The sequence below is a fragment of the Jaculus jaculus genome, chromosome 14 (assembly GCF_020740685.1).
Source record: "Jaculus jaculus isolate mJacJac1 chromosome 14, mJacJac1.mat.Y.cur, whole genome shotgun sequence".
Lineage (NCBI taxonomy): Eukaryota > Metazoa > Chordata > Mammalia > Rodentia > Dipodidae > Jaculus > Jaculus jaculus.
The window spans coordinates 66,077,553-66,579,244 of NC_059115.1; the positions used below are offsets into that span (position 1 = coordinate 66,077,553).

The 501,692-nt window shown below is 44.9% G+C and overlaps 3 protein-coding genes, 1 long non-coding RNA gene, 1 other non-coding gene and 1 pseudogene across 14 annotated transcripts in view; 3 read left to right on the forward strand and 3 right to left on the reverse strand.

Moving 5' to 3' along the window:
• Window positions 1-47,113: 47,113 nt before the first annotated feature.
• Window positions 47,114-47,967, forward strand: LOC101609714 (annotated as a pseudogene).
• A 25,429-nt stretch (window positions 47,968-73,396) lies between these two features.
• Window positions 73,397-138,255, forward strand: Tamm41 (TAM41 mitochondrial translocator assembly and maintenance homolog). Of its 7 annotated transcripts, none has more exons than XM_012952458.2 (8): window positions 73,397-73,643; window positions 75,978-76,160; window positions 79,449-79,541; window positions 95,913-96,063; window positions 116,015-116,160; window positions 124,293-124,458; window positions 126,047-126,109; window positions 138,113-138,255. In XM_012952458.2, exons 1-8 carry the CDS (start codon window positions 73,518-73,520, stop codon window positions 138,187-138,189), a joined length of 1,005 nt encoding a protein of 334 aa, XP_012807912.2. In that variant the 5' UTR covers window positions 73,397-73,517; the 3' UTR covers window positions 138,190-138,255. The 7 variants fall into 7 exon arrangements, with proteins under 7 accessions (XP_012807912.2, XP_044989154.1, XP_044989156.1 ...); XM_045133219.1 differs by having other exon boundaries at window positions 124,353-124,458; XM_045133221.1 differs by having other exon boundaries at window positions 73,397-73,577.
• Window positions 138,256-206,891: 68,636 nt separating this feature from the next.
• On the forward strand, window positions 206,892-358,096 carry Vgll4 (vestigial like family member 4). 4 transcript variants are annotated; one of them, XM_004651597.3, is made up of 6 exons: window positions 206,892-207,042; window positions 222,946-223,021; window positions 325,001-325,190; window positions 353,820-354,039; window positions 355,194-355,317; window positions 355,626-358,096. In XM_004651597.3, the coding sequence occupies exons 2-6, from the start codon at window positions 222,958-222,960 to the stop codon at window positions 355,895-355,897; spliced, it is 870 nt and encodes a 289-aa protein (XP_004651654.1). In that variant the 5' UTR covers window positions 206,892-207,042; window positions 222,946-222,957; the 3' UTR covers window positions 355,898-358,096. The 4 variants fall into 4 exon arrangements, with proteins under 4 accessions (XP_004651654.1, XP_044989599.1, XP_044989600.1 ...); XM_045133664.1 differs by lacking the exon at window positions 206,892-207,042 and adding an exon at window positions 207,967-207,998; XM_045133665.1 differs by lacking the exon at window positions 206,892-207,042 and adding an exon at window positions 208,273-208,446.
• LOC123454885 lies at window positions 327,166-327,272 on the reverse strand. Its single transcript, XR_006633541.1, has one exon. It is a non-coding gene; the product is annotated as a U6 spliceosomal RNA (small nuclear RNA).
• Window positions 358,097-358,640: 544 nt separating the features above from the next.
• On the reverse strand, window positions 358,641-487,277 carry LOC123454714. Its single transcript, XR_006633453.1, has 3 exons — window positions 487,192-487,277; window positions 456,429-456,551; window positions 358,641-358,842 (listed from the first exon to the last, which is right to left on the reverse strand). It is a non-coding gene; the product is annotated as an uncharacterized LOC123454714 (long non-coding RNA).
• An 8,071-nt stretch (window positions 487,278-495,348) lies between these two features.
• Window positions 495,349-501,692, reverse strand: part of Atg7 (autophagy related 7) — a 130,758-nt gene continuing 124,414 nt past the window's right edge. The window contains exon 18 of the mRNA XM_045133389.1: window positions 495,349-495,489. Within this exon, the coding sequence (XP_044989324.1) occupies window positions 495,349-495,489 (141 nt within the window). The remainder of the gene's footprint in view (window positions 495,490-501,692) is intronic.

The following is a 501,692-nucleotide window of genomic DNA, read 5'->3' on the forward strand; positions in this document are numbered from 1 at the left end:
AGAAACATGCACTTGGACCTGTACACACATGAGCCTCCTCACATACACAAAAAAATGAATAGAAGAAATTCCCAATCAGTATAATCCTATCACCTGTTCCCTTGGGCTTGTCTATACCAACAAACAAAGATTCCAAAAACTCACAGGGTAAGACTTGAAGCATTATCTCATTGAATCCTCACAGTATTCCCTGAAATGGATATGGTAATTATTCTTTTATAAACAAGAACATGAAGGGTTAAATGACTTAGCTGAAGTCTTAGACCAACTAAATAGCAGAGCCACATTATGAATGCAGAGCTGTTAAACTTCACTCTCTCATTCCTTCTCTTGGGCTGTGCCTGTTTCTATAACCTCAAGATTCATGGCCCAGTCTCAGTGACTAAAGTAAATCCATGACTTTTTTTTTTTTTTTTTTACTTTATCCACTGGTCTCATTTCTCAAATGAGTTGACTAAGCTATAGCTACCTGATGGAGCAGAGAGAAGTTGTGGGTTTATTGGAATCACATATACATTCAAGAAATAGCCAAGGACCAGGTTTTGGAAGTTGGGTTGTGATCTCAACTGCTATGTTCTTCAGTTTTTAGAAGGGCAGTAAAAAGACAGCTTTCCCCACTTACATACTGCTATGGGCTGGATTATGTAACAAATCCATGTGTTGAAATGTTAATATGACTACAATAAGGGATGGGGGGGCTTTGGGAAAGAGTTTAGGTAAGGTCATCAGGATGGGGCCTTCATGATAAAATTAGTGTTCTTACAAGAGGATAGAGTTGGGCATATGGCTCAGTGGTAGAGTACACTGGATTCAATCCCCAGTACAGCCAAGAATATCATTTTAAAAAGGAGGAAAGGGACTATAGGGATGGCTTAGTAGTTAAGGTATCTGCCTGAATGGCCAAAGGACCCAGGTTTGATTCCTTAGGACCCACGTTAGCCAGAAGCACAAGGGGGCACATATGTCTGGAGTTCGTTTGCAGTGGCTGGAGGCCCTGGTGCACCCATTTTTTTTTCTGTCTCTCTCTGTCCAATACATAAATAAAATATTTTAAAAGTGGAGGAAACACCAGAGCTCACTCTTTGTCTACCAGGTAAAGACATAGTAAGATGATCATCATCTGTAAACCAGAAATACAGCCCTCAACAGAGCCATCCATGCTGGTACACTGATAGTAGACTTCTAGACTTGCAGATTCCAGAGCCATGAGGAAGTAAATTTCAGTTATGAAAACCAGACAATCTATTGTTTTGTTTTGTTTTTCTTTCTTTCTTTCTTTTCTTTTTTGGTTAGGTGTCAACTTGCCTGACCACAGAGTGCCCAGCTACTTCTTATTCCTTATGAGGAGTCTATGAGGGTATCTGGATGGAAGCAGACTTGAATGGGCAGATTTAGTAAAACAAATTACCTCCCAAGGTAGGTGGGTTCATCCAATCTGTTAAAGGCTTGAAAAGAATAAAAGGTCAAGTAAGAAAGAGTTCTTTCTCTCTGCCTATTCTCAAGCTAGGACCTTAGTCTCTTGCCTTTGGGCTCAAACTTAAACTGGAACTTACCCTATGGCTCTCCTGAGTCTCATGCCTTTGAGATTCAGATTAGAATTTAGCATTGGTTCTCCTAGACCTCCAGCTTGCTAACTGTATATCATGAATTTGCAGCCTCCAGAACTAAAGAAATAAATCTTTTCTTTTTTTTCCTAAGAAATAAATCTTTGTTGTTTAAGCCACCCATTAACGAGATTTGGTTAAAGCTGACTAAGACACATGTTCAAACCCAGACCATCAGCATTACCTAAACAAGTGTAGAGAGAGAAACAAGGGAGAGACAAGGAGGTTTTCTAGCTGCATCTCCAATGAAAGGTTTTATCCTTCAATTCCACCTTCATCATGGTGGGCTGGAAAGGTGTTGCAGTCAGGTTCGCATTGCTGGCAAAAATCACCAAACCAAGTGCAGCTTGTGGGAAAAAGGGTTTATTTTGGCTTACAGACTCAAGGGGGAGGGGAAAACAATGGCATGAGCAGAGGGTGGACATCACCTCCTGGCCAACATCAATGGACAACAGCAACAGGAGAGTATGCCAAATACTGGCAAGGGGAAACTGGCTATAATACCCATAAGCCCACCCCCAACAATACACTGCCTCCAGGAGGTGTTAATTCCCAATCTCCATCGGCTAGGAACCTAGCAATGAGAATGCCAAAGTTTATGGGGCACACCCGAATCAAACCACCACAAAAAGCATAACACACCCCCACAAAAAAATAAGCTTTGTGGTCTGAAGTCTGAGTGGACCATCTGGTCTACCCAATAGAACGCTACAAAGGAATGGGTGGCTGACAGTACAAGGTTTCTTATCCTTGTCTCATTCTTTTTATCCTGATACTGGTTCAAGTGTTTCTGGACTAACTTTTCTTCAATATCTTTCTGGGATCCTTACAGAAGCTTCCAGGTTGCTCTGTGTACCAGCTGTCTCTTCCCCTCCCCCATTGAGCCTTACCATACAGCTCAGCAATCTTGTCTGGGATTGTCCCTTCATTGATTGGTAGTTAAAAGCATGGCTTTGGAACAACACTGCCTGAAGTCACATCTCTACTCTGTCATTACTAGCTCTGTTGCTTTAGCAAGTGACTTGGTTTCCTCATCTGTAAAATGGGAGGGTATAGTGGATTGGTGGGCCCCCAAAAGATGTAAACGTGTCCTAATTCCAGGGAAAATGATACGAGTACAACTATTGCTTTAAAAGGTCTTCACAGATGTAATTAGATGGATGGTTTGCAGATGAGATCATTCTGGATTGTCCAGTGGATCCTAAATTCATTGACAAGTGTCATAAATCAGTTGGCCATAAAGATAAGAGTTTATTTCTAGATTCCCTGTTCTTTTCCATTGATATATATGTTTGGCCTTAGATGAGTCATTATTAATGGGACATGATTTACATGCCATAAAATTCATCCCTCTAGAGGCTATAATTCAATGGCTCTTAGTACATTTGTAAAGTTGTGCATGTGTAACCATTACCCCTAAATCTAAAACATTTTTATCATCTGTGAATCCTTTCTTTTTTTTTTTTGTTTTTGTTTTTGTTTTTGGTTCTGTCTCTCCAGAGAGTAAAGGTTTTTGTTCTGTTCTGTTTTGTTTTGTCATTCTGGGAAGCAAACAAGCATGCTAAGAACGCTGTCTACCTCTGAGCTACACTTCCAGTTAGGTAATGGATGAGTTTTGGTCCTTTTGTTGCTTTGCTCCTGGAGCTAAGATGCCTCATTCTGTTTTGGCCAGGGGGACCTTCTTAATTCTAAAACTAAGAGAAAGCCTCTAGTTCTGGGCTTGCTGAGATAGTTACTACCTGGAACGTGCATAGTTGGCATCCTATCCAAATTCCTCACCAAATGGATATACACTAGTTTTCTTCCCAGTCAGTCTCTCTCCCTCCCTCTCTCTCTCTCTCTCTGTGTGTGTGTCTCTGTCTCTGTCTCTTTCTCTCTTTCTCTCTGCTTTCTCCCAGGCTATGGAAACTCACACTGCTTAGAATAGCAGGCTGCAACTAAACCTGCTTTATGGGAACAGGTATGACAGCTACAGAACAGAACCCCAGCTCTTTCAACTGGCAATAAGTAACTCGGAAGCAAGAGTTTGACAGTAGTTCCCAGAGTTTCCCACAGGGATGATCTCAGCTGCAGTGGTGGCTGGCTTCTCTTGTGTCCTCTATTGCCTTCCTGCCTTTGCTCCAATCATTTTTCCACTAAGAGCCTTACCTCGAAGTCCTAATCCATGTGATAGCACCCACATCCTGAAAAAACATTTTTTTTGAGGTAGGGTCTCACTGTCTAGCCCAGGCTGACCTGGTCCTCACTCTGTAGTTTCAGGCTGGCTTTGAACTCAAGGCTATCCTTTTACCTCTGCCTCCTTGCCCCAGTGCTAGAATTAAAGGTGTGTGCCAGCATGCTCTGCTCCCTTCCTAATCTTTGAAGTAGACAACTAAGGCTTTCTTTGACAAGTGCCTGTCATGCAATTGAAGCTTCTGGTTCCTCTTCCAGCCATTGCTGCACATAGAGCCAGCACAGGGAAACTCTAGAATTCATGTCTCCCACCCTCAACACTCACAGTCCCTTACCCTCCACCTAACCCACCCTCCATCTCTAAGCTTCCTCGTGGGCTCAAGGAAGGTCTGCTTCAAAGAAGGAAACCTTCAGCTGGAGATTTGGCTTAGCAATTAAGGCATATGCATACTGTTGCAGTCAGGTTCGCATTGCTGGCAGAAATCACCCAACCAAGAGCAGCTTGTGGGAAAAAAAAAAAGAGGTTTATTTTGGTTTACATGTTCAAGGGAAAGCTCCATGATGATAGGGGAAAATGATGACCTGAGCAGAGGGTGGAGATCACCCCCTGGCCAACATCAGGTGGACCATAGCAACAGGAGAGTGTGCCAGACACTGGCAAGGGGAAACTGGCTATAACACCCATAAGCCCACCCCCAACAATACACTGCTTCCAGTAGGCATGAATTCCCAAATATCCATCAGCTGGGAACCTAGCACTCAGAAGACCTAAGTTTATGAGGGACACATGAATGAAACCACCATACCTGCGAAACCTAAGAACCCAGGTTCGACTCTCCAGGTCCCACGTAAGCCAGATGATGCACATGGTGGCGCCTGTGTCTCGAGTTTGTTTGCAGTGGCTACAGGCCATGTTGTGCCCATTCTCGTTCTTTCTCTATCTCTCTTTCCCTCTCTCTGTCTCTAATAAATAAATAAATCTTAAAAAAGAGAAGGAAATCCTCTAGTCATAGCTGGTAGGCTCTGTGTGATGGCACTGACACTGATCAGCATCTACTTTTGTTTATTGTCAGTGTTGGGCCCTTTTGGCAAGCAGGATCACTGACCCTGTCTGTTGTGTTGAGGGCTGTCTGAGCTCTCTAAGGAAAACAGATCACAAGCAAGCCAACTGCTGCATCAGTGCACAGCAAAGCAAAGTCATAAATGCAGGTAGCTGGAACCAAGTGACCCCAGGAGCAATGGAATCTGATGAGAGCCACAGAAAAGGGACCCCTACTGCCCAAAAGTCTGTTTATGACTTGTACATGAAGCCCCACCACTATGCAGTTACTCCTTCAAAGGCTCACAGTCACCAGTCCATGTAACAAGGTAAGGTCAAGGTCAAAGTAGCCTCAAACTGGAAAGATGAAAAGCCTATTATAAGGCAGGCTAAGGGAGGCCAAAGTGAGTCCCATTGTTTAGCTGTGCTTCTCAGCTGTGAGCTGAGGGACTGGTGATGCAGCTGATATGTGGAAATGGAGAGGTTACTGACAGTACAACATGGAAGTTAGAGGTAGGCACTTTGGAGTCAGAGCACCTGGCCTCTAAATCCCGGCTCCCTGGTGCTTAGCAGTGTAAGGTTTAGGAGTGATCAAGACCACACAAACCACTCTGAGGCAAAGATGAAAGCTTTTTTTAATTCAGGAAAAGCACTGACTGCCAGGGCTAACACACAAGAGAGGAGCACAGTCAACCTCAGTTTTCAGATCATGGGCTTTATAGGACTTTTTCAGTTGAGGAAGATGGGGAAGGAGAAAGAACTCATTTTTTTTAAGTTGAATAGAAAAGATCCTTTAGAGGAGGTCATTATATTAGCCATTTAAAATAGCTAGAGTTTGAGACCAGAACAGTAACCAGGTGATTTACGAGATAGGGGGAGCAGGAATCAATAACCTGGGGGCATTGTTAGGCAAAGAAGGGATAATGACTGGGTGGGTTTCTTGAGGAATGTGGATAATCCACTTCTTTATGTCTCTGTCACCATTCTGCTGTCCTTGGTGACTCCATCTTGGGACCCCATCCTGACCTAGCAAGCTCCAGCCTTGGGCATGTGGTCAATCTGCCTAAGCCTCAGTGTTGACTTCTGTCAGATGGAATGGAGGTAGTCACTACTACACCTTCTCAATAAAGTGTTTCTTCCACCTGCCCCCCCACCCCCAAGAGCTGGGGATTGAACTAGAGCTCCAGGCATGCTAGGCACATTCCCTACTAACAGTGCTACATCCTCAGCCTTCTTTTTACTTTTTAAGGTAAGGTCTCATTCATTACCTAGGCAAACTTTGAACTCTGTCTGTAACCCAGGCAAGCCTTAAACTTTCTGTCCTCCTGCTTCAGCCTCACATGTGGCTGAAATTACAGGCCTATACCATCAGGCCTTGCTTCTGTATTGTAAAGCTATTATAAAGATCTCCCGAGCTTGGACAGTTAGAGTTTCTTTCATACCTAGCCAGGCAATTTAGGTTGATGTTTCCCAAAGTTAGGAAAATGATAGTTATAGATACAACTTTTTGGAGATAAAGACATGCGTTCTTCAACATGAAATCACACCCCATCCCTCCTACCCTTCAGAAATAAATGAAATATAATTTTTAAATCTCCTTTTTAGTATCTTCTTATCCTACTGACTATGCTAAGGAGAAAGGGTCGACTTGGCACTCCTGTGCCTGGAGTATTTCTCTAGCTATCACTGGTCTGTGAGTCCCCCTTTGACAGGGATGAGCTCAAGACCTTCTCAGGCAAGTGCCTCACTGCAAGTTAATAACATTTTGCTTTTGTTATAGCCATTTTCACAGTAGACTCATAATCATCTCACAATGTAAAATATACTCAGCCCAACTTTAAAAGTCCCCATAGTCTTTACCAATTCTAGTGCCATTCAGAAGTCTAAGGTCTCTTCTGAAACCCAAGACAGTCTCTTAACTGTGAGCCCTGTACAATTAAAACATAAGTTGCATACTTTCAACACACAGTGGCAAAGAGTAAACATTCTCACTGCATACTGGACCAATGCAAGATCAAAAAAGCAGCAGGGCCAACATCAAATCCTGCAGCTCCATGTCCGGCACCTGCAACCCATGATGAAGTCTTTATGGGCTCAAAAAGACCCAATTCCATCCTCCCACTGTGCTGCTTACTTGGCAGGCCAGATCCACCTGAGCCAGAGTGAGCAGCTTTCCTTGGTGGCCATCCCACAGTTCTGGTAGCTCCAAAATCCCAGGGTCTCCACTGCAACTCATGGGTCATCTTCACGGCTCCATATAATGGCCTTGCAGAACTTCTATAAAGTGATTTCAACTGTGCTTCACATTACCACATTTCAGGGGCTCCTGGAACTGTGTGCATTTCATTGTGGTGAAGACTTTAATCAAACTAAAGCCCCTGTCCCCATTCTGCGCTAACTGGTATTTTTTAAACACCTTAGATTCTAAGCTGAAAAGAATTTATGCTGAGAATAAACAACCTTGAAGCCCTACTCTTTTCACAACCCAGCTAGCTACATCCTGACCAGAGTCAGTCAGCTATCTTGTGAAACCAGACCATGAATAAAATCCCCCCTGAGCTAACAGTGTATTGTTTTGCTTCTGTAGGCCGCTTACCACTTCCTACTTATGCTCTGGTCAGGTAGACTTAGAAACTTTCCCACCAGTAAAGTAAAAGACCCAATGATGTCAGACTGCATACAAAACAGCTTATAAAAGACACAGACCCACTAAAACAAGGTGTGAAGGAATTTGGAGCATAAGCTGCTTCCGGCCACCAGTGTCATAAATTTTTGGGTCCTCTACCTCTTTGAGTGATGCTTGGTTTTTCTCACTGATTCAACCCAGATTTCCACGACACCATGACCATCTTTCTTATGTTTCTCATGCTTTCAAAATCAGTACTGTTGCCCTCTGAACTCACCTTCCTCCCAAACCTGGATATAGAAATTGAAGTTTCAAAGAGCTGCTTCTACCACCTCCCACTAAGTAAACCCAAGCTCCAGTTTAGGACCCTAGAATCAAGACTTCTATTATGCTAATTCCTAAGCCATTTCTCACCTGGATTGGAGGAAACAGCCCCTCCCTTGGAGCTAATACCTGAGAGGTTAAAAGTCCACCTTAGAAAGACTGAGACAGCATACATGGCTCTAGCATGACTTCTCATCTCCATGTGAAACTGACAGCATCTGGACAACCCAGCAGTATGGGCCTTACTGTGCAGAGTACTAACTTTTCCTGCCTTATTTCCCTAGGACATCTTAAAAACCCTTCTTTCTTCTTCCTAGATGACTCAGAGGCCCCTCCTGCTTTCTCTTTTTGCTCTAAGTACTGCCAGCACCCTGTTTGGCATTAAATAAATACTATGGGCACAATTGTCTCCATAGTTTTTCTAAATTCTGAAACTCATAAGTACCAGGTAGACCTCGACATCAAATTTATAAATAGGAAGCCAGGCATGATGACACACGCCTTAATCCTAGCACTCAGGAGGCAGAGGTAGGAGGATCGCCGTGAGTTTGAAACTACCCTGAGACTACATAGTGAATTCTAGGTCAGGCTTGGTCTACAGCAAAATCCTACCTTGAAAAAAAAATTTGTAACTGGGAAGGGGTAGCAGTGAGAATAAAGCCTGACCTTGAGGAACAGGCCACTACTTCAGTATACTTCCTTTAGGCCCCCTTCTTTCAAAAGAATTTACAGAGCTAGAGAGATCGCTTAGTAGTCAAGGTGCTTGCCTGCAAAGCCAAAGGACTCAGGTCCAATTCTCCAGTACCCACATAAGCCAGATGCACAAGGTGGCGCATGTGTGTAGAGTACATTTGCAGCAGCTGAAGGTCCTAACACACCCATTCTCTCTCTCTCTCTCTCTCTCTCTCTCTCTCTCAAATAAATAATAAAATATTAAAATACAGCTGGTTCTTTGACACAGAAAAAAATTGCTGAGGCTGGTGCTTAAATTGCTGGCATTTGGGAATTACTGCATAGCAAGGACCTGTGTAATATCTCCAGGGAACCACAACTCGCCTGACAAAAACGCATTTCTTTCCTAATTCCAAACTGTACCTCTGTGTCCCTCTTTCTCCTTCCCAGGACCACAGAGAATCTTGTGTTATCCTCCCTTCCTTTTCTTCTTATTTTTTTGAATTATTTACCTATTTACTTATTTTTATTTATTACAGACAGAGAGAAGGAGAGAAAGAGTGAGAATAGCCTCTAGTCACTGCCAACACACTCCAGATGCATGCACCACCATGTGCATCTGGCTTACATGGGACCTGGAGAATCGAACCCGGGTCCTTAGGCTTTTCGGGCATGCGCTTTAATTGCTGAGCCATCTCTCCAGCCCTTCTTTTTATTTTGTAATGTTATTGTTTTTTTTCTTTTTGGTTGAGTGGGAAAGTTGAAGCTGGCCTTGAACTCTTGATCCTCCTGCCTCAAGCATCCCAAGATCTGGGGTTACAATTGTGTACCACCAAGCTCAGCCTTCTTGTCCTTGTAGTGCTATTAGGATATAAATTGGCACACACTTTGGAGAACTTGGCATGTTCATTATTTATAAGCCAATTCCATTTCTAGGAACGTAGGTAATAAGCATAGATATGCTCAAAGATATATGACTGAGAGGATTTGGGACCATGTTGTTTAGGAAAGTGTAAAATGAGTTCTACCTAAAGGACCACTGATGAGGGGCCATCCCACCAAATGACAACACGGTGCATCCTCCAAATGGATGGCTACAAACACTCTATGCCTGAGTACTTGAACTTTATGTATGTTAAACTGATTTAATCTTCAGGATACTTCTTCAAGGAACTGTTATTGGCTGCCAAGAGCTGAGACCTGTATAACAGGTAGCAAAACTGAAGCACAGAAAAGTTAACTATCATGCCCAAGCTTACACAGCTGGTAAGTGATAACTCTTCACATTTGGAACCAGGCTGTCTCCATATAGTCTGTGTTCTTTTCTTTTTAATTTTTAATTTACTTTTTATTTGAGAGAGAGAGAGAATTTGTGCACCAGGGCCTCAGCCAACCCAATCAAACTCCAGATGCTTGCACTACTGAGTGGGCATGTGTGACCTTGTGCTTGCCTCACCTTTGTGCTTACGTGGGATCTACAGAGTCAGACATGGGTCCTTGGGCTTCGCAGGCAAGCATCTTAAATTCTAAGCCATCTCTCCAGCCTAATATGTGCTCTTAATCACTGTGCCATGGTGCTTGGCTTGAGGGTGATATAAGGAAAAACTCAGTGACATGGAAAGCATCCCCAATGTATTAGCAAGTAGAAAGAGAGGCAGAAGGAAAAAAAATCTGAAAAAGCATGTACCATATGTCAAGAGAAGATATTTCTGGTTAACAAGATAGTATTTGTATTGTTTTGTTAGTTCTGATGTGTTTCCTAGGTTTTCTAAATTGAATGCATGTTACTTTTAATTATGGAAATGAAACTTGAGCTGGAGAAATGGCTCAGCAGTTAAAGGCACTTGCTTGCAAAGCTTACTGGCCTGGGTTCAAGTCCCCAGTACCCACATAAAACCAGATGCACAAAGTGGTTCATGCTTTTGGAGGTTGTTTGCAGTGGCATGAGGCCCTGGTCTGCTCTCTCTCTATCTCTCTCTGTCTGTCTCTCCTTGTGAATAAGTAAAAAAATTTTAAGCCAGAGGTGGTGGCGCACGCCTTTAATCCCAGCACTCGGGAGGCAGAGGTAGGAGGCTCACTGTGAGTTTGAGGCCACCCTGAGACTACACAGAGAATTCCAGGTCAGCCTGAGCTAAAATGAGACCCTACCTCAAAAAACCAAAAAACAAACAAACAAAAAAAAAAATCAAAAAAAAAAAAAAAAGAAAGAAATGATGTGCTGGAGAGATTGCTCAGTGGTTAAGGCACTTGCCTGCAAAGCCTGACAACCTGGGGTTCAGTTCCTTGGTACCCACTTAAAGCCAGATGCACAAAATAGAGCATGCATATGGAATTTGTTTGAAGTAGCTGGGGGCTCTGGTATGCTTGCTCTCTCAATCTCTCTTTCTATCTCTCTTTCTCTCTCTCTCTCTCTCTCTCTCTCTCTCTCTCTGTCTCCTCTCTATCTCTCTCTGCTTGCAAATTCTTTAAGCTGGCTGGGGAAGTGGCTTAGCAGTTAAGGTGTTTGCCTGTGAAGCCTAAGGACCCCAGTTCAATTCCCAGGACCCACATAAGCCAGATACCCAGGGGGCTCATGTGTCTGGAGTTTGTCTGCAGTGCCTGGAGGCTCTGACATGCCTATTCTCTCTTTCTCTCTGCTCTTCCTCTCCCTCTCTCTGTCTCAAATAAATAAAAAAATAAAATATTTTTGAAAAAATTCTTTAAGGGAGCCAGGCGTGTTGGCACACGCCTTTAATCCTAGCACTCGGGAGGCTAAGGTAGGAGGATTACTGTGAGTTCAAGGTCACCCTGAGACAACATGGAAAATTCCAAGTCAGCCTAGGCTAGAGTGAGACCCTATCTCAAACCTCCCCCGCAAAAAAAAAAAAAAATTCTTTAAGGGATAGAGAAATGGCTTAGTGGTTAAGGCTCTTGCCTGAGAAGCCTAAGGACCTAGGTATGATTCTCCCAGTGCCCACATAAGCCAGAAGCATAGGGTGCCCCATGTATCTGGAGTTGGTTTACAATGACTAGTGGTGCACCCCCATTCTCATTCTCTTTATCCGCCTCTTCCTCTTCCTCTCCCTCTCTCTGTCTCCCTCTCAAATAAATAAAAATAAAAATTTAATTCTTTAAAAAACGAAATGAAACATACACACAGTGACATACAGTGTCAGCTCTCCCATTCTTCTAACGAGAATTTCTTCTTAGTGATGCTAATAAAAATAATCATAATAAACTGGGTGTGGTGGCATACTCCATCAATCCTGGCACACAGGAGGCTGAGGTAAGAAGATCACTGTGAGTTTGAGGCCAGCCTGGGCTACAGGATGAGTCCCAGGTCAATCAATCTGGGCTAGCAGCTTCAAAACAAAACGAGCTCTTATTATCCTAATAGATTGACCAGCATGATGTCATTTAACTCTTCATAGCCAGGAACACCCTATACATCCTCCCAGGCTGTGCGCTGCAACAAGCCCAGGAGTTACCATAATAAATCACCTACCTTATGGACCACAGGGTGACCGGTGTCCCTCGGACACCACACAGTTGCCTACCAACACGCTAAGGGGTAGTTACTAAGCTAGTGATGAAATCAGCATCAGAACCAAGGGCCTTTTCCCTTAGCCTCACTTGCAAAAGGGGGCTGCATAAGACTGGGAAGGCAGAGCAAGGTCTGGATTTGTGAGCATGGGCTTCGGAGCCACAGAGGCACCAGCAGCACCATGAGAAGAGCTTTGACTGAGAAGTGGGGCTCCCAGGCCTTATCCCATGACTGTCTCCACCTGGCTACATGACCTTAGGAAAGTTCCCCTTTTCTCCTCCCGGGGCTCTGCTTTGCCTTGTGCAGAATGAAGGAATTAGTCAAGATGGTCTTCAAGATCAGAGTGTCTACAATTACAGATGGCATCTCAATACGCTCCCAGAACCGTGTCCTCCCACGCAGCACAGACCATCTACCTCCTGCTCGCTGGAGGCAGCCTGGCTCACGCTGACCTACTTTGTAAGGTAGGGCTCAAGAGGGCACGGAGCTCAAGCGAGGAAGGAAGCAAAGGTGTCCTGCAGAGTCAGGCTCCTCTACAGCCGGCCCCTCTCCCCTCCTTCTGGGCTCCCTGCTGCTCCTCTGAAAGCCTCAGGTTTAACATATTCCCAGTGTGGTTTCAAGCCCCTGCCTCTGCCCAGAAGGATGTCTTGGATCGCCTCTCTGTCTTTCAGACCATGATTTGTTCAAGTCTCACTGCAGATCCTGGGCATGTCTTATTAAATATAAAAGCGAGGTGCAGGACAGCCTGGGAGGGATAAGCCAGCAGTTTAAACATGCATTTGTGGAGGGAGAAACTATGAGGGTCTCTGGAAAGAAATCTGAGGCCAGTGGCCATTTATTTCCAAGAGGGAAGCAGAGTAGGACTGAAGCCTTAGGACTCAGAATTGCATGTTCTTTGAAGCCTTTTTGTTTTGTTTTGTTTTTTGAGGTAGGGTCTCACTCTGGCCCAGGCTGACCTGGAATTCACTAAGTAGTCTCAGGATGGTAGCGAACTCATGGCAATCCTCCTACCTCTGCTTCCCGAGTGCTGGGATTAAAGGCTTGCGCCACCACACCCGGCTTCAAAGACTGGTTTTTTTTTGTTGTTGTTGTTTGTTTTTAATATTTTATTTGTTTATTTATTTAAGAGAGAGAGAGGAAGAAGCAGATAGACAGAATAGGCAAGACAGGGCCTACAGCCACTGCAAATGAACTCCCAGATGCCACCATATGCATCAGGCTTACATGGGATCTGGAGAATCAAACCAGGGTCCTTAGGCTTCTCTGGCAAGCACTTTAAGCACTAAGCCAGCTCTCCAGTCCAGGACTCCAACTCTTTATGTAGCCAACAATAACCCGGAACTCCTGGTCCTCCCAGCTCCATCACCTTGAATGCTGTCATTATAGGTAATGTACCACCACCTATGAGCTCAGGTACCACACATGTGCTCATATAAGGAAAGGATCTCATTTTTTAACTTGTTCCAGTGTTCAGTGAGAAATCCAAGCATCACAGGGAGGGGTAGAGAATTCATTATCTATACCAGTGGGCTGACCTGAGCTCCATGTTCTACAGTGTGTTCTGTCACTGAGATGAACTTCCAAACCAGACATAGTTACGGAGGAAGGGATATTTATTATTGAAGCTTACAGATCCAGGGTAAGTTTTATAATGGCAGAAGAAGTTGGCCTGTTCTTACAGGACCAAACACACACACACACACACACACACACACACACACACACACACACACAGACACACACACACACAGAGAGAGAGAGAGAGAGAGAGAGAGAGAGAGAGAGAGAGAGAGAGACTGAGAGAGAGAGAAAGCCACACCACATAGCATGCTTTAGGAACTCCAGGCAGAACTAAGCACTTTGTATAGATTGGGATTTCAAATCCACTACCACACCTTAGGGCTGGACCCTAACATTCTCCCAGTGACACCTTTTCCAGCCAGGTGACTGGAAATTTAAGAAGTTTTAATGAACACCTGAATCTATTGGGGGCTATTAAACTACCACATTTTGTCCCTGGCTCCCAGCAGATTTAAGACCATCTCACATTGTAAATTGTACTCAGTCAAATTTCAAAAGTCCCCACAATCTTTTCAACTTAAGAGTTTTAAAGTTCCAAGTCTCATTTGAGATTTAAGGTTGTTTCTTAGCTGTGAGTTTTATAAAAATCAAACAAGTTATATATTTTCAACATATAAAGGTGCAGAGTAAACATTTTTAACTGGTATAAGGCATAGCAAGGAGAGACTAGAATAATTTAAACTCAGCAAACATCAAACTTTTGTAGTTTAATTTTGATATAACCAGTGACTGACAATCTCCGGAATTTTCAATTCCGCCCCTCCAGCAGGGCAGAGTAGCCAGGGAAAACTTTCATCCCTAGCCAACAGCCTCCATGGTAGCCCTTGAATAGTCTTAGTATATCCAAAACATCTTTGGGTCTTTATGTAAACCATGGTCCATCTTTTAATGGCTTTGTCAGCTTATCAGGGTCATCACACCTTGTCTCAGTTCTCATTTTAGCAGTGGCTCTTGGAACCATGTGCAGTTCATGACCACTCCCCATATTTTTGTTGTTTCCAAAACTAATACTAGGTGTTCAGGACACAGCCATATTTTTAATTTAGGCACAAAATAAATCATAACCTTGAAAAGCAGGTTTCTTCTCCAGTCAACCCTTTCCTTGCTATTGTTTTAATGTGAAGCAGATGGGCCATCTTTTTTAGGTTATTAATGTGTTGGCAATAGCAGCTTTAGTAAGCTGAAACCAGTCTTGGTGTCTGTAATTTTAACTTGTCTGAGGTTTTCCAACTTAAAATCTTAAATCTCTTAGTCCACTGTGGTTTATTGTCTATAATTATGGAAATTGTCAATTTAAAAAAAAATTTGGAAAAAACATCTCAGACCAATATCCTATAGCCAAGCACATCAATTCATTACAAATTTAATTTTAATCCAAATTTTTGGACGTGGGGAGCAGAACATAGCCAGCCCTTATGTCAGTAGCCCAGTTCCAACAAAGTCCTCTGTAGTCTTTCCTTCCCATTAGAAAGTTCATAAACTAAGCCTCCAAACCTGGGTTCAAGTCAGCGAGAAATCTAAGCAACACTCAGAGAGGTAGAGAATTCATTTATCTACACCAGTGGGTTGAAGTGAGCTCCATGCTCTACAGTGTCTTCTGCCCTCCAATTCTGATAAGTTAGTGTCTATGATGGGCCAGTTTTCAGGCAGTCTGACGTCACCTTGGGTCTTTTACATTATTGCTGGGCAACATGTTTTAGGGCCATAGTCATGAAATTTTTTAGTGATGAGCAGGTTAGGAAACAATAAGCTGTTAGTTTAAAAAAGTTAGGATTGTCACTGACTGTTTATTCAAAGTTTAACTAAGAGGGTTGGTCAGATGTCCTTGGGGTCACTGCTATAGTTCAAATACATCTATGGTTTATGCCTCCCTGCCCTGGTGACTCCAGGCTGTCTGTGTCACCCAGAGCCCATCTTGTCATCTGTAGCTAACCCCATAGTTCCCAGTAGCAGGGGAGTTTCTCCTTCAATCTCCCTGGCTTCTGAGCCTGTTTCCCTTCTGTTCTACCCTTTAGCAAGAGGGTCTTAGAGAAACTACTTTTTTTACTTTTTTTTGTTGTTGTTGTTGTTTTTTCAAGGTAGGATCTTATGATAGCCCAAGCTGACCTGGAATTCACTATGTAGTCTCAGGGTGGCATCAAACTCACAGTGATCCTCCTACCTCTGCCTCCTGAGTACTGGGATTAAAGGCGTGTACCACCATGCCCCCACAAGAAGCTAACTTTTTTATGAGAGAGAGAGTGGGAGAGAATTAGTGTGCCAGGGCCTCTAGCCACTGCAGTCTAACTCCATATATGTGTGTCATCTTGTGCACATGTGTGACCTTACATGCTTGTATCACCTTGTGCGTCTGACTTACATGGAACCTGGAGAGTTGACCATGAGTACTTAGGCTTTGCAGGCAAGTGCCTTAACTACTAAGTCACCTCTTCAGCCCAAGAAGCTAATTCTTTTGATCGAGGCTTCTCCTCCCTCTACAACAGAGTCAGCTATTTAAAGACCCATCTCCAAATGCATTTGCATTCTCAAGTACTGGGGTGAGGACATCTGTGTATGAATTTGGCCCCTCCCACTTGCCTGTGCTAGAGGCTCAGTCCCCTCAGACCAGTGGCCTCTAAGGGGCAGGGGTAGGTTCTTGCATTCACTCAACTCTTACTGGGCATCTCTCATGAGGAAAGTTGTGCTTTAGGGTTGAGGCTGGTGATTCACTGGGTTAGATTTCACTCTGGCCAGGAGGGCAATAGGAAGATGAAAAAGAATGCTACACTAAAAACCAGAAGACTTAGTCATCAAATCCTGGTTCCAGGCTGGAGGTTAGCTCAATGGGCTCTATCCCCAGCACAAAACTGTAGTAAAAATCAGTAAATGATGGGTATGGTGGCATGCTTGTTTGATCCCAGCACTTGGGAAGCATAGGTAGGAGGATCTCCATGAGTTCAAGGCCAGCCTGGAACTATAGAGTGAATTCCAAGTCAGCCTGGGCTAGAGTGAGACCCTTCCTCAGAAACAAACAAACAGGGCTGAAAGATGACTTAGCAGTTAATATCCATAAGCCCACCCTGAACAACACACCTTCTCCAGCAAGGCTCTAATTCCCAAATTGCCATCAGCTGGGGACCTAACAGTCTGGACACATGAGTTTATGAGAGACACCTGAATCAGACCACCATACCATATAAAGGCAGACACACAAAATGTCACATGTATATAGAGTTCATTTGCAGTGGAAGTAGCACCTGGTGTAGTCATATGCACCTTCTCTCTCTCTCTCTCAAATAAATAAATTAATTATTTTAAATTAAACATACTTATGGGGTATCATGTGATGTTTCAATACATAGGTGCATTGTGTAATGTTTAAGTCACAGTGAACTTATCCATATCCTCAAATAGTTGCATTTCCTTATGATAAAAATCTCAGAATTCCTCTTCCTCACTGAACTTCATGATGCATGGCTTAGTCCCAGTTATTCAGAAATTGAGGCAGGAGGATCACTTGGGATGACCACAGTTCAGGAATACAAAGACCACCTTGGGCAATATAATAAGGACTGGTCTTTTACAAAAAAAAGAAAAAAAAATCTTTCTCCTACTTTTTTTTCTTTTTCTAAAATGAAAAGTATTTATTATTTTAATTGAGATTTCTTTTTCATTTTCTGTGGTCACAACACATAATCTTCATTTTAGGCCTGAGCAGCATGGTGGGCTCCCTGGAGCAAGGTGGGTAACACTGTTGTCATCACAACCTGAAATATAGCTGTGAAAGGGGGCACTGGCCTGAGAAAATCAGGTACCTCAGATTGACTTGGGGTTTTAGAAATACTATACAGACATCCTTTAAAAGCAGCTTTCTGAAATGAATAAAATATGAGTATTGATGTAACACAACCCCCTTAGAGATCACAAGGCAATGAAGACAAGGGATGTTTGAGCTATATTTGAAACACAAATCCCCTGGGATAATGGGAAGCACATGAGGTTTGCAATGGGCATCTGATGTTCTGATCTGTCAAGCACTCATCCTTGTGTTCTTTGGGTCTTTCCAGGGAAACCGAACCAACCGGACAGAGATAAACGTATAGAAGAGGAAAAGTATGGTAGGAACCAGCTCTTGTAGTTGTGGAGACTGAGAAGCCCCACTATCCACTCTGCAAACTAGGGGTGGCATTCAGCCCAAGTGTGAAGGCCTGAGACCCCAAGGAGTCCCGGTGTGACAGTATGTGAACATTGGGAGCACTGATGTCCATAGGTAAAGAAGATGGGGGTCTCAGCTTCAGGGAGGTGCGAAAGAGAGAGGAGATAGGAGGGGAGGGAGAAGAGAGAAGGGAGAGAGATTGGTGTCATCCTTCCTAAGCCTTTTGTTCTCTCCAAGCCCTGGTGGGTTAGATGATGGCTCCTACTGTTGAGGACTACCTTCTTTACTCAGCTTACTGACCTAAATCCTGTAATGGTTTCGGTCACAAATGTCCCCTAAACACTGTGTGTTGAAGCCTTGGTCTCCAGCGGAGATTACATTAACACTCATATTTTATTCATTTCAGAAAGCTATTTGTAAAGGTGGTCTGCATGGTGTTTCTGAAATCCCAGACCAATCTGAGAATTTGAGAGGTGATGGAATCTTTAGTAGGTGGGGCCCAGTCAGAGGAAATGAGGTGATGAGGGGTATGCCCTTGATCTGCCCTCTTCCTGTCTTTTGTTTGTTTGTCTGTTGCTTCTTTCCTGCTGTGAAGTGAAAAGCCCCCCCCCCCCCCATCTCATGTCTCCACCTTATGTGCTGAGCCATCAGGGGCAGCCAAACAACCATAGATAGGCACCTCTGAAACTATGAGCCAACATAAATCTCTTCTCCCTTATAACAGAACCACTGAGTGTAGTGAGGTGTGCCTATAATCTGTGGTTCCTGGCGGCCCTGGGGCCTCTGCATATCGGTTTCCCAGGGGTATCCAGGCAACTGCAGAAGCAGGGTCTTAAGTGGCCATGAGTAGAATGGGAAGAAACACCCAGGAGACTGTGTCAGAGGACAGCTTGTTTATTTGCTGGGGAGTGGACTTGTAAGTGTTCATGCAGTGGTGGACCCCTTACCTGCTCTTGTTTCCCAATAACCTGTGGGAGATGGAGGAACATCAAAACAGAGTCTAAACAAGCAATTTGGTCACTGGGTCTGGAAAAGCTGACTCTATGAAAACAGCATCTTAACAATGTCTTTCTGAAGAGAGGTGAATGGGGGGTGGCCAATTAGCCAAACCATTGCCCAAGGATTAGCAACAATGCTGCATACTGAATCTGCTGAGAAAACACAGCACTCCAGTCAGAAATTACATGCCTCACATTTGTACAGAAGCCTGTGGTTCATAATTCCTTCCAAATCTGTTGCCTCTGTGGATCAACTCCCTCTAAATGCTTAGAAACTTGTATCCTGCTTGGAAGACTGGTTAACCTAAAATTCACCACCTACTCTTCTCCCTCCCTCAACTGTGTCTACTATACCAGCCTGGGAAAAAAACCAAATATTTTGTTTTGCTTACAGCTGTACAGATATGTGATCTGTGCTTATTACTCTAGTTATTTTTCAGTGTGGTCAATTTGAGAATCAAGACTAAATCACAGATGTGAAATGTGATGTTGCCGCAGCCATTTTGGAACCTTAAGTTGACAAACAAAATGCTAAGTGATGCAGGATTTTTGGGTCTAAGAGGAGTCCACCAGAAATTATGAACCCTAAGTTTTGTGTTCTGTCCTACCTTTAATAAATCCTAGGGAAGAAACTACTATTTTTGTCCTGCTAAAAAATATATTATAGCCACCAAATTGCCCTCTAAATGTTCATGTTCATGCCCATATATTAATGCTACTCTCAGGCTAGGGAGATAGCTCAGCAGGTAAAAGCACCTGCTTACAAAGCCTGACATCCTAGGTTCAATTTTCCTGTACCCATGTAAAGCTGGATGCACAAAGTAAGGAACACTGCTGGAGTTCATTTGCAGCATCAGGAGACCCTAGTGCAACTGTACTTACTTTGTGTGTCTCTCTCTCTCCCTCTTTATCTCTTTCTTTCCCTCTCTCTCTCTCTCTCTCTCTCTCTCTCTCTCTCTCTCTGTGTGTGTGTGTGTGTGTGTGTGTGTGTCTTACTCTCTCTCAAATAAATAAAATATTTAAATAAAAATTTTAAACATTAAATATCTGCAGATGTAGAAAGAGACAATATCTTGGGGGGCATAACCTTATAAAACCACATTATTCCATATTGGAAGCATTGCACATATTTTATAAACATAGGCATACATGGTAGTGGCCTAAAATTTACAGGATACATATTTTAGTGTCCAAATAAAAGTTATTCATTCAGAAAAAAAAAAATCTAAGGGAGTGCATCTCAGTGGTCAAACATATGTGAAACATTTTGAAAAAAAAACAAAACAAAACTTCATCTATTTCTTTAAAATGAATTTAGGGCTAGATATTATGACACACGCCTTTAGTCCCAGCACTCCAAAGGCTAAGGTAGGAAGATCACTGTGAGTTTGTGGCCAGCCTGGAGCTACAGAGTGAGTTCCAGGTCAGCTCAGGCTGGAGTGAGACCCTGCCTCAAAGAAATAAAAAAATACAATAAATAAAGTGATCTTAGGTTAAACTACTCATGCTTGTCCCTCATGACTAAAAATATCATCTAGTGATTCATAGTAACTTGGGCTCAGCTTGGGAGATGGCATAGTTGGTAAAGCGCTTTCCTCACATGCATGAGGACCTGAATTCAACCCTCAGTTCCTGTGTATAAAAATGTGGGTGTGAAAGCTGGGCGTGGTGGCGCACATCTTTAATCCCAGCACTCTAGAGGCAGAGGTTAGGAGGATCACCATGAGTTCAAGGCCACCCTGAGACTACATAGTGAATTCCAGGTCAGCCGGGGCTAGAATGAGACTTTTTTTTTTTTTTTTTTCTAAGTAGTGTCTCACTCTAGCTCAGACTGACCTGGAATTTACTATGTAGTCTCAGGGTGGCCTTGAATTTACAGCGATCCATGAGTGCTGGGATTAAAGGTATGGGCAACCACACCAAACTCTTGTACCTTTTCTGTATTAGTCAGACTTCACTGCAGTGACAAATGCTTGAGAGAAACAATTTAAAGGAGAAGGGGATCTCTTTTGGCTCACAGTTTTGTAAGATTTCAGTCCATGGCTTTCTGGCACTGTTGCTATGGGCCTGTGGCGAGGCAAGAGCACCACAGCGACAGTAGCAAGTGCAAGTGAAGCTGCTCATTTCAGGACAGTCAGGAAGCAGGGAGTGACAGGGAGGTGCAAACCCAGCAGGCAGGCATAAAATAGCATGTGTGAGGAGGAGGGAAAGGGAGGGATATCAGCAGGAAAAGAGGAAAGAAAAGGAGAATGAATATTGGTCATCAGCTAGCTGTCTCTACTGTACTGTCCTTAGAATTCCTTCTGAGGAGAGAACCGGGAAGAAGTCTTTGAGGAAGTAGCTAGACAGAATGATAAGATACTCAAGAGTTGTGTCCCAAAGTTTATGGGTCCCTAGGCCATCTTTTAGAGAGATGGGTTCAGATTGGCTGTGGGGTTTTGTTTTGCTAGATGGAGATGTGAAGCTTGAATCCAGGGCTGTTTTGCTTGGACAACAGAGAGACTGAACTCTGCCAAGGGGCTGACTTGTTTTCATTTTCAGCACTTGTCAGCAGTCAGACTCTTCTCCAAATACCTCCTTAACAAATATTTGAAGAGTAAAGACTGAAAGAAATGTCATATTATTTGCCTGCCTAGGAGAAAAATGTGCTCACTAGTGTCTGGCTCCTTTTTTTAAATTTTATTTTATTTTTCCTTCTGCTGAGCACATTGAAAGAAGCCACACTCCCCGTGCTCTACAGTGATATAAACCAGTGCTGGCTGGCTGGCAGGCTGTGAGCAAAGGGGACAGATCTCACTTCCCAGCTGAAGCTTCCAAGTACTGACAATGGGTTCCCACACTTCTCGCTTCTGTTGCTTCTCTCTTCCCCTGTGTTGTAGTTACCTTCACATTGCTGGGACAAAACACCCAACCAAAAGCAGCTGATGGGCTTTTGTATCTTCTTTTATTGTTGTTGTTTTGGCTTACAGTCTCTAGAGCAAGCTTCAGCATGGGCATGGGAAAGGATGGTAGACCAGGAGCTGTACATCACATCTTGCTACAACAGCAGGCAGAAAGCAGCAAGAGTGAGCTGAGCTCTGGCAAAGGGGAAGCTGAGCTATAACACCCCTAAACGCTACTCCCAACAACACCCTTCTTCCAGCAAGGCTCCACTTCCCAGATTCTCACCAGCTGGGGACCAAACATTCAAAACACATGCTTTTATGGGAGACATCTGATTCAAACTACCACACCCTGCATGGTGTGAAGGCAGGGTCTTTGTGGAGGGCACAGAGCCACAAAACAAGCAGCATAGGAGCATTAAGGGAGGGTCTCTATAGACTTTTCTGTTCTGGTTTTTGTTTTTTTGAGGTAGGATCTTGCTCTAGCCTAGGCTGACCTGGAATTCACTATGTAGTCTAAAGGTGGCCTTGAAGTCGTGGTGATCCTCCTACCTCTGCCTCCCAGGTTCTGGGATTAAAAGCATGTGCCACCATGCCCAGCTTTTTTTCTATAGACTTTTCTAACCAAGAATAAAATTTTCATGCTGGGGAGAAAGCTTAGCAGTTAAGCGCTTGCCTGTGAAGCCTAAGGACCCCAGTTCGAGGCTCAATTCCCCAGGACCCACATTAGCCAGATGCACAAGGAGGCACACGCATCTGGAGTTCATTTGCAGTGGCTGGAGGCCCTGGTGTGCCTATTCTCTCTCTATATATGTACATATCTGCCTCTTTCTCTCTCTGTCACTCTCAAATAAATAAATAAAAATGAACAAAAAAAATTTAAAAAAATAAAATAAAATTTTCACCAGATGTGGTGGTACATGCCTTTAATCCCAGCTTTTAGGAGGCAGAGGTAGGAGGATCACTTTGTTTGAGGTCAGCTGAGACTACACAGTGAATTCCAGATCTGCCGGAGCTAGAGAGAGACCCTACCTCAATAAGAAAAAAAAAAAACAAAAACACAAATAAATAAATTTTTCATATAGCCTCAAATGTCCATCATCTAATAAATGGGTAAATTTGTAGTGGTATTTCCATACAATGGAATATTATTCAGAAATAAAGAGACATGCTGATCCATTCTACATGGATAAATCTTGAAAATATTGTGATAAGTGAAAACACACACACACACACACACACAGGGATTTTTCCAGCACTGGAATCCCCTTCTTCCACAGAAGACTGTTCTCTGTTTTTGTTTTCTCTTACTTTGAAATAAACTTTATTTTTTAAAAACAACAACAATAAAAGAAGATACAAAAGGCCATATGATTCCACTTATCTAAAATTCCCAGAAAAGATAAAGACCAAAAAAAATAAGTTGTTGCAGTTAGCTTTGCATTGCTGGCAGAAAACACCCAACCAAAAACAGCTTGTAGTAGAAAAAAAAAAAGTGGCATATTTTGTCTTATAGACTAGAGAAGGAGTTCCATGATGGCAGGAGAAACCAATGACATGAGCAGAGGCTGGATATCACCTCCTGGCCAACATCAGGTGGATAACAAGCAGGAGAGTGTGCCAAACACTGGCAAGGGCATGCTGGCTGTAATATCCATTAGTCCACCCTCAATAATACATCACCTCCAAGAGGCTCCGATTCCCAAATTTTCACCAACTGGAGACCTAGCATTCAGAACACATAAGTTTATGGGGAACGCCTGAATCTAACGGACACATAAGTTCATGGCTGCCAGGGGCTGTGTGGAGAGAGCTATTAGAGAGTGACTATTAATGTGTTTGGGGGTATAGGGTTTCTATTTGGGGTGAGGAAAATGTTCCAAAATTAACTAGTGGTGATGATTGCACAACTCTGAATATACTAAAAGCCATTGAATTGTGCAGTTTAAATGGACGAATGTTGTGACATATGAGTGTTATCTAATATAGTTATTTTAACAAAGGAATAAATCTTCATTGTGTTTAAACACTGAGACTACAGAGCTAATTTGCTACCAGGGCAGCACATTCCTGTCTGGCCTAGATAAAATACTGCCCAAGGTGCCGATATGTCTCCAGTCCAGTCTGGCTGTAATAAAGTATAAATGAGGTTGCCAGGGAGCACAGGTCAGGAGCTAGCTAATTCTGCCTGGGGGTGCAGGAAGGATTTTTTTAAAAAGGTTTTTTGTTGTTGTTTCTTTTTCTTTTCTTTTTTTCCCCCCGAGGTAGGGTCTCACTCTAGCTCAGGCTGACTTGGAATTCACTATGTAGTCTCAGATGCCCTCAAACTCCCAGTGATCCTCCTACCTCTGCCTCCTGAGTGCTAGGGTTAAAAGTGTGCACCACCATGCCCGGCTGGTAGAAGGATTTTTAACAGGAGTTTGTTTTTTTTAAGGAATGGGGAAGTGGAAAGTTTAGATCACTCTGGCACTAGGAAAAGACCAGATTCATGGGTTAGAAGTTGTTGTGGCCCGAGCTGACTGATTAATGATTACATCTTGTTCCCACCCATCAATAGATACATTGGCCCGGTTCACACTTCTCTTGCCACTTTACCAGGCACACACTTCTCTTGTCTCTTTACCTGCCTCACAGTTCTCTTGTCTCTACCCAACACACACTTCTCTTGTCTATTTACCTCGTTCACACTTCTCTCACCTCTTTACCTGGTTCACACTTCTCTTGTCTCTTAACCTGGCTCACATTTCTCTTGTCTGTTTACCTGGCTCACACTTCTCTTGTCTCTTGACCTGGTTCACACTTCTCTCACCTCTTTGCCTGGCAACCCCTTCACATCCTTCAAGCTTGAACATCAATGTCTATTCCTCAAGAACCAGGACTCACAGAAGGGAAAGGGGACTCTTCATACTTTTAGAATATGTTGTCCTGAAATCTACTTAATTACTTCTCATCCATGCTTTCAGTTTCCTGCTGCCAACAACAGTCTGATAATATTAGTTGGAAAATTCCAAAAACTAAGTAATTCATACATTTAAAATAACTTTTGCTGCAGTATATGTATCTACTTTTTTTTTGAGGTAGGGTCTCACTCTAGCCTAGACTGACCTGGAATTCACTATGTATTCTCAGGTTGGCCTTGAACTCATGGTGATCCTTCTACCTTTGCCTCCCAAGTGCTGGATTAAAGATATGCACCATCATGCCCAGCTCTGCTGTAGTATATTTTTATAATTGTACAATTTTATTGTTGCTGTAGTTTCTCTCTGACTGGGCCTAGTTTATAAATTAAGTGTTATCATACGTGTGTGTATGTGGTGATTTGATTCAGGTGTTCTCCATAAACTTATGTGTTCGGAATGACAGGTTCCCAGCTGATAGAGATTTGGGGATTAATGCCTCCTGGAGGCAGTGTATTGTTAGGCATGGAATTATGGGTATTATAGCCAGTGTCCCCTTGCCAGTGTTTGGCACATTTTCCCATTGCTATTTCCACCTTATGTTGGCTAGGGGGTGATGTCTGCCTTCTGCTCATGCCATCGTTTTTCCCTGCTATGGTAGAGCTTCCCTTCCAGTCTATGGGCCAAAATATGCCCTTTTATCTCACAGGCTGCTCTTGGCCAGGTGATTTCTGCCAGCAGTGTGAACCTGACTGCAACAGTGTATATAGGAAAAAAATACTATAATCTTTATAGATTTTGGTATTCTCCTGTTTCAGGCATCCTCTGGGAGTCAATTCCTTCATAAATACAGTGCTAAGGAGGTCTATGATTCCTTTATAGATAGAGCAAAGGTGTGTTTATGATATTAGCGTCATTGTCTTTTTTAAAATACTTTTTATATTTTATTTTCATTTATTTGAGACACAAAGAGAGAATGGGTGCAAAAGAGCTTCTAGTAACTGTAAATGAACTCCAGACACCTGTGTTACCATGTACATCTGGTACTAGGGAATCGAACCTGAGTCCTTTGGCTTCACAGGCAAGAGCCTTAACCACTAAGCTATCTCTCCAACCCCCAACTTGTCTTTTTGTCCTATTTTATTTTGTGAGCCAGTCCCATCTCTGGCCTTGAACTTGCTATGTAACAAGAGTATGACTTTAAACTCTAATCTTTCTGATTCCTCTCCCAAGTGTTCAGCTTGTCTTTTCAGGTTGCCAGTATCTCAAGGCACTAGTCTCACTAACCACCAGTAGGACCCTTGGGCTCCCATCTGGCTCCCTCCCCAAAGCATGAACTCCATTGCTTGCCTTGCTCATGTCTACGCCTTCACTGCCCAGCCCCATGCATGGCTCACATCAGGTGCTCAATAGAAACTTGACAAAGTAACCAAGCTGGTACATGGGTGATTGGGTAAATGCCCCTGGGATTTTTAAAGCTGGCTGAAAGGTGAAAAGTCTTTGCAAGGGAAAGAAAATCATGAGTTGAACATCCATGACAGCTAGAAAGACAATGACACAGCCTTTGGAGTCTGCCTGGCTCAATCATTTCCCAGCTATGCCACCTAAAGAATGTCACTATTGTTCCCTGAAATTCAGTTGCTTTCTCTATAAAATGGAGATAATCTTTATCTCATTCAGAGTATATGGTGTCAAGTCACACAATAGCAAATCCATATATGACAATGATAGCCAAAATAAGAACTCTGTGCCTGCATTTAATTCTAATAATAATCCTAAGGATTATAGCCCAGTGTTTCCCAAATTTCCCTGATTCTGAGTACTTGTAGGAACCAGTCGTGGTGGTAGCTCAGCCTTTAATCCCAGCACTCGGGAGGCTAAAGTAGGAGGGTTACTGTGAGTTCAAGACCAATCTGGGACTACAGAGTGAGTTCCAGATCAGCCTGGGCTAGGGTGACACCCTACCTAGAAAAAAAAAAAAAAAAACCCAACAACAGTGAAGAATTACTTGTAGGAAGCAAGGTACAATGCAGATTCCCAGTGCCTCGAACATTCTGATTTGGTAGGACTTGGGTGAAGCCTAACGAATCGATAGTGTCATCAGACATTCCAGGAGAGTCTTAGGAGCAGAAGATTGTGAACTCTATATTACCTCCATTTTATTGGTTAGAAGGCTGTGTCTGGGGCTAGAGAGATGGCTCAGTGTGTAAGGCACTTGCCTACAAAACCTAACAACCTGTGTTTGATTCCCCAGTACCCACATCATATGCAGAAAGTGGCACATGTAACTGGAGTTCGTTTTCAGTGCCTACAGACACTGGTGCACCCATATTTAGTCATTCTTATTCACTCTTTCTTTCTCTGCTTGCAAAATAAATAAATAAATAAATTTTTTTAGGGGCTGGAAAGATGGCTTAGTGGTTAAGGCACTTGCCTGCCAAGCCAAAGGACCCAGGTTCGATTTCCCAGGACCCACATTAGCCAGATGCACAAGGGGGCACACACATCTGGAATTCATTTGTAGTGGCTGGAGGCCCTGACTCGCCCATTCTCTCTCTCTCTCTCCCCCTCCCTTTCTCTGTCAAATAAATAAATGTATAAAAATAGAATATTCTTTTAAAAAGTCTACACTGAGGGCTGGAGAGATGGCTTAGCAGTTAACTTGCCTATAAAGCCAAAGAACCCAAGTTCAATTCCCCAGAACCCACATAAGCCAGATGCACTAGGGGGTGCATGTGTCTGTAGTTCATTTGCAGTTGTTGAAGGCCCTGGCATGCCCATTCCCCCCACCCCTCTCTCTCTCTCTCTAAATAAAGTAATTTTTAAAAAAGTCTACACTGAGCCACAAGGATCAGAAAGCCTCAGAAAGTCAGCAACCGGTATCTCCATGAAAACACTACTGGGAATCCTATCCTCAGAGATGCTGATGGAACTGGTAGAGTGATTGTTGGCCTGGGCATTGGGCTTTTTTTAAAAAATTTGCCAAGAGATTCCATCATACAGTCTACCCTCCCCACCTGGAGGTTCTGCATCTATGCTTTCAACCAACCATGGGTAGCAGATAGTATCCACAATGAACATGACTGCTCTCCCCTTTGTCATTATTCTCTGAGCAATACAGTGTAAGAACTGTCGGCACAGTGAGACTTACATCTAGAAATGACAGACCATATGCAGGAGGGTGGGCAAGGATTATGTGCAGATGGTATGCCATTTTACCTAAGATGTGTGAGCATCTGTTTTTTAATTTTGTTTTGTTTTCTGAGGTAGGGTCTCACTGTAGCTCAGGCTGACCTAGAATTCACTAAATTGCCTCAGGGTGGCCTCAAACTCATGGTAATCCTCCTCCCTCTGCTTCCTGAGTGCTAGGAATAAAGGCGTGCACCCCCACACCTGGCTTCTGTTTTGTTTTGTTTTGTTTTTCCCCTCTCAAGGGTCATAGAGCCAAATCCCTGCAGACAGTAAGGGATAACTGTAGATCATGTTTTTAGAATTACTGGTTTACATCAAAGTCACACCATTCTAGGTAATAAATAGTCATGCCAGGATGGGCACTGGGGTGGTTAGTTTTCATTGTCAACTTGACTGGATTTAAAATCACCTAGGAGACACACCTCTGGGCATGTCTGTGAGGGTGTCTCCAGAAAGGATTGATTGAGGAGGGAAGACCCAACCTGAATGTGAGTGGCACCATCTCATGAACAGCGGGGAGGGGGAGTCTTGGACTGGATAAAAAGAAGATGGAGGGCCAAGCATGAGCATTCGTCATTTTAAAGCTGCTTCCCGACTGTGGGTGTGATATGACCTGCCGTATAATACTTGTGCCACCATACCTTCTCACCATGAGGGACTGGATCCCGTCCTTGCTTAAACCATGAGTCACAACAAGCCCTTCCTCCCTTACATAACCCTGTGCCTGACTTGCCCCATAGCCAACTCTCTTGTTAGAGAACCAGTATCATCATGACCGGCAGGGGAGAGAGAGATTTCAGAAACTAGGCAAAGGCAGTGTGAAGCTGAGGGTGAAATCTATATCTGCAGGGCCACCAGGACAAGCAGTGTAGTTTCAGAGGGTTCTGCTGCTCCTACTCCCCAGCTGTGGGCAGGCAAAAGCAGACAATTGTGGGTGTGGGCCACCTCCCTCTCCGGCTGGCACTGGCAGCTGCTGAGGCCTGAGCTCACCTCACACCCACGCTCCCAGCTTTTCAAACATGGAAACAAAAGCCAGGGGCTGCCTTGGTCCTTAAATAACAGGGGACAATTAGACAACTCTGAGAAAGCTGTAGCAGCCCCTAACTCAATTACTTGCCAATTATCTCAGAGAAATGTCTCCAAGGGATGCAGGTCTGTGGGCTGATAAACGGGATCTCCAGACCACTGGAGGCAGACAAGCATTCCAGCCACCAAATGCATTTGGAAGATTCAAAGTGGGGAAGGAAGCTCAGAGAAGACGGATGGCAATTCCAGGAGCTATGACAGGCACCGCATGACATAAATAAGGCTAGCAGAGCTGGGGGTGTTCAAACTCCCAGCACCCAAAGGAAGAAGGCCACACTCAGCACTTTCCAAGCATTTTCTCATTTAATTCCCACCACAATGCCTACAAAGTAGATACTCTGGGCCTCTCTGAAGAGGTGAGGAGAGTCAAGTTCACAAGAGTAGTCTCAAGGTCACACAGATGGCCAGTGGCATAACTGCAGTTTGAACCCACTGCTAGCTTGCAACCAGTTTCTATTTTGCTTCTCACTGTGTAGCTGGCCTCAAATAGCACTGCCTGCTTTGACCTTTAAACAAACAGAGAAATATTTCTTCCTCTGACTACGGACTACAGTCACTTTCCCGGCTGAGTCAGGGAGAAACAGAGTCCTGCTGATCCTCGGTGCCCACGTGTGTCTCCCAGGTTCCCGCTCTGCAGCCACCAAAAGGACTAACTTAGAGATGACTAGAGGGCCCTCAACGAGAGAAGCTAATGACCATCCTCAGCTTTGAAGGATCCAGCACCAGAAAGAAAGAAAAAGAGAGAGGTTGTGCTGAGCAACTAAATGTCTTTGGTTTTGCATCAGAGCTGTATGCTGTTTGAATTTGCCCCAGGGATCTGCAGAGACAAACCTTCTGTTCTGAGGATTCATGCAGAAGCCACTACAAGCATAGCCATTTCATTTCCTGTCTTTAAAATAGAAAAAAAAAAAAAAAAAAAGACCCAGTGCCATCTTGAACCAGCGGGCAGGTTTTTTGTTCTCAGGAGCAGTATTGTTACCAGCTCTTATTTTATCCACCACCCCAGGGCACACTATGGCTCTGTGTCCTCCGCCAAGGTGACTCCCAGGATCCCACACGGTCTACCTCCCAGGTCTGAGCTCTGAAGCCTGCAAGCAAGGAGGACAAAAGGTCTCTTTCCATAATGAGAAGAAAGACAGAAAGGAAAATGCCATGAGGGAGGCTAGGTGAGCTCTTTCCAGATTATCAACCACGCAGAGACCTAGCATCATCTTTGAACCGAGGGTCTACCCTTTAGCAGCCCACAACTAGGAACATCTTGGGGAGGGCCAACAAGAAGCAAAGGGTTGGGTGCAGGCTTCAAGGCAGGCTTTCAGATAACTAAGAATTTTAATTTCCTTTTTTTTTTTTTTTTTTATTATTCTTACAAGCTAATGAGGAAACATCTTCCCTTCGGTTAAAACTAGTTAATAAGCTAGTGAGTGACTATGGTAAATTTGTTCTTTTGTTGGCTTGCATCCATTTGGGTCTGGAAACTATACATAGCAAGCTTACATGCAAATCCTTGGTGGTGGGGTTGTGACCACATGGAAGAGCTTTCATCAAGCATTCCAGAATGCATGATCTCTAGCACCAAAAAAAATGAAAGAAAGAAAAAACAGTCCTCAGGAGATTCTTCTTTTGTTGATTTCTTCTTTTTATATAAGTTTATATACAGACATAGGTGACACTTTTCCTTTCAGAGTGCTCACATACAAGGAGAAGTAGCAGGCAACCTCAGTAGAGTGCTGACCATGTGTCAGACACAGTTTCAAGGGTTTTGTTTGTTTGTTTGTTTGTTTTTAGGTAGGGTCTCACTCTATCTCAGGATGACCTGTAATTCACTATGTAGTCTCAGGGTAGCCTCAAACTCACAGCAATGCTCCGACCTCTGTCTCCAGAGTGCTGGGATTAAAGGCATGCGCCATCATGCCCAACACCAAGGGTTTGATATGTAGTAAGTCACTGGCTTCTTGCATTGGCTCAATAAAGGAAGGCACTGTATACTTCTCCAGTCTACACAGAAAGAAACTGAGATGTATATGCTCTTTGTCATAGAACATGAACAATCAGACGCCACTCAGGGACAAGGTTGATCACAAGCTGTCAAATTCAAAGCCACGTTTACTAAAAATTTTTAATTGTAAATCTCTTATGAAGGGATAAAATCACAGGAAAAAAATCTGTTCACAAGTTCTAAGTGCACAAAGATTTTGTTTTGTGAGACCAAATATAACCATTTTAAAAAAAGGCCCAGGCCTGACTTAAAGAACTAGCCGGCCAATGTGCTGACCTTTTGTTTCTGTAAACTTTGCTTGCTTAATTGCTGCCTTTCCCCCTAAAGTTTCTGAGGAATCTCCACTTCAAGGACATTGCAGAAACACTCCACTGGGGGGGGGGGGGGCCTCCGACCACCTGCTTAGATAAGAAACTGAGGAATCTCCACTTCAAGGACAATGGAGATGACTTCATCTGCCTGGAGTGCCCGTAGCTCCTGCCCCCAACTTTGCCCGCTGAAACTCCAAGCCAATCAGAACTGTTTAAATCAACTAATCATGTACCTATCCCCTACTTCTTTGTTCGAATTCCTATATGAACCCCTTCCCCCAAAAGAAAGGGGCTCTCTCCCTCACTACCACTGTGCCTGACTGTGGGAATGGAGCCCAGGCCTAGGCTTGCAATAAAGAAACCTGTTGCTTTTGCATTCGAGAGTCTCGGCTTCTGTGGCGGTTCTCTGGGTGACTCCTGGGTGACCGGGGGACTTGGCTCCTGGTCAGGGGTCTTGGCACAACAGTTGCACAAAGTGAACATAACCTGATCAAGAAACATTATTAGACTTCTGGGTAAGATGGCAGCATGAGAGCCATGCCAAACCAACCTAGGGAGGGAAATAAGTAAAACCTCAGCAAAATACACTCTTCTTCCAAAAAGTGAAGGTGTATAAGATATTATCAACCACAACAGAGAAGATGGAGATACCAAGATCTTCCAGAAAGGAGGAAACTGGCCAGAATACTGCCAAGGCACCATTATCCACAACTGCCTGCTTGGCCAGTGCCGAGCTGCAGGAGCAGGAACCAAGTCAGGGGATTTTTTTTTACTAGCATCAGCCTCCTCACAAAGTCAAGAAACCTGAAGGGGAAGACAGCAGGGGCCAGCTGAGCAGCCGCTGAAGAAGAAACATTATCTATGAGACTCTAGAAGTTCCCTACTGCTCAGTTTCATACCCTAGTCTTCTACTGTCCTGCCCGCCGCCCCCCCCCCCATCACTGTCCGTAACACCCAGGGCCTGGTGCATCCTAAATAAGAGCTGTATCATTGAGCTCCACCCTCTTCTTGTTTGTAATCACAGCACTTGAGAGGTAGAGACAGGAGGAACAGAAGTTCAAGGTCATCCTTGGTTACACTGAGAGTCCCAGACCATCCTGGGTTACATGAGAACTGTCTCAAAAAGAAAAAGAAAAAAAAAAAAAAAACCAACCCAAAGCAAACAATCAACTGATCAAACAAAACAAACAAGGAGAGGATTTGTGGACTTCTGGGTTATTTTCTCAGTTTCAAATAGTACTGCTATGTATATTTTATTTGTCTTTTCATGAGGATATTTGTGCTTTCTACTGGGTACACAGCAAAAAAAGGAAGATGAATGTTCTTTTTTTTTTTTTTCGTAATTACTGCCAAATACTTTTCCATTAGTAGCATGAATTGCTTTGCATACATGAGTCCTTATTTAAAAAGAAAGGAGGGCTGAAGAGATGGTTTAGCTGTTATGGTGCTTGCCTATGAAGCCTAAGGACCCAGCTTCCATTCTCCAGTACCCACATAAACCAGATGCACATGGTGATGCAGGTGTCTGGAGTTTCAGTAGCTAGAGGCTCTGGCATGCCCATTTTCCCCCCTCAAATAAATAAATAAAAATGAAATATTTTTTTAGAAAAAAAAGAAGGCCTGAAGAGATGGCTTAGAAGCTAAGGCACTTGCCTGTAAAGTCTAAAGACCCATGTTCAACTTTCCAGATCCCACATAAATGAGATGCACAAGGTGATGCAAGCACCAAGGTCACACATGTGCACAAGGTGGCCCACATGTCTAGAATTCGATTGCAGAGGCTGAAGGCCTTGATGTGCCAGTTTTCTCCCTCTCTCTCTCCCTCTCTCATTAAAAAAATAAAAATAAAAAAGGAAGAAATAAACATAGAAAAATAAAAAAGAAAAGGAGAGAGTAAAAGCAGAAAAAAGGATTTGAGGTTCCTCACATCTTCGTCAGCTCTAAATTGTCCATGCAGGTTCATGTGCAGCAGTATCAGATTTGGGGGTTTGTTTTTGAACTTTGCTTGCTTTATTTGGGGGGATAGTGCTGGGGGTCTATTCCAAGGCTTTGTGCATACCAGGCAAACATTGCACCACTGAGCCCTCGTATTGTAGTTTTAACTTCATCTCCCCCAAAATGAATGAAGCTGAGCACCTTCTCAAGGTTTGCCACCATTTTGACTATCTTCTTTAGTAAGTCTCCTGTTTAAGTCTTTTCCTCATGTTTTATTGAGTGTCATGCCTTTCTCTTCCTTTTTTAAAATTTATTTATTTATTTGAGAGAGAGAAAGACAAGGAGAGAGAGAGAGAATGGGGTTCCAGGGCCTCCAGCCACTGCAAACAAACTTCAGACGCATGCACCACCTTGTACATCTGGCTTACATGGGTCCTAGAAAATTGAACCAGGGTTCTTTGGCTTTGCAGGCAAATAAATGTCTTAACCACTAAGCCATCTCTCCATCCCTCCCTTCTTTTTTTTTTTAAAAAATATTTTTATTTATTTGCAAGCAGAGAGAAATAGGAGAGAGAGAGAGGGAAAGAGAGCTGCTGCAAACAAACTCCAGATGCTTGTACCACTGTGCATCTGGATTTATGTGTTGAAGGTTTAGTCCCCAACAAACTCATAATGTTCTGGGAGGCAATGGAACTTTTAGGAGGTGGGACCTAGTGGAAAGGGAGCAAGGACACTGGAATGGGCCCTTGAAAGAGATACTGGGAACTGGGCCCCTCCTCTTCCTCTCTGCTTCTCAGCTGCCATAAGATAAGCAGCTTCCTCCACCTCACACACCCGCCATGGCATGCTGCCTCTCCACAGGCCTAAATCAATGGCAACAGCCCACCAACTGACCATGGACTGAAACCATGAGCCGAAGTGACCTTCCCTCCTGTAGGTTGATTTATCTTAGGTGTTTGTCGCAGTAACAGAGAGCTGGTTAACACAGTGGTGTTCCATCTGGGTAGTTTCTTGTCCACAAGGCCCTCATGTTCTAGTGAACCAGAATGTAGATCTGAATCTCCACTCACACTTAGTAACCTGAAAACAGAGAAGCCATTTTGGGTCCTCTTGAACTTGGATGAATGAAGCAGGCTTTTTATTTTGGTGTTTTGTTTTGTTTTCTTTCCCCAAGGAACTGTCTCACTCTAGCTCAGACAGACCTGGATGGAACTCACTTCGTAGCTCCAGGATGGTCTTTAAACTCACCATGATCCTTCTACCTCAGCTTCCCAAGTGCTGGGACTAAAGGCACATGCCACCAACACCTGACTGACAAAACAGTTTTAACTTTTGTTTTTTTTATAAAAGCCAGCTGGCAGGGATGGAGAGGTGGCTTAGCAGTTAAGCACTTGCCTGTGAAGCCTAAGGAGCCCAGTTTGAGGCTCGATTACCCAGGACCCACATAAGCCAGATGCACAAGGTGGCACATGCATCTGGAGTTCGTTTGCAGTGGCTGGAGACCCTGGCACATCCATTCTCTATCTGCCTCTTTTTCCCTCTGTATGTCACTCTCAGATAAATAAATAAAAACAAAACAAAACAAAAATTTTAAGAAAAAGCCAGCTGACAGATAAAGAAGCCTGAGGTCTAAACCCACAATAAACATAAGAAAGGACCAGATGTCTTCCTATGTCCAGCCTGCCTCAGTTCTCATTAGAGCACTCCCTATGAGAATGTGTTAAGGGAATTTCCCAGGGATCTCAATTCTCAATATTTGTCAGCTTAGATCTCAAGCACTACAGAAGGTCATACTGTTATGCCTTTATGGAGGATGAGGAAACTAAAGGCAAATTGTCTAAGGTAGGACAGCTAATATGCAGTGGATTCAGAATTGATTGTGGGGTTTTTTGTTTTTTTTTTTTTTGGTGTTTATTTGGGGGAAGGGGTGATGCTAGGGACGGACTCCAAGGCCTTATGCATGCTAGGCAGGTTCTATTCCACTGAACTTTCCCGTAATCAATCCAGAATTTGAATTTAGGAATATCTGACTCCATGTCAGGCACTGGAGCACCCCAACACGTGGCCTCTGCTAGTACTGTTCCAGAGAAGTCTGCCAGATAATAGAGCTGTTGAAAGCAGCTGCACAGATTGCCAGCTGCAGAGAAGATGTTCTCACATGTGTTAAGGGTCAAAAGAGGGGGGCTGGAGAGATGGCTTAGTGGTTAAGCGCTTGCCTGTGGCGCCTAAGGACCCCAGTTCAAGGCTCAATTCTCCAGGACCCATGTAAGCCAGATGCACAAGGTGGCACATGTGTCTGGAGTTCGTTTGCAGTGGCTGGAGACTCTAGTGCACCCATTCTCTATCTGCCTCTTTCTCTGTCTGTCTCTCACTCTCAAATAAATAAAAATAAACCAAAAAAAAAATTTTTTTTTTTAAAGAGTCAAGAGGGCTAGAGAGATGGCTTAGCAATTAAGGAGTTTTCCTACAAAGTCAAAGGACCCAGGTTCAATTCCCCAGAACCCAAATAAGGCAAATGCACAGGGGCCAAACACATCTGGAGTTGGTTTGCAGGGACTGGAGGCCCCAGAGTGCCCATTCTCTCTCTCTTTCTTTCTTTTCTCCCTGCCTATTTCTCTCTCTCAAATAAATAAAAATAAAAAATTTAGAGAAAAAAATAGAAGTCAAAAGAGCACCCAGGTGAGGGGCAGGGCTGTCATCTATCCATCCTCCCACCTATCCTTCCTGTGCATTGTCTGCCTGTGATTACAATTTTCTGCTGAGCCCTCAGCTTTCCTCAGCATTTCCCTCTCATGGCTTTTTTTTTTTTTTATGACTTCAGCATAAATAATTTACTGGGAATTGCCATGCCCTCAATGGCTCAGCATGCTATAGAAATCAAATTGCCCAAATCTACAGTGGAGTTCAACAGACAAAGCACAAATCCCCTCACCTCTCCATGTCCACAGTGGCGACAGAAGGGGCCACCACCAGGGGTGCCCACAAACAGATCCAGGTGTGCGTTTTCTCTTTTTATCTCCAAGAACGGCTACAGACCCATTCCAACAATTCTATCTCGGAGTCTCTTTGTGAAAACTTGGATCATTTTTGTTGAGCTACCTCATTTTTTTCCCCCCAAACAATCAAGCTTTGGGAGGACAAAAGGCAGAGGAAAAAAAAAAGGGGGGGGGGAGATTCAGTTTATTGGTTATTTTCCAAAGCAAAGGCAAGCCGCCAGGATCCCCATATTCTAACGCCCCACCACCAGTCGCTGACTGCAGCAGCTTCCCGGGGGGCAACTAGCAGAAACCCAAGTGAACCCATGTCTCAGGACTTGGTTGTCTCCTGTGCTAGAGAGCTGTAGTGGCCTACACAGAACCCAAAATGACTCCTTTGTCCTTCCTACTTAAGATCTCAGCTAATGTACCTGAATATCCCTTGTGAAGGATGATTTTTTTTCCCCCAAGTTATCACGGACAGGTATTTTTATAAGATACCATAAAAATGAATTACTAGAGCCAGGCATGGTGGCGCAAGCCTTTAATCCCAGCACTCGGGAGGCAGAGATAGGTGGATCACCATGAGTTCAAGGCCACCCTGAGACTACATAGTGAGATCCAGGTCAGCCTGAACTAGAGTGAGAACCTACCTTGTAAAACCAAACCCCCCCCCCAAAAAAAAAAACTCTTAAAAGATATATGAAATAAAATCTCAAATGCTTTGTTAGATTCAATAAGTGGAAAATGACTGTCAAATTGCTATAAAAATTCCTAAGTGCTCCCAATTTCTATTCTTACCTTGTCCAGATCAATTTCAAATGGCTCAGGGACCAGCACTGGTCCACAGACTAGGACTGAACAGGACTTTACCAGGCTGCAGAAAGCAAATATGTGATGTGTAGGCACCACCAGTCCCCCAAATCTACAACCAAAGCAGGCATTACTAATTGTTCCCAGTGCTCTTTCTTCAGTGGAATCCCAGATTCTTCTCAGCATCTCTATCCACTACCCAAATCAATCTGGTTATGCAAATGAGCGGTATCTGCTATCCCTCTCCTTTTTTCCATCACCACATTCTGTCTTATCTGACAGCACAGAGCTGCTGCCCTGAGCACCCATTCCCCACGAAGTCAGCCCTGCCTGACTACTTAGAGAGTCACTGGAGGAGAGAGAGAGAGAGAGAGAGAGAGAGAGAGAGAGAGAGAGAGAGGGAGAGAGAGAGGGAGAGAAGTGCAATCCTGAAGTTTCAAAGAAAGAAAAGGCCAAGAGCATTTTCCCCATCCAGTTCTATGTGTGATGTCTTTAAAAAAAAAAAAATGCCACCCTATCCACGTGGCCTCTTCACGTGCTTTGAGTCTTTTAGTAGAAATACCATCTGTGGAGCACCTGTAATATACCTGGCCTTCTTATTTTTTGCTATTTCAATTCATTATGTAACACTCCCATGAAATGGCCGTTATGATGACCCCGTTTTACCAGCTGATGAGACTCGGAGAGGGACAATGGCTGCTCGGGCTGTGCAGCTGCTTGCCCTATTAGAGTTCGCATTAGCGCTTGCATTGCCATGAGGCCTGCTGCATTCCAAGGTTAGTCCAAGCATCACTTTTCGCAGACCCAGTGAGGAAGGCAAGCTCGTGTGCCCCCTCCGGTGACACTATGTAATGCACAATCTTCTCCAAGCAGTCCTATCAGGCTAGGGAAGCAGCACTTCCCTTCCTCGCCCCTAAAGGGCATGGAAGGGCAAGACCAAGTCTCAGTCCCAAACTCAACGCCCTTCACCTTGAAGGGCATATAGTCGGAAGGGATAACAATGTGTGTCCATTCCCACAGTCTGTGGGTGTCACTAAGGCATTTTACCTATGGCATTCATTTACTTTCTTGGGGTCCTGGAACTTGACTTTTTTTGGTTTTGTTTTTTCAAGGTAGGGTCTCACTCTAGCTCAGGCTACCTGGAATTCACTATGTAGTCTTAGGGTGGCCTCGAACTCATGGTAATCCTCCTATTTCTGCCTCCTGAGTGCTGGTATTAAAGGAGTGGGGGGCCAGAGTGTCCACTCAGAATAACCGATGGGATGAATTAGTATTTTATCAAAAAGCATTGGCTGGAGAATTTGCCCATCTGGCCTCAGCAAATATGGCCTCCTAGAAAAACGCAGAAATAAATAAAACCAAATAAGAGAATGAGAATAACAACTGCTACTATTTATTGAGCTCCATATGCTCACTGTGAGGAGCATGGATAGAAATACTCCTAAACTCCAAACAGCAGTCCATCCTATTTCTGCAAGGAAGGGGAAATTGTCATTCTTTGAGAGAGTTGTTTTTGTTTTTGTTTTTTTCCACAAGACCCTGAAATCATTCTGGTATAGAGGCAGATGGGTAAGGTGGGCGACGGGCCTGAATCAACAGCTGCATTTATGTAAAATGAAACGATGACTACAGAATAATGAGCTCACTTCCTATGTGATTCAGAAACTAGCTCTTAAGGCTGCTTAAAAGAGGGCCCTGGGAAAATTTGAACAGTGGCAGTCCTCCAAAAGAGTATTTGTAGTTAAGGAGCTTCCCCCCCCCTTTTCAAAACAGCAGCATTTGTTTGTTTTCTAAATTACAAAGGCTATTTATCTTTACTGGAGAAGGCAGAAAATAGGAGAGATTAAAAACGAAAACACTAATTCTTTGTCATCTCCTGTTAGACTTTTTGTTTCCAATTTTGTTGCTATTAAAATATGCTGCAATGAGTATTTTTGCATTTATACATTTCTTATATGTCCCTGATTTTTCCTTTAATTCAATCCTCCAGAAATAGAATTTCTGGATCAAACAGTATATATATTTTAACAGCTCTCAAAATGGTTTATCAAGTTGGTAAACACAATATTACTTATTTTAAGGTGAATTTTTATGTTATTAATAAGCCAGGACTTCTAAATTTTTTTGGTATTTGTTTTTCTGTGAGGTGCTGGCTCATGACTTCTGCTCATGTTCATTAAAATGTTTATGTACTTTCTTTCCAGCACTGAAAATTGATCTCAGGGCTTCATGCACTCTTGGCAAGCCCTGTGCCACTGAGATACATCCCCAACTCCCAAAATATTCTTCTTAAAATATTTTATTTTTATTCATTTATATATTTATTTGATAGAGAAAAAGGGGGAGAGAGAGAGAAAGAGAGAATGGGTGCGCCAGGGCCTCCAGCCACTGCAAACGAACTTCAGACACATGCGACCCCTTTGTATAGCTGGCTAATGTGGGCCCAGGGGAATCAAACCTGGGTCCTTTGGTTTTGCAGGAAACACCTTAACCACTAAGCCATCCCTCCAACCCCCAAAATGTTCTTTTTAATTGTAGGTAGGTAGGCTGGTTGGTGGACTCATTGGTTTTGGTTTTTTGTTTGATTTATTTTTTTGAGGATCATTTGCATACTAAAAAAACTAGCCCTGTGAGTATCATGCACTGTGCTTTTCCTGTTTTGTGAGTTGTTTTTTTTCTTTTTCTTCTTTTCCCAGTGCTAGGGAACAAGGTGAGGCATATTGAGCAAAGGTGTGTGTGTGTGTGTGTGTGTGTATGTGTGTGTGTGTGCGCGCGCGCGTTCGTGCATGTATGTACTTGTGCCACAGCACACATCTGGAGGTCAGAGGACAACTTTAGGTGTGGTCCTTGCCTTCTACCTCATTTGAGACAGGGTCCCCTTTAGATGTCCATTGTTGTGCTTCCCAGGCTAGCTGGCCCAAGAGCTTCTGAGGGTTCTCCTAGCTCCATCTTCCTTCTCACTGAAGGTGCACTAGGGTTACAGGTTCCCAATACTGCATGGTTGTCTTAATAAAAATATTTTATTTATTTATTTGAGAGAGAGAGAGAGGAAGGGAGAGAATGGATGTGCCTCTAGCCACTCACGGCAAATGAACTCCAGAAACATGCACCCTCTTGTGCATCTGGCTTACATGGGTACTGGGAAATTGAACCTGGGTCCTTAGGGTCCACAGGCAAGTGCCTTAAGCCCTTCTCTTCAACCCCTGCATGGGGTTTTATGTGGATTCTGGGGATCTGAACTTAGGCACTCATGCTTACAAGCAAGTGCTTTATTTACTGAGCCACCTCCTTCCCCAGCACCAAGACTCTTTTTACTTATGTTTGTCTTTCATATGGCTTGGGCCCATAGATCTTTTCCTACATGGCATCTGTCCTTGCAGGAATCCTTAAAAGCCCTCTCTATATGGAAATGAATATTCACTAAGGCAATTGTTTCGTAGGCAACTTGTTTTTGTATTGTATAAACACTGATCTATTCTTTTTAAAAACTCATTGCTTGATAGTCACATGCTTAAATTTATTCTTTAATCTTTTATTTTTTCCCTCCAAACTAACACCTAATAGTCCTTGTATGTGTCAGGCTCCATGCCAGTGGCTGGAGAGGCAGAAGTAAATATTTGAAAAGCTTGTAAATTACCTTTCTTCCACTTTGGCTAAGGCCTAACTTGATCATCCAGGAGGTTTATGGTGTGCCTCTCCTGTGGTTTCCCATCCTTGACCTCAGCCTATCTCTGAAGTGTTGGTGCTTCTTTGGTCTTTTCCTCTCAGTCCTCACAAGGTTTACTGTCGGGAGCTGTAGCTGTTCCTTGACCTCTTGAGACTTTAGACACAGAGGCATTATCGTACGGCCTTGGTGAAGCAGACTTTAGACATAGAAGCATTGTCGAGAAAGTTTTATTTTCTGTGTATAAGCTTGTGTCTGCCTGAATAAACTTGAGCCTTGATCAAAACTTGTCTTGGCTCCATTCCTTGTGTTCTTGTCTCAGATTCATTCCCACTCCCTCCTTCAGGGTCTGTTTCAATTCGTGCCACAGGCTGGCACAGTGTACAAAGACCCCTACATGAAACAGCAGAGATAAATTCTGTCTTTATTCTACCTATGGGTCCCACCAGACCTCACACTCCACATATCCCATGGTTGGAATGTGGAGCTCATTGGTCAAGCATGACTCTTGAACGCACTAGGCTTCAGGTTCCATCCCCTGCACAGGAAGACAAATACACAGAGCTCATCACTTTGCTCAGCCCCCACTGTCTGCCTTTCCAAGCACTGAGCCAGTACCATGGCCAATAAGTGAAACTCACTCTTCCTTTCTAGCCTCTGTCACCTCTAGCATCAAACAGCCACTATGCCCATGCCATCTTTTGCAGTGTGAATGTTTATTCTGTACCATTATGGCTTCTTGGTTTTACAGTCTAAGTTAAGAGACCTTGGATTATGGGGGTATTTGAATAGTACTTGGTTGATAAAAAACTATAAGGACTTTTAAAGTCACCCACCACCACTGTGTTTGGTGTTATCTGTGACCTTAGTTCTAATAGTGTTTGTTTGACGAATTTGGGAGCCCCCATGTTAGGTGCATATATGTTTAGGATTGTAATGTCCTCCTGTTGGAGTGTGCCCTTAATCAATATAAAGTGACCTTCCTTATCTTCCTTGACTAACGTCGGACTAAAGTCTACCCTGTCTGATATTAGGATAGCAACCCCTGCTTGTTTTCTAGGCCCATTTGCTTGAAACACCGTCTTCCAACCTTTCACCCTAAGATAATGTCTATCCTTTGTAGAAAGGTGAGTTTCTTGGAGACAACAAATTGTAGGATCCTGCTTTTTAACCCAGTCTGCAAATCTATGTCTTTTCGTTGGGGCATTGAGACCATTGATATTAAGAGATATTATTGAAAGGTGTGTATTTATGTTTGCCATTTGTGTGTGTGTGTGTGTGTGTTTCTGGTTCTACCTGTGCTCTCTTCTGTTAACTGGTATTTGAGTATAGCTTGTTTTTTCTAGGTTCCTTATATGTGTGCTTTTCCTTTTGTTCAGCATGGAGGATTCTATCAAGTATTTTCTGTAGAGCTGGTTTTGTCTTCAAATACTCCTTTAACCTGCTTTTGTCATGGAATGTCTTTATTTCTCCATCTATTTGGATGGATAACTTTGCAGGATAAAGTAACCTTGGTTGACAGTTGTTATCTTTCAGAACTTGGAATATATCACTCCAAGCCCTTCTGGCTTTAAAAGTTTGTGTTGAATAATCTGCTGTAATCCTGATGGGTTTGCTTTTGTAGGTAACTTGATTTTTCTCTCTAACTGCTTTCAATATTTTTTCTTTGGTGTGTGTGTTTGGAAGTTTGATTATAATATGGCGAGGAGAGGTTCTTTCTGGGTTTTGTCTGGCTGGGGTTCTAAAGGCTTCCTGTATCTGTATTGGCACCTCTTTCCCAATTTGGGGGAAATTTTCCTCTATGATTTTGTTGAAGATGCCTACTATGCCTCTGGAGTGGAGTTCTTCTCCTTCTACTATGCCCTGAATTCTTATATTGGATCTTTTCATAGTGTCCCGAATATCTTGAAATTCCCACTCATACTTTTCTATAAGTTTGTCTTTCTCTTTGTTGGACTGCATTAGGTCTGCCACCTGGTCTTCTAGCTTAGATATTGTGTCCTCTCCCTCATCCATCCTACTGGTGAGATTTTCTACAGAGTTTTTTATTTCATTAACTGTGTTCTTCATTGCTAGTAATTCTGACTGGTTTTTCTTTATTATTTCTATTTCCCTATTTATGTCTTGTATTGCCTTCTTTATTTCATTAAATTGGTGTCCTGCCTCTTCTTTGATTCCTTTGATTTCCTCTTTGATTTCCTCTTTGATTTCTTCTTTGATTGTTTTCATGTGTTCTTTGACCTCTTTGAACATATTTATAATTATTCTTTTGAACTCTTTCTCAGGCATTTCCTCTAACTCTTTCTCACTGGAGGACATTTCTGATGCATTAATACTTTTAGGTGGATTTATATCGTCTTGCTTTTTAGTGTTTCTTGTGTTATAATGTATATATTTTTGCATCTTGGATTAAGTTCATGCTTGGATTTTCTAGCTAGCTGTGTATTCTTAGCTGTATCAATTGATTTGATGTAATATATTTTCAGGGTAGGACCTTAAGATATTAGGTGTGGCTTTTAAGACTCTCAGAGTATCTACAAAGATGTTCTTAGGGGTTGAGTTTCCCTGCTATAGGAGTATTCAAGCAGGCTGAGTGGAATAAAATACAGGTAGATTCTAAAATTTAACTAAACACTGTACACATTCAATCAAAAACAGCCCCGAGTATGTATGCAAGAGTAGTTATTATAATGACCAGATCCTCTATCAACAAAGAGGTTTAGATTTATGGTCTGTTGAGGGATCCAAGTCAGCTTGTGACCAAGTGAGACCCTTCCCTGGTGCAATCCCAGTTACCTTGGGTGATTGTGGTCTCAGTCAAGTTGCTGCCTGGGTCGTCGGGCTGCTGTTCTGATTTCTGGAGCTGGGCACTTGCTTTTCCTATGGGGCAAACTGAGCCGCTGCTGCTGCCTCTGCTGCTGCTGTAGCTGCCACTGCTGGAGCCACCACTGCTGCTGAAGCTGCTGCTGCTGTGTCCACTGCCACTGCTCCCCCTGAAGCTGCTGCTGCGGGATCTGCCGCTGCTGCCGCTCCTGGGTCTGCTGCTGCTGGGGCCGCTGGTACCGGTGCTGGAGCCGCTGATGTTGCTCCCGAACTCTGCTCCTGCTTGGGTCCCGTTGTCAGCCCACGTTGGCGTGGCCGGGTCCCGGGCCGCTGCTCTGTTCGCTGGAGCTGGGTTCAGGCGGTGGGGGAGGGGAGGGAGCCGCGGCTGCTTTGGTTGTCTCGCTGTTCCACATGTTCTTCTACCTCGCGGTCTGCTCCTCCGTTGCTCACTGCCGCTCTCCCCTCACGTTTCCTGAGTTGTGGAGAGCGCGGTGTGAGGGGAAAATCCTGCACCTGGCTTTTCCTGCGGCTCGAGCCGAGTCTGGCAGTTTTCTGCTGCGCCGCAGCCGCGGCGGTTGGCCGAGCTGCCGGAGCCGCTTTTCCCGCCTGTGCAGGCTCTGGATGCTCTATAACTCTTCTACTTCTCCGCTGCCGCTTCAATTTCCTATACACCTCACTTTTTAGTAAAAGTGTGTATTTTGCTGAGTTTTTTGGTCTTTTTCCCCCCTAGGCTGCTTTGGCGTGGTACCTACGCCGCCATCTTAACCGGAAGTCTATCTATAAGGACTTTTAAAGTTGGACTGAATGCATTGCATTTCACATCATGGATGTTCATCAGTTTATATGGGTGAGGGGCTGAATGTGTTCTGATTGCTAGACTCCCAGCTGGTGACCATTTGGGAACTGGAGCCTTGCTGGAGGAGGTGTGTTGTTGGAGTTGGACTTATGGGTATTATAGCCAGGTTCCCCTTTGCCAGTGTTTGAATGTCATCATCCAGCCTCTGCTCATGCCATCTTTTCCCCTGCCATTATGGAGCTTCCCCTTGAGACTATAAACCACAATGAACAACTTTCCTCCCATCAGCTGCTTTTGGTTAATTGAAACAGAGACCAAGCAACAGGCTCTGTATTTATCCATCCATCCATCCCTCAAGACAGCCAACAAATGTTCCAATATGTAATAAATGTTTTGTTATATAGGAGTGAAAAAGCCATAATCTTCTTGTTTTTCTGGGGGGGGAGGAGTCATTGTTATGGCTGCTATGCCCAGTTGTATAGGGCACACATTATATGACTCTAGTGGTACTCTTTTACATCATTGTCTCTTGTGTGGGGTATAAGACATTACCTATGCAGCTATGCTAAGGCTGAAAGAAGAAGACAACCTAACAGACAGCTCTGTGCAATGTTAAATTAGGTAAGAAGAGCGCTGTGGGAGCAGAGAGGAGGCATATTTAATCAAGGCATTGAACATGAAGGTGAATTTCAAATGTGGCTTCCTTAGAGGAAGTTTTATCTAAGCAGAAGATGTGGGTGAAAGTGTTCCACATGGAGGAAATAGCATTTAAAAAGCCCCAGAGGCAAGAGAACCCTTGGTATACTTAGGGATTTAGAATTTACATAATGGCAGGGGAAAAGATGGCATGAGAAGAGGCTGGGTGATGACGTCCAAACACTGGCAAGGGGGAACCGGACTATAATACCCACCACAAATAACACACCTCCTCCAGCAAAGCTTGCGTTCCCAAATGGCTACCAGCTGGGAGTCTAGCATTTCAGAACACATGAGTTTATGGGGGATACCTAATTCAAGCCACCACATTCAGCCCCTGGCACTCATAAACTGCTGAACACCCATGATGTGAAATGCAATGCATTCAGTCCAACTTTAAAAGTCCCTGTAGTTCTTATCAATCCAGTACTACTCAAATACCTCCAAAATCCAAGGTCTCTTAATTTAGACTGGAAAACCAAAAAGACATAATGGCGCAGAATAAATATTCACACTGCAAAAGATGGCATTGGGCATAGAAAGGGAACACAGCCAATACAATATGTAAAACAAATAGGGCAGATATCAAATGCTGTAGCTCCAAGTCCAATATCTCTAACCAATGTTGAAGTATCTATAATTCTAATTCTTCCCCTCCTGTTGGACTGCTTATAGCCCAGGAAACAATCCATCCCAAGTTAGCAGCTCTCCTTGGCAGCTGCTCCACAGCCCAGGTGTGTCAAAAGGTCTTGGAAGTCTCCACTGAAACCCACAGTTCATACTCATGGCTCCATCAGGCCTCTATGCAGGCACAAGCCTGTTTACATTGCCTAGTGGCCATTTCCAAAAAGCAAACCACAGTTCAAATCCAATGACCTTATCTTTCCTAGGTTTGTTATATTACCCTTGTACCAGATGGGCTACCAAATTTGTTAATCTAGGGGAGAATAAAGCCCACTTTGAAGATCAGACAATCCTACAGCATTTGGCCCCCTAATTTTTTTTATTGAGAGAGAGAAAGAAAGAGGCAGAGAGAGAATGGGCACTCCAGGGCCTCTGACCACTGCAAACAAACTAGACATATGTACCACCTTGTGCATCTGGCTTATGTGGGCCCTGAGGAATTGAACCCGGGTCCTTTGGCTTCACCAGCAAGCATCTTAATTGCTAGGCCATCTCTCTAGCCCTAGACCCCTATTTTTCAGAGTCAGCATTCCTCCTGCTTTTGCAATGCAGAACTTCTGGCCCAATCTCAATAGTTGTAATCTCTCAAATAATTGCAGCTAAACAGGCAGCAGTTTCAGCCCAAAGATTCCATTTTTTTCTGTGCCATATCCTTCTGCTCACACCAATCTATTTCTATGCAAAGCAACCCTACAAAAGTTCTCAGGACACAGGAAGATGCAATTAGGCTCTCACACAAACTGCTTCTAATGCAGTGCAAACAAATGGCACTCTTTCTACTCCTCATAAGCCAAAACTCACAAGTCATAGTTCTTAGTGTATTTAGGTCTTTCATACTCAGACAAGAATGGTCCATCATACTCTGTTTATGGCACTGCAAAGCTTCTCTTAGGACAACTTTCAAATCCTTCCATATTCCTCCCACAGATCAGTTCCAAAAGGCCAAAAAGCCACACAGTCAGGTTTCTAGCCACAGTGAACCCATTATTCAGGAACAGTTTTCCTATTGCTGTTACCTTCTCATTGCTGAGATGAAACACTGACCAAAACAGCTTGTGGGAAGAAAGGGTTTATTTTGGCTTACAGACTGGAAGGGAAGCTCCATGACGGCAGGGGAAAATGTGGCACGAGCAGAGGCTGGGCATCACCTCTTAGCCAACATCAGGTGGACAACAGCAGCAGGAAAGTGTGCCAAACACTGGCAAGGGGAAGCTGGCTACGACACTCATAAGCCCACACCCAGCAACACACCTTATTTAGCAAGGCTCCAATTCCCAAATAGCCATCAGCTGGGGATCTAGCATTCAGAACACATGAGTTTAGTGAGGACACCTAATTCAAACCATCACAGTCTTCATGTCCACTGATGTGACCAATGAAAATCGACACTCTTCAATGTCCTTGGCATCTCCCCTCATCCCACCACTGGCCAGTTCACTGCTTCCTCTAACTCCTAAGCAAATGCCTTAGTCATCTCTGGGAGTTAGTTCTTATATTACTTGCAATCAAGACTTACTCTCCTTCATAGCTACCCAAATCCTAAGAGTCTCTTTAAGATTTAATCAGGAGGCGGCCCTGGACACCGGGATTGGGAGCTCCCCAGAGCACTGTCCCAGTGAGCAGCTAAAGTGCCTTCACCTGCCTCTGTTCTGAGTACCAGGAATCTGAGGTCTAAGAGCAGCTGTGAAGATGTCTAATGAGCCACCCCCTCCTTCTCTGGGGGACCTCACAGCCCCCCTACTGGAGGAGAAGAGTGGAGCCCCATCCACCCCAAATCACCCCTCCCCAGCTGTGATGCAGCACCCACCAGGCATGCCATTGACTCCTGATGATATTGCCCCCCACCCTATAATCCACCTAGCCATGCAATGCCCCAGCCTGGCTATGTGCCTCTTCAATATGAGGGCAGATGGCACCTACATGCCTCCAGGTTTCTACCTTCCTCCAGGCCCTCACCCACCCATGGGCTACTATCCACCAGAACCCTACCTACCTACCTACCCTGGCTCTGGAGGCCACACAGCCACAGCCTTGGTACCATCAGGGGCTGCCACCATGGCAACAGTACTGCAGGGAGAGATCTTTGAAGGTGCACCTGTGCAGACAGTGTGCCCCCGCTGCCAGCAGGCCGTCACCACCAAGATCTCCTATGAGATAGGCCTGATGAACTTTGCACTGGTTTCTTCTGCTGCTTCATAGAGTGTGATCTGGGCCGCTGATTTGTCCCCTGTCTCATCAATGACTTCAAGGATGTGACGCACACATGCTGCAGCTGCAAGACCTACATCTACACGTACAGCACCCGTGCTGATGGAGCCAGACTCGGACCCCTCCACCTGTCAGTTTGGCCCCCCTGTGCTCTGCTCCCTGTGCTCAGTGGTTGCTTCCCCCACACGTCCCCCTCCCTCTGCTTGGGGCTGGATGATGTGCCACTGTTCCCTGGAAAGTTCTGTCCGGCCCTCGCCTTGCTTTCCCCTGAGTATCTGACTCTTCCAGCAAAACTTCTGTTGGATATGAGGGCAAGGGCCAGGGGACGACCCTGAGCTTGTGTTTTGGGTTGGCTTGTTTGCAATCCAGAAAATGGCAAGGATCTTCTGCTGGGGTCCTCAATCTTCCATTTCTGTCCAAGGTCCAGGCTCAGTTACTGGCTCTCTGTAGAAGACAGCTTCAGGTTCACTGAGATGAACTTCCAGACCAGGAACAGTTATGGAGGAAGGGATTTATTGAAGCTTACAGATCCAGGGGAAGTTCCATAATGGCAGAAGAAGCTGGCCTGCTTTCACAGGACCAGAGACAGAAGCAGAAGCCTAAAAGCCAAAAGCCACAGCACAGCACGCTTCAGGAACTCCAGCTAGGCACACTTTTCATCTCTTTAGATTGAAATCTCAAACCTACCACCAGACCTTAAGATCTGCCCAGAAACACTGTCTCCAGCCAGGTGGCTGCAGATGCAAACTACAAACTGATGAAACACTAAATATATTGGGAGCCATCTATTCAAACTACCACACTCTCCCTGGGACCAAAAGCAGCCAAGAGCAGTAACAGCTCCTAGGGTAGTGGCCTGACCATGAAACCAGTTGTTTCTGACCTGCTGGGCCAGGCAAGGCATTGTGCCAGGATATAAGCAGGACAGGGTCTTAGAGCCTGGGTTTGTTGTGGGGTATGTTGTCTCTGAGGTGCCAAAGGCAGGGCAATACTAAAGTAATGATTGCCAGTCTTGGCTCTCAGAACTCTTAGGTATGGAAACCCAGACTTCTACTCCCTGTCCAGGTGCCCAAGAGCTGCCTGGTACAATATGGACTTCTCTGCTCCTGACTAGCTTCCTCTGAGTTTGTGTGCACACCTTTCTGGCCACACCTCCGTGGATCCCTGTTACTTTCTTGGGCCAGAATGAATGTCCAATGAGCCTAACCTATCCTGTCTACCCCATGTCCTCACTGTGTGGGTGCAACCTCTGGTGGCTTTCTGTGTCCCAAGTAGCATATCGATGGTCCTCCTTGTATGTTCACTGGGTTCTGTAGGGTACTATCTCTGTATTGGTCTCTTTGAAGTAAATGCTGGGTTCTTTTGCCCCAACTGACTTGCTGTCATTCCCAGTCTCAACATGGGGTTGTTCCATCAAGGACAGCTGTGGCACTGGCTGGAGACCAGGAAGAAACCACAAGTGGTATGGAGATGAGTCCTTAACAGAGTACAAATTCAAACTTATTTCCTAATTGTTTTGTGAATACGCCCGTGTGGATGCTGTATTCTGCTATAGTCCTGGTATTGCACTCCCCCTGCATGGCCTCCCATCACTGTGAACTGTGGCCTAGTCTTGTTTTATAGTTTCATTAAATTTGCTCTTTCACTCAAAAAAAAAAAAAAGATTTAATCAGGGATGACTGATCATCTAGGATTATATTGGTTTTCATCTCTGACATCATGACAAGCTGGTATTGCTCTCTGCTATGGTTTCTGGGGCATAGACAATATGAAGAGGAAAATAGCTTAAATTCTTGCCTTCCCTTCCTCTACCTTTGTCCAGTGTTTCAAGAGCTATTGCCTTTGGAAAATTACAGACATGTTTTTCTCCTGCACCTTTAAGAGAGGGGAAAAAAAAGAGCTTGCAAGAATTATAACCCAGAGGTTTGAGCCTGGAGGTTGTGGCTTGGTGGCAAGGGGAGGGGGGGGAGAGAGAGCACTTCCTAGCATGTGCAAAGCCCTGGGTTTGATCCTCAGCACTGCCAAAGGGAAACTGAGGTCTCATAAGTCTGATTCAGAAGCTCCCTCTTGGCACTAACATCTTAAAAATCCGGTTATAAAACATTCAATATGATGGAAAGCAGCCCGTGACTTGCATTTCCTTCTTCCTATTCTTCTACACTTTCTAAATCCCTCACGTTTTGTGCTCAGGAAAGAAATATTGTTATTCTTCTAACAATAGCCAATCTGTACATTATGATCCCATATTCATAAAACAAAACCTGTAAGCATCCAAACATATATACTATATAAATAAATATACTTATGTATTAATTATACTTACGTGTTTGTTATATAAATATATATTTCATATTGCCAGGCATGGTGGCACATGCCTTTAAGTCCAGCACTGAGGATGTAGAGGTAGGAGGATCGCTGAGAGTTCAGAGCCAGCCTGAGACTACATAGTAAATTCCAGGTCAGCCTAGGCTAGAGCTAGATCCTACCTCCAAAAACAAATATATATATGTATAGAATGTATTTCATATATTGGATATGTCAATAGTTATATGTCCACAGGAGAAAGACTAGAAGATATAGCAACAAAACAAGCAAGGATTACCCCTGTGTGGTAGGAATCTAAATTATTTTAATTTTGTTTTAGGCTGTACAGTATGCTTATATAATAAACATATCAGTTTTGTAATCAGAAAAAAATGTTTTAATAACCTGAGGGGTTTTGACTCCAACATTAGGATTCTCTCATAGCAAACTGTCAGCGTTTTCTAAAGCCCCTCTTCTATGTTTCTCCATCCCCCAATAAGCCAATCTCATCTTACTGTCAGATGTTGTGATGAACCACTTATCCCATTCCATCCATGAAGGAATCAAACCTTCTAACTAGAGGCTTCCTGCAAAGCTGCCAGATGATGTCTTTGGTTCAGATTTGCCTGCAATTATGTTGTTCTAAATAAAGACTAGAAACACTCTGCCTTTCACAAGATAATAGCTGTGCTCTCACTCATTTACCATACTCTTCTCTCTGAATTATTGACTGCATGTTGGCTAGAGGCAATGTTCCCTTCTTGGCTGTTAAGATTTGAATATCTTTTTAATATATTTATTTTATTTTTGTTTATTTATTAGAGAGAGAGAGAGAGAGAGAGAGAGAGAGAGAGAGAATGGGCATTCCAGGGCCTCTAGACACTGCAAGCAAACTCTAGATGTATGTGCCACCATGTGCATCTGGCTTATGTGGGATCTGGAGAATCAAACCTGGGTCCTTAGGCTTCACAGGCAAGTGCCCTAACCACTAAGCCTTCTCTCCAGACCGGCTATTATGATTTGAATATAAAATGTCTCTCATAGGCTCATGTGTTAAACCCACGGTCCACAGGTGGTGGCACTATTTTGAGAGGTTCTGAAAACTTCAGGAGGTGGGGCCTACCTGGAGAAGATAGGTATGGTTGGGGGCAGGGAAGACTTGATGATACCTTGTCCTTGGCCCCTACCTGTCTTCTTCTCTTTGCTGTCATATATAAGGTGGAGAAGGTTCTCCATCATACCCTCCTGTTGCCATGACATTCATATTCTGCCTAAGCGATAGGGTCAAACAGTCATGAATCGAGCCCTCTGAACAGTGAATCAAAATAAATATTTCCTCCTTTCAGTTGTTTCTGTCAGGTATTTTGTCACAGAGATGAGAAAAGTAATCCACTGGCTTCTTCAAGGATTATATCACTCAGGCCTAGGTTCAAATTCTAGCTATTGAGGCTGAGGGTATAGCTTGGTGGTAGATCACTCACTTAGCATGTGGGAGGCCCTGGGTTCAATGGTCAGCACCAGCAAAAAAAAAAAAAGTGAGCCGGGCGTGGTGGCGCATGCCTTTAATCCCAGCACTCGGGAGGCAGAGGTAGGAGGATTGCCGAGAGTTCGAGGCCACCCTGAGACTACATAGTGAATTCCAGGTCAGCCTGAGCTAGAGTGAGACCCTACCTCGAAAAACCAAAAAAAAAAAAAAAAAAAAAAAAGTGAAAATAACAAATGTCTCTCAGGGTTATTGTCACAAAACCCAATGAGAAGCTATTTAGGAAAATAGTTAAAACACTTAACCATAGTTGCTCTCAATTTTGGTTTGTTTCTTTCTCAAAGATTTTTGTATTTTGATCCTGCTAGTTACAAGAAGTGGGCTAGGGCTGGAGGGATGGTTTAACAGTTAAGGCATTTGCTTGCAAAGCCAAAGGGCCCAGGTTTGATTCCCTAGGACCCACGTTAGTTAGATGCACAAGGGGGTGCTCATGTCTGGAGTTCATTTGCAGTGGCTCAAGTCCCTGGCATGTCCATTCATCCTCTCTCTCTCTCTCCCTCTTTCTCTGTCAAATAAATAAATAAATAAATATTTTTTTTAAGTGGACTGCTTGGCCCTTTTCAGCCTCAGTCTCCTCATATGTTAAGTGAGGATGTCTCCATTCACCTTCATGCTAAGGTAGAAAACACAGCGATGAGCTGCCCTGATGCCCCGTTTAAGCAGAGATTAGGCAACCCCCCACCCATGCAAAATCAGGTCCTGCCAGATCTGATTCGAGGCATCGTTTTCATCCATACACAGATCTCAGCAGGGACCTAAGGCCCAGCCTGCTCCAGGCAAGGTGTGGCTCCTACGGGGTTCAGACAAAGCGTTGTTTTATCTGCATTACAGTTGAGCTTCTCCCTCTGCACAGCCCATCTGCTCCCCTCTCCCTTCCTCAGCTGTCGATTCTGGATCAATATCTTCCATGTGCAACTCCATCTCCATCACTGCTCACAGAGCCTGGCCTGTTGAAATGTCAGGAGGAGCCTGGGAAAACGAGCACTCGAGGGGGGCTTGGAGCTGGACCAGTAATTGTAGGTGGTGCGCAGACAGCCCTGGCACGAGGTGACACTAGCTGAAGTGTTACAAGCTCACCTGTGGTGATGTGGGGTGGGACATATGGGTGGAAGGGAAGCAGAAGTTGGCATGACATCTGAGGCATGGGAGAAGTGCAGGCAAATTGTTGCCATGGAGACAATGCAATTGGATGGAAAATTAGTTTCCCAGCACCGTCAGAACAAGTAACCACCAACTCGGCAGCTTAAAAAAAACAGAAATAGGTTCTAGAGTCCAGAGGTCCAAAGTCAAGGTGGCACCAGAGGCGGTTCCTTCTGGGAACTCAGGGGAAAATCTGTTCTGCACCTCTCACCTGCTGATTGCCAGCAAAGCTAGGAGCTTCCACTTTCCATTCTGCCTCTGACTTCACATGGTGCTCCGCTTCCCCCGCCACTGGCTCTCAAACCTCTTCCTTCCTTTCAAATGGACACTCCTCACCAGTTGTAGGGAATGCTTGTCAGGAGTATGAGCTCATATCTACAAAGAAAAATCCAGGTAAGGTCACACTCAGATGGAAACAAATAGGAGCCACAATTCACCCTACTACAGGTGGCTATTGAGCAATATATTATTAGCACCTATAGCCCTAGCTACTCCAGAGGCTGAGGCAGGAGGATGGCCTGAACCCAGATATTTAAGGTTAGCCTTAGCAACATAGTGAGAGACGCCCCCCCTCCCATCTCAAAATAAAAGTAAAGGTTAAAGCAATTAAATGCCTTACAGAGATCATGAAACATTGCTGGGCTGATAATTGACATTTAAAGCCACCTATGAAGGACAAAGGACACTCCCAGAAGCCCACAGAGAATGTCTCAGCTCCTGCGGCAGGAGGGCAGGGAGCCCAAGACCAAACCCCACACTTCACCCTCAGAGAATCCAAGCTCCAGAGAAGATGGGGTATCCAATCAAGGCAGATCCATATGCCAAAGGCAAGCCCTGGCAGGGAAACAAAAAAAAAAAAAAAAAAAAAAAAAAACTGTCCCTGACACTTGAATGGGGGATATCTGGCCTATGCAAACTCTAAGCCAGCGGGTGCAGTATAGCTCTTTCTCCTGAGAGCCACCACGCCTGTCCTTGCTTGATAACAATGGACTGACGTCACAACAGGACAACAGGTGGATCTAATTGTCCTCTGCTCCTGGCTATGATGCCCACATGTAAGTCATGCTGGATGTGGTAATGAGGGTAAAGATTGCATGTCCCAGAGAGATACACAGAGCTGTGAGGATGTCAGATCAAGCGAGTAAAACTAGATTTGGAGTCCCATAGCATTTGAACATACTTCCAAGAAACAGGAATTAACAACATGGCAAAGAACATCAGGAAATGCTGTACAAGTCCATCTTAAGTTATATTAAAGAAATAGCTGGACGTGGTGGTGCACACCTTTAGTACCAGCGCCCAGGAAGCAGAGGTAGGAGGATCACGGTCAGTTCAAGGCTGCCCTGAAACTATATAGGGAATTCCAGGCCAGCCTGGACTAGAGTAAGACCCTACCTCAAAAAAAAAAAAAAAAAAAGAGAGAGAGCTGGAGAGTTGGCTTAGCAGTTAAGGCACTTGCCTACAAAACCAAAGGACCTTGGTTTTATTCCCCAGAACCCACATAAGCCAGATGCACAAGGGGGCACATGTATCTGGAGTTTGTTTGCAATGGCTGGAGGCACTAGAGTGCCCTCCCACCTCTTTCTTTCAAATAAATAAATAAAAATAAAATATTTTTTTAAAAGTTTATGGGCTGGAGAGATGGCTTAGCAGTTAAGCGCTTGCTGTGAACCCTAAGGACCCTAGTTTGAGGCTTGATTTCCCAGGACCCACGTTAGCTAGATGCACAAGGGGGTGCACACGTCTGGAGTTCGTTTGCAGTGGCTGGAGGCCCTGGCGTGCCCATTCTCTCTCTCTATCCCTCTTTCTCTTTCTGTCTCTCTCAAATAAATAAATAAAAATAAAAAGTTTAAGAAAAAAAGAAAAGAAAGGACCCATGCTAAGTAAAGTTGTAGTTACCATGGGAGACCACAGAAGAGAGGATTAAAATGCTCAGTGAGGGGGCTAGGCATGGCAGCACACGCTTTTAATCCCAGCACTCAGGAGGCAGAGGTAGGAGGATCTCTGTGAGTTCAAGGCCAGCCTAGGACTACATAGTGAATTCAAGATCTGCCTGCGCTAGAGTGAGACCCTACCTTGAAAAACAAAACAAAACAAAACAAACAAACAAACAAAATGCTCAGTGAAGGGAATATGTGCCAGAGTCTGCAGAGAATCAAACTTAATGGTGAACACAAGAGAGAGAGAGAGAGAGAGAGAGAGAGAGAGAGAGAGAGAATGAATCACGGAATCGGCTGATGTATTATGGAAGCTGACAGGTCCTAAGATCTTCAGTGGGCAAGCTGAGAGCCCTGGGGAGCCAGTGCTGTAGCTTCAACTGGAAAGGCAGCAGGTTCAAGCCCCAAGAACCAATGTGTCAGTTTAAGTCTAGGCATGGTGGCATACACCAACCACTAGGCTGGGGCAAAAGTATTGCTTTATCCTAAGTATTCCAAGTATTTGATGCAACCAGAGCTATGTACCAAGACCCTGTCTCAAAAAAAGTTGGGGGGGGGGGCACTGGAGAGCTGGCTCAGAGGTTAAAGGCGCTTGCTTGCTCACAAAGCCTGATGGCCTGGGTTTGATTCCCTGGTATCCACCTAAAGCCATATGCATAAAGTGTAGGTCATGGATCTCCAGTTTGTTTGCAGTGGCAAGAGGCCTTGGTGCATCCATATCTTCATTCTCACTTTTTCTCTGTTTCTCTCTTTCTCTCTCTCTCCCAGGTATATAAATAAAAATATTTTTTAAAAAATAATAAGGGCTGGAGAGATGGCTTAGCGGTTAAGTGCTTGCCTGTGAAGCCTAAGAACCCTGGTTCGAGGCTCGATTCCCCAGGACCCACGTTAGCCAGATGCACAAGGGGGCGCACGCGTCTGGAGTTCGTTGCAGTGGCTCGAAGCCCTGGCGCACCCATTCTCTCTATCTGCCTCTTTCTCTCTCTCTCTCTCTCTCTCTCTCTCTCTGTCACTCTCAAATAAATAAATAAAAATTAACAAAAAAAAATAATAAAACAAGAATCCAGGGGTAGCTCTTCCCTGTAGCCAGGACTGACAGAAGAAAAGGCTGGTGAGAATGAGGCTCACTGATAATATTGGACATGGTTGGACCCCAAAACAATGGAGGCCAGGTGGTGGTAGCTGGTGCCAGCAGCCGGGTGGAGGTTAATTATCACCGTGAACAGCAGGGTTGGAGTGGTGCCTGAAGGGGCCTGACCCACAGAGCTGGTTGATGGTACACAAGCTCTGAGGGCAACGTTAGATGAGCAGCCAGCCTGTCGCCAGAGGAAAGGCTTACCACAGGGGTCAAAATGGAACAGACTTGAGCAGGCTTTTAGACTTAGAATCCCACAAAAATCGAAGCTGAGGAAGAGCCCTTGAACTCCGTGGCAGCAAAAAAACACATTACTGACACCCTCAGTCCGGCCCTCAGGGACCTATGGCGTTGAAGCTGATAAGCGGTCTCTGAGAAAGGCGAGCATTGGGCTGAAGCAACGGCTGGCTCCGTAGAGGAAGCGCTTGCCTTGCAAGCATGAGGGGCTGAGCTCGATGCCCAGTAAAGATGCCAGATGAGGAAATGCTCACCTACAGTCCCAGCGCCAGGAGGGCAGAGACAGGAGGAAACATGGAGCTTGCCAGCTCATCTAATTGGTGAGTCCAGTGAGAGACTTTGTTGCAAAAAAAAAAAAAGAGGTATAAAGCTGGGCGTAGTGGTGCATGCCATTAATCTCAGCACTCAGGAAGCAGAGGTTGGAGGGTCACTGTGAGTTGGAGGCCACTCTGAGACTACATTGTAAATTCCAGCTCAGCCTGGACTAGAGTGAAACCCTACCTTGAACAACCCCCCACCAAAAAAAAAAAAAAAAAAAAAAAAAAAGACGTGCAGGGCCAGAGAGATTGCGCAGTGGTTAAGGCACTTGCCCACAATGCCCAACAACCCCGGTTCAATTCCCCTGTACCCACATAAAGCTGGATACATAAAGTAGTGCATGCTTCTGGAATTCATTTGCAGTGACTGAAGGCACTGGCATAACCCATTCTCTTCCTCTCCTCTCTCTGTCTCTCTCTCTCTCCCTCCTCCTTGCACATAATCTTTTTAAAAAAAGTGGAGAGTGCTCCTAAGGATGACATCTGAGGTTGTCCTCTTGCACATGCACACACACGTATGTACATATGCATACCTACACATGAACACACATACATGCACAGACACCATACACACATGCCAAAAAAGGAAAAAGTGAACACACAAATATTTAGATGAATTCTGTACACATGGTCTGAGATGACCTGTTGGGGACAAGGTAATCGAGTCCTGACTTCAGAGACCTGGAATATGATTTTATATCCTCTCCTCTCCTCTTCCCCTCTTCCCACCTTTCCCTCCCTACTTTATCCTCCTCCAACACTCCCCTACCTTACCCTCCCTTCTCATATCTCTCTCTCCTACCTTAAATCTCTCCCTCAGTTTCTCATCTCTGTGTTCTGCATCTTTTCCTACATATCTCTCAATCTCAGTCTGGATCTCACCCATCCCAGGTGCCACACGAGCTTATCCATCAGTCTAACAGGTTCCCTCTACCTGTCCTTCTCCGGACCATTCAGCTCAGTTTAGGAGTTACCTTTGGGCCTCTGGGAAGACTTCCTCATACTTCCTGTACTTGTCTCAAACACAGCAGGAACTAGACTAATAATCTAGGAGGTCAGAGGCTGTGAATTCAAAGCCAGCCTGGGGCTACAGAGTGAGTTCCAGGTCAGCCTAGGCTAGGTGTCAAAAGAGAGAGACAGAGAGAGAGAACAGAATGGTGAATGGTGGTTGCTCTTCTCTGAGAGAGAAGAAAATGGAGAGTTCATGTTCATTGGATAAAAAATGCAGTTTAGACATGGTGGCATATGCCTTTAATCCCAGCACTCAAGAGACAGAGATAGGAGGATTGCTGTGAATTCTAGGCTAACCTGAAACTATAGTGTGAATTCCAGGTCAGCATGGGCTAGAATGAGACCCTACCTCGGAAAAAAAAAAAAAAGCAACAGAAGCTGGGGAGTTGGCTCAGTGGTCAAAGGTGCTTGCTTGAAAAGCCTGCTGGCCCATGTTCAGTTCCCCAGTACCCATGTAAAGCCAGATGCACAAAATGGTGTATACCTCTGGATTTTGTTTACAGTGGCAAATGGTCGTGGCATGCCCATTCTCCCATTCTCTCTCTCTCTCTCTCTCTCTCTCTCTCTCTCTCTCATTCTCTCTTCTCAATTGAACTTTTTTTCAAAGTTTCAGTTTAGGATAATGAAAAAGTTCAGGTTATGGATAGGGGTGACGGTTGTACAAAATTGTGAATTTAATGCCCCTGAGATGTGTGGGTAAAATGATAAATTTTATATTATGCATATTTTCCATAGTAATAAATAAAAGAATTTCATAGTCTCCTGAACTTATGTCATAAATAGGGTCTTTGGGGCTGGAAAGATGGCTTAGCAGTTAAGGCATTTGCCTGCAAATCCAAAGGACCTCCATTCAATTTCTCAGGACCCACGTTAGTCAGATGCACAAGGTGGAACATACGTCTGGAGTTGGTTTGCAGAGGCCCTGGCATGCCCATTTTTTCTCTCTCTCTCTCTCTTTCTCTCTCTCTCCCTGCCTCTTTGTCTCTCAAATAAATAAATAAATAATAAGACAAAATACATAGGGGCTTTGGAGGTCTGGAGAGATGATCAGCAGTTAAGAGTACTTCTTGTGCGCAAGCACAAGAGCCTGAGGAGGCCTGAGAGACTGCTCAAGTTTGATCCCCAGGACCCATATAAACAGTTGGATGTGGCCACATGTGTCTGTAACCCCAGTCCTATAGGAGAGCAGAGACCAGAGAATTGCCAGAGCTCATGAAAAACAGAAAGCTCCAGGATCAGTAAGAGACTGTAGCTCAAATAAGGATGGGCAGAAGAACGAAGGCGTGGGATACCTGATGTTCCCCTCCAGCCACCAGTGGTGAGCACAGCCAAGCACTGGGTGCATGCACCACACACATATAAACCACGGTACACAGTACACATACACACACGCAAAAAAAAAAAAAGGCATAATAAAAACACAGGGCTTGAGAGATGGCTTAACAAGAAAGGTGCTTGCCTGCAAAGTCAAAGGACCCAGGTTCGATTCCCCAGTACCCATGTAGGCCAGATACACAAGAGGGTGCATGTGTCTGGAGTTCATTTGCAGTGGCTAGAGACCCTGAAGCACCTATTCTCTCTCTGTCTCCTCTCTCTCTCTCTCTCCTTGCAAATAAATAAATAAATAAAATAGGACTGGAGAGATGGCTTAGCGGTTAAGTGCTTGCCTGTGAAGCCTAAGAACCCCGGTTCAAGGCTCCATTCCCCAGGACTCATGTTAGTCAGATGCACAAGGGGGCACATGCGTCTGGAGTTCGTTTGCAGTGGCTGGAGGCCCTGGCGTGCCCATTCTCCCTCCCTCTCTCTCTCTCTTTCTCTCTCTCTCTCTCTCTCTGCCTCTTTCTCTGTCACTTTCAAATAAATAAACATAAAACAAAAATTTTTAATAAATAAATTTTAAAAAACAATGAAACGAAATGATTAACATTAAAAAAAAAAACAGAGGGACTGTGTACTCAGTAGAGTAAGCATGGTAGAGCACATGTTTAGCATGTTCAGGGCCCCGGATTCCATCCCCAGCATGGCTCCCATACACACACACACACACACACACACACACACACACACACACACACAGGAAGCATTTTGGTCACTAAAGGTCAAACAAACATTGTGAAAGTCACTAGAATTAGATTTGGGTGCACCAGGAGGACCCATATACCTCCAGTGCCTCAGTGGTTTCATCATAAGAGCGAGAGTGGGTGGAAATGAATCAAGTCCTACTTCCAGCTTAGAGTCTCAGGAAACCTGTAGCCTTCAAGGATTATTAAACAAATATCCTCTGAGTTCTTTAAATATTTCCAAATAAAATTCAGTAAAATTAACTTCCCCCAAAGCCTGCCCAGAGCAATAAAGAACATTGGCTTCCTCCCCTGTGGGCTGGGATGACAGAACTTCAAAGTGGACCCACAAGTTATTAGTTATAATTTTTACAGAGGGAGGGAGGGATGTGTCTGAGCTGCTTATGTAACAGCTGCTGTAGGAGGTTGGAGGGGACGGTGGTACTTTAGAGCCAGAAAAGGAGACAGCAGTTTGTGTGGCTACTACCTGAGAAGGAGAAAAGGACATCACACTCGAGTGGGCACAGGACCTTAGGTGTACAAAAACATCACAGTGGAATCAGGAGTGCCACCAGGTCCTCCAAGAACCAGAGGAGGGAAGGAGAAATGTGCTGTTTTCCATACAGCATCTGAGACTGGAGAGCTATTCCCAGCACTGTTGATTTCCTAAGTTAGTGGTTCTCAGAGGGCTTGTTAAAGCACAGAGCTGAGCCTTGGAGATTTGGTTTAACAGGCTGGTGGAAGCAAGAGAATTTGCACCAAATAAGGTCCCAGGCTGTCTTGAGGGCCACATTTGAAAATCACTACTGTTCTGCAGTGATCTAGATAGACTGTGGGATGCTCTAGTAATGAAGTCCCAAATCTCCAGAGTTTAACATCATGAAAGTTTATTTCTTGCTTACATTTCAGTCCAATGCAGGCCAATGATCCTTGTCTACATTGTACCTGAGCCAACTTAAGCGTGGAAGGGGGAGTGCTAGAAAAGCGCATAAGCCGTTTGTAAAGGCAGTGCCAGACAAATAGATTTGCAGCACTTCTGCCCTCAGAACTCCATCACAGGATCCCAACCTTACTGGGAGACACACTTCCTGAGTGCCCAGAAAGAAGGAATCACACAAGGGACTCACAGTACATTCCTGCCATTGTCCCTTCCTCCGAACTAGCAGATCTTATTTCTCCCCAAGGAATTTACCATCCTCAGCTCTAGAGGAATTATCTAATAGACTAAAATGTCCACCCTGCCAGTTATGGGTTCAGGAACCTAGGCTCAAGCCAGTTGGTTCCTGTTCTTCTCTTGTCAACTGTTATTGGTCCAGGGGTGACCATGTGACTCAATGAGGCTGAAGGCAACCCAGAAAAGGGATTTGGTGGACCCTCTAGGACTTGAGTGAGGATCCACTGGCTTCAGTTGCCACTAGCAACCATCTCTGGCCTAACCAGAGGAGGAAGGAACATAGAAAAGAGTGGAACCAAAGCCCTGTTGTGTACCTGAAGCCTACTTGACTTCTGACTTTATCTTAAACTATTCTGAGTTCGGATCCATTGTAGTAAGTAGTCAAGTCAATACATGCAAGCACAAGAAAAAGACATTTCATTTCCTTATCCTAAGACCCAACTCTCTGTGACTGTAGTCTTTGGTCTCTGCAGATGAAGAAGTGTTATGTTCAATAAAGACAAGCAGAGTTGTTATGAGACCAGAATCTCACATCATCTAAAATGCTGAAGCAAAGAACTGTCAATCCAGAATTTTGTATCTTGCAAAAAAACAATTTTTTTTCCTCAGAGTTGAAGATGAAATAAAGACATTCTCAAAGGAACACAAAGAGAACCAGTGGGTCTGATCTAAGAACTGCTTTAAGGAATTTCTTCAAACAGAAAGGATACCAGAAGGAAAGCTGAAGCTGGCATGCAGAGAGACAACATGATTATACAAATTTATGCAGAAAAAAGAATGTAGCAGAACAAAATATCCATTAATGACCAAATTTCTCCAACCTGATAAAAGACCTCTACAGCCAGGCTTGATGATGCATGCCTTTAATCTCAGCACTTGGGAGGCAGAGGTAGGAGGATCATGGTGAGTTTGAGGCCAGCCTGGGACTACAGAGTGAGTTCCAGGTCAGCCTGGGCTAGAGTGAAACCCTACCTCGGGGGCGGGGGGGAATTAGGACCTCTTTAAAAAAAAAAAAACCTATATGCTGAGCATGGTGGTGCACGCCTTTAATCCCAGCACACAGGAGGCAGAGGTAGGAGGATGGCCGTGAGTTCGAGGCCACCCTGAGTCTACATAGTGAATTCCAGGTCAGCCTGGGCTAGAACATGACCCTACCTAAAAAAAAAAAAAAAAAAAAGCTGGGTGTGGTGGCACACACCTTTAATTAACTTGGGAGGCAGAGGTAGGAGGCCACCCTGAGACTACATAGTGAATTCCGGGTCAGCCTGGGCTAGAGTGAGACCCTACCTGGAAAAAACAAAAAACAAGAAAAAGGAGGAGGAGGAGAAGAAGAAGAAGTGAGTCATAGACACGATGGAAATTCTAAGACCCAAGAGGAAACACTAGGACAACATTAATGCTGTAAACCGGAAGGAGGAATTCCATCTTTGCTGCCTGTATCATGGATGTGGGCAAGGATGGGGACTTCAAATAGAAGTCAGTATAACCCCCCCCCAGACTGGCATGCAGTGAGGAAAATGAATGGAAAGAAAAGAGAATGGCCAGGTGGAGAGGTACATAGGGCAGGAGGGGTCATGGAACTTCCACGCCCTTCCTAGCATGTCGCTCTCCAGAGTGGATGAGTTCACAGACCCAGAGGCTCTTCACATATTGGCTCTTCTAGAGCTTCCAAGAGATTCTTCTCCAGCCCCTACCTCTTCTGGTGGCTCTGTGTCAATAGACTGAACTGAGGGGACGTTCCAGCCCTCTTTCTGTTGACCAGTCCATCTGAGAAACCAACCCTGAGTCACCTTAAGTGTGACCAAAAGCAGTTCTTTTGAACAAGAAATTCATCACTCAGAAACATCCCCCCCCCCCCCAAGAGTCTTGGGATTCTGTGATGGAAACTGAGATAAAAAGCAAACGTATTTCTGATTAGACCATTAATTATTTGTGACCACTTGTGGCATGTCTATCCTCTACCCATGAAGAGTCCCAAATGACATCCAAAGCAGTGAGATGCCTGGCAAAGGGCCACAATGGCTAACCCTGCAGGCTCTCAGAGAGTCATTTTAAACAGGATTATACCTAGAGTTTTGCCAATTTGGGATCTAAACAGAGGCATCTTCAGAATCAACCCATAAAAATTCTTGGGGCTTTTTTGTTGTTAGTTTTTTGAGGTAGGGTTTTGCTCTAGCCCAGGCTGACCTGGAATTCACTATGTAGGATGGACCTTGAACTCATAGCAATCCTCTTACCCTTGCCTCCCAAGTGCTGGGATTAAAGGTATGCACCACCACTCCCATTTATTTTTTTGTTTGTTTGTTTTAAGACCACCCTAAAACTATATAGTGAATTCCAGGTCAGCCTTAGCTTAAGCAAGATCAGACCTTGAAAAAACAAACACAAACACACACACAACTTGGGTTTTTATGGCCACAAATTATGAATGTTGAATAAACACTATTATAGTGATTTTGGGCTATACTCCTGAATAGACCAAGGCTAACAATCAAAATGGAGTCACTCTCATTAAAATTCTCCATCACCAATCCAAAAGATGCACTTATATGACCTTTTGAGAAATCAGAAGAGCAAGAGATTACATTCAAATTTTCCAGACATGCCAGTTTCAATTAGGATCACAAAATTCCCTCTGCTTTAATTAATACACAAAAATATCACCTAAAGTAACCTCATGTCGACCCATCAGTTATTTACCTATTATTGCCCTGTCTTCTTGTCCCTGTCTTAAACAGAACTAATTTCAAAATTATCAGTGTATTTTGTTTCTGTGTCTGCTATTTTTCAAGCCCTTTCTGTCTATAAAATTCACCTCTGCTTGAAGGCTCACTGATACACATTCTGTTTTATGGAATGAAGTGTTACCCTATGCTAGAATCAAAAGTAAAACCCATTAAGATCTTCAAAGTAAGCCACTGCAATTTTATTCTCTGACAACAGTAATCAATGTGTCAGGAAGCTACCCAATTTCTCTTTCAGACTATGGGATGCTCTGGTGTCTTTAGGTAAAAGCAATCAGTGCAACTGGCCTTGATTATTAGTTGGGAACACCAAGGTAATTTTGTGACTGGAACCAACATTTGCTAAATTGATGCCACAGAATGCTAATCCCAGAAGAAGTTAAGAAAGGAGGGAAGGGCTGGAGAGATGGTTCAGCAATTAAGGCACTTGCTTGCAAAGCCTAAGGACCCATGCTTGACTCTCCAGATCCCACATAAGCCAGATGCACAAAGATGAGGCAAGCACAAGGTCGCACATGCCCACTAGGTGGCACCAGCATCTGGAGTTCAATTGCAGTGGCTGAGGAACTGGTGCACTAATTCTCTCTGTCTGTCTGTCTGCCTGTCTCTCTCTCTCTGTCTTTCTCTCTCTAAAATAAAAAAAAAAAAATTAAAAAGCCGGGCATGGGGGCTGGAGAGATGGCTTAGTGGTTAAGCGCTTGCCTGTGAAGCCTGAGGACCCCTATTCAAGGCTCAATTCCCCAGGACCCACTTTAGCCAGATGCACAAGGCGGCGCATGCATCTGGAGTTCCTTTGCAGTGGCTGGAGGCCCTGGCCCGCCCATTCTCTCTCTCCCTCCCCCCCCCCTTTCTCTCTCTGCCTTTCTTTCTCTCTCTGTTGCTCTCAAACAAATAAATAAAATTAAAAAGCGGGGCATGGTGGTGCACACCTTTAATCTCAGCACTCAGGAGGCAGAAGTGGGGGATCACTGTGAGTTCAAGGCCACTCTGAGACTACAAAGTGAATTCTAGGCCAGCCTGGACTAGAGTGAAACCCTACCTCGAAAAAAAAGAAAGGAAGGAAGGAAGGAAGGAAGAAAGAGAGGGAAGGAGGGAAGGAGGGAGGAAGGAAGGGAAAAAAACTGTCAGGCGTGGTGGTACATTTCTTTAATCCTAGCAATCAGGAGACAGAAGTAGAAGGATTTCTGTGAGTTCGAGGCCAGCCTGAGACTGAACAGAGTGAGTTCCAGGTCAGCCTGAGCTAAAGTAAGACCCTACCTTGGAAAAAAGAAGAAGGAGGAGAAGGAAGAAAAGAAAAGAAAGGAAGGAAGGAAGGAAAGGGGAGGGTAATGTGGTGGAACACCATCTGAGAAAGCAGAATATGTCACATGTTGGGTTGGGGAGATTGCTCAGTGGTTAAAGGCCCTTGCTTGGAAAATGCCACATGTTCTGATTTTCTCATGAAGATTTATAATGCTTACTAATATCTTAATGCTCTGAAAAACTCCATAGCAAAGCAATTCATTTGTCTCTATTTAATCCAGGATCTTAAAATTTAGTTTGCTATGGAATTTCTTTTTTAAAATATTTTATTTATTTATTTATTTATTTATTCATTTATTCATTTATTTGAGAGAGAGAAAGGCATATATAGAGAGAGAATGAGCATGCCAGGGCCTCTAGCCATTGCAAATGAGCTCCAGATGTGTGTGCCATCTTGTGCATCTGGTTTATGTGAGTACTGAGGAAGCAAACCTAGGTCCTTTGGCTTTGTAGGCAAGTGCTTTAACTGCTAAGCCATCTCTCCAGTCCTGGAATTTTTTAAGTAATACCAGTTAAACTAATTTTGGGGACTGGGGAGATGGCTCAGTGGTTAAAGGTGCTTGCTTGCAAAGACTTTTTATCCAGGTTTGACTCCCTAATTCCGACATAAAGCCAAATGCACAAAAGTGGTGTGTGTGCCTGGAGTTCATTTGCAGAAGCAATAGGCCCTGGCAGATCCATTCTCTCTCTCTCATAAGTAATAATAATAATAATAAAAACTAAATTGATTTTGGGACATACTGTAGATTTGAGTCAGATTATAGACTTTGGTGGTTAGAGATAGGCTCAGTACACAGCAGTTCATTCTTTCTCCTCTGAGTTCTTTGCCAACTCAGTTTCTCCCAAACAACAGGACAGATTTACAAGGAGATACAGTACAGACAGCTGCTGACTTGCTTGAAGGTCAGGGGCAGCAACTAATACCAGTAATCCAGTAATAGCAACCACATCCATAGGACCCACTACATACCAGGTGTGGTTCCAAGCACTCTATGTATGTTAAGCAGTTTAGTTGTCTTGACAACTTTGTGGGGTACATATATTTTATTATCCCATTTACACATGTGGAAACTGAGGCACAGAGCCACTTACCCAAAGTCGTCACACAAAAAAAGGTTACCAAGCCATGATTCAAGACAGCATAGGGAAGGAGTGTGTGTGTGTGTGTGTGTGTGTGTGTGTGTGTGTGTGTGTGTGTGTTTGTGTTTGCTTGTTGGGAGGGGGTTTGCATATGTATGTGCCCTCGTGGTGTTCCATGCACTTACCTGTGTTAGGATGCCCTTGACCATGGTGGCCAGACAGGAACATTAGACTCTCAGGCTGGCCTTGAACTCACAGCGATCCTCCTACCTCTGCCTCCCCAGTGCTGGGGTTAAAGGCATGCATTACCACCATGCCTGGCTCTAATAATTTTGACCTACAAAATAAACTGACAATAAATAGGTAACAGGAAAAAAACAAACATAGATTTTATGATGTGTCTAAACACAGGAGCCACACTCTCAAAAAGGAACTAGAGGGGCTGGAGAGATGGCTTAGTGGTTAAGGTACTCACCTACAAAGTCAAAGGACCCAGGTTCAATTCCCCAGTACCCACATAAGCAGATGCACAAGGTGGCACACTGTGCACCAATTCTCTCTCTCTCTCTCTCTCTCTCTCTCTCTCTCTCTCTCTCTCTATCTCTCTCGCTCATAAAACAAAAAAGTATTTTAAAATTTTTTTATTTTTATTTATCAATTTGAGAATGACAGACAGAGAGAGAAAGAGGCAGATAGAGAGAGAATGGGCGTATCAGGGCCTCCAGCCACTGCAAACAAACTCCAGATGCGTGCGCCCCCTTGTGCATCTGGCTAATGTGGGTCCTGGGAAATTAAGCCTCAAACCGGGGTCCTTAGGCTTCACAGGCAAGCGCTTAACTGCTAAGCCATCTCTCCAGCCCCCAAAAAGTATTTTTAAAAAACACATTTTTTTTACTAGACAAAAAAAAAGAGGTGGGAGGCATATCAGACAGAAATGTTTTAACCTGCACCTGCTGTTTACTAATGTACACAGATGCAATTTCCTTTCATAGGGCTGGGGGTGTAGCTCAATCTAAGAATCTTTGTCTAACATATGAGGATTTTAAATAAAACCATGTCTGGAAAAGTGTTGTATATGAAATACAAAATATCATAAGGATGCTAGGTATGCTTCTTTTAAAAATATTTTTATTTATTTAAGATAGACAGGCAGACAGAAAGAAAGAAAGAGGAGATGGGCACACCAGGGCCCCTTGCCACTGCAAACAAACTCCAAATGCATACTTCATGTTGTGCATCTGGCTTTATGTGGGTACTAGGGAATTGAGCCCAGGCCATCAGGCTTTGCAAGCAAGTGCCTTTAACCACTGAGCCATCTCTCCAGCACTTACTATGCATACTATGCATCTTAATTCCTTTTGTACATTGTCTGTTAAGAATTAGGAACTATGTGCTGGAGAGATGGCTTAGCGGTTAAGCGCTTGCCTGTGAAGCCTAAGGACCCCGGTTCGAGGCTCAGTTCCCCAGGTCCCATGTTAGCCAGATGCACAAGGGAGCACACGCATCTGGAGTTCATTTGCAGAGGCTGGAAGCCCTGGCGCGCCCATTCTCTCTCTCTCCCTCTATCTTTCTTTCTCTCTGTGTCTGTCGCTCTCAAATAAATAAATAAATAAATAATTGAAAAAAAAAAAAAGAATTGAGGAACTAGAGCCGGGTGTGGTGGCACATGCCTTTAATCCCAGCACTCGGGAGGCAGAGGTAGGAGGATCGCTGAGAGTTCAAGGCCACCCTGAGACTACAGAGTAAACTCCAGATCAGCCTGAGCTAGAGTGAGACCCTACCCCGATAAGCAAAAAAAAAATTGAGGAACTAGGATTATAGCTCCTAGCTTGTGTAGTATGCATGGGGCCATAGGTTTGATATCCACCACTGAAAAGTTAGGGGGAGCTTTAAAAAAAAGAATAAATATTTAAACTTGGCAAGGTGGCACACGCCTTTAATCCCAGCACTCACAGGCAGAGGTAGAAGGATCGCTGTGAGTTCGAGGTCACCCTGAGAATACAGGTCAGCCTGGGCTAGAGTGAGACCCTATCTCAAAAAAACAAAAAACGAAACAAAAATTTATTTATTTGAGGGAGACACTGAAGAAGAGGCAGAGAGAAAGAGAGAATGGGTACACCAGGGCCTCTAGCCACTGCAAACCAACTCCAGAAACATGCGCCCCCTTGTGCATCTGGTTTATGTAGGTCCCAGGGAATCAAAACGGGATCCTTTGTCTTCACAGGCAAATGTTTAACCACTAAGCCATTTCCCCATCCCCGGGGGGGGGGGGGGGGGGGCTTTTTTGTTGTTGTTCTTGTTTCTTTGCTTTTGTTTTCCAAGATAGGGTCTCACTGTAGCCCAGGCTGACCTGGAATTCACTGTAGTCTCAGGGTGGTTGCAAACTCAGACAATCCTCCTACCTCTGCCTCCTGAGTGCTGGTGTATATGTGTGTCAGGGGTGGGGGGGAGGGCTTTTAATCTGGCCTAGCTGTGACACATCAGTTTAGAATGGGCAAATGTGACAGCATGACTCCCCTATGACAATGCAGAGACCAAGACTCCCCTTTCCTCTTCTGTCAGCACGTGATAGAGCAAGTGGTTCAAATATAGCCCTGGACCTCAAAACTGAGGGTGTGTTATCAGTGGTAGAATCTGAGGTCCTGCCTTCCAGTCTCAACATGGAGAGAAGAAAAAGGAGAAAGAGAAAAGAAAAGGGCGGGGGGGGAATAGAGACAGATTTTTTTCCCCCTAACCATTTTTTTTTTGTTGTGGTTTTTTACTTTTCTGCTTTTTAAACACTGATGTGGGGCTGGAGAGATGGCTTAGCAGTTACGCGCTTGCCTGTGAAGCCTAAGGACCCCAGTTCGAGGCTCGATTCCCCAGGACCCACGTTAGCCAGATGCACAAGGGGGTGCACACATCTGGAGTTCGTTTGCAGAGGCTGGAAGCCCTGGCGCGCCCATTCTCTCTCTCTCTCTCTCCCTCTTTCTCTGTCTGTCACTCTCAAATAAATAAATAATAATAATAATTAAAAAGAAAACACTGATGAGAAGAAAAACTAAACCCTACAAGTTACGAATGCTACAGACTAGATGAACCTCCTCCTGGAGGAGACCTAGCCTGGCAAGGTCACACTGTTGGAGAGAACAGAGGAGACACTTGCTAGTTGGAATGGAAGAATGAGGCCCAGCATTCGTGCTCATCAAGTGGCATTTATCTTTAGAAATGGCTCTCTCACACTTTCATCTCACTGGTATAAGCTTTCCAACAGAACCCTAAAGCTGTCCTATAGAACGTGAGGACTTTTTAATAGCCTCTAGCATAGCAAGCCACGGTGAATTTAAAGAGAGCAGCTGAGCTGAAAGCATGCTCTCTGCTACGCTGCTTCTGCCTCTTTCTGGCAGATAATGCACACAGAAATGCCATGGAACTTTCCAGCTGGTGGTTTTTCATTAGCAGGATGACTTGTGTTTGTGAAAATGAAAATGACTGATAATTAGGTGTGGAAGCCTGGAAGGCAGAAAAATGGAGAAATGTTACAGAATCTCCATTTAGATCAAGGGCTGAATTCTCCTGGTAAGTGTGTGAATTCATGTAGTAATTGGAGGGGAATTTAGCAATGTGCTGACCCTTTGGCCCAACAACTCCATGCCTAGGAATCAATCTTGTATCAATAAAATCTTTGAACGTGTCCAGAAAGGAATGTCTATAACGATGTGAGCTGAAACATTGTTCACATGCATGAAAACTAGAAATGGGGCTGAGGGTGTAGCTCAGTGGTAGAGTTCTTGGCTAACACTGGCAAAGCTCTGGGTTCCACCCTCAGAATCGCAAAAAAAAAAAAAAAAAGCAAGAAAACAGAAATTATCTATTTCCACCTATAAATAGGGCATATATACATTTTGGAGTAACTTTCTGCTAATAAGTAGAATGTGAATAGACCTATTTGCTGACAAAGAAAGATGTCCCTGATGTGTTTAGTGGGGAGGAAAAAAAGCAAATTGCAAAATTTAAAAATGGTTTAATGTTCATATATTCGTATAAATACCTGAAAGAATGTGTACCAAAGATTTCCAATGTTACCTCCAGGAGGCGAGATATATACATTTTGTAATGTTTACATTTTTATGAGCATGGATTATTTTCACACACGGTGGGGGCGACAAATTGGATTCTTTCCCCCAAGGGAAGAAAGATGATAAAATGAGAATTTGCTGGTACAGTGGTTTAATCCGTCTCCAGGTGAAAGGTTTCAGTACAATTCCACGAGTGCATTTCATTTCAAATTCCAGCCATCTGGGCAACGATGATAATCTGGTCAGAAGGAACCAAAATGCTTGTGCGCACACAAAATAGCGCAGGTCTCCCCTCTCCCTTCCTCCTCCATCATCAGACTTCCCAACGCTCCTGCTGTCGCCGCCCAGGTTAGGCTCCCGATTTAGATCCAGCTGATGTACCATTGTGCCTCACACCTCTCAAAGCCATGTCAAAGAGCTGCCCCAAAGCCAGCACTTCCTCTTGCAGTCTGTCCCGCTCCCCACAGCTGTGTCCTGATTCTCTGGCAGAGAGACATCATAGTCCCTTGCAGCTCAGGATGCCCAGCGCATTGCTACGCATTTATTCTTATTGGCTTCTCTTGTCTCCTGCACACACCAAGAGAGCAGCTCTGAATCTGTTTATCTCAAAATGCTCAACACCTACCTCAGTGCTAGGTGTACGGTGTGAATTCAAATAATCATCTTTCCAGTTGAATTCATCTCCGCTGCCTCACTTAACCCCCACCTCCACCCTGGGGCCTGACCATTTCTAGTTCATGGTACCACTATGGTAATAGCTTCACCATAGGTTTCCCTGCCTCTTTTCTACCCACGCTCATCCAGGCTAACATATGACCACAATGGGTACCTGTTCAAAACTCTTCGAAGATGGACTAGAATTACAGAAATAACTTGAGGTGCAGCCAGAGACATTAGTGATTCTAGGTATATTACCTTCCCTCCCTGAGGCTTAGCTCCACCTGTAACACAGAGACAATGACCTCCTCCCTTAGGGAGCTAGCGGGGGCTCAATGAGAAATGCACATGAAAACATGTAGATATTACATTTGTTTTGCAGAGTTTTTAAAAAATATTTTTCTAATTTATTTATTTATTTGAGAAAGAAAGGAAGAGGGGGAGAGAAAGGATGAGAGAGAAAGGACACACCAGGGGCTCCAGCCACTGTAAACCATCTCCAGACACATTTGCCACCCTTTGCATCTGGCTTTCATGAGACCTGGGGAATTGAACCTGGGTCCTTTGGTTTTTCAGGCAAACACTTTAACCCCTAAGTCATCTCTTCAGCCCCTTTAAAAAGGATATTTTTTTGGCCAGGCATGGTAGCACATGCCTTTTAATCCCAGCATTTGGGAGGCAGAGGTAGGAGGATTGCAAAGAGTTAGAGGCCACCCTAAGAATACAGAGTATTTTCTAGGTCAGCCTGTACTAGAGTGAGACCCTACCTCGAAAAACTAAAACAAACAGCAAAAAGTTTGTGTGTGTGTGTGTGTGTGTGTGTGTGTGTGTGTTTGAGGTAGGATCTCACTCTAGTTCAGACTGACCTGGAATTCATTATGTAGTCTCAGGGTGGTGGTCTTGAACTCATGGCGATCCTTCTACAACAGTGTCTCTCAAAGTGCCAGGATTAAAGGCATGCACCACCACACCCTGTTTTGCAGAGTTTTAATAAAAAATATTTATTTATTTACTTGAGGGTGGGTGGAGATAGAGAACGGGCACACCAGGCCCTTTAGCCACTGCATACAAACTCCAGACACATGCACCATCTTGTGCACCTGGCTTTCGTGGGTCCTAGGGAATTGAACCTGGGTCCTTAGGCTGCACAGGCAAGTGCCTTAACCACTAAGCCATCTCTCCAGCCTGTTGGGAAGTTCTTTTTGCTATGCTTGGGATGGAACCCAGAGCCTTGTGCAGACTTGGAAGCCTCTCTAGCATGCAGCTACTCCCTAGCCCTAGTGGTTTATAGTTGGTGTTTTTGTCGTTATTTTCCTTTTTGAGACAAGATCTTCCAATGTAGGTAGCTCAGGCCAGCCTACAACTCACTATGTAGCCAGGCTGGACTAGAACTTCCAATCCTCCTACCATGGTTCTAGAATAGCTGGCTCTGCAGGTTCACATCACCGTGTTGATTTGTGAGATGCACTGTTGGTTACAGGAAGCATTGTGTCTGTCCTGGAAATCCTACTACATCCTGATGGACCTTACCATCTTGAGCAAGTTTCATAGTACATAAAGAGGGTTTTCCAGTATCTCCTACCTCAGGGTCCCATTTCCTCCAGAAACACCACTGAAACTAAGCACCCTTTGTCAGACCAAAAGTCTCTTCTTTACCCTTAAACTTCAGAAAACATCTGTGCAATCCATTCCCACGTATGGAACAATTTCTTATCTATTATCAGACTTCAAAAAGGCTGTGGCATAAATAAATCTCAGCCACATCTTAATATTTGCAATCTCTTGGTGGTGAAATGGATATGTTTTAAATTATTTTTGTTTTTTTCCTAAACCTTCAAAATCTGCAATTTAGAGATAAGACAGGATGGTGATGTTCCAATACTGTGAATGGGCAAATGCCACTGAGTTTTAGAATGGCTAATTATGATTTTTTTTAAAACAAACTTCAGACGTATGTGCCACCTTGTGCATCTGGCTTATGTGTGTCCTGGGGAATCAAATCTAGGTCCTTTGGCTTTGTAGGCAAGCACCTTAACCACTAAGCCAATTATGACTCTTGCTGCTGCTGCCTCCCTCCGTCCCTCTCTCCCTCCCTCCCTCCCTCCCTCCCTCCCTCCCTCCCTCCCTCCCTCCCTCTCTCTCTCTCTCTCTCTTTCTTTCTTTCTTTCTTTCTTCGAGTTAGGTCCTCACTCTAGCCGAGGCTGACCTGGAATTCACTATGTAGACTTAGGGTGGTTTCGAACTCTCGGCAATCCACCTACCTCTGGCTCCTGAGCGCTGGGATTAAAGGCGTGCACCACCATGTCCGGCGATATTTGCTTCTTTTTAAAAATATTTTATTTATTCATTTATTTGAGAGAGAGGCAGAGATAGAAAAAGAAAAAGAGGATGGGCACGTTGGGGCCTCCAGCCACTGCAAACGAACTCCAGATTTATGCACCACCTTGTGCCGCTGGCTTACCTGGGTCCTGGGGGATTGAACCGGAGTCCTATGGCTCTGCAGGCAAGGGCCTTAACCGCTAAGACATCTCTCCAGCCCTGCTTCATTAAAAAAAAAAAAAAAAAAAAAAAAAAAATTGTGGGCTGGAGGGATGGCTTGGTGGTTAAGGCATTTGCCTGCAACGGTTCAATTCCCCAGGATCCAAGTAAGCCAGCGGCACAAGGTGGCGCATGTGTCTGCAGTTTGTTTGCAACTGCTGGAAACCCTGGAGCGCCCATTCTCTCTGTGTGTGTGTCTCTTACTATCTCAAATAAATAAATAAATAAATGAGTAAATAAATAAATATATATATTTTAAAAGTCTCATGCAATACCCACGCGTGATTTTTATAGTCGTTTGTGGTTTGAGGAGAGAGATACAGAGAATTTTCAAAGCTCAGCAGCAGTTTTAAATTAGCTGACCTTCCCCCCCACCCCCCGCCCAACCACGTTTATGTGTGGACCCCAGGCTAGGCCTGCAGCGCGCTCCTCCGACCAGCAGGGGGCACTAGGGGGGCCCTTGCATTCACGCCGGCCCGTGAAATGCGGTCTTGCGGCTTTGCAGCGCTTGAGCGTGGAGGGGCGGGGCCAGGGGCGGAAGCGCGGCTGACGGTCCCGCTGCCCTCCTCCGGCTTTTTATCCTCGTGGTCACACCTCTCCAACTCAGCTGGGTCCCTTGTTTCTTTTTCTTCCTCGGTTCCCAGTCCCATGGCGCTGCAGAGCTCGGGGATGGCCTTCCGCAAGATCCTGACTCACTTCCCCGAGGAGGTGAGCCTGGCCTTCGCCTACGGCTCCGAGGTGTTCCGCCAGGCAGGGGCCAGTGCATCCCAGAAGGTGAGTCCGGCCTCGCACGCCGGACCTTCCCGGTTGCTGTTGCCCCGTCAGTCCCCAAGCCGGGGCATCTGCTGTTCGTTCTCACGAATGTCCCCCCCCCCCAACCCCGCCCCATGTGCCTTCGATCCCCGCCGGGCTCTTCGAGTGGCCTGTGGGCTCTGCAACCGCCAAGTGTCAACTAACTTAGCAGAAAGCAAATCCGACAGTTGTGAGCGGGAGCTGCAGGAGAACTAGGAGTCCGCTTGCATCAGGATATGCTGTTAGGCTGAGAAGGTGTAGTTGCACAGGCGAGACGGAAAGAAAGAAAGAAAAAAAATTATGAAAGGTTAGCAGGTTCTAGTTCAGTGTTTCCAGCCTTTGCTAAGTATTGGAGTTTTCCGGGGTTTTTGAAAAACCAATCCATTGGATCCACCTACAGAGATTTGGATTCATTGGTCTAAGATGAGGCCTGGGCCTCAGGAATTAAAAAAAAAAAAGGGGGGGGGGTTCCAGGTGATTTTAATTCGCACCTGTACAGTCATGTCTAAAGCTATAGGAGAAAAATACAAAGTAATTGGAGCTTTAGGTGGAAGAACTGGCCCTAGGGGCCAGGGCACAGTACATTCAAGGTCACACACCGCAGCAGAAGACTTGCCTTTCCTCTGCATCCCACCTATGCGTTTATTAAATAACGTTTTTCTCCAACTTGGCAGCATATAGGAACTTATAGGTATATGAAAAAATGTGGGTTATTATGGTCTAATTAGTTTCTCTATTATACAGTGACATAATTTACCAAGTTTTAGAAGTCATGTCTATTTATGTTTCCCCTAAGTCTTAAGTATCACAAATAGTTTGGGGAATCACACGGGGACACTTAAAGCAGTCTGATAGCCACCTCATCATTTTTCCTTTGATCTGGAATTCCTTCCAAGAAAAAGATCCTTCCCTCCATTGCATTTTCTACATTAAAGTTAACAATACTTCTGTATTCTAACATTTAAATCTCAAACTTTAGCGATTTCTTGTTTTGTTTCTTACCTAGGATCTTCTCAGTGGCTCCCTATCAGTTATTCTTCACTCCAAATTTCCTTCACCCACCACACAGCTTTTCTGCTGGGAAATCCTCCAGCACAGGAAGTCCCTCCCTCTCTGGTCTCATGCAGTACCACATGAGTATGTTCTGTTTCAGCGGTGTGGAGTGCAGCTTCTGGAACCCATGCCTGGCTGAACTATCCATGGGAGCTGTTTCCTCTATCCTGACACCCCACCCTTTTCCATGTTTCCTTAAGTACTTCTGCCACTGTTTCTTTCACTTACATTCTTCACAACTTACTTGGTCTAGAAGTCCTCCCCATTCTCTTGATCAGCCCCACCCTATTCTTTTTTAAATTTTTTATTTACTTATTTGAGAGCGACAGAGAGAAAGAGGCAGAGAGAGAGAGCAAATGGAAGCGCCAGGTCCTTCAGCCACTGCAGAGGAACTCCAGTTGCGTTCGGCCACTTGTGCATCTGGCTAACGTGGGTCCTGGGGAATTGAGCCTCGAACCCAGGTCCTTAGGCTTCACAGGCAAGCGCTTAACTGCTAAGCCATCTCTCCAGCCCCTCACCCCTATTCTAAGTGAAGTGGGTATATTATGCTTTCCTTTGTCTACTCTGGGCCCTATCAGAGCTTATTATAGTACTCTAAATGGTTAGTGAATGGGTGAGAGAACAATTTTTTGTTTCCCTTTACAGACATTACAAAATTTATCCATGTGACATTAATTTGATTTGCATGTCATTAGCTCTGTGCCCTTGGGCAAAGATCTTACCCTGAGTCCTCCACTTCCCTTCTTATAAAATTGGAGTAATAGCATACCTGCCTATTGGGATTGTCCTGAAGATAAAAAGAATTGCTTTGTTACCAATACAAATGATTTTGGTGGGCTGGGGAAATGGCTTAATGGTTAAGGCATTTGCCTGTGAAGCCTAAGGACACAAGTTCAGTTCCCCAGGATCCACGTAAGCCAGATACACGACGGGACACATGTGTCTGGAGCTCATTTGCAGTGGCTGGAGGCCCTGGTGTGCCCATTCTCTCTATTTGTCTCTTTCTCTCAAATAAATATTTTTTTAAAAAAAAATTATGTGAGAGCTATTACATAAATAAATACACAGCAGGTAAATGTTCACTGTCATTATTTGTATTATCGAAAACAAAAGCTCATGTTGCTTTAAGATCTGCTTAAGTTTGTGATAACAATGCTAGACTCTAGTAAGCACACTATTCTGTCACTTTGGAGCCTAATATTTACAGATCTAGCTGTTTTTAGGAATTAATTCTGAACCCATTCTCTGTTCTTCACTTTCCAGAATCCCATGCTAGACTTTGTATTCTCTGTAGATGACCCTGTGGCATGGCACTCCAAGAACCTGGAGAAGAATTGGAATCACTACTCTTTCTTGAAAAGGTTGGGGCCCAGAATTATCACTTCTATCCAGAACAACTATGGCGCTGGAGTTTACTACAACCCGCTGATCATGTGTGATGGGAGGGTAAGTGACCGTAGGCCTTCGTCTTACCTTGGGTGATGTTAATTTTTGGCAGAAGAACACCAGTGAAATACTGATGCTCACATTCTCAGGAAATGGTCTGTGGGAGAGGGTGCCTGCGTTTTTATCATCACACACATAACTCAGGTGTCATCCTCTCCTTCCACCTTGTATGCAACAGGATCTCTCCTGTTTGTCACTGTGAAGGCCAGACTAATAGGCCTATGTGCTTCAGGATTTTCCTGACTCTGCCTCCCATTGTGGCAGGCACAGTTTGATCATAGACTCATGCACTACTGCATCTGGCTTTACACAGTTTCTGGGGATCCAGACTCCAGTCATCTGGCTTGTGCAACAAGCACTTTGAACCACTGAGGCCATCTCCCCAGCCCAAATTTATTTTCTAACAGGCTCCCAAATGATGTTGAAGTTGCTGGTCTGGGAACCGCACTTTGAGAATCACTGGTCTGGACAGTGTGAACGCTAGGCAGGTCCACTTAGGACCAGGGCGGATATTGATGGTAAGTAGAAGAAGGAACAGACACCCCCAGAAAAGAAGTTGGAAGTGAAAAGGGTATCAAGGGTGCCAAGTGACAGACCTCTTGGTTTCTGCCAAGGGTAGGATTGAGAGGTAGGTTCTAGAGAGCAAGGAAGATGCACAGATTCCTGCACGTGGCTGTCTAACACTAGGAACCCTGCCTTTATTTTGACATAGTCCCAGGTACTGGAGTCATAACTCTGTGGTAGAATGTCTATCACATGCTTGGTTTTGGTTTCCAGTACTGTAAAAACTAGGAAGAGAGCTGGAGAGAAGGCTTAATGGCTAAGGTGCTTGCCTGTGAAGCCTAAGGCCTCAGATTTGACCCTCCAGGTCCTACGTAAGCCAGATGCACAGTGATGCAAGGTTGCACATGTGTCTGGAGTTCCACTGCAGTGGCTAGAGGCCCTGGCACGACAATTCTTCCTTCCTCCCTCCTTCCCTCCCTTGCATTAAAACAAAAGGCAGTCTCTTGGGCTTGTCTCAAAAAAAAGGGGGGGGGGCTGGAGAGATGGCTTAGCAGTTAAGCACTTGCCTGTGAAGCCTAAGGACCCTGGTTTTTGGCTTGATTCCCCAGGACCCACATTAGCCAGATGCACAAGGGGGCGCACGCATCTGGAGTTCATTTGCAGTGGCTAGAGGCCCTAGTGCACCCATTCTCTCTCTCTCCTCCTCTTCCCCCTACCTCTCTCCCTCCCTATCTCCCTCCCTCCCTCCCTCCCTCCCTCCCTATTCCTCTGTCGCTCTCAAATAAATAAATAAAAAATAAACAAAAAAAGAAAGAAAATAGCAAAATACATGAAGAATCCCAATTTCTAGGACTGCTCCTGAGAACTAGGCAGAAGATAAGAGAGAATAGCTGGTTTAGGGTGACCTGTGGCTTTCCCCTGTACCAACACTGCTGGAGATTGCTTGAGCGGTCAACCTTTTACAGATACACAAAACATCTGGGGATCTTGTTGAAAAAAAATGCATCTCCAGATTCAGTTGGTCTGGGATGGAACCTGAGATTCTGTGTTTTCCATGTTCCCAGTGATGCTGTTGCAGTCGGTCAAAGGAGCACAGTTTAGAGGGCAGGGATTAAAAGTGGTGGCACAGGCCTTTAATCCCAGCACTCGGGAGGCAGAGGTAGGAGGATCACCGTGAGTTCAAGGCCACCCTGAGACTCCATAATGAATACCAGGTCTGCCTGGGCTACAGTGAGACCCTACCTCAAAACAACAACAATAGCAAAAAAAAGTGATGAGAAGGATTTGATGACCTGCCTGCATTTGTCAGAGAACTTAATGCCGTGATTGAACAGTGATGTCAGCGTCCTCATAAGGCCATGTATTTGCTTTTCTGGTTGAGGTTACATCCTGCCAGAACCTGCAGTTCCAGGTTCAGAGAGAAGAAATGACTTCCATGTGGCCATGCTAGTGGTAGGTCCCTAAATTCCAGGCTGTAGGGTTTCCATTGCCCCGTAGCTGTTACCTGCAGCAAGAAAGGCTTTCTGTGGTCCTGTGGCTCAGGTGAAGAGAAGTTATTAACATGGCCTTTTTCTTCTGCTTTTGACTTACAAAGCACACAGTGTTTCTTCTCCATAATTAATACTGTTCTGAGTCTATTATTAATTAGTGATTTTTCAAACAATATTATAAGCTCTAGTAACCAAACATGTTTAGGCATAGTTGTATGCCAAAGGAACCAAATTTTTTTTTTTTTTTCCCCTAGGTAGGGTCCCACTCTAGTCTCTGCTGACCTGGAATTCACTGTGTACTCTCAGAGTGGCCTTGAACTCACTGTTAATCCTCCTACCTCTGCCTCCTGAGTGCTGGGCTTAAAGGTGCGCGCCACCATGCTCTGCTTGGGACTATACTTTTTAATTGAAATTCTTCAGCTGCTTTTACATATTTGCAGCCTGAGAAGGCTGCTTAGATGTTGAAGTTCAAGAAAGTGGTTGACACACATGGGACTTGTAACCTGGGAAATATGTATTCAGAGTTGTTGCAAATTGTTACAGAAATGGACTGACTATGACTCCACGTGCTTAGCACAGATAAAGAGGTTTCATTTTGGGACATTGATTTGTAATTACCATTTGAAGGTCAGTAGCAAAATTCACTGTGGGAAAGATGTCAGTGAAAATGTTAGCTAAGGAAACATCCTAGTATTTTGTAAAGCAAAGAGAACAGACTGAAATTCTAGGACCTAGGGTTTTGTTTTGTGTCATTTTGTTTCATTTGTTTGAGATGGGGTCTTGGTTTGTTACTGGTTGGCCTCAAACTCCTTGGTTCAATTAATCCTCCTGCCTCAGCCTCCCAAGTAGCTGGGATGATAGGCATGTCCTACCATGCCCATCTGCAGGACTTAGTTTTACTGCTGGTGCCACGTTGGGCATATCATTTATTGTCTCTGGGCATCGATTCCATATTTCTCAAATGAAGAGCATTAACTAGACCCTTGTCAAATTGGAAAGACCAGGGTGTTGTTTGAAGCCATTGAGGACCAATACTAGACAATATGTAAGAGCCGTTCTGCCTTGAGCACCACCGACTTAAAGTCCTGGCCACCTTACCACCCATATCTCAGGAAGATCAACCATGACACGGAACCTCAGGAGTATTTTGGTGAGAAGTGGGTTTTCACAGGATAGGCATTTTGAGTACCAAATAATCAAAGTCCTACTCTGAAAGGGACTTTGATCTACCTCCTTATCTTTGCTACTTATAGAAGTAACAACCTCTTTTTCATGCTCATCTCTTCCTTTTCAGCTTATCAAATATGGTGTAATTAGCACTAAAACTTTGATTGAAGATCTCCTCAACTGGAATAACCTGTACATTGCTGGACGCCTCCAAAAGCCAGTGAGTACACACCTCTGAGGCTGCCGTGGCCAGGAATGCTTCTTGACTGGGAACTTAATCTCACTTTGACCCTTGTGGTTGTGATGAGGTGAACTTCTAAGAAATAGAAATACATATAGATTCCTCTTATGTCTATGAAACCCATCATCAAACAATACACAGATATTTTCCCATGATTCTATGATAAAAGAAGAAATGCGAGCCAAATCCCAGCACTCAGGAGGCAGAGGTAGGAGGATCGCCAAGAGTTGGAGTTGAGGCCACCCTGAGAATACAGAGTGAATTCCAGGTCAGGGCTAGAGTGAGACCCTACCTCAAAACTTACCCCCCCCCCAAAAGAACAAATGCATGTGTGTGTATGAGTCATGCTCAGGTAAAATGACCACTGTTAAAACTGTAAACAGTGAGGTCCAGAGAGTGTGCCCTTGGAGAGTGCCCCCCCCACGCCCCAGTACCTTGTGCAACTTATTTATTTATTTGACAGAGAGAAACAGATAGAGAATGGGCGCACCAGGGCCTCTAGTCACTGCAAATGAACTCCAGACACATGCGCCACTTTGTGCATCTGCCTGTGTGTGGGTACTGGGGAATCAAACCTGGGTCGTACTTTGCAGGCAAGTGCCTCAACTGCTGAGCCATCTCTCCAGCTGCCTCTTGTGCATCTTGTGTGTGTGTGTGTGTGTGTGTGTGCGCGCACGCATTGCTGGAGACAGAGCCCAGCATCATCTCTTCAGCTGTGCCTGATACAATGTTAAGAAAAACTGGTAAGTGAAGTACCTACCTTACTTTTGTGAGCCATCCTGAAACATTGTCAAAGTAAAGGAGACTCTTTCAGTTGGGGCAAGCTTTTGGAACTGAGCCCCTTGCTCAGGGATATGTGTAGCTCCTGGTAGAGAGGGTCTAAATTGAATTACATTGAAGGAAATGCATCTGGTATTTACAGAGTTGGAGAATATATTGGTGTGTGAGGGAAAGAACCCACATTTTGGTGTCAACTTCTAGTGGGAATAAAAAACGTCATCAGGGGGCGGGCTGATGACCCTCTGATGCTAAGGACCAGGGTTCAATTCTCCAGTACCCACATAAAACCAGATGCACAAGTGGTGCATGTGTTTGGAGTTCATTGGTACTCGCTAGAGGCCCTGGTGTACCCATTCTCCCTCTCCCTCCCCCCCCCCCCCCCCCCGCTCATAAATAAGTAAGCCATCAGGGCCAAGCACGGTGGCACACACTTAGCATTAAAGAGGTTGAGGCAGGAGTGTTCCAAGTTTGAATCAAACCCTGGATACATAGCAAGGCCCTATCTAAAAATAAAAATAAGTTTCCCCCTCTCCAAAGACACCTGACAGGATCAGTCTCAGTCAGGCATTTGGGATGGAAATGTGAGCAGAGGACGTGGAGCCTCAGTCAGCACCACTCAGATTGCCTTCCCCCTGGAACCCCAGAGCCAAGGAGGCCTGTGTCACCACTATCTCCCCAGAGCTTCAGCAGCCACTGTGAGGCAGTGACCGAGTCAGACAGTCATTCCAGCGCTCACAGCACTGTGGCCCTGCGTGCAGGCTGAGACCATGGCGGTGTCCTGTGCTGACTTCTGTACCTCATTTGGGATTTGACTGGAGTAGTGTGAGGGGGTAGATGTCTTTCTGGACACTGATAGAAAAAGAAACAGGAGAAAAAAAAACAAGTGTGAAAGAACTGATTTGTTTGTTTGGCCAAGGTTTTTTTTTTTTAACCTCAAGATGGCGTTATATCTAGAGGAAAAAAAAAAGATGTCACACAAAACCACCAAAGTGAGGAGGGCATTTGTCTGTGAGAGAGAGAATAAAAACTTGAAGCAGGGACCATCAGTCTAAGCAATAAGGACTTGTTGTGAAATTAGAATTAAGACAGTGACTTACAGAATAAAATCTTGATTAATTACCCTTGTTAAATATTTTAATTATATAGTGTTTTTAAAAGGAATTTGGACTCAATTAACAGCTTTATGTATATGACTGTTTACTATAAAAATAAACAATAAACCACGCTGGCCATATAAAACAACTCCTATTATTGGATAAGAGTTTAAGAGTTAACTGGAAAATATTATGGATATACTGCCATAATTTTTGTTCTTAAATATTGGTGCAACCTTGTGTATTGCTTGTGGATAGTTTTATAAAACTATTATTGTGGCAGGTAGTTTGATGTAAAGATTATATTTAATTTATGAATTGCCAATAATAAACCTAAATATTTCAAATTAAAGCAATTATCAATAAAAAACTTACCAATACACAATTTTTTGAAAAATCTGTATTCATGGAAGTAAAATAATTCTTTTCAATTAAGGCACGAAAAGGGCAGTGCAACTCCCATTGAAAGTGTCTTATGTTTGTTAACTTAATGCCTATCATTCTAAACCACAAAGAAGTACATTATACAATTACACAAATGACACACCTTATAGAATGCTTTTAAATCTGGTTCTTTTGGATAGTTAATTCCTAATATCTTTAGTAGGAAAATAAATCAATATGGCCTGGCAAAAATATGTAGATTAAATGTAATTTCTTGTCTTTTCCAGTCCCCAACTACAAACTTGTTGCAATTTGAGGTAGGATTTAACTCTGTCCCTGCCTCAAATTCATAGACATCTTTTCACTTTTGTCATTCAGATGTAGAGATTAAAGCCTTGTGCCATCACACAATGTTAAGTCTGGCTACCTTTTGCTCTGTAATCTTAAATATATACCTTAAACAGATACGACTTAATAGAAATAAAACAAAATTTAGACCTTAACCAAAACTGTTTTGAAGGAGAGCACAGATTTTTTACTTTAATATTACACTATAAGTTAAAATTGATCTAAAAAATTACATTACTTTAAGACTTAACAACAGCCATCTTTTTTACATACTGATAGGTTTACCCAGATTCTTGAATGTTGTCATTTTCTTGAGTGACATCTTTTGTAATCTCCTCTGTGGAAAGGAAAAAAATCCCCAAGAAGCACATAAAATCTTACATCTGCTATTTATACTTCATCCCGAAAAAGAAATCCACTGTAATCAGTCTAATTAAACACCTTTAGTATATATTTAAAGGTATTTTGATAGTTTATTTTTGTTACCTATGATCATCGAAAAATGGAATAGAGTTGTTGTAAAACCTGTTTTGGAAGGAAATCGTTATCAAGATTTACACATTGAATGTTAATGTCTATAGTCTAATGAAACTTTTGTCTTATGATTCCAGTGAATATTGCATTGCCCAAACAAGTAGCATTCATTGCTTTATGAATCATTTAGTAAATCCAAAACTAACATTTTTATAAGGTTTAAAAAGTTAAGATAGGCCGGGCGTGGTGGTGCACGCCTTTAATCCCAGCACTCGGGAGGCAGAGGTATGAGGATCACCATGAGTTCGAGGCCACCCTGCGACTACATAGTGAATTGCAGGTCAGCCTGAGCTGGAGTGAGACCCTACCTCGAAAAAAGACAAAACAACAACAAAAGATTATTTGTTTGTAAATATGTACTTTTAATATATTGACAAAACACTCACATTCACACTTTAAGTTGGTATACCAAAAATATAAGGGCTGGAGAGATGGCTTAGAAGTTAAGGTACTTGCCTGCAAAGCCTAAGGACTCAGGTTTGATTCTCCAGGTCCCACGTAAGCCAGATGCACATAGTGGTGCACGTGTCTGGAGTTCATTTGCAGAGCCTAGAGGTCCTGGTGCACCCATTCTCTCTCTCTCTCTCTCTCTCTCTCTCTTAAATAAATAAATTTTAAGAAGTAAATTATAAATTAAAAAAATAAGAATAATAAAAAATTGAAGTAGCCACAAGTTTTATATATTTTGAATTTATGTTGTTCTCTATTTTTTCTCACAAGACATATAAAAATAAGCATGAAAACATCATAGACACACATAACAAATACATAAATCCTAGGTGTGCCTTAAGAAAATTACATTGCAACTTTATATCTTTTGAGATGTATGACTCAATAACATAAGAGATCACCAGTGAAGTTACTTATGTAGATCTACAGCAAAAAATTATCCATATATTTTTGAGAGCTAAATAGCAGAGAGAGAGAGAAGTCCTTAGAGATGGAAATATCTTTTTAAACATTCTGGGTCAAAACTTTATATTCTTTTATTCAGTCTATATATTCTGCCCTTGAAAGCTAGGGAGACTCTTTCAAGCACCTATTTAAAGACTTACCAGATTCATGACAAGCAGAGAAATATAGAAGAAAGCCAACTTTTTACATTTTGAATCCAGAATTCTAGATGGATGGCTTCTATGGATCCTCGGGAATTGAACCAAGGTCCTTTGGCTTTGCAATTGCCTTAACCACTGAGCCATCCCTCCAGCCCACCAATTTAGTATTAAAAAAAAAATATTTGGGCTGGAGGGATGGCTTAGCTGTTAAGGCGCTTGCCCACAAAGCCAAAAGACCCAGGTTCGATTCCCTAGGATCCATGTAGGCCAGATGCATAAGGTGTCACATGTGTCTAGAATTCATATGCAGTGGCTGGAGGCCTTGGCACACCCATTCTTACTCTGTCTCTGTTTCTCTCTCTCAAATAAATAAATATTTAAAAAATTAAGCCAGATGTGGTGGCACATGTCTTTAATCCCAGTACTTGGGAGGTAGGAGGATCACTGTGAGGTCAAGGCCATCTTGAGACTACATAGTGAATTCCAGGTCTGTTTGGACTTGAGTGAGACCCTACCTCAACAATTAAATAAACAAACTAAATTAGAAACCTAAAATGCCATGAAATCATAGGATGTACTGTAAGTGACCTCAGTAGTTCTTTTGTTTTTATGTGTGCTGCAAATTGAAGCCAAGGCTTTCTACATGCTGAGGATGTGTTCTACCATTGAGCCATACTCCCAGCCTTGACCTCAGATTGCATACATACACACACGTACATTTATACTTTATATATATCCTTATGAAAAATAAAAACAGCAAGTCAAGACAAGGCTGAATTGTCATCCCCACTTACATTAAGCAAAAGTGCCTTTCTTCTATGAGAGAAGAAACTTTTGTGGCTAGTAATGATTATCCCGCTTGCTCCGGTGCTCATGAAGTTTCTAGCACAAGAGAATTAAACTAGGGGTCTGAAGACAGCTCAAGAGACTCTGAGTTCAAACCTCACCACCACCCCGCCCCAAAGAGAGAGAGAGAGAGAGAGAGGAAGTTTAAATTAGGTAAGAAAGAAAATTAGGGGCTAGAGAGATGGCTTAGCTGTTAAGGCATTTGCCTGCAAAGCCAAAGGACCCAGGTTCAATTCCCCAGGACCCATGTAAGCCAGATTCACTAAGTGGTGCATGGATCTGGAGTTAGTTTGTTTGCAGTGGCTAGAGGCCCTGGTGTGCCCATTCTCTCTCTTTCTTTATCTGACTCTTTCTCACTCTCTCCCTTAAATACATAAATTAAATATATTTTTTAAAAAGAAAGAAAATCAGGCTACCTTTTTTTTTAACCTTTTTTTCAATTTTTTATTTATTTATTTATTTGACAGAGAAAGAAGGAGAGAGAGAGAAAGGGCATACCAGGGCCTCCAGCCACTACAAACGAACTCCAGATGTGTGTGACCCCTTGTGCATCTGGCTAATATGGGTCCTGGGGAATTGATTCTGGGTCCTTAGGCTTTTCAGGCAAACACCTTAGCTGCTAAGCCATCTCACCAGCCCCAGGCTATCTTTTAAATTTAAAAATGATAAGGGGGCAGTGGTGGTTTGATTCAGGTGTTCCCCATAAACTCAGGTGTTCTAAATGCTAAGTTCCCAGCTGATGGAGATTTGGGAATGAATGTCTGCTGGAGGCGGTGTGATGTTGGGTCGGGCTTCTGGGTGTTATAGCCAGTTTCCCTGTACCAGTGTTTGGCACACTCCCCTGTTGCTGTTGTCCACCTTATGTTGGCCAGGGGGTGATGTCCACCCTCTGCTTATCCCATCATTTTTCCCTGCCACCATGGAGCTTCCCCCTCGAGCCTGTGAGCCAAAATCAATCTCTTTTTCTCCCACAAGCTGCTCTTGGTTGGGTGATTTCTACCAGCAATGCAAACCTGACTGCAATAGGGGCATAGTATCTCTTCCACTCCTGGATCCTCCGTCTCCCTCTTGTGTATAAATACATCAGATTAATCCCAGCACTTGGGAGACAGAGGTAGGAGGATCAGTGTGAGTTCCAGGTCAGTCTGGGCTAGAGTGACACCCTATCTCAAAAAAAAAAAAAAAAAAATTAATATAAATAAACCAGTTACAGTCTCCTCAGTGCTAAGGAGCAGCAAACAAAGTCATCACCTCTAGGTGGCACCAGATGTTAATGAAACTTAAGCAAGTGCGATGTAAGGAAAGGGTAGTAGCATCTTTTACAAGAAAAATAGGTAAATGTCTCAAGAAAAAAAAATTGTGAAACTATGTTTTTTAAATATGTATGAGAGAGTGAGAGAAGGAGTGAGTATGGGGTACACTAGGGCCTCCTGTCATAGCAAAGGAACCAGATGCATGTGCCACTTTGTGCATCTGGTTATGTGGGTACTAGGGAATCGAACTCAGACCATCAGACTTTGCAAGCAATTGCCTTTAATCACTGAGCCATCTCTGCAATCCTGAGACTGTTTTTTATGTTTTAAAAGGAATCACATCAAATTGTATTGTCTACAACTTCAAAATTAACTTTAAAAAAAATACATACTGAAAAATAAATATATTATTTATTTGTAATTAAAGAGAGACAGAATGAGCATGCCATAGCATCCAGCCACTACAAATGAACTCCAAACACTTGTGCCACTTGGTGCATCTGGCTTTACATGGGTACTAGGGAATGGAACCATCTCTAACCCCAAAATTGCCTTTTGTCTTGAAAATTAAAATAGAATTTCTCAATCACTAGCAAATTAAGTCTTTAAAAAGGAATGTCTACTTGGGAGGCCAACTGTTGCAGTCAGATTTGCATTGCTGGCAGAAACACCAGACCAAGAGCAGTTTGTGGGAAAAAAAGTTGTATTTTGGCTTACAGAATTGAGGGGAAGCTCCATGATGGCAAAGGAAAATGATGGCATGAGCAGAGGGTGGACAACAGCAACAGGAGAGTGTGCCAAACACTGGCATGAGGAAGCTGTTTATAATGCCTAAAAGCCTGCCCCCAACAATACTTGGCCTCCAGGAAGCTTTAATTCCCAAATTGCCATCAGCTGAGCACATGGTATTCAGAACACCTGTGTTTATGGGAGACACCTGAATCAAACCACCACACCAAAGTAGGAGGATGAGTTCGAGGCCACCCTGAGACTACAGAGCGAATTCCAGGTTAGCTTAGACTAGAGTGAGACCCTCCCTCGAAAAACCAAAAAATAAAAATAAAAATAAAAAGTGGACATTTCTGGAAAAAAGTTGAGTGAATTTCTATCATGTTTTTGGTTTTTTTTTTTCCCAAGGTAGGGTCTCACTCTAGCTCAGGCTGACCTAGAATTCACTATGTAGCCTCAGGGTGGCCTTGAACTCACGGCAATCCTCCTACCTCTGCCTCCTGAGTGCTGGGATTAAAGGCATGCGCCACCATGCCCAGCTCTATCTTGTTTTACTACTAATTTACCTCATACTTAAGGAGATGACCATTTTTATCTTTTGCATGTGCGTTGTGCATGCATGCATGTTCATGGGGGGTGGGACATAAGTGTTGTATGGGTGAATGTGTATGTAGCATATATGTGGTTGCCAGAAGTTGATATCAGATGTCTTTTCAGTCTTTCTCCTCCTTACCTTTTTGAGATAGGATCTCTCATTGAGCTCAAAACTCACAGATTCATCTAGACAGACTAGCCACCAAGCCCCAGGAGTCCTGTCTCTGCTGCCCCAGCATACCCAGCTTTCGCTTATGTTCTGAAGTTACAAACTCCAGTCCTCATGCTTATGCAACAGGTACTTTCTCCTCAGACCCCCCACCCCCTTTTTTTGTTGTTGTTTTGTTTTTCGTGGTAGGGACTCACTCTAGTCCAGGCTGACCTGGAACTCACTATGTAGTCTCAGGGTGGCCTGGAACTTATAGAGACCCACCTACCTCTGCATCCCGAGTGCTGGGATTAAAGGCGTGCACCACCACGCCTGGCTCAGACCCCCATTTTTATTTCTTGTACAGCCTTAAGCTCTGAGTCATTGACAGCGTGTTTATATTCACTGTGCGTCATGTGTGTGGTGTTAGGCACAGAACCCAGAGCCTGCTACAAAGGCCCAGATTGATTTACTTCCCAAGCCTGGCAGAAAATATTTTTCCACTTGAATTGAATATTGTAGCATTATCTTTTCCCCAAGAGATATTTGCAAATGTCTTTTTGCCCCACGTAGGGCACCAGTGACAGACCAAAGAAATGATTCTATCCAAGTCTATCTTGGTGAGCCAGTGAATTTAATTAGGGTTACTTACAGGAGCATTCTACATCACCTAAGCAATCTTCCCCCCAGCAGTTGTTAACCACTATTTATCATCAGGGAGGGGCAGGGCCGTATGCATCCTGCGCAAAGACTCCTGCGCTTTGTGAGCCCTGCTTCCCCTCCACTTGGGGGCCAGTCTTTTGAGGGTCTCTTGTGGAACAGTCACAACTGCTCCTGTTTCAAAACTGTAGGGCTAGAGAGATGACTCAGCAGGTACATGTGCTTCCTGCACAAACATGAGGATCTGAGGAGGTCAGGAAACCACCTGCATTTGAATCTCCAGAACCCACTTAAGCAGCCAGGTATGGCTAGGTGTACCTGTAAACTCCATCCCACAAAGGGGAGCAGAGACCAGAGAATTGCCTGGGCTTGTAAAAAGCAGCAAGCTCCAGTATCAGTAGGCTACTGTAGCTCAAAATACGAATGGGCTTAACCGTTCAGGCACTTGCCTGCAAAACCAAAGCACCCAGGTTCGATTTCCCAGGACTCACGTAACCCAGATGCAGAAGGTGGCTCAAGCATCTGGAGTTCATTTGCAACAGCTGGAGGCCCTGATGTACCCATTTTCTCTCTTTCCCTCCCTCCTTCTCTCTGTCAAATAAATAAATAAAAATAAAAATATATTTTAAAAAAGAATGGTCAGAAGAGCAGGGCATGGTGGTACACACCTTTAATCCCAGCACTCAGGAGGCAGAGCTAGGATTGCTGTATGTTCGAGGCCAGCCTGAGGTTATAGAGTGAGTTCCAGGTCAGCCTAGGCTAGAAGCACCAAAAAAAAAAAAAAAAGAAAAGAAAAGAAAAGAAAAAGGGAAAAGGAAAAGGAAAAGAAAGGGAGGAAGAGAGAAAGAGAGAGGGGAGAGGGCTGGAGAGATGGCTTAGCAATTAAGGCGCTTGACTGTGACGCCTAAGGACCTCTTCCAGTCTCTCCTCAGAGCCCATGTAAGCCAGATGCACAGAGTGATGCCAGCATGCAGGGTCACACGTGTGCATAAGGGGGTCCATGCTCTGGAGTTTGATTGTAGTGGCTTGAGGCCTTGGCATGCCAATTCTCTGTCTCATAAAAAAAAAAAAAAAAAAAAAAGACGATGACGAAAGAAAGAAGGAAGGAAAGAGCAGGTGAGCAAGGTAGCAGGATAGCCAACGTTCTGCTGTAGCCACAGTAGGTGAATGTCCTGACAACAGACGAGCACATGGGGTGTCCCAATGGCATATACATGTGCACATACCACACACATACACACCACATTTACATACACATACACAATACCAGCAAATGAAAAAAGAATGCAGTGCTAGAGAGATGGTTCAGTGGTTCAGGCCCTTGTCTGCAAAGCCTAACAACCCCATTTTGATTCCCTACGACCCACGTAAAACCAGATACATAAAGTGGCACACGCATCTGGAGTTTGTTTATAGTGGCTGGATGCCTTGGCATACCCATTCTCTATGTGTTCTATCTCTCTCTGCTTGCAAATAAATAAATAAAAAGAATGTGATGGCTATGCCATGCCCAGAGGACAGCACTCCACAGCAAATATTGTGCAGTGTGCTTTGTAAAGTTAAAAACAACAACAAAAAAAACACAAAACCCACTACAGTAAAAAGTCAACTTCCTGATTGTAGTTACTTTCTTGTTACTGGTACAAAGCACCCAACCAAAATCAGCATGTGGAAGGAAAGGGTTTATTTTGTCTTACAGACTCAAAGGGAAGCTTCAAGATGGCAGAGGGAAAACGTGGTACGAGCAGAGGCTAGACATCACCTCTGCCACAGCAGGTAGAACACCGCAGCATGAGAGTGAGCCGAACACTGGCCAGGGGAGCTCCCTTTAACATCATGTGGTTTGACTCAGGTGTCCCCCATAAACTTAGGTGCACTGACTGCTAGGTTCCCAGCTGATGGAGAGTTGGGAATTAACACCTCCTAGAGGGAGTGTATTGTTGGGGGCGGGCTTATGAGTGATATAGCAGTTCCCCCTTACTAGTGTTTGGCACACTCTCCTATTGCTATTGTCCACCTTATGCTGGCCAGGAGGTGATGTCCACCCTCCTGGCATGCCATCACTTTCCCTGCCATCATGGCGCTTCCCCTTGAATCTGTAAGCCAAAATAAACCTTTTCCCCCCCACAAGCTCTTGATTGGATGATTTCTATCGGCAATGTGAACCTGACTGCAACACCCATAGCCAAGCCCCAGCAACACAGCGCCTCCAGCAAGGCTCCCATTCCCAAGTTAACACCAGCTGGGAACCTAGCATTTAGAACATGTGAGTTTATGGGGGACAACCTAATTCATATTGCTCTTAGTTAATAGCTTTTGTTTCTTGAATGGTTTATTGTAAGAGGGTGGGGGATGGGATTTCATTATGTTACTCAGGTTAGACTCAGACTCAAGTGATTGTCTAGCCTCAGCCTCTCAAGTGCTAAGACTACAAACTTGCTTGAAACTTAAAAGCATTTACATTGACATGCAATGACATTTTTGCTACCTTGTTGAGATTTTTGTTGTGGGGTTGTTTTTGTTTTTTGTTTAGCAGTTTTTTAAGGAAGGGTCTCACTCTAGCCCAGGCTGACCTGGAACTCACTCTATACTCTCAGGCTGGCCTCACAGTGATCCTCCTTCCTCTAACTCCTGAATACGAGGATTAAAGATGTGTGCTACCATGCCTGGCTTAAGAAGGTTTTAATGTACTTATTGCAATGTATTTTATTTGGTAGTTATACAACTTTTTTAAAATTAACTGCTTTATTAAGAAACTATTTATGGGGCTGGAGAGATGGCTTAGAAGTTAAAGCACTTAACTGCAAAGCTAAAGGACCTCGGTTCAATCCCCTAGGACCTACATAAATCAGATGCACAAGGGGCACATGCATCTGGAGCTAGCATTCCCATTCTCTCTCTCTCTCTGTGCTTGAAAATAAATAAATAAGATACTATTCACATACTATATGATTCAACCACCTACATGCAGTATACAACTGAATGGTTTTCAGTATATATACAGTTGTATGACTATCACCATATTATAGCTTTGTTGATTTACAGAAAAATCTCAGTGTTTTTAGAGAATACTGAACTAGAAGTTGGAAAACCCAGCTAGCTTGCTAGTTTTGGCTCTGTTCTGCAGTGAACCAGTGTTTGGGCCTCTTGCCTTTGAAATGCAAAAATTCAGCCATTCATTTAGTTACTCAAAAGACAACTGAGTTTTTTCTCTGTGCATGCCAAAGGAATAATAAGTAAGAGCCCACACTGCTTTTCCTCAGAGACCACAGTCTATCAGGTAGATAAGGCTTCATTCTCACACTCAGTGTTACTTGTCTTCAGTAGTCACCCTTCCTGGCTACTGGGAACAGGAAAGTTATGGTGAGTGATGTGTATTTTAGCACTAGATAGGACTGTGCTCTTTGCGACTAAAACTTTACTACCTACAGTTGAAGTAGTCTCTCCCTGACAATGTGTTATACAGGAGTCCATGTGTGACTTTTTTTTTCCTATCTTGAAAGATACTCATAAATCTCCCCTTTGAACGTACCTTCCAGCCTTCTCCCCTTCCTCCCTGCAGTAATGATTGCTTGCACTATCTATACAGTCCAGGTCAGGGAATTCCCAGTAGGTACAAACGGCTATTCACAAATCTGAGGACTTTCTTCTTTTCCCAGGCCTCTCTGGCAGTGCCCCAACCGTTCACTGGCTTTTCACTCTGAACAACAAGTAACAGTGCTGCTGAGACAAGCTCCTAGTTCACCTTTCGTTGAAGACCCAGATCCTCACAGTAGCAGAGCCTTCTGAATTGGCATTTTCCCTTTGAGTAAGGATGCTTTTATTTTCACTCTCTTAACCTTAAATGGCAAGCAAACTGCTTTCTTACAACCTAAGTAGAACAACTTTCTTAGAGAACAAGTGGTATTTGTTAAGTAGGAAAATACTCCTGAACTTACTCTTTTCTTGGCATCTTTTAATTATTCACATCCCCAAATAGCTTCTGTTTTCATTGGGTTTCTGCAAAAGCCACACAAACACACACAAAAGAAAGGGTGTAGAATTAGTATGAAGGGTCTGGTGGATGAGCATGAAGAATGGAAATGTGGACACAGAGAGGCATCCCGGGGACAAATGAATGAACGGACTGGACCTTGGTTTAGTGTGCCACTGCTTCTCCTGGAGAAAACATAACCACTCTAGCCCTTGCCTTCCCATCCATAAGAGGAGGAGGTTGCCCTGCTAGATCAGTGATTCCATATAGACTAGAAAGTTGGCAAAGGTTAGGAATAAGCATAGGAGTTGCTAGAGGCCCTTAAAATGCAGGAGGAGGGCATGGCTCAATGGTAAAGTGCCTTCCTTGCATGTGGAAGGCTCTGAGCTTGATCCCCAGCACTGTAAACAGGCAAATAAACAAAAAAATCATTTGTTCATTTTTTTAGCTGTCTGTCGAGAAGTTAAATGTGGGCTGGAGATACAGCTTTAACTGGTAAGGCACTTGCCTACAATGCAAAGGACCCAGTTAGATTCCCCAGTACCCACAGAAAGCCAAATGCACAGGGTAGCACATACATTGGAGTTTGTTTGCAGCAGCTGGAGGCCCTGGCACAGCCATTCCCTCTCTCTCTCTCCTCTCTCAAATAAATAAATATAAATAAAATATTTTTAAAAATAATCCATGAGACTAACTCAAAATAATTAGAATTTGGCCAGGTGTGGTAGGAAGCCAAGATAGCAGACTACAGAGTGAATTGCAGATCAGCCTCACCCAAGTGCTAAGAGACTTAATTAAAGACTATTAGATTCTCATAATTATTAGACTAAAGAAAGTGATAGTGAATCAAGTGGTTTACCTGCCATAAATGAGGTTCGTGTGAACATGGTGGCACACACCTGTAATCTCAGCACTCCAGAGGCTGAGGCAGGAGGATTGCCACAAGTTCAAGGCAGCCTAGATTACCTAGCGAGTTCCAGGCTAGCCAGGGATACATTGCAAGACCCTGTCTTAAAAAGCAAAACAAAGGGCTGGAGAGATGGCTTAGCGGTTAAGCGCTTGCCTGTGAAGCCTAAGGACCCCGGTTCGAGGCTCGGTTCCCCAGGTCCCACGTTAGCCAGATGCACAAGGGGGTGCATGCGTCTGGAGTTCGTTTGCAGAGGCTGGAAGCCCTGGCGCGCCCATTCTCTCTCTCTCCCTCTGTCTTTCTCTCTGTGTCTCTCACTCTCAAATAAATAAATAAAATTTTAGAAAAAAAAAAAAAGCAAAACAAAGTGATGGTTTGAATGTGACTGAAAAGTTCTCAGGTCAGAAAATTTTCTAGATTAAAGCTTAACATTAAATTCACCAAGATTCTGCTCTAAAACATAGAAGCATTTTGCAGGTAGAAGGGCAAGAAATCTTAACTGCTCCCCACACCTAAAATGCACAGATCTCTCACTGTGGGGAGTGGGCTCATCACGTCTCACTCAGTAAAACCCCAGGTTTAAATAGTTGGCTATCTCTTCCATTCACTTGATAGGACTTTACTTTAGCACTTCTTGTAGCATGTCTTTATGTGCCATCTTGATTTGTCATTAGTAATCTGTATTTGACCAAAGGCAACTAGTGCCTGCTTTCGATAATAGGAGAATATTTTATTGATAGCAACAGATGGTTTCAGGATGGAAGATACATTGCAGATCTGTCAGGGCTCCATGTTGGGGACTTCTCATCACTGTCCTGTGTGCAGAGACTTAGTCAGAAGCAACATACTGTACAAGGTCATGGTGGGAATATGAATTGGTATAGCCCTTGGAAGAGCAGTTTGCTGATTCTGTAATACCAGAGTGTTCTCAAGATGCAGTCCCTGAGGTAGATTCAGCATTTCCTGGAACTTGTTAGAAATATACATTTCCAGTCAGGCGTGGTGGCATAGCCTGTAATCAGGACACTTGGGAAGCTGAGATGGGAGAATTGCTAGTTGGAGGCCATATGGTAAAAGCCTATCAAAAAAAAAAAAAAGATGGAAAAAAAGAAGGTAATTTGGCTGATTGGCTCTTTTTCAGGTCTCATTTAGGCTGCCTAATCAGAAACTCAGGACTGAGCACACTAATCTATGCTATAGCAAGCCGTCCAGGTCATGTTACTGCTGGCCAAAGATGAGAGAGATCCCCAGAGAAGCTCTAGTATTGTACACCAAGGAACACAAGGAAGCTCAGCCAGGAGTTGAATGCAGCATCTCATTTCATCAAGCAAACGGGAGTGTCACTGTGCTCGCCCCATTTTAGTGGTAAGGAATTGTGCCCATCATCACAAAGCGAGGAAAAGATGGAGCTGGAGCTTGAACACATCCTTTAACCACAGTGCAGTCTTTAAAACCAAGAGTCTCAGGACAGACTGGAGCTCATTGTACTCTTAACACACTTGAGGAAAGTCCAAGAGCAGCTTCTGTGGAATATCGGAGAGAAATCGTTTTGAATAAACAGACTTTGCCCACCACACACTGTATGCATATGTTCATATTCAATTTTGTACTGTTCATTGCTGCAAATCTGTTCCCCTAGTTTAGAGATGAGAACTGAAGTTCTGAGGCGATAAGTACTCTTCCCTGAGCTCACACAGGTTTTTAAGTACCTGGACTGGAATCCAGACCCATGATTTTTCTGTTGTAGCTGATTTTAGTTCCTCTTTCCTTATTAGTCAAGGGCAAAATCTGTATATTTAAGTCATAAAATAGAGCCTGAACTGCCCAGGCTGTATATGAACAAGAAGAAAGGTGAGATCTAAATAAAAAGTAAAATGATTTCTTCTATTGCTGGAAAATTAAAAACCATGAAATTACAGAATTTTAAACATTACAGTTCCCAAAGGACATTTATTCTTTTTGTTGTTGTAGTTTATTTTTATTATTTATTTGAGAGCAACTGAAAATGAACTCCAGATACATGTGCCACTTTGTGCATCTGGCTTACATGGGTAGTGGGGAATCAAGCCTCGAATTGGGGTCCTTAGGCTTCACAGGAAAGTATTTAACTACTAAGCCATCTCTCTGGCCCAACATTTGCTCTTTTTGTTGTTGCTGCTGCTGTTTTGTTTTTGGTTTTTCAAGGTAGGGTTTCACTCTTGCCCAGGCTGACCTGGAACTCACTATGTAGTCTCAGGTTGGCCTCAAACTCCGACCTCTGCCTCCTGAGTGCTGGGACTAAAGATGTGCATCACCAAGCCCAGCGGACATTTATTCTTTTTTAAAGCCTGTGATGAATTTCCTCATTTAAGAAGACTGTTAATTTTGTTTTCTTTGGCATTGCCATCCTTGCTTGTGTCATGATTTTTTTATTTTATTTTATTTTATTTTATTTTATTTTATTTTATTTTATTTTATTTTATTTTATTTTATTTTATTTTATTTTATTTTATTGGTTTTTCAAGGTAGGGTCTCACTGTAGCTCAGGCTGACCTGGAATTCACTCTGCAGTTTCAGGGTGGCCTTCAACTCAGGGTGATCCTCCTACCTCTGCTTCCTGAGTGCTGGGATTAAAGGCATGCACCACCACGCCTGGCTTTCAAATTTCTGTTTGTTTATTTGAGAGGAGAAGAAAAAGAGGCAGATGGAGAGAGAGAATGAGTGCGCCAGGGCCTCCTACCACTGCAAATGAACCCCAAAAGCATGAGCCCCCTTGTGTATCTGGCTTATGTGGGTGGAGTATCCAACCTGGGTCCTTTGGCTTTGCAGGCAAGCTCTTTTAACTGCTAAGCCATCTCTCCAGCCACTTGTGACATTTTTGACTTGGGATAAAACAGAAAACTCTTGGATTGCTTGTTAGAGTAATAATTACTTCATGCCAGCTCAGCTGACATTCCACGACTTCCATGGTGGGCATCGAGTGCAGTTCCAATGTGTGTACAAACCCATGGCTTGAGCAGTGCTTCACTTTTGGAATGTTTCTTCTGAATGGTCTGCTTTTTCCAGGTGAAAATTGTGACAATAAATGAGAATGTGACTCTTCGATCTGCCCTTGATAAAAATCTGCAGAGTGCTGTGATCGCCGCTTTCCTCATGCTCCCTGAGAGCTTTTCGGAAGAAGACCTCTTCTTAGAGATTGCTGGCCTCTCCTATTCAGGTTCGTGCCGAGCATGCTCAGACGTTCCCCCGGAGGTCCGCAGATGTCCCACTCCTCACGCTGCAGTGGCGTTACCAGGATCTTAGTTGTAAATACCATCACTTTGTGCCACACTTCCTACAGTAACATCTGCTTGAAATAGTCATTTCAAGAGTAATTTTCCAAAACAGCAACTTTAACATTTCACCACGTTTCTTTTCTCAATCTCTCTGAATCAGTGTTTTTATTTATTTATTTTTATTTGAGAGAGAGAGAATGGGCACACCAGGGCCTCCAGCCACTGCATATGAACTCCAAAAGCATGTGAATTTGCCTTATGTGGGTACTGGGGAATTGAATGTGGGTCCTTTGGCTGTGCAGGCAAGTGCCTTAACTGGTAAGCCATCTCTCTAGCCCAGAATCAGTAGTTTTTAAAGTCAGCTTGCCTTTGAGCCACCTGGAGGGCTTGTTAAAACACACTGTTCTCCCTCCCCCGCCCCACCTCCACACAGCTGACTTAGATTCAGGGCATGGCCAAAGAACTTGTATTGCTAACCAGTTCCAGGGGGATACCAATGCGTCTCCAGGGATCCCAGTTTGAAAATCACTGCTCCCTTTCACACTCTGGATTCCATATTGGGTGGGGGGTTTTTTGGTGTTGTTTTTGTTTTTCCTGAACTGTCAGAGAGTAGGTTGTATATTCCATATCCCCATTAGGCCATATGCTTGAGTTTGTTTCCTGAGAATGGTAGATGTTCTCTTCCACACTAGCAGTGTCCTCTGCCTTTTGTATTGTCTTTCTGTGTGGAGATCGTGCAGATGACCTGCTGCTTCTCAGACTCTCCCTCCGAGATTTAGCAGCCATTGGCTAGCAGCCATTGACGGTTCCAGTCTTTACTACATAGTGACAAAGTGGTAATTCCTCAAATCCACTTCTTCCTGTACATGAACAAAAGTCTTCTCTTCCCTTTTCATTTATTTGGTAACTCTCTAGATGTTAATTTCCTCTTACTTTCAACCATTTCTGTTTCTTAGGATTGGCAGAGGCTCTCTTAAAGGGCAAGGGGGTAGCTGGGAGGACAGAGTCCCTGATTTGTCACCCTAGCTACAGTGAGGGGTGTCACACTTCTCTGTTTACAATAGGAAGATGCCCTTTACAGAGCTGGGGGTGTGGCCCAATGACAGTTCTTACCTGCATGCGTAGGGCAGGGCTCTGGATTCCATCCCAGCTCCACATACACAAGGATTTCATTTTAAAAAAGAAGTGCTCTGGTACTTAAAAGAAGTTTGAGAGCTGAGAGTATGGCCAGAGGTAGAGTACTTCCAAGCACGAGCAAGGTCATAGGCTCAATTCCCAGCACCACAAAAAGGGAAAAAAGTTTTGAAGGCTGCATAATACTTTTTTCCCCCCAATTTTTAAGTACAAGTCACAGAACCCTCCTTCAATACATTGAGGCAGCAGTTTACTTATTCTCTAAGCTCAGTACAGATGAAATTTCATAGAAAGGTAATGCTTTTAAGAGACTCCAAAGGTCTTCTTCTTAGGTCTTCCTACTAAAATAGACCCAGCACAGCTGCAATTGCAGCTAGAGAGAAAGGAAGTAAAATCAACTCAGCCTTCGGTCGCTTCGAACTTCCTCTGGCAGCATGCCAGCCCCTGTGAGAAAGCAGAGGCAGAGTGGGATGGCCATATACCAGCCGAATGCATCTAAGAGCAATGAACGGGAGAAGAGGACTCTTTTTGTTAGGGTGATGCCTCCCCAAGCTCCTCTGGAATAAAGAAGTCTTCCTGTGAAGGGCTGACTTGGTGGGAAGATGTAAGGCTGTTCTGCATTTTGCTTACAGCATTGCTGCTGCTCCATTTATTGCCATGAACCGAATGTCACCATTATGCTGGGTAGATTCTAGGAGTTGTCTGTGGGTTTTGAAAATTGAGGTTTTATCAATTGATATTATCTCTCTCTTTTCTCTCCCTCCTTCCTTCCCTCTCACCCTTTCTCCCTCCCTCTTGGTGCCAGGAGTGGAACCCAGGGCTTCATGCCTGCTAACCACATGCACATGTGCTTCCTCACCGAACTAGCCCCTGAGTTTTAGACTGCTTTTGTAGTTATTTGTTTGCCTTTGACACAAGGTCTGGTGTAGATCAGGCCGGCCTTGAACTCACTCTTGGCTTCTATCTTCTTAGTCCTGAGTATTGGGATGGCAGGAGTGTACCATCATGCCTGGTTCCCAGACTTGGGTCTCTGTGTGTTTAATCCCAGACTTTTTTTTTTTTTTTTTAATTTGGAGAGAAAAAAGAGAGAGGTGCATCTGGGCCTTATGCCACTGCATACAAAATCCAGAGACATGCACCACTTCATGTATCTCGCTTTATGTGGGTTTGGAGAGTTGAACCAGGGCCAGTGGGCATTGTAAGAAAGCACCTTTAATCACTGAGCCATCGCCCCAGCCCATCCCAGACTTTCTCAAGTTAACTTGAAAGCTGCTATGAACCTGTAGCTGATACTTTGCTGGAACTGGACTGGTAAGAGAAGAAAGGCTAGATCCTGTAGGGAGAGATCTCTTTCATATTCATGAGACTTGCCTCAGGCAACGTGTTGAAACACAAGTTTCCATTACTCCTAGGCTTCTAAAACCCAGTATCTTTGAATTGGTCAAATTCTATCTCTTTGGCAAATACCCAAGTCCTCAGAATGTTTCAAACTTCCTATTGCCCCCAACCTCACTTATATTTGTATCTTTGACATTTTAGAGTCTTTCCCCAGTGGAGAGATGATGTGTAGTCTCTAACTTTTTAAGTTTGGTATTTGTCCTGGAGGGGAGAAGGGAAAGGGAAGGACAGGGAAAACGTTGTCTCTCCATGTTATTGGACATGTTTCTGCCAGTAATTGCCAGCAGAGGCAAGCCCTGTCAGTATTTCTAGTAATAATAACCCTGTATACTTTATATGGTGCTTAAAGACCACTTTGCTTTGGGGCCTGAATTTATGGCAGCATTATTGTAAATGATGATGAGAAAGGAGTAGGTGGAGGATGACAGTCTGTGAACCTAGGGAAGAGAAACTTCTAGCCCTTCAGTTATTCTTAGAAGTCAACATTGAGGTAAACAGAAAAGGAACTCCAAATGAATTTCTTATATAAGTTCAAATTATTAAAATGACTGATTTAGGCACTGATCCTGGCTTAACATTTATCAAGTAAATCAACAGCCCATAACTTTAGGTTTGTTTTTATTTTATTTTATTTTATTATTATTATTATTTATTTTATTTTATTTTATTTTTTTTGGTTTTTCGAGGTAGGGTCTCACTCTAGCCCAGGCTGACCTGGAATTCACTATGGAGTCTCAGGGTGGCCTCGGACTCACGGCAATCCTCCTACCTCTGCCTCCCGAGTGCTGGGATTAAAGGCATGTGCCACCATGCCCGGCTAACAGCCCATAACTTTAAAAGCCAGAGGTAGATTCTGTTCTAAGGAGCTTTGCATCAGTGAGCACATACCATCAGAGTGTGTCAGTGATAGACTTAAAAAAGATTCTTGGGCCAGAGAGATGGCTTAGTGATTGAGGCATTTGTGTGTGTGAAGCCTAAGGACTCAGGTTCGATTCCCCAGGAACCCCGTAATCCCCGTATGTGCACAAGGTGGCACATACATCTGGAATTTATTTGCAGTGGCTGGAGGCTCCGGCACACCTATTTGTTCTCTCTCTCTCTTTCTGCCTCTTTCCCTCTCTCAAATAAAAAAAAAATTAATGTTTTAAAAACAGATTCTTTTGGCTATGACATGGCCATTACACTCATGAACTCCCAGGAGCTGTGGATTCCTGCACAAAATTGAGCCTGTCAATGCATCTGGCTTAATGGGTACTGGGGAATCAAACCTGGGTCCTTCAGCATTGCCAGCAAGCACTTTAACCACTGAGCCATCTCTCTAGCCCCATGTAACCTTAATTTAACTGAAATGGGCCTTAAGGGGAGGGGCAGGAAAGTAAGATGGGTATTAATGAGGAAAAAGAATGCTAATGGAATGTGGAGGGAACAAGAGAGGATAATTGGAGGAATAAGATCAAAATACTTCACATGTATGTATGAAAAATGTTAAAAAATGGGGTGAAGAAATGGCTCAGAGTAAAGGCACTTGCTTGCAAAGGCTGATGGCCTGGGTTTAATTCCCATACCCACAGAAAGCCAGATGCACAAAGTGGTACATGCCCTTGTTCATTCTCTCTCTCCCTCCTTCTGTTCTTCCTTCTCTCCTTGCAAATAAAGAATAAAATTTTCTACAAAATCTTAAAAAATGGAAAAACTAAAACAAATTTTTAAGTATGTGAAAAAGACAGGGTGTTCAGAGGGAAAGCAATAGATTGATGTGGCTCAAGTCCATGGCTTATGAAGGGAGATAATAGTATGTATCATTGTTAAGTGCTGCTTCAGGATTTCTTTTTGTTGTTGTTGTACAACAGGGTCTCACTTTAGCCTAAGGTGACCTGGCACTCACATTGTAGCCCAGACTGACCTTGAACCATGGTATAAGCCTCCTAAGTGCTGGGATCATAGACATGAACCACCATGCCTTGGCTATTCTCAGTTATTTCTAAACATGGTAATTAATTGAACAAATCTTTTGAGAATTATGTTATCGCCCCATTTTACAGATAAGAAAACTGGGGCCCATAGAGATTACTAGCCAAAGGTATTTCATCCAATAAGTGGTGGACCTACTACCTTTCTAGGGGATGCTTAACCTTTTGTAAGCCCCAGTTTTCTTACTTGTGAAACATAAATATGTATCTTATAAAGAATTTGCAGTAAGTGAGACAAGTGCCAGTCCCAGAAGAATTTTATAAAAACTGAGTGCATACCTCATCACAAGCAGCACTCAGAAAATGATTACTACTGTTTCTAATTAATTTTTATTTTATTTTATTTTTTCCAGGTAGGGTCTCACTCTGGTCTAGGCGGACCTGGAATTAACTATGTAGTCTCAGGGTGGCCTCAAACTCTCGGTGATCCTCCTACCTCTGCCTCCCAAGTGCTGGGATTAAAGCCGTGTGCTACCATACCCAGCTCTAATTATTTTTTAAATGTTGTGATTTATTTATTTATTTATTGAGAGGGAGAGAGAGAAAGAATAAGTGTGCCAGGACCTCTAGCCATTGCAAATGAACTCCAGACACATGTGCCACCATGTACATCTGGCTTGCGTGGGTTCTAGGGAATCAAACCTTGGTCCTTAGGCTTCACAGGCAAGCACCTTAACCGCCAAGCCATCTCTTCAGCCCTTTTTACCTATTTTTATGGGTTACTTATGTTTCCTTAAGGCTGAAAAACTGTTAGGAATTGAGTGACTAATTGATACATAGGTTAGCTCTATTTATCACTTTTATTAATGACACCCCTGAAAGCCCCATTAGGAAAGAGCAGAGGGGGTACTGACTTCCTTGGATATTCCCTCTGGGATGAAAATACATTGTCAATATTAAGAATTCTACAAGTTAATAAACTATGTTTGTCAAGAACTCAGTGGTTACAGGCACTTTCTTGTTTACAAAGCTTGTCAGCCTGGGTTTGATTCCTTACATAAAGCCAAATGCGCAAAGTGATGCATGCATCTGGAGTTCATTTGCGGCTGCTGTAGACCCTGGTGCAGTTATATTCCCTCTCTCTCTCTCTCTCTCTCTCTCTCTCTCTCTCTCTCTCTCTCTCTCTCTCTCTGAGTGTGTGTGTGTGTGTATAAATAAATAAATGTGTTTTAATGTCAAAATTAGAAAAGCTAGAATCAGGGTGATTGGTGAGTCCCATTTGCTAGCCTTTTAAGGTTCTAGAGGAATGAAAAATACTGTGAGAGAGAAAGGCTTGCTTTCAATGTCAGAGTGTCTAAATGCCAGAGCTACTTCTAGAACTTCTAAAACAAAGCCATGTGAAAGTTTCCAGCAGAATGATTCCTGGGACAAAAATTAACAGTGGGATTCAACACTGTAAAGTGTGAGGAAATATCCCCATGCCTGGGTTCTGGAGATTTCTTCTGTGGCCACCATTTGCAGGGCCGCAGGGCAGTGGGCGTTGAGCTCTGGCTGTTGCAGGAGTCGGGAGGCTGCTGCTCTGCCTGGTGTGCTGGAGTTGTGGCTGAGACCTTAGCTGGAACGTTGTGTTCTCAGTAGTCGCTTGCTAGTCTCCGAGAATGCAACACTCCAGAAGTGGTAGTAATCACGAATGTCTAATGTTCGTGAATTATTTACAATGTATCAGGCACAGTTCTGAATTTATCACATGAATTTACTCATTTAGCTCCTGAAAATTGTAAACGAGTCATTAATGTGGCTCCGGTTTTACATTTTAAGGTGTCACATGCTTACGCGTCCCAAGCCGTGTTTTGAGTGGAGAAGATCTGATCTGATGGATCCTTGCACTTAACCCTTCACTCTTCCGGGAAGGAACTGTGGCAGTGGGCATCATTCTCAGTTCACTCCAGCATAACTTCCATTCCGAGAAACCCACTGGCCCATTCTACGCCCCCGTTCGCCCTAGGCCAGTCCTGGTTTATCTTTGAGACTTTCCCGAATCCTCCCTGTCATCTTTCCCTGTCCTTGTTCTCTCCATGGTATTCTCTACAGTCTGACACATTGTATATTTTATTTTGTTTTTGTTTTGTTGGTTTTTCCTCAGTTTTTGTTCCCCCCCTAGAATATAGGGGAAGGAAATTTGGGGATTTATTTCGCTACTGTAAATTGAAGTCAAGTCCTCATGCATGCTAAGCAGATGATCTGCCACTGAGCTACAGCCCCAGGCAGTATCTGTCTTGTTTGGCTACTTCCGTTCCCATGATTACCGGTCATGCCTAATACATGTATACGAGGTGCCTCATCAATACTTGATGAATTGATGACTGGTACTTATTACACTGAGCCAATGTGGTAAACCCAGTTCTTCTTTATTCTGCTGCATTGCTCAGCCACAATGCATTTGTCTGAAGTGTAAAAAAAGAAATGTTTCACATTTATATCACCTAGTCGCTCCGTAATTTATTATCTCTTTCTCTTCTGATATATGTTAGTGCCATATACTATCTTTGCAGCAATAGAGAAGTGCTTTAGAGAATACCATTCAAGTGGCACATTAAGGTGCCTCCTAAAAATAAACATTTGTGTCCACCAGCAGAAGAATGAAAGGGGATTCCACAACATGCACACAACTAACTTAAAATGGATCTTGGGCATAAATTAAATGTAAGTAGTAAAACTGTCAAACTTTCAGTGACTTTGGGTGAGAAAATAGTTTCTCAGATCTATGCCAAAAGCACAGGCAGCAAAAGAAAAAATATATATAGCTAAATGGGGTCACACTAAAAATTTTAAAAACTGGCCAGGTATGGTGTCACACGCCTTTAATCCCAGTACTTGGGAGTCAGATGTAGGAGGATTGCCATGAGTTCAAGGTCACCCTGAGACTTCATAGTGAATTCCAGGTCAGCCTGGGCAGCCAGAGTGAGACCCTACCTCGAAAAACCAAAAAAAAATTTTTTTAACTGAGCCAAGCATGGTGGTGCATACCTTTAATCTCAGCACTTGGGAGGCAGAGGTAGGAGGATCACCATGAGTTCGAGGCCACCCTGAGACTACATTGTAAATTCCAGGCCAGCCTGTGCTGGACTGAGACTCTACCTTGAAAAACATCAAAGTTTAAAACTGAGTTGAGCACAGTAATACATACCTTTAATCCCAGCACATGGGAATGAGAAGTAGGAGGATCACTGTGAGTTCTAGGCCACCCTGTGACTACAGAGCGAGTTTCAGGTCAGTCTGGGCTAGAGTGAGATCCTGCCTCGGGGTGGGGGGTGGGGAAGCCTGCTGGCAAAAGAAAAAAAAAAAATCAAGAAAAGTATTAAGATTAATGAAATGGGATGGGACACAGTATTTATAAATCACATCTCTGAGAAGGGACTAGTATCCAGAATATAGAAAGTATTCTTAGAAGAGCCAGGCATGGTGGTACACATCTTTAATCCCAGTACTCAGGAGGCAGAGGTAAGAGTATTGCCATGAGTTCAAGGCTACCCTGAGATTACATAATGAATTCCAGGTCAGCTTGAGCTAGCGTGAGAAAGTATTCTTAGAATCACAGTAAGAATAATTTAAAGTGGGGTTGGAGACATGGCTCAGTGGTTAAAGGCATGCTTGCAAAGCCTGATAACCTGGGTTCAATTCCCCAGTACCCACATAAAGCCAGATGTAGTAAGTGGTACATGCGTCTGGAGTTTGTTTGCAGTGGTAGGAGGCTCTGGAGTGCCCATACTCACTCTCTATCTCTCTTAAATAAATAAACATATTTAAAAATGAAAAAGAATAACAAGCCATGCATGGTGGCACACGCCATTAATCCCAGCACTCGGGAGGCAGAGGTAGGAGGATTGCCATGAGTTCGAGGCCAGCCTGAGACTACATAGTGAATTCCAGGTCAGCCTGGGCTAGAGTGAAACCCTACCTCGGAAAAAGAAAATGTGAAAACAGACAGACAAAGCATTTGGATAGACATTTCTTTAAGGAAGACATGCAAATGGCCAACAAACACATGGAAAGGTGTTCAGCAGCACCAGTAGCACGAGGGAAATACTAACCAGAGATCTAGACATCACTGTGCAGCCACTAAGATGGACTAAGCAGAAAAGACAGGAGGAAGCATTAAGGGCAGTGTGGAGAATTAGAACCCTCCTAAATTGCTGGTGGGGATGGAAAATGGTATGAAATGCTTTGGAAAATGTTTGGGAGTTCCTCAGACTGTTAAACAGAATTATTATATGACCCAGTGATTCAGCTTCTAGGTGTTTACACAAGAAAAATAAAATCCACCTGAAGACTTGTACATGAGCCGGGTATGGTGGCTTAAGCCTATAACCCCAGCACTCGGGAGGTAGAAGGATTGTCCTGAGTTCAAGGACAGCCTTTAAAGTTAAACCCTGCTTCAAAAAAAAAGAAAAGAAAAACTTGTACACGAGTGTTCATGGAAGCATGATTTATAATGAATAGCTGAAAAGTAAAAATAACCCAATATTCATCAACTGAAATGGATACATTTAGCTGGGTGTGGTGGCATTTTAGCCCCAACACTCAGGAGGCAGAGATAGGAGAATCTCCATGAGTTCCAGGCCAGGCTGGGGCTACAGAGTGAGTTCCAAGTCAGCCTGTACTAAAGTAAGACCCTACCTCAAAAACAAAACAGAATTATACAATGTATTTATACAATGAAATGCTACTTAGCCATAAACAGTGGTTAAGAACTGGTTCATGTTCCAAACAGCATGATGAACCGTGAAACATTTGCTGAGGTCATTGACTCCATATCATATGAGTCCATACATGATATCTATAATGAACTAGGAGCTGGGAATGCAGTTCAGTGAGGGAACACAATCCTGAAAATAAGTAGACAAGCATGGTGGGGCACTGCTGTAACCCCAGAACGTGAGAGGCTGAGGCAAGAAGATCATGAGTTTCAGGCCAGCTTAGGTTATATAATAAGTTCCACTTGGCTGCATTGCAAGAGTCTGTCTCAAACACAGTGAGGGAGGGAGAGAGGGAGTGGAAAGTCCTGCTTAGGGCTGGAGCAGAAGGGTGAAAAGAAATGTTCAGTGACTACTAATGACAGTTTCTTTTCAGGAGGCCAGAATGTTCATACATTGACCTGATGGTTGCACCACTCTGTAAATATACTAACGCACATTAAGTTGTACACTTTAAATGAGTGAATTGTCTGGTGTGTGAATTAGATCTCACAAACTTATTAAAGTGTCTTTTTTGCCACCTCAGGTCTGGTTTAGGATACACTCTTTAAACATGAACCTGCACTGAAATGCCATGTTGCTTGCTGGGCAAGGAAGGGCCTGTATCCCTCTCTCCAGAGTTCAGCATGGTTCCTGGTACTGAGTAGCCACCCAGATTTCACTGCACTGTGATTGATTTAATAATGGGAAAGTTAGCTAGTAATTGTTATCTTAGACAAGGGCTTTCTCTTACCCTCTCCCTTCCCTATCCTGTGTACATATGAAAGTATCGATTATCTGCTTTACCACTTAACAAAACACTCTCTAGTCCTATAATTCAGTTGAATCTGAAGGCAACTACAAGGTTGTGAAGTTAGTATGATTAAGCCATTTTTTTAAAAAAATTATTTTTATTTATTTATTTGAGAGAGAGTGAGAATGGGCACACCAGGGCCTCTAGCCACTGCAAACAAACTCCAGATGCATGTGCCACCATGTGCATCTGGCTTATATGGGCCCTGGAGAATCCAACCTGGGTCCTTAGGCTTCGCAGGCTAGCGCCTTAACCGCTAAGCCATCTCTCCAACCCCGATTAAGCCATTTTTACAGAGAAGGAAACAGACTAAGCTAAGCACGGTTGGTTGACTGGTTGTGGTTTGGGGACAGGGTTTCACTATATAGCCCTGGCTGACCAGGAACTCACTACGTAGCCTGGGCTGGCCTGCAACCTGCGATTCCCCGCGTTTCAGATCACCCTGAGACATTACCAGTCTTGAGAGCGCCAGCCTTGCCATTGTACTCCACAGCCCCTCCCACCGTCATAGCCCTGATTACATGCCTGAATCACAGAGCAGGGTCTAAGCTTGTCTCATGTCTAAGTCCAAGACAAACGATTCCCCTGTCATCTGTTGCAGTGTCCTGGCCATTCCCTGGGTAGAGCTTTGGAGGGTTAAAACCGTTAATAGGTATACAAAACAAAAAGCAGTAGTAATCTTTCCCTGCCTGAGTTTGGTTGCAGACAGATCAATAAAAGTACGAAAGGTGGATTCTTGGGATCGGATGGCAGTTGATGCTGTGCCATGTTTCACTTTGTTCTGAAGAGATGAGTCTCAGCCCATTTGCTTCCCTTCCCCCATGGCTGAGCTCAGTCTGCTGCACAACAGGTGGAGAAATTCAACTTGGCAAATGGTTATCGATGTGCCTTCCTTCCCTGTGCCAGGCCAGGCTGTGCACAAGGAGCTGAGGATCCAGCGCCAAGCAAGCCAAGTCCCTTTCGGGGGCCAGAGTATTTTTCTGAGTCCTTTCATCATTGCATACAACTATTCTTTACAGGGAGGATTGGGATTAATTTGCCTTCATCTTTCAGTGAAGTACAATCCTTCTATCAGAAAGTTACTGTCCTAAGTCCAAGAACTTTTTGTTTGCAGCACTGACAGAAAGGAAAAGAACCACACAAATATTTAGAACTCACCAGTAACAAAAACTGACCTTTCATATCAGGGCCACCCCTGTTAGACTTCGAGCTTGATGACATTTCATCTGTGCAGGGATTGAGGCTCTCCATGACAGCATAAGGGTTCCATGGCTGGAGGTTAACCCAGTTTCCATCCATTCACGTACATCAAGTCATCACAACTGTGTCCCATGATTTCATCTAAAACTGCTGAAGCAATATGCCAGCATTGCAGAAGTGAAGAAAATTACAAAGTAGGGGGAAATAGTTACACAAGATGTCATCACACTGGTACTGATAGGCAGTTGGACTGTGGGCAGATTATCTCTGTACCCCAGTGCCCTCATCTGGAATAGTACGGTGTAGCAACCAGCAAGTTGTACACGTTCTCATGAATGCCCCATACCCGTGCTTATGCAAGCAACTCTAATGAAATGCAGGGATCTCACATACTATATAAGAAAAGGAAAAAGACCTCAAAGTAGGAGAGGAACTAGGTGAGAAAAAGGGATTCAGTAGGAGGGAGTAAGGGAGGACAAGAGAAAGGAATGGGAAGGAATCATGATCAAAAGACATTACACAGATGTGTATAAATTATCAAATAAGGGCTGGAGAGATGGCTTAGCGGTTAAGCGCTTGCCTGTGAAGCCTAAGGACCCCGGTTCGAGGCTCGGTTCCCCAGGTCCCACGTTAGCCAGATGCACAAGGGGGCGCACGCGTCTGGAGTTCGTTTGCAGTGGCTGGAAGCCCTGGCGCGCCCATTCTCTCTCTCCCCCTCTATCTGTCTTTCTCTCTGTGTCTGTTGCTCTCAAATAAATAAATAAAAAAAATAAAATAAAAATTATCAAATAAAGGCTGGATGAGATAGCTTAGTGGTTAAGGTGCTTGCCTGTGAAGCCTAAGGACCCAGCTTCACTTCTCCAGTGCTCACATGAGCCAGATACACAAGGTGGCGCATGCGTCTACTGTTTGTTTGCAGTGGCTAGAGGCCCTGGCATGCCCATTTTTTTCCCTCTCTCCTTGCCTCTTTCTCTTCTCAAATAAATAAAAATTGTCCAATAAAAACATAATTTCATGAATAGAACAAATCTTGGACAAGTAACAGTGCCTACTTTATGAGGAGATAGCACACACAGAAACCTTACAAGAAATACACATTTTATGAGAACAAAATAACCTTCATGGGCTGGAGAGATTGTTTAGTGGTTAAGGCTTTTGCCTGCAAAGCCACAGGACCCAGGTTTGACTCTCTGGGACCCATATAAGCCAGATACACAAGGGGGTGCATGCATCTGTAGTTTGTTTGCAGTGCCTGGAGGTCCTAGTGCACCCATTCTCTTTCTCTGCTTGCCTATTTCTCTCTCTTTCTCTCTCAAATAAATAAAATAAAAATTAAAAAAATAACCATAAGCTGGATATGGTGGCACACACCTTAAATCCCAGCACTCTTGACACAGAGGTTGGAGGATCACTGTAAGTCTGAGGCTAGCTTGGGACTACAGAATGAGTTCCAGGTCAGCCTAGGCTAGAGTGAGACCCTACCTTGAAAGAAGGACCAAAAAAAGAAAGAAAGAATAAATAGCCTTATATGTGTGTGGTGCTAAGGATCAAACCCAGGGCCTTGTTCAAACTAGACAAGCACTCTGCCCCTGAACACCACCACTGTCCCTCAAATTTCTGTTACAGCTTCATCTTTTTGTTTTGTTTTGTTTTTAACAGCTTTTTATTGTACTTTTGTATACTTGCTTCTTATTGCCCATTATTGTATGATCATTTTCCATCTTGCTTTATATGACTATAGTTTTTTTTTTAATATATTTTAAAGTGGTGGCATATGCCTTTAATCCTAGCACTTTGGAGGCAAAGATAGGAGGATTGCTATGAGTTCAAGGCCACCCTAATACTACATAGTAAATTCCAGGTCAGCCTGAGCTCGAGTGAGACCCTACCTCAAAAAAAAAAAAAAAGTGTGCATGTGTGTGTGTGTGTGTGTGTGTGTGTATGGCTAAAAATATTATTCATTTAAAAGAGGGGGGAATGGGCACATAAGGGCCTCTATAGCCACTGCAAATGAACTCCAGACGCATGCACCACCTGGTATATCTGGTTTTACATGGGTACTGAGGAATCGAACTTCAGTTAAGGCAAGCGCCTTAACCACTAAGCCATCTTCCCAGCCCGCAGCTATAATTTTTAATGGTGACATACTACTTTATGGTAGGATATGGCCATACCATTATAATTTGAGCTTTTCATTCCCCTTTTAGACATTTGAGCTGTCTCCAGTATAAACAATGTTTTAATTAATAGTTGGGTTTGTTTTTTTATGTTGAGTTTGCTGAGGGTTGAACACAGGTATGTTGGTCACTACTTATTGCTGTGACAGAATGCCTAAGAAAATTAAGAAGGAAATATTTTGGCTCATGGTTGCCAAGTTTTGGGCTCATGATCGGCTGGCTCCATTGTTTTGAGGCCTGCGGTTACACAAAAATTTAATGGCAGAAAGTCCTAGTGGGGAAGAGCTGCCCATCTCTTGGCAAGTCAAGAAGCAGAGAAAGTAGAGAAAGGAAAGAAGGACCTGGGGACACGATACCCCTTCAAAGGCAGGCCTCCAGCTAGGCCTCACCATCTGATAGCCCATTCAACCGCGAGCTCCATTGATGAACTTAGCACCTCATGATCCAGTCACCTTTCACTAGTGTCACCAGCCAGGACCAAACCTTCAACCCATGAGTTTTTGTAGGGAGGCACTTCATATCCGAACCACAACACTAGGGCCTGTGCATGTTGGGCAAGCACTCTATAACCATGTTGTACCCTCAGCCTTAGGAAATAAAAAAATATTTTTAGGCAAGGCAAGCCCAACAGACTGCCTTTTTTTTTTTTTTTTTTTTTTTTTTTTTTTGCTTTAAGCAGCTTGTAGGTGTAAGTAGCCTTTGCTTTATTTTATTTAACTTAGTGTTTTGAATTTTTCAGGTAGGGTCTTGCTCTAGCCCAGGTTGACCTGGAGTTCACTGCGTACTCTCAGGGTGGCCTCAAATTCACAGCTCTCTACCTCTGCCTCCCGAGTGCTGGGATTTAATTAAGGTATGTGCCACCACACCCAGCTGGCTTTTTTTTTTTTTTTTTTTTTTTAATGAGAGTGAGAGAGAATTGGCATGCCAGGGCCTCTAGCCACTGTTATAGAAATCCAGGCACATGCAATCCCTCGTGCGCATGTGCAGCCTTGCAGGTGCATCACCTCATGTTTATGGCACATGGGATCTGAGGAGTCAAACCTGGGTCCTTAGGCTTTGCAGGCAAGCACCTTAACGGCTAAGCCATCTCTCTCCCATGGTAAATAAATTTTGGTGTTACATGTAGTATATTAACCCACTCCCTGGGAAATCTTAGGCATCTTAGTCCCTGTGTCTTTATCTAGAAGTGGGTAGGACGCTCTGCTTGAGCGTGCACTGTGGACTACATGACGCACAGTGACAGGCCTTGGAAGAGTGCCTGGTGTGCTTGCCAGATGCTTAAAAAACATCGCCTCCTAATCTCTGCTTCTGTTTCATTTCTTAAGGCCCACTCTCTGGAGATGGCGTTTCTTGATTCACTGCTTTCCAGAAGGGTTTTAGTGGTTTAGGATGTCAACAGCAATGTGTGAAACAGCCAGTTGCTTTGCTCCCTCGTTAGCCATGTTCTTTGGTTTTAACCATGTGACTCTCTTTCCCTGTAAACATAGTGAAAAGGCGAATTTATCTAAATTTGTGCAGCTTGTTAGAACTGGTTTTCGCTTCTGCTTACTCACTTGAGTAGTCAGACTCAACTATATCAAGGTCAGGTTCCAGAGGCCATTTGGAAGTCGGTTTTTCTGAGGCTTGTACTTCCCTGCATTTCCACCCACTTAACAGCGTAAATCGATCCTTGGATGCTTAAATAGCTAGGGTATTATATTCCTTCCTGAAGTAATACCATTGGACATTGCCTTACACTGTTTTCTGATGCTAATAACACAATACCACAGACAGGGTAGTCATAAATAAGAGAGATGTATTTTGGTTCACACTTCTGGCCCAAGGGAAGGAAGCCTCAGATCTGATGGCCTCCTTGCTGACAGAATCTCAAGGTAGCACAAGACATCATGACATGGTGTCAGACCCATGGAGGTTTGAGTGTGAAATGTCCCCCACAGCCTCACGTGTTTATGATTAAGCCTCATACTTGATCCCTGGCTGGTTGGAGCCTCTAGGAGGCGGAGCCTTGCTAGAGCAGGTGTGTCATTGGGAGCAGGCCTGGGATTTAATAATCCAGCCCCCCTTGCTAGTGCTGGTTAGCTCACTCTTGCTGCTTCCTCCCAGCTGATGTGACACAATGTGTCACCCAGCTATCTGTTCTTGTCATACTTTCCTAGGGCTGATAAACCCCCTCCCCCCTCTTGAAACTGTAGGCCAAAATTAAACCCTTTCCTTCCACTAGCTGCTTCTGGTTGGATGTTTTGTCCCAGCAACAAGAAGGTAACTTCTACAAGCCCCCAGTATCCAGTCATGGAGACTCCATCCTAGTGACATTGTCTAAATATAATCACCTCTCAAAGGCTCTGTCTGTAAACACTACAGTCTTAATATCTCACAACAGAGATTAAACTCCAATGTGAGTTTCAGGGAAGACAAATCTTAAATCATTTCAGCCAAAACAATAGAAAATATATTGTGTTCCTTTCACCTCCCCCAACACACAGAAAAAAAATTGGCAGAGGTCACCACATGCCGTTGTTCACCCCTGTTGGTCTTATTGTCCTCGTGTGTGATAGTTACCTTTTTGAGGCTAGGAGAACACACCTGACCAGAAGCAGCATATGGGAAGAAAGCATTTATTTTGGTTTACACTCTCAATAGGAAGTTCCATAATGGCAGAGGAAAGATGGCATAAGAAGAAGTTGGGCATCACCTCTGCTGTCCCATAGTCCTGGCTGAGGTCTCCAGTGCAACTCATGGTTCATCCTCATGGCTCCATTGGGTTTCCACAAAGGGACTTACAACAGCCTGCCTCACATTGTCCAAGGCTATTTCCAAATACCAAAACTACATTGCAAATCCAATGACCCTCTGTGGTAGTGTGAATGGATGTCTCCAATAGATTCAGAAGTTTATTAAAGCTTGTAACTTAGCTCTCCAGCCACCTGGCTGGAGAAGGTGTCACTGTGGACAGATCTGGGGTCCAGACCTAAGATATTTCTGGGGGCACTGAATTCCAGCCTAAGGTATGCAGAGTGCTGGAGCTCTGCCTGGGGTCCCTGCTGTTTGGTTGCCAGGTTTTGCTTGTGGTGCTGCTGGTGGTTTTTCATTCCTTCCCCTGGATCTGTAAGCCTAAAATGAATTATGTTTCTCCTATAAACCTGTCTGGTTTGGAGGTTCATCCCGGCAACATGAAGCTGACTATGACACCCTTTCTTTCCTGCTTTTGTTATAATCCCATAGTGCCAGGTTGGCTACCAAATTTGTTAATCTAGGGGGAAATTGTTACAGTCACCTTAATATTGCTGGCTGAATATACCCAACCAAGAGCAGTTTATGGAAGGAAAGGGTTTGTTTTGACTTACAGACTTGAGGGGAAGCTCCAAGATGGCAGAGGAAAATGATGGGCATTCATAGAGGGTGGACATCACCTCCTGGCCAACATCAGGTGGACAGCAGCAGCAGGAGAGTGTGCCAGACTCTGGCAGGGGGAAGCTGGCTATAATACCCAATACCCATAAAGCCTGCCTCCAACAACACACTACCTCCAGGAGGCTCCAATTCCTGAATTGCCCACCCCTCCCACCAACACCTCCTCCAGCAAGACTCCACTTCCCAAATGGCCATCAGCTAGGAAACAAGCATTCGAAACATGAGTTTATGGGGCACACCTATTTTAAACCACCACATCGTGTCATATTCTCTCTTTGCCCTCAAAAGTGACCTAATTTGGATGGCAGATTATATCACCATCCTAGGCTGAGGGGTTTTCTCGGAAGTTGAGGCATCTGCCTATCCTGGTCACCTTTGGACTCCTTTCATGTCTGCCCCATAAAGGCTTCAGCCACATTGCTCACCCATACTTCACCTGGGTGTTGTCCTACATGTGCCCAGCCCAGTTTTCCTTTTCTTGCGATGTTGAGGATCTCATGCCTGCTAGGCAATTGTTTCACTAATAAGCCACCCCTGCTAGCCTCTTGAATTCACAATGGCCCACTAGGCACTCAGGCATTTCCATTTTAATTACAACTTTCCCCTCTTATCTTACTGATCATCCTCACTGACTGAGGCAGCACGTTTTTCATTTGTTTCAAAAGCAGTTGCTTCAGCGGGCATGCGGGTTCCGTGCCTGAAATCCGAGCACTAGGGAAGTGAGGGCAGAAGGATCAAGAGTCAAAGGCCTGCCTTGGCTACATAGTAAGTTTGAGGCCAACCTGGGCCAATGAGACTCTGTCACCGAAGGGCAGGGGAGAAGCTTTGTCTTTTCAAAATTACTTATTTTTCAGCTCAGTTTGTCTTGTGGCAACTATTGCATCCTTCATTTCTCTCCAGTTGCAATGTCTAAAGTTATATATTGAGGCTGGAAAGATAGTTCAGTCAATAAAGTGCTTGCCTTGAAAGCATGAGGATCTGAGTTCAATCCCCAGAACCCCTATATAAAGGCCAGGTATGGGCTGGGCGTGGTGGCGCACGCCTTTAATCCCAGCACTTGGGAGGCAGAGGCAGGAGTATCATCATGAGTTTGAGGCCACCCTGAGACTATATAGTGAATTCTAGGTCAGCCTGGACCAGAGTGAGACCCTACCTCAAAAAGACAAAACTAAACTAAACTAAATAAATGAAAGCCAGGTATGGTAGCACATGCTTGTAGACCTAGTGCTAGGGTGGCAGAGACAGGTAGATACCTGGGGCTCACTGGCCACTGTTAAACCTACCTGACGAGTTCCAGGCCAATGGGAAACCCTGTCTCAAAAAAGGTAAATAGAGGCTAGAGAGATGGCTTATCAGTTAAGGTGCTTGCTTGCAAAGCCTAAGGACCCAGGTTCGATTCTCCAATATCCATGTAAGCCAGAGATGCACAAGGTGGCACAGGTGTGTAAATTCTTTGCAGTGGCTGGAGGCCCTGGTGCATCTATTCTCTCTGTATATCTGCCTCTTTCTCTCTGTCAATTAAATAAGTAGATAAATAAAATATATTTTACAAAAGGTAAATAGTACCTCAGGAACAATACCCAGGGTTGTCCTCTGGCTTCCATGTGCATATGCACACATGTGCACATTCACCCACCACAAAGTTACATGCTTTCAGTTTCATCTTACATATTAGCTACTTCTTGGCTGGGCATGGCGGTGCACGCCTTTACTCCCAGCATTCAGGAGGCAGAGGTAGGAAGATTGCTGTGAGGTCAAGGCGAGCCTAGGCTAGAGTGAGAGCCTACCTCAAAAACAAAGCGAACAAAAAAATATATGTATATATAAACTACTTCTTACCAGGATTTTTTTGTGGTTGTTTTGTTTTTCAAGGTAGGGTCTCACTCTGATGTCCAGGCTGACCTGGAATTAACTATGTAGTTCCAGGGTGGCCTTGAACTCATGGTGATCCTCCTACCTCTGCCTCCCGAGTGCTGGGATTAAAGGTGTGTGCCGCCACCACGCCTGGCTCCAGCACTTTTTTTTTTTTTTTTTTTTTAATGAGAGGGAGTGAAAGAGAGAGAGTTGGCGCACCAGGGCCTGTAGCCACTGCAGTCAAACTCCAGATGTGTGCACCACCTTCTGTGCATGTGTCACCTTGTGCAGCTGGCTTACATAGGTTCTGGGAGTTGAACCTGGGTCCTTAGGCTTAGCAGTCAAATGCCTTAACCACTAAGCCATCTCTCCAGCCCTCTTACTGGGTCATTAAAAAATATATATATTTTATTTATTTATTTATTTGGGAGAGATACAAAAATAGGCAGGGAGAGAGAATGGGCGTGCCAGGGCCTCCAGCCACTGCAAATGAACTCCAGACACATGCGCCTCTTGTGCATCTGGCTTATGTGGGTCCTGGGGAATCGAACCTGGGTCCTTTGGCTTCGCAGACAAGCTTCTTAACCGCTAAGCCATCTCTCCAGCCCCCCTTACTGAGACTTTTAAACCTATGGTCCTTATCCTTGTCAGATGCAGTAAAGCTAGTTCATAAGATGCCTTAAATTCCTCATGCAAACAGGACAGCAATGAGTAAGCGGTGAAGTAGAATCTGAAGAGATGCCATGCAGCCTTTGTCTGCAGAACTGGCCACAGGCAGGGTTTTCGTTACAAGGTGAAGGTGTGTCAAGACGTAAGCTTCTGCCCTGGACAAACAGTGACTCTCGCTGGTGATCACCGTGCGTGATGAGGCAGTAGACTTCAGCTGGCCTATAGGGCTTTGTGATTGGAGATGCCCTTTTCCCCCCAACAAATGCCTATATCCCTCATGTAATGTGTCTGTCATCTTGAGGAGGAAAAGCAATGTTCTGTTGATGAATCCTGCCATGCCAAACCATGTACTATCGATGACAGGCTAGAGTTCATAGATCACCAAGTTCGGATTTTTCTTTTTGGTTTTTCAAGGTAGGGTCCCACTCTAGCCTAGGCTGACCTGGAACTCACTATGCAGTCTCAGGGTGGCCTCAAACGGCGACGTGCCTACCACTGCCTCCCGAGTGCTGGGATTAAAGGAATGCACCACCACGCCTGGCGAAAGTTTGGATTTTTAACTGAAGATTGATTTCTCTGATTGTGTTAATTAGGTGACTTTCGGATGGTGATTGGAGAGGAAAAGACCAAAGTGATGAACATTGTGAAGCCCAATATAGCCCATTTCCGTGAACTCTATGAGAGCATACTTCACGAGAGCCCCCAAGTGGTGTATAAAGCCCAGCAAGGCAGACTGGAGGTGAGCTGTGTGTAGACAATAACGCCTGTAGTTTCCAAGACAAGAGCTGTTCTGTGTGTGGGGAGGGGGGAGTTTCTGTTTTATTGTTTTACTTTATCCCAGGGCCTTATACATGCTAGGCAAGTACTCTACCATATAGCAATATCCCAAGGCCTCTTCCTATGATTTAAGACAATTGTATGGTTTGAATTCACTCTGCTGCCTATGCAGGCCTTGAACTCGCAATATTCCTGCCCTAGCCTTTTCTGTTTATTTGTTTTCGAGGTAGGGTCTTCCTCTAGCCCAGGCTAACCTGGAACTCACTCTAGCTCCAGGCCAGCCTCCAACTCATAGTGATCCCTCCCCGACCCCCAGGTGTTAGGATTAGAGACCTGTGCCACTAGGCCTAACAGCAAGAGTCACCTCTTTTTCTATTACTAGTTTAGATTAAGGTGCAAAGTAATGGGTTGCATTATAACATTTTTTATAGATATGTGTCACTGCACTTTGTTCTCATTTGTCCACTCCCCCCCCCCCCGCCGCCCCACTGTCCCCCCGTCCACTCTGACCTTTTCTTCCTCTTCCTTTCCTTTGCTCTGGTGGTCCCCTTATTCTACTTCCTTATGGAATGTATTTGCATTACCCTCTCTATTTCCCACCTTCCTTAAGATCCCCTTCTTCTCTCAGGATCCCCTTGCTAGTTTCATAACCTACACACACATAGATAAATAAACATATAGTTATCTAAACACACATATAAACTTTTTTGTGGTCTCACTCTAGCCTAGCCCAGGCTGGCCTCAAACCCACGGTGATCCTCCTCCTGTGCATCCCAAGTGCTAGGGTTAAAGGTCTATGCCACCACGCCTGGATGTATATATAATTTTCAATCTAGGTTCTTCAAATAAGAGAAAACACATGTTATTTGTCTTTCTGAGTCTGGCTTATTTTGCTTAACATGATAATTTCTAGTTCTGTCATTTTTCCGCAAATGCAGTTTTGTTTTTCTTTACAGTGGGCTAATATTCCATTGTGTGTATGCATCACATTTTCTTATTATCTGTTGATGGGTATCAAGGCCAGTTCCATTTCCTGACTGTTATGAATAATGCAGCAATAAATATGAATGTGCCATGTATCTCTGTGGTATGTTGACATAGAATCATTCAGGCATATACTCAAGCAAGTATCTTTAACTACTGAGCTATCTTCCCAGCCCTCTCTACCTGATTTTATTTTATTATTTTATTTTATTTATTTGGTTTTTCCAGGGCAGGGTCTACTCTAGCCCAGACGGACCTGGGATTCACTATGGAGTTTCAGGGTGGCCTCAATCCTCCTACTTCTGCCTCCCAAGTGCTGGGATTAAAGGTGTGTACCACCATGCCTGGCACTCCACCTTATTTTTGAGGCAGTCTCTTATTGATCCTAGAGCTCACTGATTAAGGCCCAGGGATCCTCCTGCCTCTTCCTTTGCAGCACTGAGGTTACAGGAAGGCACTGCCATGCCTGGCTTTTTACATGGATCCTGGGGATCCAAACTCAGGTCTTCCTGCTTGCAGAGCAAGCCCTTTACTGACTGAGCAATCTCCCCAACCCTGTAGTTAAATGTTTGAAAATAAATATCAAAGAACCTTTTCAAAGTATAGAAACAGGCTGAGGAGATGCTCAGGGGTTGAAAGTGCTTGGCTACATAGCCTGCCAGTTTAGTTTCAATGTTTTTTTTAACTTTTTATTTATTTTTTATTTTTATTTTTTGTTCATATTTATTTATTTATTTGAGAATGACAGAGAGAGAAAGAGGCAGAGAGAGAGAATGGGCGTGCCAGGGCCTCCAGCCACTGCAGACGAACTCCAGATGCATGTGCCCCCTGGCTGGCTAATGTGGGTCCTGGGGAATCAAACCTCGAACTTGGGTCCTTAGGCTTCACAGGCAAGCACTTAACCACTAAGCCATCTCTCCAGCCCAATTTTTGTTTATTTTTATTTACTTAATTATTTGAGAGAGACAGACAAAGAGAAAGAGGAAGAGAGAGAGAGAGAGAGAGAGAGAGAGAGAGAGAGAGAGGAAGAGAATGGGGGCACCAGGGCCTCCAGCCACTGCAAACAAACTCTAGATGCATGTGCCACCTTGTACATCTGGCTTATGTGAGTTCTGGGGAATGGAGCCTCAAACTGGTGTCCTTATGCTTCACAGGCAAATGCTTAACTGCTAAGCCATTTCTCCAACCCTATTTTGTTTTTATTAGAGAGGGAAAGACACAGATAGAGAGAGTGGGCATACCAGGACCTCTAGCCACTGCAAATGAACTCCAGATGCATGCGCCACCTTGTACATCTGGTTTATGTGGGTCCTGGGGAATCAAGCCTTGAACTGAGGTCCTTAGGCTTCACAAGCAAGTGCTTAACCGCTAAGCCATCTTTCCAGCTCCACAGTTCAGTTTTGATTCCCCAATGTTGCAGTCAGGTTTGCATTGCTGACATAAACCACCCAACCAAGAGAAGCTTGTGGGAAAAATAGGTTTATTTTGGCTTACAGGCTCAAGAAGGAAGCTCCATGATGGCAGGGAAAAATGACAACATGAGCAGAGGGTGGACATCACCCCCTCACCAACATCAGGTGGACAGCAGCAAAAGGAGAGTGTGCCAAACACTGGCAATGGGAAACTGGCTATAACACCCATAAGCCCGCCCTCAACAACACACTGCATCCAGGAGGCACCAATTTCCAAATCTCCATCAGCTGGGAATCTAGCATTCAGAATGCTTCAGTTTATGGGGGACCCCTGAATCAAACCAGCACACCCAGTATCCACATAAAGCCAGATGCACTAAGTGGTGCATGTATCTTGAGTTTATTTGTGGTGGCAGGAGGGCCTGGCGCGCGCGCGCACACACACACACACACACACACACACACACACACACTCACACTCACACTGATATGCTCTCTCTCCCTTCCTTCTTCCCTCCCCATCCCCTTTCCTCTCAAATAAACTTAAAAAAATAATAATACCTAAGCTGTAGAAACAACAGGCTCCTTTCCTTTAACATAATGAGCATTGTGGTATACTTCTTAAGTTCTTCCTCACTAACATAATGGGGTATGATGGTTTGAATGCAATGTTCCCATAGCCTCGGGTATTTCAGATTAAGCTTAAGCTTCCCAAAGTCTCCAGTAGGCTGGAGGCTGTGTCACTGGGGGTGGATCTTGAGTCCAGACTTACAGGTATGCTCTGAGCCAGCTTGAACTCTGTTCTCCTTCCTCTGCTGTGGGTGTGTGACAAAGTGAGCCTGCTTCTTCCACCATGATGAAGCTTCCCCTGGAAACTGCAAGCTTAAATAAACCTCTCCTCCCACAAGCTGCTTCCAGTCAGGTGTTTGTCCCAGCAGCAAGAAGGTAACTGCAACACAGGACAGCTAGGACCATATTGAGTTTCTAGAACCTTTAAACAAAATAGGAATTACTTTTCCAAAAAAAAATACGATTTATTTATTTGCAAGGACAGAGGGAAAGTATGAGAGCTCCAGGACCTGTTGCTATTGCAGGCAAACTTCAGATACATGGGCCACATTGTGAATCTGGCTTTATGAGGATAGTAGGGAATTGAACTGGGGCCATCAGGCTTTGAAAGCAAGTGCCTTTAACTGATGAGACATCTCCCCAGCCCAGGAATTACTTTTAAAATAAAAGAATAAAGGGGAGGGGGAGAAAAGACTATATAGAGAGTGGCATATGAAATTCTAGAGTACTCATCAGTTTAATAGGTTTTGCCATATAGGGATCTTTGGTTTTTAACACTTTTATCCGCGTAGTGCCTGCACATTTGAAATCCAAATGATACCTCAAGGTTTTTGACAGAAACTAATAGTTCCCTGTTCACTCTTCCCTCCTTCTTTCCCTTCTCCACCGCCTTCACCTCTTTAGCTCATTATTATTATAAATAAAATGATTTGACTCTTCTATTTTAGACTTTATTTTTGCCATTCTTCTATGAAGATAAAAGCTTTTCACTCATAACACACATCTTTTTCTTTTGCTTTTCCTCTCTTCACACCCCATGATGTTCCACATAAGGTATTTCATAGCTATTGCTTAAAAGAGTAAACTCTCAAATGACCTTCTTTTTATATCCAATCTCATTTGAACCTTCTTCCTTTTTCCAACTGCTCTCTATTTCCATGTTTTTTTGTTTTGGGGTTATTTTTTTTTAACCCAGTGAGTTTAATTAAGGTTGCTTCCATGAGCATGGGTAAGAGGCTTATAAGCAGTCTACCAGAAGCTACACAACAGAAGAAAATGTCTCCTCCCTCATTCCCAGGCTTTTTGTTTTGTTTTAGTGTGGGTTTTGGAGCTACATACCTGGCCACATGACAGCTTTTTGTTCATGGCTAACACGCAGCAGAATGACACTTCCTTTCCCATACAACTTTGTTTCTCCTGACATTAACAATCACCTCATTTTGTTCTTTTTTTTTTTTTTAACCTCTTTTTATTTGATACAGAGAAAGAGGCACAGAGAGAGAGAGAGAGAGAGAGAGAGAGAATTGGTGTGCCAGGGCCTTCAGCCACTGCAAGCGAACTCCAGATGCATGCGCTCCCCCTTGTGCATCTGACTTATGTGGGTTCTGGAGAATCGAACCGTGATCTTTTGGCTCTGCAGTCTGATGCCTTAACCGCTGAGCAATCTCTCCAGCCCTCATTTTGTTCTTTACCTGCCTAATTTTCTATGCACCCACCATTAGACTCATCCTCAAATTCTAGTTGGTTTATAAGACTCCTCTTAGAACAGACCACTACCTCAGCTGTCTTCCTGGAGGCCTCTGTCCTGTGCCTTCCTGGGCTGCTTGTTTTATAGGTTTGGTGCACAGTTGTATTCCTTAAAATTTGTTTCATTATCTCTCTCAGATTTTGATAAAAGATATTTTTATTTATTTCAGATAGAAACAGAGGAAGAGCAGACGCAGAGACAGTGAGTTTGGGCATACCAGGAACTTGAACCTGGGCCATGAGGCTTTGCAAGTGTTGCAGTCAAGTTCGCATTGCTGGCAGAAATCACCTGACCAAGAGCAGCTTCTGGGGAAAAGGGTTTATTTTGGCTTACAGACTCTTTGGAAAGCTCCATAATGGCAGGGGAAATGATGGCATGAGCAAAAAGTGGACATCACCCCCAGCCAACCTAAAGCACACAACAGCAACAGGAGAGTGTGCCAAACACTGGCAAGGGGACACTGGCTACAACGCCCATAAGCCCCCCACAAAAAAAATACTGCTTCCAGTAGGCATTAATTCCCACATCTCCACCAGCTGGGAACCTAGCATTCAGAATGCCTAATTTTATGGGGGACACCTGGATCAAACCACCACAGCAAGAAAGTGCCTTTAACCACTGAGCCATCTCTTCAGTCCCTTGGATTTTTTTCTACCCTCTTTCCTTTGCCAGCCTTTACACTTTTGAATATTATCTTCCTCATTCATGACTTACATTTTAATTTTGGTGAAGTATGTCTTTAAGATTTGTTTACTTATTTATTTGAGAGAGGGAGAGAAAGAGGCAGATAGAGAGAATGGGCATGTTAGGGCCTCCAGCCACTGCAAAAAAAAAAAACTCCAGACGCATGTATCACCTTGTGCATCTGGCTTACATGGGTCCTGGGGAATCCAACCTGGGTCCTTAAGTTTTGCAGGCAGGTGCCTTAACTGCTAAGCCATCTCTCCATCCTGGAAGTATGTCTGTAAATATCTCTCTGACATAGGTTATGAGGGAGGTAAGTTTTTTGAGACTGAGCACCACAGAAATTCTACTTTCCCACTAATGAATAGATACTACATTCTCAGGTAGAAATTACTTTTCCCTTATCATTTTAAATTTCTTCTAGGAATGGAAAAAGGTACATTGACTCATCAGATCTGTAGCACTGTTGATCAGTCTGAGAAGGTATACTACAGTGGCATTGCAGATACAATTGGAATTTCTACTTGCTTGAGTTTGTGGGTACCCTGCTGTGGCCTACCGTTATCTATTTGTTTTGTTTTGTTTTGAATAAAGGCCAAGTATCATGGGGATATGACAGTTACCTGTAGCCTTATGCATGTGAGGGTTCTGCAGAAAGACACAACCAGTAGGGTGTTGGGGGTGGGATTGGAAAGACAGACTGACTTATTGTGGGGAAGGAATTGGTTCCTGCACTTATGTGGCTGGCTAGTTGTAAGTATGCAGGCCTGGCTAGCTGACTAAAGACTCGGGGAAGAGTTGATATTACATCTCTGAGTCTAGAAATAAACTTCCTCCTTCTTCAGGGACACTGTGCTTTCCTCTTCTATCTTTCCCCTGACTGATGAAGCCTATCCCATGTGATGTAATCAGCTGTACTTAACCAACAGGATACCTTCCCTCAGCATCCGGACTAGTGTTTGGTCAAGTAGCTAAGCACTGTTGCATAGCCAGGGTGATGTAAAATTGTCCACCATGCCCCTCCTCCCTTTAGGTCTACAGGTGGCACTAATCTCCATCATTCCTCCCAGAATGTGGTTATATTTTCTGTTGCTTAGGGGTCGGGAAGTGAAAGCTTAGTCTTCTGTATAAGTCCAACATGGCAGCTTGTGGTCTGCTCGCCGGGCCACTGTTAGTACTAGTCTTTGGAAGGGGGATGTTTCTGGTAGTAGTGGTGATGGTGTTGTCATCTTAGCTTTTCTTGTCTTCTTTTTTATTCTCTTTTCTTTTTCTAATTTGTTTTTCAATGCTGGGGATTGAACCCAGGGTCTTGTGAATGCAAGGCAAGTACTCTACCACTGAGCTGTACTCTTGGCCCTACCACTAGTGCCAATCTTGTAAGCTCAAGGTCAAGCAGATTTGTGCCCATGGCTTTGTCTGATCCTGGGGTGCGGGTAAAGCACTGTGGAACTGAGGACCCTCACAGTTCTCTCAGCTCAGGGCAGGAGGCCAGACCTTTGTACCTGTGCACTTCTCGGTTAGTGGACACAGACAGCTCCCATTGGCTGATGTCAGTGCTGGGAGGGACTCTGGGAGAGGGACGCAACCAGCTTCTCCAGTAGCTCTGGTCCTGAGGCAGTTCCCTTAACTGAAGTTAGGACCTAAACACAAGACAGACAGAACCTTGCTTGGAGAATACTATGAGCAGGCTGTGGAGGGCAGTGTCTTTGCTGCTTCTATATATGGTAGACAGGCAGTATTAATGTGAGATTTTTTTTTAAATATATTTATTTATTTATTTGAGAGAGAGAGGAAGAGGCAGAGAGAAAGAGAGAATGTGCACAACAGGCCCTCCAGCCACTGTAAATGAACTCCAGACGCATACGCCCCCTTGTGCATCTGGCTTACCTGGGTCCTGGGGAATTAAACCAGTGTCCTTAGGCTTCGCAGGCAAACATTTTAACCGCTAAGCCATTTCCCCAGCTGTAATGTGAGTTGTTTTTTTTTTTTTAAATTCAATTCCAGCTGGGCATGGTGGTACACGCCTTTAATCCCAGCACTCAGGAGGCCAGAGATAGGAGGATTGTCATGCTTTCAAGGCCACATTGAGACAGCATAGTGAATTCCAGGTCAACCTGGGCTAGAGCAAGACCCTACCTTGAAAGAAAGAAAAAAAAAGAAGAAGAAAAGAAAGAAAGAAAGAAAATGGATATTTAAAAAAATGGTGGCACATGCCTTTAATCCCAGTACTCGGGAGGCAGAGGTAGAAGGATATCTGTGAGTTTGAGGCTACCCTGAGACTACATAGTGTATTCCAGGTTAACCTGGGCTAGAGTGAAACCCTACTCCAAAAAAAAATAAATAAATAAAAGGAAGGAAGGAAGGAAGGAAGTGGTCCTTAATGGAGGTTCCTCTGCTCGTATAGAAATAGTCTAAGAGAATTTTCCTTTTTAAAGAGACTTAGAATTCTGGACACTTAGATGTGCATTTCAGAAGCTGTGAGTCTCCTTTGGGTGCCTCCTGTGTAGGGGTGAGTGCTTAGGCTTATGTGATTGTATTGTATCTTTACAGAAGGAGAAAAGCCACATTTAATTACATATATATGCACAGGAGTTCCACAGGAGACTCCTGCTTGCGATTTTCAATAGAAACCATGTGTCTGAATACTTAGAAAATTCAAAGCACTTCCACAGACGTCATCTCTCTCTCTCTTCTCAGTTAGATAAAAGCCCAGAAGGACAATTCACTCAGCTAATGACATTGCCAAAAACCTTACAGCAACAAATAAATTACATCGTGGACCCTCCTGGGAAAAACAGAGATGTGGAAGAAACTTTACTCCAAACTGCTCACGACCCTGACTGTGGCGCTGTGGTCCGGCTAGGTATGTTCAGACATTTTGACATTGAGCAAGTGTTGGCTGTGGGTAAAAGTAGCTTTTGTTTGCCATTGAGATGCATTATTTCTTCTTTCTTGCGTAACGAGATCAAGCAAGAGATTGTGTCTGGGGAGAAGAAAGCACAAACTTTGGGCTTTCCAAACCTTGGTGTTGACTTGGTTGAAGCAAGGCAGGGAAAGAACTCCTCTTGTCAGATTCCTGGGTTCCAGATCTGTCAGAGGAAGAAAACATGCTTCTTGTACTTCCAAGAGCATAACTTGTAGCAGTTACTGGAAAGCTATGCCTGTTCCTCTTAGTGGCCTCAGAAGGAAGATGATGAATGACACTTGATGCTCTCATAACATCAGCCAGCTCCCTCCGGACATGTCTCAGGCTCTGACACAGCCTGTGTTCCTCAGCATCCTTGCTACGGTCTCCCTAATGCTTAAAAAACCTTGATAGGCATGGTAGTACAGACCTGTAATTCCAGCACCCAAGATACTAAAGGAGGAGGAGTTCAAGGCCAACCTGGGCTACATAGGCGAGACCCTACCTCAAAAAAAAAAAATCCAAACCAAGCTGGGTGTGGTGGCGCACGCCTTTAATCCCAGCACCCGGGAGGCAGAGGTAGTAGGATCGCTGTGAGTTCAAGGCCACCCTGAGACTACATAGTGAATTCCAGGTCAGCCTGAGCTAGAGTGAGACCCTTCTCAAAAGGAAAAAAAAAGAAAAAAATCTTAACCTTATCTTCAAAGACCCATCTACCTCTGAAGTGGCAAGCAGTATATACAAGATCAGTCAGGAAAGAAAGAATTATGAGATTGAAAATGACTCCATTTCTCAAATGAGTGCCTTCTCCTGTTTCTAACTCAGTAAATATCTACTGAGCTCTCCTTCAGGTATGAACTGCTATGCTAGATGCAATTGGCAGTAATGATTTTGAGCTGTAGCCCGCAGTTGAACGTTAGCCAGTGGGCTAGCTCTGCCGTGCTTCTCCCGGGACGGTACCAGGTTGTCAGAGCTTCCATTTATGCTTTCTGCTATGAAGACAGGAGACCTGGTGTTGATTTTAAATGTGATCCTGTAACAACGAAAAGTCTGCTTGTGTTTTGAAGAGTTGGAAGACTTGTAATGTGGCTCATGTTTAAGTACTCTGTTCATGTGTTTTTACAATGGAAGTTTTTCTCCTAGATAAAAATACTTGACTTTTTAAAATCTTTTCTCATCTTGGAACTGAGAACAAGAAGCAGATTTAATTTTCTAAAATTACCTTTAAGAGTCACCTAATTCCCGCCTTTAAGATGAGGTGGTCTACGCCCAGAGCAGTTTAGTCACAGCTGGGCTGGGCCACAGCTGGTGGTCACAGCATCCTGGCTTTCTTCCTAATGCCCTTTTCCCCGTCGCTCCCTGACACCAGAACAGAGCTCCATTTGCTGCCTTTATTGGATAGCTGGAAAGAGTACTGGTCTCAGATTCTAAAGCTGTTAAGACTAACATCTGTTTGAAGTTTTCTTGGTATCCTTTTCATTTATTTATTTATTTATTTATTTATTTATTTATTTATTTATTTTGTATTTTATTTTTTTCCTCACAGGGCTCTCTGCAATTGTGAGACCTTCTAGCATCAGTCAGAGCACTAAAGGCATTTTTACTGCTGGTAAGAACTTTAGAAAAATGTATATGTAATATACCAACTGGGGTGAATGGCCTCCATGCTCTTGGATAAAGTACAAAACATAGGCTAGAGAGATGGCTTAACGGTTAAGGCTCTTGCCTGCAAAGCCTAAGGACCCAGGTTTGATTCTCCTGGTCCAATTCTCCAGGTCCCATGTAAGCCGGATGCATAAGGTGGTGCATGTGTGTGGAGTTTGTTTGCAGTGGCTAGAGACCCTGGCATGCCCATTCTCTCTCTTTCTCTGTCCCTCTCTCTCTGTCTCAAATAAAAATAAATTTAAAGCAAGGCATGATGGCACACACCTTTAATCCCAGCACTCAAGAGGTAGGAGGATCACTGTGAGTTCAAGGCCACCCTGAGACTACAGAGTGAATTCCAGGCCGACCTGGGCTAGAGTGAGACCCTACCTCGGGGAAAATAAAAAAAGTACAAAACTTCACTTGTATCTTCCTTGTACCGTGAAGTTCTGAATTTTTATGACCATACACCAAGCTCCACAGTACTGTACAAGGAGCTGTAGCAGCAGTGAAATCTGGTTTTCTAACAAATGAGATGGTTTCAGGTGTCATTGGGAGGCACCTCTCAGTTCTTCAGATAACTTCTGTATGGGATACATCCTCCTATTTTGATTTTAATTGAGTTCACACATGTAAAGTGGTGCCCCAGCAGCAGTGCCAGGCCTGCTCTCCCCATGGCCCCCTTCAGAAGCCACAACTTCCAACTTTCTTCATGAGTGGTTTTTGGCCTTACTGCCATTTCACTGAAGAAGGACGGGAGAGATGGCTTAGCAGTTAAGGCACTTACCTGAAAAGCCAAAGGACCCAGGTTCTATTCTCTAGGTCCCACATAAGCCAGATGCACAAGGGGGCGCATGCATCTTGAGTTCGTTTGCAGTGGCTGGAGGCCCTGGCGTGCCCTCTCTCTCTTTCTCTCTCTCATAAATAAATAAAAATAAAATATTTTTTAAAAAGAAGAAGAAGAAGGAGTCCATTTTGCTTCTCCTCTGCTTTTCAACTTGGGCACTCCTTTTCACTTCTCGCCATGGAAGATTAGGATAACATCTAGTCTCATCCTCACTACCCTGATCCCACTGTCTCTGTTTTCCAGGTAGACTTGCTTTGCAGTTGGGCTGCCGGATTCAGAATAGGATTTTGTTTTGAGGTGCATGTTGTACCCTTCCTTCCCTGCCATGAAGACTATCTTTACCTGTCCCCTGTGGGGATTCTGTTTTCTATGTCCTGAGTCTTTCCCTTTTTGAGCGCACATGTCATTTTGATGAGCATGTGATCTAGCAGCTTCCTAAGGAAGGGTGAATTTGGAGACTGTATGTTTTCAAATCTCCTTTGCCTACCCTCCTGCAAATTAAAAATAATTTCCCTTTGAACTTTAAAATTACCAGGCGTGGTGTGTGCCTGTAATTCCAACGCTCATGCGGCCGAGGCAGAAGGATCATATTTAAGGTCATCCTAGTTACACAGAGAGAGAAAGAATACTTTGAAATAATTGCTGCAATTATCTTCTTACTTTTATGATTAAGACCAAAGCCATTTTGATTCTTTAAAAAAAACCTTTTTTTATTTATCTGAGAGAGAGAGAGAGAGAATATGGGCATGCCAGGGCCTTCAGCCACTCTAAACGAAGTCTAGACACATGCGCCACCTTGTGCATCTGGCTTACGTGGGTTCTGTGGAATTGAACCTGGATCCTTTGGCTTTGCAGGCAAGCTCCTTAACCACTAAGCCATCCCTTCAGCCCCCATTTTGATTCTTTTTTTTAAAAAAAATTATTTTTATTTATTCGAGAGAGAGAATAGGCGCACCAGGGCCTCCAGCCACTGCAAATGAACTCCAGACACGTGCATCCCCTTGTGCATCTGGCTAACATGGGTCCTGGGGAGTTGACCCAGGGTCCTTTGGCTTTGCAGGCAAATGCCTTAACCACTAAGCCATCCCTCCAGGCCCCCCCCCCACCTTTGATTCTTAATCTATTGTGTGTGTTCTTTCTGGAAGCTCTGAAGTCTGTCCGTGCTATGCTTTCATGTGAGACTGTTTTTATATGTTTTACTGGGTACTCATTGCCCTTTCAGTTTGGAAACTGAATATTCTTTAATTTCTTCCCATCTGTTTTCTCAGCTCTCTTTCTAGGACTCCTTTATTCAGATATTGGCCCTTCTAGACTAGTCTTTGTGTTTTCTTTCTTTTATCTCCTATTCTGTGCCTCTGTCTTTTTGCTTTGCTTTCTGGGAAATTGTCTCAACTTGAGATTCCAGTTGTTCTGTTGAGTCTCCCCCTCCTGCCCCCAGATGTTCTAGGAGTTGAACTCGGCCTTCACAGACTGCACAAGCCCTCTACCACTGAGTCATGTTCCCAACCTACTGCTACATTTTTAGTTCCAGCTCTCTTGACGCTGTGGTTTCTTTACATATACATTATTTTTATTTATTTGAGAGAGAGAGAAAGAGAGAATGGGCACATCAAGGCCTTAGCCTCTGCAAATGAACTCCAGACTTATATGCCACCTTGTGCCTCTGACTTACATGGGTCCTGGGGAATCAAACCTGTGTCCTTTGGCTTTGCAAGCAAGCACCTTAACATCTAAGCCATCTCTCCAGCCCTGCTGTGGTTTCTTGATGTTCGTTTTACAACCTGCACTTGTGCAGTTGTGAGCATTTGAACATATCTTTAGATACTGCCCAGTGTACATGCTTTGGCTATATCAAGTCTTGGCCCCATTAACAGTGTTGAGAAGTCACTTTTCTCTTTCCAACATTTGGTATAATCAACTAAGTGGCCTTCTAGTTCAGCCCTTCCTTGTGTGGGCATCTCTCATGCATACAAAAGGAAACACAGTGCCATCCTGCCTCACAGTCTGGAAGGGGAGATTCGTGTGGTAATAGAATTGACATATGGGGGGAAATGACCCAGAGTTGGCCACAAAAGGAAGTGACCTTTTAACCGTGCCCTTGCTCCCTGGATTTGAGATTGCCATAGAGCAGGGTCTCACGGCCCAACTGCTTGCTTGTCTATTCCAGCATTTGGCCCCAGGGCACAGCATTGCCCTCCTGAATCTATGGAAAGATCTGACCAGGATTCAGCAGCACTTAACAACAAATCTATCAAAGTGAAGCCCTGTGGCACTTGTGCTGCACAGCTTTGCATTTCTCTTTAAGATCATCATTTAGTCCGTGTTACTGCTGCTTTATCCTGGCAAGACTGATAGGGACTGCTTCTATTCGCTTGAGTGATAGGTGTTTTGCCTGATGGCTGCTTCTTATCCACCCTGGGTGAGGCTTAAAGGTTGGTTCTCTTGATTTGGGGCTTCCCATGCTATAAGAAATTATTAGGATTATTTGTGTACTTTTAGTGGTGATAGTTATTTGAACGTGCTGTATGAGCAGGCATGCCATGACACATGTAAGTGCAGGTCAGAGGACGACTTCCAGGGGTCTCTGCACCACCTTCTTTGAGACAGTGTCTCTTAACTGCTACAAACGAACTGTCAGGCCACAACCAAATGTCAGACTGTTCCATGAGCTGAGTCCACCTCCTATGGTCGTAGACACATTGGGATCACAGATACATGCGCCAGCCACTTTGCATCTGGCTCTGTGGACTTTACCTGGGAACAGAATTGACCTTGAGCTGACAGGCTTTGCAAGCAAGCACTTTTAACTGCTGAGCCATCTCCTCGGCCTATAATTGCTTTTACTTTTAACGTTTATATTTGTCTATTTGCAAGCAGAGACAGAGAGAGGAAGGGAGGTAGGAGGCAGAGAATGGGTGTGCCAAAGGCCTCTTTCACATCCAACAAACTCCAGGTGCATATGCTACTTTGTGCATCTGGCTTTATGTGGGTACTGGGGAAGAGAGAGTGTGTGTGTGTGTGTGTGTGTGTGTGTGTGTGTGTGTGTGTGTTACTGCTCACTGCAAACCAATACCAGATGTTTGTGCCACCTTTTTGCATCCAGCTTCAATGTGTGTTGGGAAATTGAGCCCAGGCTGCAAGCTTTGCAAACAAGCACCTTTAACTACTGAGCCATCTCCCAGCCCTGTTTTTGTTTTTATGAATCTTGGTCTTTCAGAGATACATGCTAAAATACTTACGGATAAAATGTTACTTGAAAGTTACATTGCAATAAAATGGAGGGAAGTAGATGAAGGCTTCTTGACACAAAACTGCTTATGAGGGCTGGAGAGATGGCTTAGCGGTTAAGCGCTTGCCTGTGAAGCCTAAGGACCCCGGTTCGAGGCTCGGTTCCCCAGGTCCTACGTTAGCCAGATGCACAAGGGGGCGCATGCGTCTGGAGTTCGTTTGCAGAGGCTGGAAGCCCTGGCGCGCCCATTCTCTCTCTCTCCCTCTAACTGTCTTTCTCTCTGTGTCTGTCGCTCTCAAATAAATAAATAAATAATGACCAAAAAAAAAAAGAAATTTAAAAAAAAAAACTGCTTATGAGCTGACCTGAAGCTCAATAAAGACATGCATTGGAAATGTACCATACTATTCCTCCCGGATGTTTTCTTTTTCTTTTTGTTTGTTGTTGTTGTTGTTTTTAAATATATTGTATTTATTTATTTGAGAGAGAGAGAGGAGAATGGGCGCACCAGGGCCTCCAGCCACTGCAACAAACTCCAGATGCATGCACCCCCTTGTGCATCTGGCTTTATGTGGATCCTAGAGAGTCAAACCAGGATCCTTTGACTTTGCAGGCAAACGCCTTAACCACTAAGCCATCTCTCCAGCCCTTCTTTTTGTGGGGTTTTTTTGGGTTTTTTTATTTTTTTTTATTTTTCAAGATAGGGTCTCACTCTGGCTCAGGCTGACCTGGAATACACTATGGAGTCTCAGTGTGGCCTCGCACTCACAGCAATCCTCCTACCTCTGCCTCCCTAGTGCTGGGATTAAAGGTGTGCGCCACCACGCCTGGCTTCTTTTTGTTTTTTGAGAGAAGGTCTCACTGTGTAGTCCATTGTGGCCTCAAACTCAAGTTCCTCCTGCCTTGGTCTCCTGAGTGCTAGAATTTCTGTTATTTTTATTTTATTTATTTATTTATTTTGAGGTAGGGTCTCACTGTAGCCAAGGCTGACTTGGAATTCACTGTATAGTCTCAGGCTGGCCTCAAACTCATGGTGATCTTCCTGCCTCAGCCTCCTAATTGCTGAGACTGAAGGCTTTCTGCTGCTTCTAAACACAAGCTTATATTTTTCTCAATTTAAAGGTTTTTAAAGGTCCATCATCAGCATCTCTCTGAATCTCTCTGACAGGTCCAGCCTGAAATGAGCCCTGGGTCCTCTGGTTATTCATTCTTCCTCTTGGCCAGCAGAGGGCAGTGGATCGCAGAACCTGCAGCCCAGGTTCTCTTATTGGCCTAGAGTGCCAGTGCTGGTACCCCAGAACAATTAACTTGTTACACTTTCACTTTTGTTGTTGTTGTTGTTTGTTTGTTTTTCAAGGTAGGGTCTCACTCTAGCTAAGGCTGACCTGGAATTCACTATGTGATCTCAGTGGCCTCAAACTCAAAGTGATCCTCCTACCTTTGCCTTCCAAGTACAGGGATTAAAGGCACACACTACCACGCCCAGCTCACTTTCACTTTTTAAAGTGGCCACATTGCGCTGTCCAGAAGTGAAAGTATTAGAAATCCAGAGTAACAAAATTTGTGCAGCCTGGCACTGAGGTTGCAGAAACTATAGAAGGTGATGAGCACCACCTCAAATTCTGTGGGTCTTTTTGTTTTTTGAGGGAGGGTCTCACTCTAACCCAGGCTGACCTGGAATTCACTCCTTAGTCTCTGGGTTGCCTTGAACTCATGGCTATCCTCCTACCTCTGCCTCCCGAGTGCGGGACTAAAGGTGTGCGCCACCACACCCAGCTCTGTGGGTCTCTTAACGTTGCCTCTGGCATCTCTGTGTATGGTGGCCGTAGACTGTGACTTCTGTCACTAGCTCAGCAGAATGTACAGCCTACCATTCTGTGTTAGAGATTATGATAGTGTGTTCTCACATAGTCTGACCCTCTGTCTTGCAATTGTTCCCTTGCAATTCTAGCTGTCAGATATATCCATATTTAAGCTTGAATACAAAATGCTTCTGAAGCCAAACCACATTGTTCTTTTCCTTTTCTCTGGGAGTTTCTTCTTCAGGAAACAACCTCAGCCTCTCAGATTGTGCTGCTAGCAGAACAGCCTCACTCTCATCAAAGCTGTAATCAGCCGCTGAAGCAAGTCAGCTCAGGGGCCATTGAAGGAGGCGGCTCATAATACTTGCCTCTCTGCCTGTCTTTCCTGGCGGCAGCTGACGGTATCACATTGCCAGCTGGTAACCAAAGATCAGCTAAGCAAACTGTCACGTCCCGAGCAGCAACCTTTTACAAAGTTTCTTGCCTGGTTGGAGAGAGGTGAAACATTTGAATACGCTTGTGTGGGAACAGGTAGGTGGGAAGGAGGGAATCGATAACTAGACTGAGAGATAGGCCAGAGCTAGACACAAAGGCAGGCCCAAAAGCCACACGAAGGAATGCAGAGTTTCCTTGAGGGCCGAGGGGAGCCACTGAAGGATTGGTGGAAGACCAGGAGAGCAACAGATGGAAAGAGTGAGCAGTTGCCAGGGAGACCATCAAAGAGGGTTGCAGCCAGCCAACTGAAGGACCCCTGCAGCCTGTACTGGGCCAGAGCGGCACACAGAAAAGGACCCAAGAGGACATACAAGGAAATGTCTGGGCCACAGTTAAGGAGAGCAGTAGAGACCTAGCTCCCAGGTTCCTACCTTGGCAGTGATACCAGTCCTTGGGGGAGGGATCTAATTGATTTTTCTCCACCTGACTTTTTGAATAGTCAGAATTCACTCTGGGGGACAGATACCTCTCCAACTCAAAAGATTTGACTGAATTTGCAAGACAGGTTTGTCTCCTTCCTGGCATTAGAATGCCTCAGTCACTCATTTTTGGCCCTTTCTTAGAGCACAGTGGGATGAATAGTCATTGTCCTTGGCTCTGAGTTCTTGTAACTAAACTATGTCTTCCTTCTCTTCTTTTTTTTTTTTTTTTTGGATATATCTTCATATATAAGTAAGAACACATAATAAAGAGTTTTCTAATGAAATGTTTATCCCTGAAAATTAACTGAGTGTGGTGGCTTACACCTATAATCTTAGCATTTGGAGGGCTGAGGTAGGAGGATCTCCAGGAGTTCCAGGTCAGCCTGGGCTAGAATAGGAACCTCAAAACAAAAAGCCTAAAAAATTTTTGTATGAGCCAAGCGTGGTGGCACACACCTTTAATCTCAGCACTCAGGAGGCAAAGGTGGGAGCATCGCATGAGTTTGAGGCCATGCTGAGACTACATAATGAATTCCAGGTCAGCCTGAGCTAGAGACTCTACCTCAAAAAAAAAAAAAAAAACAAATATAAAATTTTATATATATATATATATATATATATATATACACACACACACACACACACACACACACACACACACACACAATTTGTATTCATCTTCTCTCCCCCCCACACACACTTTATCCCTTTCTTCTTTCACCAGGGCTTCACATTATATCCTAGGCTGGCCATGATCCTTGGGCCTCAGTCTACATCAGGAGAGCTTTTCTTTATAGATAGATCTGTGGTTGGAAATTAATTGAAAACAGTATTTGTGACTATGATGGTTAATCTGGTTTGTTTTTTTCAATTTATTAGTTTTCTTTTCAGCAAATACAGGCAGTTTGGTACCATTGTTTAGGCTCATCCATGATCTACCCCCTCCCATTGGACCCTCCTTGATGACGTAAATGGGTCGTGCATTGTGGAGTTAGCCCACAGTTACTGGTATGATAAAAGTCTCTGCATATCATGACCCAGCATGTGACTCTGACATTCTTTCCACTCCCTCTTCCGCAAAATTTCCCTGAGCCATGTTGGGTTCATTTTTGGTCTGCTTCAGTGCTGAGGTGTTGGGGGCCTAATCTGGGTTTTTAGTTTAAGAAGATTTGGAGTCAGAATAATAACAAACCTTTGGGCAGTCTAGATTAGGTTAATCAAGGTGGGAGGACCCACCCTGACTGTGGGCAGCTCCATTCCAAGGGCTGGGTTCCTAACTTAGTGGTTAAGGCGCTTGCCTGTAAAACCAAAGGACCTCAGTTTGATTACCCAGGACCCACGTAAGCCAGATGCACAAGGTGGCCCATGTGTCTGGATTTTGTTTGCAGCAATTGGGGGCCCTGGCATGCTCATTCTCTCTCTCTATCCCTATCTCTATCTCCCTCTCTGTCTCTCTCAAATAAATAAATAATTTTTAAAAATCAAAAAAAAAAAATCTTTGTTTGTTGGAGCTGGGAACTGAAACAAAGGCCTCCTGCATGCTAAGCAGACTGTACCGTAGTGCTACACATCCAGATCCTGGACACATGTTCTTTGTTAGATATATGTAGTGCAAAAACTTCCCACCCTGAGGCTGTCATTTTACTCTCTTAATGGTGTCTTTGTGAGAAGAAGTTTTTAATTTTATCTAGTTCAGTTTAGTCAGTTTCCTCTTTGGGTAGAGAGATGTGCATGCAGATATAGGTGTGTGTGTGTGGAGACCTCAGGACAACCTCAGGAATCATTCCTCAGGCCCCACCCACTTTTTTTTGAGGTAGGGTCTCACTCTGGCCCAGGCTGACCTGGAATTAACTATTTAGTCTCAGGGTGGCCTCAAACTCACAGTGATCCTCCTACCTCTGCCTCCCAAGTGCTGGGATTAAAGGTGTGTGCCACTACACCTGGCTAATTTTTATTCATTTATTTATTTGCAGGAAAGAGAGAAATAGATAGAGACACAGAGAGAATGAGCATGCCAGGGCCTCCATCCACTGCAAACGAACCCCAGATGTGTGCACCCTCTTGTGCATCTGGCTTATGTGGGTCCTGGGGAATTGAACCTTGGTTCTTTGGCTTTGCAGACACGTGCCTTAACTGCTAAGCCATCTCTCCAGCCCCTTAGCTTCTTTTTTATGTTGGTGCTGGAACTTGGGTCCTTGTGCTATCTCCCCAGGCCCCTGCTTTATTCTTTATACTTAGCAACTTTCCTGTTCTTTTTAGGAAAATGTTGCCTATTTCAAAATTATGAAATTTTAGCCTTCCACCTTTGTTGAAATAAACCTCTTGGCTCCTAACCTTCTGCAGATCCCAGATTCCATGAAAATCTAATATAGAAGCATAAATAAGCACATAGCAGACTTTCCTGCAGCTTCAGAGAGCCGATACTGACAGCCAGGTATGTCTGCCTATGGACCTCTTGGTAGATGTCCATGGGTAATGTTTTACAGATGACATTGAAGCCCAGAAAGTGAGAGGGACACTGTCATTTATGGCCCATTTGGACCCCAGACCCAGGTCTCTTTATTTTTATTTATTTGTGCACATACGTGTGCATTCAACAGGTCATCTTGCAATGGCAAAAGAACACCAGGTGCTTGCACCACTTTTTGTGTCAAGCTTACACAGGTGGCTTGGGAATTAAACCCCAGCAGCAGGCTTTGCAAGCAAGCACCTTTAATCACTGAGCAATCTACCCAGTTCCGAATCCAGGTCTTTTTTTTTTTTTTTTCAAGGTAGGGTTTCACTCTAGCTCACGCTGACCTGTAATACACTGTGTAGTCTCAGGATGGCCTGCACCTAATGGCAATCCTCCGACCTCTGCCTCCCGAGTGCTGGGATTAAAGGCGTGCGTCACCACACCCGGCTTTTAACTTACTTTTTAAAGCACAGTTCTTGCTGCAGACTAAGTATCTTGCTGACAGGACCATAGAAGAGCGTTTATAGTCAGAGGGGATTTCTGACCCACTAGCAACTAAGGCTGGCGCCCGGTGCTACTCAGCTACTTTATATATTTGCTTCGAACATCTGAGTTCCAAGGAGCCTGTGACTAAATTTTCTGAAGGTGACTGTGAATTAAGGTCTCATCTGCCCCCAGCTGTGACTCAGTGCCCCGAGGTTGCTTTACTGAACCTTGCCACGTGCAGCTGCCTGGATTCTGCTCGTTTCTGATTGGTTCTGCCAGAATTTTAAAAAGCACCTTATGTAATAAGTTCCCAGCCTCGATGTTCTAATGGGTGAGATTTACCAGTGATTGCTCCAGGGAGAAAATTGAAAGGGGCGGAGGCCGGGCAAGGAGTTCCAACTTTTCTCAACCAAGTTATGTCAGTTTGCAAGCAATCAGCCAGTAGGACAGCCAGCCCCACAGTGCCAGACATACTGGTTAATGGTTTTACTGGTAGCCTGCCTTTCTCCCTGTGACTGCCTGTAGGAACCACAAGTTCTAAGCAGGCAAGGCACCTTACAGGTAACAGGGTCAGATATTTCAAAAGATTTCCTCAGACTCCAGTGCCAGAAGTCTCTGGAATGGTTCCTGTTATCTTGTCAGAATGCTTAGCAAGCCCCACTGCCAGAAGTGTGCTTTTCAGACACACAGCACAGATACATGTCCAACTCAGAAGCCAGGCGTGGTGGCACACGCCTTTAATCCCAGCACTAGGGAAGCAGAGGTAGGAGGATCGCTATGAGTTTGAGGCCCCCCTGAGACTACATAGTGCATTCCAGGTCACCTTGGGCCAGAGCTGACCATACCTTGAAAAATCAAAACAAACAAAAATAAAAAAAAGTCCAGCTCAAAGCAAAAGAGACTTCACTAGGGCCTGGCGAGATGGTTTAGCAGTTAAGGCACTTGCCTGAAAAGCCAAAGAACCCAGGTCCAATTCCCCAGGACCCACATCAGCCAGATGCCTAAGATGGAGCATGCATCTCAAGTATGTTTGCAATGGCTGAAGGCCCTGGCACACCCATTCTCTCTGTTTCTCTCTTTCCCTCTCTCTGCCTCTTCCTCTCTCTTTCAAATAAATAAATGGAAATATTTTTTAAAATGGCTTCACTGGGCCACACCCAGAAACACAGATTGAATGATCTTACCCTCAACATTAAGAAGTTAGGTCTGTAATAACATCCATGGGCAGGAGCTGAAGGAAGAATAACAATCCCATTTTTATATGCTTTCCATAAGCCCTAGGGAGCCTCTTTTCTGCTCTCAAGAAGCTGACAGTGACTGGAGAGATGGCTTAACAGTTAAGCGCTTGCCTGTGAAGCTTAAGGACCCTGGTTCGAGGCTCGATTCCCCAGAACCCACGTTAGCCAGATGCACAAGGTGGCGCACATGTCTGGAGTTCGTTTGCAGTGGCTGGGAGCCCTGGTGTGCCCATTCTCCCCCCCCCCCGCCACTTTCTCTCTCTGTAGCTCTCAAATAAATAAATAAAAATAAACAATCTTTAAAAAGAAAAGAAGCTGACAGTAGGTATTAGAAGGCCTGCTTTCTGAGTGAGACCCACTCACAAGCATCTGCTGAACACTACTGTGTGCTGCTGGGTAGTGGGTGGGGATACAGAAGTCCTCAAGGAGCTCTTACTCTAGGCAGAGGGACAGGTAAGTCAGCTGACAAGCCCGGTACAGTGTGGTGAATGCCATGCTACAGGTGAGCATCATGCATGAGTAGCCTGGTACCTCCTAGAGGAAAAACAACCCGCTAAACAGAAAGTGGTGAGAAAAGCCTTCATTGTAGACAGTCGGGTGACGCGTACTGCTGTGGTATGGGGATGCAAGAACAAGAGAAAAGGGGGCCTGGGGCCCCGCTGCGTACACACTCATCCGTGTTCCACCTTTCTTCTTTCTCCCTTTTAAAAGAACTGTGACACTCAAAGGCCGCCAACATCCTCACAACTCAGAGGCTTGCTTATCCCAGAAGCTCAGGCTCCATGAGCACTCTGTCCCATTAGAACATATATACATAATACATATGCCCGTTAGAATCTTCGCACCCGTGGCTCGCTGGGGCACTCCCAGGCCCAGAGCCCTCCAGCAGTGCCGCGCAGCCCCGCCGCACAGTCTGGCCCGAGCGCACCGGAGCTCGAGCTGCCGCCGCACGGAGCACGCCCACGTTCTCATCTGCTCTGCTCTTCTCTTTCAGGCATGAAGAAATCGGTGATTTACAGCTCACGGAAACTCCACAAAATGTGGAAAGGATGGCTGTCGAAAACATTCTGATTTTGCTTGCTTTTATGTTCTGTATAGATTATAAATAAAGTGTTTAATCTTTTTTTGATACAGCAATTTTTGTTACTCTGACCCTTTACTTGAATTTGAAGAAACCAAGGTTTATGTAACGCTTGATTTAAAAAAAATAAATGCATACATCAGACACTTATTCAGGTGGGCCCTAAGTATGTAAATGAATTTAGCATCCTAAGAAGAGAGTCCTCTCTGTGTACAGAGCCATGAGGATGCATTTTGTGATCAATGTAGGGAAGATGTTCAGCTGCAGGCACACAGGGTCAGGGTAGCATAACAAATGCTCTATGTGCTTTTGAACTTGCAGCTTGGCAAAATTGCTGGCTGGATAAGCTGGGCACTTTCCTTAATCTCCCTCCTATTCCCTTGCTTTTTGCCAGCAAAGACTCACAAGTGTGGCACGAACATTTGTCTGTCTTGGATTTCTTACATATGTCTTTGTTCTCCATGAAAGTGTGCGGTGGAGGGGGTGTTTGGTGAGGAGCCTGAGGCTTCCCTCCTGTAACAGGACGTGCTTGGGCAGCGGGAAACCCACCGAGAGTGCCTCCAGCAACACAGGATGGACTCATTCTCTCGCCTTGATTTCTTCCCATCTCTCTGCCTTTTCCCCATGCCAACTCCCTTCATAATTAGGATACTGCTGGCAACAACTTCAAGGGCCATCTACATCTGGGGAGGCAGAAGATTCTTTTTAGAAGCTCTCAGAAGAGCAAGAAAATAGTTAGGCATGGGGTGGCACATGCCTATAATCCTAGCACTCGGGAGGCTGAGGCAGGAGGATCATGAATCCAAGCCAGTAAAGGATGCACAGCAGATTCAAGGCCAGCCTGAACTCCATAATAAAATCCTTTCTCAAGGAAAAAAAAAAGAGGGAAGAAAGCAAACTTTTCTAATAGCCTCGAGCAAGCTTCTATCTGTTCACGGGCCCTGGAGTGGCATGCCTATGCCCAGGTTAATTTACCCCACCTCAAGAGACAGATTCTTTCCAGGCTCAGGGGCTACAGGGCAGGAGGAGGTGCCCACGTGGAAATTGGAAGGGAAGCACCCAGCTCTCTGGCCTCGCACACACCATCAGTCTGTCCAGTCAGACCTCAGCACCTGAATTTTTCCACCCCTTCAAATTGGTCTCTTTTCTCCTCGCACTGGTTCTGTTTCTTGGTACCCTAGTACAGACCCTTAGGAATCTCTTCTACATTTAAACAACTTTTTTTTTTTCTTTGAGTTCATTTCAACCCAAAGTACAAGGCATTGTGAAAAGAGCACACTAGGTTCACTAGGTTGAACATAGCTTCACTGCCAACCAGTGTATGACTTTGGGCAGGTTATCTAACCTCTGTGAACAGTTTCACCATCTGTGAAATGGAAAGTGTTACAAAATCTTTAAGATGGTCTTGTGACGTAGGACGTGTCCTGTAGGACCATGTCTTAACATTGCTTCATTCAGCACTGCTTACTGCCATCATGCTTATGTATTGTGACTTTGGTGATTTTCTTCCTCCTGAAGCTAATATATAATTCACCACTACTTACAGGACAAAAGAAGAACCTCTGGTCAGGCTAATCAAGATCCTCTACATTTGAGGTTTAGTTTACCTTAACTTCTACAAAACCTTTTATATTCACAGTAAATACTTTGCAAAATAGCTACTCAGTGAGGCACAGAACATCGGGCTCATTTTCCAGATGTGGACCGTGAGGCCTTTGGAGAGGAAGAGGCTGCCTGGAGTCATAACATGGGTAACATAGCTGGGACTTCAACCCAGGCTTCCAAACTCCTGTCTTGTGCCTTTTCCTGCACAGCCTGTAGCTTTCACAGTCCTGATCATGTGAGTTTTTCTGTCCTTTTGTCCAAGATGGATTATCTTCCTGATCCTCATTCATTTTGAAGGATAGATACACATCTCAGTTGGAAGTCATTAATCGGGTAATATAAGGATCAAAGACAAGACTTGGGCTGGAGAGATGGCTTAGTGGTTAAGACACTTGCCTGCAAATCCAAAGGACTCAGGTTTGATTCCCCAGGACCCACGTAAGGCAGATGCACATGGTGGTACATGTTTGTTTGCTGTGGCTATAGACCCTGGCATACCCATTCTTTCTCTCTATCGCTCAAATAAATAAATATATTGTTTTTAAAACCTAATTAAACACCCCTACTTCCAAATGTGACTTCCAAGGTCACATCTGTTTGTTGACAGTCTATACGAAACCTGGCCTCCTATTCCTTAATTCCCCTTTCAATTCAACCCTCTATTCTACTCACTCAGCATGTAGGGAAGTTGTTTATGAGACCTAGAAGAACAAAATCTGTGGGCTCACTATCCTTTTAAAAGATTCAGAACAGGTCCAGGCATGGTAGCATACACCGTTAATCCCAGCACTTGGGAGGCAGAGGTAGGAGGATCTCAATGAGTTTGAAGCCGCCCTGAGATTACATAGTAAATTTCAGGTCAGCCTGGGCTACAGTGAAACCCTACCTCAAAAAAAAAAGATTCAGAACATTGTGGTGGCACATGCTTTTAATCCCAGCACTCAGGAGGCAGAGGTAGGAGGCTCACTGAGTTTGAGGCCAACCTGGAACTACAGAGTGAGTTCTGGATCAGCCTGGGCTAGAGTGAGACCTAACCTTGGAAAGAAAGACAGAAAAAAAAGTCACAGGACATCAAGTTAAATATAACTTCTACCTCTGACTTGGATTTCATTGTCCTACCCAAGTCCTGCATAATAAGTAACCTACTGTAAATGAGCTTCAGTTCAGATTTAAGAAAGTTTTCTCAACATTTCAGGTCAAGGTGGGCATGTAGAAGTGAATGACAGGACATGGCAGGTGGAAAAGTCTAAAGGCTGTTCTTAAGAGAGAATGTGATTCAACTGACTTCAGTTAAGTGTCTACCAGTATTGGGCTGGAGAGAAAAGGGATATGCTACTATGACTGTTCCTAAAATCCTGTCTTCTATAAGCATGAAGGAGGACAACAAGTTATCCTCACCTCATAATGTCCCATGAGAAGTGACTGAGTAATTTAATAATTGATTTACTCAAGAATGTAACAAAAATTTAATAAATACTATTGCATGCTAGGATTTGGAGCCCTGGAGAGTTGCTCCAACTGTAATGATTTTACAGTGCAGAAAAGCTGTCAAGTTAGTAAGCTGTGGATTATATTTTTCTATAAGTGCTTAATTATAGGGGTAATTATAGGGTGCTATGGAGATACATCAAAGTAATGACAAACGTTGGTTGAGCCATTACAGTGTGTCAGGGACTGTTCTAAGGACCATCTATATTCTTACTCATCTAATCCTCACCACAACCTTACGTAATAAGACTCTTTTTATCTCCATGTTATGCATGAGGCAACAGAGGCACAGAGAAGTAATATCTTATGTACAATGTCACAGGTAATGGCAGCCAGCACTCAAAACTGGGCCATCCGGTTCCAAAGCCCTTTCTCTTCTTGGCTAAACTGTCTTTTAATCACTTGTTGTTTTCCTAGTCAGAAAGGAAGAAGCAAACTGGGGCGTGGTGGTGCACGCCTTTAATCCCAGCACTCAGGAGGCAGAGGTAGGAGGATTACTGTGAGTTCGAGGCCACCTGAGACTACATAGTGAATTCCAGGTCAGCCTGGACTACAGTGAAATGCTACCTCAAAAAAAAAGAGACAGACAGACAGAAAGAAAAGGGAGAGGAGAGGATGGGAGGGGAAGGGAAGAGAAAGGAGTGGGCAAAAGGGAGGGAGGAAAGGAAAGGAAGGACGGAATAAAGGAAAAGAAAGAAGCAACTGAGGCCCAGCCTGTCACTTAAAACAAGTTGGAGTTAGCCAGAAAAGAAGGAAGAGTATTCTGGGCACAGGATAGGGACATTCAGAAGCCCTAAATGAAGAGATCACAGTGTGTTTAGGGAACTAAAGGGTGATGACTAATCTCTGGTCATCAACGTGACAGAATTTAGATTCATTATGGAAACAAATCTCTGGTCATATCTGTGAGGGATTTTTGTTTTGTTTTGTTTTGTTTTGTTTTGTTTTGTTTTGTTTTGTTTTGTTTTGTTTTGTTTTGTTTTGTTTTTCAAGGTAGGGTCTCACTCTAGCCCAGGCTGACCTGGAATTAACTCTGTATTCTCAGGGTGGCCTCGAACTCACGGCGATCCTCCTACTTCTGCCTCCCGAGTGCTGGGGTTAAAGGTGCATACCACTACGCCCAGCCTGTGAGGGATTTTTCTAGAATAGATTAGTTGAGGTAGGGGGCCCACCCTAACTGTTGTGAGCACCATCCCATGGGTTGGGGTCCTGGGCTATATAAAAAGAAAACAGGGCTGGAGAGATGGCTTAGTGGTTAAGGCACTTACCTGTGAAGCCTAAGGACTCATGTTTGACTCTCTAGATCCCACGTAACGATTTTTTTTTTAAATTACAACCAGGCATGGTGGCACATGCCTTTAATCCCAGCATTTGGGAAGTAGAGGCTGAAACTACATAGTGAATTCCAGGTTAGCCTGGGCTAGAGTGAGACCCTACCTCGAAAAATAAAAATAATTTAAAAAAAAGGAAAAGAGCTAGGCGTGGTGGTGCACACCTTTAATCCCAGCACTTGGGAGGCAGAGGTAGGATTGCTGTGAGTTCCAGGCCACCCTGAGAATACAGAGTTAATTCCAGGTCAGCCTGAGGTAGAGTGAGGCCCTACCTTGAAAAACCAAAAAAGAAAAAGAAAAAAATGGGGATGCTGAGAACGGAATGCAAAATGGGAAGAGATACTCAGAAATCATGTATTTGGTAAGATGTTTATACCTATTGATGCAGTTACTTTTTTGTTGCTGGGACAAACACTTGACCAGAAGCAGCTTATGGGACAAAATAAAGCTTACTTCAGGCTTATAGAACCCAGGGGAAGTACCATTATGGCTGAAGAAACTGGCTCACCTCCACAGATCCATAGCAGAGAGAAACAATTGCATCAAATGCCAACAGCCAGGGTTCAAACCGGCTCTTTACCCACCTTAGGGACTACAAGATCTGCCCCCAGTGACACCTCCTCCAGCAGGCTGCTAGTAGGAAGCTTAAACTTAATCAAAAATCCCTGAGGATGGCTTAGTGATTAAGACCTTTGCCTGCAAAGCCAAAGGGTCCCGGTTTGATTCTCTAGGGCCCACATAAGCCACATGCACAAGGTGGCATATGCATCTGGAATTTGTTTACAGTGGCTAGTGGCCCTGGCACGCTCATTCTCTCCCCCCTCTCTGCCTCTTTGTCTCTCAAATAAATAATTTTTTTTTTTTTTTTTTTAGTCCCTGAGGCTGTGAGAGACATACATTCACATTCAAGCCACCACATCTACAGTATGTAATGAACTATTATAATCCAATAAGGACTGAAGGGATGGCTTAGCAGTTAAGACGCTTGCCTGCAAAGCCAAAGGACTCAGGTTCAATTCCCAATTACCCATGTAATGTCAGATGTACAACATGGCTCATGCTTCTGGAGTTCGTCTTCAGTGGCTAGAGGCCCTGGCATGCCCATTTTCTCTCTCTATCTGCCTCTTTCTCTCTCTCAAATAAATAAATAAAATATTTTAAAACAGAAAAGAAAAAGAAATGGCAGCCTGTGGTAACATCCAGTTTTACCTCATTCATAGCGTGAGGGATAAGCTTCTCACCATTCTTTTTTTTTAAACATTTAAAAAATTTATTTATTTTATTTATTTGACAGAGAGAAAGAGGGAGAGAGAGAGAGAGAGAATGGACACACCAGGGCCTCCAACCACTGCAAACGAACTCCAGACACATGCGCCACCTTGTGCATCTGGCTAATGTGGGTCCTGGGAAATCAAACCTGTGTCCTTTGGCTTTGCAGGCAAACATCTTAACCACTAAGCCATACCTCCAGCCCATGTTTCTCACCATTCTTGTGTGCAGACTAGGGCAGCCAGTGTGGTTTCCACAGGGGAGATTCACAGGGATTACTTTTAGCTACACAGACAGCCATCTGGTGAGAGACCCACAGAGCTGGGCGTCCTCGCAAGTGTGACTAACAAGCCTCAGTCTGTTTGCACAGCTGTGTCTCTGGAGGATGTGTGCCCCGGCTTTCTCTGTGGGTTCCCTGGGAAATGCACCCTGAGAATGGGGTCTACCCGCAGAAAGCTTAGTGGGGAGGCTCATAAGAACATGAGGAAAGCAGGGCCAGGCGGAGGGAGACTGGGCCGTGATGTCACACAGTGGGCAGTGCTTCACCCACCCCACAGGGAAGTCCTGGAGCTGGCTGGAGTGGTGCTGAGGCCCATGTGTTGGAGGCTTGACCAGCAACCTGTGGCACTCTATTTGAAGGTAGTAGAATCTTATTTTGTTGTTGTTGTTGTTGTTTGTTTGTTCGAGGTAGGGTCTGTAGTCTCAGGGTGGCCTCAAACCCAAGGCAGTCCTCCTACCTCTGCCTCCCGAGTGCTGGGATTAAAGGCGTGCACCACCATGCCCGGCTCTAGAATCTTTCGTTATTATAATAATTATTATTATTATTATTTGTTTTGTTTTTCAAGGTAAGGCCTCACTTTTTAGCCCAGGCTGACCTGGAATACACTCTCAGGGTGGCCTCGAACTCACAATGATTCTACTACCTTTGCTTTCCACTTGCTGGGATTAAAAGCATGCAACACTATGCCCAGCTATCATTATCATTATCATTTTGGTTTTTCGAGGTAGGGTCTCGCTCTAGCTCAGGCTTACCTAGAATTCACTATATAGTCTCAGTCTGGCCTTGAACTCACAGGGATCCTCCTACATCTGCCTCCTACATGCTGGGATTAAAGATGTGTCCACCAGGAAGATTCTCCTCCCCCCCCCCCACATGTTTCCCCCACCCTGCAAAAGTGAAAGAGAGTCATTGAGGGCATGCCTTTGAAGAGAATATTGGGACCCTAAACTCTTCCCTTTCTTTGCTTCCTAACTGCGGTAGCATAAGCAGCTTTGCTCCACTGAGCGTACACTCCCACAACGTACGCCCTCTTCACAGGCTCAAAAGTGATGGGACCATTTGGTCATGAAGTGAAATGTCCAAAGCTGTGAGCCAAAATAAACCTCTTCTCTGTAGCAGCTGAATGTCTCAGATACATGTTGTCATAGCAACTGGAAGCTCACTAACACAATTGACCTTTCAGAATTTGGTCTCAAATTGAGGCAAGGCAGTAGGCCTTTGTACCACCGTAACAGCCAGTTACCAGCGCTAAAGGCTTGAGCTCAGCAGCTGACTTCCATCAACTGGTGACAATGTTCACTGGAGGACTCACTCAGCTGTGACCCATCAGCAGCCAAGAGTCTTGACAGCTGAAGGAATGTTTGCCCTGCTTCTAGAGGGGAGCTCTGGGTGGTGCTGAAGTCAGGATGGCTTTCTGGACCTTTTTTGTAATAGCTGCAAGGCCTCAGAATCTCTGTAATGCAGGTCAACCATGCAGACGTTAAACATTTATACGCTAACACCTATGTGTTTTCCCACCAAGGCTTCAGAAACTCCATAAAGCAGCATGATAGTGACAAGAGTACTTGAAAAGTGACTGATTCAAATGAAGATGTAATTTAAGTGTAAAACACACACTAGGTTATGGACACTTTGTGTGAATAAGAAAGAATGAAGACTATCTCAGTGATTTTTTTTAAACTTTGTTTGTTTATTCTTATTTATTTGAGTGCAACAGAGAGAGAAAGAGGCAGAGAGAGAGAGAGAGAGAGGGGGGGGGGGAGAGAGAGAATGGACGTGCCAGGGCCTCCAGCCACTGCAAGTGAACTCCAGATGCATGCGCCCCCTTGTGCATCTGGCTAACGTGGGACCTGGGGAATCGAGCCTCGAACCCGGGTCCTTAGGCTTCATAGGCAAGCGCTTAACCGCTAAGCCATCTCTCCAGCCCAACCTCAGTGATTTTTAAGTCTTGATTTTATGGCAAAATGTGAATACTTGGATACATTGGCTAAATACATTAATATATGTTAATACAAAATTCATCTTTACTTTATTTTTGAGGTAGGGTCTTGCTTTAGCCCAGGCTGACCTAGATTTCACTATGTAGTCTCAGGGTGACCTCCTACCTCTTCTGCCTTCCGAGTGCTGGGATTAAAGGCGTTGTGCCACCACACCTGGCTGACTTTACCTTTTTATTTATGCTTTTCTTTTCCTTTTGACAAAAGAAAAATAAGAAATTTATTTATGCATTTGAGAAATTCTGATGCACCAGGGCCTGTTGCTATTGCAAACTAACTCCAGACTCATGCACCATTTTGTGTGTCTGGCTTTATGTGGGTATTGAGGAATGGAACCTTTAACCACTGAGCAATCTCCCAGTCCTCTTGTTCTCTTTCTTTTCTTTCTTTCTCTCTCTGTTTCTTTCTTTTTTTCTTTCTTTCTTGCACATAGTTTTATCCCTGCTGGGGATGAAGAAACGTGGGTGTGTCAAGAGTGTATGACAAAAGACTGTCTTAGTAAAATGTCGTGATGTCATTCAAAGAAGGCAAAGGGAAGGGATGAGGATAATATAACATGGACACTACTTTGCAGTGTTTTAACGGCTATAGATATGTCTTTCTGAATGCATTTTCATGGCATTATCTAATTTGATCCAATAATGGTACTTTGAAATATGGGTTTTAATGTCGTCATTTTACAGATGAGGAAACTCCTCTCTGTAGACGAGTATATATATATATATATATATATATCTTGCCTGGCTCTGGAATTTGAGGTTCTGTCTGTATTCCTTGTCCAATTGTATGTTTTTTTTTCAAGGCAGGATCTTACTCAAGCCCAAGATGACCTGGAACTCACAGCAACCCTCCTCTTAGCCTTCCAAGTTCGGGGACTAAAGGCATAAGTCATCACACCTGACTACGTGTGTGTGTGTGTGTGTGTGTGTGTGTGTGTGTGTGTGTTTTACATAGGTCTCATTCTAAGCAAAGGCTGTCCTGGAATTCACTATGTAGCCCAGGCTAGCCTCAAATTCATGCTGAACTTCAAACCTCCTACCTCAGCCTACCAGGTGCTGGCATTAAAGGTGTATATCATCAAGCCTGGCTTTAGGTACATATTTTTTAATTAAAATTGAATCCAGGCATGGTGACACGCAAATGTATTCCCAATCCAGAAATCTAGAACCTAGAAAGGCTGATGCGGGTGGATCTTGAGTTTGAGACCAGCCTGACTCTTTGTCTCAACAAAGAAAAAAAAAAAAAAGTAAGACAGAAAAGAAAAGAAGGGAAGGAACACAAGTTAGGGCTCATTGGTCGACCACATGCTTTAACATAGGATCCGCCCAAGGTTGCATCCCAACACTAAAAACAAAAGCAGGATGAGGATGGAAGATATGATCAGATATGAATTCTGTGTGCATGTATGGAAATAGCACACTAAGCCCTATTAATGTGTACAGATAATATGTACTACTAAAGTAGTTTTTTACAGGGCTGGAGAGATAGCTTAGTGGTTAAGGTGCTTGTCTGCAAAGCCAAAGAACCCAGGTTCGATTCCCCAGTACCTACGTAAAGCCAGATACACAAGGTGGCACATGCATCTGGAATTGGTTTGCAGTGGCTAGAGGCCCTGGTGCACCTATATTCTCCCTCCCTCTCTCAAGATAAATAAGAAAATAAAATTTAAAAAAAAATAGATTTGGGGGCTGAAGAGATGACTCCTTTTAGGAGGAACAGATGCTGAAAATTATGTGTTTTTCAAATTTTGGAGCTATTTCCAAACCTGAAACTATTGGAAGCAGTTAGCTGAATTCATTGGGAGGTATCTCACTCCCGTTCAGCAAGCCAAGAAAGGGTTTGGGTCATATTTTTATAACTGGTATTAGTATAGTCACAGCTAGCACAAATGCAGCAGTGTCACTGGTTTTATTTAGCTAGACCAGCAAACATATGTTTTGCAGATATTTTTATTCAAGACAAAAAAAGCATATGACTTTTTTTTCAATAAAATAATGAGAAGTTTTTAAATGCTCAGCTCATTTATAAATGTAAAATGCACTTACTTTTAAAAATATCCACCCTAAGGGATGGATAAAAGCAAAGTAAAATGATATATATGTTGAAAAAGCCATCGTGAAGCCCATTACTTTGTATGCTAACTCAAAACAAATTTTAATTAAGAAAGAAAGAACAAAACTGCCTGGGTTTGACTTCTGACTCCACTTGCCATGTGGTCCACCTTCTGCAAGTTACTTTGATTGCTTGTGGTTCAGCCACATCATCTTGTTTTGTTTTTAGGAAAAACAGTGTATTGAATACACTGCAAGAAGACAGGGAGCTGGGCAGTAACTAGAATGCTTCCTACAAGCCGTCATACCACCTTTAAAAAGAAAAATGGGGGGCTGGAGAGATGGCTTAGTGGTTAAGCGCTTGCCTGTGAAGCCTAAGGACCCCGGTTCGAGGCTCGGTTCCCCAGGTCCCACGTTAGCCAGATGCACAAGGGGGCGCACGCATCTGGAGTTCATTTGCAGAGGCTGGAAGCCCTGGTGCGCCCATTCTCTCTCTCTCCCTCTACCTGTCTTTCTCTCTGTGTCTGTCGCTCTCAAATAAATAAATAAATAATTTAAAAAATATATTAAAAAAAAAAAGAAAGAAAAATGGGGGGATGGAAAGAGGGTGTGATGGTTTGATTCAGGTGTCCCCCATAAACTCAGGTGTTCTGAATGCTAGGTTCCCAGCTGATGGAGATTTGGGAATTAACGCTTCCTGGAGGCCGTGTATTGCTGAGGCCAGGCTTATGGGTGTTATAGCCAGTGTCCCCTTGCCAGTGTTTGGCACACTCTCTTATTGTTATTGTCCACCTGATGTTGGCCAGGAGGTGATGCCCACCCTCTGCTCATGCCATTGTTTTCCCTGCCATCATGGAACTTCCCCTCGAGTCTGTAAGCCAAAATAACCCCCCCCCTTTTTCCCAAAAGCAGCTTAGTCGGGTGATTTCTGCAAGTAATGTGAACTTGATTGCAACAGATGGCTTAGTGGTTAAGGCACTTCCCTACAAAGCCACAGGACATAGGTTCAATTCCCCAAGACCCACATAAGACAGATGCATAAGGTGGCACATGTGTCTGGAGTTTACAGTGGCTGGAGGCCCTGGAATGCCCATTCTTTCTATCTGCTCTCTCTCTCTTTCTCTCATCTCTCTCTCTCTCACACACACACACACATTTTCTCTGTTTCTTTCTCTGTCTTTCAAATAAATAAATAAAAATAAAAATATTTTAACATAGTCGGGCATGATGGCACACACCTTTAATCCCAGCACTCGGGAGGCAGAGATAGGAGGATCACCATGAGTTCAAGGCCACCCTGAGACTACATAGTGAATTCCAGGTTAGCCTGGGCTAGAGCAAGACCCTACCTCGAGAAACCAAAAAAAAAAAAAAAAAAAAAAATTAAAAGAAAAAGTACAGAGTTCCCTTGCTCGGCATCAACAAAGAATTACTTCTAGGGCCCAAAGATGTCAAAATGTGCAGGTGTTCAAGGCCCCTGTAGAAATGTAGTAAAAGCTGAGTGTGATGGCACACACCTTTAATTCCAGCACTTGGGAAGCAGAGGTAGGAGGATCACCATGAGCTTGATGCCAGCTTGAGACTATATAGTGAATTCTAGGTCAGCCTGGGCTAGAGAGTGAGACCCTACCTCAAAAAACAAAGAAAGAACTTATCTATGCATATTCTCCCCAGTAGTTTGTTTTCTAGGTACAGAGTGCCCAATTCTATGTACATGCTACAGGAATAATTTTTATAATGTATTCTTCAGGGAATAATGATGAGGAAAAACGTTCATATCCCTTCAGTACAGATCCAGCCATCTTAGACCTAACTATGCACATAGAACACTATCTGTGGTTGGTGGAGTCTGTGAGGCACATGGCTGATTCGGTGTACAGTTTCCCCAGGTTAGTATGTCATCCTTAACATGCATGTTATTTTGCATATGATTTCATATATACATAGGCTCCTATAGCCATACTTTTTGATAAACTTTTTTGGTTTTTATTTATTTATTTGAGAGTGACAGACAAAGAGAGGAAGAGGCAGATAGAGACAGAGAGAATGGGCACGCCAGGGCTTTCAGCCACTGCAAACAAACTCCAGACGCGTGTGCCCCCTTGTGCATCTGGCTAACGTGGGTCCTGGGGAATCGAGCCTCGAACCAGGGTCCTTAGGCTTCACAGGCAAGCGCTTAACCACTAAGCCATCTCTCCAGCCTTGCCATTCTTTTTTTATTGATTATTTGTTTGTTTGTTTGTTTTGGTTTTCTTCAAAGTAGGGTCTCACTATAGCTCAGGCTGACCTGGAATTCACTATGTAGTCTCAGGGTGGCCTCGAACTCACAGCAATCCTCCTATCTTGGCCTCTCAATTAAAGGTGTGTGCTATCATTCATGCCCCTAGTGCTTTTTTTTTAAAGCTTCTTTCGTCCTCATTTTTTTTTTTAAAGCAGGTAGTCACCAAGGTCTTTCTTTTTTAAGATATTTTATTTTTATTTATTTATTTATTTGACAGAGAAAGAGGGAGAGAGAGAGAGAATAGGTGTTCCAGGGCCTCCAGCCACTGCAAACGAACTCCAGATGCATGTGCCCCCTTGTGCATCTGGCTAATGTGGGTCCTGGGGAATCAAACCTGGGTCCTTTGGCATTGCAGGCAAATGCCTTAACTGCTAAGCCATCTCTCCAGCCCTTGTTTTTAATTTTTAGTTATTTATTTGAGAGCAACAAAGAAAGAGGCAGATATATATATAGAGAGAGAATGGGCTCACCAGGGCCTCCAGCCAGTGCAAACGAACTCCACATGCATGTGCCACCTTGTACATCTGGCTTACATGGGTTCTGGGGAATTGAGACTTGAACTGGGGTCCCTAGGCTTCACAGGCAAGCATTTAACCACTAAACCATCTCTCCAGCCTTCCTTCCCACTTTCCAGCTCCCAAATAATATCTGTGCGCAGTATTCCCTTGTTCAAAGGAAATGCATATTCTTCCTATGCCGTTGCTCAATTATCACCTGAAGAGAATAACTGTATGGTTTTATGGGAAAGCTGTATCCTCTGGAGGTAGTCAAAACTGAGTTCAAGTCCCAGCCCTGTTGCTTATGAACTGAGTGACCCTGGGAAACCATTTGACCTATATGAGGTTGCCTTTCTTCTCCTAAAAAAAAAAAAAAAAAAAAAAAGGATAATAATATCTACCTCCTGAGGGATGGCTGGAGGCTCAAGTGACTATGGCAGCATTTCACCCACCTGGAGCCTGCTGTTGAGGCCCTCTTCTGAAGTGCAGTGGTTAGAAGATCGTGTCTTGCAATGGAAAGAAATCTCAGTTTGAAGTCCAGAGAGGGAGGGAAGACAACAGTGATTAAAAACTTCCCACCAAGGCTTAGGAGAGGTGGCTTAGTGGTTGAGGCTCTCACCTGTGAAGACACACAAGGTGACATGTGCACAAGGTGATGCATGTACACAAGGTGGCACACTTGTCTGGAGTTCAATTGCAGTGGCTATAGGCCTTGGCATGCCAATTCTCTCTCTTTCTCCCTCTCTCTCTCATTAAAAAAAAAAAAAAAAAGAACTTTCCACCAGCCTGGTACCTTATATATGGTATGTTTCCTAGCAACAGTCCTGCCAGGTAGGTTATTAATATTTCCATTGTACAATCTTCTCACTATTCCTCATCAGCTTAAGCTCAAGTTTCCATTATGCCACTTACTGTGTGGCTTTGGGAACATCGTTTATTCTAATGCTCAGATTTCTTCTTCTCTGTCAAACTATCCTTATATTAATCCTGACACCACTCAGTAGCCTCGCAACTCCTTTTTAAATATGCTCAAACTTTTTAAGAGTTACATTAACTTGAAAGGAAACATGGAAGCTTTTTTCTTCTAGCTTTATTGGATTACTTCTTTAAAAAAAAAACATTAAAACTTTGCAAACAGAGAGAGAGGGAAAGAGAGAGAGAGAATAAATGCCAGGGCCTCTAGCTGCTGCAAATGAACTCCAAATGCCTGTGTCACTATGTCACTTTGTGCATCTAGCTTTCTGTGAGTACTGGAAAATCGAATCTGGGTTGTTAGGCTCTGTAGGCAAGCACCTTAACTGTTGAGCCATCTTTTTACTTTTTATTTATTTATTTATTTATTTTGGTTTTTCAAGGTAGAGTCTCGATCTAACTCAGGCTAACCGGATATTCACTGTATAGTTCCAGAATTGCTTCTAACTCTTGGTGATCCTCCTACCTCTGCCTCCCCAGTCCTTCCAAATGCTGGGGTTAAAGGCATGTGCCAACCATGTCCAACAAAGTTACCACTTTTTAAATTTATTTTTTTAAGTTTTTTTTATCATTTTATTTGTTAGATACAGAGGGACAGAGGGAGAGAGAATGGGCATGCCAGGGCTTCTAGCCACTGCAAACGAACTCCAGTTCGTATGTGCATCTGGCTAACATGGGACCTGGAAAACTGAACCTGGGTCCTTAGGCTTTGTAAGCAAGTGCCTTAACCGCTAAGCCAGCTCTCCAGCCCCAAGTTACCATTTTTGATAAACTTAAGTGCAATTCTCTTGGCAAATTTCAAGCACACAATACAGTACTTTAAAGGTATAGTCATCACAGTGGACATTAGAATCCCCCACCCCAACCGAAAGCTGTACCTTTTCACCCATATTTCCCATTTCATCCACCCCTTGGCAATCCCTGCTTTCTCTGCAGCTGAAATACTTTTTAGATACCATATATAAATGAGATCGTGCTGTCTGTTTTTCTGTGTATACTATTAAGAGGTGAGGCCTTTGGGAGGTGAGTAGGTTAGGAGAGTAGATTAGTGCCCATACAGGAGGCCCCAGAGAGACCCCTTCTTCTGCCACATAAGGGGAAAACAGCCATCTGTGAAGAAGTGAGTTTCCCAGAGCTTTGGTCTTAAATACCCTACCTCCAGAGTTGTGCAAAATACATTCCGTTGCTTACAAGTCACCTGGTTATGACATTTTCTTTTTTATATATATATATATATATTTTTTTTTTTTTTTTTTGAGGTAAGGTCTCATTCTAGCCCAGGCTGACCTTGAATTCACTATATAGTCTCAGAATGACCTCAAACTCATGGTGATCCTCCTACCTCTGCCTCTGAATGGTGGGATTAAAGGCATGCACTACCACACCTGACTCTTTTTTCTACATTTTATTTATTTGCGAAGAGAGAGAGAGAAAACATGAGGACGGGTACACCATGACCTCTTGCCACTGAAAACAAACTCCAGAGGCATGCTCCACTTTATGCACCTGGCTTTACATGGGTTCTGGAGAATTGAACCTGGGCCATCAGGCTTTGCAAGGAAGCACCTTTAACCACTGAGCCAATCTCCCCAGCCCAAGGAAGGCATTTTTTTAAAAGAGCCAAAAAGATTAAGACAGATCTCCAAGGAAGAAATAAGGTCCAGGGGAAATCGTGTGTACAGGGATGACCAGCCTGTGGTATGTAGCTGCTCTGTGGAAAATGCTCCCTGCCACCTTTTTGTTTTGTTTTGTTTTGGTTTTGTTTTTGAGGTAGGGTCCCACTCTAGCCCAGGCTGACTTGGATTTCACTATGTAGTCTCAGGCTGGCCCCGAACTCACAGAGATCCTCCTACCTCTGCCTCCCGAGTGCTGGGATTAAAGGCATTCGCAAAAAGGGGTGGTGTACCTATTGGGTCCCAGGTGGTGAGGAGAAAACGCTATGTCTTCTCAACTGTTGAGGAAGTGCTCCCTGGCTCTGATTTCTCCAGGAAGTGGCCATGAGCACTAGCCAGTGCACTCGTCCGGTCAGAGCGCAAGGTGCTCAGACCTGTTGCCGCAGCAGTTAAGCTCAGAACACATGGGTGGATTTAACATGTAGCTCATGCTGGGGACATTGGTCAAATGTGTACACTGTTTTAAAGTGAGAAAAATCACAGCTATAAGCCTGCTGGCTCACAGAGAAAACAAGTGGGTGTGAGGCCCAGAATCAAGTTCCCAAGTATGTCCATTAGTATGCATCAGCTGAGAGCTATGCACACTCTGCTAGGACTCGGTCACAGTCACCAGAGAAATCTGACAACAGGCTCATCACTAGTCATTAGCCATTTTTGTTTGTTTGTTTTGTTTTGTTTTTCAAGGCAGGGTCTCACTCTAACCCAGACTGACCTGGAATTCACTCTGTAGTCTCAAGGTGGCCTTGAACTCACTCCAACCCTCCTCCTACCTCTGCTGGGATTAAAGGTGTGTACCACCAAGCCTGGCCCCCATTAGCTTTAATTTCTTTTTTCTTTTCGTAGGAAATCCTGAGTGATCAAGAGCCAACAATCAAAATCATATTTATTTATTTATTTGAGAGAGATATAGACAGACAGGCAGAAAGAATGGGCACAATAGGGCCTCTTGCCACTGCAAACAAACCCCAGACACATGTGCCACTTTGTGCTTCTGGTTTATGTGGGTCCTGGGGAATTGAACCTGGGTCCTTTGGCTTTGCAGGTAAACACCCTAACTGCTAAGCCATCTCTCCAGCCCCTCTTTTTAAAAATTATTTTTTATTTTTTATTTAAGAGAAAATGGGCAGGCCAGGGTCTTCAGCCACTGTGAACAAACCCCAGACACGTGTGCCCCCTTGCACATATGTGTAACCTTGAACATTTGTGTACTGGGCTCTAGCTATGTGGGACCTGGAGTTTCAAACATGAGCTCTTAGGCTTCGCAGGCAAGCACCTTAACCGCTAAGCCATCCCTCCAGTCCTCATTACCTTGTCATTTTAAGCAAATTATATTTGAGGGGCTTTGGGATTAGCTCTAGGTTTGAGTTGAGAGCTCTTGGTTTGTGGCCCTAAGTGGGCGCCTCACTCTCCAGATGGACAGAAGAGTGACCCATCACTTACAGACTTCTTGTGTTGGAAGCCCAGCACAGTGTCTGTCCTTGGCCCAGGGCTCATGAAAGGGCAAGTATTGTTAATACTGTGGACATCAGAACACAGGCCAGTTCATAAAGCACCAGCATTCCCATAGGGCAGGCTGAACTGGAAAAGGCATGGAGGCCCCAGAGTTACATACCCCACTTAGCAGAGGAGGCATTAGGCATGGGGGGGGGGCATAGCCATACAGAGCCAAGTATTAGAAGTCCAGCCCCCCAGTGATCTCCCACCAGCTGAGCTGTCCTCTTCTGCAAACCCTGGGCCTCCCTCCAATGTCCCACATGCCTCCCTAGAGGCCAAAGACTACTGACTGTGTTCTCTTCTCTTTGGTAACCAGCCAAGAGGAAGGAACGTGGGTGACTCACCAGGTGAGCCAGTCCCCAGCGGTTCTTCCTGTTAAAAGAAAACAGTCCTCTCCTGACTGTGCCCACAGGTTCGCGTTCTTTGTTATTTTTATTCCTCCCTGCTGTTCAGAGAATTCATGAAGAGGAAAAAGCCTGTGGGAGCAGGAGGCCATAGCCTGACACCTGTCCACCCAGTGGCCACCGGGAGCAGAGAGAGAAGGGCCAGGGTTGACGCGGGCTGTAGGGTAGGGGTGGCTGCCGCCTCGGGTTGCAGAGAGCAGGTTTGGGCAGCAGGGGACGAGTGGAGGAGGGACGTGTCAGCACTTGTCTATGATGCTCAGCTCTCTGGGGAAAGAGAGACACCTGGCACATGCGGGAGGCAGAAATGACACAAAAGGAGCCAAAAGACCTGGGAAGAAGGCGTGCACAGTTTTTGTTATATTTAAGACCTGCTTCCCTGCAACATGCGCTAGTGCTTTAAGAGATAATGGTTTGTTGCCTGCCACACACACTACCTGACCCTGAAACAAGCTCTCTGTTCATATCCACCTTCCTCCAATCACGTTGCTTAAATCCCTATGAGGTCATCAACAGCCAATCAGAGCTTCCGATCAACTTGGGCTAACCAGTGTTTCTACCTAGGTTGACATAATCCTAGCCAAGAGCAAAGCAGGCAGAGCCGTTTAAATGGCTTTTTGAAAGCCTGCAGATACTTGCCTCAGAACTCTCTTGGGGAAATCCCAATTGAGAGCCAGTGAAGTAGCCCAGGCCCCTTTTTTTGTTTGTCCAGTAAGGGGAAAGCGATAGGCCAGGACCACACAGGAGTTGTGAGTAGGTGGCAGAACAATTTTCCTGCCCCGGGTACTCTCAGAGCTGTTTTTACAGGGTCTCACATGCTTCTGTCCCTGTCCCGGGTCTCCATCCCAAGGTGACTCCACTGATCCTCCTGAGGTCTGAAGAGTCTTTTCCTCAGTGACTCATGGTTCCCTTGCCCCATTTTGATTTTTGCCACTCATAAGGGAACCTCCAGAGAGCCACTGACTTGCTTTTGTTCTGCCCTTAGACTAATTCAGGAGTCAGTTAAAGCTCCCAGGACAAATCCATCCCACCTGGCTTTATGAGTAAAATTTTTTATTAGGACACAACCAAGTGCATTCAGTTATGTACTGTCTCGTGAACACTTTCACACCATAAAAACTGTGTGAAGAAGTGGTGAGAAAGATGATGTGGCTTTCAGTGTCACAGATACCTGACACATGGCTTTTTATAGAAAGCTTGTGTACCCTTGGGCTGGAGCCATTAAACGCTTGCCTGTGAAGCCTAAGGACACCAGTTTAAGGCAGATTCCCCAAGACCCACATAAACCAGATGCACAAGGTGGAGCGTGTATCTGAAGTTCGTTTACAATAACTGGAGGCCCTGATATGCCCAACTCTCTCCCTCTCTCTCTCTCTCTTCCCGTCTCTGTCTGTCGCTCTCAAATAAATAAATAAAAATAATCAAAATTGGGCTAGAGAGGTGGCTTAGCAGTTAAGTGCTTGCCTGGGAAGTCTAAGGACCCTGGTTCAAGGCTTGATTCCCCAGGACCCACATTAGCCAGATGCACAAGGGGGCGCACACATCTGGAGTTCATTTGCAGTGGCTGGAGGCCCTGACATGCCCACTCTCTCTCTCTCTCTGCCTCTCTCTCTGTTTGTCGCTCTCAAATAAATAAATAAATAAAAATGATTTAAAATAAAATAAATTTAAAAAATAAACAAAAATTTTTTAAAAAGCTTGTCTACCCTTAACCCATGCACCTGGCTATTCCCGAATGAGTTCCCCTTCCTCCCTCCCTCCCTTCCTTCCTTCCTTCTTTTTTAAAATAAATTGTATTTATTTATTTGCAAGCAGAGAGGGAGATAGAGATAAGAGAGCTAGAGAGAGAGAGAGAGAATGGGCATGCCAGGGCTTCTAGCCCCTGCAAACAAACTCCAGAAGCATGTGCCCCTTATGCATTTGGTTTACATGGGTTCCAGGGAATTGAACCTGGGTCCTTTGACTTCACAAAAAACAAGCTGCTGGGCACAGTGGCACATGTTTTTAATCTCAGCACTCAGAGGTAGAGGTAAGAGGATCACTGTGAGTTCGAAGTCAGACTGAGAGTACACAGTGACATAGTAAATTCCAGGTCATCCTGTGCTACAGCCAGATCTCCTGTCTCAAAAAATAAATAAATAAATAAATAAAGCTAAAGCTAAAGTTAATTCCAATTCAGACTTTCATTAAAGTGACAGAATTTTACTACAGCATCTTATCTATACCACCTTTTATGACTGTCTTGATTATTCTTTATCTCGGTTTCTTCTGGAAGCTAGAATAGCATAGATGCTCAGAAATTGCCTGAATGACTATAAATAAATCGATTATATATTCTTTTCACATCAAAATGCATGAAACACGGTGTCTCATTCATTCCATCATCAGGTCCAATCAGGGTTTGTCTTTTACTTTTTTTTTTTTTTTTTTTCAAGTTAGGGTCTCTAGCCTGGCTGACCTGGAATTCACTATGTAGTTTTGGGGTGTCCTTAAACTGTCGGTGATCCTACCTGTGCTTCCAGAGTGCTGGGATAAAAGGTGTGCACCACCACGCCTGCCCAGCACTGTCAGGCTTTTTAAAGTAATCTGTTTCCATCCAAAGAAGATATGCAAATCCATTAAGCATGCACCAAGGCTCAGCATCCTTTGGACAATGCAAATGGAAAGCACAGTGAGGCAACAGGCCACATCCTAGGATGCTACTCATAGAAAAGGCAGACACCAACAACTGCTGACACGAGCAGAGAGCCGCAAAACCCTGTACCTCGCTGGTCACAGTGTAACACGAGGAAGCCACTCTACGAAGTAGAGTAGTTACCACAGGCCTCGAACACTTGCTGCCTCAGCCTTATGAGAAGCTGGTGCACAGCTAATCTATGTTTTTTACATGACGTTGCTATTTGGATGACATTTTTCACTTGTTAGGAACCATAGGCATAGCTCATAGACCCTATAAAGTTTTCTTTCTACTTTTTTTGAGGCAAGCCTTTTTTTTTTTAATGCAAGAGAGTGAGAGTGACAGAGAGAGAGAGAGAGAGAATTGGCACACCAGAGCCTCCAGCCGCTGCAATAGAACTCCAGATGTGTGCACCCCTCGTGTGCATGTGCGTCATTGTGTTGCATCTGGCTTATGTGGGATCTGGAGAATCGAACATGAGTCCTTAGGCTTCGCAGGCAAGTGCCTTAACTATTAAGCCATCTCTCCAGGCCCCTATAAAATTTTCAACAGCTGACCACAGTGTTAGAAACACATCTGAAATTATTTGGTGCCAGGAATCAAGCCAGGACCTTGCACATTCTTAGTGTGTGCTCCACCACTGAGCTGCAGCTTTAGCCCCTCCAAAAGCATTTACTGACTGCAGAATGTAAAAAGAAAACCACAAAAGCAAATGTCAGTGAGTGTTGATTGTCTATAACAGAGGTAGAGAGATGGCTTAGTGGTTAAGGTGCTTGCCTGCAAAGCTAAAGGAGCCAGAGTTGGAGGGATGGCTTAGCAGTTAAGGCATTTGCCTGGAAAGCCAAAAGATCCAGGTTTGATTCCCCAGAACCCACATTAGCCAGATGCCCAAGGGGGCACACGCATCTAGAGTTTGTTTGCAGTGGCTAGAGGCCCTGGCGTACCCATTCTCTCTCTCTCCCTCCCTCTTTCTCTGTCAAATAAATAAATAAATAAATAAAATTGCTTTGGGGCTGGAGGGATGGCTTAGCGGTTAAGGCGTTTGCCTGCAAAGCCAAAGGACCCTGGTTCAATTCCCCACAACCCACATTAGCCAGATGCACAAGGGGGCACACACATCTGGAGTTTGTTTGCAGTGGCTGGAAGTCCTGGCGTGCCCATTCTCTTTTCCTCTCTCTCCCTCTTTCTTGACAAATAAATAAATAAAAATAAAATATTTTTTTAAAAAGCTAAAGGAGCCAGGTTCAATTCCTCAGTACCCACGTAAAGCCAGATAGATGCACAGGTGGTATGTGTGTCTGAAGTTCATTTGTAGTGTCTAAAGGCCCTGGAATGCCCATTCTCTCTCTCTCTCTAAAATAAATAAATAAAAATAAAAGATTAAATATGTCTATAACATATGATCTTATATTACATTGCTGAAACAACTCATATTTATCATGGTGCACATATAAGACACACACACATATTTAATGTGGGGTATTCTGAGGATTTAAAACCAAAAGTAAGTTGGGTTTTTATTTTATTTTATTTTTTTGGTTTTTAAATTTTTTAAATTTTTATTTATTTGAGTGAGAGAGAGACAAGAGGCAGATATAGAGAGAATGGGCAGACCAGGGCTTTCAACCACTGCAAATGAACTCCAGATGCATGCGCCACCTTGTGCATCTGGCTTATGTGGGTCCTTTGGCTTTTCAGGCAAGCATCTTAACCACTAAGCAATATTTCCAGTCCTCCCCCCCCACTTTTTTTAGAGGTAAGGTCTCTCTCTAGCCCAGGCTGACCTAGAATTCACTATGTAGTCTCAGGGTGACTTCAAACTCACAGAGATCCTCTGACCTCTGCATAAAAGGCATGTGTCACCACGCTGTTATTTTTGTTTGTTTGTTTTTTAATTTAATTTAATTTATTTAGTTGGTTTTTCAAGGTAGAGTCTCTCTGCAGCCCTAGTTGACCTGGTATTTACTATATAGTCTCAGGGTGGCCTCGAACTCTCTGATCCTCCTACTTCTGCCTGCAGAGTCCTGGGATTAAAGGCGTGCTCTTTCATGCCCAGCTGTTTTTGTTTGTGGGGTGGGTGTGGCAGGGTCTCACTTTAGCCCAGGCTGACCTGAAACTCACTCAGTAGCCCCAGGCTGGTCTGAAATTCATGGTGATCCTATTTCATCCTCCAGAGTCCTGGAACTACAGGCATGTGCCAACATGTGAGCTGTGACTTGATTTTGAATCTTGTTTTTAATCTCTTATAGGTCTGTAACTTTTGACTAGTTTATTCTTTGCACCTCAATTTCATTATTAAAAACAGAAATTAGAAAGCCAGATGTGGTGGCACACACCCTTAATCCCAGCACTCGGGAGTCAGAGGTAGGAGGATCACTGTGAGTTTGAGGCCACCCTGAGACTACATAGAGAATTCCAGGTCAGCCTGGACTAGAGTAAAACCCTACCTCGAACCCTCGCCCTGGCCAAAAAAAAAAAAAAAAAAAAACCTCCAGAAATTAGAGTTTGGGAGATTCTTAGTGGTTAAAGGTGCTTACTTGCAAAACCTGCTGGGGCCTGGGTTCAGTTGCCCAGTGCCCACATAAAGCCAGATGCACAAAGTGACATATATATCTGGTGTTCATTTGCAATGGCAAGAGGCCCTGGTTTGCCCATTCTCTCTCTCCTTACAAATAAATATATAAAATAAGTTTAAAAATACTGAAGTTACTACATCGACCCTAAAGAATTGTCCCGACAATTAGAATTATGAATTTGCATACAAGATACAAGAGTCTCTGCATCATGGTTAGGGTTCGCCATGGCGGCTGCGATGGTGGTGATGTCACTGGGGATGGCGATCAATACACAGCTGTGTGTTTGTGCATGATGTGGGGGAGTGCAAAAGCCGGGGGAGCCCCGTAGTTCCTGTTCCACTTGATAATGGATCCACAGATCCACAGAAAATGCTTGTTATGTGGTCAACTCCCCAGGAGGAATACAGGAAGGAAACAAAAGGCCTGCTTCCATTGGAGGCTCCAGCGAATACAATTTTAAATGAAAGAGCCCCAAACTGGAAAACCCACAGGAGGGGTGAGCCAGCTGAGCTTTGCATCAGGAGGTCAGCTGACACTGGCTGAGTCACGAAGCACTTCGTACAGTCACAGTCTGACAGGGACTGCATTTTCCTGGCCAGCTCTCAGGATCACTGAGTTGTTAAAGCTTTGTTTTTTTTTAAGGGTAGTTAGTTGATAAGAAAAGGCTCAAGTACGCTTTGAATCTAATTTGATTGTACATTTTCCAAGGCATCTTTATTTTAAAAAAAAAATGATAGAAGGACCTTGCCTTGTGATAAACATGAGCCTTCAGGTTGTTTGCAAGCTCTACGTGTCATGCCAGGGCATGCCAGGACCTGGCTCCCTGCTCAGCCCTCCAGCTGCAAAGCAGCTCCTGTCAGCAGGCAACTGCCATTCTGCACAGATGAGACCTGTGGTGAGACAGGCATCCTGTGAATGTTTGCCCCTCTGTCCCAAAGTGAGAGAGAAACAAAAACAAAAAGGACACCTTCCCGTTACACATTGTTTGCCCTGACATTGCCAAACCCTATAACCTTTCTGCTTCAGTTTCCTCCTTTGTTTAAAAAACAAGGAGGGGCGGGGGGGGGGGAGGAGCTGGATTAGCAGTTAAGACATTTGCCTCCAAAGCCAAAGGATCCCAGTTCGATTCTCCAGGACCCACATAAGCCAGATGCATAAGGGGGCGCATGCATCTGGGGTTCATTTGCAGTGGCTGGAGGCCCTGGCACACCCATTCTCTCCCTCAATCTCTCTTTCTCAAATAAATAAATAATTTTTTAAAAAAAGAACGAGGGCTGGAGGGATAGCTTAGCAGTTAAGACATTTGCCTGAAAAGATAAAGGACCCATGTTCGATTCCCCAGGACCCAGGTTAGCCAGATGCACAAGGGGGCACACATGTCTAGAGTTCGTTTCCAGTGGTTGGAAGCCCTGGTGCACTCTCTCTCTCCCTCTTTCTCTGTCAAATAAATAAATAAATTTTTTTTTTTTAAAGAGAATGACAATATTCATTTCATTGATCTGGTATAAAATCAAATACCTGACTCTCAAGGTGGATGTGTGGATTAACAAGAAAGCATACAGAAAGCAATCACACAGTATGTAATTCCTCCCGCCCTATCCCAGTTTCTCCACCTTCCACACTTAAATATGGAGAGTAAAGCCAAATTCTGTACCTCAAGTTGAAGGAAATCTTACTGGTCGAAGGGTTTAGTGTTACAATGCAAGAAACTGAGGCCCCAAAGGGCTACTCATTTGAATTCTCCCAGGAGATGGAGTGGGAAGCTGAGCTCCAGTGGACCAGTTCCAATGTGCTTTCTGTTTGGGAACAGCGGTTTTCAGCTTCATGCTGACGCCCCCAATACCTCATACGGGAAGAATGCTTAATAAACGCTTGTTGAAGCCAGGCGTGGTGGCGCACACCTTTAATCCCAGCACTCGGGAGGCAGGGGTAGGAGGATTGCCATGAGTTCGAGGCCACCCTGAGACTACATAGTGAATTCCAGGTCAGCTGAGCTAGAGCGAGACCCTACCTCGAAAAACCAAAATAAATAAATAAATAACTGCTTGTTGAAAGAATGAGAAAGCAACCAGCCTAGACGCTCATTCAACTGATGAGTGGATAATGAAGATGTGGTACATTTACGCAATGGAGGTTTTTTTTCCCCCCTATAGAATAACTGCTTATTTATTTATTTTTTAACTTAATTTTTATTAACATTTTCAATGATTATAAAAAAAATCCCATGCTAATACCCTCCCTCTCCCACCACACACACTTTCCCCTTTGACATTCCATTCTCTATCATATTACCTCCCCATCTCAATCATTGGCAATGGAGTTTTAGTCACCTGTAAAGAAAAAATAAATTTACAGGAAAATGGATTATATTAATTGATGCAGTCACCTTTATTTTATGTTACTGGTCGAAAGCACCCAATCAAAAGCAGCAAATGGAGTTGGGCGTGGTGGCACACGCCTTTCATCCCAGCACTTGGGAGGCAGAGATAGGAGGATCTCCATGAGTTCAAGGCCACCCTGAGAATACAGAGTGGATTCCAGAGCTAGAGTGAGGGCTACCTCAAAAAACAAAACAACAAAAACAAAAACAAAAAAGCAGCCAATGGGAGGAAAGTTATTTATTTTGGGGAAAAAAAATGTGACATGAGCAAAGGCTGGACACCATCTCCTGGCCAACATCAGGTGGACAACAGCAGCAGGAGAGTGTGCCAAACATTGACAAGAAGCTGGCTGTAACACCCATAAGCCCATCTCCAACAACACACCTCCAATAAGGTTTACAATTCCCAAATTGCCAGCAGCTGAGGATCAAAAATTCAGTACACATAAATTTATGGAGGACACATGAATCAAACCATCTCACTAAGTGAGGCAGGCTCAGAGAGTCAAACATCACATGTTCTCTTTCATATGTGGGTCCTAGTTTCAAATATTTATATTTGTATGTGAATTTGACTAAAAGAGGCCAAGAGGGTAGAAAGGGGCTATGAAGGAGGAAGAGAGGGGAGATCTTACGGGGAGAATATGACAGACAAGATAGAAGGGCAGAATACTGAGAGCAAAATGGTCTGAATGGGGTCAGAGGAGGAGCTGGAGAGGAGGAGAGGATGGGAGAAGGGTTAATCAAAATTAAAGATGTTGATCTGGAGAGATGGCTTAGCAGGTAAGGTAGCTTGCCTGCAAAGCCAAAGGACACAGGTTCAACTCCCAGGACCCACATAATCCAGATGCACAAGGTGGCACATGCATCTGGAGGTCATTTGCAGTGGCTGAAGGTCCTGGTACTCATGTTCTCTCTCTCTCTCAAATAAAATAAAATAAATTTTTTAGATTAGCCTTTTTTTTGGGGGGGGTTGAGGTAGGGTTTCATTCTAGTCCAGGCTGACCTGGAATTCATGCTGTAGTCTCAGGGTGGTCTTAAACTCATGGCGATCCTCCTACCTCTGCCTCCCGAGTGCTGGGATTAAAGGTGTGCACCACCACACCCCGTGTTTAAATACGTTTTGATTAAGCCATATGGAAAGCTACTTCTTCACTGGCTAATAATATGTATGTTAAAAGAGAGTTTGGTGTTAGGCATGGTGGTGTTAGCCACGTATGCACAAGGGGGCGCACGCGTCTAGAGTTCGTTTGCAGTGGCTGGAGGCCCTGGCACACCCATTCTCTCTGTCTCTCTCTCTCTCTGCCTCTTTCTCTCTCTGTCCCTCTCAAATAAATAAATAAACGTAAAATATTTAAAAAAAATTTTTTTATTTATTTGAGAGCGACAGACATAGAGAGAAAGACAGATAGAGGGAGAGAGAGAGAGAGAATGGGCGCGCCAGGGCTTCCAGCCTCTGCAAACGAACTCCAGACGCGTGCGCCCCCTTGTGCATCTGGCTAACATGGGACCTGGGGAACCGAGCCTCCAACCGGGGTCCTTAGGCTTCACAGGCAAGCGCTTAACCGCTAAGCCATCTCTCCAGCCCTAAAAAAATTTTAAGTTTTAAAAAGAATGGAAAAACATTAATCAAACCAGAACCTCCTCCCACTTGAGCAGTATGGTTGGGAGCTGAGTAATATCAAGCATATATGGGTGGGTGTCTTATAAATGATGATTTTATATTGTCAGAAATAAAAATGTAATGGTCTATTTTCAAGACAAAAGTACCTTAAGTCAGCTTAGGCCCTGTTACAGATAAGCAGCCTTCTTGTCCAGGCCTCCTAAGCTCCCCCTTACCAAACTGGATCTAGAGAGTCATTAACAACCTCGCTTGCCTACTGACTGGGGACACGCTAAAGCTCATGCATCATACTGGGGAGAGATAATCATGGGAAGGTCTTTGTTAAGAAATATAAGCCCAGGATTGGAGAGATGGCTTAGTGGTTAAGGTGCTTGCCCGTGAAGCCTAAGGCCCCATGTTCAATCTCTCTCCAGATCCCCTGTTAGCCAGATGCACAAAGGTGACAGAAGCACCAGGTCACACGTGTGCACTAGGTGGCACAAGTGTCTGGAATGTGACTGCAATGGCTGAGGTCCTGGCACTCCAATTCTCTCTTCCTCTCTCTCTGTCTCTGTCTTGTGCTCACTATCTCTAAAAAAAAAAAAAAAAATTAAAAATTAAAAAAAATATGGGCTGGAGAGATGGCTTGGCAGTTAAGGCACTTGCCTGCAAAGCCAAAGGACTTGGTTCGATTTCCCAGGACCCGTGTAAGCCAGATGCACAAGATGGCATATGCGTCTGGAGTTTGTTTGCAGTGGCTAGAGGCCCTGGCATGCCCATTCTCTCTCTTTCTTTCTTTCACAAATAAAGAAATAAAATATAAAAAAGGACATCAAAATACGAAGGGCATTAATTAGGAGCAAGGAAGAGCTTAGCAGGAATGGGAAGACAATAAGAGAGGGCAATGGGTATGAATTTGAGCAAAACACATTATATACATGTATGAAATTTTCAAAAAGAAAATTAAAATAAAATTTTTAAAAGATACAGGAAGGCTGGAGAGGTGTCTTAGAGGTTAAAGCACTTGCCTGAAAAGCCAGAGGACCTAGGTTCAATTCGCCAGGATCCATGTAAGCCTGATGCACAAGTGGCACATGCATCTGGAGTTTGTTTGCAGTGGCTAGATGCCCTGGCACACCCATTCTCTCTGTCTCTCTTCTCTCTCTCTCCTTGCAAAGATGTATGTATGTGTGTGTGTGTGTGTGTGTGTGTGTGTGTGTGTATGTGTATATATATTAAATAAAATTAATAGGAGCTGGTCATGGTGGTGCACACCTTTAATCCCAGCATTTGGGAGGCAGAGGTAGGAGGATCACCATGAGTTCGAGGCCACCCTGGGACTACATAGTGAATTCCAGGTCAGCCTGAGCTAGAGTGAGACCGTACCTCAAAAAAAAAAAAAAAAAAAAAAGACTGGGCTGGAAAGATGGCTTAGCGGTTAAGGTGTTTGCCTGCAAAGCCAAAGGATCTTGGTTTTATTCTCCAGGTTTCACATAAACCAGAAGTACATGGTGGCACATGCATCTGGAGTTCATTTGCAATGGCTAGAGGCCCTGCCGCCCATTCTCACTAATTTTCTCTCTCTCTCTCCCTCTCTCTGTCTCTAATAAAAAAATAAAAATGTCTAAAAAAAAAAAAAAAGAATAGGGCCTGAGCCAGAGAGGTGGCTCAGTTGGTAGAGAGCTTGCGTTGCCTGCACAGCTCCTGGAATTCCCTCCCCAGCACTGCATAAGCCAAATGTAGTGGTACACACCTGTAATCCAGCACTTGGAGGTAGAGGCAGAAGGACCAGAAGTTCAAGGTCACCCTTGGCTATGTAGCAAGGTCAAGGCCAACCTGGGATACATGAGACTTTTTTTTTTTTTTCCATAAGAAAGAATGCAAAAAGGAAGAAGGAAGGATAACTGGATGAAAGAAAGAAACTGGGATTGTGCCATTCTTATGCCTGAGTAGCTATCCCACGACCATGCTTGTAAGAGACTCTTATGCAGGCTGTCTATATTAGTGATTGTCCCCCTGCTGTTAAGTAGTGACAGGGCCAGTGACTGAGAGAAGTGACACAGAATTACTTCTAAATTGCAGAATCAGAGCAAAGATGAAACAGCCCTGTGATTTACTTCAGCACGACCTTCAGATGAGGCGCTTTGGATGGTGTGGGGGGTAAGTTACAAGCGTTGTCATTTTGCTGTCTGGGGCCAGCAGTTCATCAAGCCACTGTAGAGCCTGATTCCCACGTGGGGCATAAACAAGGTGACATCATGGTGACACAGTCCCAAGGGACCCTGCGAGAGTGCCCGCTCTGTTCGCTGGTTAAAGAGGCCGGCTTTGGTCTCTCTCTCGGGATGCTCATCATCTCTACGTGATTCCTTAGCTCTCCAGGCGTGGGTGACAAACTGCAATCTCTCAGTCCCTTTGCCCTCCACTTGGCCTTCGGGACCTAGCTTGCCTGCCTGGGGTGACGGTCTCCACTGTCCAGGCAGAAATCTATGGCAACAGTGCCCTTGCTCACTGCCTTCCAACCCCCGAGTTCATTCAGAATCCTCCTCCGCCTGACTCTCATCTGAACGCGAACACCTCGGCACGTTACTGTTTATCCTTGACTCTCATTTGGCCGGTGAATTGGTGCTCGTGGAAAGAACAGAGACTGTGCAGTCTTCACACATACATCCAGCTTAGCGACCTAGCCAGGTTATTCAACCTCTCAACTCCACAGTTCTCTGAAAAATAGGGTAATAGTACTGACAATGTCATGAACATGATTGCAAAGGTTAGTGAAATTAATATATGTACTGAACTATAGCTGTTTCTGGACTATAGACAATCACAAAGTGCTAACTTTTTTTTTTTTTGTGGCAGGGTCTCACTCTTTCCCAGACTGACCTAGAACTTACTCTGTAGTCTCAGGCTGGGATCAAAGTTATGACCCACCATGCCTGGCATATATTAACTATTTTTATTCCTATTGTTATTATTACGCAGTATTTTTTATGAGGGAAATGGGATATATTCAAAAGAACTTGGGTTTTAGCATGCAGAATACTGGATTTCTTTCTTTCTTTTATATTTTATTATTTATTTATTTGAGAGAGAGGGAGAGAGAGAATGGGCACACCAGGGCTTCTAGCCACTGCAAACAAACTCCAGACACATATGCCACCTTGTGCATCTGACTTATGTAGGTCCTGGGGAATTGAACCGAGGTCCTTAGGCTTTGCATGCAAGTGCCTTAACTGCTAAGCCATCTCTCCAGCCCTTCTTTATTTATTTGAGAGAGAAAGAGAGAGCAGGAACATGCATAGGGTTGCACCAAGGCCTCTTGTCGCTGCAAATGAAATCCAGATGCATGCACCTCCTACTTTGTGCATCTGGCTTTATGTGGGTACTAGGCAGTTGAGCCCAGATAGGCAGGCTTCACAAGCAAATGCCTTTATCTACTGAAACATCTTCCCAGCCTGAGATGATTGGATTTCTGTCTTGGTGTAACTTCAGGGAAGTAATTGAACTTCTGAAATTTACTCATATATTGGATAGTGGGTAGTATTACTCTCTTCAAATATCACTGTGAAAGCTAATGAAGAGATACTTTGAACACAGAGAAGCCAGGCACAGAGTGGAAGTCCAGTAAATGCAAAAATTCTTTTTGTTGTTGTTGTTGTTTATTTCATTTATTTATTTATTTATTTGAGAGTGACAGAGGAAGAGGCAGACATATATATAGAGGGAGAATGGGTGTGCCAGCCTCCAGCCACTGCAAGCAAACTCCAGACACCTGTACCCCCTTGTGCATCTGGCTAACGTGGGCCTTGAACCAGGGTCCTTAGGCTTCACTGGCAAGTGCTTAACCACTAAACCATCTCTCCAGCCCGAAGTCCAGTACATGGTAGTGCCTGCCTACCCTGTATGAAAAACACATCCTTCCAATGTATAATGAAGGAGAAGTACACTCATGTTACCAGTAAAAGGAGAAAAGGACACACGATCATCTTCTGTGGTATCTAACACACAGTTGCTGGTCAATGACACTAACGTGCTGAACCAACACTGACTGACTGCCTCAAGGAAAGATAAGGGAGCCAACATTTAGTAAGCACCTCCTGTATGCCAGGCACTATCTATAGGTTATTTCAGCCTCAAGAAACTGAAGCCAGGTGTGGTGGCACACGCCTTTAATCTCATCACTCAGGAGGCAGAGGTAGGAGGATTGCTGTGAGTTTGAGGACATACTGAGACTACAGAGCGAATTTCAGGCCAGCCTGAGCTAGAGTGAGACACTACCTTGAAAAACCAAAATATAAAAATAAAAAATAAAGAAAGAAGGGAAGGAAGAAAGAAAGAGGCTGTTGTATTTATAATAATATGGAGAAAGAAAGAAAACAAAGACGAAAAAATAAAAAAAAATAATATGGAGAAAATACTTGCTAATGTGTCGCATGGAATAAAACAGAAAAGTGAGAATTTGAAGCTAGGACTATCTGATGCTCAGACATGGCTTTTCTTCCCATATATAATACTGGACCAGTCTCAGAGAGGTGTAGACAGGAGCCAAGATCACACTTGGGGAAGAGGCGAGATGATTGCAGTTTGACAGATTTAAGGAACATGACCATGCAGGGCCCATAGAAGGGGAAATGTGGGTTCTGGGACGCTGAGAGGTGAGGCGAGCAGAGCAGAGTGCAGAGGGTCCTCTGAAGCTCTGTGGCCACTGAGTACTGACAAGAAGGGCACATCAGCAAGCAGGATTAGCAGGGTTTATTAAGTATGTATCAGCAAGACGGAATGAGTTCACTTGGCCCATTTCTTCATGCCTGAAGGTATCTGGCATGTTCACAGTGTTGGGAGGTGGTTCTCCTTGTCCCGTCCCCTGAGTAAGAGGAATGTTTTTTTTAAAAATTATTTTATTTATTTATTCATCTGATAGAGAAGAGGGGGAAAGAGAGACAGAGAGAGAGGGAGAGAGAATGGGCACACCAGGGCCTCCAGCCACTGCAAATGGACTCCAGACGCGTGAGCCACCTTGTGCATCTGGCTTACATGGGTCCTGGGGAATTGAACCAGGGTCTTTTGGCTTTGCAGGCAAATGCTTTAACTGCTAAGCCATCTCTCCAGTCCATGGAGTGTTGGTTTTTTTTGTTTTTTGTTTTGACACAAGTGCATGGTCAAGATGTGCCTGCTTTTATTTTTATTTTTATTTATTTATTTATTTTTGGTTTTTCAAGATAGAGTTTCACTCTAGCCCAGGCTGACCTGGAATTCACTAGGTAGTCTCAGGGTGGCCTTGAACTCAACTCACGGCGATCCTCCTACCTCTGCCTCCTGAGTGCTGAGATTAAAGGCGTGCGCCACCACACCCAGTTTAAGATGTGCATCTTTGTCAGACAGCGCAGGCTTGCTTTAACCCGGGGGCCCTAGACCAGACCGGCACATCTGGACCTCTTCTTTCTCTCTCCCTGGCAACTCTTCTTCCATCCCACTAGTCCTTCCTTGTCCTTTCTCTGGGAGCCAACTCTGCTTTGTTTGTACCTGCGTGGCAGAGAGAGGGCTCAGCAGCTCCAATGGCCGTGTTCTGTGAGCCAGATAGGAGAGGCACTTGCAAGGCCCAGACTTTTTTTTTTTTTTTTTTTTTTTTTTTATGAGAGACAGAGAGAGTAAGAGAAAGAGAGAGAATTGGCACTCCAGGGACAAGGTAGGGACTCACTCTAGCCCAGGCTGACCTGGAATTCACTTTGTAGTCTCGAGGTGGCCTCAAACTCACAGCAATCCTCCTACCTCTGCCTCCCAAGTGCTGGGATTAAAGATGTGAGCCACGACACCTGGCTCAAGGTCCAGACTTTTATCGAAACCTAGGTCATGGCCTTCTTTGCGTCGCTCCCATATGTCCTTACGTCCTCTGTGTAAACTGAATCTCATTCCTAAGACAGCCCTTACTACCTTTAACTCAGTATTTGGCCTTGCCAGGGAGAACAGGACTTGGGGGTGGAGAGACAAGGGATCCTGTCACCCACAAGCAGGAGCAAGTCTTTTCCAGAGCATCCCAGCCAGGCTTAGGGTTAGCAAGCTCCCTCCCTTCAGTGTGAAGAGCTTATGGAAGAGGAGAAGGACTGAGGTAGGATGTGCTTAGGCGCTGCTGCAGCTCCCCAGGAAAGTGCTGTGACCATCTGGTTTCGCTGGTCCTCTGGATTTCGGCCTTGGTCCTATCAGTGACTGGCTGTGGGACTCTGGGATAGCAACTGAACTTCTCCAAGCCTTGACTTGCTCACGTACTGGATAGAGACTAATGCCACTGACCTCCGGGTCACTGGGAAGATTACTAGGGCAGGTGGTATGATGTGAATATGATTTGTTCTCTTAGAACACCTATGTTGAAATTTTATCTCCACTGTGTGATAGTAAAGGGCGAAATGTGATCTGGCGTTTGGTGTGTGGAAGTGAGGCGTTTGGGAGGTGAGTAAGGCTAAACAAGGCCTCCAGGGTGGTGAACCACGGTTGAGTACTGGTGGCTTTATAAGAAGGAGAGAGGGTCTAGGGTACAGTTCTGTGGTTGAGTACTTGCTAAGCATGTGCAAAGTCCTGGGTTTAATTTCCTAGAACTGGAGCCAGGCTTGGTGGCACATGCCTTTAATCTCAGCACTCTGGAGGCAGAGGTAGGAGGATTGTCATGAGTTCAAGGCCGCCCTGAGACTACCAAGTGAATTCCAGGTCAGCCAGCGCTGGAGCGAGACCCTACCTCAGAAAAAAACACCCACAAAAAAATTTTCTAGAACTGTAATATATGTATATACATCTACATATGTATAAAAAGAAAAGAGAGCTGGTTGAACACGCAGGCTCCCTGTCTGACGCTATGTGACTCTTCCAGCAAGAAAACTATTCTTGGGCTGGAGAGATGGCTTAGCGGTTAAGCACTTGCCTGTGAAGCCTAAGGACCCCGGTTCAAGGCCTGATTCCCCAGGACCCACGTTAGCCAGATGCACAAGGGGGTGCACATGTCTGGAGTTTGTTTGCAGTGGCTGGAGGCCCTGGCTCGCCCATTCTCTCTCTGTCTCTGTCTGCCTGTTTATCTCTCTGTCACTTTCGAATAAATAAATAAAAATAATTTTTTTAAAAAAGAAAACTATCCTTACAATGTGGCCTTTCAGCTTTCAGAACCGCAAACCCAAATCAACCTGTTTTCTTTATAACTTGCCCATTCTGTGGTATTGGAATACTAGCAGCAATGTAAAGTCTAAGCCAGTTAGGAGGTTAAAAGAATTGGGATTTGATTGGCTCTAGCTGGTGGAGATAGGGAGGAGCTCACTGTGACCCTTGGGTCTCCAGGTTGTCTATCTGGTGGCAGGTAGTATTGGTGACTGAGCCAGAAATACAGTAAGTGGAGCAGGTTGATGATGCGTGAGGGCTTTACACAAACTCACGGAGAACAGGTGGAGGGTCCAGTGGGTGTTCCAATGCTGGTGGCCAGCTGAGAATAACCAGGACTCTTGTAGTGTGATGGTTAATCTTGACTGTCAGTGTGACAGGTTGTGGCATCAACAGACATGCCTCTGGGTGGATCTGTGAGGTATATCAAACTGCCTTCTAGTTGGTTGTAATAACAGAAAACAGACTAAGATACCCATTTTTAGTCTGCCCTTCTGAAGAATACCATCTCTCAGGGCAGTCATCCCTGACACTCCAAACTAAGGAAGCTGTCAACACCTTCTGATTTATTTCTTCATCCCAATTCACTTCCCCTGTGGTTCATGGCACTGTCACCTTACTGAGCTAGAATGTGAATCTATGCCACAAGACTCCAGTCAACAGAGTGATGGGAACAGATCTATCAGCAATTATATATATTTAAGGTAGGATCTCTCTCTAGCCCAGGCTGACCTGAAATTCACTATGTAGTCTCAGGATGGCCTCGAACTCATGGAGATCCTTCTACCTCTGCCTCCCAAGTGCTGGGATTAAAGGTGCACACCACTATATTCAGCAAATATTTTTGAATGTTACAGCCCAAGAGTTATTTTAAAGGGTTATCTCCACTCCAAGTTGGGCTCCCTTCTGGAAAACAATTATTTACTACTGCCCCAGTCCAAAGAAAGCTTCCTTGAAATAGATGCTCTATGAGGTTTTGGATCCTGTGATATGCGTGGATTCTGAGATGTTCCTATACCCTAATGGTAATAGGAGTTCTAATAACCAAAGTCAGTCCTTCCTATCTCTGGAGACCAACATGGGAGAACAAACAGATTCAACAGATCTCAAGCTACCGTGGGTGTGACTGCGCCCCCTTCCCTTAGCTTTACATCAGAATGTCCCACATCTGTCTTGCATTACTCATTGTGTTGGGGAGTTATTCTGTGAGTCAAAGCAACCTCTCGTGTGATGGAATTGATTGGTGTTGAACAAAGCTGTGAATAACTTAAATATAGGGCTGTGAGAGAGAAAAAGGGAGGGAGGAGAGAAGGAAGGAAGGAAATTCCCAAGTCTGCCAGCAGATCACCAGTTGCAGCAACTGTGGACTACTGCCTGTGTCCTCTTACTCATACAGGTTGGAGTGGAACCAGATATAAGGGCTTTCCCGGGGTCCCTGATTACGACAAAGCAGAGGAGATAGCTTTGGAGGCCAGGACGCAGAGTGTATATAAACGCAAGGGTTCAGTCTCCAGCTCCGGAAACACTGAAGTGTGGACCTTGGAGACAGATTTAGGTTCAAGTCCAAGTTCTACCATTTCCTGGCTGTGGAACAAGAAAGGATTGAACAAATATGAGCCTCTGTGTTCAGCTGTAAACAAACATCCAATAACCCTGTGCTAAAGTTAAGTGATAACACACAAGTGAAAGTGCCAGCCAGGTCTCTCTGGACTCCAGGCTCTTGTTATGGTGGGAAAATGATGGTGTACTTCCAATCACACGTTCTCCCCTCCATCAAGACGATTCCTCTGGTAGCTTCCACAGAAGAGAAAGCTCTTAGAAATACCTTTTTACATTCTTTTAAAAAATATTTTATTTTTATTTATTAGCAAGAGAGTCGGGGAGGGAGGGAGAATATAGACACGCCAGGGCATCTATCCACTTGCAAATGAAGTCCGGACGCATGTGCCACCATGTGCATCTGGCTTACATGGGTTCTGGGGAATTGAACCTGAGTCCTTAGGTTTCATAGGCAAGCACCTTAACTGCTAAGCCATCTCTCCAGCCCCCTTTTCCCATTCTTATTTTACTGCTGCAGGTACACATGCAAGAAGCACCAATAACACGAATGTGAGACATCCTAATTATTGTGAATCTGGGTGGTTTAGCATGCAAGTACTAAGTCCGCTCTCCTCATTTGTGTCCCAATAGGTGTTCAGCTTCATTGAAGTACAGTTCAGATAGATTTTAAAAGTATGGGCTGGAGAGATGGCTTAGCGGTTAAGCGCTTGCCTGTGAAGCCTAAGGACCCCGGTTCGAGGCTCGGTTCCCCAGGTCCCACGTTAGCCAGATGCACAAGGGGGCACACGCGTCTGGAGTTCGTTTGCAGAGGCTGGAAGCCCTGGCACGCCCATTCTCTCTCTCTCCCTCTACCTGTCTTTCTCTCTGTGTCTGTCACTCTCAGATAAATTAAAAAAAAAAAAAAAAAAAAAGTACAGTTCAAGGACTTTTTTTTTTTTTTTTTTTTTTTTTTTTTTGGAAGCATGATCTTACGCTAGTCAAAGCTGACCTGGAACTAACTCTGTCCAGGCTATCCTTGAACTCACAACAATCTACCTCAGCCTCCTGTGTTCTGGGATTAAAGGCGTGTGCCACCATGACCAGCTCAGTTCAAGGACTTTTTATAAATGGCTTATACTGCCACTAATCATGATATGAGTTATTAGCTGGGTGTGGTGGTGCACGCCTTTAATCCCAGCACTCAGGAGGCAGAGGTAGGAGGATTGCTGTGAGTTTGAGGCCACCCTGAGACTCCATAGTGAATTCCAGGTCAGCTGGGCCTATAGTGAAACCCTGCATTGAAAAACCAAAAAAAAAAAAAAAAAAAAAAAAAAAGAAAGAAAGATATGAGCTATTTCCTCAATTCCAGAATGTTCCCTTCTACCTTTTCTCAGTCACTGTCTCCTATGACCTCCGTACCCCAGGTCAGGTCACCACTGATCTAATAACCACAGGTTAGCTTTGTCTTTCCTAGAATTTCTAGATTCCAATGTACCTGGTTTTTGTTTGTTTGTTTTTCTGTTTTTCAAGGTAGGGTCTCGCTCTAGCCCAGGCTGACCTGGAATTCACTATGTAGTCTCAGGATGGCCTCGAACTCATGGCAATCCTCCTACCTCTGCCTCTCAAGTGCTGGGATTAAAGACTTGTGCCACCATGCCCATCTGACCTGCTTTTTGACTGTCATAGATAAAGTTCCTCTGGCATTTGTAACAGTTTCTGGACATTTCATTGCCATGTGGGTAAATACTTCACAGTAGAATTACCAAAACACATGGTAAGGGATGTTTAAAATGCTCAGTATTTGAAAAAAAAAAAAAAGCCAAATGATACATGAGAATTCCAATTGGTTCCCATCTCTGCCAATGTTTGATATTGTTAAGCTTGTTGAGTTTTTAGCCATTCTGGTGAGTTTGAAGTGATAACTCATTGTGTTCCATCAGATACAAGATCTCTTCTGGGAACCCTAATCATTACAAAGCAGAGGAGATGACTTTGGAATGTTGGATCCTACTGACAGTGCATAGAGATGCAAGGGGTCCAATTTCCAGCAACTTAAAACAAAATGTGCTGGGCTGGAGAGATAGCTTAGAGGCTAACGTATTTGTCTGCAAAGCCAAAGGATCCTGGTTCAACTCTCCAGGACCCATGTAAGCCAGATGCACGAGGGAGTGAATGCATCTGGAGTTCATTTGCCATGGCTGGAGGCCCTGGAGCACCCATTCTCTCTCAAATAAATAAATAAAATATATAAAAAAAAATAAAGCCTAAGGACTAGGTTCCACTCCCCAGTGCCCACGTAAAGCAAGATGCATAAGGTGACACATGCATTTAGAGTCCATTTGCAGTGACTAGAGGCCCTGGTGCACCCATTGTCTTTCTCTCTCTGTTATAAATAAATAAAAATTATATATATATATATATATATATATATATATATATAGAGAGAGAGAGAGAGAGAGAGAGAGAGAGATAGATATACATATATCTGAACACACATATATGTTAAATGTGCTAAAATACACTTAGCTTAAAAGTTACCATCCTGACCATTTCATTGTCAGGTTCAGTGACACTAAGCAAATTCATATGGTAAGATGATCATCACCACCAGCTGTCCACAGACTTTACTTCGCCTCGCATTTCTAAAACTCTATGCTCATCACCAAAGGACAGAACTACAACAAATTTAAAGATTTCATTTGTCCTTTTTATTGTGTTAAGGGACTGAACCCAAGACCTCAGCCAAGCTATGCATGTGCTCTACCACTGAGCTATATTCCTGCCTCAACTTAAGAAAGCAGTCACAGGACTGGAGAGATGGCTTAGCAGTTAAGGTGTTTGCCTGCAAGGCCAAAGGAACACAGGTTTGATTCCCCAGGACCCAGTAAGCCAGATGCACAAGGTGGTGCATGCATCTGGAGTTCATTTGCAGTGGCTGAAGGCCCTGGTTCATCCATTCTATCTCTCTATCTGCCTTTTTCTCTTTTAAATAAATAAAATAAATTTTTTATTTTTTTAACTTTTTTGATTTTTCAAGGCAGAGTCTCACCCTAGCTCAGGCTGACCTGTAATTCACTATGTAGTCTCAGGGTGGCCTGGAACTCACAGTGATCCTCCTACCTCTGCCTCCCAAGTGCTGGGATTAAAGGCGTGCACCATCATGCCCAGCTAAATTTAAAAAAAAATGTTTTTAAGGGCTAGAAATATGACTTAGCAGTTAAGGCGCTTGCCTGCAAGGCCAAAAGATACAGGTTCGATTCCCCAGGACCCACGTAAGCCAGATCCACAAGGTGTCACATGCATCTGGAGTTCGTTTGCAGTGGCTGGAGGCCCTAGTGCACCCATTCTCTCTCTCTCTCTCTATCTATCTATCTATCTGCCTCTCTCAAATAAATAAAAATAAAAATGCCAAAAAATTTTTAATTTTTAAAAAGAGATTACCTCTCAATTCATTAGGCTCTAAAAAATTTTAAAAAGAAAGCAGACACAGAGAATGAATGCTGACTGTCCATTTCAAGGTTACCTTCTTGTGACATGGGGCCAGGGAGACAGAACAACAGAAAAGGAACAGATTAAAGCAGGGGAAGCTTCATTATCATGCTTGATCTGGGAAGTTAGCTGGTGTCTCTCCCGACTTCCCAGAAGTCTGACAACAATGTCATTTTGTCATTTGTGACAAGAAGATGAGCATGGTTCCATGGCTCCATTTTGATCTCAGTTCTGGTCTTTTAGGGCAGTTCAAGAGTAGTTCAGAAAGGTGGCTTCTTACTACTTATTTATTCATTTATGAGTAAGAGAGAGAGAGAGAGAGAATGGGCCCACTAGGAACTCTAGCCACTGCCAATGAACTCCAGATGCATGTATCATCATGTGCATCTGCCTTACGTGAGTTCTGGGGAGTTGAACCTGGATCCTTAGGCCTCGCAGGCAAGCGCCTTAACTGCTAAACCATCTCTCTAGCCCCTACAAGTTTTACTTAACACTCTTCCCTTCCCTCTTGTACCTCTGAGCCTGCTGATTCCTTTCTGTCTGTGTGAATTTGACTACTTTGGGAATTTCATGTAAGGGGAATTGTCAGGATTTGTCTTTGTGTGTCTGGCTTAGTATAATGTCTTCAAGATATAGTCACATGGCAGTATGTTGTCCGAATGTCCTTCCTTTTTTTTGTTTTATAAGTATTTTGTATTATTATATTATTTTGATTTATTTATTTAAGAGCGACAGAGAGAAAGAGGAAAGAGGCAGTGAGAGATTGAGAGAAAGAGAGAGAGAGAGAGAGAGAGAGAGAGAGAGAGAGAATGGGTGCATCAGAGCCTCCAGCCTCTGCAAACGAACTCCAGATGCATTCACCACCTTGAGCATCTGGCTTACATGGGTACTGGAGATTCGAGCCTCAAACCAGGGTCCTTAGGCTTCATAGGAGTGCTTAACTGCTAAGCCATCTCTCCAGCCCTTATTTTTATTTACTTATTTTTGGTTTTCTGAGGTGGGGTCTCTCTCTAGCTCAGGCTGACCTAGAATTCACTATGTAGTCTCAGGGTGGCCTCAAACTCATGGCAGTCCTCCTACCTCTGCCTCCCGACTGCTGAGATTAAAGGTGTGAGCCACCACACCTGGCTGTTATTATTATTATTATTATTATTTTTTATGAGAGAGAGAGAGAGTGAAAGAGAGAGCATGAGAAAGAGAATTGGCATGCCACGGCCTCAAGCCACTGCAATTGAACTCCAGATGTGTGCACTACCTTGTGCACATGTGTCACCTTGGGCGTCTGGCTTAAGAATGTTCTGGGGAGTTGAACCTGGGTCCTTAGGCTTCACAGGGAAGCACCTTAACCACTAAGCCATCTCTCCAGTCCCTGTATGGTTATGTTATTAATTATAAACTTTGTTGCATGGATAACTCATGTGTTGGCTCCATTCCCCTTCCCACACTCCCATTCCACTGAACACCCTCTTCATTGGGATGACTGGGATTCACCATGAGGTTATGAAAGCCACAGTCAGTCATTGTGGGGGGGGGGCAACACCTCTGGACATTCCCTCCCACCCTGAGGCTCTCTCGGTCCCCTCTTCCACAATGTTTCTTGAAACTTGGTGGGTGTGTAATAATTCTACTTTAGCGTTGAGCTCTCAGTAACTTCTGGATTTCTGCTTTGATATGTTTTGAGTGTCCTCAGTGTGTGTCGTCATCTCCCTGGTACACATTGCCAGGCTCCAGATGAGAACAGCACTCATGTTTAACTCGTCAATTCCTCTGCAGTGTCACCTGGACCCTGGCTGATGTACAACAGGTGGTTCATCTCATGACATGGAGTCCACTATCTTTTCTTGTCATGTGGATGGATTTGGGGTTTCACTGTCTTTGCCTGATGTCCAGGGGACAGATCCCAGGAGTGGGGGAAATCCTGCCTGTGGCTGTAGTGAACTTGGGAGTGAGATCCATTTAGGGGACTCTCCAGGAAGCTGGATTTTTTTTTCTTTTTTTTTTTTTTGAGGCAAGACTGTGCTAAACTGGTGGGAGCCCTTCCCAAGCAGGGCTGCAGCTCCCAGCTGTAGTGGATTCCAGGCTTCTGCCCTCTGGAACTGATCTTACTGATAGTGTGGTTGCTGGGCATTCTTTGCTCACTCCAGCTTCTGTGCCAGGGGATTCCCAAAGCCAACACACCTTCCCTTTTTGGAAGGCAGCTATGCTCATCAGTATACCACCAATGCCCTTTTTGGTAGAAAGGTGTAGTATGTGTTATCTTGGATCTTTTTTCCTCTAGTGTTTTTTGGTATGCTCCTAGTTTGCCATCTTAATTGGAAGTCACCCTTTCTTCCTTCCTTCCTTTCTTTATTTTTTGTTTTTCTTAAAAAAAAAAAAGAAAGAAAGAAAACATTTTGCCTGCGAAGTCTAAGGCCCAGGTTCAATTCCCCAGAACCACGTAAGCCAGATGCACATGGTGGTGCATGCATCTACAGTTCATTTGCAGTGGGTAGAGGTCCTGGCGTGCTCATTCTCTATCTGCCTTTCTCTCTTTCTCATAAGCAAATAAATAAAATATTATTGAAAAAAATTTAAACATTTATTTTTACTTAATTATTCAAGAGGGAGAGAGAGAGAGAGAGAAAGAGAGAGAGAGAGAGAGAGGGAGGATGGGTACTCCAGGGCTTCCAACCACTGCAAACAAACTGCAGAAGCTTGTGCATCTGGCTTATGTGGGTCCTGGGGAGTCAAACATGAGTCCTTTGGCTTTACATGCAGGTACCTTAACCTGTAAGCCACCTCTCCAGCCCTTGTTTGTTTTTCAAGGTAGAGTCTCACTCTAGCTTAGGTTAACCTGGAATTTACTATGTGGTCTCAGGTTGGCCTTGAACTCACAGTGATCCTCTTACTTCTCTCTGTTCCCAGTTCTGGAATTAAAGGTGTAGGACATTTATAGATCAGGCAATAGGCTACATTTTGCATTTCCACTTACTCCTCAGTGGGTGCTAGTATTGTTTCTACATTGTTGCTGTATCTCTAAGAGTTCTCCTTCCAGGTCTTTTGGGCATATACTCAGGATCGCATTGCTGGGTTATGTTTCACAGTGGTTACCCCATTTGACTTTCCCATCAACAAGGCCCCAGGGCTCCAGCTTCCTCACATCCTTGTTCGGGTTTGTTGACAGTCACCATCCTCTTGGGTGTGAAGTGGATCCTCCTGGGAGTTTCATTTAGATTCACATTCCCTTAGAGTTCAACATCTTGTTCTGGGCTTACTGCCCATTTGAATATCTGCTGTGGAGAACAGTATAGTTAAGGACTTTACACAATGTGTTTGTTGCTTGTTTTTCGTTGTTCGTTTTCGGAGACAAGGTCTCACACCGTAGCTCAGGCTGGCCTCCAATGATAGCAATCCCCCTGCCTCAGCCTTCTTTTTAAAACACATATTTATTTATTTATTTGTAAGGAGAGAGAGAGAGAGAGAGAGAGAGGGAATGAATGTGTTAGGGTCTCTTTTCAGTACAAATGAACTCCAGACACATGCGCCAGCTGTGCATCTGGTTGTATGTGGCTACTGGGGAATCGAACCTGGGCCAGCAAGCTTTGCAAACAAAGACCTTTAACCACTGCACCATCTTCCCAGTACTGCTCCAGGATTCTGAATGCTGGGATTACAGCATGCCTAGCTCCTTTACCCCCGTATTTAAATTTTTTGATACAAATACTTAGTGTACATGGTTCTGCTGTTATATAAAGGCACATATTTAAATATTCTTTGCCCATTTTTTTTTTGTTTTTTTTTTTTTTTTTTTTTTTTTTAGTTTTTCAAGGTAGGGTTTCACTCTGGCCCAGGCTGCCTGGGAATTCACTATGTATTCTCAGGGCCTTGAAGTCATGGCGATCTTCCTACCTCTGCCACCCAAGTGCTGGTATTAAAGGTGTGCACCGCAACCAGCTTCTTCTCCCATTTTTTAAAAAATATTTTTATTTATTTATTTGAGAGACAGAAAGAGGCAGAGTGAGAGAGAGAGAGAGAAAGAGAGAGAGAATGGGTGTACCTGGGCCTCCAGCCACTGCATATGAACTCCAGATGCATGTGCCACCTTGTGCATCTGGCTTACATGGGTCCTGGAGAATTGAACCAAGGTCCTTAGCTTTGCAGGGAAGTGCCTTAACTGCTAAGCCATCTCTCCAGCCCTTCTTCAACCATTTTTAAGTCCAGTTAATTCTTGTTTTTTTTTTTTTATGGTTTTTTGAGGTAGGGTCTCACTCTAGCCCAGGCTGACCTGGAATTCACTATGTAGTCTCAGGGTGGTCTCGAACTCTCGGCAATCCTCCTACCTCTGCCTCCCTAGTGCTGGGATTAAAGGCATGCGCCACCACGCCCGGCAAGTCCAGTTAATTCTTATTGCTATTACTGATGCCCTTAACTTTTAAATTACGCTTCTCTTAGTAGTGTTATCCCATTTTATAGATGAGGAAACTTTAGTTCTGTGTGTTGGTGCTAGGATTGAACCCCAGGCCTGTACTCTGCTAAACACATACTCTATCATTGAGCTACGCTTGCAGCCCAAGAAAATTTTTGTTGTGAGTGGTAAAGTGACCATGAAAGTAAAAGCCATCTCAGCAAAGATGAAGATAAATAATCAATCCATTGGAATGTTAGTATCAAGCCAGGCATGGCCTTTAATCCCAGCACTCCAGAGGAAGAGGTAGATAGATCTCCATGAGTTCAAGGCCACCCTGAGACGACACAGTGAATTCTAGGTCAGCCTGGGCTAGGGAGTGAGATCCTACCTCAAAAAGTGAAAAAATAAAAATTAAAAATAAATTAAAAATATAAAATAATATAATATAAAAATATAAATTCAATATAATATAAATATAAATTATGTAAATATATAATATAATATAAAATATAAATTCAATATAATATAAATATATAATTCAATATAATATAAATACATAAATTATATAAATATATAATATAATAAAAATATAAATGTCAATACTGTAGGTTCTATAGAGGAACAGAACAGATAGAATGAAGATATACTGTAGAGGGTTTTGATTAGATTGGCTTATAAGGATACAGGCCAACAATGGCTGTCTGCAGGCTGGAGAGTCTGAGAACCTGGTGACTGTTCAGTCCATGGGGTTGGCTGCCTCCGCGGTCTCAACCTGGCACTGATTGGAGGATTCCTGGAGGGGAGCCAGTTTCCAGCCCACGTTGGAAGGCTGATGAAGCTGAATTCTGGTGTGTATGAAGGACAGCAGCAACATGGTAGATGCATCCACCAGCCTGTAGCATGGGCAGCCAGGCAAAAGGCTGTGAGTTGTTCCAGAGCTTCTTTATATTATATTTTAAGTTGAGAGAGACAGAGAGAGACAGAGAGAGAGAGAGAGAATGGGTGTGCCAGGGCCTCTAGTGAGAAACTCCAGATTTATACGCCAGCATGTGCATCGGGCATTGGGTCCTCTGGTTTTGCAGAAGGCCCCGAGCTTCCTTATATATAGTCCACCACCGGCAGGGCTGCCCACTTTGGGGAGGGGGGGAGGTTCCTTCCTCATCAGTGCTTCCTGGGAATGTCCTCACAGGCTGCCTCAGCTCATCATCTCTTGCTTGATTCCTGATCTGATCAAGATGATGATGGAATCTAACCATCAAAAATGCCAAAGGCAGGCTGAAGAGATGGCTTAGTGGTTAAGCGCTTGCCTGTGAAGCCTAAGGACCTCGGCTCAAGGCTTGATTCCCCAGGACCCACATCAGCTAGATGCACAGGGGCGCATGAGTCTGGATTTCACTTGCAGTGGCTGGAAGCCCTGGCACAGCCATTCTCACTCTCGCTCTGTCTTTCTCCTTGACTCTAATAAATAAATTAATTAATTAAATTAAAAAAAAGATTGGCACCACCGGGCATGGTGGTGCATGCCTTTAATCTTGGCACTCAAGAGGCAGAGGTAGGGGGAACATATGAGTTCAAGGCCAGCCTGAGCTAGAGTGAGACCCTACTGTGAAAAGCAACAACAACAACAAAACAAGGATGACATGGCATCAGATGGGTGAGGGGGAGTTCGTTTACAGTGGCTGGAGGCCCTGGTGTACCCATTCTCCCTCTCTCTCTCTCTCTCCCTCTTTCTCTCTCTGTCACTCTCAAATAAATGAATTTAAAAAAATAACAAAAAAAAATGCCAAATGTAGGGCTGGAGATATTGCTTAATGGTTAAAGCGTTTGCCTGCAAAGCCAAAGGGCCCAGGTTCAATTCTCCAAGACCCATGTAAGCCAGATACACAAGGTGGTACATGCATCTTGAGTTCATTTGCAGTGGCTAGAGGCCCTGGTGTGCCCGTTTTTTCCTCTCTCTATCAAAGCAATAAATATTAAATATTTTAAAAATAAATACCAATGGTAATAGAAGTGACAGAGGCTGGGGTTACCACCTTTACAGTTTCATGAGGGAGACATCTAAATAGGCAATGCTAGTGTCATAATGTTAGGTAATACATAATGCTAATAAGGCTTCTTAGGGGAACCTAACACAGTTTAGGATAGCTAGAGAACTGAATATAGGAATCTCTAAACATGAGGCCACAGAGAGATGGATTTGAGTTTTCAGTTGTTAATAACGGCATCCACTTGAGCTTATTCAGATAGAAAACAAATGTGTAGAATATTTGGTAGTTTACATCTGCAAAGGCTCAGTGGTTAAAGGCTCTTGCATGCAAAGCCTCCCAGCAGGGGTTGACCTAGATTGGACTCCTCAGTACCCACACAAAAACCAGATTCACAAAGTGGCTCGCGTGTCTGGAGTTCGTCATTTGCAGTGCAAGAGGCCCTCGTGTGCCCATTTTCTCCCCGCCTTCTCTATCAAAGAAATAAAAAAAGAAACAAAGGGGCCTGGAGAGATAGCTTAGCAGTTAAGTCGCTTGCCTGCAAAGCCAAAGACCTGGGTTCAATTCCCCAGGACCCACGTAAGCCAGATGCGCATGTGTCTGGAGTTCGTTTGCAGTGGCTGAAGGCCCTGGTACACCCATTCTCCCTCTCTCTGTCTCTCTCTCTTTCTTTCAAATAAATAAATAAATGTATAAAAAGAAGAAGAAGAAGATGAGCCATGGTCCAGGCTATCAGCGAAGACCGCATAGCCATGTTTTGCTCTAATGACGGGGAAGCTTCTGGGCCTTGGGGACACAGACGCTATTGTTTTCTGTCCTGGCCACTTCCTGAGAGCTCGGCTGTCACCTGTCTCTGCAGACATTTTATGGAGTGCCTGCTTCCTGGTACCTCTCACGTTGGAACAGAACCCTGCACTATTGTGTCTCATTGTTAGAGCCTAGTTAAGCTCCCAGACAAGAGTGCAGGGGAAAGTGAATTTTTTTCTGGCTCCTGGCATTAGTAAAAACAGGGGCCTATCAGAGGGGTTGCACTCCCCGCCAAGCACAGGAAGAAGTTAGCCATGGTTTGGGGGTTGAGACAGGGTCTCACTAAGTAGCCTAGGCTGGCCTTAAACTTGCAATTCCCCTCCCTTGCCCTCCTAAGTGCAAGGGTTACGGGTCTGTACCACTTTACCTAACTTATAGTTTGGATCTATACGTCTCCCTAAGGCCCATGTGTTAAAGCTTCGTCATCAGCCTGTGGTGCTACTGGGAAAGTAATTTTGTTTTTTGTTTTGTTTATTTGCTGTAAGGTCTCACTCTAGCCCAGGCTGACCTGGAATTTACTATGTAGTCTCAAGGTGGTCTCAAACTCACAGGGATCCTTCTACCTCTGCCACTCACATGCTGGGGTTAAAGGCATGAGCCACCAAGCCTGACTAGGGTAAAATTTTTAAAATAGGTCTGGAGAGATTGTTCAGTGGTTAAGGTGCTTGGCTGCAATGCCTAATGACCCAGGTTTGATTCTCCAGTCCCCCCGTAAGGCCAGAGGCACATAGTGGTGCTTATATCAGGAGTTTGTTTGTAGTGGTAGAGGCCCTGGCCCACCTATTCTCTCCCTCTTTTTTTCCTTCTCTCTCTCTCTCTTTACAAATAAATAAATAAAATATTGAAATAAAGAATAAACTGGTGTTTTACAAGGGTCAGAGATAGGGAAAGAAGCCATGGTGGGGAAAAGTATAGTTACAAGGAAACAACATTAAGGATCTTTGTACTAGGGGAAGCTTTTGTGAGTTAACTGAGGATCCAAGCATGGTAAAATGATTTCAAACTGAAACACACACTGGTGAGGTTGGAAAATGTGTGTGCCCATTGGAACTTAATCCCCAAGGTGAGAGTATTGAGACCCTCTAGAAGGTGATGCAGAAACCTCTCAAATGAACTAGATACCCTTATAAAAAGGGCTTGAGCAGGCTGGAGGGATGTCTTAGCAGTTAAGAGCGCCTCCTACGCAAGAACGAGGCCCTGAGAAGGCCTAAGGAACCACATGAGTTCCATCGCCAGTACCACACAAGCAGCTGGACTTGGCCACAGGTGCCTGTGACCCCAGTGTCATAGAGGAGCAAGCAAAGACCTGAGAATTGCTGTGAAGTTTTTTTGTTTTTATGTTTTTCAAGGTAAGGTCTCACTGTAGCCCAGGCTGACCTGGAATTCACTACGGAGTCTCAGGGTGGCCTCGAACTCCCAGCAATCCTCCTACCTCTGCCTCCCGAGTGCTGGGTTTAAAGGCATGCATCTCCATACCCAGCTGTTGTGAAGCTTTTTGAAAAAATGGCAAGCTCTGGGCTCAGCAAGAGACTCCAGCTCAAAAACTGGTGGAAGAGCAATAGACAGGGAGCTTACATTGTGCTCCAGCCATCATGGGCAAGGGCGTGGGACACACACACACACACACACACACACACACACACACACACACACACAGAGACAGACAGAGAGAGAGAGAGAGAGAGAGAGAGAGAGAGAGAGAGAGAGAGAGCAGGGGCTTGAGGGCAAGAGTTCAGCTCTCCTGTTCTTTTGCATCTGTCATGTGAGACAAATAAGATGTGCCTTGTTGGGGGCAGAGAGCAGCCTCCAAACACCGGGGCTGCCTCTGCTCTTGGGCTTCCCAGCCTCTGAAGGATGTCACTGTCAGTGTCAGTGTCTTGGTTGTGGTATTGTACTGTGATTTTGCAAGATGATATGATGGTATTGAAACAAACATAGTGGTTAATTCTGTCTAGAAAGCGCTTTTTGCTATTTTAAATGGTCAATGCTGATTTGTTGAGAAACAATATTAACCTAAACAGTCACTTTACAGGTCAGGCTGAGACTTGGGTTGAGGTGTTCTATTCATGAAAAACAAAGAAATGGGAGAAACTTCTAAAATAACCAGTATTTTAACTTTATAATCTTGGTGGCTTCAAAGTAGCAACAAAGAATGCTGGAAATGTATATTACTTTTACTTTGGTCAAATTATTTTTGACCATTTTCTTTTTCATGTTGTTTTGAGGTAGGGTCTGTAGCCCAGGCTGACCTGGAATTTGCTATGTAGTCTCAGGGTTACCTTGAACTCACTGCGATCCTCCTACCTCTGCCTTCCGAGTGCTGGGATTAAAGGTGTGCGCCACCAGGCCTGGCTTCATTCAATTTCTTAATATTCTGTATTTTCAGTCTTAGAATTAGGAACATCTGTATAGATATATACATGATTACAAATGGTAAAGAAATACAACACTCTGAAATATGATTCAATAATTAAGTTTGTTTTCTGGAAAAGATACAGTTTATAGTACCAAATTTACATATTACATTATGCGGGCAAGTGTTCTAAAAAAGACTGCTTAAGCTATTTTAGTTCTAGAATTTCCTCCCCCCCCCCCCCCCCCCCCCCCGCGTCAGGACATAAAAAATGTGATCTTGGCCAGGCGTGGTGGCGCACACCTTTAATCCCAGCACTCGGGAGGCACAGGTAGGAAGATCACTGAGTTCAAGGCCACCCTGAGACTACATAGCGAATTCCAGGTCAGCCTGAGCTAGAGTGAGACCCTACCTTGAAAAACCAAAAAGAAAAAAAAAAAATGTGATCTTATATTAACCTTATATAACCTCCTGTGAATTTTGCCTTACTAAATACTGCGCCTCATTTTATCAAATTGTTTTATTGGGATCCAAAAAAAAAAAAAAAAGAAAAAGATGATACCATAGAACAAACTGGGGAAAGGCACACAGAGCCTCTCCATATTGTCTATTACAACTATCAGTGAATCTATAATAACCTTTATTTATTTATTAGAGGCAGATAGAGAGAGAATGGGGGCACCAGGGCCTCCAGCCACTACAAACGAGCTCCAGACTCATGCATCACTGTGTGCATCTATCTGGCTTATGTGGGTCCTGGGGAATAGAACCTGGATCTTTTGGGTTCACAGGCAAGCGCCTTTACCACCAAGCCATCGCTCCAACCCACTAATCTCTATTTAAAAAAAAAAGAAGAAGGGCTGGAGCGATGGCTTAGCAGTTAAGCGCTTGCCTGTGAAGCCTAAGGACCCTGGTTCGAGGCTCGATTCCCCAGGACCCACGTTAGCCAGATGCACAAGGGGGCACACACGTCTGGAGTTCGTTTGCAGAGGCTGGAAGCCCTGGCGCGCCCATTCTCTCTCTCTCTCTGTCTCTCTCAAATAAATAAATAAAATGAACAAAAAATATTAAAAAAAAAAAAAGAAAAGTAAAAAAAAGAAGAAGAAGAAAGAAAGAAAAGAATGGGCTGGAGAGATTCTCTCTCTCTCTCTCTCTCTACCTGCCTCAAAAGAAGAAAAAAATTGAAGAGGAAAGAAAAGCAATGGGAAGACAAACAACATGAGGCTTAGGGGACATTATGTTAATAGCTATGGGCAACTTTTGAGTAATTCACATCAGGAGTGACACATGAAGCGGGGCTGTGGTGGCGCACGCCTTTAATCCCAGCACACAGGAGGCAGAGGTAGGAGGATCACCGGGAGTTCGAGGCCACCCTGAGACTCCATAGTGAATTCCAGGTCAGCCTGAGCTACAGTGAGACCCTACCCCAAAAACCCAAGTGACACATGTATTCACTTAGCATCTATTTTTATCCAATGCTGGGATAATATTATCCTGGCCTAAGTTTCAGTGATATTTAAATTTAAAATGTAAAACATTCTCATTTCTCTCTTTTTAGACTTCTATACTTTCCCAGATTTTTCTAGGAAAGCAATTTTAGGCTCAATGTATGTATGTTCTTGTATTCCTTCTGCAGAAAAAAATAATAAGGAAGGTTCTTTCATTCTTTCCACGAACACTTAGCATCTATTACAGGTCAGGTTTTGTACCAGGCACTATAGTTTATGCAGTAAATAGGACAGGCATACCTTTAAGAAACTACCTTGTTAGAGGTGGTGGTTTGATTCAGGTGTCCCCTATAAACTTAGTTGTTCTGAATGCTAGGTTCCCAGCTGATGGAGGAGGGGTGGAATTGGAATGCCAGAGACTTGTTGCTGATTAGAATTTGCGGACTTGGAGATTTGTTACTAACTACAGTTCTTGGACTTGGAGCTACAGAGTTTGATGTTTGCCCTGGTTGTTTTAAATCTTGTATTGGCTGAATGTTTCTTTATTATGCCCAGTACCATCTTTTGCAGTATGAATATTTATTTTGTGCCATTATGGGTCTTTTGAGGTTATTTTTTGGTGTTATGGCTCAGTTAGAAGATCTTGCATTATGGGGATGTACGAACATTATTGGGATTGATAAAAACTTTTTTAGACTTTTAAAGTTGGACTGAATGCATTGTATTTATATCACATATGGATATCACTTTATGGGGGCCAGGGGCAGAATGTGGTGGTTTGATTCAGGTGTCACCTATAAACTTAGTTGTTCTGAATGCTAGGTTCCCAGCTGATGGAGATTTGGGAATTAACACCTCCTAGAGGGAATGTATTGTTAGGGGTGGGCTTATGCGCGTTATAGCCAGTTTTCCCTTGCCAGTGTTTGGCACACTCTTCTGTCCTTGTTGTCCGCTTTATGTTGGCCAGGGGGTGATGTCCCCCCTCTGCTCATGCCATTATTTTCCCTGCCATCATGGAGCTTCCCCCTCAAGCCTGTAAGCCAAAATAAACCTCTTTTTTCCAGAAGTTGCTCTTGGTTGGGTGATTTCTACCAGCAATGCTGAACCTGACTGCAACATTAGCCCTTGGGGAAACAAAACTAAGTGAAACAAGACAATGATTTTTTTTAAAACTATTTTATTTTATTTATTTGACAGAAGGAGGAGAGAGAGAGGATAGGCACGCCAGGGCCTCCAGCTACTGCAAATGAACTCCAGAAGTATGAGCCCCTTGTGCATGTGGCTAAAGTGGGTCCTAGGGAATTGAACCTGGATCCTTTGGCTTTGCAGGCAAACACCTTAACGGCTAAGCCAGCTGCTGCAGTCAGGTTCAGCATTGCTGGTAGAAATCACCCAACCAAGAGCAGCTTCTGGGAAAAAGACATTTATTTTGGCTTATAGGCTCAAGAGGAAGCTCCACGATGGCAGGGGAAAACGATGGCATGAGCAGAGGGTGGACATCACCCCCTGGCCAACATAAGGTAGACAACAGGAACAGGAGAGTGTACCAAACACTGGCAAGGGGAAACTGGCTATAACACCCATAAGCCCGACCCCAACAATACACTCCCTCCAGGAGGCATTAATTCCCCAAATCTCTATCAGCTGGGAACCTAGCATTCAGGACACCTAAGTTTATGGGGGACACCTGAATCAAACTACCACACCATCCCTCCAGCCCAAGACAATAATTTTGATCAAATGAATTGATTTGAGCCTCTTATGGTTAGGTGAATGATCTACCAGTGTTTTGAATGTCCCAGGCTCCTGCCATGTTTTTGCTCCCTCATCCTTAGGCTATCCTTTCATTGTCTGTTTTTTCTTAAGGTATGGTCTCACTCTAGCCCAGGCTGATCTGGAACTCTGTAGTCACAGGCTGGCCTTGAACTCATAGCAATTCTGCTACCCCTTCCTCCAGAGTGCTGAAATTAAAGGCATGTGGCATCACACTCAGCTTGTCCCTCCTTCTGCTGAGGTAGTTTCACTCTAGCCCAGGCTGACCTGGAATTCACTATTTAGTCTCAGGGTGGCCAGAACTCATGGCAATCTTCCTACCTCTGCCTCCCAAGTGCTAGGATTGAAGGCATGAGCCACCACACCCAGCTTTGTTTTTGTTTGTTTGTTTTAATAGGGTCTCACTATATAGTTCGGGTTGGCTCAAACCCATGGTAATCCTCCTGCCTCAAACTACCAAGTGTTGGGAATATATGCCAGTGCCACCACACCTTTCTTCTCTCCTTAAGCATGATATATGAGCATCTAAACTCATCATAGAGGGTATTAGTTCAGGCTTAGTGGTTAAGGCACTTGCCTGCAAAGCTGAAGAACCCAGTCCCCACATAAGCCAAATGCACAAGAGGGCTCATGCATCTGGAGTTTATTTGCATTGGCTAGAGGCCCTGGCACCTGTTAACTCTCTCGATCTGCCTCTCTCTTTCCCTCTCAAATAAATAAGAATATTTTAAAATTTTTATTGATTTATTTTTGGTTTTTCAAGGTAGGCTATTGCTCTAGTTCAGGCTGACCTGGAATTCACTTTGTAATCTCAGGGTGGCCTCGAACTCTCAGCAATCCTCCTACCTCTGCCTCCCAAGTGCTGGGATTAAAGGCATGTGCCATCAAGCTTGGCTTAATACACTTTTTAAATAAATTTCTTTTTTGAAAAATTATTTATTTGAGAGCAACAGACAGAGAGAGAAAGAGGGAGAGGAGGAGAGAGAGAGAGAGAGAGAGAAAGAGAGAGAATGGGCACGCCAGGGCTTCCAACCACTGCAAACGAACTCCAGATGCATGCGCCCCCTTGTGCATCTGGCTAACGTGGGTCCTGGGGAATCAAGCCTCGAACTGCAGTCCTTAGGCTTCACAGGCAAGCGCTTAACCGCTAAGCCATCTTTCCAGCCCTAAATTTCTATTTTTATTTGGCATATTTCATTAAAAAAATTGAGGGTGGGACAGATCCCCTTATATGTTCAAGAGCACAGTGTAGGATACTGTGTGACTCAAAAGATTGTGATTCTCTGGTCACTTACTGAATGTTTTACAGAGTTCTCTGTTTAGAAAGGTCATAGAAATAGCCTCAAATTAAGGAGAACTTTAAGAACACATTTTTCTATCTAGAAAAACAAACATTATTTCAACTAGTAGTGATTTATGATGTTAGTACTGAAAGACAGTCTATGTACAAGATCTTGAAATGAAAATTATCAACAGAATCCTGGGTGGGGGAGAAGAAATGCAAAAAAAGGCAACATGGGCTGGGCACACACCTTTTAATCCCAGTACTTGGGAGGCAGATGTAGGAGGATCATCGTGAGTTCAAGGCCACCTTAAGACTATATAGTGAATTCCAGGTCAGCCTGAGCTAGAGCAAAACCCTATCTCAAAAGACAAAACAAAACAAAACAAAAGTGCCAGGCATGGTGGCACATGCCTTAATCCTAGCATTCAGGGGACAGAGGTAGGATGACCGCTGTGAATTCAAGGACACCCTGAGAATTTCAGGCTAGCCTGGGCTAGAATGAGACCTTACCTTGAAAAACCAAAAAAAAAAAAAAAATGTATTAGTTCATTTTTATTGCTACAATGAAATATTGAGGCAGAGTATTTTATAATGAACAGCAGTTGTGACACATATTGTGTATGCATATTGTGTGAGGTTGCAGAATTTGCATTTATATTTCAAAAAAACTATCATTGCTCTGGAGACCCTATTCTAAGAATCACAGGCATAAAGAATAGGGAACCAGGTGTGGTGACACACACCTTTAATCCCAGCACTTGGGAGGCAAAGGTAGGAGGATCACTGTGAGGTCAAGGCCACCCTGAGACTACATAGTGAATTCCAGGTCAGCCTGGACTAGAATGGAACCCTACCTCGAAAAACCAAAAAAAAAAAAAAAAAAAAGGCTATTAACTCTCACTTTTGTTTAGAGAAGCTTCTCTTTTCAGATGGCAGGCCACTGGGTGACTCAAAAATGGCCAAAAGTGCTGAGAAGTGACAAAGGAGTGTTCAGCACTGAAACATCTCTATCACACCCACCAAGGCTCAGGGACCACTGTGGAAGAGGCAGCAGAAAGAACCTAAGAGACAATGAAAGAAGACTGTTTACCATGCTGTTATCCAGATGCAAAGTAGCCTTGACATCCATGACCTCATAGTGGCTGACACACCCTGACACTACCTACACAAGACTACACAAGAAAGGGAAAAAAAATGGGGCTGGAGGGATTGCTTAGCAGTTAAGACATTTGCCTGTAAAGCCAAAGGACCCTGGTTTGATTCCCCAGGACCCATGTTAGCCAGATGCACAAGGGGGCGCATGTGTCTGGAGTTCGTTTGCAGTGGCTGGAGGCCCTGGTGCACCCATTCTCTCTCCCCCCCCCTCTTTCTCTGTCAAATAAATAAATAAAAATAAAATATTTTTATCAAGGGAAAAAAATTATGCCATTCAAATAGAAGAGAGACTGGTTGGAAAGGAGGGATTCAGTGGAGGGGGAGGGGCTTGGGAGGGAAAAAGGGGAGTATTGGGAGGGGATTATGATCATGGTGTGTATATATATATTAACTTTTTTATTTATTTGAGAGAGAAAGACTGAGAGAGGCAGGGAGAGAGAGAAAGCAAGAGAATGGGTGTGCCAGGGCCTCCAGCCACTGCAAACAAACTGCAGAAGCATGTGCCACTTTGTGCATTTGGCTTACGTGGGTCCTGGAGAGAATCAAACCTGGGTCCTTGGGTTTTGCAGGCAAGTGCCTTAATTGCTAAGCCATTTCTCCAGTCTAATCATGGTATATTACTATATTTGTGGAAGTTGTCAATAAAGTGGGGTTTTTTCCCCCCTAAAAACATCAAAAAGAAAACTATTAAGTGACCCAGTTTCCAACTTGGAGCTTGAAATTCAGAAGATAGCGTGCCGGGTGTTCATCATAGCAGCCTTGTTATGGCTCTGCCCTCCTGGGCTCGTGGTTTTGCTCTGAGCGTGAGAGATGGGAAGGATCTGTTCTAGTCTCTGATAAGTATTCTGAAAATGTTTTCCACATGGCTGTGATTAACTGGGAAGAAAACCTTGTGAATCCCACTCGACATTAGGAAACTCTTATTTTAGTGGCAAACCATTTTAGCTTTTAATTTCAAGGTGTTTCATTTAGGGAACTGCATAGGAAGTTCTCTTGTGCATCACTTTCTTTGCAAGATGACCTTTTCACTGGGAAACAGGCTTGTTTTTCCCTCTCTTCCAGTTACATGGAAGGTGGGGAAAATCCCCTCTGTTCTAGCTATGCATGATTGCCTCTCCTCCCCCTCACCCATCTGATGCCATGTCATCCTTGTTTCGTTGTTGTTGTTGCTTTTCACAGTAGGGTCTCACTCTAGCTCAGGCTGGCCTTGAACTCATATGTTCCCCCTACCTCTGCCTCTTGAGTGCCAAGATTAAAGGCATGCACCACCATGCCCGGTGGTGCCAATCTTTTTTTTAATTTAATTAATTAATTTATTTATTTATTTATTAGAGTCAAGGAGAAAGACAGAGCGAGAGTGAGAATGGCTGTGCCAGGGCTTCCAGCCACTGCAAGTGAAATCCAGACTCATGCGCCCCTGTGCATCTGGCTAACATGGGTCTTGGGGAACCAAACATGGGTCTTCTGGCTTTGCAGGCAAGTGCCTCAACTGCTAAGCCATCCTTCCAGCCCGATGTCATCTTTTTTTTAAAAAACAAGGTTTCGGAAGCCGGGCGTGGTGGCGCACGTCTTTAATCCCAGTACTCGGGATGCGCACATAGGAGAATCAGTGTGAGTTCCAGGCCACCCTGAGAATACAGAGTGAATTCCAGGTCAGCCTGGGCTAGAGTGAGACCCTACCTCGAAACCGCACCCCTCCAAAAAAAAACAAACAAGGTGTCAGGCCAGAGACATGGCTTAGCTATTAAGACACTTGCCTGCAAAGCCAAAGAACCCAGGTTCGATTCCCCAGGAGGACACATGTAAGCCAGATGCACAAGGTGGTGCATGGCTCTGGAGTTCATTTTCAGTGGCTGGAGGCTCTGGTGCACTCATTGTCTCTCACCAAAAAAAAGAAAAGAAAAGAAAAGAAAGAAAGAAAAAACCCCAGCAACAACAAGGTCTCAAACTCCATATGTAGGTAAGAATGTCCTTGAACTCCTATCTTCCTGCCACTACCATCCAGGTACTGGGATTACAGGGACATGCTTCCTCCTCATGCCCTGCTCTGATGTCACCTTTCACTACTCATCCCATCCCTACCTCCAGCCAGAGCAGCTTCAAGGCTACTTTATAACGAGCTTGGTATTTGGCCTCTGAGCCTTCGCAGTTGCTGTGCCCTGGCCTGGTCCATTGCATCCTTCCCTGATCACATACACGTGATTCTCTCTGTCTGCTTTTTTAAGGTTTCTGTTCAAACACTTCTAGAAGTCTTCTTGCTTCTAGTAGCTCTACCCTCAACCTCCTTGGTACTTAAATAAATATTTTTTTTATTTATTTGAAAGACAGAAAGAGGCTATACATAGAGATAGAAAGAGAGAGAGAGGGGAGGGAGGGAGAATAAGTGTGTCAGGCCCTCCAGCTGTTGCAAAGGAACTCCAGATGCATGAACCACCTTGTGCATCTGGCTTACATGGGTCCTAGGGAATCTAACCTGAGTCCTTTGGCTTTGCAGGGAAGTACCTTAACCCTAAGCCATCTCTCTAGCCCATTTGGTACTTTTTTGTTGTTTTTTTGAGGTAGGGTCTTATATGTAGTCTCAGGGTGGCCTTGAACTCACGACAATCCTACCTCTGCCTCCCGAGTGCTGGGATTAAAGGTGTATGCCACCATGCCTGGCCCATTTGGTACTTAAAAAAATATTTTTTTTAATTTACTTATTTGCAAGAAGGAGGTAAGGGAGAGAGAAAAAAAGGGGGGGGGGAGGATATTGGCATGCCAGGGCCTCTAACCACTACAAAGGAACTCCAGATGCATGTACCACTCTGTACATCTGGCATTACATGGTTACTTTACTCTTTGCAGGCGAGCACCTTAACTGTCGAGCATCTGTCCAGCTCCGTCCTTGGTACTTCTTATCCATTCTACTCCACCGTTTGCAAGGGTACCTGATATATTATCTAGTTGCTTTTTGTTGTTTTTTTTTTCCTGCTGTAGCCCAGGCTGACCCAGAATCCACTATGTAGTCTCAGGCTGGCCTCTAACTCACAGCGATCCTCCCACTTCTGCCTCCCAACTATTGGGATTGGGACTAAAGGTGCTCACCGCCACAACTGGCTTCTAGGTGCTTCTTTATTTGTTTTATTCAATCTATCTTTCTCTTACTAGAATTCAGTACTTCTGAGGCAGTGACTGTGTCCTTTGCCCTCTAATCACCACTACCCAGCATGTAGTAGGCACTCAATAAACTGTGTTGTGGGCCAGGGGTATAGCTCAGTGGTCTGGTGTTTGCCCATCACACTGGGGGCCCTGAATTCCATCCCAGCACTGAAACTGCAGTAACCAAAACAATATTGAATGAGCCAATGTGTATAATAGTAATGTCTATCACCTAAGGTGTTACAAACATTGCCTCTAACAGGAGCGAAGTCACAGCAACACAGTTCATGCAAAATGGGGACCCTGGCCACTGATAAGCAAGTGTCAAAACCAACAGCCAGCAGGAAAGGAGGACTCCCTACATGTATATCTTGAGACCTTCCTCCTGCGTGTCCCTGGCTCGTCTGTCTGGCATCGCCTTTTAGCAGTGAATTCCTTCTGGACAGCTCTCACTATGGTTGTTCAAAGTGGAACTTTTGGAAAAGCTGGACGTGGTGGAACACGCCTTTAAATCTTAGCACTTGGGAGGCGGAGGTAGAGGGATCGCCATGAGTTCGAGGCCACCCTGAGACTGCATAGTGAATTCCAGATCAGCTTGGGCCAGAGTGAGACCCTACCTTGAAAAACAGACAAAAAAGACAAAGTGGAACTTTTGGCACTCCACGCTCTATGATATCTGCAGCCTTTCCAGCTGCCTACCTCCCATCTTTGCTCAGGCCAAAGCCAAACGGTCACCCCAGACGCCTCGCATTTCTTCAACCAGATTCCCCCATGCCACCCACCACTACTAACTTATGAAGTCTCTGTGACAGGGATGTCCATCTGGTCACCAACGATTTGTGCTGTATCCTTAATGTAGAACTGCTGACCGGCAGTGGCTACCCATAGAGATGACATTCACAACTCCTCTTGATTCTGGTGAGGTTACATGGCTGGTTCTCATTAAGGTGATGTGGGTCACGGTCTGACCCATAGGGTTAAGACTCAGGCACACCTTTCTATTGCTGAGTGGAGATGACTCGGGGGCTCCAGAGGCCAGCATAATAGATCTCAATAAATCCTGGTTACAGCTTGGAGGAGAGCTATTCGGTCCTCCCAATGACTTGGTATAAAAAAATCCGTTGAGATTTGGGGGTTCATTTGTTATGGCTACTGACATTACTTATCTAAAACACATGCCTCTAATGTGCCCATGTCTCTTCATCAATCTCTCTTCTTATCTGGTCCTCTTTCCTCAATGACTGTAAAAGTGTCACATGTCCTTGCTTCTACCAGCCCCCAGCTCCCTTTTAAGAACTCCTCTTGAGGCTTCCAGGATAAAGTCTGGCTTCCTTCCTGCAGCCTGAGCACTTACCAGATGCATGCACCACTCTGTACATCTGGCAGTACATGGGTACATGCCGAACTTCTCTCTGTTTCACTGGTCTTCGTGTACCTGTTCAAACCTGGCTGCCATGTTCCTGGCCTGGGCCTTACTGGAAGCATGATCTCTGGAGTGTACCATGGCCGGAATCTTTTCATCGGGTCTTAGCTCAAGTGTCACCATCTCAGGGAGGCCTGCTCTGATCACACTGTCACAACCAGCCATTCCTGACTTCACTGTCTGGCTTTATTTTTGTCACAGTCCCTACAACTATTTAAATAAACTTTTTTCCACTATTTTAGATGATTTTTTTTGAAGATGCAGGTTTTGTTTTTTTTTTTTTCCCTTTCCAGTGCTAGGAATCAAAGCCAGGCTCTTGTATGCACTAGGCAAGCAGTCTATCGCTGAGCTATATCCCAGCTCCTTAAACATCATCATTAGTATTAATTATTATTTTAACTTTTTTTTGTTGTTGTTTTTTCAAGGTAGGGTCTTATTCTAGCCCAGGCTGACCTGGAATTCACTATGGAGTCTCAGGGTAGTCTTGAACTTGCAGTGATTCTCCTTCCTCTGCCTCCCAGTGCTGGGGTTAAAGGTGTGCACTACCACACCCGGCTTATTATTTTAACTTAAAAATTTTTTTTTTTAATTTTTTGTTTATTTTTATTTATTTATTTGAGAGTGACAGAGAGAGAAAGAGGCAGATAGAGAGAGAGAGAGAGAGAGAGAGAGAGAGAGAGGGAGAGAATGGGAATGCCAGGGCCTCCAGCCACTGCAAATGAACTCCAGACGCGTGCGCCCCCTTGTACATCTGGCCAACGTGGGTCCTGGGGAATGGAGCCTTGAACCGGGGTCCTTAGGCTTCACAGGCAAGCGCCTAACTGCTAAGCCATCTCTCCAGCCCTTATTTTAACATTTTATCAACAACTTCCTTAATTATGGACAATATGGCATGATCATACCCCTTCCCATCATCCTCTTTTCCCCCTCCTGAATCCTCTCTCCACTGAATCCCATTTTCTTTCCAACTAGTCTCTCTTCTATTTTGATATTATTTAAAAATAGTTTATTTACTTATTTTAGAGAGAGAGGAAGAGGCAGATAAAGAATGGGTGCATCAGGGCCTGCAGCCACTGCAAACGAACTTCAGGTACATGTGCCCCCTTGAGCATCTGCTTTACATGGGTCCTGGAGAATCAAACCTAGGTCCTTTGACTTTGTAGGCAAATGCCTTAACTGCTAAGCCATTTCTCCAGCCCTTCCTTCTTTTCTTTCTTTTAACATTAACTCAGGCTGATCTGGAATACACTATGTAGTCTCAGGGTGGCCTTGAACTCACAGTAATCCAGCTGTGCCTCCTGAGTGCTGGGATTAAAGGGGAGTACCACACTCCCCGCTGACTCTTACATTCTTTCTGCCACCTCTTCCACATGGTCCCTGGGCCTTGGATGGGGGTGATAGAGATGTGTCAGTGCTGAACATTCCATTGTCACTTCTTCTCAGCACTTTGGCCATTTTTGAGTTACCCAGTGGTCACCACCATTTGAAAATAGAATCTTCTTAAACCAGAAGTGAGAATAGCATTAATATATGGGCATAAACATAAGTATTTAAAGCATGGCTTAGTAGGCATAATATATCCATTTAGCCACCTCCCAAGTCACAGGCTTTTGATTGGGGTTTCACTACCAGGCATGATTTCCCTCCCGTGGAGCGGGCCTCAAACCCAGTCAGGAGCAATTGCTTTCCACCATAACAGACGTGTCACCATTGCACCAGTTGGTAATTTGGCTTGGCTAGCCATCCATAAAGCTTGCATGTAACATCATTATAATGGTTATTACTTTACAGTGTTGTGGATCAAACCCAGGAATTCACACAAGCTAGGGAAGAGCTCTACCACTGAGGCACACTCCCTGAAATTATTAACTAATATGACTTAAATTATGTTTCCTGGATAATGGTATCTTTCTCTACATCCCCCCAGCACCTTCCTGTTAGAGTGTGAGCTCTATAGCTGCAGGAACAGGTCCTCTCTCTCCCTCTCTCCCTTACCTCTTCTTCCTACTCCTTCTCCCTCCCTCTCCTGCTTTTTTTTTTTTTTTTTCCCTTGCCAGTATGCACCATGCTTGTAAGAGCCAAACCCAAAAGAACAAGTTGAAGCCAAGAGACGTGGCATTTCCAGTCCGAAGCGCTTCTCTCTGAAGTGATTGACATGCAGAGGAAAAACACATGCTTGGATAAGGTAACTTTCCCAGTTGTGGCCAAACTCTGGAATTTCTGCACCAGTCTTGTCTATAGAAAATGCCTCTTGTTAATTCCTACAGCAGCCCAGTGAAGTCTGTCTCTAGGAAAGATAGCAAGAACATAGTGCCAAGATGAATGTGTCCTTACAGTCTCTGAATGAACATCTGTGAGGACAAATACAATTTTGGATAGGTGTTAGATGCTGCTCAGATAGCTGAGGTGTGAACAGTCACATGGTCATTGTCACAAATCTGACCACGCTAAAGGGGACTCATTCTGAGCTAGGCTGCACAGAGAGCTGACATTCACAAACAACACACCATTAGCTCCTGGACATGTCTCAAATTATATGTCCCCAAACCATGGGACAATGTCCTCAAGCATAACTCTATCTGATTCTGAAAGAGGCTCTGTGTTCATGTTTCTACTACTAAAAATGGAGCCATCACGGCACTCCATCCACTTAGGTGAAGGGCAAAACCAGTATGAGGTCATGGTCAAGGTAAGGATCCTGCTGAACTCTCAGATGTGGTGGCGCACACCTTTAATCCCAGCACTTGGGTGGCAGAGGTAGGAGGATTGTTGTGAGTTTGAGGCCACCCTGAGACCCGGAGACCCCTAGACTACATAGTGAATTCCAGGTTATCCTGGGTTAGGGGTTAGAGTGAAACCTTACCTTGAAAAACAAAGAACAAAAACCAAAAAGAAGGAAGGAGAAGGGATGAGGGAATGAGGGAATGAGGGAATGAGGGAATGCTTTTTTTTTTTTTTTTTGTGCTTGATGCTTTCAGGTACATCTCTGTAGAAATTCCATGCATGTCTTGGCCTAGGACAGGATACCTCTTTTATCTACTGTTTTCTGATTCTAAAGCTTATCTGTGGAATTTGAGAGTTTGGTAACCAGACCTAGGTTTGAATTCTGACTCCACACCCTGGAAGGACAGCTCAGCAAGGGCAATGCTTGCTCTGTGTGCCCTGGCCTTGCACACAGTAGGACCTCAGTACATATTCAAGCCTCTTCAAAGCTCTATTTACTCAAGAAATGTTGGAAAAATAAAACCTACACCATAGGACGTTGTTAATTTTTTAAAAGTGAATTAACTACAGATCAACATACAATCCATAAGTGATAATAGATATTCTATGTTTCCTTGCCCCCAGTGGTGACACTGTAAAACCATAGGGCCCTGTTACACTTGGCATATTGGTATGGTCTTGGAGGATTTCTTTTATAAGACTGGTGTTTCTTTTTTTGCCCCTCCCCTTTTGAGGTAATGTCTTGTAACTCCTTGCAGAATTTGTGTGTGTGTGTGTGTGTGTGTGTGTGTGTGTGTGTGTGTGAATGATACATGTGTTTATGAATGTGTCCAGGCATCCATTTCCTAAGCTAGTGGTATGTGAGCGTCATTAAAGTCCCTTGTCTCTGCCTCCTACCTTGTAGGCATGCTGGGATTACAGAAGCTCACCAAACTCAGGTACGTGGTAAGTGCTTTGGCCACTGAGCCATCTCGTAGCTCTCGGAATTTCTCTATGGATTAAACGCACTTGTGGGCTGGAGAGATGGCTTAGCGGTTAAGCGCTTGCCTGTGAAGCCTAAGGACCCCGGTTCGAGGCTCGATTCTCCAGGACCCACGTTAGCCAGATGCCCAAGGGGGGTTACACATCTGGAGTTCGTTTGCAGTGGCCGGAGGCCCTGGCGCGCCCATTCTCTCTCTCTCTATCTGCCTCTTTCTCTGTCCATCACTTTCAAATAAATAAACAAAAAAGAATTAAATTTTTTTTTAAAAAAATGCAGTTGTGCAGCATAGCGCTCAGCACAGCATGCACATATGGTAAACATTGTAAACCAGTAGCTAATTCCTAACAGGGTGGTGTGGTTAGCTCAGTGTTTCTCAAAATGGAATGTCAATATGACTCACCCAGGGAGTTTGTTAAAATACAGATTCTGATTCTCAGAGGGGCTCTGAGGGTCTATATTTCTAGCAAGATCCTAGGGAAGTCTTGGTGCTGCCAGAGCCAAGCATGGTGTCTCATGCCTGTAGTCCCAGTAGGAGGTCCACCCGGGTGCAGGTCAAGGCCAGGCAGAGCATGTGGACTCCAGACAGAGACTGCGAGGTTTAGTTCTAGCTTCATGCTTAGTGTCTACTTGGGGGGGGGGGGTGCGGCGGAGAGAATGGATGTGCCAGGTCCTCTTGCCATTGTAAACAAACTCCAGATGCATGTGTTACTTTGTGTATCTAGCTTTAAGTTGGTACTGGGGAATTGATTCTGTAAATGCTTTTAACTACTGAGCCATCTCCCCAGCCTCCCAATATTTTTCTTAGACATTTAAAATGTGGTAAAGTGACATAAATTTTTTTTTTTTTTTTTTACCATTTTAGGCTGGGTGTGGTGGCACATGCTTTTAATCCCAGCACTTGGGGAGGCAGAGGTAGGAGGATTGCTGTGAGTTGGAGGCCAGCCTGGAACTACAGAGTGAGTTCCAGGTCAGCTCGGGCTAGAGTGAGACACTACCTCGAAAACAAAACAAAACAAAAAGATTACCATTTTAACTTTCTTTTTTTTTCCTTTTTTTTTGGTTTTTCGAGGTAGGATCTCACTCTAGCCCAGACTGATCTGAAATTCACTATGTAGTCTCAAGCTGGCCTTGAATTTAAAGCAGTCTTCCTATCTCTGCCTCCCCATTGCTGGGATTAAAGGTATGTGCCACCACACCTAGATATTTTTTATTTATTTATTTATTTTCAAGGGGAAAGGGAGGGAAGGAGGGAGGAAGGAAGGCAGAAAGTGAGGGGGAGAGGGAGAGAAAAAAAAAATGGGTGTGTCAGGGCTTCCTGCCACTGCAAGAACTCCAGATGCATGTGCCACTTTATGCATATGGATTTACGTGCATACTGGGGGAACAAACCCAGGCTGTCAAGCTTTGCAAGCAAGCACTTTAACTGCTGAGCCGTCTCTCTGTCACCAACTTTTTTTTTTTTTTTTTAACGGACTGTCTTGTTGCCTCAGCTGTCCTCTAATTCCTCTGCTTAAGCAAGCAATCTGCTTGCTTCAATCTTCTGAATAACTAGGATTGCAGGTGTGTACTATCTCTGCTTGCTTCTAACTTTTTTTTTAGGTTTTTAAATTTTTATTTATTCATTAGAGAGAGCAAGAGAGAAAGAGACAGTGAGAGAGCGAGAGAGAGAATGGGCACGCCAGGGCCTCCAGCCACTACAAACGAACTCCAGATGCATGGGCTTCCACCTTGTACGTCTGGTTTACATGGGTCCTGGGGAGTTGAACCGAGGTCCTTTGGCTTTGCAGGCAGACATCTTAACTGCTAAGCCATCTCTCCAGCCCCATAGTTTTTTTTTTCTTTTGTTTGTTTGATTGGTTTTTTAAAAATATATATATTATTTATTTATTTGAGAGACAGAAAGTGAGAGAGAGAGAGAGAGAGAGAGAGAATGGGTACGCCAGGGCCTCCAGCCACTGCAAACGAACTCCAGATACATGTGCCACCCTTATGCATCTGGCTTACATGGGTCCTGGAAAGTCCCACCAGGATCCTTTGGCTTTGATCCTTTGGCAAATGCTTAACTGCTAAGCCATCTCTCCAGCCCTGTGTTTTGTCTTTTTTTTTTTGAGGTAGGGTCTCTCTCTGACCCAGGCTGACCTAGAACTCACCAGGCCCCTCAACTCACAGCAATCCTCCTACCTCTGCCTCCCAAGTGCTGAGAGTAAAGGCATGGGCTATCATGTCCAACATGGTTCAGAGAGATTTTATTATAGCTGAGAGTTTTGTTTTGTTTTGTTTTGTTTTGAAGGTAGGGTATCACTCTCACTCTCAGTCTCACTCTAGCTCAGGCTGACCTGGAATTCACTATGTAGTCTCAGGGTGACCTCAAATTCATGGTGATCCTCCTACATCTGCCTCCTGAGTGCTGGGATTACAGGCATGTGCCACCACACCTGGAACTAGCTTAGAGTTTTAAGAGAAGGAGAGCTTAGACCCACATCATAAGAGGAGGCAGAGCTTTTGCTCAGAGAGGCAAGAATGGGTTTGAGAAGCCCCCTAACTTCTATTGTATATAGTTTTCTTGCAGTTATGTGTTCTAAAATTGTTTTTGTTTCATTTGTAATGTTATGTAGAGGGTGTTATGCTGCACAGTCTTTGAGGGATGACTGTCATTTACTATCTTCTGATTCCTCCGTGGCCCCTGCACACACGTCAGGCTAGTAAGGGAGGCTAGTGTGCACACAGCACTCCATGAATTGAGTTCTAGTTCCTCTGGTCCAGTCCTCCCAGTCCTTTACAGAGAACATTATTATTATTATTATTATTATTATTTTGGCTTTTTGAGGTAGGGTCTTGCTCTAGCCCAGGCTGACTTGAAAGTCACCATGTAGTCTCAGGGTGGCTTTGAACTCATGGTGATCCTCCTACCTCTGCCTCCTGAGTACTGGGATTAAAGGCGTGTCCCACTAAGCCCAGCCAGAGAACCTTTTTGTTTGGTTGTTTTTGGTTTTTTTCAAGGGTCTCACTCTAACCCAGGCTGGCCACGAACTCATGAGCTCACTGAGATCCTCTTATGGCTGCCTCCAAAGTGCTGGTGGCATGACCATGCCAGGAGAATCTTTTTATTTTTATCTTTTCAGTCACCTGTGCGTTTCTCCTCCGTACAATGAAAACAGCTAGACTTAAAACAACCATGCTTAGAGGCTGCCAGGGCTAAGCCTCACTCCTGCTGATGTCAGGCAAGGAGTGAGATTAATCCTTGCAAAGGTCAAAGACTGGTCACATCCATGAGAAAAAGCCTTCTGTCCACATGATTTGTTTGCAGGCTATTTCCTTATAAGCAGTGATGGGAATTAAAGGAGCAGTTTTAGACCCTCCACACTAACCCCAAATGGAAATCATTCAGCCGCAAACAAACGGCACTGCTGTCGTAAGGATCAGATGAGATAATGATGAGTGGGAACACTGGGTAAACTGTAGGCTGGTTTTAACAATGTGCAGTTGTGTTGTTTCCTTGTTTATTTGCATTACCTGGGCAAGTTGTTTTCCTGCTCCTCTGTGATCATGGTAGTTCCCTGCTCAGAGTGTCCAGTGGGTCTGGATTCAAGTCAGGAGGAGGAAAGGAGGGAGTGAGACTTCACTGCACGCCTCTGCTTGTTCCTTGTCCCTTCAAAGCATGAAGCATTGTCTGTGTCCCACAGTGAGAAAACTGAGCTCTTAGTCCTACATGGTCAGTCTGGATCCAGCCCCCCTTTTGTACATTGCCACCCTTACTGGAATCTGTTCCCATTCTGTCCTCACTCCCTGTTGAAATTTGGCTGGATGAGAATTTCCCATTAGTGATCTTTATTTTTAAAAATGTATGTATGCATTTGTGTGTGTGTGTGTGTGTGTGTGTGTGTGTGTGTGTATTAATGTGAATGGGTAGCCAGGGCTTCTTGCCACTGCAAAACCAGCTCCAGATGCATGTGCTATTTTGTGCGTCTGGCTGTCATGTGGGTACTGAGGAACTGACTTCCATTGGTAGACTTTGCAAGCAAGTACCTTTAATTGCTCTCCTGACCCATCTTTCCAGCCCTTGGAATCATTTTCCTTTTTCTACGCAGGGTCTCACTTTAGCCCAAGCTGACCTGGAACTCACTCTGTAGCCCTAGATTGGCCTCCAATTCACAGTGATGCTCCTACCTCAGCCTCCTGAGAGCTGGGACTAAAGCCATGTGCCCCTATCATACCAGGTTCCTTTGTGATCTTTCTTGCAATTTATTTTCCCACTCTTTTTTAAAAATAAATATTTTATTTATTTTAGATATATAGAGAGAGGCAGAGAGAGAATGTGTGCACTAGGGCCTCTAGTCCGCTGCAAAGGGACTCCAGATGCATGTGCCACCTAGTGCATCTGGCTTATGTGGGTACTGGGGAATTGAACCTGTGTCCTTAGACTTCACAGGCAAGTGCCTTAAGTGCTAAACCATCTCTTCAGCAGCCCTGTTTTATTGTTTTTATAATTTGGGGTCCCTCCCCAGTACATACAGGTGAAAAAGAATCTTTGTTGCCTTCAGCCGAAACCACATTTATTAGTCCGGCACCCAGGAAAGCTCAACTGACTGACTGGCTTTTTTTTTTTTTTTTTTTAATGTGTAAGAGCAAGAATGAGGGGGGCGGGAGGAGAGAAAGAGAATTGGCATGCTAGGGCCTCCAGCCACGGTAATGAAATTCCAGACCGTGCACCACCTAGTGCACATGTGTGACTTTGCGCACTTGTGTAACCTTGTGTCTGGCTTATGTGGGACCTGGAGAGTCGAAGATGGGTTCTTAGGCTTTGCAGGCAAGTGCCTTAACTGCTAAGCCATCTCTCCAGCCCCTATTTTATTGTTTTTGATAGAGTGACAGAACAGGTGCACCAGGGCCTCTTGCCACTGCAAATGAACTTTGTGCATCCAGCTTTGAGTGGGTACTGGGGAATGGAACCCTACAGGCACCTTTAACTGCTGAGCCATCTCCCCAGCCCTCTCTTCCCATGCTTGATATTACTGTGAACTACTCTCAGTAAAAATATCATTAGGGTCTGGAGAGAGAGGGCTTAGCAGGTAAAGGCACTTGCTTGCAAAATCTGATAGCTCAGGTTTGACTCCCCAGTACTCATATAAGGCCAGGTATAAAAAGTGGCCCATGCATCTGGACTTTACTGGCAGTGTCAAGAGGCCCTGGTGCACCTATACTCACTTTCTCTGTCAAATAAATTTTAAAAAAATTAAAAAATATCATGAGAAGGAGCTGGGCATGGTGGTACATGCCTTTAATCCCAGCACCTGGGAGGGAGAGGCAAGAGGGTCACCATGAGTTCAAGGCCACCTTAAGACTACATAGTGAAATCCAAGCCAGCCTGGGCTAGAGTGAGACCCTACCTCAAAAAAATTATATATATATATATATATGTGTGTGTGTGTGTGTGTGTAGTGTATATGTGTGTATATATATATATATGTGTGTGTGTGTGTGTGTAGTGTATATGTGTGTATATATATATATATGTGTGTGTGTGTATATATACACACACACACACATACATACATACATACATATTAAGTGAAAAACATGGGAAGTCTTCCCAACATTAATGCGTGAGTTTTAACAGAAGAACCAAAAAATCCAAGGGAGGCCACACTTGGGATTGCTTGCCACTGGGCTGTTATATTGAGGGTGCCCCTCAGAAGGGCCACAAGACCCCAGACAACCTGTTTTGCAAAATTAACTGTTCATACCTGTGGTTTACTCCACAGGGGCTGAGATGTGGGAGATAATGATCAGATAACAGGTGGGAAAACACTTTGTAAACTAGAAAGCACCCCCCCCCCCATACTAAAACAAGCTGGCATTTGTTTTTATTGCTAACGTTGTCTCTCAGGCACTTCTTCCTGGGAAGGCCCTTATGGTGGGAGCCTCTTCTCCAGAGGAAGATTCTCGAAGAAGATTCAAGAACAGCCAGCAGGCAGACCAGCAGGGTGAAGCCATGGAAAGCAAATCAGAGGAAGTCCAGCCTATTTTGTGAAGTTAGCGACCGGCTATGTTAAGCAAATGTTTTCTTAATTGTGACAGTATGAGAAAAACAATGGGGCCGAGGGCTGCAGGGGACGGAGGGTGGGCGTGTCAGCTCTCCCCCACCCACCCCCAAATCTCCAGAGAATGCCAGCCAAAAATTAAAGACAGGCCTTTTTCTTTCCGCGGTCACGTGCCGGCGCTGCGGCTGTAATCAGAACCTGCGCCAATTAGAAACGTTCACCTCGTCCCGCCCCTCCCGTCCCGTCCCGTCCGGAGCCAGCCGGGTCGTGGACTCCGGGAGTTCTCCGAGCCGCGCAAAGCGCGGTGTTTGAGCCGCGCCAGGGGGACGGTCTCCGCGCGCGGGCCTCTCCTCTCCTCGCCGCTCGGCTCGCTCGCACCCTGTCTAGGTTTGCCGGGACTTCCTTCTCCGAGCGGGGTGTGGGGGGGGAAGACATCGCCGCGAGCCCGGGCCCGTGTGTGTGTGTTCGCGCGCGTGCGCGCGTGGAGCGCTGGAATGGGAGGAAGCCCGGCCGCCTCCGAGCGTCCCGAGCCGCGGCGGCTCTGCTGATTTCCAGGTGACACACCTGAGCACACCCTCCGAAGCCAGCGCGACCAGTCCCTTCAGGTACGTTGTGGCCGTCGGGGGTGTTGGGGGTGGTGGTGGCAAGTGTGGCTTGGGTGTGGGCTGGTGACGAGAGGGTGAGGCTGCAAATGGCTCGGGCGCGGCGGAGCGTGGAGCACCCACGGCGGGAGGCACGGGCCGGCCTCGCCGTGGTCAGGGTCAGCGTCAGGGTCAGCGGTGCACGGGTGTGGACGCTCAGCCCCGGGCGCCTTCTTCGGGCTGCAAGGCGGGCGGAGTGGAGCGCAGCGTCCGGGGACCGCAGCTTTGGCTCGGACACCCTGGCGTGGCTGGGCGGACGGGAGGGACAGCGGAGGATACGGAGCGTGGCCGGACCGGGGACCTGAGGTGTCCCCTGGGTGCGCGAAGCTGCTGTGAGCGGTGGGCATCTGGGCAGGCACTGAGCGTCCCGGAGGTGCGCTCGCTTTTCCATGGCTCGAGTGGAGCTGCTGGGCACTGTGCGCCTTGTCCACGTACCCATCCCGGCACGCACCTCCCGGGATCGGACCCTGTGGGGAGCTCCGCGGAAGGCTTGTCGCCAGGGCTCGTCAGCCACCGGCGGGGGGAAGGGACGCGCCTCCGCCGGCCGCTCGGGGCTCCGCCCGCCTGCCTCTCCGCGGTCTCACCTGGGTTGAGGGCCCCCCCCACCTGCTCTTACGGGAGAGGCGTGTCCCGGGCGGGCATAGGGGCGTGGCCCGGTCAGCCCTGGAAGGAACCGGGGTTTGTGCGCGGGCGGCGCCTCATTCCAGGGATTCCTCGCGCTCCCGAGCGCCCGCGGTGCCGCGTCTGCGTGTGCCAGGGGCTGGAGACGCCGCCGGTGCGGGAGCGCGCCTCCGAGGCCGCGCGCGCGCGCGCCCCCTCTTTCCAAGGGCGCCCCGCCTCCGTCCGTCCGTCCACTCCCACCTTCCCGGTGGGGCCCGGCCGGCCAGCCTGGGGAGGGCGTGCGCAGAGCTGTCCGGGCGGTGAGTTGCGAGAGGGAAATCGCCGGGGCTGCCGTGCGCGCGGCGTTCGGAGCGGGTTGACCCGGAGGCTCCGCGCGCTCGGCGTCGGCTGGGTCCCGGCGCGCGCCCGGCGGGAACGGGCTCCTTGCTCTCCGCATACTTCCTGCCCTGTGCCCAAAACAGGGCTTGCACGCTTCTTCCTGCGCGGCCTGAGGCCTCGTCCGAAAGCAGAGAGGTCTTTTCCTTTATGTACTTTTTTTTTTCTTTTGTCTGCAGTCTTCTGATTCGTCACACGGAGACCCTGAAGTGTTCTTGGGCTCGGATGACAGTACTTGCTGGGGCAGTTAGCTTCGTGTGTTTTTTGTTGTTGTTGCCTTTTTTTAATGCGTCTTCCTGGCCTGTATGCATCTGTTCATACGAGATGATTAAACAGTCGGTTTCACTTTGATCATCGGTGCTGTTACGTTGTGTGAGTTGAATTTCCTCCTCTGTGGTTAATAAGAACCAGCAGCCGGGGCGCGGATGAGGGGGAGGTGGAGTCGACTCTTCCAGTGATTACCAGCACCCTCTGTTTGAAAGTCACTGTCTCCTACTCTGTGGAGTCTTCCCCCCCACTTTCTCTTTTTAATAGATGAATTTTCTAAACCCCAGGCTATTTAGACCAAATAACAGACTTGCATTTCTTTCCTGGAAACAAAGTAAAGCCAACAAAAAAAGCAGTAGGTCAGTTTGAGTACTGAGTTTTGAAGGTCAGTTTTGCATAAAGTTGACTGTGCTCTAGTTTTCTGAAGTCCCCAGCGTAGTCACAGCCATTGTTTCCTGCAGCAGCCAATAAGGAGTGTAGGCATGCCTGCCTGGGAGCTTGGAGTGGGAAGTTTAAAGAGACCACTGGGGCCTGCGGCTTTAGGTCTGAACTAATGGTGGGATCTTGAGACAAGATCTCTACCTCCCCGTTTGAATTTAAATAATGGATTCAGAAATACTTCCTCAGGAGTTTCTTACACCCAAGACAGTTCTGTGACCCTCCCCCCTTTGGTTCCTGTTATAGCTGACTGGCAAGGCATCTTCCCCAGGTAGAGATGAGGTACTCCCCCCACCACCACTAATTTTGCTCAACTTCGGAAAAATTTTAATCCCAGGCCAATTTCCTTGCCACTGTTTTTTTTTTTTTTTTTTAAACACTTCTGGGCAGTCTGCCTTTGCTTTCTACTTGGATTAGAATGTGAACTAATTTTTATGTTGCTCAAAAGACAATACAATTAAGAGGATAACTCTACTATAAATAACCATGGTCCTCATTCCACAGCCGAATACTGTAGTAAAAACAGCTCTGGCTTGTCCTTTTTGGAGACTTGAGTTTGGATCATGTCACTTAATCAGGTTTATTTATTTTTAACCAGAAAAATCTACCTATCCAAGATTATACTTAACCTCTTAGTTTCTCTGGATACATCAGTTTCAGGAATTGCAGGGAATAATGTGCTTTGAATGTGTTTAGAGTTCAAATGTTTATACAAGGCTTTGGAGAGATGGGTTAGCATTTAAGGCACTTACCTGCAAAGCCAAAGGACCCAGGTTTGATTCCCCAGGACCCACATGAGCCAGATGCACAAAGTGGCACGTGTGTCTGGAGTTTGTTTGCAGTGATTGGAGTTCCTGGCACGGCCATTCTCTCTCTCTTCTCTCAAATAAAAAAAAAAAAATTAAAAAGCCTTTGAAGACTTGTAGGTACTTCATAAACACAGCCTGACACTTCCCCCAGATGATTAGAACTATTACCTTAAGATTTCAACGCTTCTTATAGACACAGTTATGAAAATAAAGCTTTAAGTTTCACCTTTAAATGTTCTGTAATGCAAAATCTCTTTTCACTCCTTAGCCCTTTGGTGATTGGTGGCCAAAACTCATCTACTGTTGAATTTTATTTTGTGTTTATTATAGGTGTCTCTTTCATAGATTTGTAGTTCAGTTTTCTTTAATAAAATAATGAGTAACCAATACAAGTTGTCTTGCAACTTTGAATTTGATTTTATAAAAATTTAGTTGTAAATTCAGGAGGCAAACTGTAAGGAAAATTATAACACTGGTGATTTTAGTTTTCAACTTGTCTGTTGCCTGAGTGAAATGAACTGCTGCAGATACCAGAAATTGGAGAAGAGGAAGGGATAAGAGAGGAGACAAGAGGAGGGGAGGAGAGGAGGGAGAAAAAAATTTCTGGGACTGGTTCTGGTGGCATAAAGCCTTTAATCCCAACATTGAGCATACTGATACCACGTTCAAGAGCAACCTGGGCTACATGAGACCCTGTCCCAAACACTAGAACCAAATCTGGTGTGGTGGGTCGCGTCTTTAATCAAGGCACTTGAGAGGTTAAGGTAGGAGGTTTACCAGGAGTTTGAGGCCAGCCTGGGCTACAGAGTGAATTCCGGTTCACCCTAGTCTAGAATAACACTCTGCCTCAACAAAACCAAAGAACACCCTCTTCCTGTAGGATACATTACCCAAGAGTCATTTATGTTTCCTTCAGAGAGGGAATCTAGAGTTGAAGGCGAGGCTGCTATGCAAGTTTAACAGAAGAGTGAATTCAGGTGAATGATGCCGTTGTGCTTCGGCACAACGTTCTGACTCTCTACATCAAAAACAAACAACAATGACCAAAAACAAACAAACAAAAACCCCTTGGAACTGCGTTGCCAAATCTGGATGGAACAGACTGTCAAGACAGAAAAGGAAGGAGCCCAGGAGTTATTAAAATCAGGAAAAAGTCTACTTGGATACAGCCTATAATGGTTCATTGGCAAAGGAAGTCCCGTGTAGAATGTACTTTCTGAGACGTGTACTTTAGATCTAATGATCAGATGTAGTTGGTCCTCATATTTATAGATTTACATACTCACTGAAATGTGTCACCCCCCCCCTTCACCTAAGGCGCTGTGGGAAAGTTTTGATTCTCTCAGTGCAACATATGACCCAGAGGAGGTGTAGCAAGGCAGCACTCTATGAACTTGTATGTGAACCCTTGGAAGGGGGGGGCTCTATTTAGTACCACTATGAACTGTAATTACTAATGCATGACAGTTACACTTGGAGTAATGGGTGGTACCTCAGCCCTTTTGAACAGGAAATTCTTTTTTAAAAAATACTTTTATTTTCAAGCATAGAGAGAGAGGGAGAGAGCGCGTGCGTGCATGCGTGCGCGTGCACCCCCCCCCAGACAGACAGAGACACAGACAGACATGGAGAGAAGGGGTGTACCAGGGCCTCTAGCCCCTGCAAATGAACTCCAGATGCATACACCACTTTGTGCATCTAGCTTTACGTGGATACTGGGGAATCAAACCCAGGTCCTTAGGCTCTGCAGGCAAGCACCTTAACCACTGAGCCATCTCTCTAGCCCCATTGAATAGGAAATTCTAAGTATCTGTACACCTTTAATTCCCAGTACTTGGGAGGCAGAGGTAGGAGGATGGCCATGAGTTCGAGACCACCTAGAGACTATTATTGTGACTTCTTTTTTCTCCCTCCCTTCCTCCCTTTCTTTTTCTTTGCTCAAATTAACATAATTTTTTTAAGTCAAGGCTTGGGGCTAGAGAGATTAAAGGATCCTGATTCGATTCTCCAGGACCCACGTAAGACAGATGCACAAGGGGTCGCACGCACCTGAAATTTGTTTGCAGTGGCTAGAGGCCCTGACATGCGCGCGCGCGCGCTCTCTCTCTCCCTCCCTCCCTCCCTCCCTCCCTCCCTCCCCCTCTTTCTGTCTCTCAAATAAATAAATGAAATATATTTAAAAAATAAAAATAAATAAGTCAAGCCTTGGAGCCATGTGTAGTAGTGCACGCCTTTAATCCCAGCACTCAGGAGGATATAGGAGAATCACTGTGAGTTCAAGGTCAGCCTGAGACTACATAATGAATTCCAAGTCACCCTGGGCTAGAGTGAGACTCTACTTTGGCAGGAGGGTGTCAAACCTTGATTTTTATTTGTCTCCCTTAGACACCGTCCTGCCAGTGTGGGCCTGTTATATTGTTAACTGTGGGGGCTACTTAGGGAGATGGATGAATCTCAACCAGTAGAAGGAATTTACGTTGGCACTAGGCAGTCATGAACAAGGATCATGAAGTGTGCTGTAAGCTTGACTTTGTGGTGCTTTAAGCCTGTGTGGATCACCCCTAGTTGGCACATGGTCTGCCCACTCTCATAACTATTTTTATTTGCACTGTTGACTGTAGAAAGCTGTATTGTCAGAGAGGGGGCTGAAGCTCCTTGTGGAACGTTTGCCTGGCATGCTCAGTGTCCTTGGTCCCATCCCCTGTTGCACTGGGCAAAAGGAAGTATTTTCCAGGACAAGCTGAAATGTAGTAATGGGGGAATTTTGTTACAGCACGATGGTAACCACTGCATGTTTCTATTGCCAGGGTCATAGTGATGATTAGATGGTCCATCTTCTCTTTCTATGGGGCTGAGGAGAGCCACAGAGTCAAGGTTTGGGCTACTGTAAAATCAGACAACCTTACGGTTGAGCTGCACAGTCAGGGTTCTGGTCCAAAATGGTGCTCTTTTGTTAAGTCCAAGTTCACTGAGGTAATGCTGGCGTAATGGGAGATGGAGATCAGCTATGGGCAGGTGCCTGAGGTAACCTGTTTGTGATATACGGTGTCCCTACTTCACAGGATGAGACTGGAAGGAAGCCTTTAAGCTACAGGCTTGCTCCCTGCAAAAGTTTCATGGGGGTGATGTTAAGCCTTTGTGGAAAAGAGACAATACTTAGTCCAGCTTAACAAACTTTCATCACAGAGTTAATTGGAAACCATCTGTGAATGCATGACTCTGGGATGTGGCCAGTGTAATCTTAACTGCACCCGATCACATGTGGTAGTACTTTCATGAGAGCAGCCAATAGGTGGGTATGTCTGTACCCTGATGTTACAGGAAGTGAGGAGATAAAAGAACTCAGAGAGCCGGCCATGAGTTTGAGGCCAGGCTGGAACTACAGAGTGAGTTCAGGTCAGCTTGGGCTAGAGTGAGACCCTGCCTTGAAAAAAAACAAGACAAAGTAAAACAACAAAAAGAACTCACAGGAATCCTGCCTCATGAAGGAGATGGGCAGGGCATCCTAGAAAGAGCTCCTTAGGCTGAGGTTGCAGGTCGTCCGTGATTGGTGCTTTTCTCACTTTGCCCCGAAGCCAGATGGCAGTACAGTCTGTGGAAACATCAGCTAGACCATGAATTGTCACAAAAAGCACGAGGAGCCCTCCTAATACACCAGAAATCTTCACCATGGCTGCAAATCCCAGCCCAAGTGCTCCTGGAAAGCAGGAAGTCCTTAACCGACTTCTATCCTCTAGGACCCTGGGAGGCCCCTTGCAGACACAAGTGGCTTTTGCTCCGGAGTGTTTGCTGGAGCTCGGCCAGCACCCAAAAGAAGCCTGATTGGGATTTGAAACACGCACATATATTTTGGATTCATAAAACATGTGAGGGTGCCATCCATATTTTAGACATTTGGCCTTCTAATGGGTTTTCAGGAACAAGTATGTGTAGAAATTAGGAGTTCCAAGTGAAAGCTGGCCAGCTCCTCCTGGCCTGATGTTTTGAGCCGTGGCCATGTGGGTCTGTTTTCCATGTTTGGACATGTCAAAGCAAAGGCCCACCTATTCATGCTCTTTGGTAGTATGCCTGAGGGGAGGGTGTTTTTATTTTTTTGGTTTTCTGAGGTAGGGTCTCACTCTAGCCCGGGCTGACCTGGAATTCACTATGTAGTCTCAGGGTGGCTTCGAACTCATGGCGATCCTCCTACCTCTGCCTCCTGAATGCTGGGATTAAAGGTGTGTGCTTGGCTTTAATATATATATAATTTTTTTTTAATAGGCTGGCTTCTCTTAAGGGAGCATGTGGTTTAAGGTTGTGGGAAGAACTTGCACTGAGGTGCACGTTTTAAATCTTGTCCACTGAACCTTCACAGTGAGCCACCAGAGCTTAACCATGTTTTCTTGAGCATGACTAAATAGATACCCAGTTGCCTAATCTTGAGCCTGTCCTTGGCGCCTGGATAACTTGACCCCACTATTGCTGCAGTCCCAGGCACCCTTAAGCATCTGGAGTCTGTTGCTGATGTTGGCTTTGGTCTTTCTTTCCTGCCTGGGTTACATTTAAAGTGACTCCATGCCTTTCTCCATTAAAAGGAAGTTAAAAGTGGCAGTTTCCATGTGGTGGACAGGGCAGATCTGCTTTCTCTTTGCCTGCTGTGAGGAACATGTTGCATGTGGTGTGTCTCAAGGGCTAGGGGACCACACTAGTTACCTCAGTTACTGCTGGAAGCTTTGCTTTATTTGATTTCTTAGATAACCTTAAATCACTGTGCTTTCTTCAAAAACCCTTCATGGCTGGTGGCACACACCTTTGATCCCATCACTCAGGAGGCAAGGCCATCCTGAGGCTACATAGTGAATTCCAAATTAGCCTGTGCTAGAGCGAGACCCTCTCTCAAAAAACAAAAACAAAACAACAACAAAAAAACTTCATGCTGATCTACCTGAGAATAGGAAAGATGGGCTGGAGAGGTGGCTTAGCAGTTAAGGCACTTACTTGCCTGTGAAGTCCAAGGACTCATGTTCAACTCTCCAGGTCCCATGTAAGCCAGACGGACAATGATGCAAGTGTGCAAACTTGTACGTGCACACAAAGGGGCAGATGTGTCTAGAGTTTGATTGCAGTGGCTGGATGCCCTGACACACAAATTCTTTCTTGTATTGGGAAAAAAAGGGGGGGGGGGCAAGGCCGGGCATGGTGGCCCACGTCTTTAATCCGAGCACTCGGGAGGTAGAGATAGGAGGGTCGCCATAAGTTCGAGGCCACCCTGAGACTACGTAGTGAATTCCAGGTCAGCCTGAGCTAGAGTGAGACCCTACCTCGAAAAACAAAAACAAAAACAAAAACAAAAACAAAAAAAAAGGAAAAATGGGCTGGATGGATGACTCGGCAATTGAGCTCTTGCTGCTTAAACATGAGGGCCTCTTGGGCAGGAGACCACCAAGTTTCTTGACTCCCTAGAACCCATGTAAAAAGCTAGGCATAGACATGCACTTCTGTAACCCCTGTCTACCAGGGCGTGGAAACCAGAGAATTGCTGGAGCTCGCTGATGGAGAGTGAGAGACCCTGTCTTAAGGAAATAGCTGAGTGACAAGAGATGTTCTCCTTTGGCCTCAGAATGCGTGTGTGTATGTGTGTGTGTGTACACACACACACACACACACACACAAGGAATAGTAAAAACTGAAGGGTTAGGTAGATGGAAAGACTTACCCATGGGTACTAAGCTACAGGCAGAGAGGGAAAGAAGGTTCTGGTGTGCTATGGACAATCAGGTGTCTAGAGCTAGGGAGAATGTAGTCTGTATTTCATGAAGAATGTTCACATCATACAGAATTGGTAAGAGATTGTTAAATGCTCACCTCTATTGAAACATTGCACTCTGTATAGGGCATCCCATAAATACGCACAATTTTCTTCTTTACCTGTTAAAAGTAAGAAATAGTAAGAATAGCATTGGCTAGTGAATCAGGAGACTTAGAGTCTGGTCTTAGCTTAGGAAGTCACTTATCTTTGTTTTTCATCTGGATAAGGATAATTTGCTCTAACTTATAGTTTGCTTGTGAGAGTCCTGTGAGGTCATGTGTGTGTGTGTGTCTCATTCATTCTTTCATTTATTTATTTATCTATTTATTTATTTATGTATTTATTTATTTTTTTTATTGTGAGAAGGTCTAGCCCAGTCCTCAAGTGTCCCTGGACAACAGTGCCTTCCTGTGTCTAACATTTCTCCAAGTGTCAGTGTGGTGGGACCTTTGAATGCAGTGACCCCCCCCTGTCCTATCTCCACCTGTTTCTTTCCACGCTCGCCTCAGGTTCTTTACTCTGTCTTGAATTACATACACAAGGCAGCCATCATAGAGCACCATGGGCTGAGGCCCACCTGGCTCTGTAGCTTTTCATCTTGGAAATCCCCTTGGAACTTTTCCACACCACACCTTGTAATTCCATTCCTTCATTTGAAACAACAGGCTTGTACCTCATAATTTTGTTCCCAAGACAGGTGCTGTTGTTGTCCCCTTGTTGTCCAAAAAGGGACGGTTCTTTGTAGAAGGCCATAACAATGGCTTTCAGTTACGTAGCTGAACTTGGCAGGAGCAATGCATGCTCCTAAGTTTTTAATAGCTTTGGAGTTGACACCTCTTCCTTCATAACATTAAAGTGCTTGGAAGAGTGTATTATTTGAGAATAAGGCCGTCTTGGGAAAGGAATGTGGCTGGCGGAGAAACACATGGTCATTGCCTGAAACACACACACACACACACACACACACACACACCCTCATCCAAGATGTGTGTTGTAGTCATGATGGGGCTGATTGTGTGATTCGACAGCAGCCATGAAAAAAGGTAACTAGATGGGCCAGAAATGGATTTGTACTATAGTGGAGCATCCTCCTGTGTTCTAGAATCATGGTCCTTGCACTTGAATGCTGCATTCCAGCTGTCAGCATGTGAAGTGATTCTAGTTTGGGTTGTCACTAAATCATAATGTAAAAGTCCCCTCAGAAAGATGAGGACTTAGACTGACATTTGCTGCATAGTCTTTCAGGCAGGCTGTGGCTCATAAACCATGCACGTCACTCCCCTGCTTAAAGACATTTATTCTGCCTAAGGACTTTTCACTAGGTGGTGCCTCCTCCTGTTCTGTGGCTAATTCCTCTCAGTTTGGTGTGTTTCAGCTGCCACTCATATCTTTAGGGAAACCATTAGTAGGTGGGGTGTGTGTGTGTTTAGAGGTGGGGTCTTGATCTAGCCCAGGCTGACCTGGAATTCACTATGTAGTCTCAGGGTGGACTTGAACTCATGGTGATCCTTCAACCTCTGCCTCCCGAGTGCTGGGATTAAAGGCATGCACCACCATACCCGGCTGTGGTGATTTGAATGTATGTCCCCTCCCCCAATAATCTCAGTTGTTTTATTAAAGCTTATAGCTTGGATCTCTGGCCGCCTGGCTGGAGGAGGTGTCACTGGGAGATGGATCTTGGGGTTTAGCCCTAAGGTATGTTTGGGGAAGATCTGAATTTTAGCCCAAAGTTGTAGAGAACAGTCTGAGCTCTGGGATCCTGTTGCAGGTTTGTGCTTGCTGCTTCTTGGTGTTTTCTGGCTGCTGCTGGTGTTTCTCTGGGCTTCAGTTTATGTGGAAGCAGCTTTTTCTGCCATTGATGAAACATCACCTGGATCTGGAAACTTGAAATAAACCACTTGTCTTGTTCGGATGTTCGTCCACCATCGTGGAGCTGTCTGCAACACCATTCCTTCTCTCTCTGTTGGGAGTAGTGGCTAGTGCTTTGCTGGTTGTGTTTTTCCCCTTTACCACAGAAATTTTTCTTTCTCTCTCGTTCTCTCTTTTTAAAATTTTATGTATTTATTTATTTGTGAGAGAGGGGGGGGGGATTGAGAATAGATGCGCCAGGGCTTCTACCCACTGCAAATGAACTCCAGACGCATGCCCCCTTGTTCATCTGGCTTACATGGGTCCTGGAGAATTGAACTGGGATCCTTTGGCTTCGCAGGCAAATGCCTTAACCGCTAAGCCATCTCTCCAGCCCTCCTTCTTTCTTTTTTCAGGTAGGGTCTCGCTGTGGTCCAGGCTGACCTGGAATTCACTATGTAGTTTCAGGCTGGCCTCAAATTCATAGCATTTTTTCCACCTCTGCCTCCTAAGTGCTGGGATTAAAGGCGTGTGCCGCCATGTCTGGCCAGAAATCCCCCCAACCCCCAGGTAGGGTCTCACTGTAGCCCAGGCTGACCTGGAATTCACTGTGTAGTCTCAGGGTGGCGTCGAACTCTCGATGATCCTCCTACCTGTGCTTCTTACTTGGGTTTGTCATTGCGGGTGTACATGTGTCATGGCACACGTGTGGAGGTCAGAGGACAATTTTTAGGTTAGTCTTTGTCTTTCTCCATTGATTTAAGAGCTTCTGGGAACTTCTCCCATGTCAGCTTCTCTCTGAGATTACATAGGCTCTCTGAAGCTTTCAGCTTTTACGGACTTGGGACCATAAATCAGACACTTGGAGTTGCCTGGCAAATGCTTTAGCCACTGTGCCATCTCCCTAGCACCCCCCCCCCCTTTTCTGTTCAGTGCTGGGGATTGAGCCCAGGTGCTCTACCACTTAGCCAGTAATCAGCCCCCCTTCATCTTTTTTTTTTTTTTTTTTTCCAGGTAGGGTCTCACCCTGGTCCAGGCTGACCTGTAATTAACTATGCAGTCTCACGGTGGCCTTGAACTCACGGGTGATCCTCCTACCTCTCTCTCCTGAGTGCTGGGATTAAAGGCGTGCACCACCACACCTGGCTCGCCTTCATCATTTTTTCATACGTGTACTATACATACTATGATTTGTAGTTTAATAATATATGTGCACATGTTTTGATAGATTATTATTTCATTTGTTTCTGGTTTTGTTCTTTTGAGATAGGGTCTCTGATACAGTTCATACTGGCCTTTAACTCTTGACCCTTCTGTCTCAGCCTGGGATAACAGGTGCGTACCACCACAGTGGCCAGCTGAATGCTTGCTTACCTCTGGCCCTGTGAGGGAGGAAATGTTGACATCCCTGTTCTGTAGACTAGGAAGCAGGTGCACAGAGGTCATGGCATTTCCTGGTTTCCCACAGCTGGGCAGTAGCTGAGCCCGACTGTCAAATTCAGACCAGCTTGTGTCCAAAGATAAGTAACCCTCTCGAGTGAATGGTTGTGAGGCTAACTTGGCTTTTCAGTATAGTGACCCTCCGTCAAATACTATGGTCCTGTTTCTTTCCCCCCATTACTAAGACCTTTTATTGGATTTATTGGGCTGAAGATACAAGACATGTGAAATTCAGAAGGGCTTTACTGTTATCTTCTGCCTCTGTTTGCTTAGTTCTTTTGTGGCTAGATAATGACCGATCCTGACCCTTATCTGCCACCTGTATTACTGTTCTACCCGCTTTTGTACCTACCTCACACCTGCTTCCTACTGAGGCCTCCAGTAATTCCTCATCCCACCCCTTCGGGTCAGCATAGGCAGGGCGGCTGCACTGAGCAGACAGAGTATCAGCAGTCAGTTCAGGGAGGCAGAGGTGGAAGGATCGTCGTGAGTTTGAGGCCACCCTGGGACTACATAGTGAATTTCAGACCAGCCTTGGCTAGAGTGAGACCCTACCTCGAAAGAAACCAAAAAATTACCCAAAACAATAACAAATAAACAAACAAAAAAACTCAAAGCTGGGTGTGGTGGCACACGCCTTTAATCCCAGCACTCGGGAGGCAGAGGTAGGAGGATCGCTGTGAGTTCGAGGCCACCCTGAGACTACATAGTGAATTCCAGGTCAGCCTGAGCTAGAGTGGGACCCTACCCGAAAAACAAAAACAAAACAAAACAAAACAAATCACAAGTTTTTCCACCTGTGTCTTGCCTGAAGATGAAATAGGTGTGGGTGAGAAGACTGTTACCCAGTTCTTGGGAGCAAAGTCCTATCAGTTCCTTCCAAGTTTTCCTTTTTTAATTAATTTTTATTTTATATTAATTATAACAGGTTACTCTCTTTTATCCTCTCATCCTAGCTCCTGTTACCCTGGAGACCCTCCTCAGTGGGTTACTGTAGTCACTGTAGGGTCATGAAAGCCTCAGTTAACCCCTGTGGGATAGTGAGGACGGGAACAGGCCGTGTCAGGGCATTTCATCTTTCCACCCCCCTCTTCCACAGTGGCCCCTGAGCCATGGCAGGCCTGTTGGCAAGTCTAATTTAGTGTTGAGTTCTCTGTAGCCTCTGGATCTGTTTTGATAGGTTTCGATTGATCACTGTGCCAACCCGTCCTTTGTTTTCTTTACATTTAAAAAAAATTATTAGAAGAAGGGGAGAGAGAGAGAGGGAGAGAGGGAGGGAGGGAGGGAGGGGAAGAGGCAGAGGGAGGGAGAGAATGGGCACGCCAGGGCCTCCAGCCACTGCAAATGAACTCCTGATGCATGCACTCCTGATGCAGGCACCACCTTGTGCATCTGGCCTATGTCGGTAATGAACCTGGGTCCTTTAGCTTTGCAGGCAAGCGCCTTAACCACTAAGCCATCTCTTCAGCCCTTTTTCTTCACTTTTGAAGTAGTTCACAAGTCCTTGTTCTCAGGAGATGTCCTTTATGTTTCACAGAGAGGATTAGAGTGATTAGTGTGCTGTATGCATATATCTCCAAGATAGTGAGTAAAGTATTTTAAAAAATTTATTTTATTTATTTGAGAGAGAGAGGGAGAGAAATAGGCAGGTAGAGAGAGAGAGAGAGTGGGCATGCCAGGCCTTCCAGCCTCTGCAAACGAACTCCAGATGCATGTGCCACTTTGTGCATCTGTTTTACGTGGGTCCTGAGGAGTTGAACCTGGGTCCTTTAGCTTTGAGGCAAGCGCCTTAACCACTAAGCCATCTCTCCAGCCCGAGTAAAGTATTTTTAGTACACCTACGTTTTGGCTGTGATCTGTTCCGTGATGTTAGGTGTGAAGTGAATGTTTGCAGGTGTACGTTCACATTTTGGGAGTACTTTGGATTTGGGGCTCTCAGTTGGCGTGGTCAGTCTGTCATCCCATAGACATTCTTCAGGGTCTCAGCTATAGCTTTGTAGAATTCACCTTCATTTCTGAAGAGCTTTGTTGATAGCAAGAGATGCTTCAGGTTGAAGAGCTGGGTGGAGGTGAGATGGGCCCATAGCTGGGCAGCCTTTGCCCCCTGCAGAGGGCCCAGCAGCTCTGTGAGAGCACATGCTGGAAGCGCCCCCTGCAGATCTTGGGTTGCCCCAGCATTCTCCAGACCAATTTACCAGAGGAAAAAGATACTAGTATTAGTATTTTTTATAAAATGAGCACTCAAGCCGGGTGTGGAAGCGCATGCCTTTAATCCCAGCACTTGGGAGGCAGAGGTAGGAGAATTGCTATGAGTTCGAGGCCACCCTGAGACTATATAGTGAATTCCAGGTCAGCCTGGGCCAGAATGAAACCCTACTTCTAAAAACCAAAAAATAAAAATAATAAAAATAATAAATGAGCACCCAGTGGACAGGACTCTGAAAACTCGTGCTTGTAGCTAGAGTTCTTGTAGAGCTGTGCGTGGCACAGACTGAAAGCTCTGTGCTCACTGCCTTCAGTACCCAGGAGATGCCCCGTGTTGATTGAATGAAGTCACATTATAGGACCTTTGGAGGCCACAAGTACACAAATTATCAAGAAGTGCTAGCCTGCCACATGCTGTGACCTGCACTTGCTAGTAGGTTGTAGTAGATACTGAGAAACACTGAATAAATGTGGAATGTCTTTAAAGCATGGAGTATAGAGTGTTTTCTCCTTAGATGTTGAATTGACAAGATAAGTGTATACATGTGTTTCCCTGATAATTGGATGTGTATTTATTTATTTTTAAATTTATTTATTTGACAGAGAAAGGGGGGGGGAGAGAGAGAGAGAGAGAGAGAATGGGCACACCAGGGCCTCCAGCCACTGTAGAAAACTCCAGACACATGAGCTCCCTTGTGCATCTGGCTAATGTGGGTCTTGGGGAATCGAACCAGGATCCTTTGCAGGCAAATGCTTTAAATGCTAAGCCATCCCTCCAGCCCAGATATATATATATATATATATATATATTTATTTATTTATTTATTTATTTATTTATTTATGGGTATGTGTTTAATTAAGGAAAGGAAAACTGGCAGAAGCAGTTTGATTTTCTAGGGGTTTCCTTTGCAAATTTCTTTTTTTTTTTCTTAAAAATATTATTCTTTATTTTTTATTTTATCAAGGTAGGGTCTTGCACTAGCCCAGGCTGACCTGGAATTCACTGGGTAGTCTCAGGCTGGCCTGAATTTCTCCTACCTCTGCCTCCCAAGAGCTGAGATGAAAGGTGTGTCCCACCATGCCCAACCTGGGGTTTTGCTTTTATAAGTATGCTGTAATTTAAGAAAATGGTTGAACAAGAGTCTAATCTTCTTCAAATACATGGCGCTCTGTGCTGAGGTTCCATGGTAAAGCTCTTGGCTAGTATGCAAGGTTGGATCCTCTGTACAGACAGACAGGTAGATAGACTGACAGACCTCTCATTTGCCTGCTTGCCCTCCTGACCAAAGAACCATGGTGCTATCACAGGTGATGCTAGGGGTTGGTGATCATGTGGTCTAATACAAAATAAAATTCTTAAAGGCAAAGATTCCTGTTGGATTTGAAATGCTACTTAACCCACCAGTGGAATTGTCAGCGAGGTTTGCATCAGCCCCCTGCAGACAGGAAGCTGTACTCATATGACCATTTTGAGGCCCTCACTGCTGCTCATGGAACTGTGGTGATTTCTGAACTACAGGGCCCAAAAGAATAAGAGGGGTCTACTTGCAGTCATTCCTGCAAAAACTAATAAACCAACAACAGTTACTGCCACCACCATGACAAAACTCTCAGAGTGGTAGTAGTGCCATGTTCACAGAGAACCTTTGTTCTGAAGTCTGATTTTTGTGGAGTGTGTCTGCGCAGTTGTTATGTATGCATAACACTTATAAGCTCAAGTAACACAGGTGTCAATATTCACAATATCCCTCCTTTAGTTCGGACACAAACTACTTCCTGAGATTGGTGTAGACAGCATGGGACTTGACTCTTGACCCAGGAAGAATTTCCTCCCCTGAAGAACATTTTGTATTTGCTGGAGGAATCATTCTGTTGACTACTGACATTCTATTCTGTTTTTTTTCTCTCTCTCTCTTTTTTTTTTTTTTTTGGTGTTGGGAATCAAACCCAGGGCCTTGCTTATGCTAAGCACACACTTCACGTTATACCCTGTACTCTGTTAGCTACTAGAATCACATACTAGTCTTTCAAGTTCTGTTCACGATTTTGTTTTCACTTCTGCTTTTTCCCTTTTAGGTTCAACTAGGCATGGAGACGCCATTGGATGTTTTGTCCAGGGCAGCATCTCTGGTTCATGCTGACGATGAAAAGCGTAAGTCAGGACTCTTCCCCAGAGGAATGAATCTATTTTAAGTGCTTCTATCCATGCCCTGCCTCCTGTGCCAAATTAAAATCATGCGCTTCTCTACTTAGTTTCGTTGTGGTTTCCCAACAGTGATAACAGCACAAAATCTAGCCCAGGCTGATCGGAAATTCACTATGTAGTCTCAGGGTCGCCTCGAACTCACAGCAGTCCTCCTATCTCTGCCTCCAGAGTGTTGATATTAAAGGTGTGTGCCACCACGCTGGGCTATGTTTTATTTTTTGTGGTCGTGGGGATGGAACCTAAAGCCTTGTGCCAGGTCCTGGGCAAATGCTTTTCCACTCAGCTTCCACCCCAGGCTCTAGAACATGAAGGGTAACCATTGACCACTGGATGGATGCTGGTGCTTAAATGATCGTCTGTTCCTTCACAGCCTACAGATCTGCAGTGAGGATACCTGTTAGGTGTCTTCTGAAAGATAAATATGGGTTGGCTGGTAGGCACAACAGACAACTAAAGGTGGATGAAAACTACTTATGGCTATTTATAGCTTTGGAAGTGAGCAGTGTGTGTCATTGTGAAAAAGAGTTGTGAAAATTCTGTTTGCATAGGGGGAGAGAAATTAAGAGAGAAATAGAGAGGGAGGGAGGAGGAAGCAAATAATGGAGAGGAATAATTTCTACCCAAATGTATAGAAAGGGGTGAAAGGAGAAGAGAGAACAGTGGACGATTACTCCACAAAGTGATTTTCCTGCTTATTCTAAAGTATATGCATTACTTTTTTTTTTTTTTTTTTTTTTTTGCGTTCCTGGGGATCTTGCTTGTTAAACAAGAACTCTACCGCCAAGCCACATCCCTACCCCTTGCATTTGTTTGGAAAATGTTCTTTTTTCAAGGTTAAAATCAATTTGTCAAAGAATATAGCAAAGAGTACTGTTTCATGTGGGAACAACATCACATGTTCTTTTTCTAAACACCAAAATATTAGAACGTAAATAAAGTTGAGCTTCCCCCCCCCCCCAAGATAAGGTCTCACTGTGGCCCAGGCTGACCTGCAGTTCAGTATGTAGTCTCAGGGTGGCCTCGAACTCACAGCAACCCTGATCCTTCTACCTCTGCCTGCTGAGTGCTGGGATTAAAGGTGTGCCCCACCACGCCCGGCTAAAGTTGAGCTATTTATACATTGTAAGTTTTCAAAAATGCACTATTTGCAACTTGAGTTTCCAAGGAGTTGGTTGGCTAGAAAACGTGCCCTTATAATGTAGGGTCTGCTTGTTCCTAGCTGTTGGCCTGTAGTCCCTGCTTACAAAGTGTGCTTTCTGGGGGTGTGGTGCACAGTGTTGCCCTTGGCTGTCCAGGCTCAGATGTTACTGATACTGTTGCCACACCTGTACTTCCCATTGCTTCTGCTTACCCAGCTCAGCATTAAGAGTAGTGATCACATGAGGTAGCCAATCAGGTTTGAGCTTTTGATTGTTGGGGTGTATAAACTGCCCGCTGCTGATGTAATTACCCTGTACTGGGGAAAGGGAAACTCAGGAGTGCTAAGTGTCATTACCTAGGACACAGAGGCAGCTTGGTGTCAGGATTTTATCTGAACATGAGGAAACGCTGCTTTGTCCCTAATATCATAGTTCATGTAACTGACTTGAATAGCTGTCTGCAGACTTCATCAAACATTGATATAGCTAATTTAGGTTTCATACAACGTGGTATTTTGACTGCCTGTGTTAATCAATAATAACCCAGTTTAGTTAAACAAAATACTGTCTATAACACTGAGAGAACTAATGACCTCAGGGTAGCCCTGTGTTGCCTTGAGTATACAGAGTAAAATAATTTCCATCTTTTTAAAAAATAATTTATTTATTTATTAGAGAAAAACAGAAATAGGTAGAGAGAGAGAGAGAGAGAATAGGCATGCCAAGGCCTCCACCCACTGCAAATGAACTCCAGATTCATGCGCCTCCATGTACATCTGGCTTACATGGGTCCTGAGGAATTGAACCTGGGTCCTTTGGCTTTGCAGGCAAGCACCTTAACCTCTAAGCCATCTGTCCAGCCCCAGCCCTCTTTTTTTAAAAATAATCACTTTTATTTATTTATTTATTTGAAAGCAGCAGACCAAGAGAGAAAGAGGCAGATAGAGAGAATGGGTGCACCAGGGCCTCCATCCCTGATCTAAGGATCAACCCACGGTCTCACACATGCCAGGTGATTGTTCTACTATTCTGTACCCCAGCATGCATCCATATATATATATATATATATATATATATATATATATATGTATATATGTATGTATGTATGTATGTATATATATACTATATACATATACTTATATATATATATATATATATTTTTTTTTTTTTTTTTTTTTTTTTTTTTGAGGTAGGATCTTGCTCTAGCTCAGGCTGACCTGGAATTCACTTTGTTAGTCTGAGGCTGGCCTTGAACTCACAGTGATCCTCCTACCTCAGCCTCCTAGTGCTGGGATTAAAGGTGTGTGCCACCATGCCCTATAACCCCCAGCATCTTTGAGCATCTTTGAGAGGATTTTCTTAGTCATGCTCTCTGTTGTGCTGGCTTGATTTAGGTGTTCTAAATGCTAGGTTCCCAGTTTATGGAGATTTAGGATTAACACCCCCTGGAGATGGTAGATTGTTGGGGGCAGGTTTATGGGTGTTATAGCCAGTTTCCCCATGCCAGTGTTTGGCACACTCTACTGTTGCTATTGTCCACCTCATGTTGGCCAGGGGGTGATGTCCACCCTCTGCTCATGCCATCGTTTTCCCCTGACTGCAACAGTGTGTCACTGTCAAGTTCACAGGGCTCATAACATAAACATTGTAGTTTTCTATTCCCAATACAATAATCATTATGTAACTATGTGAAAATTCATGCAATTTGCAGTGCTGAGCATTGAGTTCAATGTCCTTTGGTAGATTTCTTAAATTGATCTAGACCGACTCAGCTTTCTCTGCCCTAGATTAATTCTGTTCTGGCTTTTGTTATAAATTGCTCTTACACTTTAGGGGTGATTAGCATTCTCCTTAACACTTTCAAAAAGCTTTGTGTGTGTAATCTGAATTGGGTGTTTTATTACAAACACAACAATGTTCTATTCCTTGAGATCAACTTCCCAATACATCTAAGTGACCCAAATGAGTCTCTTCATTTTACTTTGGCTCCTGGAGAATGGAAAAATTGGGTATTTTGAGGATGTCATTGCTTTTAGCTTTTTGAAGAGAACAGTACCCATTTTGGCTTAAGTCTGGAGTACTTGATAGCCTTAAGACTTCATTATGTCTACCAGCAGAAAATAAAAGCAATATCTCAATAGTACGCTGCAGAGCTGAAGAAAATAGTAAAAGGGTGGTTTTGTGGTAATATAATAGTCACTTATCTGGATGGCCTAGAAGGAATAAATTTACCTAAAATAATCATCCCACTGCTCATGGGACATGGGTTGATTCCATCAAGTGTCCAGGACAGTCCTGGAAGGTACTTGATGAAAGTACAGTTCAAGGCTGCTTTCCTTCTTTCTGCTTAAGGAATCTACCTCCCAGGATTATTCCTGCTGGGCTGGGAAGTCTCCAGTCTTTTCCAACTCTTTCTATTTCTCCTCAATTTATTATTTTATTTTTATTAGCATACAGATAATAGGTTTTGTCATTTGTCCTTCTCTGTCTTTTTGTTTATTTTTTCGAGGTAGGGTCTCACTCTAACTCAGGCCAACCTGGAATTCACTATATAGTTTCAGGGCGGCCTTGAACTCATAGTGATCCTCTTATCTTTGCCTCCCAAGAGCTGGGATTAAAGGCGTGCACCACCATGCCCGGCTTCTCTCTCTATTTTATGTCTTTCAAGGTAGGGTTTCACCTAACCCAGGCTGACCTAGAATTTGCTATGTAGTCTCAGGGTGGTTTTGAACTCACCCTTATCCTCCTACCTCTGCCTCCCGAGTGCTGGGTTTAAAGGTGTGCACTACCACATCTGGTCCCAAAATTTGCTTTTGTTTCTCTTTCCCCCATCAGTTCTCCCCCATTCCCTTCCCCCCCTCCCCTTCTTTTTTTTTTTTTTTTTTTCCCTGAGGTAGGGTCTCACTCTAGCTCAGGACGACCTGGAATTCACTATGTAGTCTCAGGGTAGCCTCAAACTCAAGGCAACCCTCCTACCTTTGCCTCCTGACTGCTGGGATTAAAGGTCTACGCCACCACACCCGGCTCCCAGCTTTTACTCTGTATTAAAAAAATGGCCAAGGGCTCAGTGAGTAAGAGCACTGTCTACAAGCTTGAGGGCCCGAGACCACTTGAGTTATATTTCCTGGGACCTTTGTAAACAGCTAGATATGGCTACACATGCCTGTATCCTTAGTCCTATGGGGAGCAAAGACCAGAGAATGGCTGGGGCTTGTGAATACCACAGCTCCACTCTCAGACAGAGAGAGAGATTTCATCTCAGTGAAGAGTGTGGATGAGTGATAGAAGGATAGCTGACGTTGTCTGGCCTATGCATGCCTGCAAGCACATTTGCACATACACATGCATACCTCATGCCACACATACTATACATGCAAAAAAATGATTAAAATGGAGGTATAAGGACACTTTGATGTTCATGTATAGGATAATAACTTATTAACTTTAACACTTAGTAAATTTTGACATTTATAAATGCCTTAGTTTTGGTAATTTCGCTCTTGTATTTTCTGGATTATAGATTTTTTTTTTTTTTTTTTTGGAGTTGCTGACTTCTCTACTTAGATTAAAATCTTTTTGTTGTCGTTGTCATTGTTGCTGTGAGATGGGGGCCTCACTTTGGTTACCTGGCTAGCCTCAAACTTCTGAGCTCAAGTAATCCACCTGGTTGAGCCTCACAAGTAACTGGGTCTTAACAGGTATGTCACTGCACCTGGCTAAAATAGTTTGTGTGTATGTATGTCTAGCCAGAGTGACTGGGCAGGCAGAAGTAGACCTGGACTGTCGACTGTCCAGTAGATGCCAGAGCTCAGGGGGGCTAATAGAACAGGCTGTTCTCCTGGACACTAACCTGAAGAAGCGCATAGGCTTAACCCGGAGAGCGACTCCTGATGGGGCCCCCATGATGGCTTACAGCCATGGTACTGTGTGTTTTGCTTTTCTAGTACTCTGCAGAGGGAATGGCGCAGTGATGGAATTCTCCCTTGTCCTGGGAGTTGTGGTTCAGGTAGTGATTTGCCCTTCTCTTCTCCAGGACCCACGTAAGCCAGATGCACAGGGGGCACATGCATCTGGGGTTCGTTTGCAGTGGCTAGAGACCCTGGTGTGCCCATTCTCTTTGTCTGTCTCTCTCCTCTCTCTCTTCATCTCCTTGTAAATAAATAAATAAAAATAAAAATAAAGAAAAAAAGGGCTGGAGAAATGGCTTAGTGGCTAAAAGCACTTGTTTGCACAGCCTTCTGGTGGGGGTTTGATTGGCCAGTACCCAAGTAAAGCCAGATGCGCAATGTGGCATATGTGTCTGGAGTGTATTTGCGGTGGTAAGAGGCTCTGGCACAGCCATACTCTCTGTCTCTCTCTCTCCCTCAAGTAAATAATTAAAAAATTACCATCTTCTAGTAGGCAGAGGTAGGAGGATCACTGTGAGTTTAAAGCCAGCGTGGGAATTCCACGTAAGTCTGGGCTAGAGTGAGACCCCACCTTGAACTCCTCTTCCCCCCAGAAAAGCCCCATACAACTTCAGATGCAGTAGTAGTTTATGTGCTTACTTAAGCCATTCTCTAGGTGTGGACAGTTGCCCTAATCTAATTTGCATCTCAGAATAGGTATTTAATTAGAAGGGTTACCCTCCAGAGGCAGCTATTGCAGGTCTGCTGTTTTTGCAGCTTTATATCAGATCAAATTAGCATAAGTGTTAGAAATGGATTTACACTATGGAAAATAAAATGGCTGGTTAATTAGCATAATGGATGTTGAAAATAGATTCTTTCATTGAATAGCTCTTCAGATGTTGAGGATGGTTGTTTCCCTTAGATGAATATTTCTCTGCCTTTTAGAAATCCCATGTTTTTTCCTTTACTATGCAAAAATTTCATAGACTGTTCTCATTTACAATTCAAATTAAAATATCAGACTCAAGTATCCTTGGATGAAATACTTTGTGTGGGTGTGTGCTGTGTATGCATATTGGTACACGTGGGTGGACAGATGCCCAAGGAGGAGCTCAGGTGTCCTCTCTCACCCTTCTGCCTTATTTCCCCGAGACAGCTTCTCTCTGAACCAAGAGCTGCCCCCCCCCCCCTTTTTTTTGTCTAGACATACCAGGAAGCCCCAGTGAACCTCTTGTCTCCACTTTCCTCAGCGTTGGGTTTATAGGCACATGTGACCATGCCCGGTTCGTTACATGGATGCTGAGGAGTCAGATTCAGCCCTTCTGCTTGTGCAACAGTTGCTTTTACGCACCGACCCACCTCTCCCCAGCCTCAGCTCTCTCTCCGTTCTTCTTTCCTCCCTGCCAGTCTTCATCATGAGAGTTGCTGCCCTAATCAGATCCGGTCGGAACATCCCCAGTGCAATCACCTGTCTCTGTTGGGTGTGTCTTCTCAGCTCATCACTGCTGTCTTCTCCAGTCCTAGCTTATCATAAGTGTCCTCTGTACCCCCAAAACGGATGTTTGGGGCTGAGGAAATGGCTCCACTGTTTGCAAAGCCTGCCCACCCAGGTTCAATTCTCCAGCACCCATGTAAAGCCAGACACAAAAAGTGGCACATACGCATGCACGCACGCGTGCACGCACACAAATAAAAGAAAATGGGGATCATCTCTATCACAGCCTCCAAGGCTCAGAGGCCATTTCGGAAGAGTTGGTGGAAAGAATGTGAGAGCCAGCGGGGCGTGGTGGTGCATGTGTTTGATCCCAGCGCTCAGGAGGCAGAGGTAGGAGGACCGTTGTGAGTTCAAGGGTAGCCTGAAACTACATGGTGAATTCCAGGTCAGCCTGGGCTAGAGCGAGACCCTACCATGAAAAATAAAACAAAACAAAAGACCAAAAAACAAAACAAAACAAAACCAAACAGAAAACACCCACAAAATAAAGAAAAAAAAAGGATGTCTTGTGCAAACCAATTAGGACAGTGTGCCTAGGACTATTCCATCTGTGAAATAGCCCAGGAGTTCTTGGTGTGGAGGGACAGAAGGGGTGGCATAGGTTGGTGACAGGTGAGGGAAGCCCCAACCCCCAGCTCTAACCAGTAAAGCCATGGCATCTTCCGTGTGTCAGCTCTGGTCATTGTGCTAGGAGCGAGCCTGGAGGTCATCTGTGCTGGAACGCTTTATGCCATGATAGGTGCCTTGGGCCGGGGCTTAAGTGTTTCTTTTTCCGAGGTAGGGTCTCACGCTAGTCCGGGCTGACCTGGAATTCACTATGTAGTCTCAGGGTGGCCTTGAACTCATGGTAGCCCTCCTACCTCTGCCTCCCAAGTGCTGGGATTAAAGGCATGTGCCACCATGCCCCAGCTTGGGGCTTAAGTTATATTTTTTTTTTTTCCTTCCTGTAGAGAGCCAATTTCTGGCATTTTCAGCATACCACTGGCTCCAGCTGAATGCTTTTCCATGTAATGTGCGACAAGGTTTGTTAAATTTGTAATTGTGTAGGACAAATTGGAAACCCAAGGTTTTCTTTTTTCTTTTTTTTTTTTGTGAAAGTTCTAAATTTTTAGAATTCTGTATGAGTCAAGCAAAAGTTTTCGAGCCAGGATCAGACCTTTGTGAATATTTATCAGGTACCTTCTGGTCTAATCTCAGGAAGATAACAGACTTTTTCTTTTGTGCAATGCTAGGGATCCACCCAGAGCCTCATGCCTACTGCTCCAGTGCTCTGGAGTTGCACCCTGTCTTAGGAGACAACTACTTATTTTTTCCCCCATTTTTATTTATTTGCAAGCAGAGACACAGAGAATGGGCATGCCAGAGCCTCCGGCTGCTGCAAATGAACTCCAGATGCATGTTCTACTTTGCGCATCTGGCTTTCTGTGGGTGTTGGCAAATCCAACCTGGGTCATTAGGCTTTGCAGGCAAGCGCCTTAACTGCTTAAACATCTCTCCAGCTCCCTTTAGCTTCTCTGTCTCTCTAGCTGTGAGTTATTTAAGAGCTGAAGAAAGGTGTATGGCATTGAATTTTCTCTTAGTCTCTCATTTTTCATGAGGAAATGAATTTTCTTTGAAATAGGTATCCCCTGTTGGAGCCCCATGTACTGGGATTTTAGGCGTGTGCCACTCGCCTGTGTGGGAATGGACTTCTGCAAGTGCTGAGCACTGGGATGTGTGTGCCTGTCTTTCCCATTCAGATTTTCTTTAAACAGACAAAAGCCGTGTCTTTTTCAAATATTCCCTTTCTTTTTCATTTTATTTATGTTTACTTATTTATTTGAGAGCAACAGACAGAGAGAGAAGGAGGCAGAGAGAGAGAGAGACAGAGGGAGAGAGAGATAGAATGGATGCATCAGGGCCTCTAGCCACTGCAAATGAACTCCAGATGCAGGCGCCACCTTGTGCATCTGGCTTAAATAGGTCCTGGGGAATCGAGCTTTGAACTGGGGTCTTTAGGCTTCACAGGCAAGCGCTTAACCGCTAAGCCATCTCTTCAGCCCTGCTTTCTTTATTCTTTTTAAAAATATTTTTTACTTATTTGAGAGAGGGAGAGAGAGAGAATATGAAATGGGGCATACCAGGCCTCTTGCCACTGCATATGAACTCCAGGTGCATGCACCACTTTGTGTGTCTGACTTTATGTGGATTCTGGGGAATCGAACCTGGGCTGACAGGCTTTGCAAGCAAGCATTTTTAACCACTAGCCATCTTCCCAGATTAAAAACTACTTTATTTGTGTGTGTGTGTGTGTGTGTGTGTGTGTGTGTGTGTGAGAGAGAGAGAGAGAGAGAGAGAGAGAGAGAGAGAGAGGAGGGGGGAGAACGAACAGGGAAGGAGGGACGGAGGAAAGAGAATGTGTGTATGGGTGTATCAGGGCCTCTTCCTGCATGTGGCTTAACATGGGTACCAGGGAATCAAACCCAGGCCAATAGGTTTGTAAGCAAGAACCTTTAATCACTGAGCCATCTCCCAGACCTCCTTTGCTTTCTTTCTTTCTTTTCTTTTTTTTTTTTTTTTCTTCGAGGTAGAGTTTCACTGTAGTCCAAGTTGACCTGGAATTCACTATGGAGTCTCAGGGTAGCCTTGAACTCACCGCGATCCTCCTACCTCTGCCTCCCAGGTGCTGGGATTAAAGGTGTGTGCCACCATGCCTGGCTTGCTTTCTTTTTATAAAATAGATAATTAATTTGGGCGCACCAGGGCCTTTAGTTGCTGTCTTTGAATTCTAGATGTGTGTATCACCTTGTGCGTCTGGCTTAATGTGGGGTTCTGGGAGTTGAACCTGGGTCCTTAGGTTTCACAGGCAATTGCCTTAACTGCTAAGCCATCACTGCAGCCCTCCTTTGCTTTTCTTAAAGATTAATGTCGCATGCTTATGGAATATGTGTAGGTGTGGATTTAATTTGTAGAAAAATACATTTTGGGTTTGCACATCTAGAGAAATCGAATTGAGTCTGAACAATCAAACTGTTACATCCTTCGTGGGTTTAGATTTATTCTAACTGCCTTTATTGAATCAAACTTTTGATTCTTTGTAGATGAAATGGATAAATCTTCCCCTTTCAGATCTGGTCAGGTTAACAGTGCCTCCTCCTGCACTGCCTTTCTCATCAAACCTTATTTATAGAGAGCACTTTTTTCTGCGTTTGTAAAACATTGCTTAAGTGTCCCTTTGTTACATAAAATACAACCTTGTTAATTGAACTATAGTCACTTTATTCTGGGGTGGGGGAGTAGGGTCTTATTTTGTTGTCCCTTGAACTCAATATCCCCCTTACCTCAGCCTTCTGAGTGCCAGGATTATGGATTACAGGTATGGATCACCACACCTGACTCTAGTCTTTTTCTTTTTCTTTTTTTTGAGGTCAGAGTCTTGCTATAGTCCAAGCTGACCTGGAATTTACTATGTACTCCCAGGCTGGCCTTGAACTCACAGCCCTCCTCCTCTCTGCCTCTCAAGTGATGGGATTAAAGACATGTGCTACTATGCCCAGCCATTTCTTTTTATTTGTTCGAGGCAGAGTCTCACTCATTTATTCCAGGCTGACCAGGAATTCACTCTGTTAACTCCAGACTTGCCTCGAACTCACGGTGATTCTCCTACCTCAGTCTTGCTGAGGGCTGAGATTAAAGGTGTGCACCACCACACCCAGTTTGTGTGGTCATCGTTTAAAAAAAGACAGAGGCAGAAAAGCAGAGTGTGAGTATTGGGCTCCCTGGGGCCTTCTGTCAGTGCAAACACATTCCACACACATGTGCCACTTAGTGTGGCTTTCCATGGGTACTGAGGAATTCACACAGGCTGTCAGGCTCTGCAACCAAATGCCTTTAACCACTGAGCCATCGCTCCAGCCGTCCCCCCCGCCCACCCCTTTTTTGTTTTGAGACAAGAGTTTCATGTAGCCAAGTCTGGCCTTGATCCTTTTGTTTCCCCCTCTTGTGTATTGAGATTACAGGTGTGTGCCATTACACCTATTACAAGTGACCTTGTAAATGAATTTGACAGGGCATAAAACCTGGTTCCTGCCCCCCCCCCCCTCCGCCCCCGGTACCTAGTGGCCAAGAGGAAAGGTTTTGTAATTTTATAGGTATGTGCTGGTTTAGGGTCCATTGAATAAGATGGTTTGAAGTAGAAAGGAATATTTCATTTAGGACTTGAAGAGAAGCAACTGGATTTTCAGAGTAAAGTAGCAGTCAGAACTCATATATATATAACTCCCACTTTTCAAAAATTCTTTGAAATAATAACAAAAAGGGAGATACCTATCAAAGACACTGAAACAGGGCTGGAAGTTAGAAGGAAGGCTACTTTCGGTAAACTAAAAGTTATAAAGAATTCCTGGATTACTGAAAACAGATGGGATTGGGTTGACAAAAGGCAAACAAAAACAAAACTAAAAGAAATTGTAACTTAAGACACAGGTGCAAATGAAAAGGGAACTAAAAGTGGAGCCAAGAGCCACCTTCAGGAGGGCTGAGAGCCATGGTTAGGAAATTACATCGTTATTCATGCGAGAGACCCCTGGCCGTGCTGGGCTGGGAACACTTTGAGCACACTGTGGGTCCAGGCCCCTGAGGGAGGAGCAGAGCACCGGCCTCTCAGTGGGAAAGGGTGTTGGGGGCGCGGGGGGGGGGGGTGGGGTGGGGGGACGGGGGACTCCAGCAGGCACTGTCTGTTGGAAGAGAGGCTTCTTTTTTGGTAGGTTTATGTCTTGTCTCCCAATCTGCCTCCCTGCTGGTTTCCCTGTCTTTTTTTGTTTTGTTTTGAAATTCAGGAATTAAAACCCATAGCCTTATGCATATTAGACAAAATTTCTACTCCTGAGCTAGCTGTAATCCAGCTCTTGTTCCTCGTTCTTTTTTTTAAAGTATTTATTTGAGAGAGAGAGAGAAAGGTGGGGGGAGAAAAAGAGAGAGAGAGAGATTGAGATTGACGTGCCAGGGCCTCTAGCCACTGCGGATGAACTCCAGATGCATGTGCCACCTTGCCTGGTTTACATGGGTACTGGGGACTTGAACCTGGGTCCTTAGGCTTTGCAGACAAGCACCTTAATGGCTAAGCCATCTCTCTGGCCTGAAACCATGTTTCATATGTCATAAAACTCATCCATTTCAAAGGTGCGATCAAGTGTTATTTCAGTAACGTCCCCACAGCACACTCGGTGCCATGAACCCGCTGTGACCCTTCCCATGGATTTCGGTAAATCCTGTCGTGTCGTCGCTCCCCCTGTGCCTGCTCTATCAAAATGCCTTTGTCTTACCTGTTACTTAGGACATTCTTTTTTATTTATTTGAGAGAGAGAGAGAGACTGAGAATGGGTGTGCCAGGGCCTTCAGCCACTGCCAATGAACTCCAGATGCATGTGCATCTGGCTTACATGGGGACCTGGAGAATCGAACCTGGGTCTTTAGGCTTCACAGCCATGTGCCTTAACCACTTAAGCCATCTCTTCAGCCCCTGAGACATGGTTTTGCTTTGTAGCCCGGGCTGGCTTTGAACCCATGATCTTCCTTGGCTAGTGTCACTGCTGGGCACTGCACCTGTCTTTTGTATTGCCCTTTGTTGTGCCCCCGCCCCCTTTGCCTTTTACATGTGGCTCAGACAAGGCCCTGCTACCACACTGCCTTTTATGTGTGCACATACCGTTGTAACCATTACCCCATAGTAGGACCCTTGTGCCTGCCTCTGCCTGTCTGTGAAATCTTTTTTCCCCTGCCTGACTCCTCCTCCACTGTGCGTTCTCTGTGTGCTTGTCACCAAGGAGCTGCAACGTGATGGTCTTGAGCCTGAAGCACTTACACCTTTGTAGGCCCCTTCCTTCATTTAAAAACAAACAAACAAACAAACAAAAAACCCTAAGCAGTACATTTTATGACTGCATCAGTGTAAAGATGAGTGTGCTAAGAGCCGCGTGTGTGCCAGGTGTGGTGGCACACGCCTCTAATCCCAGCACTTGGGAGGCAGAGGTAGGAGGCTACATAGTAAATTCCAGGTCAGCCTGAGCTAGAGTGAGACCTTATCTTGGAAAATAAAAACAAAAAAAAAAAAAAAAAAGACAAAACATAAAACCAAACCCCCCCCAAAAAAACAAAGAAAAAGATGAGTGTGTTAATATTTTATAGTAAAGCATTTTTTGTCCTAATCACTTATTTCCTACTATAGTTCAGACAATGGCACTGTTTCCTTGGGCCCCGTGCTGCGCCTGCGGTGACTAATGGAAAGCCTGCCCAAAGTCCCCTCCTCGGAGACAGCAGGGCTCTCTGTCACACGCTAGCCTCACAGATCGAATTCACTGATGTATTCTCAGCGTGTAGAGTGGGGCCAGGTTCATGAATGAATTCATGAAGACAGAGACACCAGCCTCTATGTGAAGGAAGAATTCTCTGACCATTGTACACGAGAGCAGTATGTTTAAATGTTTTAAATTTCTGATTATAAAAGCAAAAATACCTACTCAGAGCAGAAAAATCTCATGAATTCAGAAAAAAAACAAAACAAAACAAAAACAAACACCTCATGATCTGAACACACAGGACAGTGTGATCTGTTGAGCTCTGCCTCTTTCTCTCCCCTTTTCCCTGTAGCTTTGCATGTCTCACGCGACCACCGTGAGATGCTGGGCACATATTACAACAGTGAAATTCTTTGGCATAGAAAGCTTTGCCATCTCATTTGCCCTTAGGTAATTTTTTCTGTATAGTGAGGTCCCAGAACGTGTGTGTGTGTGTGTGTGTGTGTGTGTGTGTATAATTATTTTTTATATTTATTTATTTACATTTATAAATATTTTTTTTTTCTTCCTGAAGGTAGGGTCTCACTCTAGCTCAGGCTGACTTGGAATTCACTATATAGCCTCAGGCTGGCCTCCAATTCACAGTGATCCTCCTACCTCTGTCCCATTCCCCACCCCACCCCCCCAATGCTGGGATTTAAAAGCATATCACTACACCTGGCATTCTTTTTTTTTGAGGTAGGCTCTCATTCTAGCCCAGGCTGACCTGGAACTTACTTTGTAGTCCCAGTCTGGCCTCAAACTCACATTGGTCATCCTACCTCTGCCTCCCAAGTGCTGGGATTAAAGACATGCACCAGGTCTGGAGTGATGGCTTAGTGGTTAAGTGCTTGCCTGTGAAGCCTAAGGACCCTGGTTCAAGGCTTGATTCCAGGACCCATGTTAGCCAGATGCACAAGGGGCGCACGTGTCTGGAGTTCGTTTGTAGTGGCTGGAAGCCCTGGCGCACCCATTTTCTCTCTCTCTCTGCCTCTTGCCCTCTCTGTTGCTCTCAACTAAATAAATAAAAATGAACAACAACAACAAAAAGACATGTACCACCAAGCCTGGCAACATTTTTTTTGCATGTGTATACTATGTGTGGTTGTATGGTGCGTGCAAGTGTGTGCAAATATTTGTGCCCTGTGCATGGATGGAGTCCAGAGGAGGAAGCTGAGTGTCTGTCTTCCTTTATTGCTCTTATGTTTTTCTTTTAAAATTTTACTAATTTATATATTTATTTGCAAGCAGTGAGAGAGGGAGAGGGAGGAGACAGACAGAGAATGGATGTGCCAGGGCCCCCAGCCACTGCAAACGAAGTCCAGACACATGTGCCCCCTTGTGCAGCTGACTTACATGGGTTCTGGGCAATCGAACCTGGGTACTTTGGCTTCGCAGGCAAGTGCCTTAGCTGGTAAGCCACTCCTGCCCATGTTTGTTTTCTTGAGACAGAACCTCTCACTGAACATGAAACTGCTATTTCAGTCAGGCTGTTTGATCAGCAAGCCTCAGCAATTGTCTAGTCTCTGCTCCTGGGGTGGGCATGGAAATGCCCATATGTTCACTAGGGAATCAAACTTAGGGCAGAGTAGGCCCTCATGCTTGTGAGACATGCTATCTTAACTGTTTTCCTAGCCGTTTTTTCTTAAATACATATATTTTATTTTCTAAAAAGATTTTATTTATTTTTATTTATTTGAGATGGTGGGGGGAGAGTGAGTGAGTGAGAATGGGCACGCCAGGTCCTCTAGCCACTGCACATGAACTCCAGACACATGTACCACTATGCGCATCTGGCTTACATGGGACCTGGAGAATAGAACTTGGGTCCTTAGGTTTTGCAGGCAAGCACCTTAACTGCTAAGCCACCTCTCCAGCCCTATATTTTAAATTTATTTATTAATTGATATCTTGGATCTGCAGCCTAAATTTACATCCCCAATTTATTCATGTTTCACATTCACTTTATACACAACTCCTGTTGCTTTTTTTTGGCTTTTTTGAGGTAGGGTCTCACTCTAGTCCAGGCTGACTTGGACTTCACTATGTCGTATCAGGGTGGCCTCAAACTTATGGCGATCCTCCTGCCTCTGCCTCCCAAGTGCTGGGATTAGAGGCGTGCACCCCCACGCTTGGCATTGTGCATGCATTTTGAGTGCAGCTTGTCGCTGAAGTCAGGTGTGGAACTTTACACCTGTTGTGTCATGTCCCTGAACAAAATTTTTGGATTTTGGATTTCAGATTTTTTAAACATTTTCTTTTTATTTATTTATTAGAGAGGGAGCGAGAGAGAAAGAATGGGCACACCAGGGCCTTCCAGCCACTGCAAACTCCAGATGCATGTGCCTCCCTGGGCATCAGGCTTATGTGGGATCTGGAGAACCAAGCCTGTGTCCTTAGGCTTTGTGGTGGTATGATTCAGGTGTCCCCCATAAACTTAGGTGTTCTGAATGCTAGGTTCCCTAGCTGCTGACAGTTGGAAGTTAAAGCTTCTTAAGAGGTGGTGTATTGTTGGGGGTGGGCTTATGGGTGTTATATATAGCCAGCTTCTCCTTGCCAGTGTTTGGCATACTTTCCTATTCCTGTTGTCCATCTGATGTTGGCCAGGAAGTGATGTCCACCCTCTGCTCATGCCATCATTTTATCATCTATCCTGGAGTGTCCCCTCAAGTCTGTAAGCCAAAAGAACCTTTTTTCCCACAATCTGCTCTTGGTTGGATGATTTCTGCCGGCAGTACAAATGTGACTGCAACAGTCATGTAAGCCGCTGGGAGGCCGTGAATGTCAAGGCCACTCTGTGTTTGGAAGACAGCATTGTAAGCAGTCCTCCCCTTCTTTTGGGTCTTACATTCCACCACCCTTCCACAATGGTCCCCAGAGCCGTGGAGGGTATGATAGAGATGTCTCAGTGCTGAACATTCACTTTTCAGCACTGTGTTGAGTGTGAGTCACCCCTGTGGTCACCACCATCATCTGACAAGAAGTTTCTCTAACCCAGAGTGAGAGTACCATTAATGTCTGCATGCCCACTTTTTTATGTAGGATCTGGAGAAATGAACTCAGATAGTCTTAGGTACTATCAGGTCTCATGCTTACATAGCAAGGGTTCCCATCTGCTGAGCCATTTCCTTAGTCCCTTTTATTTTTAAAAATACTGTATTAGGGCTGGAGAGATTGCTTAGCAGTTAAGCCCTTGCCTGTGAAGTCTAAGGACTTCGAGGTTCGAGGCTTGATTCCCCAGTACGCCAGTTGCACAAGGTGGCTGGCACATGCATCTGGAGTTGGTTTGCAGTGGCTGGAGGCCCTGATGCACCCATTCTTTCTCTCTCTGCCTCTTTCTCTGTTGCTTTCAAATAAATAAGAAAATAAACAAAAAAATTATTGTTTTAAAGCTTAAAATAATTGTTTGTTTATTTATTTGAGAGCGACAGACACAGAGAGAAAGAGGCAGATATTTGGTGTGGTGTGGGCACACCAGGGACTCCAGCCACCATACATGTGCACCCCCCTGTGCATCCGGCTAACGTGGGTCCTGGGGAGTGGAGCCTCGAACCAGGGCTTAGGTTTCACAGGCAAGGGTCTGACTGCTAAGCCATCTCTCCAGCCCTGTTTTAAAGCCTTTAAAAAAAAAATACTTTTTTTTGTAGGCAGAGAGAAGAGAGAGGATATGAATGGGCACACCAGGGCCCCTAGCCACTGCAAACAAATTCTAGATGCATGTGCCACTTTGTGCAATAGGCTTTTTTATGTGGGTACTGGTGAATTGAACCTGGGTTGTTAGGCTCTGTAGGCAAGTGTCTTAATTGTTGAGCCATCTCTCCAGTCCTCTATTTACTCTATTTATTTTTATTTGTTTTATTTTTTTGGTTTTCGAGGTAGGGTCTCACTCTAGCCCAGGCTGACCTGGAATTCACTATGGAGTCTCAGGGTGGCCTCGAACTCACAGCAATCCTCCTACCTCTGCCTCCTGGGTGCTGGGATTAAAGGCATGCGCCACCACACCCAGCTATTTACTGTTTTTGAGATGAGATCTTGGTGTGTTGTACTAACTGGTCTTGAATTTTCTGGGCTTAAAGTATCCTCTGGCTTCAGCTTCCTTCTACGTGCTGGGACTATAGGCATGTGCCACCATGACTGGCTTTATTTATTCTGATGAAATGACTTCTAAAAACTATAAACCAAAATAAACCCTTCCTTTCCTCATGCTTTAATGGCAAGTACTTTACTCACGGAGTCATCTCTCCAGTCCCAGCATTTTTTTTTGAATGGACAAATACATGGGATTTTAAATTTCTTTAAGTCACTGTCTGTAGTTTTTTTTTTTTCCCTGAGGTAGGGTCTCGCTCTAGCCCAGGCTGACCTGGAATTCACTAAGTAGTCTCAGGCTATCCTCTAACTCACAATGATCCTCCTGCCTCAGCCTCCCTAGTGCTAGGATTAAAGGCATGTGTGCCACCACGCCTGGCACTGTCTGTAGCTTTTGATGTCACATGAAGAGAGTAAGAGAAAAAGAAGGGAAGGAATAAAGTGTGATAAGTCAGATTCTTTAAGAGGCCATGTAAAGGCCAGGTGTGTTGGCGTATGCCTTTAATCCTAGCACTCAGGAGGCAGAGGTAGGAAGATCGCCATGAGTTTGAGGCCACCCTGAGACTCCATAGTGGATTCCAGGTCAGCCTGGGCTAGAGTGAGATCATACCTTGAAAAAAAAGGGGGGGCGCAATGTAATACCGGGGTGCTATGGCACATTGCCTTTAGTCCTAGCACTTGGGTGGCTGAGGTAGGAGGATCCCTGTGAGTATGAGGCTGGCCTGGGACTGCAGAGTGAGTTAGTTGTAGGTCAGCCTGGACTAGAATAAGACCCTATCTTGAAAACAAAACTAAACAAAAAAAGCAACATAATCTCAGAATTGGTGAGACTGAGGCAGGAGGTATGTGAGTTTGAGGATGGTCTAGACTAGGAAATGAGTTCTGGGTCACCTTGGGCAACATAGTGAGACACTGTGTCAGAAAAAAAAAAAAAAAACAGAATTAAGAAAAGAAAACAGGGAAAGTAGATTATTTATGCAAGGGAGGCATGCGTTATTGTGTGAGAGTAAATACAAGTAAGATACACAAGTGAGGCCAGATCACCTCTTATCAAGTCCAGCATTAACCTGTAGCAATCAGATTTATTGAGTAGGATTTTTCACCTTTATTGGGTGTAGCTTGTGTAATGTGTTTGTTTTAATTGAAAATTATTAACCAAACAGTTTATATTGCTTAATCTCTTGAGAAAGAGATCTAAATATAGCTAAGTTTGGCTGTTATCCTTGAGCAAATGTGCACACGTTAGGCAAATTAGTTTTCTCCTGTGAGCAAAGGCATTGGTTTGCTTTCCTTTTTTTCTTTTCACTGTGAGGGGAGAGTCTTTTTACATGGCGCAGGCTAGCCTTGAACCTGAGCTCCTTCCTCCCCTACCCCCAGGGCTGAGATCAAGGGTGTGCGCCATGACACCTGGTGCAGGGTATTGTTAAAAGCTTATGGAGCAGAAAACTTGAGAATCGCACATTTATAGCTTTTCTTTTTATGCCCAGTGTTTTACATTTGTGTAAAGCATTTCCTTTTTTTTTTTTTTTAATAACTCTGTGAACAAGGCTGAGGATAGCATGTGCCTATGATACCTAAAGCTCCCATCATCAATCCACAGCCCAAACATATAATAAAATGTAAAATGAGATAAAAGTACCCGAGCAAAGACCTGAGCTGCTGGCTTGTGGGTTGAAGAGTCCGTGGGCTTGGATGAGCCCCAGAGTAGCCAGGGATGCTCTCGAGTATATCAAACACATTATGCCTCTCACAGTGGCTCACATTGGGTGAGTGATGTCTGTGGTATCACGTTGCACTTTGATTGAAACTGAAAACATGGCTTGAAGGAATTGAAAACCTGTTGAGACACGCCACTTGATATGACTGAGGTCGGGTGTTCTGTTTAAGACTACACCTTGAAAACTCCCTCCCTCCCTTCCGTTTAGGACAAAGGACGATGGAGCCAGGTCAGTGCTCATGCTAGAGGCAAGTGCTTGACGACTGGGCTGACCCCACCAGACGCCAGTGGTATTCTTTACTCTCCCTTTTTTTTTTTCCTGCCTCCCCCTCCATTCTTTCTCCTTTACCTATCACTTTCTTTTCTTCCTCTTTGTACTTTTCTTCTTTTTAAATAGAAAAAGATTTTATTTTCATTTATTTGAGACAGGAGTTGGGGGAGAGAATAGGCACACCAGGGCCTCTAGCCACTGCACATGATCTCCAGACGCATGAGCCACCATGTGTATCTGGCTTATGTGGGACCTGGAGAATCGAACCTGGGTTGTTAGGCTTCTCAGGCATGTGCCTTAACCACTAAGTCATCTCTCCAGCCTCTTCTTCCTTCCTCCTCCTCCTTTCTTTCTTTCCTTCTTTCTTTCTTCTTCTTTTTTTTTACTTTCTGAAGTAGGATCTTCTTCTAACCCAGGCTGACCTGGGACTCACTCTGTAGTCCCAGGCCAGCCTGGAACTCAGTGATCCTCCTACCTCTGCCTCTTGACTGCTGTGATGAAAGGCATGCATTACCATGCCTGGCCCTACCTGTTTTAATTTGGGAAAAAAAATTTAATTGGGACATAAGTACAATTTGTTCTTTACATTTGAGATCCGGACACTTTTACTAAATATCATGCTCAAAGTACTAGCTAGAGCAATAAGACAAGAGGAGGATATAAAAGGAATAAAAATAGGAAAGGATGAAGTCAAACTATCACTGTTGGCAGGTACACGATTCTATATTTAAAAGGCTCAATAGCATCTACAAAAACCTCCGAGAGTTAATAAATGTATCAAGTTGCAGGATACAAAGGTCAGTAGCTTTCATATATACCAATAATGAGCTTGCAGAGAAAGAAATCAAGGAAAACATCACATTCAAAATAGTTACCCCCCAAAAAAATCAAATACCTTGAATAAACCTAACCAAAAATGTAGACAATATCTACAATGAAAACTTGGAGACACTAAAAAAAGAAATCAAAGAGGACATCACAGGGTGGAAAGAACTTCCATGCTCTTGAATAGATAGAATTAACATTAGGGAAATGGCTGTCCTACCAAATGTCACCTACAGATTCAAAGCAGGTCTCATCAAAAAATTCCAGTGAGGTTCATCACAGAGCTAGGAAAAACCCAGGAATTCATATCAAACCACGAAAGACCAGAAATAGCCAAAGCAACCCTATGGAAAAAGAACCCAGCAGGTGGTATCACAATACCTGCTCTCTCAGATCACACTGTCGGACAACAGTAATAAAGATAGCATGGTACTGGTGCTAAAACAGACATGGAGACTAGAGGCAAAGAAGAGAAGATCCAGAAATAAATCCTTGGGGCTTTGGCTATCTAATCTTTGACAAAAATGTTCAGTGGATAAAGGGCAGCTCATTCAACAAACGGTGCTGACAAAGCTGTGTATATCTCCCTGCAGAAGAATGAAAACAGGTCCCTGTGCCAATATCATGTCAAAATGGACCAAAGACCTCAACCTAAAACCAGAAGTGGCTGGGGAGATGGCTCAGTGGTGAAAGGCGTTTGCTTGCAATGCCTGCTGGCCCAGGTTTGCTTCCTCATTACCCATGTAAAGCCAGATGCAAGAGCCTGGAGTTCATTTGCAGCAGCAACAGGTCCTAGTATGCTCACTCTTTTTTCTTTCTTTCTTTTTCCTTGCATATAAATAAAAATATTTATTTAAATAATCAAACCAGAATCACAGAAAGTGTTAAAAGAAAAAAAGTAGGTAATGTACTCCATAGGCAAGAACTATCTCGACATCTTATAGCACAGGAAATCGACCAAGAATCAATAAGTGAAACCACATGAAATTAAAGTTCCTGCCTAGCAAAAATAACCATAACAGTGAATAGACAGCCTACAGAATGAGAATCTTTGCTATCTGTACTTCAGATGGGGGTAATAACCAAAGTTTACAAAGAACTACAAAATTAAATACCAAATTTTGGAATTTGCCAAAACCCCACATAGGCTAATGATGTGAACAGATAGCTCACAAAATGGCCAACTTTCCTAGCCACCCAGGGGAATGCAAGTCAAAATAATTTTGAGACGAGATAACATCTTACCCTAGTCAGAAGGGCTATCATTAAGAAAACAGGCAACAAATGCTGGCGAGGGTGGTGGGGTTAAGAGAAACCCTCATCTAGGGCTGGAGAGATGGCTTAGTGGTTAAGGCATTTGCCTGCAATGCCAGAGGATCCTGGTTCAACTCTCCAGGACCCATGTAAGCCAGATGCGCAAGGAGGTGCATACACCTGGAGTTTGTTTACAGTGGCTGGAGGCCCTAGCATGCCCCATTCTCTCTCTCTCTCTGTCTTTCTCTCTCTCTCAATAAATAAATAAAAATATATTTAAAGAGAAACCCTCATTTACTGTTGGAGGGAGTGCAAACAAGTACAGCCATGATGGAAATCAGTATTGAGATTTCTCAGAACATTAAAAATAGACCACCTGATCCAGTCATAGCACTCCTGGGTATATACCCTAAGGATGCCTACTCTCCTACAGAGATTAGGTATTTTGCACATCCATGTTTATTGCAGCTCTGTTTACAATAGCTAAGAATGGGAAATGGCTGAGAAGCCCAGAGACTGGTGAATGGATAAGGAAAACAGGGTACATACACAGAATGCAATTCTAATCATCAGTACAGAAAAATAAAACTAGGCATTTTTCAGGAAAATGGATGCATCTGGAAAGAATCATATTAAGTGATGTGACCCAACCTCAGACCAAAACCACATGTTCTCTGTGACACGTGTGTCTTAGCGTGTAAGGTCTTTAAGTAGGTATATAAAGGGGGGCAGATGTGGGTGAAACCTATAAAGGTAGAACTGTAACCAAAAGTGGACATAAAGAGATGAGCTGCGAAAGCATCTGTGTTCTGCATCCGCCTCTGACGGAGAGCCCTGCTGAGTACAGAGGTTTAAGTTGGAACTTCAGGGTTGTGGAGGCAAGCCCCATTGTCTTCTGAACATGTGGGTGGTCTTCCTCCCTCACTCTCCTCACCCTGCCTTCCTCTCTCTCAAAATAGAGCCCCTCTTTGTAGCGCAGGCTAGCCTTGAACCTGCAATCCTCCTACCTTCACCTCCCTGCTGCTGAGATTATAGACCAGGGCTACCGCTCCCAGCTAGTTGCTGGCTTCCTGGGAGCCAACAAAGACTATGTAATCCTGCCGTGTGCTGCCTGCGCTTGGTAAGTACCACGAGGCTGAGGTTTAAGACAGTGTTTGCCATTCTGTTATCCTGTGTGTTTAAAAATGGCTTCATTTCAAGATTGAAACCAACATACCATGCAGTTCACTCAGTTACACTGCAATTTAACAGTGGTTAGTATTTCTTAGAGTACTCCATTTGCAAGGTGTGTGACCCACATTTATTTTATTTCATTTTATTTGGAGAGAGAGTGGGTACATCAGGGCCTCCAGCCATTGCAAACGAATTCCAGATGTGTGCACTCCCTTGTGCATCTGGCTAACGTGGGTCCTGGGGAATCGAACCTGGGTCCTTTGGCTTTGCCTTAACCACTAAGCCATCCCTCTACCTCCCCCCTTTTTATTAAATAGTTCTTGCTACTTTTCTGGTGTTACATGTGGCTCTGGGGGTCTACTTACTGGAATGTCAGCCCTTTGAAAGTCAAGGATGTGTCCTGTTCTCTGCTATAAGATGTAGAAAAATGGTGACCTGACCTGTCACAGGTTTCCACTGTGCATTTTTTTAAATTTTTATTTATTTATTTATTTGAGAGCGACAGACACAGAGAGAAAGACCCAACCTCAGACCAAAACCACATGTTCTCTGTGACACGTGTGTCTTAGCGTGTAAGGTCTTTAAGTAGGTATATAAAGGGGGGCAGATGTGGGTGAAACCTATAAAGGTAGAACTGTAACCAAAAGTGGACATAAAGAGATGAGCTGCGAAAGCATCTGTGTTCTGCATCCGCCTCTGACGGAGAGCCCTGCTGAGTACAGAGGTTTAAGTTGGAACTTCAGGGTTGTGGAGGCAAGCCCCATTGTCTTCTGAACATGTGGGTGGTCTTCCTCCCTCACTCTCCTCACCCTGCCTTCCTCTCTCTCAAAATAGAGCCCCTCTTTGTAGCGCAGGCTAGCCTTGAACCTGCAATCCTCCTACCTTCACCTCCCTGCTGCTGAGATTATAGACCAGGGCTACCGCTCCCAGCTAGTTGCTGGCTTCCTGGGAGCCAACAAAGACTATGTAATCCTGCCGTGTGCTGCCTGCGCTTGGTAAGTACCACGAGGCTGAGGTTTAAGACAGTGTTTGCCATTCTGTTATCCTGTGTGTTTAAAAATGGCTTCATTTCAAGATTGAAACCAACACACCATGCAGTTCACTCAGTTACACTGCAATTTAACAGTGGTTAGTATTTCTTAGAGTACTCCATTTGCAAGGTGTGTGACCCACATTTATTTTATTTCATTTTATTTGGAGAGAGAGTGGGTACATCAGGGCCTCCAGCCATTGCAAACGAATTCCAGATGTGTACACTCCCTTGTGCATCTGGCTAACGTGGGTCCTGGGGAATCGAACCTGGGTCCTTTGGCTTTGCCTTAACCACTAAGCCATCCCTCTACCTCCCCCCTTTTTATTAAATAGCACTTGCTACTTTTCTGGTGTTACATGTGGCTCTGGGGGGTCTACTTACTGGAATGTCAGCCCTTTGAAAGTCAAGGATGTGTCCTGTTCTCTGCTATAAGATGTAGAAAAATGGTGACCTGACCTGTCACAGGTTTCCACTGTGCATTTTTTTAAATTTTTATTTATTTATTTATTTGAGAGCGACAGACACAGAGAGAAAGACATATAGAGGGACAGAGAGAGAATGGGCACGCCAGGGCTTCCGGCCTCTGCAAACGAACTCCAGATGTGTGCGCCCCCTTGTGCATCTGGCTGACGTGGGACCTGGGGAACCGAGCCTCGAACTGGGGTCCTTAGGCTTCACAGGCGAGCGCTTAACCGCTAAGCCATCTCTCCAGCCCTCCACTGTGCATTTAACAGGTGGAATTGTGCCCGGGCTGCCCCTCCTTGACACTTTTCACTGCCCTTTCTTTACCTTCTCGACTCCTCTTCCTCTCTCACCCTTCATGACAGCTGAGGTGCCCCGTGAAGCAAACACGTGGAAGTTGTGATGGAATTTTGGATCAGATGTAGCGTTTTTCAGAGGCCAGGCCCGCGTAACCTTGTCCGGCTAGCAGTGTTTATTTAACCTTTCCGTATTCTGTGTTTCTTAATGGAGCTGCAACCTGCTTGTTGGCTTCAGGTGAGATTCAGATGAGACAGTCTGGTGCTGGTGCTTTGAAAAGTAAGACCATGCTGTTATTAAGCATATGGGGCATTGCAAAACTAAGGGCACATTTATTGACTTATTCTCAAGTCCTTAAACTTTATTCTTTTTTTAAAAAAAGTTTTATTTATTTATTTGAGAGAGTCAGAGAGAGAGAGAGAGAGATAGACAGACAGACAGACAGAGAATGGGCGTGCCAGGGCCTCTAGCCACTGCAAATGAGCTCTACCTACATGGGTGTGCCCCCTTGTGCATGAGGTTAACATGGCTCCTGGGGAACTGAACCTGGGTCCTTTGGCTTTGCCAACAAGTGCTTTAACTGCTAAGCCATCTCTCCAGCCCCTTAAACTTTATTCTTGAAGTTGATAACAGAACTAGCCTCGAAGGTGAGTTGAATAAATAAGTTAGACACTGAATTCCTGGGCAGTATCAGGTCTTTTATTTTTTAAATATTTTATTTATTTATTTGACAGAAAGAGGGATGGAGGGAGAGAGACAGACAGAGAATGGGCACGCACCAGGGCCTCTAGCCACTGCAAACGAACTCCAGACAGGTGTACCCCCTTGTGCATTTGGCTATGTGGGTCCTGGGGAATCGAATCAGGGTTCTTTGGCTTTGCACGCAAATGCCTTAACCACTAAGCCATCCCCCCAGTCCAGTACCAGGTCTTTTGTGGGGGTTTGGTCACTTTGAAGATTCAGGCTGGTGTTAATTCAGTGAGTATTGTGGTTGGGAAGGTGATAAGGCATTGTTTGTAGAAAATATTGTGTTTATGTTTTATATATCAAGAAAAAACAATAAGAACTTCTCTGTTTTATTTATTTACTTTTTATTTGAGAAAGATAAAAAGGCAGGCAGAGCGTGTTTTTGTTTGTGTGAAGCCATGGATTTGATCTGCAGCACTGCAAAACAAAGCATGCCAATTTTTTTCACTTATTTATTTGAAAGAGACGATGGAGGGAGGGAAGGAAGAAGGGAGAAAGAGAGAGAAAAAGTGAGAATATGGGTTTGCCAGGGCCTCCTGCCTCTGCAGACACACTTTAGACACACACACCACTTTGTGCATCTGGCTTTTCATAGGACCTGAGGAATCAAACTTGGGCTGTCAGGCTTTGCAAGCAGGTGCCTCCAACCAGTGAGCCATCTCTCCAGCCCCATGCTGGTTTTCAAAACAGGATTCTCAGTTAATGGGATCCTTTATTTTCAAACTAGTAACTTCTATTTGGATTTGCACTTCCCATTTACTCACATGTACTGATGCTTGCGTGGTAATGAAGAACCAGGACTTCAGCTTGTGTTCTTGGTTTCTGATTTAGGAGTCAGTTGTTAATGCTTGAAACTTCATCCTTCCCCAGTCTTTGCCTTTTTCCGTCTGCCTCTTCGTCATGTTTTCCCTTGGTTGATGCCTGAGTTGTAGCCCATTATGTATGTCCTTGGTTCACACTACATTCTGGATTATTCATTATAGTTACCCTCATTATCTCTTTTCTCTCCTAAGCACCCATCCCATTGTATTTACTGTGGGTGTTTTTTTTTTTTTTTTATTTCAAGGTAGGGTCTTGTGCTGTAGCCCAGGCTGACTTGGAATTCACTGTGTACCTCAGTGTGCCCTTGAACTCAGGGCAATCTACCAGTTGCAGTCCGGTTCGCATTACTGGTAGAAATCACCCAACCAAGAGCAGCTTCTGGGGAAAAAGAGATTTATTTTGGCTTATGGGCTCAAGGGGAAGCTTCACGATGGCACGGAAAACAATGGCATGAGCAGAGGGTGGACATCACCCCCTGGCCAACATAAGGTGGACAATAGTAACAGGAGAGTGTGCCAAACACTGGCACGGGGAAACTGGCTATAACACCCATAAGCCTGCCCCCAACAATACACTCCCTCCATGAGGCATTAATTCCCAAATCTCCATCAGCTGGGAACCTAGCATTCAGAACACCTAAGTTTATGGGAGACACCTGAATCAAACCACCACACCACCTGCCTCTGCCTCCTGAGCATGAGGCTTGAAGGCATGTGCCACCATACCTGGCTTTGTATTTTTTTTAAATTTTAGAGAGAATTGGCATGCCAAGGCCTTAGCCACTGCAATCAAACTACAGACACTTGCGCCACCTAGTGGACATATGCAACCTTGCATTTGCCTCACCTTTTGTGCATCTGGCTTGCCTGGGATCTGGAGTTGAACATGGGTCCTTAGGCTTTGCAGGCATGTGGTTTAACTGCTAAGCCATCTCTCCAGCCCACCTTTTTTTTTTTTTTATTAGAGAGCGAGAGTGAGAACGAGAATTGGCACACCAGGTCCTCCAGCCACTGCGATCTAACTCCAGATGTGTATGCCATCTTGAGCGCATGTGTGACCTTGCACACTTGGGTCATCTTGCATGTCTAGCTTAGGTGGCATCTGGAGAGTTGAACATGAGTCCTTAGGCTTCGCAGGCAAACGCCTTAACTGCTAAGCCATCTCTCCAGTTGTTACTGTGTATTTTATGTGTTAAACAACTTCCTTTTCTTTTCCCTTTTTCCTGTTTGAATCATTTATTCAATAGAGACACGTTCAACACCTATTTTAGCCATGGGGACACTGTGATGAACAATCCTGAACATACCTTATTGAATGATAAGGGTCTTTTCAACTGTTTTTAGTCTGAGTGCCTTTTTTGTTTCTAATACATGATGAAAGTATATAGTGAAAAAAAATCTTTGAATATCCTGACCAAACCTCAGTGTTTGGAATCAGAACCATGGGCTCATGCATGTTCAGCACATGTTCTACTGAGGTCCAGTCCATCTCCTAGTCATAGTTTTTTGCAACAGGCTGCAGATAGAGTGTGGACAATGCTGTAGGTTTGGTTCCCAACACCACTCAAATAATAGCCAGCATGACACACAAACAGTTGTTATATATACATTTTTTTTGGTTCGTTTTTTTGAGGTAGGGTTTCACTCTCGCCCAGGCTGACCTGGAATTCACTATGTCTTCTCAGGGTGGCCTTGAACATATGACAGTCCTCCTAACTCATGGTGATCCTTCTGCCTCTGCCTCCTGGGAGCTGGGAGTAAAGGCATTGTGCCACCACACCCTGCTAACATAAACTCTTAAATGTTCCTGAAATTAAACCTTATTTCCTTTTGATGATCCTCTGTTGATTTCCTTTACCCTGCTTGAGTTAATGGTACTCAGCAAACGCACGTCCTTTCTTCACTTAGTAACAGAGATTCTAACACCAAGCCTGGTATTGACAAGGGTGAATTTGCTGTTTTAAATTTGGTACTGTGAGTAGCTAGCCTAAGAACTCAGTGTGGTATCTGCTGCCTTTTCTTTTTCAGTTAAGATATGAAGAGTTCAGCATTCTGTTTTTCCTTTTATAGAATTTTGTATAGATAGTTTCTTAGGTAAAATGCTTACATGTAGAAAGCTTTTACTTGGAACTGGCTGGCACTGCCTTCTGTGGGTGATTGGAAACTTCCCAGCAGAAAAAGCCTGGAGGCTGGCTTTCTGTGGCATTGTAGCTTTGAATCCGTTCCTCTGTAAAGTAAGTTACTGCATCTGTCCTCATCTGTAAAATGAAGGGGCTGGAGCAAGCTATCCAAAGTCCCTGGCAGTGCTAAGAATGTCATCGCCCACCATCTCAGCAGGAGGATGACACAGCTCACAGAGTGGGCAGTCATTCCCTTGCAGGGAGCTTGGCAGGTGGTGGTTGCATGAGTTGGACTTGGAAACCTGGAACCCACACATATTCTGAAGACTCATGGGGAATTGTGAATTTGCCAGGCATCTTGCTCCAGGAGTATTGAAGGAGAACGGAGATTTTTGCTGTTCTTTTAATTTTTGGTTTTCAAGGTAGGATCTCAACGTAGTCCAGGCTGACCTGGAATTCACTACGTAGCCTTGGTAGCAGCCTCCAGCTCAGGGTGATCCTCCTACCTCTGCCTCCTACGTGCTGGGATTAAAGGACTGTGCCACCATGCCTGTAGAGAACAGAGGTTTTTAAAAATATTTTTTATTTTACTTATTTATTTGAGAGTGAGAGAAAGAAACAGAGAGAGGAAGGAGGGAGATACAGAGAGAAAGGGCGCGCCAAAGCCTCCAGCTGAATTCCAAGTGCATTTGCCACCTTGTGCATCTGGCTTACATGGTCCTGGGGAACCAAACCTGGGTCCTTTGGCTTTGCAGGCAAACACCTTAACTGCTAAGCTCTTCTTGCAGCCCCCCTCCCCCCAGATATTTTTAAACACAAGAAAACTGGATAGTAAAACCTACAGCAAGGAGAAAGTGGGTATGGGGGGAGCCAAAAACATTACAAAGAAGCACCTGTTTACTTTCCTTCCTTAGCTGTTTTGACTCTGGGAGCACAGTCTTAGAAATCAAGGTGTTTTCTGGGTGTCCTGAAAATGTTAACATACCAAATTCCTTCGCAGCTGACCTTCTGTATTTAAATCCTGGTTTACTGGCTAAATGGCAGTTTGGCTTTACACACACGTGTTCTTAGGAGGGTGAAGGTTTGAAGTAAATGCAAGAAATCCGAAATTTCTTACTGGTTTCCTAATTCCACAGTTGCTTTGCATGGCATGGAGCCATCGGGAATCCTGAATTTAGGAAATATTGCTTAGGGAAAAAAATCTTTCTGTGCTTCCTGAGAGATGAACAGATAGGCATTTGGTCCACCTGGAGGACTGGAAGTGGGTGTGGAAGTTTGGCCATCCTTTGATAGAGGTTAGTGACTGGGCAGAGCAGGGAGCAAAAACCCAAGAAGAGATGACATTCACAAACATTCTAGTCATCATGTTGTTACTATCTAGAATTTCGGCTAGAATTTTAGGCACATATCTTTTTTTTTTTTTTCCCCACACACACTTAGAAAAAAAAAAAAAAAAATCCCAGGCATTTTGAAAGAGAGTCATATGGCTGGGATCCTGGGCTTTAAGCCATGGTCTGGCCTCATGGAATTTTCCCAGTTGAGTTGAAGGGGGGGAAAAGAGGGATGGATAGATGGCTTAGTGGTTAAGCACTTGCCTGTGAAGCCTAAAGCCCCGGTTCAAGGCTTGAATTTCCAGGACCCACAAGGGGTGCATGCATCTGGAGTTCGTTTGCAGTGGCTGGCAGCCCTGGTACGCCCATTTTCTCTCTAACTGCCTTTCTTTCTTTCTCTTTCTGTCGCTCTTGAATAAATAAGATTAAGCAAAAAAATTTTTTTTAGAAAGAAAACAGCAATCAAAAGTAAAATTTTATTAATAGGCCCTTAGAATGAGCCTTGGAAGCGCATTGCTCTGTGTCACAGATAGGGTCTGTGGCTCTGCCCCAGGGCTTGTTATAAGTGCAGAGTTGTGAGAGTAGGAATTTTGACAAGATCCCAAAATGAGTCATATACACTCTAAGATTTAGGAAGTATAGGTCTGTACCATGCTAAAAATGTTTGTTTCTGATTTGTACATTTTCATGATTGACCGTTAGTATTGTGGTGGTTTTCTCGCAAACAGAAGCTCAATATGTTTGTCTCTGTGCCTCATTACTTCATGTAGCCATCATTTGTGCTTGAGGCCAGACCATACTCTTTTTTTTTTTTTTTCCACAAAGGATCCTTTTCCATTAGCTTTTATTAATAAAGAGTCACAATCAGGTCATAAATAAACAGGCAAATTATTAATCACATGATTGAGACTTAGGATGAAAACTTATAAAAATTAGTTTGCTATATGGCAAGGTTATAGACATACTAAAACCAACTGTTCCATGTTTCCACCTGTGTGAGTGGCCCATTGTGAAAAAGGAAAAAAACTCTTTAGTGCTGCAAGGTACAGCAAACAAGATTTGGGAACTTTTCAGAAGGAAGAAGAGAATCTCAACAAAATTAAGATTTAAGACAGATCCCAAGAAAGGCATCTTAGGATGAGGGTGGCCATGTGCTTACTGTGTGAAACCTTACTCCCAAGGGGAAGGGAGCCACTGCACTGGGCTTGGATTTCTGCCTACAGTCTAGGTTTTCCTTACGATCACTAATCCACGACAAAACACATCACAGGAACGTACCTTTCCACAGTCCCCTGATGTGGGAAAAGACACAAAACAAGGTCTTGTATTAGTTCTTTAAATCCCAACAAAAAACACTTAAAAATAATTGTGACCATTTTCTTAAGCTACTGGGCTCTGTGACACATGCACGGACACCAAGCAAGTCCTACACGTATCTACTCTTTCTTTTTAATGAGAGAGACTTGGTACACCAGGGCCTCCAGCCACTGCAATTGAACACCAGGTGCATGCCACCCTGTGCACGTGTGCGACCTTGCGTGCTTGCATCACCTTGTGTGTTTGGCTTATGTGGGATCTGGAGATTTGAACATGGGTCCTTAGGCATTGTAGGCAAGTGCCTTAACTGCTAATCCATCTCTCCAGCCCCAGACCATGCTCTTAAGGACAGGATGGCTCCTACTTGAATCTGTCACCTGATAACCTTCACGTGCACTCCTGTCTGTAGGTGTGTTCCACTAAGAGTATGGGAAGCCAGTGAGTTTTCATTTGTATTTATTCTTGTCTAACAAAAGGCGAGCTCTCCTAACGTTTAATAGAGATGTTATGTTATTCGTATAGTGACTATGAATTCCATTTGTTGAAATGGAAGCCATGTTTGGGGTATGGATATTCCCACTTTTTTTTTTTTAATTTTTATTAACATTTTCCATGATTATAAAATATATCCCATGGTAATTCCCTCCCTCCCCACCCCCACACTTTCCCATTTGAAATTCCATTCTCCATCATATTACCTCCCCATTACAATCATTGTAATTACATATATACAGATATTCCCACTTTTCATGGTGGTTCCTTGGTTAAGTCAGGCTTGCGTAGTGCATATGCAGCCTGCTGGGGGAGGGGTGGTAGCAGGTGCTCTGCTGCCAGAGCAGGAAGCAGTTGGGAAGGAGAGCATTTTAAACTGGCGGGGCCTTAACTTTCCTTATTTTAAATATAAAGAAACTGAGATGTATGTGGCATGCACACATTGTTAACAGCTATATGGCTGAGGCTGAGGCTGAGGCAGGAGGAGGATTGCTTGAAACATGAAGTTTAAGGCCAGTCTGGACATAGACCCTGTCTCTTAAAAATGAGGTAGGGCATAAATGCTAGGTGGATGTGGTGACCCATCTGTTAGCCTGGGAGAAAGGGATTCCCCTGGGCAAGATGACTAGCTTGATTATCCAGTTATTAAGTTCTTGGGTTCAAATGTGAGACCCTGCTTCCGTGAAAATACATAAATAAATAAAAAGTGAGAAAGACATTGATGTCAACCTGTGGCCTCCACACATGGATTGCCCACTTGCACATGAACACACACACTCACCACTAAAAATAAATGAGGTGGAAAGGAGTGCAGAGGGAAGTGGAAGGAGAAAGAGAAGAAGCAGTTGAGGTCTAGCTGCTGGGGTGCGGCTCAGTAGTGGGTTGCTTGCCTGGCATGTGTAGGGCCCGGGGTTCTAGCTCTTAGAACCACAAAACAGAAACTCAGAAGTTTTTAATTATACAAAAGCATCTCAGAATTGATACATGTGAAAGAATATTACTCTGCTGTTATCACCTGGGAATAAAAATGCAGTGATACCTCTCTGTGCAATACATTTATTTTTTATTGTATTTATTATAGAGAGGGAGGGAGGGAGAGAGGGAGAGAGAGAGAGAATGGGGTGTGCCAGGGCCTTCCACTATTGCAAACAAAATCTCCTGAAGCATGCATCACCTTGTGCATATGGGTTACATGGCTCCTGGGGAATCGAACCTGGGTTCTTTGGCTTTGCAGGCTAGTGCCTTAACCGCTAAGCCATCTCTCCAGCCCTGTGCAATACATTAAAAAATAAATTATTTGTTATCAGAGAGAGAGAGAGAGAGAGAGAGAGAGAGAGAGATGGGGGAGGAGAGAGAGATTGATTGGGTATGCCAGGGCATCTGGCAGCCACAAACTAACTCCAGATACATGCACTCCTTTGCGTTATCTGGCTTTACATGGGTATTGAGGAATAGAACTCTGGTTGTTAGGGTTTGCAGGCAAGCGCCTTAAATGCTAAGCCATCTCTCCAGCTCTGCAATACATTTTTAAAGTGGCTTTCAGGAAGAGTTTATAAAGTGTACCTAAACAATCAGAATTATTAGTATTTAAGCTTTGTTTTGAAATATCACTTATATTTCCCATCTTCACCTCCTTGTTCATAACACTTGCATTCAAATGATCTGACATTTCCTAGAATTCTAAGTATACTTTCAAAGGGTATATTGTATCAATTAAAAGAATACTATTTACAAGAAGAACGTCAGGCTTTGGAGGAATATTTGAAGATTTTTTTTTTTTTCAAAGAAGTATCTTGAGCGGAGGCACCGTTCTGTCTGTGAGTTGTAATTTTGAAACTATGTAATTACATGCCTACCTAACCCAAGCCCTGGGTGCCAAGAGTGAGTGATGTGTGGTCCTGTCCTTGAGGTGCACACCACCCAGAGAGAAGGAGGCATTTGGTGTGAATCACACCTTAGAGATTCACCTAGCTGTGTCAGAGGAGGAGCAGCGGCCCAGGGTGAGGGCTGAGTTGGTTCAGGGGTCAGGAAGTGGCTTCATTGAAGACATTGGAGTTGAAAGGTTTGTTTATTGCTGTGGAGGAAAACACAGGAACTCGGGCATGAAATCAGTCAAGGCACAGGAAAGGATTCTTGCACCACATCGCGTCATTTCAGCCTGTCATAACAGTAATGGACCCAAAAGGGTTCATGGGGCTAAAAAATTCCTGTAAGTTAGTAACATCATAGGCGTCATCCTGGCAGAGTGTTACTTTTTAAAAAAAAAAAAAATTATTTATTTATTTACTTATGAGGTAAGGGGCAGGTAGAGATTGGGCACACCAGGACCTCCAGCCACACTGCAAACAGACTCCAGACACATGTGCCACCTTGTGTATCTGGCTTCATGGGGGTCCTGGGGAATTGAACCTGGGTCCTTTGGCTTTGCAGGTGAGCGCCTTAAGTGCTAAGCCATATCTCCAGCCCCAAGTGTGTTATTCTTACCTGCGTTGATGCTGATTGAAAACAAAGCCACCGCACTGCCAGTGCACTGTATACCTACAGTTGTGGAGCCGTTGATAACGGCCACAAGGAATGGTTGCTGATTTATGCCTTTTCCACACTATGCTTTGTATGGTTTAGTGTTTGTTCCTCCTGCTTAGTTTAAAAAAAAGAAGTTAAAAGTTAAAAAAGCCTTTGCCAAAGTGCTGTCACACACCTGTGGTTCTGGCTACTCCAGAGACTGAGCCTTGAGCCTAGTAGTTCAAGACCAGCCTGGGCAACGTAGAGACTTTGAGACTACCTTTTAAAAAAGTTGTGCTCTGGGGAGATACCTTACCAATTAAAGGTGCTTGCTTGCAAAGCCTGCTGCTCTGGGTTCCATTTCCCAGTACCCACGTAAAGCAAGATTTGTTTGCAAAAGCAAGAGAGACCTTGTTATACCACACATGAATAATTAAAAAATAAAGAATATAGGCCTGACATGCTGGCGCACACCTTTCATCCCAGCACTCGGGAGGCAGAAGTAGGAGGATCACCACGAGTTCGAGGCCACCCTGAGACTCCATAGTGAATTCCAGGTCAGCCTGGGCTAGAGTGAGACCCTACCTTGAAACCACCCCCCCAAAAAAAAATAAATAATAAAAAATAGAATAAGCTAGAGTGTAAGTACAGCTAGATTGAACTTGTAGAAGGGTGGATAAGGAGGAGAACATGGGTGATGGGATAGTTACTGGATAGAGTTCTGAGGTCAGTGTCCCCGGTAGATGGACACTGAAAGTAGGGACATCAGCCATGAGCTCATTGCTCCCCTCTGACTTTTACATGGGATCTTGGGATCCCAACTCAGGCACTTGTGCTTGTGTGGCAAGCACTTTATCTACTGAGCTGTTTCTTTAACCCATCTTAGCTATTTTAACTCATCTCAGCTTCCAAACCTCCTAGCTTCACTTAGTGGTCTCCCCACTAAGCTTTCCTTTGCATTTCTGTAATGATTTTTCTTTTTTTTTTTATTGATAACTTCCATAATTGTAAACAATGTCCCATGGTAATTCCTTCCCACCCCTCACTTTCCCCTTTGAAGCTCCACTGTCCGTCATATTCTCTCCCCCTCTCCATCAGTCTCTTTTGTTTTGATGTCATGATCTTTTCTTCCTATTATGATGGTCTTGTGTAGGCAGTGTCAGGTACTGTGCGATCATGGATATCCAGGTCATTTTGTGTCTGGAGGAGCACATTGTAAGGAGTCTTACCCTTCTTTTGGCTCTTACATTCTTTCCACCACCTCTTCCACGATGGACCCTGAGCCATGGAAGGTGTATTTGAGATATTTCAGTGCTGAGCACTCCCAGATCAGTTCTTCTCAGCACCATGGTGCCTTCTTAGACATCTCAAGGTCACTGCCATCTGAAAAGAGAAGGTTCTCTAGCCAAAAGTGAGAGTAGCATTAACATATGTGGGTATGAACATTAAGAGAAGTGCTTCCTGGGCAGTTTGATGAACATAGGCAGACAGCAGCAGACATTACACTCCTAGGGTTCATGACTACCCCTGTTGTAGGTTTTCAGTATCAGGGATATATTCCCTCCCATGGAATGGGCCTCCAGTCCATAACAGATGTGCTACTATTGCACTTGTTGGCTCATTTGACCTGACTGGCCAAATATAAGGCTTGCTATGTCCACTGTTGGGTATCTTTACTGGTTATTTCTCTCTCTCCCATTGAAATGCATGCAGTGTGGCTTTTCCCAGCTTTCTGTTAGCTGGTCTACATGGAGGTGTTGTTCAGATCAGCTCCAGCGGGGTTTGTCAGTGACCTTGCATCCCAAGTATGTGGAGTCTTCAGCAATAGGGTCTTACTATCTATTCCTGGTGGGAAACCAAGGGCCTCAGCAATGGCCTGCAATGTTTTGGGGGCATCAGCGACCTCCCTGGCCAACAACTCTGGAAGATATCCCATCCCTGGTACTGAAAATTTTCTAGTAACAACCTATGGTTCCTTTGTGTTCCATTGTGAGTTTTCTTTATTAATAGTTTTTACAATAATACATGTTTAAAGAGAGAACCTTTAGTCTCTGAAGAAAACCAGTTTTACCTCCAGCTCCTAGTTTTCTCAGATTTTTTATGTAGCTTTCTCATACTTTAATTTGTGGTGCATGGAGGTGGTGGGAGGGCACAAAGATCAACAAATATGTTTCTCAATCACTCCTCCTTACTTTCTGAGACAGGGTCTCCTGCTGAATCTAGGACTCAAGGTGTGGGGGAAACGATGGTTATGGCAGAGACTCTAGCCACTGCAAATGGACTCCAGACGCATGTACCACTATATGCATCTGACTTGTGTGGGTACTAGGGAATTGAACCTGGGTCCTTAGACTTCATAGGCAAGTGCCTTAACTGCTAAGCCATCTCTCTAGCTCCCACTTTAAAAAAAAAAAAATTGTTAATAATGAAAGATGCTGCTGCTGAGATGGAGGCATGTGGAAACTTGCATGGTAAGATTCAAGTCTGAAGCAGGGCGGGCAAGTATGTCATCACTGGAAGGCAGAACACTTTGCAGTACAAAGGAGGGGAACAGCCTGGCAGAGCACCAGGCATTTTAGGGTCTGCTGGTACCCGTAGTGCTTAGGGCACGTTTTGGTGCAGATAGACAAGGCCTTTGCCCACGGGTGCCCTGGCTTGCTCTCTGGGAGATAAAGCCGAGCATAATTACAGTGGGTTGCATTAAACACCACGATTAACAGCAGTGGCATCAAAAGACAGTGGCCAGTCAGATGCTTATCGTGAGTTTTCAGAGACAGAGAACCAGAGCAGAGGGAGGAGGTGACACGTCTAAACTCGTGTTGCTGTCCGCCACGGCAGGACCAAAATACAAGCGCGCTTCTGACCGCCAACATGTTTTGAAATATTTTTGTATTTCAGTGACTTTTCTTTCTTTCTTTTTTAAAATTTTTTAATTTTTATTAACATTTTCCATGATTATAAAAAAATATCCATGGTAATTCCCTCCCTCCCCATCCCCACACTTTTTTTCTTTCTTTTTAATCAGATAAGACAGGGTTTTACTCGGAAGGCTGTCCTGGATCTTCCTGCCTTAGTCTCCCATGTGCCAGGAATATAGTCATGCCCTTCCAGCCCTGCTGGGTAATTACTATTTGCCCTGAATAATCAGCTAGCACTCATCTCATATGCTTGTGGAAGAACCAGCGGGTTACAGCGCTTGCTGCATTGATGGGATGTTTCTTTCTTCAGCCATGGTGTGGAATTCTGTTAATGGCCCAGACAAATGCCACTTTCTTTATGAAGCCCACATCTAAGTCCCTGCAGAAAATAGAGCTTTTCCTCCTCTGTCTCCTGTGTGTGTGTGTGTCACTCTTGTGCTCATCCGTAAGCCCTTCAGGACCCCAGGAGTTGAAGGACTCAGGTCTGGGTCCCTCTCACGAGCGCTTTTGCTTTGTAATGGAGGGGTGCATGCTGGGCAGACACCCTGCCACTGATATAGAGAGCCAGTCTGAGTGAGGGGCTGTCTCTGTTGATGTGGTGCCCTGTCCGTGGGCCCCAATTCTCTCACGTCCTGGCCACAAATCTCATGTCTCCCGAACACACGTACAGTACTTGGGGAAATATGGAAGTTGTCTTTGTTTTGGGTTTAGCTGATTCTTCTCATGTGCACGCCGACCCTGAGCAGATTGAGTCTAAGGACTGCAGGTAAGGGCCAGGTGCACAAGGGGGCCCTTCTGGTATCTCTAGCTTCTGGGGTTCAGCTACTTTCTTCTCCTTATAGAAAAAAAAAAATTTAGGTGTTGCATTCTGCGTCTTCTGCCTATAGCTGAGTGGCACCTTTTGAGTGTTGTGCATTCTTTCACATTTTGTAAATGCACATTGAACATGTTACTGGAGCTCAGATTTTTTTTTTTTAAAATGGGGGTGGTGGTGGAGAATTGGCACGCCAGGGCCTCCGGCCACTGCAGTTGAACTCCGTCTTGTGTGCACGAACCACCTTGTGCACTTACGCCACTTTGTGCATCTGGCTTACATGGGACCTGGAGCAAGCACCATAACCACTAAGCCATCTCTCCAGCTGTCGCCTTTTTTTTTTTTTTTTTTTGATTTTTCAAGGTAGGGTCTCACTCTAGCCCGGGCTGACCTGGAATTCACTCTGTAGTCTCAGGGTGGCCGTGAACTCATGGCGATCCTCCTACCTCTGCCTCCTTAGTGCTGGGATTAAAGGCGTGCACCACCACACCCTGCTTTGTCCTTTTTTTTTTTTTTTTTTTTTAGTAATATGAACTAAATTTGCATTTATGAGTGAGAATTTTGAGGCATGAATTTTCTCTGATGAAGAGTCCTGGGCCACATGGCAGGTGAATAAAAGGAGAGATCTAGAACCAATTCTCATGCTCTGTCTCAGTGTGGCCTCCCCACTAGCGTATTACAGCTGGAGGCTGATTTCTTAGTCATGATCTTAGACGCCCTGGTGATCTTCCAAAGATGGTGGGCAGTTGTCAGGCCTGTGTTTGGCTCAGTAATGGGAGGAAAATGTCTTGTGGAAATCACATGGAGGTACCTTTCCTTAGTGTTTCAGAGCTAACCAGGATTGTGGCAGCAGCTGTATCTAAATTTGTCGGCTTGATTACTGCTTTGGGGAGTGGAGTCACTGCCTCTGAGCCTGCAGGTGCAGCACTGCCCCCCTCCCCCCCCCGTGCTTTGCTGAGAGGTGGGAAGAGTGAGCAGGGGAGGCATGTGTTTGGCTGCAGTGATTGTTGGCACTGCCACACTTGGGATGTAATTTTCTTCTTGGCAGAGGGTACCCTAGGCCATTAGTGCAGGTGTCCTGTAACCCTAATCCTTTTCAGACAGGGTGGATGGCGTAGCCACTCAAAATGTAATAGGATTATGCCTGTAACTTCTGTGGACTAAGTCATTAGGGTTCCTAAACCCCTGGGCACTAGCCTATCCAGGCCTTCTAGGTAGCACTATGTCACCTCAGTATTGGGTCAGTTTTGGTCCTCTGGAAATTATTGCTGCTGCTAATCCAAGCCCTCAGGAAAATGAGCGAGGCAATGTTCTTGGTATCCATTGTGATTAAAAGAAAAAGTCTCAGGCTGGAGGGATGGCTTAGCTCTTAAGGCATTTGTCTGCAAAGCCAAAGGACAGAGGTTCGACTCCTCAGGACCCATGTTAGCCAGATGCATAAGGGGGCACACATGTCTGGAGTTCGTTTGCAGTGTCCAGAGGTCCTGGCATGCCCATTCTCTCTCTCTCCCTCCCTTCTTCTCTGTTAAATAGATAAATAAATAAAAGTCTCTTGCATTCCCTCTCTCATGGAAGGTTAAGCTCTAACTTGCTCTCCACACACCTCCAGTAAGAAGATTACTGCCAATCCAGCAGAAGAGCCCTCTCCAGATCATAACTGTCACCCACTTACTACAGTGATATGCCGTGCTGTGCTGAGCTTTTGTCTGCCTGCCTACCTGCCTGCCTGCCTGCCTACTTGTAATTTTGAGGTAGGGTCTCACTCTAGCCCAGGTAGTCCAGGTGGTCTTGAATTCATGGTGATCCTCCTACCTCAGCCTTCTGAGGGCTGGGGTCATAGGCCTGCATATGTCACCATGCTCGGCTTGCATTGAGATTGAAATGAAACATGCCACTGAGGTGGGTTGGGTGAGTGGCAGAAGGGAAGGGAAGCTCCAGAGCCTGTGGTTTAGGCAGGTGTGCGAGAGTGGAGGTGGAGTGGATCTTGCTGTTCCTGGCTGTGGAGGATCGCAGAGACCAGAGGCAGCTCGCGTCCAGATGGGAGTGACCGGGGTACATTTTGTGGGAAGTCAGCAGGGGAAGCTGCTTTGCATTGGATCTGTCTTCAGGATATGTTTTCTGTTTGATTTAGGTGATAGATAAAAGTCAGTGCTGGGTGAATATTTGACAAGTTTCAGGGCAAGAATCTTAACATTTTCCTGAGCTTGCATTTCAGCCACACTTTTGCAATTAATAACAGGAGCATGCCAGTTCCTTTGCAGAGTCACATCTGCCTGTGGTCATTTGTCCCTTTTCACTGGGCAGAGGTGATGTGTGGCAGTGGCATTTCCCGTGTGCAGGGTGCAGGCTGACGGAGCACAAGGAAGCTGTTGAGGGGCCAGGGCAGAGGAATGACCTTTGTTCCCGCTCCACTTCTTTTTCATAGTCAGTTCTGTTTGGAGTTCTTTGGGAGTGGGGGCAGGGCAGGCCTATGATCTGAACAGACCAGGTGGCTCTTCCTCTTGGAGTGTGGAGAAACCTGTCAGGCAGGAAGAGTGACAGCAGTGAGCTCTGGAGTCTATACTCAACTCTGTAGCTTATGCCTCACTGTGCTCTCATCCCCCCGCCTCCACCACCTCCCCCCCCCCCAAGTCTCTGTGGCTCTTGGCAGCTCTACAGGATGGACGAGTGAGGGTCCACCAGGCCCCTTTTACAGGTGGGGAAGCCAAGGCTGGAAAGATGCAATTACTTGATCAGCACCATGTGGTAAAGTGAAGCGGGTGGCAGAACTTGGCTGGAGACCTCATTTTTCAGAGTGTGTCTGGTGCTCTTCTTCTTAAAAAATAAATTAGTATTTATTTATTTATGTATTTGTTTGAGAGAGAAAAATAGGGTGGGGGGGGGAGAGAGGGCACTCCAGCCATTGTAAACAAACTCCAGATGCATATACCCCCCTGTGCATCTGGTTTATGTGGGTCCTGAGGAATGGAACCCGGGTCCTATGGCTTTGAAGATAAGCACCTTAACCGCTAAGCCAGCTCTCCAACCCTGCTGCTATTCTTACTTGGGAAGCCAGTGTGTAGAGAGTTTCCCAAAGCCAGTTCAGCATCATGTTTCCTTTGCCACGTGCGCTACTGTCCCTTGCTGTTTGCTGCCCCTTTCTGATCTCATTTGGGGTGGGTGGGCATGTTCTGTTCTCCTGCAGCCCTGTGCTGTTGGGCCCAGTCCTTGATGCCTGCACCTTATTTTATTTATTTTATTTTAATTTATTTTATTTATTTTATTTTATTTATTTTATTTTACTTATTTTATTTATCTCTTTCCCTAGAGTCTGATTCCCTCACCAGGGCTGTGGTTTATTCAGGGGCTGCTCTGAGAGGCTGGAATGTTGCTTGCCTCCTAAGCCTGGTTGAGAGTCTATATTTGACAGGTATGGCTCATGCAGGAGCTCTAGGATGCTTGCCTTGCACGGAAGTGTGAGGTCTTGGGTTCTATTCCTAGCGCTGCAGAGCGCTTTGATCAAGCTGTCCCTTCTCATGGGTCAAGTAGCTTTGAGATGCCTACAGACTTGTTATTGGCTATAGGAAGGAGCAACGTACTGGGTGCTAGGGTAAGAACTTGTCCCGTTAGGTTCCCTGCTTTCCTGGAGACAGAGATGCCTTTTTTTGGTTTTTTGAGGTAGGGTCTCGCTCTAGCCCAGGCTGACCTGAGATTCACTATGTAGTCTCAGGGTGGCCTTGAACTCATGGCGACCCTTCTACCTTTGCCTCCTAAGTGCTGAAACTAAAGGTGTGTGCCACTACATCTGGCTTACTTGTTTGGGTTTTTGAGGTAGGGTCTCGCTGTGTAGTCCAGGCTGACCTGAGATTTACTGTGTAGTCTCAAACTGGCCTCAAACTCACTGTGATTCTCCTACCTCAGCCTCCTGAGTACTGGGATTAAGTATGTTTGCCTCTATGCCCAGCACAGGGGAGGAGAGAGGACTTGAGTACTTTCTGGTGTCCACCACTTCATGGGACCCGCTGCCTCCTTAACTGGTACTTAATGATTCTGAAGTCAGGTACCTTGTCCGTCAAGCACAGTTCTCTATAACGTTCGTTAGATTATTTTCCCCTTCTTTAAGCATTGTGAACCTGAAGGACAATATCTTGTTTTTAATTTGGGTGGCAATAAGTCATGTGATTTGTGGTCACACTTTGACCAGCTCCTCTCTGTAATGGTACAGAACATCACACACTCCCTTCCTGTGTCCCAAACTTGATCAGTACTGTCTAGAGGCAGGCTCTGGGGTCCAGTCACCCTTCCTGCTGTACCCTACTTAGATTCGGGAGTTTCTGTTTGTTCTGTCAGTAAATATTTGTTGACCACCTACTGGGTGTGGGGCATTGTTAGTGCAGGGGAAACAGTAAAAGAAAAGACTGTGGAGGTGCCAAAGGACAGCTGCCTACTGCCCACGTTCCTGGTGCAGCGAGAGCAGCTCTGGGGATTCCCTGCCAGCCTGTATGTAGAAATCCTCTTTTGCTGCTCTGGGAAGTGTTTCCAGGACCCCGCTGTGCCGTGTGTATGTGTGTATGTGTGTGGTTTTTAGTGCACCTTGAAGGTAGAAGGATGGTTTTAGGGTTCATAGTGGGAAGGAGGCATAGTTATTTCTTAGGTTGGCTCACAGTGCCCCCTAGTCCTGGGCAAGAGTTAACATGCCAGGATGTCAGGGCTGGCAGCCAACAGTCTGCTGATTTAGAATTCCCTTATTGTCCTGTTGCCAGTCCCCCTGACCTCCAGGGGGGTAGGAGGTGCTTGTGGAAAGTACATGAAGCACTCCTTTCAAACCACTCCATGGAGTGTTATTTCCTGGGTGTAAATTCACAGTTCATCTTTCTGGTAACCACAGGCCCGACTACCTTTAAAATAAATAAATGAATGGGAGGGTACATGCAAATGTGAGTTTTTAAAAATACTTTATACTTATTTGTTTGTTTATTTGAGAGAGAGGGAAGGGAGAGGGAATGAGAATGGGCATGCTGGGGCCTCCAGCCGCTACAAGTGAACTCTAGATGCATGCACCCTGTGCATCTGGCTTATGTAGGTCCTGGAGAATTGAACCTGGGCCCTTTGGCTTTGCAGGCAGGTACCTTAAGCACTAAGCCATCTCTCCAGCCCCAAATGTGAGTTTTCATGTATGTGTTTGCACGTGTGTGTGCACGCACAACCTGAGGAATCATTCTCAGGAACACTGTCCACCTTTTTTTCAGGGAGAGGGCAGGGCCTCATGGTCTGGCACTCACCATTTAGTATAGACTGGCTAGCCAGCAAGCCCTAGGGTCTGTCTCCCCAGCATTGGGATTATTGGTGTATGTCCCTCCTACCTTTTTACATGGGTTCTAGGGATAAGAGTCAGGTCCACAGGCTTGTGGGACAAGCAGTGCACCAACTGAGAGTCTCACTGTATAGTCCAGGCTAGCCTCTAGTGTGGTATTCCCCTGCCTCAGCCTCCCAAATGCTGGGATTACAGTCATGTGCCACCATACCTAGCTTTGAAAACTGCCCTTTTAGCTGGTAGATTTGTCACAACCCTATGCAGTTACTGTCTTCACAAACACAGCATTAGAAAAACATCCAAAGATGACCTGTATGGTGATGTTGGAAAACCTGGATTGTTTGCTTTGTGGAAATATTTGAATAGTACTACTGGCTATTATTTGGTTTAATAACACTTTTAAACAAAAACATTTAATTCTGTTTTATACTACTGAATACAGTTGATTTGATTAAAAAAAAAATAAAAAGAACCACTTGCTTGTTTTATGAAGACTGCCTTCCCTCATTAAAATTTCAGCTTAGCCATTCATCCAGGAAACTAATATCTCATAGCACTGGGACATATGCCAGTAATGCGTCACAGGAAGTAAGGAAGATGAATTTTTTTCTAAAACTTATTTTTTTTTATTATTGGTACACCAGGGACTTAGCCACTGCAAATTGAATTCCAGATGCTTGTGCCACCTAATGGGCTTGCACTTGCCTTACCTTTGTGCATCTGGCTAATGTGGGATCTGGAGAGTTGAACATGGGTCCTTAGACTTTGCAAGCAAGCACCTTAACTGCTGAGCCAGTCCTTTTTCTAAAACTTTAAGATGCAGTTCTTTAGAGGCACATGCTAATCTCAGCATTGCAAATGATCTGTTTTTCATACTGAGTTTTATTGGGTTGCTTTTGTAGAGCTGATTATGTGAAGTTAACCCCCTGAAAGGTAATAGCCATGGCTGACTTTATAAACTTTACAAACTCCTGTGTCTTTTAGTAAAGGCCCTAGGTTTAGTGAAATCACAGCTTCTAGTTGTAGATCTTGCCACTTCGTGTGAGTTGGAACAAGGTGTTTCCTCATCTATCAAAATAGTGATTTGTGGAGCCAGGTATGGTGGTTGTGGATCAGGTGTCCTCCATAAATTTAGGGGTTCTGAATGCTAGTTCCTAACCGATGGAGATTTGGGAATCAGTGCCTCCTGGAGGCAGTGTATTGTTGGGGGTGGGCTTATGGACGTTATAGCCACTTTCTCCTTACCAGTGTTTGGCACACTCTCCTGTTGCTTTTGTCCACCCAGGGTTGGCGAGGAGGTGATGTCCACCCTCTGCTCATGCTGTCATTTTTCCCTGCCTCGAGTCCATAAGCCAAAATAACCCCCCCCCCCCACAAGCTGTTCTTGGTCGGGTGATTTCTGGCAGCAATGTGAACCTGACTGTAATAGTGGTGTATGCCTGTAATACCAGGAAGTGGAGGCAGGGAGGTCTATGGTGAGGTCTGGCTGGAGAGATGGCTCAGCAGTTAAGGTGCTTGCCTATGAAGCTTAAGGACCCAGGTTTGATTTGCCAGTGTCCACATAAAGCCAGATGCACAAGGTAGCACATATGTCTGGAGTTCATTTGCAATGGCTAGAGGCCCTGGTGCACCATATTCATTTTCTTCTCCCCCCTATATATATATGTACATACCTCTCTCTCTCTCTCTCTCTCTCTCTCTCTCTCTCTCTCTCTCTCTCTGTGACAGAGACAGAATGAATATGAATGGGCACACCAGAACCTCTAGCCACTGCAAACGCACTGCAGAAACATGAACCACCTTGTGCATCTGGCTTTTTTATGTGGGTACTGAATAATAGAACATGGGTCTTTTGGCTTTGCCAGTAAGTGCCTTAACCACTAAACCATTTCTCCAGCTCAGTACCTGCCTTAAAAATTTATTTATTTATTTATGAGACAGAAAGAGATAGACAGAAAGTGAATATGAGTGTACATCAGGGCCTCCAGCCACTGCATACAAACTCCAGATGCATGTGTTGCTTTGTGTATGTGGGTATTGTGGGTCCTGGGGCATAGAACCTGAGTCCTTTGGCTTTATAGGCAAGTGGCTAGCTAAGCCATCTCTCCAGCCCTTTCTAAAAAAAATTTTTTTTATTTATTTCTTTATTTTAGAGAGAGAAAGAGGCAGCGGGGGATACTCTTAAAGGTTGAGATATCTTATTGAGGGGTAGGTTACTGGAATGTAGCATAAGGGAAACATTAAAATTCTGTTAAAGTGTGCTTTTCCCTTTCTGGAGGGACCCTACATTGGGTGTGGTTCTGGAAGTAGAAAAGTGCTGTCTGAGGAATGGATCATGGAAGGCCAAAGAAAGCTGTTAAGTGAATAGCTCATAAGCTTACACATCCTGCACGTCTAACTTGTGAGATATTCTTCCAGCGGATTTCTTTTATCTTAGCACTGAAGTTAGATCTAGCCAATCTTTCAGAGATACATTTGTTGCAGTCCTGTTCGCATTGCTGGTAAAAACCACCCAACCAAGAGCAGCTTGTGGGATAAAAGAGGTTTAAAGTAGCTATAACAGCCATAAGCCCGGCCCCAACAACACACCCCCTCTGGGAGGTGTTAATTTCCAAATCTCCATCAGCTGGGAACCTAGCATTCAGAACACCTATGCGGGGGTGGGGGTGGGGGGGAGACACACCTGAATCAAACCACCACAACATCTGTGGAAATTGTGATTCTCTAGAATGGGACTGTCAGAGTACTAGCTCACTGGTGAGTACTCATTTGAATGGGGGTTAATTAATCTGAGTTGTTTGTAGAAACAAAAGTCTCGGTCCCTGTTAGTTGCAGGGCAGATCTGCCGTAAGGGCAGGTGGCAGGGCGTTTGCAAGAGGCACCGCAGTTCCGCCCCCAGCACTGATTCAGATTAGTGCTACTGTTAGCATATATACCAGTACCGTTACTACTAGCATATAAATCGGTACTGTTACTGCTAATATAATAGACCGGCACCATCGCTGCCCGTAGTATAGGGATTAGCACTATTCTATTACTAGTAGCATATAGATCGGCATTATTACTTCTTCTACTAGCAGTATATGTATTGAGACAGCATCTCATTTTCTATCCCAGGTTGGCTTGAAACTCAAACAGCAGTCCTCCTGCCTCAGCCTCCCAAGTGCTGGGCTTATAGGTGTGAGCCTCCACACCTGGCCTATACTGTTTGTTTTAAAACATCATTCCTAGTTTGTTATAGCTTAAGTTCATCTTAACGCTGGTTTCTTGCTCAGTTGTATGATGGCCAGTAAATTGGTTTTGCCAGTATTTTTAATTTTTGAAAAGTTTAGTGAATGTTAAGGTGTTTGTTTAAAAATTCCCTCCCTCCCCCTTCCTTTTGTTCACTTCCCTCCCCTCCTCTTCCTTCCTCCTCTCCTCCCCCTCCCTCCCCTTCCTTCCCTCCTCTCCCTTCCCTTGTGCCCCTCCCTCTTTGCCTCCCTTCCTTCTTTCCTTTCTTCCTACTCTTTCCTCACTCTCTTTTCTTCTGGGTGGTATGTACGTGTGTATGTGCACATGCGGTCCCTTGAGTTTGGCTGTGGCAGGGTACACTTTGGTGTCCTGCTCCGTTGCTCTTCATCCTATTCTTGTTTGAGCTGGAGTCTCTTACTGATTCCAGAGCTATTATTTCTTTATTTGTGAGCTCTGGCAGTTCTTGGGTCTCTGCTTCCTACAAGATTGGGGTTATAGCCACGCATTGCCAAACCTAGCCGTTTATGTGAGACCTGGGGATCCAAATTGAGCCGACTCTCAGGCCTCTTCAGGTTCTCACACTGAAACAGGAAGCGTTCTTAACCACTGAGCCACCTTCTTCACCCCTGTTAAGACATTTTCAAAGTATAAAAATAAGCAAGCTATTTTCTATAAATTTTTATTAATAGAGACAAGAGGCTTTTGCATATGAAATAATACAATGCCCATCAGATGGAATGGCCTAAACTGCGCAGTTTGCCTTTTCAGAATTGTCTGTGAGATTTAAAATTGGACCCTAGAGGGCGATGTTGCGCCAAAAGTTTAAATGTGGTTTGAAGAACCATCTTAAATATAGTAAAGTATGTTTTCAACTCCCTCAATATCATACAAAATATCCTAGTATTACTTAACAGATGGTGAGTGTGTTCAGACTTACAAGTGATACCATTTGACACCTAAAAAACTTTAAGATTTTCATGTTATTTACTTTTGTGAAACTTTTGTCAAAAATAGCACATTTAAAAATTTTTATTCTATTTATTTATTTACACCAAGGTCTCATGCTGCTGCAGTCAAATGTCTGTCCAGCTTTATGTGGGTGACTGAGGAATTGAACCTGGCCCACCAGGCTTTGTAAGCAAGCACAATCACTGGGCTATTACCCCAGGCCCCAATATACTTGATTGTTTTTAAAGCGTGTTTTAGTTTGAGCAACTCTAGATTGGACAAATAACATTTTATGATGTATCTAGTTCTTTCACTGAAGTGAACTATGACAACATAGGGAATATAATAGGTATTCAAGTTTACAGTGATACTTGAGGCACTTGAAATTTTTTTTGTATTGACAACTTCAATAATTATAGTCAACAAACTGGTCACTTGAAGTATTGCACAGTAGGTCATTATCAACTTGGCTGGAAACCTGTTATGTGCAGAGCATTCTTCATAGTCCGTGGGGGCGAGATCAAGTGAGTCATAGCCTTGTTTTAGAGTACAGAGTATGGGCTTAGTGGCTAAGGCACTTGTCTACAAAGCCAAAGGACCAAGTTTCCATTCCTCAGTACCCACATAAAGCCAGATGAACAAGGTGCCGCATGCACCTAGAGTTCCTTCCTCCCTCCTTTCTTTCTTGCTAATAAATAAATATTTATTTTATAAAAGAGTACAGAGTAGTCTTCAGTTACAGTGGGCTGGAGCTTGGTCCTCATGGTTCCTACATTGGGAGAGTTTCATTGATGTCTTTAATGAATTTGCATCCTAAGCAATGTTTAAAATAAAGGGAAGGTTGATCTCTTACGTCTTCTTTCTTACCATCAATGTAGGGTTTTATTATGTACTTACCTATATGTTTTTAATTATATTTTTATTTTTAATTTTGTTTTTATCAAGGTAGGATCTCACCCTAGCCCAGAATGACTTGGAACCCAGCCCTGAAATCCCAGGCTGACCTTGAACTCAGAGTAGCCTCCTACCTCTGCCTCCTGAGTGCTGGGATTAAAGGCAGTAGTTGATTTTTTTTTTTTAATATCTTTGTGTGTGTGTGTGTGTGTGTGTGTGTGTGTGTGTGTGAGAGAGAGAGAGAGAGAGAGAGAGAGAGAGAGAGAGAGAGAGAGAGAAAATATGAATGGGCACTGCAGGCAAATTCCAAGTGCTTGTGCATGTTAAAAGCTGGCCGTGGCCATATGTACCTGTAACCCCAGTGCTGAGGGTTCAGAGACAGGACAGGAGCATTGCTGCTCAGCTAGGCTGACTGAAAACATGGTGAGTTCCAGATTCAGTGAGAGAATCTGTCTCATGGAAGGAAGTCAGAAATGTGATAAAGGAGGATGCCCAGTGTTTTCTTTTGGTCCCCAAAAATGTGTACATTGGACACACTTCTCTGCACGCATATGTGTGTTCTCCATGTACACACATACTCCCAAATATTTTTAAAAATTTAAAAACAAGCAGTGACTATGCCTTGTCCAGTGCAGTGCCTTTCAAGTGTGAGTGTGGTCACTGCCCGCACTCTTCTGAGGACCGAGTCTCTGAACCATGAATGGCGAGGATTCCGAAGATGCTCTGAAGCTTGAGCTCACACACGCACGTGGACCTTTTCAGCAGATGCCTTACTTTGAGCTCTAATAAAACTTTCCTCCCTGTGGTGAGAGTGTGTTTGGATTTTTATCTGCATATCAGGTTCAAGTGATTTTTACTGAACATATAGTAAATGGGAGCACTTATAAACACAAGCATTAACTAAGTGTCTAGCTGTCTTAAAATCCTGGAAAGAAAAGAACAGTTGAATCTACTGGGAGAACCCAGCAGCCTAGTAGGTTTATATATATTTCCCAATGTCTCTGCAGAGATTCTTGTCAGACTTGACATTAAAACCTTCCCTTTTCTTTTTCCCTTTCCTTTCCTTTCTTGGGGGTGGGGGTTGGGTTGACATAGGGTCTTGCTGTATGTAGCCCAGGCTGACCTGGAATTTACTGTGTAGTTTCAGGGTGGCTTTGAACTCATGGTGATCCTCCTACCTCTGCCTCCCAAGTACTGGGATTAAAGGCATGGCATACACTACCATGCCCAGCCAAAACCTTCCCATTTCTGAAGGGCTTCAATAGATGTCTGAACAGTCATTTCAGTCATTTGGCTATATAAAAAAAATTTAAATATGTTTTTATTTATTTGAGAGAGAGGCAGATGGACATGCCAGGGCCTCCAACCGTTGCATATGAACTCCAGACGCTAGTGCCATCTCGTGCATCTGGATTATGTGGGTACTAAGGAATTGAACCTGGGTCCTTAGGCTTTGCAGGCAAGTGCCTTAACCACTAAGCCATCTCTCCAGACTGGGTTATCTGTTCTAACCTGATAGTCAGCCCTCTGAAAGTTAGAGTGACTTAATGTAGTACTCAGCCTGGGCTCATTGTTGCTCTGTCAGGAGGCTCAGCTGCACACCCTTCCACAGCTCCGCTGGTAAAGTGGAGACTGACCAGGAGGCTGAGCTGTACTTATGTTAATGGAGTGCCTACTGTGTGCTGTGTGGGAGACTTATACTGATAGCTGAACTTGGCCTTGATCTTCTCCAGAAATTTTACTGTCTACCTTGGGCAGCTGATATAATGTGTGATACAAATGGTAGACAGCAGAAGATGACCTCACATGTGTCCACATGGTTCTGAGATTAGAGTGCTGCCTTTCAGCCATGGACTTAAGACAGCTTTGAGTCTTCTGAAGGTCCAGGTAAAATGCTTGGGCTTTTATTGTCATTGGGCTTTTATTGTCATTACTTGTTAAGCCTCAATCAAAAAGAAGATGCCGTAGCTGAGTATGGTGGATCGTGTCGGTGATCTCAATGTCTGGGAGGGTGAGACCAAAGGATCATGGGCCGTTTAGGCAGATACTTGGTCAAAAATAAAGAGAAGAAAAAGTATTCCCAGGGAGTGTCAGGCATTGTGATTTCTGTGCAGCACTGTCACTGATGCTACGTTTTAATGCTTTCTCTTTTAGACCTGCAGGTTCTCGAGTTTTCTTTAAAAAGAAAATTTTAATCTACTCTTCACGCAGAGATGGGGGGATTGTCAGGGCCTCATGTCACCTGCGGATGAACTACTTCTGCAGTGCATCTGGTTCTACATGGGTGCTGGGGACTCAAGCCCACGCTGTCAGTCTTTGCAAGCAAATGCCTTTAACCCCTGAACCATCTCTCTGCAGCGCCCAACTGCTTTTCATGACTATAAGTAGCCCTGTGAAGCTGGGGGTGTCACTCAGTGGTTGGACACTTTCCTAGCATGTGTGAGGACCTGAATTGGATCCTCAGCACCACAGACAAGAGCAGGCATGGCAGTGGGGGCTGCTGCAAAAGCCCCGTGTCGAGAGAGTGTGAGTAGCGTGACGCGCGTCTTTCTTTTGCGACTGGCTGATGAAATTTCATCCACGGGTAGAGTGGAATGCCAGGATAAGGCTGGAGTCACTTGACACACAGCAGTGCTGGCTACCTGGATCTCTATGGAGACCGCTTGGACGGTAGCAGTGAACAGAGATTACAGTGTTGGCTTGCCCCACCGCTGATAAATGAGATTAGAAAAGGCTTTTTGTTATTTTGGCAGATGGGAAAAAAGAAATTACTTAATGTTGTAAAACCTCTATTTCTTTGTCTATTGAGATTGAATAGACTTCCAAAGATGTATTGGTCACCTGTCTCTCATTTTTTGCTTGCTTTGGGAATAGATGAGTGCGTTTCCCACTTGCTCATCCTCTCTGCCCGTGTGTGTGGGGGCGTGGGGGGGAGAGCATCAAACCCAGATGATACATGTGTGCAGCTTTGTTTTAGTGTGCTAAGAACGTCTATCCTCCATCCACTGTGATGTAGGTTACATCTGCATTCTTTCGTTTCATGTTTTGCCACTCTGGGTGCTTCCAAGTGGCATCAAAGAATACGTTTCATCCTTTCCCCTCCCCCTCTTCTTTTAGGTCTTTTCAGTCCAATTATTCTGTGACACATTTTCTTCTGTGAAGTTCTTTCTTTGATGAGAAATTTTATTTGTCTTAGAAAATGTTTCCTAGTTCCTAATCAGATAACCTAGGCAAATCCTTAGAATTTTGTTTTTACAGTTAAAAAAGACTTAGAACTTGTAAAAACTATCTTTAAAGCATTTGGAATTCACTTTGGCGCACAGGCAAGGCCATGTTTGGGTTCTTTTCCCCACAGCTTCCTCTCAGTGTGGCTTGTTTTGCATCCAGTTCTGCTTTCATTGTACTTGATTGGATGGCATCTGTCTCATTCTACCTGTGCTGTATTTTTCATGGTATAAGTATACAGACAGATCAGCACCCCAAGCTGAGGATGTAGCCAGCCTGCCCATGTGCTTGGCATATGCTCTACTTACTTTTTTTTTTATGTATAAGTAATCTGGCTCTTCCTTTGTGTCAAACTTAAACCCATCTTCCTAATTTCACTTAAAATCCACCCCATTGTACTTCAGTTTTGAGAATACTGGTCTGTGAGTGAATCTGATGTCAGGGTGTCCACACAAGTGGTTGTCACCTGTAGGTTAAGAACCTGCATGTTAACTGGTGCTGTGACATCACAGGGCAATTTCTGAGTCCGTCACTCCTGGCCTTTCAGCTGTATGGTTTCAGCCATATACTGAATCATGTTTTAGCTTTCCCCTCTCCTTTTTTTTTTTTTGGTGGGGGGAGTTGAGGTAGGGTTTTACTCCTAGCCCAGGCTGACTTGGAATTCACTATGTAGTCTCAGGCTGGCCTCGAACGCATGGTGACCCTCCTATCTCTGCCTCCCGAGTGCTGGGATTAAAGGCGTGCACTGCCACGCCTGCCTTTAACCCCCCCCCCCTTTTGTCTTGTGTGTGTGCATGTTTAGTGGTTGCTGGTACACAGCTTTCAGTTCCTAGAATGTGTCATTGAGTGTTTATAAGTGTCCTAACAAGTGAAAGGCTTGTGAAATCCTGAGTTGTTGATCGCTTACTTCAGCCGCTATCACCCAGCCATGCTGGTAGCAACAGTGATGGCCAACAAAACCTGGGTGTCGTGAGAGTTTCTAAAGCTTGTTCAAAGTAACTTGCCGTAGTTGTGGCTGTCACTGCAAAACACAGCAATGGCTAGAATCTTTATTTTTTTTCTTTTTTCTTCTTTGGTTTTTCAAGGTAGGGTCTTATTCTAGCTCAGGCTGATCTGGAATTCACAATGTAATCTCAGGGTGGCCTCCAATTCATGGCGATCCTCCTATCTCTGCCTCCCAAGTGCTGGGATTAAAGGCATATGCCACCACACCCAGCTGCTAGAATCATTTTCAATTTACGGTGCCTTGACATTAGTTTTTTAAAGAGTAAAATCTCAGGGGCTGGAGAGATTGCTTAGCGGTTAAGCGCTTGCCTGTGAAACTTAAGGACCCCGGTTCGAAGCTCGATTTTCCAGGACCCACGTTAGCCAGATGCAAAAGGTGTCACATGCGTCTGGAATTAGCTTGCAATGGCTGGAGGCCCTGGTGCACCCATTCTGTATTTGCCTCTTTCCCTGTCTATATGTCACTGTCAAATAAATAAATAAAGACAAATAAGTATTAAAATTTCAGGTTTTAGTCTAAAACCTAGCACCTCCCTTGATAGTTTGCACATAAATAGCACATTATGAGCGTGGAAATCAGTGTGGAAATACTTTCTATGGTGGCTGTTAGTCTGTCTGTGGTTCTGTCCTCAGCAAAGAGGAAAGGTGTCTGTCTTTTGTTTTGTTCATGTGTTTTTTTTTATGTGCTTTTTAAAATTTTTAAACTTTTTATTAATTTGAGAGAGAGATACAGAAATGGGCAGGTAGAGAGAGAATGGGCATGCCAGGGCCTATAGCCACTGCAAACAAACTCCAGATGCATGTGCTCCCTTGTGCATCTGGCTTGCGTAGGCCGTGGGGAGTGGAACCTGGGTCCTTTGGTTTTGCAGGCAAGTGCCTCAACCACTAAGCCATCTCTCCAGCCCCATTGTTCATGTGTTTATTTTTTTAATATGCTGAAAATAAATCAGTGACTTGGCTATTCAGTCAACAGCTCCTGAGCACTATTTTTTTGTGGTGCTGAATATTGGAGATGGGACATTTATGGCCATTGTCCTTCCAGTGAAGAATCTTGCAGCAACATGCCACAGGGTGATACATAGGGGGTGCCTGTGCACATGAAAATGGCTGCGTATCCTCCCATTTAATTTCTTAGAGATTTTTTTTCTTATAGATTTTTAATTCTGGATATTTTAGTCTTATTAGCTTTCTCTTCTCCTTCTGCCATGTGTGTATGTGTCTGTTGTGTTGTGTTTCTTTATGAAGGTACTCTTTTTTAAATTTATTTTTATTATTTATTTATTTATTTGAGAGCGATAGAGAGAGAAAGAGGCAGAGAGAGAGAGAGAGAGAGAGAGAGAGAGAATGGGCACACCAGGACCTCCAGCCACTGCAGATGAACTCCAGATACATGCGCCACCTTGTGCATCTAGCTTACGTAGGTCCTGGGGGAATTGAGCCTTGAACTAGGGTCCTAAGGCTTCACAGGCAAGCGGCAAGTGCTTAACTGCTAAGCCATCTCCCCAGCTCATGAGTGTACTCTTGGGGAAGATCAGTAAAAGTAGTTCTTAAACTGTGCTGGTGGCTATGGACCAATCGTTTATTCCCACCAAGGCTCGGTTTGCTCTGCTATAAAAGATGATGTCATCGCTATCCCGTCCATCTGAGTTGCCCCAAAGGCTGGGAAAGAAGTTATAGGTAACATCAACACTCACGTGTAAAATATACTAACTGTATCAGTGGGCATCAATAAAGCAAGTCTCCGAAGGAAACAAACCTTGTTTAGAGCCTCAGCACCCAGCAGAAACGCTGGCGTTCCCAGCCCCTGGAATGAAGTCACACGAAAGTTAAATTCCGTGGATGTTTGCTTCCACCATGGGCTGGCTGGCTGGCTTTCTTTCTTTTTCTATTTATTTATTTATTTTAACTTTGTGCTCAGCGCCTACAAAAGAAACTCTCTGGGCTTGCTTTCCCCACCACTGGTTCTGCCCGGCCTGGCTGCTTCCAGTCAGAGCCTCTCTGCTGCCCCTCAGCAGCCAGGCAGCTCCCCTCCTCTCCTCACCGGCAGGGCTGGCTGCGTGTGCTGGGGGCCTGGCCCTGTGCGGAGGCCGGGCTCCAGTGAGCATGCTCGGCCCCCTGCCCCAGAGGAAGCTGGTTTACATAGGAGTCATACCAAGCATAGCCAGCATGTCAGCCCAGTCAACTCGCAGCGGGCTGTGAGGGAGCCAGTGTGCCTTTGTCCTCGGAAGCGTGCGTCGTGTTTTCCTTCATTTCTTTTCTTTTCTTTTTTTTTTAAACTCCCTTTTTATCCCCAAGACAGACTTCTGATAGGATCTTTTAAAGCTCGGTTGAGGATACAATACTTGTGTGCCAGTGAGCCCTTAGAGGGTTTTGTGTGGGTCTCTTGTGTGTGTGTGTGTATGTGTGCATTTTTTTTTTGTTTGTTTTGTTTTGTTTTTAAACTTTCACATAGTTGGTTTTGATCATCTGGGGCCCGGCCTCCATCTCTGAAGTTTTAGGAGGAGAGCCTGGGAAACTACTCGGCACTGACTGGATTTGAAACTCTCTTTTGGGGGTGAAGGCAGAGCGCTGTTTTTTGTTTTTTTGTTTTTTATTTTTTGCTAACTCAATAAATGCTGTTTATGAAGATGGACCTGTTGAACTACCAGTACTTGGACAAGATGAACAACAGTATCGGCGTGCTGTGCTACGAAGGTAGATGTTCCAAAATGTACTTCTGTTTTTGCTCTCGTAATGGCCACTCCTCCTCCTCTGGGTTCTGAGTGCCTTGTGAGCATTTCGTTCTCTTCCTGGGACTGTGGAGCGCTTGCTGGGGGGAGAGGCCAGTCCCGACGAGGCGCGGCTCAGTACCGTTGGCAGTGCCAGCGGGGAGGTTGTTGTTGGGGGGGGGGGGGAGGCTGGGAAACTGCTGAAAAGTTTGCATTGTGTTCGCAGCACACTGACGAGATCTTTACAGTTTAGGCTCCATGATTTCTGTTGGAATTGTCTTAGGAGAGAAACTTCTAGAACTCAAAGCAAAAGTTGAACATGCTGTGTTTGAGGAGCGGGGGCTTTGATGCTTGCACACACGCGCACACACACACACACACACACACACACACACACACACACACGCTACTGTGTACGGTGTTCATGCGTGCTACAGTCCTGCCCTGGGTTGTCATCTAGAAGGAGACAAAAAGTCACAGTGAGATTTTGTTTTCCACAGCCATTGTTCCAGACTATGATTTTTTCTTTTTCCCCCTGTTGAGTTTGGGGGCCTGGCAGGGCACCCGGGCCAGGGAGCACAGGCCGGCTCTTTGTCTGAAGCCCCATTTCCTGTGTAGCTCGGGGAGTGTTCTGACAGAGAGGCATGCGCCTCGACTCTCCATTACACAACATGGCAACCAGAAAGCTCAGTGAACAAAAGTTAAAAATACGCCAAACCGCTCTGAATTCTCATGGTAATCCCCTCCAGGAACTCCAAAAGGGCCTCCCTGCAGCATTTTAGCTGTCTCTGGTAGTGGTAAGAAGAGAAAACATTATTCCCAGCTTTTAGAACGTTACCTACGTGTGATTTGGAAAACTGGTAATGGCCCAGGGTTGTGTGGCCCAAGGGCAGCCCCAGACTCACAGGGAAAATGTTTTTTTTTTGTTTTGTTTTGATTTTTTTTTTTTTTTTTTGGTGGTAAGCACATAGGAATTGGAGATGGATTCCCATGATCTAGTAGGGTCAGCTTCCATGTTTCTCTCATGGTTAGATGAGCATTCCCCCTACCCCCCCCCCACCCCTTGGACAGGACTGTTGGGTGAGCTTTTTCATTTCAAAATTCCAGATCTGTTTCTAAATCAGTTGAAAACTGACCCTCTTTCCTGCAAGGGGAAAACAAACTAAGGAACTATCTCTATGGGTAAAGATCTGATATTTAAATTTTTCTGGAAAGTAGTAGTATTACTTAATTTTCACTAGCTCCACTTACAAGAACTTTGGTGACTTGGTTTCTGAATCTGCCATGCAAAATGCCCGCTTGGTTTCTGAACCCATTCACTTCAGGGGCTGGCTTCTTCAGAAGGCACCAGCAGCAAGGCTTGCCTTGTGTCTAGCGGAACTAATGAGATAGTGTTTTTAATTTTTCTTCTTTTTAAAACCTTTTCCCTCAATCAGCAAGAGACAAAAACTTTGTAAGGCAGTTTCTGTTTGTCTTTGTTGATATGTGGAACACCAGGACCTGCCTCAGTGAGGACCAGAAGGGTTTTTAGGAAATCAATGCCAGACAGATACCAGATGGATACTCTGTGCCTTGGGTGGGTCGAGATGAGGAAGCTTTTGGGTGGGTTTATGGTTGTTCGTGTGCCACATACACAAGTCGTTCATTTTCTTCTCATTTCCATCTTTTTTTTTTTTTTAACGAAGAAACTTTGACTTTGAAAGCTGAGTAGGTATGGGGGAGACAATTGATTTATCATTTACTTGGTTTAAACATCTGCTTCTGTTTTCCTTATTACGAAAGGTAATATTATTTTAACACCAAAATAAATACACAGGAAATGAAGAAAGCACAGCAAAACTTGTGCGGTGTTTAGAGTGAGTTGTTTTGGTCCTAGCGGTTTTCTCAGTGTAAACACTGCCCACATCTGGTCTGAACTGTGAGGAGTGTTTAGAAGATGGGCATAAATCATACGTGGGGTTTGTTTTTTTTTGGGTGGGGGGGTTGGTGTTGAAAGAAGTTGGAACAATTGTGTTTTCAGCCTAGATGGGTTGAGATTGCTTGTTTCTAGCACACCCTCCTCCCAGCATACGGGGGATGGGGGTAGTTAGGTGGAAGACGGAACAGATCTGGGATAGGCAGCACTCAAGCTCACCTAGGACCCAGTGGGCTTCGTGCCTCCTGTGAATAAGGGGTGATTCAGTTAACTTCTTAGCTATAGAAATTGGCATGTGGATGGTTATTTTAATTTTCCCAGCTTAGCTGTATTTAAGTCATCTTCCTTATCTTTATTCTCTTCAGAAACTGTTGCAAAAAATGATTCTTCTCAGTTAGTGATCCCGTATAGCATACAAGGACTTCCTGGATCTCACTGCAGCACATGCTCCCTTCCCTCCGGGCGCAAAACACAGGGCATCATTCACGCTAAGCCTGCGCTGTCCTCTTGAGCCACATTGTAGCCCAGACCTATTCTAAATGGCTGAGCCCCCTTTTTTTATGGTAACCGCCTTGGTTCCTGGCTTTCGCTGTAGTCCTCTGCAAGTACACTTGGGAAGAGAATAATGGAAAGCGGAGGGGTGGGGGTAGAGGGGGAAGAGCCACAGTGTAGGATTGGGGTGGGGGACAGTTGGAACAGGAGAAGAATCTGGCTAACTTCTGAGAACTAACGAGTCACTTACACGGGTGAGGAGTAACTCTGCAGAACTGCGCTCTCAGTCAGTACACATGCCCAGGAGCCTGATGGTTTACTGCTGCCACACAATAGCCACCTCATCCTGCCTCACACCCTGAATGGTACAGTTACATCCACAGGAAGCCTGCTTGTGTCTCAGTCTCCATAGAAAGGTCATAGGTCAGCCTCCAGTCTGCTCTTATCTGTACCTCCTCTCCCCTCCCCCACCCCCCCAGAGCATACCCTACAAGAAAGTCAGAAACTTCATGAAGACCAGGGCACTTGCTGAATTGACGACCACAACCCCAGATCCCAGTTCAGGGCCTACCAGAGTCTCAGGAAGTAATTTAGGATGAAGCCAGACTTGAAAACAACAGGAAAGTCAGTGAAGGTTCTCTCCATTGCAGCTGTAGCCACTGCTGTGTAAACCATCCCTTAATTACAGACTCTCTTGGATTCTCTAATTATCTCATTACTACAGAGCTACCCAGGGCCTCAGACTTCTTGTTTTGGCCAAGGAAACTGAGGCCCAACATTTCTTGTCTGTGCAGGTTGGTTCAGGTTTGCTGCAGAATTGAATTGAGGTTGGAGTCCAGGGGATCTGACTTCTATAGTCTCCCCTCCCATACTGCCTCTCCAAAGTTACTGTTTCATCTCCTTAATTAATTATTACCGCCCCCCGCCCCGGCAGTCAAGAAAATGCTCTGGGTGGCGCTTGCCCAGAGGTCACAATCCCACGTTGCAGCCCACAGTCCAGCCTCTGACCCTCATGTGCCAGTTGATCCAAGTTCCAGGGCTGTTTGATGTTCAGGGAAGGATAAAGGATGTTGTAGGTGACCTGCCTCACTGTTATTTGCTTTCCTTGCTGGTACAGGATTCTAGACGGTGTGATGGGGGAGGGAGGCCCTGGCCAGAGGAGTCCCCAGGGAGTAAAGTGGCCTGATGACTTTTCTCAAGATGGCTGACTCCTATACTCCGTATATACTCAGTGCCGAAAACTTAGGGTCTTGACATATGTGCTCATGGTTGGCTTGGCTGTAAGTTGGCTGGTGGCGATTATTTTAATTACGGGTTAAGAGCCATTAATGTGTAATTCGGTAGATGAATTCTCTCCCCTTTTAATTTAATGGTGTGATTTGTCTTGGGAGAAAGTAAGGATGAATTGTGTATTTTGGTCTCACAGCTTGAGAAGGGTGTTCACAGTTCCTCAGGGTTTCCGAGCTGTTTCGTATTCAAGAACGTAGTCATCGCTCTTTCACCACCAGCTACGTTCAGATCTGTTTTCCTACAGCCGAAGGGAAAATGAACAGGCGAGCTGAGAGGGAGGCACTGCGCTCCCGGTGGGTGTGGGATTGCTTTTGTTTCCTGCCAAGTCCCACCAAGCAACAGGTTAGCGGAGGCTTGACTTCATTGTTCTTTGTCTCCGAGGCACCGGGAAGCTTGGGAGCCCTGGGTGCTGCTAAGGTGAAAAGGCCACAGAGCAGCAGCAAGCATCACATGTCCCAGTGCTGGTCCCTAGCCCTGAGTATCAAGTGACATGGTCTTGATCTGGGATGTATTCTGCGGTGGAACATCTGTAACTGTTTTGCTGTGGAAATCCATTCTATTTTAGCGTTTTTACAGAGGGGGGAGGAGGGAGGGGAGGAGTGAGAATGAGAATAGGAAGGTGGGAAGGGCTTGATCCAGAAGCCCAGGTGAGAGCAGAGCTTCTGTGTTTGTGTTCCTCCTAATTACAGCTTGTGACTGAAGGTGTGATTAGAACCCTCCTTCCTTCCAGCTCCACGCCCATATTTCTCAACCCTCTTCTGGAAGGATTATTTGGCTTGGTTTTTTTTTTTTTTTTTTTTTTTTTGTCTCCAGTAGCCTGTATTTGGCTGGTGTTAGAAGATAGATTTGTCTCCATCCTTCCTTTCCTTGTATTCATAGGGTGCTTAATGGGTTGCTTTGAAGGACATTTTTTAGAAACGTGCCATCTAGATACGAAGTGATCCTCTCAGCATGAAGAGATTTAGAGCTGCCCAGTGCGGTTGGTTCTGCCTCACTGCGAGGACACTGCAGAAAACTGGGTTTTGTCATGAAAAACATAGCTTAAGACTTAGTGATTCACTTGTGTACACACACACACACACACACACACACACACACACACACACAGTCTCTCTTCCCAGGGAATGTTTCTGGCTATATCTGTTTCATTTCTAAGTGTTTAATGTTTGTTTAATGACAGTTTGTATTTAATGGTATTTGTATATTTAGCTCATGGTAATTATTTTTCAAGCATTGCTCAGCAATGTAAGTTGTAGTACAAAACAGGCCTCCTCTCTCTTTTATTTTAAAAAGCTGGCATATGTCAGTAGTTACTCTTGTCCCTACCCCACCACTCCAACGGAACAAAACCCTTAACCCTGGGTGCTTTGCTTTTAAACAAGGGTTCTTGAAAATGACTTCAACCTCCCATTTGTGAGTGTACATGTGTGCACTCCATGCTCCTGCTCAGGCCTTACCCCAAGTTACACTTTGTACGTTCAGAGGAATTATTTCTGTCTGTTTGCCATTTCATACTGCCTTGTTTTTTTTTTTTTTTTTTTTTTTTTGCTTTTTCAAGGTAGGGTCTCACTCTAGCCGAGGCTGACCTGGAATTCACTCTGTAGTGTCTGGGTGGCCTTGAACTCACGATGATCCTCCTACCTCCTCTTCCAAAGTGCTGGGATTAAAGGCGTGTGCCACCATGCCTGGCCCATGTTGCCGTTTTTTTTTTGCATTTCTTTCCCCCCTCCCCCAGGATTCTGTTGATAATTTTAATTTCAAGATCTTGTACATAGACTGTCTTTCAGTACTGACATCATGAATCACTACTAGTTGAAATAATGTTTGTTTACCCTAGATAGAAAAATCTGTTCTTAAAGTTCTCTTTAATTTGTGGCTATTTATATGACCTTTCCAAACTCTTAACTTTTCACCTTTTTCTTTGCAGAGAAGTCTGTAAAACATTGAGTAAGTGACCAGAGAATCACAGTTCTTCGAGTCACACACTGTGCTCTGGAACATATGAGGGGATCTGTCCCACCCTCAATTTTTTTTATTATGAAATAATGCCATGCCTAGAGAAAAGTATATGAAGTATATGTATTATTTACATTTAATTAATGAATAACCTTGTAAATTTGACCAGGTTGAGAAAATGGTAAATGATCTCTTCCAAGGTTTTTTTTTTATCTTTTGGTTTTTCGAGGTAGGGTCTTACTCTGGTCCAGGCTGGCCTCAAACTCACATAGATCCTCCTACCTCTGCCTTGGAGAGCTGGGATTAAAGGTGAGTGCCACCATGCCCAGCTTAAAACTATTTTTTTTAAAGACTATTATTTAAATTTTTATTTATTTATTTATTTATTTGAGAGCGACAGACACAGAGAGAAAGACAGTTAGAGGGAGAGAGAGAGAATAGGTGCGCCAGGGCTTCCAGCCTCTGCAAACGAACTCCAGACGCGTGCGCCCCCTTGTGCATCTGGCTAACGTGGGACCTGGGGAACCGAGCCTCGAACCGGGGTCCTTAGGCTTCACAGGCAAGCGCTTAACCGCCAAGCCATCTCTCCAGCCCAAAACTATTTTTTTTAATCAACAACTTTCATAAGTATAGACAATACACTATGGTCACTATTACTTCCCACCACTTTCCCTTCCCCCCTCTCCCAAATCCCCACTATTGAATCCCTTCTTCTTTCCAACCAGTGTCTCTTCTATTTTGTTGCTAGAAGCTCTGGGTCTCTCCTGCTTCTCTGCTGAGGTTAATAATTCCTTACTCACCTTCACTTTTCAGTAGAAGAGTGGATTGCATGGTTTGTCTGCTTATTCCCCCTGCCTCACCCCAGCTACTTTGGCATAGCTACTTCACTGCCATCTTAACCGGAAGACCCTCTCATCTATTTTGATGTCATCATTTCCCCCCCTCCCATTATATAGGTCTGTATAGGTAGCATCAGCCCATGTTAGGCCATGACTATTGTGGTGATTTGATTCAGGTGTCCCCCATTAACTTAGTTGTTCTGAATGCTAGGTTCCCAGCTGATGGAGATTAAGGAATTCATGCCTTCTGGAGGGAGTGTATCGTTGGGGGCGGGCTTATAGGTGTTATAGCCAGTTTCCTCTTGCCAATGTTTGGCACACTCCCCTGTTACTATTGTCCACCTTATGTTGGTCAGGGGGTGATGTCCACCCTCTGCTTATGCCATTGTTTTCCCCTGCCATCGTGGAGCTTCCACCTCGAGCTTGTAAGCCAAAATAAGCCTCTTTTTCCCACAAACTGCTCTTGATTGGGCGATTTCTACCAGCAATGCAAACCTCACCACAGCAGTAAAGTGGTACCGAGTAATGGGATTGCTGCTAGACGCTGGATTATGTGACTTTGGCATTTTAGAGATGATTTTCAAGAGGAATGTGAAAGGATTTGAAACCTTGGCCTAAGAGACGCCTTGCAGTGCTGTAAGTACAGCTTGATGGACCATTCTGGACAGAGTTGAAAGGCCTGAATGCACTAAGAACTATGGACTGTGAGGTTTGGCTTATGAGGGTGATAAAGAGCTTTGCCTGGACTGGGCTAGCAATTTGTGTGGTAAGGTTGCTATTATGCCTGGTTCCTGAGAAGTTAGGCAGTGTTGCTTTGCGTAGAAATGAACTGGTGTGAGTAGAGGGATATTGCACAGAAAGAAAAATCTTTGACTGAACAGCCTGTTCAGCTGCAATCAAGAGATTACAACCTTTGCGATTGGGCCAGCTGACCTGCTCTGGGGCAACATGAAGAATGTATACTCTTTTGAAGGGGACTGAGTGCTCAAAGAGTATCCTGTTTTTCAAAATCTGTTTTATTCCCTGCTGGATTAACAAATTGGCACTTTTTTGTGGTATTGTGGAGTATAAGAAATGCAGGAAAGAGAGGGTCATTGAATTTGCAACAGTCTTGTGTTTTGGAAATGGCCATGGGCAGTGTGAAGCAGGTTTGCTGGTTGCCTGCATGGAGACCCCTTGGGACCATGAGGATGAACTGTGGATTGCAGTGGAGACCCAATTGGAGCTGCCGGGACAATGAGATGGCTGCTAAGGAAAGCTGCCAGCCCCAAATGAAGTTTCCCAGGACTGTGAGTAGCCTAGCTGGAGGTGCGGAATTAGAATGCCAGAGACTTGTTGCTGGTTAGAATTAGCGGACTTGGATATTTGTTACTAGAGTTGTTGGACTTGAAGCTACAGAGTTTGATGTTTGCCCTGGTTGTTTTAAATCTTGTATTGGCTGAATGTTTCTTTGCTATGCCCAGTGCCATCTTTTGCAGTGTGAATATTCTGTGCCATTATGGTTTTTTTGAGGTTATTTTTTGGTATTATGGCTCAGGTAGATGATCTTAGACTATGGGGATGTATGAACATTATTGGGATTGATTAAAAAGTATGGGGACTTTTAAAGTTGGACTGAATGCATTGTATTTTACATCACATATGGATATCAGTTTATGGGGGCCAGGGGAGGAGTGTGGTGGTTTGATTCAGGTGTCACCCATAAACTTAGTTGTTCTCAACGCTAGGTTCCCAGCTGATGGAGATTTGGGAATTAATGCCTTCTGGAGGCAGTATATTGTTGGGGGCGGGCTTGTGGGTGTTATAGCCAGTTTCCCCTTGCCAGTGTTTGGCACTCTCCCGTGTTGCATTGTCCACCTTATGTTGGTCAGGGGGAGATGTTCCCCCTGCCATCATGGAGCTTCCCCCTTGAACTTGTAAGCCAAAATAAACCTCTTTTTCCCACAAGCTACTCTTGGTTGGGAGATTTCTACCAGCAATGCTGAACCTGACTGTAACAAGTATCAAGGCCACTTTGTATCTGGCTGACAGTATTGTAAAGCACTCCTCCTTTTCCTTTGGTTCTTACATTCTTCCTACCACCTCTTGCACAGTGGTCCCTGAGCCTTGGAGGGTGTGATTGAGATGTGTCTCATTTAGTCCTGAATGCTCCACCATCACTTCTTTTCTACACTACGATGAGTTTTGAGTCAACCCACTGGTCACCACCACCTGAAAAGAGATGCTTCTTTAACCAAAAGTGAGAGTAAGTTGCATTAATATGTGGGCATAAACATAAGTGTTTGGTGGGCATAATATAGTATGTCCATTTAGGCAGACAACGGTAGTAGTTTCCCTCCTAGGGCTTATGATATCCCAAGCCATAGGCTTTTGATTAGGTTTTCAGTATCAGGTAGGAAGTTCCTCCCATGGAGCAGGCCTAGAGTCCAGTCACATCATTGTACCAGTTGGTACATTCAGCCTGGCTGGCTCTCTGTAAAACTTGCAGAGTCCACTACTGGTTAACACTTTTCTCCAACAGGCTATGTGGGTCTTTCTCGCATCTTGACAGCTAGTTAATAGAGAGGAGGCTTCCAGCTCAGCTCCAGCTTGATTTCTCAGTGACCTGCAGCCCAAGCATGTGGAGTCTTCAGCAGCAGGGTCTTACCATCTAGTTCTGGTGGAAAACCAAGAGCCTTGGCAATGGCCTGTAATATTTTGGGGGCACCAGGGGCCCTCCCTAGTCAACAACTCGCTAGAAGGTATTTCACTCTTGGTACTAGGATTTTTTTGGTAATAATTATGCCTTCTGGGCACAACGTTACGTACTCTGCCCAGTCTCTCTGTCTTTCTCTCTCTCTCTCTCTCTCGCATATATTATTAGCTAGCAAACGAGTAGGTTTCTGTAAGGCTTATCCATAACATCTTACATTCATCTCTCCTCTCCTCTCCTCCATCCCCTTCCCTGACCCGCTTAGACCTTTTCCCCCACTCCCCAACTAATATTCTAGCCCTCTATTCACATGTCTACTCTGCTGTCGCCCCTCTCTTCCCTCCCTCATAGCCCCTTTCGAGCTTCCTGGTCTCTACTGTTGACTTTTATTCCAACTCACATACAGATCTAAACATTTGAATCTGGGATCCACAGACGAGGCAGGCATTCTTTCTGGGCCGGATCCCTCCCAGCTCTGAGCGGTTAGCATGATGGTAGCGTGCTTTCATTCTTTGACTACCTGAGTGAGTCATTCTAAGCAAATGAGCTTTGCTTGGTCTTGCTTTCTGTTTTAGTTCTGCATAGCTAGAATTATTCTGGGCCTTTGGAGGAGGGCCGTGTGATATGCTGGGGTGGGGGGTTGTCAGAGCTTCACATGTGCTAAGTTGGTGACCTACCACCCGGAGACATCCCCAAGCCCTTTTATTATTATTATTGTTGGAATTTTAAAAAACTTTTATTGACAACTTTATAAATACAGATAATATGCTGTGATCATACTCCCCTCCCAACACTTATCATTTCTTCTACTGAATCCCTTCTTTTCAACTAGTGTCCTATTTTTTTTTTTAAATTTTTATTTTTTTATTTTTTATTTATTTGAGAGTGACAGACACAGAGAGAAAGACAGATAGAGGGAGAGAGAGAGAATGGGCGCGCCAGGGCTTCCAGCCTCTGCAAACGAACTCCAGACGCGTGCGCCCCCTTGTGCATCTGGCTAACGTGGGACCTGGGGAACCGAGCCTCGAACCAGAGTCCTTAGGCTTCACAGGCGAGCGCTTAACCGCTAAGCCATCTCTCCAGCCCTAGTCTCCTATTTTGATGCCATCATTTTTTCCCCATTCCATTATGCAGGTCTTATATAGCTAGCATCAGCCACTGTGAAGTCATGAATATCAAAGCCACTTTTTAAAAAAATATTTTCTTGTTTATATAAAGGTGGTGGTCTTATATCTCCTCTCCCCACTGGTCCCTCTTTCCCTGAGGGCCCTTCCTAGTAGGGTGCTCATTGTTGTTCATTGTTGGGTAAATAAGGTCTCAGTCAGTCTTTGGTGCTGGTGGGAATATTTCTACTCACCCTTGGCTTTTACAGTCTTCCTACCCTGACTTAGCGGTCTGGTTTAGTGTTGAGTTCTCTGTAACCTCTGGGTTTCTGATTCAGTGGTGTGTGTGTGCGCGCGCGATTTAAAAAATATATATATTTATTTGAGAGAGAAAGAAAGAAAATGGGCATGTCAGCGCTTCTAGCTACTGCAATTGAACTCCTGATGCATATGCTACCGTGTGCATCCGGCTTTACGTGGGTATTGGGGAATCGAACCTAGGTCTTTAGGCTTTGCAGGTAAATACCTTAACCGCTGTGCCATCTATCTAGCCCTCAATGCGTTTTGAGCGCCCGCAATGTCTGCTGCCTTTTCTTGGAGTTGGCTGTCGGGTTGGCAGTGGGAGCAGTACTTACATCACTGCTTCCTCTGCAGTTTCTCTTCAGCCCTGCAGTTGTGGTACAGGTGGCGTCTTACGGTAGGCTGTTGGCTGTCTTCTATTATCATGTTGAGGGACCTGGAATTCACTGTGTAGTTGTCAATATCTCCTGAGTGTTCTTTGCCACCTGTAAAATAAAACAGATTCTTTAGCCAGGAGTGAGAACAGCTTGGATTAAAGAGATTTCATAGTTATTGGAGTGTTTGGGGTGTGTAAGCCCACTCCTTTTTGTTTTTTTTTTTTCCAGAGGTAGGATCTCACACTAGCCCAGGATGACCTGGAATTCATTATGTAGTCTCAGGGTGGCCTCGAACTCATGGCGATCCTCCTACTACCTCTGCCTCCCGAGTGCTGGGATTAAAGGCGTGCGCCACGACGCCTGGCAAGCCCACTCTTGTGCAGAGAGCAGTGATGGCTTCTCTGGAGTCATGGGTTTCCCAGCTATGGGATTCTGACTTGGTTTCCACTATCAGATTTGGGTTCTTCCCCACTAAACAGGCCTCATGTCTAATCAGAGAACAGTTGGTTACCCAGAAAAGCTGTGTGCCACTATGCACAAGTGTGCATTTCTTGCCTGGCTGGTTGATTGCATAGCTCCCAGGGTCCCCTGCTTATTCATGCTGTTGACTATTGTCCCCCAGCAGCTCCCATAGCATTTTCTAACACTGTGAGGGCTGCTGGTTTCCCTCTCAGTTCCGGTGTGTTGTTTTGATGAACTGTGACTCTCTGTGATGTCTTCAGCAATAGGGTCTTACCTTTTAACTCTGGCAAGGTAATCAAGTGTTATTCAAAGCCTTTATTTGTTTGTTTGTTTGTTTGTTTTTCAAAACAGGGTCTTACCCTAGCCCAGGCTGACCTGGAATTCACTATATAGTCTCAAGCTGGCCTTGAACTCATAGCTATCCTCCTACTCGGACTCCTGAGTGCTGGGATTAAAGGTGTGCACCCCCACAACTGCCATGGCCACTTATTATCTGGATGACAGCATTGTAAGAAGCCCTCCCCTACCTTTGGCACATTTTTCTGCCTCCTCTTCCACAGTGATCCCTTACGTGCACATCCCTATCTGCTATCACTTTTCTGATGAGAACTGATGAGCTATTGATTGACCCTGCGCAGAACCTTGTTTTATCTTCTTGCTTCAAGAAACCTTACCAGCTGGGCATGGTGGCACATGCCTTTAATCCTAGCACTTTGGGAGGGCAGAGGTAGGAGGATCACTGTGAGTTTGAGGCCACCCTGAGACTACATAGTTAATTCCAGGTCAGCCTGAGCTAGAGTGAAACGCTACCTCAAAACCTAAAAACAAAAGCAAAGCAAAACAAAACAAAAAAAAAAAAACAAAACAAAAAAGAAAGCTTGGCTCTTTTGCTAAGGCTAAAACTTATCTGTGAGTGATTTGGGGCTCTTGCTAAGGACTATGGCTAGCAGCTTCAGTTTCTACTGAGCAAAGGGAAAAACATGGAAAATAGTGTCATTCCCAGCCCAGAACCTGTGCAGCGTTTTCTGGGCCTGCTGTACTGAATTCAAGATTGGGAGCAAGTACTGTCTGGTTCATATTGAGCAGGTTGGAAGCCTTTTTCTTTGGTGAGGCTTCATACCAACAAAAGATAGCTAACAAATGCATAAAGTGGCACATATGTTTGGGCTGCCTTTGCAGTGGTGGGAGGCCCTGGCATACCCATATTTATCCTGTGTTTGCCTCCCTCCCTCCTTCCTTTTTCCCTTCCCCCCTCCCTCCCTCTCTTCGTGTTTGTCTCATAAATAAATAAAAATATTCTCAGCATTTTCTTTTTAAATTTATTTAAGAGGGAGAAAGAGGCACATAGCTATCTATGTATCGAGGAGGGAGGGAGAGAATGGGCACACCAGGGCCTCTAGCCACTGCAAACAAACTCCAGACTTAGGTGCCACCTTGTGCATCTGGCATGTGGATACTAGGGAATTGAACCTGCATCCTTTGGCTTTACAGGCAAGTTCCTTAACCACTAAGCCATCTCTCCAGGCCCCGATTCCTTTTTTAAGAATTTTTTTTTTTTGAGGTAAGGTTTTGCTCTAGCCTAGGCTGACCTGGAATTCACTATGTAGACCCAGGCTGGCCTTGAATTTACGGCAATCCTCCTACCTCTGCTTCCCAAGTGTTGGGATTAAGGCCATGTGCCACCATGCCCAGCTCAGAATTATTTTTGACTTTGTTTCTGTTTGACCTGTGGTAATTGTACATAGAATTGGGTCCAGTGTGGTGTTTTAGAATATGTGTTGAAATCTGTGTTCTGTTCCCATAGCCCAGTAAAACTGGTCTGGGCTAGGGTCACTAAATGATTTCTAGTGATGAGTGAGCTATGTACTTTTTTTTTTGAAGCAGGGTCTTACTCTAGCCCAGGCTGACCTTGAACACTCTCTGCAGCCCAGGCTAGCCTCGAACTCACAATAATCCTCCTATCTTAGCTTCCCAAGTGGTGGAATTATAGGCATGAACCACCACTCCTATCTTCAGTACGCTTTATTTGTTATTTATTTCTTTTGGAAAGATAGAAAGAGAGGGAGGGAGGGGGAGAGAAAATGAATGAATGGGCATGCCAGGGCCTTCAGCTACTACTAACGAATTCCAGACACATGTGCCTCTTGTGTGTATACATAATGTTGTATGCTTTTGCATCACTGTGCATCTGGCTATGTGGGACCTGGAGATTCAGACACGAGTTCTCAGGCTTTGACGGCATCCAGGCTGCTGGTCAACTCATAGGCTTGGATGGGGCCCTCATTTGTAGAGCCCAGAAGCACTGGGAAGTGGGTCAGGTTCCCGGTGAGAGCTGGGCCTCGTTTCCTATGTGCTGAGTTTTGAAAGAGCCACGAGCTCCTAAGGATGGAGATAGACGTGAGAAAGTTGGCTCTATAGTTGTGGGTGGGTGGCAGAGATGCTGGTTTGGATGGGATGTGTGATGCTTTGTGTGTGAATGGCCACAGTGCAGGCTCAAATAAGCAGGAAAGTTATCGTAACAAGCCCTTGTCAGAGTTAGGTCTCCCATAATTTTCTTCGCTATTAAAATGATCTGAGAGCTGGCCCTGCCCCAAATCATACTGCTCTTTAGGCTTTCGTCTCTCATAATACCTCCTGAGTGTTAATTGGTTCTTTAGTCTTATTATCTTCCACCATTTCCTTACCCACACCCACATCGAGCTGCCTCTTCGAGGGGCGTCACTTCACTGTCTCTCTGATGGCCTCTGGCCCCTTTTTCCAATCTCAAGTGCAAGGACTTCTTTCAGGATACACTGTTCTGGCCCCTCCTTCCTCAGGTCAGGTGGTGTATGTTTTTCGTGGTATGTTGTATAGCGTCCATCGATCACTTGATCACCAGCCGGCATCACTGATGTCCGGGAAGGCTGAGGTGTTAATGTCATGTGTCCTTGATCTTTGCGCCAAGCAGGGGTCGTCTGCTTATGAATGAGTCCACTCCTGTGTCTTCATGAAAGACAGAGGAACACTGGAATTGTGTAATTAGCCTAACATACTCAGTTACTTGGTAACATGAGGTTCTTAGCTCTTTGAATGGTGTTTATGGTGAAAGAAAGCAAACGGAAAAAAGGATAACAATGCAGGGGAAAGGAAGGAAAAGGCAGGAAGCCCCTTTTCTACAGGAAATGCTGGGTGAGGGCTGCTTGGGTGGAATGGAGCCTCCTAAGTACTTGAGCTTGTTTATGGGCCTGAGCGCCACACACCGCTTTATGTGTTTGCGGCACAGCTGTTAACAAAGCCGAGGAAAGCTCCCTGATGATGGGCTTACTCCTCCCTCGGGAGCCGGACAGCAGCAGGTAAAGCCCATAGTGATAGAGAGGGAGGGGTCGTCGTCTTACGGAGGATGTCTGTGAGCTAATGGGCTGTGAAGGTTCATCCACAATGGGAGAGTTACTGCATGATCCCTTCCCCTCTGGTGTTGTGAAGGTTTTTAAGTATATGAAGGAAACGTAACATAATTCTTTGGAGCCAGGCATAGTGGCTGGCAGACAAGCGGGAAGGCAGAGGTAGGAAGCTGACTGTGAGTTCGAGGCCACCCTAGGACTACAGAGTAAATTCCAGGTCAACCTGGGCTATAGTCAAACCCTACCTTAAAACGAACAAACAACAATAATATTCCTTGGAATCTTAAAAGTGTGGGAAATTTTACTTGATTTTCTTGGCCACAGAACTCCACAGTTCTATTCTAGCTTCTATCCTGGAAATGAGCATTTATTGCAGTATGACTTTGTATTTTTCAAAGGTTATGTGATTTCACTGGGGCTCACATAGGATTAAAATATATTTACAATAAGAAAATTCTGACTTAGGAAATCTGTGGGTTAGTTGCTTGTCTACATCAGACCTGTGGAGATGATGCAGTATTTGGGGAAGGCTGAGTCTGGGGAACCTGGTCTTCATTTGGAGTTTTCCACCTGTCACATTTCCCTTTCCTGCCTTTCTTTTGTTTTTATTAAGACATCAACAGTTGCGTAAAGTTTGAAAGATAAGGGTTCATAAGCTCCACCCACCCCCATGTTTTGCCAAAATAAAATCCCATCCAGTTGGAATTCTGAGTTTGCTATGTCTACAGAAGGCAATTTGTGAACTGGGAAAGCTCAAACCAAAATATGGATTTCTGAATTTCCTGTTGTGTGATGTCAGAGTTTGTTAGCAAAAAGGAAGGAATTATTTGGCCCTTCAGCTTAAACATTTTTTTAGAACCAATTGGTTACATTCCAATGAGTCAGGATGGTCACACACAGAAGACACGTGTGTGTTGGTGCTTTGTTTAGTGTTATTGCTTGAGAAAGTCAGCATGACTTAAATTTTACTTATTTTTAAAAAAATATTTTATTTATTTGAGAGAGGGAGAGAAAGAGCGCGCCAGGGCCTCCAGCCACTGCAAATGAACTCCAGACGTGTGTGTCCACTTGTGCCATCTGGCTTACGTGGGTCCTGGAGAGTCGAACCAGGATCCTTTGGCTTTGCAGGCAAATGCTTTAACTGCCAAGCCATCTCTCCAGCCCCCCGCCCCCCCACCTTTAAGAGCTTTAGCACCAGATCAGAATGTAGGACACTTTGGGATTGGTGTGGTAGTGCATACTGCATACTGTAATCTCAGCACTTGAGAGGTGAGGCAGAGGATTAAGAGTTGGAGCCAGCCTGGGTTGCCTAGTGAGACCTTGTCTCAGAAAAGAAGTGAAAGCTAATGGGCGGGGTAGGAGACTATCAGTCAGCACTCTGCATGTTCATGCTCCCTTGCCAGACGACACCCTGCCTCCCCCTAGCTGCTGTTTCGGCTTCTATAAGTAAAGACGACTTTCACCTGCCTTGGACATTATACCATTTGGCTCCAGCTTCCCCTGTCCAGCATAATGTTTTTGAGACTTGTCCATGTTGTTGCAGGGGTCAGTAGCTCACTGCTGTGTTCACAGCCCATCATGTGGGTGTACCAGTTTGCATATCCATTTTGAAGTGGCTGGACTTCTGAGCTGTTTCAGGGTTTCAACTGTTATGAATGCATTTACTCTGAATATTGCAGTAAAATATATTAAGCAAGGGCTGAGGAAATGGTTAGCGGTTAAGGCACTTGCCTGCGAAGCCTGAGGACCCAGGTTTGATTTCCCCAGGACCCATGTAAGCCATATGCACAAGGTGGCGCATGCGTCTGGAGTTCATTTGCAGTGGATGGAGGCCCTGGCGCACCCATTCTGTATCTGCCTTTTCCTTACACTCTCCCTCTGTCTGTCAAATAAATATTAAAACTTTAATATATGTATATATATTTTATGTTATATATATTATATATATGTACATATATATGCATACACACACACACGCATAACAAGATATACTGCTATAACCATGCACACCTATAGTCTAGTGTGTTGTTCAGCCACTTGAAGTACGGTCACTGTTGTGCAGCCATACAGATTTGTTGTGGACATGCATACTCCTTTCTTTGGGGTGAGTACTTAGGAGTGGAATTTCTGGAAGACTGGGCTGACTTGCTTTCCACTGTGGTTGCACAGGCTTGCTCCTCCCCACCCCGAAAATCTGTCTGGGTCTCCATCATCATCATTACTCACTAGATACCGTGAATCTTTTAAACTTCAGCCCACTGGGGTTGAGGGGCAGCATTGAGGTATTGCTTATCGATAATGTCTAATCCAGTGCTTAGACATGATGAGAGACACACCCCCATGTATTTCTGCCTATTTCAGGGCAGAGGTAGTGATCTGGGTATCATTAGAGGCAGGTCTCTCTCTCTCTCTTTTTTTTTTTTTTTTTTTTTAATGGGCAAATCCAAGCATGGAAGCCAGCAGTTGCATGAACGTTGCACAGGAGACCTAACCCATAGCATAGTGCTGCTCTTCTTCCTTTTGTCTTTGGTAGTGATTCACGTGGCTACCAGCCTGTTGAAACAGGGCTCGGGGGTTCCTTCATCTCTGCTGTTTGCTGCATGCCTCTCTTGGCTTCCTTGGCTGTTCGCTAGGGAGCTCTGGAGTGGATGGGGTGGGAATGGGAATGCAGCTTGGACTGTTCAAATGTCTAGCACATCCCATGGTGCCTTGGTCTCTGGGTGTGTGGCGGGCTTGTGTGGCCCTCTCCTGAGTTTCTGTAGAGCCCATAGTCTAGAGACTACAAGTACGGCTGGTTAAAAGCAAGCAGAGGTAACGTGTTTGTGCTTGTCTTCAAAATAGTTGTCTTGGAAAATTACACATTTTCCCCAACATTGGTGGTCTCACTCTCAGAATATTGTTAGTTTTTTTTTTTTAAACTAGTAGCCAGTAAGTAGGAAAAAAACCCAAGTCATAGAAGTAGATGTGTGTGTCACTTAGCACTTTCTGTTTGCCAGGCATAGTCCTGTGGACTGTGTACCTTCCTATAAAACGAAGAGACTTTTTTCTTAGATGGTTCTGAAGCTAGTTCCACAAGTAGAATCAGAAATGTCTGTTAGCCAGTGATAATTCCCATTGGAATGAGGAGGTTCAAGTCACACTGAAATGGACTACTTTGAAATGCCAATACTCATTTGCATAATTTGCATATTCACACCCCCTCCCATTGAAGTACAGTTTTACTGCTGTGTGTCTCCACATACATACTCACTATCATGCCATCTAAAGTGTAAATTCTGTGCTGGAGAGATGGCTTAGCAGTTAAGATACTTCCCTGCCAAGCCTTAGGACCTGTGTTCAACTCTACAGATCCCACATTAGCCACATGCACAAAGGTGAGGAAAGTGCAAGGTTGTGCAAGCCCACTAGGTGGCGCAAGTGCTTGAAGTTTGATTGTTAGTGGCTGAGGCCCTTGTGCGCCGGTTCTCTCTCCGTGTCTCTCTCTGAAATTAAAAAAAAAATTAAAGTGTAAATTCCTTAGTGCAAATTATCACAACTACATCTTTTAGCTTGTGGTATTGCATGCCTCTAAGGAAGACAGGAGGGCTGGGAGTTCAAGGCCAGTAGTGGGCCACGTGAGATCTCTCAGATACCAAACTAATGATGGCAATGATGATACACACCTGTTGGGTACCTCCTCTGACAGTGGTGCTTGCATCACACTGTGCGTGAGGCAGGCCCTAAGTGAGTGTGCAATGGTGTGATGTCTGCCGGCCCTTACTGTAGAGGATGGAGATGGGTGGTTACCCTAGGAACTGATGTCTCTGACTTTGTGTTCTGTTTACTTACATGGATGCCGCCAGGATTGGCTCTTGGTGAGTTTCCAGCGCCCTGTTCCTCACTTGTCACTTGACTTCGTGGATGGTGTGGCTGCTCCTTGTGCGTTATTGTTGGGACGAGATCTTCCACAGACTGCATGCCCCCTCCTGTTGAAGAGGTGGGATAGCCACATGCCTCACCACCCACAGTGCTGCTTACAGTTTGGGGAGTTTTCACGGCTTCTTAAGATGCATTAAAGCTTTTTATACATTTAACTCCAGCAAGACTATTTATTTATTTTACCACCCCACCCCCTATTAAAAAAAAAGAATTTTACTTATTTTTTGGAGAGATGGGAGTAAGGGGCAAAGAGAAAACATGGGTGCTCCAGGGTCTTTTGCCACTGCAAATGAACCCCAGATGCATGCGCCAGTTTATGCACCTGACTTTATGTGGGTACTGGAGAATTGAACCTTGGGTTATCAGGCTTTACAAACAAGTGCCTTTAACTCCTGAGCCATCTTTCCAGCCCCTCTTAACTTTTATTTTATTTATTTATTTAAAATGTTTTATTTTTAACTAAAAATAATAGAGAAAGAGGGCGAGAGAGAGCGCGGGAGAGAGAGAATGAATGGGAGTGCCAGGGCCTTTAGCCACTGCAAACAAATTCCACATGCGTGTGCTCCCTTGTGCATCTGGCTAACGTGGGTACTGGGGAATCAAAACTGGGTCCTTTGGCTTTGCAGGCAAACACCTTAACCATTAAGCCATCTCTCCAGCCCTTATCTTTTATTTTTAGTATTTTATTTATTTATGAGAGAGGGAGGCAGATAGAGAATGGGCCCTCCAGCCACTGCAACGGAACTCCAGACACATGCACCATCTTGTGCATCTGGCTTACATGGGTCTTGGGGAATCGAACCTGGGTCCTTTGGCTTTGTAAGCAAGTACGTTAACCGCTAAGCCATCTCTCCAGTTCCCTCTTATCTAGTGACACCTGGATACATATCCATCTTTATAAGTACATATTTTATTTTGCATCAGTGTCATCTGTCACTTTGTGTGTGATTTCTTTTTTTTTTCAAGGTAGGGTCTCAGTCTGGTCCAGACTGACCTGGAACTCACTCTGTAGTCTCAGGGTGGCCTTGAACTCATGGTGATCCTCCTCCCTCTTTCTCCTGATTGCTGGAATTAAAAGTGTGCGCCACCATGCCCAGCATGATTTTTGTTGTTGTTGCTGCTGCGGTTTCTCTTTGAGTTCAGACAATTTCTTTTTCATCACCTTCTGTGTTAGGCCACCATTGCAGCTGTGACAGTTATTTGTATAGGAAGGGGTTTTGGCCCTCTTCCCCTCTGAGTAACAAATTTGTCCAGTGATCTTCTTGTCTAATTCCATATGGATATATTTTATGTATGGTTTGGAAATGCCAGCTACATATTATAAGAACTTAAGAGCCAAATATTATTTCTTGTAAACCTCAGTGGATTAAAAAATACATATTTATTTGTTTGAGAAAGAGAATGGGTACACCAGGGCCTCCAGCCACTGCAAAGGAACTGCAGACACATGCACCACCTTGTGTATCTGGCTTGCGTGGGTGCTGGAGAATCGAGACTGGGTCCTTGGGCTCTGCATGCCAGCGACTTAACTGCTAAGCCATTGTGTAGCTTTGTTCTTAGTTGCCATGGGATCAGGTAAGACAGACTGCCAGTTGTGAGCAGTACGGCTTAGTCTCCTTAGCTGCTCAGGGGATTTGAATGAAGTGTGCCATCAGTCAATTTCACGTGTCTGGCCTCATCTGGTTATCATGGGGTGATCACTGTCACTATGTACCCTTTGAAAAATAGTTGGGGGAGGCTGGAGAGATGGCACACTGGTTAAAGGGACTTGCTAGCAAAGCCAGAAAGCCTGGCATTTGATTCCCCAGTACCCAACATAAAGCCAGGTATACAAAGTGGCACACGCACCTGGAATTTGTTTGCAGTGGCAAGATGCCCTGGCACACCTAATCTCTTCCCCCATCCTTGCAAATAAATAAATTAATAAACTAATTTAAAAGAATATTTTGGGGCTAAAGTCTCTGGCACTGTTGGAATTTTGGAAAGAGAAATCTTTAGAGGTGAGAATGTGGTTCTTTTTGTATATGTTGTTGTTAGCTTTCCTGTATGAGACAGCACCTGAGAGAGCTCATGTAACAAGAGGAAGGCATATTTTGGCTCATGGTTTCAGAGGTTTCTTGTTGCTTGGCTCTGTTGCTTTAGGAAGTTACTGGGCCAGTATGGTCAGCTCACCTTGTGGTGGCCATGAAGCAAAGAGAGAGAGAGACAGAGAGAGAGAGAGAGAGAGAGAGAGAGAGAGAGAGACAGAGAGACAGAGAGACAGAGAGACAGAGAGACACACACAGGAATAGCCAGGACCTATATTCCTTTCAAGGCCCTGTCCCAGTGACCTAATTTCCTTTCACGAGGTCTAAAGGATTTACTACTCCCGGTACTACTACAGCTTTGAGCACATAGGCCTTTGTGGATCATTGAACTACAGCCACACGTTAGTCTTTGTTTTATAAACGTATAAACACTGTTCGTAGATATTCCTAAAGTGGCAAGTTTTTCAAAGGGCGGGGTCTTCTGGAGAGCATTTCAGTCTGTCCTCTGTGCTGTTCCTGCTCCAGTCCAGCTTATCTGCTGTGACATCCCAGGTAGGGATCACAGTGGCTCTGTGGTTGTTTTAAATTAAATCATTAGAAACTCACTGGAAAGATGCCACTGGTTTTCCTTCCGAGCAAGTTGGAACTAGTTTCTGCAGTTGAAGTTTCACTTTCCTCCTTTCCCTTCCCATTTTGAGAGACTTACTAGCTGGTGCTCATAGACTCATCTTATGGCTGCATTCAGAGATTAAGGGCAATGAATTGTAGGAACTATATAGCAGTGTACAGCACCTTTTACAGAATAGAAGGCCACTAAAGTTAAAACATTTTCCATATGGGGAGACTGAGGCACTAGCCAGGTGAAAGGAGGTCAATTAACTAAGATTCTATTTGTGGGTCTGGAGAGATGGCTTAACGGTTAAGGCACTTGCCTGCCAAGCCAAAGGACCCAGGTTCGATTCCCCAGGGCCCACATAAGCCAGATACACAAGGGGGCACACACATCTAGAGTTTGTTTGCAGTGGCTGGAGGCTCTGGCGCACCCATTCTCTCTCCCCCTGCCTATTTCTGTATCTTTATTTTAAATTTTAAATATATATATATATATGCATATATATATATATATGTATATGTATGTATCTATATATGATTCTACGTGTAAAGAGGTGGACACTTGGAAAGCATGAACAACGGAAGCAGAGCCAAGCTCCCGTGGAGAAGGGCTTCCTACTTCATGCACTGCCTTTGGCTGGAGGTTGTCATAAGTCCTGGGTCTGCCCTCTGGCCTCAGTGTACCCTGGCAGTATTTCCTGGGCAGGTGCTTGAGCAGAGATGGACTTACCTCATCAGTTCTTCCATTACGTAGCTGCCCAAGCGTCTCTTCAGCACCTTGAAAGGCTTAATGTGCTATTGATTGAAAGTACAGAAGGAATACGAGGGAGATTCACAGGACATATTAGTTACCTTCTCAATGTTGGGGCAAAATATTTGACAAAAGAAATGAGACATTTGAGGGAGGAAGTTTATTTCAATTTACAGTTCCAGCTGACAGCCTATTGTGACGGGAGGCATGGTGGCAGGAGCTCAAAAAAGGTCCACAGTGAGGAAGCAAGCTCTCTACTCTTTATACAGTCCAAGACCCAGCCCGTGGAATGGTGCTGCCCAGTTAAGATGGGGTTTTCTACCTTTATTAACATAAGATAGATAATCCCTCACAGAACTGGACGGAGGCTGATCTCTCTAACCCTTTGCAGGGGAGTCTAGGTCCTGTCAAGTTGACAGTCAGTATAAACCAGCACACAGGACATGCGTGGAGCCTCCTGAAAGTATGATACAGTTACAGAATTTGGGGATCCCTGGAATAGGGGACTGGGGGATCAGGCCTAGGAATATGCATTTCATTTCAGTATATTGGGTGGTCCCGTAAGCATTCCATAAGCAATGAAGAGGCTACAGAACAAGAACCAAGGAGAATGTCTGCAGATTAATGAACACAAATCAAGAATGACTTAGGCTTTACCTAGGTGCTCAGGAGAACATTCCAGTCATAATTGGAATTAAGCATAAGTTAATTGATTCTCAGTTTTTTAGAAACACATTTGTCTTGTGAAGGTAGTCATTCTTGTTGATTGTAGACATTAAGTCAGCATTAGCGACTTACAAAAACCCCAAGATCAAGATGATTTCCTCTTTCATTTCCAACACCTTTTATTTTATTCTATTTTTTTTTAAACTCTACTTAAAGTCATGCCTTTTCCAGTTTTGTCCCTGTTCTTCTATTGGCATGTCTTGCCGAGAGTTCAGAGGCGTTCTTGTGAGGGAACACACCTGTATGGGTTACCAATGAAGTTGGGTGGTTATGAGGTTATTCACTGTCTCCACTGCTTCCAGCCACTGCTGGGATCCATATAAGTCTATCTTTGGAGAGAAAGGCTGATGCATTGGTCATTTGAGATTATTTGCTAAAATGCTGATTGTTGGGGTGAGTGGATTGGGCAGTGCTGGAGAAGTCCTGATGAGTATAGGAATGAGTGAAGAGCCCGCAGCCACCAGAGCCCCTCCACGGCACTTGTGTCTCATGTGCCAGTGCTGTGTGATGTGCCAATGTCTTGGTCCCAAGAAATCACGGTGGACGTGAGATTGACAAACTGTTAGACCTAAAAGTTAATGCTCAGGGAGATGAGGAGCCCAGAGTATGTAGCATTGCCAGTAGCTGCAAAGCACTCATCCATTTAATTTGCCAGAAGTTAATTTGCTCTAGTACATCCCAAATGAAAACATTGCAGTTTTGCTTTATTTCTTCATTAGTCTAATTTTCATTAAGCCTCATTTCATGGCTGAAACAATTTAGGAACATTCTAGCATGGGAGCTGTTTTAATGACCGTTGTGTGTAATGGTTTTAAAGAAAATAGGCTGGCAGAACACATGTGGATTCTGCAGTCTATTAGCAATGTGATGTGGCATTGCTTTGTTTTGCAAGGCCATGAAAATAAGGCTTTGGGAAGACAAATTGAGTTTCTGAAGTGCCAGTGTCTGTACCGACTCTTGCTGCCCAGATAGTAGGTGTGGTGGGTGGTCAGTGACAGCTAGGATTTCATCATTTGGAGCAGGCCAAGCCCCTCATGAAGAACATTTGTTATCAACTCATGTGCCTTGTAAAAAGAAGCTGACAGGGTTAGATTCTGTGTAAAGTCAAGCTGAAGGCTGCATGTAACTGACTATAGGTTTGGATGTAAAGATTACTCACAGGGTAGGAGAGTATTTTTGCCAATCATATATCCAAGAAAGGAATGGGATCAGAAGAGACCTCTTGATACTCAGGAATATAAATTCAGACATTCTATCTAAAAAAAAATGTGTTAAGGGTTTGAATAGACATTTCTCCAAGAAAGATGTACAAATGGCCAGTAAATACATACGATGCTTAATTAACATCATTAACTATTAGGAAAATACTCATTGAAACTACAGTGACATCTACCTGGTAAAACGGCTTTAAAGAGGCAGTAGCAAGAGTTGGCTAGGATGAGGAGAAATCGAGACCATCATACATTGCTGGTGGGATTATAAAGTAGTACAGCTGCTTTGGGAAACAGCTTGGTACTTCCTACAAAATGTGAAACAGAGTTATTCAGGCGAATAGAAAATGTCTTTATAAAACTTTGTCTATAAAAGTTCATAGCAGTATTTATAACTAAAAAAGCTGAATCTGTACGGTGGACTATTATCTGATGTTGTAAAGGAATAGAATACTGACATGACATGGATGGACCAGGAAAACGTTATGTCAAGTGTGAAAGCCACACAGAAGACACAGTAAGATTCCGCTTAATGTGACATGTCCAGAACAGGCAGGTCCATAGAGACAGAAAGAAGATGTAGTGGTTACCAGGCAACGGAGGGAGGAGACCACTAGGGATGAAGTGACCTAAAATCACATGGTGTTGATTCCACACATTCTATGGGTACACTAAGACACACTGGGTTGGGCACTTGAATTATATGGTGTGTGAATAACATTTCAGTAAAGCTCTCACGAAATTTGGAGGTTTGGAGTGGACACCATTGATCCATCCTTCCATTCACTCCCGTGAACTTCTGTGGGCATCTGCTCACAATCACCTACCTGGAGAAGTCACCATAGCAGCTCAACAAGTCCCCTTATTAATGGTACCTGTATGTCACTCTGTGTTCAGGGGCATTCTTGACTGAGCCCTGTGTTGCCCAAGCGGTTTTTCTCAAGAAACAGACACTCTGGCATTGTTGTTTTCGTTAGAAATTGTCTTCATGAAAAAAACAAAACATTATACATGTTGCAAATTACGATCTCTACAGAGCATCAATGGTGTGTGCACATGGGGCAGGAGTTTGCGGGGGAGGACGACCAGAGAAGGGTGCTCTTCCAGATGGAGGCAGTCAGAACGGCAGATGCATAGAGGTGGCCACGAATCCATAGGAATATTTTCCAGCTCTTCCCTGGCCTCTGGTAATCTTCATGGCACTGCAGAAGAGGCCACTCCGGAATCCGGCTGCAGGAGGACATGGGGAGGGAGGGGCATTTGTCAGTGTAGTCTGAGCTGTCTGCATACAAGTGGAGGCCTTCTGCTCACTTGCTGTCCGCTGTCCATTCTTAGAGCCCATGGAGGGGTGCAGACATTGCAGGTGTGTGACCCTGACTTTGCTGGTCAGCCACTTTGGTCCCCATTCTGCCTCTGTCAGGTGTAATCAGGCATAGTGCCCACCTTACCATTGGTGTGGACAGAATGAATTTGCAGCTCTCAACTTAGTTAGGCTGGGGGGGGGGGCAGCGGCAAGATCCCCCTCCTCCTCCAGCTCTGAGTACAGGTAGACCGCTGCTCACCTTAGGGCTGTTCAAATAGAATTGTGCCTGCTCAGAACTTCCAACCTCTTCAAAGCTTGAAGCTCGTTCATCTTTTTATCAACTTTAATTTTTGCCACTATGAAAAAAAGTTCAGTGCCTTAATTTTGGGGGGTGGGGTTACCTGCTCTTCTTCCCACCCAGAAGGAAAACACTGACCATCTGTGCTTGTCATTGCTTTCTCTTTGGGGTAATTAGTATAAAGAAGCATGGCTGAGGGAATGTCACCTTGCCCATTTAGCCACGCTCTTGGGCTTGCTGCCCGGACCTTTGAAGTGTACACAGTCCTTTCATCTTCCATCATTTTCACTTAATGACAGCCCAGCCTTTGATCAGGCCCACTTTCCTCTATCTTTGGCTGCAGGATGTCACTCAGAGCTGAGGAGAGACCTGAAGCGAGCACCCAAAGCGCCGACTTTCATGAGCACAATGGCTGTCTAACCCTCATATCTTAAGTAAATATGCTGAAGGGAAGGTGGCCCTTTCTTGCCCCTCACTGATGACATTTGCTCACTGGGTGATGTAATACGAAAACGAGGCAGAAATGTGGAAGACAAACAGAAGGAAAAGCCAGCAATATCCTTGCCCCCACTATTTTAAGTGGTAACTTTGAGGGGTCTCCCATCTCCCTGTCTGTACAGAAAGCTGCATTCTCCATGTGCCTGGGGAGATTGTTTTGGAAGCACAGTAAAGCCACATGCTCAGAGTATTTCAGGTAGTAGTTTATGACTTTCTAGTTTGTTATTAAGTAATCTTTTTTTTTTTTTAAGCATCATGTAGTTCCTTTAATGTTTTATTTTTATTTGACAGAGAGAACGAGGTGGAGGTCAGGGGGGTAGGCACACCAGGGCCTCCAGTCACTTCAAACGAATTCCAGATGTATGTGCTACCTTCTGCATCTGGCTTATGTGGGTCCTAGGGAATTGAACCTGGGTCCTTTGGCTTTTCAGGCAAGCGCCTTAACCACTAAGTCATCCCTCCAGCCCTAATAATCTATTTTAAAAATATTTTTATTTATTTGCAGGGTGGGGGCCAAGAGAATAAGAATGGGTGCACCAGGGTCTCTTGCCACTGCAAATGAACTCCAGATGTGTGTATTGCATTGTGCATATGGTTTCATATGGATACTGGGGAATGAACTTGGGCTGGTGGGCTTTGTGAGCAAGTGTCTTTAACTGCTGAGCCATCTCCCCAGCCCTGTTCTTATTTAATAATCTTTCTCTGTGTTATTTAATGATCTCTCTCCTCCTCCTCTCCTTTCTTTTTCCTCGTCCTCCTTTCTGTCCTTTCTCTCCTTTTCCCCTCTTCCTTCTCTTCCTTCCTCTTCCTCCTCCTCTTCTTTTTTGGTGTTGAAGATGGAACCCGAGGCCTTGTCCTGTGCTCTATCACTGAGCTCTAACCCAGCCTCCTAGCCTCAGCTCCTGATTACCAAAAGAAATGGACCCTCTTCCACAGTCACATTGGTTTTGTTCATACAACATTATTCTTTTTTTCTTTTTTCCTTCTTCCAAGTTAGGGTCTCACTGTAGCTCAGGCTGACCTAGAATTCACTCTGTAGTCTCAGGGTGGCCTCGAACTCTTGGTGGTCCTCCTAACTCTGCCACCCGAGTGCTGGGATTAAAGGCGTGCGCTACCACACCAGGCAACATATTGTTCTTGCTTTCTGCCTTTATGTATACAGCTTTTCCTCCTGGAATGCCTAGATTCACTGTTTCTAAAGGTGGCTGCTGATCCTTGAGCTAAAATTATTTTAATGTTTAAAACTTGTCTCCATTTTAGTCCTAGTATGGGAACGATCTGTTGATACAGACTATTCAGGCAAGAACTTGTTGGGGTTCCTCAGTGTCTTTGAGATGTGATGCACAGGCCTGGCACTGTATCCACTTAAGGAACATCTTCTTTCTCTTATATTTCTTTTTTTCCTTTTTTTTTTTTTTGTTTTGTTTTTTTTGAGGTAGGGTCTCACTCTAGCCCAGGCTGACCTGGAATTCACTATGTAGTCTCAAGGTGGCCCTGAACTCACGGCGATCCTCCTACCTCTGCCTCCCAAGTGCTGGGATTAAAGGCGTGCGCCACCATGCCCGGCTCCTCTCCTCTTTCTTTTTTTTAATTTTTTTTTTTTATTTATTTGAGAGCGACAGACACAGAGAGAAAGACAGATAGAGGGAGAGAGAGAGAATGGGCGTGCCAGGGCTTCCAGCCTCTGCAAACGAACTCCAGACGCGTGCGCCCCCTTGTGCATCTGGCTAACGTGGGACCTGGGGAACCGAGCCTCGAACCGGGGTCCTTAGGCTTCACAGGCAAGCGCTTAACCGCTAAGCCATCTCTCCAGCCCCTCTCCTCTTTCTTGATTGTTGACTTCTCCATAACCCGCCAAAGTTACCTGAGGCCAAGAGCAGATCTCTCTGTCTCTCTCTCTCTCTCAGTAAGTTTTGAGTTCTTGCTATCATTACACCATATACCAAGCACAAAGCACTTACTCATTTGCAGTGCTGGGAATAGAACCTGTGACCTCATGCATGCTAGGCACTATATCCCCAGCCATTCTAAAGTGTTACTGAAGGACTTTTATCTCTTCTCTCCTACAAATTCCATGCAAGCTTACATGAGTGTGCATTCATTAAGTAGCTTTTAAAATCCATCTGGGGCCCTGTGGGATGCTGCTACAGGGATTCATTTGACTGTCACTTAGAAATGAGGACCATGTCGGGAAGAGAGTTGGGTGCAGTTGTTTTAGCAAAGGAAATGGACCAGATCTTCCCCCAGGAGCCTGCTCTGAGGAAGGGCAGGAGGCTCCTGGGTAGTGTCTAGGTAGTAACCCTGTGGTTGGCCTTGCCACAGTGTTAGCAAGTGCTGATGGGCGTGCGCCCCTCTGCCCAGTGCAGAGAGCAAGGTTTCTCAGTGGCAGGAAGTGCAGGAGTGCTGACTTGCCAGGAAAGAGCTTGACACTTGTGCTCTGGAGCAGACTTTGGTGCAGGAACATTCTAGGAAGGCTGGAGGGGAGATGGAAGAGGATCTCCCCAGAGCTAAGGTGCTGGAGTCTGGGCGAAAGAGAGCAAGATGGAGGTGTAAGGGGGAAGTCTGGGCTGCCAAGAGTGCTGGGATGGAGTTTTATACAATGGTCCAGCAGCCAGCCTGAGCTGGGGCTTGGCCTCAGGGTGGGAAGCTGGGTGACCTCATGGGGAGACTTCCACCCAAGGCAGGAGATATAACAAAAGGTCGGGTGCCAAGAGGGAGCATCACTTCATTTTGTCTCCTACGGCAGCCATTTGAAATGACCTGCTGTGTTCTTGATGGTGTGTAAGTCAGGCCTTGGGTGTACTTGGCCGTTGTCCCTCAGTATCCATGGAGGAAGAGTCATAAAACCCTCTGGATTAGTCCCAAATTCCTCACATAAAATAGGATAATCTGCCTATAACCTATGTATACCTTCCTGTGTACATCATATCAACTAAGAATGTCTTCATTCTTAGAATAATACCATGAGTCTTTGGGTTACTTTCAAAAATCAAAGCAGTTATTGCTCAAGGAAAATACTTACAGATATAGGCAAGGCCTTTCTGTAAAGGATTATAGATAGTTGCTCAGGAAATAACCCAAGAATTGACAAGTGAGATTACATGAAATTATATCAAATCAACACTAGATTGTTTATCACACCACGGTGTAAATGTTATCTAAAACCTTGTCTTAGTGTCATTAAGATGGTCTTGATGAAATCACTATCAACACCTTGTGTGTGCATGCTAGTGTGCATAGGTGTGCGTGTGCCATGACACGTATAGAGGTCAGCGGGCAACTTTGAGGTCAATCCTTGCCTTTCCATCTTATTTCAGTCAGGGTTTCATTTGAGTCAGGGATCTTACTCTGCTGCTGTCTGCTGCGCTTACCATGAGTTTACCATGGGAAATTTCTGTCTCCACCTTCCGTCTCACCTGTCAGCTTGCTTGGATTTACAGAAGCCTCCTGTAACTTCCAGCTTTGAATATGAGGTCTGGGGAGTCGTGAATTCTGGTACTGAGGTTTGAGTGGTGAAGCTGTTTTATTCACTGAGCCATCTTCCCAGCTCCATCCACATAGGTGTTATGTTGTGTTTTGTTGCGAGGTAGGGTCTCAGTCTAGCCCACACTGATTTGGAACTCACTCTGTAGCCCCAGGTAGGCTTCAAACTCAGGGTGATATTCGTACCATAGCCCTCCCCCACAAGTAGGCTATTCTTGCACTGTCTTTTTTTTGTGAAACTATTGCCTCCCAGTCAGACTTGTACCTGTTGGTAACCAGGGGTGCAATTTCATCCAGCTTACCTACAGTCTTTTGCATTATAAATAAAAGGCGGTTAATAAGTGAGTATGATTCAGAGTTAATGACAAGGACCACACCCTCCCAGTGTTATGGATTGAGGATAGAGGTTACTTTTTGTAACTGGGAAGTCTGTGGCTGCTTTTCATCACATGACTCAGCTCTGACATACAATATAGGTCATGATAATCATTCCAATTTTAGTATATATCCTGCCAAAGCATGTATGCCCTTATGGGATGAACTTGTGGCAGGTGCCTCTTGACACAGAGCAGTAGGAAGTGCTCAGCATCACTTCTGTGGCAAGAATGCCACAAATGGTTAACTTACTTTTGAGGTGACCAGGCCAAAAAAAAATTGTGGGACAGTTGGGTCTGTGTTATTTAAAATCATGCATGACATAGAGGAGAGGCAAACAGGAAGCCCTTTAATGAAAGGGGAGTAAAAAGATATAGCACCTGCTAGGCACATTATAGCCCTGCCACTGAAAAGAAGCATGCAGTTCAATTAGACGTTGGAGTATGGGTTGGCTATGAGGAAATGGCAGTTGATCAGCTTGCTGGGACTGGGGGTCCTGGGGAGTGGCTGTGCAGGAGGATGTCTTCATTCTTAGAATAGTATCATGAGTCTTCGGGTTACTCTCAAAAATCAAAGCAGTTATTGCTCAAGGAAAACACGTAAAAGATAGGCAAGGCCTTTCTGGAAAGGATTGTAGATAGTTGCTTGGGAAATAACCCAAGAACTGACAAATGAGATTACATGAAATTAAAAAGCTTCTGCACAGTAAAGGAAGCTATCAACAGAATGAAGAGAAAGCCTGAAGAATGGGGAAAGAAATCTTTTCAGACAGGGGTTAATATCTAGAATATAGAAAGAACTGCAAAAGGTAAACACCAAATCCCCCAAACTGCTAAGCAGTAAATGGACTAAAGAACTGGACAGTTCCCCGAAGAAGAAACAGAATGGCCAGTGAATGTTTTTTTTTTTTAATGTTCAACATCCTTAGCAAATTAAAACTACTTTGAGATTCCCTCTTAACCTAGTCAGAATGGCCAACATCAAGAAAATAAATGACAACAGCGCTGGTGAAGGTATGAGGAAAGAGGAATCCTTATTCTGTTGATGGGAATGCAAACTGTTATGGCTGCTATGGAAATCCGTAGAGAGGTTTCTCAAAAAATTAAAAATAGAGAACTACCTTCATCACACCGAGGTCTATACCATTCCCAGGCATGTGCCCGAAAGATTGTTCACCAGAGACACTTGTCCATCCATGTTTGTTCCTGCACTATTGATAGTAGCCGGGAAATGGAAGTGGGTTACGTGTCCATCAGTTGATCCACAGAGAATGAAAAGGTGGTTTCGTATATATGATGGGATTTTACTGAGCTGTAAAGAAAAATGAACAGTGGATTGATCTGGGAATTAAGTGAAATTAAATATTTTCTCTCATGCAGAGCCAAGATTTTAAATTTTGTGTGCATGTGTGGTATGTATGTATGCATGTGTTGATACAGGCCATGAAAGACTAGAAAGTGGACTGTGATAAAGGGAAAGAGGTCTTAAGTGGCTGGGGGAGGGAAAGAAAAAGAGGGTAATTGAATTTATATGTGTGACTGTGGTAAGTGAGCTTACTGGGGATAGGATGGTCTTAAGAAGGGTGGTTAAGAGGCAGGGGAGAGGAATGGGAGGAGGGGCAGCAAAAATCAGGTATTATGGAAACCTATTGCTCTGCAATCTAATTAAAAAAAATTAAGAATTATAGCATTTATGGCAAAATTATGGATACATGGTGGTAAGCTGGTAAAATGTTTATATAGTGACTTTGTTAAAGAATAGGATGTTCAGTATGCATTCAACTTTTCAGTACCTTTAAAGTTTTTTTTTTTTTTAATTTTTAATGAAAAGTTGGAAAAAATAAAAATGCTTACTTGGGCCCTTAGCCCTTTCACTGATAAGATTTACAAAATCTGACTTTAAAGAGCTCAATTTCCTGGTCTTCACGGTTGTTAACCCTGGAATTGTGTGCTTCTGGCATTCCTTAATGCTGTTTTCATTTTGCTAGGATTGTGGCATCTTTGAACTTTGTGTCCCGTTTTCATCCTTGGCAAATTCACCCATGGCTTTGAAACCGGCATACTTAGCAACAGTCATGTAGCGAGTTAATGAATCTCTGTGGGACGTCAGAATGGCTTTCTGAGACATTTGGCTTGGGGTATTTGTCATGTCCCAGCCACCTGCCTGCTTCAGCTCTGTCAGGGGCTCAGAGTTGGTAATGAGATTTCAAGTTCAGAGTAGGTCAGCCCTTAGTATGTGTGGCTTTCAATAGTCTCTTGCCAGCTGTGGGTTTGAATTGGTTCCTGGGTACACCATCTTATTCCTCAGGGCCTGGGCTAGAATATACTACAAGGAACAAGACCGCTGCCCTTGTCATACATGTGTAGATGGCCATACAAAGTCAGGTGGCTGTCACATAGCATGCAGCTGGGCCCTGGTAAGGCTGACTTGATCCCTGATTCGGTCAGTGCGTCCCTGACTCTTCCTATGAGTTGGTTGGAACTGTCTGTGCCAACACTGTGCATAGAGAGGATCACACATGCAAAGTACGAGTGAGGTCGGGGGTCCCTTGGCGCCCTCATCCTGTCCTCCTGGGCAGAGGCAGCATCAACTACTGCCTGCTGCGGTGGGGAACTTCCTTCCAGTTCTCAGAACACCCTTTGGTTAAAAAAAAAAAAAAAAGAAAGAAAGAAAGAAATGGAGGCTTGAGAGGGAGGGGAGGGACTGCTATGATCACACACTTTTCTGATTCCAGATCCCACTTCCCACCATCTTCCGTCATCCCTGGGCCAAAGCCACCAGGGATGGAGGCGTGCGTGTTGTCCAGAGACTCTTGGAGGAGGGGCACTGTGACCATGGGTGAGGTGTTACTTGGGGTAAAATACCATTCTGTAGGCTCATAGTGTCCAGGAGGTAGAGAAACTTTGACTTTCCATTCTGTCTGTCTACTTCCAAGACCCCCTGCCTCTTGCAGTGGTCAGTGACTGATTCCAAAAGGCACCCTTCCAGAGCCTGTGACCCCCCCCCCCCACCCCCACTTCAGAATTCCCCTCAGTTAAAGCATATTTGAGAATACAGGTTCTTGTTGAGGGAAAGGGCTTGGAGAGAGCTTTTTTTTTTTTTTTTCTTTTTAAGTATTTTTCACCAAAACACTTAGATTCTGAAGAGGCCTGGGCATTTCCTCCTCATTTACTTCCTATACATCCTGGCCCTGGGGAGACTGACTCTTGTGGGGAAAGGTCTGAGCCAGCTTGTTGCTGCTTACCCCCATTCACCAGCTCTTTCTAAACACTGCAAACTCTACCAAGGAGGAAAATGGAGTCCCCTCACCAACAGCCAAGTGATATATAGTTGTTTTCAAGTCAGTGTAGTGAGGAGTGCCTGCCCAGGCTGACAGTCTTTTTTATCGAGGAGGTTTCTGTGCCATGGCATTGAAGGGGTTGCACCACTTTTATCTTGTTGGGGTTATTGGGCATTTCAGGACATATTGGACATTGTATTGGTCAGGGTTCTCTAGAGAAACAGAACCAATATAATGAATTGTATTAAAAGGGAATTTATGGGCTGGAGAGATGGCTTAGCAGTTAAGACATTTGCCTGCAAAGCCAAAGGACTCAGGTTTGATTCCCTAGGACCCATGTAAGCCAGATGCACAAGGTGGTGTGTGCGTCCGGAGTTCTTTTGTAGTGGCAAGAGGCCCTGGTGTACCCATTCTTTCCCTCCCTCTCTCCCTCCCTCTCTCTCTTTCTCTCTCTCTGCTTCTTTATCTCTCTCAAATAATAAATAAAATACTTTAAGGAAAAAGGGGAATTTACTGGATTAGTTAACGGCAGTCCAACAGTAGCAGTCTTCAGGCCTGAGGCCTAAGGAACCCAGTGGCTGCTCAGTGCATGAGGCTGGATGCCGCAGCAGTCCCGATCCAGCACTGAAGGCCTGGAGGCTTCCTGGAGAGACGCTACTCTTCAGACCATACTGCTCTTCAGTCCACGCTGGAGGGGAGCAAGCAGCACTGGCAGCCAGGTGGGAGGAAGGGATTCTTTTCTCCAATAACTTCTTAGATAAAGCTTACCTCCAAGAGGGGCCACTCACTCTGGAGGAAGGACTTCCTCCTTCAGTTAATCCTTCCTGGAAGCAGCCTCAGAGATTTACTCGAGGAATGTCTGTGGATTCCTAAACAGATCAAGTTGACAACAAAACTTAACCATCACAAGTCCACCCCTTGACAACTTGACACCAAACCATATCTCTTTACGTCATACTTAATTTCCAAAGGAAGACAGCAACAAGGTCATAATTCCACCTAACATGATGTCACTATTCCACACACAACCAGAAACACACAAACTTCCCCTCAACACAAAGCAAGGTGCCTTGAAGAATACCTAGGCCCTAATTTAGTAGGTTAAATATGAATCTAACAGTTAACCCCCAAAAGTTTCAATATTAATCTTAGTCCTATCCTTCCTTAGAGGGACCTATGGCCTTTTGATAGGGTAACTGTGTATTGGGGAGAAGGAAATAATCAGATCTTTTGGGGTTTACTGAACATTGGCTCTGAATTGACATTGATTCCAGGAGACCTCCCCCCACACAGCGTTGTGGACCTTCCTTCAACCCCACTTCTGGTACCACTTTTACTGTTGCAGCCAGGTTCATGTTGCTGTCAGAAAACACCCAACCAACAGCCGCTTGCGGAAGGAAGGGGTTTATTTTGGCTTATAGACTTGAGGGGAAGCTTCATGATGGTAGGAAAAAATGATGGCATGAGAAGAAGCTGGGCATCATCTCCTGGCCAACATCAGGTGGACAACAGCAGCAGGAGAGTATGCCAAACACTGGCAAGGGGAACTGACTGTAACACCCATAAGCCTGCCTCCAATAATGCTCTGCCTCTAGGAGTACCTAATTCCCCAATTGGAGACCTAGCATTCAGAACACGTAAGTTTATGGGCATCACTTGACTCAAACCACCATGGACATAGTCTGTGTGCCTTGGCCAGCGTAGGAGAAGCAGGGCTTGTCTTCCAGGGACACTGCACTTCCCTACTCTTAGGGCCCTCTGAATATGGAAGGAGGACAGAGGTGATGCATGGTTTCAGGAAAGTAGGAAGGCCATTAGGTGTTGGGTTGTTTTGGATCCCAGTTAGAAGTTGTAAAGCCAAAATCCAACTTCAAATCTAGAGCTATGCGATCATGTAACCAAATATGAGGGTCGGAACAAAATCGGCAGCAGTAAAAGGTTTCTGAACACAGGGTGGCCAGAAATTCGTTCAGAATCAAACATGCAGTGATGAGTGCGAGTGTGTCCAGCAGTGCTGGCCCGTGTTGCGTCTTGTGACGTCACTGCAGCCTCGGTTCTGAACACGCAACACGCACACTTCACGCTGTGTACCATTACACCACAGTGCCAGTGAACACCCTCTGAGATGCTTCCTTGGCTCAGATTCAAAGCTTACTGCATGTTGTGAATTGCAGTGTTTATACTATACACACAGTTTTCTGCTCTTATGTAAACAATCATTTGATTTGCAAAGAGAGGACAACATTTTCCTACCATCATTCCTCAGTCATATGTGTTAGATTTAGTATATTTTGGATTGGATTACGATTCTTGCTTTTGAAAAATGCTGCTTGAATTTTCATTTTAAAAAGTTGACTTGCGATTAGGACAGAATCTCCGATAATTTCCGAAGTAGCCCTAAACATACCTCTGTCATCTTGTACTATATGATTATGCAAAACAGTGTTCTTAGAATTGCCAATTACAATATCAAAATGTTGATTAAACTCTGAAAAAACATTGGAGATACTCTGCTTCCTGCAGTATTATATTCAGCCAAGGTTTAAAAGAAAATTTATTGACACTATCCTTACATATACACAGTACACCATGATCATAGTCCCTCCCACCAAACTTTGTCTCCCCCCCACCCCACCCCACCCTCCCGCCTATATTCCCCTTCGGCTAAATCCCTTCTTTCCAACTAGTCCCTGGTCTATTTTGATGTCAACATTTTCTCCCATCCTATTAAGCAGGTCTTGTGTAGGTAACATTACCACACTGAGGTCATGAATGCCACGGACACTTTGTGTCTGGAAGACAGTACTACAAAGCACTCTTCCCCTTCCTTTGTCTCTTATATTCATTCTACCACCTCTTCCACAATGGTTTTCTTCATGCTGCAGTGATAGGTGTGGTACGATGCTATCGTGGTAATTCCAGCCAGGCTGCAGTATTCCACACTTGAGGTCAGTGCTACAATCAGTAAATGGGATGGCAGGGACTTTCCTTTAAACCTAACAACTACAAATGGCTTTATGCAGTATAAGACTTAACTACATAAATGGCAATGTCCAGATGCAATTGTAACCAGATTTAATTTCTTTTTAGTGATTTTTGATATTCAAAGTAACCTTTCTATTCAGTTTATTAAAAAATACTTTGAGCACATGAATGTTGAGACTTACAGTTGATACTTCTTTGAGAATTATTTTTACTACTATTACACTGTATTCCCTGTGGAATTACAGCTATTAAAAACAGGATAGGGCTGGAGGGATGGCATAATGGTTGTTTGCCTGCAAAGCCTAAGGACTCGGGTTCTATTCCCCAGAACCCACATAATCCAGATGCACAAGGTAGCGTATAGTGTCTGGAGTTTGACTGCAGTGGCTGGAGGCCCTGGTGCACCAATTTTCCCTCTTCCCTCATATTAAAAAAAGAAAAGGAAAGAAAAGAAAAAAAAACCACAGAATAAGATTGGGGACATTGACCGTCTTCATGTACCAGTGGTGTTATGTGGGAGCAGGTCATGCTCCAGGCTGCCCACATCACCCTCCTAGTTTGTAAATGGGACCCTAGCCCACCCTCCTCTCCTGCAGGCCAGCCAGAGTGCAATTGGAGGTTGGAGGGAGGGTCATCTTCATAGTGTAGTTGGCATCCCCTGGTGCCCCGCACACCCTCCCACAACTGTGCTTGCTGCTCGGGAGCTGCAGAAGTCACTCTCTGCCACAACTGCCCATCCATGTCCCCCTGGTCCGGTGGTCCCATGCTGGAGCAGCCTCGATGCATTAGGGTTTCCGTCAGCTCAGCCCGGCCGCCAGGCTCCCACAGTGTGGTAGTCACGAGATTATTTGGCTTAACTTGAAACTAAAATGGGCCATATTTCAACCCCACCAGCTCTCCTACGTTTTTGTCTATCCCTGAAGGGCATCATTACAGCTAGTGGCTTTCCTCCCAGTCTCGTCTTTGCTCTAAAAGAAAAGAACAAGACAAGACTAGAGCTGCTGTAACCAAGGCCAGTCTGGGGCCGGACACAGTATGGCAGCCCCTGGCCTGGCTGGGTTGGCTGTGCTTAGCTGAGCCTGGCCTCTAGGACCGAAGATCACGTTTAGGGCCATGGGTCTGGGGATACCATAGAGCAACCACGTGAAAGATAATTTTCGTAGCAACCAAAGGGCTGGGGAGATGAGCAGTGGGTTCCATACAATCCTTAAGCCCTAGCAGATAGACAGTATGTCATATCTTTTATCTTTGCTAGCTTGGGCCGTTTAAACTATGTCACCTAATAGCCCCCCCCGCTCCCAAAACAAAAAAAGTAAGAGACAAGTGAACCAGAAGGTGACTGGCCACAAGTTGAACTGTTTGAAAGAGGTTGATTTCAGTGCCGTCTCCTAAGCTGCTTATCCTTGTGACAAAGAAGCATTAGTTGTCAAACAAATGGGATATCGAGGCTGCCTGGCTCCTGTCCCTCCCACGCAGCCCTGGGCTGGTGAACTGGGGGATCGTGAAGTACTGCGGGGCAGTTTTTGTCCAGGGTGCCCTCCCTCCCTCCCGCCACGATGGTGACGTCAAGCTGGTTGCCATGGCTGTGGTCAGACAGGAGACGTGCCAGTGTAACCAAGTGGCTTGCTTGGTGAGCTGTGGTTTGATGTTTTGACTCTACGTGCAAACATGGCAAAGGGTGTGGGGGAGGGGAGGAGAACATGAACTCTCTGTGGGGCCAGACAGAGAGCTTTTTGTCTAAAATCTGTCCTTAAAAGTTAGAGCAGCTGGGAGTGCTGATACACTCCTGGAGTCCCAGCAGTTGGGAGGCTGAAACAGGAGGGCAGTGAGTTTGAGGCCAGCCTGGGCTACATGGTGAGACCCTGTCTCAAAAAAAAAAAGAAACCAAGCAAGTGAAAACGAAGCACGTTACAGTATTAGTGTTTTTTAGTATAGTTCTGACCCCTGCTGCCCCTAAAGAGGTTGTCATTTCAGCCTGGGGCTGTTTGATCTCTAGAAGACACCAGTTCATAGTGTATTTTCATTAGTTTCTCCTCAGTCATTCGGGTGTCTTCAACGTAGTCACGTGACCCACCTGGCAGTCTGCACAGAGCTGGTGGAGGCCCTGAGCAGCTTTGCTTTGTCCTTTGACACTTACTTCCACCTTGAATAGCAACGATGACCCCAGTAGCTAAGAAGACTTGGTGAACTCTTTGTAAGAAGCATGTTCCTGAAAGTGGGGTGTTTCTTCATGAGAAAGGGAAAGGCCTGACTGCAGAAGACAGGGAAATCCTCAAAGCCAAAGCTAAGCTGTGTAAGTGATTGGATCAAACCACTGGATTTTACGTATGAAGAGATGGAGGCTACAGAGGCCGGTGCTAGCCAGGCAGAGAAGTATGCTTCTCTAGTTCCAGCCAGGCAGACTGGGTAATAGAGTGAGATTCCCCTCTAATCAGTCAGTCAGCAATCAAAAACTGCTGTTTGGAGAAGCCCTACAAGTTAGATTCTGCATTTTACCCACTTAAAAAAAAGCAAGAAACAGTCCTGTTCATTAAAATATGTTACTTGAGAGCTGAGGAGATGGCTCAGTGGTTAAAGGCGCTTGCTTGCGAAACCTGCTGGCCCTGGTTCAGTTTTTCAGTACCATGTAAAGCCCCAATGTGCGATGTGGCAAATGTGTCTTAAGTTCATTTGCACCAACTAGAGGCCCTGGCGTTTACATTCTTTCTGACACTCAGTTTTCTCGTTCTGTGTATGTCTGTCATTCTCAAATAAATAAAATCTTTTAAAAAATAAAGCATGTTAGTTGATAGTAAGGAAAACTTGAATCTTGACAGGGTTACAGTGTTAAGGAAGTGAAGAGTCTTAGAATCCTTCATGCGCCTGATAGTTACAGTTTAAGACAGGGCCACACTCTGAGTCCCTTCACTGTTCACTGTGTGCTGCTTCCCCTCCCTCCATCTGACTTCGGTATGAGAACTCATCACCATCATTAAACAGCACAGCGGAAGGCTAAGCTGTTTCCTTTTTCCTTTAAATTGTGTGTGTGTGTGTGTGTGTGTGTGTGTGTTTGTGTGGAGGGGGGAGGGAGAGAGAGGAGAGTGGGAGAAAGGAGTGTGTGTGTGTTGCTGGCAATGCTAGGCTGCTGCTCTTCCACTGAGCTTTGCCCACAGTCTTTCCCCTTTTATCAAACGTTTTATTGAAATAAATATATGCTAATACTGGGGCTGGGGAGATGACTCAGCCAGTAAAGTGCTTGCTGTGCAATCCTGAAGGCCCAAGATTTGATCCCTGGCACCCAGGTGAAAGCTGAGCGAGGAGCTGTGTGCCTGTAAGCCTAATGCTCGTGGGGAGGTGCTCACTGGCCAGCTAGCAAAGCTGAGTTGGTGAGTTCCAGAATCAGTGAGAGACCCTGTCCAAAAGATAAGGTGGGGAGCAGTTGAAGACACCTGATCTTGACCTTTCATCTTCACACACATGCACCCACATAGGTACACATATTCATGCCACCTATACACACACACACACACACACACACACACACACACAAAACCCAGAATCTGCTTATCTTAAGGACTTTTTGGCTCCATATATTGGAACTGATCCCATGACTGAAATCATCTGTTATATAACTTTTACATGTATTTAGCATTTTTTCTTCAGTAACACATAGCTAGATAAAATTCTCTTTATTTATAAGGGAAAACATATTTTTGTTGCTGTTTTTTGTTTTTTTTTTTTTTGAAGTACGGTCTCACTCATTGAGGCTTACCTGAACACACACTAGTTTCAGGCGGTCCTTGAACTCAGAACTTGTGTTGATCCCCCTACTTCTGCCTCCCGAGTACAAACACATTTTTAAATTGAAGATTATTTAGTTATATCTGTGAGTGAAGGGGAGAAAAAGTTAAATGGACAATTGCAATTATGCCAACTTAAGAAACTTAAAAAATACTGGGTGACTCAGGCAGCTCAAATCTCCTTTCTCCTGTTTTTTATTTGAAAAAGAAAGATAATCCCTTCTCCTTTTGCCATGGCTGAACCATTGTGAAATTCACAAATCACACATTAGGACAAAAGAAAGGCTTCTATGCCCCTAAGGTCAGTTCATTTTGGTGTGCTCTCCCCCCACCCCCCCAGGATCAGAGTTTGTATGAATGCCCTTCTTTGTTTTTCTTACAGCACTTTGCCCCCACGCTGCCCCCTCAACAGCCCAGCTGGAGCTCCCTAGAAATCTTACGCAACCTCAAGTGGTTTTCTGATTTGATTTCATCTTGACTTTATTAATTCTGAAAATTGTCTGACTTAAGCCTTGTGGAGAGATGTGACTATGATACCGGAAGGTTTATTATTAATTTTCAGGGCTAATTAATGAATGCCTGTCCTGATTTGTTTAACAATTAAAAGTGTGAAAAACCTGAGGGAGAAAAAAAATATGTCACCTTATGTGTTCTTATTTGGTGGTTGGTAGTGGTGGCATCTCTGCTGAGGTAGTATTTAATGTCATATTATATATTCATGGATTTTTGTTGTTGTTTTGGGTTCTATTGGTGTGTGTGTGAGAGAGAGAGAGAGGGAGAGAGAGAGAGAAGGGGGGGAGAGAGAGAGAGAGGGAGGGAGGGAGGGAAAGAAAGTGTGTGTGTGAGACAGAATTGGCGTGCCAGGGCCTCCAGCCACTGCAGTTGAACTCCAGATGCGTGCGCCCCCTTGTGCACATGTGCAACCTTGTGCGCTTGTGTTATCATATGTCTGGCTTACGTGGGACCTGGAGAGTCAAACATGAGTCCTTAGGCTTTGCAGTCAAGTGCCTTAATAGCTAAGGCATCTCTCCAGTCTTCATCTTTTTTTTTTAAATTAATTAATTTATTTATTTGAGAGAGACAGACAGAGAAAGACAGAGGGAGAGAGAGAGAATGGGCACGCCAGGGCTTCCAGCCTCTGCAAACGAACTCCAGACGCGTGCGCCCCCTTGTGCATCTGGCTAACGTGGGACCTGGGGAACTGAGCCTCGAACCGGGGTCCTTAGGCTTCACAGGCAAGTGCTTAACTGCTAAGCTGTCTCTCCAGCCCTCCAGTCTTCATCTTTAAAAGAAGATTTTTTTTTTTTAATTTGAGAGAGACAGAGACAGAGAATTGACACACCAGGGCCTCTGCCACTGTAATTGAACTCCAGACCCTTGCGCCACCTGATGGGCATGGGCGATCTTGCGCTTGCCCCTCCTTTGTTGGATCTGGCTTACGTGGGATCTGAAGAGACGAACGTGGGTTCTTAGGCTTTGCAGGCAAGCGCCTTAACTGCTAAGCCATCTCTCTCCAGCTTGCCAACCCTCACCTTATGTATTCTAAGTGGGGTGTATTAGATGCTGAAGTACTACTGTATAATTTAGCCACCAAGAGGCTCTGCCTAGGAGCTGTGAGCCCTTCATCATCCTCAGTTGTAGAATGCTTTTTTTAAAAAAAAAAAAAATTCCTGACAGAAAGCCAGCTTTTGTTCAGTATCACTTTCCAACCCCACTTTTAGCCCCCAGCAGCCACCAATCTACCTTCTGTTTCTGTGGATTTGCCTATTCTGTATCCTGTAGAAACGGACCTGGACAACATGTGGCTTTGTGTCTTGCTCCTTTTACTTGGCTTACAGTTTTTTAGATTTGTCTGTGCCACAGCACAAGTCACTTCTTCACTCTTCCTTGTGGCTGAATAGTATTCCATTGCTTGGCCATACTTCTCTGTTATTTAATTCATTTGCCAGCTGATGGGCCTTGCAGTTAGTTGCTTCCGCTCTTTCTTTGCCTGTGGTGTTACGATGCTGCTGTTATGACTCATGTGCAAGATTTTTGTTTCTGTTTTTCTGAGGTAGGGTCTCACTCTAGCCCAGGCTTTACTCGGAACTCACTCTGTAGTCCCAGGCTGTCCTTGAACCCACAGTGATCTTCTTTCCGAGGGCTGGGTCTAAAGGTGTGTGCCACCATACCCTACTCATGTCCAGGCTTTGTGAGGACTTCTCTCTCTCTCTCTCTCTCTCAGGTATATACAAAGAGGAGATACTGCTAGGTTATGATGTAACTTTGTGTAACCATTTTGAGGGACTGTAAAACTTGTGTGTGGGTTATATCACTTTACATCCACACTAGTGATGTGGGGGAGTTTCAGCTCTTGCCTTATTGCCAGCACAGTGTTTTCTGAAGTTTTGATTAGCCACGTCAGTGGATGTGATTAGCATCTCCCTGTGGTATTGATTTCCATTTCCATGAAGGCTAATATTATTGGAGATTTTTCCATGTGTTTAGTGACCATTTGCAGTGTCTTTTTAGGGTTCTTCAAATGTTTCTTTTTTTTTGTAAAAAGTTCTTTAAGTTGTTTTAAAATTTTATTTATTTACTTATTTGTAAGCACAAAGAGAGAGAGAGAGAGATAGAAGAGAGAGAATGGGCATGCCAGGACCTCTGGCTACTGCAAACGAACTCCAGATGCATGTGATCCCTTACGTGGGCCTTGGGGAATAGAACCTGGGTCCTTTGGCTTCACAGGCAAATGTCTTAACCTCTAAGTCATCTCTCCAGTCCTGTAAAATGTTCATAATATATCTACTAGTCTTAAATAGATTTTAAAATTTCTTACTTTTTGGCACCTTCACTCTTCAACATAATGCAGAGTCTGTAACCTGCCCTCCGCACTGCCCAGCCTCACTTTAGTCGGCATGCACTGACCATCTGAGTGTGGCAGGACAGTGTGCTACATTCCCAGGTGTGTGCATAAAGTGAATGAAGTGTGCCCTCTTCCCCCCACACTTCAGGCAAAGGAGCAGAGTGACTACCTCTGACAGACCCACAGAGGAGGAAGCTGTCACTTTCACACGAGCAGTCAAGGAAGGCCACCTGAGGGAGGCCATGGTTTTTAGTGACTTTCACAGACTGCAGCTTTGGCACATGGGGACGGAGTCATGGTTTCGTGGCTGTACAGTGACTTCTCTGTGGAAAGGGGACCTTGTAGGGTAGCTTGCCTTTCTGGGCAGGCTCACAAGTAGGACCATCAGGAACAAAGGATGGTTGATGCTGTGGACTCGGTTGTTTGGAAGGTGGCACCCAGTGGACTGTGGAGGGTGATGTGGAAGATGCTGGTTGGCAGCAGCTCTGTTGGCTCCCTGGGTAGGAAACTGACATGTACCTTAGAGGTTGGCAGGCAGAGCCTTGAGGAGCTCCAAAGTAACCCTCATGCGTGACTTTTGAAATTACTTGGCCACAAGGCTGTGTGTGTGTGTTAATGTAGGTGTGCACACACCATGGCATGTGGGGAGAGATCAGAAGATAATCTCAGGGTGCCTCATCTTCTACCTTTGTTCAGATTTGCTGCTGTATATGTATGTCAAGCTAGCTGGTCCGTGAGCTTCAGGATTATTCTGCCTCTACCTCTCATTGCTGTGAGCGCTTTATGATTGTAGATTATTTGCAACTTGTGTCTAGCTTTGTATAGGGTCTGAACTCTAATCATGTTTATGTAGCACACACCCTTAACCACTGAGCCATCTCCCCAGCCCACCTTGGGTGAGTTTTGTTGGTTGGTTTTTGTTTTCTCAAGGCAGGATTTCACTGTAGTCCAGGCTGACCTGGAACTCACTCTCAGGCTGGCCTCTAACTTACTGTGATCCTCCTACCTTGGTCTCCCACTGGGACTAAAGGCATGTGTCATCCACATATGGCTCTTCTTAAAAAAAAAATTTATATATTATATATATATATATATATTTCATACTTTGGGATTTGTTGTGATAGTTCAAGATTACGCAGTAATGACTTCTTGATAAATATTGGTTGGTCAGCCACTTGCTTGGTTCCAGGATTGAGGACCACATGACTGGTTCACTCATTCTAGAGAGCCAGAAGGTGTTAGTTTTAAGCTAGTCTTACCCCTCAATGGAGGAATGCCAGCAAAGAAAAGTACATGGCTGTGTTTCCCATCTGGAATAAAGAGGGTCCAAAATTAGAACACATGTTTCCTGGACCTACCACCACCACCACCAAAAAATGACCTGTGCAGTTTTACTGTGTCCCCCCCCCCCCCCCCCCCGTGCTGGGGACGGAAGCCGGGTCTCTCACATGCTAGGCAAGTGCCTCCACTACTGAGCCACACCCTGAGCTTGTACTAAAATAATTTTAACCTCCATTTGCCACATACACACTTAACCCCTGCTTTAAATACAGACATGGTCTTCTCTGGAGTGAGGCCCAGAGCTCAGCAAAGGGCTGTTCCTGCCCAGACCTGGGTCACCACCGAAATGTGGGTCCTTTCCCTTTTTCCCTCATTTCAGCATTAGAAGAGATGTCGGTCGGTCCATCTAGCAGGACACGTGCTTCTTGTCTCTGGTGAGGCAGCAGGTTTACGGGATGTCTTCCCGTGTGCGCGTGTGCCCCCGGGAGCCCCAGACAACATGCCCCTGTCTTCAGGAGACTTGGAGTTCCTTCCTTGTCCCCACCCCACCCCTGGGTGGGCAACCGCCAGTGCTTCCTGTGCTTCTTTCCCTAGCTTCCACCCAAAGGTCCAGTGGGGTGGACGGGCCCCGGGAGCATCCGCCGTGCGCGCCTTGCCGGGCAACGGCGTGGCTGCTGTCTCACTGGCTGCTCCTCTTTTGGATGGCTGGGAGTCGCAGTCGGGGTTGTTTTCCGTAGCAACTCGTGTTGCTCCCAGCAGACCGCCGAGGAAACGCTGCCCAGAGCTCAGGGGTCCGAGCTGAGCCTGTGTCCTCCCCACTCCTTGTCCCCTGCCAGGGGTTGTTGGGAAATGCTGGGCACAGAGTGTTGTCAGCCGGGGCTATTTTTCTGGGATTGATTTGCAGTTGTGACTTTCCTGGGGTCTCGTGGGACCCTTCAGAAAGCTGGCTGTGCCTGACCGTGCGCCGGAATCTTACCTCAGAGGCGCCTCTCTCCACTCACCCTGGAGTGGAGAAAGAAGGGGAGGGTGTGTGTGTGTGTGTGTGTGTGTGTGTGTGTAAGAGGGAGAAAGAAAACAAAGTTTGAGTTATCAAGGTACAAAGATTAGCAGTGCTAATCTTGTTTTCTAATGCAAAAGTTACCAGCTAGGAAGTGGGCACCAAGCACAGCACACTGAGGTTCTGGGGTGGCAGGCCCCACAGTACTTCTTTATTTTTTTAGGTATTTTCATTTGAAATGGAAAGTTCCAGTTTGTTTGGGGGCCAGAATCCTTAAAAAGAAATCCTGCCTGGAGGTGTGTTACGGGTCACACCGTATGTTTGCGAGTTTATATCTTGCTGTCTAAACTGGCAGACTTGTTATTTTTCCTGGTAACTACTCAGAAGGACTTTCCCTCCTCCTTTCTCCCAACAAAATGGCATTTGTCATTTGTATGTGAAGAAAATGCCTGTTGAGACTGTCCACCCATCGGTGATGATATGAAAATGAGTGGTAGCAAACAAACATTTCTTTTCCTAGGTACCACAGTGTCTCAGATGAAGTTGACTTAATCCTAATATTACTCTCAAATTGTGACCAGTGGAAACAAAATTGGTCAGGCCTCAGAGACTAATATGTATTGCACAACAAAAGGGTTATTATATGTGAACATTCTGGGTGTCCACCCCCACAGGACTTAGAAAGTTTAGTTTTCTTTCAAAGTAATTATTACGCTTATTTATAAATTTTAGAAGATATAAATAAAACCTTTAGTATTTGAAAGATCACACTCCATTTAATTTATAATGAGACACAAAGTTATCACCTAATGCAAAGAAAAGAAGCCAAAGCAGATCAAAGTTAGACCCTTCATTTAAATACCTGACTTCTGGGAACGTGTGTGAGTGTGGGCATGTGTGTGCCATGATCTGTGTGTGGAGGTGTGAGGACAACTTTTGGGTGTTGGTCTCATCTTCTACCTCACTTAAATCAGGGTTCTCTCCTTGATCACCCCTGCATTCCTTCCCTAGGCCAGTGGATTTGCCAGTCTTTACCTCCCTTCTCAGCACATAGGTGTGCTGGGATTACAGGTACCTGCTATTAAGAGACTATGCGACTAAGAGCCTTACGTAGGTGTCTAGGCATCTGCACTAAATGCTTATGAAATAAGTACTTTATGCACTGAACCACCTCTCCAGCCTTGAAACATTTTTTTGTTTATTTTTATTTATTTGAGAGCGACAGAGAGAGAGAGAGCGACAGAGACAGAGAGAGAGAGAGACAGAGACAGAGAGAGAGAGAGAATGGGCGTGCCAGGGCCACCAACTACTGCAAACAAACTCCAGATGCATGTGCCCCCTTGTGCATCTGGCTAACGTGGGTCCTGGGGAATCGAGCCTTGAACCGGGGTCCTTAGGCTTCACAGCTAAGCCACCTCTCCAGCCCTTGAAACATATTTTAAGAGCTGTACTTATGTATTACGTAACATGACGAAACTGAATAATATTTGCTATATAAAAACATGCCATTTCTAATGTGCTGTAGAATAAAATGTTTATCTCTCTTGAAATCCTATTTTTATTTTTTAACCTTAAGGGCAAATTGTGAATTATTATTCCACACATTTTCCTCATTGTTTAAAAAATAACAAAAATAAGAGTTGGGCATGGTGGCTCCTAGCACTTGGGAGGCAGAGGTAGGAGGAGCACCATGAGTTCAAAGCCACCCTGAGGCTACATAAGGAATTCCAGGTTAGCATGGACTAAAATGAGACCCTACCTCGAGGAACAGAACAGAACGGAGAGATGGCTTAGCAATTAAGACACTTGTCTGCAAAGCCAGAGGACCCAGGTTCGCTTCCCCAGTAGTACCCACATAAAACCAGTTGCAGAAGATGGCACATGCATTTGGTGGAGATTATTTACAGTGGCTGACAGCCCTGGTACTCCCATTCTCTCTTTCTCTATCTGCCCCCCCTCCCAAATAGATAAAAATATTTTAAAAATATCAAAAATAAAATCATAACGCACCGGGAAAGTCAGCTTACTGTGACGGCTTAATGTACTGTATGTGGACATTCTTTCAGGGGGATAGAATGAATACTTGCAAGTCAAAAGACATGGAATGTTTTAACTTCACTTTGGGGATTATTCATGATCAGCACCATTTCCACCCCCCTCTCTTCTGTTTTATAGCAGCTTTTCAATTGAAACTCTACCCTAAAAGAGTAAGAGTGCTTGAAAACCTCGTTGATGTCAGATGTCTCCTGCTTGGCAGTGGCCGCATGCCCAGACTGCGTTCTGAGGGTGGCAGGCAGCCCGTTGTGTTGCCAAAACTTTCCACTGGGAGTAGTTTTGCAAGGGGCCGGAGGGCAGGCAGGGAGCCTGGGGGCCGCAATGGGAGCCCTTCTCCTGCCTGGTGACAACATCCTCATTTCTCTTTGCGTAGGTGAAGCTGCTCTCAGGGGAGAACCCAGAATGCAGACCCTCCCGGTGGCCTCTGCCCTTAGCAGCCACCGCACAGGCCCGCCCCCCATCAGTCCCAGCAAGAGGAAGTTCGGCATGGAGCCGGGGGACGAGGACCTCGACTGTGAAAACGACCACGTCTCCAAGATGAGCCGCATCTTCAACCCCCACCTGTAAGTTCTGCTCCAGGCAGGCCATGTTCCTGTTCCAGTTTTGTGCTGATGATGTTACGATTTCATAAATTACTAATGAAGGACATTCTTTTTAATAGGTAGTGCTTATAGGCCAAGAAGATAGTACCCTGGCTTTAGTAACTGGCAGAAAGATGAAGTCTTATCACCCTTTAAACTTGTAGAACCTTTCGTGTGTTTTTCCCCCACCACGGCGAGCATTGCTTAAGGACTCCTAGGGGCCGGGTCTGGGACATTTGGCTTTCTGGCTGATAAGTACTATTGGTAGTGAGGAAAGTCAGTGTTTAGTGTCTGTCTGTCAGGAAGTACATGGTGAAGTGAGTACTTGAAGAGTTTTGGGAAGGCTGTGCATGTCAGGAAACACTCACCTCACTGTGTGTGCTTATGGGAATTTGAACCTTCCTTCCAAAGAGGAAGGACCAGCTTTTTTTTTTTTCCTTTCATGTTTACATGTGTCTAGTATGCGTGCCTGTGTGCATGCATGTGCAAGTGTGTACACGTGCATGTGGAGACTTCTGTCACTTGCTACTTTATTGATTGAGAGCTCATTGATTTGGCTAGTCTAACTAGCTAGCTTGCCCCAGGGGTCTGTCTGTCTGCCTCCTAAGTGCACACCCCCCCACCTGTCCTGGGTTTCCAAACTCGAGACCTAACCCTTCTGCAGCGAGTGCTTTAACCCCAGTCTGGAGAGCCAGCCAGTGGACGTCATCCAAGGCTCACGTGGTACCCGAGGCCCGAGTGGGTGGGTGGGTGGGGTGCGTATCAGTCAAGCTGCCCCTCTCGCGGTGCTGGTGCTGCAGGTGCAGGGCCAGGCTTCCTCCTCCAGCCGGAGCCCCTCAGCTGGAGGCGGTGCCTGGGCCCTCTGCTGCCTCAGCCTGTCCTCGCATTCCGCGCGTGCCAATCTGCCTGGACTGTTGTGTTCAGTCATAAGACACTGACAGAGGTATTTACCCTCAAATAAATCACTGTAGTGTTAGTCAGAGGCTGAGCCTGCAGTCTGGAGCCTGGAATTTGCTATGCTCAGGAATCCAGCAGCCCCAAGGCCCTGCAAACCAGCACGCCCTCGCACTGATGCAAAATCTTTGCTGAGCTGTCTGGAGTCCATTCTTTTATTACTAGAATTTATCATTCTCTCCCACCTGCCCCCCCTTTCCCAAGCCCAAGTAAGAGACATTTGATCCTCTTCTTGTTTTGTTTTTCACTGAAGGAAGGGAGGGAACCAGAACCAGCCTAGTGACAATGTGATTAGGGATCAAATGTGCCTTATTTTAAGTTCTCATTCTGCTACTTACCAGCTGTGAGGCCATGGGCAAGTCACTTTATTTATTTATTTTTTTTGGTGGGGCGGGGAGGGCAGGGAGGGTAATATCTCTGTAAAATGGCAATGATAATAGTTAACAAACTGGACTATTGTGAACATTATGCAAAGAGCTTGGCCTGGTACAGCACTCAGTTGAAGGTAGCTATTATTTTTTATCATTAATCATTTTATTGTTCAGATGTTGTTCATCCTCACAGCAAATAAGAATACATGATAGTGAATTTAATGGTGAAGAATCTGTGTGAGAGCCTGTGTTTAGATGTCACCTTCGTTTTATTTATTTATTTGAAAATGCACACACACACACATACACACACGCGCGCGCGTGCGCACACATGGTGGGGGGAGGGGAGATAATGGGCACACCACAGCCTCTAACCACTGCAAATAAACTACAGATGCATGCACCACCTTGTGCATCTGACTTTATGTGCATCCTGGGGAATCAAACCTGGGTCGTTAGGCTTTGCAGGCAAGCACCTTAACAGCTGAGCCATCTCTCTCCTGCTCAGATGCCTCCTTCTTTATCTTTCTGTAGAGTAACGATTTGCTTTTCCCATTGGGTTATTGTAACTACTCAGTGCAGTGCCTGGTAGCTATGAAGGACTCAGCTTTAGAAATTATTATTTTATGACTAAAAAAGTGGAACACTTCATGAATTTGTGTGTCATTCTTGTGCAGAGGCCATGCTAATTTTCTCTGTATAATTCCAATTTTAATATATGTGCTGCGAAAGTGGGCTCTTGGGATTTCTCTAGACACTGTCTCAAGGTTAGCCTTGAACTTGTTATATAGCCAAGGATAGTCTTCAAATCTTGATCAGGGGGCTGGAGAGGTGGCTTAGTGGTTAAGCGCTTGCCTGTGAAGCCTAAGGACCCCGGTTCGAGGCTCGATTCCCCAGGACCCACGTTAGCCAGATGCACAAGGGGGCACACGTGTCTGGAGTTTGTTTGCAGTGGCTGGAAGCCCTGGCGTGCCCATTCTCTCCCTCTGTCACTCTCAAATAAACAAAAATAAAGAAACAAACAAAAATTAAAAAAAAAATCTTGGTCAGGAGCTCCTGCCTCTCTCTCTCTCTCCCTCTTGAGTGATGGGATTATAGGTGTGTACTACTATACCTGACCATTATTAATATTAGAATGTGAAACTCTTGGGAAATTATTTATAACTCCTTGGATGATTAAAAACAAGACATTGAAGTATAAGACCATGCTGACACTATAACTTTTAATTATAAAAAACAGAAGTGGAGGGCTGGAGAGATGGCTTAGTGGTTAAGCGCTTGCCTGTGAAGCCTAAGGACCCCGGTTCGAGGCTTGATTCCCCAGGACCCACGTTAGCCAGATGTACAAGGGGGCGCACACATCTGGAGTTCGTTTGCAGTGGCTGGAGGCCCTGGCGCGCCCATTCCCTCTCTCCCTTTCTCCCCCCCCCCCCCCGTTGCTCTCAAATCAATAAACAAAAAATTAAAAAAAAAATAGAAGTGGAACTGTTAGGGTTGGGAGTGCAGCTCAATGATAAGAGCATTTGCCCAGCACGTGCAAGCCCCAGGTTTGATCTCCAGCACTGCCACAAAAGAAAGGAGGGAGGGTGGAAGCCAAGGTCTGTTTGCGATTGCTACTTTACATCATTAGGCAGACTTGGGAAGACTGAAATTGCCAGACTCCCTAGCTCCCATTTAGTAGGTGGCTTGCGTTCTTTTTTCCCCCCCTGTTAGGATGGAATGTATCATTGTAACCATTAATTTTTATTTTTTTCAAAGTAGATTCCATTCTTGCCCAAGCTGACCTAGAATTCATTCTCTTAGCCCCAAGTTATCCTCAAATTCATGATCCTCCTACCTCAGCCTTCCCAGTGCAAGTGCTATCATGCTTAGCCATCTTTGTGGTTTTTTATTTTTAACTTTTTATCCCCCCATTGTAACATTTATCTATCTATTATCCATCCATCCATCTATGAATCTATGAATGAGAGAGAGAATGGGTATGGCAGGGCCTCACGCCACTGCAAAGAAACTCCAGATATATGTGCCACCTTGTGCATCTGGCTTTATATGGTACTGGGGAGTTGATGCTGGGTCCTTAGACTTTGGAGGCAAGTGCCTTAACCACTGAGCAATCTCTCTAGCCCCATTGTAACCATTAAAAAAATATTTATTTGAAAGGGGGGGGGAGGGGGAGAGAGAGAGAATGGGTGCTCCAGGGCCTCTAGCCACTACAAACAAATTCCAGATACATGTGCCACCTAGTACATCTGGCTTTACATGGATACTGGGGAATAGAAGTTCCTTTGGTTTTGCAGACAAGCACCTTAATGCTAAGCCATCTCTCCAGCCCCATTGTAACCATTTTTGTTTTGAGAGATCGCTTTAAAAAAAACAAAACTATTTTTCTTTATTTGAGACGGGGGGGGGGGGGCAAGGGGAGAGAATGGGTGCACCAGGGCCTCTAGCCACTGAAAACTCCAAATGAGTGCATGCCCTTGTGCAGCTGGCTTACATGGGTCCTGGGGAATTGAACCTGGGTCCTTTAGCTTTGCACTAAGACATCTCTCCCAACTCCCATTGTAACCATTAAAAAAAAATTTTTTTGTTCATTTTTATTTATTTGAGAGTGACAGATAGAGAAAGATGCATATATATATAGAGAGAAAATGGGTGTGCTGGGGCCTCCAGCCACTGCAAACACACTCCAGACACATGCGCCCGCTTGTGCATCTGGCTAACATGGGTCATGGGGAATCGAGCCTCGAACCAGGGTCCTTAGGCTTCACAGGCAAGCACTTAACTGCTAAGCCATCTCTCCAGCCCCATTGTAACCATTTTTAAGTGTATAGTTTGGGTGCAGTTTTGAACTAGACAGTGGAAGAAACCTGAAAAAGTGATGGTTAGTTCATTTAGGCTTTCCCTGGTGACAGTGTGGTAGTTATTAACCTAGGGACATCACCTGGGAGCCTCATGATATCACCGACAGGTGATAGGAAACATACTGCCGGCCGCTCACTTGCCGTAAGGCCCTTCCTGAGTACTGCCGTTGATTTGACAGATGACTCGTTTGAGTCGCAACATGGCCCCTCCTTTTCATTTCACGTCTGGTAAAGGGTGACCTAGTGTAATTTGCATCTTGAAGGGGGTTGCAAAATGCTTTTTTGTGTGCTATATCTTCCCATAGTTTGTTGACGACATAACTTAAAAGTGTTTTGTTTGTTTTCAAGAAATCACCATAATTCTAGGAGGACTGGGTAGATGGTTCAGTGGTTAAAGACACACTTGCTTACAAAGCCTGCCAGCCTGGGTTTACTTCCCCAGCACCCACATAAAGCTGCATGCCCAGTGCGGCACGCATCTGTGATCCCAGCTGCATACACTACCATGGGAGGCGGAGCCAAGGGATTCCAAAGGCCCGTTAGTCTGTGTTGGTGTTCAGTGGCTAGAGACCCTGCCTCAAAGAAGGTGAAGCACTTCAGACATCTCAAAGTTGTCCTCTGAACTCCACACGCACAAATACTTACGTAATTAAAAACAAACAGAAACACCGCCAACAGTTGGGCTGCTGGCAAAGAGAACCGAAGATGCATGCGTTGGTTGCGTCTCACCGCCTCCTCAGGCTGTTTCCACCAGCGATGGAGACATTGGGTGGCTCTGAGCCGGGGTGGGGTTCAGTCCTCAGCACCACAAAACCAAAATCTAAATTAAATGAAGTTAGATTTTTATGTGGCTTGGTTTGTAGGAGAGGAGGAACAAAGAAGGGTTTCCTTAGTGATTTCCCCAGCACTTGGAGAATGACAAATCTTCAGCTCTTACATCAAACCCTTTTCACCTGGGTCATTGGAATTGGTTAATTTTCTTGTCAGCCTGGTGATCCTAATGAAAACATTTTTTTTTTCTTCTTAATCTTTGTGTGTCTGAGTATGGGCATGTGTGTGTCATGGCATGCTTGTCTAGGTCAAAGGACACCTTGGGTGTGGAGTCCTTCCTTGTCTCCTGCCTCCTTTGAGGTAGGGTCTCTGGTTTGCTGCTGAATACTCCAAGCTAGGCGGCCTATGGCGTGGCAAGCACTTTTACTCACTGAGCCATCTCCCTGTCCTGGCTCAGCTTCCTTTCCTTTTTTATTTTTAAAAGATTTTATTTATTTGCAGAGCAAGGAGAGACAGAGGGGGGAGGAGAGAGGGAGGGAGGAAGGGAGAGGAGGAAGGAGAGAATGAGAATAAGTGGGCACACCAGGGCCTCCAGCCACTGCATGCAAATTCCAAATGCATGTACCGCTTTGTGTATCTGGCATTTACATGGGTACTGGGGAATGGAACCTGGGTCGTTAGGCTTTGTGGGCAAGCACTTTAACTACTGACCTATCTCTCCAGCCCCCCCTTCCCTTTTTTGTTATGAGAGTGAAGAGGGGAGAGAATTAGCATGCCCAGACCTCTAGCCACTGCGGTTGAACTCCAGGCATGTGTGTCACCTTGTGTTCACATGTGACCTTGTGTCACCTTGTGCATCTGGCTTGCTTGGGTTCTGAAGAGTTTATCATAGGTCCTCAGGCTTTGCAAGCAAGCACCTTAACCTCTAAGCCATCTCTCCTGCCTGCCCTCCCTTCCTTCCTCCCTTCCTTCCTTTCTTTTTGAGGATTTTATTTTTATTTATTTATTAGAGACAGAAAGAGAGAGCGAGAATGGGCACGCCAGTGCCTCTAGCCACTGCAAATAAACTTCATATGCATGCGCTATTTTGTGCATCTGGCTTATATGGGACCTAGAGAACCGAACCCAGGTCCTTAGGCTTCACAGGTATGCACCTTAACCACTAAGCCATCTCTCTAGCCTTTTTTTAAATGTGTGTGTATATATGTGTGAATGGATGTATGTGGGCGTGCATGTCGAGGATAGGGAACACCTTTAAAGGGGTGTCATTCTTAGGAACTCTGTCCACTTCCTTTGAGGCAGTGTTTCTTACTGGCCTATAAACTCACCAATTAGGTTTGGCTGGCTAGCCAGCAGGCCCCAAGGAGTTCTCTTTCCACCTCCCCAGTGCTGAGATTACAGGTGTGCACCACCACACCTGACATTTTTATGTGTATTCTGAGGATCAAACCCAGGTCCTTAAGTTTTGGCTTTTGAAGCAAACTAACTGAGCTGTCTCCTAGGAAAGTACATTTTTTATTATTGTCATTTTCTTTTGTTTGTTTGTTTTTTGAGGTAAGGTCTCTTTCTAGCCCAGGCTGACCTGGAATTCACTGTGTAGTCTCAGGGTGACCTCCCAACTCATGGCGATCCTCCTACCTCTGCCTCCTGTGCTGGGATTAAAGGCGTGGGCCACCAACACACCTGGCCAACTTTCATTCTTGCTTAAAAACTTGGATCCAATTTTAAGTTAGTGGCACAAGTGTATAGTAACTTTAGCTTAATAAACTCAAATTGGAGCATTTTAAAATTTGCTTTGGGCTGAGGAGATTGCTCAGTGGTTAAAGGCGCTTGTTTGCAAAGCCTGCACTCCAGGTTCAATTCCTCAGCACCCACCAAAGCTAGGTCTACAAAGTTGCGTGTACGTCTGGAGTTCATTTGCAGTGGCAAGAGGCTCCAACATCACGCATATACTTTCTCTCTGTGGCCCCTTTCCCTGTGTGTGTCTGTCTGTGTGTGTGTATGTCTGTCTGTCTTTGCTCACAAGTAAATAAATATTTTTTTAATTACCTTAATAGGCTGGTGATGTAGCTCGGTTCATAGAGTACTTTTATAGCATGCATGAAGCCTACCCTGGGTTCAGTCCCCAGTACCACATAAAGCAGACAGACATGCACACCTGGAATCCTAGAGCCTGGGAGATGGAGGTAGGAGGGTCAGTTCAAGATCATTCTCATCTACCTGGGGGGGTGTGTGTATAGAAAGATGCATCTTTTACTTTCATAAAATCAAGGGTCATTAGTCAAAGGGTGTTGCATGGAGTCTTTCAAGCCATGTGCCTTCTCACTTTGTACCACAGCCTCTTTGGGTGTCTATGTTTGGGAAGGGCTAGCTTCAACATCTGTCTTCCTGTGCTCAATGAAGTCTTATAGCATTCTCAGACATCTTCTAAGATCTCAAGGGAATATTTTATATCCTTAATCCCAGTTACCCTAATATAACCTAGAAACAGATACTCTTAAATTAGGGTTGTCTTATCTTCCCCTCTCCTGTATATCACTTACATGTATTTACTTGCAAATAGAAATTAGAAGGGAGTCTGAATCATTAGAAAATAGGGAAGAGTAACCTCAGAGCCTGCTTGTATGAGACTTCGCATTTTAGTGAGAGCTGTGAACTGGCTTGAACCATGACTGATGCACAGCTGACTTTTTCTGGTGACTATGTGAAGGTGACAACTGCATATCCCTGAGTTCTGTGGCTGTGTTTTGCTAATGAGGTGTGGTGCCTTTAAGCAAAGGTCACAGGCCTGACCTATGTTGTGTGGGCTTCTTGTTTGTCAGGCTAGAGGCATTTTCTCATTTTCACAGTTGAGCTAGAAACAAAGGCCTCCTTATCCTGTAGGGAGCTGTGCTCCTGAGAGCTGACATCAGCCTTTCCCAGCAGGCCTTGCCTCTCTGCCTTAAGAGTCTTTGCAGAGAGCTGCCCGCTCGGGCAGATCACCATCTTGCTCCTGGCACTTTTCTGGCTGAATAACACATCGAATGAAGAAATGCCAAGGGTGCCAGGAGCCAGAGGACAGAACAGAAGGACCATGACGTACATGTCAGCTGCAGGCTATGTGGGAGCCGACTATGGCCTGGGCAGCTCTAATTTACACCCTAAGGGGTATAGAAATGGGATGGAACATTGGAAAAACAGGACTTCTCATGCATGGGAGGGCTTGCTTGTTAGTCTATGCAGAGTCACCTGCTGAAGGGACGGTACTAAGATCAGAACACCAGCAGGACATGGAGGTGTGTGGGTTAAGTCAAAGGCATTCTTTCAGGCTTTGAGGAACCACAGCAATGTAGGCTTTGCTGTCTCCACAGTGGAGCCTCCAGACTCAGGACACAAACATCCACTGCTTGGACATTGTTTCGTCCACACACTTCATCTGATAACACCACAAAGCAAGCGTGTCCTGACAGTATACAACACCTGGAAAGATATAGCCGGGAACCAGAAAGAGAAATACATATTGGGCAGTTTGCTGCCACGTGGGCTGATGCTGTTTATCCTTTCTTAGGTCGCCTTGTAGAGCCTTTGTGTGCCTGTGGCCCCTGGCTGGGCTGGGTGGGGTGGTTCACCACTGTGTTCTGGCACCATTGGAGTTGTACTTGATCGGTGGTAGTGTTTGGCCTCTGCCTGAGTTGCTATGTTCTTGGGTAAAAATACACATTATTTATTAAGAAATTTAAAAAATATATTTTGGAAAAAATTTTTGGTTATTAAGAGAGGGAGAGAGGCAGATAGAGAGCAAGAGTGGGCACGCCAGATAATCCCACCATTGCAAATGAACTCCAGACACGTGTGCCACCTTGTGCATCTGGCTTATGTGGGTACTGGAGACTTAACCGCTAAGCCATCTCTCCAGCCCATACTTAAGAAATTTTTATTGTGTTGGCTTTTGAGCTTTTAAAATGTTTTTGGTGGTGTATGTGTGTGTCCATGAATTTGTGTAGATGCATGTGCCCCATGCCAGAGGAGGATGTTAGATGTCCCTTGTGGCTGTTCTACCTTATTTCCTTGAGATAGTCTCTCACCAAACCTGAAACTCTGCTGTTTTTCATTTCAGCGGGTTAACCAGCGAACCCCAGTGGTCCTCTTGGCACTGAGGTTACAGGCATGAGTGGCCATACCCAGCTTTTTATATGGGTTGAGCTCATGCTTTTGTGCAGCAAGCGCCTTTACCAACTGAGCCATTTCCCCGGTCCCACAAACTCAGCCTTCATTTTGAAATTTCTTCATAGCTTGTCTCCAGAGTATACTGAGAGAACTAAAAGTTGCACTGTTGTGCTGGGGTCCGGCAGTAGCTAGAAACTGCCAAGTGAGAATACGGAGTTTGGATGCCAGCTTTGTAGCTGGCACAGGCGTATGAACTCCAGAGTTGATGTGGGGTAGAAACTCTAAACCTGCTTGTGCTGTGTCATCCGTCCCCCTTGAAGCTCCAAAAAATGCACTAATGAAGCTGGGCATGGTGATTCATGCCCCTCACCCCCAGCACTAGGGAAGCTGAGGCAAGAGAACCAAAAGTTTGAGGTCAGTCTGGAATACATAAGTGAGACCTTATCAAGAAAGGGAGAGAGGAGAGAGAAGAAAGAAAAGGGAAGGAGGGAGGGAAAAGGAAAGGAAGGAAGGGAGGGAGGAAATGCAAGGGATGGGTCCTTACAAAAACCAGCTCCAAAACTGGGTCAAGGTCAAGAGGAGGGACATGCCAGCTCTCACTAGGTCAGAAGCAAGTCTGAGAGCTGATGTCCTAAATTGTCCCCACAGTGGGATCCATTCAAGGAATGGGCTGTGTAGTTTCCTAACTTTCCAAGTACCGTGTGCAGACATACTCTTTGGCCCAGAGTTTTTCCAACATAACTGGTCATTGACTGTGTTATGGACTAAATTGTTTTCCTTTAAAGTGCATGTGTAGAGCTCTGCTCCCCGGTGGGATGGTCTTCAGAGATGATAAGGTTAGATAAGGCCAGGAGGGTGGGCCCTGATCTGAAGGGATTAGTGCCCCTCTGAAAAGAGTTACTTGACAAGCATACAAGGACTCGGTGAGAAGAGGGTGAACTGTAAGTGGGGACAAGATCCCTCACCAGACACCAGCCATAGCAGCTCTCTGGTGTTGGGCTTCCAGGCTGCAAGGAGATAAGCGTCTGTTGTTTCATTTAAGGCCTGTTGTACCCTATAGAACATGCTCAGCTCACAAACAGTGCCTAACAAAGTATACTTAAAGGCTGGAGAGATGGCTTAGCTGTTAAGGTGCTTGCCTGCAAAACCCAAGGACCTAGGTTCGATTCCCCCCTACCCACATAAGCCAGATGCATATGGTGGTGCATACATCTGGAGTTGATTTGCAGTGGCTAGAGGCCCTGATGTGCCCATTCATTCTCTCCTTTCTCAAACACACACACACACACACACACACACACACACACACACACACACACGTGGTTTCCGAATCCTATTGTTAGGAACTTTCAGAATCACAAAGCTCATCTGTTAAAATCAAACAGTAGTATCATTCCCTGATGTGGGACTGTTCAGTGCCCTCTTTAAATATTTAGAGCTTTTGTGGAGTTCAGAGAGGCCAGAGAAACTGAGGCCTTGTTCTTCCTTGACACTGTTGGTTTTTCTTATGTTCCTATTCCCTCTTCTCTGCATATTAGTTTTTACAATTTTTAATTATTTGAGAGAGAGAGAGAGAGAGAGAGAGAGAGAGAGAGAGAGAGAGGGAGGGAGAGAGAAAGAAGCAGAGCAAGAAAGAGAATATGCATGCCAGGACCTTTGACTGTCATAAATGAACTCCAGAAACATGTACCACCTTGTGCATCTGACTTATATAGGTCATGGGAAATTGAACCTGGGTTCTTTGGCTTTTCAGGCAAGTGCCTTAGCTGCTAAGCCACCTATCCAGCCCCCAAACTTTTTTTTTTTTTTTTTGAGGTAGGGTCTTGCTAGCTCAGGCTGACCTGGGAATTCACTATGTAGTCTCAGGGTGGCCTCAAATTCACGGCAATCCTCCTACTTCTGCCTCCCAAATGCTGGGATTAATGGTATGTGCCACCATGTGCTGCCTCTGCAGTTCTTTCTAGAGACATTACCTCTTATCTGTACCCACTCCCCTGCCCAATGTTGTTGTTCTTACTGACAGTTTGAATAAAAATCTCTCTTCCTACACTCACAGATTTAGGGGACAATTGTAATTCCATGTTGTGTTTGACCTTCTCTGACCCTTTTATTTTGTGCCCTATGGTCCCCCTGCTGCTGTGGCCACTACTCCAAGGATCTTTCAGGGACTCCTTCCATAGTCCATTCCCCATTGTTTTAATGGGAGTAACGGAGACTGGGATTTACAGTGCAAAGAAGTTGACGTAACCACCATGATGGGAAGGCAGGTATGTGCACAAGAGAGAAGGGGACACAAAGGGCCAGGTGTGGGCATCCCTCGTGAGAGCGAAGCCATTCTCTAGAGGAGGACACTAATCCCTCATTCAGGCCTCCCCTCCCAACATCATGGCATCATAGTCAAATTTCAGCCTGAGTTTTGCTGAGACAAACCACAGCCGAGTGTAGCTGTTCTCACGGTCACGGCCCTCCATCACTCTGGCTTCTCATTGTGTAGATAGATTCTGCAAGAGCCACTTGCCCTTCTGGCTTGAGATGCCACTGTGTACTGGGGATTCCCCCACTGTGATCGCTGTCCAAGACCTCCCTTTCACATAAGGTACCTTTTTTTTTTTTTGGTTTTTCAAGGTAGGGTCTCACTGTAGCCCAGGCTGACCTGGAATTCACTATGGAGTCTCAGGGTGGCCTCAAATTTATGGCAATCCTCCCACCTCTGCCTCCCGAGTGCTGGGATTAAAGGCATGAGCCACCACGCCCAGCTCACATAAGGTACCTTTTGGATGTGATGTGTTCACCCCATATTCAGCACTGTTTGGCTGGAGTTGGTTTTAGGTGTTCCTTTCGTCCTCTCTCAGCACTTTGCCAAGGCCGCTCTCTATCTTCTCTTTCCCAGTTCCATGACTGGGAAAGTTCTTGTCATCTGCTTCGGAAGTTGCCTCCTCCTGGCCCTTCCACACTGAGCCTACCACCACATCCTGTTGATGTGGTCTCTTGTCTGCCACACAGCCTCCAGCCTGGGCCCTGGGTTTAGACTCTTGTTTTTATGAACTCTCTCTTCTTTTCTGTCTCTTTCAGGGTAGATGTCCATATGGTTCTCCGTAGGCTAGGGAGAGCATGGAGCAGAGCTGACTCCCTGGCCTCCAGCCTGGTCAGGGGTCCTGGGCCTCAGTCCCCCCACCTCCCCGCTCACATGTTATGAAGCCTGACCTCTGGAGAATAGCAGGAAATGGTGGCACTGGACCATCACTGCCCCTTCACCGTAGTTGGCAAGGCCATAACTGAGCTTCACCCAGGCTGTCTCTGCACCCAGCTCTGCGCCTGACACTCCCGGGGCTAAGTCACTGTTGGAGTGAAAAAAGACTTGGTGGAGAGACTGCGGAAGCTCTCTTCATTTTGACTTGGTAGTTTTTAAGAATTGCCTTCAGGGCTGGAAGGATGGCTTGGCAGTTAAGGTGTTTGCCTGCAAATCCAAAGGACTCAGGACCCACATAAGCCAGATGCACAAGGTGACACATGACACATGGAGTTTGATTGCGGTGGCTGAAGGCCCTGGCATGTCCATTCTCTTATCTGCCTCTTTCTTTCTCTCTCTCTCAAATAAATAAAAATAAAAGAATTGCTTTCAAATACGACATGTCTCTGAGGGGCATTGTCTAGCTGTCTTCCCTTGCAATCGTGATGATCATTTCTGAGCACGCTAAACAGTGAGGCCACTGCTGTTGCCCCATGCCGTTCATTCCCTACCAAGTTCTCCAGAGCAGGAAATTGGGGTCCCCTCTGACCTGCTTCATGGGCTTGTGTGATGCCTGTTTGGGATCAAGAGATCTTATCCCAGAGTTAAGTGTCAGAGTTTACTGTCTGAATGAAATGCCCTTTTCACTCTGCTATTTACATTTCTTTTTTATGCATTTGGCACCAATCCCAGTGGAACATAAGGTGAGATGTGTGGAAATGAAGAATTCGGTGAGCGTCCGAGAGCGGGGAGGAGGCCAGATGTTTCTTCTGGGTGGAAATAGACCGAAAGAGAGGCCAAGGTGGGGGAGTCACTGGAGCCCAAGAGTTTCATACCAGCATGGACAACGCAGTAGGGTTCTGTCTCAGAAGGGGGCGGGGTGGGGAGGGAGAGAAAACTAAAAGTAGATGGGTTCACTCCAGGGAAACAAACAGGCCTCAGCCTACCACCCGTTTCTGGGGTTCTCCACACCTGCCCGTGAAGTCCTCAGAGCCAGTCTTCTGCTCTGTGGTTTCACTTTGCTTCTGAGTGACGGCTCTGGGCCTGTGCTGTCCACTCTGGCTTTGTGACATGGTGGTGTTCCTTGCTAGGCGGGAGGGAGCCGTGGTTTGCTTGCAGCCCCAGGACCCCTCAAGTCGCCTCCTCCTCAGTGCTGGGTTGCAAGCATGTGCTGACAACCCTGGCATTTTTTTTTTAATTTATTTATTTATTTGAGAGCGACACACAGAGAAAGACAGATAGAGGGAGAGAGAGAATGGGCGTGCCAGGGCTTCCAGCCTCTGCAAGCGAACTCCAGACGCGTGTGCCCCCTTGTGCATCTGGCTAACATGGGACCTGGGGAACCAAGCCTCGAACCGGGGTCCTTAGGCTTCACAGGCAAGCGCTTAACTGCTAAGCCATCTCTCCAGCCCTACCCTGGCATTTTTATGTAGGTTCTGGAGCTTGAACTGTGCTGCTCTTGCTGTGAGACACATTTTTTTTTTTTAAACTGACTGAGCTATGCCCCCAGCCCTGCTTTTGTTTCTTTGAGATATGGTTTCTCTGGATACCTTATGTTGCCTGAAATTTATGACCCTCCTGCCTCACCATCCTGAGTGTTGGGATTGCAAACACCTGTCACCATTCCTGGCTGTGTGCTTTGCTTTGTCATGTGATGGGACAGGATCTATCTGGCAGAATTACCTAGGCAGGCCTTGAACACCTGGGATCCAGTGTGGAGCTTGCCTTGGCACCTGGGACTATACATGGCAAGCGCCTCTTCCCAGGTTTTCTTTAATTCTTTAATGCCTTTTCTTGTTTATTCATTCCTTTAAGAGAGAGAGGTCTCAAAGAGCAGGCGAGGGAAAGTGAGAGAAATGGCCGGAAGTTTGGAGCGCACTCTGGCTGAGATAGGGATATAAACTAAGCACATCACCCTGCTCTGTTCTGAGTGTAAATCACCTTTTCCTGAAATTTCACCACTGTTCCAAAGCCCATCTCTATTTCCAGTCAACAGACTGTTTCACCTTTTTTGTTTTGTTTTGTTTTTTCGAGGTAGGGTTTCACTCTAGCTCAGGCTCTAATCCAGGCTGACCTAGAATTCACTATGGAGTCTCAGGGTGGCCTCGAACTCACAGTGATCCTCCTATCTCTGCCTCCAGAGTGCTGGGATTAAAGGCGTGTGCCACCATGCCCAGGAGTTTCACCTTTTTTTTTTTTTAAAGTACTTATTTATTACGGATGGGGGGTCAGGGAGAAAAATAGAAAATGGGCACGTCAGGGCCTCCATTCACTGCAAACAAACTCCAGATGCATGTGCTCCCTTGTGCATGTGGTTTACATGGGACCTGGAGAATCGAACCAGGGTCCTTAGGCTTTGTAGGCATGCACCTTAACTGTTAAGTCATCTCTCCAACCCTGTTTCACCTTTTAAAAAGACAGCTAGTGCTTTTTCTTGTGTCTCAGGCCTCTGTGCGTCCCAGCGGCTCGAACCTGGGGGCTCGAACCTGGGTCCTGTGGCTTGAGAGTCAAAGGCTCTAACCGCTGTGCCACTTCCCGGTTAGTGCTTTTTCTTATTCCTGGCAAAGGTGTCATTCTCTGCCTAGACCTGTGGACCCAGACCCAATCGACATACTGCTTCATTGATCTCCTGCAAGGTTGCCAGTTGGTTACTTATCAGTAATTCATTTGAAGTCAGGTTAAATAATCAGTCAGCTTTTCCCCTTTCTTCGTCTCTCCATCTAGTCTATCATCCATCCATCATCTCTCTTCCCCCTGTAATGTTGGCAATAGGACCTGGGGCTTTGCATGTCCGGTTATTTCTGAACTCTACTCTAACCCATAGGTGAAGTCTATTGACTGGAAACTGGTAGTGTTTATACGTGTGTTGGGGATTGGGGGTGTCTAAATTTTTAGCAGCACATCTGATGGAACACAAAATGTTTTATGTATGCACACGTGTGCAGATGGCGTGTACCTTGTTGTCACATACATGGAGGCCAGAGGACAACCAGGTATCCTCTTTTGCTGTTCACCTTACTTTCTTGAGATAGTTCCTTACTGAACCTGGAGCTCACCATGTTCCTGTTAGACTGGCTGACCAGTGAGCCCCGGTGATCCTCATGTTTCTGGCCCACATCTCCAATATCAGCACTCAGGTCGCAGCCATGCCTGGTTTAATGCCTGGGTGCTAGGGATTGGACTCTACTTGTGCTCATGTGCCAAGCACTCTTACCTGCTGAGCCAGCTCTCCAGCTCCCCAAATAGAGTTTTATTTGAGAGAGAGAGAGAGAGAGAGAGAGAGAGAGAGAGAGAGAGAGAGAGGGAGGGGGAGAGAGAGAGGGAGGGAGGGGGAGAGAGAGAGAAGCAGCTAGAGAGAGAGAATAGACATGCAGGGCCTTCAGCTGCTGCAAACAAACTCCAGATGCATCTGGTACATCTGGCTTATGTGGAATTGAGCCTGGGTCCTTTGGCTTTGCATGCCAGTGCTTTAACCACTAAGCCGTCTCTTCGGCTCCAAATGGAGTTTTGAGTTAGGGTCTCATCCCGGGCTGTGTAACTGAGGATGACCTTGAACTTCCTAATCCTGTCCCCTCCCCCCTTTTTAAATTAAGAACTTTATTGTATGGACATACTGCATGCGGTCACATTCCCACTGAGTTCTGTCCTCCTACCCCCCACCCCCACCCTGCCCAGTTCACTGAGGGCCCTCCTCCATGGTGTTAGTCCTGATCTCCTTGACTCCATCCTCCTAGTGCTAGGATCACTGGAGTTACAGGCTTGTGCAGCTGTGCCTGGTATTACACAGTGTTGTGAATGGAACCTAAGGCCTTGTGCATGCTAGACAAGCAGTCTACCAGCTGGGTTATGTCCCCGGTCTAGTCTGAGAGTTTTTCTGGTTTTCTGAGGTAGGGTTTCACTGGAGCCTAGGCTGACCTGGAGTTCACTATGTAGTCTCAGGCTGGCCTTGAACTTACAGCAGTCCTCCTACTTCTGCCTCCCAAATGCTGGGATTAAAAGCATGTGCCACTACATCTGGCTCTGATATTTTTTTAAAAAAATTATTAATTAGGGCTGGAGAGATGGCTTAGCGGTTAAGGCACTTGCCTGTGGAGCGTAAGGACCCAGGTTCGATTCCTGAAGGCCCACATAAGCCAGATGCATACGTTGGTGCATGTGTCTGGAGTTCATTTGCAGTGGCTAGAGGCCCTGGTGTGCCCATACTCCCTCTGTCTCTGCCTATTTCTCGCTTTCTCAAATAAATAAATAAAATATGTATTTTTTTTAAAAGTAATTTATGAGAGAGAGAATATGGGTGCACCAGAGCCTCTAACCACTGCAAACGAATTCTAGGCACATGTGCCACCACCATATGCATGTGGTTTACGTGGGTTCTAGAGAGTCGAACCTAGGCTCTTAACTGCTGAGCCATCTCTCCAGTCTGGGAGTTGGTGTTTTTTTTTTTTGGGGGGGGGTCCTTTTTTGATGTAGGGTCTCACTCTAGCTCAGGCTGACCTGGAATTCACTATGTAGTCTCAGGGTGGCCTTGAACTCACCGTGATCTTCCTACCTATACCTCCCAAGTGCTGGGATTAAAGGCATGTGCCATCACGCCCAGCAGCCTGGGAGTTTTTGCCTTGGTTTTCATCACTCCTTTGTGGGGCTGTGATTGGACCCATGAAGGTGCTCAGTGGTACTGCCTGCCACCCTTGGGGGAGGGGCGCCCAGTGCTGAGAGAGAGGAGGATTCTGGCCAGAGGCAGAACTGGAGGGCTTATTTCTTCTCCCAAGATTGGGGTCACCTCAGTTTTTCCATCTTTAAGGATTGGTTGTCCAAACTCTGCATTTCCAAGAAATAACACAGTGTCCTTCCAGTAAATTCTCCCTTTGTTTGAAGCTAACTAAGCTTTGTTTCATGTTGCTTGTGACCAAAAGAACTTGCAAGTAAATACAGATATTTGGGCTAGTTAGAGATTTCACTATCATTTAGAGAACTAATTTGCATATCTCCATCTTTGTATTTTTTTTTTCTTCCAATTTATCTGAAAGTGGAATTTCTTGGTCAGAGGACATTCTGCCAGCAGGCTATCTTAGCAGGTTGACTGATTAACCTTCCTGCTGGCATCTGTGCATGCCTGCCCCAGTGGCGATGGCTCTCATTTATTTCGTTTTTGCACGTTTCAACATCAACACTGTGCTCACTTTTTTTGTATTTTGGCTTGCTGTTACTGAGAACCTCAAATGATCTTTTCATATGCTTCTTAGCTGTATGTACATACTGTATGTGTGTGTGTGTGTGTGTGTGTGTGTGTGTGTGCGCGTGTGTGCGCGTGTGTGAGTTCAGGCATGCATGTACCATAGTGCATATGTGGGGGCCAGAAGACACCTTTGGGTGTTGGTCTTCACCTTGTTTGAGACAGAGTCTAATTGTTCACCATTTAATTTATCAGGCTAACTGACCTTCCAGCTTCTGGGTAATTCTCTCACCTCTACCTCCCTTCTTGCTGAAGGCACACTGGGATTACAGGTGCTCAAGCTACAACAATTTATGTGGGTTCTAGGAATCTGAACTCAGGTACTGACAATTGCACTGCAAGCACTTCATTTCTTCATTTGTGGCTGTCCTTTTGAAAATCTTCCTGTTGCTGTCACAGACACTCATCAACAAGGATCCTGTCAGACGTGTTTCATGTGGCCACTGTGTGTTTAAAATACATTTCTACTTAGTTGTGATGGAATCACTCAATCTTTTTTTTCTTAGTGGAAAAGCCTTCTCGTGGTCTCGCAAGGATTCTGTCTTAAGTGTGGCAGTGGTGTGTGCTCAGTGCATGTATGCTGTGGAAGGAAGGAAGGATTAGGTCATTTATCCAAGCTCTTCCTGGAAGCCTGCTGTGGTGGAGGCAGTGAGAAGCTGTGTGTGGTGCTCGCTCCAGGGAGTTGGCTCTGATGGGGGAAGCTGGGCACGAGAAGGCGTGGCAAGGTGATGCCAGCTTGTGTGGGGCGGAGCTAAGCGACTGTACCCAGGATGAAGTAGGTTTTGCAGCCCTAGGATTACCTGGCTCTTTTCTCCCCGTGCCCTCTGGGATCTTTTCTGCCAAGCTAGGAGCCTTTGTGACTAGTCTTTTGTTGGGTGCCATTAGTGAGCTCCAAAATCAAAAGTTTTTGATTTTTGTTTTTATTTCACCATTTTTCCAGATGTTTCCTGTGGCTTGACAGGCAGCGTTTACTAGAAAGTTCCACTCCTGAGATTTGGAATGTTGTGGACACTGTTGCTATGGATAGTTGACTATCAGGGCAGGATTTGGAAGACAGTGTTCGCATCAGTTTCGGGGTTGAAAATGTGTTTTTACCCCATAATTAAAACGCTCTTTTCTGTCACATGCTTTCATCTTCTATGTTATAGTTCTGGTTTACCGAAGACGCATAACTATTTGATCTGTTTAATCCCAGTATATAAAACCGGGTCCGTTATTGTCAGAAAGCTGTGGCACAGGCCTCTCTGCTTGGCAAAACTCCCTTGGGTCCAAACCATCAAGGTGGCAGGTGAGGGCTTCCACTGAGCCGAGAAGGCTAAGGTTTGTGAGCTCAGGATGCAGCCAGGTGGGGACACAGGGGAAGGTTCTCCCCCACCCACACACACAGCTCATGTGGGCAACTGAGGCCTGCGGTCAGCTCTTCCCAGAACAGCCTCTCTCAGGGGTCTGCCTGTCAGGAGTGGCCAGAAGGAAGTTGCCTCCTACAATACACAGGAGATACTGGCTGGGGCCACTCTACCAAAGCTGGGCCAGCTGACTTTCCTCTTCGGTGGGGCCAGCTACGCCCGCCCGCCTGCCTGGTGCCCTCCTTCTGCAGTGCCCTTCCTCTCTCTCCTGTTTCCTTTGCTCTTGTTGGAGGGTTTTGTAAAAGCCTCGTGTGAGGGAAGGTGGAGACACAAAGAGAGAGGAAATCACTTGCTATAACTCTTGACAGAAGATCTATTTCCTCACAAAATGGAACTGCAGTGGTGCATGCAACGTTTTTCTGGCACGGCACCCACTGTAAATAAACCCTCCTAGGAGTTCCCAGCCTCTCCCAGGCCCACAGGAAACTTCCCCTGCAGCACAGTGCAGGCGGCCCCGCACCTCGCACCCGCCTCGCCTTCCCGGGACTCTTATTCTGACGGCGCGCGGCCGCAGCGCCTGCCAAGTTTGTGAGGCCCGAGGCTTTCTTGTGGGAGGACGCTGGGCCGTCTTCATGCTCCTTGGCAATGATTAAAGTGAGGTTAGTACCAAAACCCCTTTCATTTTATTCCCTTATCCTGCCTTTTTTAAAGCAGATGGCAACCCTGTATTTTCAGCTGTAATTAATTTAAGCTGGGCGGCAGCAAGTGCTGGGAGAGGCAGAGTTGATGGCATTCTGCAGGGACAGAGGGACTTTCCTTCCTGTCTCTCCTTGCCAGTGGGCACCATGCCCCAAGCAGAGCCATGTCACCACCAGGTCCTCCAACCACCCCCACGGGGGCCAGCAGGGGAGAAGGACTGTTGGGGGAGCTGGAAGGGTTAACACACACTGGCATGGCTTTCGTGACAGTCACCAAGTTTCAGGTGCGACGTCACGTGACGAGGGCCGCTGGCTGGACAGGCCGCGCTGTGCCATTCCTCCTCCTCCTCCAGCACCCAGCTGCCCGGATTGCCTCCGAAGGGGCCATGGCTTTGGCTCACGCTTATCGTTAAAGAAAACCGCAAGAGAAATGAAGGCACTCGGGACACTTGGAGTCTAGAGGCTCCAACCTCAGCCAGTGCGCTTCGGCCCCGCGGCCTTTGAGTTGCGCCCCCTCCCCCGCCTCCCCCCTCTGGAATGGAGCTTGTGGGTCACCCAGAGACCTTCGAGAGCTCTCACATCTGATAGCGAAGCAGAGTTTTTAGAATCTTGCAAAATGACTCCACTCCCGCCGCCTCTCTTCCCTCCGTTCCCTGTTTCCTTCCGTGACCACCAGGCCAGGCCCCCGCAGGGGACTGGGGTTCTGCCCACCTGCCACTGGGAAGGTAGGTACAAGCAGGATGTAGTGTCACTGCCAGAGGCCCTTGCTGACGTCCACACCGAGGATACAGAGACCACTGCAGCACTCAGGCCACACAAATGGTCGCTATTACGGTTCACACTGGCCGCCCTGGGACAGCTTGAAGTGGCTGTGAAGCGCTGAGTGGGAAACTAGGACCTCAGCTGTGAGTCTCCCCGGCAGGGCAGCCGCTGTGGCATTGTCTGCAGAGTCTCTGCCCTGCGGAACACAGTGGGCGGGGTGGCCTGAGGGCACTCTTGATGAGTTTTTGTGTCAAATGTGAGGCCATCTTTGAGGCTGTGGAGATCCCGCTGCCCTCTCTGAGTAGGACAAAGCTGCTGATGTTCTTCTCACTGAGCTGTTGATACTGTTGTCCTGCAGTTTGCCGCAAAATACGGGGAATAAACCAAGAGTTGGCCATCCAGAAGAATCTGAATGGACTTAAGGAAGATGAGGCCACGTAATGGGAGGATGCGGGGGTGGGGGGGTGGCTCATGCTGACTGAAGGTGTTGGTTGATGAAAGTATGTTGCCTTCCTGGGCTCTTTCCAGCTCTGAGCCAGGCCTGTCTTCTCAACACCATGAACTCCGTTTTCTTATTTTGCCTTCTTGGTGCTAGTTTCTTCTAAGAATGGGTTTGCTTTTGGGTTGTTCATTCATAAAATAACTGCGAGGCACCGTCCGTGACGCTGGCTGGTAGGCAGCTAGGAGCAGCACACGGGGCTGTGTCTCCTCTCCAAGTCAGGCTGCTGGCCAGGCTTTGGTGGGTGGGGCGATACCTGATGCTGTGCTTCCGGGATATCCCTTTCTAGCCCTCGGAAGGCTTGGCCAGGAGGAGGTGGGCAGTGGGTAGTCGGGATTCTGGGTGGATCCTCATCCCCTTTCCCATCTCCTTATTTCTAGTCCTCATCCCCATGGCCCAGATCTTCCCTAAAAGGTGCAGGCACCGGTGTGGTGGGCAGAGGGAATGGTCTGCTTAGGTTTCTGTTTGTGGCCAACACGGTGGCTGTGTTCCAGGAGCAAGGATGTAAACATTTCCTATCTTTCTCTGGGACAAGGATTCTGCTCAGTGACAAAAACATAACTGTATCATTATTATTATTTTTACACATTATTCATTGAGAGAATGCATAATAACAAAAACAACTATAAATTGAGTGGTAGGAATATTAAATGAATGTTAATCCTCTCTGGAGCATTTGGAAGCTGGAATGAACATTTGTGGAACATATGGTCTGCAGGGTCTGTCAACTGTGCTTGGTGTCCACATGGGCTCCTGTCTCATTTGTTTGCAGTTCCTGGGGGTCATGGTCACAGTGCTCCCATGGCAGACACAGTGCTTTGCCCACAGTCCTGGGCTAGACCTATGCTTCAAGCTTCCATTTTTCCAATCTCAGCTAACGATGTAAAACACAGGCAGACAGTGCTGGACTAGCTATATGTAGAGTGGAGCTGGGCAGAGGTGTGAGGCCCGCCCTGGTAGGTCCTGCTGGCTGGCATGAGAGAGGCTGCTGCTGTGCCATGGCAGCTGCGGTCAGTTCTTCAGAGCGCAGTCCCAGCAGAACACTGGAATGCACGTGGGAGAAGCTGCCACAGCTCACTGGGAACATGGTTCTAGCAGATGACCCTGTCTGGCTTCTTAGACAACACTGGAAGAAAGAAGTTATGCCAAAGAATGACCCCATGGTTCACATGGGGGGAGGCTAGCACGTTCTAAGGGCCGACCCAAGAACACAGGAAGCTGAGCTTAGAGATGCTCTCTCAGGTGGACGGCAGGCTGTCATGGAGAGCAGCCTGTATCGTGTCAGAATGGAGCACCTGTAACACAAAGATCCAAGGGAGTTGTAGGGGGTCTAGACAAATCTCTAAAATGGCTGTAGAATTGTTGTCCACCACAGGGCTCACACTTCAGCCTCTACCCGGAACTGCAGTGTGGTGGCTCTGGAGCTGTCACTGTTTTTTTAAAAATTGTTACTTATTTGTTGGGCATGGTGGCACACACCTTTGGGGGGGGGGAGTGTGTTGGCATGCCAGGGCCTGCAGCCACTGCAATAGAACTTCAGACACATGCACCCCCTTGTGTGCATGTTTCGCGTTGTGTGTCAGGCTCACATGGGATCTGAGGAGATGAACATGGGTCCTTAGGTTTTGCAGGCAAGCACCTTAACCACTAGGTCATCTCAGCAGCCCCTGTCATTCTTCTTGGATGCTCTCCCTTCCACACAGTGTGGGGGCAGTTGTGCTCATGGTGGGAAGGCATGACTCTCAGGAGAGCGTGCAGATTGGGCTTGCTTGGGGAAGTAAATCCCCACCGACAAGACAGCAGTGAGCCCCGTGGTTTCTCTGTCTGCTCTGCCTGGAAGCCTTTCTTACCAGGTTGCAGACACGGATTATTGTTTGGGGGGGGGGGGGGGACTTTGCAGGTAGCTGTGGAGACCTTGCTCCTGCCCGGGGGCCTAGACAGATCCATCCCCTCTCAATTCCCCCTTCCCGTGCACAACACACACTGAAGTGGCACCTCAGGGCTGGCACAGTGCTGGGGGAGAGGAGGCATCACTAGATGGCTGCATTCCTTCCTGTGCCACCCTGGAGGGCTGGGCTGCCTGGCCTCACACTGGCTCTGTTGCTCCCATTGTCATTATTTTGGTGTGTGACAGGTGTGACCTGAGGGCTAGGGGTCTTAAGTTAGACCTTTCTTCTAAAATGTCCTAAAGAAGCTTTAAAATGATTTTTTGAATTAACTGCTGGTAAATCAGAAAAATAAAAAGCACAGTAGAGAATATCACTGGATGTATAAAGCAATTGGGATGAAGGCCATAGAAACAGTGAGAGCAGCTGGGAGCCTGAGGATGCAGCCATGCACCCCTAATGACCAGTGGAGCCTGAGGAATGTCATTAGATTTTTGTGTGTGTGTGTGTGCTGATGTCCTAGTGTGGGGTTACACTGCCCTGAGTGTACAGCCCTACACAACACCTGACTGGACCCTAGGCCAAGGTGACGCAGTGGCATTTGTGCATTTCTGTATGTGTGCGTGGGGGAAAGCTGTGGTGAATGTGGAGTGTGCCACCGATGAGGTGCTGTGGACAGGATGTTGCTCTGGGTGGGGAAGTGGGAGAGTGCGGTGTGACTGGAAAGCCCTCGGACCTTCTGTCCACGCTGGCAACTTTATAAGTAAACAGTGTGCACTTACTTTATGCTCTTTTTATTTAAAATTTTCTTTAACTTTAACCTTTGGTAACGCTTCATAAAAGTTTTGATGCACTTAAGATTTTACAGCTGGGCAAAAAGTGGTTTGTTTATACCCTTATAAGCGTCTAAAGAAACTTGTTAAGCTGTTTTGTTGTTGTCAAAAACTAAGAGACACACACATTAGCTGAAGCTTAAGCAGAGTGGGGGGTTATCACTGTGTCTGTCCTTTGATTCTCAGGGCAGTAACACTAATGGAGCTGTGATCTTGGGGTGATGGGGCCCTCGGGAGTCCCTGCAGAAGGCCTTGTCTGAGGCTATTTTATAGTTCATGCACACCTAGACGTGGTATTTAATGTGCAGTAAAATCATAAGCCAGCAAGTCACTTCTGATTAGCTATTTGTGTACTGAACATAAGTATGTGGTGAACTTCAATATGACTGGTAGCAGTATTTGTTTACATCAGTATCACCACATGGGTCTGAGGAGTGCTTTGTGCCATGATGTAATGAGGGCTACTATGTCACCAGGCTATAGGTTTCATTTCCTCTGAAACCTTAGGTATGTGGCCTAGTGTTGACTTAATCATATGGTACCCAAGGAGACTGGAAACCAAAATCAAGATTGGTTTCTTCTGAGAGTTGTGGGGAGAGTTTTCTTGGTCTGTCTTCTAACTGCCATCCCCTGGCGTGTACTTGGACTGTTTCCCAGAACCCCATATCTTCTTCCCTCTAAATGTGTCTGTTACCTTATCCAAACACCCCTCCTTTCAGTAGTAAGACACCAGTTGTATTGTATTTATCAGATTAAGGCCCCAATGATCTCCTTCCCCTCCCCTCTGTAAAAGGAAAGGTTACAGAGCTGGAGAGTTATAAATTGGAATCCTTGCACTGAGCTAGTGCGGTAGCCTGAGCCGAGCTCCTTAACTTCTCTGACCCCGTTTACCCATGAGGAGTGGGGCCTGAGCATTCGGTAAGTGATGGCTGATGGCCAGGAAGACCTACCACATGAATAGTTGGCTTGAGGGGGACTCTCTCTTCTGAATGCACTCTGTGTTCTAAGGGTGGCCTTGTCACAGGGTGATCCTCATGCTGCAACTCAGCTCTCAGCAGTGACATGATTAAGCAAGTGAGACATGTGGTGCTTTATTCCCTGCCATTGAGTTTTGAAGTCAGAATGAACAGAGTGAGATACACCTTTGTGGACATGTAACGGGAATGAACGTGAGACAGTTCTGGTCATCACTCAGATTTGGCTGTCCTGTTTTTTTTTTTCTTTTGATTTTTCTGGGGTAGGGTCTCACTCTACCCAGGCTGACCTGGAAGTCACTATGGAGTCTCAGGGTGGCCTCGAACTCATGGAGATCCTTCTACCTCTGCCTCCACAGTGCTGGGATTAAAGGTGTGTGCCACCATGCCCGGCTCCTCTTGGCTTTTGAGTGGAGGTTTTGTTGTCAAGGGAAGCTATGGTATGATGACAGCTCTTCAAGGAACAAAGGACATGATTCCTGTTGAAGTAGACAGCCTCAAGGTTGGCTGTTTAGATGGTTTCAAGGCCAGTACTTTCATGACACACCTCTTTGTCACCCTTTACCTGGGAAAGTGCCTCTCCTGCCCTCCTGCTTCCACATGTCTCCACCTGAGCCTTCTTTGCCGTCACCTCCCGTGTAACAGTGGCACAGAGGAGTGGCGAGTCCTAACTGGGGTATCTTGGATACACCAAGTGCTTCTTGCTTGGTCTGGAAGCTGTGAATTTTCCTGCTCACCAGAGGAAGGGCAGGCAGGACAAGCCTCTCCTCTATGGTGGGTGGAGCTGAGGCTGGTTAGAAGGAGTGGGAAGAGCTACCAGACAGAGTTGTTGAAGAAAGGGAGGTATCCTTCAGAGAAAGGCTTTTCTGCTGGGAAAGAATGGCCTTGATTCCCTTGTCATTCACCACAGCAGCAGCTGTGATGAGACTCCAGAACTCAGGAAACAATGGTTGGGAGAGATAGATTTTTTTTTTTTCTTTTAAATTTTGAGAGAGAGAGCAAGACACACAGACAGAATGGGCATGGCCTTCCTCTGCTGCAAATGAACTCCAGATGCCTGTGCCACCTTGCGTATCTGGCTTACATGGATCCTGGAGAATCGAACCTGGGTCCTTAAGCTTTTCAGGCAAGCACCTTAATCACTAAGCCATCTCCCCAGCCTGAGGTGGATGTTTTAACTGTTGGAGTGGCCATACATATGCCATGGTGTGCATGTGGAGGGCCTTGGCTCTCAGTCCTCAGCTTCCAGCTTGTTGGAGGCAGGGTCTCTGTCTGCATCTTCCATCTTGTCATAGGCGTGTGGAATTATAGACACGCATGCTGTGATGTCTGACTTGATATGCCCTCTGGGGATCTCTGCCTCATGTGTGCAAAGCACTTGCCTTACCCACTGAGGTATCTCCTCAGCCCCGAAATGTGCCATCCTAACCATGTTCAGCAACATTAAAAGCTTTCTGAGTGTGAGCCTTTGGCAGCTTCTTGAATTTCAGTGTTGAGGGCAGGGTGTGGAAAAGTGCTTGCCTAGCATGATAAAGCTATAGCTCCTTCTGTGCCCAGCGGTGCACCCCCCCCCCAAACTCAGTCACACACCTTCCACAGGTGTGTACCTGTACGCTGGGAGAAGAGCTTTGGCTTGGCCCCATTCTGGCTGGTCTGCTTCCAGGTACTCTGCACCCGTATACACCTGCACGCCGTGATGCTGGCACCTCCAGAGGGCTGCGCTGTCACTTCTAGGATGGCCTTCCTCATTCGTCCGCTTTGCCATTGTGCCCAGGTGCCCAAGGATAAGCACTCAGATCACCCTAGAAAGTTTCTTCAGAAGCATGAACCAAATGCCCTGTATCCCTTCCCTGGCCATAGAAACTCAGAACCCCCTCCCTCTGGCCGAGTTTAGTTTCTAGCCTTCCCCGTCCTCCACTTTGTCTCTCTGGTCAGAAACTCCTGAGTGTGTCTGTGGGCGCCATGCTCCTTTCGTATGCCTTTCCCCCCCCCCCCTCAGTATTGATGTGCCTGGAAGCTGGTGTACTTTTCCCCAAATGCTGTTGACATTTTGGTTTGAGTTCAGTGTTTGGGAGCATGAGCCACCCATCCCGCTCTGACCGGGAGGAGTGCATTGGGCTCCTCTCCCTCACCCGTCCCATGTTTCTCCCTCTGCAGACGGCTAGGAAACGGACGTGCTCCCAGGGCCCTGGCATTGTTGGGTTGCGCTGACAGACTCGGTCTTTAAGGGCAGCATGGAGGTGACTTCTGCTGGGCCGGATGTGTGTGGTTTGGGTCAGTGTCTTGACAGTGTGGGGTGCGCTAAGACAGAGCAGGGGCTATGATTCACTGGGGGAGGGATGTGGAAAACAATGTCTGTCTTTAAACTCCGGGAACAAGGAAAGCGAGCTGGAAATGTGAGTAATGTGTAATTTTACTAAAATTAACCAGCACGTTCTCAGGCTTGTGTGTCTTATGTCTCTGTGTAATTTACCATGCCCCACAATGCTGCTTTCTGAGGGAGGAAATCCTGGAGTCCTGTGTGGTGCTGGAAGGCCTTGGACATGCACTCCCTTTGCTATGCTGTGTGGTTCCGTCAGGGCTGGCTGCCTGGGTGCTGTGTTTTGCCCGTGTGACAGTCCCACAGCACAGGGCCGTAAAGCTTGAGAGGCAGGTGCTACCAAGCCTCGGCCTGAACCATTTTGCCAGGGAGGCCCGTTCCTGCAACATGAATGCTCTCTCCGTCTGAGCTTGCTGTACCTGTCGGCTGTGCGTCCTGTCCTTGCTAGATTATGAGTCCGTGAGAAGGCCGGGTTGGAGTTGTCACCAAGTGAGCCTAGGCGACATTAGTTGAATAAAGTACAGCACAATTCTGACAGACAATGCAGAGACATGCCCTCCGTTGTGCAGTTTGGTGATCATGGGACTCATGACTACTGTGCTTTAGAAATCGGAGCCTGCTGAGCTTTGCCAGTGGCTCAGGCTAGCTGCACCCAAGCCTCTGAAGCAGAACTCCATGTCTGCTCTCCAGGGACTTTGGCGCTGGAGGTCCCAAAGCTGCCACAGGCACATGGTAAGCCCCCCCAGGGCTGTGAATGTGGTGGGCCACCACATAAGTGTAAATGTCGGACATGGTGTGCGGGGTGAGACCACTGTCGAGCCCACCCAGCCTACACAGGGCACGTGGCTTCAGGGTCCTTGAGAGCGTCAGAGAAAGATGAGGCTTCCGATTGTTCGTTGGCCACTGCCACCTTTGGAAACGGCCAGGATGTGTGTGGTAACTATCCAGAACACACTGTCTGGTTGGTGCCTGGGAGTGGGTCCATGTGCTCTTCATGCCTCCGCAACACTAACATGTTTTCTGTTGAGCTGTGTTCAGAGCCTACTGATGTAGCCCTTAATATGAGCTTGGGGAAGGCACGGGGCAAAAGTGCCAAGGGAAGCAGCTGGCCCTGGGGGTCTCAGAGGCCCATTTAGTACTCTTGCCACTTGCCCCTGCTGTGCATGCTCTCTAGGGAGCCCTGCAGCTCCCCGCAGTTACGCCTCCAACACCTTCTTTTCCCTGTCAGCTCAGGCGAAACGTTCACATAGACGTGATTAGCAGCCCAAGACAGGCAGGGAGCTATCTTCCCAAAGCCCAGTGCCTACGCAGAAGAGCATGGTGCAGACAGTGGCACCTGTCCTTGAGGTTTTGCACCAGTGCCTTGGGAATCAGGAATCCATGCAGCTGCATGGTTGATACGGGCTTGGAGAGGCGTGGACCTGTGCGATCACAGGAGCAGACAGTGGCCGCAGCCTCTCTGGAGGGGAGGACTGGCAGATGGACAGGTGACGCAGCAGCACGCACCAGCAGATGACCTGAGAGGTGTGTGGGCAGTGTCACTGTCAGTATACTGGAGTGATTCTACACCGAAATTTTAAAGAATGTCACCCATGGGAGAACGGGGTGTGGAGTACACGCGATCACCTGAGGGAGACCTGTGTGCAGACAAGCAGGCCTGTCTCGTATGCAGTACGTGTCGTTGTGTCCCCCCGCCCCCCCTTGCATCTGAACATGGTTCTCTTTCAGGAACAAGACAGCCAATGGAGACTGCCGCCGAGATCCCCGGGAGCGCAGCCGTAGCCCCGTGGAGCGGGCCGTGGCCCCTGCCGTGAGCTTGCATGGCGGCCACCTGTATGCTTCCCTCCCAGGCCTCATGGAGCAGCCCCTTGCACTGACCAAGAATAGCAGTGACACCGGCAGGCAGGCCGGCCTCTCACCCACCCTCACCCCCGTCGAGCGGCAGCAGGTAGGCATGCCTGTGTCTTGTTGACCCTGTATTCCTGATCTAGAGTTGAGGGTGGGGACCCAAAGCTGCAGGGAGGGACTTATGTCTCTGGGGTACTGTTCTTTTGCAAAGTGCAGGGTTGGTATTTCATATTCTTCTAGCCTCTTTCCTGGTAGTCTGTTTCAGGATTAATGGAACAACCCTCTGAGAAGCCTGTGTACCCGGCATAAGGTCACATGGCCAAAGTTAAATGTCAGGTGGCTTTGCTTTGGGCTGGAATGCTCTAGTCAGTAAGCACTGCTTATTAGCACTTAGGGCTATTTTCTTTCTTTTAGGGGGGGAGGGAAGAGGTTCGAAGTAGGGTCTCATGCTAGCCTAGGGTGACCCCCCTGCCTAGTTAGTACTTGGACATGCACCACCACACCCCCAGCAATTTCAAAAAATTAATTTCCTTGTTTTCCTTTATCACCTAATAAGCAGTTTCCTTAAAAAACAAGGCCAGGCATGATAGAGCGCAACATTAACCCCAGCATTCGGGAGGCAGAGGTAGAAAGGTTGCTGTGAGTTTGAGGTCAACCTGGGCTAGAGTGAGATCCTGCCTCAACCCCTCCCACCAACAAAAAACAAGGTCAGAGCTCTAATAACAGCCAATTAATAAGATGGTCTTGAGTGCTTGCCTAGCATATAGACAGCTCAGACGCCCTATGTGAGCCCATGGTAGGCTGCAAGGCTCCAGGGTCTGTGTCTTATAAAATTGCTCAAACAGCGCAAGAGGGAGGAAGGGGTCCAGGTCTCAAGGAGATGCTGTGTATAGCATGGTGACTCGACTTGGGTTCCTGTGGCATTCTCTAACAGGAGCCTGGCATCCTTCCTTCACTGCGGTCTTTGTGTGCAAGATTTAGGGACAGCCCAGCATTGCCTGGTGCCCGTATGTTCTGGAGCTTAGACTCCCAGTTTGCTCAGAGCTGGGTGCCCGGGCAGGTGATCAGATGACCAAGCTACACAGTAGGCTGCCTGGTACTTCCTGAGGGACTGCTCCCTCAGTCTTCCCGTCTTGGCTTTGCTGTCCAGGAGTGGCAGTGTGTTGGGGAGGTCCCTGTCAGGAGGTGGGGCCCCATGGCACTGTCCTCCCTCTAATGGATGGAAAGGAGCTGACTTACTCACCCCTCCTGCAGAACCGGCCCTCGGTGATCACTTGCGCGTCTGCCGGTGCCCGCAACTGCAACCTCTCGCACTGCCCCGTTGCACACAGTGGCTGTGCTGCGCCTGGGCCTACCAGCTACCGGAGGCCGCTCAGTGGTGAGTTTCCTGCAGACCCATCGATTGTGTTTAACCCCAGTTTAGAGGGGTGGCTTGGGTAGGATGGATGTACAGATGTGCTGTTCCGGGTCCCCCAAGGTCTCTGGTCCATTTGGAGGAAGGACAGGATCTACCCTTGTATCTTAACCCAGTGTGCCCAGCTCTACAGCCCTAGAAATGACCTACCCCAGGACCCAGGTAACCCAATGGGAAGGTAGGCAGGCCTTCTGTCCCCAGAGTACCACTGAACATGGCATCCTGCCACATACCTAGTCCCCCTGCAACCACCTGTCTTCTGGTCCCTATAGCAACTGCCACCTGTGACCCTGTGGTAGAGGAGCACTTCCGCCGGAGCCTGGGCAAGAACTACAAGGAGCCTGAGCCTGCACCCAACTCTGTCTCCATCACTGGCTCTGTGGACGACCACTTTGCCAAAGCTCTAGGTGACACATGGCTCCAGATCAAAGCAGCCAAGGACGGCACATCCAACAGTCCGGAGTCAGCCTCGCGCAGGGGCCAGCCAGCCAGCCCCTCTGCTCACATGGTCAGCCATAGTCATTCCCCTTCTGTGGTTTCCTGAAGGGGACACCACCATCTGACCACACCTGGATCTGCATGGTTTGCCTGAGCTTTGAACAGTCAGTGCTTAAAAAACAAAGAAAAAAAAATCATGGGGTGGGGGGAGGAGGGAGGGAAAGGGTGGTTTATTCGCAAAACCATGTTGTTGGGATTTTTGTTCTGCTCTGTTTTTGTACTTGCTTGGTGTTCGTACAAGGGGCCTCAACGTGGCAGCAGGCACATCCTGGAACACCGGCCCAATGTGGCATCCTTGCTTCCTGCCTCAGTTACCAAAGAAACCTCTGCAGGTTTGCCTCCTGGCAGCCGGGACCCTGCGGCGCTTTCTCAGTCACAAGCCATGACGAAATGGGGGTCCAGATGCTCTGAGCTCTCTCCTTTGTTTGAGACTGCGTCCCGTTCAGTCTGCGTGTGTCTACTAGAGAACTGTCATGTGTGATTTGCACTAATGGAGAAGGATGGAGCTACCGTGCACCCCCCCCCCCGCCCCCGGCAGCTGTCCATCAGATGCCAGGACACCTGAGACCATGTGTGCTTGAGTTGTTGCTGGACTCCAACAAAACGGCCTTGGAAAGGGTAGGTTGTTGGTCTCTCTCTCTAGACTCGAGGTGCTTGCAATGGACTGCAGACTCCGCAGACCACGGGCATTTACTTACTTCTCTGAACACTGCAGTCTGTGAGGCTAGAACTGAGGCCGGAGGACTGACTCCTTAGTGCTTCCCATGTAGTGTGCGTCTTAATGGAGAAGAAAAATAGCTGGTTTCTATTAACTGTAAACAGAGACTATAGTACTGACTTGCTTCCTGTCAGAATATGTTTTGTCAGTCACAGTGCTAGATACACTCACTGCTGGTACAGTTGTGCTCTAAGATGTGTATTCGAAGTTGCGTTCTACTCACAAGGAGTGCCGCGAGACGAGTCGCGGCAGCAGCGGTGGGTGGCTGCGGCGGGCTGGGGCTGCCGCTGCTGATTTTCTGCATTCCCACTCCCTCGATGCAGACTGCTCACTTCCCGCTTGTGGCCAAGTACCAGATTGCTGATAGTCTGCGACATGGTGTTTTTGTACACTTCCACATATGCTGGGGCCAAGGCAGTATGCATTCATTCCTCTGACTTTATACAGTTAATACTGCGTCATTAGTGCCCGCTCAATTAATAGCTAATTAGAAATTAGAAGCTAGCAGGACAGACACCGTGGGGGGATGCCCCACAGCTGCTCCTGGCCGTGAGTGTTCATCCCCTGCGCTGGCTCACTAGAGAGCTAGGACATCAGCTGGCCAGGTGATAGAGGCAGGGCCACCTCCCCCACAAGGCATTACAGACAAGGCATCCTGCACAACGGGAGACCTTGGGGCTGGCTAACTTGTAGTTGGAGGAAGAGGTTAGCTGTTAACTTCAGAAATTGGCGCCAGGTGCGAAGGCAGGGGCTGGTTCTCGTGGTCACAGAGTGGCTACAGGCCTTTACAGAAAATGGAAGCCCTCTTCCTGCCCCACACTCCCACTTCACTCCCCCTCTACTGGGCTTCCAAGCTCTGGCATTCAGGCCCCTATATTTTCTGTAGGAAAAAAAATTGAGAACACTTTTTTTATATAGGTAACTTGAAAGACCATCATTACGCTGTGCGTAAGGAATGTACAGAGAAATTTGTAGGTATTTTTTTGAAGAACAATTAATTTGTTAATGATATGTAGCTATTTAATTTTTCCCTTTCCTATCATAATCATTTTTGTTTGGAAAAAAAAAAGTTGATCTTTTTTTTTGTTGTTGTAGATTTGTCTGTAAACGTGCAGGAACACAGTTATTCTATGAGAACACTGCATCTGCATTAATAGCCACTAGTTTGTTACTTGCTACAGGCTACTGAGCATTGTCACAGGAAAACAACCGCACTGGGGCTGGCTGGGTCCCTGGTGCGCTGACCTATCTGGGATAGGCCATGCCCTGGAGGGGCCAGTGAACCTTCACACATGCCACCGAGGAGAGCGCCACCTTGCTTGAGCAGGGGCTCGTGCCCTCTCCAGAGCCAAGCCATCCGTGTGCGTGCTGACCCCTCTCCGTGTTTGTAAATCTGTAATATACCATTCTCTGTGGCCTGTTTTTCCTGGAAGAAGAAGAAAAAAAGTTTGGCAGGCCATCTTTTTTTTTTTTTTTTTGTACTTAAAAGTAGCCTTAAGAACAATAATAAAGTGCTCTTAAACCAAAGTCTGGGAGTGCCATTCTTTTATCCTGGGGTGGGGCACTGTGTCCATTAAGCCTCAAGCAAGCTGGGGGAGGGACTTCGGGTTCAGGGTCTACTTAGGCCAAGCCCCTTTCCAGTGTCCTCCCTCTGCTTAGGTTTTAGTTGTGGGTCTAAGACAAAAAGTGAAAAGTATGAAGGGGAAAGCTCTGGGAGGTAATCACAGGTGCCCAGGATGTGCCTGTTTCTGGGTATCTACCCAGCATGGAGAGGAAACCAGCCTCACCTTGGTTAACCTGTGTGGATCCCCCCACCCCCACAGCCCAGGCAGCTACCCATACCGGCTGTGGGTCCTCTACTAGGCGCAGCACCCACAGCAGCACGCCATGCTGGGATGGTGAGCTCAGCACTTACGGGGGGGGCGGGGGGGGGTCCTGGCATGTCTGCACTTGACCTGTTAGGCTTCTACTCACTGTCACATCTGGGGGAAGGTGAAAGGATCCTGGGAAGTGGACTATTTGTGACGATGGGGAGAAAATTCACTGGACATGGAAGGAGCCGAGTCCCAAATAATGGCGACGCCAAAGCCAGGGTTATTATTGAACTCAGAACTGGTGGTTGGTGTGGCAGGAGAGGGCAGAACCTGGTCAGAGCTTAGTCCTCCCAGCATGGAAAGGAGGACTGGGGAGGTCCAGGGCTCAGATCACCAGTACTGGCTGCGTACTCCTCAGCTGCAGTCTCAGATGGTCTCATCATCACTCATGTCCCAGATCTGTGTGGAGAAAGGGGAGATGCTCAGCTGAGGGGTTCTGCCCCAAACCTCAGTTGCCATGACAATAGGAACAAGTGCTTCTACTGGCACAACAAGGCATTGTGGCCCCCTTGCTGGTTCTGCCAGCCGCACAACTCCCAGTCCTCGAAGACCATCATGCCTGTGTCTTATGATGAACTCAATCTCAGGTTAGTTCCTGTGCTCGGGCTCCCACAGCCAGCAGGCGAGCTGGCTCTGAACAGGGGATTGCTAGAGCCTCAGGCCCCACGCTGTTTGTGGTGCTCCAGCCAGCCATGCCCTGTGCTCTAGAAGTTAATCTCCAGAGGACAAGGGCTCCCACTGCCAGGCAGCTGTAGGCCGAGCAGGGAGTACTTCTTGACCTCATGCTGCCCCACTACCTACTCTGAACTTTAGGCCAGTTGCTGACGTTTCCCTAACCGAGGCAGGGGAGCTGGCCACGGCTCAGAACAGGCCTGGCCCAGTAGCCTCAGAGGTGAGCTAGGGAGGACAGTGGAGACTGCCAGGTCCTGCCTCAGTCCTTCAGTGTGTGTCCTTGGGGATCCTGAGGGAGTGAAGGGGAAGGAGGGGTGGAAGGGTGGTGAGGTTAAAGTCCCTGCCTGGGCCACAGGCCCAGGCCCTTTCCCAGTGACTCTTGGCATAAATGCTGTAGAGGGAGGTAGCCCAGGGACCCTTGAACCCTGGGTTCCCTGGAGGGCCTGGCCTTGAAGCTATGCCTTCAGATTTACAGAATTCCTGGAAGTGCTTAGACAAGGCTATTGGTCCTAGTGGGGATGAGGAAGGGACAACATGGTGGCAGGAGATGGAGGCCTGGCCACAGTAAACATTACCACCACTTTGGCTATTGGGAAAGCAATGGAGAGGTTCTTTTGAGTGAGGGTAGTAGTGTCCCTGAGCTGCCCTTCTTGTACACAGACCCCTGCCTGAGGGCATGAGGACCAGCTAGCAGAAGCGAATAGCCACCTAGGTGTGGTCTGTCCTATCCTTTCTGGCCCTGGCCCCTCTCTGGGCCCAGCTTTCACACCAGGCTGGTGCCTGGATGAGCCCTGTGGCTCACACCATTCAACCACTCAAAGTGGCCCATGGGGCTCTGTCCAGACCCTGAGCAAATACTCCCTCCACCATGCCTCACTTCACCTGGTGAGGCAGAGGGAAATAGCTCAAAGAAGGCAACTTGTCCGGGATCATACAGCCGTGACGGCTCTGAGCTAAGAGGGCCATGAATAGAAGAGGATGGACAGGCTGTGTGGAGGAAGACGTTGTTTGGGAGGGGGACTGTGACAAGAGGCAGCACGTCAGGAAGAGTTACGGACCTATGGGATGTGGTCTCCAGGACGTTGTGCCTGGCCTCTCCAGGCACTAATGAGTGGTGCCCTGTCTGTTTAGGAACTCGGGGCTCGGGATGGGGCTGAGTGGGCAAGCCTTGGCTCAGAAAGCCTCTATGCATTTTATCATCCATTGCATCAGAGCTTGGCTATGGGGAAGGTGTGTTCTAGCAGAACCCAGGCAATCCAGGGCTGGATGAGACCTGGCTGGCCTCTTGCTCCTATATAAGCTGCTTGAAGTTCCTGCCCAGGGGTTCTGCAAGCCACCAAAGAGCTTGCTGTGCTGAGTTCTGTGACTGCGGATGGGGTGAACTTTATCAAAGCACTTGGGCTTTCCAGAATCAGCTACTAGGGTAGGGGATGGACTTTCCACTAGGGAAGCTTGGCTGTGCCCACTGGAGGGAGATTCAGAAAGCATCTAGGATAGGAGCCAGACGGAGTAGGGTTTTGAAGGTTCTTGTGAATAAAGGTGTGCAGAGCAGTTCTTGGTTCCAGGGGAGGGACTCATTGCCCTGGTCCACCTGTTATTAAGACAAGGTTGCACTCTATGTACCGCAGGCTGACCTCGCACTGTGGCAATCCTCCTGCCTCAGGCACCTAATTTCTGAAATTACAGGCAAGCACTACCATGCCTAGCTTGCATACTATGTTTTTTTAAACAGAGAGACTGGCCAATATAAAGCTTTAAAAACGTCCATCTTGGACTGAAGAGATGGCTTAGCAGTTAAGCGCTTGCCTGTAAAGCCCAAGGACCCTGGTTCGAGGCTCAATTCCCCAGGACCCACGTTAGCCAGATGCACAAGGGCGTACACATACGGAGTTCAGTGGCTGGAGGCCCTGGTGTGCCCATTCTCTCTTTCTCTGTCGCCGTCAAACGAATAAATATAAAATAACAAAGAAAAAAAATGTTCGTCTTAAAACAAATGCCTTCTTTTGCAGACAATATCAACATAGCCCTAGAACAAATTAAGACAGCGAGAATGGCAAGACCTAACATGAAAAGGAGAGAGCCCTTGCATGCAGATCAATGTCATGTTCAGAAGTGGGATGAAAGATGAGTCCATTCTGAGTGATAAAAAAGAGAAACTGCTAGGGAATAATCGAGGCATTTACAGAAACAAAACCTTAAAAGTAGTTCTGCAATTGGCTTCACAAGAACGAACCTTACCTCAGGAAAGACATCAGTAACCTGGAATAAATGAGAAGCACCCCGTTTCTGCACAGTGTGGTTCAACACGAGCATAGATGTCGATTTTCCAAGTCAGTATGTAAATTCAGCACAATCTCAGTTTTTAGAAATCATTAAGTTTCTTTTCTGGAGCTCAGCAGTTAAAGGGGTTTGCAAAGCCTGTCAGCCCAGGTTCAATTCCCAGGCCACCCACAGAAGCTGAATGTAAGAAGTGGCACAAGCATTGGGTGTTCCTTTGTAGCAGGAGGAGGAGGCATGTGCATGTGCACGCGTACACACACAGACAAAAAATTTTTGTTAATTCAATGTTAAATTTTTGTTTGTTTGTTTTATTTGCTAGCAGAGAGAGGAGAGAGAGAGAGAGAGAATGGGCACACCCGGGCCTCCAGCCACTGTAAATGAACTCCAGATACATGTGCCACCTTGTGCATATGGCTTTACATGGGTCCTGGGGAATGGAACTAGAGTTATTAGGCTTTGCAGACAAGCCCTTTAAGCATTAGGCAATCTCTCTAGCCCCCCAACCCCAAATAAATTTTTTATAGTCTGTATAAGAGGGAGGTGGGGCTAAAGGGAAACATCATTTCGCATAGAGGTCTGGGGAGCAGGAGGATGGTAAACATCATTAGTAAACAAAAGCGTTTTTTCTCATGGCACTGGGGATTGAACTCAGAACTTCTCACATGCTGGGCACATTCCACCACTGGGCTACAAACTCAAAAATGGACTTTTAAGTAATAAGTAATTTGGGGACAAGTTAGGCATTTGAAAAAAAATAAAATAGATTTCATGGTTTACATCTTGCATAATAACCAACTCCAAATGAAGAGATACTGCAATATTAAAAAAGAAGCTATACACCTACTACATGTACATATGTATGTGTTTCTGTAATGTCACACTGCAAAATAAACTCCTGGATATTCACACAGGAAAACACTATAAAAGTGAAAATGAAAAACCATACTATAAACCTGGTAAAGCATCACCACATACGCTGGCCTGCAGAGTGGCACACATCCCAGTGATTGAGATCACGAGCAAGGCAGCTTTTCCTCTCCTCCCCCTATGCCCCAGGTAAGGTCTCACTCAAGCTCAGGTGGCCTGGAATTCACTCTGTATTCTCAGGGTGGCCTCAAACTCATGGTGATCCTCCTATCTCTGCCTCCTGAGTGCTGGGATTAAAGATGTGTGCCACCATGTCCAGCTTTTTTTTTTTTTTTTTTGAGGTAGGTCTCACTCACACACCTTTAATCTCAGCACTGAAGGCAGAGGTCTTTTTTTGGTGGGGACACAGGCCCCAAAGAACATAGATGTCAGCCTGCCAAGGCAACACTACAACACAACTCCAATCCAAACCTAAACTTGACTGAAGGTGATGCTCAGGGACCACGTCCTCCTCCTTCCTCGTGGGGATTTTGCAAAGGCTTCTACTCCTCCCTGACCTACCTACCTACCAACCAAGGGTCTCCATGTCCCTTTAAACTTAATGCACTTAAACCTGCAGAATCCATCCCCCACTGCAGCTTCTCGGCTTCTCTGAATTCTAACTCAAAAAGAGTACCTTTCTCTTCTTCGGTTGCTGGCGGAAATCCTAGTAAGCACACCTGCCCTGATGATATGGGGCTTTTCTGCCTCTTTCCCTTCAGTAAATCTCCTTTTCCTACTCATGCCTCCATGTCCCTGTGCCTCATTTTCCTGATTGTGAGACAGACACCTCGACAGTACGAAAACATGCAACAGCAGGATATATATGAGGCTGCCCAACACATCTGTACATGGCATGTCACAGTATCAGATGTTGAACATTTCTGCAGTCCAAGGGCTACAATTCTTTCCTGATAGACACAAAGTGCATGCGCCCACCCACCCACCCACAAACCCCTGCCACCCACACAAGCTAGGAGATAGCTCAGTTGGTAAGGTGCTTGCTTCACAAGCATGTGGACCTGAGTTTAAGCCCCAGAAGCTATGTGGTTGCCAAGTATGATGGTAAACATCTGTAATCCCAGCCCTGGGAGGGAGAAACAGGAGGATCCCTAGGATGCACTGGCCAGCAAGTCAATACTAATTGATGAGTCCCAGGTCAATGAGGACCCCTATTTCAGAAAAAAGTGGTCTGTGTCCCTGATGACACCAGAAGTCTCCTCTGGCCTCCACATGCATGTGTACACGTGTGCATCTCCATATACCATAAACACCTACATGCAAATTTTTAAAAGATCAATTAAAGAACATTGCTGTTAGGCAAAACCATTACAACCCTCTCAAGGAAAATGAGACCATGTCCCATCACCAGCACGTGCCCTGATCTTGGCCCTAGCTTCCGCCCTCTCAGGACTCTGTCCTAAGGACCTGTGTCCATGACATGAGCAGTCACTGTTCACTGCCACACAGTTAGTTATAAGAAAATCCATGCTGCACACCCATACCTGGTTGGCAGTTGTCCAACACAGTGAGGACAGTCCGATTAACCAAGCAGGGCTGGCTAAAAGAACAAACGTGGAGTATGTGGCATATCACGTGTGGTGTATAGAAGATATTTAATTCTGCAAAAATAAGCACATGAAGGCTAAATCACTACATAAACCTGGGGCTGGGGAGATGGCCCAATGGGTAACAGTAAGTGCTTGCTAGATTACCAGCACCCATATGAAAAGTTGAGGTGGTGCTGAAGGTGCCTGAGGGGGGTGAAGACAGAAGGACAGTTGGGGCTCCCCGCTCAGCTACACGTTCACTGAGAGACTGCTTAAAGGGAAGAAGGTGGAGGAGTGACAGAAGATGCTCCATTCTCTGGCATGGGCCACACACCACACATCAACAGAAACTAAATCCACACCCGTAGGGGCGCGTGCGAGTGAAGCGGAGACTGTTCTGGGCAAACCTCGAAACCACCACCACCATCACATCTGGACACAGACTGTCACTGGGGGTGAGTGGGGGTCCGGCCCTGCAGGGTGCATGGAGAGCACTCTGAGCTCTGGCGCTCGGGCTTGCTGCTGGCGGTGTTTGCTGGCTGTTGGTGATGTCTCTCTGCTTGGATCTAGGGAGATGAGCTGGCTTCTCCCTTCATTGACAGTGTCTCCTAGAATCTGTAAGCCTGGCCTGAACCCTGTCCTCCCATCAACTGCTTCTGGCCAGGTGTTTGTCCCAGCAGTGTGAAACTGCAACAGCACCCCTGCTCCCGAGGGAAAGCTGTCTTTAAGCAGAGAAAATGAGGGCACTTGAGAAGGCACCGAGACAGCAAGGGGCTTCTCCCGCTTCATCTCACCAACTCCCTGGTGCTCAGCATAATGCCATCCAGAAAAGCAGAGGACGTATTCTGTGGATATGGCTCGTGCCCTGCATCCCTGTTCATTCACTGACGGGCTAATGCCCGGTAAGTGTCCCCCACCCCCAAGCCAAGGGCACACACAGGACAGCTAGTCAGCTTATGGGCAGGGTCACGGGCCATGACTTGTCCTGGTCCCCAGCGATGGGGTTCAGGTACAGAGCCCAGGCTCCTGTACCCCCTCAGGGAGAGGGGGCTTTACTGAAGCCTCTGGCTGCAGCTCCATGAGGGGAGACCACAGGCCGAGCTGCCACTCTGAGGTGAGGGAGGGCTCTTCCAACCAGGCCTGAGAAGGCGCCAAGGAGGTGGTCTGGCCTGAACCCACAGCCCCAGAGGCCTCAAGAGGCAATGGTCTGCAGGCGCCAGCATGGAAAAGCAGCCTTTTGGTGGCATCCAGTTTCAAACCGGGTCTGTTCTGGACCACACCACTGGTGCTCACCATGACAGAGGCGCTGCTTCTGTAAACACCGTGATTACATTGGGAACGGCACAATTATAAGTTTGGTGTGTGTTAAAAATGCTCATTTGTTAAATGTAAACATTTTAAATCACACCACAGTTTGTGAATGCTGGGCTTGGCACTTCCTTATGCTTTAATATAAAGACCTCTTTGGGTCTCAGCATGGCTGCTCCCCCCCATGTTCCCTGCCCTCCCCACTTCCGTTGGGGGGGGGGGCCTGGGGATAGGTCTGGAGGTGGCCAGCTGAATACTGGTCAGGGGCTTGACCTGGGCTTCCCCAGCAGTCTCTCCAAGAGGATTAGCTTGGGAGGGGGCAAAAATGAAGGTCCACCATGTTTAAAGGGCACCCAAGTTCCTTGTATCTTTATTCCCTCACAGATTCCCCACCTGACAGCCATCTACAGCAGGGATGTCCAGACAAGCTGCCAAAGCGAAGCCTGAGGACCAGCTTGTAAATCCGTGGACTGTGGGCTGTCCTAGGCTAGAGTGGGACAGACAAGCAGGAGCAGGCCGCGTGGCTGGGCCATCTGGGAGCCAAGTGGCAGCGCTGGCTCTGGGACCTGTGCAGCCTGGTGTTGTGCCTTGACCCCGCAAGCGCAAGAGACTCCTGGCATTGGGTCCCTGTGATCCCTCTGGGAAGCCCAGCAGGTTAATCCAGGTCTCTTTAGATGATCTAAGCTCTGATTTCCTGGCTCCCAGACACCTGCCTGGAGCCACACCATGGTAGACTGTGCTAGCTCAGGCCTAGCTTGTCTGCAAGCCAGAACTGAGCTGCTAGGTGGGGGCCCAGACAGAGCAGGACCTACCAGTGTGGAGACCCTTTTCCCTAGGCACCGCTGGCTGCTCTGAACAGACTGGCCTTGAGGGAAGAGAGGGCAGATGTACAAGGAATGTGCAGTGGGTAGCCAGCCTACCCAGTCTACCCTCTGTTCCACCAACAGCCTGCCCTCTTCTAAGTGAAACCACAAGTGCTTTTCCTGCCTGACGCCGTCCTCAGGGGTCCTATCTCCTGCCCGCATGAACCAGCACCTCCCTTCTCAAAGATGCCTGACCTCTTCCCTGTGTAGCCCTGGACAGGAATGAAACCCAACTTCTCCTTCTCTGGGGTCCCAACCTCAAAGCCAACATGGGAGAGCAAGCTGAGGGGAGACGAGAGCTGGCTCCAGAACGTTCTGGAGAAGATGTTCTCCTTGGCTCTGTTAAGGTTTGACTAGAAAGTGAGTCTTGCCTGGTTAATGAAACGGCGACTTCCATAAGGAATATTGGGTGGCCAAGGATGAGAGAGGAAAAGGAGAGAAGAAAGCCCAAAGGTATGCCTGTAGCCCCTGCATGCAGGAAGATCAGGGGTTCAGTGATAGCTCAGTTACACAGCAAACTGGAGACCAGCCTGGGCTACACTAGACCTTGACTTGAAAGAGAAAGGGAAGGGGGAGACACAGAGAGAGGAGAGAGAGAGATAGAGAGAGAGAGGGAGGAGGGACAGGTACTGGAGAGGGAGAGAGGGGAAAGTCAAGTCTTCCCTTTGTAGCATGGTCCTCTCCTGGGTAGCAAGGCTGCTAGGGAGGAAAAAAGGGCGGGTCTCCCTGAGTGCACTGCAGCTACTCAAAGGCACGCTGTAGGAGAGATCTGCGGACTGCCTCCGGCAAGCCAGGCTCTGGGTCGCGGCTGACAAAGGGGTGGGGCCTGGGAGTGGAGTGACAGCTGCCCAGGCCTGCAAAATAAGCCTGGAGAAAAGCAAGGGGGCACCATGGACAGAGTGTGGGGTCCCATCTTCACAGAGGCACAGGAGGGAAGCAGCCTGGAGAAAGGCTGCTGGAGGTCCGTGAGGCCTGGGGACTGCACACAAGTGGAGGGGGAAATGGAACAGCAGGGGACAGGTACATCTTTTGCCACTTGAAGAGACAGACTTCTGGGCACATGTCTAGTGGCAGAGAGACCCAACTGTCCCTCTGAGGAAGGGCTTTCAACATCTCATGAAGGCCAAGGTGAGGGGTGTGCAGAGACAGAAAAGGCAGGTCCCGTTTGCCCTCTCAACATCATGACAGCCAAGGCTGACATCCCTGGCATGGGCTGGGGTGCTAGGTGGACATCAGACCTGCTTGCAGACAAGATTTAAGGATGTGAGAAAATGCTCTCAAATGAACTAAAAGAATAGAGCAAATGCACCTATGTTTGGTAACATATATGCATGGTAATAAGACGAGAAGAAGCCAGAAGGTGGGTGAGAATAGCAGTCCGGGTGGAGGGGCCCTGCGTGGGACTTCCACTCCGCTCCCGATCTTCTCACCTGTCTCCCGCTCCTCCTCACCCGGTCAGAAGCAGGACGTGAGGAGTCGAGGTCCCGTGGTCAGGAAGACCCACGTACCTGGTGCTGTCTCCTGTCCTCCCTCCTAGGGAGTGCTGAGGCCAGCCACTGAATCCAACCCAACGAAAAGACCCTGGAACTCCGCCCCCAGCTGCAGCCTGTGTCCGCTGTGTTTCTCCATTTTATTAGTCTAAGAAATGGGCTTCAGGCCCCACTATGTTTAGCACCTTCCCCCGGGATGTCACTGAATGAGCTCAGCAGAGAGTGTAGCGAGAAGGGGAGAGCCTGACTGAGCTACAGATGGGTTGACACAGGTCCAAGGACCAAAGCAGGGTAGACTGCCTAGCACTTCTCATCTCCTTGACCTTCACTGACCTTCAAACAAGCATCCAGAGCACAGCTGCCCCCTACAGGCTGTGCTCATCACTGCTTAAGTCTGCAGTTTGGGGAGCACTGTGAGTTGATTTGGGGGACAAAGCAAAGGCAGGGGACATGTGCGAGGGGAGCGGCCAGGCTCTGGGCTTGTTTGTTCTCCCAAGCTTCAAAACACATTTTTTGAATTAGGTGGTAAGAATACAGGGTAATTTTTGTGGCACCAACCTACTTTCTTTCAAGATATGATTTATATATTGGGCCTCATTTTAAATGAAAATGGTTATTGAGATAAATGGCTGCACTGGAGGCTGCAAAATGGTTTCCATTATGCAGCTCTGATTTTTGGTTCCTTAGAAAACTTTAAAGAGCAGACGCACTTGTTCTCTACCTCTCAGGGCCTACAGGGACCACTGGAGAGAGCCAGAGGAGGGCGGGCAGCAGGAGGGCTCGGCGCTCTAGGGTGAGGTGATGTGGCTGTAAACATATGTGGAGGCTTCCCTTGGTAAGGAGGTCATCTTGACGCTTCAAGCCAAATGCTGGTGATCTGGAACCTCAGGATGGGATGTGAGTCCTGAGGGCCCTGCCTCTAGGGCTGACCACTGCAACCAAGGTGTAACAGACATTGCCACCACAACTGTCACTACCACTGCGACGCTACCCAGAGAAACACTGAGGCAGAGAGAGCAAGACAGACTGGAAAAGTAGACAGCAGGTCCATCCCAGGTAAAACCAGAACAAGAGACAGTACAGAAGGGAGACACAGGGCAGCTGACTGCCAACAAAGGTACCAGCTGATTCAGTGAGGGGAGGACAGCCTTTTCAGCAAACAGCGCTGACCGATTGGATAGCCACCCTCATGGGAAGAGAGAGAGAGAACCAGTCTCACCTCAGCACATATCACTCAAGAGATGAAAAGGGGGCTGGAGAGATGACTCAGAGGTGAGTGCTTGGTGCATAAGCACGGACGCCAGAGACAGCCCAAGTCTGAGCTTCAGCACTCTAGTAAAAAGATAGTCATGGCCACACATGCCTGTGATACAGGGCTGTGAGGGATGGGGACTGGAGAATCACTGGTGTTTTCCAGTCAGCCAGTGGCAGTTCAGTGAGAAACTCTGTCTCAGGAAAACATGGAGACTGATAGAAGAGGACACCCAATGTTCTCCTCTGGCCTTAGTGCTTACACAGGACACAAGCATCTGCACACATGTGCATGACACCATATACACACCACACCATATACACACACTCTACATGTCGAGAGAGAGAGAGAGAGACAGAGAGAGAGAGAGAATGAAAAGGCTAGCCAGAACCACTGTGAAAATATACAAAATACATGTATCTGGCAAAACATATACATCCATAAAACATCAGAACTCTTACAATAAGGAGATAAATAACCCCAGTGAAAACATGAGCAAAGGATGCAAAAATAAAAAGTCTTTATAAAGTAAGATAACAGATGGCAAAAAGATGCTTCACATCCGTTATCATCACAGAACTACAAGTAAACCACAATTAGATGTCACTACACTCCCTCACATGGCTCCAGCCAAGACTGCCAGCTCCAAGTGCTGGGTCGAGGGTGGAGCAACCATGGTGCTGCTACTGTGACAAAGGCTTTTCCCCACCTCCTGGTCCTTGACACAGGGCCTTGCAATGGTGCCCAGGCTGGCTTGGAGTCCTGCATTCAAGCCCTGCTGCTGCCTCACCCTCCCGAGTAGCAGAGACAGCAAGTGTGCGCCATCAGACCCAGCTTGGCTTGACGATTTGTTTTAAAAACTAAACACAGGGATGGGGAGGTAGCTCCACTGGTAAAGGGCTTATTACCTCACAAGCATGATGATGTGAGTTTAATCCTAGAGCTCATATAAAATGCTGGGCATGGTGGATACATGCTTGTAATCCCAGCAGAGAGCTCACCAACCAGCCAATCTAGCATAAATGGTGAGCCCTAGGCCGATAAGAGATCTCCTGTCTCAAAAAGAAAAAAAAAAAAAAAAAAAAAGCTGGGTGTGGTGGTGCACACCTTTAATCCCACTTGTTCTGCCTCACGATGAGATGCCCTCCATGTTATGCATGCAGCATGAAGCCTTGTCACATACCAACAGTATACTCTGACTTCCAAGCTGCCAGAAACATGACATGATTAGACCTCTATTCTTTATAAATTACCCAGTCTCAGCAACAGAAACCATACTGTGAGAAACCCCAGACTGGAAACAAGCCGAATGCTCCTCAGCAGGCGAGGGGACCAGCAGTCACCCACACAGAAGATGGGACAGTACTCTGCAATGAAGAGGGATGAACAGCTGGTACAGAGGCAGCATGGAGGAGTTTCCCAACATGCTGAGCAAGGAAGGCATATGGAGGGGCACCGACCATCTGCTTCCTGTGATAGGAGGCCTGGACAGTCATTCCCCATCTCACTTGTGCTGACAGGAAGCAGATTCTGGTGGCCTGGACTGAGGTGGGAGGAGCAGACAGGGAAGGGCCTCTAGAGACCATCCTCTGGGGTGAGGCAGATCTCTTAGACTTTGTGTGAGGATCACACAGGCTCTAAGTGACCAAACCCATGGAAATATGTACTTCTAAACGTGTATTCAGTCTTAATAAATCTGGAGTGTTGGTGAGATGGCACAGCAGTTAAAGGTGCTTATTTGCAAAGCTTGACAGCCTGGGTTCAGTTCCCCAGTACCCATGTAAAGTCAAATGCACAAAGTGGGGCATGCATCTGGAGTTCATTTGCAGTGGCAGGAGGCCCTGACATGCCCATTCTCTCTTTTTCCTTCTATCTCTCTCATAGAAAAAATATTAAAAGAAGAATTTGGGGACTGGAGAGATGGCTTAGCAGTTAAGGCATTTGCCTGCAAAGCCAAAGGACCTTGGTTCGATTCCCCAGGACCCATATAAGCCAGATGCACAAGGTGGCACATGCGTCTGAAGTTCATTTTCAGTGGCTGGAGGCCCTGGCATGCCCATTCTCTCACTGTCTTTCTATCTGCCTCTTTCTCTCTTGCTCTCTCAAATAAATAAAATTAAAAAAATAAAAGAAGAACTTGGCAGAGAAGGAAACAGTGCTTTAAAAATAGGAAAAGATGGGCTGGAGAGATGGCTTAATGGTTAAGGTGTTTGCCTGTAAAGCCTAAGGACCCAGGTTTGATTCCTGAGCACCCAGGTAAAGCCAGATGCACAAGATGGCACATGCATCTGGAGTTTGTTTGCATTGGTATGTCCCTTCTTTATCTGACCCCCTCTCAAACATATAAATAAATAAAACTATTAAAATGGGAAAAGATGGTGTAATGGTTAATATTGATATATTGATGAGATTTAGAATTATTTAGGAGACAAACCTCTGGAAATATCTGTGAGGAAGCTTCTCAGTTAGGTTAGCTGAGATGAGAAGACTCACTCTAGCTGTGGGCAGCACCATTCATTCCTGACTGAGTAGAAAGAAGAAGGCAGGCTGGAGGAATGGCTTAGCAGTTAAGGAGCCTGCCCACAAAGCCAAAGGTCCCAGGTTCAATTCCCCAGGACCTATGTAAGCCAGATACAGAAGGTGGTGCATGTGTCTGGAGTTCATTTACAGTGGCTGAAGACCCTGGCATGCTCATTTTCTCCCTATCTGCCCCTCCTCTTTCAAATAAACATAAAAACGTTTAAAAGAAAAAAGAAAGCAAGCTGAGCACCAGTATTTCTCTCTCTACTTTCTGACTATGGACTAGATGTGAGCAAATGTCTGACTCTCCAGCACTGTACCTTCCCAATCTTAACGGACTGCATCCCTTTCAACTGTCTTATTTCACAATGGCTTAGGAGTTGAGACAATCTGCCTAAAGTGTCAGACTACAAACACTTTTACATGGTTACGTCCCTCCCCCCTTCCCACTGTTATAAGCCCCCTGTGGATCTGGGTCAAGTCCTAGAGCAGCAGGGTGTGTTCATGCCTATGGATACAGAGGCAAGAGGACCAGCTGTCCATGGACTTGCCCTAGTGAAAGGGCTCAAAGGGACATTCACTCTGAAAGCAGCCAGTGTGACCTCGGCAGAACCCAAACATCCGCCCGTAGGTGAGTGGAACGCTGCCCTTCACTTGGGAAATGGGAAATTTTGCTTTCTTCTGCATCCCCGGGGAAGAGCCTGGGAAGGCACAGACCTGTCCTGACCTTCAGGCTCCCTCCCAGGACAAAACAGAGGGGTCACAGCACAGCTGCTGGGCAAGGGGGGCCTGGGCTCCCAGTGGCCCTCCCCTCACTCTCCCTGAGCCCAGGATGGATGGCAGTGTGCATGGACTGCTGCACCCTTCAACCACAGCACTGGAGGACACACTGTCCTTGCCTTGCCTAGTTAGCCCAAAATTGAGAGAAGGGGGGGGGGGGAAGAGAGAGAGAGAGAGAGAGAGAGAGAGAAAGAAAGTATGCACCAGGGCCTCCAGCCACTGCAAACCAACTCCAGACACATGTGCCACCATGTGCATGTGGCTTAAGTGGGTACTAGGGAATCAAACCTGGGTCCTTAGGCGTCACAGTCAAGTGCCTTAACCACTAAGCAGTCTCTCCAGCCCCGAAGTCTGGGATCTTTGCAGAGGGTTTCTGGAAGGAGGTGTTCCACAAGGCACTGGAACAACAGGGTGGGAGCTGCGGACCAGCTGGAAGAGGGGTGCCTGCAGAAAGCCCTGGGGGAGAAGGGAGAAAGCCCAAGGAGGAGGGGCTGAGGTACCCTCTCGAGCACAGAGGGATGCTCTGCCAAGTGCTCAAACAGTGACTGACACCAGGTATCCAGCAGGTCCAGGAAGAGGGAGCAGCTGCCCATGGCGGACAGTATGACATTTCATTTTGAGAGCCAGAAGCCAGTGGGCACAGTTGGGTCACTTGAGGCTCCATGACGTGTTCTGTTAACACAGGATGTGTGGTGGCTCCCCTGAGTAGAGAAATAGGAAGCCACGGTGTGCGGCCCTGCCCAGAAGCACGTACCCACCCAGAATGAAGAACAGTCATTCACGACGGGCTTTGATGCCTTCCAAAGTGCTGTGGCTTGAGGGAACTGCCTTCCACTCTGGGACAGCATTTAATACACCCTTAGGTACACAGGGTACAGGGGTGTATCGCTCCAAAGGCAACTACCTTCTGAGGTGACATACAGGGTGTCTTTCTCTACCTTGGCTGCCTCGTGCTCAGGCCTAAATGTAAAGACGTCAAGGATGGGCATCTACTGCTGCCACAGAATCAAGGTGCCCAGCTGACCGCAGTGGGCACCCTGTTAGGACTGTCAGAGCTTTTCACCAGAGTCGCTGGACCTCATGTCTGTGCCTTGTTTAGCTGCAGGTAGGTGTGGAGGCCAAGGGGCCAGCGCAGCAGCCTCTCTTGCAGCCCGGGGCAGTACTTTTCCAGGCACACAGGCCCTGCTTCCTGACCTCCCCTTCCTGGTGGCATGTTCCTGCTGGTAGCAAACCAGCTTCAAGCTGAGCTCCAAGTTTTGAAACTGACCTTAACATGAAAAGTGCTTACATTCTGAAAGGAAAAAAAAAAAAAAAAAAGGATGGCTTCTTCTCTTAATAAACACGTTTTTCTACACATGTGTGCATGTACATGTATGTGAGGAGGAGACCAGAGTTCAATGTGGGGTATCTCTTTTAGTTGCTCCTACTGAGCCTATAGCTCATCAATTTGCCTAGGCAAGCCAGCCAGCAAGTCCCAGGACCTCCTGTCTCTGTTCCCCAGAGCTGGGATCACAGAAATGCACCATGGCTGGCTGGCTTTTACGTGGGTACAGGGATCTACACCCGGCTCCACATGCTTACATGGGAATACTTTATTGACTGAGCCATCTCTTCACTCTCAATAAATGTTTTTTAACTTTTTTTTTTTTTGGATTTTCAAGGTACGGTCTCACTCTGGTCCAGGCTGACCTGGAATTTACTATGTAGTCTCAGGGTGGCCTTGAACTCATGGCAATCCTCCTACCTCTGCCTCCTGAGTGCTGGGATGCTGGGATTAAAGGTGTGCGCCACCATACCCAGCTTAACGATTGTTTTTAAATCAATGAACCAGTTTCTTGTTTCTAATTTTTTTCCTTTTTTTTTTTGTTAATTTGATAAAGAGCGGGCACTGAGCTCAGAGGCTATGTTTTGGTTAGGAGTAAAGAGCAAGAACAACTGGGGCTCTGAGAAATGCCATCGTCACAGAATCAGCTCCAGGGCCACCGCCTGTCCCTCCCATCTTCTCACCGGACGACGGTGGTGGAGGGTTCTCATCATTTCAGAAAGGAGACATCTGCTTTAACCTTTTATAGAATGTGAGTTTTGCTCTGTGGTCCAATTGTGTCCTGAGGAGGTACACAATGCTAGCAATTTCCAGCACAAACAGGAGGATAACAGAAATCAGGCGTGTGGGTAGGGCTACCCTTGAAAAATCACACTTGAAGCTCACTTTATCTTCCTTCCTAAGTTACTGCAAGCTGGACTGGCACACAGGCCGCTCCAGAAGAGGGCTGTGGTAAAAATAGCTGCTCAGAGACTGTTTCCCTTGTTTTCATTGGCTCAGGTTTTGCTGAGTGTAAACGAACACAGTAGTGGTGAAACGGAGCTGGGGACGAGGGCTGGGGGTGACCAGCTCAGCCACCCCAAGGAAGATCCCATCCATACCAGCCTCCTGAGCCCTGCGCAGCTCTCAGAGCAGTGCTGGGGTGAAGATGCTGTCTGGAATCTTCTACTCCCTGCTCTGCCACTCTGCATGGAATGTCTCTTCTTCACTATGTGTGAGCCCCCTATGTCAGCATGCAGCACCCACTGTGTACGTGGACCACGAAGATGACCAATGACCCAGGTCCCCCTCTCAGTATATGTAAGCTTATGCTTATAGATTGTCAAGATATGTAAATGCCCACATGGCAGATGATGCTGTCACTATGACTTATCTCTGTCCCATCTCCTGGGAAAACTGCAGGCTACATTTCGGGTCCCTCTAAGGTCTAGTCTGTACTCCTGCCCCTTTCTCTCCTCTGTCTGGGCCCCAGAACCCTGCGTACTTCTTTTGGCTCGGTCAGATCACTGACTGCGTTAGCTGTGTGTCTGCACCATCTCTCAACGGTGCTTAGCACATCCCTTGTTCCGTAAATCATAAGTGGTGTCTAAATCACCACAGTGTGCTCAGTCAGCGCCTGCTGAATGGGCAAATGAAGCCCAGAATCACGCTGAAGTCTCTTCTCACCATTTTAAAGCTCAAGCCTCTTGTGGGGGAAGGCAACACACTGGGCCCTGAAGTCCTTGTCCCACCAGTTACATAAATGTCACCCTTCAGATCTAAAAAATTGGGTGTGTTCTCGGGGGTGGGAGCCGTCAGCATGCTGTGAATGTTAAGTCACTGAGACTCACATCATGCTGTTGGGACAGACTTCAGTGAACACCAATATGTGGACTTATGGACCAGGCCACTGTGCCTGGGTATTCGCAGACAGGAGAGTGCCTTCATTCTGGCCAGAAATGGACTGGCACACAGATCTGAGGAAGGGGTTTGCCTGGCCAGGCAGGCTGCACCCTGTCCATCCATCCACACGCTTAAGTGGCAAGCAGGCAGAGTCCCTCCTGGTCCCCAGGGCCCCATTCTGGTCTAAAGAAAAAGGGGTCTTTGTCTCCCACACCTCTATTCCTCTCTCTTTCCTGGACCCCTGGCTTGGTACCTCACACCCTGCACATCCCCCTTTTCCTAAGTGCCATGCCTGGCACAGGTCAGTGAGGTTAGTCTGGACTCTATAACCCATGAACTGAGCATTAGGGGCTAGCACCACCCACAGGCCTGGGGAAGACACACTGGCCTGGATTTGGGGGAAAGGAAGGCCTCTTCTCTCCTTCCCTCTCTTTTTCTTTTTGCACTGCTGAGGATGGAACCCAGGACCTCATGCATTCTGGGCAAGCACTCTGCTACAGGACCATGCCCCTTCCCTATGGCAGTCCTCATTAGAGGAGTAAAACCTATGTCAGGAATTACTATTCATGCCAGGCGTGGTGATGCACACCTTTAATCCCAGTACTTGGGAGGCAGAGGTAGGAGGATCACTGTGAGCTAGAGGCCAGCCTGACACTACATAATAAATTCCAGAACAGCCTGGGTTACAGCAAGACACTACCTCCAAAAAAAAAAAAAAAAAGGATATTCACTATTAGTAAGAGATGCAGAAAGATCCCAGCCGAGAGAGAGAAGGTGCCAACAGAGGCAGGGAGACATTTCATGGTATGGTCCAGGTGGGATGCAGGACAGAAAAAGATTGAATTTTTCTTGATTTCTCTATTCAGCTCAAACCAAGCACTGCTTTCCTACTCAGCATCTGAGTTTCATGGGTACAGAAGAAAGAGGGTCTGGAAGCTACTCATGCCAGGATGCAGCTCAGGTTGGCCACTGGGTCACACTTGCTGGTCACACACTGCGCAGCAGGAGAACACGCGCACGGCCCAGCCTGGGTGCGCTCTGCCTCAAGCGAACAAGAGGAGGGAGAACGTGCAGCTGCGTGCAGGGCCTTGCTCCTGCTGGGAGCCTCTCTGACAAATGCAGTAATTGTTCAAAGCAGACAGAGTTTGTTTAGTCATGTCTGCTGAGGTGGGAAGGGTATTACAACACATCTGTGCTGGCTCCTGCGTGGTCACCCAGTTCCCACCATCCTCCAGCCAGAAGCCTCTGCACAAGGCCCGAAACCAAGAGCACACCTGCTACAGCATATGCGCCTTTGCCGATTCCAAAGCTGAAGGGAGTGGGGAAGCCTCTGGGCTCTTCTTGTCTGTCAGGAAGGGATGAAGCTAGAACAGGGGCAGGGCAGTGAGTGGGCCACAGAGAAAGGAGATCGAGCTGAATGGCTGAGAGCTGCTGTCTCGGCCTCTCTGAAGTGGAAATCAACCTCCATTATCCCTTGTGCTCTGCCCCTTCCTGCTCTGATCAAGATATTGTAGGTACTCTCTCTGTCACTCAGCTTGTCACTGCTTAGACACAGGCCATCGCCAGCAGGTAAGTCCCAGGTGAAGAAAGAAAAAATGAGTTCTTTGCTCTTAAGTCTGTGGAGTTCCACAGCCAGATGGTTGTGGGGATTACTGCCTATGTCTGTGGTGGCAATGAGTGGGTCACACACCTGTGGGTCTTTCGGAGTCTCCTTCACAACCCCCTGACCACAGCTGACTATCAAGACCCACAAAGGCAAGCAGGAAGCATTTCTAATTCCTGACTTTGGATGGGGATGAATGTGTAACAGGACTCTCTGTGGTCTGCTGGTATGACTTTGGGGTCGTAGAAAACACTCTGGTCTGGCACTGTAGCTCAGGGGTAGAGCACTTGCCTAGCATGTGAGTGGCACCAGGGGAACGGCTCCACACCATAAAGGAAGGAAATGAAACAAGCTCCACTGGCCCCTGTGCCTTCTGAGGGAAAGGACGATGCCCCGCCGCTGTTCTTTGTGGTGTACATGGTTCTGATATTTTACTGAAATTTCCCTCTCCTAATTGATAGCTTTACTTACTTTCAAACAGGATTCCTTTTAGGTGCTGGGTACTGAGCACAGGGCCTTGCTCTATGCCAAGGTATACCCTGTTTTAAATCTCTGTATATGCACCTTTAATTCTTTTTTATTTTTCAAGGTAGATCTCGCTCTAGCTCAGGCTGACCTGGAATTCACTATGTAGTCCCAGGCTGGCCTAGAACTCACAGCAATCCTCCTACCTCTCCCTCCAAGTGCTGGGATTAAAGGCATGCATCTCTACGCCTGGCCTTTTAATTCCTTTCTTTCTCTTTTTTTCTTGCTTGTGTCTGTGAATGCACACATGTTCATATGTGTGGGCACACATGGGTATGCAGGTACACATGCATGTGTGTGCCTGTCTGTGTGGAGACTAGAGGTTGACCTTGGATGTCTTTCTTAATCTCTCTTTACTCTATTTTAAATATATATATATATATACACACACACACACACATTTTTGACAGAGAGGGGAGAGAGAAAGAGAATGAATGAATATGGGTGTACCATGGCCTTCTGCCTCTGCAAATGAACTCCTGTACTACTTTGTGCATGTGGCTTTGCGTGGGTGGTTAGGGAATCAAACCTGGGCCTGCAGGCTTTGCAAGCAAGCACCTTTAACCAGTGAGCCATCTAGCTGGCCTCCTCCACCTTAACTTTTTGATACTGAGTTTCTTACTGAACCCAGAGCCCACCCAGTCAGGTAGGACTAGCTAACCAGGAAGCCCTAGGGAGCCTCCTATCTTTGTCTCTCCACCGTTAGATTATAGATGCACGCCGCCATGCCCAGCTTTTACAGCGGTGCTGGGGATCTGAACTCAGGTCCTCGTGCTTGCATGGCAAGTACTTTACAGAATGAGCCAACTCCCTAGCCCGAGTGTTTAATCCTTAAACAAAACTCAATGGCTCATCCAGGCAGGCTGCTGAGGTGTCCTACAATGTGATGCCAGGTTATTAATTCCTATTCCTCTGTCCCCTTTCATGTACCTGGTGTCCTGCTATGTTGTCACACCATCCAGTTCTCCAAAGAGTCTTTATTTCAGTTTGTCTCATGGCTGAAAGCCCCTGGGCCATGTTTGCAGTTTCCATTCATTCTGTAGAAATCCTTCCTCACCTCTTCCCCTCAGGCAGTCTGGATGGATATGGACTAGTGAGTTCAAAATTATATGCATAAATTCTTTTCTGCTGGGGTCTTGACTTGTTTTATTCTTATATTATTAGTTTTCCAGAAGCACTTTTTTTTTTCTTAGCCCTGGGGATAGAACATAAGGTCTTGCAAATGTTGGGGCATGTGCTCTACCACTCACTGATCCATATCACTAGCCCTTGCAGATGAGTTTCCTTAACTCAATGAGACCCATACCATACATCCTGATAAATGGCAAATACTCAGACATATTCTTAGTAAAGTTAGGAAGAATTCAAGTATGTATTTTTTGGCAGCTTTATCCAATGTAATAAGACATGAAAAAAAACAAACAAACAAGGTATAAAGAAAAGAACACAGGCTTTTTGTTAGCTGCAGAAGATATGGTTGTCTAAAGCCAGGCATAGTGGCCCATGCCTTTAATTCTAGCATGTGGGAGGCAGAGGTAGGAGGATCACTGTGAGTTTGAGGCCACCATGAGACTACATAGTGAATTCCAGGTCAGCCTGAGCTAAAAGATATGGTTGTATAATTGGGAAATCTCAGCAAAATTGCAATCAATGAAGTCTAGTAAGATAGGCTAAGAAGACTATTGTATAGGTAGTATACACAAAAACTGATAGTTAACCAGACATGGTGGCACATGCCTTTAATACCAGAACATGGGAGGCAAAGGTAGGAGGATTATTATGAGTTCAAGGCCATGATAAGACTACACAGTAAATTCCTGAGACATTAGTAGTAATCTCTCTATTTATAAATGTGCCATTTAGGAATAGTCAAAGTTCTCTGTCAAGAGTTCTAGATGATGCTGTGTGTGGTGGTGCACACCTTTAATCCCAGCACACAGGAGGCAGAGGTAGGAGGATCACCAGGGGTTGGAAGCCACCCCGAGACTACATAGTGAATTCCAGGGCAGCCTGAGCTAGTGAGACCCTATCTCGAAAACCAAAAAACAAACCAAAAAAAAAGTTCTAGATGATGGTTATGATTTAGGATAACAGGATGCTCTGTTTTGCCTGTGAGTCTGACAGCAATAGTGATCACATTTATAGCAGCACAGCGTTTTGCAGTCTATCGAGTCAAATCAACTATGGCTGTAGCATTGTGGGTTTCCAGATTCTAGAGGAAAAAAAAGTCATTGTATATGCATACAGTAAAATAGGGGTTGTAGAAGTTTTTCATACCTGATAATGGTCTTCTGGTTCAATAACAGCTATAAGTTGATATCAATAATGGCTGTTAGAAGATGCTACCATCAGTAAGCAGACGGAGTATGTATCTGCCTAACACAAGGGCAAAGGATAAGGGACAAAACCTACACAAATGATTTACTGTGACTCTTCCTTGAGTGAAGTCAATTATCAGGCTAAAGAAGAGAGGCACTTTGTTTTGACTTTAGGAAATCGCTGACGTGAGATTTGAAGTAGCCAGGGAGATGCAGAATATATGAGGCTCGTTCCTCTGTAGCTGATTTCCACATCTGCTCACTGATAAAAGGTCCCAGTCTTCAGGACCTACAGGGTGACAGGACAATGGTGGGTCTGCTATGGAGTTGCGATGCCTGGCATTTATTAGAGACATGAAAACAGAGTGTTCTTTCTTCACTGGGATTTTTCAGCTTTTCTGAGAAACGTGCAGCAGCTGCCGTTGCTCTGTAGGGCACTTCTGCACTCACCACGCCACACTGTGAGTCCAGCTCCAAGCAGGCTACCCAGAGGTGAGCACAGCGCTTGGTCTTCTGGAAGGCAACGCCTCCTTTAATCTTCTGTGCTTCCAAGGCACCTCAGTCAGCCACGGGGAGGCCGCCAGGCAGACAGAGGAAGGGGCTCATGGAACAGTGGAGAGACTGGGGGTCGCTTCTGAGGGAGGGATACAGAGAATGTTTCAAGCTGCTTTTGAAGGGAGAGTTTGAAAAATTCTCTGTCTGTTTTGGCCTGGGGCTGCAAACTTGAAATGATAAAAGCAAGGCTTTCAGCTTAACTTTAAATCACAGTGTTCCCACAGCCAGTGTTAGCATGTTGGGTTTTTTTTTTCCCCCTGTGGCTCCAGAGAAGAAAGGGCTGGGGGTAGGGCAGCCCAGAGCCTGCAGTCAGTCCAAGTGGAAACAGAAGAGCTTTCCTCCCCTGATTTTTCCATGTTACCGAGTTTTGCAACTGCCGTTCTGGCTGTAAGCAGAAATTGAGTATGGGGTAGATACTCCAACATCACCAAGTGTAGTTTTGTTTCCAGGGCCGATGCTTTAAATAAAACCTTTGCAGCTTGCTGTGCGGTGCTAGCATCAGCAGAGCACTTCCTCTGGAGGTGGGGAAGGAAATCAGCCAGTGTGCAAGATAACTCAGCTTTCACGGAAGCCAGCCCTCCCAGAGGCAGATCCATGTTTTGGGCTCTCTGAGGAACGGCAATGGACTTGATGGACTTCACCTCTTCTGGAGAAGGTCAAACCCACCCATCTACTCGCTGAGCCCAGGGACAGGACAGATGGATGCACCTCACACAGCCCAGGGCACTGGGGTGCAGGGAGGAAGTGGTTCTGGCTCTGAACTTTATGAAGATCATTTTACCAGACTTGAACACCCCTTTCCCCCACCCTCCAGGAATGGGATCATGGCTGAGGGCCAACCACTTACAAAAGCACCCTCATGACTTCATAGTGGCCTCTACTACCTGGGGTAGGGGGCTGTGAGGAATGACTAGGGTGGGCCTGGCTATGAGCTCCCAGGCAAGCATTTACTGAACCATGTAAAATGATGTCATCACTGTGTAGGATGTGATACAAGTGCAATCGTGTGTACTGGCTCAAGTTCCTCTGAAGAGCTCGACCAGGAATCAGTGTGCTTTACTTTGCAGATGAAGAAACATGTCTGAGACGGGAAAAGCAACAGGTTTGAAAGCCACATGGCTGGCAGGTGGCAGATTGGGGCTCCACCTCAGAATCATTTGATTCTGGATCCAAAGCCATATGTGAATCTGTGAAAAAGTCTCCCACCGCAGAATGCCAAGACTGCCTGTAGCCACAGGCTGATGCAGCCTGGGGCCTGCAGTCATAGGGAACTGCCCTCTAAAAAGCTTTTGACCTGGCTGCACAGCTGGAATATAAATGAGCACGAAAAGCTGCCTAACTTCCTGAATAATTATGTGTGCTGCCATGAGGAAGTCTTACTGATGGCCTTGCCCATTCCTGTGGCTCTCTCCATCACCCTGCAGAAATATACATGTAAGGAGGCTCATTCCGAGACCAATAAATCATGAGCTTCCTCAGGAATCCCTGGTGGCTCAGAGCAAGCAAAGGATCACCCTCCAAATTACCTAGGAGAAAGGTAAGAATGCATAAGACGGTGGCAAGTCTCTCCACACAATCTGGCTTTACAATGTCACAGTTCCTGATACTCCTCCAAGGACAAATGGAGTCTCTACTGGGGACATTCCCAGACAGAAGACAGCTAGGTGGAAGCAGGTGGACAGAGTGGTCAGCATAAAGACCTCATCCTCCCAAGATTAGCTCTGGCATGTTGGGCCAAGGACTTGAGGTTTGAGAGGAGACAGATCTGAAAAGGAAATGTGGCTCTCCATTTGCTAGCTGGTAACCTGTCATAAGTCATTCACGCTCTGTCCCTCAGGGGGAGGACTGTGAAGGTGTGTGTGTGTTGGAAGAGAGGATGCACATATTCCCTGTTAACTGGCTTCCACGGTGACAGCAAACAGTACAGACAGCTGGGAACCACCACGCCTCTTAGCACTGAGAAGGGGAATGGGCTGTCACTGCTCAAGTCAACTCTAAGAACAGCAACAGAACCAAACCTGACTCAGGTTCATGCTCCAGAAATTTCCATCTAGGAAGGCAGCAGTCCGAGTCCATTACCTTCATCTATTTCTACCTTCAGAATTAAAAGTGGGGGTTATGATGACACCCGAGTTCTTTATAGGACACACAAGATAAAGACAGGAGATACCTTTTCTTAGTAACAGGAAGTTCACAGTCATAAACATGGGTTTATATTTACTTGCCTTTTTAAAAACAAAGCCGGGGCTTTAGTGAGTCCAGAATTTCTTAAACCAAAATCTAAGCTCACTGGTCAAGGAATCATCTCTGGAAAAGCTGGCAAGATGGAGTTTCAAAATTAAAATTTGTGTTGGAGGCTCAGTGAAGGCTGGTGCCCACTCAGAGTGCTTCTTCACATAAGCAGGCTCTCTGGTTTCTAACCTTGCTGAGAAGTCTTTTCAGATGAGAACTGTTGAGCTACGAGGAAGCCTCAGAACCAACAGTCTTCTTCCTTCGTGTGTCAGAGGAGAAAGTTGGAGTTCAGTGGAACGGGGGCTTCTGTTGTCTACCTGTACCACTTAATGGCAACTGCTTCAGCCCAAGGAAGCTATTGAGCTGCACTGGCTTTTGGGGTCCTACCGAGTTTTCCTCTGTGCTATAACCTGCCTCCAACTTCACTACGGCATGGTGAAGACCATCAAGTGTTGATTCTAGAATCTCACAAATCCTAGATGGCCTCCTATAGCGTGAGCTTTGGACAATCTGATGAAGCAAGGGAACAAGAACACCAGCTCAGAGGTTGCAACTGTTTTGACCTTGGCCCTCCACAGCCTCACAGCATGGTTCTAACTCACTTCTGAGCTTTAGGTCCCGCTTCTCCAGGAGTGTGGTACCTCCTGCTTCTTTCTGGCAGGGCTCCCTACCCTTGCCTGAACCCTGGGAGTACCACAGCCCCTTTCCTCTCTCCCGCCTGGCATCCAGCTACCACCAGGACCTGCAAATTCTTCCTCTGTACTGTTCAGGTAGCCTACTTCTTCACCCGCTGCCCCAGATCACGGTTCTCTCTGACCAGGACTCCTTCCATACTGGAGCCATCTCTGCCCCTCTCTCTCTGGCCTGGGCTGGAAGCCAGATCCTCCACATCCTAAGCATAGTCTGAACCGCTTAGCCATGGTCTGACCTCCTGGGGTCAGGTTGTTGAAGCAAGAACCTGATCATGCACCCTGTTCCAAGAGCCAGTCCTCACATGGCTTTCCACACATCTCCGTGTCCTCTATATTTGGCAAAGCCTGGCTATCCCACCAGCCCTTGGTGACCTGCTTGTAGTCACAGGTCAGCTCTGGCTCTTCTTGTTCTCACCTTGGGCCTCACCACACTGTCCCTTCTGTGGATCGGAGTGCTCTTCCTTCTCTCTCTTCCTGGCTCTTTCCAGTCCCACCACAGAGGGGCCTCTTTCTCCAAAAAGCCTCCAGTAAAACCTTGTTGGCTGGTTGGCAGCCCCTCGGCACAAAGGAGAATCTGGACTTCCTCAGCTCGGCAGGCCTGCTGCTGTACCCATCTCCTAGCTGGATCTGAGATTCTTTTTTCTGTTTTTGGTTTTTTGAGGTAGGGTCTCACTCTAGCCCAGGCTGACCTGGAATTCATTATGGAGTCTCAGGGTGGCCTCGAACTCATGGCTCTGCCTCCCGAGCGCAGGAATTAAAGGCGTGCACCACCATGCATGGCAAGATTCTTGAGAACCCAGGCTTTTAAAAATTAAGTGCCTTGGGCTGGAGAGATGGCTTAGCAGTTAAGGTGCTTGCCTATGAAGCCTAAGGGCCCTGGTTCAACTCCCCAGAACCCATGTAAGCCAGATGCACATGGTGGTGCATGCATCTGGAGTTTGTTTGCAGTAGCTGGAGGCCCTGGTGTGCCCATTTTTTTTCTCTCTCAATAAGTAGGTAAAAATAAAGTAAAATAAAAATTAAGTGCCTTAAAATGGCCTGTCCTTCCAGGTAATCCTTCCCTTCCCACCAGCCCTTGGCAACCAGTGATCTTTTACTGTCTTCACAATTCAGCCTTTTCTTGAATGCCATATGGTTGCAATTATACAGAACATAACCTTTTCAGATCAGCTTCTTTGACTCTGTAAAATGCACCTATGGCTTCTCTATCTTTTCATGTCTTGAGAATTCATTTTCTCACCAAGTACTATTTTATTGTCTGGATGTAATACTATCTATCCATTTACCTACTGAGGATATTTAGGTATCTATACTGGGAATCAAATCCAAGCCTTGCACATACTAGGCACATATGCTACCACAAAGCCCCATCCTCAGCTCCCTTGGTTTCTTCCAAATTGTGGCTCTTATAAAGAAGGTTGCTATAAAAACAAAGTATGGGTTTTTTGTTTTTTTTTTTTGTGTGTGGGTGTGTTTGTGTGTGGACATAAGTTTTCAACTCATTCGAGTAAGTACCAAGGAGTTCTAACTGGTGGGGAGCACGTTTTGTTCGGAAAGAAACAACTTCACCATCTCCCACAGTGCTGTGCTGTCACGCATTCTCCCTAGCAACAGATGAGTTTTGTTCATTCTATACCCTCACCAGCATCTGGTTCAAGTGCAATAGACCCTTGCAGCTGCTTTGGCTTGCTGCTGTTCCCTGATGGCAGGCGATGTTGAACATCTGTTCTCAGAACCCCCAGCATCTAACCCAGAGGTTGGTTGGCAGTTAGGAACTCGTGCTGTGTTTTAAAACAGTAAGGGAGGCACTGTATTCTCTCTGATACTGACGTGAGCCTCCTGCAGCCATGCCTGTATTCTGGCCACTCCTCACCTTGGTGCCTCAACTGTCAAGATAGGTTTTCTAGCAGCCAGGGGGTTCCTTTCACCTTTCTTATCACACAAGGCATCTCTAACCTTGCAAGCCATGGCTTGTCCCCCATCAAGCTAAGTGCTTTAAGGAAAAGGACCCATCTCATATACTTACAAAATATTTCTTAAGATATACATGGCAGAGTTGCTGTCGACCTGACCTGCATGTATGCACACACAGTTCTAGGAAACAGGCAGATAGGCAGGCAGAAGTCTCTCCCCGCCCCCTCCTGACTGTTGTCACAAGCTCTTGTACTTCTGACTCCATTACTGCTCCTAGGGCAGTGTCTAAAATAAATAGTAGAGACAAACTGAGTAGAGGTCTACATTTTTAGTTAAGACATAAACACATGAAAGCTGGCAAATTTGTGTGCCTTTAAAAAAAAATATTTCATTTATTTGTTTATTTATTTGAGAGAGAGAGATGAAAACTGAGAAGGCATGCCAGGGACTCTAGTCACTGCAAATGAACTCCAGATGCATGCGCTACCTTGTGCACCTGACTTTAAATGGGTATTGGGGAATCAAACCTGGGTCCTCTGGCTTTGCTGGCAAGTGCCTTAACCACTAAGCCATCTCTCCAGCTGTGATTGCATGCCTTTTCTTGATTAAAACTAAAAGAAGTTCAATTTATAACACATTGACATTGGAAAACCTTGACTAGATACACCAGCTATTTCTCTTGTTCAGTGCATTTTTCTCTTTCTTCCCATATCTGCTAGTGCCACATAAAAATTTTCCCTTCCATAAAGGTGTACTCGACGTCCATGTTAGCTTCTCTTCCTCTAAATCCTCCTGTTGATATGTATACTCCTGTGTGAGGACACACATGAGAATTATCTTAGTGTTCCTCCTGTCTCTTGAGCACGATCATGACTCTGTAAGGAACCAAGCTTCTTGTGGCTAGCAATGTGTTCTGTTAGGGTAAAACTCACACTGCCCATCAAATTGCCCTACTACATCAGGCCACTCAATGTCAACCAAAGACAGAAATGCAGCCAGCACTTCTGAGCATTAGTTCTCTTGCCAAAGGGGTTCCCTGGACAGAGCCACTGTCAAGCTGACTAACACAATCAGTGCACGGGGGTCCAAACTGAGCAGCTGAAGAGGGTGTTATTCCCCAGACCATGTGGTCCTATCACACATCTTCTCCCAGTGGGAAAATCACAGAGTTCCTCTGGCAGAGAAGAATAAGGCCTTTGCATTGGAAAACTGCTTGCTGATCAGAAAATGGAAGATAAGATAGCAATCTCCAAGAAAAGAACTGCATATGCCCATTTTCAAAGTAGATGACACTTCTCTTGCAAATGCTCTAACAGGATGGAGAATTGTCAGTCTCAGACTAGAGCATAAACCTTTAGTCACACTGGCCAGGTTCAAATCCTGACTCTTCCACTTTTCCTAGACTTGAGTCAATCACTTCTTTTTCTGAGTCTCAGTTGCTTTCTTTATCCACAAAATAAGCATATTTTTACTTCAAAGAGCAGTTGTCAGGGTTCAGAGACAGAGCTCACTGGAAGCTCTGAGCCAAACACCTGGTACACAGCAGATGACCCTAAAAACTGCAGTGCTAGTTTTACCAAGCTCTCTGCCTTCCAGAAACCATGGCCCAGTGTTAGTCTCTCCTCTCACTTGATGGGCAGCTTCCCTGGGAAGGAGCAGCAGCAGCCCTGAGTAAGTGCAGGGGCAAAAGTCAGTGCCTGTGTGGTCATGACTGGCGGCCTGGTTTTTTGATCTGCCTAGTCAGGTTACAGTGCCAGGCTCTGGGGCCCTTGAGTGTGTGCATGTGCCGGGGTGGTTACTAAGAGCTGGAGAAGGTTCTCTCTTACTTAAGGGCATCAGTAGTCAGGAATGGAAAACCTTAGGGAGCCAGGCTGGTATAAAATGAGGTAAACATTCAAGACTCAAGGTAGGAGAAGGCACAGTTACCCAGGGGAGTGGAGGCTGTGAATGGCACATGCTGACCAGTGTGAACATTTACACTTCAAGCTATTGCTTTTGCCCCCAAGCCTTTAAGTCTGACTGCCAAGAAAGATATTGTTTTTTTTTGTTTTTTTTTTTTTTGCCCAACAAACAAACAACAACAACAAGGTGAAAAAGAGTAGAATTATCTTCTGTTTCCTGTGGGGAATGTGCTATTTTTTCAGCAGGAAAACCTAGGCAAAGCTCCCAAAGGAAGGGCTGTCCTGTGGTTGATCCTCTCCTCGGGAGCATCTTGCTCACAGAGGGGGTGGATAGGAGGAGCTCTGCAGAGAGAACAGGGGTCCTCCCAGGCCTGAGTAGCTAAGGTGCTGGTGGCGGAGGCTTCTAGGAGGTTGGTCAGGGCAAGAACAGTTTGCTTCAGTAGCAATAATGCTACTTAGTAAGAGATTTTTGTTTTGGTTTCATACTTGGAGCAGGGCAAACTTCCAAAGACAGAGGTAATATTATAAAATATACATTGTCTCTGGCTAGGTGATATGTATTTTAGATGGATAGCCACCCCTGAGGTCCTGGGCCTGCTGGGTGGGGTAGATGTCGTTCTCGGTAAGATGAGAAAAGACAGAAGATCTGGTGAGGGGATGAAGATATAGGGTTTCGGGCAACACTGTGAAGCAGTACCTTGCGATTCCTGCAGTCACCAGCTAGCTGGGAGAGGGGAGCCAGGGCAGCAACATAAATAAAGGGCCTTTCCAGCAGTGGAAGAACACAGGAGAAGCCAGAGGGAGAAAGCCATTCTGGGTTCAAAGAAATCAACTTAGAAAGCTTCCTTATAAAAATAGCCATCTGTGAATCCTTGCCTATTTATATCGCCAGTGGATGGCCCTATCAGGATCCTGGGCTGAGTCACAAGACTCTTGAAATCTTCACAATGTGGGATTATTTTTGATTTATGGGAAGATGTCTGAAACACCATTGGAGCAACTGAGTCAGGGAAAATTTGAGTGCTGGCACCAGATGGTACATTTACACAGGGCTCTCACTTTACAGAAATAGACTGGTTCCTTGAAAGTTGGCTCTCAAATGAATTCAATTAATAGAATCATATTTTCCTAGTGAATCACATTTTAAAGTTAGAGATGGATTGGGGGAGGAGTGACAAAAATGTTAAAAAGCATGGAGCAACTGTGACCCTGAGACTAAATAAAAATCACCCTTAATTAAGAAATGTTCTAATGTCACGTACCAAAAGGCCATTATTAATGCTCACAAAATAGAAATCATTTGTCAGCAAACATAGCCATGGCTGAGATATGCAAGGACGTTTGAGGGGCTATGAAGTACTTGGTATCTCAATCTGGAGCTTCCAAGAAAAAGACAATGCTCATGTTGCATTAGAAATATTTCCCCCTGGATTTGGCTGACAGAGTGCCAAGGCCTGCCTGGCCCTTTAAGAGCTATCTGGGCTGGGAACAGCTCTGCCTCCCTCCTGCAGAAGTCAAGCAAGTACTGGTACTCAAATCTTGCAATCCTAAGATCCACAATCGTGTCACAGATGCTTATTTAACGAACTTGGGAAGCAAAAAGGGGAAAATGGTATGAAAGTTTTAACAAACTAAGAGGAGCTAAGGTGTCTAAAGCTCTCTGAAATTATGAAGGTCTGCGACACCTAGGGGGCTGTTATTTTAAATGTGGAAGGGCATAGGCTCTCACATGAAGGATCAGTCACTGGTCATGGGGTCATACAGCTCACACACTGTTAGTCCCCAGCACTCTAGATGATTATGAAAATGTTAGCTCTATGCCAATGATTTAATGTTGCAGGCAGAGGTACGGGACTTGGAACTATTAGCTCAAACTATGCTTTTGTTGTTTTAGACACTGTGTGACTCAGGTACTGGGTCAGACCACTGTGGGGGACTATGCAAAGCCAAGAGTGAAACTCTTTCTTTTGAAACCTGCCTTAGCCTTGAAGCCAGACAAAGGGCCAGGGAGTAAATGGCATGCTTTGGAAACACTTTTTGTTTCAGTTCCATAGCAATGATGGGGTGGGAAGGGAGGCAGATTGCTAGTTATCCTAATGGCCATTCTTCCCCCTTTCTGACAGAAAGCCCCACCCAGTTATCAAGGTACAGTGTCACCCAACTATACACTACATTTCCCAAAGAGCCTCATGCTACATGTGCCTGTATGACTCACTGTTGGCCAGTGGGGTATAAGCACCTTCCAGGTCATGTCTTTTAAAGATAAATACTTCCCTTCTATTCCTCTTTCCTTCCTTATATTCCAGAGTGAGACACTGATGACCTGGGTTTGATAACAGCAATCAAAGCTTAACCTTGAAGCCCCAGGAGCCCCAAGGGAAGGAGGGGTCTATGGATGACTGCTATTCATTTGTAGATTTGGATGGGGGGAGGAAAGACCCCAGTGCTTTATTTTCATTCACTTCTGTCTGAAATTTAGGTTCCCTTTGGTTGTAACATAGGAACAAACCACAGTAATATTAGCAGTGTTGGGCTGGAGAGATGGCTTAGTGGTTAAGCGCTTGCCTGTGAAGCCGAAGGACCCCGGTTCGAGGCTCGATTCTCCAGGACCCACGTTAGCCAGATGCACAGGGGGCGCACGCATCTGGAGTTTGTTTGCAGTGGCTGGAAGCCCTGCCGTGCCCATTCTCTCTCTCTCTCTCTCCCTATCTGTCTCTTTCTCTCTCTGTCACTCTCAAATAAATAAATAAAAATGAACAAAAAAAAATAAAAAAAAAATATTAGCAGTGTCCATGACTGTTGCCAACAGAAACTACACATTTTCCCAAAGCCTGCAGGCCCAGGTTCAATTCCCCAGTATTATATTACCCATGTAAAGTCAGATGCACAAAGTGGTGCATGCACCTAGAGTTCATTTGCAGTGCCTGTATTTTCCCTCTCCTGCTCTGAAATAAATTTAAAAAAAAATTTTTAAAGAAATTTTACATTTTCATATCACATAATTGCCATGAGTTATCTTGAAAAGTCATTAAGTGCTCATCATTAATTTAAAAGTGTGAGTCATTAGACTTGCTGCTAGACCATTATGTATATATTAAGAAGGTGCATACGCCTCACCCAGGATCTACAAGTAACCCTAATGAAACTAACTGGGTCATTATGAAAAAAAGACAGAGAAACAGAAAGAGACATTAAACTAGAAGGGGGAGTTCTTGTGGAAAGGAAAGGGAGCATTAGGAATGGGAGAGGAATGAGAGGGTAATGAGATGTGAATGTGATTAAAAATACATTACACATATATATATGAAAATATCATTATGAAACTCATTATTATGTACAATTAACATGTTGATTGATAAGTAAAACAACAGATACAGTAATATGTGTGCCTTTAAAAAGAAACAGGGTGCCTGGAGTTCATTACTATGACACAAAGCTAGATTTCCTTCTTTCTTTTCTTTTCTTTTTTTTTTTTTGAAGCAGGGTTTTACTCTAGCCCAGGCTGACCTGGGAATTCATTCTGTAGTCCACACTGGACTTGAACTCATAGTGGTTCTCCTACCTCAGTCTCCTTTGTGCTGGGATCAAAAGCATGAGTTAACATGCTAGGCTTCATTTTAGTATGTTGATCACTATATTCCAATGTAATTAATTTCTTTTGTAACTCTACAGGTTTTTTACCTTGAACATTAAAAGCATTACTGTGAAGTAATTAAAGTTTATCACAGTGACAAAGAGCATGACATCAAACACATTAAGAATCCTTATTTAGGGAGTCGGGCGTGGTGGCGCACACCTTTAATCCCAGCACTCGGGAGGCAGAGGTAGGAGGACCACCATGAGTTCGAGGCCACCCTGAGACTCCATAGTGAATTCCAGGTCAGCCTGGGTTAGAGTGAGACCCTACCTTGAAAAACCAAAAAAAAAAAAAAAAGAATCCTTACTTAGGGAGTGGCAGGACGGTTTGGTTTTTTCCTTTTTTTAAACCCAGCCTGTGGTTAACCTTCCTGAGTACAGCCACCCATCAAGTTCTAGACCACACCTCTAGATCAGGGCTGTCCAAAGACAAGAACTTCCTGTGAGGGTGAACAGGCTCTATCCATGCTATCCAAGAGAACAACCGAGTAGCCACTAGCCAAGTGGCAACAGTGCTTGAAATGCTGCAAGCACATGGAGATATATGAAGGTGTTTTAAAATGTTTTATTTTTATTTGTTTATTTATGAGAGAGAATGGGTACACTAGGGCCTCTAGCTACTGCAAACAAACTCCAACACATGTGCCACCATGCGCATAGGGCTTACATGGGTTCTGGGTAGTCAAGTCTGGGTTCTTAGGCTTTGCAGGCAAGCGCCTTAACCATTAAGATATCTCTCTAACCCTTGATGTTTTAAAAATTAGTAAATTTAGCTGGGAGTGGTGGCACACACCTTTAATCCTAGCACTTGGGAGGCACAGGTAGGAGGAAGCTCTCTATGAGTTTGAGGCCACCCTGTGACTACAAGTACATTCCAGGGCTACAGGGTGACCCTACCTTGAAAAACCAAAACGAAAAAATTAGTAAATTTATTTATTTGTGTGTGCGCACATGTGTAGAGGTCAGAGGATAACTTCAGAGTGTTGGTCCTCTCCTTCCACCTAGAGATAGCATCTCTTATTTGTGGCTGGGAAGAACAAACTAGATGGCCCATGAGCTTTGGGATTATCCTAATTCCACTTCCTAAAGCAACAGGCACTTTAGGATTATAGGCAGGTAAATCATTGTTTGGGGATGTGGACTTTGGTTGGGAGACTTGCAGGGCAAGTACATTTAGTCATTGAGCATCTCTCCTGCCCAAGATTTATGTTTAACTTAACATTTAAGTTTAACTACCCACAATGCCTAATGGCTACTACATTGGAGAGTACAGTTCCAGATTGTTCTGAGGGAGAAACCCATTTCAAACTTATTTCAACTGCCATATTTTGGGACTATTTGTTATAATGCCTCAGCCTATGCCTTAATTAACAGGCAAACCTACCTGAATGCAATTATAATAAAAATATGAAAAAAGAAGGTACATTTGTACAGAAAAAATAAGCATGGTGGTATATACCTGTAATCCCAGCACTCAGGAGGTAGAGGCCTAAGAATCAGGAGTTCAAGGCTAATCTCATCTATTTAGTGAGCTTAAAGCCAGTCTGAGCTACCTGAGATCTTGCCTCAAAGAAGCAAATCAAGCTGGGCATGGTGGCGCATTCTTTTAATCCCAGCACTCGGGAGGCAGAGGTAGGAGGACTGCTGAGAGTTCGAGGCCACCCTGCGACTCCATAGTGAATTTCAGGTCAGCCTGAGCTAGAGTGAGACCCTACCTTGAAAAACCAGAAGAAAAAAAAAAAGCAAATCAAGCCGGGTGTGGTGGCACACACCTTTAATGCCAGCACTTGAGAGGCAGACGTAGGAGGACTGCCTTGAGTTCAAGTCCACCCTGAGACTACATAGTGAATTCCAGGAGGTCAGCCTGAGCTAGAGTGAGACCCTACCTCGAAAAAAAAAAAAAAAAAAAAAAAAAAAAGCAAACCCGAAACAGTAACAATAAAAACAAACAACCTAAAGCCCTTTGCTGGATGAAACCAGGATATGCATAGGAATTCTCACTGATGAGGCCATTTTTACCTGACCTCTACAGTCCCCATATGATGACTGTCCTTATCTGACTCTCAAAAGGGTTAGGGGACTTTAATGAAGCCACAAAGATGGTACAACCCAGACTCAACCTTCAGGTCTTTGAATATGCCTAAGTACAGGCAGAAGTGACCCTGTTTCCAAAGAGCTACAGTTTGCCACCTGGGCACCTGCCAAGACATCTATCTACCCATCACCTCTATAATGCACATACACTTGTCACCCTTTTCCCCTTTCCCCTCCTCTCCCCTCCTCTCCTCTCCCCTCCTCTCCTCTCCTTTTGTGTGTCTTTTGAGGTAGGGTCTCACTTTACCCAAGGCTAACCGAGAATTCACTATGTAGTCTCAGGGTGGCCTTGAACTCATGGCTATCATCCTACCTCTGCCTCCCAAGAAGTGGGATTAAAGGTGTGCCTAGCATCGTGCCTTTTTGTTCTGGCCCTAATGTCATCCAGACAGTGAAACTTCTCTGTTTGGCAAAGTTATTTCATACGGAGTATGTTTATCTACAAGGACTCTTGAGGGTTGGGTTGGTGGACAGAACACAAGCCCAAAGCTTGAAAAGATGCTGCCTTTCCAGCAAACCCTACTGTAAAGGTCTTTTAGTAACAGCTCATTTTCCTCTGTCGAATCATGTCAAAGGATAGTATTAATATCAGAGTAACCAAATATAATAATAGGTCATAATTTTGCCAGTCACAAGAGGCCCATGTCATCAACTCTAAACTACATGAGCACCAAAGGGAGGCAGACCAGGACCCATGTGGGATTATTCCCACATCCCAAGCTTCCTTACAGGCTGGGCTACATGCAGCTCACTGTGGTCATGACACTTGAGAGCACAGCCTCCATTCCATGGCCTACAGAACTCCTGCTCAACCTTGTAAGAATTGTCTGTCTATTGCCATGCCCCTCTTCTGATTTGGCTTCTTAAAAAAGTTTTTAGCTGGGCTGGAGAGACAGCTTAGTGGTTAGTGCACTTGCCTGCAAAGCCAAAGGACCCAGGTTCAATTCCCTAGGGCCCACATAAGCCAGACACACAAGGAAGCACATGCATCTGGAGTTTGTCTGCAATGGCTAGAGACCCTGGCGCACCCATTCTCTTTCTTTCTGCCTCTCTCTCTCTCAAATAACTAAAAATAAATTTAAAAAAAATTTAAAGTGTTTATCTAATTATGGTTATATAAGCAAAGTTCAGAAGCCAAATAAATTCTAAGACTTATTATAGAAAGTAGCAGTCCTCCAGCTTTCCTGTCGCATGAGTCCTGCCTCACACTTCATTTACCTCTGAGTGAAATATGTGCCTATCATTACTTTCCACTCCTGCATCTTTTTCTGTGGAGAGGGGTTTAGGCACTAGATAACACTTCCCATTTTGGTCTGGTAAGTGAGGAGTTAGCTTTCTTTCACTGCTCTGTATCCCCACAATTACAAAATCCTACCTTCCTATCTCGTCAACTTAATTATAACTGCACTTCAATCAATCTCTGGTGCTGACATTCTTATGATCGTCTAATTGCTATGTGAAGGTGTGCCATGCATCTTGCTAGGATTACTTTGTACGTGTGTGCAATTGGGGATGGAACCCTGCCTGAGCTGGGTGAGTACTCTACCATTGAGCGACGCACTCGAAACCTAGGATTGCTTTTCTTTCTTGTACCACATTGTTTGTCTTCCCCAGAGCTATATCATGGTCTTTTATTTGTTGTTGTCTTGCTTTGCTTCAGTGTACTGCCTGGTTATTTCATTCAAAACTTTCTTCTGTCTCAGCCTGCTAAAGATATATCCAGACATGTTGAGCTTTTGTCTGGAGCCACTGGCCTGATCCAGACTCTTCAGTACCTCAGTGTTCAGGGTCACTGCCACCCCATGGCTCCCCTTTGTTATTATGCTGAGGGTCCCTTTGACTGCTCTGTTTTATTTTTTCATTTTGCTTTCTGTCAATTCTAATGCACCCTTTCCTATCCATGTGGTCCCATTTATTATCCCAGGCACCAAGGAGTCACCAGAGAACTGTCCCCGCACTTGCTATTAAACTAGTATTACCAGAAGGGATAGAACACCTGTTGTCACAGAGGTGTGAGAGACTAACAGTCTGTTCTGCCATTCTCCCTCAAGTAGCTGCATTTTCACAGGAGATAAATCTTAAGAGCAAGGGAATTAAACTCTAGTGGCTGTTACCACTGGAGTCACCGCGCCAGTGGATCCGTTTTGACAAGATATGCAGTGACGAGGACCAGACTTGCCAGGAAGACAGGTCAAGCCTGCACAGGCTGTCCGTGTGGGACAAATTTCAAGCCAAGTGAATGTGAAAGAGCTACAGTAAGAGTAAGCCACAAAGCTGATGAGGCCAGTGGAAACATTTCTGTTAGCAGAACAACATGACAGTCTTTTGTCTTTTTTTTCCCCCCTATGGAGCCGGGTGTGGTGGTGCACACCTTTCTTTAAAAATATTTTATTTATTTATGAGAGAGAAAGAGACAGAGAAAAAGAGAATGGGCACGCAAGGGCCTCTAGCCACTGCATACGAACTCCAGACACATGTACCCCCTTGTGCATATGGTTTATGTGGGTCCTGGGGAATTGAGCCCAGGTCCTTAGGCTTCACAGGCAAATGCCATAGCCACTAACCCATTTCCCTAGTCGCCCAGTCTTTTGTCTTTTAATTCCATTTACATTTAGTGCACTCACTGGTATGACTTCTCTAGGCAATAAAGGTAGCTGAGATCTACATGCAGGTGAATAATGAAGTCAACAGGAAATGATCTTAAAATGCAAACAATCCATATCCATACACTTTGTCTTTTTTTTTTTTTTTTTCCAAAGTAGGGTCTCACTCTAGCCTAGGCTGACCTGGAATTCCCTATGTAGTCTCAAGGCAGCCTTGAACTCATGGTGATCCTCCTAACTCTGCCTCCTGAGTGCTGGGATTAAAGGTGTGCATCACCACACCTGGCTTCACTTTGTCTTTTAAAGTGAGCATGCAAAGAGATGTCATGGAACTCCAAACAACAAAATGCTAACCTTCTGACACCAACAAGAAAAATTAGACAAATATGTAAACTAACCAGGATTAGGTTCTAAGAGAAACCAGCAAAGGAACTCAAGCTGGGAGCAAAGTCGCAAAGGCACGCAACATGGGGTAAGGCAGAAATCACCGTTGGATGCCTCCAGGGAGAGAGGGTCTACACAGCAGGAGACAGTAAAGCTTAAAAGAGAATCCCAAAGCCTGCATGGCAATACCCAGGGGTCCTCAGCTAATGCCTGAGCTACAGAATAAAACAGGGGAGCAGGGAATGGAGGTGCACACATTTAATCCCAGCACTGGGAAGGCTGAGGTAGGATTGCCATTAGTTTAAGGCCAGCCTGGACTTGAGTAAGACCCTGCTACAATGAATAAATAAATAAATAAGCATATAGACACCTAGAGATCAGGAAACGTACCTGCAGGGAAGCTGAGAGCTGAGGCCTGGTGTCAATGCCAGGCATTACATAGACACTGTACTTGGGATCAAGTTAGAGTGAAATACACCAAACACTGGGTCAGGACTCCAGAAAGGCCACCCATATCAACCAAGCTCTGGGGGCAAGGGGAATCCTGAAATAGATCTACTCCAAGAGGCCTAACCAGGCTTTAAGAGATTCAAAGGGCCCAAGAGTTTAGCTGACAGACAAGCCCTGTGTCTCTACACTCTATCATTTATACTATATGGCAGACAATTAAGAAAAAATTACCAAGTACCCCTAAAAGCTCTAAAAAGGATACTCACAAGTGCTGGTCTAGCATGCAGAAGGCCCAGGGCTCTATCTTTAACTCAAAACAAACAAAGAACAACAACAAAAACTCCAGCAATCATACCAGGAAGTGCATTAAATGTAAATGGTATTAGAAGACAAAAGACTGTCATGTTATTTTTCATACAAAACAAAACAAAGCAATAAAAAAAAACACCCTCAAACCACAAAAACAGATGGAGCCAAGCTTAGTGGCACAGGCCTACAGTTTTAGCTACTCCAGAAGCTAAGGCAAGAGGATCACAAGTCCAAGGCCTGTTTGGGGTACAGAGGGAGTTTGAGGCCAGCTTGTTCAACTTAGTGAGACCCTTCCTCAAAATAAAAAGAATATAAAAGGGGCTGGGGATATAACTCAGGGGAATGAAGCTTCCCTAGCATGTGCAAGGTCCAGGCTCAGTCTCCAGTGCTGCTAAGAAAACAAACAGATGCAGCTATATACGTCACTTACAAGATACACACAATAAACACAAAGGAAAACTAAAAGTAACTGACTTTTGTAAATCATTTATGCCATACAAACACTGTGGATGTAGTAATGTTAGGTAAGTAGATATTAAAATAAGTTACAGTGTAACAGCAAACTAGAGATAGTTTAAAAAGTTAATTTTAATAGAAAGATAGCACTATCCCAAATATGATGAAGCAAATATCATAGCTTTAAAATAAAGTTGAAAATAAAAAGGAGACTGACAAATCTGAAAGAACTGATAGGAGAGGTCTCTATTTCCTACCCAAACATGCACACATGCAGTCTTAGTTTCCAAAATGAAGGAAACTGGGAACGTCGGAAAACTAGTGAGTGTGATTAACCCACTGCACAGTAATCCAAGCGGAGTATCTACAAGTGAGTACTTATGGAGTTGAAGAAATAGCCAAGTGCTAAAAAAGGTGTTTGGGTCAAAGTGAAAACTTGATTACTGCATTCACACATGAAGAGCAAGAGCACAGCAAGTCAGAGAGGACTGCATTATGCTAGGCAGACAGTCCAAAGCATATGGTTTAGGCAGTAGGTTTGCAGTAGTCCTCTCTACAAAGTGAGGCTCTGACCAGACACACCACAGATAGCTCTTGCCAGGACCACATCTGAAGTAACAGCTTTTCTCTCAGCAAGTAACTTAAGTAGCACTGGAGAAACAATGTTAACTACCCACTGTCTTCAAATGGAACTCAGTCATTCATCCTAAAGTGCTTATCAGGTGTCCACAAAACTTATTTGTAACACAGAAAAAGCCAGGTGCAAAATGGTGCATACATCTAGAGTTTGAAACAGAAAGAGACCTGGCATTTTCATGCACGTGTGCACACAGCCAACACACAAAATAAATAAATAAATAAAATGCAATAAAACCATTAAAAATATTTCTTGGGCTGGGGAGATGGCTCAGCAGTTAAAGGTACTTTCTTGGAACGCCTGATAATCCAGCTTCAGTTCCCCAGTACCCACATAAAACCTTATGCACAAAAATGGCACATATATCTGGACTTTGTAGTGGCAAGAGGCCCTGGTATACCCATACTGACTCTTTCTGTTTGTTTCTCTCTCTCTTAAATCACTATTAGAACACAAAAAAGTTATAATTAAAAATATTTTATTTATTTATTTGAGAGAGACAAAGACAGAAAGGTAGCTAGGAAGAGAGAGAATGGGCATGCCAGGACCCTTAGCCACTGCAAATGAACTCCAGATGCATGTACTGCTTTATATATCTGGCTTACATGGGTACTGGGGAATCAAACCAGGGTCATTAGGCTTTGCAGGCAAGTGCCTTAGCCGCTAAGCCCTCTCTCCAGCCCCCTGAACTGTAATTTTTTTAAAAGGATTAGTGGCTAAGGCACTTGCCTGCAAAGCCTAATGACCCTGGTTTGATTCTCCAGGACCCACATAAACCAGATGCACAAGGGGGGGGGCATGCATCTGGAGTTCATTTGCAGTGGCCAGAGGCCCTGGCATGCCCATTCTCTCTCTCTCTGCTTTTCTCAAATAAATAAATAAATTTATTTATTTTATAAGAAAAATTTCCACTATGTGCTCATTTCCTGAGAAACAGCAGGAATGATGACAGAGGATATATGTACAGTACCGTATTACTATATGGAATATGAACAGAGTATACACTGGAAACAGCGGCAGGAGAAAAAGTGTGAGGCTTTGGGAGAGGAACTTAAGTTACGTTAATGCATTTCTATGGTTCATATGACATGAAACACAAATAAAAGACATAGCCTTTATTCCCTATAATCTAGGGCCTACAAAACCTAATTATCCAGGTTCAATTCCTCAGTACTTATGTAAAGCTGGATGCACAAAGTGGTGCATGCATCTGGAGTTCATCTGCAGTGGCTAGTGGCCCTGGCATGCCCATTCATATTCTCTCTTCTTGCAAATAAATCCATAATTTTTATATAAAAAAATCACCATTGTAGATTAATATTAGCTGAAATGCTGAGGGACTCAGGGATAAAGTAGCAGCAGGTGGCTTGTTAGATCTGATGAAGAAATTATATGACCTTAGGAAGCAAATTACCTGCAGAGCAAAAGCCTGTGATATACAAGGCCCTTTGGTGAAGCCCCACCTGGGATGACATACTGCAAAGCTGCCATAAACAGTGACTTCTCAGAATAGGAATCACATGTCTCCATCATGGAGAGGAAGATTCTTGTTTAGACTTCTAAGAGGGACACATTGTTATAAACTCGGTAGAAATTCTGCTTTAAGAGTCCAGAGAAGTGGGCTGGAGAGATGGCTAAGTGGTTAAAGGCACTTGCCTGTGAAGCCTAAGGACCTAGGTTCAATTCCCCAGTACCCACATAAAACAGAGGCACAAGGTGGTTCATGGGTCTATAGTTCCTTTCCAGTGGCTACAGGACTTGGCAACCCATTCTCTATTTTTTTTTGTCTCTTTCAAATAAGTAAATCAATAACTAATAAAAAGTATTAAAGGGCAGTGGAGAGGCGGGTAAAAAAAAAGTATTAAAAAAAAAGATTCCAGAGAAATGATTCCAAGAAAATATGTGCGTTCATTGCTTCCTCGTGGCTGTGAGCAAATACCTGACCAGAAGCAGCCTCAGGAAGGAAAAGTTTATTTTGGCTTACTGTTCAGGGGACTCAGTGCATCATCGTGGGGAAGGCGTGGGAGCAGGGGCACAAAGCGGCTGGTCACACTGCATGCACATCCAAGAAGCAGAGAGCAGCCAATGCCGGTGCTCAGTTCCCTTTCTCTCCCTCTATGTTCAAGGTAGGCTCTCACTCACGGTCATCTTCCTACCTCAGCCTCCTGAGCTCTGGGATTAACAGCACGTGCCACCATGTCTGGATACTTTTTCCTCAGTCTAGGACCCCCAGCCACAAAATGATACCCACTGTCCAAATTTAGGTAGGTTTTCCCACCTCAGTTAACCTAATCTAGGAAATCCCTCACTAACAAGCCAAGTCACTTATTTCCATGGTGATTCTAAATCCTGTCAAATTGACAACTGGAGATTACCTGTTGCAGTATGTAAATAAAATAGGGGTATAACAGGCTGGATGGATGGCTTAGCAGTTAAGGTGTTTGCCCGCAAAACCAAAGGACCCAAGTTCGATTCCCCAGGACCCAGGTTAGCCAGATGCACAAGGGGCACACATGTCTGGAGTTCGTTTGCAGTGGCTGTAGGCCCTGGCATGCCCATACTCTCTCTCTCTCCCTCCTCCCTCTTTTTCTGTCAAATAAATAAATAATTTTAAAAAATAGGGGTGTAAGAGTGTGTGTGAAAGAGAGAGCGAGTGTGTGTGTGTGTGTGTGTGTGCAAAGAATAGGAAAGTCTTGGACTGAGTCAGGAATGGAGCCAGGCCTCATTGTGATTCTAGGTCTCAAGACCTTCACTCTTACTTAAAAGGAGGGCCTGTGCCCTGAGTGGAAGCAAAGAAGTGTTCAATCTCCAAGGCAGCTTCACGCCCACCGGATAAGTCAGGTCAAATCTTTGTGTGTGCTGGTAAGTAGAGCCAAATTGTGGTTTGGACACTTCATGCCAATATTTTCTTTTATATCAACAAAGGGCTCTCTATTACTAAAATGTCATAATCTGGGCTCCTGTAAACTATGCTTACTAAAATAGCAGTGAATATATATGCCAAACAGGAATGCTGGCAGAGAGTTACGGGAACTAAACCCTCGTGTACCAGTGCTGTCCCTTGACGGTGGCTCACGGGCAACACCTAAGGTGAAAATTAACCAGCTCATCTGCTTCATAACTCAAGGGACTGAACAAGGCAGACAAAGAACATTCAAGCACAATGGGCTGAAGCCTGGAAAATCAGGATAATATAATTATGAATGCCTGAAATTCATGAGAAATGACATTAGAAAAGCCCTACTTTTTTTTTCCCCCTGAAACAAGGACTCACTGTATTGCCCAGGCTGGTCTTGAACTCCTGGGCTCAAGTGATCTCCTGCCTGTCTCTAGGTAGTGAGGTGACCAGGATGCAGCATTGTGTTTGGCAGTATTTTATTTTAGATCTAAATAGTCACAGTTTTATTTTCCTTTCCCAGCTTTTCAAGGTATGATAATAGTCCACAGAACCAGCCTATAGTTCACTCGTGATTCTACTACATTCAGACTGGGTTTGGGCTCAAATGAGATAGTACTTGGGCTCTGCATGGTGATGGGATTTCAACTATCAGAGTTTGGTAAAGAGTCACACAGCCATTCTCTGGCATTCTGATTTATGTGTATTTCTGTTGTGGCACTGGGAATCAAACTCCAGGCCTTGTACAAACTAGGCAAGTGCTACCACTGAGCTCTGGGCTTTGATGGTCTCTATGGCTTTTGGGCAACACTGGTATAGTGAGGACACAGAGCTAAGCCTCAAAGGCAGCTCTTGTTAAGGCTTCTGCTGTAGTAGGTGGGCGGTTCTTGTTCTAGCATGGGTGGGGGGGGGGAAGGAAGAACATTCCCTTATCCCTGAGAAACTTGCAGGATCGCTTCCCTCAGAGAGTTTATGCAAACACAATCTCCCACCTCTTCCTCACTTTACAGGTCAGCAAGCCATTCAGAGATTGGGAGGTGACCCTGGAGCCTGGTGTGAGAGGCTACACAGAATAGCCCAGCACTGAAAAGGCTTGGAGAGAAGGCAGAATCTTGTTTGACTTAGCTTTGCCAGAGCCAAATCCTTTCTCTGTGAATGTTTTCTTTTGTTTAGTGAAAAGAGTTGATAACAGATAACATCCTCCTTGCAACAGTCCTTCTGCCCATGACACAGGCCACTTGGCACTTAGGAACCTGCTTCCCTGGGCCACTTCACCTCCTCTACATGGACCTTCCAATTTGGAGGTGAGGAATGAGGCCTGCGTTTGCTTACAACTGCTGTGTGGGAAATTCTAAGACATGCAAGTGTGGTGAGAGCGCCACAGTAAGTCTCACAGGGCCAAGGAACCCAGTTGACATCCACCTTACATTAACATCACTGTTGGCCATTTGGCTAAGAGAAAGTAAAGGGTTAATGTGGCCAGAAAGGTAAATGGAGCACACAGGAGAGCAGAACTAAGGAAGAGCGCCCTAAAACCACCATAGCTGAGAAACATCGCAGAGAAGACATTTGGCATCCACACTTTTGAGGGAAAGGCTGCCAGACACAATGACAATGCGACAGTTAGATCAGGAAAAAACAGGAGACTTCAGTGGTAGCTGCTAGAAAAAAATGAGGAGGCATTCTCATTCCTCATCTTCTGGAAAGCACCTCTCTCCCTTGGTCTTAGGAAACTGTCCAGGCCTTGGCTCTTTACTGAACGTCAGCGCAAGGAGTGGGTGTAAGCACTGGGGTTCAGGAGTCCGGGCCCTCTGCCCCAGTCTTTATGAGGCTACTTGAGAGCAAAGGTGTCCAAAGTCTTCAGAGCCCATCTCTCTTACGGATGATGTGCCTTGCCCCTCGACCTCCACTTCCTGCTAAGAGGTTTCCTCGGTGGCTCTATACCGTGTATGCAGCATTTCCCTTCACTATTTCCTAGTCCTCACCTTCTCACCCCAGGCATTCCTACCTTCTAGCCTTCTTTTGCATGTGCTCCCTCCTTCTGTCCACATTTCAAAACCCATGATACTCCCGCCTCCTGGCCCAGGCGTTCAGGCAACAGCCACCTAGAAGTCACACTGTCTGCTTTGGCTGAACGAGCACACAAAGACCACAGGACACCAGGGTGGGGTGAGGCCTTGCAGAGCATCAGTCCCAGATATGCACCACACATACAAATCCCGGTCTCCACGCCTCTGACAAACAGTGCTAAGGCCCTATGGCTAGCACAGACAAACATCTCCAAGCCAATGTTCAAAATGCATTGGAGGGCTAGAGAGATGGCTTAGCGGTTAGGGAACTTGCCTGCGAAGCCTAAGGACCCAGGTTTGATTCTCCAGGTCCCACATAAGCCAGATGCACATGGTAGCGCCTGCGTCTGGAGTTCATTTACAGTGGCTGGAAGCCCTGGTGCACCCATTCTCACTATCTTTCTCTCCCCCTCTATTTCTGTCTTTAATAAATAAATAAAAATTTAAAAAATGCATCAGAAACATTTAAATAGTGTTACAACTTGGTTATAATGCCTTTCTCTTTCTTTCTTTCTTTTTTTTTCTTTTTTTTTTTTTTTTTTTTTTTTTTTGGTTTTTTAAGGTAGGGTCTCACTCTACCCCAAGCTCAAGCTGACCTAGAATTTGCTAAGTAGTCTCAAGGTGGCCTTGAACACCCGGTGATCCTCTGTCTCCTGAGTGCTGGGACTAAAGGCGTGTGCCACCATGCCAAGCTCTTTATTTCTTTTAGAATTATTGGGGATATTAAACCAGTAAAGTCCATGCAAACACCCTATCATGTCACCAACACTTGGACTTAGCATTTTGGACAAGGATACTTATTCATTCTGTGTGAGATACATCCTCCATAAGTTCTTTTTTTTCAAGATAGTGTCTTGCTCTAGCCCAGACTGACCTGGAACTCATTATGTAGTCTCAGATTGGCCTCAAACTCACAGCAACCCTCCTGAGTGCTGGGATTAAAGGTGTGCATCATGTCCAGGAGGGGGGGGGGAGAGGAAGAGAGGGAGAGAAAGAGAGAGAGAGAGAGAGAGCGAGCAAGAGAATATGAATGGGTATACCAGGGCATCGAGCCATTGCAAACAAACTCCAGATGTATGTACCACACTTTGCCCATCTGGCTTTACATGGGTACTGGGGAATTGAACTCAGGTCTTTAGGCTTTATAGACAAGCATAATAACCATGGAGCTATCTTTCCAGCCTCTCTGTAAATTTCTAATACCTGTAATCAGTCAGGAGGCCACCTGTTTTCTAATGTTCAACAGCCTGGTGTTCAGGAAGAGGTCTTTGTCTTATGGAATGAAAGGCCACTCCTTGTTCCTTCTTCCTAACCCTATCTTGGCCTGCCAGGGTTCCTGCCTTCCACATAGGCTAGTCCTTCATGGATTTGAGGATGGGAGACATGCCTCCCTTTCAGTTTTCTCTTCTTGTAGCAAGCCAGTCAGTCTTAGATTTGAAAAGATTCCTCACTGTTCTCCAGTCCAGGTTTGCAGCATCCTGGGGCCACCGCAGTGCTGGACTCAAGTTAGCAGCACAGCAGGTGTTTATGCTGTCTCTCTGCGCCAGGCCTCACACAGCTTGTGTAAAACACCTTCTCATAGCACTGTTCGGTCATGCTAGGGATCTAAGGCCTGTACTCCTGCAAACGTCTGGACTTCTGATGTCTAAGCACAACCTACACCCATGTGTACTGTCCTCCACGTTGTCGGGCTCTCAGCTTCCAGGACTTTTTGGATTCTGATTTTAGGCTTTTCCCAGCTCAGCATCATTCCTGAGCTTTCTAGATGTGCCAGTTTTGTCCTGACATAAATCACGGATTAAAAATGCCAAAAAAGATGCCACTCTCTTAGAGATGCCTCTACTTAACTCTCAGGAGTGTCTTTCTTTCTTTTTGTCTCTTTCCTTCTCTTAATTCTTGTGCTTAAATTCTCTACCAAAAAGTTTTCATATATATTTTATTTATTTGAGAGAGAAAGAGACAGAGATATAGACAGAGAGAGACAAAGAGAGAGGGGGAAAGGAGGAGGAAGGAAGGAGAGAGAGAGAGAGAGAGAGAGAGAGAGAGAGAGAGGGAGGAAGAGAATGGGTACACCAGGGCCTGTGGCCACTGCAAATGAATTCCAGACACATGCACTACTTTGTGTACCTGGCTTATGTGGGTCCTGGGAAATAGAACCTGGGTCCTTTAGCTTTGCAGACAAGTACTTTAACCACTAAGCAATCTCTCCAGCCTAAAATATCTTTAATAGACCCCCAAAAGTTTTTAGGACTTAACCTTTTGGCCTGCTTTCTTCCCTTCAGGGCATGAACTACACTTTATGTAATAAAGAATATATATATAATAAATGCTTAGACATAATTGAATTAAACTAAATTCTACCTCATATCAAGAACATTATAATCATATCTTCACAGCAATGATGAAATCTGCCCCAGTTCTTTCTTGTGCACATTTTCTCTCTCTAGCCCTCAGAACTCTGGGAACATGATGTAGCCTGTGAAACCCAAGGAATAAACACTATGTCAATAACATGTTCTTTTAGTATTATTGTAATCTATCCCGATTGGCTGCAGAGGTGGTTTGTAGAAAAGCCCACTGCATTAAGCCAGATAGCATCTGCGAGTCCTCCGATTTCCTGTTTGGCTCCAATGTCAATGTAATAATAGCTCCTTGTAGATATTTTTACTATCACATAAACAGATTAAGCTCCACTTCTAAATACAAGGATTTGAGCAGGGCAGTACAAGCCAAGATGGGGGCTTCTGTGTACCTCCTGTAAAATATCTCTACACGCCTGTGACAACTCAACACACTCCACAGATACAGTGGAAGGGGACAGTGGCCATACTCTTCAGATGGAGTCCCTGCCCTGGGGAAAGAATATGATTTACAGACAAAGAGAAGCAGGCCTGGAGTGTGCTGGGAGCTTGCTGGGTATGACAGGATTCTGAGAACTGCACTCAGGTTCACTGTGGAAAACACTCAACTGTGAGATGGAACACCTAGACACAGGACCGAGCTTGCCTGGTCTTGGCTTCTCTTCTCCAGATTCTGGGATGGACCCTGACTGAGCAGAGAGGTGTACAGCCAGCTTCCCTCTCCATGACCTGCCTTTGGAGCAAGAGGGTGGATGGTAGCCATATGATCATGTACGGTAGAAAGACGGGCAAAAACAGGATCTACATTTATTACTATAGGGGTTTTTTTTTTTGGTCACAATTTTCACTAAGCTTGGATCTTTTTCAGTGCTGGGATTTGAACCCAGGGCTTTATCTGTGTTGGGTAAATAGCCTTACCACTGAGTCATAACCCCAGGGGACAACTTTGATTCTTATGGCGGAGCATAGGTGAAAAACCCAGCAAGTACCTCATGAACTAGACAATAAGATGGATGGGAGGGCGGGGAGGGAATCAAAGGGTGGAAAACAGTAATCCGGACCCAAACGGCAATGGTACCATAAAATTCTACTTCCTAAAAGACAGACCAAATGACTGAACCTTCACTAGTCCCTTACAGGAAACACCTGAACCACAAGACACTGGAGAGGGTAGGATCAAGACTGACCTAAATCTCCTACATCTTCCTTCCCTCCCTTTCCCCCTCTCCCCTCTATCTCTCTCCTCTCTAACTCTTGTATATTAGTTATCTTTTTCCTCAATTTCTTAGTGGACACTGACCTGTAACCCCCACTTCCAGCTTGGGCCTACAATCCACAATGAGCTTTTGATCAGAGAAACCTACAAGGTTTCCCAAAACAATGACAGACTTCTGTCAGAGTAATTGATGACCCACCAAAGGCCAGTGGTAAGACCCTATTGCTGAAGACTCCATACGCAGCTGACACGCAAAATGGAATGACATGGCTGGAAGCCAGGAGAGAGTCAGTCCCCAGACAGTCAGCGTGTCTAGTGCCAGAAGGCGCTACATAGGCGACTGGGGGAAGTGACCAAGATCTGTCCAAGCAACACATTGTTTAACCTAAGTAGCAACAATTAACCGGATGTGATACCCACACAAGTGCAATAGTGGTACACAGCCATGGTGAGGAATCAATTGCTCTTGATTTGGCTAACTGATCCACTCAGTGGTACTAGACCCTTAGCTGGAGCTGGGAAACAAGTCAGAACCATACCCAAACACAAGCCCACTCTACAATATCAAGCTACCATCAATCACGGGGTATAAGAGGGCCTACACCTATCAAACTGTCTATCAAAAAAGTAAGTGTTATCTCAATTTTCTGGGTGCTAACTTACTCTCCGTTGGAGAATCTGCTTCTCTTTTCCAGATAGATGCAGATCCTAAGAAGAGAGCTGCCCCAACATACCTCAGAAGGGGCCCAACTGAAACTAAGGACAACTGGCGAAATAAGCAAGGGTGATGTTTTCCTGTGAACTGGATACCAGCACAAAGGGGAAGGAGATCAACGCAGAGAAAAATCAACTCCTACCAAATCAGAGAGCCAGAGCCTCAGAGGCCCCCAACACCTCAGCACTGAAGCAGACCAAAAATGAACCCAACATGGCTCAGGGAAATCTTGCGGAAGAGGGGGCGGAAAGAATGTCAGAGTTACATGTTGGGTCATGATTTTCAGAGACATTTATCATACTAATAACTGGGGGCTAACTCCACAATGCACGACCCATTTTCAATAACAAGGAGGGTCTAATGGGAGGGGGTAGATCACAGATGAGCCTAAATAATGGTACCAAACTGCCTGTATTTACTGAAAAGAAAACTAATAAATTAAATTAAAAAAAAAAAAAAGATTGGTCTGGGCAGATAAAGGTCAGAATAGTGGGGATTTTAGGGTTCTCGCTGGAAGGAGGTTAAAGGGAGGTTCTGGAGGACTGGGTCTGGTCTATACCTTGTGCTGGTGGTAGGGCAGTGTTTGGGTTCAAGCCAGTGAGAGGTGAACCTAAGATTTCTGAGCTTAACTGCATACAAAGAAAGGGCGTAATCTTTTAGGCAGAGGTGCAAGCAGAGAAAGGGTTGAAGAGCCTGACCCAGAAGTGGCACTAACTCTCCCAGGAACTACCAGGCTGGTGGGGAAGGCCTTAGATCCCTAGCACTCACATCGACAACTGATTAAGGAAGCAAGGATGCTCTTAACTTGAGGATCTGTAACAACTGTACCAACCCAATTCCACCAGTCTTTTAGCACATTAGATACTAGCTCTTGGTAAGGCCTGATGCCAGGCTGGACAATCTTTCAACAGAGTGGAGGCAGCAGAGGTAAGGGTGACAAGGTCCAGCTGCAACTTCTCATAGCACCAAAGGCAGTAAGTAGCCTAGGAAAAGATCCAGGTCTGTGCTGTCTTTCTCTGCTGCCAACTGTAGATTGATGGGCAAGAGGTCCAAAGAAAACCAAGTGCAAGAGATTCTAGCCCCTGGGAAAGGTGGGTCCAGGGATGGACATTAAGGCCTTGGGCCTTTCATGAAAGATCCTGAAGGCCAAAGAGCCTGGGACACCAAGCAGTCTGTTTCCACAGCTGCCACAGGCAGAGAGCCAGGCCCGCCCCCACTTCCACACCAGTATCAACATTCTCTCAGGAACTTCCCAGCTCAAAGGCAGGTGGAGCCCAGCATACTGAAAACAGAGGGGACGAGAAATCTCAGGATGAAGGGCTCAGGTAGCCATCTCACCACAGGGTCCTTTGTCAGGAAAGACTCAAGGGCAAGGGGGATGGCATGCACTGAGCACCTACTAGGTCGCCAGTGCAACACTGGGGACCTAAGTCTGGCCACTTTGTAAGACAGGCTCTTCACTTCCACACTGCTACTAAAGGTGGATTCAAGCTGCAGAACCGGAGGCCCAAGGCACTCCCGCCCAGTTCTAGGTGGGGCTCAAAACCTGGCATGTCCAGCTCAACAAAGATCTGGTCAACTCAGGTTGGTGGTACCTACAAAGAATCGCAGGCCCAACCCAGAAAAACACACAAAACATGAGTGGGTATTCTGCCTTTACATTTAGTGATGGGCCAGGCTGGGACCCTGTGTGGTGCCACAGTGAGCGTGGCATCATTTGAGGACAGGAGAACAGGATGTGCAGGGCCTGGTCCCACAGAGATAAGCAGGTGGGTTGGGGCAGAAAGACCAATTCCAGTGTACCAGGAAGGGTGAAGATACTAATGATGGCTGTTGTGTTGGCATCAAAGATGTGGTGTTGTCAAAGCCACAATGGCCGAGAGTGGCATCAACATGCTGCAACCACAGGAAGTGTGAAGAACAGAGAATTCTCTGCAGGCTCAATCAACAGCTTAGAACTTCACAGGAGGACCTCTGCCTGGTGAGCTGCACTTGGAAAATGTCTCCTGTGGAATCTTGGAAGCACTCACATAGTGTATTTCTGCGTCCATTCTCTTCCCAGTCTGGTGTACATGGGCTGGACTTGGGCAGGAAGATGTCTGTGGGAACCCGGGCAGCTGTGCACAAAGGCAACCCAAAGAGGATGCACACTTCTGTCAGCCTTGCAGGTGTGGGCTGTTTCTGGCACCAGTGGGCCATCAGGGTTGGGGTCACACAGCTGAGAGAAGATGGACAAAAGAACTTTGGACCCAGTCAGTGCTGGAGACCACTGTGACCACAGGATATCCAGTCAGATGCTGCCATTGCTGTTGATATTGGGATGGTAGATTTTGGTAGTGAAATAAACCTTGGGGGGCAGGGGGGGTTGAAAGGATAATCTGTAGAAAAGTGGATGGTCAGGAAAAAAAAACACCACCTTGGTAAGGAATGTCACTTGGGCCCATGATGGTGGCCTGCCAGAGGAACAAATCATCACTCACAGATCCTGTTGGACACTGGGCAGGAGGATGCCTCTGCAAGTCACTCAATCCCTTCTGGATCTGCTTCAGTGCCACCCTCCCTGCAGCATGGGACCCAGAGCCTAGACTGGGCTGCTGGAGGTGGCCCATAGCAGGCTTGGCTGGCCGCAGCACTGCATGGCCATTTATTTAAATAAGACCAAACTCCAAGGCCTTGCTTGCAGTAGCCACATAATCTTCGATGTTGCTAGAGAATATCTGTGGAACTTAAAACATACTATAAATATATAAATAACGTTGTCCAAAAAAGTAGGTTTCCATATGACTTATTTATATCCTCTTAGATTTTTCTTAGTCCTCCCTCCACCTTTCCTTTACTCAATCAATGGAACACAAAGGAGCCACAGATTGTTACTAGAAAATTTTCAGTGCCAGGGGAGGGATATTTTCCAGTGAGTTGTTGGCCAGGGAGGTCCCTGATGACCCCAAAACATTACAGGCCATTGCCAAAGCCCTTGGTTTCCCACCAGGAATAGATGGTAAAACCCTACTGCTGAAGACTCCACATACTTGGGCTACAAGGTCACTGAGAAATCCTGCTGGAGCTGAGCTGAAAACCTCCTCCATGTAGACCAGCTGACAGAAAGCTGGAAAAAAGCCACGTGGCATGCAGTTCAATGGGAGAGAGAGAAATCACCAGTAAAGATACCCAACAGTGGACACTGCAAGCCTTATACTTGACCAGCCAGGCCAAATGAGCCAACGGGTGCAAAAGTGGCATGTCTGTTGTGAGGAAAACCAACCGCCCTCTAATTTGACTAGAGGCCCACTCCATGGGAGGGAATACATCCCTGATACTGAAAACCTACAACAGGGGTAGTCATGAGCCCTAGGAGTGTAACGTCTGCGGGTGTCTGCCTAAATACATATACTATGCTCACCAAACTGCCCAGTAAACACATCTCTTAATGTTCATACTTATATATTAATGCTATTCTCACTTTTGATCAGAGAAGCTTCTCTTTTCAGATGGAAGTAACCTTGGGATGACTCAGAAGGTACCATGGTGCTGAGAAGAAGTGACAGAGGAGTGTTCAGCACTGAAATATCTCTTTCCTACAAATTATCCTTTCAAACTCCCCAAGGTTTCTTTCTGTACCAAAAGGCCCAGGGTCCATGGTGGAAGAGGTGGCGGAAAGAATGTAAGAGCCAAAAGAAGGGTAGGACTCCCTGCAATGTGCTCTTCCAGACACAAAATGGCCTGTATATCCATGACCTTATAGTGCCTGATACTACCTACATAAGACCATTATAATAGTAGAAAAAGATGATGACATCAAAATAAAAGAGACTGATTGAGAGGAGGAGGGGATATGATAGAGAGTGGAGTTTCAAAGGAGAAAGTGGGGAGAGAGATGGAATTACCATGGGATATTGTTTATAATTATAGAAGTTGACAATAAAATAAAAAGAAAAAATATATAACTAACTTTGACTCAGAAAAAACTGGAAGGGGTAGCTGAGGGGTTAGCTTAGCTACGGTGTTTGCCTTGCAATCCCGAGGACTTGAGTTCAATCCCTAGAACTCATGTGAAAATGCCCCGGTATGGTGACACCAGCACTGGCGATGTGGGGACAGGTAGGTCCCTGCAGCCCTCTGGTCAGTCAGTGCAGTCTAACATGAGAGCTTCAGGCCAAGGAGACACCTGCTTCTAAAAGGAAGCGGACAGTGTTCCTGAGGACGACACAGAAGCTGTCCTCTGCACATATATGCACATGCATACATACATGCACCAGCACACATTAAAAAGTGAAAGGACCGTGAATTGATTTTTAAAAACTTCTTTTTATTTATTTATTTATTTATTTATTTATTAGAGGTGGGGGGAGAGAGAGAGGGAGAGAATGGGCATGGCAGGGCATCCAGCCATTGCAAACGAACTCCAGATGCATGTGCCGCCTTGGGCATCTGGCTTATGTGGGAGATGGAGAATCGAGCCTGAGTCCTTAGGTATCACAGACAAGCACCTTAACTGCTGCTAAACCATCTCTTCAGCCTGATTTTATTTTATTTTATTTTTTTGAGGTAGGATTTCACTATAGTCCAGTCTAACCTGAAACTCACTGTGTAGTCCCAGGCTGACCTTGAATTTGCAGCAATCCTCTTACCTCTGCCTCCTGGGTGCTGGGAGTAAAGGTATGAATCACCATCCCTGACTTATTTTTTTTTTAAGTTAGTGATAACATACATATACGAAAAGCTGGTATTTAAACAATGTTTAAGTGTGCAGTGGTATTCACACTGTCGTGCAAAGACCACACCATTCACCTCCAGAACTGTTTTCTTTCTTCCTTTTTTAAAAAATATATTTTATTTATTTACTTATTTGAGAGAAAGAGGCAGACAGAGAGAGAGAGAGAGTGAGAGATTGAGAATGGGCATGCCAGGGCCTCCAGCCACTGCAAATGGAACTCCAGATTCATGTGCCCCCTTGTGCATCTGGCTCACATGGGTCTTGGAGAGTTGAACCGGGGATCTTTTGGCTTTGCAGGCAAGTGCCTTAACTGCTAAGCCATCTCTCCAGCCTCCCCACACCCCCCCACCTATTTTTTATATTTGAGGCAGGGTCTCACTCTAGACCAGGCTGATCTGGAACTCACTGTGTAGTTCCAGGGTAGCCTCAAACTCATGGTGACCCTCCTACCTTAGCCTCCTGAGTATTGGGATTAAAGGAATGTACCAACACACCTGGCATTTTTTTCCCTTTTAAATATTTTTATTTATTATTTCAGAGAGAGAAAGAGATAAATAAGTGAGGATGGACATACCAGGGCCTCTTGCCACTGCAAGTGCATTCCAGATGCTTGTGCTGTTTTGTGCATCTGGCTTTACGTGAGTACTGGGAAATCGATCCCAGGCTGGTAGGCTTTGCAAGTAAGTGCCTTTAACTGCTAAGCCATATCTTAGTCCTACCTCCAGAACTTTAAGCTCCTCTATAGCAACTCCACACCCACTGCACACGAGGCTTTCTGTCCTCAGTAATGGTCAACACTGGTACTTTGCACATAGGTGTACAAACACTGGTGAAAAGGTTTGGCAAAGAAAACTGAAATTTAGTCACAGAAGATCACAGCAGAGCCAATAAAAGAAAGATGAACTATCTATCATACAATATAAAGAAGACAGATTAAAGAGCCTATTTTTTTCCATAACGAACAACTAATGGCAGCCTGCCGTTGCTGAGAACTACGTGAAATTTATGACTTGTTTACGCTCCTGGCATCAACTTGAATCATCTGCTCTGACCGAGACCTCTCACTCTCTCAGACGTGTTAGCAGGTGGTAGCTGGGCTCAATGCCGGAGGGAAAGGAGCGGCCAGCGCTGCAGGCTGCTTGCTGACAGGCCTCCAGCCTGCTCCCCCAAGAAAGCTTGCCCCGACAGACCTGTGAGACATGGCAGCGACCTTGGAAGCTTTGGAGGGCAAATACTAACAGGCCCACTGCACACATGTCCAGTCTAGATAGGAGGCAAAGGCTCCCCACCAGCTTTTGAGGAGGCTAAGAAATCATGAGTTACTTGCATTACCATGAGGCTTTAAATAGATTTCAGGGCCTTGTGGAAGCCGGGAAAGCCTGGGCAAGGCAGCAAACCATCCTTCACTGCAGTGTTTGGTCCCCTGGAAGAACACGTAGCCTTGGGGAGAAGGTGAGATGGGGGCTGTCTGCTGCAGGGAGGTGAGCCCAGCCGGTATGGAACGCATGTGAGCACGCACGAACGCTGCAGTGACCAACTGAGCTATTGGCCAGCTTCCCTCGGCCACCATTTGCTAAAGCTTCTCTGCTGGGGACAGTGTTACTGCCTTTGTTGTTCGGATTCCTTTTACAACTGCTGCCCAGCACGGATTTTCCTCTCCTTTCTCGAGGACAGGCATTACTGTGGGCTTCATCCCACAGGAGAGGCAGTTCCAAGTTGGGGAGGTACCATGCTTCCAGAGAGGGCCTGATGGATCTCTGGGCTTCGAGAGTAACTTTATGATGTTGGGAGTCTGTGCTGGCATCAGGCTCCGGTTTGAAGCGCCCTGTTGTCACACGGTGTACAGCCCTTCCAAGAACAACTCTATAAAAGGAAAACACTTTCCTGCCACAGCCTTTGACTTCTAAAGACTCACACAGTCATCCTCTGCAACATTTACATTTAATTTAAGCTCCACTCACCTACACAGAAAAACTGTACTGAACCTCTGTGAAAAGCAAGAGTCTTCTCTGTGGTGTTGGTGTTTTCTTTGCTAGGTGCCAAACCGTTATTTCACATATGTGAAAAGAAAATTGGCGTGGAGTCCACATGAACTAAACTACTGGCAAGGATGATGCTAGAGCCTGCCATTGAGAAGATTAGATTCCCAAGAAACTCCCCAGGCTGTGGCCAACATCCACAAACTAAAAAGGAGAGAGAAAGAACGAAAATGAACATCCCCACACATTCAAAGAAGCTCATTTCTCCCTGTGTGTTCAGGTAGGATTCTACTAGTTACTGATGTTACCCACAGCTTAAATATCACAGTTGTGCACATTAAAAACTTATTGAATAATAAATGTGCATTAAGAAGAGAAGTAGGAAGTTGACAATAGCTTTTTTTTTTTTTTTTTTTTTTTTTTTTTTTTTTTTAATCCATGGTAAGGTCTCAATCTAGCTCAGGCTGACCTGGAATTCACTACGTAGCCTCTGGGTGGCCTTGAACTCACAGCAATCCTACCTCTGCCTCTGTGCTGGGATTAAAGGCATGCACCACCACGCCTGCTGACAATGGCTATTTTTATTCAAGTTTGAACTTAATACATTTTAACTATCCTCCTTATTTGTTCAATAAATGGGATGGTTCACAACTTCCCCATAAATAAGACTGATTAGGTCATGTTTGGGGTACATATGTAACTTTTCTACTTTTCTTTTAAATTTTCAATTGCTTTCCTGTTTTTTTTTTTTTTTTTTTTTTTTTTTTTTTAGGCATTTTGCTATTTTAGCCTGCTTGCACTCACAGATTCAAATATGGAAGCAGACCAACAGAGAAACAGAGAAGTTTGTGATCCAAACTGTTTCAAGTCAGTGAGTACCCTAGGGAGCTGAAGACAGTGCTCCTTGGACCCGGTTCCTCATGGCTCACTGGTAATGCAACCATGTCACCATAGAAGTCATCTGTAATCTGTGCTTGCTCCATCCCTTCATGAATCTGTCCTTAGACCACCCTATGAAGGATTTTTCTTTTAAATTTTAAGTTTGTTTTTTTTTTTTTAATTTGAGGGAGAGGGAGAGAGAGGAGGTAAGAGAAAAAGAGAGAGAGAATTAGCAGGCCAGGGCCTCAGCCACTGCCATTGAACTCCAGATGCTTGCACCACCTAGTGGGCATGTGTGACCTTGTGCTTGCCTTACCTTTGTACATCTGGCTTATGTGGGATCTGGAGAGTTGAACATGGGTCCTTAGGCTTCATAGGCAAGTGCCTTAACTGCTAAGTCAGCTCTCCAGCCCTGAAGGGACTTTTATATAGGTAAGAAATCATTTGATACACACAAGTGTACTTTTTTCTCTTTTAAACCTAGATCTTATGAGTGTTTCTAGAGGGCTGAGGAGATGGTTTAACAGTTAAATGTGCTTGCTTGCAAAGCCTGCCAGCTTGGGTTCAATTCCCTAGAACCCATGTAAAGTCAGATGAACAAAGTGGTATATGTGACTGGAATTTATTTGCAGGGGCAAGATCCCTGGTTGCACCAATGCTCACACACATTTTCTCACTCTTTCAAATAACTAAATTTTTGTTGTTGTTGCTTTTTCAAGGTAGGGTCTCACTGTAGCCTAGGCTGACCTGGAATTCTAGTCTCAAGCTGGCCTTGAACTCTTGGCAATCCTCCTATCTCTGCCTCCCAAATGCTGGGATTAAAGGCATGTGCCACCTAGCCCAGCTCAACATTTTCAAAAAATATTTTTATTTCATTCATTTATTTGAGAGAGATAATAGGTGAGCCAGGGCCTCTAGCCACTGCAAAGAAACTCGGCACATGTACCACCTTGTGTATCTGGCTTATGTGGGTATCGTGGGACTCAAACCTAAGTCCTTAGGCTTCAGAGGCAAGTGCCTTAACCACTAAGCAATCTCTCAAGCCCCAAGATATTTTTTAAGCATTTCTAAAAGAAATATACAGATTCATTTTGGGGAAGCATTTAGAGATTGTGTGTGTGTGTGTGTGTGTGTGTGTGTGTGTGTGTGTGTGTGTGTGTGTTTGGAGACTAGATGTTCATTTTTCCAAACAATAATGTACTTTCCTTCATCACTGGGGTACCACCTATAGGGACAAATCAATGTCTTAACAGCATTGGAAATTCCAGGACTCCATCTTCCTTATACCTCCCACAGGAATAACATGTGATCAGACTTGGCCATAGACATGGAAACCAGCTTAGTATTGTGTACATGACCCAAGTGGGGCCTACCAGAGTCCTTTGTACTTATGAAAGGTGGAAGACATGTTCTGTACTAGCTACTAAGCTAGGATGACAGGAACCTGGGGCTACTGATGACTAAGTTTCCTACAATGAAGATCCACAGAGAGTGAATCTAGGCAGTACGGAATCCCAGTTCACAACTCCAGTCCTGGCTAATGTTCTTTTAATCCATGAGCAGTTCCAATACATTCCAGCTATTTCAGCCAAGAAATTTCCTCTTTGCTTAGGATGGTTAAAATGTATCACAACTGGAAGAGTGTGAGTTGAGTGGGGGCCACCCTAACCTCAGAATCACACTGCTGCCCCTGTGAACTGACTAGGAGCTCCCCTCCCCCAGCTGTGTGCTAGTGAACGTCACTGACCTTCCACATCAACTTTTTGTTAGGGCAGTCCTTATCAATTTATTTGTCAAGAAATAGATGCTAAAATTTATAAATAAGAGGTGGAGATATTCTTGCATGTATGTGTTAAAAAAACAGATTTTTATAAATCTGGTTATTTCTTAGCACAAGGAGAAAGTAACTTTATTTTTCTTCCAACATAAGGTCTTAGTCTAGATCAGGCTGACCTGGATTTCACGATGTAGTCTCAGGGTGGCCTTGAACTCATGGTGAGCCTCCTACCTCTGCCTCCCGAGTGCTGAGATTAAGGTGTGCTCCACCACATCCAGCTCTAATTTTTTTTTTTTTTTTGAGATAGGATTTCATGTGGCCCAGGAGAGTTTAGAAATCACTATGTACTGAGGATGGCCTTGGACTCCTTATCCTCCTGCCACCATCTCCCAAGTGCTAGGATCACAGGTGTGTACCACCACACCTGGTTTATGTATGCTGGGGTCTGAACCCAGTGCTTCATGTGTGCTAGGCAGGTACCTTCTCTCTACCAATTGAGGATAGCACTAACATACTTATACACATCTCACTTCTGTTCACCTCTTATGAAACACAGAGACCAAGAGCAGAATATGAGAAACGTGAACACTTGGAGAAGGGTTGGCTTCTCTACCTATGTTAATATCTGCCTCCCTCCCCACTTCACCCAGAGCTGAAGACCTCGGAGATGCTGGCAGGTACTAACACGCTCCCTTTTAATTACATCCCCCAATTGCCACAATAACTGATTGCCAGCTAAATAATTATAATCAAGTGCCCATTGTACGTAACAATCATTTAATGACTGCCATCCAAAAACACTGTAATAAAGAGAGCTTTAATGAAGAAAACTGGACAGTCGCCAAGGTTTATGGCAGCTTGCTTAAAGGGAAAGAGAGCTGTAATCTGTATTTAAGATTCAAAGAAGCCTTTAATCCAGATGCTCAACATTAAATAAGGGAGTGGAATCATGTTTTGATCAAAAGTTACTGCATGCATAAAAGAAAGTAACATAAATGTTCTTTTAGCAAAAATCTCCAGTAAATTATATTAAGTAAGTGTTTGTAACCATTTGCTTTGGAAAAAAATGAAAAAAGAAGAAAACCATCTGATTTTCATTTTGGACAAGAACACTTGGCTACAATAAAATAAATAGGAGTAGGATTTGATTTGATTTGTATAATATCATTGAAAATAAAGTGAGTTACATTCCATCTACCTGAGGCAGTCATCCTTCTCTTACTGACGCTGCTTATCTTGTGCCCTCACTTTGCTAGTGCAGGACTGTGTCTCTGGGAAGTCTAATCACATTCTGACAAAGTCCGAATTGAAATGTATTTGCTGAGCTCAGCTAGCAAACACTTCTCATCCAAGGAGCGGTGGGGGTGGGGGAAGTGAGGGGGGCAATCAGGACAAAATGCATTCTGTCAAAGTCAGGACCGCTGGCAGCTCTGGTCAGAAGTGTGGGGGGGGGGGTTGGCTAATGCAGCAAGATGCCAGTTCGTGGGGCTGCGGCCATTCTGCAAGCTGATATGCAGCTGGGCTAGTCTTCATGTAGGTGAAAATTCTCAGCAAACCCAGGCCTCTCCAGGAGGGAGGAGGGGAAAAAACAAACCCAACCCCAAAACTGTTTCTACAGGTGAGACCAGATTAGGGCTCCACAATGCAGGGGGCCTCAGTCCTGGGGAAGTCACCAGAAGGAATGAGCCTTGGCACCTGGGCACAATTCACTGTGGGTCCAGTTTGTCCCAGCATGAACACTGCTGCAGTTATCTTCATGTTGCTGGCACAAAGCATCTGGGCAAAAGCAGCTGATGCGAGGAAAGGTTTATTTTGGCTTACAGACAGGGGAAGCTCCATGATGGCAGGGAAGAGAACGGCATGAGCCGAGGCTGGAAGTCACCTTCTGGCCAATATCAGGTGGACAACAGCAGCAGGAGGGCGAGCCAAACTAGCACTGGCAAGCTAGGGCTAATAAACAATCAAGGTCTACCTCTAATAGCACGCCTCCTCCAGCAAAACTCCACTTCCCAAATGGTCAGTAGCTGGGGACCGAGCATTTCGAATACATGAGTTTATGAGGGACACCTGACTCAAGCAACCACAAACACTAAGGACAGAACTGGTGTGACACTGAGATACCAACCAATGTTGGGTCCTTGGGTGGGTATGTGTGCATGACACCGATGGACGGATTGTTGTACGTTAAATTTCTTCTGCAATGAAAGAAAGGTGTGAACAACTATCGCCGGCTTTATCAAAAGCAGCTGGGTTAGCTCACCAGAGAGGACGTGGGGAGGGTCATCAGACCCCCACCTGAGACTGAGGCGCTCCCTGTGCCAGCTGTCTACCATAACGCACACGCCCTCACGACCTCAGGGGGAAGACAGAGTACGTCGAGAGTAAAGAACCAAGGAACAATGAGCGCCACTGAGGTGGTGTCTCTGGAGTCCCCATGCTCTGTAAGTATCTGTACATAAGCCCTCACCCTGAGACAGAGGCAGGAACATCCGTGGGGGTAATCCTGACAGACTGAGCCTCACTGAAGTGCTGCTCTGGGGTGTCACACTCCTAGACAGGGACAAGGTGCGTCTAGAAGCAGTCACAAGGAGATCATCATCATTTAGGGTGAGATGAGACTTCTCCATGGTGTGGCTGCACTGGAGTCCCCACGTTGTGTCACACTTAACATATACTCCCAATTAGACACAGCAGCATTGTAATATGGGAGGCAAAATTCACCCTTGTTTGAACTTAAATAGCATCATAGGCACAACTTGAAACTTTTTTGCTTGTGATCTCTTTTTTGCTCCAAAAATTTTTATGTGGTCCTGGCTATATAAGACTATGAAAAAGTATACAAATCAAACATTTACTGATAAACATAGAAATTTATTTTAAAACAATTTGGCACACACATTAATTTTACCATTTACTAAAGATGAACTCAAAGTGGCTCACTAATGAGATGCATGCATTTGTTGCTTGCTTGTTTTTATACAAGTACTTCAATTTTGCAGAATACTTAACCCTACAGGATATAGAGCATCTTCAACACTTTTCAGACTTAATGGATATTTCAAGTTTATAATCAAGGCTGAGAATGTCACTTCACATAAATACATGTGAAAATAGCAGAAGTATGTTTAGGGCTATTTCAGAAATTGTTGGAGATTACAAGTCAGCAACAAGGACCATAGGAGCCACCTGCTTGGGGTCTAGCACACAGTTTTGCTTCTCGAGAATAAAAGAAATGTAGCTACAGGAAAACAAAAACAAAGAAAATAGCCATGTTGGGTGGAGGTTCTGCTTGCTTGGTCCTTTGACAACCACAGATGCTTTAAATTTTTTACTTATTTCATCCTGACTCTCCATCATGTGACCCGGGTGGGGCGACAGCACCTTGCTGCCATTGCAGATGGTACATATCGCAGATCTGATCAATGAGTTACTCTGCCCCTACCATACCAGGTGGGTCATTAGTGGACTCATCTAGCAAGCCATTGGCTTTCTTTCTGGGGTGTCTATGCTTGGGGAGGCGCCCTGGAGCTATCAGCTGCCATCTTACAAGGCAAGAGCCTGTCTAGGAATGAAGCCATGCAGAGAAAAGCCAAACAAGGGAAGAGATTGAAAGCTCACAGTTAACACAGTTTGGGGGCTTTGGATCTAGTAGTGGCTCACCCCAGAACCACCAATAAACTTTTCAGGTTCATTCACAGATACGTTCACATGCTTGCTTAAGCCTATTTACTGTCTAATTTCCAAATCAGAGATTAACATAATAATTCTGTAAATTTGAATCATAAAGGAATTATCTAAAAATGAAGCAACTTTTCTGAATTCTCTAAAAACAAGAGTTGGACTATGCAAGACACATCACTGGACCCCCATCTCTTCAATATGAGTAAGACAGCTGTACTGTCAGGTCACTGCAGACAGAAGCACATCAGCTTTTTATTATGCTCCTGATCCTTCATCTTCACCTTCCCACCAAGGAGTCAAACATCCATCCACTGATCCATCCATGTGTTCATCCATCCAGCTTCTCAATGAGCACTGAATAGGGACCAGAGCCTACACGAGGTCCTGAGGACACAAAGACACTGTCATAAGTGTGAGAAGGGACCAGGGGGAGGCTTCAGACAGGATGAAGGTGTGGGCAGAGAGAAGGAACACAAAGGCGCCAAGTGTGAGACATCCAGGGGGCTGCACAGCAGGTGGGCATAACTGCCTGGCTGTCCCGCTAAGCAACTGACCCCACCCTGGAGCAGAGGTAAGCTGAGCTCTGTAATAAGACCTGTGTTTCAGAAAGAGATTTCTGGTGGCCACCATGGGAGGGATGGACCACGAACAAGGACAGAGCTCACCAAGGACTGCTCTAAGATCATGGGAGGAAAAGCCAGGTCAGGAGGTGAATTACAAGTATAACTGGAAAACCACTGAAAACTAACCCCAGGCAGATGACCTGAGATACAGTCTGTCCATGTGGCTGTCTATCAAAGGAGAAAGACTAGGAATGGTGCAGAGAAAGGCGTTGAATGCCTATGCATTGTGCAGTCTCTGCAGTACAGCTCCTCCATGCCAGCGCCCCCCCCCAAAAAAAACACCCACAAAACCAAAACTAGACTGTTCCTTATCTGGGCTCTGCAGGAAAAGACCTCCGCTCAGGCCCTGGCAGCCCTCTGGGGGTGTCTTTCTCTCTCTCTTGTTTGACCTCTTCACGGACTATGATCCGCTGAGCCTCAATGTCCTCACATCTAAAACTGGAATAATGACATTTAGCTCACGATAAGGATTAAACAAGCAGAACACTGGTGAGTGTCTGCTGAGCCTGGTCCATGGCACACTCTCGGTACCCAAAAGATGCCCTGCTCCTGCTGCAGATGAACTAGCCTCCATCGTGGAGAAACAAGGGTAACTACATTAGAGTGTAGCTGTTCACTCGCCAGGACGACTGCACACTGCAGCAACCTGAAGTCTGTCCTATGAGCAAGACAGAAGCCTCTACTGGGCAGTTCAGCACACTAGCACAAGTGAGTGTTCCCTGAAGGCCAGGCCCAGACTGTAGTGAGTGGGCTGAACAGAACAGGAGTTCTCTCAAGTGTGACTAAGGAGATGTAGCACACACCTGCACTTCCTCAGGCAAAAGGTCAGGTGTGTCCCCAGCCCTCCTCTGAGAATGTGGAGATGGCTGGGGAACATAAGCAAGACAATGCCTCAGAATAACTAAAAACTAAAAACATGGCTAGGGATATAGTTCAGTGGTACAGAACTTGCCAAGCATGTGTAAGGCCTTTGGTTCAATCCCAGAAGCACAAAACAAAACAAAAACAACAACAACGAAGAACGAAACTCAGCAGCTAAAAACATAAGTCTACTAGCGATATGGTTTTACTTTACTTTATCCCTAAAGCCAGATCTACACAGACGTCTCATTAGTAGAATTTCCCACCTCACTACCCTTGTCCACAAAGGTACCTTCTGCTGACAAGTCAGGACTGGCAAGTGATAGACCCAGCTTAATTGCACAAATGAGCGAGTGCAGAGGGAGCAAGGAGAGCTATGGTGCAAAGCCCAACAAGCTGGGGCAGTGACGTGCTGCCTTAGCAGCTCAGGTGCCAGCGGAGCAATGCGCAGTGTGCAACCATCACAAGTGCCCATGAGGTCCACATAAGGGAGTGGCCCCAACCAATTTTAAACCAGAGATGAGATATGTTGAGCCTGTGATGAAACCAAGCCTCCACAGGCCGCCCATAGCACACATGCAGGCAATAGCTTGCCCACAGCCCCACTCTCAAGCCCACCTGGACTTGGCAGGAATTCAGAGGAACCAGTCCCGGCACTGGAGAGGAGGTGGTGGGTAGACTGCAAGTTCCTACTCCCACTGCTTGGTTTTCTTCATGTCACAGTCCATGGCCATGAACGCAGGGAGAGGACTAATGAATGATGGGATTCAAGAGGACAGACATTTAAATGTCCGCTGTTTTGAGCAGCACAGTGCCTAACTCTGAACAGCTGTGGAAACCCTTGGAATCTTATAAACTAAGAGCCCAGGAGGATGTGCTGGAGGCTGGAGTGGCGAGGACAGAGGGAGGCAGGATCCACGCTTGTGTTCCCACCACTTACTCCTTCCATTCTAGTTCCCACTTGTGCAGAGTCTGCAGATTCCATGGGTGATCTGTACCAACTCTATAAACAGTTAAACACAATTTGCTAAATACCTTCCTAGATAAATTGAAACCCAAGGTCTTTTTGAGCCCTGTCCAGCCATACCCCAAAGGGCATGCAAGGTGGAAAGTCATGCTCCTCCCTAGCCAAATTCCTGAGTCAGACTTCTTGCCTGTCGGTCATTTGATGTCAACTGTGCCTGAGTAAGTATCTTCAGGAAACAGAATCCCATGGTAAGAACACTGGTATTTCCCCACAGAACATCTAGCCTAGTTTCTAACTCAGCTACTGTATATAAACTTAGCTATGACATTGGGGAGGAAATATTTTGGCATAAAAAAGAAGTCAAGGAATAACAATAATGTACTAGTCACTACTTTGACCTATACTGTGATAAAGAAAACCTTTGCCCTCTTGAAGATTACATCTGAGGGGGGCCAGCTTGGGAGATAAGATAAACCATTTATATATGTGTGTATATATATATATATATATATATATATATATATATATATATATATATATATATATGTGTGTGTGTGTGTGTGTGTGTGTGTCTGTGTGTGTGTGTGATGTATATATCTATACGTCCCCCCACAGAAGTACACTCTCTAATCCCAGGCTGGCCTCAAACTCATGGAGATCCTCCTACTCCTGCCTCCCTAGTGCTAGGATTAAAGGCGTGCTCCATCGTGCCTGGCACAAATAATTTTAAACAGTGATAAGAACCACAGAGAAGCCCCTCAGCAGAACGAGGCAGGGGAGAGGTGATCTAAGGGTACAACTGCTTTATAAAAAAAGCAATAAACAAAGAAAAATGAAACAAAATTCACAAAAAAAAATAGAAAAATACTGCTGATGTTGGAGAGATGAGTTTTGGGGGTTATAGGGATAGATATAACAGGTAGCGAGGCAGACATTAGTCTTGCAGGTCGCTGAAGGATGTGCCCAACCTCTTGTTTCCCTGGTAACATTAGAAGGGAAACATAATAATTGTTCGTCCATAGGATTTAAAATACCACATGAAAGGGAGGAGGGTGGAAGTATCAGACCTTTTGTTTAAGAAAGGCAAATTTGAGTTTTACCTCTTGCCCTCGATGGGGATATAACATTCTAATCTACCCAGAACACAAGATTTCAGTCCCCTCCATTGAGTGTTAATCTAACGAAGCCTGTCAGTCACCTGGCCAAGAGACCACTCCTCACCTAAAGGCATGCTAGGGAGGTGGAAGAAAATTTTTCCTCTTATGAGATGATAGACTATACCCCAGAAATCTCTCTCTTGGTGCAGCTGCTTACAGACCCTCAGTGTGCTTGCTTTGCTGTGTTCTAACTCAGAAAGTGTAATTCTTTTTCTTTTTATAATGTCTCGCTCTAATCCAGGCTGACCTGGAATTCACTATGTAGCTTCAGGGTGGTTTTGAACTCACTGTGATCCTCCTACCTTGGCCTCTTGATGCTAGGAGTAAAGGTGTCCACCACCATGCCTGGCGTTTTTCTTTTTTCCTTTCTTTCTCATCTTTGGGCATTGGCTGAAATCCTAACCATGCTTGCCCTGACACTTTGAGGCTTTCCCACCTTTTTTGGAATAAATCTCCTCTGCTTTGTTACAAACCAAACCAAAATAACCATGTACAAAATAAAGGAGCATAAAGAATGGATGGGGGTGCTGGGGAGATGGCTTAGTGCTTAAGGTGCTTGTCTGCAAAGCCTAATGACCCATGTTCAATCTCTCTCCAGATCCCATGTAAGCCAGATACACAAAGGTGAGGCAAGCACAGGTTTCGCATGCCCACTAGGTGGTGCAAGCATTTGGAGTACCATTGTAGTGGCTGAGGCCCTGGAGTGCCAATTCTCTTTCTCCTGCTCTCTCTAAAATAAAAATTTTTTAAAAAAATGAATGGGAACCGGGGAGATGGCTCAGTGGATAAAGGGCTTGCTATGCAAGCATGAGTACCTCAATTCAAATCCCAAGCACCCATGTAAAGCCGGATTCTGTAGTGTAAGCAACTGTAATCCCCGTAAACCTACTGATGGAATGTGGAGACATGGGATTTCCATGAAACTTGTGGCTACCTAGCCAGGCAAAAGCAGCAGTTTGTGCCTCAGACAAGGTGGAAGGCTGACACCTGAGGTTGCCCTCTGACCTTTTACACATGTGAAGTAGCTAGTGTGCCTGCACTCACACACATTCACACACATACACAGTTAGTTGGGCTGGGGATAGAGTTTAGCATGTGTGAAGCCCTGGGTTTAATCCCCACATTGCAAAACCAAAATACAACACCTAACTATTGGATCATGGATAGGAATGTGAGGATCTGAGGCGGGGGGGGGGGGGGTTGAGTCTCTACAGCTAGTAAGAAAGTAAATTTAAACTCAGGGGTGGCTGATCTCAAAGTGGCTCTTGAGCATCCCACCATGCTTCTCTCTAACGGAAGAGGGGCAGGAGACACTCAAGATTACTCCCAGTGTTTCAGCAGCAGCATTCTGAGACCTGTGAGTTCTCCAGAGTGAGCAAGCTGCTGCCCTCATGCTGAGACCAGGAGGGCTTGAGTTTCTACACAAGACATTCTGCCTCCCTCTATCCCTAACAACACCAGAAATAGGAATTACAAAAGGGCACGAAGGCTCAGAGACTTTAAGTAACCTGCTCATAAAATCCTGTGCTCACGAGCACAGGAGCTGCGAGGCAGACCTCATGCCTCTCTCAGAGCACACTGCTTTTTCCATTACACCATGCAGCCTTCCAGAAGACTCCCCAAGGAGCTACATTTGTCTCCCACTGGGAAACAAGGCAGTAACGAACTTGGCGGCACACACAGGAATGAGTGACTGCTTTGTGTCCCTGCCAAGCAAGTATTTGCATGCCCTTTGCAGCAGGAGCTGGACCCGAAAACCAGCTGATCTTTAGCAACTCAGAATTCAAGAATTTGCTAGAGAATCTTCTCACCTTCTCCATATGGGGTCCACACTTAACAGGGGAGAAGCATATTTATGTCTTATTCAGAATTTGAAAAGTCATAAATCTTTGGGGCTGCTGGCAAGTTCTGCAATCCACTGTAATCATGTTGCCTGGTGGTGTCTGCAGCAGCTCCTTACTATAGTAACAGCAGCCTGGATGGTGGAGACCTTTGTCTCGTGCCTGGGGGATTACTGCATTTTCCACATTAGCAATAAGCTGCAGATTTCAGGTTCTAAATGGAGCCAGAAACACTGACTATAATCCAGATGCCCTAGATATAATCAGAGCTAAATTTTACTGCCCCTCATGAAAGGCACAAATGGAAGGAATGTACCAACTTCTAGAATATGGGTCCAGAAAGCAAAGCTGTGAACAGAGCCAGTCCAGTCTTGGTATATTGAGAGGCACAGCTAAGCCAGCTGGTGAGATGGTTCTCTCTTCTTCACAGACCAGGCCAGTTTGAATGCTGCAAAAACCAAACACCATGAAGGGAGCAGGAGGTGCTACAAATGGGATTTTCACTGCTGTCTAGAACTTCCTGAAGGTATTCTTTTACACACACACACACACACACACACACACACATTTACTTCAGATTTTCAGGAATTTTCCCCTACACAGGGTCTCTCTCTGTGTCCCAGGCTGGCCTCAAACTGGTGATCCTCCTGCCTCTGCCCGCTGAGTGTTAGGATTACAGGTATCTATCACCAGGCCCAGCTCTGAGATTGATTTGATAAACAGAAGATCTTCATTTATGGTCAATTACTTCTAATTGTTAATACAAGAAAAGCTAATTAAGCTCTGTGACAGAAATAGCAATCTCATCCAATGAAAGACGAGTATGAAAATAGCCTAAACATGTCTCCCTGGGAGATGTGATTCCAGTAACTAGAATGGCCATGGCAGATGCAGCGCTTGCTTGCAGTGCTAAATGCTTGAATTATACTCCCTCATTTAATCCTAGTGGCACCTCAACAAGGGTATTGCTTCCATGTCACAGGATAAAGGCTGCCTCTCAGGATGTCCCCGCACCTTGCCTCACATGGCACAGCTGCTAAGGCATTTGAATTTAAATGCAGGAATCCAGTTCCAGAGCCTGCTCTGCACGGAAGGCAGAGCCCTGCTCCCACTCAGAGCAGTGCTTCCAGCCACTCACTCACTGCCATCAGATCTTTCTGAATTCAATTTGGGTTTCATAGCAATGACTTTCAGCATTCATTTTTCATTTGGGGATATTTAATTACATTGTATAATGAGTCAACAACAAGTCCATCTGGCATTCTCAGGTTTGGCAGGAAATGTGAATGACTCTTAGAAAGTGTTTGCCTCCGCCGGAGGAAGAGGAAATGTGAGGTGTCCTAGAAAGCCACCCATCAGCTGAGAGCCCCCAGCACCTGATGTGCACCGGGCATACTCCTTCAGGGGCTGTCTGGCTATATTAGGTAAGGGACAGTCAATTAGGAAGACATACTGAATATGCACACATTATATAATATGGAAAGTACATTCTATTTCTTGGTTTTTTTTTTTTTACATTAATTATTTATTTGACAGAAAGAGGGAGAGAGAATGTTTGCAATGGCTGGAGGCCCTAGCACGCCCAAACTCCAAATGCATGCTCTCCTTGTGCATCTGGCTTATGTGGGTCCTGGAGAGTCGAACCAGGATCCTTTGGCTTTGCAGGCAAATGCCTTAACCATCTCTCCAGCCCTATTTCTTGTTTTGGGTTTTTTTTTTTTTTTTTTTTTTTAAGTTTGCTCTTGGCAGTTACTTAGTAACCATTCTCCTGATGGACTCTGCTCACAGACATTTCTGGTTGCATTTACCCAGCACCATCCTGTTTTTGGGAATTGCCTCTTCTCTAACTCCAACCTGTATCTCTCCCTTGGACTCACTCTGATTGGCCTTCAAAGGGCTTCAGATTTACTTGGGCCTAGGCTTTTTATCTGGGGCATGAGAAGATGTGATCATTCCTCAATGGATGATGGACATTCTGGGGATGAAGGTGGCTGCGTCCCTGCCTCATGAAAGAAGCCAGTCCACAAGGAGAGGACCTGTTCATATACTCCTGAACTGTGTGCTTCTCCTACTTGTTACATGCATGGCTCCTATGACATTTGCCAGTGATAATTCAAAGTGACTCTGTTATTTGAAATCAATAGAGCCCCGAAAAATTAAGAAATCACACTAGGAAGGGAGAGCTAAAAACAACCTAGTTTAAGTGCAAAAAAATGATGAACAGAGATGGGACAGGAGGCTACAAGAAATACTCTACCCGTGGAGGAGAAATGTCTAAATACTGTCACAAAGCACTGAGCAACTGGTTGAACAAGACAGAGGAAAGCAATTACCACAAAGGAGTGCCTGCATCTCACAACCTTCTAGAAGGGAAAGGAAAGCACCCGTGCAGACTCGTCTCTTTCACTTTTTATTCTCCTCTTTAGAGTGCTATCTGCCTACCTGCTCCATGCCTTTATCCCTGACTTTTATAACCCCGACCAGTCCTCATCTTCCTCAGAGGATTGCAGCTCAACCTCTGAAACCCTGGTGTGCCATGACATAAAAACTGTGTGCACACTCGGAATAATGACAGGTAATAATGGGGACACTGTGTATGTTCCAAATAGGACGGTCCTAGGAAAAAGGTGGGGAGCTGAGCATGCAGGTGACCCTCCAGACACATCCGCACAGGCTATGCACACAGAGACAAGAGGGCCTGGACCGACGGCCTCCTAGCGCCTCCAGTGCCTCCTCCCTGTATTCCAATAGCATTTATTAAGAATGCTCATCATCTCACTGTGCAAATGGTATATGTTGAAATTCATGTGTTCTTGGGCAGAAAAGAATTGGGATTGGCTTCCACTTGTCTCTCTTGTGTGTTCTTTTACAAAACAGGAATTCACTAGTTTTTGTGGAATGAAGAAATTCCGTGATTCACCATACTTTATTTTCCTCTTGTATGGAAAGAAGGCCAAACGAAGAGGAAATAATCTCAAGCTGTCAGTTTAGGGGAAACCCTTGTCTGTACAAGGCCACAGCTGGCATAGATCAGCCCGGTGTCTCTCCATACATCTGAGCCAAGTCCAAGAGCCCTTCCTAGCAGTAGACAGTCTGACTGAGCGAGCTGGTGCATGAGAATACCACCATATTCTATGTAGGTCATCAAGGTTGCCCAGAGATACCAAAGGAAAGGAATTCATGGGCAATGATCTCCATGTCATCACTGACAGATGCAAAAGGATGCTCAGGACCTCTGCCGTTCTTAACTCAGCCCTTTCTACAGCAAGGGAGCCATCAGCTCAGCAAGCAGACAGCTGATCTGTCTGGGCAGGTGGCCTGTGTTCACTTACACTTCGCCTGGTTAATACTGCTATGAAGATACATTCTGTGCTGAGAGGGCATTGAGGTAAATTGCTATATGGTTCCCCACACTCGAGAAACAGAAAGGTGAATAGAATAAGACTCCAGACCCCAGAGCACTGCTCTTAACACATGGGTCTGTTGCCAGGACTGCCTATGTTAACATACGTATGGTGGTTAGGACAGGGTCTGCGACATAAGCATTAACTACTACAGCACATCCCCTGATAGGGACTATGTCTCAAGACCTTCACGGGTGTCTTGAGATAGTAAGGAACCCTGCGTATACTGTGTTTCCTCCTATATACTAACACTTGTAATGGAGTTCAACTTATCAACCAGGCACAGAAGGAGATCCACAACCACAACTGACGATAATACAGGCTAATTCTAATACAAGGAGAGCAATCAGATTACCAGTCTTGCTAACCTTGTACACTGGAGCCATTACTAAATAAAATCAGGGTGACTTGAACACAAACACGGAGATCCTGTGACAGTCAGTCGAGTCTAAGGGGCAGGCAGCAGACCCAGCATGGACTTGCTGGACAAAGGGATGACATGTGTTCCAAGCAGAACAAGGTGGGACTGAGAGAGACTCCAATGTGTTACTCAGAGAAATACAATTTATACCTTATGTGCTGTTTATTTTAGGAGTTTTCCATTTAGTATCTTTGAGCTATGCACAGTTAACCAGGGATATTCAACACTGCTCCAAGTGAGACCACAGATAAGTGATCACTGGATGTGACCTGCCTACAGTACCCCAAATAGCTAGTAAAATGTCTCTCACCGGCTAGGTGTGGCTTGGTTTATGGTGGCTTTCTCCTTTGCTACTTGATGGTTTATTCCTTGATAAGGCTACTTCCTTGATAAACGGTCATTAGAAGAGGCCAGGTGAGGTGCTGAATTATGCCCACATTTCCCATTTTTCCCAAAGCCAATGTCTAGCATTACCAGAGCGAGGTGGACTCTTGCTTTCCTCTTCTTTCTCTGCTATGAGCTACTAAATTGCATTTCATGCTGAATTTTCAAGGCTTAAAAAAAGTTTTTATTTATTTTATTTGGGGGGGGGGTGCATGAGAATGAATGAGAATGGGATGTGTCAGGGCCTTTAGACACTGCAAACAAACTCCAGATACATATATCACCTTGTGCATCTAGCTTATGTGGGTCCTGGAAAATCAAATCCCACTCCCTTGGCTTTGTAGGCAAGTACCTTAACTGCTAAGCTATCTCTCTAGCCTTTATCCTCCCAAATTTTTTTTTGTTTTGTTTTGTTTGTTTTTAGAGGTAGGGTTTCACTGTAGACCATGCTGACCTGGAATTCACTCTGTATTATCAGGATGGCTTCGAACTCATAGTGATCCTCCTACCTCTGCCTCCTGAGTGCTGGGATTAAAGGCATAAGCCACCACGCCCAGCCCTCCCAATTTTTATTTATTTTATTTATTTGAGAGAGAGACAGAGAAGCAGGTAGAGAGAATGGGTGAAAGCTTTTTTTAAGATTTCTAACATAACTGCTTAAAAATTGAGCTCTTTTAACTTTCATTCTTAAGGTTTTTAGGTTTAATTATTTCTGATGTTTGCAGTGTAAGCATCACATATAGTTGTCCTATTTTTTGGTGATGAATGTCAGCCAAGGCATGTTGTGAGATGATATAGGACACATGTCATAGTCACCTACAGACATAGGACAAATCTCCAGTAGCCATCTGTAGACACAACAAAAAGGCTTTCAGTATGTTGACATTCTACCATAATGATCTTGGTTAAAAAAACAACAACAAAAAAAAAAACATACCCTGCCCCAACTCTAGGACCAATGCTCCTAGCTCAGAAAGTAAGGCTGAAATCAAAGAAATGATCAGCCAGGCAAAAGGCAACGTCTTGTTGAAGCCAGTTTGCTTTCTCTCATCCTCTATCTCAGGCCTCAGGGAATCAAAGAGCTCACTTGCTTACATTCATATCACAGAGAAATGGAGGCAAAAGGTGGCAGGGACCCAGTGCGTGAGTGGCGGAATGACTGACACTGCAACTCAACTCTGACTTCGGAGCCCAGGCTCTTTCCAAAAAGCCTTTCCAATCCCCAAAGTATAAGATGGTATTTGCTCATAGTAGACACTTTTACTTCAAAACTCTTGATATGAATTATTATTTATGATATTAATTATTATTGATATGAATTATTATTGATATGAATTATTATTTTGTAGCAAAACGGAGTGCCACTTAGAAAACAAGGTGCCAGATCAATAAAGGTCTGCTGCTCCTGGCAGAAGTTCTTACTGTATGTTCTAGAACTATCCACAAGAGAAGAATGCAAATTCTTTCATTCATGTGGGCTTACTTTACCCCCAGTGAAGAACAATCCCAGGCGCTGTGAGAAATCAAAGACCAACTGCACCCAGTAGGAGACACCCCTTCTCCCTGTCTTCTCCCCATCTCCAGGGCTCACATTTCTCATTCCAGCCTGGGCCGCGTGGCCCTCTCTATCTCCTGTCTGTCATCACTCACAGTTGCCATCTGCTGCTGGGAATCAAAAGCCACAGCCCCGGCTCACTTCAAAGCAGCGGTGTGTCATGGCCTGTGCTTTACCATCTGAAAGAGTCATTTACAGACCGATGTGGCCTTAGGATCGCCCTTCCTGCCGGCAAGCACCTGGAGCCTGGCGCTCTGATCTCACCTCCAGGGGACCTGCACAGAGTGCTGGCCTCCATTTTGCCAAGCTGGCATCTCTCTTCACATTGGTGAAGCTGGCTTGTTAGACTCAGATCAGGGGCAAAAAAAAAAAAAAAAAAGCAGTCTGCTTCCTTTTAATGGCCGGGAGATAAGCAGGCAAAGGCCCCAGAGGCCCTTCTTGCAGTGCATTCTTCTCCCAGTCAGCATCCTCCACAGCACCCAGAGGTCCAGGTGAGCTGGAAGGTGACAGTGGAGGAGGCAGAGCCCTCCTCTCAGCCCAGCGCATCTCCCTTGCAGCGATCGGTCCCGGGAGTGTGAGACTCCAGTCACCAGTACTTGTGTTGGCACTTGTGTGTGCACTGTCGTTGGTGACACTCACAGTTGGGCCTCGGCAAAGCCAAAAACTTTTGCAAAAAGAGTACAGACCCAGCACAAATAGATGAAGGTGACATAAATTAGGTCTAAGCCAGAAAGACAATCTGTGAAGCCCTTACATTACGAAGTTATTCTCTCCATTATTCTCTTTTGGGTGTCACAAAAATACTCTAAACAGACTATGGTAAGGGGTGCACAATTCTTTGAATATTTTAAAAGCCATCAAATTTCACATTTTAGAAGGCTAAATAATAAGGCATATGAAATACATCTCAGGAAGATGATGATGCCATGAAAGCACAAACAGGGAGAAATTTCTGGTTTGTGTTTTGAAGGCTAAGTTAGTTGTATATATGAGTATTTGTATGTACAGATGCACCAAGGTCTCTTGCCACTGCAAATGAATGGCAGGTGCTTGTGCTACTTTTTGTGTCTGACTTTGCATGAGTGCTGGAGAACTAAACCCTAGCCAGTTTGGGCAGAATCTGAAGGGTTGAAGATGGCCAAGGGTGAGGGCAGAATCCAATCAGACGATAGGAATAGGTAGGCAAGTGTAGGGCCAGTCTCTCGTGTCACTGTTTAGGAGACATAGATGACCCATGAAGAGGAAGCTGTGGAGAGACCAGGCCACCATTTCGGAATGGCATCATTACAAGAGGTGAATATGCAGATCTGGCCCTGTCACACATTTAGGACTTGACTGCTTGAGTGATGTTCCACTTAAAATCAGTAACTTTAGGGCCTAGAGAGATGGCTTAGCGGTTAAATGCTTGCCTGTGAAACCTAAGGACCCCAGTTTGAGGCTTGATTCCCCAGGACCCACGTAAGCCAGATGCACAAGGGGGTGCTTGCATCTGGAGTTTGTTTGCACTGGCTGGAGGCACTGGTGCACTCATTCTCTCTCGCTCTCTCTGCCTCTTTTTGTCTCTGTCACTCTCAAATAAATAAATAAAAATAAACAAAATTAAAAAAAAATGAGTAACTGACTTCCTAAAAGTCTCCAAAAGTCAGCAAAGCCTTCCGGGAATCTTTGATTTTTAGTAATTCCAAATCTTTGTTCCTAAGAAGATCCGTTGGCATGCCTCACTATGTGTGATGCATTGCTCTATTCACACAGCAACTGTTCCACAGAGAACTTTGGTAGAAGTTATAGGCCATCATCGTACTTGGGAGACATAAGGCTTTCTATAAATGAGCCTTTTTAGTACAAGTAGCCTGTTTTCCTGTAAGCTAAGTTGCCGCCAGTTTTGATAATTTCCAAATAATGGCAGATCACAGCTCCTTGGCCATGTGACCTGAGGCTCCTCACACTGCATTCTTGAAGAACTTTGTCCTACGTGACTTTCTACGCCATCCGGTGTGCAGCCATCACCACATGTGGCTACTGTGCTCTTCCAACAGAGCAGAGTGACCCTGGAGCTAGTCTTCCCTTTAAATGACTTTCATTTGTTTATATTTACACCTGAAGTGCCATGTGTGGCCATGGGCTTCTGTATTTAATGGTACAGCCTTATGGGACCCAGAACTATACTCCGGTCTACACAAGTGTTGGACGCCACTCAACTCAGTGAGAATTTGTTCAGTCAACACATACTGGGCTTCCTTTACACACGAGGTAAGGAGTGAAATGTGGGGCTTCGTGGAACCAGAATTCATAGTTGCTAGAAGGGTCAGAAAACCTTGATTTTGCCTATTGGGAACTTGATGGCTCACCATCCCAGAAGACAAGGATGATGGTACCTTCTGGACAGCCTGGTGTAGGGCTGGGAGGACACAATGACATCCTGGTACTCTCAGCCCAGCCAGGGTTGCCTCTGTCGTGTGGTCTCCATCCATGCACAATCAGCACAAGGCTGCCCTGGCCCCGATGTCACACTGTCAACCACCTTTCCTTGCTGGGTTTATGAGAAACCCAGAAAAAACCTTCCAGATGGAGCTATTGGCTGGCCAGGGTCAGATGTCAGGGGACTTCCAGTAACAGAATTAAGGACCTGCGACCCCAACAGATGCTGATCTGACACACTGACACTAGTGGAAAGCGCAAGAGTACAGCAGCTACAGAGAGGGCTACTGTTGCTGCCCTTTCCTTTCTTGAAGCCATAAAATTCCTGTGAGAAAGATGCCTTCCTGCAGCCAAGACAAGGAAACAGCCCTCATCAGCAGGGAGTGACTCTGACTCTGCGGTGGAGCTATATGAACTTGCTTACAAGATAACTCTTATCTCCCACTGCCTGACTTCCTTAGATTTACTGCTCTAGCCCAGACCAGTCTTAGCACTCCTTTGCAGACTTATCACTTACTGTAAAAAAAAAATAAATAAATAAAAATCTGGAGGCTTTCCTTTATTTATTTATTTTTTGGGGGTGGGAGCAGTATCTTAGTGCTGTGTAGCCCAGGCCAGCCTCAAACCCTAAGTCTTTTTACCTACCCCTTTTTTTCTTTTAAATATTTTATTTTTATTTGTGTGTATGTGTGGGGGGGGGGGAGAAGAATGGGCATGCCATGGCCTCTAGCCACTGCAGCCGAACTCCAGACACATGTGTCACTTGGTGCATCTTGCTTACATGGGTCCTAGGGAATTGAACCAGGGTCATTTGGCTTTGTAGGCAAGTGCCTTAACCACTAAGCCATCTCTCCAGCCCTGCCTCTCCCTCTTGAGTGCTGGGATTACAGGCATGTATTCCTGTCCCCCTCCCCACGAAAATTCTGCTTTGGCCATTTCTTTGGATCTTCACTCTTTTGTGAGGGTCCCATGTTGTAATGATCAATATTGTCAACTTGACAAGATCTAGAATCATTTGAGACAAATCTACAGACATGTCTGTGAGGGATTTTTTAAATTTCAGGAGGTCTACCCGAACTTTGCCCCTATGAGCGCTGGGAACTGAGCAACAGGAGTTCTTCCTCCTCCTTGAAGATTGACCATGACCACCTACTTCATGCTCCTGCCCACATACCTTCCTTGCCATGATGAACTACATACTTAAACTGTGAGCAAAATAAAACCCTTCTTTCTTTTAGTTGCTTTTGTTAGGTAGTTTGTCACAGTAATCATGTATATATGTAAAAACATTTTAAAAACCTGTAAGCTTCTCTTCTGTTCATCTGCCTTGCACTGTTTAGCTCTTGCTGGGCAGACGAGGCCCTCAGCTTCACTACATGCCTGCTCTGCTGCAGACTCCAGTCGCCCCTCTGGCATTTTCCTCTTACACAGGGTATGCTGAGACTTTAGAAGTCCTGAAGCGTGGACACAGCAAACAGATCCCAGCCCATCCCAGGGAGGAGCATGTGAATGCCAATTCACACAATGCAATGTCAATTGTCTATTTTCATAAGGGCTACTCCAGAAAAACAGTCTGTGTGCAGGATGACTCATGAGGGAGCCAAATGAATTTGCCCCACAGAGAAGACAAAGGGCTTGGAACATCACAGAAATGAGAAAAATTAGCCAAACAGCTGCAGTACTTTCAGGTCTTTTAAATAGACATCCCTCCTGTCCACTTCTCCACCCCTTTTCTAATACAGTTCTGCCCCCTGCTCCCCCCACCCACCGCTGACTGAGGTTCTGCTGTTGTTGGCACAAAGGGAGAGCAAAGACTGGGAAATGTTCTTTTAGCAAGTCCTTTTGTCTTTCAGAAATTTCTGGAATTATCTTGTACATTGATGGCATTGGATTACTCAGAATAACTCTGAGGCATCTTGGCTTGTTTGTATGAGAGAAAAAAAATGTTAACAAAGCTATGAACAGGTCTTTCTACACTATAAGGACGTGCAGTGCTTAGAAAGGCCCCTTATCTGTTGTCTTCTAGAGCATTCGCAGCCATCTCAGCAGGGAGTTGGCCACACTTTCTTTTGGCTGCCCAGGGAAGGAACTGTGGACTTCAGCGTGGTGGCTCCCTCAGGAAGGGGGAGGATTATTTATCTTCACTATAAGCTTTGGGGGTTTTAAAAGGTTACCAAGTGACTGGTAACTTAGCCTGGTCCCCACTGGACTGAGCCTGTGGCTGTTAGGGCTCCACAAGACTACATTGCCAGCAGATGAGAGGTAGTCCTCACTTGAACTGACACACAGCACAGTAAGGGTTCAGTTAATACTGCTCAACCAGGGGATATTGTTAGTCACATGTAGCTGCTGCTCAGCATTAAAGAATACTATGGTGGGCTGGAAAGATGGCTTAGTGGCTAAAAGCGCTTGCTACCAAAGCCTGCCACCTCAGGGTTCAATTCCCTGGTGCATCTGTAGAGCCAGAAGCTTAAGGTGGAACATGCCTCTGGAGTTCATGTACAGTGGCAAGAGGCCCTGGTGTACCCATTCTCTCTGCTTGCAAATAAATAAAATATTAAAAAACTACAGAGAATGGGTTACAACACTAACAGCTCTCTCCTAGGCAACAAATGTTCATCTCACACTTTACTCTGTAAGCTAGAGTCTGGATCCCAATGAGCAATCAACTCTATGACTCTATGTAAATAAGATACATTAGCTGGCTTATCTGTCCATTCATCCAGGGCTAACACCAAGGGACTCTGCCAGTATAGGCCAGCTTCAGGAATCCTTTGGTCTTTTCCTTGTATTTTTTTAAAGTGTCTGGTAAGCTTTTCTATGTGATTTATCTTCTTATTCATTTAAAAATATAATTCACATATCACAAATCCACCAATTTAGAGTAACAATTCAGAGATTTTAAGTACATTCAGAGTTGTGCAACCATCACTGTCTAATTTGAGACAAATTTTAAAAATATTTGTATTATATTTATTTATTTATGAGAGAGAGAATAAAAGAGAGGGAGGTAGAATATGGACATGCCAAGGCCTCTAGCCATTGCAAACGAACTCCAGATGCATATACCACCTTGTGCATCTGGCTTTACATGGGTAGCGGGGAATGGAATGAATCAAACCTGGGTCCTTTGGCTTTGCAGACAAGTGCCTTACTTAACTGCTAAACTATATCTCTAGCCCTTAATTTGAGACAACTTTTATCATCCCCAAAAGAAAGCCAGTACCCATTCGCAGTAACTCCATTTTCTCTGAACCATTCTCCTCCAAAATCCCTGGTAATCACTATCTGTTTTATGCCTCTGGGACTTGCTGTTTCTGCACATTTTTCATATGGGAAACCCTGCCCATTTTTAAAATAGCATGTCTTGAATTTTCTGTGGATGCTAGTCTTTTTTTTTTTTAATTTTTATTTACTCATTTGACAGTGAAAGGAGTGGGGAGTGAATGGGCATGACAGGGCCTGCAGACACAGCAAACAAACTCCAGACATGGGTACCCCCTTGTGCATCTGGCTAACGTGGGTCCTGGGGTACCGAACCTGAGTTCTTTGCCTTAGCCTTAACGGCTAAGCCATGCCTCCTAGTTCACACACCAGTCTCCTGTGAATTTGATTTGTGAGCGTCCCCAAGAGTCTTCATGCACTGGAATAAAACTGAGTCTTTGATCTGATCAGGTAGGGACCATGGGACATGATGATGACCTACAAAAACACAAATGTGGACCACAGAGGTTTGGGAGCATGAACACTATGGCAGTGAAATGAAGGCCTATCATCACGAAGAGAAGCTCAGGGCTAGGGAGGTGACTCTGCAGCTAAAGGCACTTGTTTGCAAAGTCTGCTGGCCTGGGTTCAGTTTCCTAGTACCACATGGAGCCAGATGCACAAAATAGTGCATGGGTGTGGAGTTTGTTCAAGGTGGCAAGAGACCCTGGTGTGCCCATTCTCTCAAATAATTTAAAATTCTTTTTCTTTCTTCTTCTTCTTCTTTTTTTTTTTTTTTTTTTTTTTGGTTTTTCTGATGTAGGGTCTCAAGACTAGTCCAGCTTGACCTGTAACTCACTCTGGCTGGAACTCCCAGGCTGGCCTCGAACTCACAGCAATCCTACCTCTGTCTCCCAATTGCTGGGATTAAAGGCATGAGCTACCATGTCCAGCTTAAAAAAAATTTTTTTTTTTTAAAGAAGACATGTTCAACTAGCTACAAGTAGACCCAATTAATATGTAACAGAGATATTACAAAGTGGGAGAGAACATAGGCTCTGGACAGAGTCAATTGACTTGACTCTCACATTTAATAGTGCTATGACCCTGGTAACTTAAGTGGCCTCCCTGTGCCTCAACTTTTTCATCTAAGAAGTAAAGTAGCTATGAAGAGTAAAGGAAATGAGCCAAACATATCTAGTATAGTATGCAAAACAGAGCAAGCTTTCAGAGGTAAGCCATTACATCTCCACCATCTCTACCTTGGTGTAGTGTGGTTCCCAGGGCTGCTGAACACACAGACACCCTCACCGCCCCATAAATGCTCATGACAATTCAAAATAGACATGCAGCTCAGCAACTACTGTCTCATGGAAACCTGCTTCACTCTCCCTGCTAAACCTTCACTGTGTATTTTTGTGAGGACCTGTCAGTCTCTGAGGATGGGTACAAAGACAAAAGGTGTGGCCCTTGCCTTTCAGAAGCAAACCCACGAACTAGGAAGAGAAGATGAGGAAACCACATAGGTGCTCATACAAACACAGGTGTTACACTGGGACCACCCAGTTGCTCAGTGCTTGATTTTTTTTTTTTTTAATTAGGTAGAGAGCCATAACCAAGAGAATGGGCAGAAAAACCACTGAGCCAGAAATGGTCCTTGCTACAGCACGTGAGAACTTGCCAGTGTTCTATTAAAAGCAACTGTATTATGTTGCCCCCCCCCCCCAGCTTTCTTTGCTTCCTTCTCACCCTCTATCTCAACACATCTCCCTGTTCCTTTTTTTTTAAGGAAAAGCAATTCTTCCACTCAGGTATGGTGGCCCACCAGAGCTGATGGTGAGGACACAGTAGCCTTCATGTGACAAGCTCAGAGAGCTCTTGCAGGGCGCCGGAAGGTTTGTCCACTATTATTTGCACCTGGCCCCTGTTTTTAAGTTCAGTGGCTAGAGGGCTGGTTGCTTTGCTTGCTGCGTGGCATAAGGCAGGCTCTCAGATATTTTCTGACTGAGCAGCCTTGTCCTTCACTCACCCTCCATGACATTTTGTTTTGAAATCTATTTTTAGACAGCTCCTGGGTTCCATGGGGGTCTCACTGCTACATATTAAGTGTACAATGCTGGTGTAAAATGTAAGGTAAGGGAGAGATCTCCCAGGTCTGCTGTGCCTTTTGTGGACAAATATCTGGGGACAGAAGGTATCAGAGGCTCCATCATATTGGAACTCTCTCCAGTTTGCTGATTATTCCGTTGCCTAAAGAAATTCCTAGCACCTTTGGGCAGGGGCACATCAGTGTGGTGTTTATTGAAATCGACATCTGGTAGCAATTTGTTCAACAGTAACCAGCCTTGCCCCTCCTCCTCCATCAAATACTCCACAGGGGCCCATAACACCCACAACTGCTCATTTGTGTGAGGCCTGCACTGTGCTGCTCATGTTCCTAATTACAGGCCTATGTTTATCAACAAGTTGCAGCATGGGAAGTCATTTGTTTTCAGATTGTTTAGAAGACTAAAGGCAGAGAGACACCATTCTTGGCCATGGCCATCTAAGCAGATGAGGCCACACACTGATCTTGGGCTTCCCTGTTCCTGAGTCCAGGCTTGGGCACTGACCTTCACCACCCAAGGGGTGTGGCCTCAGAATGGTGCATAGGAGCTGGGGAGAACAAGCTATGTCTCAACTCAGAATGGCACTTTCGTGGGCTAGAGAGAAGAAGGCAGCTGTGCTTAGATTTCTTTCTGGGGTGGGGGAGATGGGCTAAGCATAGAGTCTGTTAAGAGACTGGCCAAAAGCTGGGGGTATAGCTCGATAGTAACGTGCTTAATTAGTGTGTGCATGACCCTGGGTTCAATCCTCAATGCTGGGGGAGGGGGGAGCTGAGGACTCTCCACATAAAGAGTATTTTTCTGGTCTCCATGGTTAGATGAGAAAGCAAAGTCCAGTTTGGTGGCAAATCTAGGAACTGGAACTTCATGATTTGCAATAAACTTCCCAATTTCAACCTCTCAGAAAAGCAGAAGCAGGGACAGACACATGAGTAGAATTATGAGTACCCAGCACCCATCCACCCACACCAGCTTCTGCCTTGCGGAGAACACCCTCTTGTCACTGCAACCATGTGGTTCTAAGGGAGGCTTCCAATCACTCCACCCATAGCTCAAGCTGGGATCAGAATAGTCCTTCCCTTCCTATTGCATTGGCCCCAAGAGGACATATGGCGTAAGCCTGGTAAATCATAATCCTTAGTATAAAACACTAGAAAAGATGTTATTATAGTAAGAATAAGGTTTTGGAGTTGTCTAAACACATGTTTTTTGCTATCTGGAAACAACCAACCAACCACACTACCACCCCACTGGTAATGAGAGAATGAAGTCAACAACCAGGAACAGAGATGAATATAAAGATGGTCTTGACATGAATCCCCACTCTAGAATCCTTGCGGCCTGATTCTACGCATGCTAAGTCCAGGTGAAGCTTTGGTTTCTGTCATTCACAGTCAGAGTCTACATGGCTTCAAAAGGCTTTTCATCAAAGGTGATTGCTGGATGACCAACTGAGCAAATGGAAGGAAACACCCAAGCAGTGGGTGTAGACCACTCATAACCGGCAGATTACACTGGGGAATAACACTGATGTCAGGCATGGATTTTAGTGACCATTTTGTTATGGAGGCTAGAAGACACACAGGTGGATAGAATGACATGTTCTCACACAACCTTCCTCTGTCCCAATAAATCACCATCTAGGGCCCCAGCAAGGACACAGTGCTTTCAACCAGCCTTGCCCCAGCACAGGGGGTTCGCTTGGATGATGACAGGGGCTCAGAATCACATAACCTTATAGGGGAAGTCAAATGCCAGGCATTTGTGAGTTTACCCATGGTCTAACATGAGGCTGGTGCTTTTTAAGGCTCAGATTTTTACTTTCTGGCTGTGTCTTTGCGTATTTTTTAAAATTAATTTATCTGACAGAGAAAGGGGGTGGGGAGAGGGAGAGAATGGGCACACCAGGGCCTCCAGCCACTGCAAACAAACTCCAGATATGTGCACCCCCTTATGCATCTGGCTAACATAGGTCCTGAGGAATCGAACCTGGGTCCTTTGGCTTTGCAGGAAAACACCTTAACTGCTAAGCCATCTCTCCAGGCCCTTGTGTATTTTTTTCACGGCAGCATCAATGTAAGGAAACCCTAGTAGTGCTCCAAGTAAGTCACTGACAAAGAGGACTTGGGGTGTTGACAGAGACTCTACGAATTCAGTGAAGGAGTTTCCTGCTTATTCAAATTTCACTTACAAAAACAGACAAGAGTGTTACAGAAGAAAAGACCTTGATTCTGAATGTGGACCAGGAAGACAGTCAAAACCATTCCGGCTGTGAAGACTCGCTCCCTTGTTATCAGAAGGGGCTTAGTTGGCTCTAATCCTCCTGGGCCAGGCTTTCTTCTAAACGTCAGGATTTTAAGAAAAGCGTCCCAGACAATTCTGAAAGGCAGCCAAGGTTGAGAGTGTGTGGGACGCTGACCAAACCGCACATCTCACATCTGGGATTAGAACACTAGCCATTGGACCATCATATTTTTACCAGAAGTTGAGGTAGAGAAACCAAGAATAATCCAAGTGAGGAACAAACATAAGATGCTCACTTCCCCCCCCCCCCGCCACCTCAGTATTCAGGAAAACAAAAATCAAAAGCCTAATGAGATAATGTTAATGCACTTCACAGATTGGAAAAAAATTCAAAATAAGATTTTGGGCATGAATACAGCACTATAGAGCCTCCCTATATTATACTGCCGGAAATTGCTCACACTGGCACAAATGGTTTGGAAGGCTGTGTGCTGTGACCTAGTTAAGGTCAAGATGCTTATTTTCTATAAATCACCGTTCCAACCCCAGGTACATAGTGTGGATCTCAGTGTAATGCTATTCCCCAAAAGGACAAAAATTGTATTTGGGTAGGTGAAAAAACAAAACAAAACAAAACATTACCTATGACAATGATTGAAAGCCCTGTGATGTTTAACCCTACTCAACATCATCCTATTCTTTAGTATTAGTTTAAATTCTACAATTAAGTATTAAATATTCTCCCTAGGAGGGACAGGAATAGAAAAGCTTGAGAAGCACTGATCCAGAGAAATGAGGTGCTTGAACCCCAGAGACACAGAAGACTATTTCAGAACAGCATCATGGGCCCAGATGGGAAGGAAGTGCTGCAGGTACCCACAGAAGAGACTGGCTGTCTACTTAGGGAATGCCATAAGGTAAGAGAATGAGCAAACGTCAGCCACAAGCACAAAAGCCTAGATGTAGCATAGTTCCATTTATGATGGCTTTTTTTGAGGTAGGGTCTTGCTCAAGCCCAGGCTGACCTGGAACTCACCATAAAATTCAGGTTGGCTTCATACTCATAGCAATCCTCCTGCCTCAGCCTCCCAAGTGCTAGAACTAAAGGCATGAGCCACTACCTGCAGCTGCATAATTCCATTTATAAAAGTTCAAAGTCTGGCAGCCAGAACTGTACTGTTTAGAGATCTGCCTGCCAAGCTTCAGAGGAAAAGGCAGGGAAATAGTCATCTCTAGAGTACAGAGAGCAGGTACCACCAGGGCTGCAGACAGTGAGCAAGACCTGACCAGTGTGTTTATATCATACTTACACAGTAAGTTATATGTGACATTTTACTTATTAAAATATATTTTATTTATTAGGGGTGGGGGAAGAGAGAAAATACGAATATGGTTGCTCCAGGGCCTCTAGCCACTGCAAACAACTCCAGACACATGCAACACTATGTGCATCTGGCTTATATGGATATTGGGGAATCAAACCTGGGTCCTTAGGCTAGCAGGCAAGTGCCTTGTCCGTTAAGCCATCTCTCCAGCCCTTATTCATTTTTGCATGTTACAGATCATTGAAAATATTAAAATAGAAAAAGAGAAAAAAGGAGGGAATTTTCCTGATCATTGCCTTTTACATGTTCAGAAAGCATTTTTTTGTTCAAGTGATTGCTCTGCTACAAGTAGTAATGTGCAGCACCACAAAGGAACACGATGCTCTGACAGTCTGAGTGCACCTGGGCTCAGTGAGGCGGAACTCATTTCTCAAAGAGGTAACTGCTGAAGTCAGAGGCCGCTAGGAATTCTCTGGGGAAGCAAACAGGCTATGACAAGATGAATCAACTGAACAAAGTGTGCAGACCACCCAGCCCGAAGCGTTCACGGTGGGCCTTCCATCACTTCCGGTTCTCCAGCCACAATTCAATCAAAGGCAGATGGTAAAGACTTAAAAAAAACTGTCTCCGCCCTGAACATGAACAGACTTTTGATTTGTTTCAAGACAGGGTTTTATGTAGCCCAGGCTGGCCTGGAACTCACTAGATGTCTGAGGATGGTCATGATCCTCCCACCTCCAACTCTCAAGTATGCACTACCATGCCTAGCCAGACCATATTTTCGTGCATCATTCCTTAAATGATATGGCATCACTAGTACTTATGTAGCATCGACCCTGTGTTGGGATTGTACAGATGATACAGCATAGATGAGAGGATAGGCACAGATTTCAGGCAAATATTTTACCTGTTTATATAAGTGCCTCAAGCATCCGCGGATTTTGGTATCAGTTGCCCTTTGACACCATAGCTGAAGGGATCCCATGGAGGCACACTAGAGAACAAGCTGCGTCCATCTGTCCTCCTGAGGAGCTAATTTCAAGACAGATCAGCAGGCCCTACAATTTATGTTTTACTCTAGCAGGTGCCACTGCTTCATGTTAAACAGGTTTTACACACATTTTTTCATATGCTCTAGTCAAAGCAAGGGAGGTTTGTAGAGGCTCTTCTACAAAACCACTGCTGCTAAGCTGGCACTCCAGCATCCACTTAATATAAATTACCATTGGGTGGTTAATGGTTGTTTGAAGCTGAAAAGTCTACAGCCTGAGGTGATGTCTACCCTCTGCTCATATCGTTATTTTCCTCTGCTACCACGGAGCTTCCCCTCAAGTCTGTAAGTCAAAATAAACCCTTTTTCCCACACACACACAAAAAGTCTGTGGCCTTATAGATGAAGAAAAACTTTTAGTTAAAATAACTGATTAAAGATCTGCACGTGGATCAAGTGTATTTAGCCTATAATAACTAATCTTATGCCATGCTTCTGAAGAGTTCAAAATACCACCTTTGTGGAAGGGGTTCGATCCAGATCTCAAGTCAGCTCAGGTAAGAAATGCTACAATCAGCAGAGTAGGAGGTTCCTACTCAGTCTTCAGAGCCTAAGTCCCAGGCTCTACCAAACTGCACCCTGGCTGGAGGCCCATGCTGCTCAGAGCCCAAGCCAGTCCACTTACCATGGTCTCAGCCCAGCCATCCTACAACTGATGCCCTGTGTTTCACTCCCACAGGTCACTAATGAAAAAAAGGGAAGTGAGTGGAAGGGGAAACAAGGGAGAAGTGAACTAATAATAACTAATAAACTAATAATAAACATATGGGCACAGAAGTGTAGAATGGCCTAGTTATCGCTAAAAGTTTAGTCTGGATGGGTGCTTTAAAACATCAGTTCACTGCTTCCCACTGAGGTTAGAGCAAAATAACAAATGTTTTATATGTGCCGTCTTTCATGAAAGTGAAATATTTAGAAAAGCCTCCTATAAAACCAAGTTTCTTTCCTTTTAATAAAATGTTAAGCAAAATAGGTAGGGTTTCTTCCAAGGAGGATTAAGGAAGGATAAGCACAAATACTTTAAGTTAGATGCAAATTAAAACAAAAAATGGGTTGGAAGGATACAACATGGGCTCTGGGTTCAGTTCTGAGCTCAAAACCAACAAGAAAACTCTGTGCATGGCCAGTTCCCTATTTGTAATTATGAATTCAATAGTAAGATATGGATATTTCTAGCTGATATATTTTTTGCATGCACACAGCTAAAAAATAACACACGGTGGCCAGTTCTTAATTCCCCTTGCAGTTTAGGCAAAAGGAAAGAGCCAGGGAGGCAGAAGTCATTAGAAACAGCCTTCTCCCCTGATGGTGAGCCCAGAGATGGAATCTTTAGATCATCCATGAGTAATGCCTCACTGGAACTCTCAGATGGTATCAGAAGCCAGGTTAAGAGTAAGAAAGTGGCCAGGCGAGGTGACACGCACCTTTAATCCCAGCATTCCGGAGGCAGAGGTAGGAGGATCATTGTGACTTTGAGGTCACCCTGAGACTACATAGTGAATTCCAGGTCAGCCTGCGCTAGAGTGAGACTCTACCTCAAAAAACCAAACCAAACAAACAAAAAGAGTAAGAAAGTGGAGTGATGTGCTCAGATGGCACAGTACAAGACAGGCCACCGAAGAAGGGAATAGACAAAAACAATAAGGTTGGTGAGAGCTCATACTCAGTATGAAAGCAGTCATTTCCAAAAGGCAGAACACATCATAGCACCCAGCCTCTAAAGTACACTGAAAACTTCACCATATACATGAACATTAGCACAGCTAAGTTTAACTTTTACCTATCTGTTCACTCTGACCCTTGACTGTCTCATCTGTAAAATGGAGTCATATCTTCCTCTTAAGATGGTTGTGACCATCAAAAGGTACCTAGGTACAGTGGTGCTTTGAAATTTATAGGTAATGTAATCAGCACTAGTTACTGCACCTCTCTTGGTACTTGGCACCAGATATCTCCATTGCTTTCTTGCCACAGGCAGATAGGGAATCTCCCTCTGTTTTTCTTCTCCTGCACTTGGAGTTCCAACCTCCAAAAACCTCAAAGCCAGACTCTTGCCTGGAGGCCTGTCTCATGTTTGATCTCCTGACATCCCACAGAAATAAGTGAACCATGTGCTGGACTCCGCGCATCCATAGCCATGAGTCTTAGTCACTCTCCCATCTGACCACTCCCAGGTCAGTCTCCTCAAGGCCTGCTTCTTGTTTCCAATTCTTTCTTTTTGGTTCTCACATTACTATGAACAGCAAAGAGTTCAAAAATATCTGCTGATTGATAAAAGCTATAATAAGACATATTCAATACTGGTATTACACAAACTTTCCTAGAGGAGAGGTGAATAAACATTTGCTCTCCCTAGACAGGACACCAATCACAGACCAAAATAATGATGCCACCCAGGCCTAGCTGGCAAACCAATGTGTGCATTGGGTTACTTACAGGAACATGGTTGCTTACAGGAACAAGGGTAACTCCAAAGCAGCTACATCACCAAAGTCTCACCCCAGCATCAGTGACGACTTCCCCATAGCTGCAGAGACAGAAGTCTCCCTTCCACTAACCCTCCACCCTCCAGATACTATATCACCTCCTGAGGCCACGTGCAGCTGGGGAAGAATTACATACAGCTGGGAGGGAGGGAGGGAGGTACAGGAAGGAAGGCCAGACTCTCAGGTGAGAGTCTAATGACCTCTCCACCCCCTCCTAGGAGGGAAGGTTAACAGGCCTAATCTTGAAGGGCGCTTGTGAGTAGTCACAGCTGCTCTGATGAAGACGGTAATAATAGCTGTTATGTTCAGAGGAAAAGTGGTTCACACCAATTGGATTAAAAAAAAAAAAACACGAACAGACCTTAGGAGATTTTCCTTCCTTCCCTGATTCCCCATAGTGATCAGAGACTCAGAAGGATCAAAACTGAAATCTCAGAACCAAGAATCAATTTAATTTTACAGTCTCAAAATATGGAACCCCCCCCCCGCCAAATTCAACACACTGAAGCTATTTTGCTTGCACATGAGAAGGGTCAGCTGTGAAAATACAGTCCCTGGAAAAACCGTGACAGGGCAAACTGCAAAAACACCTCCAGGGACACTGCACTGCTGAGGTGAAATCAGCAGTGTGGCCCAGTGGTGTGAGGGTGCAGGGGCTCTCTGCTCTCTAGCCTTCAGACAGTCAGTCAGCTTCTACTTTCTTGCTCACAAGCTCCATCTACTTTTTTTTTTAATTATTTGAGAGAGAGAGAAGATGGGCACACCAGGGCCTCTAGCCATGCAAATGAACTCCAGACACAAAGGTGCATAGGGACTGAGGAATCCGTCCCAGGTGCTTAGGCTTTGCAAGCAAGCACCTTAACTGTTAAGCCATCTCTCCAGCCCCATAAATTCCATCTTGAAATGTCTCTGCAACTCAATAAAATGCATTAATCTACCTTATTAATTCAGAGGCAAACCAATAAACCCATTTCTCTTTAACATAACACAATTTGCTGTAAGCTCAAGTCTTAATTTTTTTTATCAAAAGGTTTACATTTATTTTTGGATCAACACATCTATGTAGATCAGATAGAAAGTAAAGTCAGATTCCAATTTAACATGCAGAAACCTCTGCAGTGCAGAATTATTGGCTCCACTTGGTAGAACCAATCATTGCCCATGATCTGGCATGAATAGCTATACCTGTGGGCAAATTCTTATAGATCCACCTTGATTCTCCTCCAGTATCTACCTGATATTGTTACCAGTTTTCATCTAAATCCATTGGGGAATGGGACAGTTTTGCTTTTGTTTCTTGGCAAGGAATTGCTTGATTCTGACAATCTTGTGAGCAAACATGACAAGGTATTAGCAAATGAAATGAACCATAATGGCATAGGAAATAAGAAGAGCTTAATAATGTTTTCATGTGGGTTTTTTTTTTTTTCCATTTCTTTTTCTTTTGAGACTAGGTATTACTCTGTAGTCCAAGCTGGCCTCTAACTCACAGCAATTCTACTGTCTCAGCCTCCTGGTTGCTGGGATTACAGTTGTGAGCCCTTATGTCCAGCTTCTGTATGACTTTGAAATGTGAAAATGGCCTTCATAGGACTTCCAAAGCTTCAGGCATTGGGGATCCATGAAAGAAGATGGGTCAGCAGCACTGCACCAAGGTGGCTGGCACTCAGGGGCACCATACTCCCAGAAGAATGCAACTGCTCCTCCAAAGAGGTGTGAGAGTAGAGAAATAGCAAGTAAACAGTGCTTCAAATCAGAAGAAACTACCAACTTGCCACCTTGCAGAGAAAGCATAACATACTGTGAAATGACTGGAAAATGAGACATGTGCATGGATGAGTGAGTGATCAGACCAGGTGGAAGGCAAGTGGGTCGACTTTTCTGTACGCTTGAGAATTTTCAAAGTAAAATAACTGACATGGGAGGGTGAGAAAATACTGAGGTAAAGAGGAAAAACTGAGACCTAGGCTGGGCTTTGGCTTTCCAACACACTTGTGTTTATCTGTAAAAGTAGGTAACAAAATGCTCTCATGTTCCCTGACCTCTTGGTCGGAGGCTGTAGCTGTCCCCTTCCAGAAAGCACCTTGATACTTGGCTGCTTGATACTTGGCTGGCTAGCCATAGTGCAAGTGCAAGATGGGATACTATGGGTTAGGGTGGGGATTAGACTAATGCTTTAAGGTATAACAAAGCCAGAAAAACCCAGAAAAGATAAACCAGGCATGGTGGTGCAACCCTTTAATCTCAGCACTTGGGAGGCAAAGGTAGGAGGATCACCATGAGTTTGAGGCCACTTGAGACTACATAATGAATTCCAGGTCAGAGAGAGAGAGAGGGGTGGGGGAGAGAGATGCGCATGCCACCTTGCGCGTCTGGCTTATGTGAGTACTGGGGAATTGAGCCTGGGTCCTTAAGCTTTGCAGACAAATGCCTTAACCGATAAGCCATCTCTCCAGCCCTCAAACATTCTTTTTTTGTTTATTTATTTGAGAGTGACAGACAGAAAAAGAGGGAAGGAGAGGGAGAGGGAGAGAGAATGAATATGCCAGGGCCTCTAGCCACTGCAAAGAAACTCCAGATGCATGTGGCTCCTTGTGCATCTGGCTTATGTGGGTCCTGGGGAATCGGGCCTCAAACCAGGGTCCTTAGGCTTCACAGGCAAGCGCTTAACCACTAAGCCATCCAGACCTTAAACATTTTTTTATACCTCACACATCCAAACAATTCACTTAAAGTGTGCATTTACATGGTTTTAGCATGTTCAGTTGCGTAACCATTATCACTAAGACCAGAACGTTCCATTACCTCAAAAAAGAAACTGAGCAAGCAGCCACTCTTCAGTCTCCAAAGCCACTCCAACTTTTGACTACAGGTTTAAAAGTTGTGGATATTTCAGAAAAATGATATCCTAGTATATAACCATTCATGACTGGCTTCCCCACACTGCAAATGCACATGAGTTCTTTCCTTTGTTTTTTTTTTTTACCCTAGCCGCAGGCTGGCCTCAGATTCATGGTGATCCTCTTACCTCTGCTTCTCAAGTGCTGGGATTAAAGGTGTATGCCATCACACCTGGCCTGAGTTCTTTTTTTTTTTATTGGGAAACACTTCACTACTACTCCAATGTATCCACACTTAATATTTTTATTTATTTGTGAGCAGTGGAAGAGGAGAGAGAATGAACGAACAAGAATGGGCACGTCAGGGCCTTTTGCTGTTGCAAATAAACTCCAGATGCATGCTCCACTTTTTTTTTTTTTTTTTTTTTTGGGTGCATCTATCTGCTTTCACATGGGTCCTGGGGATTGAACCTAGCTTTTGCAAGCAAGTGCCTTTAACCACTGAGCCATCATCCTAGCGTCTATTCACATTTTAATTATCAGTCCATGTATGTTGGGATTATTTTTACTTTTGTCTATAAGCCATACTGCTGCAAGCATTTGTGTGAGTTTCTATGCACATATCTATTTTCCTTTTCTTGTCTGTATACTTAGAAATAGATTTCTGGGTCATATGGTAATTATGCATTTAATTCTTTAAAGAATACCAAACTGTTCTCCAAACTGGCTGCAGAATTTCACATTCCCACTAGTTCTGGATGTGGAATACAATTTGTCTCCATCCTTGCCAACCCTTGTTATTGTTAATTTTAGCCATCTTATTAGGTATAACGTGTTATCATCTCTGTCTCCCTAGTGGCTGGTAAGGATGAGCATCTTTTCATGTGACTGCTGAACATTATATATCTTCTTTGGAGAAATGTCTATTTAAACTCATTACTTGAGCAATGCATCTTATCACTGAGTTATTCAATTCCCTAAAAAGCAATTCCAAATATATTGTATCTGATTTGTAGAAAGCTATTTTCTCCCATTCTGTAAGCAGTCCACCTCTACCCTACTCCCCACCTTTTTTTTTCCAGGTAGAGTCATGCTCTAGAATAGGCTGATGTAGAATTCACTATGTAGTCTCAGGGTGATCTCAAATTAACACTGTGATCCTCCTACCTCTGCCTCCCAACTGCTGGGATTAAAGCCATGTACCACCACTTGTTATTGAGACAAATTCTCTTTATATAGTCGAGGCCAGCCTCAAACTCAAACTCATAGCAATGCTCAATCTCTCGAGAGGTTTTTTTTTTTTTTTTTTTTTTTTTTGGTTCCTCGAGTTAGGGTCTCACTCTAGCTCAGGTTGACCTGGAATTCACTGTGTAGTCTCAGGGTGGACTCAAACTCATGGCGATCCTCCTATTTCTGCCTCCCAAGTGCTAGGATTAAAGGTGTGCGCCACCACACCCGGCTTCTCTAGAGTTTTAAAGCAAAAGGTTTTGCATTTTGATATAGCCCAATTTATCTGTATTTTTTGTCTTTTTAAAAACTTAATTGCTTATGACAACTGTGAAGAATAAGAAGTGTTCCCAATTTACAGAAGGTTGATGAATTAGGAAATGACCCAGAGTTTCACTCAGGGTCCCTGTACAGGGTCTTGCGGAGCACAATCCATGCCATTTGCTGAAGCTGGGATATAGTGTCTGACTTTCTGACCAGGCCATATACTGAGGGTTATCATGCATTGGGACTAGTTGTTTTTTTTTTTTTTTTTTTTTTTTTTAAAAAACATCAGGCATTTATGCAATCTTCCAAGGATTCTACCATTCCTCAATTCAGGGAGCCATGGAACCCATTTAGAAGCTGGTCTGAGGATCAGGGAGAGGCACGTTGTGAAACTCCTCAATTAAGGTCAGGGTATATAAAGTCCTGGGCACTGTGTATGGAGAATGTGGTGAGTTGTCGGGCTAAGTCACTGCAGGCTACATCTGTATCTGTCATGCTCACTCATCAGGATAAAGCATGAGCCATGTTCCTTTAACATGCCAGGTAGATCTGAATCGAAAAAGGTATCCAAAAACCTCCCTAACCAGGGTTATCTCTAAGATATGCAAAAGGCACTTTCATTCACCCTAAGATATTTAGTATTAAAAACTGACCAAACTGGTAGTTTCGGGCTAGAAAGGATTTCGTCTATGGTGTACTCCTCTCATTTAAACTGGGGAAATGGTGGTGTGTATCACATCAAAGTTATTTATCCTAGTGCACTCACCAAAACCCAAGCAGAACCGAGATCCGGATTTAAGGAGGACTTGATTCCTATGGTTCAAGGAGGCCTTGAGTCCCCTTTTCCTTTCTCAGCACTAGCTGCCATGTCTTTGCTTCTAGCATGTGTGACCTGACCCCTTCTCTCTGTATGTCCTCTGAGTAGATGACACCACTCATGCTCCTCCTTTGAAGGGTGGGGAACTCAGCCAGGCCTTCATTGTCTGTTCTTCAATTGGACCATCCCTAATGCCAACTTATGTGAACATCTCAAATCCCTGTAGATGACTCTGACAGCAAGTAAGAGGGACACATTTTATAAAGGGAGGTCTCAGTTGGATACTGCCAAGCTTCATTTCCAAAACCAGGCTCTGATTTCCAAGCTGAGAATGGAATGGCTTTGTGCCTGCAGTTTCGGCCTTGTCTCCCCTTACTCAGGAGAGAGGGCCAAGGCTGTGCCTTGAGAGATTGCTTCATAAGGAAAAATCAAGGCCAGGCATAGTCTCAGGATGGGCCAGCATAGGGTAGCAGGAAGTTAGCAGAGGATTCTGGGAAGTCAGACTGAGATGCATAAATAGGCTAAGTCCATTTTCAGAGTGAGCTCTCCACTGAGTGCTGACACAGGCTTTCCCACAGCTTCCACTGGCCTCCAAAAGCATATTTGTCATTGAAGTCTCTCGATGAAGCTGTACATAAATATCTGACTGCTGTTAAATACAAACTGAAAAAAAAATATTCCACAGGAACCAAATCAAAACCAGCTGTGAGGGCAAGGGGCCAAAAACTCAGGGTAAGTGCAAAAGGCCTGGCAGAAACACTTGTTAATTGTGTTATTGACTTTGCTGGATAGTAAATCGCTGCACCAATGAAGTCGTATCACACAATGGGAATGTTTTTCAGATGACTTTGCTGTTGAGAGCAAGGGCCTTCTCTAGAATTCAGAACTTTGCAGAGGACGAGTCAGAACCCGAATCTTCACCCAGGACATCATTCTTTCCAGTGATTATTATTAATCCACGTATCTGCAGATGGCGCATTCTGTTTCACCAAAACGTGGCACTACCACTGAGGCCATGTGCCGAGTGCTATGCTGCGGCTCCCACAGCACGACGAAGCAGCCAACGCTGCCCAGGCAGCTGAGCCACGGAATAAGGCAGCCTGATGTTAATCCTGGAATTGGGAAAATTGCTAATTTCCAGAAATAAGGATGAAGTATTTGAGCAAAGTTGGGTTATGGGGTTTGGGAATTTGAATTTCTCAATGAGGTACCAACATGGCTTTTGTTATGAGTTCTCGTGAATCAGTGTTTTCTCTTGAGTTAGAGCCTGAACATATCTCAGCATTTCTCAGAGCAGTGTTGAATACACAGTTGGAACAAAATAAAAACATGGAAATTGATACTCTATTCTTGGGATGAGAAATAATCCTAAGAGAATAAGTCACAGCAGATTTTATAAAATGTGGTTAAAACATTTGCATGTTTGATTTAGACTGAAACCATCAATTAAAAAAAATTAGAGAGCTCCTTAATAGAACCATGACTTGGACACTCTGTGGTTCATCAAATTTCAGACCATTTTCTGGGTTTGCAAACAGCAAAAAAGACAGACTTAGATGGACTATGGAGTCAGAACTGAGCTCCAACAGCCACCCCCATTTTCAGTTGAGTGGACCTCAAAAGTAAAGTGTGAAAAGCTCCTGTTTGTGGCAAGGTTTAAAAGTGTGGGAAGCCAAATGGGTATTTTCCTCCACGGTGCCTTCTGATGCTCCATGGGCAGGATGTGACTATTGTTTGGCAACCCGATGAGTTTCAGACAAAGAGTACGAGTGTCCATCCAAGGCCCCGTCTTTATGAGCTATGATATGAGCAAAACCAAATGGCATTTCTGTGGCAAATGTAATTTTTAGCCTGTAACTTGAGATAAACATGAATCTACTAGTCATATTTCACATTGAAGCTTTAAAATTGTATCCTATCTCTACAGCCTCTCGCTACACTAAACAGAGAAACATTGTTTTGTTTTGATTTTTGAGATCGTGTCTCATGTTTGCCAGGTTGGCCTCAACTGGCCATATAGTGAAGATGACCTTGAATTCCTGATCCTTTTGCCTCCACTTCCCAAGTGCTTGGGATTATAGGTGTGTGGCACCATGCCTGGCTATAAGTAAATGTATTGTGAATGTGTCCAATTCTGGGGTCTGAGCCACACGTGCTAGGTAAGTGCTTGACCACAGTCCCAGCTGTTTGATTTTGTCTTTGCATGTCTATGTGTGTGTGTGTTATGTGTGTCTGTGCAAGTATACATGCACATGTGTGAGCATGTGTGGAGGACAGAGGATAATGTCATATTACTTAGCTGCTCTCCATTTTTTAAATATTTATTTTATTTATTTATTGGAGAGTGACAAACAGAGAAAGAGGCAGAGAGAGAGAGAGGGAAAGAATGGGCACACCAGGGCCTCTTAGACATTGCAAAAAAATTCCAGATGCATGTGCCACCTTGTACATCTGGCTTACGTGGGTCCTGGGGAATTGAGCCTCAAAACAGGGTCCTTAGGCTTCACAGGCAAGTGCTTAACCACTAAGCCATCTCTCCAGCCCTCCACTTTATTTTCTTGAGTTAAGGTCTGTCACTGAAACTAGCACTCACTGACTCTGCTAGACTAGCTAACCTGAGAGCCTTAAGGACTGACTTGTCTCTGCCTCTTCAGCACTGAGAGTACAGGCTGGTGCCACCAGGCCTGGCTTTTATGTGGGTGTTAGGAACCTCAACCTAGGTCTGCATGCTTGCCCATTAAGTACTTTACTCATTGAACCATCTCCCCAGCCTACTATCTCATGTTTATTCTGCTTACACACGCACGCACGCATTTGTGCACTCACACATTTTTCAGTATTAAACTGATGAATGTTGCTGGCCTGTTAGCTCAGTCAGTTACAGTGTGGTGTTAATAATAAAATGATGTGGGCAACACAATGATTTTTTCTGTTATGAGGTCCTCTAGTGAATACTGTATTTCGGCTCTTCTCTTAAAATTCATATTTAGAGCTTTTAAGGGAAATAATGGCCTTTTCTAAGACAAAGGTTATAAATCTAATAAATGGAAAACATTCCCTGAAGAGCATCTCTGGCAGGAAATGACAGCTATGCTGTTTCCAGAAAGGGAGCTGAGAGCTCTAGGGCAGGTGTGCAAGGAAGGAAGTGTCCTCCACAGGTGGTTCTACTGCGGTGTTGGGGCTTGAACCTAGGGCCTCAGGAACACTAGGCAAGCACTCCATGACTGAGCTCCCCCAGATTTGTACAGCTTCAAACTTTGTATCAAGTGTACTATTTATCTTACAAAATTTGCTGTGCAACGCCAGTTAAACATCACTATCTGAGCCGGGCATGGTGGCGCACGCCTTTAATCCCAGCACTCGGGAGGCAGAGGTAGGAGGATTGCCATGAGTTCAAGGCCACCCTGAGATGACAGAGTTAATTCCAGGTCAGCCTGGACCAGAGTGAGACCCTACCTTGAAAAACCAAAAAAAAAAAAAAAAATCACTATCAAAGGATGTGTGCCTACCTATGCCAGATCTGATCTTTCATATGTTGAAATGAGAAAATTCAGAATTTTATGTCGAACTTGTTAGTTTTAAATATTGGCTTTCTTCTAAATTTAACATGTAGGGGCAGGGCAGAAAAGCCATAGCTGCAAGCCACAGCTGGCCCATCTCTAACCTATAATTTGGTGAGTGGCTTATGATTACAAAATTATCTACCTTAATGGGGGAATATCCAGTAAGAAGACTGGGCTTGTGGTTGAAATCATGCCCCTCACCTGCTCCTATTTAATCTTCTACGAGGGTTGAAACGTCTCCTTTACGTCCTAAGATGTGAGGCACGCCAGGCTCGTGAAGGACTCGCCTCACTACGCTAGCACCTGCTCTGCTGCACAGAGTAACGTACGATCAATTACATGCTGTCTTCCTTCTGGCCAGCTAAGCAGAAACATATAACTTATTTCTAGCTGAGTGGCAAAACTCCCTAAGATCCCTCATCAAATGACTGCAAGTCTATAAAGACTTTAGATTCTTCTCCGTTGCTGCATCACTAGAGACAGAGCAGAAGCCACGGTCAGTACAATGCTCTGAAGCCTGCCCAGGAACCCGTAACGTTTCTAAGAGAAGGTTTCAGTCTCTCTAAGTTTTGTGGAGAATGTCCTAGAATTGAAAGCAAGAGACTCCCTGGGGTTCTAATGACTGACCCATGGTGGAGGAATACACCTGATTCTTGTCCAGGCAAAGCAAGTTATAGAAGGACTGCTTTCAGCTTCAAGTCCAATACTATGGATGGATGATCCCACGTCCCTGGTATGTCTAAAAACCATAGACTAATATAATCTGCTCTAAACTCCAAAGAGTTCCACTCTGGTATTTCCATATGGTTTCTTACATACAGCCCTTGTTCCACCCCTCCAAACAGTAGCCCTTGCTCCGCTGGCTGGTCCAGGACTGGACCGAGTCACCCACCCACCGAGCACATGGCGCCTCCTCAATGGTGAGGATACACAACCCACAGTGGCTAGGAGTGCTGGCACCACAGCTCCGTGCCAGGCCTGCAGCACACAGGAAGACAAGGGTTTCCCTGTATATCCGAGGAAACACTTGGATGGCCACAATTCCCAATTCTTCAAAGGGGGAAAAGATGTTCATGAACAAGATGGTGATCTCACTTACTCTCAGTCACACACTTGAGAACTATACCTTTTGCCATGTAACCTGAACAGTGCTACCATCACACAAAGTATTCCGTTTTCCAAGAACAGTGAGATGTGGAGAAACAAAATGATGACTGGGGAAGCTATTCACAGCAGGATTCAGTGCCCAAGACTGAGAAAATTGTGAACCCAGCCAGTTCCATCCCTTTCCTTTTTCTTTCCCTTTCCCCTTTCCCTTTCCCTTTCCCCTTTTCTTTCCCTTTCCCCTTTTCTTTCCCTTTTTCTTTCCCTTTCCCCTTTTCTTTCCCTTTCCCTTTCCCTTTCTCTTTCCCTTCCCCTTTTCCTTCATTTTTTCTGAAGACATGGCCAAAGTCTACAGTTGTGATTGACTTGTATTTTGACAGAAGTACATTAGCTACAGCTCTCTAACAGCTGCATTAATACAGATCTTCAGCAAGAACAAGCAGTGCTGGGTATCAATAACCTATACTTTAATTAGCATGGATTCTGTGGACTGGGCACCTCTGGTCAGCCTCCTATGCACACAAGGCCCCAGCACTTGCTGAAGGGCCTTCCTTCTCTGAAAACCAGTAGGCTTAGTGATAGATATCTGCTCTCAGATAAAAAAGATCGACACCAATTGCTCTCTTCCTTTTTGTAAAGACAAGTGTCAAACTGGTTTAAAACATCAGTCCCCAGTACAGAAAGGCTGTTGTGTTCTTACCTCGGCTGCTTGGGTCTCCTGATGTAGCAGTGTAAGACCAGTCAAGTCTTCTAAGAAGGAATGTGAGGAATTGAACACCTTCTCAAGGAAATTAAATCCTTCCCGTTCATATTGATCAAGAACCTGTAGAACATTCATACTTTTAGAAAGAAGGCTACAGCTTTTACATGTATATTAAAGGTTTTGGTTTTTAGTAAGCTCTCTCGTGAAAATAAAATGAGAAAAAAAATATAGGGACAATTAGGGGAGTAGCTACTATTGTTGTCTGTCCAGTTCTTTTCCCCACCCCTGACAAACATTTACTGGGATCTTATTTACACAACAATGAAGACCAATAAGCCTACTGAGGAAACCCCTCGGGGAAGGGACCAGAGGAGAAGGAATATAAGACTATAACCTCTGTTTAAAAAAAAAAAAAAAAAAAAAAGCCGGGGTGTGGTGGTACATGCCTTTAATCCCAGCACTTGGGAGGCAGAGGTAGGAGGATTGTCATGAGTTCAAGGCCACCCTAAGACTACATAGTGAATTCCAGGTCAGCATGGGCTAGAGCGAGACCCTACCTCAAAAACCAAAAACCAAAACCAAACTGAGATGGGGGGGGGCAGGGAGGGGGGAGAGGGAGGGAGAGAGAGAAATGCAAACATTTTGGGGAAGGAGTTGACTGGAGAAGGACCTTGCTTTTCAAGGTTATGATTTATTCCATCCCTGAATTTTATGGCTGTGTCATGCACACATGGTATTAGTTTTGGAAGCATGAAAAATGCATGGAGTGGATCAAATAGTGCTCACATGGTTCCAGGAGCCACTGCTGAGATGCGGAATGAGGCAGGGCATGATGACTCTGATAGGCTGGAAGAGCCTTTGGAGGATGGACTGTGGCTTACAAGGAGACCTGAAGATGTTTTGAGTAGACCAGGACTGTGCAAGGACTACTATGGAGGTTGTTAGGTAGGGACAGAAGTTTTCCTTGGCTACTCAGCCCAGCTGGAGGAGTGGAACTGGCAAATCCGGAGCCAGCCAGTCACTGGACTTGACTGCAGAAGTTTGATCTTTGTTTGATGGTGGTTGAGTTTGCATTGTTCTAGTCTCTCCTTGCTATGCCTTATGCCAGTTGAAAATGTTTACTCTATGCCTTTATATGTTAAAAGTATATAACTTGTTTGACTTTACAGGAATCACAGATAAAAGACAATCTTAAGTCTTAGATGAGACTTGGGACTTTGGAACTATCTTAAGTTGGTAAAGACCATGGGGACCTTTGAAATTGGACTGAGTACAATTTACAATGTGTGATAGTTTTGAATCTATTTGGGGGCCAGAGGTGGAATGTGTTCATTTGAATAGATCGCTCCCAATATATTCAGTGTTTTATTATTTTGTAGTGTGGATTTGCAGCCACTTGGCTGGAGGAGGTATCACTGGGTGGAACTTAGGGTCCAGCTATAAGGTGTGGGGGTAGATTTGAAATTTCAATCTAAAGATATGCAAAGTATCTGAGTTCTTTTGTTTTTTGTCTTTTGGGTGTGTGCCTTCTCTCTGCTTGAACCTGTGAAAGTAGGCCAGCTTCTTCTGCCATTATAGAACTTCCCCTGGGTCTATAAGCTTTAATAAATACCCCTTCCTCCATTAAAAAAAAAAAAAAAAAGAATATAGGGCTGGAGAGATGGCTTAGCAGTTAAGGTGCTTGCCTACAAAGCCAAAGGACCCAGATTCGATTTCCCAGGAGCCACGTAAAGCCAGATGCACAAAGTGGTACATGTGTCTGGAGTTTGTCTGTAGTGCCTAGAGGCGCCCTGGTGTGCCCATTCTCTCTGCCTTTTCTCTCTCTCAAATAAATAAAAATAAATTAAAAAATTTTTTTAATATAAAAAGAGCCTCAGGAAGGGTAGAACTGTTCATAATGCTGTCTTCTAGATACAAAATGACCTTGTTATTCATGACTTCATAGTGTCTGGTACTTTCTACACAAGACTTGCATAGAGGTACTCTGCTGGTCTGGCTGTGAGACTAAAGGAGAGGGGTTGCTGTGTGAGCACTTGTCAAGAGTGTCAGAAAGAAATGTCCCAAGTTAGGAGATATGAACCCCTGCTCAGGTCAAAAGCACATTTGGGAAAAAAGTTGAGTAAAGATGGCCTTGGCCTAGGCTCTGACAAGTAAAGGTATGAGAGATTAGGTCAGAGGCTCAAGCATCTGTAAGGCTATAAGCACCACAGAGGGCCTGAAAACAGCCCAGGCCAGTAGGGAAAGAGCAGCAGGCTGGAAGGTCAGCCTGCACATTCAGTACAGTTGGAGAAGCCCAGTTCAGGCAAGGTCAGAGGCTGATTTGCATGAGAAATTAACTTGACAACTAAGTGCCTCAATGTAAAAAAAAAAGGGGGAAGAAGGCTGGGCAAGGTAGTACCTACAGTGGTAGGAAAATCACCATGAGTTTGAGGACAGCCTGAGACTACATAGTGAATTTCAGGTCAGCCTGGGTTAGAGTGAGACCCTACCTTGAGGGGAAAAAAAAAGGAGGGGAGGTGGGAGAGGGGAAGCATCTAATAAACAAGAGAACCTCCCTTCCCCCACCCCCGCCGTAAAGAGATTCTCTGCAGTCCAGAATGCTGCCTCAGGAAGAATGAGCATGAAAAGCAAATGAGAGTTTTCAGGATAACAAATGCTGTATAGTTAAGAATTATTTCTGAGTAATACTTTATGTTTGGCAGATAGTTCACACAAGAATGCAGGATGATACAGGAAAAAGAAAGTTTGAAATTGAACAAAAATTAGTGATCCCAGGCATGATACTTTATTGGATTGTAGTTAAAAAAAAAAATGTGTGTGTGCACACTTGCATGCATCATGTCAGAGTGTCTTGCAGTTGCAAAAAAAAAAAAAAAATCCCAGATGTACGTGCCACTTTTTGCACACTGGGAAATTGAATCCAGGCCTTCAGGCTTTGCAAGCAAGCATATTTATCCACTAAACCATCCATACACAGCCCTACAGACCCCATGGGAAACACTAACAACAAGGACCGAGAGAAGGAAAGGCCTCTCATGTAACCAGAGTGGAGAGGAAGCTTCATACTTAAGACTTGAGAGTTACTAATGTCAATGCTAAAAATGTGTTACAACTAAGTCTGCTGGAGCCTATTTGATCATGCCAGGGTTCCCAGCATTCCGTTCATGTGCAGTGGAAGTCAAGCTGTGTTACAGGAATAAGCAGCTTATAACAGGCATGAAATGTTCCCTCTATAACAGCTTAATCTTTTTCAAGGGCAAAATGTGTTGAAAACTCCAAAAAGAAAGCAACATACAAGAAAAGGGAAGGAGGGAAAGAGTGAAGGAGAAAGACTGTTAAAGTGCACTTAAGCAATAATGTCAATGTAAATGAAACATATCACACCTCTTATGTGAACTACATAACATGGCCCTTAACCGTGGACACATTAATCTTAGAAAGTCACAAGTTTCTGAGTTTCCTAAACAAAGAGGCAGTGATATTTTACTTTACTGTTTCGTTCAGCTAGGTTTTTGTTATTTGACACAAAGTGGTAGAATCTCTTCTTAACACACAACTTCCCTTCAGGAATATCACTGTACTCACTGAGACTTTAAAAATCTGTATATATTTGTGTGTGTGTGTGCACATGTGCTAGGTATGTATATATGGTGTGTATGCAATATGTATGTATGTGTGTATGCACTGTGTATGTATGTGCACTACATATGTTATTATGGTGTGTGTGTGTGTGTGTGTGTACAAGTGCACATGCAGGGCTCAGAGGACAATCTCAAGGTATTTGTTCTCTCCTGCAGTTGTTTGAAACCCTATCAAACATTGTGTCTTGTTTTGCCTGCAAGCTTCTAGATACTCCTGGCTCTGCCTCTCACTGCTGTAGGTGAACGGGGATTACAGACCAGTGTGCCTGTGGATGCTGGGGAGAACTGAACTTGGGCCAGCAGGCTTGCAAGCAAGCACCTTTAACCACTGAGCCATCTCTCTCAGCCCTTACTGAGACAGTCTGATGACTCCTTGTTCTTTGCTACATAAATACATAGTCTATAACTAGGTACTGAAACCCTTCCAACGTTCCCCCCCCCAATTTGGGGTAACTCTCATGAAAATGCACTTATACAGTCTCCTATCTCCTGATATTACAATGTAATGATTTTTCATTTCATGAGCAGCAAAAGGATTCACAGTTGTCTATTATTCTTAAATGCTGGCAGCAGGAAACACATACCCCATCTAAAACACAGCTCATATATTTTAATGGGGTGAACATGGGCTTTCTACCAACCTTGCTCAAAGCCTCTTGTTTAGATAGTATGCTTACTTGCTCTTGACTTAAAGACACAGATGTGTATGTATTTCTAAAACACTTAGTTGAGGTCACAGGGCAGAACACTGTTCCCCACATGGGAGTTACAGACATGGAAGACAGAATCATTACTAGAGCAGACAGCCTGAGGGAACTGGTGGGGGCCAATTGCTGGAGTCTTGGGTAGAAATCTAAGAGTTAAAATTTCTAGAAGGATCAAGTCCCAAAGCCTACACTTTTGTTCTCCCAGAACTCATCCATGTGCTCATAATAAATACTGGAGAGAAATCTGTTTCTGGCAGCAGAGGGGAAGAGGCACCACTGTGAGAAATATCATCTACCCACAGAAAAGGGAGCCTAACCTGGTGGGTTTTAGTCAGAACCTGACTTGGGGAAAGTCAAATTTCCAACTCTAACCCAGGCAGCCCTCATAAAGACAACACTATGGAGACTACAAGATAATGGTTAGGGGCAATGAGGATACTATACAGAACTATAGTAGTGAGCACAAGTCTGTATTATCTATCTGCCCAAACCCAGACACTTCACAACACTGAGTGAGCCCGACATAAACTATGGACTTCCAGCTAATGGTGTCTTTGTGTGGGTTCATCAACTGTAACAAATGTAGCATGAGGGGGGTATTCATGTGGGCCAGAGGTAAATGGGATATCTCTGCACCTTCCTAATTTTGCTGTGAACTTAACTCTGCTAAAATAATAAAGTGTTACTCATAGACAACCTAGGAGAAGCTTGCTGGATACCCCAAATATGAAAAGCACCAAGACTCGTGCTAAGACAATGCACAGAAGAATCCTCCACTGGGGACAGTGCCTCAGACCATCTGGTCAGGAGAAGCCTTGCTCCACACTGAGGCAAGCCTGTGGTTTCCCAGGACTGTTGCAAATGGCATCACTGCAGGAGGACTCTCCACACTGGGTAATGAGCTAGGTGTACTTCTGAAACCTCTTGGCCAGCTTCTGTCTCTTGGTCTTCCCATCATTGTATTAAAATCTATTTATTACAACAGGAACGAACCAACCCTGATTTCAAGAGCTGGGGATGCAGCTCAGTAGTAAGGCACTTACTTGCTTAGCATATGTAAGACCTTAGAGGTTCAATCCCATACCTGATTTCTGCAGCCCGTGCAATGCCTCCATCCTACCTTCATGCCGCCAGCACCCCCGTAGGTCCACCTTCTTGGAAAAGCCCTGGCTCCCTGTGGTCCTGTCCCAGACAGATTGCCTCTTTCCCCATCAGCACAGCCATTTTCCTTCCACTGAAGCTCAGCTCAAGCATCAACTCCTTCACGAAGGCTTCCCTAAGTAACTCCACCCTGTTATCTCTTCCTCTCTACATTCTCTGACCACACTCCCTACGGACTTACTAAAGGAGTTTTGTTGGAAACAATTTGCCTCACATCACTAGGAATCAGGAGTTGATGGCATTTCTGAATATCAATCAGATGGGCGCTAACTTTGTCGTGTTTCTGTACATGTGATAAGCAGCAGATAATGAATGAGAAAGCTTCATGGATGGAAGCATGCAGCTCTCATCCAAGTTTAGTCTACTGCTGTGAACTTATCTTACTGAACACAAGCAGAACTTATTTACAAGGCCAGATCTGAGTTTAAGGCATGCAATGTGTGTCTGGATCAGAGCACAGCCAAGATCACCACCAGTGGGTAGGGAATATGGGAGAGGTGACCCTCTTGTTCTTCCCTGATATCTCTAGACAGTGTATATTACCCTTCAGTGCCCCAATGTACATTAGGCATAAAGGTCATTTATAGGATATGGGAGGTTTCAAATAAACATCAACCACCTTGAAAATTGATCATGGAATAAAACCCCAACAGTTCAGTGTTTCCATTGAGTTTATTATGGTGTAATATACAAATGCATTAAAACGAGTCCACAGTACGTCTTCTACTGCTGTAAACCCAAGTCAGAATTTTCCTGCTGTGAACTGAGGAGGAAGGATTCTGAGGAGTGTGAGACAATATGCTACTGGGAGCAATCCTGAGCTCTGGGCTGAATACGTGTTAAGCTTCGCCTTCTGAGCCCAAGTGTGCAGCCTAGGGCAACGTCATGGATCTCCCCACTTAACTGAGATTCCGAATGATTTCAGGCCTTCAAGTACTGAAAAAGAATGGACTGCAGCAGCACAATGCATTTATTACTACTTTGAAAATCCAATCACTGTTGCTAAACAGAACTTAACAAGTACAGAAAACACATGATGAGCTGGGCGTGGTGACACATGCCTTTAATCCCAGCACTAGGGAGGGGAGAGGCAGGAGTTCAAGGCCACCCTGAGACTACATAGTTAATTCCAAGTCAGCATGAGCTAGAGACCCTACCTTGAAAAGCCAATAAATAAATAAATAAAATAAAGGAAATATATGATGACGACACGAAGGGTATCCCCAGGAACAGTGAAATAAAAACCTGTGGAAACTGCCGCATTTATCAGGAGAAAGGGAATAGTGGAAAGCCTGAGGGCTATTCAAGAAAAACAAACAAACAAGCAAACAAACAAAAAACAGCTTTGGTAGTCAGTGAACTTCATAGTATTTTAACTTTCCCTGGCCTAAGCTTGTTCACACTTTGGCTTCACAGGAGCTTTGAAAACCAATGACAACTATTTACAGTAAAAAAAAAAAAAAATGGTGTCTGGTAGTCCCTAAGGGGACAGTTTTGGGTAAGGGCTTCTATATAGTTCCACTTTTACGAAGCTGTACTCGGCTTGAGAACTCCCAGGAGGATCCCTCTCTCAGCTGTCCTCATCTGACCCGACTGAGAACTCGCCCAGTGGGAAAGCCTTGTTCCTGGAGCCAGTCCCTGGAAACTATCAGAAGCAATTAACATCATCTTCTCCTCAGGTGGTAGGCAGGTTAACAGTTGGAACAAGAATGGGCTAACTAAAAACATTAAGGAAAACATGGGAAACATCACAGGCAGCTTCAGAAAGCTCAACGTATTCTTGAGAATATGGTAGGCCAGGCACAGGCATGGTGCTAGAAGTGAGCTCAAAAGCACACCCAAGCTTAGCAAAGATCTGGCTAAGCTCACAGTGTAGCTGACGTGACCAACTGTGGCAGCAGGGGATAAAAAGGCAAGGCAGGATTACTAACTGCCTGCCTGAGCATGAAGGCACGCCCCAGTGTGCACAGGGCACCTTGGCAGGCCCAGGAGAGGGCATTTAAGGAGATCTCTGTCACTCCTGATCACAAAACTAACTGAGCAGAAAATGCAATGCCACACAAGACAAAGAATGCCGCCTAACTAACTGCGAGTTAGTTCAGAATGGTCAGTAAACAACAAACAGCAACAGCAAATAGAGAAATGATAAGCCATAGAGAGAAGAGAAAATCTAATTGTCAGAATGGCTACACTCTAGTATTTGAAAGGTTTAGTTGTCAAAAATTATTGACAGTCAAAGAAACAGGAAAGTAAGTCTCATATATACACCCGTGAATATTCATATGTACACACATATACAAACAAAGATATTTAGAGAGATGAACACCCGTCCCTGAAGAGCATCCAACCAAGCTGTTTTAAGTATGCTCGGAGTGAAAGGAAACTAGGTCAAGTAGAGGCAGGACAGAAAGACATGACAAGAGAAAGGAGTCGGGTTGAGGCCTTCCCTGAGCTGAGAAGCAAGAATCCCAGCACAATTAACATTTGCTTAAAGCAATAAAATGACATGCCTTAAACCCTTTGTTCAACCCTAATAGCTCCTGGTTTTACTTTATCAGATTATAATCCCATCTAAGGAACCTCCAGAACATTCTTTAATCTCCCTTATAAAAAAGAGAAACAGGCCAGATGTGGCTTGTGTGAGTTTGAGGTCAGCCTGGGACTACAGAGTGAGTGCCAGGTCAGCCTGGGCTAGAGTGAGACCTACCTAGAGAAAGAAATAAACCAAGTTTTTTAAAAAACTATTTTATTTATATGGAGGGGAAGAGGGAGGATGAGGCAGAGGGAGAGAGAGGATGGATGCACCAGGGCTTCCAGCCACTGCAAATGAACTCCAGACGCATGTGACTCCTTGTGCTTCTGGCTTATGTGGGTCCTGGGGAATTGAACTGGGGTCCTTAGGCTTTGCAGGCAAATACCTTAACTGCTAAGCCATTTCCCCAGCCTGAAATAAAGGGTTTCTTAGCAACCTTTTGAGATATAACTCGAGAGCCACCAAGATATCACACACATCTATCTGCCTGTCTTTCTATCTATCTGTCTATCTACATCTATATCTACAGAGAGAACATGCTAATGCTAAGTCACTTAATTGTAACTTTCTTAGAGTACTTGTATGAAAAACCTGATGGCTGGGGTTCAATTACCCAGTGCCCATGTAAAGCCAGATGCACAAAATGGCACATGTATCTGGAATTCATGTGCAGTGGCAAGAGGTCCTGGTATTCCCACATGCTCTCTTGCAAATAAATTAAAAAAAATTAATCTACATTAAAAATGTCTTAATAAACTGAATCTCCCTTGAGAAGTCCATAAACATACTTGGGTGTGTTTTATTTTCTTTCAGAGTGTCTTTCTCTTAGCCCTCATGCTTGAAGTCTATATTAAAATATCTTTAATACACTCCAACTCTGTTTCACACTGGCTGGTTATGAAATTCTTTTCTGTGTCACAGCCACACATTTGGGTTTTCCTGAGTAGAGTCCTTATTAAGGGGACTTTTCGGGCTGCTGAGGGCAACAGCGTGGAGCCAGGCTTCTGTCCCCTTATTGCTGACAAAGTAAACTTATGCATATGAGAATCATACTTTACCAAAATATAGAATAGCAATAAATATATAATTGAAAAATATAGAAGAGCAATTCTTTCTGATTAGAAAGAAAAAATAGACAAAATAGAAGTATAGTAACTGAAGTATACAACTGCTCAATGGCAAATTCTAGCAGGATAGAGAAGCAATCGGCAAACAGATCAATGGCAGGCTGTCAATAAAAGTTTTTTTTTTTTTTTTAAACCAACAACAAAAGACAGATTAATGGAATTTCCCAGTCTGAGGAGGAGGAAGGAAAAAAGAAAACTGAGCAGAGCTCAAGAAGGTGACTTACATGATAAATAGGCACATGCCCACGCCCAACGGACTGCTAGGACAAGGATCTCATGAATTGTGACTATGACACAGCCTAGCAGTTAAACACTACCTAGATGGATACACTCAGCAATGTCCCTCTCCTCATAGCACACCACACCACACCATACCCACTCATCTCAGGACTCCTAGAGGAGGCTTCTTCACCATGCATCATTTCCTGTTAGCTAACTAAGTACCAGGCCACTTCTGTTAGAATTGCTCACTATGCATCATTTCCTGTTAGCTAAGTAAGTACTAACTTTGCATTTGCAGTGGCCAGAGGCCTTGGTGTGACCATTTTCTCTCTTTGGTAAATAAAAATAAAACATTAAAAACTAAAAAACTTTACAAATGAATGCTCTGACAAGTCTTTTTAGACTTGTACTCTTCTAGGTGACAAATCTGAGGCGGGCATCTTTCAGTACGGAGGGAAGTCAAAACATGGCCGCATTCTGGAAACATGCACACATGAAGCCGCTTCAAGAACGCCTACAGCCAGAGCACTCAGAGCAGCTGTCTGTATCAGAGAGCCTGTGGAGCCTGAAGGCTTCTTCCAGAAACCCATGTTTGGGTGTCAGTGATGCCACTACTCATCAGAGAGCACTTTTCACCATCAGTGACATACACGATGCACAGGCTGTCTCTGTACCCCGGTAGCCGAGTTTGGCCTGAGCTCTGCTTACTCAGCAATATACTGTTGGTTATTTTGATTTTTCATTGGCATTCTCATTATTACTAACTAGTAATTTTCCTACTTAGGAATTAACATTTTAAATATCATCAATTAACACACCAAAGAAAGAACTGAGGAAGATGGGGTGCAGCAACCTCACAGGCCCAATACTAAGCCTGAAGGAGATCAGACACCAAGAAAAAGTACACACATGGGCTGGAAAGAGGGCTCAGAGGTTAAGGTGCTTACCTGCAAAGCCTAACAGCCTGCATTTGATTCCCCAGTACCCACATTAGCTAGACACACTAAGTCATGCATGTGTCTGGAGTTTGTTTGCAATGGCAGGAGGTCCTGGTGCACCATTTCTCTCTCTCTGCTTGCAAATAAATGAATTTAAAAAAAAAACTACATTTCTATACATTGGCACTGGTGGCACTCTACAAAGGTGTTTACATGAAAAAATACATTAAAGACTACCAAATTAAAACATGCTTCTTACTGTAACAAACTTACATAAAAGGTATCAAGGGACTTGGCTCAGCAAAAGGAGCTTACTTGAAAAGCATGCCAAGCTGGGCGTGGTGCCGCATGCCTTTAATCCCAGCACTCAGGAGGCAGAGGTAGGAGGATTGCTGTGAGTTCGAGGCCACCCTGAGTTAATTCCAGGGCTGGAGTGAGACCCTACCTCAAAAAACAAAAGCAAAAAAACCCAAACAACAACAAAAAAAGCATGCCAGCCTACATTCAATTCTCATAAATTCAGACCCACAAAGTGGCAAATGCGTCTAGAGTTTGTTTGCAGCAGTAAGAGGCCCTGGTGTTCTCTCTCTCTTCCTCTCTCTCTCTCTCTCTCTCTCTCTCTCTCTCTCTCTCTCTCTCTCTCTCTCTCTGTGTGTGTGTGTGTGTGTGTGTGTGTGTGTGTGTGTGTGTGTCTGCCTCCCTCTCTCTCAAACAAAAAAGAAAAGTTTTTTTTTTTTTAAAAGGTATCCAGCAGGCTAAGCAGCTATCCATCACTCTCCTTTCTAAGCATTAAGAATCTAGAAAAGGGCTAGAGAAATGACTTAGCAGTTATGGCACTTGCCTGTGAAGCCCAAAGACCCATGTTTGACTCTACAGGTCCTAAGTAAGCCAGATGCAAGGTGACGCAAGCATGCAAGGTCGCACGTGCGCACTAGGTGGTGCATGTGTCGGGAGTTGGATTACAGTGGCTGGAGGCCCTGGCACTCCAATTCTCTCTCTCTCATATATATTTTACATACATACATATATACATACATAGCCAATCTATTGAGCTTGCCTCAAAAAAAAAAAAAAAAGAAAAAGAATCTATAGAGAAAGAGCCTGCACTCCGTGTGACTAGGATCACTCATGAAGGTTATGATCAGGCTCCTTCAGGGCTCTGCCTCTAAGGAGAAGGCAGAGTCAGGCCAGAGTGAGGCTGTTGTGACTTGATGGCTTCTGAGACAGGGGTGGCGGGGAGACTTGCACTGCAGTCTGTGCATGGTAAGACCCTGTGAATGTATCCCAGAATACTCACATGACATACTGACCACAAAGTGGACCACCATCCATAGCAAGGCTGTATGGGCCAAGGATGACATAGACACTATGTGAGCAGTTCAAGGGAAGGCAGATGAGGAGCATCATGGCATCTGCTATATATGTAAAACTTAACTGAAAATCCGTTTTTTCAGGGATATATCTTTCCTTCCTCAGACATTGTTTTACCAAATCTGACTGACTGAAGACAAGCAGAAAATACTAATTGAAGAGCACCCATAACATGCCAATCCCCCCCTTGAAAATACATTTTAAAACATTAACTATCCTATTCTTTACTAGATTTGGTATTGTAAGATGTACTAAAGTCATATATATATTGATTTTTGTTTGTTTTACCCTCGAACTCACAGCGATCCACCTACCTCTGCCTCCCGAGTGCTGGGATTAAGGCATGCACCACCATGCCCAGCTAAAAATATTTTATTATTCTTTATTTGACAGAGAAAGGGGGGGGGGAGCGAGAAAGAATGGGCACACCAGGGCCTCTAGCCATTGCAAACAAATTCCAGACATGTGCGCCCCCTTGTGCATCTGGTTAATATGAGTCCTGGGGAATTGAATCTGGGTCCTTTGGCTTTGCAGGCAAACGCCTTAACCACTAAGCAATCCCTCTAGCCCTAAAGTCATTTTTCAAAATAAACACAAAGCTGTAACCATGGGTCTCAAAACTTGAGTGTGCACCAGAATCCCCTGGAGGCTGTACCCCACCCCTAGTTGCTGATTAATTGGGTCCAGGTTGAGACTGGATAATCTGCCATTCTATTAAGTTCCCTGCTGGTCTTTAAAGCCCATTTTAAAAATGCCCGCCCAGGCTGCACAGGCACAGAGTGTCTCCATAATCCATGAAGGGTATGCATTTCTTTTAAATTCACTTTAAAAACTCATCTTTAGTCATCTTCCCAAAAAGAAACTACTTTGTGTGAAATCACTGCTTATTTAACAGTGCTGGACAGTCCCTTTAATATATTCTTTATGGGAAAAAAATTCTTCATTGCCCTGCAGAGAGTGAGCCAGGCTTCATTAAGAACCCCATGCCTTGTAATGTGCAAATTTGGGTTCAGCAAGTTTCCTTTAATTTTGGAGTTATAGCACATACTTGGCAGGCAAGCTCCACTGACCATATCACATTATTTTATATATTGTTCTTTCTCTAATCTGCATGATTGTTGAGGTCACTGTCATAAATCAACAGCTAGAAGTAGCCCCAAATAGGCCTGGTTTGACTCATGGACACTACTCTTCAAGGGGGGAAGAAAATCACATGACTTAGTATCATTAATCTTGATTTTCAGCCAGACCTGGATGGCAGCTGCTCTAAGACAGAACTTGAGCTCTGGATGGCCATGTCTCTCTTCCTTTCCTGTTGCAAACAAGTCCTTTCTGTGGCCACCTCAGGCTTGTGTAGTAGGGTTCCCAGCACAGGAGAAAATAGATCTGTAGTTTCAAATAGCTCACATGCACTGGCATAAAGAAAGCATGAGGTATGGTTAGTGAAAAACTTGCTTGGACTCAATTCCTCATAACCTAAGGCCGGGGAGTTGTATGATCCCTCCACAGGCCACCTTGACTCTTGAAGTTTCATGGTTCAGAGTCTTCAAGCTCAGACAGCATTCTCTAAAAGATGGTGTCAGGTTGTGACTCCCCCTGGTCCAGCAAAGAGTAGTGTCAGGAATGGGTGTACCTGCAAAAATCCCTGTAGCCGAACATATATGCTTGTAACACTAAGCTCCTCCACTGTGAAATCAGACACGAGGTAATTTATAGTCTAAAGTAACAGCAAGGGAACAACAGTATGACTGTAGCCCAGCCAAGCATATCAGAGGTTCCCACAGTCATTCCTCCATCACAACCCCCAACTTGCCTCTGTAGGTAACCACCTCTGGGATGATACCACACTTCCTTACTCTTCATCATTTTTCCATCTAAATTGGCTTTTCTGAGAGTCTGCTATTCTTGCATGTGCAAGACCAAACATTTATTCTTTTGCATATGATATTTTTAAATTCAATGTTATGTGTTAAAGACATATGTTAATTTAGGTCTTCATGTTTTCTCTGGTTCAGACTCACCAGAGGTATATCAATTATGCATGTTTGTTTGTGGCACTGACATGGAGCCGAGGCCCATCTGCTTAGCCAAGTGCTACAGACAGCACCACAGAGGTCCTCCCACAATCAACTTTTGCCTTTGTTCATATTTTTTCTGCCCACCTCTTTACTAAACTTCTGTGTACACTCCCACATTTGCTTTTGTATTCATATTCTGACTTCTGGAGATAAATATATGTCCATTACTTTTTTTTTCTTTGCAGTATTGGAGATTGAATCAGGGCCTTATACATGCTAGGCAAGTACTTGACCACTGAACTCCACAGTCCGCTCTTAAAGACTATGCATTTTAAATTAATTACTATTTAAGTGTATACTTAAAGCTGGGCATGGTGACACATGCCTTTAATTCCAGCACTCAGGAGGCAGAAGAGTCACTGTGAATTCAAGGTCACCCCAGGCTAGAGCAAGACCCTACCTCAAAAAACCAAAAGAAAAAAAAAAGTGTAGACTTCATTTACAACATTTCTTAATTTGTATTATATTTATTTTTAAAAAATATTTCATTTATTTATTTGAGAGAGAGAAAGAGGCAAAGAGAGCTTGCGCGAGCAAGTGAGTGCACCAGGGCCTCCAGCTACAGCAAACAAACTCCAGATGCATGCCCCCTCTTGTGCATCTGTCTCACATGGGTGCTAGAGAACTGAACTGGGACCCTTTGGTTTTGCAGGCAAACACCTTAACCGTTAAGCCATCTCTCCAGCCCCAATTTGTATTATATTTAATGCAGGAGTTTTTAGAAGTACATATTTGAAATTCCAAACCTATAAAATACAAGTTATCTCTTGTTTACCAATTCTTTGCATAACATTGGAATCAGAATACACATTGTACAATACCATGAAATTTATTGAGACTTGCGAATAGACAGACTACTTTATGGTGGATTGTCAATTTATATGTGTGCTTGGGAAGTGTGTACTTCACAGTTTGACACCGTGCTCACTAGCATATACTTACTAATCACACTGATTCAATTTTCACTGCCCCTTTCTGATTCTTTTCAGCATTTTCATCACTGAGAAAAAGATCAAATTTTCCCTGTGATTATGGACTCTCTACTTCTGTCTTTTTTTTAAAATATATTTATTTGAGAGTGACAGACAGACAAAGAGGCAGATAGATAAAGAGAGAATGGGGGTGCCAGGGTCTCCAGCCACTGCAAATGAACTCCAGAGGATGAGCCCCTTTGTGCATCTGTCTTACGTGGGTCCTGGGGAATCAAGCCTCAAACCGGGGTCCTTAGGCTTCACAGGCAAGCGCTTAATCACTAAGCTATCTCTCCAGCCCTCTACTTCTCTTAATAGTTGTGTAGACTTCTGCTTTATATATATTGAAGTTAGGTACATATGAATTTAGAAGCCAATCTTCATGAATCAAAGCTGAGTAGAAAGTAATAAAAAGTAGTTTTTGTCTTAAAACCTATTGTCTGATACAATATATCTTACCTAAGCTTTCTTGTGATTGCTGTTTAAACTACACAGTCTTATTTATCTCTTAATTTTCTTTCTTTAAAAATTATATATTTATTCATGAGCAGAGAGGAAAAGAAAGACAGAGAGTGTGTGTGTGTTTATGAATGTTCCAGGTCCTCTTGCTGCTGGAAATGAACTCCAGATACAGGCACCACTTTGTGCATCTGGCTTTCTGTAGGTACTAAGGAATTGAATCTGGGCTGGCAGGGTTTACAAGCAAGTACTTTTAACTGCTGAACCATCTCCATAGCCCCTATCTCTTTTCATTTGGTACTCATATATTTAAGAGATTTTGCTTACATACCATTCTAAAAAAAATTTTACTTATTTGAGAGAGGGGAAGAAGGGCTGACTATACGCAAACTAGGGCATCTTGCCACTGCAAACAAACTGTGCGTCTGGCTTTACATGGGTACTAAGGTACTGAAGTCTGGCCAGCAGGCTTTGCAAGCAAATGCCTTTAACCATTGAATTTTCTCCCCATCTCACATATCTTCCCCCCCCCCCACCCCCCGAGGTAGGGTCTCACTCTGGTCTAGGCTGACCTGGAATTCACTATGTAGTCTCAGGGTGGCCTCAAACTCACGGTGATCCTCCTACCTCTGCTCCTCGAGTGCTGGGATTAAAGGCGTGCATCACCATGCCTAGCTCCACATATCATTTTAAAATCTAATATGCTTTGTCTTTCAACCAGCAGCATTTTTGTTAACTTACATAATATGATTACTAATATATACGAGTATAAATCTACCATCACTTTGTATATTTTTATCAGTGTTCTATTTTCTCTGCTCCCTTGTATATTCTTTTAAATTATTCTTTCATCATTTGAATTTTATCCTCTGCTGGAATATGTAATTTTTTCAGCTTAGTCTATTAACTGTAGCTTATATTTAGAACTTATTAAAGGCAAACGTTAATACTTCCAACCTCCTTTAACACAATGTAATGAAGTTAGAGCAGATTACTTCACTTATGTCTTCCCATCTTTTATGCTATTTTTTGTCCTGCATTTTAAATTTCTATTTTTGAAATATTGTATTTAAGAGAGAGGTAGAGAAAGAGACAAATAGAAAATGGGCATACTAGGGCCTCTAGCCACTACAAACTCAAGATGCATGCGCCACCTTGTGCATCTGGCTTATGTGGGTACTGGGGAATCGAACCTGGGTCCGTAAGCTTGGCAGGCAAGCAAGCACCTTACCCACTAAGCCATCTCTCTAGCACTTAAATCTCTATTTTTAAGTCCTACCTAACAATGTAACGTCATATAGAGTGAGCATTTATTTATAGTTACCCATATATTTGTCCTTTCTTTGCTTTTTGTTTACATTTCAGACTTTCCTGCTGGGTCACTTTCCTCCTACTTGCAGAACAGCCTCTACATAGTCGTTTTGTACACACATGCTAGTGTGGACTCTGTTTTTGTCCACATAACATACCTGTTTTTATTTTTTTTATTTGAGAGAGAGAGAGAGAGAGAGAGAATTAGCACCCCAGGGCCTCAGCCACTTAATTGAACTCCAGATGCTTACTCCACCCAATGGGCATGTAGAACTTTATGCTTACCTCACCTTTGTGTGTCTGGCTTATATGGGATCTAGAGAGTTGAACATGGGTCCTTGGGCTTCACAAGCAAGTACTTTGTCCACTAAGCCATCTCTCTAGCCCATATAATATACCTTTAATCCTCACTGTTGCCTCTTCCTTTTATTCTTGGCCAATATTTCTTGCTTGATTAGAAATTCTGGGTTATCAGTTTTTTCCTTCCCTTCCCTCCCCTCTTTCATTCTTTCTTTCTTTGGCGGCCGGGTCTCACTCTAGCTCAGGCTGAACTGGAACCCACTCTGCAGTGCAGGCTGGCCTTTAACTCACAGAGATCTTCCTACCTCAGTCTCTCGAGTGCCGGGGCTAAAGGCTAAAGCTGCGTGTCACCACACTGGTCTCAGTTATTTCTTTCTACACACTGATAATATTATTTCCATTGTCTCCCAGCTTGAACTCTGCTACTGAGAAGTCAATTGTAAGTCTGTCCTCCACTCTTCTGAAGTTAACTTCTTCTCCTGCTTTACATGTTTTTAACATTTTCCTTCTCCTAATTATTCAACAGTGAACACCAACAACCCTACTGAAGAGGGCCCTCAGGGAAATGGGGGTGGGGGGATATGAAACTGTAACCTAGGTAAAAAAAAAAAAAAATTAAAAATTTAAAAATATAAGTGCCTGCCTAGTAGGTCAATTGTTTGGACTTTCTCATGGAAGGTTCGTTAATTTAATTTTTTTCCTTTGAATCAACCATGCTTCATTATTAGATAAAAGAAAAAAAGGGCTGGAGAGATGGTTCAGTGGTTGAAGCACTTGCCTGCAAAGTCTAATGACCCGGGTTTGATTCTCCAGGTACTCACATAAAGCCGGATGCACAAAATGATGCAAGCACCTGGAGTTCGTCTGCAGTGGCTAGAGGCCCTGGCATGCCCATTTTTTCACTATCTCGTTCTGCTTGCAAATAAGTATTTTTTTAAAAATTTACCTTTTATTCCATGTTCTAAAGCACCATTATGACAAATCTGGATGTGAATTTAACTTTTTTATGCCACTTTGGATTTATAGGGCTTCTTGGGGCTACAATTTGAGGTTTTTCACGTGTTTCAAAATGTTTAGCTACAATCCTTTTTAATATTACCACAGAGCTTTCTCTTTTTTTCTAATACACCAAATGTATGATTATTAGATTATTACATCTACATTTTTCTTTTTATTTTTGTAATTTTTTTATGAGAGTGAGAGCAAGAGACAGAGAACTGGTATGGCACCAGGGCCTCTAACCACTGCAATTGGACTTCCGGTGTGTGCGCCACTTCGTACACATGTGTGACCTTGCACGTGTGCATCGCCTTGTGTGTCTGGCTTACATGGGACCTATAGAATGGAACATGGATCCTTAGGCTTTGCAGGTAAGCGCCTTAACTGCAAAGCTATCTCTCTAGCCCTATAATGTTTTTTTTTTTTGAGGTAGGGTCTGACTCTAGCCCAGGCTGAACTGGAACTCTGTAGTCCCAGACTGGCTTCGAATTCATAGCGATTCTCCTACCTCTGCTTCCCGAGTGCTAGGATTAAAGGTGTGTGCCACCATGCCTGGCCTGTTTATTTCTAAATACTTCTGCAGCTATGTATGAACGAACACAAGCATGCTTGCACTCACACATCTCTCGTCTCTCCCTCATTCTCATGGGGTAACTAGTATTTGAGGCACTTTAATCAGAAATGTATAATCTAAGTACGGCTATGATAAAGCTAACAACTACAGCTGGCTAAATCTACATTAAGAAGGGCCTAAAGGATACTAGAATAAAATTTCTAATTATAGTTCTAGGATTCAAGATATATACATTTGCTAGCAAGACTGTGCAAGAGGTCTCTAACCTTGCATATACATACATACATACGCATGCAAGCACATGTAAGGTAGGTTACCACTCTCTGCAGTAGCACCTAGGGCCCTGGATCCAGGTCTAGACACTCTACAGAGGATCCTAGTGATTGATTTAACTAAACTAGCTATGTCCTGAAACAAGACTATTCTTCCATCTGCCTTTACCCAACTTTCCATGTGGGATATGTACCAAAGCAACCAGAGTTTTCCAAGTCTCTATGAGTATACTGAATGTCTTGGCTTTTGTGCCTGATTGCAGAGTGTTCATGTGTGTGGCAACATCTGGTCTGAGACGTGACTTCATTGTTACAGGCTGCCTGGTAGCATGATGCCTCTAGTATTGGAAGCTACCAAAACAACTTGTGCTATAGGGAACAGCAAAACTGGCTGACTTCAGGGTGCAGTGATTTTAGCATATGAAATTTCCCAAGCAAAGCCTGTTGGGACATAACACCTCAGAGCAGAGATATCATGATTCTGATCGAGCTGATGCTCAAACTTGCCATCCTGGACCTACCAAGAGAAAGGCTGTTTCTCTTCAGTGGGGAAACCACAGGAAGCTTCAGAGACAGCCTTGGGGTGTGGGTTCTGCTGGGCCTGGAAGCCTGCCAAAAATGCATTCACTCTCTTTCCTGGCCTCTACAATGCAATGATACCCATTTTTTAAAATGATGCCCTCTAAACTACCTGGACTCTATATTTTACTCAAAATGATGTCATTTAACCAGTAATAATCTTTGAAGGGACAGAGGAGAAGCAGCTATCCTACTTCCCCACATGACTGCAGACCAGACGTACTTACATTTTCTAACCAGAGCTGTCTTCAGGTCTTAGCAGCTGCATGTCCCCAACCCTCCAAATGTTGGAAAAGTATTGAAGCTGAAAATTAACTAATATGGGAAAGTGAGCTGTGTTTGTCATAAGTGGTTTCTGGAGGCAAAGCTTTTTAACTCTCATCCCCATGCTGAGTAAGTGCTATAGAGGCACCTAGAAAGTTGCTCTGACCCTGACAATTTCTTGATCATATAAAATGTAGCCTTAAGAAAAAACTCCTTTAAGGATCTCCATGAGTTCGAGGCCACCCTGAGACTACATAGCGAATTACAGATCAGCCTGGACTAGAGTGAAACCCTACCTTGAAAACTAAAAACAAAACAAAACAAAAACAAAAACAAAGCAAACACCCCCCCCCCAAAAAAAAGACCCACAAAAAAGAAAAAAAAAAAAAAACTCCTTTAAATCATAGGATTCCCTTTAAAAGAACAAATCTCCTTAAAGACTGCCCCAAAGACCTTTGTTGCTCAGTCCTGAAGGAGCAAAGATTTAAAGCAGACTTGGTCTTCTCCTCAAAGACAGTGCGGTGGAACAGTGTGAGTGTGATCAATCTGAACACCTCATAGGTAAGGCTGCAGGTAAGTGAACTCTTAAGTTGTGATTCCTGAACTTTCGTGTCATTTCTAATGTCCTTGTCACCTGATAGCTCTTTTGCCAGCCACTTTCAGAAGATACTACAAAGGGACACTGGGAGAACATTCATCAAATGCTGCCAAAGTAACCAAAAAGTACTATGCACTTGAAAGACAACCGAGGCAGCTGTTCCTCCCTGTTGCCCTGTCCCAGCCTCCCACCCATTTATAGCCACAGCACAAATGAGCAAGATGGCGCAGGCTAGGGCAAGGCTTCCAAGAAACAGGGAGACAGGAACCAGGACAACAGGTGTGCTGGGCTTGGCACTGTCACAGTAACTGCCATCCTGGATGTGTTCTGTCCTGGCTTCAAGGAACACAGAGAGATTCAGAAGTCTGAAGAGACCAAGGCAAGCTTTCTCAGAGTTTCTGACAGCTCAGATCAAACTGTGGCCTAACATTGGCCATAGACACCAGTCCAGAGACTCCGACCTCAGGAAATTCTCCCCAATGCTCAGAGGAATACCAAACCACAGCTGCATTGTATTAGTGATCAAAACCCCAGAGAAACAGTCTACCTGAAAAGGAAAGAAAAAGACCAATAACCCACACACTAGTATCCACTCTCCTCCTGAGGCCATACCATGTTGTTAAAATTGCTCACCATTTTCTTTCTGTCCCTCTTTGAGAATTTCTGAAGATGGGTCTTTTTAAAACTACAGATGACAAAATGAGTGCATTTACAAAAGGAAATGGGAAAGGCCCAAGCACAAGAGCAACTGACACAGTGTCTACCATGCAACATCAGAAAACACCTTATTCTTGTGGCTTCTGAAAAGGTACTTTAATTCTCTTATGCTGGAGGAAATGGAATCAGACTGCTGAAGCTTCTCTTATAAGATCATACAGTGAGTGGGGTGTACATTCTGAAGGAAGACTCATCTTGCTGCACTAACTGCAGCTGTCCTTGGGCCTCGAGGTTGGCCAGCTTTCTCCTTTATATACAATCAAGACTATGGCCCATGGAAAGCTGTCACAAAGTTGAGGTGGGTCTTCCCAGCTCAATTAGCCTACTCAAGATAATACCTCATAAGCAACCCCAAAGACTAGTGTCCTAGGTGATTCTAGGTCACCTCAAGTTGACAATGAATATAAACCATCACAGATGATCTTGTCCAGAAAGACATCTGCATAAACTCCAGAGGCTGCCTTACCACTGTATCATCCAACAATAAACCAATAATAATAATAATTATTATTGTTTTGTGATGCGGGGGTCTCATGCTGTAGCCTAGGCTTGCCTGAAACTCACTATATGGCCATGCTAGCCCCAAACAGTGATTCAGTCTAAGATCCCACCAATCTGGCTTCCTTTAAATTATTTAACTGAGTTGCTATGGCAGTACTCTATAAAATAAGCTTATGTGCATATGTCTTTGGGTATTGTAAACATTCCAATTAAATTGTTATACAAATTATATTAGCCTATTTAGGTGTAAACATATGTACTTAAAAGCTGATGTCTCTCTTATTTCAGCAGCAAGAGTGAGACCGCAGCCCCTACATGTTCCTCCTACCCTTAAAAAGCCATTGAGAGCCAGGTGTGTTGGCACACATCTTTAATCCCAGCCCTTGGGAAGCTGAGGTAGAGAGGATGGTTGTGAGTTAAAGGCCAGCTTGGGATTACATAGTGAGTTCCAAGTCAGCTTCGGCTAGAGTGAGACCAGACCTCAATAACAACAACAACAAAAAACAGCCAGGATGGTGACTCACTCCTTTAATCTCAGCACTTGGGAGGCAGAGGTAGAGGATTACGATGAGTTTGAGGCCACCCTGATACTACATAGTGAATTCCAGGTCAGCCTGAGCTACAGTGAGACACAACCTTGAGGAACCAAAAACAAACAAAAACCCCAAAACAACAAAAAAACCAAACACAAATTAAGAGAAGAGGTATTTATAAATAAATTTATAAATAAAAAGGGAGAGGAAGAAGCTGGGGATGGTGGTACATGCCTTTAATCTCAGCACTTAGGAGGCAGAGGTAGGACTGCCGTGAGTTCGAGGCCACCCTGAGATTACATACTACATAGTGAATTCCAGGTAAGCCTGAGTTAGAGAGAGACTCTACCTTGATAAAACAAAACACAACAACAAAAAAAAAAAAAAAAAGGAAAGGAAGAAACAAGAACAGAGACTGTTGGTGTTCTCACCAGAGGTCAAGGCATGGTGCCCCGTAGAGGAAGGAGAATCAACTCTTAGAACTTTCAGCAAGGTTAGTATTTGCTCATGTCTCCCAATTGGCTGCAGCTGGACCTAAAAAATAAAATTTCTGGCCAAGAGAACTTCCAGTCTCAGAAGCTCAAGACCTGGCATGCCGATTTTTCTGTGAAGAGAGTAAAGCATGAAGGTTGTGGTGAGCCAGGGCTGGCTGTAATCCTCATCTCCCAGCATCTTGTTCAGGGGAGGGCAAGGGTACTATACTGGATCCGCAGCAGTCGCCAAAGACTCCAGGGAGCCAATGAACCCATTTGCAAAGCTTTAAGTGGATCTGCTTTTTTTTAAAGGAAGCAAGGTAACTACTTTCATGAATGGTCCATGACTCAAAAAATTTAAGAACAAACTGATGGACTTGGGAAAGAAGCTAAAATCGAACAAGATTAATTTCAAGTTAAAAGGAACCCAATATTTCTTTTTTTTTTTTTTTTTGTTTTTTTTAGGTAGGGTCTCACACTGGCTCAGGCTGACCTGGAATTCACTATGTAGTCTCAGGGTGGCCTCGAACTCACGGTGATCCTCCTACCTCTGCCTCCCAAGTGCTGGGATTAAAGGCGTGCGCCACCACGCCCAGCTAGGAACCCAATATTTCAATATCCTGAAGGCAAGCTAATAGGCCAGGCAATCAGTAGAACCTACTCAAGACAACAGTACTAAACTTCCCTGTCAGGAAAAAATATGCTTCGATAGGCTACTCATGCCTTTGGGATCACAGGTGACAGGGAAGGGAATTACCAGGGTCAGCTCTGAAAGGTGACCTCCGGGGTCCACTGGTCTGCAGTGACAAGCAAGGCAAAGTTCTCTGCAATCATGCAAAAAGTTTTGCCACAACTGTCAGGGGATAAAATGCTAGCTTTCTATAGCTTTCCAAAGCCATGCAGGCCTAACCTCCAAGTTGTGATTCAGTCCCTGTGGTTGTACCTGTTTGTGTACAACTCAGGAGGCTCTGCAAACCAAAGGAGACCTCAGCAGTCACAGTGGTCTTTGTTCTCTTCATGCTTCTGATGTCAACAACACAAATCCCAGGAGTGGGCAAAGGCCTTGGTGCTTGGCCACAGGGAACTGGATAAACGTCAGCCATTGCAATTTCCCTGGGAAACAGAAAATATTTTCCCCACTCTACAGATGAGGAAATTGAAGCAAAGGGGGAAATGTCCATGGTTTTTCAAGGAGGTGAAGAGCCAAGAGTTCTGAGGTTAGGGATTGTAGCTAAGTATTGCTCCCTGTCTCTGGCGGGATATTCCATCTCCTTTTGGGAATCCAGCAGCCCTGGAGACTGGAGAAACACTAGTTGCTAAGGACAAGATGTGGGCCACAGTTTACGCCACACACCATCCATATGGAACTGATCACAGGTTAAAATTGAAGGCTTGAGGCCGAACTGGGTAAGTGAGATAGGAAAAGAGAACCTAGGGGTTACTCATCATTTTCCAAGCCAGAGATTTATGTCCCTTTTGGAAAGGAGAAGGAAAAGAAAAACCTGGCTGCAGCCCAGTTTTGAGTAATATTCGCCACTGAGAAGCTGTATGCAAGAATTCCTGGCATCAGCTCTGGAGAGCTCTTCTGATTGGGCACTGGCCAGTCCTTGTAAATGACTGAGATTTAAAACCCTATCAAATCTGAGAGGTGGGGGTATATACCTGAAGCAGGGCCATAATCCCTCTACCTAAAGCTCATTTCAAACTTATGGTAGCAACATTGAGAAAGAAAAATTATCCATGCGCACCTATGTACACATGCGGTTCGTGAACAGTAGAGGGTGGAGGTGCAGTTAACACTGATCTGACGGGATGATGGAGTACAGTTGACAATCTTCTCTCTCCTTACCTATATTTTCTTTTTTAACATGGATTGCTGGGTTAGATGGTAGAATACTTGCCTGGGGTGCAAAAGGCACTTGGCACAGCTCCCCCCCGCCCCGGCGACAAAAGTGCATATGAAATAAAAACTAGACCAACAGAAACGTAAAGCATAAGAGCTAATATCCTGAAGTGTCGGGAAAGAGCCAGCACTCATCTCATTCACTGACTCACTGGCCTAAGGAAGAAACGGGGGTGGCGGGGGTGGGGGAGAGGCAGAGGCAGAGTACCTTGCTCAGGGTCACTCAGCAGGCCAGGGAGGGATAAGAGCCAGGGCCCTGGAAATCCCCTGATGTCCTGCCCTCCACTCCACCCTCTTTGCAGCTGCTGGGCCCCTTAGGCCGGAAAACCCCCTAAGCTCCAAGCTAGGTGAGAAAGAGTTTTATACCAAATTGTAAAATTCAAAACAGAAGCCTCAAATGTTAGACCAAGGATGCCAGATTCCAATCTAACAATAGTCCAAGTTGAAATGTGCTCACAGAGATATGGGGAAATACAGGCAACTGGTTGGCCCTGTTAAGTCATGGACTGGTGCGCTGAACAACTTCCAAAATGTGCTGTTTTCTTGCCTCTGGAATTACTCTTGTTCTGTCTTTCGTGGGTTTCTAGAAAATTCTACTTGTCCTTTAACCTCAACTCAAGTGACTCTCTGCAAAACTTCCTCCACATGGCCTCATTTACAAAAGCAATTAATAGTAGCAGGCAAAGACAAGAGGGTACACCCTGATGGCAGAATATGTCCCAATGTGAAGGAGATAATCATTTTGATCCATCAGCTTTTACTTACTATAACAAAATACCCCAGACTGTGGAGGGCAGGGGTGGGGTAGAGTTAGGACAACTGGACTTCCTGGAGGTAAAAAGTGCAGGGAAGTTTGCACTTGCTAGAAATCAAAGATGATCTGACTTCTTATCTCTTGCCCAGTGCCCCAGACCTATTTTCCTACAGTCAGGACCCCTCCTGGAAGGGAGGTCTTTCATAGGATTTAAACATTGTGGTTGGTCACTAATCTCTTCCTGAGTGCACCCCATCCCTAACCAACCAGCTGGCCATCTGGTTCACCTGGGCCAAAAGACAGCCTACCACCCAAAGGTTATAAATACCTTTGCAAGGGGAGAGCAGTGGCTCTTTCTGGCCACTTGGAAACTTCCAGCTGTGGGGGAGTTTTTCCCTCTGCTGGGCATGGGCTGACTCGGGCCCAGGCCCAGCCAGGAGGGGCTTGGCCTAAGCCCTAGCCCAGGCTCAGTCTGGAGGGGCCCCTAGCCCTTACTCTGTGCATGGGTTTGTTATCCACTCCAGGTCCCCATATGGCAGGAGCTCCTTGAATTTTCCTTTCTATTTTCTTTCCAAAAATCCCCCCCCCCCCCAAGATCCCAAGTACCCTTCATGGCCCGAAGCAAGAGAGAGAGGAAGAAGAAAGGCCATGATCCAAGAGCCACTCCAAGGGCACATCCCTAATAATCTTATTTCTTCCCACTAAGTTCCACTCCTTCCCAACAGTACCAAACCTTTTAACACACAGGCTTTTGGGGAGGTATTTGCAATAGCAATCATCCTTATGTCTGCTGCACATAGCACAGACTCAAATGCCAGTTGAGTAAATGAATGCTGACTGCTAGGCACATGGGGACACTTGGCACCTTCCTTCTGCACCTCCTATGATTTGCCTTTCTATCTCCCAATGGTATGTTTGCAGAACTCTTAGGTGACAGATTCCTATGAGAAAGAGCTTTTCTTTTCTTTTTTAAATTTATTTGACAGAGAGAAATAGGGAGTGGGGGTGGGGGAGAGAAAGAGAGAGAGAATGGATGCACCAGGGCCTCCAGTCACTGCAAACAAACTCCAGATGCATGCAACCCCTTGTGCATCTGGCTAACGTGGGTCCTGGAGAATCAAACCTGGGTCCATTGGCTTTGCAGGCAAATGCCTTAACCACTAAGCCATCACTCCAGTCCAGCTTTTCTTTCTTTTTTATTTATTTATTTTTTTTATTTGGGAGAGAGACAGAGAGAGAGAGAGGGAGAGAATATGAATAGGTGCACCAGAGCCTCTAGGCACTTCAAAGGAACTCTGAATGCATGCACCACTTTGTGCATCTGGCTTTATGTGGGTCCTTTGGCTTTGCTAGCAAGCTCCCCTCTGGAAAAGATCTTTTCTAAAAGAAAGTTTAAATACAGCTCAGTTTAATTTTGATAAAAAGTTAAAGGACATATAATAGAAGAAAGGTAGGATTATATGACATAAGGTAAGTGTGCAGGCTGACTAAAGCAAGAACAAAATGCAGTTCACCATGTGATGACACCAGCTGCTGATGTTAGTTGGCTATCCTCTCCCTATCCCTCCCTAGATGCACAGCAAGTCATTTTCAGCAGTTCAACTATGAGTCATCAACAGGAGATTCTGCTGCAGAGCGAGCCCCAGAATAAGAATGTTATTGGGCTACTCATCACTAATTAAAATCTCAAGATCAGATTTCAGGACACATCTTACTATATCTGTGTAGTAAGCAGGCCCCAGATGGTATGTGAGCCAAGCTGTTTGTTTCTGCAATGTCACCAATGTGGGGCAAAAAATGGTACCACAAGAGCAAGAACACTGTCTCCTTAGGACCAGCCTCACACCTGACTCTGCAGACATTAAGGGAGTTTCTGGTCAACTTGAGTCTCAGAAACAAAGCTACTGCTGTGTAACACAACTGAAGGTACCTAGAAAGAACAGTTATAATATTGCCAGACTCTACTTTCCCTTGGAATAGATGGAAGGTTCTGGAGTGATGGCAGTGTTCTATGTCCTGGCTTGTCAAAACACACAGATAAACAGCATTTCATTGCATAGGAATTTGATCTTGGAAAAAAACTATGCCCAAATACTGACCTCTTCTTACTAGGTTCATTCCTGTAGTAGTACAGACTGGCAATTTTGAAACTACTGTGTATTCTAGACTGGAGGAAGTAAGTAAATATATCCAGGATAATAGGAACCAGGTTTCTTCCTATTGGGAGATGGAATTACAAACATGGAAATGGGGGAAATTACTATCACCAAAGGAGATAAAATACAACATATGCCTCCTGACACACACAAAAAAAAACAACATCACATCTTTGGTATTCCTTCCAAAAATTCATAATCTGAATCAAATCAGAAGGAAACACTAGGCAAAGCCAAATCAAAGGCAACTCTACAAAAAAAAAAATGGCAATATGTCAAGAGGTCAAGGTTAAGAAAAAAAGAGCTAAGGAACCTTAGCAGGGATGTCAAAGAGACATGATAACTAAATAAATGCCATATCTGTTCCTGGAAAACTGCAAGAAGAATCCGAAGAGGGACAGAAGCCCCTGGGCAAGGTGGGAAGCAGGAAGGGGGGTAAGAAATGGGACCGATTACAGAATGTGTTGAAGGCTGTACACGACTGCCTTATATGATTCTAAGTTCTCTGTAAGACTAAAGCTGTATCAAAACAAAGTCATTTAAAAGCTACTGCAACTATAAAAACATTTATGTGAAAGACTATTGCTAAAAAACTCAATGCATTGAGATTCTTTTAAGAATACCAGGTTCAAAATTACACTTTTTTTTGCTCTAGTAGGAACTTTTCAATACTGTAGAACCAAAAAGATAACTCATGTAAACTCCAAATATGGCTTTTCCAATTGCCAGTGGCAGATGTAGTCACTTTAGGAAGTTCTGTGAGACAATAAAACAGAAATTAAAACAAAAGCAACTCCTTTACCACCCACCTCCTCCTGAGGTTAACTTTTTTTTTCTCTGTAAAATGGAATAATTCACTTGGCTATGTCCTATGCAGGGAACAAATAGGGTAAGAAATGACTTGTGGTATGACTGGCCCCTCCCTGCTGCTGAAGCAAAGAGAGGGCTGTATTTTCCACCTTGGGCTACATGAAAAGATCCACACTACTTATTACCATTAGCATTTTTTAAAAAAAAATTTATTTTTTTCCCCTTCAGGTAGGGGTCTCCCTGTATCCTAGGCTGCACCTGGAATTCACTGTGTAGTCTCAGGGTGGCTTTGAACTCACAGCAATTCTTCTATCTCTGCCTTCCAAGTGATGGGATTAAAGGTGTGCGCCACCATGCCCAGCATCATTAGCTTTTTATATATAATATATATTTATATGCAAACACACACACACACATACACACAACACACAGAGAGAGAGAGAGAGAGAGAGGGAGAGAGAGAGAGAGAGAGAGAGAGAGAGAGAGGAGGGAGAGAGAGGGAGAGAGAGGGAGAGAGAGAGAGAGAGGGCGCAAACGAACATGTGAGAGTGCAGAGAGTGAGAGCCAGGCCTCCTGCCACTGCAAAGGAACTCCAGGTGCATACGACACTGGGTGCATCTGACTTTATGTGTGTACTTCTGGGGAATCAAACCTGGGCCTTCAGACTTTGCAAGCAAGTGCCTAAGTGGCTGAGCCATCTCTCTAGCACCCACAATTAGCTTTTGATAAACAATGGCATTATTACCCAGCAGAGCTGATCCTACCTCCCCAGTCTTTCTTTCTGTATTTGTGACTAAATCAAGACACATGACCAAAGTCTTGGGAAAGGGGGGAGCACAATGCTAAAAGCTAACAAGCAGTTAAAAAATCATTTCATGAATATCAAAAGAGATATTTTTGAGTCATTTTTTAGCCCCAAAGTATATTTTTTGAACCGCATCAACTGAGATATGATTCAATATAAAAAGTGTCATGCTAAGTATGCGTACACACACACACACACGTGCGCACAGATGAAAGGTAATTGGATCTGTCTGTTCAAAGTATTCATGCTGGGCTTGCAGATAATAGAGAATGACATGCGCCTATACTGGTGAAGAAGGTAGCCAAGTGAGTAAATGCTGAGCTCTCCTGGAAGCGCGGGCACCAATGAAGCAACCTTTTCAGCACAAAGGAAACTCAATCCCCAAACCACATGAAAAGTGATCGCTATGGGAATAGTGCAGCTGTTAAAATCCAAGTCAGCTTCTATTAAGTCATCTAGCATGTTTGTGTAAAGCAGGACTCAGAACAGGAAATAATTCTGCTAAGAAAAAAGTGATACCTGCATTTAATGTTTACACTAAGGGTGAAAGAAAAAATGCAAAGCTATTCTCTCTTCAACAGCTTCAGAGGCCCCAGTTAGCTGCCATGCTTGTGATTCATTCATAAACAGTATCTTATGGGCTAATTTAATTAGAAAGAGAACAAGGAAGAAGGAGTATTTGCGTTTTACTCAGAAACACCCAACTAGGTTCATTTTATCAACTAGCCAGACCTACATATGGCCAAAGAAAAACTTTTGGCACCTGTACCAACTGATTTAAATTTGAAAATTAATACTACCAAGTTATTTTGAGACCAATTAGCTCAGCCATACACAGAGAGAGAGAGACCTTGTCACTAAGAAAGAAGCAAATGACCCTAAAACTTGCACTTGTGAAGCAGAGTGCGGGTAGAAACCCCCAGTTCCCACCTGAGTGGACACAGGATACTTTAGAGAAACTGTAGAAAGAAGTTGTTCAGGGGAAAATTTAGGGACAAATAATCAGCTTTCCTTCTCAGCCCAGGCACAGCAACTCCTCACATAAGATAGGTTCATTTCCTCTCAGCTGCTGAGCACCGAGATCTAACCCAACTTATCAACATAGTTTATCAAATCTCACTTCCATTTGGAGACAAACTGGTCAGGATTTTGTTTTTTAAGTTTTCAACTGATGCTTGTCAACTCACAGATTTTTCCTAGAATTCAATTTCTTGGGCACTGCCACATGCAAGGTGCAGAGCAGAGAAAGTGAAAGGCCACTGGGGTGAGAAAGCAACCCCCAGGATATTCTGCATACCACTTCAACTTGGAGCTTTTGCTTACCAACAACAGAGAATTGTAAAAGCCCAGGTTAAGTTGCTGGGCATTGGAAGGCTTGAAGGGACATCAGAAGGAAATCAGCTGTCACGTACAGTATACATGTAAGAAGGGTTCAGACAGTATCTCAAAGCTTTAAACACAAGATGCCATCTCCCTGGTTTTGAGATACATCAGCCGGTTCCTATTACAATGGACAACAGACTACTCTATTTTTAGAGCTGTTGGGAAGATCAAAGAGGAAGGGACCTTTTATGGGCTCCCAGTCCAGGCCCCTAATCTCTGTTTACTTTTCCTTTGTCATGAACATCTCCAAAAGACTCACAGGCAGGAGGGCCTGGAAGCCCCGCCTTCTGCACAGTGCTTGAAAACTGGCCTGTGCTTGTAGGCTGCAAGGAGAGAAGACTGGGAAGGAACCAGTTATATCAAGCCCAAAGTACCACTGTGCAAGTACTGACAAAATGTCTAATCCAGTCTCTCTTGTGTATCCCAGAAGCCTAAATTTATTGGGGAAATGAAGGCAGTGCAATGGAAACAGGACTGCAACCTTTATGACTCCCTGTTCCCAACAGAGAGACCTCAGTTGTTTATGGACCTGGCCAGTAAGGATAAGGTCCAATACTGATAGGCTCCCTGAAAAACAAACAAGCAACAACAGAGTGTCCCTTAGAAGCAAAATGACTTACTTTGGATGAGCAAGCAGTACATTTGTCAAATGCCAGGCTGACAGGAAGCACATTATCAAACCGTGACAGAAATCCCCGGATCTGAAAACAAACAGAACAGTTCCCATCAAGCATGCCATGGACCACATCTATGAAAATGCATGTCTAGTGGGTGGCAAGGATCCCTGACTGTTAATGTGAGCATTTTCCTTTGTATTGCAATTGATTTGGAGGAGAAACAAATTGGGTCTTTTATTCCACTAGGAACCAGGTCATATAAGATTTTCAAATATTTAAGAGCTAAAAGCAAATTTGCTCCAAAATGTTAAAAAAAAACAAGATGGCTTATATACTGTATTGTTAACAAATGTCTCTGAATATAGAACAGATCAGAAGGCTAGAGCAGAGCTTCGCAACAGATGTCTTGCCTTGCATGCAGAGGTCCTGTGTCCCAATCCTAGAACCCCAAAGCAAAACAAAGCCCGGTCTAGCTGCTCTGAGCATCTCTTATATAGAAATTATAGAGATTACAGGATAAGTGCACATTTCCACAATTTATATTGGTGGGGTCTCACAAAGGCAAGCAGCCTGGGGGATGAGAGAAGGCAGAGACAGTGATTTGCCAGGCACAGAATTTACAGATAAAAACTGTGTAGCAGTACCATTGGTGGAGGAACAGTGCCACCTTGAGCAGAAACGCCTCACTGCAACGAGTTCACTCGACACTATCCAGGTTGCCCCAACCTTGACTGAGACCGCATACAACAATGCATCGGTCTGCTCAGACAAGAGCTTCAACCTCTTGCGTTGTAACAGTGACAGATTATTAACAGTGGTAAAACCTCAAGAGTCTCCACAGAATTCAACATTTGTAATGAGCAAGACAATATGAATCTTCTAGTGAGCTTATTTATTTGACCTTACCAATTACCATGTTGTAATGACAAACCTCAAGTACAGAAAGGTGAAGCAATTTGACATAGGTAAACAGTAACAATAAAGCTAAGATTCAAAAGTAGACCTTCAGAGTTAGAGAGATGGCTTAGTGGGTAAGGCACTTACTTGTGGAGCCTAAGGACCCAGGTTTGATTCCTCACTATCCACGAAAGTCAGATGCACAGGGTGGCACATGAAACAGGAGTTCATTTGTAGTGGCTGGAGGCCCTGGTGTGCCCATTCTACCTACCTGTCCTCCCCCTCTCTCTCTTAAAATAAATGAATTAATATATATATATATATATTTTAAAAGTACAGACCTGTGTGCATTGAGGCTTCCTGCTACCCTCTTTCCAGATGACACAACTTTTGTCTTTTATATTAGGTCTCCTCACAAGATTTATTTGTGCTGGGGATTAAGCCCAGGGCTAGAGGCCTACTAAGCATAGCCTCTCCTCACAGATTTACTCAGTTTATTAGAATAGAACAAAAGATAGGCTGGAGGGATGGCTCAGTGGCTAAGGTGCTTGCCTGCAAAGCCAAAGGACCCAGGTTCAATTCCCCAGGACCCACATTAGCCAGATGCACAAGGGAGTGCATGTGTCCGGAGTTCATTTACAGTGGCTAGAGGCCCTTGGTGCGCCCATTCTCTCTCTCCCCCCTTCTCTGTCAAATAAATGAACGAATAAAAATAAAACATTAAAAAAAGGAACAAAAGAACCAGTCCTACCTGCTCTTTTAGACCATAGCCATCCTGTCAACACCCATCTTCAAATAAATGCAAGCCTGAAACTCTAGAGATAGAGAGCCCTTTGTGAGTGTACACAGCTCCATGTGCATGCCCACACTACAAACAGTCTGACTGAAAGTGCATACTTACCTATGGAAAAACCTAACCATAAAGGGTACATCTATAGGCTCTTTCCCAGATGTCCTTCTGCAATTTCACTGTACCTAAAAGAGCCCTTGGGTAGAACTAATAAAGTAATTGGGATAAAGCTAGCCTCCTTGTGAACCTTTGAAAAGGTGACAAGCTTTTAATTTCCTGTACCTCAGGAATGTATGAGTGGCTCATAAAAGGCATAGGAGGCAAAGTCAGGGTCCTAAGTCAGTTTTTCAAGATACCAAGAGGCGACAGCAACAGAACAGAAAGGACTAACTGCCAGTCACAAATGGAAATGCTGAGCTCCTGCACTTTGAAAATTACAGGCTTCAATGTATGTTCATAAAGTCTCCCACACAGCCAAGTTAGCGTTCTAGCAACTATTCTACCTAGCAGACTTTCCATTAAATTCCCAAACAATTGTGTCTCCACATGTTTCAGGAAAAGTTTCCTTCATTCTGTTTTCTCTCTTTGTGCTTTCTTTCCTATTGCAATTTTCTTGGCTAAGCTGTCTTATAACTGGAGGTGGGGAGCAGCAATGGAGGGAATGGCAAGAGTGGCCTGGTTAAGAGGTGAAAGTTACAGCAAGAACGGAGAGGAAGGAAAGAGAACAACTAGCAACCAGCAGCACAGGTGGTGAGGAGCAGAACAATGAGCCTGGGTGGATGGACAGCCCGGGCATGGGCCAGTGCCCATTGTTTAACACGACACAGATCTTTACTAGGAAATGGTGATTCATTTCTCCGGAAATGAGCAAGAATAAGGTCTGTGTGTGTGAGAGAACTTGCCGGTTCCCCAAGCTGGCATCGTAAGGTTCAGAACATAACCACTGCAATTCCAGCTTTAGATAACTTAAAAAGAGAACATCCTGAAGGAGCCATTGACTCCTCCTGGTACCTGCACACAGGGTCTCTTTCCCCTACACTCGCCAAGCTCTGCCAGGGACTCATTTCCTAAAACTCAGCTGAGGTCTGCCACACTCCACTGGCCTCCTGGAGTTGACAAAATAAAGCAGAGAATTCCTTACACTCAAACTCAAAGTCCCCTGACTTTGGCCCAACCTGCTTTCCCAGCTGAAGTTTGTTTTGTTTTATGTCTGCTGTTTGAGGCAGGGTCTCACACTGAAGCCAGGGCTAACCTAGAACAAAATCATGGCAATCCTCCTGCCTCTGCCTCCAAAGTGCTGGGATTATAGATTAATCTTTTCCTAGCTCTGCAAAAATGCTAGGATGAATTACAACTCTATCCCTGGGACATCCATGATTTCTTGACCTTGCTCCAGGCTGACTTCAGTGACAGGAACTCTTCCTTTTGATAACAGCTGCTTAGTTAAGGCCCCACCCTCCTTAAAGCCACTCAGTTACAACACTGCTTTCACATCCCCAATCTGCCCACCAACCAACCCAGAAATGACATCTCCATCCCCTGAAATCCTTCTTCTGATCTTTATATCAAAACACCTCATATAATAATTGGGGGATTTAAAAAATATTTTTATTTCTTTGCAAGCAGAGAGATATAGAAGAGAAGGGGAGGAGGGAGGAAGAGAGGGAGAGAGAACAGGCGTGCCAGATCTCCAGCCAGTGTACAAGAAACTCCAGATGCATGTACCACTGTGCATCTTGTTTTATGTGTGTATTGGGGAACTGAACTTGGGTCATTAGGCTTTGCAAGCAAGTGGCTTAACCATTGAGCAATCTCTCCAACTCAAATTGTTTTTCTTAATGAATAACAGGTTTAACAAGCTATGCTTCATATCCCATAACATCTATCTTATTGGGCTGGAGAGATGTCTCAGCAGTTAACGGCTCTTGCAAAGCCTGCTGGCCAGAGTTCAATTCCCCAGTACCCAAGTAAAGGCAGATATACAAAGCAGTTGTGGTAGTTTGGATGTGAACTTATAAAGTCCATAGACTCAGGTGTTAAGATTAAACTTGTAACTTGGGGGCTGAAGGGATGGCTTAGCGGTTAAGGTGCTTGCCTGCAAAGCTAAAGGACCTTGGTTCGATTCCCTAGTACCCACATAAACCAGATGCACAAGGTGGCGCATGCATCTGGTGTTCATCTGCATTGATTGGAGACCTTGGTGCGCCTATTCTCCCCTCTTCCCCCCACCCCGTTCCCTCTCTCATGTAAAAAACTTTTTTTTTAACTTGTAACTTGGATCTCCACTGCCTGGCTAAAGGACGCATGATTGGAGGCAGATCCTGGGTTCCAGCCCAAAGGTGTGCTGGGGGCAGATCTAAATTCCAGCCCAAAGGTATGTAGCGATCTCTGAGCTCTGGGAGTCCTGCTTGCTGACTGTTTTGTGTTTGTTCCTTTAGGGTGGTTTTTTCTCTCTGTGAAAGGGAACCAGCTTCTTCTGCCTCAGATGGAACTTCCCCTGGATCTGTAAACTTGAAATAAATGCCTTCCTCCCAGCAGTTGGGGATCTGTCTACAACAGCGGCACATGTCTGGAGTTCATTTGGAGTGGCCAGAGGCCATGGCAGGCCCTAACGCACACACCCACTCTCTCAAGTAAATAAATACATCTTTAAAAAACCATCCTTTAAAGCACACAGTTCAATGATTTTCAGTACATTCACAATTGTACAACCATCACCACTATCCAATTTCACATTTTCATCACCCCCAAAAGAAATGCAGAGTCTAAAAGCAATTAAACCTCATTCTGGTCTTTTTCTCAGATGTCAACAACCTATTATTTTCATTGACTAGCCATTTCTGCATATTCCTTACATATGGAATCACCCTTTTGGTTGCCTAATGATGTTCAACTTTAGGCATATACTGCATTTGTTTATTCAGTCATCAGAGACAGACATTTCTCTTGGGTATAAACCAAGGATAGAAAGATTGTGAAGAACTGTCAGTTTTCCATCAGTGACCACACCATATTACATTCCCACTCGCAGGAGCAGAAGGGTACCAGTTTCCCCACCTCCTTGTTTACACGTGTCATCATCTCTCATAGCCATTCTAGTGAATACGATACTGCATCTCACTGTGGGGTTGAGTTTCATAATGGTTAGTCACATCAAGCATCTTTCCGTAGGGGTTCTTAGCTATTTTTATGTCCTTTGCTGGAAAAATGTCCATTTCACATTCTATGCAACCAAAATTTAAACTGAGTTACTAATATTTTTATTTCTAGATAATAAATTCTTTACATATTCTGGATACAGAGTTTCTTATTAGACACAGAAGTCAGAAATATTTCCTTGCATTATATGGTCTTTTTGTTTCTTGAAGTACAGAGGTTTTCATTTTAAACGAACTCTTATGTACCTATCATTTCTTTTGGTGTTTAGACTTTTGGGGTCAAGTCCAAGGTAATGAACATTTCTAATGTTGTCTCCTAGGAGGTTTAGCTTAATATTTAGGTCTGTAATCAATTTAAACTTATATATAGTATGAGACAGAAGAATTAAATTCCTCCTTCTGCATATAGAAATTCAGTTTGGGCAGGGCTGTTTGATTTTCAGAAAGGGTCTCTGTAGCACAGGGGTCTGGAATCTGTGATGCTCCTTTAGTATCTCTGCTTCAAGAGCTGGGATCACAGGCGCTTGCAGGCCGGGCTGCGGACTATTTGCTGAAAAGATCTTCTCTCTACCAGCCAGCCAGAAACTTGAGAATGAATTTTTGGGCTATCATTTTTTTTCTTTGGTTCATAATCCATCTGTATACAAGTCACTGCAGCATCTTGACTACAGGTCTGTACAAATGGAAGCCGTGAGTTCTCCAATTTTGTTCTATTTCAAGATTAATATTAGTCTAGGATACCATTATGTGCTGTTATGAGTATGTCTGAAACACGGTACTCCACTATGTAAGCCTAACCTGGCCTGGCACTTGCAGTTTTCCAGCCTCAGCCTTCCAAGTGCTGCGATTACAGGTATGTTTGACCACACTATCATGGTTGTTTGTAAAATCCCCTGATACTTCCAGAGGATAAGACACAACTTGAAGTATTTGTTTTTACCCACAACACATTAAGTTGCTGAGAAGACCTCTCAAAAAAGAAAATCATGAAAAGGAATGGAGAGAGAATGCAAGAAAAAGCCTGACAAAATACTCCTATCTCAACTATACAGAGGAACTTGTGCCAGATACACCACAGAAATAACTCCAACTTAGCACAATCACATTTTCCAGGCAAGTGAAGCCCTTCTTCATCATTGGTGTCTTTAAAACCTATATTATGAATGCTTTGAGTATCAGTATGTCTGCATTCCTTTAGCCAGACACGAAACGTATGAAACTTAAAGAGCAGAGTCATTACTTTAAAAAATTTATAAGTCAGACATACACACAGAACTCTCAAGAGCAACCAAAAATTGAAGGTACCTCATATGAAAATCCTAGTAAATATATTCACATCATTTTTAAAATGGCTGGGCCCCAATTCACAATCAAATTTAAAGGGTGTGTTCCAGACTGAGGGACTGTAGCACAGGGTCAGAGGACCTGCTTAGCAACCAAAGGGGCCTGGTTCCATCTTGAGCACACACAATGGATCAGCATGACTTTTGTGCTTAGTGCATGCTCAGAGTACACAGACCAAGAGTCCTTGTACCCACGTTTATCTAAACTTGTGCTATCAGAAGAAGTCCCCTGGGACCTTGATTCCCAAGGCTACAGTCCGAGGGGTCTGGACACTTGACAGTGTCCTGGGTAACTTCCACCAGGTGAAACATTAAGTCTTTGATTCTTAACATCACTTATATCATCCCCAAATTCACCAGTACCTGCTAGTGGTCAGAATTCTTTCCAGTTTCTTAAAAAAAAAAAAAAAAAAAAAATAGCTAGTTATGGTGCCACATACCTTTAACTTTCAACACTCAGGTGGCTGAGGTAGGAGGATCACCACAAATTCAAGTACCATACACTACAAAGATAGTTTCTGGGTCAGCCTACGGCTAGAATGAGGACCCCTGCTATCAAAACAACAACAAAAAGCACCAATCTTCTACTTTATTTAGCCTGTACTAGAGTAATTTATTAAAATAAAAGGGCTTATAAAGCCATATCAAAGTTTATTTTGCTATCTACATAGGAAAAAAACTTGAATCTAACTCTGGGGATACATATAACTTACTTTCATTCTTATTTTATTACCCTATTTCTTATTGGTTTTACTGTAGCAATTAAAGAGCTTTTAAAAATTTAACTCTTAGCTGGGTGTGGTGGCACATGCCTTTACTCCCAGCACTTGGGAGGCAGATGTAGGAGGATCACCATGAGTTCGAGGCTACCCTGAGACTACATAGTGAATTCCAGGTCAGCCTGGGCTAGAGTGAGACCCTACCTCGAAAAACAAAAAACAAAAATCTAACTCTTCCTATAAAAATACATGACATAGCCAGGTGTGGTGGCGCACGCCTTTAATCCCATCACTCAGGAGGCAGAGGTAGGAGGATCACCATGAGTTTGAGGCCACCATCCTGAGACTATATAATGAACTCAAGGTCAGCCTGAGCTAAAGTGAGACCCTACCTCAGAAAACCAAAAAAAAAAAAAAAAAAAAAAAAAAAAAAAAAAATCCCCTTCCTCCACAAACACCTTGTGGTCTTGGGAATGTAACCCAGGTTCTCATGCTGCTATAGACAGGTGCTTTAAGGGGGAGGGGGATATGATGGGGAGTGGAGGAAATTACCATGGGATTACTGTTTACAATCATGAAAGATTGTCAATTAGTACATATAGTCATATATAAAAATTTTATATAGGAAAATAAACGTCCTTGGTAACAATTCACATACACTAGGATCTGAGGGCTACTTAATGCTTGTATTTCTGTATTCTCTTCCTCAAGTAGTTGTTACATAGCAGTTTTATTTCTATTCTCTTCTCACCTTTTTCTTCCCTCTTTCTCTTTTTCTCATAAATTGAATATATACATGTCCTACGTTTAAATCATTATCACTAATATAGTACCAAGTTTTATATTAGAGTAACAAAATTTATCAGTGAATCTTATATGGTATTACCTCACAGCCAGAAGACATATTTATATGTTTAGCTTTTCTGTTTTTAGTTGTCTTTGTCTTACTAGCATTCTCAATGTTTTAGATAGCAAGTTGTATAATATTAAAAGTGCAATAAAATGTTTGAAGCAACCCCTCACCAACAAAAAAAGCAAAAAAAACATAGCTATATCCCAGCCCAACTTCTAACGTCCTTTCAACAGTCACCTCTGAATATCTTTCTCATCCATCCCCCCATTCCTATGGTGGGGTGCCAATTTCACCCACACAAGGCCAGCCTAGCGGCTGAGGGCCAAGCCTGGCTGCCTCCCTGCAACATGTCTCTCACACAACTAGAGAGGAATGCCAACAGGCCGTACAGAAAACCAGATTAGCTGCTGCCTGGGTTGAGGATGAGGATCTCGAAGGGGAAGCAGCGCAGAGGGACTGCTGGGGTGACTGACAGGAATGTCGCACATCTCCTCGGTAGTGGTGAGACAGGAGTGCCGCACTTGTCAGGTCTGTTCATGTGCTGTTACGGGACATAAATTATGCCAGAGTTTTTAGATGCATTTTGAATTTTTGATATTTTCAAAACACAAAGGTTCAGAGGTGAAAAAGCACCTGCTACTATTAGACCTTCTGTCCCCAAGTAATTAATATAGTTGTCTTCTATAACTTTCTAGAGGAAAATGTACTCATTTGTTTTTTGCACTGAACACTGAGCCCAGGGCCTTGTGCATGCTAAGCACGCGCTCTCTCACTGAGCAAAAGTCCCAGCCCAGAAAAAAACTGCCTAAACTAACTCTAAATAAGTAAACCTCTGCTACCCTTGAACACTAACAACTGCACTTGGGATGATGTAGCTGAGCAGGAAATACCTGAACTTTCCTGGCTCCTGACCCAGCATCTCTCAGTGCTGGGCCCAAAAAGGGCAAAGGAGTAGAGGTGAAATCCTGAAATCCTGCTAGGTCCATTGCCTTGGACTGTCCTGGATTTGGCTTAAAGGCCTGAGAAGGCAGGAGAATCCTGCCATTGGCACAAGTGCATAATGCAAAGCGATAGGAAGTGGTCAGCAATCAGCTTTTAAAGGGCCGTGTGATAGCCACCTGGCTGCTCGCAGTATGCACGATGGCAGGGCTTCATCATGCACACCTGTGCACATCTAATTAGCTCTGCATTGCTCCTGGGCACAACCACCTGTTTTAGGCTAGGGGGCTGGGAAGTGTGGGGGACTTGCAGTCAAGGGTCCTTCTGAAAGAAACCTCAAAGGTCAGTTCGAAGAGCTAGCCTGGGGGCTGGAGAGATGGCTCAGCAGTTAAAGTGCTCATTTGCAAAGAGTGAGTCTGGCTCTGTTGCCTACCTGAAGAGCTGTGGGTATGCAGTCTCATAGCATGCCACTGAGAAATGTTGTTTTCTGGAATGGCTCAGAGATGTCTCAGATGGAAGATCAGTTGAACGGAGGGAACCCCGTGGATTACCCTATCTTTTCATTACGGCAAAGGTCTCCAGTTCTAGAACCCCAGGACACTCAGGTCTCTTCTCTAGGTAGCATCAAGGCCTTACCATGTCATGCCAAGCCCTTCAAAAGCTTCCCTGGCTGCTGCCTGGGCTGAAGTACAATCCCTGCCTCCTCCACAGGGCACCCTCACTCTCTAATCACAGGTGCACCGGCCTTTCTCAGTTTACAGAGTTTAGGTACCTTTGGCTCCCCCAAAGTACTCACTCCTCTCCCCCTTCCCATAAACACCCTGGAGGCTTCTTGGGAAGTTTCAAGGTGGTATTGGCACCTCACTCGGCCTCAGAGAAATGACCCAGCTTCACAACTCACAAGTTGCAAGACCAAGAGTTAGAATTCCTGTTTTTCTGACTCTAAAGCCTGGTGGAAACGTTAACATTGGAAAGAGGATGTGAGAAGGAAGCAAGGGAGGGAAGGAAGAAAGGGGAAAAAGGGAGGGAAGAAAGGAGAAGGAAGATGAAGGAAAAGACGACAGAGGAATTTAAACACCCTTTTAAAACAAAACACTGAAACCAATAAATAGCATAACAACTATCAGTTGAATTCAATTATCTTCAATCGATTTTGCCCAGTCCGGATACAAAATAATAAGATGGGGAGTAGAAGGGGTGCTTGCCTTTCTGGGCCACCCACTTGGGGCCATGGTTGCTCAAAATACTGAATCAAATGGACTTCAGGGGCCCCAGCCCACCTCCATGGGAAACTAAGATCCACAGCCCACAAAAAAAAAAAAAAAAAAAAAAAAAAACCACCCAGCACTCTGGAGGCAGCCAGCAGACCCGAGAAAACCACTGCTTGGACTTCATCTCAGTTTCCTGTAGGCCTGGCAGGATTTCTAGAGCTTTGGAGCTTGCATAAATAAAAACTGAGCTCCAGACTCCAGATCGATCTTGATGTTGAAAAGAGTCTTAATCGAATTCCATGCCAAAATGGAGTATTAGCAATAGCAAAAATCCCTAGGCGTGCCACAGAGGCCTTTGTTTCAGATAACAGCTTCCGCTTCCCCCACCCCAGCAGCCTCTGAGGGGCTCAAGAACTCTGCTGGAAGAGAGCCAGCATCATCCTCAGAAAAGACTGCAGAGTGGCGCTAACCCAACCACTCCCTATTCACTCATAGCTTCCCAAGTTTCATGATTCTTCCTGTTGAGAGAATAAGCCTCCATTTTAATAAAAAGTGCAAGAAAACCAGCATGTACTGGTGTCTTGTTCTCAAAACTTAGCAAATACCTCATAGATATACTTTAATCTGTACACGAATTCCAGAAGCTTGTTTATTATGTTACCCCATTTCTCAGGTACAAAATATGAGGTCCAGAGAACTAAACCTGCCCAAGGTCACACAATGATGAGGACCAGAAGTTGGAGCCACCTCACATCCTTCTGGTCATAAGTGAGGTCGTAAGAGAACATGAGGCTACTTACTTTTAAGATTCCACTGCAGTGGGAATGATCAGAAAGCTACCTCCTCCATGGCAGCTTCCAAGCAGGGAAGCCTCACCCAGAAAGCAGCATTTGCAAAACAGCTATCCTTTGATCACTGACATGAGGCCTGGCTCCTCTTGGGACAAGACATGTATGACCTGAGCTGCTTTTGATCATTCACCTTCCCTGTGATTTGTCCTCACAGAGGAAGCCCAGGCGTAGCTAGATCATGTACTCAGCACCCTTCTGTCATTCAGAACATACCCAAATGGCCTGGGATATGTTTACCACCGCAGTGGTTAGAATGTACAATGTTTCCCATAGGCTCATATATTTGAATATTTAATCCCTACATGGTAACGTTATTCAGCAAGGCCATGAAGCCTTAAGGAGGTGGAGCCTTGCTGGAGGAAGGGGCAGACCTTAAGGTTTTCTAGTCCAGCCCCACTTGCTTTTCTATTTTTCTCCCTGCTGGTGAGACATGTGATGCCAGTGTCCTGTTCCTGCCATGCTTGCCCCACCATGATGAACCGTACACTGAAAATAAAGCCTTTCCTTCCTTAAGCTGCCTCTGGTCTGGTGTTTTATTCCCCACAAATGAGACAGCAGTTGACACACACACCTTAGCTCACTGGAAGAGCAAGGGGGATCAACCAGGTTGGGGCAAGCTTATATGCTCACTTGCCGTCTCTGACCAGAAAGTGCTGGGCAGCGTCTGTGTTTGGGAAGTACTTGCTAGGATGGCTGGACAGAGGAGGACGACTGGAGGACTAGGTCACAAACCATAGCAACCAGTACCCATCCACTTTTCCTGCCTTTCCCAGTGCCATCTACCTGACAGCCACAGAGCCATAGGGGAGGGAGGTTCCTCTTCCAGGGCTACATCTCAGGCAGTGTGCTCTTGCTGCTTCTGTTCATTTTTGTTTATTTCTCAGGGCACTTGAACTTGAGTATTCTTGAACTTGAATTCACAGTAAAAGACCTTATGAAAAGCAAAAAGGTAGGACTGGGGACATGCTGGCCTGGGTTCAATTTCCCAGCCACCTCCTATTCAAAGCCAAACTGACTGCCCATGCACACCTAAACATGTGTGCATGCACGCATTTGCACACATGCACTTTTTTTTTTGTAAAGAGCAGAAGGCCTGTAGATTGGGAAGGGGAATGTGAAGGGGTATTTCAGCCTAAGCAGACAGGCCAAATGAACACCAGCGTGCAACATGCTCTATCTGCTGGGCCTCTCACATAGGCTTCCTAGGCCCAAGGTTCAGCCATAGTTTTGGCTTTATTCTTTTTCTCTGAAATGAATGAAAAGAAAGAATCCAAGAGTTCAAGGAAACTGTGGGGCTGGCACATACAAACCCAGAGAAGGGCTGCATACTCAGGGGCTGTTTTCACCAGTACTTTAGAGCCAGGAAGGAGCGCCTTCATCAAACACAAAATGCCAATTTCTTAGTCCACAAGATAAGGCAGGGTCCAGGTATTTGTACAGCTTGTGCAGGGTCCCTCTGATACGTTCTAGCAAAGGGTGAACAGGCCTATAGGCTACTAAATCCTGTCAGTCAGGATCTCTAAGGGCCTGCAGACCAAATTTCTGGAGTATCAGGAGAGTCCTACACACTTTATAACTCCTGAACAGGGTCTCCCACCAAAGAACCAGAAGGCCTCAACCTGGCAGAATTCAGGCATCACCTCAGAGCCAGGAAAAGACAGCAGTGATGGTTAATCTTTACTGTCAACCTGATGGGATTTGGGATTGTCTAGGAGACCCAACTCTGGGACTGTCTGTGAGGGTGTTTATATAGAGGTTTAACCTGAGAAGGGAAGACCCACCCTGATGGGGGCAGCATCACCCCATGGGCAAGGAGAAAGCCAGGTGAGCACCGGCATTCATTCCTCTCTGCTTCCTGACCCCTGTATGTGACAGCCACACTCCCCATCATGCCTTCCTGCTATAGTGGACTACACCCCTTCTTCAACTGTGAAGTAAAATAAATCCTCCTGCCCTCAAGTTACTCCTATCAATTATTTTTTTACAGCAACAAGCAGAGTAGCTAATACAATGACTGGCCTTCCTTACCCCCTTTCTTCCCTTTTTAGACAGGATTTTAGCTGGCTTTGAATTCTTAATCTTCTTGCCTCTACTTCCAATCACCAGGATTACAGCCATAGGCCATCATACCTGGCCTTGCTCTCTCAAATAAAAGATGTCAGTTGGCAGGAAGCAGATGGAACACTACTACTGCACTAAGAACTACACTGAAAAAGTTCTCTTCCAAAGAAAAGAAGCTAGACTGAGGGTACATAAGATAGGAATGCATTTATAGGAAGTGCAAAGTCAGGCAAAAGTTGCCCCTGTGTAGAATAGAAGACAGGCAAGAGATATTCACCTCTCTGAGGGAGGAGCACCAGGAGAAGCATGAGGGGCTTCAGGGATGCTTGACATCATTTCCTTTTGACCTGGGTGTTAAGCGCAGGAGTGTGTTCATGCTGTGATTCTTCAGCAAGTAATATACTTAATTTGTGTGATTATCTGCATTTTTTTTGTGTGTGTGGGATGTATGTGTGTGAGTACAGTTGTGTGTGCAGACCAGAAGTCAATATTAGGTGTCTCTCTTAATCATTCTACACCTAATTTTTTGAGACAGAGTCTTTCATTGAACCTGGAACTCACCAATTCGACTAGACAGCCAGCAAGCCCTGATGATCCTGCAGTGTTGGGATACCAGGTGTGTGCCTCCATGCCTGGCTTTAGTATGGGTGCTGGGGGTCTGAACTCAGCTCCTCCAGATTGTTCATCAAGCACTTTAACGACTAGCCATCTTCACAGCTCCCGTATACATTTTATGCATCAGTGAAATATTTTTTTGAAAAAAATTTCACTTTTACTCCAAGTCAGCCTGGGCTAGAGTAAGACCCTACCTTAAAAAAAGAAAAACAAACAAACAACAACAAAGCCAGCCAGGTATGGTAGCACGACACCTTTAATCCCAGCATTCAGAAAGCAGAGGTAGGAGGAATGCTGTGAGTTCAAGACCAGCCTGGGACTACAAAGTGGGTTCCAGGTCAGCCTGGGCTAGAGTGAGAACATCCTACCTTGTAAAGCAAACAAAGAAACAAAATCTACTCTTTTTAAATATAAAAAGCAGCTTGGGCTGGGCGTGGTGGCCTTTAATCCCAGCTCTCGGGAGACAGAGGTGGGAGGATGGCCGTGAGTTCGAGGCCACCCTGAGACTGCATAGTGAATCAAGGTCAGCCCGGGCCAGAGCGAGACCCTATCTCGAAAAAACAAAAAGTAGCTTACGCTTTCTCACATTAAATGATTTTCAGTTTTCAAATCTAATGCAGGTCTCTTTGGGCAGAATGTCACTGGATTTCAGGGTCTAATCAAGCAGTCCCTGGCTGATCTCAGGAAGGGGCTAATTTGTCTGTGATCCCCAGGGAGGGACTGAGTAAGCCTCAGGCCTCCCAAGGTCCCACCCAGAGGACAGCAGAGGAAAGTCAAGGAACTTTCTCCACATTACACAATGAGGAGCTGGGGGGTGGGGAACTGTGGCTCTCTTTTCCACCACACCTCAATGTGCAGGAGCCAATTAATAAACACTCTCCTTGGGGCACTGAGAAAAAAAACTAGCCCAGAGACTTCACTGGTCATTCCTTACAAGCAACATACACAAAGGGTTTAGCCAGTTTCCTTCTGACAGGAAATCATTTGTCTCTAGAGCTGGGAGGAGGAGGGGGAAATGCTGAGTCTGCAACAGGGCATTGCAACACAGGCTGGTGTTCTGTGGAAAT

Coding starts and splice junctions, on each gene's coding strand:
- Tamm41 (XM_012952458.2), top strand. CDS start 73,518: ATGGCGCTGCAGAGCTCGGGGATGGCCTTCCGCAAGATCCTGACTCAC. Junction 79,542..95,912: donor CTGGACGCCTCCAAAAGCCA/GTGAGTACACAC, acceptor TGCTTTTTCCAG/GTGAAAATTGTGACAATAAA. Junction 116,161..124,292: donor CCCAGCAAGGCAGACTGGAG/GTGAGCTGTGTG, acceptor CTCTCTTCTCAG/TTAGATAAAAGCCCAGAAGG.
- Vgll4 (XM_004651598.3), top strand. CDS start 277,302: ATGCTGTTTATGAAGATGGACCTGTTGAACTACCAGTACTTGGACAAG. Junction 325,191..353,819: donor CGCATCTTCAACCCCCACCT/GTAAGTTCTGCT, acceptor GTTCTCTTTCAG/GAACAAGACAGCCAATGGAG. Junction 354,040..355,193: donor CCCCCGTCGAGCGGCAGCAG/GTAGGCATGCCT, acceptor CCCCTCCTGCAG/AACCGGCCCTCGGTGATCAC.